The sequence below is a fragment of the Sciurus vulgaris genome, assembly GCF_902686455.1.
Source record: "Sciurus vulgaris genome assembly, chromosome: 12".
Classification (NCBI taxonomy): domain Eukaryota; kingdom Metazoa; phylum Chordata; class Mammalia; order Rodentia; family Sciuridae; genus Sciurus; species Sciurus vulgaris.
The window spans coordinates 92,324,435-92,901,150 of record NC_136473.1 but is presented as its reverse complement, the minus strand read 5'-3'; the positions used below and the strand labels follow the sequence as shown (position 1 = coordinate 92,901,150).

The 576,716-nt window shown below is 33.2% G+C and overlaps 1 protein-coding gene and 1 pseudogene across 4 annotated transcripts; one reads left to right on the top strand and one right to left on the bottom strand.

Annotated features, from left to right (window-relative positions):
• Positions 1-87,116: 87,116 nt before the first annotated feature.
• Positions 87,117-88,411, top strand: LOC306641983 (large ribosomal subunit protein uL3-like; annotated as a pseudogene). Its single transcript has one exon. The product of its transcript is annotated as a large ribosomal subunit protein uL3-like (transcript).
• Positions 88,412-138,604: 50,193 nt separating this feature from the next.
• On the bottom strand, positions 138,605-531,496 carry BRINP3 (BMP/retinoic acid inducible neural specific 3). Of its 3 annotated transcripts, XM_079107246.1 has the most exons (9): positions 531,429-531,496; positions 530,823-530,956; positions 507,792-508,077; positions 330,028-330,218; positions 306,542-306,732; positions 267,986-268,091; positions 260,935-261,171; positions 202,381-202,603; positions 138,605-140,064 (listed from the first exon to the last, which is right to left on the bottom strand). In XM_079107246.1, the coding sequence occupies exons 3-9, from the start codon at positions 508,025-508,027 to the stop codon at positions 138,948-138,950; spliced, it is 2,301 nt and encodes a 766-aa protein (XP_078963372.1). In that variant the 5' UTR covers positions 508,028-508,077; positions 530,823-530,956; positions 531,429-531,496; the 3' UTR covers positions 138,605-138,947. The 3 variants fall into 3 exon arrangements, with proteins under 3 accessions (XP_078963372.1, XP_078963373.1, XP_078963371.1); XM_079107247.1 differs by lacking the exons at positions 530,823-530,956; positions 531,429-531,496 and adding an exon at positions 529,131-529,236; XM_079107245.1 differs by lacking the exons at positions 530,823-530,956; positions 531,429-531,496 and adding an exon at positions 527,791-528,612.
• Positions 531,497-576,716: the final 45,220 nt, after the last annotated feature.

Below are 576,716 nucleotides of genomic sequence, written 5' to 3'. Positions count from 1 at the left end.
GCCTTATTCCTTCTTAATAAGAACTCCTTTGCACATATTGGATTGCAGTTGACCACACAGAAAAGTCTCCCAGAATTTTTAAAGCTAAAAAAGCAGCAATCTTAGCAGTGATATTACACTATTGGTGAATTCAATGCTTTTGAAATACATGTGGAAGTAGGAAATTTTTCTACTTCTGTTTGTATTAGGATGAGAAATTTTAAGGACCATTTAAAATTTTTTCAATGGTTTCTGAATAAATATAAGCCTATTTCCTTATAGGTATTGCATATTTATTTAACAACTAAAAACTTAAAAATAAATGAAAAAATATATTATAAGTTCCTAAAAAGTGTTTCCATTATATACAGATGTATTAGACATAAAATAGTTTTCTTCCTATCCTCAAAAATCTCTATCTGAAAATTTTCCAAACAGTGAGTCTTTGTAAACATGTTACAAGTGAAAAAGAAATGAGCGACTTTTTATTTTAAAATGTTTCAGTGCATTAGAGTTTATTCAAATGGTGCATTCCACTTATATTGCTTCAAATATCAGAAAATGTTTTGTCATTAAGAATCTTTTAGTGAAATTGCAACTCTGTTTTCTTACAGAGTCTAGAGTAATCATTTCAGCAATTGTAGTAAATATATGCCTACTGCAAAGTCTTTGAGAACATATTTCAACTTATAACACAAAGTTAAGTCATCATCTATATAAAGTTTGTTTTTTCATATAGTATTTATTAAATAGGAAGAGTTGTGAAGAATATAGCAATGGAATATTCTACCCTCTCCCTCCCGCTCCCCTCCCTCCTTGCCTTCCTTCCTTCTTTCCTTTCTTCCTTTTTTTCAAATATCTCCACATATTACACACACTCTGTGCAGTAATTATATTGAAAAGTAACAACAAAAGTCCTCCTCCACAAATTACCCACACCAAATGTTTTCACCAGAGTTTTCCTTCAAAGTATTCTTTCTCCTAAAAGAGATAAAGTAATTGAAATATATTTAGGAATAAGTACAGGAAGTAACCAATTTCTTTGAGCATGTGTTTCAATTTATTTTAGGTAATATGTTGACATGGTGATTGATAAGACTATGGGAAAAAAATATAAGCTGCAGAGAGGAACAAGTTTATCAGACATTTAGACTAAAAAAGATCACTCCCATCTGCAGCCATGTCTACCAGTCAGCCTCAGAGGATGGGTTACTGACAGTTATGGTAGGTTCTCTCATCCTCCACCTAACACCTCAGATTCTATCCCCAGTCTTACACCACAAGGGCTAGCAAAGGCAGTTGTGGTTGACTGCATCACTGGCCTCTATTTTTCACATCCTCCTATAGCTATACTGAAGTGTCAATAGATTTAGGGGTAAACTGAAGAGACTCAAAAGAAAATTACTCTGAGCTCTATATAAATATTTATTTGAATATAAATAACTTCAATGGATCAAAAATCCCACAAATATGATTAAATCCAAGGCATTATGATGTTAAACAACTAACACTTGATCAACTGTGATATGCCAGAGAAGTGTTCTAGTGCTGCACAACAAATCACCACAAACACCGTAGATTAAAACAAAACATTTTTTTGTTTTACAGCTTTTGAGTTACAGTCAGGAATCTAAGATGTGTGCCCAGCTAAGATGTGTCCCCCAGCCGGGGAATGGTTGTACAATGCTACCCTCAAGCTGTCATCCAGGCTACATTCTTCACAATTGTGGAAGAATCTGTTTTGGTTGTTGGCAGAATTCATCGTGGCTCTAAATTTTCACTTGCTTGTATCTGAATTCCAGGGCCCACGTTTTTTTGCCGATTGTGAGCTGCAAGCCATCCTCAGATGCTAGGGGCTGCCCACAGTTCCTTTTCATTATGGAATTTTTGCAAATGACTCTTTAGTGCATTAAACCTGCAGATACAGTATCCAGCACCAGTCTTCTCAAATAAAGTCTTATATAGCATAACAATTCATCAGCAGAGTAGTGACATTCCATCATCTTGGCTGTTCTTTTGGTTGGAAGGGAATCATAGTTCTCATACTCACTCAAAGTGAAAGGATGACTCAAAGGTAGGAAAGCAAGGAATAGAAAGACTATTGGGCAAGGGACTCACCTTTCAGAAATTGGGAGTTTGGATTACAAATACCATTATAAAGAAAGAAGGGTTCCAATATTTTACAGCACAGTAGGGTCACCATAGTTCACAGAAATTCATTATATACTTTATGAGGCTCTAAATGAGAGAAGTTTGAAGACTTCTAGCCCCCCAATACAATGTTTAAAGATATGGAGACTGACTTGATCACTAAAATTTATATACCTATATATTTTCACACTGTATGAATGTGTCCATTATTATATGCCAGTAGTATATTTTTTAAAGTATATGTTTAAATTTATTAGAAACTAAGAATAATCAAATGTTTTATATTTTTAATCAGCAAGCATTTCCAACATTTGGATTTATCATTCCTGTTAATTGTAGCCATTTGGTGCATTTTGTAAATGTATCTCTTTGGAATTTTATTTCATTTTACATTACCCTGATATCTCAATGATCCTGGTAATTCCCCAACCTTTTGTTGATCATCCTATAAGTTCTTGCATAATGTATAAATTTACATATAAATATACATTACATATGTTTAAATTGTGGCAAATCAATCGAAATTTTTATTAGTATTTCTGGAAAATTCAAAGAAGTTTATCACTAATTCCAGGTTACAAAATAGTTTTCTATCTTCTTTTTTAAAGTTTATGGTTTAGGTCTTGGATCCACCTATTATGTGTATGGCATAAGGAAGGTTCAGGAGTTATTGTTTTTCATATAAATATTTTCTCTATGTAAAATTTGTATAGAAAACTTCCCCAATTTAAAAATGTATAATGTTAAATAATTTATCCACTAAAATGATGATAATAGTAGTAGTGACAAAATGAGGGCAAGCAAAACCAAATATAAAATGACCAGAGAGTCTGCTCTTTCAATAATCCTGGAGAGGCAAATGCTATTATAAAATAATACCCCAAACACCCATATATTTTGAATCTGAGGCACTTAAGACAATTTTATTGTGAAATTTCAATGTAAAAAGTGCTGTGTAAATTATAAAGCAAAATGTTTAAAAAAAAAAGCAAACACATCATTCTTAAGTACACCCACATTATGAAGTATTTCGTTAGTCTTAAGTCTTACTCAATGGCAGCCCCACACCCCATCCACCCCATTCTCAGTATTTTTATTTGTAATATTATATTTACTATTCCTTGAATTTATTATAAATTCATTCACAAAAATATACTGTAATGTTTTGCTTGTTTTTGAAGTTTTCTCCTGAGAATCACATCTGTGATTATGCAATATTTAAGTATGCTGTGGCAGATTAGTTATGTTCTCTGTGGCATCTTAAGATATAGCAATACATAAACACACTATGCAATGGTTGGAATGTGGTTTGAGTGTGTCTCCAGAGTTCTTGGAGCTTGGTCCCTAGTGTGGTGGTGCTGAGAGTTTAAGCAGTGGGATTAGGGGAGACCCATAGGTCAGTTGGGGAGTTGCCCTCAGAAGGGATTAAGGTAGCATGTGTGGTATCCTGGACCGCTTTTGAGAGTGGACCATTAAAAATGAGTCTGACCCCTGAATCACCCTCTAGCTTCCTGTTGGATATGTGATCTCTTCCTCTTCCAGGGACTCTACTTTTTAATGCCATCTGTTTACTCCCAGACCCTTAACAGAGTTCTCCCAATTTTGGACTTTAAGTCTCCAGAACTGTGAACTAAATAAACTTCTTCCTAATACTAGTCAATCTCAGGTATTTCCTGTTATAATAAGAGAAGCTGTACTAATAAATGCCACTACTTACTTGCCATTAATCCATCACCAAATATCCATCTTATTAACATTTGGACATTTTTCTTTTCTTCTGTCATGAATTATACTAATGTAAACACTCTTATATGGAATAATGCCATTTTTAAAATTCCAAAGCAAGAAATATTGGATATTTTTATAATGCTAAACAAATATTTTGCCAACATATCCTGAAATTTGGTAGTTTTCGGTTTTTTGTAATCTAATGTATACAAACTATATCTCATACTGGTTTTAATTTACATTTCCTGATTAGCTCTGTGAGTGACAAATGTTATTTTAAACCCTACTTTAATCATCCTTATTAATTACTTAACTAAGTCAGGTAATCAGAGTCATCATCACTGGTTTGGTATCCAGTGAAAGCAGACTGCAGCTACCTTACTTGGGTGATTCATAGCATGATTGTTTGTCCTCTGCCTTATACTTGCTCCTGGTTTCAGTTAATAATGGCTTTTCTTTCTGTTTGTGGGTCAGGGAGGCTTAAAGCATCATTTCCCTTTATCTTCCCTACTGAATAGTTTCCTGCCATGCTTTACCCCTGTGCCTGTAATGTGAAAAACATCCGTCCTACCTAAATTACCATTCAAGTGTAATACCTTTTTTATTTAACCCTGAGTGCATGACTGCTCCCTTTAATCCTACTCAATCTACCCTGAACAGGGAAATATCTAACAGAGAATTTATGGTCCCAAGCTTCAAACACTATTTCTCAGTGTACTTGGAAATGGTTTCAAAATTGATGTTCACTGAAGTTTTAGATCAAAAATTGAGCATAGATAAAGCCAAGGTCATGACTAGTCAGCTCACAATTATTTCTATAAAAGCTTACCTAGAGAGAGTAACCCCGCTGTGCTTTGTATCTCAAATGATGAATTAACATGAGAAGCTAAATTAAAGTATTAGGAAATGTGGGCTCATGATCCGGGCAAAAAAGTATTCAGGCATGACCTCACCAATTAAGCCACTAAAGTGATGTGACAGACAGGTCAGACAGGTTTAAAGAGTGTCTAGAACTCAAATAGTAACTGGGCTCAGGTGAGCATACACAGGGTGGAGTGATAGATTAGAGTGATAATTTATGTATTTTAGAATAAAAATTCAAAACTGTTTATACATGCTTTCTAGAAAATTCTTAACAGTTATGCTCCATGGATTTGTGACACTAGAATATTTTCTTATTTTATAAACACTTTTTAATCAGTTAATATTTACTTGCCTCCCAAACCCACAATTTCAAATGTGTACTAAGTAGGTGTGATAATATACAAATTTAATATTTTCTGTGGATGGAGAGGAAATATTATTTTTCTGCTTCTTGTCTAATATGTAAATAACCAACAACCAATGATTTTTTTCCGCATGTAGCGTTTTCCTCACCCTTTAACTATCTCACTTCAGTGTCTATACAAACATATGAGCAAAATCCAAATTTATGCCAAAATTTTAATGACATAGCATCATTTGTCCCAAAAGTTAAAAGACCCATAATCTGTCATTTGCAGAAGGAAGAAGGATAAATTAGAATATTCTTATATATTTTTCTTCAAATTTTTTAATTATTTCATATTTCAACATTACTACTAGAGAAAAAATAATCTAAAAAATTCCACAGAGTATCATAATTTTTCAGTTTTCATAATTCTGCACTATATTTTCCTTAGAGAATATCTGACAGCTTCCTAAGAAGTGTGTTCCTTGACTCATTGTGAAAACTTATCTACCACATATTTTGTCTAACCCATGAACTGTGAAAAATCATTTCCGACTTTTTTAACCCAGGTTTGAGATATGGATCGAGTAGGGACAAGATACAGGCCAGCCCATAAATACAGAAGTGCAGAGCATGAGGAACAGAACCAAACTGAGAAAATGATCAAATCAAAGCAGCCTCACACTCATTTCATTCTGCTGCCTCCAATGCACTCACGTTAATGCAAGGAAAACATGAACATAAAATACTAACAAGGCCAGTGGAAGGGCAATGTCATTGAAATAAGTTCATTACCTAAGGCGCTGTGCTTTTTCTGAAAGTTGAAAATATAATATTTTTGAAACTTTCTTTACTACCTCACCTTTTCCTCACTCAGTAGAAGAGAATGCAGCATTAGAAAGATCGGATTCTAGCCCTCACATTATGAGTACATAGATGAGGAAATATGCATAAAGACACTTTAAAAAATATAAAATGATAGTAAAATATACAACAGCTTTAACCTATTTCTTGAACTGCAGATTAAACATATTAGCCAGTATAATCATCTTTTTATAAGTTAACCATGACCTTTCCTGAACATTTCTCCCTGGGATCTTGGAGAACCTCTCCAACCTGACTGCTTGCCACCCACAATTGTGGAAATCTTTCTTTTCCATTTTCCTTCTTAGATTCCATACATTAGCAAAAACATATGACCCTTGACCTACTGAGTCTGACCTGTAAGCTATTTAAAATTGCCAGAAGACTATCTCAGGACCTTCGCCAAATAACTCTAGTTCACATGATGATTATGTCTGTCCCCTCATGTTAAGCTCAAATTCTACCTTCTTGATGAAACTGTCTTCACAATGCAGAAAACATTTACTTTTTTTCTCATGTGGGACTACTTTTCTTCCCACACATCATTATGTGGAAATATTGCTTGTTAGCCTTGTATTCTTACTGTCTGCCTTTTTCCACTAGGTTAAGCCCCTAGGAAACAGTGTTTCAGAAGACTCTGCCTCTAATCCTCCAAAATGGTCCCTGATGGATAAGTGTGTATGAAATGGACTGAATATAGATCATCATAAGTATTAGTTTATTTTTATAACATTATTTTATGACTACTCTTTAATATGTAAAAGAGAAGGTAACCGTGTAAATACAACTAACTAGGAAAATAAGTAAAAGTGTTCCATTAGATGAAATGAAAATTTAGAATGTCTGATTCATATAAGAAATGTTTGTTAAGGGAGATAGGTGATGTTCATATACACTTTGGCTTCAAGTAGCTTAAAATCTAGCAAATTAGAAAGCTATGCAATTATCTATAAAACAAAGTAGAGTAATCCATTATGCTGAGAGTCTTTTGGAAGTTAAAAACAATTAGTTTAAGGGATTCAGATTAAAATTATTATTATTCTAATTATTTAATTAAATATCTAATTAACTATGTAATGATAAAATTGATTTGGGTACATATAATACACACTATCACTACTAGGACATATAGAGAATATAGCTTGAAACTACCTTCTATGAGATTTAAAATACTGAAGCAATATTTTGTAGATAATTTATTGGGTAATGTCAGGTAGGGAAAGTTTAGGACAGGAAGAATCAGGGGATTAGGAATACACTTTTCACAACAACTAAAACAAGCCACCATAGGGAAAGGATTTTAATAACATTAGAAAAATGTCAGGAGGCAAGGTATAGATAAATGTATAGTGACAACAATACTATGAATATAAGTAGTGACAATGCATGAAGAAGTAAGACAAGAGAGTTAGCAGGGTCACAGAGTCAAATGATTCGTCTTCATTCATAAGAGGCTTTAAAGGTAAATCTGAGTTTGAACACAGATAACTGATGGAACTACAGACAAATAACAAAAATAAATTAATGAAATAGATATGTTTTGGAAAGGAAATGACATAAATATAATAAATCATCAATTTTTTATGGCATAAAGGATGTCACCATAAAAGTAATAATAGTAGAAGCTTCTATTTGGCATTATTTAGTGTTTACAGTAGCCAGAAAAAAAGTGGTATCTCAATTTGAGGCTAAATTAAACTAAGAAATAAATGAATAGGAATATGTGTTTCTACATGGCAGAGTACAAAATCAAATCCATGAACTATAAACTTCCTGTAACTTTATTTGTTACATTTTTTATTGGTCCTTTACAGTTGTACATAATGGTGAGATTTGTTGTTGCATATTGTTGCACACAATATGACAATATAATTTGGCCAATGTTCCCCAGTGTTTCAACTTTCCCTCACCTCCTTCCTCCCCTGGTTTCTTTCCTCTATTTCTGCTGATCTCCCTTTGAGAGAGATCTTTTCCCAAGAATCCCCAACCTTTTGTTTCCATTTTCCTCTCTAGATCCCATATATTAGTTACAACATATGATCCTTGACCTACCGAGTTTGGTTTATTTCTCTTAACGATGTTTATAAGTTCCATTCATTTTCATGCAAGTGACATAATTTTATTTTTTATAGCTGAATAAAACTCCATTGTGTATATATAAAACATTTTCCTTATCCATTCATCCTTTGATGGACACTAGACTGGTTCCATAGTTTGGCTACTGTGAATTGTGCTGCTATAAACATGGGTAAGCATATATCATTTTAGTATGATGACTATAATTCTTTAGGATAAATACTGAGGAGTGGTATAGCTGGGTCATATGGTGTTTCCATGACTAGTCTTTTGAGGAACTTCCATAGTCATTTCCACAGTGGTTGTACTAATTTATAACCCAACTAATATTGTAAAAGTGTTCCTTTTTCTCCACATCCTTTCCACAATATTTATTGTTTGTGTTCTTGATAGCTGCCCTTCTGTCTGGAGTGAGATGAAATCTCAACTTAGTTTTGATTTGCATTTTCCTATTTGCTAAAGATGTTGAATTTTTTTAATATAATTGTTGATCATTTGTAATTCTTCTTTTAAGAAATGGCTGTTTAATTCATTTGCTCATTTATTAATTGGGCTTTTTTATGTTAAATTTTTTGAATTTGTTATATATTCTAGATATTAATCCCCAGTCAGAACACAGCTAGCAAATCTTTCTAGCATTCTGCATTTTGTCTCTTCACATTCTTAATTGTTTCCTTTGCTGTACAGGAGCTTTTTAATTTGATGCCATCCTATTTATTAAATCTTGGCATTGTTTCCCGATCTTTATGGATCTTGTTGAGAAATCATTGCCTGTGCCTGTAGGCTGGAGTGTTGAATCTACTTTACATCTAGGAGTTGCATAGTTTCTGGTTTAATTCCTAGATCTTTGACCCATTTTGAATTTTTTTTGTACAGAGTGAGAGATAAGATGCTGGTCTCATTCTATCTATGAATAACCAGTTTTCCCAACACCATTTGTTAAAAAGGCTGTCTTTTTGTCCAGTGTATATTTTTGGTATCTTTGTCAAGGATCAGTGACTCTGTGTGGATTTGTCTCTGTGCCTTTTATTCTGTACCATTGGTCTATGTGTCTGTTTTTATACCAGTACCAGGCAGTTTTCCTGCAATCTTTTTTTTAAATGTATTCTAATTAGTTATACATGACAGTAGAATGCATTTTGACCTATTGAACACAAATGGAGCACAAATTCTCATTCCTCTGGCTGAACATGGTGCAGAGTAACATCAGCAGTGTAATCATATATGCACATAGGGTAATAATGTCAGTCTCATTCCACCTTCCTTCCCACCCCCACACACCGAATCCTCCCCTCACTTCCCTCTGCACAATTAAGTTCCTTCATTCTTTCCTACCCTCCCCCATTATGAATCAGCATCCGCTTATCAGAGAAAATATTCAGTCTTTGGTTTTTGGGGATTGGCTTATTTCATTTAGCATGATATTCTCCAGCTCCATCCATTTACCTCCATAATTTCATTCTTCTTTAAGACTGAGTAAAATTCCATTGTGTATTTATACCCTATTTTCATTGTCCATTCATCTGTTGAAGGACATCTAGGTTGGTTCCGTAATTTAGCTATTGTGAACTGAGCTGCTATAAACATTGATATGGCTGCATCACTGTATTATGCTGATTTTAAGTCCTTTGTGTATAAACAAAGGAGTGGGATACCTGGGTCAAATGGTGGTTCCATTCCAAGCTTTCTGAGGAATCTTCATATTGCTTTTCAGAGTGGTTGCACCAATTTGCAGTCCCACCAGCAATGTATGAGTGTACCTTTTACCCACATCCTTGCCAACACTTATTATTGCTTGTATTTTTGATAATTGCCTTTCTGACTGGAGTGAGATGAAATCCTAGAGTATTTTTAGTTTGCATTTTCCTAATTACTAGAGATGATGAACATTTTTTTCATGTTTGTTGATTGATTGTATTTCTTCTTCTGTGAAGTGTCTGCTCAGCTCCTTAGCTCATTTATTGATTGGGGTTTTTGTTTGTTTGTTTTTGTAATAAGTTTTTTGAGTTCTTTATATATCCTGGAGATTAGTGCTGTATTTGAGGTGCATGTGATAAAGATTTTCTCCCATTCTGTAGGGATTCTCTTAATATTATTGATTATTTACTTTGTTGAGAAGAAGCTTTTTCGTTTGAATCCATCCCATTATTAATTCTTGATTTTAATTCTTGCACCTTCAGAGTCTTATTAAAGAAGTTGGGTCCTAAGCTAACATGATCAAGGTTTGGGCTTACTTTTTCTTCTATTAGACTCAGGGTCTCTGTTCTAGTGCCTAACTAAGTCTTTGATCCACTTTGAGTTGATTTTTGTGCAGGGTGAGAGAAGTTTAATTTCATTGTGCTACATATGGATTTCCAGTTTTCCCAGAGTCATTTGTTGAATAGACAATCTGTTCTCCAATGTATGTTTTTGGCGTCTTTGAGATTACCATATTTATGTGGGTTTATGTGGTATGAGATAACCAAATTTATGTGGGGTTGTCTCTGTGTTTCTACAATGAAACATTGGTCTACATGTCTATTTTGTCTATGTTGTTTTTGTTACTATTGTTGCATAGTATAGTTTAGACCTATAAATCAAATGCATTTCCATACTTCAATGATTAATTCATTGTAAGAGAAATTAGGAAACTACCCCATTCACAATAGCCTCAAAAAAAAATTACGTGGGAGTCAATCTAACAAAAGAGGTGAAAGACCTCTACAATGAAAATTACAGAATACTAAAGAAAGAAACTGAAGAAGACTTTAGAAGATAGAAAGATCTCCCATGCTCTTGGATAAGGAGAATTAATATTGTCAAAATGGTCATGCTACCAAAAGTGTTAATGCTAGCAAAAGTGTTAATTTAATGCAATTCCTATTAAAATCCCAGTGACATTCTTCATGGAACTAAAAAAAGCAATCATGAAATCCATTTGGAAAAATAAGAGACCCAGAATAGCCAAAGCAATCCTTAGCAAGTAGAGTGAAGCAGGAGGCATCACAATGCAATCTGTTTTAATCTACACTTGCCCTGTTACTCAGCTTATTTACTTAACCAGTGACACACCTATAAAAGTGTTGGGCTAACTTTGGATTGAGCAGAGGGCAATAAAGAGGAGGGGAGACGGCACGGGGTGGGAAAGACAGTGGAATGAGATGGACATCATTACCCGATGTACATGTATGATTGCACAAATGGTGTGATTCTACATTTCGTATAACCAGAGAAATGAAAAAATTGTGTTCCATTTGTGTACCATGAATTGAAATGCATTCTGCTGTTGTGTATAACTGAGTAGAACAAATTTTAAAAGGAGGAAAAAAAGAAATCTAAAAAACAAGTGTTGGGCCAATGATTAAAATATTAATTCTCCTAAAATTGGAAATGTGTTTCTATATTAGATAATATACAATCCATTACAACAGGATTTTCTGTCGGAGAAAAAATTGAAACCAACAAAAGAGGTAAAGATTTTTTGTTGTTTTCTTTTACAAAAGTAAATAATATTTGTCCTTGATTTGATGGGTAGAGTAGAACCACTTTTATAACAAATAAAATAAGAACATTAAAACTAGAAAACTTTAGTCAGTCTGCCTGCTACTTAATTTTGTTATAGAACATCAACCAGCCTAATGGACTTTTTGCAGTAAATTAACTGAGTTGATCATTATCCTGGAACTGAACAAAACTGCTCAAGTGATTTGTTTTGTTGAAGTCATATCCCTACCTTTTTGTTACTTGAAGTTAGATAGGTAAGTATAATAACAAAAAGTGGCTTGCATGTATTTCTTTTTTATTCTTTATATGAGAATAAATATTGATGATAGAATACTAGATATGTTCGAGAATGAATGAATTACTTTGAAAAAATATTACTGTGTCAAAATGACAGACTTCCTAAAAGTAATTTTCTTTCATAAGAGAAATATCTTTCTAGATAGTTCCTTTAGTAACTAGTGATTCTTTAAGTCAAGACATTCCTTCTACAAATCTGAGTTGTTATTTCACCTGTAAATTTAGGCAAGTTAATAAAATGATTATCATTGTCATAGAGAATTGTGTTATAATTCCTGATTGCTTTTTCTTTGTGATGTTCATATTAAAATAATAAAAGTAAAATAATGTACATGGCACTGATTTATACTATACAAAGTTTAATGACTTGTATTTGTAAGTATAAGGCATTTTAGAATACTTTTAGTTTTGCACTTTGTTGTAGATACAAATATGATAATTATTCAATATACCAAATGCATATTTATGGCCTTTGACCTATGTTATTATGCATTACTGTGCACGGTGGGACTATTTTGCTATAAGATTTATCATTAGAAGCTGGAACTTGTACCAAGACATGCTTTACTCTTTAGCTGAGGAATTATTCTACCCATTGGTTTATTCATTCATTCCATATGAAGCATGTATCTGTTAAGTGATTATTTGAATTCAAACTCTAGGGAAAGGAGATACAGCAGCAAATAAAATACTAAACAAAGTAAAATACTAACAATCCCTGCCTTTATAATATCTGACATCACTTGCTCTCTAACACCTATTTTAGATACTCTCTAGGACCTAAAATTCTCCTGGCATTACCCAGAGATACTTAAGGAATTCGACATTAGACCAACTTTCTCACTCAGTATTAATTCACCCTTACTTTTCATCCAAGTCTAAACTTGTGCACCATGGCATGAATGGAGTGCTTCATTTGTACCTAAGGATTTGTATCAAATCCTTCTCAAATCATTTCATTCTAATACTCTCTGTTTCTGAAACCTGAGTGGGGCCAAATGCCTGGTACCCAGCTGCTCAAGTGCTATAGTTGTTCTTTCCCATCAACCTCTTCAGAACGAGAAATCTCTCTAATCAAACACCTGTCTACTACCTGTGATAGATCTGCAGATTTGACTTGTTATTGAATGATCTGTAGTAATCTCCTTTGTGGAACAGATATACAGGGCACAAGGAAAAAAAGAAGTCTAGGCTTCACTGGAGTTGCTTTTTGCAAGGCTCAAGAAAGTTACCTGGGAGAATGGAAAGGCCGCCCATCCTGGTTTATACACCTCAGGAGAATATGATTCCTTGGGCTGAAAATTTTGAAAGACATCTTGCTTCCAGAGTTGAGAAGTACACAGTTCAGGCAGTAGCTATCTCAGGATATATTCCCAACATATTTTACAGCTATTCTTGAAACTAGGAGTAAGAGGAGGAGGACTGGGTCAGTCCAAGTCCACCTAACATACTGTCCTATACCCTATGGGGGCACTTATCATTTTATAATGTAACTTGTCTTTTACCAAGACTAAGGAATGCCTACCAGCCTTCCTGTCTTACTCCATTTTGCAACTTTACAATCAGCATCCATCTTTACAGTCAATTCTAATGCCACAGTACTATCCTTCTTGTTTACCTCCTTCAGTACTAAAGTCATTCATACCTAAATACATGTTCACCTCTTGATGTGGAAGATGTAGGAAAGTCTATGCCAAGGCTTTGTATTAGGCAAGGAAAAAGCTGCAGTGATAAACATGCACATTTACGTACAAGTATTTGACTTAAAAACAGGGTTGCAAAACTAGGTTTAGAAATTAGATCTAACATTGGAGCTCAAATGTATACTAAGTTACAATCGACAGAAGTTCTACTGGGCTGTTGCATAGGAAAATGACTATAGACATTAATGTACTCTATAAAAAGAAAGAAGAAAGTACTTTCAAAATTTTCACCATATAGAAATTATAAATGTTTGAGGAGATACATGTTTAACCTGATTGAAATGTTATGCAATATAATATATATAATATATATACATACAGTACTGTATATATACATTGTATATACACATGTAAATACGATATATATTGTATATATACATATATACATATACTACATGTATACATATATAAGTATATATGTGTATATATACACATATACATTGTATATATACATATATATACTATATTCCATTAATATGTAAAATTTTGTTCTACATGTCAGTTAAAATAAGTTTTAAAAATTTTTAAATAACTCAAAGTATAAATTTTTGTTTAAACAATAAGATATTTCTTATTTAAATTAGTCAAACAAAAAAAGGTTTTTTGGTTCTGTCTCCTTACAGTATGTCTTAATATTTCCAATTTATTTAACTTTTCAAATAAGCTTAACAAAACAGTGTAGGAATAGAACCTCTCTGAATTCTTCACTGTCCTGGAAAAATCCCTAGATTTCTGATCCTTTATATCACTTGAATTAAATATCTACTACTATCTTGTCTAGTTAATTGCTCTAATCCAAAGGGGTAATTAGCTTTCTCTTACTTCGAGGAGAAGGTCAAACGTTCAGATTCAAGAGTAGATCCCAAAATGAAACCCCAGAGTACTGGAGAGCATGGAGAGTAAGTGAGTTATCTTCCTAAGTATTTACATGTCAAATTAGTGCAGAAGTTAAAGGAAACTCAAGCTTTTAAAGGCTGGGAGACAGGGGACTCTGTCTCCAGGCGGGATTTTATTTACATGCCAATGGATTGAAATTAAGACTCAAGGCCATTACATTTCCAAGGCAACTCTTCCAGGAAAGGAGGGTAGTTGTGCCTTGTTCCTCTTTATAAGCTTAATCTAGGGGGTGTCCAGCCACCTATGTAGGAAAAAATTCATCAGCCCTTATCCCATTGCCCCAGGGGCAAGATCTAATGAGGGGTTGACACATTATTATGTATTGTGAGGATTTAATAAGCAATCCATCTCTGATTCAGGCATATTTTTTGCTCCTTAAAAATTAAGATAATAAAGATTAATATTTAAAAAGAAAAATGGTACTGTTTAAATTCTGGGCTTGGTTAGTGACTTTTTATTTTTTTGAAATGAATTGTCAAAGAAACATTGTCCTTTTAATAGAGTTTTGGGATAGAAGCAGATTAGATTAGATTTTTCTTTTTCTCTTTCTTTCTTCCTTTCTTCTCCTTTCTTTCTTTCTTTCTCTTTTTCTTTTTCTTCTCCTATGTTGTCTTCCCACATGCTAAGCAAGAGCTCTATCACAGAGCTACATCCCAAGCTAAAAGTTAATGTTTTGATTTAACATTTAAGAATTCTTTTCAGTTCTAGGAATTAAAGACTTTGTTACAAACAAAGTTTACTCTTGTTTATATTTTTCTCTTCAGTGTCATATTTCACTTTATGCATATTTGCTAAACATGCTAACAATTTATAGTTTTTTTACATGCTACTATGTTCACTTTTCATTGCTGTAATAAAATACCTGTGACAAACAACTTAAAGGAGGAAAGAGTTATTTTGACTCAATGTTTCAGAAGTTTCAGTATGTGATCACTTGACCCCATCAATTTAGGTCTTTCCGGTGTAAATATAACATAGTGGGAACATGTGATAAAGCAGAGCTCCTCACCTCCTGGTCACAGGGAAGGACAGAGAGAGAGAGACAGAGACAGAGAGAGAAAAGGCAAACACCATGGCACAGGATAGAAAATGCCATCAAAGGCCTCTCCTCAAAGTCTCACCAACTAAACTTTGTACCATTTCCTTCCCCTAGCGTCATCGGCTGGGGACAAAGCCTTCAACACATGAGTCTCTGGCAAATATTTCAGATCCAAACCTTAAGAGTTATTAAATTTCTTCAAAAGTTGATTTCCCTAATGAGGATGATGATAACTAACATTTGGATTTCCAGTTGTTAAACTAACCATATATATATATATATGATTCTTACATACTTGAATTCATGTAATTACTCAGAAAAGGAAAGAATATTTGTAGGTCAAAAAATTGAAGCTCAGAGGATTTTGACTTCAGGGTCACACAAAATTGAATTACGTCATATGCGACTTGGCTCTATCATCTGCACTATCATTATTCTGTTTAGGTTTACTGCACAAACTATTTTGGAGGACCCTGTAGAGGATAGTTTCTTTGAGGTGTGTCCAATGATAATTTTAGCTTGTGTTTCACGATTAACATGAAAGAAGTTCTGAAAGGGATAATTCCCAGTAGCCCAGAAAGCATCCTTGTTGCACTTGTATATTACAGGAGCAACCGATATGCATGCATTTAGCAACTTAGAGATCAGGTGCAGTGCTCTGCTAAGACAGATGGGATCCACAGCTGTGCCTCAGTGGTGTGGGGGGATTGATTCCAGAACTTTCTCAATACAGATGTGAAAATTCATTCATTCTCAAACCTCTTACATAAAATGGCATGGTACTTACATATAACCTATACATATCCTCCCATACGTTTTACATCACCTCTAGATGACTTACAATACCTAATAAAATGCAAGTGCTATTTTAGAAATTGTTAACAACGTATGGTTTAAATACTAATAATAAAACTCTGACATGTTCAGTACAGACACAACTGTGTAAATTTTTTCATCTACAATTATTCAACCCTTGGATGCAAAACCTACAGTTATATATTGACTGCATTGGTTGAATAATAAAATTTATATCAGTAACATTTTAAGAAATAATGTATCATAAATATAATAGAAAATTACCATAAATATTATGATTAAAAATATTTGTATGTAGTACAGATGTTGTATGTTCTGGCTATCCCTAGGGACACAACAATGGAAATCTATTACCGTATTTTCCCTTTTTCTGTATTTGGATAAAATATTTAGGAAAATCTACCACAATGTGTATTTTGGAATCCAGTGTTTTAGACCTTTTTATTTTTCAAAAGAACTAAATAGAAAATGCATATTGTATCCATACATACATTTTGCTAAAGTTTCCACAAAGTTGTGGATTCACTGAATATAAGTGAGACAGTGGCAAAGGACAGGAATTCAGTGTAGATAGTGGATGGTTGGATTTGAAGGTTGGGGGCTAATTATCAAAGGAAAGGAAAGGGAAGGCAAACACCTCCACAGCACTTTCCCCTCTCAGTGGGTCACCAACACCCCTGGGGAATCATTTCTCCCAGCACAGGGAGTTGCTAATGAGTACCCACTGGCTCTTTTCCTGCCTTTTGGGAAGGTATGGAGAATAGAGAGCAGTACTCCCTGGGTCACCATTTTCCTGCCTTTGGTTCACACAGGCCAGATAAGAGGAGGGGGGAAGGAAAGGAAATCTGAGATCTAAAAGGAGCAAGCCACACCCCCTCCCACAGATACCAGCTGCAGGTCCCCTTTTCTCTTGAGAAGTCTATTTCTGTTCTGTCCCTTAAAACTTGCTTTCCACACTTGGCCTTGGCAATTCTTGGGTGTCTGATCTTCAACATCATGGGAATGAGGACCTGATCCTGATTTCTAAGACCAGTGTCCGTCTGGGACTCACCTGGGATGGAGGTAAGTCCCTCTGCACCTCACATGTCTGACACCATCTCATGGCATCTCCTGAGTCTGGTCACATAGGCAGGGAGAAGAGAGAAAAGAGGAAAAGAACAGGAGAACAAAGGAGACTCTAATCTACAAAAGATGCAGGGCACACTCACTTCTTGGGATTCTAGAACATCAGCCATGGCCCCCTTCTTCCTCCTAGGAGAAGTCTGTATTATTACCTTTAAATAAAACCTGCTAAATATGCTTGCCTTGGTGTGCTTCTCTGACATTATACTTCAACATCTGAGAAAGCAGAACTCATCACCGATAAACAGCGGTATCACTGTGGATCAGGTGTATTGAGTTCTGCCAAAAGCTGTTTCTCACTGTGCTATCTAGGCTCAGAACATGTCTGGCTTCAGTAGACAGCGACCTTAATCCCAGTTTGCACATAGAGAGGAACAAAGGGGTGAAACAACTGCAAGATTCTGGCTGGGGCCATTCCCCAGTGAATCTCAAAGATTTATCACCCAACTTCCTCTCCTGACAGCCCAGTAGGGTACCTACGGTTACTGGTCCATCAAGTGGTGCTGAGCAGATGCCCTAGGAACACACACCTCTGTATGAGCCAAACTACACTCTCCTGTGCTCCCTCCTCCTCAGCACATCCCTCCCCTCATCCATCAGGCTCTGGCCATGGAGACAGGGATATTTTACGTGGAGTATTTTGTAAGGCAATGCCTGGGTTTCCTTGGTACACATATGAAGACCTTGTAGCCTGCGGGAACTTTCCCCATTGTTGTTTCTTGCTGCTGTGTTCTCCCTTAGTTTCTTTGGCTGCAACCAGGGAGGCTTATATCCACACTCTTTTTCAATTCACCTCTTCCATAAAGTCCTCTGAGGAAAGGGCATTAAGTGTCTAACAACAACTAGATGTCCTCCTAACTCTCTGAAGATTCCTCTAGCCCACAACAAGCATAAACTAGCAATTCCAGCCCCATCCCTAATGACTCTAATTCTCCATAATCTCCTCATATCCTGTATAAATGAGGTATGATTTTAACAGACCAAACTACGTAATCATATAGACATGTAGAGCAGAGGAATACATCCCACCATAGGTGATTCTTTTTTCATGGGTCATCACATTTGGAAGTTTAATAGTGGCAGGAGGAGATCAGCCATAGCTGTGAGTCTGAAGTCTCCAGGGTCTTTGGCCTGTGGCACCTGTTCATTCTTGCCAGTAAGACAACAATAAATCCAGCAGAACCAGGTAGTGAGAGACGGTTTGCCTGACTGTCTGAAGCTCATTTTAAGGAAACGTCCCTAACAACTCTGGCCTGTGCACCGGAGTTCTGTTTTCTTCTACTCAGATGGCTGTCGAGAGCGGCAAATCAATTATGGCTTTGAACTGCATAGCCTTGGACAGCTTGATGCTGCATCTGGGAATCTTTCCATGCAAAGGTGTAGAAAGACACACCCATTTGCAGGTGGTCCCTGTTAATGGGTCTGCTTCCATGCCTAGCAAGGAATTTAGGAGTTCAATGGCTTTGAATTTAGATGCCTGCTAGCCTTGGGTAGAAGAGATAGCTGCACCCCAGCTAGCCTTACTAACCGTGTGGTGCCAGCTGCCTGGAGGAGGAAGAAATACTGTGCAAGTCTCCAACCAGGCCAATCCCCACAGCTTTTCACTTCTTGTTGACCTTGAAGAACCCTCCTCACAGTAAACCCCCTTGGTGCGTTTCACTATAAATAGAGAATTGCAGGGCTTTTCCCTTCCTCATGTCTTCCACCCGTCATGCCCCTGCTTCAAAAAATATTTTCCTGTGTCTTTTGCTTTATTTTCTTTTATTATTGTTTGTTCTATTTAGTTACACATGGCAGCAGAATGCATTTTGATTCACTGTACACAAATGGAGTACAACTTTTCATTTCTCTGGCTGTACACCTGTAGTCACACCATTTGTGTAGTCGTACACGTACATAGGGTAAGGATGTCCATCTCATTCCATTTCTCCTTCCCCCATCCCCTCCCCTCTGTTCATTTCCTTCTACATAATCCAACGTTCCTCCATTCTTCCTGTACACAACCCCCTACCCCTGTTAAGTATCAGCATCCACTTACCAGACAAAACATTTGGTCTTTGTTTTTTGGAGATTGACTTATTTTACTTAGCATGCTTTATTTCTTCATATTTCTTTTTCAGACTTTTTATTCCAAAGGTTTTCTATGCCCTCCCTGCACAGGCCGTGACTGAGAGATGGGAGCTTTGGTCTTAACAGTTATGCCAGGTTCACCACTAGCTTGCCTACTGAAAAAAATGTGGATAAGGTTAGCCACAGATGCTCAAGAAAAAGCATCTCATTTTCTTCTGCTGCCAGGTCTGGCCTCAATACAAACTCTCTGGTGGAGGCTTTTGGCCACCAAAGGGAAGTATAAATTTCAATACTATTTTACAGTTAAACATGTTTTGCAAAATAGAAGAAAAATCATCTGAATTTCCCTATATTCACACTTTCTTTGCTTTAAGAGAAAACCCCAAACTATGCCAATAGTGCAGATTAGACTCAGTTGTAATCACTGCCATGACAGGGGAAGACCTTAAGAAATCACTTACTGAGGAAGAGGAACCAGAAAGACCCCAGAAATTTCTGCCTCCTACTGAACATCACCAGCAGTTCCTCCGTCTTTCATATCCTGGCTTTTCCACATCTGCCATAAAGAGCAGGTCAAATATGCTATCTCTCCGGGAAATTTCCCTAGGGGAGAATTTGGAACAATTAAAGTAAGTACCCATTTCTCCCTCCAAAACTTAAGAGAGATAAAGATAGATTTAAGGAGGATTTTTGAAAGATCCAGATAAATATATTGAGGTGTTTCATAACTTACCTCAGGTGTTTGATCTCACCTAGAAAGACACTATGCTATTTCTTAACCAAACTTTCACTTCCAGTGAGGAGACTGTCCTAAAAGCAGCCCGACATTTGAGGGATGACCTACACCTCACCCATGCCCCCACAGCACAAACTAGAAGCAAATGTAATTATCCATCTGGAGCACAAGCTGATTCCTAGAACCCATTCTGGATGGGATCCCAATGGTGAACAGGATGCCTGGAAAATTAGACATTTCCAGAAGTTAATCCTTGAGGGCCTCAGAGGATCCAAACAAAACTTATTAATTATTCCAAAATATCTGAGATCCAACAGGCCTTCAGCAAAGTCCCACTATCTTTCTGGAAAAACTCAGGAAGGCAATGAGAAAACACACCCCTGTGGATCCTGAATCCACAGAGGACTGTACACTTTTAAAAGATAAATTTACCATTCATCAGCCCCAGACATTCGGGGGAAATTATAAAATTTGGCATATGGCCCAGATCAGTCCTTAAGATGGTATCCTCCAGCTTACAACTTCCCTCTTTTAAAACAGAGATCAGGAGGAAAGGAAGGAAAGGGAGCACAGAGACAGAAAAAAAGGCTGAGGCACGTGCTATGGCCATACAAGGGGTAAGCTTCCAGGGTAAGAAAGAAGAAAAACCGAATGAATCTTAAGTCACAAAGGGGATGTGTTTCCTTTGTGGAAAGGAAGGACATTTTCAACGGGAATGCCACCTCCTGAGTCCCTCCCTAGGCATCAAAGTGATCATTGGAGAAATGAATGTCCTCAGGAACCTCCGTAGGTGCTCCAGGCCAGATTATCCCACACAGGCCTGATGGGCCCGGGGTTGATTCTAATGGCTCCTGTAACTCCTATCACCATGCATGAGCCCTGGGTATGCTTCTATTAATTGACTGATTGATCAGTTTACTGAGTGATTGATTTTCAAATAGGATAGAGGCTATCAGAGAATAAAACCCCCAGCACAGTTTTTTTATTAGTATTGGCTTAAAGATATATCTACTGTTTGAAGAATCTGTTCACTTCATTCTTGGTAATTAATTTGAGGTAATTCCAAACCTCAAAGCACTTTAATCTACATTCCTGGTGCCAAGAAAAAATGTACTCTTTTCTTATATGTAACTAGGAGCTCTGAGAGCACAACTTGACTTATACTTCAATTGGTCCATGAAACAAAAGTGACTCAAAGTTTTCAAGGGGGGCAGTATTTAAAGGGTTCATTAAAGTGATGTTGAGGGGGATTCAAGATGGCGGACTAGAGGGTGGCTGCGTTTCGTGTTGCTCCAGGACTCAGGACTCAAGAAGAGGAGATAGAGAGAGCCTTGGGACCAACTCAAAGCAGCCGGGTGAGTGTTTCCCACTGGGCAGGCGTCCCGGACGGGGCAGGCGTCCTGGAAGGGGCGGTAGCCCCGTAAGCAGGGAACTTTTGTGAAGTAGAGCTGCCAGCGAGATGCCCCTCCCCCCGCCGGAGCAGTGATGGTAGACAACTGTGAGCATTGGAGAGGTGGCTATTCACCACAGCGCTTGGACTCGGCGCAACCCACCCGGGCTCTGGGAGGCTGCCCAAAGGAGAAGGTGCTTGGTGAGCTGTTTGGACTGAAAGCGACCACCCCTGAACACAGGGGGCTGCCCAGAGGAGAAGGAGAAATACGGGCTCGGCACATCGCTTGGAATTGGAGCAGCTGCGCCAGGGCTCTGGGCGGCTATCCGGTGGAACAGCGTGGTGAGTGGTTTGGTCCCAGAGCATCCGCTCCTGAACACAGGGGGGTTGTCTGGAGAAGGAGGAGGAGCGCGGCGGGGTGCTTGGGCTCGAAGTGACTGTACCAGGGCTACGGGAGGCAGTCAGGACAAGAAGGTGCACAGTGAGTTCTTGGGACTCGTGACGCACCAGATCTCTGGGTGACTGCCTGGTGGAGAAAGAGGTGCGTGGTGGGTCACTTGGTCTTAGAGTGACCACACAGAACAACAGGTAGCTGCCAGAGGAAAAGGCGTGTGGCGGGTCACTGGGACTCGGAGCGATTGTAAGGGGCTCCAGGTGACTGCTCAGAGGAGGGGCCGCATAGACAGGTGAAAAGTGCAGAGCAGGGTCCTAGACGGCTTCTTGGTGGAAGGGCCCCACAGACAAACTGAGGGGCGGAACGAAGGCTCCAGGACTGCAGGCAGCTTCTCTGAGGAGAGGCAGCCTAAGGAGATTCGTTTGCGAAGGGTGAGGCTTTCAGTCCCAGGAGGTAGGTCCGGGTCCCTGGGAACATTGCAGAAGAAGGCTGCCCAGCACAGGCAGTAGTTGTGAATTGAACGGAACCTCTGGGAGGAAAACCGACCAGCGAGACCTCCCCACCGGGTGACTCCTCCCTGTTGGATGAGGTTCTGCCAAAAGGACTGTAAAATCAGAGACACAGGCCCAAACTTGTCTTGGATCAGTCCACATCCTACTTCCCTTCTGGATGACCATTCATCAGCCAGTGAAGGTACCTCTGCCCACTAGCAGGGAATATACCCCACCGGAAGGCCACCACCCCTAGGGAGTTAGCTCCCTTGTGGAGCACTGCATTATCAACTTCCTCCAAGACTTCAGGCTACTGAAGACTAAGAGGGGATATAATAGAAATCTTCAGGGATATTATAAGACAATAGAGGGAATCTGCAATATCACAGCGGTCCACTGATACTTGAAAATATGAGAAAACAAGGAAAGAAAATGCTGCAAACAAATCTAGATGTTACATCAATGAAACCCAATGACAGCATGGCAGAAGAAATGACAGAAAGGGAGTTCAGAATGTACATAATTAAAATGCTCAGGGAAGCAAATGACGAGATGCAAGAGCAAATGCAGGCACTGAATGATCGCACCAATCGACAGTTAAAAGAGCAAATACAGGAAGCAAAAGATTACTTCAATAAAGAGTTAGAGATACTGAAAAAAAAACCAAACAGAAATCCTTGAAATGAAGGAAACAACAAACCAAATTAAGAACTCCATAGAAAGCATAACCAATAGAATAGAACACCTGGAAGACAGAACATCAGACATTGAAGATAAAATATTTAACCTTGAAAACAAAGTTGAACAAACAGAGAAGATGGTAAGAAATCATGAACAGAATCTACAAGAACTATGGGATATCATGAAGAGGCCAAATTTAAGAATTATTGGAATTGAGGAAGGCTTAGAGAAACAGACCAAAGGAATGAACAATCTATTCAATGAAATACTATCAGAAAATTTCCCAAGTCTGAAGAATGAAATGGAAGATCAAGTACAAGAGGCTTATAGGACTCCAAATATACAAAATTACAACAGACCCACACCAAGGCACATTATAATGAAAATGCCCAACATACAAAATAAAGACAGAATTTTAAAGGCTGCAAGGGAAAAAAATCAAATTACATTCAGGGGGAAACCAATACGGATATCAGCAGATTTTTCAATCCAGACCCTAAAAGCTAGAAGGGCCTGGAACAACATTTTTCAAGCCCTGAAAGAAAATGGATGCCAACCAAGAATCTTATACCCAGCAAAACTTACCTTCAAATTTGATGATGAAATAAAATCCTTCCATGATAAAAAAAGCTAAAAGAATTTACAAAAAGAAAGCCAGCATTACAGAACATTCTCAGCAAAATATTCCACGAGGAAGAGATGAAAAACAAAGAAACAAATCAGCAATGGGAGGAACTATCCTAAAGGAATTGTCAAATAAAGGAAGAACCAAGTCGTCTCAAAATAAATAAATAAATAAGTAAATAAAATGAACCAAATGACCGGGAATACTAATCATATCTCAATAATAACCCTGAATATTAATAGCCTGAACTCATCAATCAAAAGACATAGACTGGCAGATTGGATCAAAAAGAAAGATCCAACAATATGTTGCCTGCAAGAGACTCACCTCGTAGAAAGAGATACCCATAGACTAAAGGTGAAAGGATGGGGGAAAACATATCATGCACATGGACTCAGCAAAAAAGCTGGGGTATCCATCCTCATTTCAGATAATGTGGACTTCAAGTCAAAACTAGTCAGAAGGGATAAAGAAGGACATTACATACTGTTTAAGGGAACCATAAATCAGCAAGACATAACAATCATAAACATCTATGCCTCAAACAGTGGCTCATCCATGTATGTCAAACAAATCCTTCTCAATTTCAGAAACCAAATAGACCATAACACAATAATACTAGGTGATTTTAACACGCCTCTCTCACCACTGGACAGATCTTCCAAACAAAAATTGAACAAAGAAACCATAGATCTCAATAACACAATCAATAATTTAGACTTAACGGACATTTATAGAATATACCATCCAACCAAGAGCGAATACACTTTCTTCTCAGCAGCACATGGATCCTTCTCTAAAATAGACCATATATTATGCCACAAAGCTAATGTAAGCAAATACAAGAAGATAGAGACACTACCTTGTATTCTATCAGATCATAATGGATTGAAGTTAGAAATAAACGAAAGAGTAAAAAACAGAAGCTACTCCAACACCTGGAGATTAAACAATATGCTATTACATGATGAATGGATAACAGAAGATATTAGGAAGGAAATTAAAAAATTCTTAGAGGTAAATGAGAACAAAGAAACATCATATCAAAATCTTTGGGACACTATGAAAGCAGTACTTAGAGGAAAATTTATTTCATGGACCGCATTCAATAAAAGAAGTAAAACTCAACAAATAAACGACCTAACACTTCAGCTCAAAGCCCTAGAAAAAGAAGAACAGACCAACACCAAAAGTAGTAGAAGACAGGAAATAGTTAAACTCAGAGCTGAAATCAATGAAATTGAAACAAAAGAAACAATACAAAAAATTGACAAAATAAATAGTTGGTTCTTTGAAAAAATAAACAAAATTGATAAACCCTTAGCCACTCTAACAAAGAGAAGACAAGAGAAAACCCAAATCACCAAAATTTGGAATGAACAAGGAAATATCACAACAGACATGATTGAAATACAAAACATAATTAGAAGCTATTTTGAAAATCTATATTCTAACCAAATAGAAAATTTCGAAGACATCAACAGGTTTCTAGAGACATATGAATTGCCTAAATTGAACGAGGAGGACATACACAATTTAAATAGAACAATTTCAAGTAATGAAGTAGAAGAGGTCATCAAAAGCCTACCAACAAAGAAAAGTCCAGGACCAGATGGGTTCTCAGCCGAGTTCTACAAAATCTTTAAAGAAGAGCTCATTCCAATACTTCTCAAAGTATTCCATGAAATAGAAGAGGAGGGTACCCTCCCAAACTCATTCTATGAAACCAATATTACCCTGATACCCAAGCCAGACAGAGATAAATTGAGGAAAGAAAATTTCAGACCGATATCATTAATGAACATTGAGGCAAAAATTCTCAATAAAATTTTAGCAAATCGCATACAAAAATATATTAAAAAGATAGTGCACCACAATCAAGTGGGTTTTATCCCAGGGATGCAAAGTTGGTTCAACATCCGGAAATCAATAAATGTAATTCACCATATCAATAGACTTAAAGTCAAGAATCACATGATTATTTCAATAGATGCAGAAAAAGCATTTGATAAAATACAACACCCCTTCATGCTCAAAACACTAGAAAAAATAGGGAGAGTGGGAACATTCCTTAACATTGTAAAGGCCATCTATGCTAAGCCCATGGCTAATATCATTCTCAATGGTGAAAAACTGAAAGCATTCCCCCTAAAAACTGGAACAAGACAGGGATGCCCTCTTTCACCACTCCTATTCAATATCGTTCTTGAGACTCTAGCCAGAGCAATTAGACAGACCAAGGAAATTAAAGGAATACGAATAGGAAAAGAAGAACTCAAACTATCCCTATTTGCGGATGATATGATTATATACTTAGAGGAACCAGGAAATTCCACCAGAAAACTGTTAGAACTCATAAGTGAATTCAGTAAAGTGGCAGGTTACAAGATCAATGCTCATAAATCCAATGTATTTTTATACATAAGTGAGGAATCCTCAGAAAGAGAAATTATGAAAAGTACCCCATTCACCATAGCATCGAAAAAAATAAAATACTTGGGAATCAATCTCAAAAAAGCTCTACAATGAGAAGTACAGAACACTAAAGGAAGAAATTAAAGAAAACCTTAGAAGATGGAAAGATCTCCCATGTTCATGGATAGGCAGAATTAATATTGTCAAAATGGCCATACTACCAAAAGTGCTATACAGATTCAATGCAATCCCAATTAAAATCCCAATGACGTACCTTACAGAAATAGAGCAAGCAATCATGAAATTCGTCTAGAAGAATAAGAAACCCAGAATAGCTAAAGCAATCCTTCGCAGGAAAAATGAAGCAGGGGGTATCGCAATACCCGATCTTCAACTTTACTACAAAGCAATAGTAACAAAGACGGCATGGTACTGGTACCAAAATAGACAGGTAGATCAATGGTACAGAATAGAGGACACGGACACAAACCCAAATAAATACAACTTTCTAATACTAGACAAAGGCGCCAAAAATATGCAATGGAGAAAAGATAGCCTCTTCAACAAATGGTGCTGGGAGAATTGGAAATCCATATGCAACAGAATGAAACTAAACCCATATCTCTCACCCTGCACAAAACTCAACTCAAAATGGATTAAGGACCTTGGAATCAGATCAGAGTCCCTGCAGATTATAGAAGAAAAAGTAGGTCCCGATCTTCAACATGTCGGCCTAGGACCAGACTTCCTCAACAGGACTCCCATAGCACAAGAAATAAAAGCAAGAATCAATAACTGGGATAGATTCAAACTAAAAAGCTTTCTCTCAGCAAAGGAAACTATCAGTAATGTGAAGAAAGAGCCTACAGAGTAGGAGAATATCTTTGCCAATCATACTTCAGATAGAGCACTAATCTCCAGAATCTATAAAGAACTCAAAAAACTCTACACCAACAATACAAATAATCCAATTGACAAATGGGCTAAGGAAATGAACAGACACTTCACAGAAGAAGATGTACAAGCAATCAATAAACATATGAAAAAATGTTCAACATCTCTAGTAATAAGAGAAATGCAAATCAAAACCACCCTAAGATTCCATCTCACCCCAATTAGAATAGCGATTATCAAAAATACAAGCAACAGGTGTTGGCAAGGATGTGGGGAGAAAGGTACACTCATACATTGCTGGTGGGGCTGCAAATTAGTGCAGCCACTCTGGAAAGCAGTGTGGAGATTCCTTTGAAAACTTGGAATGGACCCTCCATTTGACCCAGCTATCCCACTCCTTGGCCTATACCCAAAGGACCTAAAATCAGCATACTACAGAGATACAGCCACATCAATGTTCATAGCTGCTCAATTCACAATAGCCAGACTATGGAACCAACCTAGATGCCCTTCAATTGATGAGTGGATAAAGAAACTGTGGTATATATACACAATGGAATATTACTCAGCCATAAAGAATGACAAAATTATGGCATTTGCAGGCAAATGGATGAAATTGGAGAATATCATGCTAAGTGAGATAAGCCAATCTCAAAAAGCCAAGGGACGAATGATATCGCTAATAAGTGGAGGATGACACATAAAGGGGGGGAGGGAAGGGTTAATGTTAGGGTTAGAGTTAGGGTTAGGGAGGGGGGCAAGTATGGAGGAAGAAAGTACTGTATAGAGGGTAAAGAGGGGTGGGAGGGGTGGGGGGAAGGGAAAAAATAACAGAATGAATCAAACAACATTACTGTATGTGGATTTATGATTACACAAATGGTATGCCTTTGCGCCATGTACAAACAGAGAGGCAACATGTATCCCATTTGTTTACAATAAAAAAAAAAAAAAAAAAGTGATGTTGAGGCAAGCGTATACTTAGAAGTTTCTGCTTTGGCAATAGAGTCTCAGTTATACTCCTGGAAAGTCCGACTTATACAGAAAGTATAAATGAATTATAATGCATCCAACTTGCACTGTCTCCTATCCCATCCCTACCACATGGTACCCCTTTGATATGCAAAGTTTATTTTTTATGTATCCATTAAAATAATATTTTTAAAAGTAGAAAATTTGGAAGAACTGTTGAATATAGGTAGAAAGGAGGAGGAGCATATGATTAATTATCATTAACCACATTTTCTAAAAAGAGTTTTGTAATTTAAGACATTTTTATCTAGGCAGAATTGAAGACTTATTAGAGGGTTATCTGGCAGCATGTCCATCAACTCCTGCAGTAGCTAATAAGGTTGCAGAGTCCATAGGGAAAGGTCACATAGGCCTGAAGTGCAGCTAACCTGACTATGGAAATCCAAAGTGAACCAGAAACTAGAAGCAGAACAGAACCAGTGCTAAAGGGATAACAAATATTTCAAATAGAGTTGCTAATGCAACAAAACTTGAACATACACATGATTAGATATCACATAAAAGAATCCTATCAAGGTAAAATCATACTGACATTTTACTAAAACATCTAGCTTTTACAATTCCTCAGGAATTTCATATTTCCTTTTCAATCCATTTTCTGCCATTAATATTCATTTCTGTTTTTAAAAGCAAGGGAAATTCCTTTGCCTCCCTAATAATCTCATGTTTTCTGCACTACATGTAGATAAACCAAATTCTGAGGTGTTACTCATTAGACCATACATATTTCACAGAAGCATTCCTTACCTTTAAGGTAACTGCCATGGTAGCACATAGAACAAGGGGAAAATGACAGTGGGGAATCCAAGAGTACATTAATTTTATCAACAACTACATGATCCATGTTATTTTTCTAATAAGCAGAATAAGAAAGCTCAAATGATCAAATTTGTGATACATTTCAAAACAATCTAATATTTATCCTATAACTTCTAATACCAGCAGGAATTTCTTAGTTTTCAAATTAGTTTCCTAGTCCCAAGATGCATTTCTTTCTTTCTTTCTGTTTTGTTTTGGTTTGTTTTCAATGGCCAATGTAGATTTTTTTTTTTTTTTTTTTTTTTTTTTTTTTGTGATAGCTACTCTAGCAGAGACAAAGAATTCTGTGGGAAATTCGCTTTAAAGAAGGGAGGGTTTTTGTTTTGTTTTGTTTTTGTTTTTCATTTTCTCTGTCTCTTAATTCTTCCTTCCCTTTCTTTTTTCCTCCTTACCATTTCTATTCTTTCTAATAAGGTATCAGGTGCTTTTAAGAGAGTTTATCATATCTTTCACTGTAGGAGTTATCATCAAGCTTTGCATTATCTTCTGTTTAATTTTGTTTTTCACTATGTATCCCCATTCCTCATTCATTATCTCTACTAGCCCTCATGGTAGTGTGTGTGTGTGTGTGTGTGTGTGTGTGTCCTTTTAAGCTAATGTGTTTGTTTCTGTGCTCAAGTCTATTTGATAAATGGCATCAGGTTATGGCTCTCAAACTTTGTTAACACCTTTATTTTTGTCATGTATGAGCTTTTTGCTGCTCTTTCAGGATTTTTCATGATATTTCATTGGAGTGCAATTCCTATAGAATACTTCTAAGCTGTCTTCATCTAAAAGAAAGTCAAAATGTTACTGCTAGGTTCCTTTCTTACATTATCCTCATAGAACTGTGCAAGCTTTTCTGTGGTGTGTGAATGTGGGTTGCAGATCACAGTATATTTAATTTCACTACGTACTTCCAGACATATATTCAGAATGGTTTTACTGATTCCACTACTTCCAGTACTATTTACCTGTTTCCATTTCTCTACATCTTTATCAAAGAATCCATAAAGTGCAACTTCATAGATTTTGTTAAAAAACAGGTGTAAAATGATTATCATTTGAATTTTTATAACTACATGTGAAATTGTCATCCACTATGCATTCTAGATTACGAGGGTATTTTCTATTGGATTTTGTCTTTCATCTCATTGAGTTAAGAGAGCATTTTTCTATTGATTACTTAATCTTCTATTTAAACTATTTCAAGTATGTTTTCACAGTCCATCAAATGTTAGCTGTCTGTATATGTTCCATGCTAAACAAAAATCCCTATATTTAAATATAGTGAGTTATAGGTATTTCCCCCATAGATTTTTTTCTTTTTCTTTTTCTCTTTTGGTTTTGATTTAAGAAAACTGTTCCTGGGTGAAGAAAAAAAAAAAACAACAATATTTTCATTTCTTTTTCTTTTTTATGTATTTTATGTATCATACATCTAAGTTAATTCTGAGACACAATTTCAGAATATGTTAACTGAGATGCCTTGAACTGTAAGTGTTTAGGATTTCACTTTTTTTTTTTTTTTTTTCAGATTTGAAATATTTACATGTACATAATGAGAAAGAGATCTTGGGGTTTTGACCCAAGTCTAAACATGAGACTCATTTGTTTCTCATATTGATCTCAAAGGTCATTGTTATGACATGTGGTCAAGTGTGGAGATTTCCCTTTGCATCATTACACAGGCAGTATAAGAGTTTCTGGTTATGTAGTATTTCAGATTTCAGACACAGATTTGGAATGCTCAACAGATATTGCATGTGAGTTATTCTTTACTTTTCTCCAGGTCATGGATTTATTTTCCCAAGGTGGACTAGTGAATTAATCTTTTCCCCACTGAAATTTTGGTGATCTATATGATATCCACAAGAGTGTCTTTCTGAACACTCTATTGTTTGATTGCTTTGTTTAGAGCTAGAGCAAAGCAGTTTTCTTTGTAGTAGTTTAGTAGCAGAATAAATATTTCTTCCTTTTAAATAAAATTAACACTTATATACTTTGACTTTTATTCTGCAAAATTTTTGTTCTATAAGAATATTTTGATGAAGTTTACATTGTCATGGCAATTGATCGTATAGATTATTTGGGTAAGAATTATATTTTAATTATATTTTAAAGAGGACAAATTTTACCTTTGCATTTGTTCTTTTTTTGTCACTTTTTTTTTTTTTTTTTTTTTTTTTTTTTTTTTTTTTTTTTTTTTTGGCGATGCTGGGGATTGAATCCAGGGCCTTGTGCTTGCAAAGCAAGCACTATACCAACTGAGATATCTCCCCAGCCCTTTTTTCACCTTTAATTTAGACTTACATTCTTTTAAATATTTGGTTTGACTTAAGGTTTATTTTTTATTACCTATTTCTGTGAAATCTACCTTAGACACAAAAATCATGCAACACATATCTGCATAACTTAAAATAAAATTAATAACCAATAACTCAATTCCCATCTTAAAGAAATTAAGCAAAAAAACAAAACAAAACAAAAAAAAAACTATTTTTTTAGGACTTTTTAGGACTCTTTCCCAAATACCCGCCACCACCTTAGCCAACAGAGGCACAATAAAGAAAACTGCTGTCTTCTTTACAAGCTGAGCATCTCTAATCTGAAAATCAAGTTCAAAATTCTATGAAATATGAAAGATTTTGACTAACAACATCATACCACAACTGAAAAATTGTACATCTGATCTCAAATGACATGTCATAGTCAAAATACTATTATACTAAAAAGATTCTATAAAATTATATTCAAGTTATATGTAGAAGGCATATAAATAATAAATGAATTTTGTGTTTAGAAGCTAGTCCAGTAACCAAGATATTTAATTACATTTATGCAAATATTCCAAAATTAAAAAAAAAAAGCAGAATCCTACACTCTTCTGGTTCCAAGCATTTCAGAGAAGAAATACTCTACTTATACAGAGTTATTCATGTTCTTTTACTATGGTTTTATCATAAGTGTCTTAAACAATATCTTTATTTGGTTTGCATTGAATTTTATAAAAGTGAAAATATATATATATATTTTTTCTTCTTTTGCTCAAATATTATTTATAAGCATGAGCATGTTGATATATATTTATATATATATTTATTCTTTGTTATCATTATATATTGTTTGGTTGTCTGAAGGTATAATGAGCTATTCATAATTGCCATTGCTTTTTGACAAATGGGAAGTTTTCAATACCCTTAAAGAGTGACTCACACTGCCATAAACTTTCTTATATATGTTTATTAGTGCATATGTTCAAGACTTCTCTAGGCAGAGATTTTCACAAAATGATTTTGGAATATTAAGATCAGTACTATTTGGGAATTTGCTGGAAATCCAGGTTTCCCAGCTTTACCTTAGTCCTACTGAATCAAAAATTCTAGGCATAGGATCCAACAGTCTGTGACTGTTCTCTCTTGACTGGTAAATCTTCTCATGCAAACACATTGATTTTGCAGGACCTTACTGTACTTGACTACATTTCCTCTCTAATTAGTTCTAATATTGCATGAAAAGTTTCCATCCTAGTTTTCCGACAGAAGCACTATTGCAATCCTAAACCTTTGCTCAAAATGGACCCTCTGGGGTAGTGATTTTTTTTAATTTTTAAGGAAAGCAACAGAGTTTAAATAAACAGCACACACTCAGCAACATTTGCATCCTCTCCTATGTCTCCTCATTCTTTCCAGAATTTCCTTTCATATGTAGTTAATATGTGCCTATTCCCTGTGCTTCAGGAAAGAATCCTTAGGACAAGTGAAGAGTGACATTTAGCAGGACAATCTCACCTCGCAAGGCCAATTATTTTCCCCTTTCTCATTGCTCGCCTTCTGCCCCATACAGTATCCAATGTCCAGATCTTCACCCTAGTCCATATATAATTGCCTGATTAGCTCCAAGAAAACGACAGTCTTTACATAATCATGATTTACAGCCTACTTTTTTCTTTGACTATGAATAAAACTGTGAATATTTTGAATATTACTAAAGGCCATGCGTTTTGCTCAGCACATTCATTCCACTGTTTCAATTTACCTTATAAAAAGCATAAAACTTATTGCTGATGCCTACTTAAAAAGCAAATAGCCATACTACTTTTTTCGCCCTTGCCACTTGGAAGGTGGCAAGTTTCTGTTTTCTAACCTTTGGGGAATTCGTTTTTATTGCCAAATTGAAATTATTTATTTTTTCTTGTTTGCTTGCTTTACTCTAATTGAGCTATTTTTCTCAGAAACTCTACCATTAGTACCAATGGTCAGCAGTCTCAGGTATCATAATAAATTCGTAATTATTTTTATATTATTCAGCTTTTAGATATGTATTGAACACACCAAATGATTAAACTCATCATTTTAAAAGGGAAGAAAATTAAATCATTGAATAATCTTACAGCAAAATATGATCATTTTATTAAATTTTAAAATGAGTGTGCCAATCATTTAATGTTATATGCATTCTTTCTATTTGAAACATGAAAAACATATCAGCTTATTACATTGGGAAGAGAACGTACACAAACATTTCTAAGAAATCTGAATCTTCTAGTATTGTTTCTGAGGTTTCAAGAGGATAGGAATGATTTTAGAGCATTGCAAATATCTTAAATTTGTGTAAACAAAATGTTATGCTCATTATAAAATTTGCATCTATATAAATTCCAAGGATTTAATTAATTAAATTATTTCCATATGTTCTAATATCATCTCAGAATTTCAGTATACCCATATTTATTTTTATATTTTTGTAGTGACTTCAACCTTACCCAATCTAAGTAAAAATGGTTATTCCTTTATCCACATCAAGGTACTAAGTACTGTGTAACTAAATAACTTGTTCTTGCAGAAGATGTAGAATTTATTGTCACATCTAAATCTTTGCTGGTCAATGAACAGTGTAATTCAGAATTTTTAGTTCCCAGAAATCAATGTATTATGTACAAAGTCAATTTTCCCATTTAGAATATTTGGTTAACCTGTAATCTTTGAAAAACACTATATGGCCTTCTTTCTTCCTTGGGGTCTATTTGATAGGTCACAGGTTTTAAAAATACACCCATTAATAATTTATTACTCCTGTCTTCAAGAGTATGACCCCAAATCTCCTATCGAATATGGGTGGTACTTAGTGATTTTCTTGCAATAATGAAAATGAATCAGAAATTATGGTGTGCTACTTTGTAGTCTACATTATAAAAAGACATCATAACTTCCATCTGGATTGCTTTTTCTCTTGTTTAGTTGGGAAGAGTCAAGAGCCAGGAGCAACTAAAAGGTAACCCTTGAGGAAATGAGGCTTGCCAGCACCCATATGTTAGGTTAGAAGCAAATTCTGCTCCTGCTAAGTCTTGAGATGACAGCAACCCAACCATAAACCAGAATTGTGATAGTGAGCTACTTTTAAGTGTCTTGTCCTTCTGAAACTGAAATAACAAATTTTTGTTATTTTAGGTTCCTAAGTTTTGTGGTAGTTTTTACGAAGTGACATATAATTAATACAGTAACATTTGTGCTAAAGTATACATACTTGTATGACATACATACTAGTTCTTAGTTTTGAATCTGTTTCCTACTTGGCTAAAATTAATCTTCAAAAAATGCAACATATTATATGCCATCTTATATTTTATATGTGATTTAAAGGACTATATGTTACATTCTTTTTTAACTTATATGAGTTTATATGTCATAAATTATATTGACTTTCTTTTGTATTTAATTTAGTATGATGTCCTCATGTATTTTAGTGATCACAGAGTCAAAGCAGAATCAAAATCTGAAGTTAAATGGTTGAATTCTTAATTCCATGAACTTGACCACCATCCTATAACTTCAAACTACCAGCAGACTTCTGGAAAAATCTATTTTATAAATGTGACATAAACATGCCTGCACATTTTGGCAGGTACATAATTTTATCATTTGCATAGAAATCTAATTCATCTAGAAAAGAAAATGCTTACTATGCAAACTATGCAAAAAAAAAAAAAAAAAAACCTTCAAACTTTTCTTCATAATATCTAAATGTTTGCAAGGGAAAATTAATATCTGTCCCAAGAGTAAAAAGACACAGAAGAGGTTCAAATCTACTACTCTTTATTATATTTTTCTTAAGTCACCAGGAAAAAGATGGTTAAGGGATTTTTATTTCTATTCCTGTTTTTGTAAGAGTAAATTTGTTTGCTCTGCTCATTTTTCACATTTTATGAAAATCAGCAGCCATAGGAAATAAAGTATATGTGTATGATTATATATAAGAATATATATATGTATATATATATATATAAAATGTGTTGCAAATTGTCAGTATCAACATCTCAAGCCATAAAATAAAAATTAGCCTAAAGGAAAGATTACAGGTGACTTAAGTATAAGCTTTAAAAAAACATACACTTTATTCAAATTTCGGGATTACCTGACTCTTAGCTCATACATTTTTAACCCAAATGAATGACTACATTATCCTTGAAAGTACAAAATATTTTAGTTTTTTGCACACAATATCACACCAGATTTTATATAGTTTATAAACTACATTTTTATTCCATATTATTATTTTGGGATACATTATAGTTTTAATTCTACAAAGTGAGAAAATTGGATAACAAATGTTAAGGTAGATATTTTCCTTTTAATTAAATTCTTTGTTTATCTTATCTGTGTTTTTTTTACTCTTCCTGAACTAAAAAGAACATCCCTCGGTTTTATGGGATGAATATGGAACTCAGTCCTCAAAATGTTTAGCTTTGAAATGCAAAATGTAGAGATAAAAATTAATAATTCTGTGACTCATCTACATGCCTTGAAGACATCTAGTTGTTTATATTTGCTCAACCTTAGTTTATTCACAAGCAACTTTCAGAAAAGAAGCAAAAAATTAAGGACAAAAGAAAAATTTTCTGTCCTTCTCCTTTTTCCCTCTCTGTCCTTCCTCCTCTCTGTTCCCGCCCTCCCTTGCTGTACTTATTCTTAAGTATTATGGGTTCTCCTCTCTCCTCCTTTAGCTTTGTAAGATGTATTTTTCCACTAATTAAAAAAAAACTGATAATATCTTTTTAATTCTCTGAAGTAATCAAAAGGGATTCTTTTTTTAACAAAGTGAAACTAAGGGACTATTTGACGTGATTTTTTCATTTACAGATTTTTTTGTTTTATTATTTTGTTAGATTTCATACTGTTCTTCTGTATTAGTATTCTTCTATACCCAAAGGCAAGCCAAAGAATCTAATGAAAAGGCATTTTGAATATTTCTAAATTATCTTATTTATGCCCATCCCATTTTTTTAAACATTGTTTTCAACATAAATTGAAAACATTTTTACATGAATCCCAAATACATGATGAATGATTATGAGTCACAATTAATCAGGCTATTTTGTATTTAAATTTATAGAAATCTCGTATAAGGGGAAAAAAATTCATCATCTACAGTCTGAAGCACTGTGACATGAAGTGTTCAGAAATGTCTCTTTGTAAATCTGCCACACTGTACCCACTTTACATATCTCAACTTACCGGTGTTGTTCTGATTCAATTCTCAGTGGACCCTGCCTGGATGAGATGTGCTGATTAGCTAGTCTGTACTTTGAAAAGACTTCATCCCCTGACGAATGACGGCATTGTCCACATACAAACCCACTGCTCACCTTGAGAATTACTCATGATACATCCACCTTACTTTTCTCATATAATACATGAATCCTGTTGTAATGGGCCTTGGGAATTTCTTTTACTTTTTTTATATGTCAAGACTTACTGAATTTGAAAAAGAAAGTATACCAACTGGCTTTTTATGTGAAAAGTTTCTTTATACATCTATGATTACTTTATCATTAAAAATAATATTTTAACCAAGACAAATATTTCTGGAATATGGCCCCTTCTCTTCATTTGCACTGTAAGATATCACAGACATGTGTTTCTTCTTGCCTGAATTATCAGAAAAATAAATTTAGCTGGTTTCTACACTATCTTTATTTGCTTCCTAAAATACTTAATAAAATCCCTGATGCTCAGTTCAAATAATGACATTGCAATGTTATAGAATGGGATAAGACTCTGGCCCAAATGGTTGATGCCATTTAGCACTAATAGCTCCCTAGAGACTCTTGTCACTTTCTTCTATTTTGTATTGGTGTTTCACTTCTTCCAATAGACATGTGTTTGGAAGCAAGAATCATTTCCTATTTATCATTGAATCACCCATAGAGCATGGTGCAACCTTTTTCACAGATTAGGAACTTATTAGTCTTTTTTTGTCAGAAGGAAAGGGGAACACATACAATCTAAACGAAGAAATAGAGATGCAAGACTTTGTATAAGCTTATAAAATAGTTATAAAAATAAAGTACATTCATTTCTCCATCTAATATATTGTGCAGAATGAAAATATCCAATTCACAGAATCCTTAATACTAGAATTTTGAAGTAATTTTGGGTTTTGTAAAACAACCACAGGAAAACATTTATGGAATGATATGTATAGTATATGTGTGGGTGAGTTTGGAGAAATTGTTTTTTGTATTTTAATTTAAATTTACCATTACCCTATCCAAAAAAATCAAATGAAAAATAATTCAAAAGGATATACATGGTTTTCTCCTTTGCATGGAGTTAATGAATCATTTTTTAAAAAAATTTTCTACAATACACTTTCAATCAAGTTGCTCAGAGGTGCAAGAGTCTACATTCAATGTTATCTTTGCATTCAGAATCTTTAACTTAAATTGTGTACTTTTGAAAATCAACAGGAATTTGGAAATAAAAATAGGGATTATGTCCACCTTTACAAAATTTCCAAATATATTTCTTGATTTGAGGAGCCATTTTATGTTTTTCTTTAATTATTTTGTATTTCCAAATAGTACTGAAATAATGCTTAATGATTGGCAAAATTATCGTCATGTCTCAAGTTTTTAAGATTAAATGAAGAAATTTTTTGACTAAGAATTTTAACATTTTTTAGGTTAAATCAGATAGCAGATTTTTAACCAGAATTATGCAGTTTAGAAATATCTAGCTTAACTTTTAAGAATATTACACACACACACACACACACACACACACACACACACACACAACCCTGTGTCGCTGGCTTCCACCCTACTTCTATGTCATGGGTATACTTAGAAATAACTATTTTTCTAGCATTGTACTATCTAACTCATGTTTGTATTGTATCACTCCAAAACTCAAGTGACTTTAGACATAGAAGTCATTAAATCTTTCATAATTTGTGTGGAATAGAATCCTAGAGCAGCTCTCGTAACAGTGTGTCCTATGATCATCCTCAGTTATCACCCAGTGCCTTGGGCATCTGAAGGCTTCACTGATAAGGAAAGCCCATTCGTGAGATGACTGAATTATATAGTTAGTAAACGGGGGCTTGCTTTGGATAGAAGGCCTACTTTTCTCCTCCTGGGTCCCTCTATACAGCTGTATAAGTATTGTGCATGCACAGCAAGAATCTTTACAGAAATTTAAAAAGCTTATTCTAAAATTTATATCAAAATTCAATTAACTTAGAACAAAGGTGGACAAACTTTGTTAAGTCCAGATGAGTATCTATAAGTTAAATAGGTGTTTTTTTGTTTGTTTGTTTTTTGTTTTTTTGAGGGAGCATATCCACACATACTAATTTATGGATATTGTGCTACATCAGCAAAGTTGAATACTTAAATTGTTAAGTTCTACAGACCTTAATTACCTGAACTTTTGTAGAAATTTTCTGAAGTCTGACCTATAATATTACAAATGAAAATTGTGAATAGTAGAAAAAAAAAAATACTGAAGCAATTCAGTAAAGAAAATCATAGTTTTGTTAAAAAATGTTGTTGGAGCTATTGGATATTCATATTGGAAAAATGACTCTTATCCTAATTCAAACTACACAAAAAGTTTGTAATATTAATCATAAACTTAAATGGAAGAGTAAATATAAAATCATTACGATTTTCTAAAAAAAGAATATCTTTGTGAACTTAAGACAGGCAAAGGTTTTGTAAAGAAGACAAAAGTGCATAAAACATATAAGAAAAAATTAAATAAGATATCATCAATAATTAAGTATCTGGTTGTTTGAAGGAAACCATTATGAAAGTAAAAGAGTGAAGTACAGAACATGAGAAAATTTTGCAAACATATCCACCAAATATTTGATTACAGAATTTATAAATAAACTCAGTATAAAGACAAATAACAATACAAATTGGAAAGTTTTGAATAGAAAAATTTAGAAACTTAATTGACAATAAGCATGAAAAGATTTTCACAAAGAACAGTCACCAGAAAATTAAAAAGCTAATAGAAACCGCTGCACATCTATTAAAAGACTGATAATATAGTGACAGTAGGGGGTGTGTGATAATTGGGACTCTTCTCCATTGCTAGTGGGAATGCTACACTATACGACCACATACTAAAGCAGCTTGACATTTTCTTAAGAAGTAAGCATATGCTTTATCATATGACCCACTTATTCTAGTCTCAGCTAATTATTGATAAAAAAAATAGTTAAACCATATGTCCACAAAAACTTGCATGCAAATGCCCATAGTTTCTTTATCCAAAATAGCCAAAAGTCTGAAAGAAACCAAATGTTCATCATCTGTTTTGTATAGAGACTAAATGAGCTATATAAAAGAAATCATAATTCAGCTATGAAAAGAAACCAGCTGTTAACACCCAAAACAACATGCTAAGGTCTCAAACAAGGCATATGAAATGAAAGAAGTCAGACCCAAGACTACATAATCTATGATTCCATGTACACAAAGTTCCAGACTCCCAGCATAGTGACATTACTAGTTGATGACTTGATCAGGGCTAGGGGCACTGCAAGGTATTAAAAGCAAACGGACACAAGAAACCCTTTCTCAGAGTGATGGAAATCTTCATGTACTATGGAGATTTATGACTGCATACATTTATCAGAACTATAACTCTATGCTCTTTAAAGGATTATTATGTTATATATAAACCATGTCTCAAGAATGCTCAATAAATTTTTAAAAAGAGATTGAAGAATTAGAATTAAAGAAACAATTTTAAACATCGATGATATGATCATATTCATGTAAACCCAACAAAAAAATAAAATTGACAGAAATCTGCCAGTATCTGTATACATAATTAACCTATGAAATTATTAGCATTCATTATCAGAAAAATAAACAAATATTTAAAACCTGGTAATATTTAATTGATGAGGTAAATGAAATGATAAAAATACATAAAAGTACTTTCCTGACCTTAGAGAAATTGTTCTCAAACTGATAGGTTTCTAAATAAAAGTGAAAAGTTGATGGATTTGACATCAGAATTAAAATTTTTCTAAAATATATTATAATTTATTATAAGATTAGAGATAAACTACAAAACAATTTTGCATCATCTACTAATACTACTGTCAAATTATTAATAGGATAGAATATATTAGTAAATTGCAGATTGATAAGGAAAATAAAAAGAATAAAATCACAAAATATTCACAGAATATGAGAACTGAATGGTTAACATGGGCAAATATGTTTAAACTTAAATATGTGTGTGCGTGTGTGTACATGTATATTTAATATTAGAAAAAATAAAAAATATATATACATATGGTTCACAAGCAGGAATTCTTATTTTTTAATTTATACTAAAAGCTAGAGACTTTATGCTAAAAATATTGGTGATCTCATGTCATACATTAAACACATTTATATTTGATTTACGCATAAAAGTTATGATATGGCTGAATATGAGGGACAGGGCAGAAAGATATGGGATCAGAAGGCGGGAGAAGAGTACTGTGGAATAATCAAGATGAGATGGATCAAGGACTATGCTCTGGAATTGGTACTGGAAATGGTACTGGAAAGTTTGTGAGTTTAAAGATACAAGTAATGTCAACAGGGGAAGACAGTTGATTGGATTGAAGATGACAGAAGTAAATAAAACAAGTTCAGTGGCAGACACTTGCAGTCCCAGTGGTTCAGGAGGCTGGGGCAGGAGGACAGCCTCAGTAATTTAGTGAAGCCATATGCAAATTAGTAAGATCCTGTCTCCAAAATAAATTAAATTAAATTAGAAGGCTGGAGATGTGGCTCAGTGTTTAAGCACCCCTGGGTTCAATCCCTGGTACCAAAACAAACAAACAAAAACTTATGTCCAAATTTTCTGGTTTGAAAAATCCATCAGATAATGCTACTACTTTTCCAAAAGAAAGATACACAAATAAAAGAATGACCGAGGGTACATAGAGGTGATTACTGCATATTTGCCCTTACAGAATAGAAATTCTAACTTAGATGTCAAGTAACAAGATAGATATATGGATATATAACCTTAAGAAAAGTAAGTTTGTGCTCTAGATATGGGAATCTAGATTGATAGTTTTCAATACATATGTCATAAAAATTGAGCCTAAAAGAAAATGGAGAATTGAACACCTAGAATGAGATATATTTAAACAATAAACTATATAATGCCCAAATATGTGAGCCTAAAATTCAAGCTAAAACAGTGTGGTAAGTGATGGATGGGAATCAGGAGAAAGCACTTTCATGAAAGCCAAGGGAAACAAAGTTTTAAGAGATAGTGTTTAGCATTGTCAAAAATGACTGAAAGGTCATGAAAAATAACAACCAATGAATATTGATTGTATTTTGCAATTCTTTACAGTGGGGAGAACATAAGGAGAATAAATATTTATTGAGCATTTATCATGTTCGCCAGGTGCCATGTTTCCCTGACCTTTAATTATTTTTCAGTATAACATGTGAGATTGATGAGAAAGTTTTTATCACATTGTGTACATAAGTGAACTGAGGTACACTGAAGAGAATAATAAAAGAATGTTATCCACTACTGTTCATGAGAGATACTAGTTAGCTTATACTGAGCAAAAGATTGTAGTGACAATATAATGAAAAACCAAGTTATAAGTAAGTTATAGGAAAAAAGTGGCAAGCGAATAATTCATAAGTCAAACTATTCCATCAACACTGAACTATACTTAGTGAGAAATTAATTAGGAGAATTAAAAGAATACACATAAAAGTCCTTGGAGAATTTTGCTTATATAACTGCCCCAAGACAAATAACTAAAGTCAAGTGGGTTCTCATCAGGTGAACCCCAGGGCTTCTTCTAGAGATAAAGAGAATGAGCCTGCTTTGTGGGTGAAATGGGGTCAGGGTACTGCAAATAAGGACAAGTTTTGTTTTACCAGATCAAAGTCTTTTATAAAGGAAGTGAATATTCTCCAAAAATAAATTTTAAAAGCAAACGTCCACTTTTGTTTGGTGCAAAACCTCACTGACTATGAATACATAAAGACATAAAGGTCTGTGTAAGGAAGCCTAATGAGAATTGTGGAATTGTATAAAATATTTCTGAGAATATTTCTCCAAGCTTTTTATCCAAAATGCTCATTTTCAATAAATATACTCCAGAGAAGCATAGCAAGGCTGAGACAGGAGAGTAGTTGACACCAAACGCAGGTGATAGAGAAAGGTGGCACTCTCTGAGGAATATGTTAAAATAATAGCAAAACTGGCTCAAGGTGAGTCTACTTCTTTCAACACTGCCATGAACCATAAATTCCAAATAATGTCAGTGGCATAGTATTTATGAAAGTTTTCTTTTTTGGTATAAAAATAAATGTAATTCTTGCGCTTACTGTTGAGTTTTTATAGTTCAGTACAAATGAAAATTTCCGACTTATACATTGTTTTTAATATAATATAAAGCTGCTCCCCTGCCCTTTGCGCTGCAGCCATTTCCTCACCTCCCAACTTACAACCAGAGCTTGTCAGTCTGTGAACATCCGAGCTGGCTATTGGTTCATCAGTCAGCTTGCAAGTATCCTTCTCCATTTTTGGTCCCCTGTTAGCCTGTGGAATTCAACTGTTTAAGAATAGCTCCCCCACCACTTCTCTCTCCTCCTCACTTTCATGCTCTCTCCTCCTGGCTTTTCACTCTCTCTCTTTTACTTTCATTTTCTCTGTTACCCTGCAGGGAGACACTGTCTGTTTGCTTGATAAACTCTTTTATGTGAGTTCCTGTGTCCAGAATGGTTTCTGGGTTCTTACAGTTTTTCCATTTAAAATATTCACATTCTACATACTAATTAATTCAACAAACTTTCATTTACACAGTAAATCTTCAACCTAATAGGACAGCTACACATACTTGTTTTAAAAGATAAGTGTCTTGTGGTTCAGAATAGATCAGAATAATTGTGTTATTCTTATCTGTGATCCCAATATAGTAATACATTCCTTTCCTTTTTAATATATATTTTAGTTACAGGTGGACATAATACCTGTATTTTACTTTTTGTGGTGCTGAGGATCGAACCCAGGGCCTCACATGTGCTAGGCGAGCAGGCTACCATTGAGTCACAACCCCAGACCCATGTTCCTTTCTTTAACAGTAGTTTCAAAATAAAGCATGAACACAGTGATTGTAAATAGGTGGCAACCAAATCTAACTGTCACTTTGTGTGTCAATCATTATCTGAACTTGAAACAATTATTTTGGAAATACTTCTTCTGAAATATTTTCCCTACTTTCAAAAAAATGCAGTAATAAAAAGTCTGTTTTTGATAAAGCTCTCTTTTCCAAAATTTCCAAAGAATACTTGCAACTTAATAATAAGGAAATGAACAACCCAATTTTAAAAATGGCCAAAAAATCAGAACAGACACCTCACCAAAGATGATATGCAGATGTCAGATAAGCATATAAAGAGATATTCCACATCATGTCATTAGGGACATGTACATTAAAGCAACAATGAGATACCATGATATACTATTGGAATTTCAAAATCCAGGACACTGATAACACCCAAAACTCACAAAGATGTGGAGCAGTAGGAACTTTCACTAACCTCTGGTAGGAAAACAGGATAATAGAGACTACTTCAGAAATGTTCGGCAGTTTTTTACAAAAGTAAACATATTCCTACCACGTGATCCAGCATACAAGCTCCAAATTCATTTGGAATTTGTCCAAATGAATTGAAAAGTTATGTTGACTTGAAAACCCATAAACTAATATTTAAGACAATAGCTTTATTTATAAAGCTATTGAAGCAACTAAAAATCCTTTGTAGATGAATAAGTAACTACATATAACTTAAATAAGTAACTACAATAACTGTGGTGCACCCAGGCAATGGAATCTTATTTAGCACTGAAAATAAGTTAACTATGATGCCATGAAAAAACCCAGAGAAAACGTAAGTGTTTGTTAATAAGTGAAGAAAGTCAATCTGGAAAACTCTACATGTCGTATACTTCCAATGATATGGCATTCTAGAAAAGGCAAAACTTTGGGGACAGCAAAGGCTTAGTGTTTGCCAGGTGTTTAGGGATGGGTTGGATGGGTGAATAAGGATAAAACAGAGTATTTTCTAGGGTGCTGAAATTTTTCATTATGATGCTGTGATTGTGGATACCTGTCAGTGTTTTACTAAACTGATACAAAACACAACGCCTGGAGTTTACTAACTATACTCTGGGATGATAATGACGTGTCAATATAGGGTGGTCAGTTGTAATGAATGTACCACTCGGGTGAGGAATTTTGATAATGATAAACTAGTCATGTGTGGGGTCAGAAATAAAAATGAATATAATCATTTTCCCTCAATTTTTCTGTGAACTTTTAAACTCTTACTTCAAAATAAAATCAATTTTTTAAAGTTAAAAAAGATCAATGTAATTAAAAAGCATTTTACTTGTTTCTTTTTATAATAGTATATTTGAATGGATTATTTACATATATGGATTTCATAAAGGAACATTTTCATTAAATATTTACTTTTGTGATCAATACTTTTATTTCATGAAAAATTTCAAATATATTTAATGTGATCTGTTCCAGATATTCAATTTTATTTCAGAAGGCAGAACTATCAGTACTTTGCCCCAAGCTTTCCTTCTTAAAATTCGTTCCTCTCAAAAGCTAACCCATTGCTTTGAATCAAATAAATGCACCTGAAATTTACACCCCTTTAAGATAGTTTTCTTTGCTGCTTCCACCAGCCCACTGGAAATATCTAGGCTGCTTTGAAGAAACTTTAGAAGTTGTGTCTGAAATTTCTTTTTAAGAGTAGTTTAGAAATTGAAATCTGGTGAAATTTACACACAAATACATTTTATTCTCTTCGGTTTTCAGTTTTTTAAGGTCACTTGAAAGGGTTGTTGCAGACTATAATTGTTTAGCTATTCCTGTACACCCAGATGAAACTTGAGCTCTATCTCAGTGTTCCCAAATATTTGTTATATGTCTTTTTGCTATAACTGAAGCCAGAAATAAAAAAGTATTTTAGTTCATTGTACAGAGTCATAACAGAGGGTCACCATTTATTTTTCATAGGTGCCCTTTGATCCTCATTATTGGGGTAATCCAATTTTATAGTGTCTGGATGGCTATATTTTCTTCTAAATACATAGAATAGAACTGAACTATTCATTGGTCCACTTGCAGAACGCTGTAGAAAATGCGAACCTCAAGATGTGTAACCCATTTTTTAATGAATCTGAAAATGAAATAGTACATGGAAGAAATTTAAATAAATTGTATGTGAGTTAATATTATTTATATTTTTTATTACACTTCCTAACTTTTGCTGAATGATTTGATGATAATTTAGCGTTTACCTATTTCTGCTAGTGAATGTGTTGGGCAATAAAACTTTTCACTTATTCACAGATATGTTTCTGTATCCACATCAAGTGTTAGTTACAGTGTCCCCCACAGAGACTGGCGGGGGTGGGGGGGGTGGCAATATATATAGGTATATATACATTGTTCCAAAGGACATACAAACTTTCTTTTCTTAACCATCATGTGTAGATATATTTTCAACTTCTATTTCTTACTAGTATTTACTGTACTCCCCAATTTGTATTCTGATTAAATAGTAACACTTTGAAAATATACTTTCATTGATCCTAAGAATAATTGTTTACATGGCAATAAAGAAATAGAAACCCACAAATACTGAACACATTTACAAATGGAATTTTCTAAATGTTTACTACTAAAATAAAGTCAGATTTTTCTTACTGTTAATTTGATTTTTCTCTTTTTTAAAGTTCATAATTATTTTCTCATCACTGAAGCTATAAATTAATAAGCAATTTTGCAGAGGGGATTAGTTACTGGGTTTACTAAACAGAGAAAAGTGGAATTCCTTCTGACCACTACTCAACTTATAATTGAACACCACTGTTATGTGAGTACATAACTTTCATTCTGATTAAAATTATTCGATCAACTTTCATTCAAAGATAAAAATATAATTTCCCTAAGACTTTATCTTTTCTTATATAGTAGTAGTTATAAATTCATTATTACAAAATAGTTGAAATGGAAGGACTTTTAGGAAAACAAAGACAAATAAAAATCTTAAAAAGTAATGAAAGAGAGGATTGTGATTTTTTTAAATATATACTGTACATAATAACTTACTTCTGAAAGACTGGGCAAATATTTTGTCACTTTTTTAAAGTTGAGATAATTATAATATTATACATTATAGCACATATCATTTAGTTGGAATTATTAGATTCTGACCTTCATTTCCAGCTGGGCAATTTATTTATTAGCGTTGAAAAAAAAATCTATGAGTATATATACACAGTATTGTACATCTGTGTATATATTTCATGTTGTTACCACAAAAACAAATCCACCTCAGATTTGTTTTTTGATTTTTAACCAGCATTGGCCTATACTCTATAATTAAAACAGAATATTGAGGACATCTTAGAATACTTCCATCTCCTCACTCAATAGTGTTATTAACAGGTCCAAATATGTTGCTAAAGGTATGTGTGAAGAGTGCTCCTAATTTTTAAGAATATTGAACTCTTGTCTTGTTTTCAAACTGGCTACATATCATAGTCAAATAAATTCTAATATTCTTCATTATGCAAGTTAGTCATAATCAACTCTACATCTATCAAAACCAAGAATAGTCCCTTGAATATTACTGCTAATGCTTTCTGCAAGTATCTTGAGAATTGGCACTAATAAAAGTTTAGAATATCACTTCATAAATTTAAATTAGTATTACATAAATTTACAAGATCAGTATCAATTATCTTTTCCTCTGTTTTCAGTTTCCCCACATCAAATTTTGTTTAATCCTTTGAGTTTGTGTGCAATCATAGAAAGAGGATTCAATTTCATACTTTTGCATGCTAGTAACAAGTTTTTCTAACGCCATTTGTTAAAAGAGCTTGTCTTATCCCCAGTATGTGTTTGTGGGCCCCCTTTGTTTAAGATCATTTCACCAAATATGTATGAATTTAATTCTAGGTCTTCTATTTCATTGGTCTCTATGACTATTTTTAATGCCAGCACCACACTGTTTTGAATTTTATAGATTTGAAGTATATTTTGAGATGAGGAAGTGTTTTCTTTCCAGTTTTGTTCATCTAATGTGTTTCTTGACTTGCAATTTTTCTTTCTCCTTTCTTTTGCTACTCTTTGACCGTTTAAATCTGTTATCTTCATGCGTACAATTTTTCAGTTCTATTTATTGTAAGATAAAATGAAAAAGTCCTTGTTTCAAACAAGGAAAGACAGTTTCCTTCCTTTCTTTTTCTTAGATTATTTAATTTAGAAAATAGACTTTATTTTCAATTTGTAGTGTAAATAATTAATTTGAACGTTAGATTGACTTTTTGTCAGATTTTGATTCAGAAATGTCTTTCTCACGGACTGAGGAATCATCTCTTGGTAAAGCAAAGAACAAAAAGTCAAAGTTTCCAAGAGAGATCAGGACCCTAACTTTGATAGGTGCCTTGCAAATTTACCTTCTGTTTAAAGATATGAATAGCCTGTTTCTCCTTCGGATAAAGCCTATTAGTTAACACAGGTGGCATGCCTGATTACCATGGTAAGATAATGTGTGACAAATGGAGCAAGTCTTCTTCCTTGAAAAACAGTTGTTGTGTATCTTGAAAACATGAGTATAATGGGTTTTATCTGTTCAGTCTATAAATGGATGACATTTCTCCCTGTCTTTTCAATCTCTTAGCAGATTGCTTGATGAACATTGCATTCTGCCTCAAAACTTACTCAACAGTAAAAATGTTGCCTTTCTAACCTTTGCAAAGAGGAGTTCTAGTTTCAGAGACGTTGTGCTTATAATTATATTTCCCTATTTTAATCTATATGTGTATATACATATATGTCTGTATACACATTTATGTATATATGATTTCGTATATACATTGATATTTCCTCTTGGTTCTTTTTATTTTTATTCCTGTTTTAGTTTGTTATCAAGGGTGTAAGGGCATTATAACCTTAATAAATAATCTAATTTTCAATTATTTGTCTTTCTCTTCAAATTACTTTTCCCTGGTGGAATACATTATTTATTATATTGTATTTCTCTTCAAGTATTTGTCCCTTTATGTAATTAGTTTTTATGATTTTGTGCTTTTCTGGTGGAACCAATTACATTAAAAAAAATAATAATAATAGTCCTGTACAGACCCTCGTTCATGGGTTTAAAGAGGAGGAGGGGATCAGACTCAGAATGACAGGCCCTATATACTTAAGAAGCATCTGATCACTTGTACTTTTTTCCCTGCTCCAGTGTCCCCAAATTCACAATACAGACCACAATACAGAGGTTTGTGGAACACTCTCTAGTCTTGTTTTGACCTTCAAATTCTTAGAAAGTAGCAGCATGAGCAGAAGCAGTTTCTTGGATGCAATCTACCCTGAGAGAAAAGGGGAAGTAAAGGTTCAAAACATAAATGCTCTAGCCAGTGGACACATTTTAAAATAAAATTTTTATTGTACCAAAGCTTTTATACTGTGTTGACATCCTGTGTGGACACTGATACCGGATACTGTTGCTGATTTCTGTAACAAAGGGCAGGCAATTGCTCCAAGACAATGTGAGAAAAAGCAAGAACTGATTTTTAAAGTACTTCCTCCAATCTGACCTCAAGGCTCTTTCCAGCTGCTCTCTGATCTAGTCCTGCACCCTGCATCTCCCAACCTCAGCATGTCCATGTGCATGGTGTGCAGTGTCATTAGTGGACTGAATCCGTGTTCTTATTGATTTTATACTACCTTCAGGTTTGACTCTGGGTGAGAAAATCTACACTCCATGGTATATTCTCTCGATAGCAACTAGAATTCTCACTTTCTGAAATTTCTAATATGATTTTTAAATAAAACAGACTTTTGTTAACACAATATTTTCTTTTAAATAACAGTCGCTAAGAGAGAAATCCTGATATATGGTAAAAACAGCAAGTGAGTAGAATGCAATGCATGTATTAAAAGAGACAGTGTTAAGTTTTGAAACCAGGAAAGATGTTTGCAAGGCAGAATTCAGTGTTAGGTAAACGAGACACTAGTAGAGAGAATTCGCTGAATATTTAAGATCAAGTAAATATCTACAGAATTACTAATAAGAATTCTTATTTGAACCTACCATGTTGGTTAAACTATACAACTTTCACATATATCAAATAGAAATACGAGTTAAGATTTACAATTTACAAATTTGATAGTTCTGTATTCTTATGAATAATTATTAGACTTTTTAATCCCTTTATCTGAGATTCTATTTTCAAAATTCAATATTTAACCTTGACTAATAGGAAGTTCAGCTTTAAAAGCATTGTGTTTATTTTCACTTTAATGTAATATATGCAAACTGATGCATATATTTTTCAAAGCAGGTGTACTTTAATGATAAAATATATACAGGAAGTAAATAGTACTAGAACAAGATATTTATATCAGCTTAAATATCTTAAAATATCACTTCTGCAGTCATTTTTGCATTCATATCACAGATGCAGGGACAAATATTTCTGTTTTTTTTTTTTTTTTTTTTTTTTTTTTTGGGTGCTGGGGATCGAACCCAGAGCCTTGTGCTTGCAAGGCAAGCACTCTACCGACTGAGCTATCTCCCCAGCCCCAATATTTCTGTTTTATGCTATGGTAAAACTTAGAATATTAATTTACTTAGTAAATTATTTCAGAAAATTGAAAAAATTTACATGATTTTCCTAGTGAAAATACTAAGAATTACATTTCAATAATAATGCTTCATTCACTTAGAAGGTTCACAAAATAATTATAGAAATTGTATTTTCTCAGCCATCTGCTATCTTCAAAGTACTATATTTGGGCATCTTCCCCAGTCTGTACTTCACACTCCACACAACACTCAGGACATGCCCTGCATCTGAATTGTCACCTAATTACAGATTCAGCCTGAGGTTGCTTAGTATGAGCCATTTGCTTCTTCCTTAAAAGATGCTGCTGGCCCTACAACTGAAAGCATAGATCCAGTGGCACATCCTCTCTCTAGCAATGGTTCCAGTGAAGGCTATTTTCCCTTTGAGCCAGTTATTGTAGTGGTAAATCTTTCAGCTTGAAAAGATGTGTCAGGTTGAATATATGGAAGAAAGAGTTGGCCTATAGAAATGTATATATGATATCAAGGGTCACACTCTGATGGAGATGAAATCTCATATATAACAGTGACCTTTGAATCACAGATTTGAACCCAGGCATACCTGGATTCAAATGGTTTTACACTTAGTGTTTGTATTTTATTTTGGAATTTCTATAGTTAATTTTGGAAATTGACTTTTAAAATATTAATTTGTGAAAACTCTTAGGTAACCCTTGGATTTCTTTCCTAAAACAAATTGAGATTTGTTTTTAATAATCCATTAAGGTTACTTTACCCAGTTTAACCTTACCTTTCTTGCTTTTTATTTGTGACGACTTATGGATTTTGCACTTACAAGGAAAGAATTGAGTAATAGCAATTGAGTAAAAAAAAAAAAAAAGTGTGCTGTTTTTAATATCTGTATCATGAATATTGTTTTGAATGCAAGCACAAAATTTCTGAGGCAAAGTATGTTTTTACTTATGCCAAGCCAATAACCATGCTGGTTAAGTCAATAACTATGCTGGTTCCCTAAGCTTCAATATCCGCTCTCCTGGGCAACATGATAAAAGCAAGAGTAGAGTTTATCCATATGTAACAAACCTCAAACGTGTAGATCTGGAAGATTACATGTGTGAGTCACAGACCCCTTCCTCCTTTCCCTTTTACTGGAGAAAAACATTTTGCTCCCTAATACAAATCATTTTCCTGGGAATTCAAAGGGGAAGGATCCTGGGTTCTTATCCTTTGGAATGTAAATTTTTGTTTCTAGAGGGAAGATCAAACTTATGTCTCCAAGCTTAGAACCCCTGGGATATCTCTATCTATGGTCTCCAGTCTTCTCTTCCTTGAAATGTAAATGAATAACTCTTAAGAAGTAAATCTTGATCTAGATTTCTCTATTTTGTCAGCACAATTTAACTTTAGTCCTGGTCCCTAGTTTTAACAAAGTTTGCACAAAAAGTCAAACTCTGCAAAAATGAAGGTACTTCTCTACAACCTCATCTTACGTCTAGCTAATCTTAATAGCACAATATTATTCAAGAGAAAATGCATGCTTTATAATTTTTTTTACAAAAGTGGCAAAAATTCATATAAGAAAATTTGAAAGAATAAAATAAAATCATATAAAGAACACATTCTTAACTTATTCATAAAATCACTTCAAAACCCTTTCCAGAGTGACACAAATAAAAGATTATGTAGTCTTTCACTTGCATTTGTATCATTCAAAATTTGTCTTCTCAAATTTTAGACAATTGATAAAGTTATTTTCATAATTACTTTAAATATTTTCTTTAATGATAATATTAAAGAAAGAAATTCTCAATTGCTCAGTCTGTTCATTGTTTTGTTGTACTTTCATTAAAATATTTTGTAGTCCAGATGATTTTCTTTTTTCTTTTTTTTTTTTGCAGTGCTGGGGATTGAACCCAGGGCCTTATTCTTGTAAGGCAAGCACTCTATCCACTGTGCTATATCCCCAGCCCCAATATTTTGTAGTTCAAAAGAGTCTGTCATTAAAGAAAAATAAAGTAATAAGGTATATACGGTATATCACTTTTTGTGGAGTCTTAAGTTGATGAAGGCATATTATGTATGTGTGTGTATGTTTATCTCCATGTAGATGCAGTACTTATATCCCTCAAAGAGTAAAGGTTTTTGAAATATAATGTTTCAAAAGTTTAAATATTCTTTGAAAAATTGATTTAAAAATTTTAAATATGTTGAAACAGAAAGAAAAAATAATATTGGGTTTGCATAACATCATTGGGGTTCAGAAAACATTACCCCAAAGTATGACTCTGGGCATGCAGAGTACTTTAAACTATAGAAGCAGCCTCAGAATTTCTCTGACTTCCCCCTCTAACCTCATTTCACAATCCTCTTTCTCTGAAGGAGCTTATTTTGAAGTTCTCTTATCTGACTAAGCAAGTGCTTATAGAAGGAGTATAATTGTCTTGGATTCCCTCCTGAAATCTCCTTGACCAGGGAAAGTTAAACATTGGAGCAATCACAGTAGAAGCTGAAGGTCTTGATCAAGCCCACCTAGACCATCTTATCTATTCTTCTCTAGAATGTTACCAAAGAGATTTATTTGCATAGCAAGACAGCCTGTTTGCACTGAGTCTGCTTCTCACCTTTCCATATGCCCCTAGAGCCCAGAAGAATTTTTCCCCAGGCTATTATCTGTTATTTGGTCTCATGCATAGCCCTTAATTGTGCATTATTCCTCTAAGATTGCCTACAGCCCCTGGCTTTCCTTTCCCCTATGAAGAGGATATTTAAGCTTCAACTATCTGGCCCTTCTTTGAGTTTCATACTTCGTGTGATTCATGTTCATTTCCATGTCAATACATATGCATGCCTTTCCTCTTGTTCACAGGAGTACTGGTTTGTTTTATAGGCTCAAATTATTGGCTCTTCAGGAAGTGGAAAGAAAGTTCCTTTCTCCCCTACAACGTCAGTACATAGTTTGGGGTTTGTATCTGACATTGTCCTAATAATTCAAATATATTGTTGTCCTTAGGCATTTCATTAGATGCTTTCGTGGGTGTGAATAATAACCAAACTTCAGGCAGTGGAGTCATTGCAACAGAATAAGAGAAAACAATGAATTGCATTTTTATTCTTCCACCAAATGTATTAGAATAAATTTTATAAGGATGGACAGTGTGTTCTGTAAAGCTAGTAAAAAACATTTATAAGAAAGGACAAGAGGGAAAAAATGGAATCTTATGCAGTATTGTTTAGGACAGTAACCAAACTTCAAATAGCAATACGGTAATTTTATTTGTATTGTTGCTGATGTTGATTTATGATCTCATTTTGCTAAAATAGAGAATTATACCAATGGGGAAATACATATAAATGCCATGTTCTGTGAATAATGGAGATAAAATACACTAGAAATGATGATACCCGTAGCTAAGTAGAAATAATTATTACCCATTTGATGATTTGAAAAAATAATTCTAACCAAGAATGTGTTTGAGATGATCCCAAGTCTATAGGTCTTATTCTTGCTGAATGTATGAATTTCAGTATCTATGTATTCCTTGAAAGTTGTGCATTAATATCCTGAAGTGTCAGCTTCTCAATCTGATCTCCTGAATGGAATATTGCTGTAAATGTTAGTATGGCAACTAGATGGCCTTTTTATGTTTTTAATAGGTTAGCTTGAATAGCTACATAATGTCAATAGTTATTTAGAAAATGATGTGATTTGGAGAGAATGGTGATCTCCCTTTCCCTACCGGTATCCTCAGGCCAAACTTCCACAGCTAAAATGATGAGGAGCTATGAGGCAATTAAACAATAAACATGAAGTCGGCCTCCTCACTTTCACTCCGAATTGGATCAACTCCACCAGACAGATTGGACAAACACCCACTACAGCCAAAATCCAAGATGGTGATTCCAAAGAAAAGACGGTGGTGTTGCAAAATTCCATACATGTACTGTGGACCACAGGACACAGGGAGCATTATCTAATCTGAATGAAAAAACAACATAGCTTTTCTACTTTTTTTCGAATTAGTGATCCAAGTCCAAGTTAAACATGAAATATTCCACCATTATTAAACAGTGCAATGTAGGTAGTAACATAAACCCCAAATCAACATGATGCTTCCTACACTTTCCTGAAATATCATTTCTCTATTCCTTGGATGTAAAAAATATACTGTTTTGTCATCAGAAGTTATAACCTATCAATAACCTCTGAGAAATCTTAAGTTTATTTTCTCTCTTACCTGTTAGCTTAACTGCCTAATTTCTTATGTATTATCACTTTCATATATGTGAGGAAATATGAGTGCTTTGATGGAGATTTACACATTGTTAATAGCATACTACCAGGTTACCTGATTCTGATTTTATAGAAACTCTTTTATAACTCTAAGTTATAGTTAAATGAAGGTGATACAAAATCATTCTTAATTGTAGACATGTGGGTGACTTCTGTCTTGTGGAGGGACAATCTGTGGAAAAAATATTTTTGCCTCCAAATTAAATAAAACTTTAAAGTTTGTTCTCCTTTTCATCTATATAAAAGTCATGATTTTATTCTTTTATAAAATTATCTCTCCATTTACATTATTTCTGCCATGACTGAATATCTCTCAGGGATGGATATCCTCTGCCCAGAGGTCCTAAGCTATTAATAAGCTATTAGTAAGCTAAGTTTACTAATACTGCTGCAGGTAAAAATGAAAGTGAATTTAGTCTCCAGTCCAACATCTTATTACTTCATATGGCCTTGAACTCTTCTGTGTAAGACTAGACATTGTTATAAAATTTTATTAATTGCTTGTTATGATCTGGAATTTGAATCAGTCAAGAAGAAAAGAAAGTAGGCCAGTAACTCAAAAGAAATAATAGTAACTAATTCAAGGAGGTAATAATTTTCAGCAATAAATACATCATATTAACTGGAATTCTGACTAAATAAGTGGGGGAGAAGCAGGAAAGCCAAATGTGAGAAAATCTGAAAAAAATAAATTTTGAGAAAGAATACATGATCATGTGTCCTAGACTAGAGGTACTTGGCACTGTGCCATATCAACTTCCATTTTTATTTGAATAACAATAGGGAGAATGGGAAAAAAAAAAAAAAAACAACTTTTTCCTGATGGCAACTGTATTTCTCTTACACTTTCTTATATAAGAATATTTACAATACAAGGAAATACTGTTATGTGAGTTTGTCTTCTCTGATAGTCTATTAGCTGTAGTGTATCATTACATAGAAATGTATCTATATCACATCAATATATAAAACCTATTGTCTAATCATTTTGGCCACATATGGTTAGAAGGGTCCAGGACAAATGACTAATAACTTTAATGTGCTGATATATCTTCTTTTTACATTTCTTGAGTAATAGTTATTAACTCTTTATTAATACATATTTTATTAACACATATTTTAATATTATTCCTAATTCAGTAAAATTTGCCACATAGTGACTTCTTACAGTGTGGCACAAAGATTGTTGTGAAATGCTGCTCTCAGAAATAACAAACAAAAACACATGCAGGCACAGACTCCAGTAGACTCTGGTGTACTTTCTCTCACTCTATTTAATGAACTCTAGCCCAGGGATACTGTTCAGAGAAGGAGCAGCCAAAATTGTTTCTTCTTCCTTTGGCTCACAAGTCTTGGAAAAATAGAGAACCCCACAGAGCTCAAAGTAAGAGTATCCATTGGGCTGTGCAATTTTCTCATATTTAGTTTTCATTTTCTTTGTTATGGACCTCTAAAGACTAAAATTTGTTGTAGACTTTAAGGGGAAAGAATTTCAAAGCAAAGCAGAGCACATAAGAAATGATAAATGTTATGTTTGTATCTTGTTAGTGAGTTCCTTGAAAGTGCTTGCAGCTTTGAGGTAGAGTAAAGAATGTTGTAGAGTAACTAATATTCCCTGCAGAGTGGAAGTTGTGCATAGAGAGAAATCATGCAGAGAAACTTGGAAAGCGCCCATCACAAGAAATGCTTTTCAGCAAGGAAGTCTTGCTCTGAACTTACGCACAGGTCAGGATGACATAGAATGCTTCTTCATTGATAATGACAGAAGTTTAAATAACTTTCAGGTGATGTCTATACAACAACTATAAATTGAACCATAATTCAAAGTTTCAATTCAGTGCGGTAATCCTACTTACAGAACAGAAAACACTCATGATAAATCAAAATGGAATACACAGTTGACACAGTTTTCTGGTGAAGTATTGGATTTTTTCTCAGTATACAACTGTGTATAAATAGATTAAAAAAATAAAAATAGATTTGCCCAAAGCTACTTGCTCAACAAAAATGTATTGCCTACTATGTGAAAACATGATTCTGGGTTCTTAAAATACAATGAGAACAGACAGAATTTCTGATCTTATTGAGTTAAATTCTATTAGATAAGCAGGCTATGAATAGTTTAGTATAAAAATAAATATATAAATTATTATAAATGTAATAAATTTTCCAAAAATGTGATAAGTGTTATAAAGGAAAGGCCAGAAAGTAGTTATAGAGAATAAAAGATCAGAAACCGAAAAGTGGAGGCTGATTTGGCTACTATGGAAAGAAAACTCTGACAGAATAGATTTAACAGTTCTAGATGAGGAGAAAGATATAAGTATGTGAAGACTAATGGCAGAAACATTCAGGCACAGGATATGTGGGCCAAGATTTTGACAGCAGAATGAATTTGTATGGTTTGCAAACTACAAACTTAACGAAAGTCTAGGGCGACTTGAACAAAAGTATATTGAGGAAGGAAGAAGTAGAATAGGGAGGTGTTTTTCTCATCTGAAGGCTTTAATTGCTAAACATCCACATGAAATTAAGGAAATAGATCCAAAATATGCAATCTGGCTTCTCATGAAATGATGGTACCTATAATTCTCCAACTTCCCTTAAAAATGTTTTTAATCTAAGCTGGAGACAGACTTCTTCAAAACTTGCTTTATTTATGGGTAAATAATATTTTAAAATGGCAGAGCCTACTTTGAATTTCACATCACTACACAAAGATAGGAAAAGATTCTGTGAAGACAGGAAATTACAGCAAGGGCCTCATGGTGGGTAAATTGGTAGCATCATTTGCAAGAGCAAAGTTCAGTCTCTGGCAGGGAATGTTGAGAAGTGGTAAAAAACCAGTGAAGCAGAGCATTGACCAGGACAATTTCTAAAGGCATAGAGCAGTCTGAGTGTTCACAGACACAGCCATAGAGCAGTATGTTTGGAAGGCCCTACCTTTTAGGGAAAGGAAAGAAACTTGGAGGGTGGAACATTTAGACTCTTGCTTGCGAAGAAAAAGTGCAGCTCTGTGAATGAAATGGGAAGGTCACATCACAAAATCAGGAGAGTCAATAAAACTTATTACTCAAAAAAGTAAAATTGTCATGATTTGAAGAAATTGCATTTAACTTCATCTATAAGAAAAGGTACAACAAACTCAAATATCTCCTTAGAAATATCTATAATAAAAATAAGAATAAATATAAATGCGTGGAAAAGGGTACACATCATCAAGAATAAGATACTAAAAGAGTAAACGAGTGAAAGTCAATACTAATAAACTCATAAAAAAAACTGCCCAGAAACCCAATCAGAAAATGAAAGATGCTTATAACACAACACTTCAAACTACATATCATCAAATAAGCAGTAAGAATGAATATGACAGAATATCAGAGTAACAAATTTAAACATTAGGATAGAAATATATAAAAGTATAAGAAGTCATGAATATGAGCTAACATTACAGTATACCCCTTCTATCCATAGGGAATATGTTCTCAGATCCACTGGGGATGCATGAAACTATGGATAATATTTAGCCAAAATATACTATATTTTTCCTATACATACATATTTATGATAACATTAAATTTATAAATCAAGGATGGGAAGAGATTAATATCAATAACTATCTTACTCTCTAATAATTTTTATATTTTTCAGTTCACGTCCATTCCTTAATCTGTATAACCACCCCCTAGATGCAGTAAATGTTTGGTGTCACTCAATTCAAAAATCCCATGCTTAAGTTTTCATACAGGCTTAATAACTTTTGGACTGACATATTGCTGTCAATCAAAACATGTTTTCCATTCCTATCTTCCACCCACGAATTTAATTCCATATCCATTGAAACCAATTACTTAGCATATACTGTGGTCATAACTTTTACAGTTTGAAGTGTAGCAGGAAAACTATCACAAAATGATTTTTTTCCTTCACAATTTCATGGACAGAAGATTCTTTTTTACCTTAGATATTTGCAACATCAGAATATTAGTTGTTTAAATCTTTATTAGGCCAAGAACTTTTATCTTTTCAAACAAATGACACTCTTTACAGCTTCTTTTTGGCATATTCAAATTGCCAGCATGACTACTTTTGTGCATTATTAAGTAAAATAAATATTAATTGAACACAAGAACTATAATTCTATGAGAGTTAAGGTGATAAGTGAGGCTGTTAGTTATTGACATGAGCAAGTGACTAAGGGGTAAGTGTACAGCATGGATACAGTGGACAAAGTGGAGGTGCATCCCGCTGAGATGGAAAAGGACTATGTGATGTTTCATCACATTGTACAGAATTGCATGTGATTTCAAACATGAATTGTTTACTTGTAGAATTTTCCATTTAATGCTTTGTGGATAATAATGAAAGCAGAGAAAATGAAATCATGGCTAAAGTGGGATCAGTTTTGTTCAGAAAACAGTGTAAGAAGACATTGTTTTGAAGAGAAAATTTGAGTCAAATATGTTATGGAAAAATATAGGGAAACATTTTAGGGCAATGGAAATCTCAAGTGCAGAGATGTTTACATGACTACATAGTATTGCCAAAACTTTTGAAATTGTTTCCTTAAATTGGGTGAATTTTATTATGTTCAAATAAACCTCTATAAATAATGACTTTTGCTTTCAGGTAATATGTAGTTGATTGTGAACTTCCAGTACGTTTGTAAAAATTAATAAAGAAAGGCAGTTAAATTATAAGAACTAATATTTTCCCATACGAGAAAATGTAGAGGATTGTCCCCCATGATAAGTACTTGTTGATTCTGGGGTCAAGCTGGAATTCCAATTAGCTACCAGCAGAAGGACCAAAAATAAACCACTCATGTTTCATTATCTCTTAGGACAAGTGTAGTGAATTGAACATTATAAGACCCTCAAAAGTAAACACAGGTTCCTCAAAACTCTTGCTGACTTAAACAGACTGATTTGATAAGTCAGCATGAAAGCTCTTTAGCTTAAACGTGTTTTTGAGATAAGTTACACTCTGAGGAGGCAGCTGCCTCAAACACATTGCCAGGCAGCCCGTCCAGACTTTTGCTATAACTTTAAGCTGCAGGGGTAAAGGATAAAAAATTGATTTAGAAATTGCTCAAGGGAAGACATTTGCTTCACAATGACTCAGTTCTGGAAAAGACATCCATCCTTTTCTGAAGCATAAATCCATGAGGGTCACATTCAGGGAAAGAGAACAAATCCAACATAGAGTAAATCATACAGCATGGAAGCCAGCCTTGCCTCAGCTTCATTGCTGGTAGGGCTAGCAGCCATTCCCTCATGGGAAAAGGTATAACCTGAAGAGTCTCCATGGTGTTTACAAACAAAATGTTAAGCAAACTTTTAAAATAATCACCAGACCAAAAAAAAAAAAAAAAATAGGAAAATATGATTATGAATCAAAGTAGGTTGATTAATAGAAGTGAGACCATAAGTGAATCGGATTTTGGAGTTGGCAAAGACTTTAAAATCTCAACCATGACTTTTCTTTTTTAAAGTGGAAATTTGATTCAAACAGAAAGAGGGGTGGGGGGAGCCCCTTTTCGACTTTACTTTGGTTATCCATCTAGTGTCCTTTACCAGAAAAGATAATCATTGTGCGGGCTCCGAAAGGACAAATGCTGACAGTGTTTATTTCCAGTATAACTGCAAAGCAAGAAAAAGGAGAATTGGAAGACAAGAAACATTAAATGATAACTGACGGTAAATAATGCTGATTACTGTGAGCATTATTGGTAATTCTTATCTTTTTTTTAAAGGAAGGCTTTAGAAGAGTACTTTTTTTTATGGACCTTTACTTTATTCATTTATTTGTATGTGGTGCTGAGAATTGAACCCTGTGCCTCACACATGCTAGGCAAACATTCTACCACTGAGCCACAGCCCCAGCCCAATAATATTCATCTTATCTTGAGAGGAAAAATAAATGTAAACTCACAAAATCGATATTAAGGTTTCTCTTATTTTTATTATTGTCGCCAAATTGATAATTTTCCAAAAAGGTAGGATTATGATGTATTTATCTTAATAATCAACAGAAATACAATTAAAACTATTTTAAGTGACATAATTAATGAACAAATAGAATTACTTTTGACTTGCATAACGAAATTTCAGGCAAAACCATGGTGGAATTTGTCATAGTAATCTGTATTTCTCATCTTCACTCACAAACACACACACACACAGACACACACACGTAAGCTTTTTAATGTAGTTTAAGACCTGGTTACTGTCAATTAAATGAATAATTAATTCAAGTTATAGTTATTAGTTCAAATTATTTGCCTTGGATGCATGATCAATGGAAAAGACTGAATGGTTACTGAGGAGTAATTACAAGACAGCATAGAAATTCTGTGCCTACTACCAACATCATAAGAAATAAAAATAGTGACATCAAATTGAAATAGAATATAATACCACATTTAAGAAAGGAATAAAAGTACAAAATCTTTAAAGTATAATTGAGAAGAAATATGCAGGATACATATGACTTTTTAAGTTACTAAGCAATATAGTAAAATTATTAGCAAATATTTCTCTTTCATAGGAGATACAATCTGTTCCTCCTCTGGAAAGGCAAACACACACACACCACACACCAAAAGATAATGTAGTATAAATCTTGACTATATAGTATTGAGATATTAAAGTTCTTTAAAAAAAAAATGAACAAGTGTTTTATTTCTGGGCTAGAGAGTATGCTTGAAAAGAAAATGTTCTCTGATTAATGAATTCCTCCAGTGCCAACTAAAAGGTATTTTTGAGAATCTGGTAGAAAAATTTAGAGGCCAGCAATAATCTGAAGCCAAATACTGTGCAATTAGTAGAGTCAATGTTTGTTTCAAGGGAATGTGACACTCTCTAGGAGTATTCAGGCTGAGTTTACGTAAACTGTAAGTGGAATAAAATGGACAGAGACTGAGAACTGACCACAGAAGAAAGCCCTAGGTTAACCTGAGACTGTTAAAGGAGGATGCTCCCAGCATATGAATTAGGGAAAAGAATAACTTTGATTTAATTTTTTTTTTTTTACTACAAACAGGAAGAAGTAAGAAAATAGAAAGAGAAAAAAATGAAAATTTATCCATGACAATTTCAAACTGCAAGTCTGTGTGAAAACAGATTTATAGCTATAATCTCCAATATTAGTATGGAATAATAACAAAAAGAAAGTCAGGTAAATTAATATAAAGTAAAGGAGACTCATTGCTGGAAAAAAAAAAAAAAAAAGCTTGAAATGTGAACCAAAGACTTTTATTGGGTCAAGGTTCATTAAGTTACACATAAAATTAAATTAAATTAAATTAAATTAAAATTAAGGAAAAAGGGACCATTGAAAGTAGTGTGTAGGAGGAAATTAACAACAAATGAACAGTGAGACCTGCAAAGATATGTGGAATTAACAGATGAAAAATCAAAATGTTTAGATTAATTTTGCTTAAAAGAAAGAGAATATTTGAATTATGAGAAAAATATTTGAAACTATCAAAAGCAACTGGGTAGATTTTTTGCAGAACAAAATAAAGACTGTAGAAATGAAAATACAATAATTGGTAATAGAGAGAGCTGAAGAGACAATCAGTGAACTGGAATAAACTGTTGAAGAAATTATCTGCAATGTCCCACAGAAAGATGAATTAGAATTGTAAGGAAATTGTAAGAGACTCAAAGTATAGAGGACCCATGGTATATGTATAGAATATACACTTGTATTTTTATATTTTATATATGCATATCATCTATAATACATATAACTTCATATGCCATACACAGATCCATACATTCGTATTAAGCAGATATAGTACATGTACTATCATTAACTCCATAAGTAAAGCAAACAGAGTGATAGAGACCTGCTTTAGAATATTAATGAGCACAAAATTTCCAGAAAAAAAAATTCAGAAAACTAATGAATTCCAAGAAAGATAGATTTAAACTAAAAGACAAAGGATAGAAACTCAGACCAGTTATCATGAAACTTCAGAGCAATAAAGAGAAAAAGAAATAGGGTTATGACACCAAAGAAAAAAGATTATCTGCAATGAAAACAAGTATCATAATTAGTAATAGAATTCTAGCTTTGCAGTTATTTTTCTTTCAAAATATGTAGGACAATATTCATTTATTCAATTCCCATTGCTACTTTTAAAAACTCCACTATCAATCTAATGGACCTTTAAAAATCTTTTTCCCTCTCTTCTGTGACTTTTCCTAACATTTATATCATTATTTCTTTAATTTGCTTTAACATAATTATGAAACTTTAGATAAATTCAGGTGTAGATTTTTTTGTTTTATTTTTCATACCTTGATGTTTTTGGGTTCTTTACATTTGTGGATTGTGTTTTTTGTATTTTTTAAAATCTCAGCCTTATATTTTTCAAATATTACCTTTCTTATTTTGGAACTTCAACTAAATGTATATTAGACGTTTTTCTGCATCTTCTGACTTCGATTGTACTTATAATTCTGTTTTCTTATGTTCTTCATTCTAAATAGTTTCTTCTAGGCTATCTTCTAATACACTAATTTTTTATTAAACTATGTGTAATCAACAGTTAATCCATTGAATTCCAGATTAATGAACTGAACCATTAAGTCTAGATCTTTTGTGGGGGCTTTTATAGAAAAATTTATACTTTGGTTTTTATTTCCATGAATATATTAATCATATTTGTTTTTAACTCTGCATTTTAATTTACTACAGCACAAATTCAATTCTTATGCTGTTACTTACTTACCTTCTCTTTTATTCTAGTGTGCCAAAATATCTTTGTATGCTATATTCTAAATCTGAAAAATAAAGCAGAAAAATGAACTGGAAAATACGGCATCAATTTTTTCAGTGTTTGTATTTTTTAAAATGTCATTTGGCAGCACACGGTCACCTTAAGGCAATGTCAGATCTTGAGGTTTTCTAGGCAGGGACAATGATTTTGAGCAGGACTGAAGTCCTTATAAATGCTAATTTATTTCTGATGTTTAATTACTGCTTTTAGGACCCACAGAATTCATTTCTTTAGACTGCTAAGGCTGCCAAATCCATCTTCCATCTCTTTACTACCTTTTGAATACACAAATACTTCCCTTGACAAAAGATGCCCCCATAGCTGGAATTAACTTCTATAAAATTGTGTCTTCTAAATTGTGACCAATAAGTTTTCACTAATTTCTTTTTTTTAGATACAATCACATTCAAGAAAAAGAATTTAAACTTTTTTCAGCTTTGTTTTTACACTTATCAGTAGAATCTATTCTATATTTACCAAATATAGTAAAAAAAAAAATTACTATATTTATCATTACCAGAAATCATAGGCCTCTCCTGGTACCATTCCTGTATTAACGTGAAGCTCAGTCTTTGTTTTAGTTTAAACATCGTTTTCATAAGAAAAGTTGTTGAGTTGATTAGCTATAAAAAAACTGGCAAGCCATGCACAAGTCTTTGTTAAACATTGAGTTTAAGATATAATTAAGAAATAGTACAGCAATAAAAATGATTGATTCAAAAAAATACAAAACATCATTTACTGATACGTAATATGAAAGGAATGTAAATAATTACTGTAATCATCATCATGCATTATTATAAAACCAAGCAATATACCAAATGAACTTCATTAGACAATGTGAAGTTTTACTGTCAGCTCTGAAAAGCATGTGAAATACTATTAGAGTTTCAAGATTTTGTTCAACAGTTTTTTGGTTGGTTTAACTCGGCTGTGTTACGAATGAACTCAATTAAAAAAGACTATTAATTGCTGTATTTGTGCCATTTCATTTACAAGGAATTACTAAAGCCAGTACAACACTGAGGGTAGGACATTTTTTTTTTTTTTCTTTCCTCAAAGCAGCTGGTCATAGAGAAGGATTGCTCCCTCAAGAACCATAAAATTCTTCCCTTTGACAGCCAAGCAGAAAAGGTGAGAACAAAATAAACAGCACTGCTAACAGGAACTGTCACCATGATGAATGCTGATGAGCAGTAATTAATGTGGATTCTCTTAAGCAAAGCCCACAGGTCTAAGCTGATGCCCACTGACTTAAAAATGGGAAGGCAGGAAAAAGAACTGAAGAGTGAAGAAAACAGAAAACATTGCTTAAAAAACAGATTTTAAAAAAGCAGGGAGCTAGACTATTAAAGATGTGCAATGTCTGAACTTCTAGCATTTTTATGCTCTTTAATATTATTCCATTCTAGAACCAGTTAATAATTAGTATTAAATAGATATTACCTCTCATGTATATGATTATTCTTCCTACTTTTAGTTCTTGACATTGCTTCTCTTATCCACCCATTGTCTAATGAACACTTATTGATAACAAGGTAATAAGTAATTTTTTTAAATTAATTTTATTTATGTATTTTTTATTGAACCCGGGAGTGCTCTCCCACTGAGCTACATCCCACATCCCCAGCCCTTTTTCGTTTTTGATTTTGAGACAGCATCTCTTTAAGTTACCCAGGCTGTCCTCCAATGTGTGATCCACTTGGTCCAGTCTTCCAAGTCACTGGAATGACAGGTATGAGTTCACACACTCAGCTCTATTTTTTTAATACTTTATGGCTTTTTGGATCTTATAAAAGCACTATTTTAAAATTTATATTTAACTAATTAAAATTCTGAATTCGAAACTGTCACATTAAAAAGAGTAGTAGTACTGCTATATTAATATGTTTGTGTAAATAATATTTCATGAGGCTTTTTATTCTCTCACCATTCAATACCAGAGGATAGAAAGAAACATTTACAGGCTTCTTGAGATGTTATCTAGGCAAATAATTTCTTCAGGAGGTCATTCTTTGGTAAAGAAATAATTTCTATAAAATTACTCCTTTTGAGTCTGAGATTTGGGTCTTTGATTATAAATACCATTTCCATTAATGATCACTGTACAGATATTTGTGATTCAATTGGCAGGTCAGGGTGCACCACAAATCCTGACAATTATCTTCAGTGTCATTTTCCAGATTCTCAAGAGCAGACACGTGTGTCCTCTTAATGTAATCTAGGAAAAATCGGCAAGGAATTCTCAGGAAACCTCTCTTGTGGACTGCAAACATTTCATCAGAAACAAATACATTTATTATGAAGAGTTATTTTGAGCATTTGGGCAACTGCCATACACCATTGTGAGGTAATCCTTTCCTGGAAGCACACGTCACAATTTTCCCAGTGGATGCCATATAATTTACATGTCAAGCTTAACCTTTTATTTTTCTTAAATTAATTCTCTAAAGATAGACTGTGTGGTTATTTGAGAAGTCCTGTCTTATTTTCTAGTGTTTAACCTAGTTTCTCTTTATAATCCTTAGTTAAGATGTTCATTTCCAAAATATAGGACACTTCCTCTGTAGATAGGAGGAAGAAGAAACAAGACATCTGAGCATTGGAGGCTGTGTATGAATTATGGGTTGGTTTGACTCATCACAAGGCTGGGGTTTACTTTTCTGGGAACCCTGGGTGAAATTCCACCGACGGAGACTGCTCAGATTATATGTACACTATGCCTTGGTTTGGGCAGCGCTGGGTTCAAAAGCATCCTCCCAGAGGTAAGAGAGAAGGTGGACATCAACTGCCAAGCCCCAAACAACTTGTTTCTCTCATCATCACCCTGTTTTCCTCAAGAAGCTTGTCAAATCCTTTGATGTTCCTACTTATAAAAATAAAATGTGGGCTCTTGTTCTTTGTTAGATCCAGTCCCCATCAGAGCAGGTCCCCATCAGATCCTGCTTTTCACTTATTTCTGTGTCTTGTCTTTAGGTAAATTTCTTATACCTTTAACATTTCTAATATAACTCCTCACCCTAGCTTGGGGAAATGGTATAAACGTCACTCAGGATGGTGACATCTGAGTTAGTGCTTCAAGATGCCAGTGTGTAGATAGACCAAGCGCCCTCCCTAAATGCTGTTTCCAAATCTCTTTTTCGTTCATACATGCACATACGTGTGTATGTAAGCAAAATGATTCAGAGATTGTTTTATGTATTTAATATTATTATTATTATTATTATTGCACAATCACTGTTCACAGACTTTACTTTTTCCTTTGATAATGGTCTTTTTTCCTAAATATTATTCATTAAAAAAATACTGTCCAATCTCAATAATGTGCAAGGTAATATTTGAGAACCAGGGAACAAAAATAATAAATTTATGCTGTCCTGATATTAAATTTTTTAGAAATACTATAATTATTTCTTTCTTGTCCACTTTGGCATTTGACGTTTCAGTATTATCAGTACTATTCTAGCAGAGAAAGTCTTGAATATTAATATAGATCAATTTTAAAAAGGGCTTTTTTTTTTTTTCTTTTTGAGATAGGCTCTTACTTGTTGCCCTGACTGGTCTCAAATTGGTGATCCTCCTACCTCAGCCCCCAAAGTAGCTGGGATGACAGGAATGGGCCAACACCCCCAATAAAAGAACTTTTTCAGATCACAAATTATTGTTATAATTAGAATTATTTTTTTAACCTTGAATTTATTTGTGCATATTTTATTTTTGTGTCTGTATTTTTTAAATATAATTACTTATAATTTTAGTTTAGTATATAAAAGAATGCAGATTCTTTTTAAAAATTATTATTAAACAGTACAGTCTGCAAATTATCATTTACATTTCTCAAATACTGGAATGAATTACCAGATCTATACATGCATATGTATTTATGTTATATACTTTATCTTTACACAAATGTTATGCTGTTCTTACATTTATATATGTGCATATATCCCTTTTTTACACTTTAAATTCAGTTCCATTTTAACAGTTTGTTCTATTATTGTTAAAGATTTGTACTAATCATTGTATTCCATTTTTCATTACACTAGTTGGCACAGATCAATAATCCTTGTTAGCTTATTAGGATGAATTTTTTCTTATTATGGTGACAATGATCTTTTTTGAAAAAATCTACTTTGGTCATAGTTTGAGAATTCATCAACTATTTCTCAAGATGATACCTACTTATTTACCACTTTCCTTGACATTTCCACTTCAAAATCTTAATAGTGAATTTCTCAAGCTTTCCATGATTTGATAGTTCATTTCCTTTAACCACTGAATAATATTCCATTGTCTTGATGTACCATAGCTTTTGTCCACTGATCTCCTGAAAAACATCTCAGTTGCTTCCAAATTTTAACAAATATGAATAAAGCTGTCTTAGACACCTATGTACAGGTTTTTGTGTGGATGGGAGTTTTCGACTCTTTCTACAAACATCAAGGAATGTGGCTGCTATATTACATGGCAGATGTATTTTTAGGTTTCTGAGAAAAAGACGAGCTGTCTTCCAAAGTAGATGTCCCTTTTTGCATTCCCACTAGTAAGCAATGAGAGCTCATCTTGGTCTACATTATTTTTTAGCTTTTGATGTTATTTTTGTTTTGACCATTTATGTTTGCCATTCTCACAGATGCATAAGGGTATCTCATTGGATTGATTCACACTTCTCTAATGGCACATCATATTGAGCATCTTTCACTTGCTTGTTTCCCATCTGTGCATTATCTTTTTTTCTTCATTTATTTTTAATTTTTTACAGACTGCATTTTGATTCATTGTAAACAAATGGGGTGCATCGTTTCGTTTATATGGTTGTGGTATCTGTCTGTTCATGTCTTGTGCCCACTTTTTAATTGGGTTGTTAATTTTCTTTCTGTTGATTTTATTAGTTCTTTGTACAAATGCAGCTAATCTTTGAAATCCTGAGCTTGAGAAATTCACTGTCAAGATTTTGAAGTGGAAATGTCAAGGAGTCCCATAGACTACTGAATCTGAAGTATACCATACAAAACTGTCAGCATGTAGAACAAGAGACAAGTCTCTATGCTTGCCATAATGCTCCATAAATTCTCATTGTCAAAATGGCAGGAAAACAGATTTTATTCAAAGCCAGCTCTGAAGAAAGTATTTTTTCGTGTTTGTGTTTTGTTTGTTTGCTTTTTTTGTTGTTGTTGTTTTCAAATTACCATCTTCAGAAAACTAAATGGTAAGGAAAGATCTTGTAAAAGAGGAAAACGGAAAGTGGGACAGAAGGCAGGAAATACACATATGGAAATTTAGTTAGCCAAAGAGAAGTGTCAGTCTCAGCTTCTGTGGTGTCCACTCTGTCCGGCCAGTAGGGGGAGCCCTTCAGCCTCTAGTCTGAGTGTGAGGAAGTCGTCCTTCATTTCAGAGGAATTCTGAACTCCCGGATTGCGAACACACGGGCTTCAAATACCTCTGTTGAGTGCATCTCTTAATTTTTGAGTGAATTGAGCCTCTACGTCATCTAGCTGGAAGTCCATTATCGGATTGGTATGCACATCCCATCAAGGAACTCTAAAGTGAAGAATAATAGCTACATCTAGAGGAAGGGCTCAGCCAAAAGAATAAAGTATCAATAAGAGCAAAGTCACTCAATATGCACAATAGATTTGAACTAGTAAACATAGTCTCCTTAGTTTTGTCATCTTTATCGAAAGAAAAGCAACTTGTCTACAAAAAGTCTTGCCGGGTTTGCATTAACTTGGGCATACTAGCTATAGTCTTTCTTAGGTAAATCAAGGTTAATTAATATTCAGCTGGGTAGAAAGTTTTACATTACATTATCAATTTATCAATTATATTAAATAACATCTTTAGAATTTAGGTATATTTTACACAACTGTGAAAAATTCGAATACAGTCTATATGAATTAATGTTATTTTACCATTTGAGAACACACACGTGTATTTTATAAACTAAGTCACAATTTACAGTTGAGAAAACTCTTGTAAAATAGACACACTTACACATTTTTATATCATAATTTTCAACCTTAAATTTGTCTTGAGATAGAAGATGAATAAAACAGGATAGTCCCTTACTAAATATGGAGACATAACTCCATATTTATCTAAAATGACTACAAACAATATATAAGGTATTAGTATTTAGTAATTTAGTTACCTCTGTAATATGTTAGACAAAAAAATCATGATTTATAATGTTATATCCAATCAAATTTTTAAAGCTTTACAGTATTTGTAGTTAAAAACCCCACATATTAAATCGTTGTAAAAATGGTACTCCATTTATCCAAAATTATAAACAAAAAGAAGACTTTGTAACAAATAAATATTTGAATTAACCTTAACTCTTGTAGGATTTAGTTTTTCTTTTTAGCAAAAGCAAATTAACAAAATCAGCAGAAAACAAAATCATGATAAAAGAGAAAATCTTTGTTCGTTAAGCCATTTTTTTTTTTTTTTTTTTTAATACTTTGCTTAGAGGAGACTTATTCCCAAACTGCTGGGTTCTATTTATACATGTTTGTTGTTTTAAAAGTTACTTTAAGTTCCTCTAGAATTTAACCATTATTTGACTTTTGACATTCAACATAGCACAAGATCCACTGAAGAGTTTTGAGGGACATTTTAAGAAGGCAGTAAAGCACTGTGCTGATTACAACAATAATACTTAGGCAGTTTGTACAAAAAATATGAAACCATAAGTGGAAATTATCTAATTGTTTTATAAGTAGCACTTATGAACTTGTTTTTAACTCTAGGTTAGCAAGGGATGACTGATACTTCACAGAGATGTGTAAATGGACTTTTAATCTGTTTTTATTGATGATCAGTTAGTGTCAAGTTTTTTTAACTATTAAAAGTTTAGGGCCTGCAGAGCAACAGGAACCTTTGCTGCCAAGACAGTAGTGAAAATATTATTAAAAGAGGCAAACTAATTTTAAAAACAAATGTCTGAAACCTTTCAAACATCAAATTTTCATGTCCAATATAATGAATATTAGCTTCAAAATTCTGGAAATGCATATAATATTTAGATTCCTGAATGAAGGACTAGAGTTACAGTTAATTTTTAAAAGATTTGCAAGGATTAATGATTAATTGACAATAACAACAACAAAAAACCCACAATTTTTATCTCATTATAAAAATATGTCATTTCAGAAATAGAAACAGAAACCATCAGCATGCTAAATCATCTGTTATTTTCTTTCACTTCTCTCAAGCCTGGAACCAGGAAAGGAATACCAAATAAAATTGAATTCCCTAAGTTTAAGAATCTTGACAATATGTTTTAATAACTGTATGTTTATAAACCTTTTAAGACTTTAATGCAAACTCAGTCTGAAGAAGTTAGTGCATAGATTTACTTGAAAATTTTCAAATCTATTCAACAATTTATAGTTTAGTTCATTTACATATATAAATAATAATATATACTGAAATATTTGAGATGTGAAAACCTAAGGTATCTAGTTCTGAATGAAGTTTTTCTTGTAAACAATGTAAAAAAGCAATATTTTTAAGAATAAAATTTAAGCAAAGGATAAGAGAAATAGCAGTTATTACAAAGAAGCAGGTAAGTTCTGTCAATTTTATATGTGTGTATATATGTATATATTTTTTATTCATATTGACTTTTAGCATTACACCATAAAAAATCATGTTTGGTAACCAATGTTTCTATTTGGAAAAAACCCTTAATAATGTCCTTTTACAACAAAGCAAAGGATGCTTTTCTAAAATAGAAAAACTGAACATTCATAGATATCTATCCTATATGTTTACCTAATTTACTTATCTTAACAGCTGTTTTAGATTATTCATGGACATAAAAAGCATTGTATCCTAACTGTCAACAAATATCCCCATTAGTTAACATACCAGAATAAGAGTTACCAGATTTTAAAGATATCATCATTACTAAGAAGTTCAAATTAATTTATTTGTCACAGATTTATTAAAGCCATGGAAATTAAAAGGCAGTTGAGCTAACAACAGGTTTTAAGTTATGCATTATTTATTTATGTCAATCAAATATTATGTAAATAAACAATATATAAGCACATAAATATATAAGCACACACAAGAAAATTTAAAAGCTTAGATTTATCATTTGCTTGTTTTAAAAGTCAGACTTAAGATCTGATATCAATCACCTCAAGCAGATTGTCCATTTTAAATTTGCATCCTTAGTTGATGCCAGTTTGAAAATTTACACATCAAACACTAAGGCTGGAAACTTTGAATAACTACTTACTTTAGCAAAGAGAGGTCAGGGAGGTGAAGAGAGAAAATAAAAAAGCTTTAGTCAGATTGAAAAAAAAGAATACATATATATAGATAGATAGATAGATAGATAGAGAGATATAGATATAGATAGATATAGATATATATCCTTTAAACATTCCAAATCAAAAAATGAATTATCCAGAAATAAAAAAGTGAGATCGAAATAAAGCAATTGTGGATAAATGCTGTCCATTTCTTTTGAAAGAGGACTATCTGATGACCAAAACAAGAGACATGCTTGGGAAAATAAATGGAGATTTCTATCTTAATAGATAAATCTGCTTTTGAAGCCATCAGAACTTTAGCCGATTAAGCCAATTGTCAAGTTAACAAATATAAGATAGTTGCATTAAATCAGAATTCACTTTTAGATATATACCATGCTAAAATCTTTTTCCCAAATCAAAACAAATACAAAAAAGCTCTTCAAACAAACCAATTCCTTGCTGGGAAATATTCTTCCTTTTGAATTTCATCTTATCAACCAGTACCTTTAAAGCAAATGGCTTATTCAGAAACTAAATGGTTTATTTAAGTAAGCTCCCTACAGTTTAGTTAAGCTCCAAAGGAAGGCTAGAGCTTTTCATCTCTTACCTTCCCCACCTACTACCAACAAGTGACCCACTTAAGGTCAAAGCCTCACACAGTGGAGATAAAATTCTTAGTGGGCAATCTGAAGGGAAATCCTGTGTGGCCCTTCAGACATGGTACCTAGTAATCTTTCTTTCTTTTTCAGGTCCTTTTTTTTTTTTTTTTTTTTTTTCCTTTTTTTTTTTTAAGTAGTTGAAGCTATAGCAGGAAGGACAAGAGAAAATAAATGGGATTTTCAATGTCTCTTGATAACCGTCGGGGTCTTCCCTGAAATTCCAGTCTCAGGTGTGGCTGGCCTCCAGACTTAGAGCCACTTCCTCCTTAGAGATAGCTGTGGCATGGGTTATGATACTCAAAGGCAGGATATTTGCTCCTGGCGTTGGGTCCCCCAAAAGTGTTACCATGAGGGGCAAAAGGCTGGTCTCTATTGCTCACCTGTCATGCTTCACAAATACTGATTCAAATTGGTAGGAAAATAGGTTTACTAAAAACCAACTTTGAAGGATGAGAGAGGAAACTTATATACATATTTTTTAAATTTTAAATCACCAACTTTATAAAAATCAGGTTTGAGTGAAGTTTTTTATATCAGAAGTGAAGGCAGAATAGAACAGGTCAGAAATATACATAACTAGATTTAGTTAGCCTAAGTCTGTCTCAGCTTCCTTGGTATCTTTATCTGTCAGTCATACCCTGAGGGGCAGCCCTGTAGTCTTTACTAAGTTTGGGAACTGTTGCCCTTAATTTCAGAGGAATTCTATTTCTGAAGCCCAGGGAAGTCTTGGCTGGTGATAAAACTATGAGAAGCAGAAACACTTAACCTGGTTTTTAAATCTAGGTGTCATCAAATGAGAAACCAAAGAAATAAATACAAGAAAACTGGAGAATGAGCACTTGATCTGCAAATACTTAAATATCAGTAGAAAAGTACCCAGCAAAAGGGATAGAGAAGGAACAACCTAAAGGAAAAAACCAGAACTTTTGTGTCTTAAAATCTGTTGAAGAAAAAGAAAAGAGTGAAAATTCCATGGTTTCATATGTTCCTGATAATTTAAATATAATGAAAACAGAGATACCAATTGGATTTAGTAACTCATGATGCACTGGTGATCTTGATAAATGGAATTTTCTGTGGAAACCCCATTTGGACCTGGATTACAAGAGAATGGGAGAAGGGTACATGGAAACAGGGAATGAAGGAGTTTGTTCTAAAAATGCTAGAGAGAAAGATGATGGAAAGAGAATGCAGAAAAAGCTCCACCCTCGTGCGGGAGGTAGTTATGGTAAAATAAAAGTGTGTCTGCATGCTGATAGATACTATCAAGATCATCAGGTGAGGATTATTTGAAGTGTGAGGTCCTTAAGCACTTAAAAGATGAAGGAAGAGTGGGAGGGAGGCAAGAATGGAGGAAGGAGGGACTGTATAGAGGGAAAAGAGGGGTGGGAGGGGTGGGAGGAAGAAAAAAATAACAGAATGAATCAAACACCATTACCCTGTATAAATGTATGATTACACAAATGGTATGTCTCTACTTCATGTACAGAGAAACAAGATGTATCCCATTTGTTTACAATAAAAATAAATTTAAAAATAGAAATGCAAAAATAAAAAGATGAAGGAATAAAGAACAAAAATGGGTTGGACTTGCCTGGGGACTCAGATAATTCTTATAGTATGGTGGCAGATATGAAGTTAGGACTTTGAAGAAGTTCTCTGATTACTCAGTTTCAATAGAAGTAGGAAAATCCTCAGGCAAGAGAGTAAGATGTGGGAGGAGCTAGTAAAGATATGAGGTCGAAGAGAATGTATGACATAATCATCCAGGAAAGCAAGATAATGAGTGGATTTGAAATTATAGCATGGTTTCTGGGGAAGTTGGAGATTGTGAATAGAACAGCTGCTAGAATGACTGTTTTTCTCAGCAACGATCAGCAACACTGATTCAGGATGGAGTAGGTGGAGAACTGTGAGTCAGTAAAGATGAAATCAAACATAAAAAAGAAACAAAACAAAATATAAAAAGCATGGTGAGTCACATGCCAATTAAGCACAAGGCCCTGGGTGGGATCCCCAGCAACCCTCTTCTCCCCTGAAGAAAGAAAGAAAGGAAGAAAGGAAGAAGGGAAGAAAGGAAGAGAGGAAGAAAGGAAGAAAGGAAGAAGGGAAGAAAGGAAGCGAGGAAGAAAGGAAGAAGGGAAGAAAGGAAGCGAGGAAGAAAGGAAGAAAGGAAGAAGGGAAGAAAGGAAGAGAGGAAGAAAGAAGAGAGAAAGAAAAAGAAAGAAAGGGAGGGAAGGAAGGAAGGAAGGAAGGAAGGAAGGAAGGAAGGAAGGAAGGAAGGAAGGAAGGACGGGAAGGGAAGGAGAGGGGGAAGGAGGGGAAGGAAGAAAACAGGAAAAATGGAAAAGTGAGAGCAGAAACTTTTTCATTCATAAAGCAGAAACGGGTAGAATAAATAGATTTAAAACTGTAGGTCAAGTTGGGGCATTATTTTAGTCAATAATAGGGAATAATAGTACATTTTAAAAAATGTTTTTTAGTTGTAGATGGACACAATGTCTTTATTAATACGTTTATTTTTATGTGGTGCTGAGGATTGTACCCAGTGCCTCACAAGTGCAAGGCAAGCACTCTACCACTCAGTTACAGCCTGATCCCAGAATAATAGTACTTTTTAGTTTACTTAGGAATATAACATTGTTTTAAAAAGTGTTTTGCACTGTGTTCAAATATTCTCAAAATTTTAAACATTGCTATGCCCTTTCATCATTCTTAATTTTGTGCATTGATATTATAAAGATATTATAATCTATATATTGCTACTGTAATTAATTAACTTATAGAAATTTATTTATTTTTGCTTCATAATTTATTATTTCTTTCCTTCTGCTCTTCTGTTATCTTAGTGATTTTAAAAACTTTTCATCTTTCTTATATATTGAAATAGTTATTGGTTTCCCACCTCATAATTTGTTTTGATTAGTGTCTTCACCAAATCTTGTTTCTCTTCATTTATACCTAATATTTGTTTTATTTTTGATCAAATTAGAGATAATTTTTTAAATACATAAAATTTTGCCCATGAACATGTTATCAAACTTTATGCAGTCATTTTTGTATTTTCTGCTTCCTATACTATTTCATAGCTCCTGTCTTCTGATCTACAATTTTTTTTTACTACTCTTGAGATTCAGTAAATGTCAATCTACTAAGTGCTAATGAATGCCAAAAACATGTTGAAACAGCAAAATAGGTGTCAATATGGCAGAGACTTTACCACGCTGATGTTTGTTGTAAACATCCAAGAAAAAGTTCTGTTTGACCACCAAATGCTTTTGATACCATTTGGTGAATATTTATTTGACCGTCATAAATTTCTAAAGATCATTACAGAAATTTTTTCAATGAATGATTGGATTTTAATGAATATAATTTAAAGTATAATATATACTTTAGAGTAAACAATATATAATAACTGAAACAATGTGGTTTCACTTTGGCCCTTAATGCATTATCATAGTATTTTGTCTGTCTTCAAAGTATTGTCTGTGCTTTTTGGTTTCAGAGTTGCTTGTTTCTACCAATGTCCAATTTTAAATAAAATTTTGTTTCTTGAATTTAAAATTATTTTGTTGTCCAATGAATAATGTTCCATAGTTTTAGTGTGATCATTATATTATCCTCCTTCTTGGATATGAACTAATTCCTTATTCCAATTCACTTGTGACAAATATGCATGTTATCAGTTCTATAAGAAACTTTCAGGTAGAATTCTAGCATCCTTAAATACGTAAGTGAACTAGAAGTGCAGAATGTAGAATAAGAGATGATTTCTGGAGTTATTCATGTGTTCTTTACACTATATGAGCCTTAATGTTAGCCACTTTGGGCTGTTCACTTTTGAACTACTGATTAATTTTAAAGCAAATCTGATATTTGTTGTTTAGATGGGGCTGCCAACAAAATCAAAACTATGCTCCAGTTTGTGTATGTGTATGTGTGTGTGTGTGTGTGTGTGTGTGAGAGAGAGAGAGAGAGAGAATGTGTTGGACTATTTCTTTGGATATAGTCTTTATGAACTGTGGAGTATTAAATTTGTACAATTTGATGTTTAGTCAACTATGAATTCTTTTTCCATTATTTTAAAATTACTTCTATTCCACGAAAAATCCATGGTTTTCATAACGGTTTGTGCATCCCATTTCTGATACGTGTATGTGTAATATTCTCACTGTCTCAGTATATTTTTCTTTTCATCCCAAATTTTATAAAAATTCCTTTATCCTAAATTTTATAAAAATTATTTTTATACATTTTTAATCGTATTTTTATATCAAATTATTTGGTCATTACTGTTATTTATGATTTTTCATGTCAAATGATCTATGTTGTTCCTGACCTAACTTTCAGCAATATTAATATCCATTCTGAAAGTACTTTTAGTTTTCTGGTATGTCCTTGTTTGGTTTTTCCTGGTACCTCAATCAGTGTCCTTTTCATCTGTTTTCTTATTATTTTCCTTTAATTCTTATTTAATAAAATCCGTATTGTTTCAAATTTAATAAGGTATAACACGATGTATTCTGATATTTTCTGGTATTAAATCTATTTCTGAATACAGTAATTGTGTATGTATTGACAATGTGGAAGTTACATGGTTTTAGCATTGCAGAATCATTCTGTAGTATTCATTTTTATTTTATTTTTCATTTTCCCAGTGTATGCAACTGTGAATAATGAGAGAACTTTCCAGTCCAGCTGTTTTCAGTAAACCTACCTAAGGATTATCTTATTCTTACTTCCAAAACATGTCTCTGCTTTAATAATCCTTCTTACTAACCATGAGTTATAGGCTTTTAAATATACACAAGGCCCTTACTGGTATTTTTGCAGACATCTATTTAGATCTGCTCTCCTAAGTATGTATATTTTCTTACTAGGAATGCTCAGTACTAGATTTCATTTCTGAGTAATATGAGGGAATCATTAGCTTTGTGCTTCCTCTCTTGATTTCAAAAAGCACATGAAAACTACAAATCCCAGAGTACCTTGTTCCTGAAATGTATTTTTGCCACAGTTACATCCTGTATTTGAAGCTTCTTTCTACATAAACTACAGTTTTAATGCTGAAAAATTATTTCCTAGGAAGTTAAAAACTGAGTAGTCAAAGAATGTAATGGTTCTGGCCACCCTCAGAAAAGAAATACATAAATAAATAACTCCTGGTATGTACCTGTTGGAGTGGGGGAGGCAGAGAGAAGTACTGAAGTTGAATATCTGAAGGATGCAGAGAAATAAGTAAATCATGCAATGACAATGTGATAGATAAAATTAATCCATCCAAATCACACTGCTATGAAGTGGCAAGGTGGTCATACAGACCCAGGATGTCTGGCTCAAAGTCACAATTTCTTATCTTCACAGTGAGGTTAATAATTGCACCTATGTCATGAGTTATTAAGGCACCTATGATGATCAAATGAGCTGAATTCATAAAATATTCAAAGCAGAAATGGCGCATGATAAATCCTAAATTGTATAATGCTTATTAAAATATGTAAACAAATCCACAACTTATGTCATGGATATCTAATTACTCAACTTTGCCAATTCAATCTGAGAATGATTCAATCAAATTTTTCTGGCAGTATTCAAAATCAAATACCATGAGACACTTACTAATATGTAAATTTAATGATATTTTAGCTCCATTGTATGATACTGGTATCTAGATATGTCTACATCTTTCAGGTATTTATGTAATTATCTTTCAGGAGAACTTCCCTCGACAACTACCCTTGATATTTTGCTATTCCTTTTTGAAGTGTAGCTTCTATAAAGCCTATGTTGTAGCACTCAAAATAATATTATTTTTCTTGGTGTAGAGTTTTACACCAAGAATACAAATAATCCAATCAACAAATGGGCTAAGGAAATGAACAGACACTTCACAGAAGATCTACAAGCAATCAACAGATATATGAAAAAAATGTTCAACATCTCTAGTAATAAGAAAAATGCAAATCAAAACTACCCTAAGATTTCATCTCACCCCAATTAGAATGGCGATTATCAAGAACACAAGCAACAATAGGTGTTGGCGAGGATGTGGGGAAAAAGGTACACTCATACCTTGCTGGTGGGGTTGCAAATTAGTGCAGCCACTCTGGAAAGCAGTGTGGAGATTCCTCAGAAAGCTTGGAATGGAACCACCATTTGACCCAGCTATCCCACTCCTTGGCCTATACCCAAAGGACTTAAAATCAGCATACTACAGAGATACAGCCACATCAATGTTCGTAGCTGCTCAATTCACCATAGCCAGATTGTGGAACCAACCTAGATGCCCTTCAGTTGATGAATGGATAAAGGAACTGTGGCATATATATACAATGGAATATTACTCTGCCATGAAGAATGATAAAATTATGGCATTTGCAGGCAAATGGATGAAATTGGAGACTATCATGCTAAGTGAGATAAGCCAATCTCAAAAAACTAAAGGACAAATGATCTCGCTGATAAGTGGATGAGGACATATAATGGGGGGGTAGGAGGGGTTAGTGTTAGTGTTAGGGAGAAGGAGGGTGGTAAGAATGGAGGAAGGAAGAACTGTATAGAGGGAAAAGAGGGGTGGGAGGTGTGGGGAGAAGGGAAAAAATAACAGAATGAATCAAACAACATTGCCCTATGTAAATTTATGATTACACAAATGGTATGCCTTGACTCCATGTACAAATAGAGAAACAACATGTATCCCTTTTGTTTAAATAATAATAATTATATATATATTATTTTTCTTGCTATTTCCTATGGTGCATTTTTTTTTCAAACAGAAAATTAATGCAACTAAGCAAACCTAGATTGGGACTACTTGCAGAAAATGGTAAATAGAATGTATAGGATCTAAACATTTGTATGTAGCTTCAGGTAAATATTCTAAATAAAGAGGTTCTCTAGAGACTTCATAATTTATTTATATTTTTGCCTTACTATAATATATTTTATTTTATTTATTTTATTTATTTTTTATTGCAAACAAATGGGATACATGTTGTTTGTCTGTACATGGGTTAAAGGCATACCATTTGTATAATCATAAATTTACATATGGTAATGTTGTTTGATTCATTCTATTATTTTTTCCCTTCCCCCCCACCCCTCCCACCCTTCTGTTCCCTCTATACAGTCCTTCTTTCCTCCATTCTTGCCCCCCTCCCTAACCATAACCCTAACCCTAACACTAACCCCTCCCACCCACCCCCCTTATGTGTCATCATCCACTTATCAGCGAGATCATTTGTCCTTTAGTTCTTTGAGACTGGCTTATCTCACTTAGCATGATAGTCTCCAATTTCATCCATTTGCCTGCAAATGCCATAATTTTATCGTTTTTTATGGCAGAGTAATATTCCATTGTATATATATACCACCGTTTCTTTATCCACTCATCAATTGAAGGACATCTAGGTTGGTTCCACAATCTGGCTATTGTGAATTGAGCAGCTACGAACATTGATGTGGCTGTATCTCTGTAGTATGCTGATTTTAAGTCCTTTGGGTATAGGCCAAGGAGTGGAATAGCTGGGTCAAATGGTGGTTCCATTCCAAGTTTTCTAAGGAATCTCCACACTGCTTTCCAGAGTGGCTGCACTAATTTGCAGCCCCACCAGCAATGTATGAGTGTACCTTTCTCCCCACATCCTCGCCAACACCTGTTGTTGCTTGTATTCTTGATAATCGCCATTCTAATTGGGGTGAGATGGAATCTTAGGGTGGTTTTGATTTGCATTTCTCTTATTACTAGAGATGTTGAACATTTTTCCATATGTTTGTTGATTGCTTGTAGATCTTCTTCTGTGAAGTGTCTGTTCACTTCCTTAGCCCATTTGTCGATTGGATTATTTGTATTCTTGGTATAGAGTCTTTTGAGTTCTTTATAGATTCTGGAGATTAGTGCTCTATATGAAGTATGAGTGGCAAAGATATTCTCCCACTCTGTAGGCTCTTTTTTCGCATTGCTGATAGTTTCCTTTGCTGAGAGAAAGCTTTTTAGTTTGAATCTATCCCAGTTATTGAATCTTGCTTTTATTTCTTGTGCTACGGGAGTCCTGTTGAGGAAGTCTGGTCCTAGGCCAACAGGTTGAAGATCTGGACCTACTTTTTCTTCTATAATCTGCAGGGACTCTGGTCTGATTCCAAGGTCCTTAATCCATTTTGATTTGAGTTTTGTGCAGGGTGAGAGATAGTGGTTTAGTTTCATTCTGTTGCATATGGATTTCCAATTTTCCCAGCACCATTTGTTGAAGAGGCTATCTTTTCTCCATTACATATTTTTGGCCCCTTTGTCTAGTATGAGAAAGTTGTATTTATTTGGGTTTGTGTCCGTGTCCTCTATTCTGTACCATTGATCTACCTGTCTATTTTGGTACCAATACCATGCCGTCTTTGTTACTAATGCTTTGTAGTAAAGTTGAAGATCGGGTATTGCGATACCCCCTGCTTCATTTTTCCTGCGAAGGATTGCTTTAGCTATTCTGGGTTTCTTATTCTTCTAGATGAATTTCACGATTGCTTGCTCTATTTCTGTAAGGTACATCATTGGGATTTCAATTGGAATTGCATTGAATCTGTATAGCACTTTTGGTAGTATGGCCATTTTGACAATATTAATTCTGCCTATCCATGAACATGGGAGATCTTTCCATCTTCTAAGGTTTTCTTTAATTTCTTCCTTTAGTGTTCTGTAGTTCTCATTGTAGAGGTCTTTCACCTCTTTTGTGAGATTGATTCCCAAGTATTTTATTTTTTTCGATGCTATTGTGAATGGGGTAGTTTTCCTAATTTCTCTTTCTGAAGATTCATCACTTATGTATAAAAATGCATTGGATTTATGAGTATTGATCTTGTAACCTGCTACTTTACTGAATTCACTTATGAGTTCTAAAAGTTTTCTGGTGGAATTTCCTGGTTCCTCTAAGTATATAATCATATCATCAGCAAATAGGGATAGTTTGAGTTCTTCTTTTCCTATTCGTATTTCTTTAATTTCTTTGGTCTGTCTAATTGCTCTGGCTAGCGTTTCAAGGACGATGTTGAATAGAAGTGGTGAAAGGGGGCAACTCTGTCTTGTACCAGTTTTTAGGGGGAAAGCTTTCATTTTTTCACCATTTAGAAAGATATTTGCCATGGGCTTAGCATAGATGGCCTTTACAATATTAAGGAATGTTCCCACTATCCCTATTTTTTCTAGTGTTTTGAGCATGAAGGGGTGCTGTATTGTATCAAATGCTTTTTCTGCATCTATTGAAATAATCATGTGATTCTTGACTTTAATTCTACTGATATGGTCAATTACATTTATTGATTTCCGGATGTTGAACAAACTTTGCATCCGTGGGATGAACCCACTTGATCATGGTGCACTATCTTTTTAGTATATTTTGTATGCGATTTGCTAAAATTTTGTTGAGAATTTTTGCGTCAATGTTCATTACTGATATTGGTCTGAAATTTTCTTTCCTCGATGTGTCTCTGTCTGCTTTGGGTATCAGGGTAATATTGGCTTCATAGAATGAGTTTGGGAGGGTTTCCTCCTCTTCTATTTCATGGAATACTTTGAGGAGTATTGGAATGAGCTCTTCTTTAAAGGTTTTGTAGAACTCGGCTGAGAACCCATCTGGTCCTGGACTTTTCTTTGTTGGTAGGCTTTTGATGACCTCTTCTACTTCATTATTTGAAATTGGTCTATTTAAATTGTGTATGTCCTCCTCGTTCAGTTTAGGCAATTCATATGTTTCTAGAAACCTGTTGATGTCTTCGAAATTTTCTATTTTGTTGGAATATAGAGTTTCAAAATAGCTTCTAATTATGTTTTGTATTTCAATCGTGTCTGTTGTGATATTTCCTTGTTCATTCTGAATTTTAGTGATTTGGGTTTTCTCTCGCCTTCTCTTTGTTAGAGTGGCTAAGGGTTTATCAATTTTGTTTATTTTTTCAAAGAACCAACTATTTATTTTGTCAATTTTTTGTATTGTTTCTTTTGTTTCAATTTCGTTGATTTCAGCTCTGAGTTTAACTATTTCCTGTCTTCTACTCTACTTTTGGTGTTGGTCTGTTCTTCTTTTTCTAGGGCTTTGAGCTGTAGTGTTAGGTCGTTTATTTGTTGAGTTTTACTTCTTTTTTTGAATGGGCTCCATGAAATAAATTTTCCTCTAAGTACTGCTTTCATAGTGTCTCAGAGATTTTGATATGATGTTTCTTTGTTCTCATTTACCTCTAAGAATTTTTTAATTTCCTTCCTAATATCTTCTGTTATCCATTCATCATGTAATAGCATATTGTTTAATCTCCAGGTGTTGGAGTAGCTTCTGTTTTTTACTCTTTCATTTATTTCTAATTTCAATCCATTATGATTTGATAGAATACAAGGTAGTGTCTCTATCTTCTTGTATTTGCTAACATTACCTTTGTGGCATAATATATGGTCTATTTTAGAGAAGGATCCATGTGCTGCTGAGAAGAACGTGTATTCGCTCTTGGTTGGATAGTATATTCTATAAATGTCCGTTAAGTCTAAATTATTTATTGTGTTATTGAGGTCTATTTTTTTTGTTCAATTTTTTTTTGGAAGGTCTGTCCAGTGGTGAGAGAGGTGTGTTAAAATGACCTAGTATTATTGTGTTATGGTCTATTTGGTTTCTGAAATTGAGAAGGATTTGTTTGACATACATGGATGAGCCACTGTTAGGGGCATAGATGTTTATGATTGTTATATCTTGCTGATTTATGCTTCCCTTAAGAAGTATGAAATGTCCTTCTTTATCCCTTCTGACTAACTTTGGCTTGAAGTCCACATTATCTGAAATGAGGATAGATACTCCAGCTTTTTTGCTGAGTCCATGTGCATGGTATGTTTTTCCCCATCCTTTCACCTTTAGTCTATGGGTATCTTTTTCTATGAGGTGAGTCTCTTGCAGGCAACATATTGTTGGATCTTTCTTTTTCATCCAATCTGCTGGTCTATGTCTTTTGATTGACGAGTTCAGGCCATTAATATTCAGGGTTATTATTGAGATATGATTTGTATTCCCAATCATTTGGCTCATTTTATTTATTTATTTATTTATTTATTTATTTATTTATTTTAACACGACTTGGTTCTTCCTTTATTTGACAATTCCTTTAGGATAGTTCCTCCCGTTGCTGATTTGCTTCTTTGTTTTTCATCTCTTCCTCATGGAATATTTTGCTGAGAATGTTCTCTAATGCTGGCTTTCTTTTTGTAAATTCTTTTAGCTTTTGTTTATCATGGAAGGATTTTATTTCATCGTCAAATTTGAAGGTAAGTTTTGCTGGGTATAAGATCTTGGTTGGCATCCATTTTCTTTCAGAGCTTGAAAAATGTTGTTCCAGGCCCTTCTAGCTTTTAGGGTCTGGCTTGAAAAATCTGCTGATATTCTTATTGGTTTCCCCCTGAATGTAATTTGGTTCTTTTCTCTCACAGCCTTTAAAATTCTGTCCTTATTTTGTATGTTAGGTATTTTCATTATAATGTGCCTTGGTGTTGGTCTGTTGTAATATTGTGTATTTGGAGTCCTATAAGCCTCTTGTACTTGATCTTCCATTTCATTCTTCAGATTTGGGAAATTTTCTAATAGTATTTCATTGAATAGATTGTTCATTCCTTTGGTCTATTTCTCTAAGCCTTCCTCAATCCCAATAATTCTTAAATTTGGCCTTTTCATGATATCCCATAGTTCTTGGAGATCCTGTTCATGATTTCTTACCATCTTCTCTGTTTGGTCCACTTTGTTTTCAAGGTTAAATATTTTGTCTTCAATATCTGAGGTTCTGTCTTCCAGGTGTTCTATCCTATTGGTTATGCTTTCTATGGAGTTCTTAATTTGGTTTATTGTTTCCTTCATTTCAAGCATTTCTGTTTGTTTTTTTTTTCAATATCTCTAACTCTTTATTGAAATGATCTTTTGCTTCCTGTATTTGCTCTTTTAACTGTCGATTGGTGCGATCATTCAATGCTTGCATTTGCTCTTTCATCTCATTGTTTGCTTCTCTTATAATTTTAATTATGTACATTCTGAACTCCCTTTCTGTCATTTCTTCTGCCATGCTGTCATTGGATTTTATTGATGTAACATCTAGATTTGTTTGCAGCATTTTCTTCCCTTGTTTTCTCATACTGTTCAGGTATCTCTGGACTGTTGAGATATTGCAGATTTCCTCTATTGACTTATAATGTCCCTGAAGATTTCTAGTATATCCCCTCTTAGCCTTCAGTAGGCTGAAGTCTTGGAGGAAGTTGATAATGCGGTGCTCCACAAGGAAGCTTCCTCTTTAGGGGTGGTGGCCTTCCGGTGGGGTATATTCCCTGCTAGTGGGCAGAGATGCCTCCACTTGTTGACAAATAGTCATCCAAAGGGGAACTAGGAGGTGGGCTGATGCAAGGCAAGTTTGGGCCTGTGTCTCTGGTTTTACAGTCCTTGTGGGAGAACCTCACCCAGCAGGGAAGACTCACCTGGTGGAGAGGTCCTGCCGGTCAGTTCCCCTCCTAGAAGTTCCGTTCAATTCACAACTACCGCCTGTGCTGGGCAGCCTTCTTCTGCAATGTTCCCAGGAATCCGGACCTACCACCTGGTCCTGGAAGCCTCACCCTTCACAGACGAGTCTCCTTAGGCTGCCTCTCCTCAGAGAAGCTGCCTGGTCCTGGAGCCTTCGCTCCGCCTCTCAGTTTCTCTGTGCGGCTCTTCCACCAAGAAGCCGCCTAGGTCCTGGGACCCTGCTCTGCACCTAATCGCCTGGCTATGCGGCCCCTCCTCTGAGCAGCCACCTGGAGCCCCTTACAGTCGCTCCGAGTCCCAGTGACCCGCCACATGCCTCTTCCTCCGGCAGCCGCCTGGTGTTCCGTGTGGTGGCTCTGAGTCCAAGTGACCCACCGCGCACCTCCTTCTCCTCCAGGCAGTCACCCAGAGATCTGGTGTGTTCGTCACGAGTCCCAGAAATTCACTGTGTACCTCCTCCTCCAGACTGCCACCCGTAGCCCTGGTGCAGTCACTCCGAGCCCAAGCGCCCCGCAGCACTCCTCCTCCTCCTCCAGGCAACCCCCCATGTTCAGGAGCGGTCGCTCTGAGTCCAAACCACTCACCACGCTCCTCCTCCGGACAGCCGCCCGGAGCCCTGGTGTAGCTGCTCCAAGTCCAAGCGACATGCCAAGCCCATGCTTCTTCTCCTCCTCCTCTGGGCAGCCCCCAGTGTTCAGGAGTCCAAACATTCCAAACAGCTTTCGGTCCAAACAGCTCACCGCGCACCCCCTCCTTTGGGCAGCCTCCCAGAGCCCCCGGTGGGTTGTTCCGAGTCCAAGCACTGTGCTGAGTGGCCTTCCCTCTGATGCTCCCAGTTGTCCACATTCACTGCCCCAGCGGGGGGAGGGGTGTCTTCGTCGGACAAATCTACTTCAGAAAGTTCCCTGCGTTCGGGGCTACAGCCCCATCCTGGACGCCTCCCCAATGGGAGAGACTCACCCAGCGGCTTTGAGTTGGTCCCAAGTCTCTCTATATCTCCTCTTCTTGAATCCTGAGTCCTGGAGCAACATGAAACACAGCCCCCCTCTAGTCCGCCATCTTGAATCTCCGAGACTTCATAATTTAAATTAAAGATCACTTAGTACAATAGAGTATTATTTACCTCTCTTATTTTTAAAATTAAACAGGCAATGTATTACATCATTGGCACCAAATTCCTCATCTATCCATACCCCTTCATTCTATCATGTACAATTTATGTGTAATAGCACCTTCTCATTATTAGTTTAGAAAGAAAATATTTGAAGTATTATTTCTTAAGGTTGACGTAGAATTGTTATACTGTCCAATGAGATTTTTTCTAGATCATCTTAAAAGTTTTCTTTAGAGCGAACTCTTCAAATTTTTTTTTTTTTTGGTTTCTTTGCTTGCTAATGAAACTGCTAATGAGAGTTTTCTCTTAATAGTTGTGTAAATCCTGTTGAATGCATATAATGTCACTCTGTTTATTCAAATGAGTCCTGTTCAATTTATTTTAAAAATCTAAAGACATTCAATTATTAATGGTGTCTATACATGCAAATCGGTTTAACTCTTTTGGTGAAACTTCCTGCTCATTAATCTGTTAGAAATGTGTACTTGACTGAATTGCTCACTGAATCTTTTTTATAGAGGGCAAAATTTGAAAAGAGCTTTCATTCATTTTGTATACATGACTAACTTTTTTTGATAAAGTATCACTTTAATTTTCCATGGTCTTCTTTTTCCTCTTAAAGATAGATTAGGTTCTTTAATAAATAGAGTGAATAAATTCATTTTCCCATCAAGGCATTACTCAATCTAAGAGTTGCTATTAGAAATATTTTATGAGTAAATTTCTTACACTTGTTAACACATAAGTATCCTTTCTCAAAATTTAATCCCTCAAAAACTGGACACTATTTGAAAGAATTTTATGGAAAGTCCAATATAGGTTTCTACTTCATAGATGATATGCTTTGAAAACTAGTTAGGTCTTTGAGGTAGGGCTTTGCCTAGTACCATCAATTAGAATACTAATACCAAATATGTTCTACATTTTCTTTTGAGAAAAAAGAAACATTTTTCAAAATCTCACCAATATCAAGATTTCTAAAAAAAAGAAGGAAAACTCCTCATAGCTATAAAATACTATTTCAACAGCACTCCAAGACAAAATTTCTACAGTCACATTTCATCAAGATTATTATAGTACCTGAGGGCATTTCCCGTAAGTTCCTCAGATTGGTCTTCTTGGCTCTGACATGGTATCTATCATTCTCTTTTATTGCAGTTTGTGCATGTGTTTCTGTATGTGTATTTCCTCTGCTCCTTATGACACAAATAGCAACTTTAATAAGCACACCACCAAAATACTTCAGCTATTTGTGTTTTCTAATAAGTGACTTTATGTTTATCATCATGTTTATATTAAAGCCATTAAATTTCAATGTCCTCAGTCACTAAATAAGTAATATGCTTGATATTGTTCCTATGAATGTTTACTTCAGTCTTGCTTTTGGTGGAATTAAAGTATATTTAACACTGTTCATAATATTATTTATGTCTTTGTTTTAATTCAGCATATGTAACTGTTTTGTGTATGCATGTGTATGTGTGTGGCTTTTTGATGCAGTTTTTCTACCTATCATGGAAACCCAAATTATATAGACTGGGGAACATAATTATGAGAATACTGTCCTATACTTTTCATCTTATAGGCTGTTAAAAATTATTTAACAGTGGGATTTGGCAGCACAGTGTCTCACAGGAAGTTCTCTGCTCCCGGACACGGATCCTTGGGCTTCTTGCCTTGGAAGCACAGCAGCAGGCATCTTGCGAAGGTGAAGAGTTTCCCTAAGGATGACCCTTCCAAGCCTGTCCATCTTACAGACTTTCTGGGCTACAAGGCTGGCATGACCCACATCGTGCAGGAAGTCAATAGGCCAGGATCCAAGGTGAACAAGAAGGAGGTTGTGGAGGCTGTGACCATAGTGGAGACATGACCCAGGGTGGTTGTAGGCATTGTGGGCTAAGTGGAAAGCCCTCGAGGCCTCTGAGCCTTCAAGACCATCTTTGCTGAGCACATCAGTGATGAGTGCAAAAGGTGCTTCTATTAGAACTGGCATTCATCTAAGAAGGCCTTCACCAAACACTGCAAGAAGTGGCAGGATGACATGGGCAAGAAGCAACTGGAGAAGGACTTCAACAGCATGGAGAAGTACTGCCAGTTCATTCGGATAATCGCCCTTACCCAGATGCAGCTTCTTCCTCTGTGTCAGAAGAAAGCCCAACTGATGGAGATCCAGGTGAATGGAGGCACCGTGGCTGAGAAACTGGACTTGGCCTGGGAGAGGCTGGAGCAGCAGGTCCCTGTGAACCAGGTGTTTGGGCAGGAAGAGATGATTGATGTCATTCGTGTGACCAAGGGCAAAGGCTACAAAGGGGTCACCGGTCACTGGCATACCAAGAAGCTGCCCTGCAAAACCCACAGAGGGCAGCACAAGGTTGCCTGTATTAGAGCCTGGCATCCTGCCCGTGTGGCCTTCTCTGTGGCTGGGGCTGGGCAGAAAGGCCACCATCACCACACTGAGATCAACAAGAAGATCTACAAGATTGGTCAGGGCTACCTTATCAAGGATGGCAAACTAATCAAGAATAATGCTTCCACTGATTATGACCTGTCCCACAAGAGCCATCAACCCTCTGGGTGGTTTTGTCCACTATGGTGAAGTGACCAACGACTTCGTCATGCTGAAAGCTTGTGTGGTGGGGACCAAAAAGCAGGTGCTCAACCTCCGCAAGTCCTTGCTGGTACAGATCAAACGATGCACTCTGCAGATCGACCTTAAATTCATTGACACTGCCGCTAAGTTTAGTTTTAGCCATGGCCGCTTCTAGACTATGCAGGAGAAGAAAGCATTCATGGGACCACTTAAGGAAGACTGCCTTGCCAAGGAAGAAGGTGCTTGGTGTGTGGAGCATGAGCAGCTGGCTACAGCGAATAAAAACTTTCTCAGTGAAAAAAAAAAAAAAAAAACTATTTAAAAGTTATTTCTGCACCATAAATTTCCCTTCATTTTTTTTTTTTCATCTTCTAAGGTAAATGCAGCCATAGCAATGGCAATGGTCGGCTTGTGCTAGAAACTCTCTTGACAGTTTTGAAGTCTAGGGTAAGCATATGTGAGTTTCAAACCTAGACCCTTGGTATATGATAATTTTATTGATTGGAAATTTTTTATAAACATACTTCAATACTCAGAGTCTTTTATTAACTGTAAGTTGAGTTTTCTGTATCAGATCTCATTAATTATGTCAAACCATTACACTAGGAGACCCTTAAAACACTCTTACCTTCTCCTATTTTGTAAATCCTGGAAGACATTTCATTGTGCTGTGATGGCTGTGATGTTTCCATGAAAGTGTATGTGGGTGTACTCTGGTAATTCTATTTTTATAATTAATATATTACTAATTCTAAAAATATCATCACTTTTTGTATTCTTAAAAGTAGGTATATCACTATAAATTGACTACTTTATCATGAAATTTATTTTTAGTCTCAACCAAATATATTTTAGTATGAGCAATGGACAATAATGCCCTCAACAGAATATATACAAGTAATATTGGTTCTAAAATATTAAGATGAAACTTCCAGTTCTAAGTACAGTACACCATTAACTAATGTGTGGGTCTTGGGAAAGCCATCTAATTCTCTGAATTCATCTGTGGTCACATGTAAGTGGGGAGCAATAATTGCTGCCTTCTTTATATCCCACTGTTTTGCTCATAGGGATGGATAAAGGAATGCAAAGAATTCTGAGAAATGATTCAGTTTTATGATGATTGTATTCACCAATACAAACATTTGCTGAAAAATGCTTTCAGTTCTTTTATATAATCCTAAAATGATATTTTGATTATTTAGGTCTGTAAAGACAGGAGAATAAGGGGAAGGTAATATATTGTATCAACATTAAGCTGATACATCTTTATGGCCTCCTAAAGGTTATGAATACTTGGGTCCCCAGGGGGCCTATCTGTTAATATATAAATTGTTTTTCTAGAGTGCTTACCACTAGCCTTTACAAACTTCCTCAAATAAAAATAAAAAAATGAAGAATAGACAATTGATATTTAATGTGTTTTTGAATAAGAATTTATTCATTAATATATTCATAAATTGATAGACATTAATTTTATGTAAAATACATAAGAAGGTGCTGTTTGTTACAAATCAGTATTCTTTTAAAAGCTTTTTATTGATGCATTATAATTACACAAGGGAATAGATTCATTGAGACACATTTGTACATGCATGTAGCATAATTGGATGTTTCATTTCCTAGTAGTTCCACTTTTTATCCTCTCTTCCCTCCCCTTTTCCTCTTACTCTCCTCTCCTTGTTCTATTTTCACAAGATCCTTTTCCTCCCTTTTTGATTTCTAACATCCACATATGAGAAAAAGCATATGACCCATAACTTTCTCAGTCTGACTTATTTTGCTTAATGAGATTCTTTTCCAGTTCCATCCATCTTCTTGTAAATGACATAATTTCATTCTTCTTTGTGGCTGAAAACTCCATTGTGTGGTGTGTGTGTGTGTGTGTGTGTGTGTGTGTGTATCACATTTTCTTTATCCATTCATCTGTTGACAAGCACCTAGTCTAGTTCAGTTACTTGACTAATGTGATTTGCTTTGTTATAAACACGGGTATGCATGTATCAATATAGTATGCTAACTTTAATTCTTTTGAATAAATGCCCAGGAGTCATATAGCTGGGTCAATATGATGGCCACATGCGTATTCTTTTGAGGACACTTCATACTGATTTCCATAGTGGTTGTACTAATTTACAGTCCGACAAACAGTGCATATGTGTTCTTTTCCCATCCATGCCCGTGTGAAAATTTATCATTATTTGTATTCTAAATGATTGCCATTCTAATTGAAGTGGGATGAAATATCAGTGTACTTTTGTTTGCATTACCTCGATTGCTAAAGATATTGAGCTTTTTTCATATATATGAATATGCATTTTTTCATTAATATATTCATAAATTAACAAATATTTCATTCTTATGCAAAAATAGATGCTATGGTTATTATAAAGCAATATTTTAAAGCTAGTTTTTGTCACCTATTCACTTTTCCATTCAATTCATTTATATATTCCTTTAATCATTAAAATAGAATGCATTTCTTCAAGCTATGAGAAATGAGAGACACTGCCAATATCTCCTGACTTTCAAACTAGGAAAATCTTGCATGTGACATTGTAAGAATATCCACAATAAACAGACAACTGCACGAAACTGCTTTTTAATGTTAATCTACTTAATTTTTGCTAAAAATATTGTTTTGGGGGACAAATGACAGCTATTATGGCCTTGTCTCTTGCATGTGCTTTGTTGAAGTCTCAGTCAATCTTCCAGCTCTTCCTCAAGTACTCAACAATTTCCTTACAGTTTGCCTGGAAAATTCTTAGTCCATTTCTCTGACTTGCTTCATTGCCAAATTTAGATCTGGACTAAATATCACAAATAAGTTTGGCCATTAATAAATTCCTCCTTCACTAAGTAACCCTGTTCTTTGCTTAGAATTATCTTATGTGTCTTAATAAACTTTACAATAATCACTTTAATGTGCTGTTTATCTCCCTCTTTCACTAGACAGCAAACTATCAAAGGACAAGAATATTTTTTATCTTGTTCATAGCTATTTCTTCAGCAACAAAAATAGCCTTTCAGCCATTGTGGAGAACTGTGTGAAGTTCCCTCACAAGTTAAAAATAGAGCTACCATGTCATCCAACAATCCCACTCCTGTGTATATAGATCCAAAGGAAATGCAACCAGTCTGTTCAAGAGACATCTGCACTCTCATGTTTATTGCAACACTATTCAAAGTAGCCAAGAAATGGAAACAACCAAAGTGTCTATCAACTGATACATGGATAAAGAAAATATGGTACATATATTTGCTGGAATACCATTCCTCCACAAAAAGAATGAGGTCCTGTTTTTCACTACAATATGAATAGAACTGTAAATCATCTGAGAGGAGAAATTACCCTGATAAAGAAAGACAAGTACCAGATAATCTCAGTCATATGTAAAATCTCAAAAAGTTGATCTCTGTAAAGTTGAGAGTACAGAGATAGTTACCAGAGGCTGGGGGAGTAGTTTGGGAGGAATGTGGGAAAAGAATGATTTCTAGGTACTACATTATAGTGAGATAGGAAACAAGAAGTTCTAGTGTGCCGTTGTCCAGTGGGGTGCACATTGATAACCATAATGTTCCATGCATTTTAAAAAGCTAGAAGAAAGGAATATGAATGTTTTCATCATAAAGACATGATAAATACTTGAGGAGACAGATATGTTTCACCAGATTTAAACATTACACAATATATACATGTATCGAAACATTACATAGAACACATTAATATTTGTGATTTTTGTTTTTATGTATCTATTACAAAAATTTAATTAGAAAACTAAGAGGAAAAAAGGAAAATAATAGTCTTTGATACCTAATTAACGCTCAAGAAATTTTTGACGAATAAATATGTGGACACATAAATAGGTCAAAAAATAGATGAATGAAGAAAGGAATCCAAGATTCTTGTGCAATGTTCTTTTTCCTTGAGATAAAATGTTTGCTATGTGCATTTCAGGCCTCAACAGAAGTTGTGCTTATTCTCCTCTCCTGGTTCTCTTCTATTTTCTTTATATTGTTCTTATGACTATTTACTTCAGCCTTGCCATTGGTAAAATCAAAGTAAAACTGTTGACATCAATATTATTTGTCTTTTATAAATAATATGGTAACTGATGGGTGAGAGGTTGACTTGGGGATTTAGAAACAGTGAAATGATCAAACCAATAAATTTATTTTTTTCCTTAATTTTTCTTTCTTCCTTATTTTATGATGCTGGGGATGGAACCCAGGGCTTTGTGTATACCAAGCACATTCTCTGCCACTGAGCTCAACCCCAGTCCTATATTTATCTTAATATAGCAATAATCAGTGAGAGCATATAGTTGCTTTTATAAGCAATGCATCAAAAAAACACCATCATGTTTTTCATCTCCAAAATGTGGGCCTTTGAACATATACAGTGTGCCCATATCTTTTACTTGATAGCATTGGCTGTAGCAGTCATTTATCATGTAGAGTAATGGCACTGGTGTTGTGTCTAACACAAAATATGGAGCAGTTGCCCCAACAGAACTCTAAGTTGTCAAATACAGCACTCCATGTATAGCAAAACTATGTTCCAACACAAAGTACAGGCCAAAAAATAAACTTAAAATGCAGAATTAAATTAGATAAAAGAGGAAATCCTTAGCTGGCAATGCCAACTACATAATGCTCTTATTTTGTCAATAAATATACACAGGCACATGATATTTTTACTGTGTTTCCTTTCAGTGTATAACATGTGAAACCTTTGAGACTATTTTTTTTAATGGAATATAATATGGTAGTGCATAATTTGAAAATTACTGTTGAAGTTAGTATTTTGTTTAAATTTTATCTCTTATTACCCAAACCCCAGCAAATATATACACAAATTTGAAAATAATCAATTGTTTATAAATTTTAAAATACAATAAATCCTTACTCTTGCAAAATTTATGAATATGAAATATGAGGTGATTCAGAAAGTTCACTTTGGGATTCTTCTTAATGAATTCTTGGTAAAAATGATTGTTAGGTTTAGTAACATTTCAAACTGCTTTCAAGGGCTCTGTAATGAACTCACACGTGTGTGTATGTGGGTATGTGTGTGTGTTCATACATACACTTAAAATTAATATTTAATTTACTATAATATATCAGTCTTTTAGTTATTCTTAAAAGTCAATTGATTGCATAGAAAGAACTGTGGCAATTATGTCTTTTTCTGCATTTGGTAAGATTTACAAGGTCTAGTGTCTGGAAGAAGCAGCTTTCTTTATTGAATCTTGGTCATGCTGTCAAGACGCAAAGGTCTTAGATTTTATTCTACTCGCAAGCTAACAAGTTAGCCTGCCATGGTTTCTTAAGATGCTGTCAGAAGACACAAGACTCTTAGTCAGGAACAACAGGCAGTTTATTACTCAAAGCAATAGCAGTAGCCAAGGTATTCTTGTTCTCATGAGCTGCTTTCCAGAACCAACTTCTCTCAAGAATTCCTGACAAGGGTCACAGAAGACTTGCACTCACAATGGCTTGTGTTAGAGGATCACTTGAGCTAAGGAGTTTCTTAATTTTTAAAATTTATTTATTTATTTTTTGGTACAGAAAGCCTGCCTAACCTTTACCTGGTGAATATATTTTTATTTTACTGGCTAGCAGGCAAATCTGCCTTCTGTTTTAGAATAAAACATTTATCTCTATCTTGGAAATTTTGCATATTTGCTACAGAAACATCTTTGGAAATCTAGTTTGGGTTAAAAGCTGTGGGTACTTCTGCTCACAAGATGTGCAAAAATATTAAACCTATAAACAATTATCCTCCAACACATAGCCTTTGCATTCTACATGTTAAATTTCATCCACTTAGGAATTTAGTTGTTTGTGCCAAGCAGGTATTATTGCAGTGATGTGAAATAACTATTGTTTTAAAACTCAATGTCTTTAAATATCAGACATTTACTTCCTGCCTGTGAGTCTGCAGGTCAACTGCTGCACTTTGACAGATGTGTGCTAGGCTTGACCACAAGCTCTGCTGGAGGCTGTTGAGTCAGCGGGGATTGCTTCAGGCTGTGGTGGGGTTAAGTTCTTTTCCACATGTCTACATCTGAATCTTAGGCTAAAGCAACAGCAATTGCCAGGAGGATGTTTCTGTCTCCTAGTTGATGACCAGACCCCAAAAGCTAGCCGAATCACTCAAGTGTACTTTGATCCTTTACTCACATCATGTTCTTTTCATTCTATTATTCAACACAAGTCACACAGTCAAGCCCACAGTCATGTCGACAGGGAAATACATTTCCCTCCAACAGAGAGAAGAGGTTGAGAGGTTATTTTTGAACAATACTCCAATCAATCCCAACTTTCATTAAAGTTCTTTCCCACTCTCAACGAATATGGTTCACGTTTTTATTTGTTAAATATCTTTGACAGACACAGAAAGAATATAGAGACAAAGGTTGATGGCACTTACTGACAGCTTAATTTAAAAGTCAATGAAAACTGAGAGCAATGTACTATGTTAGTGCAGCAACAACTCACTCTCTGACTTCTTAAAGAGATGATATCATTAAGAGCCAGTGAATAAAATATGCTTATAATAGTTCCACAATATCATCACATAAACTCGAATGCTATCCATAAGTGGGAAAATAGTAATAAGAAAATTGTATATATGATTTTTCAGTTTAAAAACACTGTATGTATATCATCTTATCTTATTCTCCAAATAATAATGTAGATGGATGCCATAGCATTAATAGTCCTCTTTTTCTCCAATGAGAATACCAAGATCTGAAAATTATCTACCATTCTTTTATTGCCTAGTAGTGGTAAACTTGGGGCTTAATCACTTACCTTCTGAACAACATTGAGTAATTAATATTAATTACATGATGTTATGAATTATAGCATTCATCTTATATTAAAACGATATGTTCCAATCTCAAACACATTGTTAATCTTGCTTATTGACTTAAGATCTATTCTTATTCAAAAATCTGTAGTTTAGATTACATGCATTTTTTTATTCTGATCTTACATTGATTTATTAGTGTTTCATATGAATCAAATAATGTTTAGGATATATTTTATTTTAATTTAGCTTTATTGTTACTGTCAGCCATATTTATTTCTTTTTAATGTGGCACTAAATATGTGTTTAAGTTATATTTAGTAGATATGCTTTCATAAAGAGAGAATCTGAACTACAGGATGCAATTGGATTTTAAGTTCTGTAATGACGTCAGTCACTTTAGCTTAGCCTTGCCTTCCATAATATTCTGGAATACTGGACATCCTGCCCATACATAAGCATCTGAGAGCTCAACCTTCTTTTTTTTTTCTGCCATAATACATCACAAAATATCATTTATTCAATATAATTTTGTGCAACAGAATTTTTAAATGAAGCAGCATTGGGAAATGCAATGTAAATGCTTATTTATTTACATATCTGTGTACAAGTAATTCAAATTACATTGAAGAAATATTTTCTCTTAACTCAGGGTAGGAAACCATACATATTGAATCATAAAGTAAGTCACACCTTTTTTTCTAAATATTCATTCTGATAAGTTTATGCTCTATCAACATCCCATCCCATACTCTTTATTTTCTTTTTGGTCTGCAGTGATAGGCCAATCTTTCTTCCCCCTTTGTTTTGCATTTTAAAGTGCTTCATTAGTTTTGAAGATGTTTCATTAAGTTTTATTAAACTCATTAAACTGAGAGAGTGCACACCACTTTACACAGAAGCAAGTCACAGAGACATCTTACTGGGAAACAAAAAATCCTATTACCATTACTACCCATGAAATAGTTTGGAATTTTTTTCTTTTTAGGCAGTAAAAAGATAAACTGTGTATGAAGCATCCACTAAATAATTTGTCAGATTATTTTTTTCTGTTTTGACAAAGGATGTTTGTTTTTGGAACATTTCATAAGTGAGTAAGTTGGAGCCCTTTTGGCACATATCTTCTTATATTTTGGATATTTGATTATGATATTTAAAAATATTTTAAAATGATTTTGACATTGAACCTAGCAGTTTTTCAAACTTCAACATTTCAGATATTGTAAGTGCTGTCAATTTCCTATACTTTGACGTAGTAGAGGTTAAAAAAAAAAGTTTTAGCTTACACAGTTGGTACTCTCTTAATATGTGTACCTTGGTTCAATACATCTCTCTGAAGGTTTGTATAGATTTTCATATTCTAAAAGCAATATATATGTAAGATAGTATGCTACGACAGTATGCTACTTTTCCATTCTAACCTTTCCACTGAAGGACACAAACTAGAGTTCTTTTCAAAAGTAGGAAAGAGTTAGTAGTCTATTTCTAAGAATTATTCTGTAAATTGCTGATATAATTAGATAACTCAGGCTTTATAAAGTTCACACTGATTGATAAAATCCTATAAATATTGTGTCTTTTTGTCTGAATGAAGTAGGAAATAATATAATCTTGCATAATTCCTCATACTAGAAATGTCTACAATATTTAGGATACATTGTTGATCAAAGTTGACATTGGAAATGTTTAAGCTTCTAGTAAAAGTTTGTGAAAATGAGGTGCAGGTTTTATAATTTGGAATATCAGATTTGATGTTGACTTATATCTTTAATTCAGGACATAAGTCCTGAGTTGGACAATCACTATTTGGCAAATCAACAAATTAATTCATCAAGTGAATATAAAGAATCCTCAGATATGTTGATGTATTTTGGTCTTTGTTTTGTTTTATTTTACTTTATGCCATAAAACATGTAAATTTATAACAAATATGTTTTCCAATCATCGAGAAAGCAATTAATAATCTCTCCTACAAAACTATTTACCTTTCATGCTATTTGTGAGATAAGTCAAAAAATTTCTTGATGAAATATAAACAATCTATTTATTGTAGAAAAAAATAATCTAGCAGATTGTAAGAAAAATGTGATCAAGTATTAAAGAAGTATTCATTGAGCATTTATTATAACTTGAATACTTTTATAAGTAACATGAAGACATAAAATGCATATGATATGGAATAATTTCCATTTTAATTTTATCTAACATGGATGTAGAGATACTAAAAAAGCTAACATACAATACGTAATATATAATACAAAAACCGTAAATACATATGTACTGTGTGTATATATATATATATATGTGTGTGTGTCACATGAATATAATACATATGCATGTCAAGGTTCTCAGTATTCATGAAGTTTTTTTTTAATTTATTTGTTCTTTTTAGACATATGGCAGTAGAATGTATTTTTTAAAATTATTTTTTATTTTTACAGACTGAATTTTGATTCATTGTTCTCAAATGGGGTACATCTTTTCATTTCTATGGTTGTGCACCATGTAGATTCACACCATTTTTGTAATCATACATGTACATAGGGTCATGATGGCTGTAGAATGTATTTTGACATATTACACATACATGGAGTATACCTTCCCAGTCTTGTGGTTGTACATGATGTGGAGTTTTACTGGTCATATGTTCATATATGAGCATAAGGAGGTTATGTCCAATTCATTCTATGGTCTTTCACCATGGCCTGCATGGAAAATGGTGAGGGGTGATGGGGGATTAAGAAAGACAAACAAACACTTAAAGAGAGAAAGCTGGGACGAGGTGGGACATCATCCTCTGATGGAGGAACAATGACCCAGAGCTACCTCAGCATGTTTATTATGTAGGTTTTATCATCATAACATTATTTGTGGGAAAGTTTCTGCAAAGCAGACAGGCTGGAATGACCCAGTCATTATAAGACATTGTGATTATAGTATTATGACCATAATTATCTATCCATAGCCGCTGGTGCATGAGCTCAAGGTATAGAGTAATATAGCTCTATGCCTTTACACAGAGCTTCCTCAGGCCAAGCATCACCATAGCAACTGGACAATTTTGACCTGGAACTTTTCACAAGATTTTCCGAGGGCAAACACAACCACAGACCAGAGAGGAGGTAGTCAGAGACCATGATCCAAGTCATTGCTCTCCACATCCTTTATTATTCTCATTCCCTCTCCCTTTTCTCTTCATTCCCCTTTGTCTAATCCAATGAATTTCTATTCTTTCTTCCCACCCCCTTATTGTGTGTTAGCATTCACATATCGGAGAGAACATCCAGCCTTTGGTTTTTTAGGATTGGTTTATTTCACTTAGCGTGATAGTCTCCAGTTACATCCATTTACTGGCAAATGTCATAATTTCATTCTTCTTCATGACTGAGTAATATTCCATTGTGTACATATATGCCATATTCTTTACCACTCATCTGTTGAAGGGCACCTAGGTTGGTTTCATAGCTTAGCTATTGTGAGTTGAGCTGCTATGAACATTGATGTGGCTACATCACTATAGTATGTTGATTTTAACTCCTTTGGCTGGACACCGAGGAGTGGGATAACTGGGTCAAATTGTGGTTCCAGTCCAAGTTTTCATGAAGTTCTGTTAGTAAGCAGATTCACCTTTATTTTATGCAAGATCTTTGTTTTGTGATCTTATTCTTTGTACATTATGCAAATGCCTCCCAAATGTCTGCAAGAATTTCCCCCAGTTAGGTGTGCTCCATCTTTAACTATTACCTGCTTAATTTTTATGCTATTCTGTTTGAATTACAGGTAGTTAATATTTGGTAAGTATCTGGGACCTGGACAATCAGGAGTAGAGACTCCATAGTTTGATCTTATGTGGACACTTGGTACCATTTAGATACACTCCTTTCACAGATCACTTCATTCATCCAGGGGAGCTAAGCAAACACTGCACATAGTCTCCTCATTCTGTACATTTTCCCCAGTAACTCTTCTTAATTCAGTGATGTTATACTTCTTATATTTCATAACTAAACTTAGTATGTTTTTTTTTTAGGGTAAGAATGAACTGAATCCATACTTATTCATAAAATATCTCCTTGTGAAAACTAGCCCACTTTTGCATTTTCCAAGTCTTTTCCTTTTAATCTGTATTTACAAATTCATGGTGCACCTTAAATTTCATTTTTCAGAGAAAAGCATGCACGCATAAGGGCAGAAAAAGGACAGATTAAATATTTTAATGCTCTGTCTTATTCCACCAAAGCAATATGACCTGGTTAGTTTATATCCATAAGAACTATTTATTCTGAGCTAGGGAACCTGTTCTTGTTGATTCTGCACTGCCAGACTTTGGGGTGCCTCTGGGATAATAGCCTAATTTTGAACTCAAACTGGTTTGACATACCTGTAGAATCTGGGAAATTGCAGTAGTTTCTGGCAATAGCACTACTTTTGAAAGTATATATACTGTAATTGGAAAAACAAAAAAAATTTAAATCTTAACACTTTTCTCTGCAAAGTGAGTTGTTTAAAAAATGCTCAAGAGCTAGAAAACTTCAAAATTAAAATGAGAATCATGTTGTGGTATTAGCTATGACTCTTTTAAGGTACCATTGCAAAAGAATATATATTTATATTATTTAAAATGTTAAATAAATTTTCAGATTCTGTAAATTTAGAGTACAAATATCTCTAGGTGATACCTAGATTACTCTTTTATGTCCTTTTAAGTTTTCAAAACATTTATAAATCATATTAAATATTTAAAAAGGAGGTTATAACTTAAAAACCATTGTCTAGGTTTTCAAAGAATATGTATGTATGTTTCCAAAGAACTGCACCTATAAACAGAAGAGCACATGGCTTTCAAAGGTCAATGTCACTTCAATTTTTAAAGAAGTTACACGTAGAAAAATTTAAATTGGCAAATAAATGTTAAAAATAACCAAAAGCATTTTAGTTAATTTTTCCTCATAAAAACTCTTTGAACTGAAATGAAGTCTAAAAACAATTTAATACTTGAAGTTCAAAGTACAAACAGAGAAACAACATGTATCCCATTTGTTTACAATAAAAAAAAAAGATATTTAAGTCAACCTATGTCTTATGCACCGAGTATTTCGAGTAATATATCACCCTTTTTTCAAAATTGTTAATAATAAAATTTGGGATAAGATGGGTGAACAGAGGCAGCTCCCCAGATTTCTGTCTTGAAATATATAGAAATGCTACATAAAATAAATAAATGTACTTTCCATTTTTTTTTTTTTTGTACAAGAAATAAAATGTTCTGGACATGAAAAATTAATAGCTAGACATTGCCAGAGGAGTTACTGGAAATTGCCACTGTTTACTCCACAGTCGATCTGATGCAGTATGTGATGCTGGTGGTGGTAATACTATCATGGAAACCATAGTTGAGGTCAAGGAATGGAACTGAAGTCAAGTATTTTGTAGGTGTCAGAAAGAGAACTACAAAACGTCAGACTATTATCCTAGCACAATTGCTGGAGGCTACTCTGTGTGCAGAAAAGGAGTTACTTGTAAGAAGTTACAATTCCAGCCTGTGTCTCAAGAAGTTATGCTTTTCCCTTCGGATTTGTTTCTCAATTCATACTATTTAATTTACACATATGTATGAATTTGCACGATAGGAATTTTTGCATGAGTTTCCTATTATTAGTCTCTAGTTTTGGACCATTGTGGTTTGAAATAATAGAAAAAAATTAAAGTTCCTTAAGACAGATGTCAAAAAATTAAAAAGTTCCTTTGTGGTCTAATATATGACCTATTCTGGAGAATGTGGCAAGGAAAAAGTATGTATTCTGCTACTGTTGGATGAAAACTCCTATTCATGTTTGTGTTAGGTTCATTTGGCCAAAAATGAAATTCAAGTCCAATATTTCTTTATTAATTCTCTATTTGATCTATCCATCATTAAAAATGGGTATTGAAGTCCTCTATTATTGCATTGCTATTTATTTCTCCCTTTTTATTTATATATTTTATATAATTATGAGCTGCCATGTAAAGTGCACATATAATTAAGTATACGTCCTCCCGGTGAATTAATCCCTTTATAATTAAATAATGACCTTATTTGTTTCCCATGACAGTTTTTGATTTGAGATCTCTTTTATCACAGATAAGTATAATTACCCCTGCTCTTTGGTGAGCTCATACATGGAACATCTTTTCCAGTCCTTCGCTTTCAGTTGTTGTGTGTCCTAAAAGCTTAACTGGGTCTTGGGCAAGCAGCATATGTTGGATCTTGTTTTATTTTGTATCCATTCGACCATCCTATGACTTTTGATTGGATCATTCGATCCATTTATAGTCAAGATTATTATCGATAGATAAGGAGCATTACTACTGCCATTTTATTATTTGTTTTCTTATTATTTTTCAGTTCCTTTGTTCCCTTCTTTTTTTATGTAATGGCAAGCTTTGATTTTTCTAGATTGTTTGCACATCTGCTAGAGTTGTGTGTAAAGGGGTGGGTAACAGGAGGATTACATGAAACATAGTCACAGTCAACTATTTTAAGCTAGTAACTTCAATCCTTTTCTACCCAAGACTTTTAACTTTGACCTTACCATCCTCAGTTTATGTTTTTAATGTCATGCTATATTTATTTTCATGTACTGCATACCTTGACTTATTATTGTAATTATTTTAGAGCAATTTGGCTTTAAATTTTCTTCCTAGAGATATGTATAATATAGATCACAGTACAATATTCTGGATTTGATGATTATTTACCTCACCAATAATTTTATAACTTTAATATATATTCATAACAATAATTATTGTCCTTTTATTTCCTTTGGAAGAACTCTATTAAGCATTACTTGTAGGGCAGGTTCAGTGGTAATGAATTTTTACAACTTTTGTTTGTAAAAAATAATTCTACTTCATTTCTGAAGGACAACTTCACTGGGTATTGTATTCTCAGCTGCCAGCTTCATTTCTCTGAGCACTTTTAATATACATCCCATTCTGCCTGGCCTGCAAAGTTTTTACTACAGAATACACGCAGAGTCCAGTGGGATTTCCTTTTATATGACTTGTTGCCTTTCTCTTCCTGCTTTAAAAGTTTTTTTTTTTTTGTTTTTGTTTTTTTTTTTTTTTTTAATTTTTGTAAAGTGCTTTGGAGAAGACATCTTAGGGTTTTACCCGTTAGGGGAACTTAAGAGTTCCATGAATATAAATATCCATATCTCTTCTAAGACTTGTGAAGTTTTCAGCAATTGTTTCTGAAAATAATATTTCTTTCCCTTTTTCTGTCACTTCTTCTACTCCCATTCCCACACTATGAATGTATACTCACTTAATGATGATCTGCCCTGTATCCTTCCTTCACTTTTTAATCTTTATTTATATCTTTTTCCCTCTGAATGAGTCATTTCAAAAGACCACTCTTCAAGTTCCCATATTCTTTTTTCTGCTTGATCTAGCCTGTTGAAGTTCTCTATTATATTTTTTATTTCATTGCTTAAATTTTACAGCTATAATATTTGTTGGCTTTGAAAATTCTATTTCTTCATTGAGTTTTTAATTCAGACCATGAATTAGTTTCCTGACTTAATTGAAGTCTCTTTTCTCTCGGATCTCTTAGAAACAAACATTATATTGAGTTTGTTTCCAGGAAATTCATAAATTTCTGGTTCATTGGTTCAGTGAATGGAGAATTCTTGTCTCCTTTGGCAATATCATGTTTTCTTTCTTCTAAACTCCTGCATCTCTGCATGGATGCCTGCCCATTTGGTAGGACAGTCACCTCCTTCAGACTTTACAAAGTGGTTTTCACAGACTTTCACCTATAGATGAGCCTGATAGCACCAACTTGGCAGGTTGTGGTGGCTCTGGTCTCATGAGGGCAGGCATGCATCTTCTCTAGTTAAACCCAGTCTCAACAATGAACTGGCTGCCTCAGTGGTCTAAGCCATACTAGTTTAAGCAGTAGCAGAAAATACATAGGTTATTAGATCAAAACATCAAGAATTCTTTGGTCTTGTCTTTCCCATGGTGGAGAGTCAGCTGCAGGAGTCTTTCCTGGTGTTGGATCTAATGAGAACCTGTAATAACCCTGGCATCCTGTATGGTTTAGATATGATGTATTCTCCCCAGGAAAGTTAATGTGTTAATGCAGGAAAGTTTGGAGATAAAACAATTGAATTGTGAGAGCTGTAATCTAATCAGTCCATCCAAATTTGAATGGACTGACCGGGTGATAGCTTTAGGGTAGTGGCACATAACTTGAAGCAATGGGTCATTGGGTGCATATTCTGAAAGAGTACATCTTCCCGGTGGCCCGCTCTCCCTGCCCACACACACAAATGTTCACACGCACACACAATTTCTGAACACCATAAGCTGAATAGCTTTCCTTTGCTGCCTCATCTTGGAATCAGGGCAATGGAATTGGCCATTTATGGACTTAGGCCTCTGAAACCATGCACCCCAAATAAACATTTTCTCCTCTAGTTGTTTTTTTTTTTTTTTTTTTTCAGGTGTTTTGGTCACAGTGATAAAAAGACTGACTAAAACAGATCTCACTGCTCAGAGTATCTGTGGAGTTGGGTTCCTGAGCTCAGGATCTCATGCAGCACCTACTTCAGCACCCTGGACTTGAGGCATAGGTTCACTTTCCAAGTCACAAGTTGATAAAGGTATCCCAGTAAGCCAGGTTCTGTTGCTCTTAGGCATATCCCAGCCACTGGGGCCAAGCTCTGGAATGGAGCTGTGGTTCTGTCAGACAGAAGTAGAGTAGGACCCTGGCTCACCTCTTGGGAAAGAGTGCTCTGGATGCTCAGGCCCTGGGAAGCAGGGCACAACTGCAATTTGTGATCCAGAATGAACAGGCAAAGCAGTACCTTAAGCTTCAGGGGATGGGTACCTTGCAGTGCTGACTCTCCTCCCCAGTGCCAGGAGGCTTTGCCTAGCGGCAGAAGTTAAGTACTCAGAAATGACAAGATGGCCCTATGACTTGGGCTCCAAGGAAAGGAAGCACTGCAATAACTCCTATCCTTGGAGAAATGAGAGGTCTCAGCAACTCATGCTATGAGGGGAAAGATGGGTGGAGAGCTGTGGCTTTTCAGCCTGGAGAATTCCCTGAGACGATTCCCTAAGACATGGTGAGGGACTTCTGCTAGGCCTCATTGCTGTAGGAGCCAGTGGAACTCCTGGATTTCTTTTCTCCACAAGAAGAATCTCTCCTGCTTACGAAGTGATCTAGACTGATGAATGAGCTGTCAGAGGCAAGGTTCCCCTTGCTATGCAGTCATCCTGGATTTCAGTACTTTATAGAATTTCTGTTGCCTCTTTCCTTGGTCCTCTTTTTGGAGTTCTAGATTTTGCCCAAAATCTAGTTATTTTTTTCATTGTTTTAATGGTATTTGTTGGAAGAAACAGTATTGGAATCTTCGACTTAGGCTTTTTGCTGAATTTACATGGAATTTTTAAGCCTTGAGAGTGGAAATTTAAAAAATAAGTAAATGCGAATCACATGAATGGGAGACTATTTAAAACATGGATTAAAAATAAAGAATTCTTGCCTAATACGTAGAAAAATCTTATATCCATTGTTAAAGGCAATCACGCCAAAGTACAAGTGGGTCAAGGTGATCATCTGACACAATTCGCAAAATAAGCATGGCAACGTACACATTAAATAATGATGTGCCCAACATTTCTACTTGTTAAAGAATTTCAGTACATATCAAAATTAAAAGTTTATATATACAAAATCCAAACAACTTTAACTCTCTGGAACTGTAGGGATATATATGTATATATCCAGAAATTTATGAATTTCCTGGAAACACACACACTCACACACACACACACACACAAACACACACACACACACATATATAAAATATATATATATATATATACACACACATATATATACACATATATTCTTACTATAATTCCAGGACAAAATGGACAATGTTTAGCAAAGATCTGTTACATCTATTAAAAAGAATGCACTAGATCATCATTTATTAAATGATAAGAATTTCATGTTACATGGCTTATTGAGAAACATGAAACTGCATATGGAAAGATAAAGGAATAAAGAAAATAGTTCCTTGTATATGTGGTACAGGTCGGTGTGAGTGAACCTGTTCACAAGCATGAAACAGATCAGTGATTGAGTGATAGGAGATGGAGAGGAAGAAGAAAGACAAGAAGAAAAAGGAAAAAAGAGATCATAGTAGACATGAAAGTGATCCAGACTAACATTCACTGAAAACAATACTAAAATGTTGCTAAGAAATACCTGAATATTGAGGATAGGCAGGGTGGGGCATACCTGTTCGTAGAGGCTGGCATACCTGTTCGTAGAGGCTTGGCAGACTGAGTCAGGAGGATTGCAGTTTCAAAGCCAGCCTCAGCAAAAGCAAGGTGCTAAGCAACTCTGTGAGACCCTGTCTCTAAATAAAATACAAAATAGGGCTGGGGATGTGGCTCAGTGGTCAAGCACCCCTGAGTTCAACCCCTGGTACTCTCCCACAAAAAAAAAAAAAAAAAAAAAAAAGGAAATACATGAATATCCAATGGGAGTGCATGACTAGTAGAGGATTTTTCTCATGTTAGCATAATGTCTATAGTGAATATCACTTATTTTTAAGAAATAGTCAATGAATTCTTATATTTTTCATAGAGAACATATTACACAGCTCAAATAGTTCCATCTGTTAAAAACTGTAATAAAATTTTTCTAACTGGGTTTGTCTGTTGAGTACACCCTATTCCCAACTATCAGTCTCTCTTGGAAAAATAGCTCCATTGTTTTCTCAGCTTGAAAAAGATGTTCACTCAAGTTGTCAGCTAGGATAGATATAATAAGAAATCAATTTTAGCTGTGAAAATACAGCTTTATCTTGGCAGTGGTCTAGAATATCATTTACTTCATTTGTAATTGTAAGATATGTGCAAGATATCACTTGGCATTTGTAATGCTATAAAAGATTGATATCAAGAAAATACCAGAACACAGAGTTTATCAGAAAATCTAGATTTTTGGGTCTGTCTCTATGTCTGCAGTAATTTATAACTACTGCTTTCAATTCATTGGTTTTGAATCCAGTTAGCACTTCAAAAAATTAAATTATCACATTAAATATTTATTAAGCTAGCATTTAACTCTTCCAACATTTTGTATTTTATTGAGTTTCACATTTAATTACAAAGTAACAGTTTGTATTATCATCATTTTTGTACACGTTAACTGAGTGAAGAATGAAGTGACATTGTGTTTTCTGAGGATATTTTTTGCTGTATGCCTGAAAAGTCATTAGAATACTCATACATTTAGATCTATCCTCCTAGAAGTACATTCTAAAGAATAATTAGAAATGCACTGAACTTTTCTTCAAGAGGAATTTTTACCACATTATGTAAGAAAAAATGGTATAGGACACTTACTCAACAGTATAACATGAATCCATTTATAGGATGTTTTCAAGTATGAAAACAATAAACATATTTTTTTCCACAGAGAATGTTAGTGAAGTATTTCTCCTAGTTCAGAGGGAAGTTTTGCTAATTTTTAATTTGAAAAAAAAAAAAGTGTGATTTTTTTTTTTACTGTACCCAAATTGAGAAAATGTCAGTAAAATCTGGGAAGGAAAACATTAAGCACTTAGAAATTATTCTATCAAATTGACTTTTTCAGTATTACCCTGTCCCATCATGGCCACTATTATTTCTATCACCTAATTCCTAGAAGAGCTCTGTGTGTTTCTATCGGCTTTCTACACTAATTTAGCTCTAACCTCTCAACCTAACCAGCACTTTTCAGTGTTTTTTAAGCTAGAAAATTCCATAATGTTGCAAATTAAGCCCACAAGTTTCATTACACACTCAATAATTATTAGATTATTATATTATACTATTTTACTATAATTACATTGCTTAAATTTTAAAAGCACATTACAGAGGAAGAGATTTAATTTTATTTTAATTCATAACACATGTATACATGAAGACTTAGATTGAAAATTCCTTGAAGATGATTATATCCCTTACCTCAGACCCATTCTGTTCCATGGAAATCTCTCTAATTCTGAATGTCACACATATGAGAGAAATGAAATCTCTTCATGTGTACGGTATGCCAAGGCAAAAATTATTGCTACAAATTTTCAACACAAAGATTTACAAGCTAATCCCCCCACAAAAAAAGAGAGAAAATGATCATAATAAAAGTTAACATTTTATTGATAAAAATTTCTTCAGAAAAAATTTTAACTTTAATAGACTACAGATGTAGAGATAGTATTCTTTACATTTACTGTAAACCCATCAGTTAGAAGTCCTTACTAAATAAACCTGCACAGAATACCAAACAGGATCAGAGAAACCTATGCCTAGTTACAGAATATCTGGACACAAATTACTAGGAAAATAGCTATTTCAAACTAATAATTGAACTACCTGGCATTATAATTGAGTTTTAGGGCTTGTGTGTGTGTGTGTGTGTATTTGCATCTATAAATATGTTTAACTGTATTAAACTATAATTATTATGTGATAGCATTTGATTCATTCTTCATTCTTATGACTCTTTTGGTGGGTTTAAAAAGCTCCATGGTCACAATAACTTAGATATATATGATATTTAACAATATCTGAAGTAAATAATTAATATTTTAGAAAATTTAATATTTGGCTTCATTTCAGATAAAAAGAAAATTTGAATGGCAGGCTTGTTCCCCTGGGTATCTCACAGTGCCAGAGCAAACTGTGACCCTGAACCCCTGCCTAGCCTCTGCCTGTAGGATACTGGCATTGAAGAGGGTTGTGCAGTGGAAAAAAAATTGTAATATTTGTTCTGCACTAATTTCTTGGAGATGATGAGCAGTCATGCAAGGGAAATTATTTAAAAATTTGTTGTTCAAATAATTAGTTTTGAATTCTAGTTTCAGCCTTTGTCTAAGTATGAAGTAGGACTCATTGCATTGCATGGTTCTGCAAGAAATGTGGAGTCCTGTGTTATGCCACATGGTATTTTATATTCATTCTCTTGATAGATATTTCCATTCTTCTAAATGTTTTGCTGATTTACGTAGTACAGATTATCTTGACTGGGTTTTGGGTGTTGACTGCTGCAATCAGAGGATTTTCTTCAAGGTGCAGGACATTCATGGTGATCGATGCACATTTTTGCCTTGGTAATGAGGCTACCCATCTGTGTAGCTGCTTCTGAACATGAGAGACATATCCAGGTTCTTTATCTCACTGACTTCTAGCTCCGCACCTCAGAAAAACTTGGCAGTTACATTGAATTGACTCCTCAGCTCCTCAGCCACGTCAGTACTTTCTGACAGGGTTATTTCGGAGTTAATGTATCTTTCAAACTGATGCACAGCATGGGAAGCAGGGAATAAAGAGGGTGCTAGACTGAGTCTTTTCTGCTTCATACGTTACATAGTTGCTTTCTACCTTAATCTGGCTATGCTCGTATTCATTTGGGACATCTCTGAGGAACATTAAGTTTCAAAGTTCCTGTCAAGAAATGAAGGAAGGGGTCCTGTATTAGTTTTCTAGGGTCGCCATAATAAAATGCTGCAGGCTGGGTAACAGCAGAAATTTATTTTTCATTCTTGAGTTTAGAAGTCCAAGACCAATATGTTGATTGTTTTAATTTCTCCTGAGGTTCTTTTCTTTGGCTTGCAAATAGATGCACTCATTAGAAATCCTCACCTGGACTTTTCTCTGTGCACATGCATTTCTGTTGTTCCTCCTCTTCTTTAAAGACATCAATCACATGGTGTCAGGACTTCACCCTTTCAATAACACTTACCTCTTTAAATGGAAGACCCATGGATTAGGACTTAAACATGTGAATTCTGGGAAGACACAATTCAATCCCTAACAGGTCCCAATGTTTGAAATTACCCATAGCTATCCAGGTACTTTGAAATGTCTAAGGGTGCAGTCAGCAAATTGGTTTATACATTTCTCAAGGAATAACAATTTCTGAAAGTACTTTAAAAAAATCCATCTGTCCAAATCCTTTTCCAGGAATTTCTGTTCATCCCATTCTCAATAGATTAAATATCAATATTGATTGCCAGGATCTCCATGATCCCATTCCAACTTCATATCCAGTCTTGGGTACAATTAATTAGGACTGGTTATACTGTTACTCTTCTTCATAAAATGAATTTTTGAAAAGAGGTTAGGAAGATCCACACCACACAAGATGACATTATATTTAAGAGCATTAAGATGTAAATAGAACAAGTATAAATATAATGGATGACAACTAAACCTCTGTTGAGGGCTGTCTTGGACAAGATGGTGCCTGGCAGTGAGCCAAAGGGTGCTGGCTACCAAAATAAGGAAGTACCCAAAAAGGCTGCTTGCTTACTAGTTCCTTAGAAACTTCTGACGTGTTAACGCCAAGTTCAAGGATTGGCTATCTAATATCATGCCGTGCGTGGACAGCTTGTGATTTATATAGTGTTATGCTGGCATTCCTCTGCACGCTCTCCTGCGTGAGAGAAAGCTTTGCTATAATTGGCTGATAAGCTAGGAGCCTGGGGGAGGAGAGAGGGAGAGGGTAGGAGAAGGGAAATAGTGAGAGAACAAAGGAGGCAGGAAAGCAGGGAGGACGCAATAAATCTTGTCAACTAAAGATTGGTGGTATCTCCTTTCTCCACGCTGGTTCCGCTGGATAGAACAAACCTCAATTGTTCTCTTCTTGCCTCCTTAGGTAATGATCGAAACTGTAATTCAAAATTAGTCAATTAATTCAACAAACACACCAGAACTATTTCTCACTTGAGAGAATATGAGGAAAGTTTTGGAAATCATAAATACTTATATATTATTAAAGCCTGATTTTCTAAAGTTCTTTAGAGTGGTTGGCATACAAAGAGTCGAATTTCAAAACTGAACAAAAAATATTTGTACAAGGCATCTACAGCCAAAGTGATGAAAACCATCATAGAAAAACCCAGTTCCATGAATATGTATATGTATATAATATGTATATAATTATAAATTATATATAATATGTATATAAATATCATATATTTATATGTGTGTATGTATATATATATATATATATATATATGCATACATTTCCCATAGTACTTATGTGTTCAGGAATGATTGACCTATTGAGCCATAAAAATGTGATCAGAGAGTATGATATGAAAATTGCTATTTAAAATAATCCAGAAAAGTAAAAAAAAAAAAAAAAAAAAAACAAGCAAAATTTATATTGCATGTTGTGTTTTGTTTTTAGTGAAAGATTTGGGAGTGAATCTCACTCTTTATGGGCATTGCTACTTATAATGGTGAGATTTGAAACTGCTGAACTCATTTTGCCGGTAGCCTCAGGATGGCCTCAAACCTTGAGGAGCAATTTACAAGGAAATGGAATCAAATCCACTGGACTAACATGGTCCTGAATCCACATAACGCTGTAATTCCTGATAAGTCACCTAGAAAATTGTTTTATTACTCAAAAGCATTTGTGTGTACCTAAAATGATCCTAGCAGATCATACAGGGCAATATGATTTTTGAGAATAAAAATGAGTTTAGTATTTAAAAATGTTATTTCTATTGTATTTAAATTGTATGTAAAGGAAAATACAAATAAATATGGACATGAAAATAATCTTTTGGATCTTTGTCAAAACATACACTTTCAGACCAAAACTAATTACATTTCTCATAAGGAATTCATAGGACAAGTGCCTGGGTTGCAATTTAGGTTCATTTAACTGCTGTGGGTCCTCACCTCTCTCTTTTTAAATTTTATTTCTTTACTTTAGATATATATGTAGGATATATTTTGACATATTTATACAAAAATGGAGTATAACTTATTCTAATTAGGATCCCAGTCTTGTGATTGTACATGATATGGGATTCATGTATTCTTGAGTCAGATTCATTCTACTCTTTCCCCCTCCCTTCCCTTCATTCCCCTTTGTATAATCCACTGAACTTAGTATAGTCTGAAGATTAAATGAAGTAATACCTGTAAAGTGCTTAGAACATATTATACACAATCATTAAATACTGGCTATTTTTATGATCACAGAGACTATGAGTAAAACTTCTTTGAGAATATAATAAAAATGAAAGATATTAATTAAAGCATATTTTCACAAAGAAATTATATAAACCACCTCAAGCTTGTACTTAAGAATCACTGGTACATAGAAAGGCACCTTTGCCTAGAGCTGACTCTATTCCAGAGATTCCTGGGAGGTCTGTGTTCCCTTTTCTACTATAGAGTTTTTGCTGGGAATAGGACTAGTGAAGAACATCATATTCCAACTTTGTCATAGTTGGATGATATTATGTGACTTCTTGTCACCAAATAAATGTCAGCAGAAATAATGTAAATCACATTGTAGTCAAGAATATAACCTTGCCCAAGGAGAGGTCTGGCCTTTCCCCTGGTCTCCTGAGAGGAAATTGCTAAATCCTTGGAATAGTCTGTTTGATAAATGTATGTTTGTTTACATGGGCCACACCAGATGGCTAACGGTGTGATAAGAATGGTATTTTTGGGTTACATGGTATGTCATCTTAACCTTCAGAGGATCTAAAGACTTAGGTCAGACATGTGGATGGTAAACCAAGTTGATGTGAAAAAGTCCCAATAAAAGCTACACGTCTTGAGTGATCTTCCCTGGTGGCAAAACACAGTGGACCCCACTTTATTCACAGGTGAGAACATCTAAGATCCCCAATGAGTCCTCAAAACTGAAGATCGTACCGAACCCTCTATATACCATTGTTTACTAATACAGTTCAAGTAGATGCTATTAGTATTTTGAGTAGCAAGATATTTTGCTGGTAACAACTGTTCTCATTTCAAGTAAAACTATATCTTTCTTATCTCTTAATTTTCTAAAAATTCTGAGTATATTAAATTATAAATGAATGGTACAAATTATTATCTCATTATCTCTACAAATTATTTTAAAGGAACATAGTAGTTTGACGCTCACTTAAGAAACCTACTTACCTGCAAGTTAGAATTTAATTATTCCATTATTTCTCTTCAATATAATTATTCCATTACTTCAACCTACATAATTTCTATTTTACTGTATTTTTTTCCTTATTTCTATTGAATTCCCTTTGAAATTTTCTGTCCATTGAAGCGCAGACTTCAATATTTGCTTCCACAGAGCCAACAGTGTTTCAAATATCAATGCCACAGGCTGTGAAACATCAGAACTTTGTTAACTTGAATAAGGGGACTATTTAGCTTGATTTCTAGCAATTTTGAATGCTTACTATCTGCTCAAAATCTACAGAGAAGATAATATCACTTTTCATGCTGAATCTTTTAAATGTTTTAAAATCAATATGAACAAAGAGTACCATTCTTTTGCCATACTTCAAATTTTTATAGAAAATACAAGCTATTAGGAGATGATAACAAAGAAGACAGGAATTACTTAATCTGCAGTTAGAGTTATGAATGTGTTTTGTTCTGTGTTCATGCAAAAATTAATTCAAAATTATGAACAGATGGCCATCCTCTTGATGATATAATATTTTGTTTGACCTTAATGATAATAAACAGTATGTATCAATGAAAATTGGCAATTGATTTTCTGTGATTCTTTTTTTAGAGTCACGTTGTTTAATAGGAATTTACAAATTGGTGAGTTTTTGAAAGAAAAAAGAAATTTCCTAAACAGGTAACATTAAACTATCATTTGTCACTTCTTATTTGAACATTAAGATACTAAATGGGATTTTGGAATTTTCAGTAGATTTTGTGAAGAGAGAGACATTTTTTAATGCTTCTAGGAACATAAATTTAATCTTTTTGGCCCAAAATTTAATTCTTTTGCAATGTTTTACATGAAATTTTTATTCATTTTGAAATTCATGCAATTTTTTAATATTTAAATTATTGAAGTATATCATATCATCATATGCTTCTTGACTTTAAAGAAATGTGATTCAAGCCTTCATTCAATTCCTTTTGTTTCATGGTAGCTATTTTCTCTTGCCCTGGGTCACTTTGAAAAGGATGGATCTTGTTAGGATATTCTGAACATTGTTACATTCATATCCAAGACCAGAATCACCTAAAATACACTTTTAAAAAGTCCTAAAACCAATCATGCTTTTTAGCAACACTGATCATGGGCCTCTCAACACTTTCATTTAAGAAACACTTAGGATGGATCTATGTATGTCCATTTTTATTTTTAGGAATCTCTTGAGATTTTTAATCTTATTATTTTTTATTTCAAAATCGTGTAACTTTAATTAAACTGGCATTTTTTTTAACCATTTCACCTCTACCAGTTTCTAAGCTTACTGTTTCTTCTTCCTGTATTTTTTTTTTTCAATAGTTCCTTATTGTGAAACAGACTGAAATTAAGACCCCCACCCAAACTGAGTGCAAGTACCTCGTGAGGAAAGACTATCCCATTACCCGCAGCCTGGGGGATGCCAAAGAAGCTCAGAGTGGAGATTTCCCCTGCCCCAAGCCTGTCAAGCACAGAATTACTAAATCTGCATATGTATACTTCCTCCCTTTTATACCATTTTCCCTCCTTTTATCCTTTAAATGTTTTTCTCATCCTATTGCCTCCAGAAGATGGGGGGGGGGGGCAGTTTCTCATATTTTCCCTATCTTCCCTCAAAGCTGGCTTTGACCATAAATATATGAAATAATGTTCAACATCCCTATTTTTCAGGGAACTGCAAATCAAACTACATTGCGATTTCATTCTACCCCAGTTAGAATGACAATCATCAAGAATACAAATAATAATGTGGAAAAAAAGGTACACTCATACCTTGTTGGTGGGACTGCAAATTAATACAACCACTCTGGAAAGCAGTATGGAGAGTCCTCAACGACTAGGAATGGAGCCACTAGAGGACCCAGCTATCCCACTCCTTGGCATTTATCCAAAAGAACTAAAATCAGCATACTACAGTGATACAGGAACATCAATGTTTACAGCAACACAAATCACAATGACCCAGTTAGGAACCAATCCAAATGTCCACCAAACAGATAAGTGGATAAAGAAAATATGCTGTTTATATACACGATGAAGTTTTAGCCATAAAGAAGAATAAAATTTTGGCATTTGCTGGTAAATGGAATTGGACAACATCATGCAAGGTGAAATACGCCAGACTCAGAAAGTTGAGGGTTGAATGTTTTCTCTCAAACACAGAAGCTAGAGCAAAGTAAGAAGGGAAAGGTGGTAGCAGGTTCCATGAAGATAAAGCAGAGATCAGTGGAGAGAAAAAGAATTGAGTGAGATGCAAGAAGCATGAAAAAAGGGAGGAACTGTGGAAGGAAATTGACAAAATTATGCTATGTACATATTTGAATATACCACAGTGAATTCCACATTTATGTACACCTATACAGCATCAATTAAAAAAAAGCAACAAATGGGTAAAAGGAAGACTATAGAGTGTAGAGGCAGGAACAGAAGGTGGAAAGAGAAAAGAGAAAGAGGAAGCATTGGTGATTGAAATGGAACAAATTATATATATTCCATGCTTGTATATTTATGTCACAATGAACCCCCCTATTATGTATAACTATAATGCACAAAGAAAAAAGCCTTTAAAAAGGACTGACTGAATAAAACCAATATGCCTACCAATTTGACTTCAATTATTTGTGGAACACTAAGCAGTGGAACATAGTCTCTTCCCCTGGGTGATAATAGTGCAGCCGGGAAACAATTTCAGCACATGACTGCAGTCTTTCCACTATAATATACAATTTACAACAATTTTACCATAACTGGCTCCTATTCTATTTAAAAGATCCATCTCATTCCTTCCTAAAAGGTCCGTAAGGGCAAATAGTCCTCTTTGAACTCTACTTTCAATGCTTGTCCAGAAGAATGAGGAGCAGAGAGGATAGTCCATGAAGGCCATAGCCCTAGAAGGACATTCGTGTTCTTATAAAGTGGAAGTGGGCTGGGCATGGTGGCACATGCCTGTAATCTCAGTGGCTTGGGAAACTGAGGAAGGAGGATCACAAGTTCAAAGCCAGCCTCCATGACTCAGCTCAGTTACTTAGTTACTCACTAAGTAACTCAGTAAGACCCTGTCTCTAAATAAAATATTTAAAAAGGCTGGTGATGTGGCTCAGTGGTTAAGCATGCCTGGGTCTGATCCCTAGTACCAAAAAATAAATAAATAAATAAAAATCAAGTGGAAGTAGAAGAAATACAAGTATATGACTGCAGTCTTTCCAGTATAATATACAATTATTTTTCGAGATACAGACTTTCACGTATGTTTCATCCTAAGTCCTGTTCCAGTTTTTCATTTCTTAGACAAGTATTCCCAAGAGTCTCAAACTGCATTAAACATTCCTCATAGTCCATGAAGAAGGAGGTCAATATAGGTCAGCAGTAGCTCAGAGAACTCAGCCAAGTTGATTTAAAAAAAAAAAAAAAATCTATCCCTTGTAACCTTTACTTTGTCACCTCTCATCTTCTCCTTAAATAACTAAAGAACATGATTGTGTCAGATTATGCTATAGAATTTCCATAGTCAAGGTCATTGAACATCACGTTCTTTGTTTTAGGAGCTATTCACAGTCTGTGGTCCTAGTGAATGGTCTCTACTTTTGTGATTTCATTTATAGTATGGAACCACTTCATTGTTCCCACTGATTGATTCTCTTCCTATGTATACTTGTTTCAGGGTACAGTTCTGATAATATATACTCACTCTGAAATTTTTAGTCCAAACCCTTGATTTTACCATTAGTAATATAGAGGTGATAGCTAGTACATATTTCTAACACAATTTGAACTACAGATTCATGTCATGATGATTCTCAGACAATTCACTTGAAGTTTTTCTTAGAATTTTACCATCAATATATATTTAATATAATATATCCATTTTGTGAAACCTGGTCCTAATGTGTTATTATTATCCTATGGATGATACTAACTGAATCATTTACAAGATAGAAACCTGTAATTAAATTTAAACCTTCTCTTTCACTTTTAAATAAATCACCTAATCTTGTCAGCTCCTATCCTTTTAACCTATCTGCTGCATTTCTTCCTAATTTAGTACCTACATACTATCTAGTCCTCTTGACTGAAAAAGATAACTAATTACTGTATTTCCCTGCCTAAAATTGCCCACATTTAATAATAAACTAGTTTCATTCCATATGCCCAATGAACTACTATTTTTTAAAACTTCAAATGTTACTTGATGCCTGTGTCCTTTCTATATGGTATTTCTTATACTATTTGCTATTCATAGAACTAGAAAATTTATGTTGATCATTCAAGACCCAAATTAGGTATTTTCTCTTCTGTGAAGACTTGGCTATTGAACTCTTTTTTTTTTTTTTTCACTTGCAATACTATTACTATGAATGCAATTTATCTATCTCTGCACAGAATATCATGTAGTAGTACCATTTGAATTCAAATCAATTTCTTTCATTAGTATTGGGGTTACTTGAAGGCTAGAACTATGTCATTTCACCCTTTTGTCCCCAAATTTAATAGCATGGCCTTTATATATGACTTAAAAATTTTGGTTGGTGAGTGACAGCAGCAAAATTGTGGAACAGAAAGTGTCTGACTCTCCTTCTAGTAATTTAACACTAGATGAACCAATTATCTTTGTGAGAAATCTAGAAAATACTAAGAGGTTTTGCTCCCCACGCGAAGTTTAGTCAAGAATAACAACAGTGATTCTTTAAGGAATATCAGTGGCAGTGTCTCACCATAGCTTCTGCCTCCAGAACTGGGTGGCACAGTTCAACACCCAGATTTTCTCTAAAAAGCGAGAGAAGAATGAAACAAATATATCACATGTTCTGACTTTTCCCGGGGCTATCTAATAGACTGATTTCTGTTTTATTTGTAGCAAAATACTTGACAGGAAAGAGTTCCAAGTTGTGGGCCATTGGGAATAAAGGATGTTATAGTCACTTGGTCTAAAATTAGAATATCTGAAGCTTCACAGGCAGAAATGGGGTAGAACCTGAGTAGAATCAGGCAAAACATCTCCAGCTAGGGAACTGCATAAATACACAAGCCCATAAAGTGTGCCTAAATAGAAAAGACTTGAGAGATATTTACAGTATCTACCAAGGTTGACTGCAGAAGGTCCTCTTCATACAAAGTCAGGCAAGAAACACTGGAAGTTGTGTCTGTTTTCATATGCCAAGACCCAACAAAAGATAACAAGACATACAATAAAAACAAACAAACAAAAAAATTTGGCACACCGGAATTAATTAAATCTGTAGAAATTAATCTTAAATAAGTGAAAATATATGAATGATTAGACCAAGAATTTAAACTAACCATGGTAAATTTCAGAAGATTAAAATCATACAAAATATCATTTCTAACAGCATTGGAATGAGACACACCTCCAACAGCACTGGAATGAAAATATAGGTTAATATCAGAAGTAAAACAGGAAACTCCATATATACCTGATAATTAAACAACACACTTAAACAAGCAGTGGGTCAAAGAAGAAATGGAACTTAGGAGATATCTTCAAACAAAAATTAAAACACTACATGCCAAAGCTTATAGGATACAGCAAAAACAATAGTAAGAAGGAAGACGATAGCCATAAACACTTATATCAAACCAAAGGTATATCTAATAAACTTAATTTACTCCTCAAAGAAGTAGAAGAAGAACAAATAAAAAATTAGCACAAGAAAAAGTAAAACTTAGATCATAAATAAACAAATTCAAGAAGAGAAAAACAATAGGAAAAATAACAAAACCATGCTTTCATTCTTGAATAGACTAACAAAACTGGGAAAGTCATTTATTTTTAAATTCACAGAGGAAAAAAAAAGAGAGAACACTCAAATTTGCAATGAAAGGGAGCATTGTAATTGATGCCCCCCAAAATATAGCATATTATCATATTCATTACATAACAACAAATTGAAAGACCTAGATGAAATATGCAAATTCCTAGAATCATAACTGAATCCTGAAGAAAAAAATATAAACAAATATACAACTAGTGAGGACACAGAATCAGTAATTTCAAAAGTACCAATAAAAAAGTCTAAGAATCAGATGTGATGGATGCTGGCCTTTTGAGAAACTGAGGCAACATACAGGGCCCCCCTACAAACCTCAATTATTGCTATCATGCCAGAAAGATTTCAGATATATCAGTCAGAGTACCAGGCAAGAGTTTATTAGAAGGGACAGAAAAAACATAAAGGGGACACTGTAAAAGGGAGTGAATGGATTCTCTCATAGAGGACTGTGTGTCTCCCTGCCATCCCTGTGACGTTTCCACAGTCCTGCCTAGGACCACCTTTTGATTTTTGACTGACAGCATAGGAACTGCATGAGTCACCTCCAAGAGATGTTGGTGTAGCGCTCACAGAGTAAGAGTTTAAAGGAAATTGAGTCCCCCTGCTTTTGCTTCAATTTACTTCCCTCTTAATCAATTCATTACCCTTTAAATAGCCCTCAGAAACATTCTTTGTGAGGGTCTGAATGTCTTGATTGCAAGGGTGATTAGCAGTTGTGATAGTTTCAATGACAAGGAATGATCCAGGCTAGTGTTGGGACTAATGACACATTAACTAACTCAGGCTGACTCTTTACTCCCTGGCGAGTGAGCAAGATCAAGGCCTCAAAGGCGGTTTCAATAGTTAATGACAATAAATCTGACCACCGTCAGGGATTGGTTAACAACAGTTCCATGAACGTGATCAGCTCGTGCTTGCCATATAGTCCTATGGGACTCTCGCCTGCATGAACCCCCCATGCCTTTCTGACCTTTAAGCTGATTGGTTCCCGCCTAGCCCCCACCCTACATAAAAGCTGTGTGACTTCTTCAATAAATGAGATTCCTGCTGTCCTCGTGTGCTGACAGATCTCCGGCTCTGGTGTGTTTCCTTTGCTGCAGACACTCATGATCCTGCTTGGCCCCATATTCTCCTCAGGTGGGCCCTGAGGATATACATCGGACCCTGTTGCCCGACAGGGAGCAACAGGCTAGCTGAGAGGTTGTGACATGCTCTTGAAACAATAGTTTTTCTTAAGTGAATATAATTAAGGTTGGAGGAGGTTTTGTTTTTGTTGTTGTTTATTCATTTTTATTTTTTTAAGTCTCTCTCTTGCAGTATTTACCTGTTATATAGACTCCCAGTGGTTTTCGGTTGTCTTTTCCTCACTAACCCATTCATGGTTTTATATGTAAAAAATCCTATGATTTCATCAAAAATCATAAAAATCAATAAATTACTTCAGTATGACTTTAGAAAACAAAAATCAATTCAAAATATGTTGTGTTTCTGTCTAGTAACAATGGCCAATTTGAAAAGAAAATTAAGCAAATAATCCCATTTTACGGTAGTTTTAAAGTGTGTAAGACACTTAGGAAAAAACTTAACCAAGGGGGCCAAGACTTATGCAATGAAAATTATAAATGACATTTTTAGAACAAATAAGAGAAGACACAAATACCTAGAAAGGCTTCTGTAGTCTTCAATTGGAAAGGTTGATATTAAAATATCCACGCTAAACAAAGATCTACAGGGTCAGTGTGATTCTTATCAAACTCTCAATGGCAAATTTTACCAAAGTAGAAAAATCATTTTAAATTTATATGGAATTTCCCCTTGAATAGATTAAATAATCTTGAATAAAATCAAAGTTGGAGGCCTCACATTTCCTCATTTCAAAATGAATTACAAAGTTATAGTCATAAAAAAAGCACAAAGACAGATAAAATTACTAAATATTAGAATAAAAGAGCACCAATAATCTCTCACATGTATGATCAAATTACATGTGATACTAAAACTTTTTACATATAAAAGAATAAAGTTGGATGCTTACTTTAAACCATACCAATTCAAAAATTAACTCAAAATGAATCAAAAAATGTTAATGTTAATGCTTAAACTATAAAACTCATAGAAAATTTGAGCAAAGACCCAGATCATTAGATTTATCAAAGGATTCTTGACTATGACACCAAAGCACAGACCTAAAATGATAAAAAGACAAAAAAAAAGATAATGGGAATATATCTCATTCCACAACAAATCTACACACCAAAGGCATCGATAAACTAAAAAGACAATGGGAATGGAATGGGAGAAAGTATTCACAAATCATATATTGTATAAGGAGATGATATTCAATACATATAGTAAACTTTTAGTACTCAACAACAATAAATGATAAACAAATATGCAAAGGACTGAAAAGACAAATCTCCAAAGAACGTATATGAATGGCCAAAAGGCATATGAAAATATTTTCAACATTACTACTCATAAGAGAAATGTAAAATTGAATCACAATGAGAAATTATCTTGTATCTAACATAATGATCAATCAAAAGAATAGAAATTGATGTTATCTAGTATGCAGAGAAATTGGAAACCTTGTGCACTGTTGGAGGAAATGCAAATGGTATAACCTTTATATAAAATATTGTCCAAAAGTTGGAATTATCATCATATAATCTACCAATACCATTCCTGGGTATAAGTTTTAAAAAATTAAGAGCAGTTTCTCAGAACAATATTTGTGCATACATGTTCTTTGCAGCATTATTTAAAATAGCAAGGGAGTGGAAACATTTCAAATATTCATAAACAGATAAATGGATAGAGAAAATGTGGTGTATACATATCAATTAAAATATCACACCATTAAAAAATAGAAAATTCTGGGGCCTTGCATATAGATCAGTGGTTAACCACATGCATAGCATGACAAAGTCCCCAGATTTCATTTTCACTAGCTATAATAATGATAAATAATAACAACAATAATGAATTTCCCTCATGTTACAACATGTTATAATATTTATTTTGATACATGAATGAATCTTAAGGATATTGTGCAAAGGAAAATAAGCCAGTGTCAGAAGGACAAGTGCTGTATTACACACTCATATTCATAATCTAAATTGTTGAAAATCATAGAAACAGAAAATAAAGGGTAAGTTGCCAAAATTTCTGGGAAGTAAAAACAGTGTTTGATGGGTATCAAGTTTTGGTTTAGGAAACTGAAACATTTTTAAAAGTTTTAGGAGTGTGTTGCACACCAATGTGAATACACTTTCACTACAGAATTGTGCATTTAAGAGTGGTAAAGATGGTAAATAAAACCTAGTGGGTTTTCTAACACAAAGAAAAGTTTGGTTGAATAACAATACCTGAATAATTTTTAATTCAATTATTAAAAATAAAACATTTATATTTACACAATATTATACTTGTCCAGAAACTGCAAAGAAGAACCAAGCAACTATCAGCCTAAGAGTATTTGAATGTTTAATTTTAATTGAGTAAGAAATGCTAGCCCCTAAACCTATATTTACACATTCCCCCTTTCAGTTTATCAGCAAAATGCACACTGATTCAACTTCCCTTTGGTATTATAGTAGACTAAATAATGACTTGTAAAGATATCAAGTCCTAATCCCTATAAATATTATATTTTTGGATAAAGGAGTTTCTAAGAATTCTAAGGAATTTTGAGATGATGCTAATCCTAGTGAATGGGAGCATGTCTGTTCATTTCAGAAAGGAACAGAGAGAGATTTGACTGTGCAAATAATTAAAAGATCACATCAAGTCAGAGGTAAGCCTGGTGCCCTGTGGCTTCCAGAAACAGGAAACAAGAAATGGATTGTCCCCTAGAGCTTTCAGAAAGGGAACACCTTGATTTCAGCATAGTAATACTACTTTCTTATTTCTAGTCCCAAAATGTAACAGAATAAATTTAAATTATTTTAAGCTACCCTGTTTGTGGTGATTGGTTATAACAGTCATAGGAAAATAATATAGTTACTGACTTCACAAGAATACTGGTTCTGTGTTAAGTGCAAACAAATATCAGAAATGGAATGAATGACACAGATGGAATATAAAGAGCTGGCAAAGAATGAAATAAAGAACTAAGTGCATAAAGTACATGGTTACTATGTAAAAAATAGTTGGCCTATAGTTTTAAAGATGCAGTAATTTGCCCAGGACTAAAAGAGATTTTGAGGATCAAAATCTAGGATTTTGATGCCATCAGGTTTAAACACCCAATATTCATTTTTTCAAAACACAGGTGCAAAATATGAACTAATTTAAGAGAAAGAATAGCTATTAATACATTTCAAAATCTGCTAAAATTATTACTCTGTACCTAACACATGAGTCATAAATGGTCCCTACAGGCTTTTTGTTTTTATTTTTGTTTGTTTGTTTTTAATATTGAGACAATAAATGAAGTTTTAAAATAGGATATGGTATAAATTCAAATGATATATCAAATTGTGATTTTAAAAGAAGCATGGAGGTTAAGAACTCTTCCTTTAATTCCTGGCTCTATTTTTTACCAGCTGTTTGTGCTTGGGTTTTATTTCACTTTCTGTGCCTTAGTTTATTCAATCTGTAATCAGTGATATAAGTAGACTTCACTAGATTTTCCTAAGAATTGCATGAGTGGATCCCTGTGTAGCAGTTACAACCTACAGGACAGTTTATTCAGGGCTAACCCAACCAGGCGGTGAGGGGAATTAGGAAAAGACGAAAAGACACAAATAGAGAAAAAGCCAGGACTAGGGGGATCACTGGCAAACCTGATGGAAAAGCAGTGACCACAAGCTAGCTTGGCACATTTGTTGGACAGGTTTCAACATCAGAAGAATGTATGGTGAGCAAGTTTCTTCAAGCCAAAGTTGAGGGTAAAAGAAGTCCTATTAGGACTATCAACTTGTGCCCATAATTCTCTACCTCTGGGCAGCTGGCATTTAATTCCAAGCTTAAAAACTTTAAAATTCTGAAGCTGGCACAGAATTTCTCTTTGAACAGGGTGACACCTTAGCAACTGGGCAATCTTTGATTGGCACCTTTGCACCAAAAATTCTCAAAAGAGGTATCACCTCTGTCTCTGGGAAGGACCATAATTCATTTGCTGCTCCTGACATCCAGACATTTAGATTTTTTATAAAGCTTTATTAATGAGTCAACCAGGACAGAATGAAGCATTCTATTGTCATTCATAGCATAAAATACACTAATTTTAAGAGAACAGTGGTTTTAAGGAATCTTCCCAATTTTATTTATAAAAAGGAGCTAGTTTTGATAAACTAAAAGAAAAAAATTACTGTCATATTAATGCTTACTTTTGGGAATAGCATTATCCCAATTTCACAAATGATAAGATGGAAAATAAATACAAAAAAGAAGAAATAGCAAGCATGTCTCTGGTTGGTACTGGAGAACTGTAGAAGTTATGACTTGGAATTTCCTTTCTTTACAATACATGTATGTAACTACTTTTGTTGAAAAGTTCTTCAAATACTACCACCTTCTTCTTTAAAACAAAAATTTCTATATGGAAAGTTGAATTGTTATGTGCTAATTTTAATGACTAATCTTTTTTTAAAGATTTTTCTCAAATTTTAGGTGTACTTTCTGAAACTCTGGTATTCAACAGAAGTAACATAAATTTTCAGGAATATAATTGATTTTACAAAGATGATTGATATACTGAATCATTAATTGTGTCCACTCTCTATTCCATCTCAGACTTCATAGTTGGAGCAACCAGTAAGGGCAAATTTAACTGCAATTTTGTTGCTGAAAATGTCAAACTTATCTGATTATATACTGGAAACATCCCAATAGAAAGCATTCATTTTTTAAATTTCTTTGGGCAATGAATAAGTCATTATATTCAGTAAAATTTTAAAAACCATTCTCTCCTGAAAAAAAATTATGGATCAAAAGTGAGAATTAAATTTCAAGCAATGAGAAACACATATTCATGTTCACCAGGACATTCCCTTGCATTGCCAAATTATATGGAGTTTTATTCTACCTGGAATATCCTTTCATATTATTAACAAAAAAAAAGTATGGCATATAAAATTAGAGTTTCTGATTGCCATTTATTATTAAATAGTGAATTTCAGATTGTGTATTTGCATTTTATGAATGCAGAAAAATCAATCAGATGCCACCAAAGAAGTCAATGGTCCTGACCAAGGCTTAACCACCCATATGATACTTCAATTCAATTTCAGTCAGAGTGAGGGAAACATTTTAATTATTATTATTATTAATTTTTATTATTAAATATGGGATTTCATTGAAAGAAGGGGTCATTCTACTTCTATTACAATTTTTGAACTCCCACATTTCAATTTTTTTTCTATCATCTTTCTTTCCATTCATCCATTCATCTGAGAAGATATGAAAGAATGTATACTTTCTGTCAAATTTTGATGTCACTGGGATGAAAATGTCCTATATTTTACTCCTGCTTCAGTTTATCCTCCACTGCCTAGAATATTCTATGTATTTTGTATCAGCAAAGTATAAGCAGTATGTAAATATTACATATATCAATAGTTTGTCATAACTGACACCAACAGTAATTAATGAAATCAGTATATTAACAAATTAAATCAAATATCAGTGAAACTTCTTTACTAAAAGGGTGCAACAAAGCATAAGCTCTACCACATTGAATAGTTTAAGATCACTTAAGTAAATAACCTATTCAATTTTAATCTATACCTCTATGTGAGTTTGGTATAAGGATAATGAAATTGAATTATGTGGACATTGAAATAATAGTCAAATTTATAAGATATCCTTTTGAAAATGCACATGCATAACATTTGGCGACTGACAATACCATAAAGGGATAAAAATTATAATAGATTACACAAGATAAAACTGTATTTCTACCTTATGTAATCATGCAGAAACTGGTCATTAGTTCATTGAGCCAAGGGATAATAGTTTACTCTTTCACACTCAGTATATGGCTTTTATGTTTTGATCAATGAGTCCTCCAGGTCCTATAATTTTTGTAACCCAGCTAACAAGAATGGTATAAATGTACAAAGACTGCATGTTCAAATTTAGAGTGTGCAGGGTCAACTTCATAGATGTGTCCCCTAGGCAATGATCAGGGACCCTGTACTTAGAAAGGACATGTTTGTTTTAATGCTCAGGTATCACCACATGGAAGTTCTTAATAATTTTTGAACCAGAATGTGCTTTTTTATTTTGCAATGAACCCAACAAATTATATCACGACTTTTGAGAGAAGGACCCAGAAAACACATTCCTTCTTTCCTTATTGGCCAGAATTTGACTACACAGCCACAGTTTTGTCATAAGAACTTCTAAGGAATGTTGTGTGTCTTGCTGGCAGCAGTTCTAGGATAAACCTTAGGAGTTACATATTAAAAGAAGGAAAGGATAAATACTGGCCCATGGCCAACCATTTTATCAATCTCCATGCTTTCCACTGTTTTACTGCCAGATGAGCCCTATGACAAGCACATTGTTTATGGCTGCTACACTTTTTGAAGAAATGTGTGTGTGGTTCAATAATTGAACCAATGGAAGGAAACAATCTTAAATATTTCAATTTTAGTTGCACATATATCATCAGAAGTTCATTTAGAAAATAAGATTGGACCTATTTAGTTTCATTTAATATTGTGACATTTTTACAGATGAAAAAATGTTTTCAAAATCATTGGTTGAAAATAGTCAAAAGCAGATAAGTATTACTCTCAGGGAGTTCTATTTTCAGAAGGATAAATAATATTGATTAAAGGATATGTTATGGAAGTATAAGATCTCATTTTCTTTAATTACAGGTGAGTGTATGAAGTCAGTCCTGGTAAAAATAATATTAACACAGGCACATTTTTGTGTCACAAATTTCTCAGTATAACCTTAGCAAAGTGTAATACATTTTTTTAAAAAAGTGTTAGAACAATTACATGTGATTCTATGTACCCAAAATAATAGACTAGTGCTTGTGAAAGTGACATAAACACAAAAATTGTAGCAATATGGAGTCATTTAGTATAGAGCAAAACAAGCTTATGTACCAAAATACTCACTGTTATATGTTATTACAAGAGCAGAAAGTAACTGATGGTTATTTTGATTACTCTGTACACTTGTATAAGGAATTTGGAAAAAAAAGAACACATTAAATGAATTACAGCAAAACAGTTTGAAGCCATAAAAAGAGTATAAAATTTGCATTTCTGAAAAATATCCTTATAAAATACTATTTAGTCTCTGCTAAATTATGGAATAAATGAAGAATTTCTATAATCTATAAACTGTAAATTTTGTGCTCATTAACATGAAAATACATTAGAGTAGTTAGATATTCAGCTGGAACTACATTAGGGAAAAGTAGTGCATTGAAGACATTATTATGTTTGAATGAAGGCAGAACAAAAATAAAAAAGAGAACCAAAGTGGAATGATTCAAACAAAAGATAACCTTATTTCTCTCCTAGGTACATGCACAATGGATATTTGGAAACCTCTCCAAGTAGTCATTTCAAGAATAGTTAGGGGCTCTGCTCTCCTTAAAACATGATTTTCAGGATTGTTCCTTCCATAGTTACTCTCAGTCAAGGAGAAAAGGAAGCATGAAGTCAGACCTAGTATCTTCTAGGTGAGTTGGGAGTTGGTGACTGGATTTGCACTATCATTTCAATGGTACAAATTCAGACACAGAGTCACACCTCCTTGGCTGGGAAGCTTTGTACCTAAGGAAACAAAGAATATTAAATTAAGGGAGTAACTAAATATTGTTGTAACAATACGTCTCAGGATACGTTAAGTTTATGTTTTTGTTTGAAAATGATTTATACTTGTGAAATTACTAGCAATATACTGAATGTCAAGGAGAATACTATTTCTAAAAAGATATTTTAGAAATATATTTAGTTTTACAGAAAGATCTTATAAGAAAGTCAGAGTTCTTGAATACCCCCCTCCCAGTTTTTCCTGGTAACAACTTCTTATATTACTATAGTACTTTTGTTGCAATTAACAAATATCAATGCAGTTTGATTAGTTGAAATCTATACTTTTTTCAGACATAGTTTTTACCTAATGTTTATTCATTCCTGGTATTTAGTCCTTACTCTTAGTCAAGGGTGCCCAGGAGGCAGTATAACCCTGTATCAATGACAAACCTAGATGTTAGATCTTGGTTTTAATAATAGCATTTTTTAATATAGGAAGCAGAACTCCTTAAAGGAATGCTTGATTCTAGAAGTAGGATAGAAAATAAACAAGATGCACAGAATCATCTTGCTGTGACAGATCATAAGGAAGCACTCAATAAACAAAATTAGAAAACACCATGATAGTGATATCTCAAAAGACACAAAATATTTGTTATATTTTCTTGCTTAATTTTCTTTCATTAGATAATGTTCATCTTTATCTCTTAATGTTTTCCTTGTTTTTTGCCTGTCTGTTTAGCAATTAGTATAGTGGCACCAGACCTAGCAGAGTGTATTTTTCTTTCCCTTTACTTTTAATTTTCTTTTTGTATATTTAAATGTATTTTGATAACATGTAGTTGATATTTTATGACTTAGTGTATTTAAATGATTCATTACAGTTATTCTCTGTTTTCCACCTTCTATTCTCTGTTTTTAATTGAGAATTTTTATAATTCTGTCTTATTTCCTTTATTTGCAAATTACACTATTTACAAAAGGTATATTTTTAGTGGTTGTTCTGGCCTCTGTAATACACATTTTAAACTCCCTTAACTCCAACTTTTAATAACACTAGATAGCATGATGTTAGTACAGAGTTTTCCCAAATTTTTTTCCACCCAATAGCTCCCACACTGTCAAATACTGTTGTTGATTATATATATACTATAATTATCTATCATATTTTTACTAATACAATTATTCTTTAGATCAATTAAAAATAAGAAAGACAAAAGATTTGATTTTGACTTTTTTTAAAATTTAGATTTGGATTTCTGACCTAGATGATTTTCTTTCTTCCTAAAGAATTTTTTAAAGAATTTTGCAGAGCATATTTGTTTCTGATGAATTTTCTGTTTTTTGTTATCTAAGAATGCCTTTTGCTCCTTGGAAGATAGTTTAGCAAGGTATAAAATTCTGATTTCTCTTTTCTTTTAAACTTTATGTATGATACTCCTCTTTCTTCTTATTTATATGTTATAAGGCTCAATATTTAATGGATTGTTGAGCTTTTCCCTATTAATTAATATCCATTTTTCCTCTTTCTTCTTTTAATATTACCTCTTCATCTTTGTTTTTTCTAAGACATGAATATGAAATGCCTAGATGTCTTAGTTCAATTGGGCTATTATAATAGCATATCTATGTGAATTATATAAAAAATAGAACAAAATTTCTCAGGCATTTCTGGAGACTCAAGAAGTCCAAGTTGCCATCATATTTAGTTTCCTGGCTCATACATGACATCTTCTCACTGATCCTCACCTGATGGAAAAGTTGAGGGATTTTTTTGTTTGTTTGTTTCTTTTCATAAGTGCACTAATCTTATTTGCTTATCAAGGACCCCACATCCTAATATCATCACCTTGGTGATTAGGTTTTAACATGAATTTGGACAGGGGGAATACAAACATTGAGAATACAGCACTAGATCTAGAAATCTCTGTAATTATCCTGTTTGATATTTTCTGGGCTTTCTGGATCATGATGTGGTATCTGTTACTAACTTTTGTTGAGTTCTTGGTCACTATTACTTCATATTTTGTACTCTCTTCTGTTGCTCTGATTATCTATATAATTTTTGAAATTTTCTCACAGTTTTATTGCTTTTTAGTGCTGACACAACACAGTACCGAAACTGTGGTAACACAAACTACCACAATGTACCCAAACCAAACAAATTTCTCTCAATTCTGAAAGTTAGATGTCTGAAATCAGATTGTTGGAAAGACAGTTTTCTTTTGAGGACTCTCTCCTTGATTTACAGATGAAAGTCTTTTCCATCTTCATTTGTCTTGTTTTGTTTTGTTTTTCTCTCTTTCTGTTCTAATTTCCTCTTCTTAGAAGTTCATCTGCATGCTGGACAAGGACCCAGACCTAGTGTACTTCTTTTTATCTCCCTCAGGCATTTTACTCTTCCCTTAACATTCTTTCTCAGAGTTTGAAACTTGCATTTCATTCAGCTGTAATCATTATTATACCAGAACTCTGTTGCTTTGATAGTAAACTATGTGGAATAGAGAAGAAAATTATAATCTTGTGGTCAAACCTTAGTCTTTCACTGGATCTTTAACTTCAACTGTGACCAAAAATTTTACACTAGGGACAGCTTTACTGTATCCCAAACCCCATTAGGTATAAAATAGGAAATCCTAGGGGACTATCGTATCCCTCCTTCCAAATGGGATCAGTTCTGGTAAGTCTCTTTTACCTGGAGTGTGATCTCTGTTATGCAGAGAGCTCTGGACACATATCACAGTGATTTCTCTTCTGCCAAACTTATAAAGCCATCAGATTTGGATCTTCACCATGAAAACCTATTAGAGTTCACAAAATCTCAGGAGGAGTTAACACTGTCCCATGAGGTCCTTAATGATGTGCTATTCCACACTCAATTTTCAGCAATTTGTTAAAATTATCACTTAAGTGTTCTGTAAATTTAGGGTTCTTGGCAGTTTCTGTTCCAGAAATGTTTATTTTGACTTTTCCTCTCCAGAGTCACCTGATACCCCAAGTTTGGGACTGTGTTTTGATGTGTAAATTCAGTTGTTCAATGGCTTCAGTAGAAATCTTTGACTTTCAGTTAGTTTGGATTTTTCTTATTGCCGGTCAAGGAGTAATGACTTCCACGCTCTTTATATGTCAGCATTGTAACTGGAGGTTTATGATATTTTTTTGTATATTTAATACATTATTACTTTTATTGCATATTTGGTTATTAAATTTGACATATAATATTTAATCAATCATTCTGATTAAAATGATATTACTTAATTATGTTTTGGAATAGCTTTAAGGATTGCATCAGATTTCTACATAAAATTAGATATTTATTATAGCCAAAATATTGGTTTTTATTGTAAATAAGAGAAGTCTCAGTATAATCTCTGAAAAGTGCTATTTTATTTATAAAAAGTGGGCAAAAAATCTCAATTGTTTTGTTTTCTGGGTGTTCTGATTATGGCTTGTTTGAGAATATCATTAAAGTAAACAGGACAGTATTCTAGAGGCACTATTCAGGCAATCAAAATCTAAATTCAAAGCTGGATACAGGATTAATTAAAATTACAAAGTAGCCATTTTAATTTTATAAAGTAAATAGGATGAAAGCAAAGCACAGAATAGAATTTCTGATTTATGGCCAATTCTTATTAATAAAATTTCATTAATTCTTTCATTATTGATACCAAAGTAAAAGAGTATAAGTCCTTCAGCACACCTTTCATTTTCTTACTTATTTTTTTTAACTATAGAGAGATCCTCAAAAGCACTAACTGCATTACAGATTATTTCTGCATCCAGTACCTAACATATCCTTTAAAACATACTGCAAATGTTCATTGGATAAATGAATATATTATTGGACAAATCTTAATAGAAATGGAAAGACTTAAATGGAACAAAAAATAACTTGTTAGAAAAAAATCTGGAAAGTGAATGAATAGAATTTCAATGTTCTATAAAGATAAATTTAATTTAAAATAGTTTGAATAAATTTCAAATAAGGAATACATATTAGAGTTTATTGTTAAATGCAAGAAAATGTTTTAATTTTAAACTGAATATATATATTCTTAAAATTCATTATAGTACCTTATTAGGAAAAAAATATTCATGGATGGTACTGAGACAACCTGGAGAGTAGAAACTTATAATATGTTTTTTTCATTGGTTTTCATTTGTTAACCCACTCTCATATAAACCAATAACAAAATGATATTTGTATTCATTTTGTGGAACATCACTGTATAATAATTTTTTGGCCTTTCTACTGCTTCATAAATTTTCATTTCTTGGTGAAACTAAATGCATTTTGTATTAGTACACATCACATAGAAAATAATCATTGCATGTAATGCAAATTGATGAGAAAACTTTTATTAGAAAAAAATCATTTACTAAATAGTAAGTTTAGCACAAAGAATAATAGACTACTCTGGAAATTTTGGGAGATACAGAGAAAATAAATACCAATTATATAGTAGACATTATTCAATTTGTATGTATTTTATAAATTATATTCTTACTAGACTTTTTCTGCATAAGTAAAACAATACAATATAGCACACTAGAGTTGGATTCTTTAAAGCACAATGATCACGTAGTTTTCATTGGCATAACTGAGGTAAGAAATTTGAAACACTTCTCTAAAACACTTGCTAGGTTTTTTAATTTACCTCACATATATTACAATTCCAATTTTCTGCACTTTAATGATTTGAGCATAACGTTTTTATTAGTCTTTGATTTAAAATATTTTTAAGAAAGATATACTTTATATCACCTGTAACTGTATATATTCATCACATAAATGCTTGACAGTCTGAAAATCTTGAGTCATTTGTAGTTGTTAAATCTTAGTTTTAAAAAATTAAAATGTGCTTGTATGTTTGTTAAACCATGCCTGTCTTTTATTCTAGGAAACTCAAATAGAAAATAGTAAATACCAATCACTTGCTTTTTAAAATGATGTGAACTAATGCTTATTAACTATTATGGAAATTGTGGTTCAACCTGAAATGTTTTATTAGAAAATTAAATACATTGACTCTCCTATATGAAACCTATGAAAGTGAATTTCTTTCGAGTTGCTTGTTTCCCATCCTCATTTTTGTTTAGGGCACTATGGATGGCTTCCTAAAGAATGGCATTCAAATTTATATTTGAAATAGATGTTCGAATGATCATCCTTTACTGAATACTAAAATGAAGCAGCTCAGGTGATCAGTGCTGAGCTCCAGCAGTGGAATCAGCAGTATATTGTGGAAGATGATGCCAGCTGAATGCCAAACGATTAAATTATGATGCTCAAATTTCAAAAAATTCATAATTTATTTTATGGTGTTGGCCCTTAGGTATGTTAATTTCAAGTTTTACTGTAATATAAAGACTGTGCAAGCTTAAAATATTTATACTTAGAAACTATTTTTATTGAATCTTTAAATTCAGAACCACCTTTCCATGTCATTTCTTCACCAAATCACCATTTATTGGACTTCAAAATTATTTTGAGTATTAAAATCTTTAATTTCATGCTTGCCAAAATCATATTTATTAATACAAATATGAGATATATATACATATGGCATATATATCATATATATATACACATACATACATGTATATGGTTTTTGCCTTCTAAGAACTTACAATATAAGATACACTTACATAATCATTAAGTATGATAAAATATCAAAAAGACTTTAGTAGTTCTTTGACCATGTTATAATGGAAGTAGAAAAGGATGTTACTAAAGTGAAGATGAAGAATAAATTCAAATGTGAATTAATATTTTATTTGACTCATGAATGAGAATTTGTATTAGTGCTATTATTTTTGGAAGGCAATTGAGGTTAGAGAATAAGAGAGCATTACAATCAAGATGCCATGTAAGAAAAAGTCCAGCAGCATGAAAGAGTGGGTATCTCTGCTCCAAAAACAGTTCTATGTAGATAGGTTTATTTGGGGGTGAAATAAATTCAATGGAAGAGAAAGACAGGGAAATACACAAGGATTATAATAATAAAAGAATATATATATATATATATAATGTGCTCACTTGAAGTTTGATTCCCATTCTATAGAGTATGGGTACAAATTTGGATTTTGAAAGGATTGTATTTTCAAAGTTCACTCTGGTTACTGCGTGGAGGATGAATTAGAAAAATATCAAGAAAAATTAGAAGGAAAAGATGAATTATGAATTTCCAGCAGTACAACAGACTCCATAATTTGAGAAAAAAATAAAAGCTCCCTAGTAAATACTTAAAACCAACAGAGTAAACAACTGTCCTTTTACATAGCACTAACAAGTAACAAACAGAAATCATTAGAGACCCAAAATAAAGCAGAAATCGGAAGGCAATTATCAATCTTTAGATAACTGAGATGTGGGTAGGATAAAGATGGAAGGGAACAAAGTTGAAGCCAACACAGTCTAGCTAACCTAGGAGTTCATAGGTTCTAAACACATGCAGGGTATGTGACGTCTTAAAAGGCTTAAATGTGTAATAACAATAATGAAAATGTATGAATGAAAGCAGAAATTGCAGATATTAATGTTGATTTGGGATAACAGAATGGTCTCACATCCAGAAAAAGTCACTTCACTTCAAAAGTGAGGCTGGTCAGGTGAAACAATAAGAATTGCACCTATATCCACTAGCTGTGTGGAACTGTTGAGGTCTTAAATGTGGTCAGTCCAAATCAAGATGGAAGTACATATAAAATACATGCCATATTTCCAAGATTTGGTTAAAAAAATGTTTATAAAGTAATCTAATTAATAATATTCCATATTGATTGCATTTGAAACTATAATCTCAAATGTTTGGTTTAAATACATAAAAAGTAGTACTCCTGTTATTCTAATTTTTAAAAAAGTATAGCTACAAGAAAATTTAATTACATATGTGATCTTGCATCAATGGTTATATAATTCTGTTGACAGTCGTTTCCTAGAAAATAATCTTGTGAGACTGGGGATTTCCCCAGTTAGCACCCAAACTATTTTTAACTGATGGTGTTAACTCTTTAAATCATTAGAATTTAATTTGATCTTTGTTTTTGTTTTAAGATAGAAATCTGATTTTAATCTTTTTCCAAGTAGAAAATCAAATGTCCCAATCTGTATGAACTTTTCCCTTTAAAATGATATCACTAACTTTTTCAGCACTATCACTATTTTTTTGTGTTATTTTTCCCACTATTTAAGCATTTTATATCTATTGATGGAAGTTACCACAAACTAGTATTATTTTTAAGTTGATTTCTTTGTTCAAAACCATCTACTGGTTTTTCTTCAAACACACTTAAAATTTTTGTGTTAAAATAAAAGATTCTTTTAGGATTTTATCTGGAAGTAACTTAAAAATTACTTCTGGTTAGAACTGACATCTTTTGCACTATTGATCTTATCTTTGAACAACATAACAGGTATTCTCAAAGCTACTTAGTTTAGTATTATTGTTTTTTAATGTATTGGGTATTGAATTCATAGTTTTGCATTTTAAGTAATTTTATAAGGTGTGGTTTTCATATTTTTCTAGTTAATCTCATTGTCCATTAGTTCATTTATAGTTCTCTTTATTCTGGGTTTCCAATTTAAAATGGTAGGAATATCCAACTGTAGTAGAAAATAAGATGTGATATTTTGTTACTAAAAAATATTCATATTCAAGTATATAATATGCAAAAATTTATAGTACACTGATATATCTAAAGGAGAGCTTTTGCTTATTTTCCTTATTTAAATTATTTGAAATGAATATTTTTAAAACAATCTGCCTAAATGACAAAAAAGCAAACAAAATTATATTTCAAAATCAAGAATGTAGGAGATGTATTCTAATACTTCTGTGTAAAATGATGTTGATTTCATTTTTCTATAGTACACTGCTTTGATGTTTGTTTGTTTCTTTGGTATCATTGATTAAGCCCAGGGGCACTTACCACTTAGCCACATCCCCAGCACTTCTTATATTTTTATTTTGAGACAGGGTCTTGCTAAATTGCTTAGGCCTCTCTAAGTTACTCAGGCTGGTTTTCAACTTGCAATCTTCCTGCCTCGGCCTGTTGAACCTCGGGATTATAGGCATGTACTACTATGCCCAGCTGTAGTATCCATTTTTTGAAGTATTATTGTCAATTTTGAGTGTTATATTCTGTTATTGCTACGCATCCTTTTTATGGACTCCATTTCCCCCCCTATTTATTAATCTTTCACTTTAGAAAATCCTGTTCGATTTTTTATGTCCATTATCATGCTTGTTGCAGGGAGAGAGGAGTCAGCAACCTGTGATGAGATCATTACCACAGGGAATAATTCTGGTATTCACTACGCCATTAGAGCAGTGCCCTGATCATGTTCAGTATGACAGGGACCTTTAATCAATCACATAACATGTACTATAGCTATTATGTGATAACTGTCACGTAATCACCAGACAGAGTACTATGTTAGTCATTAATTGGTTTGATTGCAGCACCCTGAGGTAATTTCAAGTATGAAATTTTTGCCTCAGTTTGAATTTCATTTGCATATAACATTTATCATACTTAGCCATCATGTCTTAAATACCAAATGATTTGACATGAATATTCTAATTCATCAGGCATTCATAGTTTATTGAGATAACTAATTTTGCTTTCCTGTCAAAGAAATGAAGATGTTTATAAAAATTCTCTTTTACTAAGATGCACAAAAATTACAACCAAGATGCATTTACCAAATATTGAAATATTAGGAATTGATTGAATGGTACTTCTTTTTGAAATTATTAGACTTGGAAAACCTGACAATAGAAATATCACTCTTACGTAGGTTGAGGAGAAGAAAGTGCAATGCCAAAGTAATAGAATATTTACTGGTAAAATGAACAGGTATGGTATAGTGTAGCCTTTCAAGTTTTAAAAATTCAACTGATTGAACTATAGTTCCTAATGTTAAATGATGGTTTAACATTTGTTCCTCAAATTGTACACGGTATGACTAGAGGAAAAACTTAATTTTGATAAAGGATTATTATTCTAATAAAATAATTTGGGCACAAACTCAAGATTGTCATAGTTTCTCTAAGATGGATCTATTTAATGTATTATTTTCGGTTGTTATGTGTTTGGAAGACCTCAATGTAGCCTCTTACCATCTTTAAATAAGTTTATTATTTAAAATTTGTTTCCTCTACTTGGTTTCCAAAACTTATTTTGTTTCCATTTGAATTTCTGTATTCCCACATAAATAGTTTGTTACTCCCATGTTAAATAGTCTTATTTTATTCTCAAGTAGTTTCAATTGTATTATTTTATTCAAATTAATTAATTTTATTTCTGTTATAAATGAAGAGCTTTTCAATATACATAAAAGACAAGAGGGTGTTTTTGTTGTTCTGTTTTGTTTCTGGCAAAAGGATGTGTATGATGTATACCAGTTGGTGCCTAGTCCTAGTTATTTCCAAGATAATTATCACATGCAACAAAAAGGGGCGGGGGAGAGAAAATGGATCATCCTGTATTTGAAAGCAGAACAGTTATTTTAGTCTTTTAAAAAAACTTACAGTGAATATTCAGATACTGATTTAACATGCTAAAAATCAACTTGAGTCTACAGGGATAGCAAAGCAGGTCCAAACTCGGATGGTCTTCAAAGTAAGGGGAGCAATATGAGATGTTCCTGGAGAAAAGTAATCTCAATATATTTTGATCTTCAGAATTTCAAGTTCTTTTGACTTTACTAAGTTCAAGATATATTTAGAGACATGAACTAGGATATGAAGAAGTCAATAACTAAAAAGAAGTCAAACCCCCTGTTTAAAAAGATGATTTCATATTTAAATAAGATTGTGACAGTAAGGTCATTTTCATCAAAAGTTCTTAAATTACTAAACAAAAAGCACTAAAATGCTTGCATGTAGACCTATTTGTGAAGAATAAAATGTTTTGGGGCCTCATTATTCCATATATTGATAAAAAAACAAGTAGTATTAATTTGGATTATTTTGTTTATTGCTTATTGAATATTACTTAGGAGCTTATAGTAGGTGAAAAATAGAAACCTTAAAACTATTTTCATGTGTTGATCATTTCTCCTTTAAATCTACATTGCATTTTAGAGTTTGTTTAGTATGTTTACATACATTGTATTCTTGTTATTTTAGATGCAACATTGAAAGAAAGGTGTTCATATTTCCTCTTGTCTTTCAGGCAATACTAGGCTTGGAGATACAAAAGACTAGCTGGCAGAGTTCTACCAGGAGAGTTGGAACTAAAATAATTTTATCTCACCCTATATTACCTTTGTGCCAACACTTTCCAGATACAAGAAGCCCCATGATAAAACCTTAGTTTACCCCTTTCTTACCTGTGCTGGTAGCATCTTCTTTCCCATATGCAGTCCAGAGTAGAGTGAACTATGCAATAAAAATATCATTGCTGACAATTTTTGTTAAGGACAATGAAATATTGCTTTTCAGAGCCCATTAGCAATGGTACATCGTGCTCGGATGGTTGCTGGGTGTCAGGGTCTGTGGACAGCTCTACAACTCTTCTGGAAACAGTCCTAGAGATAACTCTGGCTTTTATAGCCAAAGTCTTTTCAAGGATAAGCTTGGTCATTCTGTGGATAATTACATGTTGATCAATGCTGGTTTCATTTAATTTTTCAGGTATAGTGTAAGTGTCTGTGTTTTCCAATGTTAACTGATTTAGATCTCAATTTATTAGGTGATTCTTTTTCACTAAAAGCTTTGACATGTAATGAAATTAAGTAAATAAGATGGTTCATTCAAAGCTCAGTGGTGTAATGAGAAAAGGACAGATTCATTCCAGAAATATCTGTGTTGGAAGCTTATCTTTCAACTTCTTGGAGTGTGATCTTAGGAAATTTGACAAACTACTCTGAATCTTTGCTTTTCTCCATCAAAGACACGGCAATAATTGTTTACAACCTGGAGTTGTCCTCAGCATTAATTATTTGTGATGACACCAGAAAGATGGTGAGTGTTAAATAATTGTACATATTTTCTACTGAATTCCTACAATGACAGGAAGTGCAGCAAAAACACAAACATTAGGCAACTAGAGTAAGAAATTCAGCTGCTCAGATATTAAGTAGGAAAACAAGGCTTTGCTCATGACAGATTGGATAAGTATTTGTTGTCTGAACTGCTGGCTTATTTTTAAAATGTCTTGGAATTGGAAACAAACAGCACAAGAATCCAGAAGGTCTGTGGCATTTTGGTTAGTAGTCATATCTTTTTCATCCATGTCATGAGTTCCTTTTGTGCCCTGAGAAATGCCTTCATGACCTCAACCACAAAGGTGGCCTAGACAGTGCATTTGTTAAATAAGAACATATTTATAAACTACCTAGAAAGAACTGAGTGATAAATGGTATAAACACATTTTACTGAGGCAGTCATGTACCTAAGAAAAAATTAAATTTATCTCTATAGAAAAAAGAACAAATTATATCTCAACATTGCATTGCAAATAATATGGAAACTCACTGTAACTTTCAGACCAAAATTTTGAATTAAAATTCATGAAGGGGTTTTCTTCTTAAAGTATCTTTTAGTAACAGTAGCTTTTCTGTGAGGGAAAAAAATGTCTATTTACATTTGAACTAGTTATTTGAGCATTCCTTTTACACCATTACATTACAATTTGAGAATTCTAGAAGTGCTATTTTATTGATGTTGGTAAAGTGATGGAGGGACTAGCTTTTCAGTACTTGAAATGAAAATCATTGTGCAGAGTATGCTGATTATCGGTTATCAGAATATAGAGAAAGAATGACAAAGCACGTTGCTAGGGAAATTAAGGGTTTACTTTCTTCATGATATGACTTAGAATCACACTGATTTTCCTCTATGTTTGCCTAAATGGTTTGATATTTGCTTGGGAATTAGTTTATTCAAGTATTTTAATAATAATTGTGTTTCTAGGATTGGTCTCTTAAAGGAGGTTGTAAACATACCGCTGCCATTGTGCTATGACCCATAAAATAACAACAGAATACTAAGCTTTCTGCCAAGTTGAGTTTTCCATAAAGTTAATTGCAAGGGAACTTCAAATGTTTCCATTAAAAAATCTTAGTGAATTCTCCCCAGGTTCTAACAAACTATATCAAAATAGAACTCATTTCATGGAAAAAAGGAATCCCACAGCACTTCTTTTTAATAACTGTTCAGCTACAAAATTTTATTGGTGTCTTTTTATGTTCCCTCTAGAGGATGTAATGCACAAAAGCATTGCCACGGAACATATAAAATTACAAATGAAATTTATTGTAAAAAGTAGAATGTCTTCTAGACTGGTCAGTATTTATTTCATTCATAAACCAAAACTGCAGTATAATATATTCATTGTCAGCAAGTTCATGTGTGTAAATTGCCATCCAATGTTATTGACTGATATAAGACAGATATTGAAAAGACAATTTAAATTTACTCTTCCAAACATAAACTGTTCCACAAAAGCACTGTAAAAACTCCTTCAAGATTTTGGGTTGTGCTTGACATTTATGGTTAACTACATAATTTGGTCGTGTCATAATCCATTGTGTTTGGCAATTTGGCATTAAACGCCTGCAGAGCAGATTGGATCCTCACCACCTCACTAGTAGACAGCTTGAGTCTATGACGAAGCAAGCAAGAGAAAAGATCTAGACGACGCTGACCAGGTGGGGAGAGTTTATTTACACGGTCTCTTATCTCTAGTAGTTGCAAAAGTGCTGAGTCCTGGGATCCCTGAGTATAGGGGTAGTCCAGCTGCAAAATCAGGTCCCGAATTGCTTCAGGGTCGAAGTGCATGCTGTAGCCAAACACTTGGATGTTGTTGATTTTCATGTAGCCCAGGTTCCGGGAAGGGTCAATAAACTCCAAAGGTTCGTAGTAAATGCTCTCATTGCCATTGGGGCCATTCGACTTGATGCGACTCCTCAGGTAGATGTGTACTGTCTCAAAAAATGTCTTCCACTTGTTCCCCAGAGTTAGTGTCCAGTTATAACACTGCAGAGGGAGGTCCAACTTAGTCCGCTCCCAGTCTGGAAAGCTGTTTTCATTCACAGGCATAAACCAGCTCTCAGAGTGGCTGCCTCCAAAAGGATTGACGTAAACAGCCAACACGGGCTCCAAGGTGCTGTTTTTAGTTAGGCAAATCTGTAAAGAGAGACCCAAGATCATGTGGACCAGACTTGACTTGTATTTGTTACTCTTCAAGGTGAGAAGCATCCGTTTCCGCCAGGAAGGGTCAAACCAGCTGTTGAGGCGCATGTCATTGCTGATAAAAATGGCATGAACCTCTATTCGTCTGTCCGTTTTTTGCAACAAGTATTTCATCTCAAGGTCTTGCAGGTCAGTCTCAAAGCCAATATAGTGATCAGTGGACTCTGCGACTTCAGGCTTACAAAGCCCCTGGCTCAGCATGTAACCAGTATTGCAGGTGCCACAGCGGGTGCGGTTGTCAGGTGCACAGGTCAGGCAGGCGGAGGCGTCGCCCACAGTGCAGGGCAGGAACGAAGTGCAGACCACCTGGTCATTCGGACACGTGCATGAGTGCGTCTCTTCTGAAAAGCTGCCCAGGAGGCCATTCTCATTGCAGTAGAGAAAAGACTGGATGCGAGTAAGCCAGTAGGTTGAGGTTCTAGAAATACAAAACAAAACGAATCTACATAAATACACAGGGGTGTGTGTGTGTGTGTGTGTGTGTGTGTGTGTGTGTGTGTGTGTGTTCGTGCATTTTAAACATGAGGTATCTTCTGAAGAGATTGTATCACATCTCAGTGTACTTGCAAGGTGATTGTAAGTATAATTAGATTGGATATTGTTTTGAAATGATAACCAACAACAGGAAATAAAAGTAGTTTTATCAAAAAATATCCATAGCCAAATTAGAGCATATGAATAACAGTTGTTCATTCATTCATTCATTCTTATTTTCATAAAGCAAGTATTGCAGGAAGCATGAATATAAAATAAAAGAGAAGAAACATAAACAACTCTAAGTTGTCAATCACTGTACTTAGATCCTAGAGTTTTACCAACAATGAAAGAACAAGTACCCACTGAGAGGGAAAATATCATTTAAACGTCTTTGATTTTACACTTACAGGCTGCTCAAGAAAATAGTTGAAAATATCTCATTAAAAGCAATGAGCTCTTCTAATAAGGGAAAAGCATGTTAGTTTAATATGTTTGATTTTAGTCATTAACATTTTTTCATATCAGGCTAATCATGAAGCCAATTTAACATCTCACTTTCCCTATTTTACTGCATTATTCAAACTCTTTTGGCTTATTGAAGATCTCAGTAAAATACTGAAGGAAAACTGGTGGCCTTGTATTTAGATAATTTCTTGTTTTTACCATGTTGCTTTTTCACACTAGCTTAATGATTATGGGAAAAGTTGCATGAGCTGTATTAAATAGAGTTCTCTCATGTAAAAAATGCAAATTAGTGATACCTTCCATTTTGAATTTTTGTGACAGGTAAGTCAGACTCAAATTGTATGAATGTATTTAGAATTTTGTGCACTATTTCATAGTAGAAAAGCAAAAATTGAATGTTTTTGGTATACTTATGCATTTATAGTGTTAATATTTAGTACATTTTCTGTAAAATATATAGTGCACTCAGATCTTTAGATTTATTATATCATTGTTGTTTTAAATTATTTTATATAATGCTGGTAAAACAGATATTAATCTGTTTATTCAATCATTAAAAACAATTAATGATATTCAAGACAGGTATTTACATTACATGAAATTTTGATCTCTGCCCATTCTCCCCTTGAAATGTTTAACACATTTTTTAAGGTAAGTGCTTCCATGTTTTCTCAAATAATTTCATCCTTTATTCTCTCTCATACCATCTACTTATTTTTCTTCATAGTGCCTTTCTCCACTTACAATCTTATATTATTGTGTACTTACCTCTTTATATTGTTCCTCTCATTAAATGTAATACTCAATTTACCAGAACCCTGTATGGTTTTCTTATAGCTACTTATCAAGTGCACACCAGAATGCCAGATGATAGGGGTTAATATTTACTAAACATTGAATAAAATGCAGGAAATTAAAGAAACATGGGCTCAATTAGTATATCTAAATGAAATTTAAACTTTAAACCTGTCATTTAATGTAGTAGGGAAGTCCTAGCTCCCAAGTTACAGGTAGTAGAGTTGTACAACCTATGCTTTGAAATCTGTCCTATGAAATATATAGGAAATGCATCCTTGCATAGCTCCTATAAATGCAATTGCATCTTGCAGTCTAAGAAGGAAAAAACAGGACATAAAAAATTTTCACCTTTATTTCTCATACTGAAAGCACTAACTGAAATCCTAAATATATTCAATTCACTTTAGATTTCGAACAATGTTCCCCAAAATTGTTATGTTGGAAACATGGTCCCCAGTGTGCAATGCTGGTGGGGAGGGTGGAACCTAACAGGAGGTGTTTGTATCATGGGAGTGCCATCCTCACAACTGAATTAATGATGCTATCGTGGGAGTAATTTTCTTATAATGGGACAAGTTTAGCCCCCTATTTAACTTTAGCTCTTTCACCCTTTCTTTGACTTTCTGCTATGGGTGACCCAGCAAGAATGACTTCACCAGATGCTGGCCCCTGGATCTCAGGCTTCTCAGCTTCCAGAACTATAAGTCAATAAGTTTCTGTTCATTATACTTTTACCAGTTTTTGCTATTCTGTTTTAGCAAGGACAAAGTGGACAAAAACAATTCATTCCCAAGTTTCTTTACACACTTTTAAGATAGGTTCTCTGAAAACCTCTCCCAGGAGTATGTGCAAGGTCATGAAAACCAAAGATGTGAGGCTTTCTGGAACTTTTTGAGCCATACAGGTATTTATAAGTATCTCTGTTACTCCTATTGTGGTTCCTTATTTTCCATCTCAGAATATATGTATGAGAAGCTTCCTGTTTTTAGTTTATGAAGCAGCTTGATTAATCATTTCTGTATTCAACCTCAGAAAACAGAAATTAGTATCACTGATTTAAAACCTGTATTTACTGACTTGTCTATTCCATTTCATTCTCTTTCTCAATCAGTTTCTTCTCCTTCCTTCCTACCCATTTTCCCTTCCTGTCTTCCTTTTTGTTTTCTTCCCAATCTCCTTCTTTTTGCTTTATCTCTAGTTGTATTTATGTCTAATATAAAGTATATAAAATATATATCCCATCTGGATTGAAAATTATATTTTCTTCCCTGAAACCAAAGCATAAAATTCTCTGAGCCAACTCATCTGTCACAGTAAGCTCTAATCATGTTTTGAAATCGTAAGGACAAAACAAAAAATGAAATAAATAGACCTAAGGCTAAAGATGGCATTCACAAAACTAGGACACGGTAGAGAGAATGGTGTGGACATTTTACAAAAGCAATGGCTTTTCCATCGTTAGTATTTTTCAATCCTTTCCACGTTTCCACAGATGCATTAGTGCAGGAATGTGCTCAGCTTCTTGGACTTCAATCTGTCATGTATGAATACTGATAACTCAGCATACCGTCAGATCCTGGCACCCCGCAATGGGAAAGTTGGAATGCAGATTTTCTTGCTGCTTGTCCTCTCCCCCCCACTACCTATCTTTTGACTATTTTACTGCATTTCACAATGTAGGAATAGACTGTTAAAGGAAAAAAATTCAATAATCTGTCTTTTCTTCACTCTCAGTAAAATCTGAGTGCAGGCATTAGTCAAAAATACAGACTAAGCAAATGTTAAGATTGTATAATGGATTTTTCACTACCCACAAGTTCACATAGTTAAGTTTTTCCCCCAACAAAGTGAAATTTAGCTGTTCTTATTTTATTTTGTAACTTTTAAAGTTTTCAGAGATAAATGTCTTCAAATTTTCAGTTAGGTTGAATCAAGTGTTTTTTTTCAATTTACATTTACTTTTAATATTAAAACAAATAAATAGCATTGCATTTTATTGACATGCCTATATCATGTGTGTGATATGTACGTGTCTGTGTTTGTTCTGCATGCACATATGTGACATCTTGTGGATGTCATGCACATGAGTGCATGTATATGGTATATGCAGGTGCTCATTTGCACATGTGTGGTTTGTTCATGTGTGTTATGTATGTCACATTGATTGAGACAAGTTGAAGATCTACTGAGGCTAAGAATGGAAAATGCAATTCTGAAAGATAAACTGCAAAGTGAATGAGGGCAGGCAGGTATTTTTGTTTGCTTGCTTGCTTTTTATCTAACACATGGCATTGTTCCAGATATTTACTTAAAAGCACTTCATAGAATAAAGGAAAGATGAAGGGAAGGGAGAATGGAGAAAGGGAATAAGACATTATGGTGAATGAATTATACATTAAGAAAGAACAGAACTATACATTATGAAAGAACAGAAGAAAGAAACCAGAAGAATTCAAGACTTAAAGAAAAGCAAAAATATGTGATACATATAATGCTATAGACCAATGAAAGGTTAAAGAAACCCCTTATCTAGTAGGAAGACAGTTTGCATTTTGTAAATATTTCTTAAAAACCTTTTTAGGGGCTATAATTACAAAGAAGGAAAGAGCTTTCCTGAGCTAACCTAAAATTAATTTGGAAAAAATCATTAGCTAAAATGTCAATAGCATTTAAATCATCAAGGAATCATATTGCATACTATTTTGAGAAGTTTAGAGGACTGGGTAGTCCAAGTGTCTCTGTTTAACCTGTAACAGTCTCTATGTGTTTTAAGATCTGCTCTTCTCCATGGGATACATATTTTGTAAGTGTCAGAAAAGAAATAGACTGGGAGCCTGCATGCCATATTCCCAAACGGATATCGTACCCTGTGATCTGGGAGAAGTACTTAGATCTTTCACTCTCAGCAAATATTTTGGAGTTCAAACAAATGTAATTTCAAATTTTGATTCTGTATAACACTGAGAAAACACACACACACACACACACACACACACTTATACACACATAAAGCTTGATGTATTTATCTATGATTTCACTTGATATGATGCTAGTATGAAAAAGTATAACATATTGTATTAGTCCACTATTTGTTGTTATAGGAAAACACCTGGCACAGCCTAGCTTTATGAAGTAAAGAGGTTTATTTAGCTCAAAGTTTTGGAAACTGAAAGTCCAGCAGCATAGTGTAGGCTTGTATAAAGGCCTCATTGCAAAAACAGCATGTCTCAAATCAGGAAGCAAAGAGATCTGGGTGAGTACAGGCTTGCTTCTTTTAATAACAACTCTTGAGAGAACTAAGAGAGTCTATTGTAATCCTTTCCAAGGGCAACACCCCTAATGATGAAAGGAGCCCCCATTAGACCCCACCACTTAAAGGTCCGCACCATCTTCCAGTAGCCTAGGGACCAAGTTTCCAACACATGGACCAAATCCAAATCATAGAACATATAAATCTATGAGTCTCACATTTGGTCGTTGTAATGAAACAACATGCATGAAAAGCTTGTCTTAAAATTTTTCTGTTATTAAGAATATCATGATATAGTCTTATACTTCTAGTTTAATATATCAAGTGAGTATTGAATCAGACGTCTGTGCCTACCCCAGACATACTGGAAGATTTTCTAGGACCAAGAATGTCTTGTTAAAACACACAGCTCCAGATAATTGTTATGTACACACAGAGATTATGAGGTTCCTATGTATGTAAATTAACAACCGAAAAGCTGCTGTTTGGCTATACTTCAGTATCATCTAGACATTAAAATGCAACACCATTTTCAGAAGAAAGAGAAAAGTTGAAATTTCTGTAGAGAAGTAGATAGCAGCAGACAGCTTTTAATTTTAATTTACATGTATTGGAGTCAATAGCCACTATGTACAATAAAATTTGCAAACTTTGCACTGGAAAATTTTGGTATGTAAATACACAAGAAAAATAAAGTAAACCCTAAGCCTGGCTTAATAAATTCTTATACTTTCCAGTGGCATTAATATATCATTCACTGCACATCACTCCATGGGCCAGACACTCTGTATTCATTTTATTTAAAAAGTTCTCAAAGGAGTTTAAAAATGTGAAATCCAGTTTAAAATGTGAAAACCACTGAGCCTCATAAGTTTTAATGATTTAATGACATATCTGTTAAGCACTAAAGACAAACTCAAAGAAGCAAATGAAAATATTATTTTTTAAAATGTGTGATGAAAGTGTTGCTCCACCAGATAGAGAAAAAAAGCACTTAACAGATAACCTCAGGGAAAATATCCATTTATTGTCTTAGCAGGAAAACATTAAAAATAAAATAACTTTTATTTGTGATGTAATGGTTAGATTTTTGAGCAATAATAGAGTATATTTGCTGTAGACCATTTTCTCAGGAGCCCAAGTGTCAACTTTAAATCGTTTCATTTATCTCATCTAAAAAGCTGGAATAAAATATCTCATAAATCTGTTCTAAAAATTAAGGCACAATTGCAGGTAAAGCACTTAAAACAGTGCCTATGCACAGAATAAACAGGAAATAAATGTAAATTCTTATTCCTATAATTATCATTGTTATTTCTCCTGTCATCTCTTAAGAAACTGTCATTGTAGACAGTTTCTTTATTATAACTGATTTTTCTTCCCAGAAGATGAAGCACTTCATTTTCTCTTCAAGAACTCATGCGTGTATGCAAACTACACAGTGTCCCTGCATTTCACCTTTATCAAAATAGACACCATTTTGATAACATGATTGAGACTATTTAAAAGTACAGGTGTGGTCTCTTTGTGATAGTTTTAAAGGACTCTCGTATCTGCAAAAACAATATTTTTCCAATTCAGAACGTATATTCTAGATGCTAACTGTTTGCACCAAGGTATTAGAACATATGTTGATACAAAAACAATTACTTCATCTCACGGTTAAATCCTCTCTGAGCACTAATAATCTTATTTCAAAGGTCCCTTATTCCAACCTTCTAATCCTTTATTGCTTTCCAAATCTGCAATGTGCTTCCAAATTTTTAAACCTAAATAATATAAATTCAGTATCTTTTTGAAGTAAAGGATTATTCTTTTGAGTAGGCCATTTCATTTTAGCTTTCATAGATTTGTTTTTCTCAGACCCTAATACTTTAAACTAAATATAAATTTTGGGGATTAAGCAACCATAGCCATTTAAACAATCATAAGCTGATTATTCACTCAGTCACTGACAGATAAAACCAAGTAATACTCTGTCACTCTCCCTTTTCTGACTCTGCTTTCTGGCCATCTCAGTCTTGGCAATGTTATCTGGGCCTCATGTTGACACTCTTGACACAACACAGTTATACTCTTGTAAATAATTTTCCACCCTGCGGGGGAAAAAAGTTCTCTTTTTAAGTACTCTGGACTGTGAGTCTCCCAGGGAAATATGCGTGCGTGCGCGCGCACACACACACACACACACACACACACACACACACACACACAGGGGCAGGGGAGATGCACACATGTTTTAAGTTGTGAAACTAAGTTCAATGTCTACCAATAATTTGGGCTTGGAAGAGGATAATTTGGGCTTGGAAGAGATGTGGGTAAAGCAGGTGGAGATGTGGGTTATATTTTAAAGACAACCTTAGCTGATGGTAACATTCATTTGAAATTTTTCACATGCACAATAATATTACAAGCATTATTTCATTATATCCTCCCAATCTCTCACTACTCCTTGATATAAGGATGCCTATTACCCCAATTTATAGATAATGTCATGAATTATAAAATAATTAAATAAAAATTGCCCTAGATCAAAGAGTTAGTAAGTGCCAGAGCAGAAAATACCTTCCTGGTATCTATTATCCAGAATTATAGCTTCTTATCATTGTAAACATGCACATTTCAAATAATTTATTAATTCATTAGGTAGAATGGTATTCACAGAAAAATCTTACTTCTTGGTTACTAAAACTGCATTTAAGAAAAACCAATTAGATATGTCATTCTTCTCCTTATATAGTATGAAAGAAATGGACATTCAGTGTCATAAATGGAAGGCACATAAAGATAAACCCAACTATTTTACTGTAAGCAAAGTTAGAATGTTCCCAAAATATCTTTAATGTCCTTTGGTTGTCTTTCAAATATTATCATATTTTAGTATTTTCCACTATAACACTTTAAATATTAAGATAAAAAAGCTTGAAAAGTATTATGATATGTGATTTTGGGCTGTTATATGGTGAATGTAAATGAGGAATATTGACATAAATGCAAATAATGTCAAATATAATATCAAAAAATCTTGCCTCTCATTATGTTATGCATTCTGTGAGGAAAAAGTTATGTGTTCACCAGTTTATTATCATACAGTACCTAAACCAGTTACAGTGTTTATTTATTTGACTAATAAGGCTCTCTTTTACAGCCTTCCTAACCTTTATAAAGCTCTCAGGATTATGGATCTAAATTTGAAAGTATAAACAATAATATTCAGGATTCTTTCAAGTAAAATAGTACTCATGAAGAAGTTATTTTATTTCATCCTTCACAGAGATGTTCTGCATTTAAAGAATGAATTACTAACACAAAAATATAGATGAATATCAAAAACATTAGCTGACTGAGATATAAAAGGGTATGAACTGTATAAAACCATTTATATGAGACTAATGAAGATGCAAAACTTAAACCTATGGTGGAAGAAATATTGTCTGTGGGGATGGATATTGTAATTGGTCATGAGCGAACTCCTGGGGTAATGAAATGATCCTATCTTGATTATGGTCATGTTTGTATATCAAGCTGCCACAATTAAGAACTGTTTATTTCAATACATATTTGTTTTTCAAAATCTAAAAGTCTGATTCTAAACTTTCTGAGGAACATAGAAAATTGAATATTAAATGCAATAGTAAATGAGAAATATAAGTAAAATATTAATTAAAGAGAAATAAATAACATTAAAAAAAATGAAAGGAGGAATACATGACCTACCAAGTATATAGTCATGATATAAAACTGTACAAATTAGGACAGCTTAATATCAATAAATAGATAAAACCAAAAGCAAGTTACAAATAAAACAACAAAAACAAAGAAAACCCAAACCACAAAATTGAATGCCAAACCTAGATACAAAACCAAATATATAATGCATGACAAGATGACATTTCAAAAATTAAGGCAAAAAATGCAGGGTTTTGTGTTTATATGTATTTAAGGAGTATGAAAGAGAAGAATTGCTATAATAGGATAAGGTGGTTTAGCTATCCACCAGAAAATATTTCCAGATGACTTCATGCAATGAAAGGTTAGTAATTACTTTATATATTAGGTGAAGAAAATTTTTAAATAATTTAATTGAAGGATATGTCTGAGTTGCCTGAGACAAAAACACAACTTAGCTCTGATTTTGGTTAATTTTTCCAGTCCCTGGAGAGAATCAGAATGACCTTTGTAGAATAACAGATGACATTCATATTTTTGCTGGTGTTTTCTTGTGAATTATAGGGAGAGGTAGGAAAACTGGGACAATCACTGGCTTTGAATACAAGAAAAACCCTCTAGAGTAGCTATAATTTGTCATAAGGTTGACGTCTACCTTGCTGTGCTGTGGAACACAGATAAGAGCAGATATACTGGTACAAAATTGTTCATGAGTCTTCTGAAGAGACATGCCAGTTTAAATGGAACTCAAGTAGTAAGGAGAATGAATATCATATGATGGGGTACGCATGAGAGAGAGAGGAAGGTGCTCAGAAATGAGAAAATGAGTGAAATGAGAAAATGAGAGTGAGCTTTTAGGGATGATTCACATCAAAGTTTAAGAAAAATTTGTTGTGATGCATTGATAGTGTTCTTGCATTTATTAAAATGTGTTACACAAATATATAATAATATTCTGGCAATAAAAATCTTAAGTTTTATAACATTTAGTATTTGTTTCATTCCCAAGCTGCTCAATTAATACAATTTCAAATATATACTAGGAACCTCCCCACCCCCAAGTAGAAGAGAAATATTTAGTGGTAACATCTTCAAACAGTATACAAATGGTGCTTTAATTGCAGGAAGGTCCATGAATGACACTGTACAATCACATATTTTAGTCAAATTTGAATAGGTCTCATATTTGTTTTCAGAGAAATTAGAATCCCAGATTCTCCTAGAATTGGGCAGGGGATGAGGTGCTAGCATCTTTAATGATGTCATCACCCAGTTAATGTTCCCAGCACCGACTAACATGGAAAATCCTGGACTTCTCTTGTGGCTTTACACTCAAGTGCTCATTCATTCATAATGATTTCATTTTATAATCATTTCCCTATGTGACCTCATCTGGCCTCCCATTTCCATTCCCATGGACAATGGGAAGTCTGCCAAAGTATCTCCAGCCAAGGTCTCCTTCTTGAGGTCCAAAAATTGCATTGCAGAGTGCTCATGCATATCAGGATATCCCTTAAGTATCTCAAATTCATTGGTCTCAACTGAATTATTTTCCCCTCTGTATTTCTTCTATATAGCTCCTAATCCTGTTGTAGTCACAATGTTAAAGAATATAGATACTTATGGTAGAGAACTCTATATGTGCTGCCCACTCTTATTTCCTTTTTCTAACCAATACAAGTAAGAAGAAAGGAGTAAGGAGAAGTAGGTGGGTCACTGGGGGCATACCTTTGGGATTTATGTTTTATCACTAGTGAGTGGAGTTTTCTCTCCACTTCCTGCTAGCCATGTCTGAGTTGCTTCCCTTTCTGCCACACCCTTTCACCATGATGTTCTTCCCCACCTTGGGTCCAGCCAGCCCACCATGGACTGAACCTCTGAAAAGAAGAGGCAAATAAATGTTTCCTCCTCTAAGTTGTTTTTCTCAGGTCTTTTGATCAGGCCAAAGCAAAAGCTGACTAAAGCATGAGAGTAACCATTTGATCCTGATCAAGACCATGGTAAAAAGCCTGTGCTTGAGAACTGCAAGAATACACAATCTCTGGATGGAATGCTGCATGCTGGGGAAATAGCTCTGGAAATACTGAGAGGGAATATTTTTATTTGAATAGAATTGGCATTGCTTAAAAGAGCCATTATGAACTTAGAGCAAGATTTAAAAAATATTAGATTAGAAATTCAAAATGTCCACTTCACACAACAAAAACATTCCAATTGTATTTTCTCTGAACTTGAGAATATTAGTAAGGGTGAAACCCCTTTAGAATTTTTATACCTCTGTACCACTTTCTAGTTTATAAAATTTCCACTTTCAGCTGCCTATTTTTTAAATGTATTTAAAGTGTTGCCATGACAAAGCATTTCCTGAATTACCTAAGGAGGATTAAGCATTTCCTCTGTGCTCAACTTGCAATTTGTACCCATTAAAATAAAACTTAATGCTTTAATTATTTGTTTTCATATCTCTCTTGCCAAATTCTAAAACTCTGATGTGCTCATATTTGTTTTCCTAGTACCTATAAATATTAGCCATTGCACATGTTTCCCAGTGGGAGGAAATGGGGAAATAGTGGAAGTAATGAGGTAAGTGCACAATTCTTACATTTTTCCCAATGAACTCGTAGACAGGAATCAAGTTGCTCAATATCACAAATTTTCTACATGCTGTGTGAACTATTAATTATGTCAGTGAAAGGACTTACGACTAAAGCTAATTATGGATTCTGGAGGAATTATACAGATTATTGAGGATGTACTTCCATAGATAAATGGAAAGATTTTGAATATGATTCTTACAGCACTGGAATTTAATCTCAGGTTAACATTTGGATGTTAGTGTTCAGATATGAGATATTTACCCCAAAATTTCTGTGTTAATGTAGGGATATTCATAAGTAAAAAGATTGGCTTATGAGAGCTATACACTAATCAATCCATTGTAATTTGAATGAACTAACTGGGTGGTAACTGTGGGTCACTAGGAATGTGTCCTGGAAGAGTTCCTCTTTCATGTGGCCCCCGCCCCTCGGCTACCTGGATGCTAACACATGATGTTCTGCCTTATCTTGGGCTCAGAGCAATCAGTACATTCAAGCAACCATGGACTAAAACTCTGAAACTGTGAGTCAAATTGAATTTTTACTTCTCTAATTTGTTCTTGTCGGGTATTTTGATCCCAGTGATGAAAAGTTGTCTACCATACAGGAATACATTCATATTTTCAAAAGTAATAACTGATATTAAGGATCATTCTCTTTGTCTTTTTATTCATAATTATTCATGCTACTATGCTTTGTAGCTCAATATCTGGTCAAAAATTCTATCTAACAACTTGGTATCTATCCACTGATCATCTCCAACTCATCCTCAATACCTGTCACTTATACTTTTTTTTTAACACCCATGTTAGATTTAATGACTCATAATCATAGTACTTTCAGACATATTTTCAACTCCCTGTGTTAATTTGAAAGAAAGTATAACCCTGAATAACCCAAATCTTGGTGAACTCCATGGCCAAACCTGAAAATAGCTAAAAATGAATGGAAGAAAACAGAAAACTGTGTGGATTGGGCTCACAAATCTCAAGAGGTGTTTCAGTGTTACTTGATAATTCTCATACATTTCCCCAGTCATTTTGGTCTCCCGATCTACCAAATCACTATTTTACACATAATTAATTATTTTCATATGGCCACACTTTCTCATTTCCAACTGAGTTGACTTTACTTCTGATTTAGTCAAGCAAAAAGAACAATTAGAAGAAAATTTATTTTTTCCTCTACCAGTAAATCTACCAAACTTTCTCCTATATCTTATGCATATTCTAACTTAACAAAGACTGCAAGGATGGATTACTTCTGATCGTCTCCCACATCAACCTTGCATTGAATGCCATCTTCCAATGCTTTCTCAGGATTTTATTGTTGTTCCAATTTCCTTTCCCTAATCATCTTAGCATCTCTCTCTGCATTACAGTATGTACATGGGAGCATTCTAAAAGGTACCCTTCATTAATTGAAAGTATTCTTCCAGATACCATCTAATTACTTTGTTCACTTTTTCTAGAAAAACTCAACAAAAATGTTATCTATCTCCACGGGCTTTACTTTATCTATCTTCATTTGTTATTCAACTTCCCTAGTTTATTATTAAAAATGACTTGGCTCAACTTCAGTTTTTCCAGCATGTCAGCAATAACTGACCTCAACAAAACTAACCTTTTGGCAGAGCTGCTTACTTCCTTCTTGAAATACTCCTTTCACTTGCCTTCTTGAACAATATGCTCTTAATATATTTCCCATCAACTCATCTCTCACTGACAGCCTTAATTAGTCTCTTTTATTAAAGTTTCTGGTACTCTCTAGTCTCTAAATCTTTAAGATTCTTATGGTAATATTCTGTAATACTTCTCAATGTGCTAACCAAGCAATTAGATTCAAGCTCATTATTTAACTACAAGTTAATAAAACATGTTGATTATGATCAAACTTTTATGTTCAGTATACTTCTAGTATACTCAAGCTTGAGCTTGTTCTTCCTCTCATGACTATCAGTCTTCCAGGATAGAATGTGTTCAGAGTATCCGGAGTAGATGAAGTAAGACAAATTGGGAGGGAACAGGTGTAGCAAGGGACAATAAAGATAACATGGAATTGAAATGGGATGGTGATTTTTAAGTAAAGATGAAAAGAAGAAATTAGAGAAAAAATAAGCAATTTTATTCATAAATCAAAATTCCTTCTCCCATCTCTTTTTTCATACACTAAACACCTTACTGAACTTTGGATTTCATAGAGGGAAATGAGAGAGTGGAGGTGGTAGGGGTATGAAAGATGGTGGAATGAGACAGGCATCATTACCCTATGTAGATGGATGATTACATGAATAGTGTGAATCTACATCATGTACAACCATAGAAACAAAAAGTTGTACCCCATTTGTGTACAATGAATCAAAATGCAGTCTGAAAAAATGAAAAATTTAGAAAATTTTTAAAAATCTTACTAAAACTTTTACATAAACATAACTCTACCCTCTCTACTAATACTGATCTGAATATTTACATAATTTCATGTGAATTTTAAGAAGTACAGACCCCTCCAGGATAAAATGCATATATTGTAAGTACATATGCAACATCAAATGAAAAAAAGTGATCCTTTTCTTGGAGCAAAAACAATGTTCTTAAAGAAAATTTTCTACTGGCTTCTTTGGCCCTTTACAAAGATAATTTGTTTGTATTTTAGAATAGCTCCCTCCCTCACTCCTTTGTTTTCCATCCCCAGAACAATTGAGGTTCAACAGGGTAGAAATTACTGCCTCAAATCCATACTGTTAGATGAGTAGACCCAAACACCAGGAAAAAACAAGGGAAAATATTTCCAAACAAAATAAGGTACTTCAATAACAGGATCCAGCAATGCCACAGTGGAAGAAATGTTAGAGAAGGAATTTAGAATAGTCATAGTTAAATTGATCTGTGAGATAAAGAATGATGTAAGGAATAACATCAAAGAGAAAATACAGGAAGCAAAATATCACTTCAATAAAGAGCTGGAGATTCTGAAAGAAAATTAAGCAGAAATTCTCAAAATGAAGGTATCAATAAACCAAATTAAAAATTCAACAGAGTCACCAACATACTAGACCATGTGGAAGAGAGAGTTTTAGGCAATGAAGACAGAATATATAATCTTGAAAATAAAGTTGACCATGAAGAATAGATGTTAAGAGACCATGAACAGAACTTCCAAACAATATGGGATAACATGAAAAGACCACACTTAAGATTTATTGGGATAGAGGGATGCTGAGAGATACAAACCAATGGAATGCACAATCTTTTCAATAAAATAATATCTGAAAATTTCTCAAATGTTAATAATGAAATGGAAAATCCAATATAAGAAACATAGAGAACCCTAAATAAACAAAATTACAATAGACCCACACCAAAGTACATCATTATGAAAATACCTAACAAACAGAATAAACATAAAATTTTAAAGATTACCCGAAAAAAATGACATGTTATATTGAGAGGGAAACCAATCCAGATAGCAGCTGATTTCTCAACCCAGACCCTCAAAGCCATTATACAGCAATACCTGAAAGAAAATATGTCAACCAAGATTACTATGCCTAGACAAATTAAACTTCAGAGTTGACAATGAAATAAAAACCTTCCACAATAAACAAAAATTAAAAGAATTCACAACTAGAAAGGCTGCTCTATAAATATCATACTCAATAAAATATTTCGTAAAGAAGAAATGAAAAATAAAAGTGAAAACCAGCAATGGGAGAAATTACACTGGAAAAATAGTTAATCAAAGACTATATTGTAATCCACATTAGGATAAACTAATTCAAATTAAAACCACAAATAAATCAAAATGATAGGAAATAAAAATCATATCTGAATAATAATATTGAATATAAATGGCCTAAAGTCATCAATCAAAAGACACAGATTGGCAGATTGGATTTAGAAAAGAAGACCCAATAATATGCTGTGTCCAAGAGGTTCACCTCATAGGCAAAGACATACAAAGACAAGGCAAAAAGATGGGGAAAAAAACATTATTCACACAGATATCAGAAACAAGCAGGGGATTCTATCATATCAGATAAAGTGGACTTCAGGCCAAAGTTAAGCAGAAAGGAAAAAGAAGGTAATTTTATAGGAAATTTCCTTTGCTTAAGGAAATTTTATATCAACAAAAGATAGCATTTATAAGTATTTATGTCCCAAACAATGGAACATCTATGTATATCAAACCCTTCACACCTCAAAACTCAAATAGATCACAACAAAATAATACTTGAAAACATGGATGAATTTCTAGAGACATATGACCTACATAAATTGAGCCAGGAGAACATAGAAAATCTAAACATTCCAGTTTCAAGTAATGAAATTGAAGATGCCAAAAAGCCTATAAAAAAAAAGCCTAGGATGAGATGGATTCTTAGTCATAGCTATAAGTGACCTTCAAAGAAGTACTAACACCAGTTCTCCTCAAACTATTCCATGGAATAGAAAAGGAGGGAATACTTCCAAATTCATTCTATGAAGTTAGTATCACCCTGATACCAAAACCAAAGACAGATCAGGGAAAGAAACTTCAGACTAATATCCCTGATGAACATAGACACAAAAATTCTTAATAAAATGATGGAAAATCACATACTAAAACATACTAAAAAGGTAGTTCACCACAATCAAGTGGGGTTCATCCCAGGGATGCAAGGTTTGTTCGACCTAGGGAAAAAAATAAAAGTAATTCATTACATCTGTAAATTTAAAGACAAGAATCACATGATTATCTCAATTGGTGCAAATAAAGTGTTTGACAAAATTTAGCATTCACTCATGCTCAAAACATTAGAAAAACTAGGGGTAAGTAGGAACATAACTCAACATTGTAAAAGCTAAATACACTAACTTGAGCCAACATCATTGTAATTGAAGAATAATTCCCTCTAAAATCTGGAACAAGATAGGAATGCCCTCTTTCTCCACTTCTATTCGTTAAAGTCCTGGAAACTCTAGGCAGAGCAATTAGTAGAAAGAAATTAAAGGATATGGATAGGCAAAGAACAATTCAAACTATCCCTGTTTGCTGATGACATAGATTCTATATTTAGAAGACCCAAAAATCTCCACCTGAAAACTTCTAAAACTCATAAATGAATTCAACATAGTACCAGGATATAAAATTAACACTGATAAATCAAATGTGTTCCTATATATCAGTGATGCATCAGCTTAAAGAGAAATTAGGAAAACTATCCCATTCATAATAGTCTCAAAAAATAAAATAAAATAAAGTACTTGGGAATCAATCTAATTTGTGAAAGATCTCTTCAATGAAATCTATACAATGCTAAAGAAGAAGACATTAGAAAATAGAAAGATCTCCCATGTTCTTGGATAGACAAAATTAATATTGTCAACGTGGCCATACTACCAAAAGTGCCATAAAGATTTAATGCAATTCCAATTCCAATTCCAAAGATGTTCTTCATAGAAATAGAAAAGGCACTTATTAAATTAATTTGGAAATATATAAGGCCCAAACTAGCCCATGCAATCCTTAGAAAAGTGATGCAGGAGTCATCACAAGACCCAACCTTAAATTATACTACAAAGCTATAGTAACAAAAACAGCATGATAGTGGCATAAAAACATACATGAAGACCAATGGCATAATACAGTTCTCTCATTCTAGACAAAGGTGCCATGAACGTACTTTGGATAAAAAAGCCTCTTCAACAAGTGGTGCTCAAAACCTGAAAATCAAATGTAGTAAAATGATATTAACCCCAATTTCTCATCCTATACAAACTCAACTCAAAGTGGATGAAGCATCTTGGCATTTGACTAGTGACCCTTTGCCCACTACAAGAAAAAGTAGGCCCAACTCTCTATCACGTTGGCTTAGGAACAAACTTCTTCAACAAGAATCCAAAAGTGCAAGATGTGAAATCAAAAGTCAATAAATGGGATGGTTTCAAACTAAAAAGCTTCTTCACAGTGAAGGAAACAATCAAGAACACGAAGAGAGAGCCTACGTAATTGGAGAAAATCTTTGTCACCTGCACCTCAGAGCATTAATCTCCAGGATTTACAAACAACTTAGAAAGCTTCACACCAAAACAAACAAATAACCCATTCAATAGAAGGGCAACGGAGCCGAATAGACACTTCACAGAAGAAAAAATATGAATGGTTGAAAAATATGAAAAAAAATATTCAATGTCTCTAGCAATTAGAGAAATGTAAATTTAAATTACACTGAGGTTCCATCTCACTCTAGTCAGAATTGCAATTACCAAGAATAGAAGTAACAATAAATGTTGGCAAGGATGTGGGGGGAAAGGTACACTTATACATTGCAGGTGGGACTGCAAATTGGTGCAAACACTATGAAAGCAGTAAGGATATTCCTTAGAAAACTTGAAATGGAAGCACTATTTGACCCAGTTTTCCCACTCCTTGGAATACACCCAAATCCCTTAAAATCGGTTTACTACAGTGATGCCACACATCAATGCTTATACAATAGTTGTATTATGGAATCAACCAACCTAGGCGCCCTTCAACAGATGAAGGTGAATAAAGAAAATCTGATACATACACACAATGAAATATTACTCAACCATAAAGAAGAATGAAATTATGGCTTTTGCCTGTAAATTGATGGAACTGGAAACTATCAGGCTAAGTGAAATAAGCCAGTCCCAGAAAACCAAAGGTCAAAAGTTCTCTCTGATGTGTGGATGCTAAGGCAAAGTATGGTGAGGGGGGCAGATAATAGTTCATTGGATTATACAAAGAGGAATAAAGGGAAGGGGCAGGGAGAATAGAAAAGATGGTAGAGTGAATCAAATGTGAACTTTCCTACATGCATACATGAATACATGACCAGTGTAACTCCACATCATGTACAACACAGAATGGGATCCTGAGTTATATTCCATGTACGTATAATATGTCAAAATATACTCTACTGTTCTTTATAATTAAAAAGATCAATTAATAAAAAAAGATTGTGGTTCAGTCTTGACAACCCAATTACACAATCAATAAAATAGTTAGTGGTAAAATAAATTCATTTTTTCTATTTCCCCTGACATAAAGATAAAATAGTGGGCTCTTCATTTCAATAAGATGAAAAACTACTCTACTTTTAAATATTGTGATGTCAATGTGCTTATTTACTCATATGCAAAATCATGTACTCACTTATTCATATTCTCAAAAATCTGTTACTTTTTTAAAGTTGTTATTGTAAAAACAAAATTAAAGACTATAAAATTCCAAATAAAAATGATTTGTCTTTCGAATTTTTCAATGTCTATTTTATTCATTCCCAGAGAAAAAGCTTGACATGGCACCATTTTTAACAATCTAACTCTTTCACTTATTTCTTTTTTTTTTAATTATTAAGGCAAACATCTGCATGCTGGTGCAGCACCAAAAGAGAATGAAAACATAATACTTTCACCTTCATCCCAGGATCATACCTATCATTTCTATCATTCCAATGCCTTTCACTCTACTTTTATTATTGATTATTCATGTGACATGGTTCTCTGAATTCAATCCATATCTTTCAACTTCCCTACATTATCTCAAATTCAAAGTATGGTCATGTCGATTCCCAGGACTTTCATAACCATTTATTTCCCATCACTCCCAAGATACAGGTCCAGATCAAATATTTTTATGAATTTTAAACCCATCTATGTCACTGACCAATCAGATGAAGGCCCCATAAATACTACTAAAGCACATGCCAAACATGCGAATGATCACCTGCACCTCAAACTCATGCATCTCACTGCTTTCCCCTACTCATTCAAATTAGTTCTAAATTTCTTTATGCCACATAATTTAAATATTTCACTAAGCACAACACTACCCAAGCTAAAAATCTGAGACTCACACACCATGCTTAATTTTCAACCTCTTCAAAATGTGAATACTTATAATTCCAGTGGCTGGAGAGGCTGAGGCAGTATTGTGGGTTCAAAGCCAGCCTCAGCAACTTAGCAAGGCCCTGAACAACTCAGAAAGACCCTATCTCTAAATAAAATATAAAAAAGAACTGGGGATGCGGCTCAGTGGTTAAGCACCCCTGGGTTCAATCCCCAGTACCAAAAAAAAAGTCAATGGCACTTTAACATTTCAACTATAAAACATAAACTATTAATTTACAAGTATTGTAGGATCTCTATCCGTAATATCTTGAAGATATGCTGTCTGCTCACTACCCCATCACGTTGTTACTTTACCTCCGTAATGAAACTTTCTCTTTTTTCCTTGTTTGCCATTCCTTCACAATCAATTCTACATGCAATTCTTGAACTTTTCTTACTGATAAGAATTTAGTAGTACTATCACCTCAGAAAACAACCAAATCACAGGCTGACATATCACACCTTTTCATGCTGTTGAGATCCTCTACTTCACCAGCCTATTCTCTCTCCCTTCTCTAATTGCCTCATCTTCCACTGTTAATTGTTCATTTCACTTAATTTTAAGTCAGCTGGGACATATTTTGGATGATTTTAGTTTTGTTTTTCTTTTGTTTTTAAAGGGACCCATAAGATATTCAAGTTTGAGAAATCTTAGTGATCTTTAATTTTAAGCTGAACGTCCCATAGTCCAAGTTCATGGAAATCTCTCCCAAATCCCATTCCCCAGTATGATTAGAGCCCCTTCATCTTGTAAGCCTTAACTGATGAATCACCTCTTAAAATACCCCTTATGGACCCTCAAGAATTGATCAGGTTTTCCTCTTAGGTGCTCTGAATTCTCTGTATGAGGATGGATTGCTCTGTATGAGGATTCTAGCAACTAGAGTAAGTTATCTCTGTGTTTAGCATCACTTATTACAATTATCTGCTTATCTTGTGCTTCCCTTCAAGAGAAGAGCAGGTGCTTCCAGACAAGATTTATGTTCAGTACAGCAGATAGCACAGATTAAACATAAGACAATCTTGATAACAAATGACAAGACTTTGGTGACTGGTGAACTCATGCTTTCCCGTTCACACAAGAAAACAAAAAACCTATAAAGTATTAACTATAGTTATAAAATGGGTAAAGCACATGTATTATATATACTACTCGTGCTCTTTAAATTGTTAAACATTTTGAATATCGTAAAAAAATAACATCTAGTCTATGATGTGAATATCAGTGTTGTGGTTTCCAAGTGTGATTGTGCACAGGGGTCTTTTCAGAGAGCTCACGTGGTCATTGCTTTCATAATATAGATGAGATAAACATGAAGTCATTTTGTAAACAAAGAAACAAACCAAAAAAACCCCATGATATTATCTAATTCAAAAATTTTAACAAAAATGTGATGGTTTCAGAATAATCAATGGTATTGACAAACATTTAAAAATTATTTGCTAAATAAAAGCGATGAAAATAGGATAAAAAAGAATATTAAAGAGACAGTATTTGGCAAAATTAATTTATGTAGAATCATCCAAGGATGAAGTTGCCCTTACAGAATATTGACAGTGAGCTCAGACCTCCTGCCAATTCATATTTGTAGCTACTCTAAATGTACTAAGACCCAGAAGGTAATGCTTTTTGGAATGAGAGACGATTAAAATTCTCTTGCTCTGATTCCATGTTCAATAAGAAATCTTATGGCAGTAATTTGATTTCTCACATAGATTCCCTGAAGTACAAATTCAGCTGAAATCATGCAAGTGTTATAAGTCATGTGTCAGCCATGCCACCAAATATCATTATGACATTCTTGGACTGTAAATGATTCTTTGGGAATCTGCTTGACTGAACCAAACTGATTCCTTTAAGGTACTAATGGAGCTCATCTCTGGTCAGAAACTGGATCATTGAAGAAAAAAAAAAAAAAAAAAAAAAGCCATTTGAAATTCCCTTCCAGTATACTGTATAGATCACCTTCATCTACTAAAAATAATTCAGAGGTCATATTCTCAGTGCTATGGCTTTATAAAACACTGCCTGGTACTAGGGGTAAAGTCTGATACTCAGAATCATTAACTATAATTACCACAAAACCATGAGAAAAGAATGGGTATACCTGGCTCTCTCCAGTGTTTTTTTCCTATGGTAATATGCATATCTTATGTGTGTGTGTGTTTTAACTGGTGTAAAATTTGTATAGCAATTTAAGGAATGAAAACTCACAACTTTACAGGTTGACTCATTTCACATACCAATACAAGCAGTGAACTGTGGTACAATTTTACATGATTGTGTTCATCAGGAAGGAAGTCTATAGAGGTATTGTCTTCTAATTCTCCTAAAAACTGAATATTACCTTAGACTTGTAGAAAATAAAATGAACATGTATCAAAGAACTGATTCAAAGACAAAAGCAATCCAGCTACACTTTCTCTGCCCTCATTTTCCAAATGATCCTAGAAAATAATGAGTTAGGTTAAATGACCATCCCACATCTATTTAGAAAACAAATATTACAGTCAACACTTTCACCCTTGGGTTCCCAAGCAGACCTCCATAATGCAGAACATCTCTTTCACCTCAGTGATAAGACTTTCTATTAACCAAAATATTATCTGATTGGGAAAAAAATGAGTTACTCTGGATGTTATCAGCAATGACATGAATAAAACGAGTATTCAAAATATACCCTTCTCTCTTACTTGTAGTGTAAACCACAAAATACAAATGGGAGTCTCTTATCAGCTGTCAGAAAGATAGACAGAGACTTGAGTCACTACAAGAGCTTAATATGTCCTGCTGGCAGAGAGAAAAATAATCTATAGGTTTATTCCTTATTGTTTCCAATTCAGTAGTAATTTAATGTTTGAACTATCTATCAATTTTCAAATCTTTTGCTTATAGTGTAATTTAAAATGATCTTTATTTTTGTCTTTATTTATTGACCTTGTTTTAAATTAGCATTATATCATAGGTTCATGATGAGTCTGAAGTGAAGCAATAAAGGTAAGGGATTTAGAAAAGTACAAGTATCCTAGTAGACATTCAATCATAATATACCGCTTTGGTAGAAATAAGTCCTCACAAACAGCATTTCTCTATTATAAAATTAAAGCTTAAGTATAAATAAATAAGTTTTGGTTTAGACACAAATTAATCATTTTAAAAGCACGATCAAAGGAAATCTTAACATCAGTTTATAGTTAAGCTGAGAATATCACCAAGGACTTTCTATTCCAATAGGCAATGTTTATATTACATTTTCTCAACTCTATTTCTATTACAGGCTGTTTCCTTTTTAAAAAACATTTTTAATGTTATTGTAATTTTTAGCCCTTTATTTTAGTTATATATTTTTATGTGGTGCTGAGAACCAAACCCAGTGCCTCACTCACGTTAGACAAGTGCTCTACCACTAAGCCACCACCATAGCCCCACAGGCTGTTTCTTTATAAAATTTTGTAAGACAACCATAGTGCTTTATTTGGAAACAGACTTGTTTATGTTGTGTGTGTATGTGTGTGTGCACAATTTGAGGACAGAATATTAAATATAAATAGTAAAGATTCCAAATCATTTTCTTTGTACCCTTTGCCCCTACAAAATACAGTGTACTTGTTTCTCATCAAAAGCTTAAGAACAAGCTAGGGATATAGCTTAGGTAGTAGATTGCTTGCCTTGCAAGCACAAGGCCTTGGGTTCAATCCCCAGCACTGCCAAAAAAAAAAAAAAAAAAAAAAAAAAAAAAAATTAAGGCCAATCACTATTTTATTGGTTATTAATTAGGACTATGAGAGCAAGTTAAGTTGCACCATGGGTCATCTATCTGTCAAATCCAAGGGGTAGGATATTTTACAAAACAACTTCAAAATATCCAATGGCATCAGGAGAAAAAAGGACAGACAGAAAAATTCTTATAGGACATAACTACTAATGAAATGAATAGAATCTCTTTGGATCCTGCATTTTAAGAATTAAGAATTGTTTAGCCTATGGGGAACATTTAATATTGCCTGGGTATTAATCAGTTCTAGTCATTAAGATATGGTTAATGCTATTGTGGGATAATAGTTATTGTGATTGCATAAGGTAATGTTCTTTTAGCATTTTAATTTCTGAAATGCACACAGAATTTTCCACAAACAACAAAAAAGAATTTTGCTCCAAAACATCCTCCCCTCTAAAAAAGTGTAAAGGATAGATAAAACATGTTTAAAAATGTGAGTCTTGGTTGATGCTGGCTAATTAACACTGGGGCATCAGGTAAAACTCTATTCTGAGTGTGTTTGAAAATTTCACATGAAAAATTGTTAATTAATAATGATTGAATGTGGGCTCTTGAAGATTAGCATACATGTCTTTTCAGTTTTTCAACAATTATTTCTAGAGTAGGAACTTAATAAGTACTCAATTGCATGTATTGTTATATGCATATTTTCAATTATCCTGGTACAAAATTCCTATAGAAATTTATTAAACCCAAGTGTTGAAAGATTCATACTGCAACTGTTAAACCTTTAACAGTTTTAATTATTTCATTGGTGATAACAAAGAGAAAATTCTAACATGGAACAACTACATTATAAAAAAAAATAATAAGCATTTTAGTTTCATATACTGCCAAGGCATTATAATGGAAGGTCAACTATATTTTGCATAAAGTAGTAGGTTAAATATCAAAAGTATTGACAATCGCTTCCTTTCACCAACCATAAACTGATTTAAACAAATAATAATCTTTTGAGAATAACTGTTAAGATTATAGTGTTCCTATGCCCACAGCACAGTTTTTTAAGTCATAAAGAAAAAGTGGAATTTGTGCTTTTGTGCAGAAATTTCATGAAACATGCAACATTCAAATTCATTAAGCAAAAGAGAACATGATGTAATCAAAAGTATTTCATATGCAAATAGCTGAATATTTTGTAGCTTCAACTCATCCTTCGATTTCTCTTCAGGTAACTACTTCATAAGTAAAAACTCATTTATCTTACTTGATTTTTGAATCAGAACATCTATTAAGAGCAGTAATGCAAATGTGTTCTTTTGAAATTGTATTTAGTCCCTTCAGAATGTTATGTTTATACCAACCGCTGACATTGCAAGAACACTTGAGGACACTTTACCCCAGGGTGGATATCAAGTTACATAGTAGTCATGCTACTTTGAATCTAATTTTCCAAACAAATTGAAGAAAGGACAGCAGGTGTTTTTGTCTAACCCTATTGGTTATGATTAGCGATATTACAAAACTATGAAAATTAATGTTGACATACCACTTTGAAAGCTAATTTTCTTGTGTGTGTGACATGCCATAGCATATCTGAAATGTGTGTATTCCCACTTGCCAGAGTAACACATTTTTTTGTTAGAGCCTTTGGTTCTGAAAGCAAATGTTGTCTACTTCAATCAATTTTCGGTTATTAATGGTAGCTTTTAACTACATTTGTGAATGGCACATACTTTCAATTAGTATTTTTCAGGAGCTACATGACATTTATTCTGAGGAGGGATTTAAGGCTGCCAAAACCTATTGTAGCATAAGATCATTTAGATAAAAATTACCAAGTATAAACAGCACTGTACACAGATTTTGAGATCAACTTCTTTTCCCCTCTGATTTTACACTACACAGGAGACGGTGAAGGTAACTAGCCTTAGTGGCATGGATTGAAAATAGGAATAGAATTAACAAATTAACATTGCTAAAATGCATAGTAAAGCTTCCCCAATGGCTTACAACTTGTGAGCCAGCACATTTGATCTCTCTCTCAGGTGATTCCTCAGAGAAGCATGCATACTTCAAATCTTGCTTTCCTGTTAACATCTAAGAAAGTCAAACAGATAGATACATGGAATATGTCAGAAATTCAATTTCATCCACTGCATCCATAATTAACAAGAGCCAGGAAGCAAATTACTCTTAACTAAACATACATGAAAACTACACTAAGAAATATGTCACCTTTGCTTCCCACAGTTCTCACAACCTGACCACTTAGGAGCTTCTCTTAAATGTTCAAGGAGAGTTTTATCTCAGAGCTTTTCTGCATCTCTGTCCCAAGAGCAGAAAGCATTGGGGTGGGGTTCCTGACTGATTCTTGTTTAACTGTTTCATCCTTCCTCTCTCATAATTTCTCACTAACAGCAAATAAAAAGTATAGATGGTTCTTTTCCATGTTCTTTTTTTTAAAGATGTTTGTGGAAAATAATAACCTCAGTAGAACAAGAGACTTTGGCACTACTAAAGGAGAGTACTATTGTTTAATTTCCAGGGGAAAGGAAGATGTATGCTATTTAGGGCATGTTCCAAGAATGTGATCTTGAAATATTTGTCAATTTTAAAGTAAGAAACATCTTTAAGTATTCACACTGAGCTCATCACATTTGCTTTATTTTAAAATTTCCTCCTGAATAGGCCTTTCATTCTAAATGTCATAGTAGTTGAAAAGAGAATGTAGTGTCTTCTGTTATCATTGAATCATTCAATAGCATATTATTTAGTCTCAAGGTGTAGGAGTAGTTTTTGTTTGTTATTTTATTGTTGATTTCTAATTGCATTCCATTATGCTCTGATAGGATACAAAGTAGTATCTCTACTCTGAAAGAAGTACTAAGAGGAAAGTTCATACATTAAAAAAATAAAAATTCAACAACTAAATGACCTAACATTACATCTCAAAGCTCTACAAAAAGAAGAACAGTTCAACACCAAAAATAATAGGAGACAGGAAATAATTAAAATCAGAGCTAAAATCAATGAAATTGAAACAAGAGAAACAATTCAAAAAATTGACAAAATGAAAAGTTGGTTCTTTGAAAAAGTAAACAAAATTGATAAACCCTTAGCCACACTAACAAAGAAGAGAGAGAAAACTCAAATTACTAGAATTCATGATGAAAAAGGAAAGTTCACAACAGACACCACTGAAATACATAACATAATTAGAAGCTACTTTAAAAATCTATAATCCAACAAAATAGAAAATACCAAAGACATTGACATATTTTTAGAGACATATGATCCTCCCAAACTGAATCAGGAAGACATGCACAATTTAAACAGATCAATTGCAAGCACTGAAATAGAAGAGGACATCAAAAGTCTACCAACCAAGAAAAGCCCAAGACCAGGTGGATTCTCAGCCAAATTCTATAAGACCTTTAAAGAAGAACTATTACCAATACTCCTCAAGGTATTCCAGGAAATAGAAAAAGAGGGAACCCTTCCAAACTCATTCTATGAGGCTAGTATCACTCTGCTTCCAAAACCAGACAAAGACTCATCAAGGAAAGAATACTTTGGACCAACATCCCTGATGAACATAGATGCAAAAATCCTTAACAAAATACTGGCAAATAGCATACAAAAACATATTAAAAAGATAATGCACCATGATCAAGTGGGGTTTATCCCAGGGATGCAAGGTTGGTTCAACATCTGGAAATCAATAAACGTAATTCATCACATTAATAGACTTAAAGTTAAGAATCATATGATTATTTCAATAGATGCTGAAAAAGCATTTGATAAAATACAGCACCCCTTCACGCTTAAAGCACTAGAAAAGTGGGAATAGTAGGAACATACCTCAACATTGTAAAGGCTATTTATGCTAAGCCCAAGGTCAACATCATTCTTAATGGAGAAAAACTTAAAGCATTCCCTCTAAAAATTGGAAAAAGGCAGGGATGCCCTCTTTCACCACTTCTATTCAACATCGTCCTTGAAACACTAACCAGAGCAATTAGACAGACCAAAGAAATTAAGGGATACAAATAGGAAAAGAATAACTAACTGTCACTATTTGCTGATGGCATGATCCTATATTTAGAACATCCAAAAAACTCCACTAGAAAACTTCTAGAACTAATAAATGAATTCAGCAAAGTAGCAGGATATAAAATCAATGTTCATAAATCTAATGCATTTCTATTCATAAGCGATGCATCCTCTGAAAAAGAAATTAGGAAAACCACTCCATTCACAATAGCCTCAAAAAAAAAATAAAATACTTGTGAATCAATCTAGCAAAAGAGGTGAAAGACCTCTACAATGAAAAGAACACTAAAGAAAGAAATTGAAGAAAACCTTAGAAGATGGAAAGATCTCCCATGTTCTTGGATAGACAAAAATAATATCATTAAAATGGCCATACTACCAAAAGTGCTATACAGATTCAATGTAATTCCAATTAAAATCCAATGACATTTTTCATAGAAATAGAGAAAGCAATCATGAACTTCATCTGGAAGAATAAGAAACCACGAATGTTTTCCCTGATAAGTGAATGATGATATATAATGGGGGTAGCATGGTGAAGAGTGAGAGAAGAATGGAGGAACTTTAGATTATATAGAAGGAAACGAGGGGGGTATGAAAAATCATGGAATGAGACAGACATCATTACCCTATGTGTATGTATGATTACATGAATAGTATGAATCTACATAGTTCACAGCCATAGAAACAAAATTATGTACCCCATTTGTGTACAGTGAATCAAAATGCAGTCTATAAAATTTTTTAAAAAATAAATAATTTAAACAAGAGAGAAAGTGGAATGGAGTGGATATTTGGTAGTCCAAGTACAGAAACTAGGCATGGGAAGAGGAGGAGGAAGAAGAGGAGGAGGAGAATGGGGTCATAATGTTTAAATGAAGTTGCTGCTATTTGCTAAGAACTGTTTCTTCTACATCTCAGAGAATCTTCTGTAAGTTGAATACAAGCAAATTGGATGGACTCTACTTATGTGTGTCTACCGCATGTGCCTATTTTACAAATGTTCTAAATAAATAAATTTGTGCATTCTTCAACACAATGTACCAAGTGCATGCTGTGGACCACAACCATGAACGAGTGAGATAAAAATTCCTGTCATCATTAACCTTCTAGTGAAGAGAGACATTTAAAACCAGACGTGAGGAAGCAACAGCTGGGAGCAATTCTAGATAGGAAAATCTCAGACAGCAGCCAAATGTGTTACCAAAAAAAAGGGAGGAGGCCAGAGAAGCTAATGCAGAATGAGAGGGAAAGAAATCAGGTGAGCTGAGAGAGTACAGGAGTGATTACACAGCATGTTAGAAGTCACTCTAAGGCTCTGCACTTCTGAGCCATAGGAGATGATTAGGAGGCTGATCTGAGGGGAGTCTGGGTGCTACTTTAGTGTAAGTGGAATGCCAATGTATTCAGAAGAGTCTAAAGTAAAAGCACATGTGTCTGTGTGTGCTCACACACACTGTGGCAAACTTATTTCTAAAATATTTGAAAAGAACAGACAATGGTTGTTCTCTTTTGGATAGTACTACTAAGCCCTTAAAAACAGACTTTTAATAGTTACTATTATCTAATAAGCACTGATTTTTAAGGGTAGCATATAAGTATTTTCTGGCAAAATTTTAGTTTCTAGGTATAACATAGAGTTTTTAAGCTAGAAAGAAATTTAAAAATATTCTAGTAAAACTTAGTTTGTGTTATCAGTGAGGGGCTTTCTGGGGAGATTAGTGATAAAGCCTCAAACATCACAGTTTTTAAACCCCCAAATGAAGGCCAGGACAGGACCCTTCTAGATTTCACCTCCATCCATTATTGTGCCATTTTATTAGCAGCATAGTACAGATCCAGACCCCATGTGTGTGTGTGTGTGTGTGTGTGTGTGTGTGTGTGTGTGTGTGTGAGAGAGAGAGAGAGAGAGAGAGAGAGAGAGAGAATCTGGCATGCTCCCATGGAGGATTGGAGTAATTTGCTACTGTTATTTCCATTTTCTCATTTGTAAACGGAAGTGTTTCTACTTAAATCCCATGAGTTTTCACCCAACACTATTTTTCTGGAATTCTGGATGTCAGGAAATGACTTATTGCATAAAACCTTATTAAAAGTTTCTCAGTAATAGTAAACTATGTGGTTGTGATTTAACAAAACAGCAATTTCGTGAGAGATTGGATTTTCTTTCTTTTCCACAGGTATTTTAATCAGACTGACTTTGGGGTGGTGAGATTGACTGTTTTTTAAGTTTGTGTTTGTGGGCACTGAAGAATACGGAAAATAACAACACTCAAGGAACGGGAAATGATGGCCCCCAGGGAGGAGGGAGGACAGTGGATCCCCAAAGACGTTAGGTAAACATTAGACCCTGGGCACTGGACTTTCATACCATCCCATTGACAATGAGTACCCAGAAGGAGGAGGTAAACACTAGACTGGGCTCTAGACTTTCATCCTTTCCAGTACACTGAGTCCTGGAGGGCAAGGAAAACAAATGGGCTCTGGACTCTGGATATTTATCCCAGTGCAATAGGTTTTTAAGCTTTTACAACTGTTTTCCTGAGTTAGATTTTTACCTGCACACCTAGTTTCTTGACTGCCCAGCCAGCACATCCCAAGTCTCTAGTGATTAAGTCCCACTAAACGTTCTGCTATGATTAACTCTCATTAAGACCTACAAAAATAGACCCACCGTGTAACCAGTCACCATTTTCTCCCTTGAAAATAAGCCATGGGCCATTCCACTCCTGCTTAATAAAGACAGCTTGCTGATCTGAAGCCTGCTCCTGTTTTCGGTTATTTTTGCTTACAGGCACAGAATGTGCGACCTCAATGTATAAACACTGCATATGAAGACAGTAAAATCTAAGGTACCTTACATAAGCATACAAAGATGATTAAGAAGAAAGGGAGGATTAGGAGGAAAAGGCTAGAATGAGGAAGGATAAGGAAGAGTTGGAGAAGAAAGAAGATTGGACTTAATCGATGATCATGTTTTCTAAATTTTATCATATCTAATTGAAGAAGTTTATATATCTTCAATACATAATACACAATACAATATTCAATATAAGTGTCATTGTGTGATAATTTCCACCAATTAAGTGTCTAACACTGATGCTATACATTAGATTCTCATGACTTTTTCATCTTTTAATAGAAAACTCATACCATTTGATAATAATTTTATGAGGAAAAAAATGTTATTTTCTTTTGATTTGAAACACTGTGCTTTGACTATTGAATTGAGGGTTGTATGTTTGATTTAATCCCTGGTTCTTTCCTGAGGAATATAATGTTTCAGTGTAATTCTCACTAAAACAACTTACAGCATTGATATATGGTGACAGGTTTCTTCCAATTTAGAGGAATAGGAAGAGGTTGTACTTTAGATTATATACAGGAGGGATATATATGTGGAGAAACTAAACATGAGAAGTAAAACATTTCTTATAAAAAATTCAAATACTGTTAGGAGACTCTAAAGAAATGCTTGGATTCTCTAGAAGAGGGAAAAGCATGAACCAGATTTAAAAATTCCCTATCTTCTCATTGGCTTACTGATTTTGTCTCATAATGCAAAACTATAAATAGACTTAATTAAACATTTCAGTGCAAAGATTACACAGTGTAAAAAAATATATAGGCTATGCTGCTTGACTTATCACATAAAACAAGAAATTCACAATATACTAAGACATAGAACCAGACAATGATTTCAATATCATTTCAGTGAATGTCCCATTATTATTTAAAATTAGTATATGTACTTATGAACCAAAAATCATATTCTCAACAAAAATTTGGCATTGTTTCAAAACCAATGACGTTATGAAGGTATGGCTAACTGAAGCTAAAGAAAAAAAAAAGGCTTTACATGCCTCCAGACTTTAATGTCAGCAAACTGAAAATTTTTCAATTGTATCCAATTATGCTGGAAGACTCCACATTCTACTCCAAGTTGGTAACAGTTTTGTGCACTGAGTTAAATGTTTCACCCCATTTAGTTAAGTAAAATTACTTGCCTATTAAGCCAATAGGTTCAATTTTCTTTTTCAAATCATGAGACTTTATATATTTTTATTCTATAAACTTTCCAAGATTTTGGAAACTTTAAAACAACTTTTATTTCTTGAGCTATTTCCCACCCAGACTTATTTTAGACTTAGTATGCAAGTCCATTTAAGTTGCTCCACCCTGAGATACCTCTCCAAACTCCAGGTACAGGAGGTTTCTCAATTTTTTTTTCAAATAACAGGAATAATATGGAAAGAAATTACTGCCCATGATTACTGCCCCTGATCTCTTGATTTCAGAGCTATCTCTCCATAGTCTTTCCTTCCCTTTGATTTTCCTTCCACTTTTTATTATCTCAAAGTTGCAAAGTGGGTCTTGCTGCTTGAGACCCAATGTCCATAATGAAGGTAAGAGGAGGAAGAGGCAGAGTAAGCCAAAGCTGTGGACTTTCTTTCAGTAAAGAGAAGCAATCTCAGAACCCACCACACAGACTTCAGTCTGTGTCAGATTGTGTCACATACCCATGCTAATTTCAAGGAAAATTGGGAAAGCAGCTTCATTTTAGTAGATTGTGTTGAACAAAATTCAGGTTATGTTAGCCTTAATGATGGATCTGTGACTATTGGTTTGGTATCTAATGGAAAATAACACACACACATACACACAATGAAATAACTGGACATGTGCACTGAAGTGACTAAGTTCTACTTTGAACAGGCAATATTATACTATAATGCACTACTCAATACTTCCTTCCCATAAAACCAGATTCTTCCTAAAGGCACAGATGATGATATTTTCCTCAGGTAAGTAAGACATCAATTAATTTGAAAAGATCCATATATATATTAAAGTGGTAAGAGGATTAGAAGATAGGAAAATTTTTCAATAGAGAAATAGAGAAAATCTAAATTATTCTTTCATTTATAAGATCATTTAATAAACTTTATTAGGATGATATTTTTGAATTTCAGACATATTCATGAATTCAAGTATTTTTAATCAGGTCACTTCATGGTCTTGCTGTGTATACTTGCCCATGAGAAAAGCTATGTTTCTGTATTAATCATAAGAATATCTGATCCTTTAGTGTATGTTGAGATAAGAACAGAAGAAGCAAATTGTACTTGCAATGTATCTGTGTTTTGATTTTCTGTTTTGTACCTAAACAAAAAATTCACTTAACATTAATTTCTTTGTTACATTATCAGAATTAATATAAAAACACTCACTTGTTTACATATCATGACTTCTTGACAGTTTCCAAATTTTTTAAGATATTGCAATAGATTAAACATCTTTTTAAAAATCTCTCTTTTTCTTTAGACATTTGTTTCATTAAGGTTCACTCACTTATGCTGAGTGCAGGTGTCTATATTTCAGGAAATGTTTTACAAATTTGTTAAGGAATATTACCAGGAAGAAATCAGATGGAGAACAGGCAAAGAAGCATGACAGAGACTTCCTTGCAGTTTATTTTGATTGATTGAATAAAGCCTGGCATATGTACTTCTGTGTTATAAATTCTCCCAGTTAAGAGCCCCAGATTCTCCAGAGGCAGCAGTCAAGATGCAGGACTGTAGAGCTGTACAGGAAACCACCCAGCTGAGGACGCCTGTGGGCTACTTCTCAGTGGTGTGGTCAGGGCCAGCACCACTGGATTAAGTGTCTGCTGCTCTTCAAACAGCAGCTATTTGTTGGCTTCATCATTTTGCAATAAACTAAGTAGTTTTTTTGTAAGCCCATCAAATCTAACAAGCACATGTTGCACTACTGCATTCTCTTTTTCCTTCAAACTACTAAAAGTTATTTTGACTTCTTTATTTTAGCATTTAAGGAAAAGGCAGTTAACTGTTTTCTCTGGTCATTAGGAAAAGTAAATTTGAAAAAAATTCAAAGGCTCGTCAGGAACAATTAGCGATTCTGAATTCTAACAATATAAAATTCCGAGCTCATTTCTTCCTCATTCCACTTTAGCATTATCTTTCTTGTACTACAACCATATTTCATTGTAGTTGATGCACAGTAAACTATTTCAAAATACAATTTTACTGTGCTGTGAAAAAGAACTAAAAAACAACTCATATGAGGTATATGTATTAGAAAACATAACATTAGAAAGATGTGTTTCAACAACTATGGCATGCAGTAGTGTCACAAAGACAATATTTTCTTATAATGCCAAAATTTAAATAGAATTCTACAAACCTAGTTTTTACTAAATGTAGAATTTGCCAAAAGTTGGTTGTTTTGAAACAAAATAAAGCAACTTTGAAAAAAATAATATTTGGAATAAACACACAATGCCTACAGAAATGCATTTCTATTTCTGTGCACAAAAAGAAAAAAAAAAGCATGAACTATGTAAACTATGGCATATCACACAGAACTGAAATTGAACTTGGGAAAATGAAAGACAACCTTTAACATAGCACAACATGTTACTGACCAAGAAGTAGATGACATGAAATGAAATTATAGGCAAAACTGTGCATAAATCAGGTGAACTGCCAAAGCTGAAGAGAAGTCCCTAAAGGCAACAGTCTATTCCACCAAAAACAAAAAAAGCAGAAGCTGTGGTCCGTTTTGTTAGTGGAAGATTGCGGCTAACGTTATCATCAAGAACAGAGGAAAATGTGTTCCATTTCTTAAGGCTATGATGAAAATGAAAATAATATATATTAATATGACGGGAAACAAATATATTTGATAAATATTTTAAAAATGAGCTAAATTACTGTAGAAGTAAAACCACAGAAAAAGGACCTGGGGGTGAAGCTTAACAGATGGAGTACTTATTTGACTTGGGTGAGGCTCTGGCTCTGGGTTCAATGCCCAGCACCACCATATTAAAAAAAAAGGTAGGGGGGCAAATCATATATTAAGGGACCCTAAATAGAAAGAGAATGTGTAGTGTTAAAAACCAAATTTGAAGCTGGATGTAATGGTGCACAACTGTAGTCCCAGCAACTCTAGAGACTGAGGCAGGAGGATCGAAAGTTCAAGGTCAGCTTCAGCAACATAGGGAGGCCCTAATCAAATTAGCAAGATCCTGTCTCAAATTAAAAAAAAAAAAAATAAAATAAAATAAAATACAAAGGGCTGGGATGTGCCTCAGTGGTTAATTGCTTCTGGATTTAATCCCAGGAGACCCTCCCCCCAAAAACAAACATTTGAATGAATATCAAATAATGTCTAAAATCAATATGGACAGAAAATTCCACTGAAATGTGTGTATTCATAGAAAGCATATTCCTAAAAATATATGCTAAAATTCATATTACCTTGGTCCCTCTAATTTGAAATATATAAAATAAGAGACAAAATCTGAATTAGTAATTTTTGAAAAATTTGCAAATTTTGTCAGTGACATCATTTTAAATAATATTATGTGGGAAAAATAAAAACAGGAAGATTATTAACTGAATCTCAGCTGGTCTTTGTAAATTCCAAGTGCCCATTATACTATAAATTCATAAATAATAAATTATATAAAAATTTTTAAAATGTGGGTGTGCTAATAAGTACAGCAAAGGTTTTTTAAAAACATAAATATACTGTAGGTTGAAATAATCAAAGGAGATGGTGCATAAACAGGTTCATGAATATAATATGGTGCGTGTGCCAGACTGTGAATCTTGTGTCGTGACACTTAGCAGATTCAATAGCTAGTCAAATAGGCAAGTGGGTCAAAGCAACCATAACCTGACAATGACTATTATACAATTTTTCACCCCCAGGGCAGGAGACTGGCTTGTTTGCGCTTTTTATAATGCTGCCTGTTGGCTCAAAAAGAATGGTACGCTCGGCTCTGGGTTTCTCAGCTGTTAGGAAAATCTGCAACATGTAAGGCATCTAACTGGAAAACCTTGTATGAACTGGTGGCATATGGTATTAATGAAAATATACTGACACCTTCATTGCTTGCTGTGGTATGAATAACAAAGTCCTTTGTCTTGAACTCAGGAGTTTTGTGGCTTCTGTCAACATCCTTGAGAGGTAACAAGCTAACATATTAGCTTTCAAATAGAGTAAAATATCAGAATCCTGAGCACTTCCCTTCCTATCAGTTACTAAATATTATTGTTTCATATTTTCAGTGTCTGGAAATACTAAGAACTATTTAGCATTAAGGAGTACTAATGGTAATATACTTATATGTAATAATATACTTAATATAAGTAGTACTAAGTACAAGTAGTACTAAATATGACATATAATGCCACCAATTGGATGATTAAACTAATTTGAATTGTTTCCTAAAAAAAAGCTATTCACTCACTCAGAATGGAAAAAAAAATGTAATACATATTTTTAATATGTATACATTATAAAAATATGTAATACATATGTACATAGGTATATATATATTTCTTCATGCTAACCTCCCAGTGAAGTATTCATGGCACATACATACTTTATGAATTACTGAAATTTTTATTATTCAATTCATCTCTGAGCACTCTTCAAAGTTTTAGCTAAATATGGTTACTTCCACAAGCTTTTTGAAGTCATTTCCCTTCTTTGGATAATTTGCCTAAAATTTCACTTATGCCATGCTCTTATATTAATATGCGAGTTGGGTAGAGTATCTACAAATTGTCTTCCGTCCCCCTAGTCTTTGCTCATGTAAAATATCTATATATGACATATAGTACATCCCTTTGTGTTTCTAAATAAATTTAAGCTTTTGGGAGTTGATGGCAATAACATATTTTTATTTTTGAAACACAGAAAAATTTACAGCATGTAGAAACTGCATGGTAAATGTTTATTGACAATGAAAATAAAGCAGTGATATATGATGACATTTAAGTAAATCATTCCAATTTACACACCTTAAAACTATTTTAGAGAGCTCATTTATCTATACCGTGCATTTCAAAACAGTTTTGAAATATAAAGCATCATACATAATGCTGAGTATACACATTAAATTGACACCATTTCAAAGATTATCAGAGGAGGTGGAGGAGATGGGCAAAAGCAATGTAAGAAGAGGGACAGTAGTTTTCTCAGGCAATTAGCACACATTTTTACAAACTCAACTCTGTGCCTCTTAGGGAAACCACAATTAGTGTTTGTATTTAACTTAAATCTTTACAGATATATGAATCAGTTCCTAGAACATCATGAGAAAATATATTCCATGGAGTGTCATGAAGGTGACTAAGAAAATTAATTAGATCAGCATTCACAATGTACCATGAGTCAGACAATCATGGAAATTAGAGCAGGATAGGACCTTGGAGATCACCTTGTTCAACACCTTCATTTGGCAGATGAGGAAATTGAAACCAGATTGGTAAGGATAATTTCCCAAGGTCGCACAGATAATTAGAAGTCGAACAAGGCCTCAAACATAAGAATTCAAACTCCTAACTAGGGTCCTTTAACTGAATAAAGGTCATGCTGTTCCAAAAGCATTAAAAAATAAAATAGAATAAAAAGCTGTTATTGAGCACATTCTAATGAGTTAAAAGTGAACACATTTACATATGCATATATATCATTATATTTAATTTTTATGAGGAAAATAGAGAGATGTATGCATATATTTTTGTTTTCTTTCAAAAATACATATCCTTTTCTCCTTGAAAAATAAGTTGTACACTACATTTTAGCAATTATTAGTACTGAGGACTTTGTTGATAATGAAGGCAGAAGCAGTGAGATTGAGCTAGCTATTCAGAAGATGTAATTGATTTTCTGCACAGTTCATTTGATTATGTATTAAAGAATTTGCTACATTTCCAAAAATTAATCTAACACTTGAAAATTAAAATCACAATGAGATGAACTAGCAGAGACTAAAATTTGTTTTTTAATGTTCATCTTCCTTTCTTTGCACAGTAATATACTTTTAACAAAGCACATAGCCAGCCAAGCAAAGGCCAAACCTAACATGTTTAGTAGTAAGAATGACCTAAGACCTGGTCTCTGACTTATGATTGGTCTATGTTTAACTTTGAGGACATCCCTTCCTAGGAAAGATGTGTTTTCTCTTTTCCATTTTTTCCTCACTGCTGCTGGAATGAAGGCACTGTAGTGATAGTTGAAGGAATCATCTTTACCTTGAGAAGAAAACTGTGCCTGGAAAGTGACAGCAGGGAAGAGCCAGCCTCTCTGACACTGTGAAGCCACATGCCAGCCCTGGAAGTTCAACTTAGGTATTTACAAAAGGGAGGAAAATAGTTCTATTTTGTATATACCAATATATAAGTCTTTTTCTTCACAGCAGCTAAATATGTAGTGTAACAAATATAACTGGGATTAATTTGACTGGAATACTGACACACATATATTAACAGACAATTGAATGAACAGAATATTAGACAACACTCGATTCAACAATGAACTTTTGCCTTACTTCATGACGAGAGAATGAACATATAATCATGCTTTAATAATCCAATGTGTAAACATAGATATTTAAAAACAAATACTTTTATTAAATTGTTTCTGCATTTTCTGTATTTTGACCTTGAACTTATAGAACTATCTATCCTCCAAATTACAGAGAACTTAATTCCATATTTCCATTTTCAGCATAGTCTGCCTTGATCACCTTTCCTCTGGACTCTTCTGGATAGCCTTTTAACATAAATCTTATCCCCTGGTGTTAAAATTATATTTCTTTGTATTTGTTTTACATCCCAGCAGTACACCCCAGCATTAGGCAACTTTTTTCATTCTCATCTCTCAGACAATACTGAGTCTTTGCCTTCACTATTTTCTTCTCTCAGATTTATATGGCTAGTTCCTGCTCATGCTTTACACCTTTTTAAAAACTTTACCTCTGCAGAGTTTTCCCGTGTAAAATGGCACTCTTCTCCCCAATCATCATCACGTCAACGTGTTTATTTCCTTCTTATATTTTAATATCCAATGAACTGACTGTTGATTGTCTATTGCCTACCTTCTCCACACAGCCTTTTAGAAAGAACATTACATAAGAGAAGTGGAGCTGGGATTCTTCACTCTACAACAAAGGTACAGTTTCTACCTTCATTGGATTTAAGGGCAGTAAAGGAAAACGATCCTTTAACCAATGATTATTCAGGTAGCCAGTGAAAAAGTAATGTAGCTGTTACAAAAATGAAATTTGATCACAAACAGTACTCATTTATCTTTAAAATATATGAATCATAAGCAGACTGAATCTCAGCATTGTTTTCACAGTGTGGAATAAAACTGAAAATGTGAATAAATTAGTAAATTGTAATATTAAATGCACTGTAATACAAATGAAATTAAAATGCACTATAATACAAATTGAAACATTGTCATTTACATTAGTAAATTAATTCACCCAAAATCAAGTGTTAGTAATATATTTAAACAGTTATTCTGAATTTTTTCTTTGAAATTAGACACTACTTTCTTCTATGGTTCTCTATGTAAAGAACATAATATATATGTGGTTAATAACTTAATTATGAAACATTAAAGTATATTTGAAAATATTTTAAGTCATTTTTATATGAAATTCAACATGTATAAATTCTCTCTTTGAACTTTGTTTCTTTCTTTAAATGGATGAATAAAAAAACATTCATGGTTAAGAATTCTATGAGATATGTAAATGATTATCAATTAGTAAGTCCCAAGACAGTAATAAGGTTTTCCTAAACTTTAAAATGATTTTCTTCACATTCTTTTAAGATGTTTCAACTTTATGTGTTTGCTCTCTATTTTTTTTAATCGGGAAATTACTATGTATTATACAACTGACCATTCATTTTAACCTGTCACACACTATGTTTTGAAGCTCCTTATGGATAAACTGATTCATCTATACCAAATAGACAATGAAAGCTGATTAGTGACAAAAAATTTATCATTCCCTGCTGTTTAAACAGAACTTAAAAATTACTTGATCCAGAATTTAATGTTAGAATTTCCCAATACCTAATAAAACAAGGGCATATGATACCCTATACATAATGCACATTATCTGTTGAAATTATGCTTCTAGTACTAACTCTTAATTTGAATCTTACTATGATTTACCAGGTTAACAGGTAAAAAAAAATGGAACGCCTCTGCCTATGCCTGCAGGAGCACGGAGAATCAAGAGAAACACTAAACCACGCAAACCAACTTGCTGACGTATGTGACACAAAGGGATGTTAGATCACATACATTTCTAATACAGTTAGCACTTGGAAAATCCTCGCTGAGTCCATTTATTCAAGAAGGCTGGACATATATTGGATTAGAGGAAACCTTTATGCCAATATCAGTTCTACAATAGAGAGCACAAAATGCAAAATAATTTTAAAGTCTTTTAGACGTGTCTGATTATTGCTTCATACGAAGAAACACTGGAAAGTTCTGATCTGATTCAGTGAGTCTGCCATATTTATTCAGAATAGTAGGAATAGAATTTTCAGTATGTTTTCATTTATACATATTGTGATTTCTTGTCAAAGCATAAGTAAATCAGATCCTATTTTATTTAATCATCTCATTTACGCAAAACTATTATCATTATTGAAGTAAGGATCAAGATTGGGGACAGATTGTGAGAAGGCTAATAACAAACCCCACTCTTTCATTCTTTTCCTTCTTCCTGATAGTTTCCTCTCTGTAAACCAATTCTAAAATTTATCCAGCTCAGCCAATAATTAAAAAACAGAACTGTCTTTTCAAAGTGAAACGATAGTAATTTTATTGTCTACAAGATGAAGAGTGCATGGAGAGACATATTTTTGGTCATCTACATGCAAATAAGCATTGAGCCATAATTTTAGTTGGTAGTGCTATATTATTTACCAGTTCTGGGGATACTTGCAATTCATGCAGTAGATAATTACAGCATTATGCTCTTTTAAATACCATTAAAAAAGAACAGGTGCAGTTTCTGAACACTAAGGACAATAAGGCAATCTGTGTTTAGAGCAGCATGCCGAGCGTGAACAATGAGAATGTTATTGACGGGATGGAGACTTTTAAACTGTAGATGATGCTGGGAAACAAAAGGTTGTTTTTAGCTGCTTAGTTAGCAGCCTTTCTTACTCCTCTAGCATTTTCTCCCTGAAATCATAGAATTTATAAAGAAATGGTTATATTAATTCTATATACTGTAATGAAGAACACAGAAGATTCTATGCTCACAATATACATCTAAAATAAAGCTAGAATAAGGGGAAATGATGGCAAGCATAAGAATAAATCTGTCAGTTCTAATTTTAAAACGTCTTAGTGAACGAAAATCCATTCTTCAGAGAAAAATCCTTTAAGATTCACATATTTATTCTGTAGTCATGGATTTATCTTCTGAATATATATCTCAATGTGTAGTGCCCACAAGTTAAGATTTTGCCAGGCAAGGGAAAATGATGCAGTAGGAAAGTAAATACTCAGGAAAGAATTCTGGAAGGGTATACAGATTATCATCTCTGCTTTGCCATGAAGATTTTTGTTTGACTTAAGGTTTGTTCTTCTCTCTAGTTTGCAAGTTTTTCTGAGCAAATATGAGAGCTGATGGATCTTACAGCAGTTATTTGACTGTGTGCATGACTTTTTTCCTTGAAACTTCAAAACCAAACCAAACCCAGAAAACCCTTCTTTCTTTAATCTGCCCTTTCTTTTTGTCCTGGCTCCATACTGCCTTTTTTAGAACTCAGGCTTTCTGGGACAAAGTTTTCACATTAATATAAATCCTGCTCCCTGTCCCCTACTAGAAACCATCTTGGATTCTTTGATGAAGGAAAACAAATCCCTATGGTGTTTGTTCATGACATATCGAGAATCTATTTGCTATAACTGCTAATGTGATCTAACTGATACAGATGACTATTATTAGAGAGGTTAGATTTGGCTAATAGTACACAGGAAAAGTGAGGTAAACTGTGTAACTCCAAAATGTTGTTATGAAAAGCTGTGTGAGGAGTCAGCATTCACAGTGAAGTGCATGGAGGTTATTGAGATTGTTATCTACCCTGGAGATGTATAAGGTGATGTTTTGAGATGAACTAAAAATCTATAACCTCATTTAAGACTGAAATAATAGTAATAATAACAACAGAAGGTACCACCTGTATTCTGCTGCTGGGTCTGTCTTAATTCAGTATATATCCCTGTAGAAAATCACATCTTTGAAACCACTTCAGACTCCCACATCCTCACACATCAATTCAATCACCAATGTCTGTCTATTCTATTCCCTAAATATATCTCTTTTATATACCTTCCCATCTTCTGTGAGTACCCTTGTTATCAATGGTCTAGATGCCTACTACATCTAATGGCAACCTCTCTTATCGAATTTGGATATTAGCACCAAAGGAAAATGTCTAAAAGATAAATTTAATATTACCATTCCTCTTCTCAAATAATCAGTGTCTCTATATCATGGGCTTATCAAGCTCTACATGATCTTGCTCCTATTTACAAATTCATTCCATCTTTTTAAATGGTTGGGCTCAAAACTTTAAACTTAGTAGATGTATACATGATTGGATTTCATCTTCTGCATAGATCACTTGCAGCTGACCTTGGAAAGGCATAGGTCTAACAGTACATGAAATATAAAGTTATTTAGATGTTAATAAGGCCTATACAAAATGTGCAGCAAAGTTTGGATCTGTCTATCTTGACCAATTTGGAGAATTAAATTCATTTTGTCCAAGGAAATCTGGTAAGTTTCCTATGATCTAAAAAATAATTGGTAGTATTATTTGATATGAAATGTATAAAATATTCAAGGCCTACATATCAAATTTGCCAATGACTAAGGGCTTCTAAACATACTTAGGGTGTCTGGACATCTGTATATTTACTTATGATGGTCTTTCTGCCTCTTTAAGATGGGTGATTTATCTGTGAAGTGCCTAATCAAACACTCTTTAAGTTTGTTAAGAAACTTATTCACAGGCAGACTTAGGCTAACTTCATTTACATTATAACATTTATAATATATTATTTATTATAGAATGTTACCCTGAATATTAGTATCATATTGGGTTGTAGTGGAACCTGTCTTAATGGATCTGCATTGAATTATGTTTTACATTATTTGTATCTTGTTTACTCTAAATTCCTTCACATCATAAATCCTAGATGTTCATTTTACTCTTCACGTCACTTGGGAACACGTTTAGTATGAAGTTGACATTAAATGTTTAAGGACTCAAAAACAGGAGAAAACAAATGAATATTTATTCAGAACTTAGAGCACTCTTTTATATCTTATGACTTTCATGGTGAGTTTGACATATGTCCCTGAGTTGACAATCCATCCTTGAAGAAGTAGAGTTTAATTACTAAACCCTGATTGTGGGTAAGAAATGTGTTTAAGAGAGAAAAAAACAGTGATGACTGTAACTTCTGAGAATAAATCATAAAGCCTTTGTGTTTTTCTTTTAACTCTTATTATTGGATCATTAACTATGGGAGAAACAAGTTAACATGAAGACACTCAAAAAGAATCTGAGAACTTCTGCCACCGGTCATGCAAGTGGAACATCTTGTAATCTCTGCTAGCCCCAGTCTAGCCTTCATATGCCTGCAGCCTGGCTGATAGCTTGAGTACAACTTTGTGAGCAACTCTAAAGTAAAACAACCAGTATAAGCCACTCCCCAGGTCCTGACCCAAAGAAATGACGAGATGATAAATATTTGTTGTCCTAAGCTGTTAAGTTTAGGATAAAATTTATCATGCTACTTCAGATAAGTGATAGGCTAGTTTACAGTATGGCTATAAATTTATTCTCTAAGAACTTAGGATTGAGTGAGAAATTTGACTCATCCACAGTATAAAATCAGAATGTAAGACAGTTATTATACAGTGCTACAATAATTAATTCAAGAAATATTTGCTAAGTACTATGTCTTATTGAAAGTAAGTATATGTTATGATTCAGCAGTCCCGCTTCTGAGCATGTATTACAGAAGAATCTCCACAAATCAAAAGCAGAACATTGAGAGCAGCATATTCATTGTAGCATAGTGTATGGTGGTGGGAATTAGAGAGAATTTGGGGCAGATCACTAGGGAATGGATGGGAAGTATAGGGAATGCAGACAACAACATATTCTGCAACAATTAAACATCATATAAGTAGAGAAAAATGCATGGATCTCAAAACATTCAAATTAATAAAAACTAAATATGTGTACTAAACAGCATCCCTACCTATTTTACTATGACACATACACATTTAAGAACATATATTAATACCATAGAGTTGCTACTCCTATCAGGAAGAACAATAGAAGACAAAATAAAGGTTAAAAAAAGAAAAAAATGCAATGTAAAAGTGTGCCTTTTTCCCCACAGCCATGCCAACATCTATTATTCTTTGTGTTCTTGATAATAGCCATTCTAATTGGAGTAAGATGAAATCTTACAATTGTTTTAATTTGCATTTATCTAACTGCTAGAGATGTTGAACACTTGGTAAGAGAAGAATGGAGGAACTTTAAATTATATAGAAGGAAATGAGAGGAGGGTATAAAAAAATCATGGAATGAGACAGATTTATTACCCTATGTACATGTATGATTATATGAATGGTATGAATGTACACCATGTACAGCCATAGAAATGAAACAACGTACCCCATTTGTATACAGCAAATCAAAATGCAGTCTGTAAAAAATAAAAAATAAATAAATATTTAAAAAAAGAAAAAAGTGTTTATACATGAGACAGCATCAACATAGAAAATAACTATGAACTAGTGTGTACGATTAACTGAATTTTTGTACTTTAATTAAAAAAAAACAAAATTGGAAGATAAAAACAAAACGGTAAACCTCTTCTACTGGGGATTAGGAATACAATAATGAAAAAAAGTAATGATCCCATTGGAACATTTATTCTAAACAAATAAGTGAAACAATACATAAACAGTAGAATATTAAATAAGCATAAGGTTATGAAACAACTGACAGCAAAATGTTCTGGTGAATAATGTGTGAGGACCACTGTGGGAAAGCCCTTCACTGGACGTGATATTTGAGATGAGTGCCAAATGATTATTGTTGGCTATTTGTACAGAGCTATGCAAAGGCTACATATTCCAGGCAGAGTACAGATGCCTTGGCTTGGTAGAAAGTGGAACAAAGACCAGTGAGTATAAATAGACAAGGGAATATAAATAAAAAGAAAACTTATTTAGCACTGGCAATTAGCTAAGCACTCATTTAAGAGTGGTGGAAGATGATAGCAACAGGGAAGAGACGTTGCAGTATCTTTAAGTCTAGATCATTGCTGGCTAAGGGAGGGGAAACTACAGGAGAAGGACAGCCATGTTTATAAAATGTGTTATCTAGTATGTGCTGGATGCTTTATAGATGCTGTTTCTTTCAGCCACCACAACTCTCTTGTCTTCTTCCATTCTACCCAGGTTACAACCTGGCTCAGGGAAACTAAGGAAGTACTCCATAGTCATTGAAAAGTTAGACCCTTGCCAACATGAAATCAACTTCCATATTCATACTTTGAGACTCTTTCTCTCAATGCAAATAGCTAAATATAAATCACATGCCTTTTCAGGTGAAGAAGAAGTAACTGCATAAGCCAGGAAACAAAACATTGAAGTATTTCATTCTTATTTCAAAAAATCACCTTTCGATTTTGGGACAAGAAACACAAGGATGCAAATGTGTTTCAGAAAATATCTGTAGCCTATCCCAGATACATGTGGGAAAAACCAGAGGGCTCAGATATTTGGTGTGTGTGCTCTGTTCTGTCAAGACTGAGTATAGGTGGTATTGGTGGTAGGATCAGGGCAAAAAGGAGTCAGCAGCCCTCTTGCCCTCATATGGAACTGAGGTTATATGCAGCTTTGCAAAGATAGGAACAGAGAGCGATGAGACTCAGAAGGACTGGCAGAAAAGTCAAGTCCTTCATTGGATATAGAATATGAAAGGAAGGACAAAGGATCTCAGTGACCTAAAAGATTAGGAAAGTGGCCTGAAGATTAGGAAAATGAAGAAAGGCCTGTACAGATCTGTCCTCAGAGCCTGATTCCTGATCACAGACACCTCAATGAGAGAGAGCAGCCTCTCAACCCAAAGAAGCAAACCCGGAGTGCTATCAAAATACCTGTCACAAGAAAGAAGGAGAAAAATTCCCAACAGCAGATTTTATAACTGAATGCAATGAAAATAAAAACCCTATCTAAACTTTAGATTCAACACAAGTATACCTTATATAGTACAGGCTAAATATCTGCACCAGAAATAGATTGGTCAGTATCAGAAGATTATATCTGAGGGTCTAATTTTTAAAATTATACTGATTACATCTTATTTCATTTATGGTAATATTTAAAGAAAACCATACTGGATCTACTGGTAGTAAATCACATTAGAAGGTGAAGTGACTATATTGCAAATGGCATAAATCCATAGGGTTAGGTTTTCTCTAGGCAGCGTTTTATGTTACCTCTCTTTTTTAATAGGCCTGACATAATATCTGCTGTAAACATATTTTAGATGTTCTTTATGTAAAGCCAGAGGGCTGACATAATGAGCTAAGTACAAACCCTTGTCTCAGAGGGGCCCTCTATTGGAAAGACAGACACATAGGTAGATAAAAGTAATATGTCACACTGGAGGAAAACAAGACATTTCTCAACTTTGCAGGAGAGAAAGGAGGTTAAGAAAAGTTTTTAGGAAAGGAGAAAATATTTTAATTGAATTTCTAGCGAATAAGCACAGGAAATAAGATAAAAAACATTTTAGGAAAAGAACAGTCAGGGTGTATTGATTTGAGAATTTTCGATTTTATTCTACATCACCATGACACTTTATAATTTCAGCTTTATTTCTTTCAAATACTGTTTTTGCTGAAGGTAACCCTAAGCAAATATTTTTCATTAATGATCAGAAACATTTTGTTTTCTCTTTCAAATATACTGTATTGTGGGTCTAAATATAAAGAGTCTTGAAGAGATTAAAAGGAGAGAATCTATACATTTCCTATCACATTGATGATGTGATACTATCATCAATTTTATATGTTTACTGTTGGCAAATGGAATCATTGGCCACACAAAAGTAATTTATCTGGAATGCCTATTTACCTAATCATATTGTGTAACAATGTGACACACAGAGATCTGTCTTTATGTCCATAAACCTATTGTTAACCACTGATTCTATCAAAAGCGTAAAAACTAATGTTCAACAAGTGGTTAATCTTATTTCCTAAATGAATCGCAACCTAATTTTGATGCATTTCCTCAACATCAAAACAAACCATTCATAAAATAAAAAGCCGAAATTAATGCCAGAGGACATGTTTTCAAACTTGGTGAGATGAAATGAACTCTATTTCAAAACAACACTTAAACGTTGAACTAGTCACACAATTCAGATTCCAAAATTAGCATTCCACGGTTTCATTCATCAGAAAGTACTGGTGGCCTCTTTACTCTCAGTGCAATGCTATTCATACCAGCAGCTTAAGACCCTCAAGTTTGCCAAGTTTCACAGGTGCTGCCTGCAGAGAATGCCCCAATAGTCCGCCACTCCTCCCTTGAAAAAGACAAATCTCTATTCACAAGAGAGGAAAAACTTACAAACAGAGAGGCTATTTTTTTTTTTTTTAAATCTTTGAAGCCAATTCAATCTGGAACTTGAACAGTTGTACCTCCTTATAACAACAGGTGCAGAATGATACACTGACTCCCTTATAAATATTCTTCAAAGAATCCCTTCGCTTTAGCATTTAAATGCCATGTTTCTTTAAACGAGGCCTGCTTTTCATAGGTCTTTCAATTTAAATGTATTAACCCATGAAGACTGATACCCAATATATTTTACTAATGAAAATATCAAATGTCAACTTTTTTGTTTTTTTGTGCAAATTTTGCAACTAAACTATTAATATATTTTATAGATTTGGTGCTTCTTAAAGAAAAAAAAAATCTTTCAAATGTATGAAATGAACCATGGAAATGTACCTCAGCTTGAGATGGAGGAAGATAAAAGATGTGGAGCCTATTGGCTCACTTGGTTATCTTTCCAAAGCTTTTTGCTTCATGGAGCACAGGGAGACTGTTCAGCCTCATGTCAGACTACCTTTAGCACCCTGTGATCACTAGTATTCAAATCCATAAAACCCTCAGTTTAGTTCGGTTAACTAAATAATAAAATAGAGGGGAAGACAGAGGGGAACAGATGAATAAAATGTGATGTCCTTCCATTTCTGAAAGGAGAGGGAAACTAGCTCACCAGTGGAGATACTCTGAAGTCAAGCCTTCCAGCTCAAAGTTAGAAAGCAGTTTCACCTTTTCCCAAGAAAGACTGAGGGAATACCTTGACCTCTTGCTCCTATGGGACCAGTATTCCTTTAAGAATATACAAGCAATGGTAGTAATGGCATTTCACTTCCAATAAGATACTTTATTTTTTGACAGTTAAATTTAAAACATTAAGTATATTCATCTTTAAATCCACTGTGGCTTCAACAGTATCCTAACGCTGAGGTTTTCTTCTGCTAACCATAGTACATTTTTGTACTATGCACTACAGTAGAAATTGAAAATATTTAAATATTTAATGAATACTACCAAATGAAAAACAAACCACCAGAATGAACACTCAGCATAACAGAATGGACACCCTACTACGCCACTATGTTCTGGATCTAACTGATGTAACTACTGACATATACCCAGGACTATTTTAGGCCATTCTAGTCAAATGTCAAGTTTGTAGGTAATATCTCTTTATCACATGCTAACTCTCCCATAAAATTTAGAATTACCAGTCCCTAAAACAGGTAGTTTATCTGGAAGTGCCATCCAAGATGCCGCAGCCTGTCCTTTATGTGTCATTTGACTTTGAATACGATATTTTATTCTTTGGTAATGAAATTTTAAAAATTAAACATAGTCACTTTTGGATTCCATTTTTGTATAATTTATTTTTTTCAGATTGGAGTTATATTGGCTTTATAAAAACAGATTGCCTCCCATAGTTCCTTATAGCCTGAAAAATAATTTAAAGAACATTTCTGCCCTTTTAAATATTAAGAAAAATTTTATCTGTGAAATCCATCTTATCTTGATAGTTTTCAAAGTGGGTATTTTACGTCCTTTCTCTGTAACCTGTTGAACCTTTCTGATCCCACTTCCTATCTTGATACACTCTATGAGGAATCTAGTTCTTAATGAAGATACTATTCTCTCTCTCCCCATTATGCATATGGATTAGTGTCTCCTCATCTCCTTAAAGTTTTGGCTTGTAATATGAGTAGGATTCAGCAATTCCATTTCTGGGTGTATATCTAAAGAAAATGAAATGAATATGTCAAAGAGACATCTGTACTCCATGTTTATTCTCAATCACCAAGGAATGGAAACAAGAAGATTGTCCATTGGCTAATGAACAAATGAAGAAAATGGGGCACGTATAAGCACTAGAATACTATTGAGTCATAAAAAGAATGAACTCTTGTCATGTCCATGTTTTCATGGATGGAACTCAGGATCATTGTGTTGAGTGAAATAAACCAGGTACACAAAAACAAGTACCACATGATCTCACATATGGAATCTCACAGAAATTGAGAGAATGTTTGGTTTCTAGAAGACACAGAGTGAGGAGAGTAGGGAAGAAAGAAGGGTGAGGACAGGATCAATAAGCAGGAAGTTACAGTTAGATTAAAGAAGTGCTGATGTGTTACTGCATAGTATATGGATAACCATAATGTATTATACATTTCAAAAAGCTAGAAAGGCTTTGAAAGTTTTCAACATTATAAAATAATAAATTTAAACCTTACCACAATGTAAACTTGTATCAAAATATAGTGTTATTAAGAGGTTAATATGCATTGTCTTTGTTTTTATGTTTCAGTTAAAATAAATTTAATTCAAACACACACACACACACACACCATACACACACACACACACACACACACACACACACACACACACACACACTCCATCCCTGGCATTCCATATCTTATTATTATAGGTTTATTTTTTGTTATAACTTTTATCTCTTTCTAAAACAATGCATAAGTTGTTTGTTTAATGTCTTTAACTCCACTTTCTAGGACATATGTTCACACACACACACACTCACACACACACACACACACACACACACACACATACAGCTGATGCACCTCCTATGCCTATAAATGACATTATACATTTTTGAGTGAAAGAATAAAAGTTTATAAGCTCTAAATAATTTTAGTTTTGTAGAAGGGAAACTATTAGTGGAGAGGAGGGTAAGATTAGGTAATGGTGGGATAGAAATAGTCAAATATGTCACATAAATTACTAAGATGACAGAATGAAATCCACTGTTCAGTATGATTAAAATGCACTATCAAAAATAATAACAAAAATAATCACATGTTGTATTCTTTCTCCCTGATTAAGGTATTTAAAATCACAAATTCTGCTTCAATTCTGGAATTTGTTTTGTTCTCAGAGGTATTATTATTAAAGTATTCTCCTTAATTACTTTATCTAGAGCTTGAAATTTCCCTTTGGGTTTTCTTTGATACAAAGATTAACTAGGTGTAGATCTCTTAATTTCCAATAAGGCGAGAATTTTATTGTCAAAATTTGTTCTTCAAAGATTTCACTTAGAATGTGTAACCCTACTAGATTATTATAAAAGAAAACATTTTAATCTCTACTTAAGGAAAAAAAAAAAACATTTTTAGTATCAGGAAGTTAATTCTAACCTCACAATTGGTGTGTTTGTATTCTGTCCTTGACAGTATATAGCTTATTTGATTTCTATGATCATAAAACAAATGATAACATCTGCTTGTATTCTTATGGCTTTCTCTTTTCTTCTGGTTCTCCCTCAAGACAAAAAGGTAGGGATTGAAGAAGTTAAACTGTAGTCCAGGACAAGTCACTGCTCATGTCTTCCTTTATTTACTTCCACCCTGAGAAGAAACTTGGATCTGTGATGAGCAAATGCTGTACGTGTTGACACTGGAGCCAGTCAGGAATAATGAAGTTGTTGAAGCACAATGTCTGTCTTTTCCTTTGTACCAATGCACACAATAAATGAACTCTCAAAATCTGCCCAAATTTTAAACTCCTTGGTGAATGTTATGGTTTAGATATGAAGAGTACCCCAAAAGCACATGTGAAAGACACTGCAAAAAAGTATAGAGGTGTAATGATTGAGTTATAAGAGCCTTAACCCAATCAGGACATTAATCCAGTTCAATGGATTAACTGGGAGATAACTGTAGGCAGGTAGTGTGTGGCTGAAGGAGGTGAGTCCCTGGAGTGTGTGCTTTGGGGTATATATTTTGTCCCTGGTGAGTCAAGCTTAGTCTCTCTCTGCTTTCTAATTGCCATGCTCTGAATTGCTTTCCTTGGTCACAACACCCTTCCTCCATGATGTTGTGCATCATCTCTGGCACAGAGCAATAGAGTTGGCCATCTACAGACTGAGACCCCAAATATTTCGCCCCAAATATTTCCTCCTCTAATTTTTCTTGTCAGGTCTTTTGGTCACAGAAGCAAAGAGCTGACCAAAACAGTGCACTAGAAAAAAGTGCAATAGACTAATTAAAAATCATTGAGATTAACTGAAAAAACAATACACAATATAATTCTTTTCCATCAATTTTGCTTGGTGCCCAGTTTCTTTCATCTGAATCGTATCTTCCAAAGTGCACTTTCTCTCTTTCTCTTTCCGTTTTTCCCAGCTTCTTTCTCTTTTGTTCTTCTCTAAGTTTTCTCCTTATAGAAATTGTTATGAATATTGTGTATCTTTGTTATCCATCTTTCTGAACCTTAGATCTTTATGTATAAATTATATCCCTACATTATAGTACTGGATAAGTAGCTATTATTTTGTTTGGATAAACCATTTCATCTTTCTTTAACATTCTACTTCATCTATTTCAGTTTTAAATTTAGTTTCCCTGTTTTTCACCTCAAACACTTACATGTTTATTGATTATTCCATTCCATGACCCAATTTGTTTTCATGAATTCAACAGCCTCTCAAACCTCAAAGTGATGAAGGGTTAGCAGGATCTAAGATCCCTTGTCTAGCAAACCTGGTAAACCTGGGAAGGGCCATGGTGTAATGACTGAGAATCCAAGCTCTGCAGCTAGATCAAGTGAGGATCTTAGCTTTGCTATAACTAGCTGATTAATCCTGGGCAAATTGTTAAAATTATCTAAACTTCAGTGTCCTCAATAGTGTAATGATATTACCCACCTTGTGACATTTTACTAAATGAGAAAAACAGAGAAAGTGTTTGTAACAGTGTTTGACATATAGTCTGTGCTAAATACATGTTAGTTAATCCTAATGAACCCTGACAGGTCTCATGAAGGAGTCAACAAAATTATCACTTCTTATCATGCCATGTCTCTGGCTCCTCATCAAGGGATATAGATGGTTCCATTGAATGTTTCCTCTATCTGTCATTTATATAGGTATTTCACTGACACATGATAAATTGTGAATTAAGCTTTTCTTTCATTCTGTTTTCCACAGCATATTTTTTAAAAGTTCTCTACACATTTCTGTATATTGATTGAATAGTTTAATAACTTCAGATAGTGATATAATTTTAAATTTGATTCATTTTAAAGGGAGTCTAGAGGAGGTTATGAAAGAAAAATCATGTGTTTAGATCATAATCGTGTGTTGTTCTTGTATTTTAATATGTAGCTGAGGGGTGTATATATTTGTGTGTATTTAGAAAAACATAGAGGAATATATTACACACACACATATACATACATACATACATACATATAAACATACATACATATATATAAATTTACCTTAAAATTGGTAGACTTTTTTTATATTCTTACTATTTTGTTTTGGGATTTGTTTATAGCTTACCTTCCTGTTTTTGTGAACTAATTTTATTTCAGCTCAATAAAAGGTATTACCTCAGACTTGATCTTTTTTGTTTCCTTTGAGAAGCCTACATGAAGTCTTCCTGCTGGGTTTAATAGAACAACCACAACAAGCTGACCTTCATTTTCTCCTATGTTCTTTTGTCACATCAATGTTCTTTTGTGCTGTTCTATTTGTTGCTGTCTGAAGTGCATGAAGATTGTGAGATAGAGGATTTTTATCTCAATTGGCATTGATTTTTGAAATGTATTCACTCACTTTATAACTTGTGGTGGCTGCCTTAAATGAAGTGCTTCAAAGACTTTTTTTAATCAGGGCTAGGGATTTGTGGTCACATGTATCTTGGTAATATTTGGTTTTTACCTTCCTGATTCATGAAGCCATTTGCCTTTAGAAAATAGGGTCTTGGTTTAAAACTCAAGGAAAAATAATTGATTTGAATCATATGTCTTTGAAATGACTTGGCCGTGTGTGTGTGTTTACAGATACATACCTACAAGTAATGAAGTGATGCTGAACGGGTAAAGGAAGCTTATTTTTGTACTTTTTTGTATCTTGCATGAGGATTATAAACTATAATATGAGAATTAGAGATTTTACACTTTATCTAAATGGTATTAAAATAAGCATTTAGATTGATTACAAATTAAACTCAAATAAGATTTTTGTCACTGAATCATGAGAGAGTTTGGAAAAAGGAATTATTTGAAAGATCAACATGATTTTGACTTTTGAAATAACATTATATTATTTTTCATCAGTACTACCATTTAAGATGGGAAGGAGTTTAGGACAAACATTATTTTATCTATATACTTATGTATATAACTATCAGTGATGATTTTTTAAATTATGTAATTGATTTTATCCATATATACTGAAGACTACAATAGACTTCATATTAAAGCTGATAAAAAAGGGGCATTTCATATGAGAAAAAACTTTGAGTTAATACTTTTTTATAAATACACTATTATATATTCAAAGAATAAGAGATTTAAAATCCTATTTTAATCTCATTGGTCAGGTCACTCCCAACATGTGTTTTCCTCTGCCACAATAGTTTAGTGGGAAGTGCTCAGGAGAAAAAGTCATGGGTAACATAATTCCAGTACATAACATGGAAGTCTGCTTTGAGATAATGAAACCCCCACATCGTTAGAATACATGATCCTCAGCTTCTTCTTTATTTTGGAGATTTAAACTGTTTCTTCTAAATCATAAAAATAATTATTTGGAAGTGTTTCAATATGTAAAGATTTTATTGTCAGTAATATGACAGACTGTGTAGAAACTTACTGTCCTCAGATCTACACAGTATGGATTCATGCTTCGTGGCTCACATACAAACCACTGATGGTTAATATGATATCAGTTTACTTCCTTATAGTCCATATTTTTTTCCTCTCAGATGTAATTTCACGTACCAATTAACAATGAAAGGAAGAGTTGCACTTAAAGTAACCCTGTCTCTTTCAGGCAGAATATTGGAATGAAAATTACAGAACTGAAGGTTATAGAAAAGAAAAGTGACAAAATATGTTTTAGTAATGAATCAACACTTAATTTTCAGACCTACATTGAGTTATGGCTTTTACAAGCATGTGGTACCATGGTCTCTGGGTCTGACTGAGAATGTAATTAAAAGAATCATTTGCCAAGAATTGGTATCCAGCATTAAGAAAGCAACTAAAGCATTGATAAAATAAAGTTCTTGAAAAAATCATTTTCAGTTCAAGATAACAATCAAATATTTTATGGTAACCTATGTACTAAATTACAATTCCAGAATCTGAGAATTTAGATAAAGAATAACAACCGGACTCTGCTTCCTGAGTATATATTTTTGGAAGTTAATAGGATTTTAGGAAGAATTTTTGTATTAGAAATCCCTTGCTCAAATTAATATAGCTTTTTTTCCCCTAATTTTAAAATTATAGACTCCAATATTTTACATGTAAGCATCATAGATTTCCAAGAAAACTTTATCATTTATAACTAAGCCTCCATATGTGCCTGAGTGTGACTCCTTTTTTTTTGGCGGGGGGGGGGATAGAAGTAAGTTATTATGGTTTAGATATGAGGTGTCCCCTGAAAGCTCATGATTGGATTATGAAAGCTAGACTCTAATCTGTGGATTAACCCATTTGATGAATTAACAATTTGAAAGGACTACTGTACTGGGTGATAAATGTATGCAGGTAGGATGTGGCTAGAGGAAGTAGATCTTTAGGGGCATTTAGTTTTTATACTTTATCCCAGGCAGCTTACTTTCTGTCTGCTATGAAGCGACCACCTTTCCCTTACCGTGCCCTTCTGCCATGATGTTCTGTCCTGGGCCCAGCACGGTCAAGTCAGCCAACCATGAACCCAGATAAACCTTTCCTTCTCTAAGTTATTCTTGTGTGACCTTTTGGTTACAGCAACACAAGCTAACTTGATATCTGTTTATGTATTTAAAAAACAGGCATTTATATTTTCCAAGATATTTAGTAGAATATAATAAAGGAAAATCATCAGTCCTCACTGAAGAGAAAGTTAAGATTGATTACAGAACCCTTTTTGGCAAGGACCTGTAGTCATTATCAAAAGGAAAGTAATTCTGGATGCTCAAACAATTATTTCTCACTTTAAAACATTCTGGGAAAGGGAGGGTTCTTGTCCTTAATCATCATAGACTTTATTTCCAAGATTATCCTACGTATACATTTGTTTTCTTTCAAGGAAGTAAGCAAAAATATTAGGAGAGTAGTCTGGAGCTGTCTTCTGTATTGTTTCTGCCCTCATTTCTCCTATAAATAAAATCTGATGAGTTTGGCCAGCTACTCCATTAACTTAGGAGGATGGGGAAGTGTTTAGAGGTGACACTGAATCTTAGAAGATTGTTTAGTATGAAGAAGACACGGTAAGAGGTGTTGAAATGACATTTGCATAGTTAATTATGTGAATACAAAAGGACCATATCTTTTTTATTTGGAAAATGTATTATGTTCAAAACCATTCATTTTGACTTTTAGTTTCCTTCTCCTAAAATGACAGAATGAATAAATTTAAAGAGAGAATAAGACAATGCTTCAGAGTTACTACCTGTGTCTAATGAGATGATAATCTGTCATTTTGTACTATTATGCTATACGTGGGCATGCACGCACAAGTGTGTGTACACACACACACACACCAGATCACAGAATTTCCAAACAAAAACAAGACTTTTAGCTTTGTCATATTATCACAGTCAGCTATCTAACAAAAGATTTCTCTATCAAGTAAGGTCTGGACAACTTTCTTGTGTGTATTGTGGGCTGGGTACAGGGTTTGCTGCACAAAGTGTTAAGGTGGCAAATTATTTGGTTGCTATACAGAATCTTCTATCCATGAGCAAAACACTATACTACAGACACAACACTATAATCCTACAGACCCTCATTTCATTGTATTATGTTTTGCCTTGCCTGAAATTCCTCATATTAATGACTGTTATGGTTAACACATAATATATTTTAAAATTACAAATAGTTTTTATACTTGAGTATGAATTAAAGAAAATTCCAACTAATAGCTATCAAATAGCTAATAAAGTAAAAGATCATGGAAGGATTGTGGAACAGAAGGTCAAAGTAGGAATATTACAGTGAAGAGCTTAACACGTTTTAAAGCCTTGGTCCTAAAGTTTAGGCTACACCATAAACTGAGTGTGGAGACATGCCATAAGTGAAAGAACAAATTTTGCCTATTTTGAAATCTATTTAGAGGTACCAAGGACAGAGTACAACACTCATCCTCTTTTTTTCTTTTTCTGCTCTCCTAGGCAAGTTTATCCCCCTGACTGCTTAGAATTAGAATCTAGTCTACAAGTCTACTGTACAAGCAACAGTATGTTTTTTATAGCTTTTATGCCATTATTTGTATTACAAATATTGAGTAAGAAACTCATAAAAAACTCATTGCAGAAAATTAAATAATGTATGAAAAATTATCTAAACATGAGAAATGGAGTTTTGTGTTTTGGAATAAAAAATAATTATTTAAGACCTTTCCATGTACTAGGTACTTTATCATTGCTGTATGATTTAAATTTCTCAATAACAAGCTGAAAATATCTAAATATTAAAGCTTTTAAATTTGTTGTTCATTATTTAGAATATACCTGTGAATCATCATGGAGTGGCTGGAACTAAAAAATAATAACTAAATATTATTTTATACAATAGAAGTGTAAGGAAAATTAATATCCTAACAACTCATATAGTTTCATGTAAAATTGTTCTCAGAAGTCCCTTATGTTAATATATAAATGCTATTTTTAATTAAATCACAGACTCTGTAATATTAAAGAATTTAGAGGCCATTTCAGTAAGGTTCTTTTATTAGTTGAATGCAAGTTTGGTTGTAGTAATATAAGCCAAATAATAGTGACTTAGACAAAATGAAATTTTATTATTCTCTAAGGTAATAGTACAAATATAAACAATGTGGTACTAATGCAATGGTTTCAAAGAAATTGGCTCTAATGTTCATAACATTCACATCATAAGTCTCAGTTCCAGTTATCATAGTGTATTTTGTCTAGGCAAGAAAAGAAGGGAGATGATATGTATGCTTAATCTTTGAAGGACCCAATTGAAAACTTTCATACATCCCTTTCATTATGTCCACTTCAATATAATTAGACATGTATTTATTCTAGGTGCAAAGGAATTTTGCAGGCATGATGTTCTCAAAAAGAATTAGGATTACTGTATTCAAGTAGAATGGATTATGATTGTTTTATTAAAAGAGGGTATGATGTAGGGGAAGAAGGATTTATCATCTAGGTTTTTAAGTCCTCATAAGGAAGGCATCATTTTCAAAAAATAAACAACATAGCCATGTGTATAAGTGGGTGGAAGGTGGGGAAAGGAGACAAGATCCTAGTAAGAAGGCACAAGGCAAACATGATTTTCATAGATATAACAAGATGTTATTTTTCTTTTGCATCATGTTGATATTTGCACTTATTATTCTAAAAGCAATAGTGGGTAAACTAGTGCTGAAGGAAGTTATATAAATCTGCAGTACTAAGTATATATATATTTTTATTGAAGCATTCTAATAAAATATGAAGTTTTAAGAATGTTCTTAATGAAATGATAAAAATTAAGTTTAGTCTATCTCAATCTTTGGTATAGGTCTGTATGCCAAAACAGAACATATAAAGAAGATATCTGTGCTGTACAAAGAGCTATAATAATAGTTCCTTGAAGAAAGGCACTTGAGCAATTGTTTCTTACAAGCTGAGATAGCCACTTTCCCATAGCAAACCATTGTTCATTTTGTGTGACATAATATAACAGAACAACTGTGGTTATTTGAACTTGAATTTATGGTACATTTAGTATTAAAATTAAAACAAATGAAATAATCACTATAAGAAAAATCAATTGACATACTTAATACCAATAATAAATTCTAGTTTTTAAGTGAAATAATTGGAAAATTTGTATCTTCTATTATGAGCCTGACAGCTTCTTAAGGCAGAAAAACTCTTATATTCACTAATGATACTAAGGGATGAGATCTTTTGCCATTGTATAATAATGAGTGTCATCATTTGGAATATTTCATAATTAAGGGGACAAATATCTCCCAAATGACTAGTGGGTGGTTTGTTTACTAGTAGAAAATCCATCCAGAGAATAAGGTAGACTAACAAATTTGGTGAAACTGATTTCAAAATGTTACTTGTATAATTTAGATTTTATATCACAACTTCTACCTGTTGAATTTCACTGTAGTATCAAATAATAATATTCATAATTATCTGAAAAGACTTATAAACTCACCTTTTCAACAAAAAACTTAGGTTACAAAATACAGATTGAAATTATATTCAGAAGTAGCTATGAGAATTCATCTATCAAAAGTACAGTATTAAGGAAATGTGCAAAAATCAAACTTAAGCATTAAATATGTCAGCAAATAATGAACTTTTTATTTTAAATTGTATTAACAGATAACATCTTTAAACATCTCTAAGTTTTAATTTTTGTTATGGTACTTGTAAATATAAATATGTATGTATACTATTCATATATCCATCCATACAAGTATTTATATATCCCATATACAAAATCTTTCAGATACCTCAATGATTTTTAGGACTATAAAAGGATCAAGAAGCCAAAAAGCTTGAGATCTGCTAAATGATTCATTCTGTATTTGAATATCAATTTCAAATGCCTTTTGAACAAAAATCCATTTGATATAATGTGATTTTAGACCATTCCTATAGAAGTTATGTTTATATATACACACACATATACACACACATACAGAAATTGTTAATAAACAATTGGTATCACTGCCATAATACTCAGGATTCAGAATTGAACAATCTGATTGTATAAAGTGTCCATATGGATGGAGAATGAAAACTATTAAAAATATTATTTATAATATAAAACATATTTGTAATTTAAAATACATCAATGATATATGAATACTCATGAATATATTTTTAAATGATAGAGTACATATTGTGATAGAGTAGTCATTGGTAGACTCTTTAAAGAGGAAGAAAGAAAATATTGTAGGCCAGAAGGACCACATCATCTTTCTGTGGCAACTTCTAGATATTAGAGTGTATAAGTGTCAGGCTGGGGAGATAGCTCAGTTGGTAGAAGTGCTTGCCTTGCAAACACAAGGCCCTGGGTTCGATCCCCAGCACCACAAAAAAAAAAAAAAAAAAAAAAAAAAAAAGTAGAGTGTATAAGTGTCGATGGGCAATGTGTAAACATAGAGGTGGTGATTGTTTTATTTACATGCATTCAAATTTGATCTTTTATAATTTTCATCAACCAAAAATATTACTATCTCTCTTTGATTATTTTTCAGTGACTTAAAATATTGAAAAACAATCATGCTGGTTGATATAGAAACAAGTTTGTTGACCTCTATTTTAGAGTATATATAGGGAGTGTGTAATACAGTTCTTAGATGATGGCAGAACTCATTCTTGTCTGTGATGCTAGAAAGTCAATCATCTCTCTTTTGTTAATGAAGAAGAAATAGCTGCATTAAATATTTTAATCAATTGTTATTTATTTACTGCAGCTTAAATGTATTGAATCAGGTGAGCCAATTGTGCATGCCCTACAAACAGCTCTTTTCAGTGACAGCATTTTGGTAACTAGATATTGAACGTGATTGTAAAGTTTACACCACCCAAAATGGCAAATGCTTCTGTTCTAGAATGCTGGTTGATAAACCTTTACCAACACATCATTAAATGTAATACATGCATGGACTTGCTGCCTTCTGATAGTACAGATTAGTGTAGAGTTAACATTATGGAGATGTTCATGGATCTTTATTTTTAATAATTTCTATAAATACTGATTATTAATCAAATTAATATTGTTATCTGAAATGTGTTAGAATAGCAACAAAAATGACTTCTTCAAGGAAATCATTATCAGAGGCTTCAGAGTTTACTAAAGCATGAAAACATATTTTTCACACAAATTCCTAAGAGCAACAGTGATAAGCTTAATATGGGTGTCAAATTTTATTAAAAAGGAAGAACTACAGTCTATTTTATGAAGGGTGATTTCAACCTGTCCACCAACTGTGAAGAAAACATCTTATTACTGAAAATGTTATTTGCAAGTCTCATTTTGTTTGTTCATGCTAATTTATCAATATTTTAGAATATCAAAAATAGAAAGAACATGCCTAGGATGGGAAAAGTTTCAGAGAAAGGCTGAAGAAAAAAATTCCATAAATACAGGATAAAAAAATAGAATTTCCAATGCAAGTGAATTATTGATATTGTTCATCTGCTTCTCTTTCAAATATTTCTAAAAACATCCTGTACCCATATTCAACCTTTTTATACTTTACTCCACTAATATAATACATATATTTTGTTTTCCTTTTGTCATTTCATTTTATTCTACTAAAATTGGGGAAAAAACACAGCAAATAGAAACAAAATTTCATATTGGTAATAAAAAAGAAACTGATGGAAAAATATTCAAATTAAATAAAATTGTTCATACAACAAAAAGTTGACAGTATTTTGTGTGTGTGATGAGTGACAGCCAACATATCTATGTTGGGAATATTAAAAAAAAGAAAGTCAAGAAATGGTTGTGGCTATCTTGACATTTATTTTAGAAGTTTTGGAAAACAGATTTATCTCAACTCTATTAAATTCTGCTCCAAATAACACATCTTTATCTTATCCTACTCATTTATTTTGCACATACCCAACTTTTATTTAATTTCAGGTTTCCATTTTTCCTTTAAAATCTGGCAAAATTACAACATATTTGTATTTCCAATTAAAAATTAACATAACTTCTATGATATACTTTCTTTATTGTTTGCAATCTGTTTCTCTGTTCACTTCTTATGTATATCTGAAGATTCTATCTACTTATTTTACTATGGTATTACACTCAGATTTCCTTCATTTGTATATACAGGGATTGTCACCCCACTATTCTAAATCTTTCCTGAGCTTCAAATAGCTATGTAGATAGACAAATCTATATTTACATGTATATATTCAGTTTTAGTTACATTTGTTAAATAAAACCCTGAAGTCAACACATTTATAACCGGACTCAGCAATTTATCTCCTTGTTCACTTCATTTTCTTACATTTCCTATTTGGGGTAAAATTATCTATTTCAGTAATTTTAAGACAATTTTTAACTCACACACATGAAGCATTAAATTCATCATAATCAAATAGCAGTGTCTTCCTCTACCTACGATTCCTGATTAGAAAATGTTCCAAAGGGCACACAGAGAGACATAGTGAAATGTCTTATTCATAAAGAAAATTTTAAAAAAATTATGACATGCTTTAAAATAACAAAACTTATAGCAGTCCTGTGAGGGAAATTTATTGCCGTGAATGCCTACATTAAATAAAGTAAAGCTTCTCAAATTAATAGTCTGGCTTTTCACTCTAAGAAAATAGAAAAGGGAAATCATACTAAAACCATAAAAGAAATAAAGAATGATTAGAATGGAAAAGTCAAATAGAAACAAATTAAAAATAAAAAAAAAATAAAAGTTTTTTGAAAATATCAAGAAATTTAACCAAATGCTTAGACTGATTGACAGTGTATATGTGTGTGTGGTGGTGGTGGAGGGACATATATCTGACCAGGAAAATAAAAGCACATTCCAGAGAGTGGAAAGGAATATTTGTATATCACATAGACTACTGTTTAGGCACTGGCATTAAGCATATATGAAATACTCATGACTTACTAATAAACAATTTAGAAGTATGTGAAGGATTAGAATAGACGTTTGTTCAGAAAAGGTACAATAAGTACATAAAAAGATATTCAACATTGTTAGTCAAAACTCCAACGTAAATCAAACCCACAAGATGCCACTTCACACACACTTAGATGGCTATAATCAAAAGGACAGAAAAGCGTTGGTGAAGATGAGTGATTATAATTGTTATTCACGACTTTTGGAAATATAAAATGGTACAGCCATTTTGTAAAACAGTTTTGCAGCTCCTAAAAAAACGTTAAATATAAAATTACTGTCTGACTCAGCAATCCCCCACTTCAGTATATACCAAAGGGAATTCATAACACATGTCCACAAAGAATGTACAGAAACATAATTTACAGTACTTCAAAGTAAAGCAACTTAAAAGTCCATCAAATGATGAATGGATAAACAACATGCAGGACATGCATATTACTGATGTTATAGCATTGATGTGCCTGCAAGCACTATGTCAAGTAAAAGAAGCCAGTCACAAAAGATCACATGTTGCATGATCCCATTACATAAAATATTTAGAACAGACAAATCTATTGAGACAAATAGCAAATTATGCAAATCGATAGTCTAGGGATAGCTGGGGGATTGTGAGTAGTGATTTCTAGTCGCTATTTAGTTTGTGGGGTAGGGGAAAAGGAAAATATCCTCAACTTAGGTTATGGAGATGACGGCAGAAATTTTGAGTACATTAAAATTCAAATGAAACAATGAAAAAATGCCAATGAATTCTTTTTAATTTAAAATTTTAACAGAATATTAATCTGTTTTTTCACTGAAATAAATATTAAATATTTAAACATCATGTCAAAATATTAAGGTTATGAGCTGAGGATATAGCTCATTTGGTAGAGTGTTTTCCTCATAAGCACAGGCCCTGGGTTCAATCCCAGTACCACGAAAAAAAAATATATGTATATTTATATATATATTTATATATATTTATAAAATATATTTATACTTATATATACATTATATATACATTTATATATACATATAAAGGTCATAAAGCAGAAATACTAATACAAATGTATCATTTTATGGGTACTGTTCTCTATTTTTTTCTTGTAGCTTTTGTTATTCATGCATTTTTTAACTAGACCTCCAATGGATAAGGTACAACTTTTTATTACACTTATTTTTCAGTAGATCTTAAAGTCAGAAACCTAAAATGTGTTTTCCCAAATCAGATCAGACATACATATTTTAATAGTCTGTCATTATTCATCTGCAATGTTAGCAGCATTCACAGTAATTTTCAGAAGTTGCTGTAGAATGATAGTCATGGTTTTCTAAACATTGATCATAGAAATTAAACCTTGAATTATTTTAGTTGAAAATTATATAAAGAAGAATTTCAGTTTGTACTTGTTTACTCTATAGGGCTTTGTGTTTTTCTGTTCCAGTTTGACTACCACGTGTAGTAAGTTAGAATATTTCTTGATTATGATAATAAAAGAAAACAAAAGGAGAGTTAGCATATGTGTTCCCTACTGTACTATTTTTTTGGAAAATTACTTCAATTTATTATTTTGAGACTTAAGAGAATATGCTGTTTTCAAATTATCTCTAATAACACAAATAACTGTGATATTATCACAACTGCATTGACAAAAATAAAGAGAGCTCTGTGGAAACAATACCTTCAGTTGCCGACATTGCCATGTCTTACCTTTGTCTCGGCAGGCTGATGAGCGGTTGTTTATGACACCTCTTGCTGAGGCTAAAGAGCTTGTGTACAATTTTCTGCGCCTTGAGGAAAAGTTGCTTCATGCTGTTCTCCAGTTGCTCATAGCGACGCTGAAAATTAGAATCCATTGTCCACAAGTGCATTATAGTTGATGTGTTGAGGAAATAATTCATAGGTAGCCTTTTCATGAAGAACTTGAATTCATCTGAATAAAAAAAAAAAGGTTAAAATTCAACATTTCAATTTTGAAACAACTCCAAGCACATGTAATATGTAAATATTAAAACAAATAAATACAATATATTATGTATAGGTAACAAGTTAGTAGAAGATGAGATATTTAGGTGCTTTGGAATTGCTTTCCTTTTGATTCCCTTAAAATAGAAATTGTATGAAAGAAAATTGCAATGATTTATGAAAAAAATGAAATAGTTTAAACAGAAAGTTTAATTTCAACTTAAACTTCTTTATTCTCCTTTTGATAGTATTTGAATGCTCTTTCTCCAATGCACTGTGGTATAAATCTGACTATCATTTCTGGTTTTAGTGTAAATACGTCTCTTCAAGTGTTTTATATTTATATATTGCAAAGTGTTCATTAATTCAGTATAGAAAATATAGATCATTAATAAATAATTTTATCAATGTTTAAGAAAAGAGAGAAAGTTTTGTAGACAGAAAATTGTAACTTTCAGCTAGGCATCTATTCTCTGTAACTGACCAAATTCCAATGTCATAGCATTTGGTTTAAAACATAAGGGTATCCTGAAGAGGAAAACAAATTAAGGGAATCTAAAAGTTCCAATATTAGCTTTTGTTTTTGCATCAATAATTATCATACTTGAAATAGCTTTCTTCTCAAATGCCTAATTAATCAACAATACAATTAAAAATTGATGCTATGTTAAGATAAATAATAAATCTAAAAGATCTATTAGTAATCTCAACACACAAGATAATCAAGGCAATAGTCAAAACATGGAAACAACAAAACTGTCCATTAACAGTTGAATGAATACATAAAATGTGGTCAATATATACAAAAGAATTTTACTCAGCCATCATAATAAAGTTATGGTTCATGCTACAACATGGATGAACTTTGAAAATATTATGCCCAGTGAAATAAACCAGACACAAAAGGATAAATATTGTATGATTTCAAATGTAGAGAATATCAAGAACAGTCAAATTCATAGCAACAGAAATTAAAATTTGAATTTACCAGGGGATAGGTAGAGGAAGAATAGAATGATTGCATAGTGGTTAAAGGGTTTCTGTTTTGGATAATGAAAACTTTTTATAAAAAACAATAATTATGATCATTATGTCACATTATGAATGTCATTAGTATCACTGAATTGTACACTTAAAATGATTGAAATTGCTTATTCTGGTCTACGTTATATATTTTTTAACACAGTAAAAAACTTGAGAGAGAACAAGCAAAATTCTGCATCTCTCTTCTTCTTCTGAAGTAGCTTTTATAAAAAGAATTTCAAAACATAAATTTCTAATTGCTTTTAGTGCTTATTTAAAGGATCTTTATTATTTTTACATATTATGCTGCATTCATTGTGCATACATGGTTGTGTTTTCCCCATGTATACACACCCATACATCACAAGATTTAGAAAACATTTTTAGTGGCTGAAGAAGCATTATCTGACAAGTCAGAAAACCATATTTTATTCACTATTCTCCCAACAAAAAATTGTTAGTATGCGTTAAACTGAAACCTCTGTATAATTTGCTTCTATATAAATGAGAAAGTAGATGACTATAATTTCATTTAATTTTAAAATCTTGTGATGTTACAGACAGTTGTTCTTAAATGCATATTAATTAAGATTGAAAGGTCTCGTTTAAAAATAGCTGTTCTCAAATATTCAATTATAGCTATTACATTACTATTCAACTAAATTTGGACAAGGTATGTCAATATCTGTTTATTTTATGTAGGCACTGTCAATGTTTTAAAAACAATAAACTATTGTCAACACATCTTTAAATGCCATTGACATCCGATATTACACATTTAGTTCACCGAATTTATATTTATTTTATGTGTTAAAGCTATTTTAACATTTTACCCATGCTGGAAATTATAACTTTTTAACAATTTGAAATATTTTATTTTTCAATATTGGGTTCTTTTTTTTAAAGCAAATAGATACATCTGTTATCTTTTGGCTATTGAAGATATAGACTTTTACCTGAACAAAAAGAATTTTAACAGAAAAAAAATTGGAGAAGATTTTTGAGTGCAAATCCATTTGATATGCTTCAAGTCATTTTTTTAAATAAGCAGGGTGTAAATAATAGATAGATCTTGAAATTCTGATTTAACAATAGTCTACATTTTGTTGGGTCCCATATGTCTCTTTTGCAAAATTCCCTCTTTTGAATAAAGAATTGATGCATGGAAATTGGAAAGCATTCCTTGGATTATTCACAGAACAGATGCCACTACTTTGAAAACTAATCATTCATTTCCTTGTCATCCTTTACTTGAACACTTTTGATAAGACTTTTTTGTGTTGTGGGTATGCGTACTTAATTATGTTCATTGTTATAGTAGTATTGGGAGAGGTTCCAAATCAGTAAATTTTATTCAAGCTAAAGACTTATATTTTAAGGAGGAATTTATTTTTACTGAAGTCTACATAACAGTGTATGTCAGTGAAAATTGTCAATATGTAGTTTCTATGAAACAGGGCTTTAACATGACACTTGAATAATTACTTCATTATGAAGTCATTAAGAGTCACCATTGACAGTCACCCAAAACATTTATTGAACACCTGTTGTGCACAGAACATACAGATGTTTCAGGCTATGACAGCAAGTATGAATAAACCTTTCATCTTACTTTAAAAAATGACTAATTAATGATATGCCATATTTTCAAGTGTTAAAATAATATCTTCGGTGTCTGAAATTCATTCTACTCAAGACAATGGAAACCTAAGAATTATTACTGTAGATATGTTTTATTTCCTTTTTGGCAATTAGTAAAATTTTTATTTATAGACTATAGAAATGGAATTTGAATGACATATTAAAATTTTTATTGTATGGATCAACAATGTGTATCAGTACAAAGAAAATATAATAATTAGAGATGACAGGTAATATTTTATCATACAGTAATTTCTGAAGCTATGGAATACTATTTGCTTTTAAAATGAAAAACAAAGACCAGCCATATTTTTCAGGGTGTAGAGATGAATTTATAAAAGAGAAAAATCAACATTATCATTCATCCAGAAAAAATAAATTCATATGTATTTTATTAGAGAGATATTAGTCTAGAAATACTTGTTTGTTAAATGTGTATCAATTGAGTACTTTTTGCTTAGCATAGTTTTGAGGACTACAGAGAAATAAAACAGAAACAACAATAATAATGCTAGTAAACATCTATACTCATAGGAATTTATAGTCAGTCTCAGTCTCCTTAAAACTAGTATGCATGAAGCAAAGATTAAAACAGGGAAATGTATTATATTAACGAATTCTTTGGGGTCAAAGAGAATTAAGTTAGGTAACAACTATCCCATAAATTACAAATGACTAGTTAGGCACAAAATTAACTTTCTAGACTTCTAGTGTTTCTCCATTAAAATGAAATGCTTTTAAAACCACTGAACAGAAATGGTTGCTTTTCTTCCCATTTCCTTGATAGAAACTCTTGCTATATAATTAATTTTGAATGTCTCTCTCTCTCTCTCTCTCTCTCTCTCTCTCTCTCTCTCTCTCTCTCTCTGCTATTATGAGTTCTAGCTTGGGAAGTTACTTTTAAAAAGTGCTTTAAATATTAACTCAATTATCTCTCCAATAATCTTCATGCAATTTTTATTAGAGAATTTCATATGCAGAATACAGATAATCCTTGGTTTCAGATCTTTATTGTCAGCAAGAGGTTTTATTAAAACCACTGTTTATATAGCAATCTTATATATTTATACCTTTATGATCTTTATTCTCATGGGTTACAGATGAATTAAATGAATGAAAGTAGGAAAATAAAAATTGTGGAAGGACTAGCCATTAAAACACATCCTAATGAGTATTTCTGCCTCTACATGAAAACATTGAACCATAGAGTTGTGTATCTTAAAATGTTCACAATCTCTATTTAAGATCATTTTAAAACATATTTTCAAAATATTTTAAAGCACTTAAACACAGATTTGAAAGCATTTATCTCCTGAAAACTGGATTAAACAGGAAAATTCTGTTATTTAAGAATCATTTCTTCAGTTATAATTTCACCCAAATAATCCAAAACAGAAACTGCTGAAATTAAAAAGTAGGCCAATGGATAGGAGGGATGGAAGGAGGAAATTTGTGCTTTTATAATTTTTATTGATTTACTTGAATTTTAAATTTAAATTGATGTTGTAAATAAATATAAAAACTTATCCCAAATAATAATGCATTATCAGCATACTATGTACATATTATATTTAAGAAATGTAAATAAGATGACATCATTTAATTACTTGTTAATATAAGAATAAAACCTCACTGGTTCATATTTTACGTGTTTTTTTAAATCAGCTAACATACTGGCACAATTAAAGTATCTTTTCGGTGTAATGTGACGCAATACAGAAGATAATTTTAATTATTATGCATAACAATAGTCTTTCTACAGTGATAATGAAATATATACAATATCCTACAAAATATGTAAAGAAACAGACTCAGGGAAGTTATAAAAGGAAAAGTAAGCTATGCAGATAATGTGAAGAAACCATGCAAACATTTATTTTTGAGCAGGAAAGGTTATGTATGATTTTATCCCACTTCCAATCTGATGTCTTCAAACTCATCATTACTACTTATTGATGTGTGTATAGAATTTTTGAAATAAAGACATGTTGATAACATACACTAGTGGAAAAAATACTATAAGAAGTAAGCTAACAAAACACGTGTTACCTCCCTATAGTGACAGCAGTACTATCATGAACATGTGGAAGGTATGCTCTGCTTCTTTGGGTGTATTTTTATTTTTTTATTATATATATATATATTTTACTGTACAGTAGATCTAGACTTAGTATAAGTCCAACACATAAAATTGACAAAGATCAAACTATTTCTTCTGCTGACTTTCAATGTTATTGACATACCTGAACACACTCTAATGCAATTATTTCTTGCTCCTTGACAGTCCCAGTTGCTTGGACAATAGTACAAGTTTCCTGATTTTCAGTAGCAAAGGTTTGTCTGGTAAATTAATGAAATGAGAACTTTGACACTACATCATTTCTGCCCTTGTGTAAGATATAAAATTGGCAAATGGGGAAAGAAGTGGAAACGTGAGGAGGGAAGAAGACTGTAGCAAGTAAAGCTGAGATAGAGACAACCCAGCTGATGTACATCCTGAATGGCAGAAAGTTAACCAGGGCTGAGATGACAACCAGTTTTGAGCAAGTGTCTCTGATATACGAAATTGGAACTGCTCTGTAATTCTGACTAGAATTGGTCAATTTCTACTTTCACAAACTTCTTTTCTCCAAGCATGTCTAAGAAACTATTTGAATGATTTGTATCAGTTTAGAATTTTCCCAGCTTCTACAGTAAATCACAGATAAAAATGTTGAGTGGTTATAAATCAGCGCCACCGATATGTGTCTATTCAAACCATTCTATCAGCCATGGGCAGAGAGTTTATAATGAAATTGACAAAATACTATAATGCTGCATAAACTAAATGGCAAGACTGTTCAATAGCTTGTGAACTGGCCAATTTTATGAGGCTACAAAGGGATGGGTACACAAGGGCATAAATCAGGAACAGATTCTCATTCTTTAGTAGCTGCCTAGGAATAAGTTTTTCTGACTTTTATTTTTCTCTGAAAGATGCAGCATATTTTATATTAAAATATTTTCATACATTGGGTCAATCGGAGCAATCTAACTTGCGTTGGGTTTCCCGGTTTATTACCCCATTCAAGTATTTGAGAAAACTACATAAATGCAGCTCATCTCTAATTACAGAAGCTGGAAAAGTCAGGTCCTGATGTTCCCAGTGCCCTTGCCAGCATAGGGTGGGTGCATCATCTAAATTACAGAAATTGTTTGTACCCATCCAGAGATTGGATATGAAGGTATTGAAGCAATCACAAAGAGCCTCAGCAGGGAATGGCAATAGCAGCGATGGTAGGCTTCATTTCAATCTGTTACTTATTGCAGTCAGTAGTGATGACTTCACTAAATAAGTCTTATGCAAGACATTTTTTTTTACTATTTCTGACTAGATAGAAGAGTATGTTTCTCTACACTTCTTGGTGATTTTATGTGCTATAGTGAATCCTTTCATGAATTTATCAACATATGTCAGTTAACACTTTTTTCTTCAAGCATGCAGAAAAGAATCTGGGCTGATAGAGGTACAGGTATGGGAAATTGTTTTTGACAATAGATTCCAAAAACAATTGATGGAATATGTGACTGGTTGTCTGAACCAAATGGAGCAGAAAGATTTGTAAATTCATAGAGTATTAAGGGTGGAGCTTTTGCCACAGAAACATCACATGCATTCATGTAGAATGAAGTGCTTGTTGTAGGAATGGCACTTGGGACCATGTGCTGACCTGGAGCTGAGTGAGGCACATGAGAATTCAAAGACTGTTGCTACCAACAGTAACGGTTTGCTTAAGGTACTCAAAAGCATGCACTTTCTTCTCAAAGTACACAATGAATGTTAGAGACTTTCAAACTGTGCTAAAGGAATCTTTCCTTAGAGTTGCATGACTTAAAAATAAATTTTGTTCCCAAGATGGAATGTAAATTCCTGCCAGATCTCTTATGTTTAAGTTAGAACACTGATTGGAAATTTGTGGAGACCTGGGAACGGGAAGTCAGATAGGTGGATATTGACTTAGAAAAATCCACAGCATACATTCTTTTTCCCTTGCCACCTTCCCCACAAATAGCACATTCTGTCTTTCAGGGATTATCCTTGTCTTGCTTTCATAAACTGGAATGATCTTAATCAAAAAGGTGATAATCATTGTGAAGTTTCATCACCCATTATAACCCAGGGAGCTCACTGAAATTATTCTCAAAGAGGCCTAATTTTGCAATAGATCTGCAGTAATTTCATCATTTTTGAGAAAAAGCATTAAATTCTCTGGTGAAAAGAATGTCAGCATCTCTGATGAGCACTAAAATCACTGGTTTTTGAAGGCTGGGACACCATTCAGAGAGAAAATCTGTGTGAAATCAGATGATCTCTATGATTTTAATGAAGACACATTTACCCCACTGTGACCAAGTCCTCACAACAGGTGTGAGCCCCAGAGGCACACTGGACCACAGGCACTGTAGTGCACAATGGTCCAGTGTTTAGAAAGGTCTAATTTGTAGGAATTTTCAAGTTTTCTAATCAGGTAATCATCCTCAGGGATTTAAATATAGGGTCATGCCTAAGGCCCCATTTGATTTGTATCATTAAAAATAAATAAATAAAAAAGATCTAGGTCTGGCAAAAAGAAAGTCCTGACTTGAGTCAGAAAAGAAGAAAGAAAGAAAGTGAAAACTGAGAGTCAAGGAAAAAAATCTCTCCTATTAAATTCCCAACCCCGAATCATTTCAAAGATACAGGGCTCTTGTGCCACAGTTTAAATACAGGAAATCTTCCCTTTGGCTTGCTGAATTGTGAGTTAATGCTTAATTCCCAGAGCTCTGAATGCCACAATATTCCATGATTCAGAGTACAGCCTTGTAGAAATATAGTAATAAATTTGATTTTCTCTGTGGCCCTTTTAAATTAGGTCTGCGAGGATCCTAAGCCATGTTATGTTTATTTTCTTGATCCTTAAAGAATTAGAAGAACATCAGTTAATGTATTATGGAGTAAGGTGTAGTAAGTCAAAAGACAAAGTGAAACTTCCCCTTCCTATGAAAATTATAAAGCCAAAGTCATATTGCTTGCTCTTTATGCTTGACGCAATTGCAAGTCTTAAGAAATCCACTCAGCACTTGGAAGTGGTGAGGGTGGTTCTCATATTCCACCTGCAAGTAAGTTACCATGTTGCTGAGTTCTCTTAATCATGTAGTAATTGTAGTTAACACTGTTTTTTCTTGATGCTTTACAGAGGTAATGACTTCTGGCAAAAGGGGTAACATTTCTGGCACAAATATTTTCCTCTATCATCATAAACAGATAATATCAGAAACATTTTTCTTTCACATGACAGTCACAGAGTTAAACATTCTCATTGTATTCCAGGGTTAAACAAATTTTTAACCTCCGTGCTACATTTACTTCACAGGGATATAGTTATCTGCATACCAGAGGACACAACTTGCTAATGACATGATACTGGAAAGATGTGAAAAACATGAGCAGCAGGTATCTAACCGCTGTTCTATAAGGTAGCTGTGCATGATGACTGCAAATAAAACTTATTTGTTCTGAAAGTCCAGTGATTCTGATTGTATTTGAGTATCCCCTTCAAAATGAAGAACAAGTAATTGCATCTTTATCTCCCTTTAATTAGAAAGATGTACAAATCTTTGAAATTGCATTGAATGTATTCTCTGGTGACATTATTGATAATGATGACTTCAATGATCTGTACTGAGGTGGCAGATGTGCCAGCTGCAGATTCTTGTGCTCCTTGATGTCCTCAAGAGATTTTTCCTGCTGTGTGAGTTTAAGATTGTTCTTGGCATAGCCTCTGAGCCAGCATCTCCAATTCTCAAGTTGATACTGAGTTATCCAATCCAATGTCTTTAAATAAATTCCTTTTCTGCTGCAGTCAGATTCTATTCTTAGAAGAATGCTGACTGATACAGTTAATTGAGGCCTCAAGGGAAATTATAGTCTGTAGTTCAACAAGAGTTTAACAAATATTTATTGAGTGTCAGAAGTGTGCCAATCACTGTGCTAGTTAAGAATTTAAACAACAATAATAATTACTATTATAGCCATAAAATGGTGCTTTCCCCATAGGATTTTCATGCAGATAAAATTAGATAATTACTATGAAAATTTAATAAAGTGCTTTTTACATGATTAGTGATAAATACTATCTTTCTTTTTCTTGTTATAATTTAATCAGTGTTTCTATGTGTGCTGTTCTGAGCACTTTACAAGCATTATCTCATTTAATCCTTACAGAAGTCTTAGAAGGTGGGTACTATTATAATCTGCATTTTGTTGATGAGAAAATGAGCCTTTTTGAACTTCTAGAACTGTTCAAAATGACATTGTTAATAAGTAAAGCTCAGAACAAACCTGATCTGAAAAAACGAAAGCAAAAACAAAACACAGCCCCTGCCTTAATAAGCATAAATTCTCTGAGAGTTGACAGAAAAATAAAATTATTGTTCCCTATATTTGATGACTTCTTTTGTTTGGTAGAATTTTCACAAACATTACCACATCCAATCTCACAGTAACCATGCCATAGGACAGACTGATTTTGTTGAGATGTGATGTGAAACTAATTTGAATTATAGGATCATTGCACAGAGCCAAGTATGAGAGAAAAATGAAGAAAATAATAGACCCATAGAAATAGAAAAAAAAAAAAAGGTAGTTTTATATTTCTCTGAGGGTCAGGGCAATGTTTTCTTTTTCTTTTCCTTTTCCCTTTCCAAAAGCCAAATAGAATGCATTATTCATACTATGAATTAATTATATATTTCTTAAATGGCTTAACTAATAGACAAGATTCGGAAAGAAATATTTGATGCTCGCTGTAAACATAACAGAATGATTCATCTGGAAAAGTAGAGCTTGAGCTTTTTCATATAAAACACGATGCCCAAGTGACCCATATGGGGAAAGAAATTTGAAATAAGACATATATTGCCCTTCTCAGTCTTAATACTACAGGAAAAAGGAAATTGAAAGCAAACCTGTAAGGCAGAACTGTAGATTATTGTCTTAACTTACAGACAGGAAAATGGCAAGTGGGTTTCACATAATGAAATAGGGTGTGTAAAATTCAGATTGACAAATGATCAAAATATTCTGCAATGGCATGTGATCACTGGTCATAAGAGAAACTAGAACAAAGTGCATGCCAATGATTGCATACGGGATATTTATCTTAAGATCCTTTTAAGTATCAAGCTTTCTTCTAGGCCCTTAGTTGTTTTAATTCTACAGAGTAGCTTTTGTTACAGTATCCATCGTATGGAAATGATAACCATGACTTAGAGATAATTGGTAAATTTCTCCAGGGATGACACTCCTTAGTAATGCCTAAAAAAAACTGCTGAACCCTCTGGCTTTACTGAGTTTGTCTTTGAGATTAAACTCTTTTGAAACCAGGTACCTGGTTGCAGATAGGAACTCCTGGAACAGAGTGAAGCCATCAAGAAGTCAAAAATTTTGCTTCATGTCCTAGAGAGCAAGCAATCTCAAAGGGAATTTCCTTCCTCTTTAAATAGGCACGGCCCTCCCCTTGTAAACAATATGTGCAGCAGTTTTTATTCCTTTCAATAGTCAATAAAAATAGAGGCTGAAGGTTAGTGATTTCCTGTGAACACAGCTCTACAAAAAGTGGAATTAGTACTTTAAGAACTATTATTCACAGTTTGTCTTTTATATTATATTGTCATTTTAAGTGTAAAGTAATACATGATTATATGTATGAGTAATTGTTACATTAGTACTAATTCACATATTAATTACTAGGAAATATTTCCAAGCAGGAAAATTTAAAAAACTATATAAATAGAATCAACATTTTTAAATGTTCATATTGACATATTTGTCATTAAGAGTAAGCATAAAATATCATCTGTTTTTATTTGTGGGGGGCACTTGGGATTGCATCCAGGGGTACTTTTAGGGCCTTGCTAAGTTGCTTAGGCCGGCTTTGAACTTAAATTCTCCTGCTTTAGCCTCCCAAGCCACTGAAATTACAAGCATGTGCCTGGATAAAATATTGTCTTAAACCTTTCCAGTATAGCTCATTCCAAGCATAGTTCCAAATACAGTGAGAACTCTGAGGTATGGAAATTCCCGAGCTCTTAGTCATTTTGATATAACCTTAACAAATTTTTTTAGAACTTTGGAAGACCAAACTTTAACCAAGATTGGCCACTCCTTTCAAATAGTGAAAACTCTGAGAAATGAAAGTGAGTTATATCCTGCACAGAAACAACAGGGAAACCACATCTAGACAAGAAGTTTCTCTCTCCACCAGCCACATCAAGAGTCTCTCCATACAACTGGAAAGAATGGGGAGCCAGGAAGTTACTCATTCCATATTATTCAGTTGAGATCTGTCTTTTGAAATTGTTTTTAACCTTTCTTGCAGCAGGTTTATGTAAAATAGAAGCACCTACTAGAAAAGAAAAACAACACGGTGAGATTTTTTCCAAGAGAGCCAGTGCCTATAGTGACAAATAAGTACCTAACACCTATGTATGTGTTTTTCCTTCCTCAAACTTTCAAACATTTGCTTTTGTGTACAATTAGGTGAAGTTATGCTTTGATTTCATGATGCCATGATAACAGGTGATTCTTCAAGTCCTTAATTGTTGAAGGCTTTTTTACTTTCTTGTTTGAATTTACCAAATGAATTATGCATGTGTTGTACTCCTCCAATATATTTCTTATAGTATTACTTAACTTTATCATAAATATGACATTATTATTATTATTATTATTATTTTACCATGGAATGAAATCTGTCATCATCTCTTATTGTCATGCTGTTTAAAGGTCCTAGCTTACACATGTTGAACCAGAATAGATTTTAACAGGGCTTTTTCAATTTCAAAATTATCCCAGTTTGATAATATATATTTGATGAGTTTTATTCCCTGGTACTTTATGAATAAAAACAATATGTTATGCTTCTGACTAATCATGCTTAATTCTCAAGTAGAACATCTGAGACCAGGTCATTTATACTTCACACATTGTTGGTAGCTCTGCTAACTTGTTTATCATAAAGTCGACACTATTGTCAGCGGTCTAAAGCTGAAAACTCTTTCCTCACACCCTCTTCTTTAGATAGTTCTAGGTTAGTTTGGCAGTGACAGAAGCTCATGTGTAATGTGACATGAAACGGAAGCACTATCTTCTGAAATTTTATGACCATGAATGTGTGACTATGACATTCTGTCCTTCTCCAAATGCATTGCAGCTTCCAAGGAAAAGCAGCATCCATACAAGTGGCAGCACACCCAGAAGTAGCAAACCAGATGCTTTGTCACAGACTCCCACTTCGCAGTGGTCAGAGTACAACCCCTCGCACCTGGACACAGACTCTGACTTTCCAGGCCTTCTGGGCTTTGAAAATAGGTGATCACGGATGTTTCTCAAGCTCTCTATCTCCTTTCATACCTTCAATGTCCTTGTTCTCCTTCTTATAAGCAATATTTCTAATTTTAAGACCCCCCTCCCCGCTGAATAGCCAAAGCAATGTTGAACAAAAATACAAAGCAAGAGACATGACACAGCCTATCTTCAAAACATACTACAAAGCAGTCATAATTAAAATGGCGTTGCGCTTATATATAAAGAGACATTAAAATAAAAACAGAATAAAGAGCCTAGAGGTGCCCACACATATAGTCAACTTATCTTTTTTAAAATGGTACTAAAAACATACATTGGAGAAAGGACAGTTTTTTCAATAAATTGTGCTGAGAAAATTGAATATTCACATGTAGATAAATGAAATTAGATTTTTACCCCTTAACAGTCAAAAAAATCAACTTAAGACCAAATGAAAATTAAGCCTTCCTGCCTGCTTGCTTGTTGTTCTTTTTCTTTTTTTCTTCCTGATTCCCCAAAGCAGAAAAACAACAGCAAAAATAGACAAATAGAGTTATATCAAATAGAAAGCTTCTGAACAGAAACTGAAAAAAAAATCAAAAGGGTAAATACATAGTCTAAAGTGTTGGAAAAGATTTGCAAGCTATACATCTGATAAATGGTTAATATCTAATATATTTAAGGAAGAAAAAAACCACAATGGAATAAAAATAAATAACAACTTAAAAATGGATAATAGATCTAAGTAGACATTTCTTAAGACATACAAGTTTCCACCAGATGAAAAATGTTCAATATTTCTAATCATCAGAGAATGCAAATCAAAATCATAATGAAATGTCATGTCTCTCCTGTAAGAATGGCTATTAATCAATAACAAAAGATAACAGGGGTAGGATGTATGGAAAAGGAAATCCTTGTATACTGTTGGTGGGAATGCTAATTAGACCACCATTATGGAAGCAAGTATGGTGGTCCCTCAAAAAAATTAAAAATATAATTACCACATGATTCAGTTATCCTACTACTGGGTTTATAATCAGTAGGTCTGATATCAGCAGTATTTGTTTACTGCAGTACTATTCACAGTAACAATGAAATGGAAAAATACCTGAGTATCCCTCAACTAATGAATGGATAAAGAAAATGTGGCACATATACAAAATGGAATACTATTCAGTCACAGAAATCAATTAAATCCTATAATTTTTTACAGAATGGAGGAAACCAGAGGACATTATATTCAGTGGAAAATCCAGACAAAGATATTATCTCACTCATATGTAGACTCTAACAACATTAAGTTCAAAGGAATTATGCATAGAATGGTGGTTCTCAATCTGGGAACAGTAGGTAGGAAGAAGATATAGAAAAGTTTGATCACTGTGTACTATGTTATAGTGAGAGTAAAAAGTTCTGTCATGCTGTTCCCACAGTAGGGAGACTACTGATAATGTAATGCACTTTATATTTCAAAATAATCTAGAAGTATTTTGAATGCTTTCACCAAGAAGAAATGGTCAATGTATGAGAAGATAGATAAACTGTGTTAGTCATCTTTTTGTCACTGTGACAAATACCTGAGGAAAACAACATAAAAGAAGATTTATTTCAGCTCACAGGTTCTGAGATTTCAGTCCATAGTTAGGTGGTTCCATTGCTTGGGCTGAGGTAAGGCAGAACATCATGGCAGATGGGTAAAAGAGAATAGCTGCTCAGATCATGGCAGATAGGAAGCGGAAAGAGAGGAAGAAGCGAGGCAGGAGAAATACCTTCCAGGGTACGCCCCAAATGTCCTATTGTCATCAACTGGATCCCACCTCCCAAGAGTCTATTCAAATAATCAATCCATCAAATAACTAAATCCACTGATGAGATCAGAGCTTATGATCCAATCACTGCAGCAGAGAGCAAAGCTTCAACATACAAGCCTTTTGGGAACATTCCAGATCCAGACCAATTATATATATACATATATATATATATATATATATGTCCTGATTTATATAGTAACCAATGCATACAAGCATCAGAACATCACAAGGTATATAAATATGTATAATTATGCATAAATATGTACATTTATTGTATTTAGGTATCAGTTTAAAAATGACTTCAAACTAAAAACCAAACAAAAGAACATTCTCCCCATACTTTTAGTGACTTTTAGTGACTTTATTTTCCTATCTAAACTCAGAAGAAGAATTAAATTAAGGTAAGCAAGACTAGTTTACTTAACATTTTCATTCTCCTCTTATTGTTAACTACCAGAATACTAACTTTTGTTTTGGGCAGCAATTTAATCCAGATAAAAAAATACTTTCAGCCTTTGGTGGAAATGTGACAACATGCTGGCCAATGTCACAAAAGCAGAAACCTGAGTGTGACTGTGAGGATTTCTGTGTGCTCAGAATTTTGTTTTTCAGATTAAGGACTTGCCCTTCCTGACTTTTTTGCATCCTCGCTAATGAATTCTTGAACGATGGCAGCAGTAGTTTTATTGGGAACACAAGGGAAAAGTCAAGAGAAAGGTAGGCACCTTGGTCTTCCTCTCCCACAGCCCTTGGAGCAGCAGTGTACTGCAGTCTCAGTGTTGTCACATGCAGATTGCTGTCTCGGAACTTGAGAAAGAAGGAGCAGTGAATGCCTTTTCAAACCAATAGCTCCCAAACATCTCATCCCAAGGGCCCTGTACATTCTTAGAAAGTATCAAGTACCCCAAAGAGCTTTTGTTGGGGTATTTTGTAAGTATTTATATTAAATTAAATATACCTTGTTAACTCATGGAAAATAGTAACCATATATATTTCACATAGTAAGGGACACTTTTAATGAAAACAACTTTATATTCTAAAAATTAAAAAAAGAGAGAACATTTTAAAGAAAATGGGCATTGTTTCATTATTTGTGAACCTCCTTAATGTCTGGCTAAAGAAGAAATACCTGGGTTCTCATATTGCTTCTGCATTTAATATGTTGCCATCATCAAACACAAGACACTTCTACACACGTCCACTGCACACTTACAAGAGAAAGTAGAAAATTATGCACATAACATCTCAGTATTATGGTCTGATGGACCTCCTGAAACCACTAGGTTTCTCCTGACCAGACTTTGAGAATTGCTGATGCAAAGTATAATATAATGGTCACATCTTATATTTGTAAAACACTTTGTAAGTTATATTTTATTCCAATTAATATCCTCATCAGTCCTATAAAACTGTGAGCCCAGGGTAGCTCAGCTATATTGACTCCCATTTATAGTCAAGTGAATTTGTCATCAGTGTGGTAACTTTTTTTCTACAACATTGAAGATACTTATTCTGACAGGTCTTTAAAAATCTATCCTTTTTCACTCTGTCAAGGTAGCACTCCTGTGTGGAATGTATCATACAGGATAGGTACAAAAATAATTTAAAATTGAAAAATTTCATAACTGTCAGTAAATATGTACATATATACATACAAACACATGGACATGCATATGAATTGTACATGTACATATATAAATGTAATCTTAGGCTGTATTTATAGATATAAACTATAAAAATCAGTTTTCATGTTATGCAGCAAATATATGTAGCATAATTAATACATAGCTATATCATTTTTATAAAAAATACTAAAATAATAATTGGGCCAATTTCATACTATTCAAGAGTTCACTATTCCAAGGAAAGAAAAATTGTGATATATTTGTTACCCTTAGCATGTAATGTTTCATTGTTTGCATTATCTAAACCTAAAAATGCAAGAGAAAATCAATTAATATTTAACAGTTAATATTTAACAGTTGCTGCATCCTTTCAATAATCTTGCTCTTTTGCATAGTGAACTGTCTTGGAATTTCACAGGGCAGTGTCACAATATAGTGACAGTTATCATTAGGTATTTTTTTCCTGAAATAAGATGCCAAATTTTAAAACTGGAAGCATCATATTCATTCTGTTTGCTGCAGAGGTGAACTGCTCTGACCATAGCTATAGCTCTGAAAATCACCATTACTATTCGTAGTGGAAAACCCTGTGAAGCAGTCATAAAAGATATAAATGATACCATATGGCCTGAGAGCCTGATGCTTTTGTAGAGTCCTGGCATTGTGTATAAGAAAAGTGGTCTAATAATAAAATCATGGCAATATTACTTTTTTCTCACAACAATATTTTCAATAGTAATCTAAGCAATAAAAGTAATAGCAGGTCTAACACCACTGGCAATATTGAATTGAAATAGCAAATTGCAAAGCTAGTGAAATTGTTATCAGAGGGATTGATCTACAATAGGACCAATATCTCAAGCTCTCGAATAAATGTTCAATAAAATGATGCTCTACTATTGTGCAAGCATTATGATAGTGATTTACCAAAGACATATTACCTAAAAAGATCATGCCATATTTCATGCGCTGGCACAAAACACAAAGAAATAAATGAAAATGTATTTATTTTTATGTTCCAATGGATTTTATTCGTTCACAATACATTACTTAACTCATTCTAAAAACTAGACTTGATTTTAAGGACTGTTTTTTGTATAGTGGAGCACATGGAATAATATACTTTAACCAGAAGTGTTGTTGCTTCACTGTGCAAAACAACACAGTCAAGGTACTTGTTCAAGAAAAGTTTAGAAATAATTCTTATTATATTAATTACAGTTTACTTCATTCTATTATATACTAAGAATACACAAAAAAAGGTTACTATCCAATGTTTACTTCTTGGAGGAAATGATAAGAGTAATAAACAGACATATTTATTTATCAATTACACCCAACTATGTATCTTGTCTGCTATCAGACATTACATTCTATTCAACACCTGTTATGTCTTGTAATTATCAGAAGATGCTACATTGAATTACTATGACAAAAATATTTCCCAAGTTCTAAATGCTTAAACAAACAACAGCTTATGTCCTGCACTGGTTACATGCTTGGTGATTATGTGGTAGGCTTTTCAGGGTCTCAGTGATGAAGGCTCTATCACCTGCCTGAACACCCTGGAACCTAATGCTTTCTTGGTTTTCACAGTAGGGAAAGACAAAAGTGACATGTGTTTTTGTTTTGCTTCTTTGACCCCAAAACCACACCCTTTATTTATCCTTACCTTTTATTTGCCACAACTTCTCACCATCTGAATACAAGAACATTAGGAAAAACAAGGGAACAAAAGGGATAAACATTGAGAGCTACATTTCTGTAGTCTGTCCTGCAATTGTCCCTTTCCTCGCTTCTCAAATATAGAATATATTCTGTTTCTCTGGTGGAGATGATCCCAGTGCCCCACCATCTACCAAGGGGAAAGGCCAAGTCTGCTGAGAGATATAGGGTAGTCTTTAAGTCAATTTCAGATATGGCTCTCATTGGTCTACAAATCTATAAACTAAGATGATGAATTATTTTCCTTCCTCTCACACCCAACATCAGTGGTGGAAGAGTGACAGAATAAGTACAATAAATAATACTATTTGTATAGGGCAAGGATGGGAGAAGCAAATGAGTCACTGTTTTAAGATATCCTAAAACCCTCTATGGCAGATGCAATGAGAGTCGTTCACCTTGGAAGTGGAGAGTGTTTCTGTGTTAGGCCCCAGAATTACTTTCTGAAAAATTTATTTTTTTAATTATCTCCTATTGCTAGAAATCTACCCTCAGTTCTTCCCCAGAGCTGCTTCATAACTGTTATAGTTCTTTACATTTTTCTTCTCAGCTTCACTCAGGTTAAAGGGAGATGGGCAACCTTAAAGCTACCAGGATTTTACCAGGGAAGACCACACACTTTTTCTAAACTTTAATGGAACTTAAGCTTTCTCATTCTTCCAATGCTTGGGTTCAAGAAACACAACTTCAGACACCACTTAGAGGTCTGAACATTGTGAATCTTTGTCCTTTCATGTCCCATAAAGAGATTGCATGTTTCTTAAAGGCAGGGCTCAACACAGTTGTGAGCCATCAACATTGACCTCAAAGGCTTTGTTTTTGAGCCTCTTCATAAGGCTAAAATCATATAAGACAATTGGGCTTACTTACAAATAATTGCTCATGACAGCATTTTACCAAAGTATGGCATGAGATGACACCTTTGCTTTCTATTGCACCAACTCACTACATGCCCAAGATTATAATTTGGTTTGGCTCTTGTCATGGATGGATCTCCCTCTAGTGAACAGTTTCTGTAGTAGTAGGTAGGACTAGGTTATGAAGTGATGAAAAGCCCAAAGACAACTTGTTCTATGTGTCCTGGAAATCATTTTGGGATTTACTATTTTAAAAATAAATTAAAAATCACTGCTCTTCAATGCATAATTTTAATGAAAAATGGTAAATGATATAATTTTAAAAATGAAAATATAAATATCAGTAATCAATACTATAATCCAATATTTGAAATATTAAAACCCACAATACTAAAACCTGAAAGGAATTGATCATTAATTTGACAAACAAGCCTGAGCTGACTACATGGTACAACATGAATCAATTGTAGAGAAGTTGGGAAGTTATATATATTCTTTCTAAAAGAGGAAATATTATAGATTCTGTACCACATTTTCCACAGTTTTGCAAATAGTGCTATGAACCTGTAATTCCTACCTCATGCGTAACAATGGGATGTCATAAGTGACTGCTCGTATGTAATACTTTGGCATAAATGTGTCTCTGTATTTCTGTATAGCTTTTCCCATAATCAATAGGTAAAATACAATTATTTCTTATTTCTGAATATTACTATATGTTGTTGTTGTTGTTACTATGAGAACTGTCTGCAATTTAAAGATATTTTATTCAGTATGAGACCTTTTGTATAAACTAATTACAATACTTCTCTGCAAGTATACATTTTTTGTTAACCAAACTGCCTCATTTTATTATTATTTATGACATCTAGGAAAGAGTAAAGAAAAAGTGTGAAGCAGTTTGTTTAAAATATTGATGCCAAAAATCTGAATCCCGGTTCAGTATCTTTATTGTTTGATCATGAAAGTTGGTCATAATTTTGCTAGCACAGTGATGGAAATTTAATTTCATCTTTCTTATGGCTTCTACCCTTTACTTACATAAATATTTATAAATGTATAGCAACTATGGTAGTGACTTAAGAAAACAACTTACTAAAAAAGGAATTTTAAACAAATTGAGTGAAATGATAAAGCAATATTTGAGTAACAAATAAAGTCAAGAGAAATCGAAGAATTATAACAGAGGTGATATATTTAAGTTCACTGGGTTTTACTTTGTACAAAATTATTTGAAATATTTCCATAAGTCAAATGTGATTATCAGCTCAGCAGGAATAACAGTATATACTAAACTGAGCAGACGTAGGTAGAATTAGATCATGCCTACCTTTCTCCTTTCTTTTATTACAATGTCAGCATAATATTTAAAATGTCTCAGCAAACTCTTCCCTTCATAACTTTAATAAGTAGATTTGCCAGGTGCAGCACTAGCAGGAGGCCCATAATGTATTTAAGTTTGAAAATGAGGCAATTATATTTCAAAGTTCTGATTGGCTACATTTTAATTTCACAACTATGAGATGAACTGATTTAGCTGGTGGCTTTCTGGAGAAACCTTGTACATTTGCACCTGTTCATTTTATTAAAACAGAAACACCTTGCCAGGGGTGAGAAAAGGATATTGGTCACAGAAACCATGACAGCTTGGTCCCTCTGCTCTTAATATTGATTACATTTCTTGACAGTCACATGGGAAGTTAATTACTAGTAGGCAATTAACACCCTTGCAAAATAATGAAGAAAACATAATTATATTGAGAACCCCAGAGACTGTTTGTAATCTTAAATGTGATATTCCCACCTCTCTTTGAATAGCTATAGCAACCCAGTTCTTCAAGTCTTTTTGTCAACGCCATTTCTATCCTTGACAAAAAGCAGTAATTATTAATGCTCTGTTTTCTTATTTTAAATGATTAAAAAGAACCCTCAGTTTTCATTAAACTAATTAAACCCCCCCAAAGAATCTCTCTATAAAAACAAGATAAAATTTGCTTTGCGTATAAAGCGAATCATCTTTCTGGTAACGTATACCTGATTTGAGAAAGAGTCAAGATACTTTAATATTAGCTGCTGATCTTGTAGAACTCATTTCTTCCCAAGCTCCTTTACAGGATAGCGTCTCAGTGAAGACACTCTGGAGCAGGCCATGTAGGCTTCAGATTATTTGCAAAACCATGTGACCTTAGGGGAGGTTATTTCCTTTCTCTGTAAAAAATTTTCCTTTCTGTAAAGTAATGCTGGGTTTGTACTCTTCATTGTTATAAATTTTAACCTGAATGAGCACACAGGTAATTCTAGTTAGGAGATAGATTTCTTATTAAATGCCACACAGAAAATAAAGCGTCATTGCTCCTTTGCCCTTGAGTGACATCAGGAGAGTTGACACTATTTCATTTCCTCCACAGATAACCCAATAGCCAACTGGCCAGGGGCCAGTAAAAAAATTTTCTGCCTGTAAAGGGAAGAGACAGCTGTCCCCTTTTCTACCTGAAAGGGTCACCAAAGAAACTAATGGGCCTGAATCCTAACTTCAACCTTTTGGTTTTGAGTAAAATCTCTCCAGGAACCTGTATGCCTCACATGGTACATTGCGGACTTGAAAGCTAGAGATGTCTGCTAATTCAGAATCTTCATCCCTCTTTGAAATGTGCAAACCTCTGGATAAAACTGTTCCAGTCTTTCCAGCACTTTGGGGCTTAAGCAAGAAACCTGGTGCTGACAGCAATTATTTAGCCTTCTTGGGGTGATAAAAGGAATTTTATTATCCTTTCAGGTCAGAACAAGTATTTCCCACATCAGGAAAACAAATGCTATAAATCTAATCATTATGATATGTGAAAATGTTTCTAGGAGACTAAGACATTTTACAGGAAAAGTAAGAAATCCAAGGAAGCAATATATTCTCAGAAATCATAATAATACCCACCTGAGAGGATTTACGAGGTTTTAATGAATGATTACATAAAATAGCTTAATAAATCACTTATAATTAGCTATTCATAGAAGTCTAGCCCCAACTGATTTTCCAAATGCTTTATTAGTCAAGGTATTAGCTATATGATTTAATTATTAGATAAACATAACAGTTATTTGGTGCTAGACTGCCTTTAACATTTTATTTTAAAATAACAAATATCCATGGGAAGCTATAAAAATAGTACAGACAGAATCTTATGTACCTTTCACCTAGATTCATTGAATAATCACATTTTATATCAAGATAGTACAATATTAAAATGAGGAAATCCATAAAGGTAGAATGTATGTGTACTGTTCTATACCATTTTATCATAAGGGTATATTAATTATAAGTGTAATAAACTTTTAAAAGAGTTCACCCTTGGCTATTGGTTAGTGGAATTTCATGGTAGGAATACATTATAGCTTTTTAGAGTATTTACCTACTGAGGAAAAAATTGGTTGTTTCTACTTTGGGGCTAATATAAATAAAATACAACATTTAATGTAATTATTGATATCCTAGGGCTTGAATATTCTTCTACTTCATTTTTCATTTTAGCTTTGTTCTTTGTATTTACTTTCTGTTTTATTCTTTTCTGCCGTTCTGTGTATTACGTGAATTTTCCTAGAATCCCATTTTATTTACCTGTAGTTTTGAGAGTGTTTCTCTTGTATAGATTTAGCTTGAAATAGTTGCTTTAGGTATTACATTATATAAACATAACTTTACAGTGTGCTAGTGTAGTTTTTTCAATGGCCTGAGTAAAATAAAAAGCCTTATCTCCTTTTTAAGTTCCTTTACCATATATCATTTATAATAAAAATTCCTTAAATATTTCCTCTACAGTTATTAAGAATCATGATAAACTATAATTCTTGCTTTATCCATCATAATTTATAAAACTCAAGATGAAATGGAAAATTAAATGCATATGCCATATTTTACCATTCTTTTTGTTAAATTTTTTCTCCTTCCCAATGTTCTATTCCCATTTCCTTTCTGTTTAGAGAATTTCCTTTAGTTATTATTTTATGGTAAGTCTTTGTGGACAAATTGTCTTAGTTTCCCTTCTTCTGAACATATGGAATCTTTCTGATTCCTGAAGGGTATTTTTACCTGTTATCAAATCTTATTTAACAGAATTCTTTTCTATTACTACTTGAACAATGTTCTACCATTCATAATATTTGATAATAAGTCATTTGAATGATTTTTCCACATACAGGTAAGATGTGTCTCCCTCTGTTTTCAAGATTCTTTTTCATTGTTTCTGTTTTCAGAAGTTAAACTGTGATATGTCTGGGTGTGTTTTTCTTTGTATTAATCCTGTTTGTGATATTTTTCACTTTTTAAACTTGTAAGTTTATGTCTTTGACAAATTTGGCAAATTACCAGGTATTATGTCTTTAAATAATTTTTGCTCCTTTTTTTCTTTCTCCTCCCCTTGCCAGTCTCAGATGAGAAGAAAGTCATATTTTTTTGTTAGAGTTTTTCAGGTCCCTGAGACTTTGCTCATTTTTTTTTTTTTTCCAGTAAATTTTCTCTCTTTTTTTAGATAGTTCAACCCTCTAGTTCACTGGCTCTTTTCTGTCTTCTTATGCTACCTTCATTGAATATTTTGTTTTAGCTATAGTTTTTATTTTTAGGATCTCCATTTAGTCTTCTTCATAACATTCATTTCTTTGCTATTTGACAGAAAATTAAACTTTGACCAAAAAGAGGTAGGGGCTTTGTACTCAGTTTTTGGAAATTAATCTTCCTCACAACTAATAGGATTGTCTTTGCTTGTTTAGAGGTTTAGTGTTATGCCAGATAGTGTTACTTGGTCAGGAGGCTGGTCATACCATATAATATTTAGGATGGGGAATGACCGTAGTAGAAAGACCAACAAGGTGATTTCACGTGGTGATTTGAATCATATTGTCAGTAAATTCAGGGATTGAGATCAATCACATTTGCAGTCACTTAACCAACTATGACTTTGTAATGAATCTCAAAAAAATATCTCTGTACGCTGAGGCCCAAGTGAGCATGCCTTATTGGAGATACACTTCATATACTCTCACAAAATCAATGCCAGGAAAGAAACACATCTCCGTAGGGAGAACACCACAGAAGCTCTGTGTTCGGTAACTTCTTAGACACCGCTCCAGGTGCTCCTTTCCTGGGCTGACTTTAGTTGGTATCCATGTCTTGTACTTAGCTGTAATTGTGAGTAAACTAGATTTCAGTGAGGTCTTTGAGTCCTTCTGGTAAAATTTCTAAAGTGAGAGTGGTTTTGGGAAACTCGTGAAGTTTTGATTGGTGTAGTATTACACTAACTCTGAAAATAAGGGTGGTATTACAATAACTGAAAACTGTGACCTCTGCCTTACAATTGGACTAACTTATTTTGAGACTTTGAATTTCTACCTTGTTTTAAGCATTGTTTTGTGCTTGCCATTGAAGCATTTTTTTTTTTTTTATGAGAGTGGCTATAAAATCTCTGTCACAAAAATTCTAGCAACTCTATCATCTTTGTAATGGCATCTATGGATAGTTTTATCTCATTCAGTTTGAGGTTGTTCGAGTCCTTCATATCTGCATTTTCAATTGAAACCGGAACATTTTATGTAGTATGTTAGGAACTACTGCATCTTAATCAAATGTATTTTTGCAGGTCACTTGTAAACTGATCCAAGAGAGAAGGACACCATCTGGTTAATGCCAGGTTGTGGTGGAGGTCTACATTCCCAGGGTGCCTGTCTGAATCCAATAGGGAGAAGAACTCCTCATTACAGCTGAGGAAGGGCAGGAGCTCAGTTTCCCATAATACTTCTGCTGATGCCATGCTGGGGATGAGTGCCTCACTCATACTCTGCACTTGTCCTCCACCAACACTGCAGGGACTTGATTTTGCTACTTCCTTGATGACAAAAGCCCTGAATATTTACCAGGCATTCTCTGGCATAACGGGCATGGGAGAATCATTATTCCCCAGTAGGCAAGAAAGTCCAGGCTCTCCACTCAGCCCTCTATCACATACCTCAGTAGAGGTTTTGCAGCACTGTATTATAACCTGGTTAGGGCAGAAACCCAGTCTCCGTACTTGGCCTTTGATTTATGAGTAGATTAGGTCTACAGTTTTTATATGAGGTCTTTGGCAGAGAGGAAATTATCTATGTTGTCACATATTTCACAGAATTTCTTTCATTATTAAAACTGAATGATATTCTATTGTATGAATATAAAACATTTTCTTTATCCATTCAATTGTTGGTGGACATTTAGATTGCTTCTACATATTGGCTATTGTGAATAGTGCTCTAATGAACATGGGCATACTAATATCTTTTCAAGATCCTAATTTCAATTCTTTTGTATAAGTAGCTGGAAGCGGAACTGCTGGATCATGTGGAAGCTCCACTTGTAATTTTTTTTTTAAGAACTTCCATACTATTTTTTACCATGACTGCATTATGCTGCATTCCCACCGACAGTGTGAAAAGGTTCCAATATCTTCTCAACCTTGCTAACACATAGACCAATTGCACAAAAAGCACATAAATAAATCCATTCACATACAGTTAGCTAATATTCATCAAGGTATCAAGAATATCCAGTGAGAAAAGGATAATACCTTCAATGGTGATACTGGGAATAATAATCACATGCATAATTATAAAATTGGATGCTTATTTTATCCCACACACAACCTATCAACACAAAACGGGTTAAAGACTCCAACATAAGAGCTTAAGTTGTATTGCCTATAGAGCAAAAAAAGGGAAAAACTTTCATGATATTGATCCTGACAATTTTATGACTACAAAAGCACAAAAATGACAATACTAATCATTTTTAAGACTTGTACTATATAAAAAAAGTATGCATCAAAAAAAATAACCAACAGACTACAATCTAAAAATTAAGAGAAAATATTCACAAACTATGTACATAACAAGTGGTTAATTCTTCATATATACAAAGAACTCAACTCATTATACAAAAACCTAATTACCCAACTGCTAAGGATTTAAATGATCATTTTTCTAAAGAAGAAATACAAATGGTCAGCAAAAGGTCATTAAGGAAATGCAATTGAAAAGCATGAGACATCACTTCGTTTCTGTAAGGATGGTCAGTGTCAAAAAAATTTTTTTAAAAGACAACCAATTATTTTTCATGATTAATTACCACAATCCCACATTTAAAGAAAAAAAGATAAAGAATTTCTGATATATCACCATGTGTACAAATTTAAATTGGTAGAAAGTCATCTGAGCTGGCACAGCATTCTGCCTACCTGATTCTAAGGTGTAAATTACAGAAACTAAAGATGTAAAATTAATAGAAATAATGTAGAAATAAATGAATGTCTCCTACATTTATTTACCATTTTAAATTTATTTTATGCTATTGCTTTATAATATTCGAATCTAAATATTTCATAGAAAAATGTTGCCACGAAACATATGTATATAATGCAGTTATTCAGGGATGCAATAAGTGTAATAGAAATGTCCATAATTATGTATCCTCTACAAACATACTTTAAAATAAAATTAGTTAAAATGCATCTGCATCTACTTTTGTCCTAGACTCAGGAAAAACATATTCTGTGAGTTTAAAATAGTAAAATGAAGGTCAGAAAAGTAGGTCTGCAGTCTTTGAAGCTGGGGGACAAAAGGTGAATAATGGTAAATGTTGCTTCTTGGTAATTTCACAGCACTCATCCATTCTGTTTCCCTCACCAACACTTTTCCTGACTTTCAAAACCACATTGCTTATTTTATAATTTAATTATTACTACCTCACATTTCTAAAATAAAATAAGTGATTAAAACACTTTTACTAAATAAAAATGCATGGTTAGAATTTCACACCATATTAGCAATTTATATTTTTCTTCTCTCTTTAAATTGAGAAGCAGTCCTCCATGAAGCAGTATGGTAAGTAGCTAAGAATATTCTGCTTAAGAAAATGAGATCTCCCCAATTTCAGAATTCATTGTGCCTATGGAACCAGGATTCTGGTTATTGGAACAAATCCCCAGATGAATCTGATCAAAAAACAGATCAGTCTGTTCCTATCACAGGTCATTAACGAGTGTAAAATTATGTGATCAGGAATTAACAGTGAAAATTAGAGCTGTTTTTAGGACAGAGTTTCTGGGATTTAGGATTCTCAGGACAAAGGCTTTCCAAACCCCTTGGTGAAATCTTTTATATATGTAAATCTTATATATGTATGGATATATATAGATATATATGTATATATTACCCATTTGCATTGACAGATAAAATTGCATGCATATAGCATGTATAATGTGGTGGTCTGAATCACATGGAATGACTAAACTTAGCTAAATAGCATATGCATTACCCTACCATAGATATCATTTTTGTGATAAGAACACTTTACATTCACTCACAGCATTTTTCAAGAATATACTTAGTTATAGTCACAATGCTGTACAATAGATCTTCTGAACATAATTTTCTTAACTAACATTTTATAACCTTTAATGAATGTTAACTTCATTTCCCAAACACCAACTCTCATAACCCTGGCCCTTGCCATCTTCTCTGTTTCTATGAGCTAAATATTTCAAGACTCCCTATGTAAGATGACTTAATATTTGTCTTTCTGTGTTGGCCTATTTCACTTGACACGTTAACTTGCAGGTTCTTTCATTTTGTCACAAATGTTAGAGTTTCCTTATTCTTTATAGGTAAAAAATGTTCCAATGTTGTGTATGCATGCCATATTTTCTCATTCCATTCAACTCTTCACAGACGTTTAGGCTGATTCTATACCTGGACAATTATAAACGATGCTGCAATAAACATAGGAATACAGTATCTCTTCCTCATAAATTTCACTTCCTTTGAAAGAATATTCTGTTTAAGAAAATGCCCAATTGTGGAATTATTGGATTGTATGGTAATTCTACATTTCTTTTGTTTGTTTGTTTGTTTGTTTGTTACCAGTGATTGAACCAAGGGGCACTTAACCACTGAGCCATATACCCAGACCAGTTTTTCCTTTTTGGTTTTTGTTTTGAGACAAGGTCTCACTAAGTTGCTCAGGGCCTCCTTAGTTGCTGAGGCTGGCTTTGAATTGTGATCCTCCTGCCTCAGCCACTGAGATTACAGACATGTGCCACCATGCCCAACTGGTAAGTCTACCTTTCAAGTTTGGAGAAACCTCCAAGTTTTTCTCCATAAAGGCTGCAGTAATTTACATTCCCACCAATAGATTGTAAAAGTTCCCTTTTCTTAATATCCTCACCAATACTCCTTATCTTTTAAATTTTTGATAATGGCTATTCAACCCTGCATGAGGTGAACCTCATTGTGTTTGTAATTTACAATAAAATGCTTAGTGTGTTAATGCTTCCTTGCTGTGACAAATACCTGAGAATAACAAAAGAGAAAATATTTATTTTTCTTATGTTTTCAGTACATAGTCTGCCAGTTGCATTGGCTTGGGCCTGAGGCAAGGCAGAACATCATGGTAAAGACATGGTAGAGGAATGTTGCTCAGCTCATTTCAGTCAAGAAACAGAGAAAGAAAGAGAGCATATGAGCAGAAGAGGCAAGGGACAAGAAAAACCCTTCAGGGGCAAACGTCCAGTGACCTATCTTTCAACCAAGGCTCTGACTCATAACATTTCCTCCACCTCCCATAATGCCATCAAATTAGTAATTCATCTCTGTATTATTCCACCAATAAGATCAGAGCCCTCATGATCCAGTCACTTCCCCAAAATCCCACCTGTGAACACTATTGCATTATGGAATAAATCTTCAAAACATGACACTTCGGGGGACATTCTAGATTCAAACAATGACATTTAGTGATGTTGAACATTTTTTCACATACCTATTAGCCATTTGTATGTTTTCTTTTGTGAATTTTCTCTCCAAGTCCTTTGCCCGTATTTTAATCAGGCTGTTTTCTTGCTATTGAGTTGTCTGAATTCCTTACATATTGTGAATATTAATCCCTTACCAAATTTATAGTTTGCAAATAGTTTGTCACAGTCTATAGGTTATCGCTTCACTTTATTGTTCTTTTGCTTCACATTTGTCTCTTTTTTCTTTTGCCTTCTGTTTTGAGAGTTCATCCAAAAAGTCTTGTCCACACCAATGTCATAAAGGTTTTCTCCTGTTTCCTTCTAGTAGGTTCATTATATTGCTTCTAATATTAAGTCTTTAATCCAATCTAAGTTGACTAATGTATATCATGTAAGATAAGATTCTAATCTCATTTTTTCCACCTGTGGATATCCAGTTTTCTCAAGACCAATTATTGAAGAGATTGCCTTTTCTCTATTGAGTGGTATTAACTTCTTTGAAATCAATTGACTGAAAATGAATCTATTTATTCTTTGGATTTATTTCTCTCCCTTTTTAACCAATGTTTTATGTGTTTGTTTTCATGCCAATACCATGTTGTTTGGGTTACTATAAAATTACAATTTATTTTGAAGTTAAACTGTGTGATAGTTCAGGTTTGGTTCTTTTTGCTCAAGATTGCTTTGTCTATTTGGTATATTTTGTTGTTCCATGTTAATTTTAGGGTTACAATTTTCTATTCTTATGAAGAATGTCATTGATATTTTGAAATAGGAATTGTATCAAATCCATATCTCACTTTGTATGCATAAATATTTTAAAAATATTAATTCTTCCAACCCATGAACACAGGACATATTTCCCCTAATTTGTGTCTTCCTCAATACCTTTTCTCAGTGTTATTTTTGGTATTCTCTAGGAGCATCCAGAAGGAGAGTGGTCTGCTGACACCTTGATTTTGCACCTCTGCTGGCCAGAACCACAACAGGATATTTTCTATTGTTTTAAGCCACAAAGTTTGTGATAATTTATTATACCAGAGAACAAATACAGTGATCAGAAAACATTTTTATTTAACTGTATTATCTTAAATTGTAATACATTATTGTAAAAATGTTAGCTCCACTACAACCTTCCAGACTGAGATTTCTTGTTGATTTTGGTGGCACCATATGAGAACAATATGCTGTCGACTCTGCATTGTTTTCATAACAAAAAGTAGTAGTAAAAGAAAGCAATCATATTATTTTGTTTTAGGAGAAAATGTGAAGTTCTTTTTTCTGAGTACTATTGTTAAAATGACAGAACTGGGATAAGCCACTTAAGCACCTGTTTTTAAGGATAATGCTGTTTAAATAGATTAATTCTGCCAGAGCCCTGGAGATAATAATGAAATTTACCAATTTAGGATAAACAGCTTCGGTATGGATTTTTGATAAGAAAACAGCTGCTCATCTAGAAGTAGTAGTAGCTAAAGTCTGAAGGCCATGAGATTTGTCTGTTCTGGAAGATATGATAAGCAAGGAACAGATGGTTAGCATAAATAATTCAAAAGAGCTTTCCAGTCACTTCTTTAGGGAAAAACAATATGTTGAACTATGTTTACAAGGTTACTTGGAACTTTTGGTAGACAAAACTGCTTCTATTTCCTTTACATGTTTACTTTCAACAGAAGTTTAAAAGCAAAAGCTTTAGTCACTTGTTTGTCTTTGAAAATCATTACTTGTCACAATATGTATTTATATAAAATCATTCTAAATGATCAGTTATGTACACAATCACATATGTGATTCTGCCATCACAATATGTACGATATTCATATATACAATCATAATAAAATTCATCTAGACCTCCAAAGTAAATGTTGCTAAGGTTAAACTTCAGTTTTGATTACATCTGCAAAATAAATCAATTTTATATTAATTAAAAATAAATGAATAAAACTGTTTTGCACAGTATTTCATAGTTTACAATTATTTTTCTGTCTAGTTCCTCTCATTTGACCTTATTTTAGAGATAAAAACTCTGAAACAAATCCCTCACTGAAAACAAAAATATAATACTAGCCCAGTAATTTTGGAACACTAACATTGTACAAAAAAGTTTTTTATATATTCCTTTTCAAATAATTTGATTTTTCTTCATCTTTCTGAGAGAGATTTTAATATTGATAGATTTCACTACTTGGACTTCAAAATTTCCTATGTATGACATCTATAAAGAATTCCTTTTGGGGCTGCAGGTGTAGCTCAATGGTAAAGTGATGGATAAGTCCTGGGTTTGATTCCCAGCATTGCCCTCAAAATTTCCTATCCTCATCTCTCATAGAAAGACACACACACACACATACCAGTTCATCCATAACCCCAAGTACTTACAACTCTAATCTTTCTCCTCTTAGCTGATTAATATATCTTCATTTTTTCCTTCCCTTCAGCATAAATATATGCTTAGTCATTTCCTAATCAAATAATTTTTACTGCATGCTACATTTTCCTCAAGTCACCACTCTAGTGTTTTTATCCTTTACATAATTAAACTTATTTTAAAAATGAGTTTGCTATTCCTAGCCTCTTTCTACTTAGTTGTTCTTAAGCTCATGTCCAGCTACGAATCATCAATAACTTCAGATTTGACATATTTTCTCAGTCCAAAACTCTTCATGTCAAGGTACCCTTGGCTATTGCCAAGATGCTGTAAGTATGAGCTTTCTGCCCTACCTTGAACAGAAGCTCTCATATCTTCTCTGGCAACTCTCATATACCATTTTCAAAACCAAGATTTATAAGTGTGACAGTTTCTGTCCCTATACAGCAGACATCGCCATAAATCACTAATAGATTATCACAGGGCGGGCTTCCAAGTTTCAGTCATGCTTCTTTGAACATCAGATTTTGTTCCTTCAAGACTACTACATTTCTATTCGCCTACCAATGGCACCCTGACTTTTGCTATCACTGTGCCATCTTTACTTAGGTTTATCACCAGTTATGACAAATAGAGTTAGTCCTCTTGGTAGTATAAATCAAACAGTTAAATCTCTTGCCCAACATTAGATAGCTGTTCAGACAGTGGGGTTTAATAACTTTCTGGACATGTAACTGATATTTGATGGGGCCATGGAACTGTACTATACAGTTTTCCTTCAAAAATATTTAAGCTTATGATTGTGGTCCAGAGTAACCAGTTAGAAAAAACAGTTTCATAAGCCAGAACCAGAGAAGCACATATCTAGGCATTGATACTGAGACATTAAAAGAAAGTTATGGATAAACATAATCAGAAACTCAGGTACTTCAGTTCTTATTTCTATATGTTCCAAAAGTGGTCGTCCATATTGCCTGATAGGTATTGTGTGTGTGTGTGTGTGTGTGTGTGTGCGTGTGTGTGTGTGCGCGCACGCGCTGTGGAGATATATAACTCTCAAGAATTTTTCCTTATTATAATTTTTTGTGTTTCAGAATCAAAATTTGAATTTTAGCCACCATTCTTCCTAGAGTCATATTTTTGCTACTCTAATGAAGGTCATTCATGAATGGATTTCACATAATCACAGCAAAGTTAGGGACACACTTCATTACTTCCTTATGAAATTCGTTTTACAAATTAATACCAAAAAATTTGGGTTTAAAATTGGTGTATTGTTATAATAAACTGAACAATAAATTGCATATTTTCAAACAGACAATTATTTGACCTTGTTGTCTATCAAATTTCTTCTCATTCTGATATTCCTAAAGGGGCAATGAATTGAAGAATAATTCTGAAATATTTCCCTATCTATCACAAAACTGAAACTGAGGAAAAAGTGAAATAAATGCTCCAGGTTTGGCAGACCAGAAATTCTCATCTCCAACCCCCACACATTTTGTTTAACACACATGTCCACACCAGAGCAATAAGGTTCCTGTCCATTACTTTTTCTGCAACATTTACTTAAAAAATATTATTTCTCTCCCATGTTAAGGTGGTAGGATGAATTTTTGACAATGTTGGTAACCACCTTTGTCACAAATCAAGGGAAAAGTGGTCAAGGTAAAAATCAAAGTGAAGAAAAGAGACAACAATTAAAATGACAGATTTCTAATGCTTTTCTCAAAGCATTCTGCCTACTATGAAAATCAAACCATATCCTTTCCTTCTTTTGAAAGTTCTTTGTGTATGTGTGTATATGTATTATATATATGATATATATTAATTTGGAAAGAAGTAAAAGCAAAGAATACTACCATTTGCACATAAAAACTGTCTAAATTGCCAGCCTCAATATCATTATCTACAATTTTCCTTACTGGCTTACAATTTTAGTAGCCTGATCATGACAGGAGGTGGACATACCCATGCTAATTGTTCTTCCAGTTGCAGCTCAAGTGTTCACTTCTCCAGAAGCTGTTCCTCATCACTTCTCTTCAATACACCAAGTTTTATTTCTCATCTTTGCAACACTGGAGTCTACCTTTTCCATTTATATTTGAAATAAGCTGTTAAAATTTATCTTCACAGACAGATTTTGTGTTCTCAAAGGGCACAGTTTTGATTATTTACATATCCCTTTTTCCCACTCTAATGCTTATTCCTTGATAAATGGACACTATTTCCGAAATGTGGCAAAGTCCCCCAGGTTCCTGGTTCCTAGGTAAAAGCAGCAATAAATCCATCTTGGGGTAATTTGAGACTTGGAACAAGTTTCAAATTTGAATTGTAATAGAACATACAGAACATGAACTCATAGATCATATAGTTCATATTTTGTTCTCTACCCAGAGAAAGCACAGTGCACAAATGGGGAACTAGTCTTGAGCCACTTCCCAGCAAGTAGACTTTCATGAAAATTACATATATATATATATATATATATATATATACATATATATATATACATATATATACACACACATAAATATACCTCTCTCTGTGTATATATATATGTATATGTAAATATGTATATGTGTATATATTTGCATATATGTATATCTCAGAAAATTGATGTGTCAACTGAGATACAGATATAGTTCCCAAATCCTAAATTCTTACAGGTATTTTTAGATTAGAGATATGACAATGAAAGAAAAGAAAAATTAACCATAAGGATCATTTGCTTAGCAAAATGTACCATTTACAAAATGCATGTACAGATCAACTATACTTCTAGTCCACTTAGGTTATTATGGTGGTAAAGAGGCACAAGCAGCTGTGATTTGGACAGGTTACACTCTTATGGACTTAATTCCTGAAAAATATCTTGCCATATTGACTAGCACTCACTCTTCTGTACAATGATGATTTTTGTAAAATTCTATCAGCCAAATTTGTCATACTTTCATCGAGTGTTATTAAATATATCTAGACTTTGATGTGAAATGAAGTTATAATTGTCATGTTATATGAGGAAATAGTACTTTTAAATGCTGTATAATTCATTAAATGCAATACATATTTATTAAGAATGATTCATTATTCTTTTTAAAAAAACAAATTCTCTAAAGGAACATGGCATGGAAATGGAACATGGCATGAAAAAAGAACAAATAGCATTTTTAAAAGACACACATTACAAATGTATTTCTCTTTTTTAAAAGAAATCTATTTCTTGTAACGCCAACTAACTAGATGCCGCTACAGCCTTCTATGCTCTTGGGAAGGATTTTCGTATCCTAGAATGTTATCATCAAAGCTGGCTCAGAATTTTAAAATGCTGAGAAGTTCAAGCATTGTTTCAAAGATTGTTGAACAGATGTAGTTTCCCCTAGGAGATTTCCTTGATAGTAAATATACTGTATTTCATCTAAGAACTTCAAAATATAAGTATGCATTTTAGCAGAAAGTAAGATACGAGGAAATAAAAAAAACTAAGATCAAACTAAGAGAATGTTAGCATTTGTCTGTTGCTGTTTTTATAGAACAGTTTAAATATATTAAACAGAAACAATGGTGTGAAACTTTCACAAATATAAAGACTATTTAATCACAAATAGCACAGTATAACACAGACTGGCATTAGTGATATATACTATAATATTTACAGTTGCTAAGCATATAATATATTATGAATCCTTCTAAAAATTGAACTGTTAAAATTTTTGGGTGTGGAGATATCTTTTCCAATTTTAAATAAATTTATTTTAAATACATTGATATTGAACAAAAGTCGGATGATTTTTTTTCCTGCTGAAAAAGACGTTTTCAAGGGCTGTCCATTCAGGAAAAATTTTCTGGAATGAGTGACAATCTGAGCTGATTTTCATTATTTCTGTGTTGTGTTTGCTGTACCTGTAGTGTCTGTAAACGAATTTGAAGAGGAAAGTTGAAAATAGAGATTGACAGAATAATGCATAAATTTGAAATAATATAATGGAAAGATATTGGAATAGCAATGAATACTTTGGTACAAAATCTCTGTGGTAGCAAACCATGTAACTAAAGTAATTTAAAACTAGATGGAGTTTTTTTCCACAGGGCGATCCAAGATGGCAGACTAGAGGGTGACTGCATCTCCAGTCACTCCAGAACCCAGGATTCGAGAAGGGGAGGCATTGAGAGACTTGGACTAAAATAGAACCACGGGTGAGTCTCCCTGACCCGGTGAATCTCCATCCGGGTGGCAGGCCCTGGCTTATGAGAGTAGGGCAGGGCAGCTAGAGTCTCCCCAGGCAGCCCTGAGTGTGGTGGGCTCCTCCCACAGGGCCAGAGTCTCCAACTTCTCAGAGCAGGCCCCCCAGTGAGAGCCTTTCTGCACAGAACCAGCTCCAAGTCCCTGAGCCAGCACGTGGTGAGCTCCAGCCCGCCCGCAGGGTGCTTCAGAGACCAGGACGGGGCAGCCAGGGACATCCCCAAGCAGCCTGGCTCCCTCCGGCAGGAAGTGCCTTTCTAGGCTAGCTTCTCGGAGCAGACCGCCCAGTGAGAGCCTTTCTACACAGAGCCAGCCACAAGTCCCCAAGCCAGTGGAGACCCCCGACCCACAAGCAGCCTCTAAGACCAGGGCAGGGCAACGAGAAACCTCTCCAGGTCTCTCTCCCTGGAACCAGTAGCGGGCTAGGGGCAGCTATCTTTGGAAGCACTGCATTATTAAGTTACTCCAAGACTTCAGACTACTAAAGGCTGGGAGGTGATACACTGGACATCTATAGGGACACTATACGCAAATAGAGGAAATCTGCAATATCACAGAGTCCCACTGATATCTGACCAATATGAGAAAACAAGGGAAGAAAATGTCCGAAACAAAACTAGATACTATATCAATAAAACCCAATGACAGCACAACAGAAGAAATGTCAGAAAGGGAGTTCAGAATGTACATAATTAAAGCAATCAGGGAAGCAAACGAGGAGATGAAAGAGCAAATGCAGGAATTGAAGGAGGAGATGAAAAAGCAAATGCAGGCATTAAATGATCGCACCAATCAACAGTTAAAAGAGCAAATATGGGAAGTAAGAAATCATTTCAATAAAGAGTTAGAGATACTGAAAAAAAAAAAAAACAAACAGAAATCCTTGAAATGAAGGAAACAATAAACCAAGTTAAAAACTCCATAGAAAGCATAACCAATAGGATAGAACACCTGGAAGACAGAACCTCAGACATTGAAGACAAAATACTTAATCTTGAAAACAAAGTTGAACAAACAGAGAAGATGGTAAGAAGTCATGAACAGAATCTACAAGAATAATGGGATATCATGAAAAGGCCAAATTTAAGAATTATTGGGATTGAGGAACAAACCAAGGGAATGAACAATCTATTCAATGAAATAATATCAGAAAATTTCCCAAATCTGAAGAATGAAATGGAAAACCAAGTACAAGAGGCTTATAGGACTCCAAATACACAAAATTACAACAGATCCACACCAAGGCACATTATTATGAAAATACCTAACATACAAAATAAAGACAGAATTTTAAAGGCCGTGAGAGAAAAGAATCAAATTACATTCAGGGGGAAACCAATAAGAATATCAGCAGATTTTTTAAGACAGACCCTAAAAGCTAGAAGGGCCTGGAACAACATTTACCAAGCCCTGAAAGAAAACGGATACCAACCAAGAATCTTCTACCCAGCAAAATTTACTTTCAGATTTGACGATGAAATAAGATCCTTCCATGATAAGCAAAAGTTAAAGGAATTTACAAAAAGAAAGCCGGCATTACAGAACATTCTCAGCAAAATATTCCATGAGGAAGAGATGAAAAACAATGATGCAAATCAGCCACAGGAGGAACTAGCCTAAAGGAATAGCCAAATAAAGGAGAAACAAAATCATGTCAAAAAAACAAAAATGAGTCAAATGACTGGGAATACAAATCATATCACAATAATAACCCTGAATGTTAATGGCCTGAACTCATCAATCAAAAGACATAGACTGGCAAATTGGATTAAAAAGAAAAATCCAACAATATGCTGCCTGCAAGAGACTCATCTCATAGAAAGAGATACCCATAGACTAAAGGTGAAAGAATGGGAAAAAACATACGATGCACACAGACACAGCAAAAAAGCTGGAGTATCCATACTCATTTCACATAATGTGGACTTCAAGCCAAAACTAGTCAGAAGGGATAAAGAAGGACATTACAAACTGCTTAAGGGAAGCATAAATCAGTAAGACATAACAATCATAAATATCTATGCCCCGAACAGAGGCTCATCCATGTACGTCAAACAAATCCTTCTCAATTCCAGAAATCAAATAGACCACAATACAATAATACTAGGCAATTTTAACACACCTCTTTCACTGCTGGATAGATTGTCCAAACAAAAGTTGAATAAAGAAACCATAGATCTCAATAACACAATCAACAATTTAGACTTAACCGACTTATATAGAATATACCATCCAACAAAGAATGAATACACTTTTTTCTCAGCAGCACATGGATCCTTCTCTAAAATAGACCATGTTTTATGCCACGAAGCTACTGTTAGCAAATACAAGAAGACAGAGATACTACATTGTACTCTATCAGATCATAATGGATTGAAATTAGAAATAAGAGACAGAATAAAAAACAGAAACTTCTCCAATACCTGGAGATTAAATAATACATATTATATGATGAATGGATAACAGGAGACATCAGGAGTGAAATAAAAAAATTCTTATAGTAAACAAGAACAAAGACACATCATATGAAAAACTCTGGGACATTATGAAAGCAGTACTTAGAGGAAGATTTATTTCATGGGGCGCATTCAACAAAAGAACTAGAAATCAACAAATAAACGACTTAACACTATAGCTCAAAGCCCTAGAAAAAGAATAGCAGACCAACACCAAAAATAGTAGAAGACAGGAAATATTTAAAATCAGAACCGAAATCAACGAAATTGAAACAAAAGAAACAATCGGAAAAATTAACAAAATAAATAGTTGGTTCTTTGAAAAAATAAACAAAATTGACAAGCCCTTAGCCACACTAACAAAGAGAAAGAGGGAGAAAACTCAAATTACTAAAATTCGGAATGAACAAGGAAATATCACAACAGACACAAGTGAAATACAAAACATAATTAGAAGCTATTTTGAAAATCACTACTCCAACAAAACAGAAAACCTTGAAGACATCAACAAGTTTCTAGAGACATATGAATTACCTAAACTGAACAAGGAGGACATACACAACTTAAATAAATCAATTTCAAGCAATGAAATAGAAGAGGTTATCAAAGCCTACCAACAAAGAAAAGTCCGGGACCAGATGGCTTCTCAGCCGAGTTCTACAAAACCTTTAAATAAGAGCTCAATCCAATAATCCTCAAAGTAGTCCATGAAATAGAAGAGGAGGGAACCCTCCCAAACTCATTGTTTGGGATACGTAAACCAGATACCTAAACCAGACAGAGACACATCGAGGAAAGAAAATTTCAGACCAATATCCTTAATGAACATCGATGCAAAAATTCTCAACAAAATTTTAGCAAATTGCATACAAAAATGTATTAAAAAGAAAGTGCACCACGATCAAGTGGGTTTTATCCCAGGGATGTAAGGTTGGTTCAACATCTGGAAATCAATAAATGTCATTCACCATATCAACAGACTAAAAGTTAAGAATCACATGATTATTTCAGTAGATGCAGAAAAAGCATTCCATAAAATACAGCACCCCTTCATACTCAGAACACTAGAAAAAACTGGGGTAGTGGGAACATTCCTTAACATTGTAAAGGCCATCTACGCTAAGCCCATAGCCAATATCATTCTAAATGGTGAAAAACTGAAAGCATTCCCCCTAAAAACTGGAACAAGGCAGGGATGCCCTCTTTCACCTCTTCTATTCAACATCGTTCTTGAGACTCTAGCCAGAGAAATTAGACAAACCAAAGAAATTAAAGGGATACGAATTGGAAAGAAGAACTCAAACTATCCCTGTTCGCTGATGACATGATTATACATTTAGAGAAACCTGGAAATTCCATCAGAAAACTCTTAGAACTCATAGGTGAATTCAGTAAAGTAGCAGCTGACAAGATCAATGCTCATAAATCCAATGCATTGTTATACAGAAGTGATGAATCTTCAGAAAGAGAAATTAGGAAAACTACCCCATTCACAATAGCATCGAAAAAAATAAAATACTTGGGAATCAATCTCACAAAAGAGGTGAAAGACCTCTACAATGAGAACTACAGAACACTAGAGAAAGAAATGAAAGAAAACCTTAGAAAATGGAAAGATCTTTCAAGTTCTTGGATAGGCAGAATTAATATTGTCAAAATGGCCATACTACCAAAAGTGCTATACAGATTCAATGCAATTCCAATTAAAATCCCAATGATGTACCTTACAGAAATAGAGCAAGCAATTATGAAATTCATCTGAAAGAATAAGAAATCCAGAATAGCTAAATCAATTCTTAGCAGGAAGAGCGAAGCAGGGCGTATCGCAATACCAGATCTTCTACTATACTACGTAACAAAAACAGCATGGTATTGGTACCAAAATAGACAGGTAGATCAATGGTACAGAATAAAGGACATGGACACAAACCCAAATAAATAGTTTTCTCATACTAGACAAAGGTGCCAAAAACATGCAATGGAGAAAAGACAAATTATTCAACAAATGGTGCTGGGAAAACTGGAAATCCATATGCAGCAGAATGAAACTAAACCCCTATCTCTCACCCTGCACAAAACTCAACTCAAAATGGATCAAGGACCTCGGAATCAGACCAGAGACCCTGCATCTTATAGAAGAAAAAGTAGGTCCAAATCTTCAACTTGTTGGCTTAGGTTCAGACTTCCTTAACAGGACTCCCATAGCACAAGAAATAAATGCAAGAATCAACAAGTGGGATAGATTCAAACTAAAAAGCTTTCTCTCAGCAAAGGAAACAATCAGTAATGTGAAGAGAGAGCCTACTGAGTGGGAGAACATCTTTGCCACTCATACTTCAGATAGAGCGCTAATTTCCAGAATCTATAAAGAACTCAAAAAATTCTACACCAAGAATACAAATATTCCAATCAACAAATGGGCTAAGGAAATGAACAGACACTTCACAGAAGAAGATGTACAAGCAATCAACAGATATATGAAAAATGTTCAACATCTCTAGTAATAAGAGAAATGCAAATCACAACTACCCTAAAATTTCATCTCACCCCAATTAGAATGATGATTATCAAGAACACAAGCAACAATAGGTGTTGGCGAGGATGTGGGGAAAAAAGTACACTCATACATTGCTGGTGGGGTTGCAAATTAGTGCAGCCACTCTGGAAAGCAGTATGGAGATTCCTCAGAAAGGTTGGAATGGAACCACCATTTGATCCAGCTATCCCACTCCTTGGCCTATACCCAAAGGACTTAAAATCAGCATACTACAGAGATACAGCCACCTCAATGTTCATAGCTGCTCAATTCACCATAGTCAGATTGTGGAACCAACCTAGATGCCCTTCAGTTGATGAATGGATAAAGGAACTGTGGCATATATATACAATGGAATATTACTCCGCCATGAAGAATGATAAAATTATGGCATTTGCAGGCAAATGGATGAAACTGGAGAATATCATGCTAAGTGAGATAAGCCAATCTCAAAAAACTAAAGGACAAATGATCTCGCTGATAAGCGGATAAGGCCATATAATGGGGGGTAGGAGGGTTTTGCGTTAGGGTTAGGGTTAGGTTTAGGGTTAAGGATAAGGAGGGTGGTAAGAATGGAGGAAGGAAGGAGTGTATAGAGGAAAAAGAGGGGTGGGAGGCGTGGGAGGGGAAGGGAAAAAATAACTGAATGAATGAAACAACATTGCCCTATCTATGTAAATTTATGATTTTTAATAAAAAAAAAAAAAACTAGATGGAAAAGAATGAGGCTTGATTAGGATGCACTCTGAGCAGCTCAAACGTTCAAGACTAACAGGAGTGTGTAGAATTTAAGACACCAGTAATACTGGAATTTAAGGAGAAAACAATTGTAACATTCTAATAAAGTGGTTGCCTTCAGAGAACATGAATAATCCAGTAAGCAAAGTATGCTTACCCATCAACGATTTGAGTGGTACGTAGGAGGAATTTATCGGATGAATAGGACCATTTAAGATACAGTCCATCTTGTGATACTATGAGGATAATTCAGTGTTTGTGAAAATGATTCTGACAATGTTTAAGGACTGTAAGGCATGTGCACATTATGCATACATTGACCCAATTCAATTGTTATTCTTTTTTAAACATTCTGACTGGCTGGATATATTGAATCAAGTTTTATAATAGGAAGTGTGACAGATTTTATGAGTGGTTACTCATAGTTGATTCTTTCTTTGTCGTGCTTCTCTATGGAAGAATAATACATTCCTTCCCTGTTGGATTCTTGATGCCCTATGTTACTTCCTTTTACCAATAAAATGTGTGCCTCGATGACATATACCACTTCTAAGCAGAAGCTTTGTGAGCCAGTGATAGTTCTTCTCTGTCTCTTTTCTACCTGCCATAATTGGAAATGTTCCCATGTTCATGTGAGAAATTGTTCCTTTAATATGGATCTCTGAAAAGTAACGGGGCAAGCACAGCTGAACTACAGTGTGCATATAGTAGAAAGGATAAATAAGTAAGTTTTGCTTTTTGTAAAAATCTTGAACTTCTGTTATCTAAATTCCACCAACAAACTGAGATTATCCCAAGAAGATGAATCCAATGATAAATGGTTTAGAAATTTTGTGAAATAAAGAGTAATCTAAGAAAGTGGGAATATTAAGTTTGCAAGAACAACATTCAAGGAGGATGTGATAGTTGTTTGTAGATACCCTGCCCTCTGGAATTGGGAGTGGACATTCATGAGACTATAAAGGAAGACTAAGACTATAGGACATAAGTTATAATTGTATATAATTCAGCACAAGTTATTATTATTCTACTTATTTTTGGTCAAAAAGTGGGAAACACATAGAATTTCATTTCAAACATAAGTAAGCGTGCTCTTAAAATTAGTGATATTTAATCTGTACTCTTCAGCTTTGTGATACCCTGGAAACATAAGTCAAATAACTAATACTAAACCATATAAAGTAGAGGATTCTTCATCAGGTAGATCTGACAAGTTGGCCACTAATAGGCCTGTCAGTTTTAAGAGTTGAGGCATGACTTTATGCTTCAGCAGTGTTTGAGAAAATTTATCTTGCTATTCTCTGTGATGTCTTACATAGCTTGTGTAACAAATGTGGCCAACCTTCCTAGGATGATACTTGTTCAGAGTTCACACAACACAGCTACCTGACAACCTGACATAACAGCACACATTTGTTTTGCTGCCAATTAACTTCAAGATCTTTCCACTAACACTTTGTCAACTTCTTAAATGTAGCATTGACTTTTGCCAACAGAGGGTTATTTCTTCTTTAAAGCTAGCTGTTGAGATCATACTAGCAAGATAACAAAAATTAAATGAGACTCTTGGTGACAGACCATTTAGCTGCATGGCAGATGCTATGTGCATTCTATATATGTGTCACCAAAAGACAGTGAAGTGGCATTGTTCAAACAAAAATAAAGATATATTCCACAAGCACATTTACTGATTGCTATAAGTCATCTGATTATGCCCCACAAAGTAGGAATTATCAATGCATATAAAATTTTGAATTACAACAGTAATGAACAAACTGATTTTCTTTTAAAGTCAGAGCTCTACCCACATTATTGTTAAAATTGTGTGATAGTGTGGATCAGGAAGTAATTTTGAGCACTAGTTTAAAGTAGTTGAAAATATTAACAGTGACACCTTGCATGTAGCTCAAATCACACTAAGTAAAAATAGTATCTACTTTGGTTCTGGAGTTTTTTCATTATGTCTAATTAAATAAATAAGCTTCATATAAACTTCACTGTCAAGATTTAAGGAAATCTAAAATATGCATGAATTGGTTATTAACACTATTTAATATATATGCACACATATTATATTTGACATAAAGGCACATATTATGTGTCTTTTAGTTGCCTTGAGTATTCACTTTTATCATTGGGGGCTTTTGTAACCTCTGAGTCTTGTTTTTGTTCTTATTTAGTGGTGTTGTGGGGGATTGAAACCGTGCTAGTGAAGCATTCTTATTTGAGCTACACCCCCAGTCCTATTACAACCTCTGGACCATAGCAAGCCACTGTTTAAGTTAATGCAGGTAAAGATAATATGAGCTCTGAAAAGCAGGTCAGAGGCTTTCTTATGCAATAGTAACATTTGTTCAGGAAAGAATTTTATGTAGTGCAAGAATCATGCACTTTTGTCTGAGCTTGGATATTGGAAGCACCAATATTATTAGATGTGGTGAAAGCTACTTAGCACGTATTGCTTCTGGTTTTCTTTAAAGTAAAAAATACAATCATCATAGTAGTACTTTGAAATATTATTTTAAAGAGGTAATGGTGTAAGGCCTGAAATGTCCATTAAACATGGCATATTTCAAATGGCTCAGAGCATTTTCATTAGCCTCATTATATCATAAAATTCAGAAAATATAGTAAACATTCATCATTAATGTTAGAAAATGTAATCAATCTTAAAATCTCCTAGTTACTTCTTATTGGATAAATAAGTAATTATCATCAAACTCTCTTTCACTCATAGTGATGTAGAAAGCTTAACCTTATGCATAAGAAAGCATGGAATAAGTTTTATCAAAGTATTAATATCATCAAAATATTTCTAGATTTCAGTAATAAAAATTTTAGGTTTCAAGTCACATCACGTATCCACCTATAGATGATTGCAGCCTAGGGTCCCCACTGTCTTCATCGTCCAGATTATCATCAGTTCTTTGGCTAAGAAAGTAAGCCTAATAAGTGCCAGACTCTTACTGTCTTCTTTTAAGACATTAATATGCACTACATCCTCTCATATTTCCTTTATCAAAGAAGTCACAAGACCATACCTTGTGCTTCAATGTGCTAGAAGTTCAATAATCTTACATGTTTATAAGGATGAAAACCAGAAAAAATACAGTGATGAGTATGAATGATAACTTTATATTATACATTGATCTTATTTTATTTTCTTAAAAATTTTCTTTTATATGTTAAATATCTATTTTGAATGACCTGATGATCAAATATAAAATATTTTAGATGATACATGGTAACTTTGCATTATTATATCATGCAATATTGTCATATCTATCTATATGCATCCAAAAGTTCAGTAAAAAATTCCATATTCTGCTATCCTTATTTATCAATGAAATAATTGACAAAGCAGTTCGTGTAAAATACATGAAAATTAACTCTGCATCGATATAGAGTTCACTTGTATACATTAGAAGAATGATGAAGTTTGAAAATAAAAAGGATATTTCTCTTAAATAAGTAGAAGTTATTAGTATGCCAGTATAAGAGGATAATGCCTAAATATTAAATTTGTAAATCAGTTGATTTTATAATTCACAAATTACCAAGTATGCTACATGAGATGATTTTAATAAAATCTTTGCCACCATTATGAGGTTTTCATGAAAGCAGTGAATGGATTGGATATCCATGGTCTTTGGAATGGCTTCTAAGAATTTGTACTTGAAATGAATGACTATTTTTATTCACATGACCCAAATGGTAGCACAAAGTACACACGTCTATACATAACATATATTTATATAAGACTGACCATTGAGTAGCATATAAAGAAAAATGAACAATAAAACACATAATGGACATAATTTATTTTGTTTTTATCATACTGAATCAAAGTCTTGAATTATTTGTTTCAGATTAAACTGGATGCTTGAGCAAATTATGACTTCAAATAAATATGGGTGATAACTTAGAACAAGCATATACAAATCTTTTGAGAGATATTACTTTATGAGAAGTAAATTCAAGCAAATGTAAAAACATTATGGTGTCCATGCATTTATTAAGATTTGAGTGACAGAGAATACAAAAAAAGCAAAGAAAGCAAAATGAACACAACCTCAAAATACCTATGGAAAATATTCAAAATAAAATGTGTTTTAAAGAATATTTTTAGCACATGTCTACTGAAAAGATGAATGATATTATAGTTACTGTGACATTCCCAGAGAGAACAAATGAAGTAGACCAAATTAAGTGCACAAGCAATATGTGGGTACACATAAATTTTGTTATCTCATTCATCAATCAACATGTATTGTAATATATGATGTGTTTATACAGTACACTGCACTAGTTTTGTGCAATGTTGCAAAGAAATATGTTGTTCTGTGCCATGAAAAATTGTGCAACTCTTCTCAGAGGGTTGGAATGATGGCATTGATCTAGGCATGGAAATGCATCAGGGCCAACTGGAACACGTAGAAGGCATTTGGCAGCAAGCCTTTTGGGATCAAAATCAGGAATCATTACATAAAACACTTGCTTGGCACTCCATAGCCATCTTATTTCAGGTGATGTTAAAACATTAATTGAAGTACAAAATAAAATTTGGTAATGGCAAAGGTGATTTTCATAATATATTAAATATGGTACATTTCAGCAGTGACAAATCAGACAGGAAACACTGACATGTCAAACAAAACAGCGATGGAAACCAAACTGGTTTTGGTCTATTTGTTTTGGACCTGAATACTGTCCTTGGTGCTGAAGTCATCTGTAAATTGCAATACAGACAATGAGACAATCACACAATAAATTGCAAAAATATTGTTACCATCAGAATCAAGATTGAGACTTGGTATTGTTTTCTTTCCCTTACTCTTAAATTCCAGCTACAATTAATTCAAAAGAGTATCTTTTAAATACAATCATTTGATTGTCATAAAGCTTTACCCATGAGAAGGCAATACTATATGTGATAATTAATTTAGGACAAGAACCTTCTTTCTAGTTCATCAAGTCAAACTAAAGTTACTGAATGACAAACAAGGTTGCACACATTTTAAGAGATTATGTGACATGCTCATGTTCACATAGTTTTTTATGGATAGAGCTTATTTATCTGACTTCCAGCTATTTAATTTGGACACAATGATGGGTAGAGTGAAGTTGGGTGCACTAAAGTTCACTTAACTACAGATATATCTCATTTTCTTACTAATAAAGAAGATTAATGAATGTGAGATAGGAAGAGTAAAATATATATATTCCTGTCTGAGGCTATATGGTTAATGATACAGATAAATTCAGTTTCTTGAATTTAAAAAGCCATCTGTGGCTGACATTTTAGCAATTCATAAATGCTTTGGATCTTCTCTTCTAAGCACGTGGTCAAATGACATTTTTCTGTTTCCTTTGAAATTAGGCTTGATAATAAAATATGATTATAAATACTGTGAAAAACAGTTTATATAAGAGCCAGTGATGATTGACTATACTTTTCCTACTGCCTCTATACCTAAATCATTCACCAATGTTTCCCTGAGCATGAGTCTTAGAAGGAGAAAAATGGAGACTAGCCTAGAGACCCCAGTTATACTGTGGTACACATGCAATGTGAGCAAGAAATTGCATTGTTTATAGGATGTATTTAGGATTTTAGAGTTTTTTTTTTTTTTTTTTTTAACAACTGCAGTGTTACCAAGCTGATACTGAATTTGGATTCAGAAATGAAGGCAGGGTTTGGGAGACAGTGCAGAAAAAAGCAAAGGTTTATGGTTATGCCTGGCACTGACTTCGAGGATCATGGAGGCATCAAGGATGCTTAGCAAAGACCCAAGTGGAAATAAAGACAGTCCATGTTAAGCAATAAGGAGACAGCTGGTAAAATTGTTTCCTGAAGTAACTGGAAAAGAAAATCATATGTTTCATAAACTTAGATGTTGGATAATAGAATGTTAGTTCTGTTGCTGATAACACTTTCAGGCAAAGTATGGCAAGGTATCACTCTCTGTCACAGTGACACATTGCTCCAGATGGTGGCTTCACTGTTAGCCCACATCCTGGAGTGAGAAGACATGGAGAAGATACCACAGCCAACTTGCAATGGACAAGTGATGTAGTGGGAAATAAACTGCAATATCCTAAAGGAAATTTTGTACTGTGCATTTCCATATCATTACCTATTTTTCTTGTGTGATATATGACACAGAGGAGAAGTTCAGACTCATAGAATTTTGAAAGCATGAATACAGGCAACTGCTTCTCAACTCCAGTATGAAAATAACTCATTTAATTATTGTCTTATATGCCTAATAAAAAGTGTACCTTGTAAATACTTTCAATTAGACATCAAAGAACAACTCAAGAAGTCTAATAAAACCCCATGATTTCAATGATAGATAAAGGAGGGAAGAATATGAAAAAGAAAAAGAAAATAGCAAATACAGAAAACATATCTTGAAAAAGCTGTGGGTGTGGCTAATGACCCATGGAACTGACAACTTAAATAGCTAAGAGAGCAATTTATTCATATAGAATTGTACTGCCAAAAAATTACTTTGGGCAAAAATCATGTAAAGTTTAAAATTGAAAATGACATTGACTGTCAGTGTTTTGGAAGAAAGAAGGCTAAGAAAACTGTACCCCAAGATTGGCCAATTCTCATCTCAGATGTGGTGTGGAAGGAGAATGCAATTGGAAAATCACTCCCTTCGCTCCAATGAAAACCATAGACAAGAGAGCTATTCAGAGAAAGCAAAGCCGAAGACTATTCAGGAAACATTTCCCACTTGCAGGTTAGAGCTCTCAAAATATCTTGCAGAGGAATTTCAAAATTGCTCCAAGTAGAGTTAGTTTGTACCCTTGTTAATCTTCTTCTGACTGAAAATGCTTATTGTAGTTCTAATGAATAGTCTAACTGGCATGTACTATGACTGGGACAGGTAACTGGGTCTTTGCTTCATATCTGGCTATCTAAAGACACCACATCTGAATTGGCAGAGGCTGATAAGCCTCACTCATTGCATTAGACTTGACTATGTGTGACTTTTGTTCTGTTTCTCTTGGAGATCAGTTGAATTTGTTATGCATCTAGGTAAAGAAGTTGATTATCTGGCAATAATATCAACACATTGTCCAGTCATTAGAACCTCTCACACATACTCAGACTTTTTCCAAGGAAAAATTCCTTCTTGAGGTAGGCTTAGACAATTTACTTTAGCCAATAGAATCTTATCAGGAATGGCATATATCATTTTCTAAATGAAGTTTTAATAAGTATAGCTTGCTGTATTATTTACTCCTGCGATAGAGATCACTTTTCCACATAGGGCCTGAGCTGCCAACCTGAGTTTTGGAAGAAGACAGAACAAAAGCCACAGTAAACTTGCAATGAAGAAATGAGAAAGAAATAGACTAATTTTATTACTCAAAGGTTCAAGGATTCTTTATCACTACCGAATGCTGTCCTGAATGATGGTCCATCTCAAACTGACTCAACAATTGAAGAAATTTATCACCTCATGCACCTAAATCCGTAAGAGCAAGGTAAGCTTGAAGAAAAGGTGGTTCAGCTGTTTATTGATGTAACCAAGAAAGCATTTTTCTATCTTATAAGATTCAAGCAACAATTCGATGGCAAGATGGTCCTCTAATGTCCTTATGAATTTGTTCTTTCACATCTAACAGCTAATAGCATTCCCTATAACTAGAGTGGGAAAACAAGGGATCTTCACTTTCACCCAGATACTCTTGGGAATTATATTTCTGATTCTTATTCATATTTTTTTCATCTGTCTTGAACTGATCTCAATAGCCAGAAAAACAGATTCTTATGATTAGCTTGCATTAATCAGAGGCCATACTAGTGCTCAATATGGAGCTCATTCCAATACATTGTGCGATACTAAGAATGGAATGGGGTTTCTTCAAAGAAAATTTGGGTTAATTTACTATCAGGGGATAAGAATGAATAATGAGCAGCAAGTAGTAGGATTTTACTAAACATTATAATGAGTAAAAATGAATGATAAATTTCAAATATCATTTACAGGGCTACTGATTTTCCTTGAAAAATGTTCTTTATGCATAAGCAGATAGTAAAGTATCATCTGAGGGAGAAACCGTTTTTGAGAAAGAAAATCAAGAATATCGACATAAAAAAAAAGAGAACAGATGATTTAAATTTTTTTTAAATCAAGCTAATTCTGCCTTCATAGCACTGGAGCATTCAATACATTTTATGTTTGCAGTATTTGAAAGTTTATTTCCTTTCAGTTGAACTGTAGAAATGAACAGTGTTTTTAGAAAGTTGACACCTCAACAATTCCCATTACCAGGTGGTCTCCGACTGCTATTCTTGGATCAACAAATATATATCCTTCCATTTAACAGGACTTGATCCTGATACAGATATTTGTTGACAACAAACATACACCTTAGATTTACTACATATCAAGGGATAACACAATTTTTCCAAAGTGTCATGTTCAAACATTTCTAAAACTATTTGCTTTTTATTTTTTCTTAAAATGATTACTTGCAAGAATATCACCATTTCCTATAATTGTAGAGCTTAAATAATTATATTTCTCATTCACCCCAGAAAAGAGCTGAAGATGACATAGAAAATTAATTGAAAAAAACAATGTACTGACATCTCTTTAGAGTATTAGTGGTTCTTTTTTTTTTTGGCAATTCTTATAAACGGTTGCATAACACAAACAAAATAAATTTTGGTTTTAAACATTTGTGAGTGTGTGCATGTGTATCTAAGATATTAAGTACTTTCAGTTTTATCATTAAGTTGATTACTTGATCCTGATCTAGGTAGACACTGTCCTTGCATGATTGGTTACAAAATCATTATTTTTGTCTAATTAAATATAACATATAAATTAGGTTTTGATAGTTATTACTATTGTGAGATATATTGTGTTTAATTTTTTTGCTTCCATATTCTGCTACATTTCCATCTTGCATACTTTCATTCTAACCAGTTACATTTATAGCACCATTATTTCTTATTAAAAAACACTATGTTTTTTTCTGCGACTATCAAGGTAAAGAATGGATAGATTTTTATATATTGTTTAACAGTTGGAAATTTTCTCAGGTTTTAAGATATGACATAGAAATACACTTTATTTTAAATTTCTGACACTTTTGTTTACACTCTATAAAAAGTATATTTTCTAGGACTTTCAGATTACAGAAAAAATGACTTAAATATCAAAGCAGCTTAGTATTATATGCTAATCAGACATACTGATTGAACTTTACATTTGGTGAAAATAGGAAACACACAAAACAGACAGTTACAAAAAATTATCTTGACCTAATAAAGTACAAACTTATTTTCTTCCTTTTTGGGTGGTGACAGTAATTAACATTCTATATTACTGTGATCCACCTCACATCGCTATTTGTGCTTAAGAAAAAAAAAATCTTTTAAATTTAGATGAATATCTCTTATAATAAGATAACAAAGGTAAACTGATTGTTCTGCTTCAATTAAGATAACTTTTGGTAAGTTAATTTCCATTTGTCTAATTTTTCAAGATAAGTTAAATTAAACACTTGAAAGCAATCTAAAACCATCCTGTTTTATATGTCTATATAAAGTATATTACAGGATTCAAATTTCTGACATGTAGGTAAGTAGACACAAATTATCATGTCTTGTAACTAAAATTCAAGAACTCCCAGCAGAAACAAGAATGCACTTGAACATAGTATTACTACTTTACTTTCCATAAAGGAAGTGAAATAAGCTAGTGCACAGTCTTACAATTACGAAACTTTGAATAAAGGTTATCAATTTATAACCTATAGGTGGTGAGAATGTTTTAGAAATCTTTTCTTGGACAACACCTGCCACATTATTTCTATTATTTATTGCTCAGTAACAACAAAAAATTCTCCTAAAAAAACAAAACACTCTTCTCAAAACCGTCAAATATATCCCTTAGTACATCTTACAAGTTTGAAAAGGAATTCAATAAACAAAGATTACAATGCCATTGACCATTGTTTTAAGTGTATACTAATTAATGTGGTTTCATTGAAGATGTACCAACAAAAAGTCAGGGTTTATTCTTTAGCTATGCACACATAAACAAACTGAATAAACAAGACTATTGTCTATGATGTAGAGTAAAATTTATGGCAAGATAGAGGAACCCCTAATATTAAATATGAATTTTAGCATACCTCTGGTAAAAACAAGGAATTAAACATTAAAATTTTAAATATTGAAAATAAGTCAAGAGATAGAAAATAGATCACTGTTTTTACAACATAAGCATAATTGATTTCAGTATGTTAAGAGTCTTTGGTTCTAAGGTGAATAGTTTAAATGTGGGACAAGATTGAAAGTCTAGCTTATTAGAACTAGCTTTCTAATTAATGCTTCACAATCTCTGGTCATTGAATATTCCAAATTAATCTTTCACCCATTTACTATGAATTTAAACATACAACATGTAAACTTTAAACATACTAATTTATTCAATTATTCTGATATTGTCCTTCAAATTATTTAGTTGCCAAAATGCTTATTTTTAAATATTTATCAAATTATTATATAAACACAGAAAAATAAACATATTTTATCTAAAATGTGGAATTTTCAGAATCAAAACACATTCATGTTCCCAGCCTGTAAATAAGAAAATAATGACTTCTAAGTACTGAAGAATTCTCTCACTCATACATCACATCAGACTTTGCCTCACCAAAGGTACCATTCACCTGCTGTAACAGAATTTTTTAATAGGTAAATTTTGCTTTTTACCATACTTAACATAAATGTAATATATATTCTTTCAAGACCAGCTTCTTTAGTTTGATTCAATATTTGAGAGATTTAATTCATATTCTGGATTCATCATTCATTCACTTAGATTTATGAAATCCCATTGTGTAAACTATACCATGATTTTAAAGTTTAATTTCTTTTAATGATTTGGCATTTTAGAAGTGTCTACTTTCAGGGTAGCAAGAGTAATGCTACTGTGCACATCATGTATATTTTCATACACTTGTTGCACTGAAAATATGTGCATATTTCTTTTGACTATCTAAGAATTAAACTTCTGATCTAGATCAAAAGAAATGATACATTCACTTCTACTAGTTCTTTATCTTTTCTTACCTATGACGAGATACCCGACAAAAACAACAAAGAAAAATTAATTTGGCTCATAATTTCAGAGGTTTAAGCCATGGTTGACTTATTCCATTGCTCTGGGCTCAAGGTGATGTAGAACATCAAAGTGAGAGGACATGACAGAGGAGTGCTGCTGGCTGGTGGCAGCGAGGAAGAACAGAGAGAGGGGAAGGAGCTGCAGAAAAGATGATGTTTTTCACAGCAAATTCCCAGTGACCCTGCTCCTCCAGCCATGCCCTGCCTGCCTAAAATCACCACCCAGTTAGTCCATTCAATTTAGGATGGACCAATTTCATTACAGCTTTCATAATCCAATCAATTCATCTTTGAATATTCCTGTACTAATCCAGGAGCTTTTGGGGGACATCACATATTCACACTGTAACAGCTAGATTTTACAAAATTATTTTTCTAAAGAGAAACCAATAACACACCCACTAACATCATGTGGAAATTTCATTTGTTCTAACTTCTCATTTCATTTTTTATTTTCTCCCCCTCTTCCCTGTAGAAGCCTACTATTTAATATACAAGCAGATGGAAATTTGCTATTTGCCTTCTAATTAGTGATTTCAGCTTGATCTTACTATGGTCACAAAGCATATGATTTCAATATGTTGTTCAGGGTTGTTTTGTGGCCTAGAATATGGTGAAATTTGGTAAATGTTACATGAGTATTGGAGATACGTACGTAAAGTAATAATTTTTGTTCAATATTCCATGCAGACTTTTTGTCAATTGCTAAATTTCTGTTGAGTTTCATAATCCTCACTTATATTAGGGTTGCTTAATCTTCCACGTGTTAGGAGAGATAAGTTAAAATTTCACATTATGATTATGTTTGTGTTTTTTATCTTATAGTTCTGTCAAATTTTTCTTCATGTTTTTTGAGACCAAGGAATTAGGTTTTGACCTAGACAATGTAAACATTCCCCTCAGCTTCATTAAACTTTGAATAAGTTTCTTCCTATTTTTCCCTGACTTTTATCTTAGACAATATACTTTAGAATACTTGGCAATTATACATTTTTTTCTCTGCCTTTTCAGATGTAAATCTTCTACAAACCAGACAGACTTTTCTCCAAGAGCTGGGGATCATCCATTTGAAATGCAATCATTAAAGGAGGTAGTATCCCTAATCTCCTAGTTTCTGTAGAACTGCAGGAGCCTAACTCCAATAATAGAAAATTAGGAAGCACAAATGGCTGAATGACATAGACCAGTCTCCTTGTTACTATCAACCAGCATTTTTCCTTGAGTTTATGCCTGCTTTTAAACTTCTATATTGTTATTTCAGTGGAGTGGAGTTCAATGTCTCTCCCTTAATACAAACTTTTCTCCTTTATTATAATAGTCCTAGGCAAAGTATTCCTACATGTATCTTACCTTAAAATTTACTACAGTATTCGTTTGGCTGGATTTTACATTATATTTTTCTCCACCCTTTATCCTCAGCTTATCCGTGTCACTATATTTAAACATGTCTCTAATAAATAATAAAAATAAGATATCATTTTTATTATAACCCAGTCCTATAGTATCAGTATTTTACATAGACTATATAATGTAATGAGCAAAATAGAAAATTTAATTTTATAACTTTTATAGTGGGATTGTATCTGGAATACAATCCTTCTTCTTTATGCTACATTTAAGTATTGAATAAGATGATTTTCTCCCTGTTTGTTACTTTATGATTTTATTTAGAAATCATTAGATAATTTTTATTTAATTTTCTTTTTGCTTGATTTCCATTAATTTTTCCTGTATTTTTTGTGGTTATACCAGATTTTTTATTTACTTCAATCTAAAACACATTACATCTTTTAACACATCCTCAGCCAGGATTTTAGAATATTTAGGCCAGATTAACTCTTCCCATTGTTTGTCCACTATTGCATTATTGTCATTTATTTAAGTCCTGTGTATATTTTATTTCCATATCACATTATAATCGTCATTTTGTGCAGCTGACATTCACTTATGCATATTTGCCTTCTTGCCATTGCTAAGTATTGATCTTTCTCTTTGCATTTCCAGGTTTTCATTGAGCTTTCATCAGATACATTTTTATTTCACCTCTATTTCAGAAAACATTGTGGAGGTGTATATAATTCTAGATTATTTATTTTTATCACTTTAGTTTTGTCTAAAATCTTTTTTTAATACATTTATTTTATTTATTTGTTTGTGGTGCTGAGGATCGAACCCAGTGCCTTCCGTGTGCAAGGCAAGCGCTCTGCTGCTTTTAGTCATTAAATTTTCATTCCTTCATTGAAAGTAATTAATCTTTTCTTTATATATTGAAGATTTTTTTTTTTTACTTTTAATTTTCTTTAAATTTGTTTTCGTTTTGCTGAACTTACGGAATTCATAGCTTGAGTGTTTTCAGATCTTTATAAATCATATCCATTATGTCTTCCTTTTTTGTGCCAGACCCCAACTACTACCATGCCTGAAATTAAAACTGCATTAGAACTTTCCTGCATACGTCCCATGCCTGTGATGCATCTTTAGGATATTTTGTTGTGGCTTTCCTTGCTGCTTTTATTTCTTTATATTCTGTGTCCCTGTGCTAACTATTCCTGTAATGCCCTGTGTCAAAATTCCTATTAAAACAAAATCAAGTCATTGGTTTTCGATATTGCACTTTTCGGTTTGGACTGTTCCTTAATCCGGTTTTATTGATTCCAAATCTCTGGTGAACTTTTCAATATCTTCACTCACTTCATTTTTCCTTTGCTTCATTTCTTGAACATTTTAATAACAGTTTTCTGAAACTATTTTCTACTCATTTCAATATTGGGATCATCTTACTTCTACTGTCTGCTTCCTACATAAAAATATACAATTTCTACATGTCCGTGAAATTGCCTGTGATGCTTTCATACATGCATACATTGTGAAATATTCAAATGAGGCTAAATGTATCTGTTCATTTTTAATTTTACTATGGTAAAACTTTCAAAATCCTTTCCTTCAGCTTTTTGAAAATTACAGAATATAAATGTTATCAATAGTCACCATGCTGTGCAACAGTACATCAGAACTTAGTCCTGTCTAACTGTAAGTTAACATCCATTAATCAAGCTATCAGCTTCCCTTTTCTCCTGCTCTCCATAGCCTCTAGTGAACACTGATGTTCTTTCACCTATATAATATCAATATTGTTATGTTCCACATGTAAGTGACACCATGTGGTGCTTGTTTTGTGGTGCCAGAATCATTTCACTTAACATAATGATCTCCAGCGCCATACATTTCGCAAATGACAGTATTTAAATCATTTTATGGTGGGATAGTGTTCCATTGTGTAGATGTATAACATTTTATTTGTTAACCAGTCAATGGACACAAAGGTTGTTTCTACTTCTTGGCTATTGTGAATAATGCTGCAATAAACAACAGGGCAGATGAGTCTTTAACATATTTATTTTATTTCCTTTGGACATCTACCTACAAGTTGGAATTCTAGATCATCTGGCAGTTCTGTGCTTAATTTTTTGAGGAACCTCCATCCTGTTTTCCACTATGGATGCAGTAATTTACATTTCAGCAACAGTGTACAAGGGTTCTTTTTCTAAACATTCTTAATAGCACTGGTACTTTTTGCTTTTTGACACCAGCCATTCTTACTAGAGTGAGGCAAAATCTCATTTTGGTTTTGATTTGCATTTACTTGATGATTAGGGATGTTCAACATTTTTTCATATATCCGTCAGCCCTTCATAATCTTCACTTGAGAAATGTCTATTTAGGTCTATTGCCCATTTTAAAATTATTTGTTTATATGCTATTGAGTTTTTGAAGTTCCTTCTGTATTCTGAATGTTAACCCCTCATCAGGTATATAGTTTGCAATATTTTCTTCCATCATGTAGGTTTCTTTTACTTTGTTGTTTTCATTTGCTGTGCAGAAGTGTTTTTAGTTTGACACAATACCATCTATTTTTGCTTTTGTTCCTCTGTATTTTGAGTGTTTTTCCAAAGGTATTTTCTCATTCCAATGTCTTGAAGCATTTCTTCTGTCCCCAGTATTTTCATAGTTTTAGGTCTCATATTAGATTCTTATATCTATTTGGAGCTGATTTTTATAAGTGATGAAAGATAAAGATCTAGTTGCCATCTTGTGCATTTAGATATCTAATTTCCTCAGCACCATTTATTAAAAAGACTTTCCTTTTTCCAATTTGTGCTTGTGATGCAATAGAATTAAGGATAAAGCCAAATTTCAATAGATGATGAAAATTCACTTGATAAAATTCAGTATCCCTTCATGATTAAAATTGAGCAAATTAGATACAGGAGAAATTTATTTCAAAATTTAACTTCATACTGAATACAGAGAAGTTGAAGGCTTCTTATCTAAGGGCTGAAATAAGAGAAGGATGTCCACTTTCACTATTTGTATTCAAAATTGTACTGGAATCCTAATCAGAGCACTCAGGCAGGAGAAATAGAAGACATCCAATTAGGAAATTTGTAGATGACATAGTATTATACATATAAAATTACCAAGTCTTCATCAAAAAAAACCACAAGAATAAACAAGTCAGTTCAGTAAAGTTGCAGTGTAGAAATTACACTGTGTATAGAAACTGTACTCCAATAGAGAATTATCTGATGTAGAAATTTAAAAAGTAATCCTATACCCAATAGTGACCAAAAACAACAACAACAACAACAAAAAAAAAAACCTAGGAATAAATTTAACCAATAAGATGAAATAGCTCTATAATGGTAGTTGTAAAATATTGATGAAATTTTGTAGAGGGTTCAAAAAATTTTAAAAATCCTGTGTTCATGACTGGCTAAATAAATATGGTTAAAGTGTCCATACTACTCAAAACGATCTATAGATTCAATGCAACCACTATCAAAATATCAATGATATTCTTCACAGAACTAGAAAAACAGTCCTAAAATTCGTGTGGAACACAAATCTCTACGTAGCCAAACCAATCTTGAGCAAAAAGAACAAAGTAGAAGACATTTTACTACCTGACTTCCAAATATGCTATAAACCTTATATAACCAAAAGAGCTTTATAGTGGCATTAAAAAAAAAAAAAAAAAAAAAAAAAAAACACATTGACTGATGGAAGAGAATAGGAAGCCCAGATGCACAAATCTTCTCAACTGATTCTTAACATAGGTTAATGAGGACTTTATATCCATTACATATAAATGAACTGGAGAGTTTAAGAAAATGTTTTCATACACATGACATTAGCCTTTCAACTATTTAAAGTTTTTTTTTTTTTTTTTCAGTAGGCATTATAGAGAGATAATCATTTTAGGATTATATCCTTAGGATATGAATTTAAACTGGTTCTTCTTGTTCTTTGGGTATGGCCTTTGGCACTTTCAGTTTCAGGCCTACTGAGTATTTGCATCTTCAGGCCTGTAACATTTCAGAAGATAAAATTCTACCTTTGGAAATTTTATTAGTTTAAGTGTCAAGTCACCTTCTACATTTTAAATCAAAATAAGGAAATGTCTAAAATAGAACTGACCACATGCTTAAAACAACACAAGTACCCAGTAAGTATTCTGTAACCTGATGTGACCACATATATTTCTTCTGGTTTCTCTATCTTGGAGTAGCAGGATTTTCCATGGGCTAATAGATTTGCAGCCTTGAAATCTGCCATGAGTTGATAAATGTGCCCCAAGGAAAAGCAGTTATAGAAACTCAGTGTCAATTCATCATTCTCTCCAGAGTGCTTCATCCTTGTCTGTTTGATTATCAAACCCCTTCTGTAACAGGTTTGATTTTTAAAATTATTTTACTATAAATTGACAAATCATAATTGTATATATTATGGTGTATAATTTGATGTTATGATGTATGTATATAACCTGAAATGACTAAATCAAGCTAATTAAAGAATCCATCACTTCAAATACTTATCTTTTTTTGTGGTGAGAATATTTAAAAATTATTCTCATAGCAATTTCAAACAATTTGTTATTATTAATTATAGTCATCAAGCTGTGCAATGACTCTCAAAACCTTAATCCTCCTATCAAAATAAAATTTTGTGAAGTTCATCCACAATCTCCCTGTTTCCCCATACTCCAGCCTCTGATAACTACCATTCCAATCTGTTTCCATGAATTCAACGGTTTTAATGCACTATTTAAATCAAAGTATATCTTAAGTAAACAAATCTGTTAACTTTTCCTTATTCTACTTACTACCCTTTTATTTTATAATTTGATGGTTCTCTTTGCTCACTTTAAAGGTAATCATGCCCAACACTTTTGACCAAATCCTATACAATTATATTCACCATACTATGGGAATTTTTAGTTCTTTTATCATCAATTATTATATATGATCCTTTTAATAGTTTTATTTTGAGGAATCCTTTAATCTTATATTGTTTAATGTTCAATGCTTTATAAAATGCAGACTGTTAAAGGTAAAACATATACTCTTAAAGGTTACATAGCCAATAAGAATGTTGAAGACATAAACAAGCACTCAAAAAATTAGAAGTAACAACAAAAAATCCAGACTATTACAAAATTGATCTAAATTGGAGAATAACATAAGTAGTTAATTGAAGATGAGCACACATAAGAATTGTGCTTATATAAAGGTACAGAACAAATGCTGCCTACATTTTACCTCACAGGTGAAACTCAAGGTCCACTAGAAAAGTCTAGAGAAGCATGAAAGGGATTCGTTGATAAATTATTATATTGAGAATGCAAGAATGTTTAATAAGTGACTAATAGATCAACTCAAGGATAGTGCCAATAGCACATAGCAATGCACAAAGGACAATATATTCTTTCATTAAATTACTTAATAATCACTAATAAAAGCAATATGAATGTCCATTTAAAATAATAACAAACAAAAGCCCTTTGAACTATGCAATAGATTCTTTCAGTAGGATAAAATAGTCTTTTTTGACATCTTTTGGTCAAAGATCAAATGTGTTATAGTAAAATATATATCATACCTGATTCCTCAAAGTCACTGTTGTAGACTTTCCAGGTTTCAGTTATTCGAAGAAGATTCTCTTCCATGGCTTGGATGTCCATAGAAGGGCAGTTACATTCTGGAAATTTGGGACCACACTGACACCAGCAGTCATTATCCTTGCAGATAAATTCTCCCTCTGAATTGCAAGCAATGTAACTCAAAGCTGCTTGTACAAAACGTTCCTGAAGATAGTCTGGAAGGAGTACTTGAAGCCCTTGAAGAATAAGCATAGTCATCAAACAAGTTTGCTTTGTAAAGAAAAAGGTAAAATATGTATTTATAACATTCAATGAAAAACAGTATAAATTTTAGCACATTATGAATGTATGCATAATTTAGAACTATTATTAAAAATTATCTATAAGCTTGTAAATATTTATAGTTCATTCAACATATGCTGACTCTATGACCTTTGTCAAATGTATTTAATTGGATCTTTGATGCAATTAATAACAATATTTAACTTTTTTATATAATGTAAATAGATCCTTATCTTCCCATAATGCTGAAAATACATGTCTGCATTTATTTTCCACTGCTTGATTTCAAATGATTTTCAATACATTCATTTTCCTTGCAGAGTATCAGCCTACAGCAACACAGATATAATGCAATGGGTTTTAGTGAAAGGGTTCTGGAAAGTTCTTGGTAAAGCTTATCCCATTTCTTTAACAATGCAGAACTTATATGCTTGTATTGTTTAGGAGTAGCAACAATTGACTACAGAGGAGCAGATGGACTGATTTAGTTATTTCACAGTTCATTTCCTTGGCATGTACAAAGACAGCCCCAGTGATATAGCTCATTACTTTCCTGGATTCAAGTTTCATAAAGTCACTCTCTCTTTAGAAAAGTATCAAAAATGAAAAAAACCTGAAAATTAATATTTGGGGCTTCATATTCATTATGATATATCAAGAAAAATATGATTTTATTATCAGTATTTCTTGCTTCATGAGAAAATTTAATTAGAAGGCTAAATCATTAAGTAAAAGTGAATAAAACACTAAGGGACAATTTGGCCAACACCAAATTATTATTTATGATGAAATGAATCTTTATAATTTTTATATTTCCTTCAAAGAAAACCATCAATTCTGGACCCTTGACTATTATCTATGAATTTGATTTACTAAATATCAATAATTAATATTTAAAGAAAAGAGTCTACTTTGTGAATGCATTGTAAACTCTACCTATATCATTGTTTCAGATAAACTCTCCTGTACTGGCCAGAAAATTACTTTAAGGACTGATAAATTCACATTTTTATTAATTTTTATTTTATCTCAAAAAATATTTAACTCCTGTCATTTGAAAGATAATTGTTATGTAAGCTACAAACATGACTGACAAATACACTCAACCTAAAGATGTTTGCAGTATGTTTAAGAAAAATAATGATGCAATTATATAATTATATTGTAGAATGCTACTTAATAACTATTACAGTAGGGATAGATGGAATTCACTAGAAATAATTGATTGAATAAGCAATTATATAAGGCTCAGGAAGGTTAAAAAAACTTTTCATAGATAGTTCTCAATATTGAGAGATTAGTTATTTACGTTAAAAGATAGTATATTAACATCATCACACACAGAAGAATATATTCTTTCAATAGCAATTAACAGTATTGTTTTAAAGGACATGATCTGTAACAATGGAATAATGAGTTGTTAAGAAAAATACATTTGGAGTAATGCAATTGGTATTGCTATATGATGGTGAACTGCATGAAATTAATTCATTTGGATTTAAGTGACTTGAATAGTGTAGGATACTCTAAGTAGTTTTTATTTGGAAGTGAAAGGTATAAAGAAAAAGTTATTAATTTCTCCAGAAGGTTTTGCAAAATTTAAACTAGGTAAATAATTATGGAATGGGAGAATGAGAATGTAATAGGCAATATTTTATTTGATATAGGTGAAATATGCCAAATGACTCAGAGGCATCAAATAGTAAAGTAAGAAGTATTTCAATTCTCATCCATGCACTTCGGAAATACCTAGGGATTTCCTCTGAAAACATCCCTTTCAGAACTAAAAATAGACTGAATAAGTCTGAATGTGTGCTATCAGGACTCAGGAATTAGGATATATTTACTAAAATATCTAATGTAGCTAATTGTGTGTGGATCAGATATTTGGAAACTATAGGTCTATACTTAAGCTTTAATTTTACCAAAAAAAAAAAAAAAAAAGAAAGAAAATTTACAGAACTAATATAACATTAAGAAGTCATAAAGCAAATAATTGCATTACAATTGTAAAGGAAACTGGTTATCTGTATAATCTATAAAGATTATCTCTATAATCTATAAAGATCTCTGTAAAGATTATAGAGATATTGTAGAAACAGAGGAATGAAGTTATTGGGGGAGGAATGATTGGCACAAAATAATGAAGAGTTCAGTTTTAGACATACAAGCATTGCTGCTCTCATTTCATATATATATATATGAAACACATATACACACATTTGTGTGTATATACTCATGTGTACTTGTGTACGTGTACACACACATAATGCTCAAAGATGGATACCCAATTTATGAAAAATCAAACTAAAAATAAAAATGGAGAAAATAAGGTTAGAGACATGATATTTGAAACTTTGTTATTTTATAAATGTACCACTAGCGGAAAGTATAAATGATACCTAGAGAAGTAAGTTAGACTGTCTTGGAAGACAACTCAGAGTAGCTTAGTGTTGCCTAAGGGAAATTTTTTTAAATGTGCAGAAACAAGGGAGTGGAAATACTGACAAAACTGTTGTTAGGGAAGTTCTTGTTGCTGACACTCTAGGAAGTTGAGCCCAGAGCCTGGGAGCTTATTATTGTAAAATCCAGGATGGGAGAAGCAGGGCAAGTGTACGTGCCATGAAGTGAAATATGGATGCTTCCAATGTTGGAGGACTTATGGAAAAGCTACATAAAATACTTAAAATAATTTTTGAAGGGATTAAAAGGCCATTTAGGTAGTAAGAATTTGTGGGGCTAACATGGTGAGAAGGGAATCCCTTGGGAGTGAGTCCAACATTGAACATTCATTTTTTTTCTTAGAATTTTTCCCAGTAACAAGGCAAAAATTGACTCTTTGAATGAGCCATGTCAGAGACAGTAAATACTCAGGGTTTCTGAAACCAAGATGTACTACAAATCCAAAGAGTAAGATAAACAGAACTAGACAAGCCAAACTAATTAGCTTTCTTCAGCTCTAAAGGATAATTTCAATGGGCTAAATTTAAAGTGGATCACAATACTTTCAGAAATAAAAGCAAATTTCTGAAGGAAAAAAAGAACATTAGTATTTTAGAATCATTTTTACAAATCTAAAACACAATAACAAAATACAATAAAAGCATAATGAACTTATAAAGGAAAGGAACAACTGAAAGACTATCAAACATGAACCTAAAAGTTAATTATAATCACATGCTTAAAACTTAGGTAACAAAACAGACAATTTTGGTAAGTAACTAGAAATTATAAACAACAATCAAGTGTGTATATTTTGCAAGTGAAAATAAATCAGTTGGAGTTAAGAAGCATTGATTAACAGCAGAATAGATACACCTGAACAATAGTAGCCTGAGATATGTCAGAAGAATGTATTTAAACAGGATGAAGAAAAGGCAAAAGGATATAAAGTACGCAAAACAGTATAAAAGTTATATTAGTCACAAAGGAAAAAACTCAAAACACATCTAACTGGTGCCTCGAATTACCTGAATTAGAGAACAGAAAGCAAAGAAGCAATATTGATAAGTAAATATAAAAGAAGTTTATAAAATAGAATAAAAATTTTAAATAATCTGCATCACATAAACACGCTATAGTAAGACAGAGCTAAATGAAAATAACCAGCTGACTAGTGCACTCTGATGCTTTTCTGTTCATGTGCTACCTAAACATTTGGAAAAAGTAAATACTATTTTGGACATGATTAAGTTGCCATACAAATTTTCCAGCCTTCATTAAATGTGCCCACAGTAAGTCATTTGTATTATAAATATGTATATATTAAAATACTATAGCATTTTAATATATGTACCAAATGAAATTTAATTCTGGTGATCAGCATCTAATATATCTTTTAAAAATAGTATATGATCAACAACAGTATATGTAATATAGAGATACATGCATACATATATTCTCTCCTTGAAGTTACTTCATTCCAACATACCGAATATTCTGTTCAAATATTTTTATTCATAAACATCTTTCCTTACTCACAATAATATTTCTGTCATAAATATAAATGACTTAAAATACTTGTATGTGTACATGTTTTCTGAGAAATAGAAATGATATTATGTAAAATGTTACATTATACATAACTTCATGACAATGAAAAAATTTAATATTAAAGAAATCATTCTGGGATAAACTATCATAACAATCCCTAATAATATAATTCTATAGAGTTAACTTTAAATGTTGATAAAAACTTTTACTAATGCTGACAAAAATAGATTTTTGAAGTAGTATCATTAAATTATTGTTATAATGAAAAAGAAGTATAGTGTTTCATCTTTTAAAATCATATTTAATTATTCTATTGATAATAACCTATTTATTCCTATGTAAATTTTGTTGAAATACAATGGGAACCAACTGATCTGAAAATTATTTGTAATTCAGTTATATGGATCACTCACTTTCTCAATTTCTGTAAATTTTACTAAAAAGTTCCTGCGACGACTTAAGCAACTTTTAATAACTACTGTTATTCTTTTACTTAGAGGCACTTTGTTTCATAAGATACCATCAAAAGGGGTTGGGAAACTTGAAATATTAAATGCAATACATATTTTCCAATACTTATGATCATTTTTATCATATATCTTAAATACATTTTCATCAATAGTTTGGAGTTGGAATATGGTTTTATCAATTTTCCAAAACCAGTAACTCTATTGGCAAAGTCAAATTGCAAGGTCAAAAAAGCAAATACATTCAGCTTTCTCACTACCAGAAAACATTTGATTTCATCATCATTAATTTTAGTCAAAATTAATAGTTGTACCACTTTCATATGTGTTATTATTGACAAAATAACAACTTCTTATGTTGGTAAGTAGGTCATGGAGTTTTGTTCTGAATTTATTGCCTACTGCTGTTGACATCAATAGTTATTGATGCTTCCTTTGCCTTTGCTCTGATAAAATCTTACTTCACAAGAAATTATTTTTCTCTTATAACAGTAGATTTTTAGAAGACAGTTTTTAAAAAAAAACTCATACTTCTAGACTCCTTTCAATAATACATCTGCATTCTAAAGATCCTTAATGTTATGAAGATTGTAGAACTTCATCTTTTGCTTAGCACATCAAAATACACACCCACACACACAGAGCAAATTATTTCTATCTATCATCTACATATATATCTATATCTATCTATTGAACCAAGTAGCTATCAAAGTATGATAGAGACAAAGACCTAAAGTGGTTTCTTGAACAACATCAATTTTTTCAATTGACTTATGCAGTGACCAAGGATTAGGATTTCTTTTCCTCTTTAAAGGAATGCACTATGGTAGCATTGATCCAGAATTGCTGAATAGTTTGCATTCTTCTACAAAACAAAGAGACAGTACTAAAAATAAATCTGAAAAGATAAATCAAGATGATAATTGAACTGTAATACAGATCAAATTTAACAGTGGATAGAATGTTGAGGATCTTGAGACTGGTTTCCTAAGATGATCTCGGAAAGGCTCTTTACTCTCACATGTACAAATAGAATAGACAATTGAAAATATAGGTCTGGCAAGTAAAAAGAAAGTGGATATTAGAAATGAACTTTTGAGTCACAATAATTAGAAAGCACAGAAATAATATTTATACAAAAGTAAAGTATTTCTTCATTTTCCTCTTTTGCTGAATATTTTTTTGGGAGAGGTAGTTGAGGTTTTAGTTTTATGATACAAAATTATTTTGAAACTGTGATGATACATAGGCAATAAAATTCAATGTCTCATTAATATATTTTAAATAAACCAATAAAATAACCAAGTAAATTGGTTTAAGCATTTATTATCATTTTTATCAAAGTTAATAATTTTGATAGAAAGTTAATCCATACATCAAAAAGGAGTAAGTAGAGAATTACAATAATACTGCATTTCTCTTTAAATTAGAAAAATATTTCAATAATTTTAAATCTAAAATAAACATTAAGTCAAATAACATTTATATAAAACTGAATACAATAAATACAACTCCTATATGCAAAATTCAAAATGTAAACTAGACAATTATAAATCAAGATTTCCACTTTGATCACTCAACATATTTTGAACAATGAGTGTCATCATAGATATATTTCTGAGCTAGTTCTACTAATGCATTTGTAAGCATGTATATTCATTAACTTTTCTTGCCCTTAAAAATGAGGAAATATGCATACTCATATGAACTTTTGGAATAGAATAGGATAATGCTGTTATGAATAAAACAGTCTATATTGAAATATTTACCAAAATATGGTAAAGAAAACACGGTAAATCATTAACATTATCACAAAACAAATCATTACAATGAAAGTAATGTGAATACATGTATTTTGTTAATATATTATCAAGTATGTTTCTTTTTAACTGAAAAAATTCAGCATTGGCTGACATATTAAGTTAAATTTAAAATGCTGAGGGTTCATTTTACACCAAAAATAGATGTGATTTCAACTTTCACAAGAATCTGTAAGAAAAAAGTCATATTTCAGGCAAGTCCATACAGAAATCATTGTTTATTGAGACAATAATCATATGTAGAAATAATATTGCAAAGATAAATTTTCAATGGCTATAATATTAATCAGGGAAGAAAAGTGAAATTTGACATTTTCTTTATCTGACCTGGAAGGTTCATATAGGCTAAAAATTATGAAATTAGTCTTTTATAAATTTAATCACCTAATAAGATACATATGGTTTATTTAAAAAATATAAAAGAAATCACAACAGAATAATTTTCCATCCAGACTCATGGAGTATTAGTAGAAATTTTACCTACGTACCTTGCAACTGAATCTTATTCTCAGGACTCTGAACCAGAACAGAACTCACAGAATCTAGGTTGTCATAGTTACTGCAGCCAAGAGGACCTGTCCGAGTTTCTGTTACCTGACAAACAAAAAATCAACTTTATTATAGAAACCAAATTTTACAATTTTCTTTCAGATCAATGTAGTTGTCACATACTAACATTCTATATTTGACAGTAAATATTACTAAAAGGTCTAGGATCTGATACATACTAGCAATAAATATATCTCCAATTTCATTTGGTCAGGCATAAATCTTCTGGGAAAATAATGGAAGACCTCTTTGGTCAAAACCAAAACTCATATAAGGTCACTGATTTTACAAATAGATAGCAAAAGCAAAGTTTTTAGGATACACACAATTTTTTTTTTTTTTTTTTTTTTCTTTTTGGTACTGGGGTTGAACCTAGAGGTGCTTAACCACTGAGCAACATCCCCAGACCTTTATTTATTTATTTTTTTCAGTTTTGAAACAGGGTCTTGCCAAGTTCCTTAGGGTCTTGCTAACTTGCTGTGACTGGCTTTGAACTTGCATTCGTCCTGCCTCAGCCTCAAGAGTTGCTGGGAATATATGCATATGCCATCACAATGGGCAAGAATTTTTGGCTTATATGGAAATTGCTTTTGTTTTCTTAATAAATCAAAGCATTCACCAAGCTACCTTTTTAAAACTCCTTTTATTATTCCATTCTTCTACTTTAAAATATTGTTCTCTATTATGATAGCATCAAAGTCTTGTATCTGTACTGTATCTCCTCAACAGCAAATTTATCTCCCTGTGTTGCAAAATAACCTCAGTTCTATGCCTTTGCTTACATATCTCCACTTCAACCACACCTGGGTTAGTAAGGTTCTTGTGTAAATGCACACATAATGGGTGAAGAGAAAGAAACACATGAGGCATGGAGGAAACCAAAGCAAGAAAATGGTAAGGTCGCAATTTTGTAAGTAAGGTAATTTTATTTCATTACAGGGAAACTCTTATTCTGTTACTGTGTTCATGAGAATAAATATATGAAAAAATAATTACTTTTGAATTTAGAGATTGTTGTATCTCTGTACCTATATCCATGTTGCTTTAATTTCTCATTCACCATGAATGATAATAAAATTCTAGTATCAGTTATAATTAGTTTTTTTTTTATTTTTTCACAAATAAATTAATAGATGGTTATTTCATTTAACCCTTTTGCCCCGCTGTTCATTGTGGAATGCCTATAGAATCTTAAATTGAACAACAAATATACTAATTATGGCACATTTGAAAGAACTGTTATGTTTGTACAGGTATATATATATCCATATATGTATTTTTCATGTGTATGAAATATACAATAAGAATATATAAGTTCTATATTAATTTCCAATGTATTTTAATTCACCTGTGTCAATTTTGGTAAAACATTCACAGAACTGAAAACTTGGGACTTCATGTGTTAACATAAAAATGTACAAAATCTAGCCTATTCTATGAAACAACTATTTCTTCAATTATTTTATATTTAAGGATCCTACATATCTTATTAGTGTCAACTCTAGTAAATGCATCTGTATTTTTTCTAATTAGTTACATGTGACAGTAGAATAAATTTATGCATTTTGATAAATCATACGAAATTGGAGTATAATTTCTAATTTTTCTGATTGTATATACTGTAGGATCACATCGGTTATGCAGTCATATATGTACATGAGTTAATGATGTGTGTTTCACTCTACTACTCTTCCTAGCCTCATACCCCTTCCCCTCCCTTCACTCCCCTCTACCTAATCTAAAGTAACTCTATTCCTCCCTAGGGTCCTCTCCACTACATGTGAATTAGCATCCACATTATCAGAGAAAACATTTGACCTTTGGTTTTTGAGGTTTGGCTTATTTCACTTAGCATGATATTCTCCAAATCTGCATCTGTATTTTTAAAGGTACGTCTGTTTTACTATCAAACTAATAATGAAGTGAATATAAATGAAAAGAAAAAAATATAAAATTATTATGCAAACATTTCTATAGAGGTTCTATGTATGACACACATAAACTGTATACATGAACCACCGATATGTTAAAATTTTGATCATCAGGTGATATATGAAAGTCTAATTTAGGGATTGCCATTTATAAAGAAAGTGGGCTCATTCAATGAATAAACACAAAAGGAGTTAACACTGACAATAATTCATTATTGATTTAGTCAAGGTTTAGTGAAACGGCATGCAGAATGAAAAAAACATGCAATGAATACATTTAAATGAATAACATTTTAAGAAGTATTTTAATAAAATCATTTTAATTTATTTATTTCATGTTTTTCTGGGACATAATATGTTGAAATCAAGGGAACACCGAGATTAGAACACAAAAAGCATTTCCTCTCTGCAATGTCAAACTGGGTTGTGGTTGTAACTGAATTCTCTGAATAAAAGTACATGTGCTCTAGAGGATGGGAGGTTACAAGGAGCTGGGTAGTTCGGGGCATGGAGGATATGACTTAACCTGCATGTGACATTGAACATTTCCAAAATTATATTCAGAGAAAGTTATCTTGTAAATATGTCAAAAGTGATTTAGATTGTATGAAAGAATACATTTGTAAATTGTGTTTAAATTATATTGTAAAAGTCAGTAAGGGTGTAAAGTGTAGTAAATTTAAGAAAAAGAAATATATGTCATTTTCAATTATTTGTTGTAGCCTTTTCTATGTTGTTTCATTGAATTATTGCTTATAATCTCACAGTTGGAGAACTTTTTAAGGAGTAGTAGAAAAATAATCTTCCTAATTCAAAGAGATGGCTTGTAAGTAATCATGTAAACAAACACCATAGATTCAGGTGTGTTTATAATAAAGTAAAATGTGTACAAATAATTTACTTGGAAATAAACAATCTTGGCTATTCATATAAAACTTTCTTACAGTATTATATGTTCAAAATATGATGATTGCCTCAAGATTATGATGGCATAGTAATGTATTGGGGTTGTGAAAGAAAACAATGAAAAGAGGGCAAACAAAAGAAGAGTAAAAAACAATTATTCCTCAATGAAAACAGTATTGTTAGAGTACACAGTTTTTAAATTCAGATATTACATATTGAAAATGTTTACAGACAAAATTCTAATAATGCTATTTAATTTTTTAAAATAGATTGAAATAAGCACACCAGGGTACTAGTTCCAATACTAACTGGAGAGGAATTTATACCAGACTGAAGAGTCTGTTGGATAAAATGCTTAAAATTTGCTGAAGATAAAATGAGATAGTTTATGTAAAGACCTTACTTTAGTCTTGCTCCAAAGCAATTACTTCAAAATATGTGTGAAAAATTAAATGCTTACTATAAAAAAAGCAAAGGCACAATAATAACTCTGGTGCAAATGACCCAGAATTTTTCCTCTTTCAGCACCCAATCAAGGTTGTATTATAATACTTTTTCTGATATCATTACTGGGTGTTATTATGTTTATTTTTAGACAGAGACAGAGTGTCTGCATTCTAATCATACCAAATCAAGTTCACTCTTGAATCAGATTATGCACGATTTTTTCCTAAGGTCACATTGATATGCAATCAACACCTAATACAGAAAGAATATTCTATAATGAAACTAAATCAGAAATATTAGTTAAGGGAAAATGGGCCATTCGATTACATAAGACAGAAAAGAAAAACATCAACATTAACACAAAAACAGAAAAAATTTGTCATCCTTTGATTTAGAACACGTTTGAGAAGTCTATCCAAAAATTGAAGTACATGAGAAAACGTTTTCAATACTGAGTGAAAATGGTAAGAAAAAGTTTATGTGCTTTGTGAAATTATACCTACACACATGTATTTTATAGATATCTGTGAAACTGCTATTCTCTAGACTTTTTTCAACAGGAAGCAAAATATTTGCTCATCAGTGTCAAAATAATGAACTGATTATTGTTTCTCAACAATTCAATAAAACGCATGATCATATAAATACTGTATAGTTAATACAAATCTATAAAGTATATATTTTTATGCAAAATCTACATTTAAAGCTTGCAATGTTCCTAGGAACTTTTTCTGATGTCCAAGGGGGAAGTAATTTTTTATCTTTAAGTTTCCATAGAGGCACAGATATGTATTCCCCCTTATAATGACTTGTCATCTATCAACTTTTTATTGGTTACATGACAAGAAAACATAGAGCGTAGCAATATTCTTACTTGTTCCAATCTGTCATTTCTAATAACAAAAGTAATAAATGTTCATGTTGGAAATTCAAAAAATGAAATAAATTACTAACCCAGAGGAACACCTGCTAATATTTTTTTCTGTTTTTACTTATTTAACGTCATCATTGCTCTAGACATGAAAATAGCTGCAACTAAGTCAATTCTTGTTCAGGACCATTCTTTATTCATAACAATAAAATTTGTAGGTTTTATCTTTTTTTCATTACAAATATTTATTTTATTCATTTAGAGTTACATTTGGTTATATTGAAGTAACTTTCAAGTCATTGAATACACCATTAATTATCCATGTAAAATACTAGAACAATGTAGCTTGTTTGCAAAATAATTATGAACAAAGAGGACCTACGATCTTCCTCCCGAGTTCAATTTTCTCTGCTAAACATCACATCTTACCTAAATAACTTCAAAATGTTGATATTTATTAATTTGCCTATTTTGTACAGTAGCAAGAGAAATTCATTGACATGTTTGGGACTGGAGTGGGGGAGAACTGCCATTTGGTAGTGGTACCTACACTCAGACAAATGTCCATGCCAGTAATTGCCTACATTTGTCAATTTTGTCTGCACCTTGCTGACATTTTCCTGAGATACACCCTACCCCACAGTGTCCTCTTTTCCATTCTTTCAGAAGTGTCTTTTAATTCTCTAATTATCTAAAGCACTTTATTTTTAGAAGAAAGATTATACTAAAGAACATAAATTATATTTGGCTCTTGTATTTCTGATGACAACATTTAAAATGAGATCTGATATTTATTTTTCAAATAGAAATAATGATGCATTCTTACATAAAATTTTCCTCAAGGAATTAATAGTTATATGACTTTTTATTTATTAACATATCATTAACATGATTGCAATCCATATAAATGATAAAGGTCTCATATCCAGAATATATAAAAAAATTCTACAGACAAATCATAAAATAGGAAGGGTAATCTTAAAAAAGCACTTGACAAAAGAGGATATCTATATATCCAACAATCATGAAACTTCATTAATCCTTATCAGGGAGCTAATTAAATCAAAAGCATAATGGAATTCCACTATCTGTTCATCAGATGACATAAAAACTGATAGTCAGAAAATACCAGGTGCTTTTAGTACTTGAAGGAACTGGAATTCTCTTATATTGCTCCTAGGCCTGTAAATTAGAACAACCACTTCAGAATATTTTTTGAAATTATCTGCGTATATAGAGATAGGCATATCTTATAAGCTAAGTATACAGTCAGCAAAAACGTGAGTGTGTGGGTTCCAAAAGATTTATGCAAAGTGGTTCATAGAAATATTGTTTCTAATGATCCCAAACAGAAAAATATCACAATAGTGGTCAACAATACAATGTGTAAGTGAACTGAGAAACCGAATACTGTAGGACAGGAAGAAGAGTGTAAAGGTAATATCAAGGAATAACATGAATGAATCTCACAAGTATAATGTAAGTAAAATTGATTATGCTTCCAATAATATGAGTTAAAAATTAGGCAAAAATAATGGTTGTTAAAAGTCAGGATGATGACAGATTGACTTTGTATTCCAGAGTGATAGGAAGATAGTGATGGTGAGATGGAGGAAATGGTTGCTGAAATGTTCTCAAATCTGAAGATTGTGTGTATACTTCTCTGTATATGCGTTATAAATTAACATTTATTAACCAAATCAATTAATATTTATTTTCCTTATGAATTATATCAGGGCAGGTCCTGAGTTATCAATATCTACATGTTTATGGATATCTACAAATCTGTCTGTCTATATATTTAACTATCAATCCTCTATGTATATTGCAACACAAATTTGGATCTTTCTACTTATATCCTTTCATATTAATTATTATTCAAATATGGTTATGCAAAGAGGAAATGATAAAATCTGATAATGTAAAAGACTATGAAAAACAAAAGACTTATTTTTAGGTTATTAAAACAAAAGTTGACTTTATCTAAATATCAAACTCAATCCACATTTAATAATTTAATCATGTCATATTCATTTTGTTTTATTTATTTTATTTTCTTCAAGGAATAATTATTACTGTTCTCAAATTATAGACATATAGATGATAAATCAATTTTTTATAATGAATTAAATTACAGATTAATAATCTTATTACTCTTTCATTTTATAGGTATCCATGATTCTGATAAAAAGAAATTAGTTTTTTCCCAATAAACTCACTCTAAGTAGCAATAAAAAGAAATATGAATAAATAAGCAAGCTATTTAAATATTCTATTTTACCTAATGATAATTACTTTCCAGTTTTCCTTTGATTAGGTTTTCAAATTATTGCAAATAAATCATTATATTTAATATTAATAAGATAAGAGTTTATTAAATTCATACAGTTAGGATTCAAAATACATACCATAATAATTACAAGGGCCTTAGGAAAGACTTGATAGGTACAGTTAGAAAAATTTTTTTAAAGCAATGATGCTTTAGAACAAACTTAAATCTGTGTTTCCGAAAGGTAGAAAATTCTTGAAGGGTAAACATGCAAAGAGAAATAAGAATAATGCTCCCAAGATATCCTTATCTTATTCCTTTTTCTTACCACAGTGTTTCCTTTACATTTTATTATGGTAATTGTAAAATTACAATGCAGTCATCTGTTTCCATTATCTTCTCTACATATTTAACCATCATCCCCCTATTCATAATTACACATAGTACCTGGCACATTGTAGTAATTCTAACTGTGGAGTTACTCCAATAACTGTGAGTAAATTGATAAACAAATATTTTATTTCTGTTTAGAAGTCTTTACAACAAAGGAATACTTAATTTGTCAAACATTTTTGAGAGCCTCTTGAAGAAAATGCAGCAGTGCCAGCATATATAAAATTTTAGAGCTATCAGGAGTCTTAGAAATCATCTAGAATCACCATCTCATTATACAAATGACGTTTCTGGAGCCAAGAAGGTCACTGAGCAAGTTCGGTTTCTTGTGCATCAGGTGAGTAAAATGCGGGTTATTTCTGGGACTTGGAGCCCTGGGCTCATAAATCAGATATCCATTCCAAACATCCTACTGGCTTTCCAAGCTCAATAGTTAACAAGTTTTTGAAACTTTGCTTGGTTTCATCAATCTAATTTGTTCACTCTCTCCCTCTTGAAATTGTTATGGGAAAGCACAATTTAACTGGTCTAGATTGATGTAGAGGTTAATTTGGATGCTTGGATGATTCTCATGAACACTAAATATTACTATAAATGTGTTGGTTAATATAAATTTGATTGAAGGATGAATTAATTAGCTTTTATCTAATAATTTATTAATGCATTGAAATTAACTCTACATATTCTCATATCACTCCACACAAGAGTTTTGAAAAATAAAAAATAAGCATGATTAGTTTCTGTTTTATCATGAATATGCAATGTTATCACACACGTAAGATACTGTTAAAGCTATCATATTGTTAAAGTTATCAAACTATCATGGTTTAGAAAATGCTGATAACTAAACAGAAAAAAAATTCCTATTTTCCTAACTGAAAATAGTGTTTTATGATAAATTTTGCTTCTTTCCAATGTGAATATTGAATTTAAAAATAGTTTTACCATTTAATTTTTTTCTCTACCAGTAATTTATTCTTATTTCAGCATCTTTTAAGCACTTAACATCAGACTGCGGTGCAATGAGGTCTTAGTTCTTTATTCTGCGGCAATATTTCTGGAACTCATTGTTTAATTAAGAAATGAATTTTCAGTCATACTGTTAATTATAAGATGCATATAAAATTAAATGTTCATATTGGAATAAACATATTTCAGTAAAGAGATTATTTAATTTTTTTTTCACTTATAGTGTGTTTTGTGGGAAAAGTGCAGATTCACATATAAAATGCTACCAAATGAAAAATACAAGTATAGTATATCAATACAAAATTTTCTTGCATCACTATGCAATAATGAACATAATACTTAGTGTACAATACATAATTAATATATGTGTAGTGATTTAAAATATATTTCAGAATGTCAAGTGTTTTCTCGTATATGCTTCCAACATTTAGTAACCATTCAGAATAGTATATGATATATAATCAATGCCTAGATAACTCACATTTTCACATGAAAATAACAAACTGAATCAAATAAAAATTTAATGTGCAGAAGCATACACTAATATTGAATCATTTTTCTATACAAATGACTGCAGGTTGGTAACTATCCTAATTCTAGAGCCTCAATAATTTCAATTAAAATAATTTAAGATATTAGTGTCATCATATAAGGAATTTTATTGTTAATACCTATTTAGAGATGTTTTTCCATGAGAAGCAGTTGTACTTGAAACATGAGACTAATACTGGTGTGATTACAAGCACTATTAGGTATATTAATATATAAAAAATAATATAATTACAGATTATAAAATATAAAGAATTTAAACAATGTAGAGTCCAATATATTTATGTGAAGTAAACTATTATGGTTCAAGGAAGGTAATACAAAAGGCAGGGTGTAACATCTTATTTGGAAACAATATGGAATATGTCCTTTGAAAGAGCAATTGCTTTGGTGTAATTTTCTCTTGTGCTTGCCACCATGAGTCCAGGCATGGCTACAATGATTGGCCTACTTTTTCATACCCCATAAATTATCCTCCATCAAAATAATACACAAGTATACCACCCACAAGCACCTACATGTAAACCTACGGAGAAAAACAATGTATGACTTTGGAAACACATTAAAATATAAAATTACCAACCAGGCCAGAAAAGAGAAGTTTTCTACGGCTCTTGAAGTGTCTATTTAATGTGATATGGAATAAGGTAAACTGGACACAAATCAGTCAGAACAAGGTTTCCAAATAACATCAGGATCCCTTTGTGTTAAAACCATGGTTACCATGGAACTTAAATGCTTAGCACTTGATTGGTCATGGAGAGGCCAAACCTCAATCCACTCCTATGGATGCTATGTTGATTTATTTTTTAAATAACACAGAGCTTACAATCATAGCAATCATAAGAATCTATAGAGCAAAAATAGCTTTCATTAAGTTCCATAACCACATGGATATACATTTAGAGAACTGACATTTTTCTATGAGCTACATTTGTGATAGTAATAACTGTTCCTGCTACATAAACGGTAACCTTGTACTTCATTATACAAAATCTAAAAGGATATTGTTATTACACAACAGTTGGCTAAGAGTTTTCACATGTTTTCAATATGAATAATGACAAAAAGGAAAGCTTCACTGCCACAGGGCAGTTACAAACAGCAGACACAGATTGCCACCCGGTTCAGGGCCACGGTTTGCCTTCTGCATTTGGTGAGTTATTAGGAAGCCCCTGGAGTTATTACTGCCACTGTCAGGCCCAAATGCCACTACTCCTGGACCAGAGAAATGATGTTTTAGAGAACTCAGGGGCAGGTGCTCTTTCTGTTGCTTCACATAAAAAAAAAAAAAAAAAAAATGTGATTCAAGTCAGCATGCATCATATTTATTTTAGAAATGAAAACAAACTGAAGGAGTAACATGAAGGAATTCTTTTTCTTTCTTTTCTGTTTGTTCAATAAATTGCAGTCTCCTTGCCTTTTAATTTTCGAATCTACTTAAAATGATCATGAGCTTTAAGGTGCAAGGGGAAAAACTATTCCTAAATCCAAGATCAGAATACAAATACTATTATAATTCATCAGATAAAACTGATGGTTTTTTTTTTTTTTTTTTTATTGTAAACAAATGGGATACATGTTGTTTCTCTGTTTGTACATGGCGTAAAGGCATACCATTTGTGTATTCATAAATTTACATAGAGCAATGTTGTTTGATTCATTCTGTTATTTTATCCCTTCCCCCCACCCCTCCCACCCCTCTTTACCCTCTATACAGTAGTTCCTTCCTCCATACTTGCCCCCCTCCCTAACCCTAACTCTAACCCTTCCCTCCCCCCCATTATGTGTCAACCTCCACTTATTAGCGATATCATTCGTCCTTTGGGTTTTTGAGATTGGCTTATCTCACTTAGCATGATATTCTCCAATTTCATCCATTTGCCTGCAAATGTCATAATTTTATCATTCTTTATGGCTGAGTAATATTCCATAGTATATATATACCACAGTTTCTTTATCCACTCATCAATTGAAGGGCATCTAGGTTGGTTCCACAGTCTGGCTATTGTGAATTGAGCAGCTATGAACATTGATGTGGCTGTATCTCTGTAGTATGCAGATTTTAAGTCCTTTGGGTATAGGCCAAGGAGTGGGATAGCTGGGTCAAATGGTGGTTCCATTCCAAGTTTTCTAAGGAATCTCCACATGGTTTTATAATCAGTTTGATAACAGTGTGACCAGGTGTTACATATAAATGAAGATACAAAAACTAGAAGTTATGTAAATAACTAAATTTAATATAACAAAATGATCTTATAAATGACTAAGAAACAAGAAAACAAGCAGGAAGCTGATGGGATTAGGAGTTTCGGGCCATATTGCCTCTCCCCTGGAGATAGTGATCTCTAATTGCAAAAGAATTATGTGGGCTGTTCCTTCTGGTTTCTCTTATTTCTTTCTCAAATTCACTCTGTAACTACAGACCAACCCACTCCAAATTAGTCCTCTACCTTGAGGTGCCCTATTTCTTTGATGGACTAAGCAAGAAAACTGTTGGAATGAACGTTATCATGGATGGTATAGACTCTAACTTACAATTGAGCAAATTCTACTCAGATTGAAAATAAATTTGTTACCAAGACCAGAGAGCAGTGTTACAGAAAACAGATCCCTCCCTTCATTAATTCCTATCGTGTAATTTACTACATCAGTATGTTTCTAAATAAAGTCAATTTAGCCAATTGGAACTCACCTGGACTCTCAGGCAAGGTGAGTATCTCAGCTGATACTCCTAATGATGTAAAATTGAATTATTTATTTCACTTTCTTTGACAGAATAATCAAAAATGGTGTATGTGTAAATGTCAAATGCTGGATTAGAGAAACTATCATGACATTAGAAGACAATGGCGCTGCAGTCAAGAACACTGCCAGTCCATCGCCACTTTTAGTGCACTACAAGCTCACCCAGGATAATCCATGATTGTCAAAATGCAGTGACAGCATTTCCATAAAGTATTGTGTCATATTAAGATACTAAAGCAGGACACCTGGTTAGAAATAGGCTTTGTGTGTGTGTCTAACATTTAATAAAACTATCTTATAACTTTTTTAAAAATTTCTCCTCAATTTAGGAATCAGTATAGTGTATAAGAACATTTCACAAATTGCCTTCTATTTTATTAAAAAAAAATTTAGCAGAAATTTTGTATTACTCCTCTGAAATTCCATATTTAATATCGCTCTTCTGAAATATTTATTAAAACATCTCTCATTGCTTATGATTAAAAACTTTAAAACTTTTTTATTATGGCCTTTTGAAGTTTTGACAGTGCCGAATATTTCTGAATCCCTTAAGCATATCAATAGCTTCTGACTTCAGTTATCTTCTTATAATAGGACAGCTAATGCCTGTGCACAGACTAGCTGAACTTTCAAACTGAGATTGTCATATTCTTCCATTTGTCACCCAATTAAACAAGCGCCCGAGAGAACTGATAAGCGCAGCATACTAAAACTCAACAGACTTGAGCATAATTAGAAAGACAGAAGTGGATTTCTTGTTTCAACTGGCCATTACAGAGACAGTTCTGTCATTTCTTTCTTACTTATTTTTTTTCCTGAAAAATAAATTGGCTTTGCTCACAAAAAGAAGTTAGGAGAAATCCAAATTCTTTTGCAACTGATTATCACTAAAAGTCAGACTAAGATGACTTCAAAAGAAGAAAACTTAATTATATAGGAAAAAGAGGAATCTTATGGTCTGTATGAATTACATATGTGTCATTAAAATTCTAAGAGTCATGAAAAAAATCAACAAACTGCCCAAATCTCTCTCTAATATTTTAATCGTATTATGCAGTGTTGCCTTCTCATATTTTTTTATTTAAAGTATAGCCTGAGGATTATGTTAACTGTTTATCTTTAAAACAGTAATGGCAGCAAAACAAAAATGAAAACTACACACTTTGTCAGTATGCACACAAAGTATATATTTGTGTCTTTTCTGAAATAAATTTAGAAAACAAATAATAGGTCCAATGTAAAATTACTGCAAATCTTGTCTTCCTCTTCTATTACCTTTTTCCATATCTTCATCTCTTGAATTATTACCTTTTTTGGCCACTTATTTCCCCCAGAGACTGGAGTCTCAAAGAGAATTCTATAGCTCCATAATACCTCTGGGATTTCACAAAGCTTTATTGGCAACAAGGTATTCTCAGATTTCAGTTTAAAAAAATCGAAATGTGCTGGAGTTGCCCATATTTGTAAAGCCTGAGGTCTGTGAACTTTGAATCTCCACAAGTGGTATTTAACCATACAAGCAGGGGATTGTTACTCATACTAAACACCAAAATCCACGGTTTATAAAGCAAAATAATAAAGAAGAAAATGATTCCTCAGAGGGCATTTAATATAATTCCAAAGTAAGTTTTTCCATATGTGTGTGCGTGTGTGTGTGTGTGTGTGTGTGTGTGTGTGTGTATAAAATCACAAACCAAATTTCTATTCATCCAGAGTTTGTTTATGCAGCATTTTTTAGGGAAGCTTCTGATGATACATTGAATGGTTGGTTATTTCCATGGGCTAAATGGGACTTGATGATATATGAGCTGTTATTTCAGGTGTGCTGTAACATATAACATTGCTTTGGGATATTTTGCAACTTTTGAAAATGTGTATCAAATTGACAGTTTTTAAAAAGAAAATGCTACATTTTGAATTTAAGAAATTAAAATGAGTTATATAAAAGTACAATTTTAAGACCTAACAATGTAGATATGAAGATTTAAAAATTATTTTAAAATTGAGATCTCTTTAATAGTATAGCATTAAAGTGACTGGTTTTCTGGTCCTATACATTATGCAAAATGATTTTCTATCATTTCATGTCCCCATTAATATTTCTTCAATTTTAGAATTTGAGTTAAAAATGAAACTATTTTCTACTTCTATAACCAGTCTTAGCCTTTCCTAGAAAAAAATAATTCAATAATTCATGTAAAAGGAAATAATTTAAGAAAATAGTCTCTAAATTCCTTTGATTATCTAAAAGTGTGTGTTTGTGTGTGTATATATACTACAGAACATCATATTGCACATGATAAGACATGGAAATGCATACAATTTTACTGCAAATTTAAAATAAATACATGCAGAAATAAATACAGAAAAAATACATTTGAGTAAAAAAGAAAATAACAACAACACAGTCATTGCCAGAATTTCTTGGAGAAGTGTCTGTATTTACTCTATTTTTTTCTAGTTTCTCTTATTTGACTTTTCAGTTCATTAGCTATTTCTCCTGGTTGTCTCAGGTGACCTCCAGGCTCTTTTTCAAACAGTGGTGGATGGAGGTTGGTTTGCTCTTTTCCCTTCTCCTTTCTCTTCTCCTTTGTTCTTATTGTAGTCATATTTTAATTCCCACAACTTCTTCTACACAACATGAATTGAAAATTTATCAGTATTCCTTTTTGAGAGAATTAACACACATATGCTACTGACTTCACATTTTAAAAGATAATTTTCTCTTAGTTCAGCACACTTTCAAGAAGCCATTCCGAATAACTAGTATTAGATACATTATTATATTCTGTATATTGATTTTTATCTAGCCATTTTACTAAAATGCTACATACTTCCCTTTCTCCCTACCACCCCCTCCCCCAGCATGTATCACTAACTAAAATTAAAAATGTGCATCCCATGTGCATTCTGGGTTTAATTAAATTAATTTTAATCTTTCTTTATTCAGGTTTTCAATGTTGGCTGCACATTTGAGTTACCTAAGGTGCTACAGAAAAAACATTATCCTTATAAGTTGTGATATGCTTGTGTGGCAGGAGCTTAGCTGTGGTACTTTAGAAAAAAAGCTATCCAGAATATTTTAATATGCAGCATGTATTGAAAATCACTGACTTCAAAATATATTTGCTAATATTATTAAGCAGATGGCTTCCACCAAATCCAGGTAATTTTCCCATTGAAGTCTTATGAGTTTTAAGAATATTAGCTGTTCAATGTACCTTTTCAGCATGTTTTGATATGATTCCGTGAGTTTTTCATATAAATAATACCCATATTTTCAATAAATATTTACAATGTATTTCAAGGTTGTAGACCTTTGAGATTTACATGTGAGGGACTATCTCTTCTAGGCTCCCTATATTGTATAGAATTTGAATTTTACCATTTATACCTTAAGCCTCATAAGAATAAACAAGAAGAAATAAAATACATCCAGTTCAGCAAATGCCATCAAGTCCCTGGTGTCCCTTTTTTGCAAGGTTTCTTTTTCCACTCTGATTCTAGAATTCGTTTTCCTTCAGTTTATGGATTCGCAGATTTTTTTTCACCATTTCATCTATCATTTTATCTACTTTTGGGGGGATCTCATGCTTTCAGAACACTTAGCTAGGTTTAAGAAGTAATTTGTGATGTGATATAAAAGACCTTCACACTTCCCTTCTTCTGCAAGTACATGCATGTGCCATGCAATTTCATACTGCAAAGTCTTTGACTTCCTGTCTGAATTTTTCATTCTGTGCTACCACCCTGCTACTTATCTTTCAAGACCTGGATCAAGTATTTCTGAACATTCTTATTGAATACCTCAGGCAATAATCAATCATTGTTCTTGCAGTTAAAAAAAAAAAAATTGCCATACTGCCTTTTTCTATTTAGATATCTGTCTCAGTAGAATAAATACCTCAAGGGCAAGAATTTTATCATTTTAATTTATGTAGGCCTAATATGTAGCAGTACTGAGCATATCACAGATACTAAACACTTACCAAATAAGCAAATTAAATTTGTAGATCTTCAGTAACCTTATACTTCCATGTAGAGTACAAAACACTTGATAATTTATAGCAATTATAGAATTACATTTTATATGTACATTAGACCTTTTAAATTAATATTATTCACTAAACTAAGAGTAATTAAATATTTGCACTAATCTTATTTTAATAAAAAGTTATTTTATTAGATGATTCAAATAAAAAAAAAAAAAAAACCTAGCAACTGGTTTCTATTACATGAAGCATCAAGAAAAGTAAAAATTTTTAAGTCAAAATTGAACATTAAGGAAAAAAAAAAAAGAGGGAGGATGATTGCATAATTTCCATGCCTTTTCTCATTTTCAGATCATAACTTTCTATGGCAGTGATTCCATTTTGAATGAGGTTCCCAAACTATAATCTGAACCAAAGGTGAATTTGTTTGAGAGTTTAGCCTAAACTGCTTTAGCCATTTTTGAATTATGGGAAGGTGAGATTACATTTTTCATGCACCTAACTAAAATGGGCTTCAACAATTTCTAGTGATGTAAATCACAAATGACTAATGCTATATATATTGACAAGTTTATTATATTTCTCATAAAAATCACTAAATTTAAGAGAAAATACTCTTTTTAAGAGCAAAATTTCCCATTTATGAATCTAAAAAATTGCAAATAGATGACTATAGTTTAAAAGTAAAGAAAATATGATTAAGGTCAACTCAGATTTCTGTCTAAATTAGATACAAAAAGGACATAGGACAAATATCAAATTAGTGTAGCATTTCAGGGCAGAAACGTTAGGAAGTTAATGCACCTTAAAATGCACTTTAAAATGTAAAAGTAATTTAACCTTGACCTTTTATAATCCAACTAGAGAGAAAAGTAGCAACCCAAAATATAAATTCTGTGCCCAGCAAGTCCTCTACTGAGTTTGATCACTTAAATCCTGAGGACCTCTTAATTAGTATAATGAGAAAAATATTCATTAAATCGGTTAAAATAAATTTGCTGTTATATGCCACATCAGAAATTATTTCTTAAGCCTAGCTAAGTATTCATTAATTCCTTAATTTTCTATTCAATAAATTTTCAAATTTTAAGATGGAGAAACAATACAATCAATATTTATAATATTAAAGGGGCATATAAAATATCTATTTTTAAATTTTTCATTTATGTCAAGGATGCATCATAGTTTCAAATTCATTTTGATGATTTTTAATCTTTCCTCACTGCCTTTTCAGTTTCTACCAATTTGATAAGCCCATCCTTATATCACTACTCAAGTCAGTGACGAAATGGTTGAATCAGAAAGATTGGGGGCAGTGTATCATTCACTTCTAGAGAAGATTATCTGTGGGGCAGTAGAGATAATAGGAAATAAGAAGGCTTCTAGGTATTGAGCAGCTTTGTAGTAAAGTTTAAGAAATTACAATTGAGAATTTATCTTGGGAAGGTATGCAGGCTGCATCTGAAAGATAAAGAATACACTCAGGTAGAACAGCCAAGAAGTCATACAATGAAAAGTGCCTGAACCAGGTTTGTGTCAGTAATGGAGAGAAAGTGAGGGAAACGAGAGACATCTGCAGACCCCTTTGACTGATTAGGTATAGAAAATAAAAGGAAAGAATGGCTTACAAGGAAATTATTTGGATATATTTAGAATTTGATGTAGATATATAATAAACCAAAATATTCTCTGTTATTGTTAATATGAGAGAAGAACCTGGCTTGAGAATGGAAATGGAATACAGATTCAAAGTTGGCAATTTAGAGTTGATGGTTGATAAATTATAAAAGACAAAACAGCTGTACTTTTTGACATAATTTATAATGTTGATACCTTATTAAAAAAAACTATCTGAAATGCATGATTACTTATTGGCACTGAAGAACCCATTCTCTGATTCAAAATGGACTTAAGAAGCCTCCATTTTTTGGTGAGGCAGGAATTTAAATCACAATTTATTTTCAAATGTCATGTGTGGTAACGTGTGAATAATGGTTATATATGATCTTTTTATAAATGTTTTTATTAGTATATTATAGTTATACATAATAGTGGGTTCATTGTGATATAATCATACATGCATGGAATATAATATGCTCCATTTCAGTCCTCAGTACTTCCTCTCTCCTTTCTTTTTCCATTCTCAGTTTCCACTTCCTGTATTCTACTGGTCTTCCTTCTATTTATTGTTTTTAAATTGGTGCTTTATAGATATACATAAAAGTTGAACTATATATCTATATAGCTTAATTTGGTCAATTTCATTGAACATTTGCTCTCTTTTCCTAATTTTTTTCCTGCCTTCATGTTCAACATTCCTAACAATCATCATCTCATTCTAGTTATAATGGCAGTCATCAGGAAGACAAATAATAATAAATGCCAGCAAGGATGTGGAGAAAAAGATACACTCATACATTGTTAGTGAGACTGCAAATTAATACAACAACTTAGGAAAGAAGAATGGCCATTCATTCCTCACAAATTAAGGAATAAAACCACCATAAGACTCAGATATTCCACTCCTTGGTATTTATCCAAAAGATCTAAAATCAACATACTATAGTGATAAAGGCATACTGTTGTTTATAGCAGTACAATTTACAAAGTTGTTATATAATCAACTTAGCCATCCATCGAAAGATAAATGGATAAAGAAAATATGGTATATATACACAACGGAGTTTTACTCAGCCATGAAGAAGAATAAAATTATAACAGTTGCTGATAAATGGATGGAACTGGAGAACATCATGCTAAGTGAAAAAGTCAGACTCAGAAAGTCAAGGGTTGAATGTTTCCTCTCATAGGTGGAGGTTAGAGCAAAATAAAGAAAAAGTAGCCCATAAAAATAAAAGGGAGATGAGTGGAGTAGAAGAAGCCTCATTTTTAAAGATATATATTTGCAAATTCTTGCTCCTTTTATTCTCATAACTATCCTTAGTTGTCATTTCTACTAACATTTATAATATATCACCAATTTACTCCCTTTCTTCACCTCCAGTTTCTAGTAGTGTTTTGCCCATATTCCTGCAACCTTAATTGACATGTCTGTCTCTATTGCCAGTTTTCCATTTTTTTTTTTTTCAGCCACTGTGGTAGATTTTATAGGTGGCAAATATTTTTTGCTCCCTTTGTAATCTCACCTATGGGAAACCTCCCTCTAGGGAAAAGCTAAATCTGCCCACTGAATTATCAAAAGCAGGGTAATGATAGCCAGTCACCTAGTGTGTAGGTAAATGCACTCTTTTATTAAAGAGTGCATTGTCTGCAGTTTCAAAAGCATGGTAATAATTAAAAACACAAAAAGCCTGCTTTCCATCACCATTATGTTTTGGCAATTTTGACCAACGTCGAAATTGCTTTTTCCTCTAAGTTCTAAGTAATTGCTTGCCATTAAGGCAGACTTCTTTCACTGCCCCACCCTCCTTATGTTGTGATCTCACCATCTGACCTCAAGGTTGACCATATGACTGGCTTCAACCACTGGAACTTGAGCTTACGTAACAAATGCCACATCTAAGCACAAGTTTTAAAATCCATCATGTACCTCCATTTTTCTCTTTGTTTGTAAGGATTAAAAGAAGTACTTTTAGAGCTGGTTCTTTTAGTAACAACACAGAAAATGCACATATATATGATGCTGTAGCAAATAAGTAATATGAGTGGGAAAGAAGCCTTTGTGTTTTAATCTACTGAAATAATTAAATTTGTTTTTGGTATTAGGGATTGATCCCAGGGGAACTTAACCACTGAGCTACATTCTCAGCCATTTTATTTATTTATTTATTTTGAAACAAGTTCTTGCTAAGCTGTTATGCTTCTCACTAAAGTTGAGACTGGCCTTGAGTTTGTGATCATCCTCCCTCAACCTCCCCAGTTGCTGGAATTACAGGAATGAGCTACCATGCAGGGTTGGAATTACTTTTTAATGATATCAAAATAACTTGCCTTGTCTAATATAATCACTTGGACAGATGTTGAGATTGTCCTATGTAATATGCTAAAACTGAGAGTAAGTTGCATGCAGATCATTTATTCCCTTGTAAAATTTTTCTTTATACATTTTTCTACAAACTTACAAATATTAAATTCAATAAAAGGGTTTATTTTAAATAGGAACTTTACTAAGATTTCCCTCACTTTCCCAAAGACATAACATTTGCTATAACTTGGGGTGAGGGATCAAGCTTTCTCTTATCACCTTTAAATAAGAAAAATAGTGTTCTTTGTTAAATAGATAAAAAGCAAGCCAAGATAAAAAAAAAAAAAAAAAAAGAAAAAGAAAACCTACAGAATCCAGTCCCAGTGGTATCAATACTTAATGACAGCAATCTAGGCAAAAATTGAAACAGACCACTCTAAAAGAAAGTTGCGAAAATTTTGGGCCCCTAAAATTCTTTTTATTCCTTGAAATTTGGGAAACTGAATTTTAGAATGTTCCAGAACTACTCTCTCCATTTGCCCTCCAGTAATTATGGGTGGAGGATATATAAATTCACCAGAAGGCCTAGCATCCATCTCTAATTCAGGGAATTTTCATAAATTCCAAATAAAAGATTAGTGTATCATAGCTTAGTTTTTTCAAAAGTAATCTGCCCTTGATTTGGTTCCCTCTTTAATAATCCAGTTTCTTTTGGAAAGGGTTAGAGAATTTTGACTTATGTGTACTCTCTATTATTTTGTTAGAGCTCTTTCCTTACACTTATCTGCCTAAACTTGTACTTAAAATCATCAGTAGAATTAGTATAGTTAACACTCATAAAGCACTTAACATGTCAGGTAGTGTTCTGAGTAGTGCAATCATTATCTTTCCTTTAAAGATGATTAAACTGATACATAGAGAAGATAGTTAATTGAGCAATATCACATAATCAATAAGTAGTGACACTGGGACGCAACCCGGGGAAACTTGCTCTGTTCCCCTGCTTCTTTCTTACTTTGTGGGACATGCTGAAATGTCCAGTATATACATATGTGCAGAGGAAAGGGAAATAAGGAACTAATTCTTTCTTAAGTACTTAACTCTGTTCCCAGGAATGCAATAGAAGAAATTGAGAAAAACATGTAATATCTCACAATATTTGCTTATCATCTGTTGACAAGTAGTTGCACCAATATCAAGAACATTATGGAAGAGGTAGAGTGTAAAATTAATTTCTGTTTCACTTAAGATGATATTTAACAGTATTCTTTCAAAAATCATAAAAAGAGATAGCTCATAAGTATGCAAATATATTCCAATTCCAAATAGCAGTTTCCCAGAGCTATTATCAAATGTAAGCAAAACAATTCAGCCTTTCTTGTATTCAGACAGTAGTGATTCGAGAAATGATAATTTTGAAAGAATTAAATTCTTACTAATTTAATCAATGAGAGAACACAAATCACTTAATAGAAGGGTTATCTGATATGCCGTAAGAGATTTAATAAATAGTTGCTTTGTACATAGCTTTTTCCTCTAAACATCTGTATTACCGAAGCTGATATTTCACAAATTCAACAAAATACATTCAACAAATATTTGCTGAGTATCACTAGGCATTATGCTTCATGTTCTACACTTGGTGCTAACAGGCATTTCAAAGACAAGGGAGAATCTCCCAAAGAGGTTTTTATCAGTTGCAGTGATGGATTTCCCATCACTTTAGTCTGATGCTCTGGAAAACATCAAGTAGAATTCACAGAATTAGTATAACAGAATCTAGCAACTGTGTGTTCTTAATAAAAGTAAGCTCTCTCCAAAAAAATGTTGTTGAGTTTTTTCTTTTCTTCATTAAAGGAGTTGTTACTCAGTTACATGGAGGCAGAAGAAATATGAGAATTTAGAAAAATAAAAGTCTATGGGAGATTCCTATGAATTTTTTCAAAGCTGTTTGATCATCCATGCTATAATTGTAACCCCTTAACTCATTTTCATAGTCTGAAACTCCAGGGTTGCTGCTTTTCTGATTGCTAGCTCATCAATTCTGTTCATGATGAGTTATATCTACTTAGGGTTTTTTTAGCACTTATTCAGCTATCTAGTACTAAGCTCTGGGTGGAGAGATCAGAAGATAAATAAGCTACCTCTTGGAATAAAATAATTGCTCCAATAATAATTTGTATAGAAACTTCTAAGACATTGCATCACTTTTACATGTTAAATATTGCTCTAAGAGTTTTTCAAATATTAACTCCTTTTTTCCTTCAACAAAGTCATATTCTCCTTATGCTAGAGATAATGACAAAGTAAAAGAGACATGAATGTTGCACTTGGCTAATGACGGGCATAGCTGTGATTTGTACTGAGGTATCCTGACTCTAGAATCCATGTTGTTAAATACTAAAAGGAGTGATTGAATGGTTTAATGAATGAATGTGCACATTTTTATATGAGTAAGGGTGGTGAATAGAGATCTTACAGAGATGAGTAAAGTGAAATCTGTTCAAGAAAACCAATAGGGACAAGATAAGCAGTAAAACTGGTCCAGCAATCCTAGAAGTGTATTAATGGAAATTTTGGAATGTCATAAGAAAAAAAAGCTGACAAACCAACAAAAGAATTCATGACCAATCTTTGTGCAAATTTTCTGAGGTCAATATGATTTCCAAGGAGGTCTGAGGTCACAAGTATTCTAGTCTAGAATTGGGGGTTGCTAAAACTGCAAAATCTATCAATGGTTGATAAGTAAAATTCTTCCATACATTATAATACTCACTTCATGCCCTGACCTTTGAGGTCATCATTATTTTAGCCTTGGTGTGTGTCATTTCCTCTTATAAACTATAACAGGACAGAGAACTCTACTAAAAATGAAATTTTATTATAACTTAGGAAAGGATCCTAAAGCCTTGGTATGTGTCATTTCCTCTTATACAGCTATAACATGACAGAGAACTCTATTAGAAATGAAATTTTATGATAACTTAGGAAAGGATCCTACCTGTTTTCTGATTGGAATAGATGAATGAAACTGAAATTTCAGTTATTATGCAGTATAACTGGCATTTGTATTTTACTGTCTAGTAAGAAACATTCTATATATTCACAATGGTATATTTTATTAATTCTTCAGTAGATTTTTCTTTGTATTTTTATCTTTCTTTTTTCCCAAAGTTTGCTTTACAAATGTTACTTCAAGATTTTCTACATTTCCCCTTGACAATAGAGCACTTTTTCCTAGCATTTGAGTTAATGTTTTCATAACTGCAAAGTTTTTAAAGATTACAGGAAATATTTGCAACACTGAGGATAATGATTTTCCTAGACCAATCATTAGAAATGATTCTTTTGGATTTCCTAGTGTGCCTCTGAGCAGAATGCCTCCTTATTTAGAATACAAACCATAATTATGAGGATGATAAATGCTACCAAAGTTCTTTCCTCTGTGGTTGACCTATATACCTGGAAGATTTGTTTTGTGCTTAGCTTCTAGAAAATCTCTTTTACAGGACACTGTGTGAAAATTAATGGTTTTAGAAAACAGCATCCTGCAATAGAAGACCATTTATTGAATTTGAAAATCTATTTCTTTCCACAATATACATTTTAAATGCTGTCATTTCTACACCAATGGAAGTTTGGAAGGTGTCAAGTGTTAAGACATAGTCATGAGTAGGTGGAATGCAATCTTAAAGGGCTGTTTTTCATATCAGGTTTCTTTTGACCTCCACCAGGCATCTAGGTCCTGAAGTGGGGTATTTCTCAAAGTGAAACTTATGCCTTCCCAGCTGCAGAGTCCTGTGTTAGAAATTTTTGCATTGTGGGAGAAACATGAAATGATGCAGATAGCCTCTGATCTTTTCCAAAAGGAACTGACTTCATTTTTCGAAAGAGCAAGAAGTTTAAACTAAAGGTGATCTCATCAGAGTTTGTAAGAAATGCAATTGGGAAGAATTTCATGCATTTTATGAAGATACACATTAAACTGTGGTCCAGTTTGGTTTCAAGAGAAAACCAGTAAATAAAACAGAAAACTGGAATCCCCCTAGATTAGCACAAGTATCTCATATTGACTATACAAAATATCTCTTCAAAGGAGCCATAGATTGATTGGAAGTAATAGAGCAAACAGTAATAACTGGAGTTTATTAGATGAGTGTGTCAAAAAAAAAAAAAAAAAAAGAGGAATGAAAGGTCCCAATGATCCCACAGTGACTCCAAGGGAACTTCAGTTGTGTGGTAGGTGGCACACCTATGAGGATTAGACCACAGGCTTTCTACTGTGGTGGAGGAGGAGACACCACTGAAAACATCCCACAGTCACTAAAAAATAAATAAGCAAATAGCCGCAGTAATCACTAAGGGGTGTGTGAAGCAGTGGTAAATAATACCTAGACTAGCAACATATATTATGTAAAATGTTCAATTTCCAACAAAAAAATTTATGAGGAATGATAAGAAATAGAAAACCATGACTGATGCACCAGAAAAGGAGCAACAAAAATAGCTAGAGTGCGACAAGTAGGTATAAGTTTTTACCAAAAAAGACATAAAATTAGCCATTATAAATATCTTCACAGAACTAAAGGAAAGCCAGTTTAAAGAAGTCAAGGAAGGAATGATGATAATTTCAAACCAAACATAAATAAAGAGGTAGAAATTATATACTAAATGGAAATTCTGTATTTGAAAAATATAACTAAAAAGTTTTAAAATTGACTACAGCATCTCAGACGTAGATATAAACCACTGAAACAGTGAAACTAAAGATGCACCAATAGATACTATGCAAGCCAAGAAATGAAGAGAAAAATTAATAAATGAATTCAAGAGTCGTAGAGGAATATGATTTGCCATCCAGCATACCAACCTGTATAGATTTGGATTAACAAAAAGTGAGAAGAGGAGAGGAAGAAGGAAAAAATTAAAGGCATAATGACAAAAAGTCTCAAATTTATTTGGAAACAATATGTGGCTGGAGTTGTGGCTTAGTAGTAGAGCGCTTGCCTAGCCTGTGTGAGGCACTGGGTTCGATTCTCAGCACCACATATAAATAAATTAATGAAATAAAGGTCTATCAACATCTAAAAACTTTTTAAAAAACAAAAATCCACACATCGAGAAAGCTCAATGGATGCTATGAAAATAAGCACAAAGATCTATGAAGAAATATGATAGAGTAAAAATACAAATGTAAAAGACAAGAAGAAATAGACAGTTGTAAATTCACCTGTTTTGAAGATAATAGAAAAATAAAGAGAAACTAAACCTAAGGTAAGCACAAGGTTGCTTTAACATTTTAAACTCAATTAATGTAGCACATAATATAAACAGAGTAAAATGAAAATGACCTGCTCATCTCAATACAGAAAAGGCATTTGACAAAACCAGCATCCTTTCTTGGAAAAAGACTCACCAAACTATAAATTGAAGAAAAACTTCTTCTACATATTAAAAGAATCTAGAAATAACCCACAAATAGTATCAAACTATCAAACATAATTGTAATAAAATGGATGATTTATTTCTAAGAGCAAAGCAATGATTTTCATTCTTACCAACTGTATTCATCTTGGAGATTCTAGTTAAGGCAATTAGACAAGAAAAATAAATAAAAGGTATATTGATTTGAGAAGAGAAAGTAAAATTATCTATTTGCAGATAGTATGAGCTTATATAGAAAATAATTCCAAAGAATCACTAAAATGAATTAAATTAAAGAAAAATTCACAAGTTTCAGGATACAGAATTAGTATAAAAACTCCATTTATATTTTTTCATAATTGCTATGAACAATAAAAAATGCAACTAGAAAAATTCCTATTTATAATTGCATCAAAAAGAATAAAATTTCTAGGAAGTAATTTTAAAAATAAGCTCAAAACTTGTATGTTGAAAAATACTAAACATTTTTTGTAAGAAATTAAAGAAAATCTGAAGATTTATTTTAATATTGGAAGATTTAACATGTTTAAGATGGCAATAATCCCCAAGTTAATCTCATGATTGAAATCCTTGTCAGAATTTGATTACTCCCTAGTGGAAATTGACAATTCACTATAAAATTCACAGGAATTGTGAGGCATTCAGAATAACCAAATCAATCCTGATAAAGATGAACTCATACTTCTTTACTTCAGAAATTAACCACAAAATAATGGCTATCAAAAAACTGTAGGATTAGAATAAGAACAGATTTATAGGTCAATGAAATAAAATTTAAAGTTTAGAATTAAACTCATAAATCTATGATCACCGAATTTTGACAAGGATGCCAAGATCATTTAGCAGGAAAACAAGTCTTTTCAAACAATTATACTAGGAAGACTGGTCAAATGCCAAAGAACAAAGTTGGACCTTTGTCTCCCACAACATATGCAAATTAACTAAAAATGAATCAAAGATCTAAATGTGAAAGTAATAATTCTGTAAATATTAGAAGGAAATATAGGGGTAGATTTTCAAGACCTTGAAAACCAGAGAATTAAAAAAAAAAAAAAAAAAAAAGACCTTTAAAAACCATAATCGAGAAATTGAAAAGGCAATTCACAGAATGGGAAAAAAAAATATTTACAACTTTATATATCTAATAAGGTAATCAAATGTAGAATAACTTATAGAGATATCAACATTAAAAAAAAGAAATGAGCAGAAGATCTGAAAAGGCATTTTCTAAGGAAGATACACAGATGATGAAGAAACACAAGAAAAGATACCCAATATCATTACTCTCGTGGAAAATGCAAATCAGTCACTTCACAGTCACTCACATGACCAGAATGAAGCAAATCAGATATAATAGATATTGTAATGCAATGGAGACAACGTAATTCTCAGCCTTTAGGGTGGAAATGCAAAACAGGCAGGCACTTCGGAAGCAATCCTCCAGTTCCTCAAATGATACAGGTCTATCACCTGACTCATAATTTCAACTCCCAAGTATATACCTAAGAGAAACATTTGTTCACACAAAAATCCTTCATAAATGTTTATTGTTACATTATACATATTGCCAAAAAGTAAAGATATCTCAAACGTCCATCAATAGATGAATGGAAAGTCCATGTGGTATAGCCATACAATGAAATATTATACATTCATAAAATGGAAAAAAAAAAGAGTACTTGATTCATGCTACAAATTGAAAGAACCTTAAAAATGTTATGCCAAGTGAAAGAGGGCAGTCCTAATAGTCCCATATGATATGATATATTCATATGAACATTTAGAATGAGAAAATCTATTGAGACAGAAAGTAGATAACTGGTTACTTAGGGCTGGGTGTGTGTGGGTGGTGGATAAGAGGATCCAAGATCAAGTGTCTGGGTTTCTTTGTAAGGTGATGAAAATGTTCTAAAGGTCACTGTGTTGATAGTTGTGCATAAGCTGAAAATGGACATTTTAAATAAGTGAATTGTAAGATATCATATCTAAATAAAGCTGATATTTTTAAAATGTGCATTAAATGACAATTTACATAAGATCATGCCACAAGTTTTATAATGTGCTTGTGTCACTTTACTGTAACAGACCAATTTTAAAAAGAAGCTCATGGAATACAGAGCTTCTAGTTTCTGAGTGTGACCATATTTGTAAGGTCATTTACATTCTTTTTTGAAACAAAAATATGTGAAAAATTAAATCAATGCTTTTTGTGCGACCAACAAAATATTTGATCCATTCTTATGAAAAATTTATATTGTTTTTATACTACACTTTTAAGTGTATTTAAAATATTTAGAACATGCATTTTTACACTTTTTTTTTTCTTTTTTGGTACTAGATTGAACCCAGTGGCACTTTAACACTGAGGTATATCCCCAACCCTTTTAATTTTTTTTTTTTTTTTTTTAATTTTGAAGCGGGGTCTTGCTAAGTTGGGAAGGCTGGCCTGAAACTCATGATCCACCTGCATTATTTTCCTGAATCACTGGAATTACATACTATACCTGGATTTTTTTTGTCAATACTTTGGGTAGTTTGAATTTTGTAGATCAAGTCAGTTTGACTGGGGTGGGGAAGGTCTCATCTAGGAATTAGGTAAAGCATCAGTTAAGATTCAGGTCTGTCTTAGTAAATATAATACTGCCAAAATATAAGGTCACATGGAAAAAATGTCCATGGGTTGCAAATACGCACACACAGAGACAGGCATGTGCACATAGAGCAGAATGAGGACATGATGTGGGCATGAAGGTAGGTCAAATATCTCCATTCTCTGGGCAGTCTGTATTCCTGTCTTTTGTTTTCTGTTCATGTCTTCCAGAGTGACCAATGTAAGCAAAATGTGAGACAGGCATATGGGCTTAGTAAAACAGATGGACCCTTTACTAGTTTTATTACTTGGCATTTGCGCCTTTGATATTCCTTTAGAAACCATAAGTTTAATTTACATGTGGGAAGAAATAGAGTTCAAGAGTTTATTGACTTAAAGGATTGCCTGTGAGAGTCTTTGTTCAGATCACTGTTTCTAACAAACCAACCAGAGTTCTACCGGAAACACATGACCACTGACACAAACAAGGCTACTGAGTACTGTCTCCCATCTCTAAATGAAGCTTAAATGCCAAACAAGTATCTGCATGAATTTAGTGATTTAAACTGGATTCTTGGACTGAACCAAAATAAAGTGAAACAAAAATCTCTATTTTCCTATTTAAAAAATAGGTGATTGTGATCACCATTGACTCTTCTACTCAACATCTTATTGCTTTTCATGGAGAAAATAATATTCTAACAGAAAACACACATTCAATAGCACTATTAGAATAAGAACAGTGTCACAAATATTAACTTCAAAAGCATGAGGCACTGAATACATTCAATCTGGGAAAGCAGTCCTGGGTGTCATTAGAGAGGAAACTGTCTTTTCTTTTGGCTAAAGTTTCTTTGAGAGCGATTCCACAGGTATCATCCTGCTGATGGTCTCTTAGTCTAACTTCCTCCAAGTCCAATGAATTCCATCAAAACAAGGAACACCTGGTAAATGATATTGAAGGAAGGGATTGTGAATGCTCACCTCTGCCACTTCTGAGATGACACTTGATTGGATCCATTAGAGAATGTATAATCTTGTTAATTTTTGTACAGGTTATACTTATGGAAGCAGGTTTTGCCCTAAGGGAGGGTGCTAAGTATTTAAGTTTAATATGGAGAAAATTGTTTTGAAGCCTGTTGTGACCACACCATGCCTTGAAATAGGACTTATATTTTGATGTCAGTCACTGCATTTCCTGCAAGTACTTCGGAAATGTTTCTAAAATCTCTTGCAGGGTTGGGTAATGTACAATTCTGGAGTCCTTGCAAACAAATAGAGAGTGATGTTGGAAATACAGAGGAGCATAAATTTCTTAAATTCTTAGTACCTCCAGGAAGTATCTATGACCTCACTTGAGAAAAGAAGCTAATGTAACACAATATAACATGATACACTGTCTTGAAAGAGCATATAACTATTACGGTATAGAGATGGGTAATAAGAATGAAATATCAGAGACTAAAAACAACAACTTTCAATTCTGAATGAGATGTAAAAAAAACAAAATCACAACAGACTATTACTTTCATCCTAACAAAGAAAATAAGGCAGATAAATTCAAAGTAAAGGTTTTTTGTTTATTGGGGTTTCTTTTTCTAAATAAAAGAGAATAAAGGACATTGAAAACACACTCAAAATCCAGAAAAATGATGGAAGACTTCAAGGAAAAGAAACGACACAAGACCTTCATCCCAAACAGAAAGGCAAAAGAATGAATCTGCCCTTGGTAAGATAAAGGAGAACTTCAAATGAAATATAATGGCTATTTTTGAGTGGATATGATAGATTAAAATACCCAGGCAGCCCACAGTGAGCATGCCCCTACCCAGCAAGTGGGCATCCATGGAGCCTTCACTGAACTCATAGTGGTAACTGCATAAGTAGCTATGTATAAAGCAGAAGAGCAGAAAGAAACATTCCTTGAAGTATAGGAGTCTAACCCAAGTACAAGCTCTATGGCAACAGAAAGTTGAGGAAGGGCAAGAGAACTGAAAAATCAATAAAAGGTACATTTGGCCTTCATCAATAGAGGACACAAAATAGTTAAAAGACAAAAAAAAAAAAAAAAAAAAAAGAGGAAAACCTGAGAAAGATGACTAAGTGTTCTAGGCTTTCACCAAGTATACAGCATTGACCATTGACATTTCAAATCTTAGGACATTGTGGCAAGGTAGAAAGTGACCTCCCATGTACAGAGAGAGAGACTGAGACTGTAAAGCAAAGCTAATTCCCCACAACCCCAGAGGCTGGCAACCAAACCATAAAACAGAAAGGGATTCCCCATGGTTCAGAACTGGAAATTATGCTATAAAACAGGTGACTACCTCTTGAATTTCACTGTGGGCCAGATCCTGAGCAGGATCCTGCTAAAATTATGAGTGCTAATTTCAAAACATTTAAAGCCATATATTAATAAAGTAAGTCAGACACATTGAAGCCCTAAGGAAGGGGTGTAATTCATTTTTAGAATTAACATTGTTCACTTCAATATTTTCTGGGTTTTGGATTTGTTTTTGGCTTTCTTTTATATTACACATAATATAACAAGAAAATGTGAAAAGACCAAAAGAATGCAAACTTAATGGGTAAGACAAAAAAATCAATAGAAATAGATTCAGGTAAAAATAAGAGATTAGAATTTATTTGAATTGTTTAGAATTGGACTGGACATTTAAGAAAAGAATAAATTAAGAGACAAGTCATGAATAATTAATGAAATTAAAAAAACATGAGAAAAAAGAACAGCAATGTGAAACAGTCTAAAATTTTGTAGTACACTGTAAAATGGCCTAGCAGTCCCAGAGAAGAAAAAGGATAATGTGGAGGAGAAAATAAAATTCCAAGGATATTTCAAAAGTGATGGAAGATATTAACCACCAGATCTAAGAAGTTTAGAAAGGATAAATAAAAAGAAAACCACACCAAAGCATGTGGAAATAAAACTTCTGAAAAGCCAAAACAAAAGGAAATTCAAAAAGAACCAGAGACAGTGAAGTTTTACTACCAAGGGAAAACAAACAAACAAAAACTTTAATAATGATGATTAACTATTCATCATCAGGAAAATGATGATTAGAAGATAACAGTATGATAGAAAAGGGCTAGACAAGAAGAATGATGGGCTACAGATAGATGGTAGATGACTGGATATATGTAATATATTCTGAAATATACAAATAAAAGTGGCATAAACACATGTATATGTGCATTTAAAATAGAATAATGGAAATACTAAAATAATGAACTAGATATAATTGAATATTTTTATGGTTTTCAGTGAAATATTGTGTCACATTTATCACTGATGATTTAAATTTTTTAAATTTATTTTTATTGTAAATAAATGGAATACATGTTGTTTCTCTGTTTGTACATGGAGTAAAGGCATACCATTTGTGTGATCATACATTTACATAGGGTAATGGTGTTAAATTTTTGATGCTATAAAAATGGAATCGATTTTAATTCCAATTTCAGATTACATTGTACTTTGCAGACTTGGCAAATTTCCTTCTTAGTTTATGTACCTTTTTAAATTCTATTGGATGTTCAACAGAGCCACTTATGTATAAAGAGAGTTTTACTTATTTTATCAAATATGAATGATGTAGTTATTTTTATTGCCTGAGTTCCCTAGCTAAATCTTAAAAATAATGTTTAATAAAGGCAGAAGTAGTAGAAGACATCATTGTCTTGTTCCTAGAATGAAAACATTCACCTTTCATTAGTAACTTTGATGGTAGCTGCAAGGTCTTGTATAAACAGCCTCTGTCAGGTTGAAAAAAATTACTTTATGTACATAGTTTTAGTTTTTTTTTTTTTAATCAGAAACAAACACATCTCAGACTTCGTTTAAAGTTCATGTGTCTCTTGAGAATATTCTATTTGTCATCTCTGTATATATTTAACTCGGTATCATCTATCTATGCTATCTTTAGCTTATTGATATGATAACTTACACTAGATGATTTTTAATGTTAATCCCCCTACACTTTTGGAATAAATCCCAAATAATAATTTGGATGTATTGTTGAGTTCAAATCTTGCTCAGGATCTTTGTGTCATATTAATAAGAGATATTTATAGTTTTGTTTCCTGTAATATCTTTGTCTGGTTTTTGTGTCGGAGCAATGCTAGATTTAAAAAAAAAAAAAAAAAAAAAAATTAGGTAGCATTCATCTTCCATGAATGTTCTTGAAGAATTTGTGTAGATTAGTATTATTTCTGTCTTAAAATATTTGTTAGAAATCAACAGTGAAGCCATCTGGGCAAGGAGTTTTCTCTGCAGGAAATGTATTTAACAACATCAATTTGTCTAATAAATATATGATAATTCGGGTTATTAAGTCTTGAATGAGCTTGTGAAATTTGTGTCCTTCAAGGGCTGTGTTCAATAGTTCACAAACTGATAGCATGAATTTTTGCATGATATGCCTCATTAATATTTACATGTTTGTGTCATTTATAGTAATACCATCTCCCTCATTTCTTATTTTGGTAATTTGTCTCTTCCCTATTTTGTTTTCTTGTAATTCAGGCTAGATGGTCATCGATTTTATTTATGTTTAAAAAAATAGAGAAGGCTTTTGTTTATTCGATTTTTTTCCTGTGTTTTTTGTTTTCCAAATTGTCGATTTCTATGCAAGTACAGTGCCACATACCTATTTTTCCAACTACTCAGAAGGTTGAGGTGGGAGGATGACAGGTTGGAGCCAACCTGGGCAACTCAGTGAGAACTTGTTTTAAACTAAAGATGATAATAATAAAAAGGGTTGGAAGCGTAGCTCAGTAGTAGAGTGACCATGGTACCATCAAATATTATTGATTTCCCTTTGTTTTTTTTTTTTTTGTCTACTTTATTTAGATTCAATTGGATCATCGTTTTCTTTGTAGTCTTTGTTTTATCACTTTTTCCTAACAAAAATATTGTTTGCTACAAATTTCCTACTACATCCTGTTAGGGAAACATCAGACAGATTTTATTTATGTTGCATTTCATAATTTCATGACATTTCATATTCCTTTTGATTTCTTGTGTGATCTATGGACATTTTAGGAGTGTGCTATTTACATTTTAAATATTTGATGATTTTTCCATATTCCTTTCTGGTACTAATATTTGTTTCATGCAGTTTGAATGATACTATTGTTTAAGTCTATTATATTCTTGCTGATTTTCTTATCTTTTGATTTGTCAAAGATTAAAAGAAGGCTGTTAAAATGTCTGTTATTAATTTATTTCACTCCTGTTACTTTTTGCTGCATATTTGTTGAAGTTCTGCTATTGAGAGCATAAATTTTTCAGACTACTATTTCCTGTGAATTGACTAGTTTATCATTATGAAGCAACTTTATCCTGGTAGTAATCTTCTGAAACTTAGTTTTCTTATATGAAATGACCATTTGGGTCAGTATAGTATATTTACTCCCATCCATTTACTTTTAACCTATTTTTTACACTTCAGGATATCTCCTTTAGGCAAGATGAAGTATGATCCTGATAATATTTTTAATCCAGTGTAGCAATCTGTGTCTTTTAATGGGACATTTAAACTATTTACATGTGAATATTGATATGGTAAGATTTAGTTGCATGTACTAGACATTTATTTTCTATTTTTCTCATTTTCTCTTCTTCTTCTCCAATTATCTTGTTTTGTCTTGGATTTTTAAATATAATTTTATCACCCCTTTTTCTTATTAATCATAACTTTGTTATTGTAGCGGTTGGTTAGGATTCCTGGTATTCATTCTCATGAGTCTACCTTCAAATGATATTATACCATTTCACTGATGAGACCCTAACAATTGTATTCGTCCAGTTCCCCCTCTCAGCCTACATGTTACTTTTGGAATACTGTTTACTTCTACATGTACTATAAATCTCATGGTGTGTTGATTAGATTTTGTTTAAAGAGATGACTCTCTAAGAATCTTAACGAGTAGTGATAAAGATGCAATGATCTATGTAGGTACACATCCCGGTTTTCTTCATTTCCTTTTGTAGACCCATATTTATTCCTGACATCAGTTTTCTTCTTAGGAAAACAATGGAAGCTTAAAACCTCTCCTACATCTTTTTCTTAGTTCAGGTCTGCTGTTGACATTTTTATAGTTTTTGTGCACATGCAAATATATTTTCTTTTATTTTTGAAGCATTTATACTACAATAGGAACTACAAATAAGAAACTATGATAACAGGTTTAATTAGAATAGAGCTGGAAGAAAATAGAGTGAAATAAAGCCCGAAGAAAAACACTAGAAACCATATGATCCAGTTTTTATCTTTTCTCCTGATTTCTCTACTATGATTTATTGAAGGGTAAAGTAGCTACCATTTTGTAACTATTATATGTAAACCACTTTGATTAGAAACAAACAGAAATAAAAATAGATTATGTTTTTGCTCTCTAGAATTTCGAACTGTGAGTTAAAAGCAAAGAAGGGAAAAAAGAATGAATACCTAGAAATGTAAAGTAGTATTTTTAAGAGTTTAATGATGACACTATATTTATATGTGCTAATAAGAGTGAGATAATATCCTTTTTTTCCCCAAGATATTGAAACAGGTAAACGTGTATATAAAAAAAAAAAAGTCAGAAAAAATTTTGGTCTAATTTATCGAAGGCTTCCAGTTTGTCATGTCTTATTTATTCTGCAAAGTAATGGGATACTTAAGTTTATATTGGAGTTAAATTACTTTTTAAAGTACTAAGGGAATGTCTATTTAAAAAAAAAATCAAGAGATAACAGGTGTTGACCAGGTTGTTAAGAAAAGTATCATTATACTCAGTTGGTGGGATTATAAACTGGTATGGCCATCATGGAAAAGTATGGAGACTTCTCAACAAGTTAAATGTAGAACTACCATATGATTCAGCAATTTTGCTTCTAGGTACATAACCAAAAGAAATGAAGTCAGAACATTATAGAGACATCTGTGCTCCCATGTTTATTGCAGCACTACTCACAATAGTGAAGATAAGGATACAACATAAATATCTTATTGATGGACAACTACATAAAGAAATTACCATATATACATATACATTGCACACACATGGGCGGGTGTATCTGCAATGCAAAGCTATTATTCAGCTTTGAAAAGAGAAGGAAAGTCTGTCTTTTGTGACAATATTGATGAATCTAAAGACATTGTGTTTAGTGAAATAAGTTGGACACAAAGAAATATACTACACGTTCTCTCTCATGTGTAATCCAAGAAAAAGCTTAATACCTATAACCAGAATAGAAGGACAGTTGGTCTAGGGAAAAGGAAGGTGTAGTTCAAAAGATATAAATTTGCTGCTATGAAAGATGAAAATGTGTAGATATAATATACACCATGAAGAATCTAGTTAATAATACTGTGAAGTACCAACAAAATCTGCAAAAAGAATAGATTTAGGGGTTTTCCCTAGTTGTAAAACCATGTGCAAAAATGAGATGATGGACATGTTAATTTTGTTAACTGTAGTACCCATTTCACAAGATTTATCAAAATGTTACATTGTACACCATACACAATAAAACAATAGAGTATCGAATGTTAATACATCTTGATATTACAAATAACATCAAATCAATGACCTGAAATTATTGTGGATGTGTTACATGAGTATTGTCTTAATTTGGTCCTTCTTAAAGTAAGTTAAAAAAAATTAAAAATAACATAAAATTTTATTGCTGTTATTCTTAAAGAAATTTTACTTATTAAAATGCTTCTTGGAAAATTATTTTAATTTTAAGTAAACAAACAGATTTTCAAATTTTAATATAAAGTATAATTTAAGGAATGTAATTTGAAGCTATGGATCCTCTTTTCAACCTTACCTGTAGCACTACTAAGAAAACAATGCTGTAGCACTACTAAGAAAACACTAAAAGATCATTTGAAAACGTACTTTCTTAAGCTGGAATATTGTCTTTCAAAACAAAAATATTGTCTTTCAAAGTTAATTTTAGTATTGTTTCTGCTTTTTCCTGGATTTTTTGAATCAAAATTTTCTAAATACTGTAATTGAAACAGTTATTTGATTTTTTTCCATGTTAAAAAATATAGACAATACAGTGAATATACCAGTAATTATTTAGGAAAATAAAAATTATTATTTTAAAACTCTTAAAAGAATTCAATAAAATAATTTAATTTTACTCATTGCATAATTTTTAAAACATAATGCATTGTGGAAACACTCTTTAAAAATGCTTATGCCATAATTGAAGTCAGGTGACATATTCAGTTCCCCCCAAGTAAAATATATTTTCATTTTCTCACTACTGTCAATTATGTAATATTGAAGTTTATTAGACTAACTCAAAATATAGTATAAATTAGTAAGATATTTTTAGCCTGAATCCATTGAATTGAATCTTCTAAATATTCAATTCCAGAAATTACATTTGAACTGTATTTGTCATTGAACTATAAATAACATTGAGAAATAATATTTTAAATATATGTCATTAATTGTCCTAGTGTGACAATTAATTAAGCTACAAGGCTATTGAGCCTCTGTTTTCTAATTTGTAGACTTGTTATTGAGCCTCCATTCACATTTACTTTCATAATTATGAACAATAAAGACAACAAAGTGCTCTATTCCGTTTCTTAGAAACTTGCTCACAATTAACACTAATTGCCCAACTCTTTTGCATTTTGCGAGTATGCACATGATAAAAGCTTGCACGATTTTTCAGATTAAATTATATTTTGCTGTTGTCTGGAAATAATTATATTTGACTCTATTTTTTAGCAATACTTGATCTATAAATTCTGTGAATCAAGGGACAGCATCTTTCACATTTATTCAAGAAAGTAAATGTCCACTACATGGCAGTAAAAACACAAGTTGAATCAGGAAATGAAAGAAATTGTGGATCTTGCTACTCTTAGATTGACTCTTTAAAATATAAAGTCAATGAATTGAAACATTAGGGATTAAATAAAGGAATTCGCCTTTAGGTTTCAGAGACACTGCAGAAGTACTTTGCATTGAATTATTTATTTGACTGTAAAGGATTTTCATAGTGGGATGCCCTTGGATCCAGCATGGCCCCTGCTTCTGCACCTTCTGAGTCATACTAAACCACTTGCAATCTTAGAATTTTTAAATAGTGAAAACATCTAACTGTGTAGGGATAAATTTGCGAATCTACCCCTTCACAAAAAGAAAAAGATATTCTCCCTAGAAAAATGCACAAACATGATTGTGCACACAAATTAAGAGGTCTGTAGACCTGAAGTGTGAGAGCACACCAGACATCCAACTCCATTCCTCCTTGAACACAGCACACCAGCAAGAGGACTTCCCTAGGATGCTTCAGGTTAACTCATATTGCAGCTAAACCTGACCTGGAGGATCACCAGTCGACTGTCTGGTGATTACGACTGTCTCAGAAAGGAATTTCCTTCACACCTAAAAGTCTAGTGACCTCCTGTCCTTCCCATCACCACTTCCTTGCCCTTTCACATCTGAGGACTTTCATGCCTATATTCATAGCTCAGTTGTTGCCAGCTAGCACACATCATTTTCTGTTTTCTTCAGTTAAGGACAAATATGAGCCTCTGTTCGAATTCTTCACTGCATCATTTCCATTCCATTCTGTTTCTTCCCCTGATTTAATGCCCCTCACCCTTTCCTTGCCAACCACAGCACTCTACACACACTTTCAGATACCTCCTCTGTGTGTCTTGGGTCTCATTTTCACAATTAGTGGAGAATAGGCCTCTCTGGTGCCTGTCACAGTGAGGCTGTTGACTCACATTCCAAGTTACTCCTTTCCATCTTTCAGAGCTGCTCCTGATTATCCACTTCCTATTAAAGTCACTTCCCCTAGGGGGCTCATTTCTACCAGGTAGAGCATCAACTTCATGAATACCTACTACCAGTTCTATCACCAATGTCTTAGAACAATGCTTTTATGAAATAACATGCCTCATTTAAACATGTGCTTTTGCAAATCCTAGATTTGGACATGAATTGTGCATGAATATTTCTTGTTTAGTATTAGTATAGAAATTCTATTCTATAATTCTACTTGGTACTGAATAAAGAAATCAATAACCACATAATAAAGCACACTTACAACAATGCTTTCTTCTATTAGAAAATACAGTTTGTTACTTTATATCATTAAAATTGATTTCTGAGAAAGTCTATTTCTTCTCAGCATCCTCAAGCTAAATATCTCTAACAATATCCTACCTTACAACATTTTTAAATTAACTAAGACACCCAAATTTGTGCTGGCTATATTTTTATCTATACAGCATAAATATTATTTATGTACTTGGTTGCTCAATATAACAAAGTCCTAGAGTCAGAAGCAGACTAAGTTTATTGTGTAATTTACACTCACAGAAATCTTTTCCCCAGTACTGTCTACTAGTAATATTGAAGACACACATGTCAGAACTTTGAATTATTGTCTGTATAACCCTTGAGCTAAAGATGTTTCCATAACACCTTCTCTAAAATATCCTGGACAAAAGATATATCTCAGTGTGTATCTTTTTGAAGATAAGGAAGCAACTTTTTAAGCAACAAAGTATGCATACATTAATTTTAGTTTTATAAAACAAAATATTCTATTAAGTCCTGCTTTTTGTATAACTATGAAATATTAGATTTGAAGTGCTTAGGAATGCTCTTTATATTTTATTTTGCCATTGTTATCTTAGTTTTTGATCACACAGTGCTGAGTCTTGCTTGGTTATTTTAACACTGACCATTGCCAGACAAAATAAAATTTGACTCAAAATGCCAGAGAAATATTTTTATATTTAAAAATTTGTTGTTTCAGTTTGAGAGACCATACATTCTCTTCTGTTTCTCTCTTCCCTTTCCTCTATCTTCCTTTCTGCCTCTCATACTTTTTTTTGTTTGAAAATTAGAGTAGTTATTTTCCGCCTTTTTCATGTTTTAAAGGTTAGCTTTAGTGTAGATAAAGTCAAATGAGTTTTGTAAGCACATGGAATTAGTCGCTCATTTTAGATATGGTATATTTTACCCTTAGAAGTTTACAACCAAGTGCTTAACTTCTTCACTGTATCTCAAAAACATTAGACCTGAATTTCTTGATGCTTATTTTGTGCCATTGACAACTTTGGACCTAATAAATCTCCTTTTTGTGATATTACTTTTAAACTAATAAAAATACAAAACAAAAATATGCCATTACAACAAAGTTGTACCCAGATATACTTTGTCAAAGAGTCGGTGCACCGCAGGGTAAACTTAGAAAATTCAAATATACTTATTTCAATTATACTTGGCCATGAAAAACCATGACTCATTAATCGAGGAGAAAATTACATCAAAGTGCATATGATTTCATCTTAAACATATTAAATAACTTGGAATGAAAGGAAATCCAAAATATATTTTTATAATGTGATGGTCAAAATCAACAGTTTAAGGAATCAGACAATGCTGGAATGAACTCATTCATACCTTTATGGCAGTGGATGCAATTTGAATGTGGTGAAGTCTCCGAAGGGTGCTGTCCCTGTCAATGAAGTAGGAAGCAGCAAGTTGATGGAGGGTCTCCAGGGTGACAGAAGAGCTGTTGGTGCTGGTATCGCTTCCTTCCGATCGCTTGCTCAGCTTCCGCTTGTCCACAAAAATTGTGAGTGACTCCTCTCCTGCATTAATAATAGTTCAAATTATTCCATTTCTACTTAAAATCAATACTTCATTTTTCAACAAATGAGTATACATAGAAGGCAAAAAATTTTATAATTTTTTAAAAATTTATGAATATTTCCCAAATACCTAGAAAAGGGGCAGGATGTTGAAGATTTTAAATATACGCTATCAATTTGCACAACAACTTCTCTGGACTTCACTGACTTTTTCATGTAGTACAGCTTACCTAATTTTCATATGGCATGAAAGCAAATTAAAATATATAAAATGAACTTAGGTAGCATTGCGTGGAACTGTATTAATCTTGAAAAATTTTATAATAGAACAACATATCAAAACAGAAACAAGAAAAAAAACAGAATTTTTCAATTGCACCTTTAAAATGCAGAGAAACTATAGTTATTCATATATGTATAGATAGTTATAAAATCTACAAAAGAATTCATTCCATATGATGTATTAAAATACAGTATATTAATAAACTGTATGGAAATCACTAAACTCCATGAACGATATAGATACTGGCAATGAATTCTCAATTGTGAAATTTAAAGTATATTATAATTCAGCTGTTTTCAATGTTCAAATGTTAACAAAAAATATACATGTCACTTAAGTTAGATAAGAAGAAATCACGATCCTTAGACTTTCATACTATTGGATATTCATCTTGCATGTACGTGACAAGCTTGCTCCTCTCTCTCAGGCACCCATCTGTTCCACTGGCATTATGCCCATATACAAATTGACAAGCTGGTTTATAAAAGGCCGAATAAGATCATCTATTTAAGTAGTTAACATTTCCCCTCTATCTTACAAAAGGTACCACTTGTAAAATGACATAGCTCAGGTGATAAAAACCAGTTGTAAGAGCTCCTGTGTCGCTACAAGAGATGAGGTTAATTCGTATCAGAGTAAGATGTCAACAAATATTTATGAAAATTATGTTCCCAGTTTTGTATGTGGACCCCAACACGCATACTAGAAGTCAAGCATGCCAAGTAGAATAGCCAAAGAAAAATTGTCAAGAATGTGAATTAGGTGAGACTACTCACAACAGGATTACTTCATGTGCACAATGAACAGTTTTGGGTTGGGAGCTTCAGAAAGTGAAAGGATGTACACATAAAATGCTATAGAAACAAAAAGCCCCAACAATTATTTACCACTGGAAAAGGACAACACTGTGTAGAAATTGGGTGGAATATGTCTCAGAATGACCATTGAATCCAAAAAAAAAACTCACCCTTATGCCACAATACACACCACAGGGTTGTGTGGATACAAGAACTCCTAACACAGCTCTATCAGTGATACAGGAAGGGTGTCTCAGAAAGATTAAAAATAAAATGAAAATCTAACTAAAAAGGAAGCAAAAGTAATGATTCTGACCTGAGCGCTTGTAGAATTCAGGACAAAAATTATTAAATGAGGAAAAAGGAAGCTCTAAGCATGCAGTTCATTGAAACCTGAGAAATTGCTTTAATAACACTTTTCATGGAGCAGAAAATACAAGGACAATAGACCTGCATTGCTAATATTATGAGAGTTTAATACAAATACCTTAAGCCTAACTAGATCTTGGGGTGATAAAGAAAAAACCAAAAAAAAAAAAAAAAAAACAAGTAAACATATAAAAACTGCTAATAGTCTTCTATACAACCTAGTCCTCAAGAATTTATAGGTAAATATTGAACCTTATATTAATAGTAGCTGGGAAAATTTACTTTCAAGTAGTTATATTGAAGTAAAAATAGCTTATTTTCATAAATTGATGTTTAAGAGTAAACAGAATATATACAAGATGATGATAAATGAATTCTTTGTAAATTATAAAAATTTGAAAAACAAATATAGTATCATTCACCAACTATATAAAATAAAACTAAACTTTCATATAAAATAAGACCTGTATATGGATAAAATCCATGTAATATTTGAATATGGGATATTCAATGAAAAAAATTATAAATTTTCAAGAAAATCATTTTCACATCAGAATGTCAAGGATTCAGCTAAGGCAGTGCTCAGAAAAATATTCATAACCTTAACTATATATTACGTACATTATGAAAAAAATTAACTATCTAAAACCAAAGGAAATATGACAAAAGTAATACTATGTAATATAGAAACAAATAGCTAAAAAAATAAAGCATGTGTTCATGAGTTTTTTAAAAATAATAGAAATTATGAATCCAAAAGTAGCTTGTTTCAGAAGAAAAACAAGAAAATATGACAATAGTCAACCTACTTTTTTCAATGAAGAGAAAAAAGAGCAAAAAGAATCAACATATAATGAAACAAATATTTTTTAAAAAATATGACAAGAATTATTTCTAAAACATTTTACAAATAGTTGTCACAGTACACCTGCAGACACACAAACACCAACACACACATGCAAAAGACCCAACTGACTTCACAGGGAAATTCTGCCAAAACTTTAAAGATCTAAACATTGTATATTCCTGGAAATGTTTCCAGGCATATGAAGTGAAGGAAAATCTCCAATTTCATTTTTATAACATTGTAAAATTGGCACAAATATCTGAAAAAGATCACAAATATATGCAACAGATAATATTACAATTTATAAATATTGCAAATCATAAATAAAGCAATAGCAAACTGTATCCAACTATGAATTTTATAAACTATAAATCCAGTAGGATTGTCCCAGCTAGTACACATGTGGGTCAATAATAGGAAACTGTTAGTATTTATCAATTCAGCATATAAATATATTTAAAAATAAAAAATCCTGATTGCCACAATGTTTAACTGTATTTGATGGATAATTATAACTATTCTGGACTGACTACTCAGGAATTAATGAAGTAGGTATCAGTGCATAGTTCTTTAAAATGATAAAATATGTGATCCTCAGCTTTAGAGCCAACACATCACTTGATGGTACAACCATGAAAGTATTCCATTCCAAATCAGAACCAGACAAACATACCCCCAGGAGGTACTCCTATTTTATATAATAATAGGTACACCAAAATCCAAATATAATTTTATAAATAATATAAGTATATTACAAATTAGTGCAATAAAGTTAGGAATAAACACTTCGAACTTTGATTCTTTGCAGGTAATATGTTCATACATGTATAAAACTCAGAGAAATCAATGAATAAACTACTGTACATTGTAACAGAATTTACTGAGGCAAAAATCAAAATTAAAATATTAGAAACTAAATATAAAACTGTTAACAACTTATGAGTAGTAATGGATAAGGCACATTAAAACAGCAAGAAAATGCAAAATGTATATTAGCAAAATTAAAGCAAACCTGAAATTTGTAAAATAGTCCTTAATAGATGGTATGTTTTAGAAAAAAATCCCTACTCATAACATTAAATCATGTCAAATTCTTTTCAGTTAATGTATAATTGTAATGTGATTTAAAAAACAAGCAGGTCATGTACATAAAGTAGTATAGTATTAATAGATGAAAATTAGACAAATGGAATGGAAATAATCCTTAAAATAACAAATACATAAGTAAAATTAGCATAAAATAAGACTGGAGATCAATTGACTAGGGAAAGGTAAACTTTTACTAAATAAAACTGTGACATCTAGTCATTTCAAAAATTAACAGTATGATTGTATACAAGATAAACTCCAAGACATAAAAGATATGAACGTTTAGTGAAAAGAAGTCATTCAACTACTAGAAAAATAACATGAAAACAGATCGACAAAAGCATCCATATTTAAGAATCCAAAAGTTAAACACAAAAAATAACAAATCAGATAAAACCAGATTGTTTTCTATTACGAAACACTATAAATAATAAAAATTTTACACTTGTAAAAGTATATTTAAAACACATAACAGGCAAAGTGTTAATCTCTACAATTTCAAGAGCTACTAAAAACTCAAGGAAAAGAAAAACAATATTCAGAAAGGAAAACAGAGAAAGATAGGGAAAAAATGCTCAGGTAGGAAAAGATAAAAATGGTTCACATAAATTTGAAAAGATAATCTAAGCCACAGTCTAAGAAAAACAAACTAAAAATACTTTTTAAATTATTTGACTCTTCTGGAATTTGCCAACACCCCAAATTTTAAGAACCTAAACAAAGATGTTAGAAAACCACAAGCAAGAAAGCCCTCTGATACAGTGCCAGTAGGATTGCAAAATGGTAGAGTTCAGAGGAAGGGAAAATTGGCAATAGTTTGTAATAATTGACTCAACAATCCCACTTCTCAAAATCTTCTCCAAAGAAACACTGTAGAAAATACTCAGATGATTTTCTCCCTATGGTTTCATCTTTAGCATTTGGAAACAACACAAATACCTACTGGTAGAAATAAAGCATGTTATAACCATCTGGAAAAATACTGTGCAGCCATGAAAAAGCAGCAAGGATAATATCTACACATTGACATGAAGAAAGTCAAGTGAATAAAATGTTTCACAGGGACCTTTGTAAATAATAAAAGAAAAGGGAAACATATAAATATACATGCATACTTTTTATTTAAAAAGTATAACAAATACTGGAAGGATTAACCAAATATTTTCATAAATATTTACCTAAAGGAAGATCAAAGGAATAGGATGGAATAATGCCTTTAGAAATACCTTGCCATGGTGTTTAAGTACTGAAAATCTTTTAAGAAGATAATCTTTTATATATATAAAAAGAAGATTAAATAGAAAAGCTGTGCACAAAAATTAATCATCCCTGATTGTATATCAAGTTCATAAAATAATTAAGTTATTTGAGAACATAGACTTTGAATGTAAATCAGTGTGGGGGAAATATTCTGAAGACATAAAACTATAAGGAATCAACAAAACAATGTCTTCTGGAGTGTGAGTAGAAACAGTAGTTGTAGTAGGTATGGTTTTACACAGTATATGGCTACAATTGAGTGAATCAGAATTCATTGTAGAAGTCTCCCTCTAAATATCATAGTGGCTTGAGTGTTCACAATTCTCATTGCACATTAGGCCAGATTTAAAACACATTAACTAATAATACAAATTTTTCTTAATTGGCAAGTTCATGACTAATATTATGGAAAAAATGGAATTCTAGATTATTCCTCAGTTCCCAGATGATTCTATATGGAAAATACAGTAAAAATTTTGAGGAAGCATCCAGTTACGGTCTCGCTGCATTCACATTGTTTTCTGCAGATTTCTGCATTTAGAAGGAACCTTACAAGTTCTTTTTAGAAATAATATATAATATCTTCTTCAATTCAGTAATGTATTAAATTCAAAACATTGTCTCAATTGACTAAGTAGACATTAGTTTTGCCTTCTGAAGATGCAAGAAGGCCATTTAAATATGTGAAGAAATTCATTTTCACTAAGTCTCCCTTTGTATGGTAGTGAATTTTCTCATTACTGGAGATGTTCAAACATTAATTGAAAACTATGTTGTTGAGCAGAATAGATAATTAAACCACTAGAAGAGATTCTTTCACTGGATTATGAGGTCCTGGAAGACAGAAAAATGTAGAATTAGTTATTATAGTTTAGACATAATTGTTCCAACTTTTATAGTCAAACATATTTGGGTTCTCATGCTGGCTTTAATTTAGTGATTGAATGATCTTGAATGATACTAGGTAAGAATCGGTTTCCTCTTATGTACCTTAAGCACATGAATTCTTTCCTCAAGAGCAGCTGTGTGAAACAGATATTTGTAAAGAGTCTAGGTTCTGATTCAAACACAGTACGAATTCAAAAGTTGTGCACATGCTATTATTCTGTTTTATTCATCACAATTCTTTAGAACCACATAATGCAACTCTCTCTATACCTAGACATTTCTAGTCATTTTAGCTCTTTTGCCTTCTTTGTGATGAAGGGAAGCCTGCCTTTCCACTTTTTTTTACAAATTCATTATTGTTGTCCAATGATCTGCAGCCATATCCAGAGTAATGTTCTTCTGATACGGTTCTCTGAACTTCTTCATACGACTCCAGGTGAGTAACACTTCACCCCAATGGAAAAAAGACAGTAAGTCCTTATTTTAAAACATCAGTAAAAATTGACTTAAGATTTTTTTTCAAATATCAGTCTGCTCTATGACAAAATTGGCAAGTGACATGTACCAAGAACCAGTGATCGCTGTTTCAGAAATGACTTCACTGTACCAGTATGAAAGAAAACAAGAAAAACAAATATATGTTTAAGCAAAGATGAATGTAGGGAAATGGTGATCTAAATCATCATCATGCAAAACATGATAAAAAATTATTTTAATTTTTACAATAGCAATATTTGTAAGTTACAGATTTTTTGTCTTCTTGTACTCTGCAGAATAAATATAGATTTAATACAATAAAGAATATCTAATAAAAATATTGTTACAAATCTTAGCATTGTTAAGTAATTCTACTATTTTATATGTTGTGACACCTTGAATTAAATGATTCCAGAGGCAATGTGATACAACAATGTGAGAGATAAATATTTTTTTTTTTTTTTTTTGGAATTGTGTATATGGGCACATCCTGATGGCACACCCTCCCTCCACTGGATGACATTGGATGTAGGTAAAGTTGCACATGCTATTAGCACCCCAGTCTGCAAAACAGAGGGAATATCCTTCTCAATTTGTTGGGAATATTAAACAATATATTTGCTCTATAGACCTGGCAGGACACCTTTTATGTGTACAATCAATGTTGATTTCATCAATTTTCCTGTTTTTAATGGAAGCTCTCAGTAAATGAGGAGGTTTCAATTTTTCATAAGCAAGAACTTCAGATTATAGCATTTCATTTCAGGAATCTGAACTTCATCCAAATTGTTTTCTAGCAGATTTTGTAATCAAGATATTTGGGATTATTAAAGAGAGTAGCGAGTTATCATTTCCAATAGCCTCCTAAGGAGAGTACATTCCAAAATTGCTCACGATTCTTCTCCATAGTAATCCATGAATGGAAAAGCTTCCTTTGTGCCCTGTAGTGAAGCATGTGAGGCAGTTTAAAGCTGCAGCCTAAATTACTGCAACTGTTCTTTTATGAATGCCCTGTTTTAAGCCCTTATTTACAATAGACAAGACAACTGGTTGAGGTAAGTTGGCTAGCTTAAGTACAAGCATTGAAAATCACGGATTGTTAAATATGTAAGATTTCTTTTCAAGGCCTTTCAATCTACATAGAGAATAGGTCTCTCTCTCCTGCTCTCAGATCCATTTTTTTAATTATACACTACTACTATGCTTTTGTGATATTTACATTCTTCACATTACTTAAGATTTTTATAGTCTTGAGACAAGAGTATAGACTCAACTTCTACCATAAATTTCCCCAAAATATTCAATTATAAAATTTCCTCAGAATTCTATGTAAATGGTATGCAACACTCAGATTTAAACAATCAACTAAAATATTGTGTTCAAGGTAATTTTTTTAAAGCAGCTGTAGATCATAAGCATGGCATGTGTTCCAAAGGATATTCACACATTTTGTAAAAACTAAATGTGATTATTTTGAATATGATTCAACATTCTGAGTCCGTTAGAATGTGGAAAGGATTAATGATTGTGGATATAAAAAGATGTGATTATTCTATACAGAAATCACACAGCTGTGTCTTATCCAAGTAAAACTGTGATGTTTACGGACATAAAAACACATGTTCAAGGATACTTTCCTAGAGAATGAGGAACAGAGGACCATAAAACAAATAGAATCACAGTTTTAATGTCATGTCCTTATTAGCTTATTGGACTAGATACTTCTGTTATGCTATGACCCCTACAATGATGGTTTTCTTTTTTTTTTTTTTTCCTGTCCTGGTATCCAAATCATCTGAGTCCATGAGTATCATAAATTATAGAACTCTCATACTATAATTTATTTGATTTTCCAATTCTCATTTTTATATATACATGATTTTTAAGGATATAAATACTATTCTAAAAAAATGTTTAAATGATGAATAAGAGAGTGATTAAATAAGTCCTAGGGTTAAATCAATAAGAATGGTGTGGTAGTCTGTATTACTCTTTGGAATTATTCACTGCTCCATCATGGATGCAAACATACACACATGGATTAATGGTCCACGGTAGAGAAGAACTACGACCAGTTCATGAATATGTTTTCTTTTTCTTCATTGTGGTTTTGGAAGGAAAAATGCTTTGTTCAGTGAAATTCAAGTATACCAGATGTCCACCCTATCTAGTGTAAGTTTGACAGGCATCCTAGTTGCACTTCTCTTGTGTTTTCCCTCTGCTAGGATGACTGCATGTTCCAAAGGGGCATCTCTTTCCATTTGATTTACAGAATGAGAAGTCACACAGAGTGGAAACACAGGGTAGTTACAACAGCTGATATGTAACACTGTAGCAATTAATATTGTGATACACAGAGGGGGCTTTTTTATTCCCCTACAATGAAGTTAACTTTTATTGATTGGCCATATTTTATTCTATTTATTTTTTTATTGCTACTACCTTTGTGTTAGTATATTGATCTATCACATATGCATGTCACCCAGAAAAAAAGTTTGCATTTATGGTAGATATTACCTTGTCATTCAACTTCCTCACACTTGAAAAATCTTATTGTGATGCCTGTTTTGCCTGTGTGTGAGTTTTACTTATTTTCAAAAATGCTACTTGAGATAATATATTTTCCCCAGGAATAAACTTTACAAATATGTCTTAAATGTAATTATAGGATTTATATTTGATATATTTGATATAACATTTTACCTCAAAATGTCATCCCAATTTAGGCAATGAGAGATACATTATTCTTTGTATTAGTGTCTATGAAATTTGGGGTATTGTCTTTTTGAGATCATATTCAGTTTTCTCTTTTACTTTGTTACTCCCAACTCATCATCATCCTTCCACATGTTAAAAGTATCCATTCGGGTATCATTCTACTAATAGAGTGTTGTGGGGGGAAAGATCATATTTTAGAAGCAAATAGACTCAGGAAATAAGCAGTCATAGAAAAAATAGGTTTCTGGCATGATTCAGAACCAAATATACAAAGACAGTTAAAAAAGAACAGACATGTTGGCTTAACACCATCTGCAAGGTAATATGGAAAGAAACATCTAGACTTATACAAATAAATGTTTTGCAAAGCATCCTGAGAGAAAGCAATGAACCTATAATTATCAACAGTTACTTCCAAGACAAGACTAAAAAATTTTTTCTGAATATATTTGCACAGAAATATATAATACTCCAGGTAGTATAATCAGGTGGGGGGAAAAACACATTAGAACTAGATCCAAGGTTAGGTATCAATTAATCTACCCTGAGTAAAATATTAAAGTTTCTTTAATTTTGAAGCTGTTTACAAACAATGTTAAATGGATATTTTTGAATATTTAGTTATAGAATTTAGTATAGTTACAAAGTTCTGGTATTATTTTGGGGAGATTACTTTTCAGAAGTGAGATTTCTGAAACAGTAGAATATATTTGAAATTTATATGGGTACTACAAAGTGCTGTTCAAACTTAATGTGTATATAAATCACCTATCTTCTTGAAATTTTGATTCAGATTCAATAATCTGTGACAGAATCTGAGATGCTGCCTTTCTCACAAGCTCCAAGATGATGTTGGTGCTGTTAGCTCATGGACCACACTCAAGTACTGAGGCTCTAAACCACAATAACATTTATTACCAATTTAATGTTTGTCTCTGTCAGTGACCTGAGTTGTTCTCTAAAGGAGATTTTTGGCATTTGAACTATCATAGGTAACTCAGTGTATATATATCAAACAAGGGATACATGATTTATCTAACCCATCAATGTGCTATATAAAGGAAACAGAAAAAAATATAATCACATGTCTGATACTCTGCAACTTAACATTTATCTTTTCTCTTGGTTTCTGGAAACACTATTACAAAGATGGGCTAACCTAGCAAATTTAATCTCAATTTTTCTCTGTCATTATTATTTCCAAAAATGCTTTTAAATCATTTGAGTAAATAATTACCATGTAAGCTACTAAAATTAATTAGCAACACTGCTTTAACTGCAGATCTTTCATTTTCTTTATCAGAGAAAGAGAGAGAAAGGAAGGAAGGTAGGGAGGGAAGGAAAGAGGGAGAGAGAGAGAGGAGAGACAGAGAGAGAGTATGAGAAATGTACAAGCACTTGTGGAGGAGAGGGAGAGACACTGATAGAATTAATCTTAAGAAGTATAAGAATATACTTAGTGTTTTTTTTTTTTTGCTTTTTTTTTTTTTGTTTTTTTTTTGTTTGGTTTTTTTTTTTTTTTTTTTTTTTTTTTTTTTTTTTTTGATACAGGGGATTGAACTCAGGAGCATTTGACCACTGAGTCACATCCCCAGCCCTATTTTGTATTTTATTGAGAGACAGGGTCTCACTGAGTTGCTGAGTTGCTCAGAGCCTTGCTAAAAATGCTGAGACTGGCCTTGAACTCCTATCTCAGCCTTCCCAGTTGCTGCAAATACAGGCATGTGCTACCAAGCCTGGCTCTTATTTAGTTTTTTTTTTTTTTTTTTTTTTTTTAATTAATTTATTTTTTTTTTTTTATTTTTATTGTAAACAAATGGGATACATGTTGTTTCTCTGTTTGTACATGGCATAAAGGCATACCATTTGTGTAATCATAAATTTACATAGAACAATGTTGTTTGATTCATTCTGTTATTTTTTCCCTACCCCCCACCCCTCCCACCCCTCTTTTCCCTCTATACAATGCTTCCTTCCTCCATACTTGCCCCCCTCCCTAACGCTAACTCTAACCCTAACACTAACCCTTCCCTCCCCGCCATTATGTGTCATCATCCACTTATTAGCGATATCATTCGTCCTTTGGCTTTTTGAGATTGGCTTATCTCACTTAGCATGATATTCTCCAATTTCATCCATTTGCCTGCAAATGCCATAATTTTATCATTCTTTATGGCTGAGTAATATTCCATTGTATATATATACCACAGTTTCTTTATCCATTCATCAATTGAAGGGCATCTAGATTGGTTCCACAGTCTGGCTATTGTGAATTGAACAGCTATGAACATTGATGTGGCTGTATCTCTGAACTATGCTGATTTTAAGTCCTTTGGGTATAGGCCAAGGAGTGGGATAGCTGGGTCAAATGATGGTTCCATTCCAAGTTTTCTAAGGAATCTCCACACTGCTTTCCAGAGTGGCTGCACTAATTTGCAACCCCACCAGCAATGTATGAGTGTACCTTTCTCCCCACATCCTCGCCAACACCTGTTGTTGCTTGTATTCTTGATAATTGCCATTCTAATTGGGGTGAGATGGAATCTTAGGGTGGTTTTGATTTGCATTTCTCTTATTACTAGAGATGTGGAACATTTTTCCATATGTTTGTTGATTGCTTGTAGATCTTCTTCTGTGAAGTGTCTATTCATTTCCTTAGCCCATTTGTCGACTGGATTATTTGAATTCTTGGAGTAGAGTTTTTTGAGTTCTTTATAGATTCTGGAGATTAGTGCTCTATCTGAAGTATGATTGGCAAAGATATTCTCCCACTCTGAAGGCTCTTTCTTCACATTGCTGATAGTTTCCTTTGCTGAGAGAAAGCTTTTTAGTTTGAATCTATCCAAGTTATTGATTCTTGCTTTTATTTCTTGTGCTATGGGAGTCCTGTTAAGGAAGTCTGGTCCTAAGCCAACATGTTGAAGATCTGGACCTACTTTTTCTTCTATAATCTGCAAGGTCTCTGGTCTGATTCCGAGGTCCTTAATCCATTTTGAGTTTAGTTTTGTGCATAGTGAGAGATACGGGTTTAGTTTCATTCTGTTGCATATGGATTTCCAATTCTCCCAGCACCATTTGTTGAAGAGGCTATCTTTTCTCCATTGCATATTTTTGGCCCCTTTGTCTAGTATGAGAAAATTGTATTTATTTGGGGTTTGTATCTGTGTCCTCTATTCGGTACCATTGATCTACCTTTCTATTTTGATACCAATACCATGCCGTTTTTGTTACTATTGCTTTGTAGTAGAGTTGAAGATCTGGTATTGCAATACCCCCTGTTTCACTCATCCTGCTAAGGATTGCTTTAGCTATTCTGGGTTTCTTATTCTTCCAGATGAATTTCATAATTGCTTGCTCTATTTCTGTAAGGTACGTCATTGGGATTTTAATTGGAATTGCATTGAATTTGTATAGCACTTTAGGTAGTATGGCCATTTTGACAATATTAATTCTTCCTATCCAAGAACATGGAAGATCTTTCCATCTTCTAAGGTGTTCTTTAATTTCTTTCTTTAGTGTTGTATAGTTCTCATTGTAGAGGTCTTTCACCTCTTTTGTGAGATTGATTCCCAAGTATTTTATTTTTTTCGAGGCTATTGTGAATCGGGTAGTCCTAATTTCTCTTTCTGAAGATTCATCACATGTATAGAAATGCGTTGGATTTATGGTCATTGATCTTGTAACCTGCTACTTTACTGAATTCACTTATGAGTTCTAAGAGTTCTCTGGTGGAATTTCCAGGTTCCTCTAAATATATAATCATGTCATCAGCCAACAGGGATATTTGAGTTCTTCTTTTCCAATTCGTATCCTTTTAATCTCTTTGGTTTGTCTAATTGCTCTGGCCAGAGTCTCAAGAATGATCTTGAATAGAAGTGGTGAAAGAGGGCATCCCTGCCTTGTTCCAGTTTTTAGGGGGAATGCTTTCAGTTTTTCACCATTTAGAATGATATTAGCCATGGGCTTAGCATAAATGGCCTTTACAATGTTAAGGAATGTTCCCACTGTCCCTATTTTTTCTAGTGTTTTGAGCATGAAGGGGTGCCGTATTTTATCAAATGCTTTTTCTCCATCTAGTGAAATAATCATGTGATTCTTGACTTTAAGTCTATTGATATGGTGAATTACGTTTATTGATTTCCTGATGTTGAACCAACCTTGCATCCCTGGGATGAAACACACTTGATCATGGTGCTCTATCTTTGTAATATGTTTTTGTATGCGATTTGCTAAAATTTTGTTGAGAATTTTTGCGTCGATGTTCATTAAGGATATTGGTCAGAAATTTTCTTTCCTTGATGAGTCTCTGTCTGGTTTAGGTATCAGGGTGATATTGGCTTCATAGAATGAGTTTGGGAGGGTTCCCTCCTCTTCTATTTTATGGAATACTTTAAGAAGTATTGGAATGAGCTCTTCTTTAAAGGTTTTGTAGAACTCGGCTGAGAACCCATCTGGTCCCGGACTTTTCTTTGTTGGTAGGCTTTTGATGACTTCTTCTATTTCAGTACTTGAAATTGGTCTATTTAAATTGTGTATGTCCTCCTCGTTCAGTTTAGGCAATTCATATGTCTCTAGAAACCTGCTGATGTCTTCGAAATTTTCTATTTTGTTGGAGTATAGATTTTCAAAATAGCTTCTAATTATGTTTTGTTTTTCAATCCTGTCTGTTGTGATATTTCCTTGTTCATTCCGAATTTTAGTGATTTGGGTTTTCTCTCGTCTTCTCTTTGTTAGTGTGGCTAAAGGTTTATCAATTTTGTTTATTTTTTTGAAGAACCAACTATTTATTTTGTCAATTTTTTGTATTGTTTCTTTTGTTTCAATTTCATTGATTTCAGCTCTGAGTTTAACTATTTCCTGTCTTCTACTACTTTTGGTGCTGGTCTGTTCTTCTTTTTCTAAGGCTTTGAGCTGTAGTGTTAGGTCGTTTATTTGTTGACTTTTACTTCTTTTATTAAATGGGCTCCATGAAATAAATTTCCCTCTAAGTACTGCTTTCATAGTGTCCCAGAGATTTTGATATGATGTTTCTTTGTTCTCATTTACCTCTAAGAATTTTTTAATTTCCTTCCTAATATCTTCTGTTATCCATTCATCATATAGTAGCATATTGTTTAATCTCCAGATGTTGGAATAGTTTCTGTGTTTTACTCTTTCATTTATTTCTAACTTCAATCCTTTATGATCTGATAGAATACATGGTGGTGTCTCTATCTTCTTGTATTTGCTAACATTAGTTTTGTGGCATAATATATGGTCTATTTTAGAGAAGGATCCATGTGCTGCTGAGAAGAAAGTGTATTCGCTCTTGGTTGGATGGTATATTCTATAAATGTCTGTTAAATCTAAATTATTGATTGTGTTATTGAGATCTATGGTTTCTTTGTTCAATTTTTGTCTGGAAGATCTGTCCAGTGGTGAGAGAGGCGTGTTAAAATCACCTAGTATTATTGTGTTATGGTCTATTTGGTTTCTGAAATTGAGAAGGATTTGTTTGATGTACATGGATGAGCCACTGTTTGGGGCATAGATGTTTATGATTGTTATATCTTGCTGATTTATGCTTCCCTTAAGCAGTATAAATTGACCTTCTTTATCCCTTCTGACTAACTTTGGCTTGAAGTCCACATTATCTGAAATGAGGATGGATAGTCCAGCTTTTTTGCTGAGTCCATGTGCATGGTATGTTTTTCCCCATCCTTTCACCTTTAGTCTATGGGTATCTTTTTCAATGAGGTGAGTCTCTTGTAGGCAACATAATGTTGGATCTTTCTTTTTAGTCCAATCTGCCGGTCTATGTCTTTTGATTGATGAATTCAGGCCATTAACATTCAGGGTTATTATTGAGATATGATTTGGTTTCCCGGTCATTTGGTTCATTTTTTAAATTTTATTTATTTATTTGTTTGAAACAACTTGTTCCCTCCTTTATTTGACACTTCCTTTAGGATAATTCCTCCCTTTGCTGATTTGCTTCTTTGTTTTTCATCTCTTCCTCATGGAATATTTTGCTGAGAATGTTCTGTAATGCTGGCTTTCTTTTTGTAAATTCTTTTAGCTTTTGTTTATCATGGAAGGATTTTATTTCATCGTCAAATTTGAAGGTAAGTTTTGCTGGGTATAAGATTCTTGGTTGGCATCCATTTTCTTTCAGGGCTTGAAAAATGTTGTTCCAGGCCCTTCTAGCTTTTAGGGTCTGGATTGAAAAATCTGTTGATATCCGTATTGGTTTTGCCCTGAATGTAATTTGGTTCTCTTCTCTCACAGCCTTTAAAATTCTGTCTTTATTTTGTATGTTAGGTATTTTCATTATAATGTGCCTTGGTGTGGATCTGTTGTAATTTTGTGTATTTGGAGTCCTATAAGCCTCTTGAACTTGATTTTCCATTTCATTCTTCAGATTTGGGAAATTTTCTGATATTATTTCATTGAATAAATTGTTCATTCCTTTGGTTTCTTTCTCTAGGCCTTCCTCAATCCCAATAATACTTAAATTTGGCCTTTTCATGATATCCCATAGTTCTTGTAGGTTCTGTTCATGATTTCTTACCATGTTCTCTGTTTGTTCAACTTTGTTTTCAAGGTTAAATATTTTGTCTTCAATGACTGAGGTTCTGTCTTCCAGGTGTTCTATCTTACTGGATATGCTTTCTATGGAGTTCTTAATTTGGTTTATTGTTTCCTTCATGTCAAGGATTTCTGTTTGGATTTTTTTCAATATCTCTAACTCTTCATTGAAATGATCTTTTGCTTCCTGTATTTGCTCTTTTAACTGTTGATTAGTGCTGTCATTCAATGCCTGCATTTGCTCTTTCATCTCATCATTTGCTTCTCTGATCATTTTAATTATGTACATTCTGAACTCCTTTTCTGTCATTTCTTCTGCCATACTGTCATTCGGTTTTATTGATGTAACATCTAGATTTGTTTGCAGCATTTTCTTTCCTTGTTTTCTCATATTGCTCAGGTATCAGTGGACCGCTGAGATATTGCAGATTTTCTCTATTGACTTACAATGTCCCTGAAGATTTCTATATATATCCCCTCTTAGCCTTCAGTAGGCTGAAGTCTTGGAGGAAGTTGATAATGCCATGCTCCACAAGGAAGCTGCCTCTCTAGGAGTGGTGGCCTTCAGGTGGGGTATATTCCCTGCTAGTGGGCAGAGGTGCCTCCACTTGTTGACCAATGGTCATCCAAAGGGGAACTAGGCTGCGGGCTGAGGCAAGGCCTGTTTGGGCCTGTGTCTCTGGTTTTATTGTCCTTGTGGGGAAACCTCACCTAGCAGGGAAGACTCACCCGGTGGGGAGGTCTCGCTGGTCAGTTCCCTCCTAGAGGTTCCCCTCAATTTACAGCTACCACCTGGGCTGGGCTGCCTTCCTCTGCAATTTTCCCAGGGGCCCGGCCCTACCTCCTGGGCCTGGGAGCCTCACCCTTTGCAGATGAATCTCCTTAGGCTGCCCCTCCTCAGAGAATCTGCCCGCAGTCCTGGAACCTTCGCTCCGCCCTAAGCGTGTCTCTGTGCGGTTCTTACACCAAGAAGCCTCCTAGATCCTGGGACCCTGCTCTGCACCTAATCGCCTGGCTATGCAGCCCCTCCTCTGAGCAGCCACCTGGGGCCCCGTACAATCGCTCTGAGTTCCAGAGACCGGCCACACGCCTCTTCCTCCAGACAGCCGCCCAGTATTCCAGTGCGGTCACTAGGAGTCCAAGAAACTCACTGCGTGCCTCCTCCTCCCACCAACCACCCGTAGCCCTGGGCAATCAATCACTCTGAGTTGAAGTGACCCTCCCCGTTCCTCCTCCACCTCCAGGTAACCCCCCCGGGTGTTCAGGAGCGGTCGCTCTGAGTGGCTCTGAAACCACGTGACCCGCTGCACGCGTCCTCTGGGCAATCTTATTTAGTTTTAAATATCAATATAGTAGTCCTTTTTCTCCTTCATTGCCATTTATTTAATGATTTCCTAGGATAGCAAACTTTGGAAAGTATTTCTTTTCCTTTCTTGACAGTTTTTTCTTAACCCATTAATTTCCAAGTTTTCATTTCTGTGACTATTCCAATGAAATCAACACAGGTATCATGAAAACAAGTTGAATACAGTAATCTACAGCTTATATATGTTTTACATTATATATATATTTGTATATGAATATGTTATTATGGTTTAGTCATTAGGTGCCCCCCAAAGCTCACGTGGAAGGCAGTGTAAGAAAGTTTAGAGGTGGAACGACTGGGTTATGAGAGCCTGAACTTAATCAGTGCATTAGCACCACCCCCATGGGATTAACTGGGTTGTAACTGCAGGCAGTTAGGCTGTGGCTGGAGGAGTTTGGAGTACATATTTTGTGAACTGAATTTAGTCTCTCTCTGCTTCCTGGTGTCCTGTCCCGAGGAGTATTCCTGCCACATCCTTCCACCATGATGTTCTATTTCACTTCTGGCTCAGAGTAATGGAGTTGGCTGCCTATGGACTGAGACCTGAAACAGTAAGCCCAATAAACTTTTTCTTCCTCTAATTGTTCTTGTCAGGTCTTTTGGTTGCATCAGCAAAAAAGTTGACCAAAACATATGGATACAAAAATACTTTAAAATGCTCTAATCCCTCACCTATTAATTTTTTCAAAAGAATTGACCTCTGAAATCATAATTATTTCAAAGTTATCATAATTAGTATGCTTGTTGCTCAATTTAAGTTTTTACTGGGCATTCCATGCCCAAGATGATAAGAGAAAATGAGTTAAGATAAAATATGTATTCCACTAAAATAAGCAATTCTTTATATTTTCAAGTGATTATTGATATTTATTTAAGAAATAAATTTATATATATTTGCTGATTTGCTTACTCAATTATGTTATAGTTAAACTAAAGTAAATCTGTACTTCTTAAGAAGAGAATAAGTGAAAATGAGAATGACAGTTGTTAATTGATTTTGAAAAAGGTGGTATATGTCAGAGAATTAAAACACTCCATGAAAACATTATATAGAACACAATTTGAATAGAGAAAAGTAAGAATTGACTATTTCTAAAATTAAGTGAGGATATTTGAAATTCTTATGGGGATGTAACAATATTGAAAATTCCAATTGATATTCTATCCATTTTGTCTTATTGTCTAACTTCTGAGTTTCATTATTTCTTTAAATGAGATTCACAGAGGAAAACTATTTTCTAAAACTGTCAAGCTTTAGTGGAATATTTTCAAGGTACAATGACTTACACATGTGGTGATTGAGATAGTAGTCATTATTTTAAATACTCATAATAGTAATTTAATATTATTCTGGATATCAATCATGCATGTTTACATTCCAACAATGTGCAAAATATTTTTATATTTAAATAAATTTGAATATGTAAAAAAATGCTTGTTTAACGATATTGTAACCAAAAAAATACATCCTCATAATAAACTCATTCAGAAAAAAAATTTCATAAGATTTCTCAGAGAAAAATAAAGTTAACTATGCTCAATGTTTAATTTGGATCTTAAAATTTGTACATTCAAAAACAGTTGTGAAATTGATTCCCTCTAGGTTAGGACAAAAATTATTAAAGTTGTTTTAAACTAACAAATCTTAAAATGTATCTATTTGGTACTAGGAATAATTTTGACCCGATTTTTTAAAAAAATTTCTATTAGAAAAAGAGTACTTTGTCTAATACTCTTACATGGAAGGTATTTTACCCAAATGATCCTCATAGTCACTATTTTTCTGACTCTGAAGAAGCAGACTCTATGTAGGAATGGGGCTGGGTGAGCAGAACTTCCCTTTGCTATTCTTGCCCTAGAGAGGCTGTCCTGGTAAGGAGAGATCCTGCACTTTCGCTTTCTCCCCACTACCTTAGACCTGAGGGAAACAAGAATCCCAGAGGCACCCAGTTTTCCAGTGCAAGTGTGACTGGGTGGGTAAGTCTGTGTAATTACAGAGGTAAGGGTCAGACACACTGAAAATGACTATCAGTAGTTTGTTATATTTTCATAAAAACTTTAATGACTATTTAGTTCTCCATCCTTTGCAGTCCTCTGTCTTTAAGTTGATCCAGAACTTGGATCCAGTGCTTTAAGTGAACACTTTGCCACTCTCTAATTAAAGTTCAACAATTGTATAGGCATCTTTTTTTTTTTTTTTTTCTATTTATGCTTTGGCTTTTGTATTGCTATCTTCAGCACACAGATACACTTTTATTTCAATATTTGTTGCATATTGTATTATAATGAAATATATTACAAAAACAGTCATGAAATATATTCCATAGCTAGAAATCAATATATCCCAGGAGTGCAATCGTTTTCAAGATTGATTCTTTAAATTGTGGAGCTTATTTTAGACATTTAAACAGTGATGGAGTTTGGATATCATTATCCAAATAGCAGCAAGAAGAATTACTACATTGATAAATAGTCTGGAAGCTATAAAATGCAATAAATGGGGAAAATGATTTATATTGAAGAAGGTTTTTTATTATATATATTTTCCCTATAGGAAGATAATTCAATCACTGGCTTTATCTATCATAAAATATCCTATTAAAGGTTTCAAAAGTGCTATCCAGAGTTTTATGTCTATGTCAATAATATGATGCACTAAATAACTCTTTGGAAAAAAAGCCATTTTTCATTTATTTCCTTTTCATTTCTCTTACTGATAGCATTTTACACTCAACTTATTTTGAAAAAAATATTTAAATGTAGGTGAAGATTTAAGTACTTAGAAAGCACATAGTTATAAACTGACAAGTCAAGATTTTTTCCTTAAAAGGTTTGGTTGTTTATATGACACAGTTTTATATGCTAGCATTATTAAATCTTATTACTACTGTTTATAATATATGCTAGTATTTTTATTCCTTGGTCTTAGTCATTTAGGAGGGCAGACAGAGAGAGGATGAGTGGGAGAGAGTGAAAGAAAAAATTAGTTCAGATTAAATACCACAAAACTTATTTTTCATAAAAAAGCAAAGTAATACAAATTTATATTCAACCAGATAAAACATAGGAAGCTGAATGATAGATTTACAACAAACTAGGTTTGGTACAATTACAATAGAAATAATTTCAAAAATTATCTGAAAACATTCATGGTATAATTGTAGGTAATTTATACCCTTAAGCCATTTAATGATTTCATTCACTTAAACTAAATTATTGTCATGCCCCAACACAGACTCATGAAGAAAAATATAAGTAACATTTAGAGAAGAAAAATAATTTCAATAGAAAAGACTGTGAACACTAAATCCAAAAAAATACAAAAAACTGGAAGTGATTGAGGATGGTTTCATTTGAAACCAATCCCCTTAAATAAATGCTTGAAAAAGACTTTTAAATAATTGAAGCAAAACAATTTTGAGTATATGTTGCCATCATTGATTATTGCAGTTTTTAAGTATATTTTGAAGTCAGATAGTATAATACTGCTTTGTTCTTTTTGCTCAAGAGGAGTTTGCTTACTTGAGGTTTTTGTGATTCATATAAATTTTACGATTGTTTTCCTCTAGTTCAGTGAAAATTGCCACTCAGAGTATGACAGGGATTGCACTGAATCTATAGATCACTTTGGGTAGTATAGTCATTTTATCAATACTGATTCTTCCAACCCATGAACATAAGATGTCTTTCCATTTCTTGTGTGTCATTTTCAGTTTTTTCCATGAATATTTTATAGTTTTCATTACAGAGATTTTTCACCTCTTTGGATATACATATTATTGTTTGTTTGATTTTTTTTAACTAAAGCTACTGAAGTGGGATTGATTTCTTGACTTCTTATTCAGAGAAATTGCTGCTAGTAATATAGCTAAATTACATTATGTTTCTGTGTTGAATTTGTATCCTGAAACTTTACTTTTTTTTTTTTTTATTTACTTCTTTGGACTATTAATGACATCTGAGATTTTCTATATTTAAGATGATGTCATCTGCAAGCTGCTTGCCTCATTAGAATAATCAAAGTGAAAAAGTGACTTAATCCCACAAGGTTTTAAAACATGATTTATTTTAAAATTTTCAAAATAAAAACTAACATTAAAGCCAAAATATGATATCCACAATACCAAAATAATAGAATGAATAAAAATATTAAACAACATTTTGATATGCAGGAACAGAAATGTGCATGAGAGTTATGTGTACCTTTTGCTCTTTTCCCTCCTATTTTTCTTTTCTCTTCCTTCCAGAATTTTATATTCTAAAATTCTTCTAGGTACTTTTTCATACAATAGTAATGTAGTAATAGTAATAGTAATGAAGACTAATACTGTATCAAAATGACTCAAGTTTTTATAGAGTTCCACAATTATTGATAGAATTTATACTTTTTTGGCTACATTACTTTCATAACAAAAATGTAAATGCATCACATTTCAAGTATGCCAAACACTGTGTTCAAGACATTTCCATACATTTACACTAATTTTTTTCTTATTTTTGTCACCTAGATGCTATTCTCTGCCTTTCTAAAACTCAGAGAAGCTAATAGTTTCTTAAGACTGAGGTTGTGGCTCAGTGGCAAAGCGCTTGCCTAGCACATGTAAGACACTGTGTTTGATTCTCAGCACTGCATATAAATAAATTAAATAAAGGCTTATTGCTAACTAAAAACAGTTTAAAAGAGACTGTCAGTTGGTTAAAATTGGGTTGGGGGGAGATCAGGATTCAATATCAGGTTTGATCTCCTTGTGTCATTATTTTATTATCATTCATTAATGAAAGAATGGAATGGACACTTAACAAAGGACACAGCAACCATTTCTTTCTGCCCACAACCTAGACCTTCCCCTTTAAATCCTCAAGGTTATGTCATAGTCAATGTGAGGAGTGTCTACTCCTCCTCTAACCTGTCCTTGCTCTCTTCATCTGCCCTTGTCTGTGTTCTCATTCTCTCCAATTTGGAATCTTTTATTTGTGAAACTGACCCATTTTGACTTGCTGGATTTGCTCCCTTACTTCAGTATTCTTCCTGAATTAGATCTTAATTACCCTTTCTAAATATTTGAAACTTTGGCTTTTATCTAGGAAACTGGGCAACCTTGATCCCTTAGAAAAGTATAGTTTCCACTTATTTACTAACTGAACAAATAGTTAGAAAAACTTACTGTATACCAAGAAATATTACAGACTTCAGGTGAAGGGATGACAAGTACAGACAAGATCCCCGTTCCTCCAGAATATGCAAGAAAGTGATTAGAAAGTAGAAACCAGTACACAATTAAGTAAAATGCTTTTACATAATAATAAATACTATGAAGAAAGACAATCATGAAAGAGGAGAGAATAATGGAATTCTCTGAGAAAGTAAGATTTGTGAAGCCCATTGTGGTCAAAAAAGAGAGCATGGAGAAGGGACAGGTGAGCAGTCTGAGATGAAACCTTGCTCTGGAACAACAAAGTAGGGACCCCAAGTAAATCAGAGTGAGGTGTTTGGGTTTCATGTAGGGTGGGCAGTTCCTGGTTTTAATTAAAGCAAGGAAGATGAGCAGACTCAGGTTTTTAAAAGATCTGTGTGAAAGACAAACCATAGGAATATTGTAAGAGAAAAAATAATAATGACTTGGTCTGTTGAGGCCAGGAAAGAGTGTGTCACAGGTGACAGGCTGCTGGCTTCCCACAGATTTGAAAGGCAGGGAAGAGAAAGAAAAGACTCATCCTCAAAGGCTGAGAAACGAAGAGAAAGAGTCTTTCACAACATTGAAACATTGTATGAATGAGCTCACCATCTTCTATTAAAATTATCAGGAAACTGAAAAGGAAGCAGGACTTTTGTTTCCAGAACTTTCTTATCCAGTTATTCAATGCTCTTCATTATAGGAATTATAGAAATTATTAGTTTTAGGAATGATGTAATACGTGGACAGATATTATTTCAAGTCATGTACAAAATTGCACATATAGAAATATGGGGTATTTTTAAATCTTAGGACAATGTCATAATTCACTTATTATACATTACCTCCCATATATCATTTAAGTGTACCTAAAATGCTGAACCATATATCACTGTGATAAACCTATACTTAACAATATTAAATAATGCTTTTCTTAATTTTTACAAATTTATAAATTAAGAATAAGTGGCATTATTAATCTCTGTTTTCACATAATGCATCATACTTTGCATTTATTTCTCTTTTTCTGTATCCTATGTCAAGCACAACAAGAAATATGACAGTAGTAGAAAGAATCTAACTGTAGATCTTCACTATTTACCTCCAGGAAACATTTCCTTCTCTCTAGAAGCAATGACTCCTACCACTGCCTGCATGTTACTCCATTCTTTAAACAAAATTTGTCATATCATTTGTATCATGGAATATAGTCACTATGCCTACTTTTAATGTACATTAGGTTTTAAATAGCTTTTAGGCATAGAGTAAGTTATATTCATCTATATCATGAATATGAATACTTTAAATGGCATTTACAACACTCAATGTGGGGGATAAATGAATGGATAAATTCTACAATTATTCAAACTGTGGCTTTCTGGGTTAATCCACAATTTTAAGTGATTATACAGTTTTATGAACAAACATACACAGGCACAAATATTTTCAAAGAGTCGTACCTCCCAGAGTAGCAGATAGCAAGAAATGAGTTCCATATTTCTTGATAAGGTTTTCTGTGATTTGCTGAAGGGTAGGTCGCCGGCCCAAAAGTCTTATGTTGCGGAAGAATTCAGGGGCAAGAGGCAGAGGGGAGCCAAGGAAATTTCTTCTTTCAACTGCAAGGTTATTTACTTTCCAGCGGCCAAACTCCCTGAAAAGCAAATTTATTTTTATTCATAAATTCATAATCTATCTGAATGCTTTCATTTGAAAAGTTCACTTGGTAGTTTAGCTAAGGTCACTCCATTACAATGGCTTTAGCTTGTAATGATATGTCACAGCCTCTGAGTGGGAGAAGCAATACTTATAATTTATTTCACTGAAGTGAATGCTCAAACCCAAGTATGTGTAGGAAAAATAAACCACTTAAAGTGAACAGCTTCCACTGACACATTCTTCCCAAGGAGAAATGTATCTATAAAAATGATTTTATTATGCATAGAACAAAAATATTGATTTACTACCCCCCAAGAAAATGAAAAAAGGAAAAATTAAGGTAATCATGTTCTATGGGAAACAAACAAAAAGAACAAACTTATTCTCATCATTATGAAGTCATAGTCATGAAGTGGACAGACAGATTATGCTAAACAAAGTGCTGCACACTTCTATTTTTACACAGAAAAATACTTTGAAGTCTTCTAGTTATTTATTCATTCACGTTTTAGGATAATTATTGAACTCTTGAGATCGGAGACTTCCTTTTTTAAATTAAATTCATTTTTATCTGTCCATTAAAACAAAGATTTTGCACATTTATGGGGAACTATGGGAAATGTAGATTTGTGTACATTGTGTGATATTTAAATCAGATTAAACAATTCATGACTATTTTTTGATATGAATGTACCCCACCTAACTTGATTTGGTGCATTTTCATCTTAAGATTTACTTGCCTTAAGTATGAAGGGCCTGTGACTGTGGACAGCCTTTCAGGAAGCTTTCTGCAGCTATCAGGTGCTTTTTATTACCTTAATCTGTTAAACTCAGCTACGTTTATAGTTTCAATTCAACTTCAATCATTTCACATAGATAAAACACTTTTCCACCCCATATGATCAATTTATTTTCTCTGTCATGTAGCTACCAAAAGGAAAGAGCAAACTCTGGAGACATTGCCAACTTAAAAGCCCTTAATAAAATAACAAAGTTGTAAATAAATAAATAAACCCAGTATTATTAATAATTACAGGAAAGTATTAATTTCCAGAGCTTTATTGGACATTTTCCCAGTTTCCCCCCATATTTTCCTATAAGGAATCAAGAAAAACATTACCCTTTCTACAGTGCATAGTCAATATGTTCAGTTTGTATAGAGAAAATAAATGTTGAATTGTGATTTAAGAGGTTTCTCTTTTCCATTTAATGTATTTCTTATGTATTATAGTGATATAAGATCGCTGCTAATATCTTTTTAAAAATTTTTTTTGGTGGAAACTCTGATGAAAGGTATTACAATAATCCTAAGAAGTGGTGATAAGAACACATTTAAAAAAAAAAAAAACTCTGGAGTACCACACTACAAATAGTAGATATTAGATATAAATATAAATACTCTTCTTCTGGGCACAAGAGTAGTTTGTATTACTAGCACACTTGAAAGTCACTGTGGCCATTTGGTTTACTTTAACCAATGACATTTGAGCATGTAAGATTAATCTCGCCCATCAGGTGGGGACCATGATCAGTAAGTATAGTGAGAATCCCTATCCCCTAAATATATCCTTGCAGTTTACCAGGATTCACAAGGGCATGAACAAAATTATATAAAGTCACCAAGATCATGTGGTTATTGTTTGCTTGGCTCATGTCTTTTCTAGCAATATAATATAGTACCTCATGACCGATATATTCTGACTTTGGGGAAACTTAAGAAAGCAATAAGAAGTAATGTTTCCTACATAAAATTGGAACTTTATTGGTACAGACTTTTTTCCCTGTCATGAAGATGAGATTCACCTCAGTTGCAACTAGACCTTGCATTCATTAAATTTTGGAAAAACAAAGCAGTAGAGTGCTGAATTGAAAACATGCTGTTGGGTATGATTATCATAATGAGAACATTTTACCTAAAGGCTTCTCAGGATTCTATCCAGATGCTTTGTTTATATTAAATAAGAGCATTGTTGTATCTACCTAAATTCTACTTTCTACTTGGAGCCTTCTGGAACATAAATATCTTCCCATCATAACCTTTGGAAGTCTTTAAATGAAATAGTCACAGTCATTAGAGTCTAATGTAACTCAGCTCCTCTAGGGGCACCATTATTTTGTAGAGCACACAAATGGGCTCTTGCCAGTTCAGGCAGCACATTACTTTAAAAAATTTTTTTTTGGCTCTAAGGAGCTTCTATTAGTTTATTAGGACTGTATGTTTGCCTGCTAAAAATTCTGACTTGCAAGCATCTATTATGTGTATCCACATAATGTTTACTTTTCTACAATGTTTATTATGATTTTATTTCTACCCATCTCATAAAAAAAAGTTGGAAAACAAGAATGACATCATCAAATTTCATTTAAATAATGCTCACATAATTGCCATATTGCCATGACCTTTTATATCAGCATTTAAATTCTATGTGAATACACAAATACACTGAGTGTATTTAAAATAAATTAAATTTCATGGTTTTTTTAAAAAATGCACATGTATGAATTCAGTTTTCCCAAAATAAATAGTCACTGTTGGCACAGGAAATTTTACTCAATATAATAGAAAAAACAGCCCAAAAATATTAACAAAATCAGACAATTCAGTTACTGAAAAGATTTATCCCTAACTGCTAAATTACTCTAAATGAAGTTGTGTGTCCAAACTCCTAAAGGCTATTGTTGTATTAGTTTTCATGTTAGTACATTTGTTGACTTATAAATTTAATTCTGTCATTATTCATTAAAATTTGCAGACATATCAATACTAAAACCGGATATATTACCCAAACACTAATTTGCAAATAAATCCAACATGACTATCATAAATTGACTTTCTAATTTTTAGTAGTAATAACCTTCTAATTACCTCTGTTAAATCATACTGATCTTAAGAAATTCTGCTAATAATCCATACTAGTTCCACATAATTTGATTGTGTTTAACTGTTATATATAAAATTGACTTTTTTAACATTCTAGTCATATAGCTTCCACATTTCACAAATGACACTATTTTACATTTGGCTGGTAAAAGTGAAATGTCCCTAATGGCCGGGATGATCACAGCACCAAAGTGGTATTTTTAAAGTAGCTAAATGCTGAGTAGTTGGCAGGGTAAAATATCCACTTTCCTTCACCTTCCTGCACCTGGATGCACCCAACTTCTTCATTCTCTTTTTAAATTTAACAGTTGTGAGTTTTATAAAAGCGAGGGAAGCATTTTAGATGAGGCTGGGCATTTATCAGAATGAATCTATGAAAATTAAACACCATAAATAAAACATAATCTCAAATATGTCTTGTGTACAATGTTGACATGTGTGAGTTTTGAGTTTCAAGAAGTAGCAATTAATGACTATTTTGAATGAGCTGCCAAGCTCATAGTAGGGTAGAGAAGACAATTATCATAATAACAAAATATTTTCCAGTCCCAGCCAAACAACAAGGATTCACTGTTGCTTTGACCTATTGACTACATCATTGACTCAAATAAGATGGGGGTGGTGTTACAAGTTTTAAAAGGACGGCTTAATTTGTGGGGCTATAAAATGACTGAACAGTATTTTATTTTATGTTACATAATTAATGATTTTGTATAGTTTAATAGATAAAATTTTTATTCCAACTTTAAGGGAAACAACACGGAATTCAATTATCTTAGTCTTTGGCCATTAATTCCAAAGGTAATTCATTTAAGTGTAACATACCAGTACCCCATACTCTATCTGTATATTGATTTGTACCACATATGTATCTGCACTGCTGCACATGATAATATTTCATAATATAGATATTTATTACTCATGTGTAAACAGAAGTTAACAAATTTTTTTGGAAAAGGTAAACATACATGCTACCAATTAATGATTTCCAAGTTGAAGAAAGAGGGAAATAGGTAATAATATTGCCTGGATTTTTTTCTTTCTAAATTGTGAAAGTATAGATTAACATCTGTTTCAAGTATTATATTAACTTATCACAATTATTCCTTCATCAAATTCATAAACTTATACAGGTTTTGGTAATTATTGATCAGTATAGACAAGCCCATAGGCATAGACATGAAATAAAATTTCTTTGAATTTTCTGAAAAAGTTAATAAATCTGAACTTTTTTACATTTATAGTTACAGAAGCAATTATTATGCTGTTCATAAAAGGAAAATGTTTTCATTTCATTCATGAAGTGAAATATTTTATACAGACAATATGATTTTTTCAAAAGTGAATGGATTTAGGATTCAGGCAAATTTTCATATCTTATTCTCAATTAAATTCACAACTTCAATCTCTACGTTTTTGTATGTTCTTAAATTTACTGATATAAAGAAACCTCATTTATAATCATAAATCTGATACTATGAACTCTAGTTTCTGGAATAAAATTTGTAAAAATTAACTAAAATGGTACAGGAAGTATTGTTTACCCTTGAATAAATTATGATAGCTATACTTTTATAAAGTAATAAAGTTTAGTTCTAGAATGTCAATTTTTAATACATATACAAATATTTTGATGAAGTAATTAAGAAAAAATTTTAAAAATTATAAGTAAAAGGGCAAAGAATCTGCAAATCACTTTTGTCTCAGCATAAACTAATAAGTTATAGGTTCATTTAAAGAAAGACAAATGCCAAAGAATAGATAAAAACGTGTTTTGGGTAATTTCTTCAAACACTTAAAAATGTTTTCACTGAGTTTTTGTTTTGGGGGAGGGGGGTTGGATACTGGGGATTGAACTAAGGGGTACTTGAGACCACTGAGCCACAATCCAAGCCCTATTTTGTATTTTATTTAGAGAAAGGGTCACATTGAGTTGCTTAGCACACCTCACTTTTACTGAGGCTGGCTTTGAACTCACCATCCTCCTGCCTTGGCCTCCTGAGCCATCACTGAGAATTTTTGATTGTATAGTCTCTACCTATAGTATGCATTAAAAATTTTACAAACTATGGATTATGTCAAGGTAGCTAGCCAAACAAACATCTGAGCTTGAAATCAATTATAAGGTTCATTTCAAGTAACATGAAGTAAAAAAGCAAAATCAAAGATATTTTTAGAGTAATTATATTTTTAGAGACAATTAATATAACTTGTTAATCTTTTTAAGAAAATAGTTAGTCCTGAAGAGCAACTCAATTAAGCAGAACACATTTTCTAAAATAAGTTTTAAAATGTCTTAAGAAAAAACTTCTTTAAAGTGTTATACCATTTTCCCCACATCATTGAGATAAGTGAAAACATGTGGTAGTTGGTCATAGGTTTTTAAGATGAGTAATTTATTTTAACTTTCTCTTAACTCTGTGTCTTTCCTATACACTGTGATAGGGAGATTGGATATGATACATTTGGACAAAAATAAATAGTAAGAAAAAATGTGTTGCCTTAATTTTACAAGGTATAAATTATCCATTCCCCAAATTATAACCTTTCAGCTTGAATAAGGCTTGAGTTGTTAGAATACCATTTTACACACAGTTTATATATAAACTAGTAATGTCACCTACTCTGAATATTTCTGTCACCTATGATTAATAATCAAATTTATTACTTAACAGGCACTTAATTTTCCCATCTTGTACATTTGGGATTTATACAAAATAAATTTCTTAAATATTACCTAATTTATACAGACTTCAAATACCCTATAATATATGGCAGCTACTGTCTTTTTCTGTTCCACAACCCTGTCTGTAACTAATTCAGGTCCTCCTCTATATTTTCCTGTTATAATGTTCTTTTCCCACAGGATACATATTGTTTTTATTTATGTGATTATTTGAATGTTATCTGTTTCTTCCATTATACAATAAGCTCCACATACACATGGGTTATTTATTTTGATGACGATTGCATTCTTAAGATTCAGATACAGACAGTATCCATTCACTGCATAAGTGCTGAATCAAAAACCAGTAAATGTTTTCATTTACTCATTCATTGAGCTGAAATAAAATAAACCCCTAAGTAGGGAGAAAGGTTACTGACTTTTTCGCATATATCTGCCTCAAGTTCACATAAAACCAAGCCCAGCAGAAGAATGTGTTTCTTAATTACCCTCTTTGAGCATTCATGTGACTGGGGGAAACATTTGAACTTTGAGAAAAATGTTACCTTTGCCCGATAATGCAATAAAATGTCTAGTGGTGGTGCTCTGAGCTTCTGGGAGTTAATGCACTTTGAGGAAAACAATCCTGCTATTTCAGTTTCAAGAGGATCTTTAAAGTCATATATATGACAACCATATGGAAAGAGAAGGACAAAAATTTACACTGATTTTGTTCTCATTTCAGAAAAAAATATATTCATTTCTCCCACTAGGAAAAATATCATAGTCTTCTCCTAAAGACTTTAAAAGATATTTTTCCCACTGCTGTCAATAAATTCAAGGTTTAATAGGCAACAAGCAAAGTTTTCATATTAATAGTAAATGAAAATTTAGCAAATAAAATGTTATCCCAACATGGAATTTGAAATAATAATTTATTAGGCTTGTTGGTAAAGTAATTAACCTATGAGGTATTGCATTGTGAGGTGTGTGCCCTTTTTCTTCAATCTCCTTCTAATAAATGAGATAGCTTTGGTATAAATAATTACTCAGTACTATATTCTTAGCAACAGTTTAATTCTGAAGGGCTTGATATCAACACTAGTGCCCTTACCTTCTTTATAGATTAGTAGTAACAGATTGAAAAGTGTACTTTAATAATAGGACCTGAAATTGATGAGTGTGTGTGTGTGTGTGTGTGTGTATGTGTGTGTGAGAGAGAGAGAGAGAAAGAGAGAGAGAGAGAAAAGAGAGAAGCAGAGGGGAATTGTGGGAATACAAGAAAATAGACAAAAATGGACAGAGAAGAAATAGTAAGTTTTTTTTTCTTCAAATGCAGAGAAGTGTGAGAAATACTAATACAAATTGATTGATCAGAAGTAAAAAGCAAACATAGATTAGTACTTTATTATACTGATGGTCACCAAGGAAAGAGAAAACGCAGATCTATACTTGGTGGAAGGAATCAAAGAACTTTTTGAGACTAATTGCCTTTCATGGAAAAGGAATTATAGGAATGAATGGTTAAACAAGTTCAGATCAGTTACTTTAAAGGTGATATTGTACAGTCCAAACTCCAGGCTCACGGGACAGAGAATAAAAGCCTCAGAGAGAAAGAAATACATGGTGCTGAGGAAGAAAACAGATTCTTAGATGGGCTCATCCAACAGTGTTGAGGGGATTCAAGGATGAATTTGGGAATCTGATGCATGCAGAAATCTGTTATATCAACCACAAAGATAGAGGTTTAAAATAAGAATCTAATGCATGAGAAAGCCTCCAAAGAGGGATATATAAGTAAATAAATATATTCACAGACAAACTTGGATTCTAAAATAAAGGTTAACATCATTAGACACAAAAAAAGTATCCTGCCATGATTAAAAACAGCATGATTTCTGCAAGGGGAATATCATTTCTGTTAATTTTATTGAAACTGCTTATAATTAAAAATAGTCATATATAAAAACTCATGAAAATAATCTGAATCAAAAAAAAAAAAAACACATGCTATTTCCTATTAAAAGTTTGCTTTAAAAGTCAGGTTGCTAGAATATTTAAAGTACAAAACATTTATATTTGAGAAAATCTATCCAAATAATGGAAATATCTAGAAAGAAAGATTCATCACACCAAAATAGCCAATCATATTAGCTACCCAAATAATATGCAAAGCAAATAAACAAATTATAACCAGTTAGAAAAGTTAACATAACTAGAGGCAGAGTAGTTAAGTAGTATTCAGAGAACAACATTTAGTAAAAGAAAAAAATACAGAAGCAGACAGAATACTGGGTTAAAAGAGAAGAAAGGGTATAACAACACATACGTGTGATGATAGTGACAGATGGGATACTAGTAAATTGAATTAATAAAAACAACATTGGAGGTTTGTATTATTACTTCATTATTGAAAATGGAAACAAAGTGGAATTGCAAACCTAACATACTAATGAACCCGAAGCATTAATCAGGGACAGTCACTCCATATAACAAGGGGAAATAGAAAATTTAAAGGTAAAATAGATGAGTAAAGAAATACCTAAAGGAAACTTCTCTAGATGGAGTGCAGATTAAGTGCAGTTGGAATCCACTTGAATTTAAAGGATACTACAGTAGACCAAAAAAAGATAGGAAATGAAGATTTACATCATTTTGAAAGGAGAAAACAAAAATAATTTCTAAAATGCTAACTTACTATTAGAGTATTGAAAGAAACAAATAAAAAGCTAATAATTTTAAACTCCAATGTTTGCCAAATCACCACAATCAGTTTGAGTTTTCTTTAGAATACAGAAGAAATTTAAAAGATATGAGTGGGCTGGGGATACAGCTCAGTTGGTAGAGTGCTTTGCCTTGCAAGTACAAGGCCCTGGGTTCAATCCCCAGCACTGCAAAAGAAAGGGAAAAAAAGTTATGAATGCAGTTCAAAAATACCTAATAGTCTGAAACTCCATTTATATGGCACAATGAAAACCTGAGGGAGATATTATTAATGAGTGTCTACAACATTTCTAAGAAATATGTGATTCATGCTAATGATTAAAATGAATAGCTATAATAACAATATATCAATATGTAGTTATTATCATGTAAACAATTTATATTCATAGGTACTTTGTTAGGCCCTACAGTTATGTCCAAAACATGCATAAAGTAACTGACATTTGTAAAATGTTTTTCTTAACCTCGATCGTATCTTTCACAGGACTTGAACTAAGTGCCTTATGGCATAACTGTCAAATAATTATGTCTAATGCTATATTTACCTATGCAAAAGTTGAGGCAGGAAGATTTGTGGAAAGCACTTACATCATAAACATGGTAGTATATATTTTCAATTGATTTATCATTAATCCCTAGTTACACTGGCTCTCATTCTTCTGCAGAAGAAATTCAGGGACTAAACCCACATTATACTGGTTGGTGAATTTGAGGCAGTTCCAGAGGTGATGTTCTCAAACTTCTTTCCTGAGTCCATAAATGTTGCTTAGATCTCTTTGATTGCCTTTTCTCTTATAGATCAATACTTCTCTGGGGAAGTTGATACCTGGCAGATGGTGGTTTTTTATCTTAGAACTAATTAATTCATTAATAAGATATTTATTATGGACTTATATATTAGAACTGTTGTTACATACCATCATCTCAAAATGCAAGAGCAAACCTAGCCAGAGAGAGAAATTTCTTCAGCAGAGTGCCATAAAGCTTGTTTGATATAGATGTCCTTAGGTAAACTTTTGTTCAAAGGGAAAAATGTAAATTTTGTGCTTTTATATTATACAGTAATTATAAGTATTTATTATGAAACAGGCTTTCAATGAGTACTCCTTGAATTAATATTTGAGCAAATTTCTTAAATTTCATTCAAGTTGACTGCTACAATGGTTTTATTGAACTTTTTTTTCATTTTGAGATTCTGGTAGGTTCATATGTAATTTTTAAAATACAGAGAAAATCCATGTATACTTTCACCAGTTTTATCCATTGAATTGCTTTAGCATTGAAACAAGAATTAAGAATAGGCAATCATTGTAGATAGGTAATTGGGTCTGATCTTGAAAATGGAGGCCTGTTCGGGCCCTGGAAGTTGGAGGCCGACCCTGTGAGATGGGAATGTTGTTGCCTCCAGAGTCCTTTGATGACCAAGATTACCTGCCTATACTGCCCCTCCCAGAAGGTTGTTAATGAAGCACACTAGGAGCAGACAGGGAACTCGACCTGCCTGGGTCACTCAATTTGGCCCTTCCCACTGCCTATCTGCTTCTCACCTTTTGGCCATCTCCTTGGCCTAGTCACATACACAGGATGGAGAAAGGAAGGCTCAAGATAAGAAGGGAAGGGGCAGGAGAACAAAGAAAATCTAAAATGTAAAAAAGGACAGGATGCCCCCACTTCTTGGGATACCCAGGCACCAGCTATGGCCCACTTCTCCCTCTCAGGAAGAAGTCTGTGTTACTATTTTTTAAATAAAACTTGCTTTCTCCACTTGCCTTGGCAGCTTCTCTAACGTTCAAACTTCAACCTTTGAGGAAGCAGAGCTCATCACTGATAACTGGTGGAATCAGCATCATATGAAACCAGTAAATAATCACAGCCAGATAACTGACATGGACACAAAGTACAGAATATTTCTGTCACCACAAAAGTTCTTCATGTTGTTTTTTATGATTACACTTCCCTCTTGCCCCCTTCTTAAGTCCTGGCAACTAATAATCTTTTTTTCATTCCTATGATTTTGTTATATTAATAGTATTTCTGTTTTAGTTAGTTTTTTTGCTGCTGTGACTAAAGGACATGACCAGATCAACTTCAGAGAAGGAGAAGTTTATTTGAGGGCTCACGGTTTCAGAGGTCTCAATCCATAGACAACCAGCTTTATTCCTAGGTCTCCAGGTGAGGCAGAACATGGGGGAAGAGTGTGGCAGAGGGAAGCAGCCCACAGGTGATCAGGAAGCAGAGAGAGAGACCCCACTCTCCAGACACAAAATATATACCCCATAGCCACATCTCCAATGGACACTTCCTCCGGTCACACCCTCCTGCCTTCAATTTGCCCCTCAATTAATCCCATCTGGGATTAATTCACTGATTGGGTTAAGGTTATAACACAACCATTTCTCCTCCAAACCTCTTTGCATTGTCTCACATGGGTTTTTAGGAGACACCACATTTAAACCATAATAGTTACACAAATGAAATGATGCAGTATTATTAACAATCAGCATTGACTTTTCAACCAAGTTGTAATTTATGCCAACAATTTGTTCATATTTATTGCTGAGTAGTCTTCCAAGCTATGAATGTACCCCCGATTATTTCACCTGGTGAATGATATTAGTGTTGTTTCCAGTTTTCAAATATTTCAAATAAAGCTGCTGTGAAAATACAGGTACAGATTTTGTGGGATCTCAATTTTTCATTTCTGTGCTAATAATATACAGGTGTGCAGTTGTTGAGTTTTATGGAGGCTGTATGTTTATTTTATGTTTTTAAAAACTGTTTTCAGAATGACTATACTGTTGTGCATTCACAGAAACAATGTCTGCATGATCCTATTTCTCCAATCCTCGTCCTTATTAGCATTTTGTGATGTACTTACATTACTTTTACTTCTGGCATTCTGAAAGTGCCATCTTGTGATTGATTTAATTTAAATGTAAGTGTTCAATGACACTGAATAAATTTTTATGTTCTTACTCTTTGTGTGTATTTGCTGAAATATCTGGTCAAATTTTTGGTTATTTTTAATATTTGGGGTTTTTAAACTTACTAAGTATCTATACTTAAATACACACATACACACCAATAAATAGTAATCTTCCTGAATATATAGGCTGCAAATATATTCTCTCAATCTACAATTTGATTGCATTTCTTTAACAAGACTTTTCAAAATTGAGTAGAACAATACCTCCTATTTTATTCTTTTTCAAAATTGTCAAGGTCTTCCAGTGTCTTTGACTTTTCATATAGCTTTAGAGTAATATTTTTATATTTCAAAAAAAACAATAATGAGATTCTGAAAAAAGTATGCTGGACATATATATATATATCAATTTTAGGAAAAACCAATATGTTTACTAAAGTAGATTTTAAAATCCATGATTTTTCTTCCATTGCACTTATCAGTACTTCGTAGCTTTTAGCACACAAAACCCATATGTGTATGTTTTTAGATTTACACTTAAGTATTTAATTTTTTTTGAAAAGTGTGGTATTGTGTTTTTAACATCAGCATCCACATGTTCAAAGTTAGCATGTAGAAGTGCAATGCTTCTCATATGTTTATCTTAATTCTGTGACATTTGTTGAACTCTCTTTATTTTTTTAGAATTTTGTTGATTCCTTCAGATTTGGAGGTCCACAACCTTCAGACATGTAGACAGTCCGGTCTTCTGCGAATAGGGAGAATTGTTTATCTTCTTTTATTGTCTGTAGCATTTAGTTTTCTTATCTTATATCTTATTGCCTATACAGAAGGTCTAGTAATGTACTGCATAGCAATGCTCAGTGTGTGTCCTTATTTTCTTCTTTTTCTTTTTGGTTACTGGGGATTGAACTCAGGTCACCTGACCACTGAGCCACATCCCCAGCCCTATTTTGTATTTTATTTAGAGACAGGGTCTCAGAGTTGCTTAACACCTAGTTTTTGCTGAGGCTGGGCTTTGAACTGAGATCCTCCTGCCTCAGCCTCCCAAGTCATGTGCCACAGCACCCAGTCTTCTTTTTTTAGACATATCTGTACTGCCTCTGGTCTACAACAGAATCCTAGAACTTGCTCATCTTATAAGAAAAAGTGTTACACTTTGATCAAATTTACCACTTTCTCCCTCTCCCTGACCTCTGAAAATCAGTGATTTGACCTTAAGATTCCAGTTATTTGACTTTTATTGATTTCACAATTGTGAGATCACAAAGCATTAGTCTTCTGTTGTCTGTCTTACTAAACACCATATTCTCCTGGCTCATTCACATTGCTACAGATGGCAGGATTCCCTTCTTTTTCATGACCAAATATCATTTCATCATGCATATGTATCACATTTTATTTATCCATTCATTTCCAAGGGACATTTAGAGGATTCCATATTTTGGCTATCATGAATAGTGCTACATTCATTTCTTAGGCTATATTACTCAACATTTGAATTACTAGATATAATAGTCATCCAATTTTTGATTTTTTAAGATGGCCACATCCTATGTTCTACAGTGGTTATACAAATAGTCATTCACTCTAACAGGGTATGGGAATCTCTTTTGTTCCCATCTTTCCCAAAATTTATGTTTCTGATATTTTGATAATAGCCTTTCTAATAGGAGAAAGGTATTATTTCAATGTGATATTTTATTTATATTTTCTAATTTTAGGTTGCTGAATACCTTTTAATGTACCTGTTAATCCAGCTCTATGTCATCTTTGGAAAAAATACCTATTTATGCCCTTTGCCTATCTTTTAAATAAATTATTATTAATATTTTCCTATTGAGTATTAGACATTCTTAACAATAACAGACCGTTAGCAGATATGTGGTTTGCAAATATTTTCTACCAATTGTGTACACTGCTTTTTAATTTTGCTGACTGCTTTCTTTGCCATGCAGCAACTTTTAATGTGATTCAATATCATTTGCCTATATTTTCTTTTGCTATCCTAAGCTTTGGTATCAAATCTAAAATAGTCATAAAATAGATGTGGTATCAAAACTAAAATAGTCATAAATTATCAGGACTAATTTTGAGTACTTTTTCCCCCCTAGGTTTCCTTACAGGGGTTTTACATTTTAATATTTTTTATTTAATCTTGAATGTCCCTGTGATTCAAAGATGGTTTACTATGTGTGATTCAACAAGTGAGGTACATCACATTAACAGACTTGGACATAAGTCACATTATCATCTCGGTACAGAGCATTTGACAAAATTTGGTATCTTTTCATTAATAAAAACTGTCAACACACTAGATATAGAAGAAGTATACATCAACATAATAAAGGTCATAGATGAAAAGTCCACAGCAAATGTATTTAATAATGAAAAGCTATTATTTTCCTTTAAGATTACAAGCAAAACAAGAATGTCCAATGTATTCAACATAGCTGGGATGTTCTAAGCAGAGTGTCAGGCAACAAAATTGAATGAATGAATGAACAAATAAATAAACAAATGAAAAATAAATAAATTCAAATTTGAGAGAAATTTAAATTGTATTTGGAAAGATATTATCTTATACAGAGAAAATGCTAAAGAATCCACTAAAAACAAATCAAGTGTATTTTCAGGACACAAAAACAATATACTAAAATCAGTACCATTTTATATGCTAATAAAGAACTATCCAAAACAAAGGTTCATAAAATGACCCAAATTAAAATAGCATCAAAAATATAAAATACTTAGGAGAAAATTCAACCAGAGAGGTGATGTAGTTATGTTTTTAAATGCATTCCACCAATGTCTGCTTTTAACTATGGTATTTATTCCATTTATATTTATTGTAATCAAAATTAGAGTAATTGTGAAAAAATTATTTTTATTTTCCCTCTTATTCTTGTTTTTGTTTTCTTTTTCCTATATATCTATGAACTACTTGAATACTTTTAAAATTTTCATTTTGATCTATAGTAATGTTGGCTATATCCCTTTTAATATTTTTATTGATAGATTTTACATACTACACTTTATATACATAACTTATTGCAGTCTGTGGAAGTCAATATTCTACCAGTTTCAGTAGAAAGCTTATCTCACTGAAATTTTTATTTCCATTATTTATAATGTAATTATCTTATGTAGTTCTTTTAAGTTCATTTTAATCATAAAGATAGTGTAACATTTTTTCTTCATCTGTCATAACTCATTAACATGAGTTAATTTTACATTAACTCATAACTTTACTTTAACAATTTTTTATTTCTTCCATATATGTCATAATTTCCTCTTTTATCACTCTCTCTTTTTTTTTTTTTTTTTTTTTTTGTAGAGAACTTCCTTTACCCCTTGTTTTAGGATAAGTCTTCTTCTAACTTTATTTTTCCATAATTTAAGCATTTCTTCATTTCCCTTCTTTTCCTAAAGAATATTTTTTTCTGAATATTGAAATCTGTGTCAATTCTCTCTGCATTTTAAAATGTTATGCGACTTCCTATGCCTTTGTTGTTTCTGATGATAAATCCATTCCATTAGAGTTATTTTTCTCTTTTAGGTAAAATATAATCTATCTTGCCTATGTACTATCTGGATTCAATTGGCAGTACTGGGGCAGAGGTTGGGGTTCAGGTGGAAGTGAGAGGAAGAATCTTTTTTTCCTCCTAACTTGAATTTTTTTTTTTTTCTGCACACATTTGATGATGATGTATGTAGTTTAGTGTTTTTTCCTTTGACTTTATGCTATTGGGTTTTTGTTCAGCATCTTGGAGCAGCAAGTTTATGTCTATTATCAAACTTGGAAGATTTTAGACATTATTTCTTTGATTGCTTTTTACCTTCATCCTCTATCTCATCTTTGTCCAGGATTCCAATCACACAAATATTCAATATTTCCTCGAGTCCCACAATTACCCAAGGCTCTTTTCATTGCTTTCGTTTTATTTGTTGTTTTTGTTTTTTTTTTTTTTATTTTGCAATGTATTTTTTCTCTGAAACTGAGATTGAGTAATTTCTTTTGTTTTTTCTTTCAACTTCATGTAATTTTTCCTCTTTCTCTGCCATTTTGCTGTTGATTCTATCCATAGAACTTTATGCCCCATTTTTTAGTTTTCAGGTCTAAAATTTCTGTTTGGTTCTTTTTCTTTTCATTTTTTTTTTTTTTTTTTTTTTTTTTTTGTGACACTTTCTATTTTTCCCATTTGTTTAGAGATGGTCAAAAATGTACAATGGCACTTTATGATATCTGCTTTAAATCTTTTTCAGATAATTCTGCATCTGCAATCTCAGTACTCTCATCTATTCATTGCTTTTGTTTTACTTTAGATTTTTATTCTCCTTGGTAAGATAATTGACTTTTACCTAAAATGGACATTTTGGAAACAAAGTTATAAGGCACTGGTCCTCATTTAATTCATTAACTTTAGCTGGTCTCCCTTGACACAGAATGTAGAAGGGATCACGTTCCTCCATTAATTCCAGGTGCAAGTACATGTCAGCTCCCTACTCAGCCTTCGTCAATACTTGGCCAGGCGAGGAGCTCCTTGAGCGTGGGAGTTCCACCTCTGCACTAGGTTTTGACTGACATTACACTTTTGCTGTCATTAAGAGTAATATTATCTACAGTACGTGGCTCTCCACATCCTATTCACATCATGGGGAACTTGGTGGTGGTTAAAAGTCTGTCTATGCGGACTCCTGTGATACTATTCCCTAGAGGTACCTGGTTACTGCTGGATAAGGGTTGAAATTAAGGTCCTGCATATGGTTTCCATTGAGATTGTGAAAGAAGGAGGTTCTTCATTCAGAGAGAAAGAAAGTCCAGGATCCCTACTCAGCTGGCTCATCCTGGCACTGCTGAATTGTAGCTTGGGTCATTCAGTTCAGCCTGGCACCTAGAGTTGTTTGTGTACGTAGGAAAAAGAACAGTGATTGTTTTCTGAGGTCTTTGCCTAGAGAAAAGAGGCTTTGAACTATTAAAACTTGCTACATTCTACCTCTCTTGGTCCTATGGTTAGAGACAGCAGACTCCAACTTAAGATTTTTGTTTGTTGTTTGTTTTTATTATTGCTTGCTTATTTTTCTACAGTTTGTAGGCCTTTCCAGGTTGCTCACTTTTTGAGTTCCAAATCTGGGATCTGTGGGGCAAAGAGAAAATCCAAATGGGCTGGGGCGGAGCTTAGTACTAGAGCATGTTGTTAGCATGGAAAACACACTGGATTCAATTCTCAGACCACTGATTCCCTCAGAAAAAGAAAATTAACACAAATCTTCATAATTCATCTCCTGTCTTTACTTTGGCTTAAAAATTTCTTTAAAATGCTCTGTACTTTTTAAAGTAACCATAGTTGTATCTTATATATAACATAAAGGTTTTTAATTGTATGTGCACACATAGAAAAAAACTGTATTAAATTCATTTTCTTGAAAGTAGAAACTAACTACTATAACAATACTAATATTTTAAAATTAATACCATTGTTTTATAAAGGATAGTAAAACTGTAATAGCCACTTAAAATTCACAACACTGCTATGGGGCTAACCATCCTATAAAATAGGAAGGGGTGTGCTTAAGTTATAATACAGGTTTCTAAGAAAGAGAGTAAGTTAAAAATCTTTTTGGCAAATTGTATACATTTTTCTATCTATGGAATGAACATAGAAATATGTGTCCAATATAGAAAAGTTTTCTAGAGTCTGGAATACACAAAATTATGACAGAAATTGATGAGAAAATGAAGTCAGGAAGAAAAAACTACCTTTTTGCGATTACATATAAAATTTAATGTACTAAGGAAAATTGGTGTAATTTAAGAGAGAGTATATTCGCTTAAGATTAGGGTTCTTGAGAATATGCAGAAACATTACATGGCTGTATAGAAAAAGATTTTTGTTGGGATAAAATATGAAAAGTAAAATCAAGAATTTTCTAATAACATTTATAATTTAATTATATATATATATATATATATATATATATATATACACACACACACACACACAAATATATAGAAACATATTTTCTCCCAATAGACTCTTAGGTACAATTATATGTATATTATATTATATCATATTATATGAATCCCTTTATAAATATAAGCAAATGTTGAAAATGTTTTGATGATATCTTCATTACACACAGTTCTATTTTGTTTTGGTTTCATTTTTTGTTGTTATCGTTTTGTTTTATGAAGTAGATTTTATTTTTCATAGTAGTTTTGGGCTCAAAGTAATATAGAGAAGAAGGTACAGAATTAGCACATATGCAGCCTACCTCCATATACACACAGCTCCCCTACCACCAGTATCTCCAACCAGAATGGCACATTTATCATAACTCATAAACCTACATTGACTCATCATTATCACCCAAAAGAACACTGTTTACATAAGGGTTCAGTTTTGGAGTAGGATATTTTTTTAATCTAAACCAGAAGTTGTTTTTGAAATGATGTAGTATTGTAATAGAAGTTGTCTTACACAGAAAAATAATCATATTATACTAAAAAATTAAGTCTATGACAAAGAATAATCTAAAAACCAGTTACAACTAATGAAAAAATAAAAATAAAACCAGCTGCCTGCCCTGTTCAGCATGATGATTTTGGGTTCCTGTGAGCTGTCACTTTAGGGTGCTCAGTGCCCTTCAGTGACACACAATTATTTGTATTTTGCCTGACTTTCCAAATCACTCCAGTTTGTCCTAAATTGCTCCTTGTAAATATTTTGTGTAACACATGTTGCCATGCTTACTTATTTTTTTTCACATTTAAAAAATTCTCATGCCTCTCACATGTGAGACTGGTGGTGGAAGTTGTCCAAGCTATAAATGTGAGAAATAGACAACAAACACAGGATTACCAAGTTTAATTAAAAGTAATTTTTAGTAGTGTATACTTTCAAGTCTTATGCAAGCTTTTTTTGCAATTCAGAAAATATTGTTCAGCTTCTATCTGCTGAATATTATTATAAGTGCTTATTAGAAAATACAACTAATGATGCAAATAAAATAATTTTTAATGTATAGAATTTTATCTGTGGTTTTTAGTGCAGTAAGAAATATTTAATGCAAAGATATATTAAGTTAAAATTTAACATTTAAAATAAATTGGCATATCACCATCAAAATGGGTTTGGGGATCCCAAGGCATTATTTTATAGTTATGGAGGACATAAGGATAACACTTATAATTAGATAGCATATTTTAATTTTCCAATTTTGAGCATATAGCAGCAGATGGAAATTAAATTTTATTTTTAATTTAATAAGAAGATCATGCCAAGATGTTCTCCAAAGAATAATTAAAATTAAATTCTTTAGAAACATTAATATTTTGATATCCACATAAACATAAGTTAAATGGTATGACTCTTCTGATGGTAATTTAACTAATGTATTTCATAAGAAAGCAATAATTCCAATGGTGGTAGGGTGGCTGTAAAGTTGAAGGTAACCATGCTTTTCATAAATGGTATTCCAATCAGCTGGCTGACAATAGATGATACAGAAGCACTAATCAATAAAGACTGAAAAAGAAGTGAGTAGACAAATATAAACTGAATATTAAGAAATCAAGCTACATTGTTGCTTAATTTAAATTGGTACTGAAATAAATGAGCTTTTAACATCAGTTATTTATTTAATTTATTTAGTTTTAATAAGTTGCAATTAAATATTATAACAAATGGTTTTACTCATTCTCATTAGAGCTCAAATAACTATTTTATAAATTAGGAATTAGAACTCTTCTGAAAGAACTAGGTCAATTAAAAGTTAGTAAAGCCAGAAGTCCAGATGGCATTGAATTCACCCAACTAAAATTAACCACCCTAGATTTGGCTCATTCTCATTACTCAATTATTCATGTGATATATGTGAAAATCTGGCAAATTGGAAAATTGCCGGTAATTGCCCCGTCAATGTAAGATGACTCAGTTCTAATTATAGACTTAGATAAAATAAGCATCTTCTTTTCCTCTCTAGGTATTTTAAAAAGCAACTGACTCTACAATAGTAAATTTAACAATCAACCAAAAAGCATAGATAATTTAATTTTTCTTGAGTTAGTAATTTCAGTTAGCTATTCACATAAAGTTAGCAAGCAGTCATCTACTGGAGGAGAAATACTACATATTAAAAAAGGTTTAAAAGTTTACAAAGTAGAAATCCAAGCAGAGGGAGAATTTCATCCTTTATACTTCTACTACAAACTTGCTTTATAAACTTGAAAAATCATTTTATCATTTAGATTCTTAATTTTCTATGTTACAAAACCAAGCACTTACACATAAAAATATCAATTTTCAGAGTTCATTCTTTAAATTATATAACTGTATAGAAGAAAATTTAAACAATAAACTGAGATTAAACATATTTCAATATAGCTAGTATGTGACTCACTATTTTACAAAGAACTACATATTGAAAATTCTCCTATACCATTGTATAACAATGTAAATGCTTATAACAGTAAAATATAGTTTTATACTTTTCGACAATATTCCACTGATACCTTTGAAAATAATGATACTGTAATCAACCACAACTATCTCTTTCTCATTAAAGATTCACAATAACTCTGTAAGGCATGTGTAATTATTATCATCACTCTTGTATAGATGATGAAAATAAAATATAGTTTAGGATACTTGCCAAATTGGAAACATTTGATAAATCAGTACAGCCCAACAGAGATATTATGTGAACCAAAAACTCCTTTTATCCTCTAGCAAGAGGAAGACACAATCTAAGGAGTCTGAAGAGAAAGTCAAGAGGTGTTTGGGGGCTAGAAGGGAGACTCTGAATGTACATAATCCATCTTGGAGGATATTGAGTTAATCTGGTTTTGAAATGAGGTTGGCCAAGAATCAAAAAGACAAATGCTTCAGAGAACAAAAAAAAAAAAAAAAAAAAAAATATTATTTGAATATGTATTTGTAATCTGATCTGGTGAAAAACACATATTAACTCTTCAAGGTAATAAAATTCTTTGTAGGATTAAAGACAAAGGTGAGGATGGGAAATGGGGTATGATTTTAGTGACCTTGACCTACTTGTTTAAAAGTAAAGTTTGTAATATAATAAACCTCTACAATGTAGTTGGGTAGATTTTTTTCTTTTTAATTCTTTGTGCTACAGCTCACCCATTTTAGCACAGAAATTCAAATTTATTGTAAAGTCATTGCAATATGCAGCTAGACACAAGAATAAAATTAAAGAGAACAGGCTGGGACAGTGACTTTCATAAATGTAGCACTGCAAGGGTAGATGGGGCAATTCCTGTGCATAAAATTCATAAAATATAGCATAGTTAAATAAATGATAGAACTATAAAATTTCACCTCAATCTTTACTATTGTTTCAATTTTATAGTTGTGCTTAATAGTAAAAGTTCCAATTAATAGTACCAGTTTTCCAAACAAGAAATAATTTCCAGGAGAACTGAATAGTCCTGAAGAGCACAGATTCCTTAAATTCTTCTGAGTGTAAAAATTTCTGTAGGCGATAGTGGATTTAGTCACTTCACAGATTAATTGAGCTTGCTTAAATGCCATAACTAAAGTCAAATCATAATAAGTAATATGGATCAAATGATAAATGCTTGAGGAGATGGATGTTTAACCTATTTTGTACATAACACAATATATACATGTTTTGAATATCACATGGTACCCAATTAATTTTTATATTAATTTTTAATTTTTAAAAAAGATGTTTCTATATTCCAGTTAAAATAAATTTAACTTAAAATAAAAAATAAAGCATGCAGTATGTATCAAAACATTTTAGATTTTTTTCAATTCAATGCACTATAAAGAAATGAGCTACCTTTTATATCACTTTTTCCTTATAATCAAGAATAATATTATAAGCCAAATCTTGCAGCAGTTTGGACTATTCATGTTTCATGGTCCTAGATCTCTCTGTGTACATGAATAACCTTGTATATGCATGCACTTAATAAGTGACAGTGAATATAAAGGAATGCCATATTTTACTCAAGTAAGTTAAATTTTATTGAAGTGTAATGGTATTTCTACTGAGATTAAAGTCTCATTTTTCCTTTTTGAATTTTTTTTCAAAGTGTGGATTTTACTCATTGATAATGCTAAGCACTGCATATCTCTAAAACATAACAAAACAACAACAAAAAGCTTCTGTATTTATAAGTAGCTTCCTTTTTTCTCTTGTCCTTAGATCTGCACTTTGATACAGTAACAAAAAGACAAAAATAATGAACAAGTTTCCATTTAAATCTAGATGGTAGATTGTCTCTTTCATAGAAATTAACTAAATGCTGGACTAAAATAAGACCTTCTGAAGTATTTTCCACTGGCAAGAAAATTAGGATTCTTGAGGGGGAAAAAAAAAGCTGAAAAGGTTAAAACATAGAAAAGAAAAATGAAAACAAGAAAACTTGCTCTGATGATACTTGCGGAACTTAAGACAAACTTGAACATCAGTTTTATGACCTTGAATGTCTCTGGGGAAAGAGGAAGAAATCCTCTGAAGGGAACAAGGACATTGGAGACCCCTAACTCTTCCCATGTACTCACCTATACCTAAAACTGGGACCTCAGTAGCCTGATATATTCTTTAAGGGCAACCTAGAAAAACCACTGCTTATGAGGAAACAGAATAAAAATCATCTGTCCTGAATTTCAGCACTCAAAGAAGAAAATCCTTCATGAATGGCAAATTATAAGCTTTAAAAGTATTTGGTTGTATCAATTTTTTGTTAATAAAGAATAAAATATAAATAGTAAACTCATAATTTAGAAGGGGAGTAAATAGAATTTTAAAATTCTAAGGTGTTTGAATTTTCAGAAGAGTATTAATAAGGATTAGGTTTTAAAACATCACTATATATGTTAAAATTTATATGCATTTGTGTTAAATTTTCTGAATTATAAATATGCTAAATTTTTAAATAAAAAATAAAGGAAATAATAGAAAAGTGACATAAATAATGCACAAAATAGGACAATTGACATAAATTACAGATGTGATATAAATTCAGGAAAATTATGTATATTTTAAATAGATATATTTATAACTACTTCAATAAGATGCATGGACCAATAGAGTAATTTCAGAAATTCAAAGAAGGAAGCACAATAGAAATAAATATATATATATATATATATATATATATTTAGAACTGAACCCTGCCATGTATTATGACTGCTGGCTACTTAGTATTGCTAAGCATGAAATTTATAGCCTCAAATGTTGACATTGGAAACCCCTGCAAAAGATTGAGAAGTAGTTAGGTATAAATCTGTAAGAAAAGTAAGAAAAGAATTACAAAACAAAGTCAAGAAATGTGAAAGAATACAAAAATAGAGAAAAAAGTCATAATTAAGAAAAAATAGAATTGATATAGACAAAAGTTGACTCATAGACTCAAGAAACAAGAGTAAAAATTGATACAATGAACTCTACCAAAATTTAAAATTTTGTGCATCAAATAACAAAATCTATAGTGAAAAACATCCTATTGAATTTGAGAAAATATTAACAAATCAAATATAATACAGCATTAATATATAAAATAAAGAATTCCCACAACTCGACAAAAACAGAAAATAATCAAAACAAAACAGAAAAATCAACAACCCAATTCTTAAATGGGAAAAGGCCTTGAATTGACATGTCTCCTGAAAAGATATACAAAAAGACAGCAAGCATGTAAAATGAAATTAAACATCACTAATCATTAAGGATATGGAAAATCAAAACCAAGTTTTAACACATAATAATAATTTAGATGACCATGTCCTAAAAGAAAAACATCAAATAAAAACCAGGAAATACAAAGTGTTAATGAGGGTGTAAAGAAACTGGAACTTTTGTGTTCTACCAATGAGAATGTCAAGTGGTTGCACCATTGCAGAAATTACTCTGAAAATTAAAAATAGAGTTACCATATGACCTAGTAATTCTACTTCCTCATATATGTCCAAAATAATTGAAATCATAGTCTCAACAAAATATATATAACACCCATATTTGTAACAGCATTGTTCAAAATATCCTTATAGTGGAAGCAACTCACATGTTCCTCACCAGATAAGTGGGTAAACAAGATGTGGTATATACAAACAGTAAAATATTATTCAGTCTTAAAAGGCAAAGAACTATGTACACATTCTAAAGTACAGATGAATCTTGAGGATATTTTGCAAAGTGAAATAAACCTATCACAAATGAAAAATACGGTATGGTTCTACCTCTATGAGGTACCTAGAATAATCAAAATAGTACAGGAAGAAAGTTGAATAGTGATCAACAGAGGCTGGGGAGTGGGGGACTGAAGATTTATTATTGAATGAATACAGAGTTTCAGTTTTGCAAAATGAACAGTTTTCTGGAGATAGATGGTGATTATGTACATATGGAGATATTTAATACCACTGGGGTGTACACTTAAATATGGTTAAGAAAGTGAATCTAATAATATGTTGATTTCAATTACTTTTTTAAATTAAAAGAATATGAACCAAAAAAATATTTTCAGAGAAGTGTGATGTATGTTATGTATAGTTAAAAAATAAAATTGAGAGTGTTTTAAATGACTGGTATTAATCTCATTATTTAAGACTTTTATTTCACAAATCTCATTTTTTGTTTCACTGTCCATTGCATTACACAGTAATAATACACGTAGAGTAGGAAAACTTTTTTAGAAATAGGATCAAATTGTCAAAGAATTATTTTAATGAAAATCCATTTTCATTTCCCAGGTTATTTCTATAAGAAGTTATTCCATTTCACTTAGAAAATTATTATTCCCAGGGCAGTTAACTTTCATTCTAATTTATGTTAATCTGAAAATATTAATCTTAGTTATGAAAGTAATATTTAAATCACCAAATAAATCTTCAGAATAAAAATTAAATAAACTCCTAAAATTATTCTTTAATATTATTTTAGTCTCCTAGGTTGATGGTTTTCAAATTTTTGACTACTAGATTTTGTGGAAGTTTTCTCAGGGACTTTCGCTGGGAACTATGGAGTGGTAGCCAATCTCTAAGTGTTTGTATATGACTTTCTCTTTGTTATTTTTGTTTTATAGAATTTTACTATATTGGAACTCAGATTAGTTTTGTTTTGTTTTTAAAAAACTGCTGTTCTAATGATGGGATGATTCCTTGTTCAGAACCATGAAAAAGAACCATAATGGGAAAAATTAATAAGGAAGAGAATGATATATTGAATGCAAACATTTGCAGTTAATTACATGGAAATTGTTCTATTGTATTTAGACTTTAGGTTTACCAAGAAAAACTTGACAAGTCATTTTCACGTTTATAGAAAACATCACACCATAAGGCATACAGACTTTCTGAGAGCATTAATTTGTGAACATGACAGTAAATCAAAAGTTAGTCAACCACAACAAAATTTTTTTCAAAGTATTATATTTTTATATGCCTAGAATTGACTGAAATAATACTCCAAATGAACCAAAATCCCTTCTGGAATAAAGTATGAAAGAATATTGAAATGTCTAGCATGGCACCTAACTAAAGGAACTGCCCACAAAGTCAGGATCATCAGTTATGGAGACCCTGATGCAATATTATGACCTTGTTATAGCCACGTATTAAAATGTGTATCCCTTTATTACCATGTACTTAGTCTTGTTTTCATTCCCCAGCATCACTGTCCATTAATAATCACAGAACATTCCTTTTTGAGAATACCTAGAACTTCCACTTTCTTACCCAAAAGTCGTTATTGCTCACCTTCTCCCTAAATCAATATCACTTATTTTATATATCTTTCTTCTATAAGTCATCTAAAATGCAAAAAACAAAAATGAATTAATAGATTATTCCCAAGATGCACTATACATTCAATGCAATGTAATTTAAGTGAATAAATGCTGAATGAATACCTGCTGGTGCATGTTAATTCCTTCGTCATGCTGAAGAACTGAATAGTTTAAAGAATGAATAAGTAAGGAAAACACTCTTGTCAATGTCCCTCACATCTCCTTGTTATCTTTGTAAGTCCATTTTTAACTCTAATGCTTGATTTTAAACCTTCATAACTTTGCATTTAAAACCTTATTTTGCACTTTTCTCCTAAATCTTGGCTTAAGACAGAATTCCATTGATACTGCAAATGAACTAAAACAGCAAGCACAAATTCCCATCAGTTTATATCATAAATTTCTGTGGTTTGAAAAGGTAGGGCATTTATTTTAATCTTGATTATCAGGGAAAGCATCGTGGGAGATATGCTTCTGAACTTTGCCTTGAGAGTTGACAAGGATTTTCATAAATGAGAAATATCAGAAAAGCATTCAAGGCTAAGAGGAAGACTTGGGCACAGACATGGATAAATGAAAATGCAGAGAGTGTCGATGTAACAAAGATTAATTCTAGTTGACTAAAAGGTAGAATGTAAGAAGGTTCATGATAAAACTTGAAAAAGACAGGTTTTGGCAGCAGAATATAATGATTGAGAGTTAGAAGTTTGGGAACAAAAGGAATAGAAGTAAAAGAGAAAGAATAACACCTGTTGGAAGAATTCACTGAATATATGAATGAAAGGTTGATCATAGAATATGGGAAAAAAGACCTTACTGAAAGACATATATTTACTTTAGTTTTATTTTAGGAATAAAAGTTGATTTATTCTTTACAAAAGTTTTTATTGAGCTGGGGTTGTGGCTCAGTGGTAAAGTGCTTGCCTAGCTTGTGTGAGGCACTGGGTTCAATTCTCAGTACCGCATATAAATAAATTAATAAAATAAACGTCCATCAACAACTAAAAAAATATAAAATTTTAAAAAAGAAAGTTTATATCATGACAGTTTTACACAAACAAAAGAGAAACTTTCTCAATACACACAGAAGTTAATGTGTTCCTTTATGTTAAATAAGAGTACAAACTTGGTGGCACTGAAAGAGATGATAGGTAGAAGAAAAACAGATGAATAGACAGGCATAGATTAAATGGATAAATTAGGTAGCTAGATGAAAGATTGAAGTTGTAACTAAAAAGACTTTCGGGGGACAAAATAAATGTATTTTATTCCTAAAGATCAAAATAAATTTATAAACACTAAAAACAACACAACCATGTGGAGATGTCAATACAATGAATACTCATATGCCTAGAGACAAGTTAATCATATTTTCCAAATATAAATTCCAAGCATATTGTCTCTTAATTGAACAGAATATTTAAAATGAAAATTATCAGGACAATTCAAGATATATTTTTAAGGTCACCTTATAGATGAAAATCATAATGAAAATATCTTTATATTTAAGTAATCACATTTGAAGGGGTGCCAAAGTTTTAGAGAAAAGGATGATTCTTATAAATTGTGTTCTTACAAAACTGAATATAATGCTGTAGAATTCCTACATAGTTGAAAATTAACTATATTTAGAGATATTGTAAAGGGGATGTATCTTGAGGCACTAAAATAAATCTTGGAATAGCATCAAAGAGTGAAGAGAAGTCAAAATATAGAACTTCTAACAATACATTTATATGATCCCAGAGGTATTTGAGGGAAAAAAAAAAAAAAGACACTTTATGCTTCAGAGTGATCTCCTAAATATATCCACTCTTCCCTAAAATTGAAACAGAGAAAGCAGCCTTGCCCAAGCGTTCGCAGCACCTCATTTGTGGATCCAGTTATATCATAAATTGTCCTTGGTCCTCAAAATAGGAAATGAAATAGACCTTAAGGTATGCTCTTTGGTGCCCTTTATTGAACTTTTTCTGTCCCCCCTCAATATTCTCAGTCTTTCTTCTGAAAAGATTCTTTCCACAGTTACTGAGATCTTTCAAAAGCAAGAGGTACAATGGTTTTGAAAAGAAGAGCCAGATAAATTTCTTAAATGAAATAATCTGGGAGATACTGAGCTCACATCTTAAATTAAATCTCATTTTCTATCATCAGATAATAGGAGACAGGTAAGGATATGAGTGTTTTTTGTTGGTTTTTTTTTTTTTTTTTTTGAAATGCCACATCATATGTGAGGGGCTATTCCTTTCATAGTCTCTAACACTTATTTGGAAATCTTTGCCAACTTGGAATTACAGTAACCTATTCTGGGAATATGTGCCTTATTGCTTGAGCAAGATAGTCACTTTATTCAATTTGCCTTTAAGCATGCATTTCAAATTCAATAATATGTCCTTGCAATAACTAACATTAATGTTACTAAATACAAATTCTACACTGAACAATGATTTTTAATTTATAAATTGGTTTCATACTTTTCTCATTTTAAGATGAGGGCCACAAGTATTTTACATCAATGAACATAGAAAAGAAGTAACAGGAAAAATTGGTGGACCTATCTGGGTGCACTATAAATTAAATAAGATGAAAAAGTTAACTAACTACCTAGGTAGACATGGGTAGATTTTCATGTCTCTTTCTAGAGAAGCTGACAATACTGAGTAAATCAAACCAACACATTTAGGTAGAGACATATTCTGATGTATTTATATCATGTTAATAGTTAAAATGACAGTTAAATAAATAGCACAGATGATGCAGGATGGAGAAAGGGAAACAGAAGTCAGTAGGGAATGACAGGCAGGGCAATGTGAAAGTGGTCAGGTGGTAAGAGAAGATGTACCAAATATTAGTTGGAGCATTACCTTCTTTATTCAGCAAGTGAGGCTAGGTATGTAGAATTAAAACTACAGACTATATGATGCATATTTGAACAGTAATCACATTGAATGTATAGTTTCAGTATCCAGTTTTGTATGTGCATAATTTTCTTATTCTTAAAATCCCATCACCCACAGTAATGAACATTAAATGCTGTGTTAAGTGCTTTCTATGCTTTCTTATCTTTATAACAACATTTGCAGTAACTATTTGGATTCTTCCTATTAAAAAATGAGAAAAATAAGGTTTAAAGAAGAAAATAAATTATATAGACATACAGCTACTGAGAATGGCAAGATTCTAGCAGATACTTCTCACTTCTATGGCCTGTTATTGTTTCAGCTTTTTGCTTCTATTGTGTGCATACTTGATGCAAAAATTGGTAAACTACTTTTCAAATTATATCAAAATAAGAAAAAAACTAGAGTTAGGTATTTAAATGTCTTGTCTCAACTTTGGTCCATCAAATGGAATTTTATAAAATAAAATATGGCTGGAAGCTTTGCTAGGAGCCTCCTCAGACTTAAAGGCTCTATGCTTTTCACTAAATTATTTAATTTATTTTTAACTACAATGAGTGCCTTGTATACATAATAGCACTATGACAGATATTTTGATACTTAAAAAAATATATATTTTAAGGACCCTGAACTGTACTATGGACTCAAACCACTGGAGATTATTATTATTATCATTATTATTATATTTGTTGTTTTACTGTACTGGAGATAGGGATCAAATCCAGGGCACACATGCCAGGTGAGCATCATGCCACAGAACTACATTCAAACCATAAGGAATCAAACTGTATTAAAAAAACTTTAATTTTTGATGAAAATCAAAATATCTGGGAAATACACAAATGATACACTGTGGAAATGCAGAGAAAGATATAATTAATAGTAATTAAGGATCCAGGTGCACTGGCACACGCCTATAATCCCAGAGGCTCAGGAGGCTGAGACAGGAGGATCATGAGTTCAAAGTCAGCCTGGTGAGGTGCAAAGAAACTCAGTCAGACTCCGTCTCTTAATGAAATACAAAATAGGGCTGGGGCTGAGTGGTTGAGTGACAGGCCCAGTTCAATTCCCAGTTCCTCACTCCCCCCCAAAAAAATAATAACTAAGGAAATAAAATCTTTAAAAGTAAGTAACATTTGAAGGCTTTAGGGTTATTGAAAAACACAGTGAGAAAGGTGAGAAAGGAAAATTCTGGGAAAGAAGGAACTAGACTCTAGAAATGTCATCACATCAGTTTTCTTTTGCACCATGCTGAAGAAAACTCAGATAACTATAATGAAGATCAAAACAGATTACTGGATACGAATGTAATATTTGAAATAACATAGAGGAGTACCTACTGTTAATATTAATGTTGCTACAGTTAGAGAATGTAATTGGAAGATGCCCCAACTATTCCAGAATACTTGGAAAATATACAAGAAAATTTAATAACATAAGTCTCTATAGAGAATAACAAAATATGGCATGATTTAAGAATAGAGCATAATCTAAATGGAGTGGAAAATAGATACAACTATGACAGATGAACTGTGATTGTTTTAGGAAGATGAATTTAGACCAGATGATGGGGAATCTTAATATAATACTATAGAATATAAAATTTATTTTCTGGATTAATCATTATGACTTGGCCTTTGGGAAAGGAAGAAGTGAAATTCAATTTGTGTTTTAAAAGCACCTATTTTATACTTTTATGAATATTCTTAACAATTAACAGTATATTTTATATGTTTTAGTTCATGCTATTAATTTGCTAATCTTGGGAAAGTAAAAAGGGCACATAATATTTCATGCACTTTGTAGATAAGGAAACAGAGACTTGAGATATTAACTGTTTTCCATACCAATTAGCTCTTAACATGGTAGAACCTGGACATAACCCAGTCATCTAAAGTTATATCTAGGGACTCTGAATAACGCATTCATTCATTTCACTTCTTTCTTCAGGAACTAATAGGTGCATGAAAGTGAATATATTAGTAATACAGACAGAGTCCCTGCCATCATATAGTTTACAGACTAGCAGTAGAGAGAGAAATATTTAAGCTTTATAGTATTAATGTAATAAGTGCTGTTAAATGTTCAGAAGTGAAAACATCTTTAGGAATACATATGAAGTCTAACAACCTAGTCTGGGGAGTAAAGGGAAGCAGAATCAAGCCCTCCTTCAAACTGTTCTCTCCCCAGGCTCTCTGAATATCTTAGGTTACAGGGCAAAGGGAGGTTCAGACTGTTAACCAACTGACTTTAAACCAGTGGAATTATCCTGTATTAGCTGGTTAGACCCAACATAGTCAGAAGTATCACTTGAAGTGGAGGAGAACCAGGGACATTGGCACATGCCCATATTCGGAGCTACTGGGGAGGCTGAGGCAAGAGAACCACATGTTCAAAGTCAGCCTGGGCAACAGTGAGACCTTGTCTTAAAATGTAAAAATAAAATAAAATAAAATGTAAAGGACTGGGGAGATAGCTCAGTGGTAGACCATCCCTGGGTTCAAGCTCTAGTACTACAAAATGAATAACAAAGTTAATAATGAGGTGAAAGAAAGCATCAAAAGAAAGAATCAGAGAGATGGCAGTATGAGGCCTCAGTCTCACTCTGCTAGCTTGAAGGTGGACAAATGGGGCCATTAGGCAAGAATTTGGGTAATCTCCAGAAGGCATAAAAAACAAGGGCTGATTTTCTCCCTCAGCCTCCAGAAGTAATGCAATACTGACAATGTATTGATTTTAGTCCAGTAAGACCTACGCTGACCTGACCAACTGAAGAGTGAGATAATAAGATTAGTGTTATGTTAACACACTAAGTTTTGGTAATTTGTTAAAGCAACAGAAAACTGACATCAATTCCTAAATAAGGAACTTCAGTGTATGAACAAGAATTACAAAATACAGAAATCATCTTACCAGTAGAAGGAAGCACATGTACAAGTCCCAGAACTGAGAGTATGCTAATTGTTAATACTTTTTTCTTTTTCTTTTTTTTTTAAATTCATGTATTTTTTAAACTATTCTTTATTTTTACAGACTGCATTTTGATTCATCATACACAAATGAGGTACATCTTTTCATTTCTATGGTTGTGCATGATATAGATTCATACCATTTGTGTAATCATACATGTGTATAGGGTAATTGTTAATGTTATTAGAATTGAAAGGAGAAAAATGTTCATCAAAATACAGTGAGAATGTAAAAGGGCAAGAGACAAAACAAATGACAAGAAGCAGTACCTGTACTGACTTCTTAATCAGGTTGATGGACTTCATCTTGATCTCAATGAAAAAGTATTTTCCTGATAAGAAGTTATAATCAGGGAAATAATATAAAGTTTGCATTGAAGAAAGATCACACTGGCATCAACATGAAGGTTGAAAAGTTCAGAGTGAAAGGAGAAGGTAAACAAGTGTGATGGAAGTATTAACAGTGAATCAACTTTAAGAAAAGTTACTGAAGAATTTGCGGGGGCACCTGACTCTCCTTGCAGTGCTTGACAGAGTTCCACTCAAGGATGATTGCAGAGACTCATCCTAAAAGGATTGTAGCCAGATGTATGCCTCCCTAGCTTGGATGTTATTCTGTGGAGTTTTCCTAATAATATATTACTCACTTCAGTCTGAGGATCTTGCTAGAGGTGATGGGAATAATTCTACAAATTTCCAGAAAAACATCACGGAGACAAAACACATGTTGAAACCCTGTGATGTTAACCTCACTACAGGAGAATGTTTTTATTATGTTAAAAATCAAACACTGCATTTACTGGCACAGCCAGAACCTGTTGGGGCACAGAAATTTATATATAACAATGTTTCCCCAAGTTCTAAGCACAAAGCACCTCCCACAGTAGCTACTAGATATGGACCAGCTTATTTATCAATGGCAAGCCCTGGTACCCCCCTAAAGGCAAGCCCTTCGAGAAGGTAGATATAGATCTCCCCCTGTCTCCTACAGGGTGGTTTAATCCAGATGATGGTTTTGTTTATGTGTGGTGGTGAGGTAAAAGAATAAGGTTTCACAACATTCCTTCCTTCCTATAGAATATGTCACCCCTATAATAAATGTTGATACATAATAACCATTGGGACTGCTGCCCTCCTATTACCCTTAACTCAGCAATTTAGATATTAACCAGAAGGACCTAGTAGAGATGGTCACATGACATTATTTGTCTATCGCTTTACCGCAAAAATAATAAAAATAGTCTTAGGTCATATAGAGTTTAGATATTAAGGAAATAAACATTGTATTAGCTCATTGACATAGTCAGATATTCTTAAAATAATTGTGATTAAGTAAGGATAATCTGTAAGGTTACTGTTTTCTCATAATATTTCGGTATAAACAATTTCTGCCTATGCTTTGGAAACTTCTTTGATTTTATTAATCATAAGCCTGTCATCATGGCCTGAAGAAAAGTGTATATAAACCCAGCCTTCCCCAGAATAAAGTGGGATTGATTGCACCAGAACTAGAGTCTGTGTCTTTCATTCTCCATCCATCGCCGACGCTATCTCCCCACGCCCCGTTTACCAGTGTGGAACCCATAGACTCCTGCTAGGGCTGGACCCCGGCAAGAATTGATGAAATGAAAAGGAATGTCACACACAGTGTAATGAATTTGAAGAAAGTTTAAAAATACAGTCATGGAAAATCAGGGGAATGATTGAAATTAAGGTAAGATGTCATGAGGTATCTTTGAGAAATAAAAGTCTAGAATAGAGTATGAACATTCTCCATAATAAAAATTTCATGTTTTCATAACAAAGTTGGTGACTAAATTTAACATTTTAAACATATAAATAAATAAATAAACATGAGTACATACATGTACTCATGTAGGTCATGATGAAGTGAAGGGTGTAACCTAGAAAATCGTCATTCAAGTAAAAAGAAGGTTCTAATTCACTAAATATGAAAATGCAGAAAAACTAAGAGACTAGTATGTGGTATGTGTGATATAATGGATATTTGAAATAGCTCCAGATAATAGGCAAGACTTGATTGAAGAGGGCCAAGCAATGCACCTTCAGGAAATGTCATAAAACAGTCTGTAGGACAGTAGATTATAGTGGTGTGGAATGGACAGATGGTAGAATTCAGTGATGATTGCAGCTTTATACCAGCAAAGCATTTCATTTAAGGACAGAGGATGTATCACCGAAGAAGTAATAATATGGTAGTGGTGTAAGAGTGAATTTAAGGAAAGAAAGGGTGTGTGAGAATAGCATTCTCTTTTCGTTTGGATACAAATAGCTTCAATGGAAAGCCAGAAGTCAAGGAAGTAAAGATCCTTGAGGGAAGTTTACTTATTATGAATTTGAAATCCAGAAAGCATGGGGGGAAAAGCTGAGGTAGGGATGAGATTAAAGAGAAGTGCTGTAGGAAAGAAGTAGTACATTAACATCTAAGAGAAGAGCAGAGATAAAGTGACTTGAGTAACGAGATGGACAGCACTGACTCAAAGTGGCTCTTGAAGGATGAAATATAAGGTCTAGACATTTACCGGACGGAAGACTTGCTGGGATCTCTTTTAACAAACCAAATAAAAGGTAAGTAAAATAAAACCAATGTGGAATAGGAAAAAAAAAAAAAAAAAGGAAATAATTGATTATCTAAAATGAGAGAAAATAAAGAAGTGAATGAATTCTCTCCATGATACCACTACCATATTACTTTCTCAGTGAGTATGTCCTCTGACCTTGAATGAAAGCTGTGCTGGTATAAAGCTTACATTATCACTGAATTCTATCTTCTATCTTACTGCTAAATAGGAAAAAAATCATTATGTATTTGAATCTATCAAATTTACCAATAATACCCTGCAGATATGTAAAAATAGAAATAGGAGAAAATTCTGATATGCTATTCTAAGAATTTATGAAGATAATGCTAATATAGGACAAGACAGAATGTAAGTTTTTAATGCAATGTGTAGATTTGGTCACACAGTGAGCCTGAGGGCTTGGGAATGTCTTACGGGATGTAGCCACCACATAATCTGGAATTTTTTCTGGAGTTCAGAGGTAAGTCAGGAATCAACCAACATTCTTCAGAAACATAACTATGAGTTGTAGTGAAAGTTATGTGAGGTAAATGATGACCTAAAAAGAGATAAAATTAAGAAGAAAGGTGACAGAAAAACAAACCAGGAAGAGGATTGTTCATTTAAGGTGAAGACAGGTAAAAGAATGGAAAGAAAGCTGTGAAATTTTCCAAGGATTACACTGGAAACTGGGAATAAAACCTTAACTTTGGTCATATTTCACAAAGTAGCAAAATAATAACTGGAAATATTAATTAAACACTCTATTCCATGGATTCTTCCAAATATGATACATGTTTTTATTCACCAAGTCTTCATGGCACTGATCATCGATGCCACCTCTTTTTTTTTTTTTCCCTAAGCACACATATAGGCATCATTGCTCCTTCTCTCTTGAAGTAAATGTGGCTATATAATGGAGTCCCAGCTAATAGAATATGAATGGAAATGAGTCGGCCATGCCCAGTCTCTCTTAGACAAATATCCAACACAATCCTCCATGTACTGCACCCAGGCAGGCTCTAGAAAGTTTGATTATTTGAGAAAAAGAAAGCCGTGGGGCAAAACCACAAATAGAGCAGATACTGAGAACTATCACTCCAGAAAAGAAAATGAAAGCTTAGTGAGATTACATAGCACTAGATGCAAATGTAATAAAAACACAAGAGTTTTCAAAGAAACAATATTGACAAGAAAGCCATAAACCAGATCAAAGAAAACAATAATCATGAGGAGATTTTTAACTATTTAAAACTTAAAAATCTTTAACTGCTTAAAACTTAAAGTAGTCCTCAAAATCCAAAGTAGGATAAACAAGAGGCTGAGGTGTTTCTAAGGAGGAAACTTTGCCTAATGTCCATTGGAAATATGGCCATGGATATCAATATAGGAAAAAAAAAAATCCTCAAGGGGGAGAAGTCAAAGACCACAGAGAACACCAGACAATTTAATTTCCACACAGAGAGCAGAGCCAGTCTAATCAAGGAGTCTCCCCATCCCTAAGGTAAAAAATTTTCAGCATCTCTACTAGGATTGTATAATATATTTTGATTGATAATTGTAGATCGTTTATTATTCCCTCTTCTACATGAGAGATTTCATTGTGGTTTTTCTATTTCCATGTTGGAGAACATGTCCTTCAGTTAACTGGTTTCCAGTCTCTGAGAAATTAATCCAGAATTAATGGAAAGAACTCTGATAGACCTAGAGATCTTGGATACAATAGATAGATGGAACATTGTTTTGTCTCCAATTGAGTAGCCTAAGTATATTTTATATTTACAAGGGAGATTGTCTTGATGTCCAGCATGGTGAAGTTTTACAGAAATTAATAACTAATCATCAATCCTATTCCCTTTTCTTCTTGAACACAAAGAAAAACATTTTCCAGCCACCATATTGTTGAAATTGACTGATGGAGACAATGAGAACCATCCCAAGCATGATGCGTAAAAACTTCTCATGATTTATCTTCCATCATTAATCCCCACAAATATCTGGGCATCAACATAACTGAAGATAACAAAGCTATCAGCAACTTGGGGACCCAGATGATTGAATAAATGGCCTATCAACCACATCTCTGCAGACCAGCGAAAGGAATATTGTGCTGTCACGAAGGCCAGAAATGGTTGACTGCATTTGTCACCGAAACTTGAGGGTTTCATTACAGTAGCCAATGTAATGTATCACAGATATGCTTACAATCCAATGAAGTAGATTCAATTATTTATTTTGCTTTAGAGATGAGCAAACTGGGCATGGGGGAATTCCATTCCTTGTCCAAGGTTACAATGGTTATTAAGTGGTTGAGTTAGAATTGAGCCTGATCTGTTTGGCTACAGAGGCTGTTCTATTACTTGTTATTCTGTGATACAAAGTCATTGGGTTTGAACAAGAGTAAGGCACTACTGACCCTGGAAAGATTTATTATTTCAAAAGTAGCAGTGAGGATAAGTTGTGATTGTATACAGAGGACATGAAGATAGTGAATATAAACTGTTTCACGGAATCTCCCACCTAAGATCAATATTTTTTGTAAATTCTGACAACCTCAGTGATATAAAGCCCAAGGGTTGCTTGTCAGACCTGTAAAATCCAAACTCCATTGCACTTCTTGGCAAAAATATATCAATAGTAATATTCTTCCTGAATGTAAGTTGTGTAAGAATTGTTGGAGTTACACCAAATGAGTTTTGAATGCACCAATTTAAGCATTCTTAAATATTTTCAAGCTAAGCAAAACAAAAAGGGCAATTATAAAACACTATCAGTTTTTGTAATGATTTGATTAATTTTATTATGCTGAATATGTCTAGTGTATCCTGCTTTCCGGAAAGTCATTTGCTCTTGGCAACATCTTTTTTTTTTTTTTTTTTTTTCCTTAAGAAAAATTAGGACACATAATTGTTGCAGGTCTCAGGTTAAAAATGGATGAAGCTGGCATTACTTACACCTGTCTCAGAATAAACCATTCCCAGGGGAAGCTATGCCAAGGTTTTGCCATTCATTTTAACCTCCACAGAGCTTCTATACTGTCCCACAGATGGGCCTTGCCTCTAACTTCATGGCAGAAATCTAGACATCAGGAATAAAGTCCTTAAAATTCCTTATCTTTGTTTCTCAAATTCTCTGCAATACATTCTATTGCCCCTTCTTCTCTCTTGCCTCAGGGAAAATGCTGATGTCCCTTTACTTTGGACACTAGGTATGATATCCAATGACCTATCTTATTGTCAGGATTCCCTTTCCAGTGAAATTTTTAATTATGCCCTCTCTTATTTGTTAGTTTCACAATTCTTAAGAAAATCTCATTGAAAAAAACCACATTGAACTATTGTAATTTTGCAGATATAGCACTTAATTGTTTTCATAATTAACGCCTTTACCTGAGTTGTTTTCCAACCTAAATTCCCTGTTCATTATTTTTGGCTAATTACCTCATACTTACAGTATAAGATTTTTAACCTTAACTCTTTCTTGGTGACATCTTTACTGGTTTCATTGGGCAAAATTATTCATCTCTGTAATCTGTTGCTACAACTGATTGCTATCTCTATTCATGTTACTTGTGTTAAAAATAGTTTATCTGTCACATATTGATTTCCTTCCTAGCTGAAGCCAGAATTCATGTGTAAGCATAATTGGTCCTGAGGACAAAGACTGGTGTATAATTCTTCAATATATATCTGAATGAATTAATGAAAATGGTATTCAGAGAAAAGAAACAAAGAAGGTATACACATTTCCTTGTTCTCTTGGTAACAAATGGAACAAGGGAAGGTATGCTCAAATTGACTTTTTAAGTTTAACTTTAAATCTTGGTAAAATGATCCTACCTCTCATGTTTGTAATTAATATAATACCTGTTCACGCATCACTTTCTAAGAACTACCTTTCTTCATTACCTACTCAACTCCCATCTCCATTCTTATTCAGCTTTATTTAATAGTCTCAGTGTTTTAAACATGTAATGAGAATGCTAATACCCATGGTTTGAGACTTTCATTTCTAAAATATCCTTACCTCAGTCTTAATATTTTGACTTGTTCTAATTTCCTCTTCACTTGTTTGGAGGAATTTGGCTAGGGAAAACAATTTATTTCAAGCGTTTATCCTGTCAAGTTCTTGTTAGATAGGTGCTTACTTACGATCATACCCATGTAACCCAGTCTCCCAATCTGCTTTTCAGAGAACTGCACCCATGGGCTGAAGGTTTATCCTGTGTCTGGTGACAAGAGTGAGAGTAGTTAAACCTGTTATAATGGGCCCTCATCTTATTTCTCTTGTTTAAAAAATTAGAAACAAAAAATATATCAGGATCAAATCTTGCAAAGGTGTTTTCTGCAGTTGAACTTTGAATTAGGAAGCTGGAGCATGCTCCTGACTTGTCATTCTTCCCTATAATGATTACATCATATGTAAAGTCATTTATTTCATTCCATATCTCACTTATCTGCAAAGAACAACAGCTTTCATTACTTTATCTTGCTGAGAGAGTTGCAGGCAGGAAAAAAATTAAGGTGTACAATTATTAGATGATTTTCTTTTAAATTAATGAAAGGTTGATTTTTTTTAACTCTACTGAAAGGTCATATTGGTCATATTGGGAGTAATATGACTAAATATCATGGAACTCACTCTTTAAATCAAAAGTATTTCACATAATGTAATAAAAGATGTAATGAATCAATATGCTGGAGAATATATATTTCTAGGACATACAGTAGTTGATTCTGAAAATTTCCCCTGTACCTTTCACATCTGTCAGAAGTTTGGGAAATGCAGAAAGGTAAAGAACTTGTGATAGGTTTCACAATCAAAAACAGGGAGGAAAAAAAGAAAAGAAAAGAAGAGGATCAGTCCTCTATTTTCAAATGGAGTTCAGGAAAAAAAAAATGATAAGGTAAAAGATTGCTTTTGCTTCTATCTTTTCCTGCTAACAAGATAATATATGGATTCCTGTGTTGACAGATCAGCCTTCCTATACTCCATAGAGATGTAGAATATTTCTCATTCATGGTAGGAAACATGGATGTGACTGACTTAAGATGACTAACTTGAAGAAGTGTGTCTGAAAAAGAGGAATATCATTGAAAGATTTTTATCAACTAAGACAGTGATGACGAAGACACCTTCTGGATTCCAGCTTGAATGGCGATCCTGAGGAAGGCATGGTTAGCCAAGCCATCTTAAATAAGACATAATGACAGTCTTCTCAATCAACTACGAAGAAAGGGAAGAGGAACCCCAAATTGATGGAATTTAAATTTCTGCTATCCAGCCCAATGGACACTCATATAAAAATGAATTTTCAGATACAGTTGCATTCCTTCTGAAATTGAATGATTGTTAACTATTTGATAATAATAATAACCAAGATGCCCTGTTCATTATGTTTCAAGCAGTAATGAATTCCTTCATGTTGATGGACCCATGTAACCTAATCAAATCTTTTAAACAGCAAGTGATCTAACTCATTTCTGTTTACAAATCAGAAGGTTTAAATAAAACCTAAAGCATACTTTGAGGATCGACCGTCTTAATGGGAATGTATTCAAAATGTATGCTATATCAATAGTTTCTTACTTAATATATATTTTAGATATACCTGTCTGGATTATGTGCCAACTGAAGTGCATAGAGGTACTGAGATGGTGATATATGATAATTACATCTCTTTCACACACCTGGCCAAGATAGTGAAAATTGAATAAGGACAATATAATGAATCCATGAATCTGTTTCTCAAGTCATTGACCTTTTTTTATACTTTTCATTTTTTTCTGTTTAGCATAGCTAGAGAGACAATAGAAAGTTTATTATGTAAAGTTTAAAGTCTCAAATATGTGGGATCTCAAATTGATGAATTTATTTTCACAGTTGATACCTTCAGTGCTCAAGTGGGAGAAAGGGAAATGCTTATTAAGAACCATAACATTATAAAAGAAAGAAAAAAACCTAACTATTACAATTCTTTTCCTTAGTGTAGGAGTATATTATGGTAGCTTGCTTTTTTTATGTGATGATAGTTACTGAACTGGGTAAATAAAATAATAACATATGATTTAATATTTAGCAGTTAAAATAGTATGTACTTCAGAGGAATTCTTAAAAGAATGTGGAATATTTACATGAGAATTATTCCCCTCTGCATGAAGACTGGTTATTTAACAGTTCTGTGTGGTTGAATATTATAATTCATGTCACTGAGATTACACAAGAAAGCAAGACAAACATGACAAGCATGACAGAATCATGAGACAGCTGCATAATTACTGCAAATAAAAAGCCTTTGGTTACACATAAGATATTGTAAGAGAAAATCCCTTTGCAGCTTCACAGCTTGAATGCTTAAGAGTGCTGAGTGATAAATTCTCAGCTTTTTGAAAGAAATATCTACAGTTATACAACCTGAATTCCTCCGACAATAAATAAATTGTTGTTGAAGGAAGCCAAATATACTATCGGAAGAGCAGGCCGCTGACATTAAAGCTAGAAACTCTACACAACAATAAATAAGTACAAATGACTGCTTATTACTATTGACAGGTTAAGAGCAATTGAAATTGTTTTCAACCTGTTTCACAGTGCAAAAAGTGGAAAGAGCATTAGACATTTGGAAGAAGGTGCTAGATCTAGTTAAATCATGTTCTTCTTTATAATACAAATATGAATTTGCTTTGGTAGGTAACAAGGAGGGAAGATCATTTTTATGACCTATAGTTTATACAATTTATGTAAGTCTCAAAACTAAAAAGTAGAATGAGAATGAGGACTTTAAATAAGGAGTTTAAAGATGAACAGGGTGAAAAACAATGGGGCAATTTCCAAAATTGTGCTCTATCATACTTTTAGAGATTAAGATCTCCTGGGCCTCTCACCTATACATAACACAGACATGATCAAGAGCCAACAACCTCACCCTAAGCTCCTAAAAAATTCCTGAATGTTATTAGTAGTAAACAAGAAGTTATCCTGGGGAAATAAATTGAACTTTGATAAGTCACTGAGAACTATAGTACTTCATCCATTTCCACATTTTCATGAATATTATTCTGGAAACATTTGCCTAAATTTGATGTGTTACTCTGAGAGATAGAATAGGGATCTTGTCTGAATAGTTTCATCAATAATGTTTACTGCTGTTTATTATCAAGTATTTCTAAAATATCATTTATAATATTTTAAGTAATAGATTCTAATATATATGCAGTAAGATATAAAAAATGTTTTATAATCACAAGGCAATTATTGTGTTGAGGATTATTTATCATAACTGTAGTGAAATAAATCAATTTTAATTGACAATAGAGATGCAAGAAAGAAGAAAAAAATTAGCAGCACTGATGGCTTTTAAAAATTATAGTATCTTAAAAACATTAGGTTTCCTTAAGAGAATAAGATTTTTTTAAATGTGTCAAGCTCAATAAACAAATATCTGAAAATAAAGTTTTTAGGTTATGAGAATAAAAGATTATAATATGAATAAATTTGTCTTTTTCAGTGCTTATGGAGTTTCAAATAAAATATGAAAGCTTAAGTAAAATTTATTTCTGCACAATCAATACAATAAGGTTACAAATATGCATCTTGACTTCTATATCCTCATGTCCTCTTCCAGCGGGTAGAAACAATTCACATCCAGGGCAAACAAGGAAGCCACGTATCGAAGGTAGCAGATTACCAGCACAGTTCTTCTACATGAACAAGAAATCATCCATACATGTACTTGAGTCATTAAATTTAGGGCCTTTTATTTGCAGCAGGGAACCCAAAATAACTAATGTGGAGTTTAAAAATATCATTAAGCTGCTTTCATTTTGTAAACATGTATTTTAGTCAGCTTTTGCATTGCTGTGAACTAAAATACCTGACAAGAACAACTTAGAGAAGGAAAATTTTATTTGAGGTTCACGGTTTCAGAGCTCTCAGACGACTGAAGGACAGCTCCCTTGCTATGGGCCAAGGGAAGGCAACACATCATGGGGGAAGGGCCAGCACCTGGTGGGATCAGGAAGCAGAGAGAGTGGGAAAAGGCCACAAGGAAGATGCATCATTCCAGGACATGCGCCTAATGACCCACCTCTTCCAGTCAAAACTTATCTGCCTATAGTTACCATCCAGTCCATGCATACTAGGATGAACAGATTAGGTCACAGTTTCTAAATCTGAGCTTTTTGTGAGACACCTCATATTCAAACAATAGCAATGTGTAAATAGCAGAAATCCTTGTAAATTCAGGGAAAATCCATTCATTATCAGTGTATCATTAGCATTTTTATTTGGTTATGATTATTATCTAATTGTCTATTATTACTTGTTAATAATAGGTTTATTTTTAATTATCAGTATATTTTATTATAATTTATTTACTACTATTTATGGTAGTACATATTTATATCATCCCTACTTTGAGCTATGATTTTCCAATTTTATCAACCTAATTTTAAAATGGCTACATTTAAACTATATGTACATTTCTGTTCACAAAGTATTTTTAAAATGAACAAATATCAAACAAGAAATATATATGTGTGTATGAATTTCCTAAAAGAATTTGCTTATAAAATATATCATTTTGTAATTAATTAATTAATTAACTAATTAATTTTCAGGACTCAGGATTGAGCCCAGAGTCTTGCACATACTATATAAGTACTCTACCACTTATCCTCACATCCCCAGTCTTTTCTTTCTCTTTTTTTTAATAATTTTATTTTTGAGGCAGAATCTCCATATATTGCCCAGGCTACCCTTGAACTTGGCAATCCTTCTGTTTTAGTCTTCCAAGTAACTGGGATTACAGGCATGAACCATCATGCCCAATGTCTTACATTTTTTACTACTGGGCAAGAGGAATAAGTATGGTATATGGGTGTCAAGAAGCAAATTAACCCATCCAAGGAGCCCATTATCAAGGATACTCCAGGTCATTTCCACAGAACTTGTATTTGGCTGAAGTGATATGTTAGACAAAACCTATGTTTGTCTCATATCAACCACTGTATCTGTCCTTTATGATAACTTCCCCCAGTAAGCTCATAAGAGAACTCCAGGCTACCTGGTCTTCTTTCCAGTGTGTTGCTATCAGCAGTTAAAGTGGCCAACCTCAAAGCTGTGGCTCTTGGCACTCAGGAATATCTTCTGGTAGAATGCCAGTAGGAAAACTGAAAATCTCTGAAAATAATAGACCCTTCTTTTTGCTTTGCCTCTTAATGCATTTCACATTGTTTGGGGGGTACAATCCCTGACTAACTGGAAAGATAATACATTTTTTTACATACATCAAGGACAAATCATATTTTCACTGTGATTATTTACACTACTTTCATTTCACCAAAGACCATTTTATTTTACTACTATTATTTTATTTTTTCATAAAAGAGTAAATAATGCTTCTGTGAATATATGCATAATAGAATCCAAATTAAATACTTGCTTCTTGATTTAGCAAGATATTTGTTGAAGGCTATATCATTATTCTAGGCAATTTGGTGTTGTGGGATTTTTCTGTCATATGATTTTTCTTTTTCATGCATCCATGTATGTACATGTTCATATTTCAACATAAATCTTACATCTTTTTGTATAGATTCCTGAAGAATTGGAAAACAGATTAAAATCCTGTTTTTTGTTCTTAAGCAACTTTCAAATATATCTATTGATGATAGTAATGCCTATTATCAAATATTATTACCAACATTTTGGGGCACTCAGTATGAGCCTGATCCCATGATAATTGACTTGAACAAATTATGTCATTTCACTGCTACAAATAGCTAAGTTACACGATTCCCTACAATTTATAGATGAGAAAACCCAAGTACAAAAGATTTAAAAATTATCTCAGGCACATAGCTGCTGAATAGTGAAAGTAGGATTCAAGTACAGATATTTTTCTGAAGCCCTTCTCCTGAGTAAACTCATGGATGGCATAGGTATAGTGATCACAATTGCTGAGGATCCCAAGCTCAGTGATAAATTGGATGTAATGAGTGACCAATTAATTTTTTATGACATCAAGAGGTTAAAGAACCAAAATAAAGATCAAATTAAGAAGATAAGTGCATATTGTAATAAAGTTGAACCAAATACACAATACTAATGATTAAATTTCAACATCATATTTTAAGCATGAAATGTAAAATTTACACTATTTTTTACATTCTGCTTATGAAAGGCTTAGAATGTCAAAAATATACTTCAAGGACTGGGGATTAGCTCAGTGATAGAAAGCTTGCCTGGTGCAAAACCCTAGGTTCAATTCCCTGTACTGCAAAAAATAAAATAAAATAAAATAAAACAAAATAAAATAATGAATAAAGTAAGTTATAGCTTCAAATTATTGTGTGCAAAGATACCTTACAACTTTTATATCAATTGATCATAAATGTCTATTCAAACATTTCTTGGGAAAATGTGTTCGATTCCTATTCAGAGCCCAATCTATATTGTACTATCTTCCTGAAATCTATCCAGCTTCTCTCTAACTTAACCCATTGATCTGGGTTTTGCCCTCTGAGCAACACATAATTAATTTACTTTCTGATTCTACTTGACAGTACATCAAATGTTTATAGGGCTCTATAATGGCCCCAATAAGTTTCTCAGTTACAGAATCACTTCTTAGTAAAAACTCATTGTATCAAAATTAGAATATTAAAAGGGATACCATTCAATCGCACCACCAATTTAATAGAGACACAATGAAATTTAAATTTAAAAATAACAAAATAATTAAAATCCTAGAAATTTCAATTATTTACATAAGTTCATTAAGGGGCACAAAGTAAAACAGCTTGATTTAAACCTCTACCTTCACTTTTCTTTTGATTTTTCTTGTTGCCAAAGGTCCCTGCCTAGCCTGTTTTCAAGATTGTACTCTTGTCTAATTAAACATATGGTCAAAAATATGTGAATGAATATTTGTTTTGGATTTCTTTGCTGTGATTTCAGAATTGTCAATTTCTTTCTAAATGCACATAAATACATAAGGGAATATCAAAACATCTAAGAGAGATGTCATTATTTCTAATCTCATCATAATTTGCAGGATTTACATTATATCATCTTTGGAAAAGGATGGGTGTATTTCTTATTTTTTTTTATTGTAGATATGTAACTATTTTCCTCTTGAATGATGTGATATTCTAACTTCTATACATCTTATGGAAATAAAAATGTCCTGAAATTTTACTTGTACCTTTCTGTATGCTACTTTTAGAAAAATTTGTAGCTGTGATAAATTGTATTTTGTTTAGGAGGTGATCTTTCTGGGTCTTATTTGATGTATTATTAGGTCTGCCAAAATAAGTCTAAAAGGCAGAGTACAAGATAAAGGTCTTCAAAGTAAATAACTATTGAAATAATGTTGGAGAGGCCCTTGTAATATGAACCAATGCTTGGTATCATATGGACAGGTCCAGGCAGGAAATTTCTTCATTCAGGAACTTGGTAACAAAGAAGAGGTAACAGGCTGTGCAGAAAGAAGAAAATATCAGAAACAAGAGGAAAGTAAATCTTGGAAGAGACTTTCCACATTGGGTATGGTCAATGGGCTTGATAAGTTTTGATGTTTAATATCAAGTTTGAATACATTTCCTATTTTTTTTTTATTTCTCCCTATATCTCTTCACTTCTACAAGTCTTCAGGAAAATTTAGCTAACCATAGTTATCATTTGGTACTAGTAAGAGTGTCAGATTTGGGCAAAGTGAAACAAAAAGCTCTGGATCATTATTTGTAAGTCATGATAAAACAACCAGAAGCAAAACCAGGGAAAGGAATCAATGTAATAAACTGAAGATAAAATAAGTAGGACAAACAAATGGTTCCAAGGCACACTTATATTACCCCTCAAAATAACTCCATCAACGGATGAAGTAACTCCAGATGAATAACTCCAGAAGAGTAAAACTTCTAAATTTTGAAGTCATAGATGTTTAAAAGACATATTTGTTATTGATTGGCTTGAATCTCAGAAAATTAAATATATTTAGGTTGGATAAATACTTAGTATGTGATGGTATAAATGCACATTTCATGTGCTGAAGCCTGTATAAAATTTTATTCTCAAATTGTGTTGAAATTTCTGAAAGGACATGTGATTAATTAAAATCTTATTGATTTGTATTGAAATTATCAAGTATTTTCCAAATGCACTCAAAGTATTTTCAGGAAAATAATTTCTGCAGTTGAAAATCATAATATTGTTTGAGGGAAATCTTCATTATAAGTGAAATTCAAAAAGCTTCAGGAGGATAATATCCTCATATATGCTTGGCATCATCTGTGTTATGTTTATATATTAGGTATTTCCCCAAAAACTCATGTGTGAGAAAATTTAAGAGTTTGGAGGTGAAATGATTGCATTTTAAGACACTTAACCTATTCAGTGCATCAATCCACTGACATGAATTAACTGAGTGGTAACTATGCAGGTAGTGTGTGCTGTAAGAAGTAGGTACCTGTCCCTGGTGATGGAAGCTCTCTCTCTCCCTCTCTACTTCCTGTTGCCATTTCCTGAGTTGCTTTCCCCCACCATGCCTTTTTGCTGTAATGTTCTGCCTCATTTTGGGCCCAGAGCTTTGGAAACAGTCAACTGTGGAATGAGACCTCTAAAGCTGTACACCAAAATAAAATTTCCCTTCTCTATGTCGTTCTTGTAAGGTCTTTTGACCACAGAGATGAAAAAGCTAACTAAACAATCTGTAATGCTTACTTCAATATTTAAGGGCTTCGCTCTTTTATTTTTGTTAGAAAAAACTCCACGAATAGTGTGAGATCAAAGTTTTTCTTCTTCTCACATGGGTCTTATGTTAACTCATAAGTTCTGTGGTGATCCCTTATAGAATAGGACTATATGTACTTGCATATTAAGCCCATTACTGAATTCTTAATTTTTACAAGTGAAAAATTCAGTGTTCTAGTCTCTTAGGATACATTAAGGCAAGTGGTTTAATTTCTGGTTTTCATCATTAAAATAAAATGGTTAAAATAATTAACCATTGAGAGTCCTCTAAGTTACCACATTCCTTAGTTACATAATTTCTGTCTCTCATACTTTGAATTGAAAGTCCCCCAGTAGTACCCAAATGTGTAACAGTTGCAAAGTATACTGAAGTTGTGGCCAAGGGCTATTTGAAAGGTTCATCCAGGTTTTACTTAAATCCTTTTAACTCATTTTGTCCCATCATCATAGATATGGAAACCTATAAAATGTATAGAACATAACCTATAATATGATTACTTAATGATAATATATTTATTTCATAATATGATATAATATTAATTAATGATATATATAAACTCTAAATAATTGTTTCCAACCTATTTTAATATACCTGTGTCAATTTTGTTGAAATATTTACAGAATTGAAACTTTGGGACTTAATGAGCGAATGCCATAGAGGATCTAAGTAAGGTTTCCGTGTTTAATTTCTATAAAAAATAAAGGTTAAATAGTTACCCATTTTATAATTAACTACACTATATATTAAATAGTTTAGAGATTATGAAAGAAATCCGCATAGATCTACATTAATATCAAGGTAATTAAAATATCACAAGGAAAAATACAAATATCAAGTTGCTGCATTGGTATTGAAATGCCTGTTCTTCCACTTAAGAAAATGTAAATCTTATCAATGCTAAACACATCTAATTAGACTGTTAACTCAGAAAAAAAAAATTTACTGTGTATGTTACTTACACAGGAATTTTTTTTTTCTTTTTTGAGGATGGGTTACTGAAAATATGAGAGTAAATTTAAACACGTGAACACAAATTACCAATCAACAAGCACTACAAATGTGCTTCTTCTACACCTTTAAGACACTTTTCTTAAAGAGAATAATAAATGATATTGAGCTTAATTGAATAACAATTTTTATAGGAGCTCTCTTTCTCTCTGGCTCTCTCCCATCCCTTTTCTTCCTTCCTTTCTTTAAACTCTCTAGTACCTAAATGAGTTTACCTAGAAAATTATCCAAAAGAACAGTGAATATTTGATGAAATAACTTTCTAATTTCATGTATGTCAGTAAAATAACAAGTTACACCATATTATATAATACTAATCAGACATGAAAGGAGGAAGAAGAAAATTCAAGAAATTATGTCTACTGGTAGATTTCTAGATTAACAATGGAAGCCACTATTGCTGCCCAATAAAAAGAATTTTTTCTAAACTCAGTAGTACATTCTGGTTTCTTATGAATTGTCATCCTGTTAGCTTTTGGTGCCTTCTGTTGACTTTGGGTTTGGACACAGACTGGGACATTATTCTAGGCGATGCTCTTATTTTTCCATTGTGTGTGTGTTTTCGTATTATAATTGTACCTACTTCTGGTCATTCTTCCATATGAAATAGGTTCTGTCACATTTCCAAAAATGCCTAGATTTGACTTCATTTATTCAACACTGCCTTGATGTTTCAGAGTGAACTCACTACCGTATGCTTGTGTCGTCTGATAACTCTGATTAATGATAACTCTGAGAAACATGATCTCATATCTGGGAACAATCTTAGAAAGGGCAGCAAGATGGCTGAATACAAGCATACAGAACTCACCTGCTCCTCTGCATAGAAGAACCAAAACGACAGTATCTGACTGCATTTTGAAGTGAGTGTAGTGAACAGTGGAAATCAATAGGATAAAAACGTAAACTATGTTAGATTCAGAGACCTGGAACAGCAACATAATAAGGAAAAAATAATAGAAAATAAAAAGATTCCAGTCTCTGCTGTCCTATTCCACAGATGAGGGAAAGGAAATTTCCCTCTGCAGGGACAGTATTGAAAAAATGAGTCCCAAAAAACTCTATCACTACTGTTCTTGGAAATCCTAGCCTTTGGAAATATTCACAATCTTCACAGGTTTCAAGCCTAACTAAAGTAACCTGAAATCTGTACAGTAGCTGTGCTTTGGAAAATGATTTTACATCTCACATCAATACCAGTGTATTATGGCAAGGAACCACCTTGAGAAGGGACTTACTGTCTAAACTTGGAAGGCTCTAGGGGTTAGGAGCCTACATATATTCCCCTCTCTAGGGCTCCACAGACATCCCGCTGCTTTGCTTAACAGGTAGCTGACTCATGAACCAGAATTGGTTAAGCAGAATGACTCTGGCACAGTCCTACTGATTACACAGGATGATAGGAGATGGTATTACAACATGTAGGATAGTGGAGGGCCTCACCATTAAGAACTGGGGGACTAGGGATAATGGCATTGATGACTAGGAGCATGGCTGGTCATGTGAGGATTCCCAAGGTGCTAGGACTGAAGGAAGTCAACCATGTGGTTCCCACTACCCCTTGTCCCAATACCAAGCATGGGCACCTGTCAGTAAGACATCAAGGATAAGATGTAATATATCACATAAACATAATGAAGGTTAAAAGTCATGCAATCATGTCAACATGTGCATTTAAAATTTAACATCCCTTCATGATAAAAGTTCTGAAAAAATTTAGTAGGAGTATACCTCAACATAATAAAATCCATATATAACAAAATTTATAGCCAACATCATACTGAGTAGTAATAAATTGAAAGCATTTTCCCTAAAATCAGAAACAAGACCAGGGTGTCCATTCTCATAATTCGTATTCAAAATGGTAGTAACATTTTAGCGAGTGCAATTAGGCAAGAGAAGGAAACAAAAGGCATACAAATAGGAGAGGAAGAAGTCAAATTATTCCTGCTTAACCTATGAAAATTGATAAACAAATTCACTAAAGTAGCAGAAAAAATAAAACATGATCAGTAGCTTTTCTATCTGTCAGTATGGGAGTTTCCAAAAAATCAAACATGAACAGGACCTGTTCACTCACAGTACCCACCCACACAAACATACTCAAATAAATAGAACATCTAGAAATAAACTTAACAGAGGAAATGAAAGACCTCTACAATTAAAATGACTAAACACTGATGAAAGAAATTAAAGAACTCACTAAAAGGTGTAAAAACCTCCTATGATTATGGATTGGGAGAATTAATATTGTTAGCCATTCTACTCAAAGCAATCTACACATTCAGTGCAATCTGCATCAAAACACCAATGGCATTCTTCATAGAACTATACAAAATCATCCTCAAGTTCTTATGGAAGAATAAAAGCCCCAAATAGCCAAAGCAATCTTGATGAAAAGAGCAAAGCTGGAGTCATTATAATACCTGATTTCGTTCTCGACGCACAGCCAGCCACAAGTCCCCAAGCCAGTGGAGATAATCAACACGCAAGCGGCTTCTGGGACCAGGGCTGGGCAGCCAGAGACCTCTCCAGGCAGCATTGTCCCCCTCCAGCTGCAGGCTTTTTCCACGGGGCGATCCAAGATGGCAGACTAGAGGGTGACTGCATCTCCAGTTGCCCCAGAATTCAGGATTCAAGAAGGGGAGGCATTGAGAGACTCGGACAAGATAGAACCACGGGGTGAGTCTCCCCCACCCAGCGAAGCTCAGCTGGGCGGCAGGCCCGGATTCAAGTGGCTTAGTAGAGTGGGACAGGGCAGATAGCATCTCCCCCAGGCAGCTCGGTGCAGTCTGGCAGTGGGCTCCGCCCACAGGGACAGATCCTCCAGCCTCTCGGAACAGGCCCCCCAGTGAGAGCCCTTCTGCACAGAAGCAGCGAGGCCAGCTCTGGCCCGCCCCGCTGCCAGCTCCGGCCCGCCCGCAGGTTGCTTCAGTGACCAGCACAGGGCGCCAGGGACTCCCCCAAGCAGCCCAGCGCCCTCCAGCGGGAAGCGCCTCTCCACGCTAGCTTCCCGGGGCAGACCGCCCAGTGAGAGCCTCTCGACGCAGAGCCAGCCACAAGTTCCCAAGCCAGTGGAGATAATCAACACGCAAGCGGCTTCTGGGACCAGGACTGGGCAGCCAGAGACCTCTCCAGGCAGTATTGTCCCCCTCCAGCTGCAGGCTTTTTCCACGGGGCGATCCAAGATGGCGGACTAGAGGGTGACTGCATCTCCAGTTGCCCCAGAACTCAGGATTCAAGAAGGGGAGGCATTGACAGTCTCGGACTAAAATAGAACCACGGGGTGAGTCTCCCTCACCCAGCGAAGCTCAGCTGGGTGGCAGGCCCAGATTCTAGTGGCTTATTAGAGTGGGACAGGGCAGATAGCATCTCCCCCAGGCAGCTCGGTGCAGTCTGGCGGTGGGCTTCGCCCACAGGGACAGATCCTCCAGCCTCTCGGAACAGGCCCCCCAGTGAGAGCCCTTCTGCACAGAAGCAGCGAGGCCAGCTCCGGCCCACCCCACTGCCAGCTACAGCCCGCCCGCAGGTTGCTTCAGTGACCAGCACAGGGCGCCAGGGACTTCCCCAAGCAGCCCAGCTCACCTACAGCGGGAAGCGCCTCTCTAGGCTAGCTTCTCAGGGCAAATCACCCAGTGAGAGCCTGTCTACACAGAGCCAGCCACAAGTCCCCAAGCCAGTGGAGACCTCCAACCTACAATCAGCCTCTGGAACCAGGGCTGTGCAACAAGAGACCTCTCCAGGTCTCTCTCCCTGGAACCAGTAGCGGGCTAGGGGCAGCGTTCTTCGGAAGCACTGCATTATCAAATTAATCCAAGACTTCTGGCTACTGAAGGCTGGTAGGTGATACACTGGAAATCTATTGGTCTATAAATCTATTGGTCACTATAAGCCAATAGAGGAAATCTACAATATCACAGAGTCCAATTGACATCTGACCAATATGAGAAAACAAGGGAAGAAAATGTCCGAAACAAACCTAGATACTATATCAATAAAACCCAATGACAGCACAGCAGAAGAAATGTCCGAAAGGGAGTTCAGAATGTACATAATTAAAACAATCAGGGAAGCAAACGAGGAGATGAAAGAACAAATGCAGGCATTAAATGAATGCACTAATCAACAGTTAAAAGAGCAAATAACGGAAGCAAAAGAGCATATCAATAAAGAGTTAGAGATACTGAAAAAAAACCAAACGGAAATCCTTGAAATAAAGGAAACAATAAACCAAGTTAAAAACGCCATAGAAAGCATAAACAATAGGATAGATCACCTGGAAGACAGAACTTCAGATATTGAAGACAAAATATTTAATCTTGAAAACAAGGTTGACCAAACAGAGAAGATGGTAAGAAATCATGAACAGAATCTACAAGAATTATGGGATATCATGAAGAGGCCAAATTTAAGAATAATTGGGATTGAGGAAGGCTTAGAGAAACAAACCAAAGGAATGAACAATCTATTCAATGAAATAATATCAGAAAATTTCCCAAATCTCAAGAATGAAATGGAAAACCAAGTACAAGAGGCTTATAGGACTCCAAATATGCAAAATTACAACAGACCTACACCAAGGCACATTAGTATGAAAATACCTAACATTCAAAATAAAGACAGAATTTTAAAGGCCACGAGAGAAAAGAATCAGATTACATTCAGGAGGAAACCAATAAGAATATCAGTAGATTTTTCGGTACAGACCCTAAAAGCAAGAAGGGCCTGGAACAACCTTTACCAAGCCCTGAAAGAAAATGGATGCCAACCAAGAATTTTATACCCAGCAAAACTTACTTTCAGATTTGACGATGAGATAAAATCCTTCCACGATAAACTAAAGCTAACGGAATTTACTAAAAGAAAGCCGGCATTACAGAACATTCTCAGCAAAATATTCCATGAGAAAGAGATGAAAAACAACGATGTAAATCAGCAACGGGAGGAACTAGCCTAAAGGAATAGCCAAATAAAGGAGAAACCAAATCATGTCAAAAAACAAAAATGAGTCCAATGACTAGGAATACAAATCATATCACAATAATAACTGTGAATGTTAATGGCCTGAACTCATCAATGAAAAGACATAGACTGGCAGATTGGATTAAAAAGAAAAATCCAACAATTTGTTGCCTGCAAGACACCCATCTCATAGAAAGAGATACCCATAGACTGAAGGTGAAAGGATGGGAAAAAACATACCATGCACACGGACACAGCAAAAAAGCTGGAGTATCCATCCTCATTTCAGATAATGTGGACTTTAAGCCAAAACTAGTCAGAAGGGATAAAGAAGGACATTACATACTGCTTAAGGGAAGCATAAATCAGTAAGACATAACAATCATAAATATCTATGCCCCGAACATTGGCTCATCCATGTATGTCAAACAAATCCTTCTCAAATCCAGAAATCAAATAGACCACAACACAATAATACTAGGCGATTTTAACACGCCTCTCTCACCACTGGACAGATCGTCCAAACAAAAATTGAATAAAGAAACCATAGATATCAATAACACAATCAACAATTTAGACTTAACTGACTTATATAGAATATACCATCCAACAAAGAAGGAATACACTTTCTTCTCAGCAGCACATGGATCCTTCTCTAAAATAGACCATGTTTTATGCCACAAAGCTGCTGTTAGCAAATACAAGAAGACAGAGATACTACCTTGTACTCTATCAGATCATAATGCACTGAAATTAGAAATAAATGACAGAATAAAAAACAGAAACTTCTCCAATACTTGGAGATTAAATAATACACTATTCTACGATGAATGGATAACAGAAGACATCAGGAGGGAAATTTAAAAATTCTTAGAAGTAACTGAGAACAAAGACACATCATATCAAAATCTCTGGGACACTATGAAAGCAGTACTGAGAGGAAGATTTACTTCATGGGGTGCATTCAACAAAAGAAGCAGAAATCAACAAATAAACGACTTAACACTACAGCTCAAAGCCCTAGAAAAAGAAGAGCAGACCAACACCAAAAGTAGTAGAAGACAGGAAATAGTTAAAATCAGAGCTGAAATCAACGAAATTGAAACAAAAGAAACAATCGGAAAAATTAACAAAATAAATAGTTGGTTCTTTGAAAAAATAAACATAATTGATAAACCCTTAGCCACGCTAACAAAGAGAAAAAGGGAGAAAACTCAAATTACTAAAATTCGGAATGAACAAGGAAATATCACAACAGACACGAGTGAAATACAAAACATAATTAGAAGCTATTTTGAAAATCAATACTCCAACAAAACAGAAAACCTCGAAGACATCAACAAGTTTCTAGAGATATATGAACTACCTAAACTGAACGAGGAAGACATACACAACTTAAATAAATCAATTTCAAGCAATGAAATAGAAGAGGTCATCAAAAGCCTACCAACAAAGAAAAGTCCGGGACCAGATGGGTTCTCAGCCGAGTTCTACAAAACCTTTAAAGAAGAGCTCATTCCAATACTTCTCAAAGTATTCCATAAAATCGAAGAGGAGGGAACCCTCCCAAACTCATTCTATGAAGCCAATATCACCCTGATACCTAAACCAGACAGAGATACATCGAGGAAAGAAAATTTCAGACCAATATCCTTAATGAACATCGACGCAAAAATCCTCAACAAAATTTTAGCAAATCGCATACAAAAATATATTAAAAAGATAGTGCATCACGATCAAGTGAGTTTTATCCCAGGGATGCAAGGTTTGTTCAACATCCGGAAATCAATAAATGTCATTCACCATATCAACAGACTAAAAGTTAAGAATCACATGATTATTTCAATAGATGCAGAAAAAGCATTTGATAAAATACAGCATCCCTTCATGCTCAAAACACTAGAAAAAATTGGGGTAGTGGGATCATTCCTTAACATTGTGAAGGCCATCTATGCTAAGCCCATGGCCAATATCATTCTAAATGGTGAAAAACTGAAAGCATTCCCCCTAAAAACTGGAACAAGGCAGGGATGCCCTCTTTCACCACTTCTATTCAACATTGTTCTTGAGACTCTAGCCAGAGCAATTAGACAAACCAAAGAAATTAAAGGGATACGAATTGGAAAAGAAGAACTCAAACTATCCCTGTTCGCTGATGACATGATTATATATTTAGAGGAACCTGGAAATTCCACCAGAAAACTCTTAGAACTCATAAGTGAATTCAGTAAAGTAGCAGGTTACAAGATCAATGTTCATAAATCCAATGCATTTTTATACATAAGTTATGAATCTTCAGAAAGAGAAATTAGGAAAACTACCCCATTCACAATAGCATCAAAAAAAATAAAATACTTGGGAATTAATCTCACAAAAGAGGTGAAAGACCTCTACAATGAGAACTACAGAACACTAAAGAAAGAAATTAAAGAAAACCTTAGAAGATGGAAAGATCTCCCATGTTCATGGATAGGAAGAATTAATATTGTCAAAATGGCCATACTATCAAAAGTGCTATATAGATTCAATGCAATTCCAATTAAAATCCCAATGATGTACCTTACAGAAATAGAGCAAGCAATTATGAAATTCATCTGGAAGAATAAGAAACCCAGAATAACTAAAGCAATCCTCAGTAGAAAGAGCGAAGCAGATGGTATCGCAATACCAGATCTTCAACTCCATTACAAAGCAATAGTAACAAAAACGGCATGGTATTGGTACCAAAATAGACAGGTAGATCAATGGTACAGAATAGAGGACATGGACACAAACCCAAATAAATACAATTTTCTCATACTAGACAAAGGTGCCAAAAATATGCAATGGAGAAAAGATAGCATTTCAACAAATGGTGCTGGGAAAACAGGAAATCCATATGCGACAGAATGAAATTAAACCCTTATCTCTCACCCTGCACAAAACTCAACTCACAATGGATCAAGGAACTCGGAATCAGACCAGAGACCCTGTATCTTACAGAAGAAAAAGTAGGCCCAAACCTTCAACTTGTTGGCTTAGGAGCAGACTTCCTTAACAGTACTCCCATAGCCCAAGAAATAAAAGTAAGAATCAACAACTGGGATAGATTCAAACTAAAAAGCTTTCTCTCAGCAAAGGAAACAATCAGTAATGTGAAGAGAGAGCCTACAGAGTGGGAGAATATCTTTGCCAATCATACTTCAAATAGAGCGCTAATATCCCGAATCTATAAAGAACTCAAAAAACTCTACACCAAGAATACAAATAATCCAATCAACAAATGGGCTAAGGAAATGTACAGACACTTCACAGAGGAAGATGTACAAGCAATCAACAGATGTATGAAAAAATGTTCAACATCTCTAGTAATAAGAGAAATGCAAATCAAAACTACCCTAAGATTTCATATCACCCCAATTAGAATGGCGATTATCAAGAACATAAGCAACAATAGGTGTTGGCGAGGATGTGGGGACAAAGGTACACTCATACATTGCTGGTGGGGTTGCAAACTAGTGCAGCCACTCTGGAAAGCAGTATGGAGATTCCTCAGAAAGCTTGGAATGGAACCACCATTTGACCCAGCTATCCCACTCCTTGGCCTATACCCAAAGGACTTAAAATCAGCATACTACAGAGATACAGCCACATCAATGTTCATAGCTGCTCAATTCACCATAGTCAGATTGCGGAACCAACCCAGATGCCCTTCAGTTGATGAATGGATAAAGAAACTGTGGCATATATATACAATGGAATATTACTCCGCCATGAGGAATGACAAAATTATGGCATTCGCAGGCAAATGGATGAAATTGGAGGGTATCATGCTAAGTGAGATAAGCCAATCTCAAAAAACTAAAGGACAAATGATCTCGCTGATAAGCGGATGAGTACATATGGAGGTGGGGGGTAGGAGGGGTTATTGTTAGGGTTAGGGTTAGGTTTAGGGTTAGGGATAAGGAGGGTGGTAAGAATGAGGAAGAAAGGAATGTATAGAGGGAAAAGAGGGGTGGGAGGGGAAGGAGAAAAAATAACAAAATGAATCAAACAACATTGCCCTATGTAAATTTATGATTTTTAATTAAAATTAAAAATTAAAAAAAAAAAATACCTGATTTCAAGACAGCATGGTAAGGCCACAGAAAAAGATATAGACCGGTGGAACAGAATAGAGAATCCAGTAAACTTACACAGGTCTAGCCACAGGTTCTCAACAAAGGTGCCAAAATATACATTGTAGAAAGGATAACCTTTTCCAAAAAAAAAAAAATTGGTGCTAAGTAAAAATGATAACCACATGTAGAAGATAGAAACCTGACCCCTAATTTTTGCTTGTGAAAAATCAACTCAGAATGAATCAGAGACCTTAATAGAGGGCCCAGTACTCTGATACTACTAAAGGAAAACAGGGGGGAACACCTCAATATATTGGCATAAGCAAAGAGCTCTTGGATAGAAACCAAAGTACAGGAAACAAAAACAGAAATTAACAAATAGGATTAAACTAAACTACACAGCTGCTGTAAAGTGAAGAAAACAAAGAGTGAAGAGACACCATATAGAATAGGAGAAAATATTTCCAAACTATCTATCTGGCAGAGGAATAATATCCAGAATGTAAAAGGGACTTGAAAAACAACAGCAAACAAAAGGCAAGCAATCCAATTTAAACAAGAGTAAGGATCTGAATAAACACTTCTCAAAAGAAGAAATACAAATGGCCAATACACATATGAAAAAGACTCAGTATCATTAGCCATCAGGGAAATGCAAGTTAAAACTACAATGTGATACCATCTCAGGACGTTAGAATGACTAATTTTAAAATATAAATCGATAACACATGCTAGCCAGGATGTAGAGCTAAAGGAATCCTTGTACACTGAAGGTAGGAATGTAAATTAGAACTGCCACTATGGAAAACAGTGCAAGATCCTCAAAAGATAAAAGTGGAATTACCACATGATTCAGCTCCCCCATCCCTGTGTGTACATCACAAGGAATGCATGGACGTATATATTGTGGTACTATTCAAAATTGCTAGGATATGGAAGGAACCTAGGTGTCCAGCAATGGATGAATTGATACAGAAAAATGCGGTACACAATGGAGTAGGAATATTATTCAGCCATAAAGAAAAATCAAGTCCTGTCATTTGCAGGAAAAGGGATACAAATGGAGGAGGTCATGTTAAGCAAAATAAGCCAGACAAAAAGGAAAGTATCACATGTTCTCTTTCATAAGAGAAAAATAAATAAATAGTAACTAATAGGGACTAGATAGAGTGTCTGGGGAGTAAGACAAGGGTAGAGGAAGAATGTATGGATATAACCAATTTACATATATGTATCCATGTATGAAAACACCACAGTGAATTAATACAAGCAGTTGATATGTATTCTCATTAGATATATTATTACTAGATTCTTATTAGAATATTATAAATCTAAGCTTGACACTTTGGTGACTTAAGTAATGATGTAGCACTAGGTACTTCACTGATTTAAGTAATGAAGCAGCACGAAGTAAATTCAAACCTCAGAATTTACTAGGAACAATTTCTCGTCTTTTGCTCTAGTATATAAGGCTAATAGGAAACTAAAGAGAGCAGATCGTCTATAGATAGCTATAGAGGTAGCATGTTATTTTGTTTGGTTTTCAAAAGTGTTAAGGATTAACTAGAGAAAGCAAAAATTTTATGTCTTAGATATTGAGAGAAATGCAATTTTTTAGTCATCTAAATAATGTGGGTTTGAAAAGTTAAGGGTTTTAAGTGATAGAAAGTTAAGGTTGCTTAACTTTTCAACTTCCAAAATTAGTAGAGAGAATAATGTATTTATACCAACACTGTTCCTGCTTTCAATAATAAGTGCATATGTTTTATTAACAAATATTTTCAAGATGAGATTATGTAGAGAAAAAAAGATGCACAGCAAAACATAGGTGATGTTTAATTAAAATAAGCTGAACAAAATTTATACACACACTTAGTTGTATCTATCAGTATATAATATGCAGTAATATTACTTCTTTATGGTGAACTGTTTTTTGTTTACCTGTACTGCCTTATAGCTATTTTCCAAGAATTCTGTACAAATAATGACAGTTCATCAATTTTTGATGCAAGGTAATGTAATTTTAGACATAGAAATGGTCAGCAAGGAGGTGCAACTAAGGAGAACTACATCGTTTTGCATCTTCATCTCACAAAGGGTAAGGCACAGCTTGTAACAGATTCTTGCTTCTAAAAGTAAACAGTTCTCATGCACAGTTTCAAGGTGCTACCCCGTAAGCAAGTATACATTAGGAGGCTTATTTTTTTCCTCCCTTATGTATTTTTATTTTATGAGGCAGAGAGTAGCAGAACCCGAATTGGGAAAAAAAAAAAAAAAATATGAAAAGTTCTCTTTAGTTTTCACTGCAGAAACCAGGCAGCATGCCTATAAACTTGAAAGAATGATCAGCAACAAGCCAATTTGTCTTACCCTCTTCAGGGCAGTGGCCTTTCAAAAGCTTCACAAAACGGTTAATCTGCTTTTGTCCCTGTTCCTCTTAAAGCTTCACAGGACACGTTGTGAAGTAGCAGCTGCACTGCAGATATCCCTAAAGCTTCATTAAAATTGAGAGTATCTTTGGAAATGGATTGTAATCCTAGATTTAAAAAAACAAAACCAAATACTTTCCTGTGTGTCTAGGAGAAACTCTGAAAACAGTGAAAATTCTCACACATCTTTCAATATCTGTACAAGTTACACTAGAATCACACCTGGAAGCATTGTGCTAGTGACCTATGGGAAAATAAGAAGGTTGCTCAGGAAACACCTCTTAATTGTAAAATAAGGTCAGGAGAATGGATAATGTTAAAAAAGAGTGAATGAAAATCTGTTAACTCATTTCTTTTTCCAGCCATACAATAACAATGATGGAATTTGTGTGTAATGATTTCATTCCGAGTGGTTCATCTAAAGTCACATATCCATGTTGATCCTGCTTCACACCCACTGCCAACTTCCTCCAATACTTTCAAAGAATATGAAAATCAACCAAATACTTCATCTAAAACTATAGTTTGGTTGGGAATTTTTTTCTATTTTAACCTATTTACAGATTATTTTTTATCTTCTAAAGTATTTTTTTATTTACAATAATATTTAATAGCACAGGCATACTTTCACATTATATATACAATGTATACATACAAAGGTATTTTTAATCAGAAAAGGCATATTATAGATCAACATTTAAAGACATTCTGATGATTCTGTCTGTGAATTGTAATTTAAGATAGCAAAAGACATACATTTATCCCTCTACAGAAGGACATATCTTTTCAAACTAGACTTGTATGTCCATTTGTCCAGTTTACTAGGTTTACTAGGCTGCTACATTATGACAACACTAGTGAAATTTGATTGACTGAAGTCACTGTCCATTATTGCGTATCAAAAAAGAAAGAAATAAACATAACTAATTCTATAACCATATTTGAAAATGGCTCATTAAAATATTTTATGTTTGTTCTGTATAATATAGAGAAAATAAAAATAAACAAAATCCTTAGATAAGAAAAGTTTTCAATTCAATCTGTCATGGGAGTACTAAGTGATCTACAGGTTCAGATATCTGCTGATAGCCCGCAAGTAGAGGATTGATTGACTTAAGAAGTGATTAAGGATTGAAAAGTGGGAGGACATTTTTCTAACATTTGTCAAATTATGTGGGGTTTTGGAGTCTTTCTTATTTCTACCTGCCTCAAAAACTCAGATTCTCTGTCTCATCAAGTCTTTGAAGATCCTGCCTCTTTAAAAAGGCACTGTGTTTTGGCCTTGCACAGCATATACTCCACTTATTGAAAGATTTATCATAGGTCTCTAGGACTCAAGAGAAGATAGCCTAATTGTTCTGGAAGTATGAACAACTTATCTCACCCTTCTAACTTATCAGATTGGCCAATTAAAACTAAGTATTCCTGACACACAGTTTTCAAAAATAGAAGCCTATTTACTTGAGTTATAGAAGTTGTAATGAGTAACATCATAAAAGTTCTTATTCCTTTTCCACGCATGCATACTAAAACAAAATTATTTTGTGGATAAGATAACAAGACTCTGTGGACTGTCAAAAAAATAAAAATGTGGAATGCAATGTCGAATGCTTTTCTCAATGCCAGGCACTTAGTCCTCAGCTTGGTCCCTTCTCTAAGAGAAAGGTAAGCAAGTACCTGGATTCCAAGTGAATAGACAAAAACAAAGTATTCTTCTTGCTCTCATTCATTAGTTCAACAATTATTTTTTAATGTCTAGTTATGGAGATATATCAGTTAGGAGGAAAGACAGAAATCTCTGTTCTCATGCACTGTGTACTCTGTTGAATAGAACTTATAATTATGATGTTAGAGATACCAGGGAAAAATTAGCACTAAGTAGTTTCAGGTCCAATCTGCATTTCAGTCATCTCACAAGACTAATTGACATCATACTTCACAAGAAAATCATCATCTTCTGGGTAGCTATTGTTGATCTTTATGTTGGTTAGCTGAGTCAATATCTCTGTCTTTTTATATAAACCCACACTTGCAGGCAATTTACACACAAACTTAAACTTACTAACAGAGACAAATCATCTCTCTTAATATTTGTTTTATTTGATTAGCACATAATCTATAATTACCTTCATTATGCATATCATAATGCTTAATATTTTTATATATACAAGCATCATATATATATATATATATCATATTTGATTTGCACAAGTCCTTTTATTATTCTTTTAAGCATGTTCCTTGGTACAACACACTCCAAACTACAATGTTATCTTTAATACTAAGTTTATAAGCACATGTATCAAACACTTGTAATGGTCACCATAACAAAAAAATCAATCTTTTAATAAACAGGCTAAGTGTATTCACAGAAGGGAAGTGTCACTCTAGACTTCAAACAGTTATCTTTTGACCAGGCTATACATTAAAACATTTAAGGACAGTTACAAGAGATGGGCAATGGAGGCAAATACAGTTAAGTACAAAGATGGAAGATGATCACATGCAAACACTCACACATAAATACATAAATAAACAAAATACACAAAAATACACAAATCTCCTGCCAGTGACAGTAAACAATATTGACCCTTTCATCTTTCTGCATTTGCTTTCTGTATTTGTTTCCTGTTTCTGACGTAAGCAATTATCACAAAATTAGGGGCTTATGACATTAGAAATCTACTCTCATAGAGTTTGCAGATCTGAAATCTAAAATGGGTCACACCGGGCTAAAATTAAGGTCTTCATTCTCTCTAGAGACTATAGTGGAGGAACCATTTTGTGCAAATTTGCTATTGTTTTTTTCCCTGTGTATCTGGAGACATCCACATTCCTTGACTTGCCACTCCATCCGTCTATCTCCAAAAGTCAGCAAGGTCAGAAGGAGTCCTTTCCAAGCCATTTCTCTTTTTCTTTATCTTCTGAGTCTGTCTCTGGATTATTAGAACCACTGTGATTACACTGAGGTCCTCTGGAAAATCCAGAAGAGTCTCACCATTCGGGAGACTGTCAAACTTTTAACTACACCTCATTCCACCCATCAGAAGCCTGAAGACTTCTTTACCAAGTAGCCTAACATACAGCTTCCAGAGGTTAGGATGCGTACACTGCAAGCTATTGTTTTGTCTATAAGTTCACAGTTACAGCTTTCCTTGCAAAACAGGCTGACATGCTGTAGAGCTAATGAGCACTTCTTCCCCAGATTCATTTACTCTTCACATTTCACAGGTGGTCAACCTAGAACCATGGGCTCCATTTAACACCATTAAATCTGTTCCCCAGAGTCAAGTTTTGCTTTCCATGTTGGCACTTTCCCCTTTGTCTTCCTGAGAGTGTTTTTTCTTCTTATATTCCAAAAAGCTTATTATATTATTGAGTAGGGAGGTAAGTTTCTGTGCCCTCTCTCAGGAGAGACAGAGTGTAACTAGACAGCATGTATCTTACATAAGCTTCCAGATTAATAATTTTGGAAATCTCCTCATGCAGTAAAGAACACTTATGTGCATGTGCCATCTCTCCTGAGGGCAACACTCTAGCAGCTGAGGTAGAGGGAATCGATGGGTTTACTTGTGTAATTATTAATTCTGATCTCTGCTCCAGAAACCATGAATTTATTTTCAGGATAACAATGAATAAATGTAAATATTAAAAATTTATAAATCATGTCCCAAATGATAAATGCTTGTATTTGACTGGAGCGTAGAGTAAAAATGAAAGTTCCTTGTGTTAGGATCAAGCTATGAAAGACTTTAATACAAGTTTTGGGCTTGCAACTTTATTCAGTAGGATTTGGAGGGCTGTGGTGGCTTTTTCAGAATGGTGACATGCTTTTTTTTAACATATCATACATATGTGGAGTATAACTTCCCATTCTTGTGTTTGTTCATGATGCAGAGTTACACTGGTTGTGCATTCATACATGAACACAGGAAAGTTATGTCTGATGCATTCTATTGTATTTCGCATTCCCATCCCACCCCCTCCACATGACATGCTTTTTTCACTGTGTTTTAGGGGAGAAAAATCTATCATCCATCAAGGATGGCTTCAAGTTAAGATAAACAGGTGGGTTCATTAATCATTGATTGACTGGACTAAGGAAGGATGAGGACGAAGCATCGGCATTAAATTTCAGGAGCCGAAAATGATTGTGAGAAAAGGTGGGATGATTTGCAGAGGCAAATATTTAGGTGTCTGTGACAGATATAAATAGAACAAACTTGAACTTTTAAGGCTAGAAGTTTAGAGATAAGGTGAGAGATGAATGAAAACAAACTCTGAGCGGTAGAGAGTAAACAAAACCAGTTTAACCTGATTTTGAATCTCAATTCTGCTACCTACTATGGAAAGACACTAGAGAAAGTTGGTTAACCTCTCTGATCCTCAGACTACTCAGATGTAAAATGGGGAAAAAAATAAGCACTCTGCATAGTTACCTGAAAATAGGTATGGCATATAATGCAAATAAAGTGCTCATTTTAAGGTCTGGTTTATCTCTTGTTCAACAATGATTTTTGCTTTATCATTATATTGATAAGAAGAGTAAGAAATTTAATTATTATCACTATCATTATTTTCATATTTAATACTCAATATATTAGAGAGATAAATGTAAATATGTGGATGAAACTACTAACAGAGTACTCCTACTACCAATAAATAAAGCACCTCTCTATGTCGTTTAATTTTCATTATGTAGTCAAAAGGGAACGTAATAAAATTTACTCAAAAATAAAATAGGAAAAAAAATGTACCTAAGTAGCAAATAAAGATTAGATTTCTCCTTTTAAATACCTATAGGTATAATCTTCCTTCTATAGACTTTCACTAAGTCTGTATCACCCAATGAATTTGTCTTCCTAAATATTTTGTTGCAATAATTTAACTGCAATATACAGACAAAGCATACAGCAACATGATACATGTTGCAGTTTGGATTTCCAATGTCTTTCAAAGGCTCAAGTGTTGAAGCCTGGCCCATGTTATAGTTTGTATCTTGGATGGTCCCCTGCAATGCTCCTGTGTTAAAGCAATGCAGTAATGCTTGGAAGTGAAAAGATTGAATGCTGAGAGCAGCACAGGTTAATTCATTTGAGGGATTAATCATTTAGGTGGACTATTGGTAGTAACTGTAGGCAAGTGGGTGTGGTTGGAGGAAACAGATCACTGGGAGAAATACCCTTGGACGGTAACTGTCTCCGATATCTGTTCCTGGTCCCTTCTTGTTCATCTCTGCTTCCTAGCTGACATGAACTGAGAAGATTTCCTCTGCCATGCCCTTCTGCCATGATGTTCTGCCTCACCTGAGGCCCAGATCAATAGAATTAGTGAACCATGGACTGATAACTCTGAAACCATGATCTCAAAATAAATATTTCTTCCTCTAATTTGTTCTTATCAGATATTTGGTCAGAGTGATGAAAAGCAGTCTAACACGGTCTCTAATGCACCAATGTTCAGCAGTAGAGCTTTTAGGAAATGATTGGATCTTGAGGGATTTGACTTCATCAGTTGATTAATCCATTGATAGATTAATAATTTGATGGCAGGTGGAAACTTTAGAAGGTGGGGCTAGTTGGAGGAAGCTGGTCACTGGGAACACGCCCTAGAAGGATATATCTTGTACCGTGGCACCTCCCCCCCCCCTCCTCCTCCTCCTCCTCCTCCTCCTCCTCCTTCTTCTTCTTCTCTCTCTCTCTCTCTCTCTCTCTCTCTCTCTCTCTCTCTCTCTCTCTCTCTCTCCTTCCTGACTTTCATGAACTGGTCAGCTTCCCTCCATCACACCTAACTCCCATAAAGCTTCTTCCTTGAACTCAATCAACCAGGGACTGAAACCTCTGAAACCAGAGGCAAAATAAATCTCTCTTCCTTGAAGTTGTTTTTTTTAGGTATTTGTCAAAGTGACAAAAACTGACTAAAACAGTACACAATATATTAAGTATATCTTGTGTTCATGAGCAGATGCATGATAATAAATATCAGTGGAGAAATTTTGTCAAAAATATTACAATAAACAATTAACTATGATAAAATATGGTACTTTAAAATATTAATTATAAAGAATCTTCATCCTGTATATCTATTTTGGAAACATCAATAGATAGTACCTATTACACCTTGATAACTGTCTAGCCCAGGTAATAACAAATGTTTTATGTGCATTAAATTATTTATCCTTTGAGTTTATTACCTAAATATTTCCAGTTTTGCATTAAGCTGAAGTTTTTTTAAGTCACATAGTTAGAAGGTGAAAAACTTTACTTTCTAATATAATTGATTATTACCCAATCAGTTTGACATTGCAGAGCTTATATCTCAACTACCGTTGTTGAATTGATTACCAGCAGTACCATTCCAAAACCTTTCAGTGAAAATTTAAGTAGTGAATATTTGGTCCTCTATTACTATCTTCAGGTTATTTGTTTTTACTCAATACAGTTTTGATTCATTAGAAACAACTTAGTATCATCATCGTGGCATTCTTAAAAAACAATTTTCCTGGTAATCATGGTTTCTCTCCTATTCATCTTAAAAAAAACTGATAAGGATCAAAACACAAAGAAAAGAATATGCATAATATCAAATCTTCACTGATAATCAATCATGTGTGAACCTCTTAGCTATAAAGTAGTTCAAAATTTTAACATAATCATCTAGCTCAATAATGAAAGTAACAGGCATCATATAAAATTATTGCTAGTTATAATACAAAGTTCAAATATTTGATCAATTTAGCTTATTTTAACTTCCCTAAGATGACCTTAAGGGAGTACGAATTCAAAATAGACTCTTACTATAGAACAATAAAAACTATTTTAAAGTAGAAGTAATAAGCAGTATGAGAATTTTATGACTGGGTTTAAAAAATAATTGTATTGAACATATGCTACATATATTGTCACAAAAACTGTCATAAATGAGTTAAAATTTTTAGTCAGGAATTTCATATCATTTTATTAACACATTATAGGGACTGGAGCTGTAGTTCAGTGACAGAGCACTTGCCTAACACACGTAAGGCACTGGGTTAGATCCTTAGCACAGCATAAAAATAAAAAAAGGCATTCTGTCCATCTAAAACTAAAAAATAAAAATAAACACTATTTTAGTCACAGTCCTGTTTACTTGAATACATCATTCAATTTCATACACACTATGAAAGTCATCAGCATGTCCTCCAGGTCTGGAAGGGTTCCTACACTACTTACTAGATATTTTGCATTGTATTCATTTCACAAAAGAGACACCTGGGTTTCCTCTGGAGAAGGAACTTAAAAGTATTTCAAGTCCAGACTGTAAAGGTAAAAAAATTCTAAATATGTCAATTTGCCCATGAAATTAAAAGCAACAATTTATAGGTCAGAAAGAAAATAAAACCAAGATTTAGAATCAGGAAAATGGATTCAGGAATTCTTATTTCTTCCTTCCTCTTCCTTTCCTTTCTTTCAGTCTTCAACCCACTTTTGTGCATAAATACAACATTATTAGTATTGTTAGTTGCCTATGTATAGTTTTGTTCATTCATATTTTAGTGTAGCTTAAAATAGAAAATGTTAATATTAAAATTAAAAGACATGAAAAAGCCTATGTAAAATTTGCAAGTCGATTTGTTTAAAGGATTAGTATTTAAAACAAAGTAGCTTAGTTTGGGAAATCTATCATGAAAGAAATTACTCCTGAATCAAGCGTAAAATAGCCATTTGCCTTCAGAAAAAAGCAATAATCTTTAAAATTAGTAAAACTTTATCATATGTCCACTCAAACAGAAAATGTGAAAGGATAACCTATTAACTTAAGAAAATAACATCTTTTTTTCATTGAAACATTCATTGGAAATTATTGTCAAGTATGTTTTAATCCTAGAGTTGATTCTAAATAAGGAAAGATGTATCTTCTCTGGAAATCTGCAAAATCAAAGATAGCAGAAATAGCTCGTCTACTTCAAAGAATACCCGTATTTAAATAAATTGCAATAATCATGATGGGCATATGCAAAAGATTAAATAAGATGGAAAAATGGTGGCATTGCAGAGTATGAGACATCAGAAAGAGTTAAAAAAATAGGCATTTCTAGCAAGTCTATCATCTTAATGTGCTTTCAATGCAAGTACAAATGTTCATATTTTGCTGAGAATATCCATTAACTTTACTAAAGTTTTCAAACATAGAGCAATTTTTTAAAGACCCATAAGGAGATATCCTAGGAAAAAAGAATTACAAAGGCAGTGTTTTGGTAGAGAGGTAAGAGGATATTTTCAGAACTCATAATAAGCAAAACATGCAGATTTGTTCATATGTAAAGTACAACTACTGTAGGAAAATACTGGAAAGTAGAAGTCAGGCACTGCGTGAAGATATATTTGGTTTCATGCAATTTAATTCTTAAACTTTTTTGTCTGTAGATTACAATGTATGTCTTTTGATATCTTTAATATCTGTTTTCTTCCAAGATAATTTTCACTATTTGATAGTCACAGATTATGTGTTCCTATGCTTTTTCCACAGCCAAAGGATGCTCATTACTTGTCACTTTCTATCTAATACAATTATTATTGAAAAGAATCTGAAAATTATAGTTGATCTCTTTAATCTGGAGTATTTCTAGGAATTGTTTCTTCTCAGAATACCCATGGTATGAATGGAATACCATTCATTCCCCCCTCATGGCCTTACCAACAATCTTTCCCCATTCTTGACAGCTTGGTTAAGAATTCATTCTCACTAGCAACAATTTCTCAAATGCTCCAGATTAAGTTACTTAGCTCTCCTTGGCTAACCAAAAACCTTGTGCAAACTCTCCTAGCATTTACCATAGCATTTATCACAGTTTTATTATGACTTGTTGACTTGGACATCTTTCACAAGAGGAAGTAAATGCCTCAAGGATAGAAATTGTATTATATTTCTATAGTTCTTTTCTTAGTAACTAGCACTCAGAAGAAGGCTGTCAAATATAAAAAAGATTTATCAAATGATTTTTGCAGTGAACCACTAGTAAGAGAAGTATATGGAAGGTAGGAGAACACTTATGTACAGACAGCACTCCTCTTCTTCCCCACATGCTTAAAGTAGTAGTAATTGTTACAATGGTATATAATCAGGTGTTCGTTATTTGTCAAAATGCATGATGCTTTAATTTTTAATCCTCACAACCATTATGCAAAGTCAAAATATTGTATCTGAAGAGATTGAAGCCTTATGAAACTAATCAATATGCCCAGTATATTTTCTATTTATCAATATCAATAAAGTTTATTGAGTATATTTAAACTATACAACACAATATTATACCATACCTATAGACAATGGTTACTCTGGTGAAGAAAATTAATTACCTATCATTTTACATAGTTAAGTTTTTTGCTTTTGTGACAAGAGCAGCTAAATTGTGGTCATTTAGCAAGAACTCCACATGCAATACAATATTATTAAGTGTAGTCCTTGTGTTGCACAATAAGTTCTAGACTTGTTCATCTTGAACATCTGCTACTTTGTATGCTTAACCTACAACCTCCCATTTCACCCCTGTTGACCACTGTTTTGTTTTACCTTACTGTATATTTGAGTATTATTTTTCAGATTCTACATGCAAGTGAGATTACACAGTATTTTACTTTCTGCATCCTGTTTATTTCACTTTAGCACAATGTTCTCTAGTATTTTGTCTACTGAGCTATAAGGCAAGATATCATTCTTTTCTAGGGTTGAATAGTATTCTACTATATGTATGTAGCATCATTTCCCAGAATCTTGAATCTATGCTACTTGACTCCACTTCTTAGTCATTACGACATATTCCTTCAACTTCCAATGGGCTAAGCATTTTCTTTTTTTTTTTCCATTTATTTTAAAGTAATTAGTGATTACCCATTATAGCAAGTCAATAGAAATTGGAATTATATAAAAGGGAAAAGTAAGCAAACAAAAGTGGAAAGATGTACAGGCCAATTCAAATAGAATCTCCAGAACAATTTTTGAGATGGCTGAAATTAATGGCATATGCTGCAAAAATTAAGAAGTTCTATGCAATAAATAAGCTTAAGGGTGGAGAAAAATTACTTTTGCTGATTATATGAGCCTCCTCCAACTTCAGTTTTCTTAATTCACATGTAGGCTTAAAATTTATATATACTTCCAGGTTCTTGAGAGCAGATATTTAGAGTTAATATTTTGAAAGTTGTGAGGGTGTGTCTATCTATCTGCATATCTATCTAACTATCTAGCTAGATATCCATTCATAACATTATCTCACCCCCACCAAAAAACTAGGAAACTAAGCAAAATAAACAAAAAAGCTCATAAAATTGGATTATGGAATGTCTTAATATGGGTTGGTAACTTGCCATTAAGCATAAGAATAAAATATGTTGAAGCCTAAATTTCTGATTAGTCTTGATTTCTGGAAAGAAGAAATATATCTTGTTTATCTTTCACTTCTAGTCTTCTTGTCTTAGTATACAAAAAGCATTCAATAAATATTTGTTTTAAAAATTCACAAATATATTTTTCAAATATTCACCATTTCTAGAAACTGAAAAAGTAGGAAATTCCTCATTATATTTCAGAACATTATAAAATTTTATCCTTAATGCACTCTCTAGCAACTCTAAAGATTGTTGAAAGCTTGTGTTTATGACCCACAGGATGATCAATGGATGTCTGAAGTACAGTTGGCTTAGTTTATTTTCTAATTCTTTGAGCTTTTCAGTTACAAATAGAGGAACTAACATAAGTGAAAGAAAATGTTCCATTTACCTTTAAGAGCAGGTTTCCATGTAGCTAGATCACACGGAACTGAAGAATGAGGTTGTGCGTTGAAAACTTTCAATAGGAGACAGGAATGCATTCAGGCAGGAAGATATCTTTAAACACTGATATTTTAATAAAAGAAATGTATTTAGCCAAATTGGAGACTTAAACCTAGGGAGAGCATCCAAAATAATACTGCCTGTCTGCTTTTTATAAAGTCCTGAAAAAAATTCAATAAGGAAAGTTAAGTTTGTATACAACAGATAAATAAAAGGACAAGTAGCCATTCAGAAAGACTGCACTTAGAAAGAAGACAAACTTTCAAGGACCTAAAATTTAGAAAGTAGAAGAAAACTTAGGTTTTTGACCTTGAATCAGTCTGTTATTGCCTTAGTCCTTTTAGGTATCTATATCTTATAAAAGTTTGGGCATTGTGTCTTAAACTCTGTAAATTGAGTTTTGTGGTCTATGTGAGTTCTCCTAATGAATACTATTTGATCACTCTCAAAATGCTCTACTAGGAACTAAGAAATCTGAAGAGAAATCCAGTCACCTCCAAATAATTCAGCTCTCTGGTCCGATACCTTTCCATGGAATGAACAAGACCTCACAAATTCTTAAATCTAGTATGTTTGTGTCCACGGCTATTATGTTAAAAATTATGCTGAAATATTCTGAATGGCTCTATAAAGACTACTGGGAATTGTCTTCCCAATGTATCCACATGTTATTGTTCTATTAACAATGAACAATGTGCCATTTATTTTTTCACGTTGTTTTTTTTTTTTTTTACTTTAATGCCCCTGGCAATGAACTCTATACTTTTCTGTTACAAAGGGTCTACCATTTTGACTTGCTTCACACAGGTCTACTATTAGATTGTAGGTCCACATTTAGCTTCCATCTTCCACTGTTCCAAGGTTCAGTCTATTTGTGCCTATGGCTGACACACCTTTTTGGATTTCATGTTTTCCTTATCTAACATGGCTCCTTCAGGTGAACGACGACTCCAACCATGCTTAGTGTTCATTAGTGTCTACCTTCAGAAGATAAGATATAAGATTTCATAACACATCACTACTTATAAGTCAATAGATTACACAATATCTTTTGTTACTTTTATTCCTAACATATGCCAAGGCACATTTAAAAATTATGAGGAACTTGTGGGTTTAGTTCGTAAAATTTGACAGCCGAGCTTACGTAGGTATAATTCTTTGGTGATAGAGGATATAGATTGACCAGTGCAAAGGTAATCATAAATGAAATGCCTTAAGCAGTTCTAAGAGGACTGATAAATGATGAACAAACAACCCAATGGAAAATGACTGCCATCTTACTCCAGGTTTTATGTTGGTTCAAATTCCTCCATTTAAAAAAAAAAAAAAACATCAAAATCGTCTTTTCCTTATTTTTATGAGCTACTTAATATCACCTATTTTTAATTTATCATTTGTAGACCAATTCTCAGAGGTTCTAGATAGGGATAAGAGAAAGCTGTGGGACAACAGGGAAGAGAGGAAGGGGAAACGGGAGACCCTGATTAGAAAGGCTGATTTTCTGTAATGTGTTAAGATGGAGAATTCCCATCTCATATGACAGAGTTTAGAGAAAAGAGTCATGAGACTTCAGGATGCAAATCTCCATCTGGCTGGTTGAGAGCATACATCCTATTAGTGTCCTTTGGAGAATTAAAGGCTCTTGGGCAGCACAGACAAATAGGGGCTAATGTTGATTTCTTACTAGGTTCATCAAAGTAATATGCATGGCCCAGGACTCTGCATTCTGCACATAATCTACTTGCTGTGAAACCTTTTGCCCATAAGTGAGCAATGACCTTTCTTAATACGAAATGTGAGGACTCCATGTTGTATAGATAAATATAATTTAAAAATGTACACATGCCACTTACCTAAAGGGAAATGGAGAAAGAAAAGGCTTGTCACTAGACAAGCGTTAATTAAATTTGCCTTTATTCTTCTGTAGAAACAAAGTCAAATTCTCTCAAGTGTGGCCAACAGAAAAGCTTCTTTAGGGTAGCATTTGTTCGGTAATGACTTAGGGTAGGGAAAGGTGCCGTCAAATAGTCTTTCAGGAGTAAATGGAGGATATAAGAAAAAGAAGGTGGCCAGAATTAATATTAGAACCTGACTAAGCAAATTTGAGGTTTGCAGATGAAATGAGAAGGGGAGCAAATAGAACCATACCCTTATTCAGAAGCAATGTGTTCATCATGCATTTGAACTTATAAGGTCATTAGAACTTAAGGTTAAAGGATATAAGGAGGCAGGAAGACAACCTTGTATTTATTCAGTACTGTACAAGCATTCTTAGATATTGAGCTACAACTGCATTCTGATAGCAACATGTTCAACTAAAAAAACCATCGGTTTTCAATTGGGGTCCCCAATACCTACAAAAGTTGATGAGTTGAGCTCTCCAGAAAAGTTGGACTGTCATAAGAAGTTCAAACCACTAGCAATACCTCTTTTGTCCTTCTCAAGTGCTTTTTACTTTGATGCCTGAAATAATATCATAGTGACCAGAGCTTTAGTAGCACAAAGAACAATAAAAGGATATTTAAGAACTAGAACTAGAATGTCAACTCACAGAGACAAAAGGTACTAGTTCATGAATAACCACCAGCCCACTCCAAATCAACTTGCAGTTTTACAAAAACAAAGTTGATTTTCTTTTGAACCCACCTATGTTAAATTTCAGTGAATTGCTGGCTTTTCCTGACAATTTAAAAAATACGGTAACATTTGGACTCATAGTGCCAAAGGACATAGTCGGCAGGAGCCAGGTGGCCACCTGCCAGTATTCTTTGTGTTCCCCGTCAGGGCTCAACGGAGCTTCTCTAGCCACAGTCGGTATTTCAGTTTGCCCTACAATGGCAAAGTAGACAAAGAATGTCACTTAGTAAAAACCTTTCTTATTTTAGAAATCTTCCAGTGTGTGTATGTGCTTTTCAAAGCATTTCCATTACTTGTCAATTTCACATTTTTGGTCCAAATAATTATACACACCAAACTCAGCAATTTATACTGAAAACACTGCCAATACATTGAAAAGAAATTTTGACAGTTATTTTGCTATGAAATGACAGTTATTGTGTTATGAAAGTAGTTTTAATTTCTATAGTAGTTTGTTTTACTAATGGATATTATCAATAATTTATATTCATAAATTTCTAAGAATGAAATCCTGATGAAGCAAAATTTGGAAGAGAAGCGCTTTATAACATAAAAGTGGAATTTGCAAAATCTCCATTTACTGAGAACAACTACAAAATATCTTACTATGTGGCAAAAAAAAAAAAGGGCAAATTTAAAGGAAAATATACTTTTTGGCCCTGTTGAAATTGGCACTTTAATTGTTGGCTTTTTAACCTGTTCACATCCATTTCCAAAAAAATAAAAAATAAAAACACAGACATAGGTTCCTGATTTCTATCTGTATATATGTTAACAGATTCATATAACTTGATTGATGTTTCAAATGGATAATTTGAATAATTTTCATATGATAAGGATATGAACTTTAAGATAATATTCTTTAAAAAGTGTGATTTTTATCAATTCAATTTTTAACATTTCTCAGATCAACAGATCAATATAGGTAAATTATTGGGTAAAAAGTGAAAGGAAATTACCATTAATACATTAGTATGGTGGAAAGTTCTATAGAAAAATTGATTTGAATCTGCTTTAAATATGCTAAAGATACAGGCTTCTAAACATTTAAAATTTTACAGGAAATTTCCTTTCTTTTAAAATGTGAAATTTGAAGTTTTATTCTTCTATAACCAACCAGCAGAATATGCCCAAAGTAAAAGTAATTTCACTTTGCTCCAAAATTCAGTGATCATTTATCAGAGTGATAAGTGAAAAAAAAAAAAAAAAGGTTTGGCTAGAAAAAAAAAATTGTAACTTTTGTGGAAACCATAAAATTTTAGATAGAGTACTTATATAATATGGTTCATATATCTTGTTGGCTGAGGTAACTTTGATTTAGCCTTTTGAAAATATAAATACTATTCTCAGGAACCACTAACACTTAAGCTCTATTTGGATGATGCCATTTCCTTTAGAGAGTTTAGAACTGCGTGAAAGCATTCTTGAGTTTCAAACACTAATGGTTGAATAGTAGAGGCATTTAATGTTTGGCCTATTGATGTTAAATATTCTTCAATGGTATCACACCAAGAAATGTTTTCCTATAAAATATCCATTCAGTTGAAAAAAATAATGATCTAGGTATTATATATAATCAGAGTAGCTAAATTCAACTGTTAAAAATATGGATTGGAGCTTTTGCTCAAAGAAAATCACTTTATATTCTCTTACAGTAGAAGGTAAGGCAGTGTAGAAACATTTTTTAAATGATAAGACATGTTTTTATGCAATGTCACAAAACTTAAAGTAATCTCCACTCTTTGTGCCACTTAAAACACATTTTTTATTCTTATTTTGAAATCTTTCTATGCCACCCCCACTACTTTGCCACAAAACCTTCTTTTTCATTGCATTCATAAAATAAAATAGTATCATGACATTTATCAAGGGTAAGTATACCAAACCAGATGTTCTCATTTTATTCTCTCCTCCCTACCTATCTCTATCTCTATTTCCCTCTGTCTGTCTCTTTCACACACACACACACACACACACACACACACACACACACACACACGTGAATTCAAGTTAGAACTCTGAGGGCAAAACATTTCCTGTGACATCTAACTTTTCTAGTGGACATACTAGTGGTTATAATTCCAGAAGACCTATTATCTTTGCTGTCCATGACTGAAAAGAGTAAACACCAGAAAAAAAGTCTCCATTTAGTAAACATTTTAACTACAATGGTAAATGCAAACTCTTACCAGACAACATGCTTTGTTTTAAATCTATTGCACATTTTACATATTTCTGTTTTTTTCATAATAAGGCACATAATTAGGCTGGGAAAAATGAATAGTAATGTAAGAATAAAAACTCCCAGTAATTAATTATGCAAAATTCACAAAATGAACAGCATTCTTCAGCATGATTTAAAGCATGGGTATTATAATATCAGAAACCAAGAGTTCATCATGAACACCACCCTGGATGGTGGCCAAGTGAAACCCTGGGGTTTGGAAGTTGGTGGACACTGGATGTATGCAAGCTTTATCACGTCAGATCACTTCACATTAAATGACACAACTGATGTTGAATAAAATTTGACTATTACTGCTCTAAAATGATGATCATGGGGACTTATTTCAAATTAACCTCTGATTAAACAGCCATAACTGAAGCTTGAATTCAGTGTGATAGAGAAAATGGAATACTATTTAGTCATATAAAAGATAAAATCCTGTCATTTGCATCCAACGTGAATGCAACTAAAAGACATTACATGAGATAAGCTACACACAGAAATAGTGTATAATCTTACTCATATTTTGAATCAAAAGACAATTTCATAGAGGTGAGAAAAGAATAGTGATTAGCAGAAGTTAGGGAGACAAAGGGGAGCAGAGATGGGGGAAAGTTGGTCAACATCCACTAAATTACAATTAGTAGAAAAAATAAGTTCTGGTGTTCTATTGCACAGTAGAGTGACTTTAAGAAACTGTCTATTTCAAAAAAGCTAGCAGGAAAAATTTTAAGTATTTTCACAACAAAAAAAAAAAATAGACAATTGAATAAATAGATGTGTTTATCCTATTTGAACACCACACAATACATGTATGTATAAAAACATCACATGATACCCCAAGAATATGTATGATTTTTTTAAAAAAAAATTTTTAGTTGTCAATGAACCTTTATTTTATTTATTTATGTGTGTTGCTGAGAATCAAACTCAGTGCCTCACACGTGCTAGGCAAGTGCTCTACCACTGAACTACAACCCCAACCCCAAATATGTACAATTTTAGTGTAAATTTAAATTGTACTTTAAAAAATTACAAAACTATAAAAAAGATAATTAAAAAAATAATATAATATTCAAGACTTCATATGTTTTGGTTTCTGCTTATTTCCTCCCTTATCTATTTCAGCTGTATCCATTCTGGTCTTTCTTAATCTTCAGAGTTTATGAATGAGAAATCAGAATTTGAAGTAATAGAATTCCCAGAAATTCTAAATAATTATCTAATATTCTCTATTCTGTATACCACTAATATGGAAATAATATTTAATATGAAAATAAAATCTTAATTATAGCTGTAAAAATTCCTCTTGCCATGTAGCCTAACATATACATGGAAATAATATTTAATGACTGAAAAAAGAAAGATTAAATTTTATTGTATCTACAAAAAACCTAGAGTAAATATTAAAATGGTGGCAAACGCCAGGAACGTGCTTGACAGCATTTGACTAACCCAACATTCATATCTAGGCATTTTCAGAGCAGTGCACACAATCACTCACAAACTTTTCAAATGGAGGATTTATATCTAAAACCTGATATCTCTTCAAACACCACTCATAATGTTTGTATACAGTATGTACAGACATTTTTTGTATGTATTTTATTTGCAAGAATGTTCCACTTAAAGGAAAGACACAGCCACAAATACACATTATAGCGTGACAAGGCTTTAAACCAAGAATGACAGGAGACCATGATATTTCTACCTATTACAGACTTGGTTCCCAAAAATGTTGACCTTAAACTTCCATTCCTGCTCATTTATATGAGTTTTTCTGATTTCCCAACTGATTGTTCTCTGGAATTAATATTCAGGAAAACATTTAAATTTCCCAAGGAATTCTCCAAAGATTTTCCCATAGGGGAATATTAAGCCATGCAATTATTCATTCTATAATTCATAGATACCAAATTGTTCCCAGAATTGGAGGCTTCCTGCTAGGCCTCAGGTATGACATACTTTCTTCAGAAACAGTATACAGGAATGCCTTTCAAAGCCCAGTCACTAGTCACAATCATTTCTATCTATTTAATATTAGTCATCTGTGTGTATATTGTGTCTCACAGCAACATAAAGGTATATTTTAATTATATGTGTACTTATTCAACATCTGTTCAATAGGTGGAAGACACTCAACATATTGGTCAGCTAGAATGATTTCTAATTACATATATTACTAATTTTCTGAATCATTTGAAAATTAACTGAAATAAGGAACTCACACCATGATCTTTTCTTATTAACTCTGTCTTTATATTTGATCCTAGTTCCTGGAACTTGAGATGTAACATATAAATACTTTAAATAAATGAATCATAAATACCCATTCATTCTCTCTTGTAATGTCTTTAACAAAATACAGAAAACCAAATATTGTCATTTGCTGCCTGTGGCCTAAAGAGGAGCTGAGGGTTTATTAAAAATGACTTCAGGGTCTAGGGTTGCAGCTCAGTGGTAGAGTGTTCACCTAGCATGTGTGAGGCACTGGGTTTAGTTCTCAGCATCACATAAAAATAAATAAAGGCATAGTGTCCATCTACGACTAATTTTTTTTTTTTAAAAATGACTTCATATAACAGTTCATCCATTCAGGCTGTAAGAGAAAGGGTATTACGCAGATGGATTAATAGCAGCATATCCTAAATATTTGAGTTCCCTACTGTGTTGATAAACAAATCACAAGATTCCTGGTGACTTATAACAAAACAAATATGTTGCCTTATAGTTCTGGAGATCAAAAGTTTAAAATGGGTCAGCAAAACTGTGTTCCTTCTTGGGGCTCATGGTGGACACTCTTTAAAACTCCTTGCCTTTTCTAACTTCTAGAGGGTGGACCTATTCCTTTGCTCATCATCCTTTCCTCCATCTATAAGTCAGGATGTAGGATCACTGTCCACAGCATGTTTCCCTCTCTTCTCTGTTTTTGTTGTCACATCTTGTTCTTTGAATCTGATCCTCCTGCTCTCTCTTAGAAAGAGAATTTTGGTGAAATGGGCCTGCCCAGATAATTCAAGAAAATCTCAATTATAGCTGTAAAAAATCTGTCTTGCCATGTAGCCTAACATATTCCCAGGTTTACGAGATGAAGAAATGGATATCTTTGAGGAGCCATTTTTCTGCCTCCATACCAAGTAATCCAGTTCTTTTGTTTGAATGGAAAGTAATCACCCATTGATTTCTTTTTCATTTAATAAATATTTGGCTCACTCTATAATAGCACTAGATATGGCTCCTTTAAGAAGTTTAAAGGAGAAAGATAACAGGACAGACACCTAGGTAAATAGTTACGCTGCATTAAAACAGAATGACAAATGCTTTTATGGGGGCATGGGACTATCATTAGGAATGATTCACACTACTTTTCAGAGGGTTCATAGATTGGTCTCAAATTCCTTCTGTCTCTCATTTGTTTATCTCCAAGAATTACAATTTACTTCAATGATCAAACTCCAATTTCGTTCAAACTCAAGTTAGGGCTGATACATTAAGGTAAATTTACTTTCTTTTCCAATCAATTATTAAAAAAAAATAAAGAGTCCTATACATCTTTTGTATTTTGAGACTAACCTCATTGAGTCAACTATTTAACCTAGATTTTCATTTAACTGATTTCAATGATTATAAAGTTGCTATTTTAAAATAAATGATGTTTTAGAAATAAGTTCTGAGGAAATTTAATCGTTGCATTGTTTCACTAACATTTCATTTCTTTGGACCTATATGTTTGATAGAGAATTTTTGAGTGTTTTTAGTTAAATTTTCTATGTTAGGAATGCTACATTTATGACCTTGGGATACGCTAAATTGTACTTAGTGGGGTACCTTTTAAGAAGAGCAGAATGCAAAGTTTTCATGTGTAATAAATAATTTAAACTTGCTCAAGAAGTCTAGCATTTGATCTTAACTCCTAGAAGTTGACCATTGCCTGAGGGTTTAGTCTAGTCAAATAAGAATAATGTCATATAGCCTGGATCAACCATGTCTAGTAGGGACTTGGGGAGCTGACCCCACCAGAGAGAACAAGGATGGGGTTTAAGGCGGGGGCTTTGGGTCATGGAGTGTTAGTACACATGGAGACAAAAATCAACCATACAGGCAATCAACTAATCAATGCAACATACTGGGGCCAAATAAAAACCTTGTGGAACCTGGTGATGCTCCATGTATATAGTCATACATGGAAGCTGGAAAAGTAGTACATCATGACTCCACAAGGAAAGGACAATGGAAGTTGCACATTTGGTACTTCCTGCAATCGTACCTTATTCCCTTCTGGCCCTTCTAATTTTTATTTATATCCATTTCCTTTAATTATGCATAAATATGAATATAATAGCATCAGTGAGTTGTTTGAGTTCCTAGAATGAATTGTCAAAACTAAAAGTAGTTACAGCTTGAATTTACAATGGGTATCAGAATTCATGATAGGATTGTGGAAGATTCTGCCCCCATTAACTACACATTTGGGTAATCTCTTCTCACTCCAGGATATTTTGTGGGGGTGATATGTAAATATGTTTGAATTAGAAAACTAGTATTTTTTTTTTTTTATTTTAGAGAAAGGGTCACACACTGCAAGCCATAAGAATTACATTTTTAAAAATTGTTGTTGCAGTTGTCAAATTATTCATCCTCACTCTGTAAGTCAAATGGAAATATAAATTAATTCAATGTTATTATTCAAACTATTTCAAAAGACATTTTATGGTTTTAACATACTTAAAGTAAATGTAACACCAAAAAACAAATAACTCAGTAAATGGGCAAATGAGTAAAACGGATTTCTCAAAAGAAGAAATACAAATGACCAAATAAACAATTAAAAAAAAATAAATAAACAAATAAAAATTATTCAAAATCATTAGCAAACAGGGAGATGCAGATGAAAATTAAAACTATGCTGAGATTTCATCTCACCTTATCTAGAAAAGCATTTATCAAAAAAAAAAAAGAATAAATAATAATGTGAAGAATAAAGGGAGAAAGAAACACTTTACATAGTTGATGGGACTACAAATTAGTAAAACTACTGTGGAAATCATTGTGGACATTCCCCAAAAGACTAGGAATAGAACTATCAAAAGATGTAGCTATTTCATTCCTTGGCATTCATCCCAAAGAACTGAAGTCAGCGTACTATAGTGATATATGATTCCAATGTTTATAGCAACACAATTCACAATAGTCAAGTTAGGGAACCACACTATATGCCCATCTGCAGATGTAAGGATAAAGAAAATGTGGTATATATGCATACACAGAAGATTTCTACTCGGTTATAAAGTCTTCCTTTCCACCCATTTTCTGGTAAATGAATGGAACAGAAGAACATCATGCTAAAAGAAATAAGATAGACTCAGAAATTCAAGGTTTGAATGTATTCTTTTATATGTGGAAGCTACAGAGAAGTAAGGAACTTATTTTAAAAAGGTGGAGCATCTCACAGAAACAAAAAACAAAAAGAAAAAAGATATCAGTAGAGTAGAGGTAGAGGATCAAGGGGGAGGCAAGGAGGGAGATAAAGGAAAGAACATGGGAAATAATGTATGTATGAATGTATCAAAATGAATTCTATTTTATGTATAAATATAATGCACTAAGGAAAAACTACGTATGAAAATAAATAGAAGGAAGACAGAAGAGTAGAAGAAGGGGAAAGGGGAGGAAGAGGAGATGAAAAAGAAAATAGTGGGAAATAGATTATAGCAAATTATGTTTGTGCATATATGAATATGTCACAATTAATCCTACTTTTATGTCTCTTATGTGTTATTATAATGCACTAATATAAACAGAAAAATAATCGCTATCCTAATAAGCAGCAGTGTTATTCAATATTCTTTTTTTTTTTTTTTTTTTGGTACTTATATTTTACTTTTAAACAGGGTCTTGCTAAGTTGCTTAGGGTCTTGCTAAATTGCTGAGGCTGGCTTCCAATTCGCAACCTTCCTGACTCAGCCTCCCAAGTCATTCAGATTACAAGCATGTGCCACAGTGCCCCACACAAAACATTTCTAAGGTGGTGTACTTCAAAGGTTTTTTGTGACACTTCTTAATTAAACCGCAAATGTTTCCTGTAATTAGGGCAACTATATAGTGTCTAAGCCAAAATACCTTTGAAATACCACTGAAAGTGAACACTGTTAATAATTTATACTAGTAGGCACTTGGCATGTAGGCAGACATAGAGGGGAAAAAAATTTTTAGAGAAAATGAAAACAAACATTACAGATGAGCTCAGTAGTAGTCAACTTGTCCAGCATGTGAAGGCCTTGGTTTGATCCCTAGCAAATCAAAAAAAAAAAAAGATTTAGGTTTATCATGAGTATGTTTTGGATTCAATCTCCAAAACTGCAAAAACAAACGAATTAAAAAAAAGCCTGAGGTTTATATAAGTAAGTTCTGTAAAATATATCTAACATCATTAAACTTTAAAATTTAGGAATGAATTACATACGAATTTTTTATTAATATTCATTGTTTCTGGGTTATAAAAAATACCTTTTTAAAATTATGAATTCTCAAAAAATCTTGTTTTGCTCATGTAAAAAGAATGCATTACCATGTAACAATCTTAAATGGAGAAAACGCAAAGTCTATGGAGATATTTTTTTTAAAAACACGTTCCATCATTGTTTTGCTTGGAAACATGTGACTTGAATTTTAATATATTCCCAACTCTGTTATTCCTGTTTTCAAATACCAGGCAGTGTTTTGAGTATTACAGTACAAAGAGTGATACTCTGTATTTGCGAGCAAACTTGCAATTTAGAGTAACAGTGAAGTAAACAGGCCATAATGTAATGTAGAAAATATTTCTTATCCTCATAATACTAAAGGAGCAAATGAAGACATAAATAACTCTGGTAGAATAGTTTGGATAAGTGCCATCAAACACTTGAAATCCACATTTTCTCTAAATGCTGGGAGATGAAGAATATTTTAGGGAAGGAAAATATGTGTGAAACTTTTAAACACATGTGGGGAAAACTTGCTCAGAGGAAAATGAGCATCTACACTGGACTCAAGCATAAACACCATGATGAAATGAGAGAGAAGAATAGGTAAATGGAGGAAGTAAAGACTATGAAAAGGGTCTGGAGTCTATTGAGGCCAGTGAGCTCCTAGGAGGCACAAAGCCTTTGAAGTCAGGAGATGCTATAAATCAAATAGCATATTAATGAAATATCTCTAACAGAATTGCAAAACAAATGAGATACACACCACTAGTGCAGGTTATGTGAGCCAAAATGAAGGGATCAATGAACTAGGAAAATGGAAGATGAGATTTAAGAAATTCTCAGAGAAACAATCAACAGAAAATTGCAGGACTCTGCTTCCACCTAGTGTGTATTAGGGGGCTTCATCTAAAGGCTGCCATTGGCCAAACAAAACTATAGATTTCACATATGTCTTATAGTATGATAGGTAGCAATAAAGCATCTTGTTTTAATGAAAACAATAACAGAATTGTGATAATATTTTCAAAAATGAAAATAGAGAATCTCGAGTGATGACACAGTTATCATTTTCTACTCCTCCTGTAGGTGCCCAATGGACCTAACTAGATGCAAAAGTTTTAACAGAGAAGAGTCAACAGTGATTTCCAATTTCTGGCTTGTGAGGCTAGCCAGATAAATCCTAAATAGGCAATCAAGAGGGAGTTAATAAGAGGAATTAGATTTGTATGTTCAGTTTGATTTGGATATGTTCAGTGTGATTTCTATTAGAAATAAAAGATTGGTGCTTAGGAGAAAGGAGAGATAGGAAACACACCTTATGTTAGGTATCAATTAAGGGCATGTGAGTCAGGTAGGCAAAGAATATCATGGAAAGAAAGACAGATGAGTCCAGGGCCACAAACCTAACTATGACCAGTATTTAAAGGAAAGGAAGATGACAGAGGAAATAAAAACAAGAAGTATAATTCAAGTTGCAAGTAATGTTTTCAATAATAAGTGTTGCTAAAGAAGACAAGATAACAGTTTCATGGAAGAAGGAATAGTCAATGTTATCCAAAAATGCAGAAGAGCATTTTAAGTATATTTGAAGCCAAAATAACACCATTGTCTTTAAAAATTGGGTCAGTGAAACATCTCAGACGAGGAGAAAGCAAAAGCTGGACTGCAGAGAGTTAAGAAGCAATGGAAGTCTAAGGAGAAAGAAGAACTCTACCTTTTTAACAAATATGATAAAGAATAGTCAGGGTCTGCCACAGACTTCTGATGCTACCCTAAACAGAATAGATAGTCAAATTCATTTAATCAAAATTCAACAAATGTTTAATGTGCTAGGCCCTGCTCTATGTGAAAAGAGAAAACAATGTATAAAACCTGCTTTTATGGTGTGTGTGTTCCAATCTTTGTCAGGCTATTATTTTATTTATTTATTTATTGGTACCAGGGATTTAACCCAGGGGTGCTTAAGCCACTGTGCCACAACCCCAGGCTTTTTGTTCATTTAATTTCTTTTTCTTTTTCTTTTTCTTTCTTTCCTTTTCTTTTTCTTTTTTTCTTTTTTTTGGAATAGGGTCTCGCTAAGCTGATGAGGCTAGCTTTTGAACTTGTGCTTCTCTTGCCTCAGCCTTCAGAACTACTAGGATTATAGGGATGAGCCACCACACCTGGCCTTCGTCAGGATTTTAAAGAGTCAAGGATAAAGGAAAATGTTGGGAATATAAAAAGAAAGATGTGGTAGATGTAGCAAGAAAGAAAGTCTCTTTTGCTCAACATTCTAAACACATTTTCTAGCAAAGTGTGAGATATATCTCATGTTGTGATATATATATATGTGTACATATATGTGTATATACATATACATATATATACATATATAGTATATCCTTCTGGGATAATCTAAGTAAGGTATTAATTCTTCCTGTCAAAAGAAAATATGGTTATATGTATCCAGGGGCCCCATAGCAAGAAAATAATTAGCCTCTTTAGTTGATAAACAGGAAAAATATAGAGGCAATACAACTCATATCCAAACACATGAATTATTCAATCTCAGGATGGTAATAGTTCATTCCTACTAACTAAGTTATTTCTCTATTTACTTCTGACACTTACAGCTTAAGCCTCAATTCAACTTTGGAATTGTTTACAGGTCTACCAGAATTCACATATGGGTTCTAGAAAGTCTCCTTCTGTTATACGTAAGGAAAATAGTCAAATAGCTAAAAATGTCAATACATTCATATTATTTTTAATACCCACTTAAAAATTGGAATATATAACCATACTAGGTATGTTGAAAAGATTTCAAAATGAGAAACTTCCTATTATTAGAATTTCTAGGTACTACACAGTCTTGAGTAATAGAAAGATGAGGTTAAGAAAATCATTTGATCAACTGGGCCCACTGCGCTGACCTCCTTCCCTCCCTCTCTCTCTCCCTCCTTCCTTCCTTCCTTCCTTCCTTTCTTCCTTCCTTCCTTCTTTCCTTCCCTACTTCCTTTCTTCCATCATTTTACTTACAGCCTTGTCTTGTTTAAGTCAATAGGATATGTTGCATTGTTCCACAAACAACCATTTATCTGCAGGGGAAATGTAGGCCTAAAATGTCAATAAAAAAGAACACAAGTCACCCTGTAGGTGGGATTTTTGTGACCTTTACCCAGATGAGTACCCAGAACTAGGAGATAGGGATAATTCCCACTAATCAAAAAATGTGTTAAGAATAGGTTCCAATTAGAAACTATCAGCATAGACCAAAGTGACCTAAAGTTTTCACCTGCAGTGGGGACTTAAAAATCTGATGTGATACTGCTGTCATTCAAATGTCAACAGGTGCACCTGGATGGGACTCTCTACTTGGACCCCCAATAAAACTGGAGGTCAGGAGGGTCATACTGTCTTCTCCTCTCTGAGAGAACCCATTCTCTTCTATGAGAGCATCCCCTTTGACCTTGTCCTATCTCTTCAATAAACTTATGTTTGTTACTGAGCTACATGTCAAAATCTTTCCAGCATGATCCCAAGAAGAGGGGTCAGAAAGGACTGCTATGGTTCCCTTGGCTCGGCTATGAACCTGCTTTGTAATAAAAGGAACTCAGGAAATAGTTGAAGCTCACTTGTATCCAAAGTAAATTTATTTTTTATAATCCATTCATAGTTAAATTTTCTCTAAAATTTCTGTAAGGTATTTGGCACTTAGTATTATGCAATAGTTGTAAAAGATGCCAATAGGTGTATAAATTAGTGTTGCTGAAAGCATTTTTACATTTTGTATCTTTCCACTTTGTCTCAGTTAATATGATCAAAACAATAAATCTTTTTTCAATGTTTGCTTATGTGTCAACAATCTGTTACTTTCCAGGGACAAATAGGTGAATAAAACACAGGATTCTACAGGGTATGGGACAGGGCGGGGGATAGGTAGAACAAATTATATAATGAAAACATTATTTCTTTAGGTCAATATTTTTACTTAAAATTGCAATAGTTATACCTTTATATTTTAGGTAGTTACTCTCGTAAGGTTGCAAATAAAAGGTATTTATCTCGATTTTTTTCTGTGTCTCTCTGCATCTCTCCAACCAGATCAAGTTAATGAATGCAGAGTTTACTTTCATGTAATATTTAAGTAACGAAGTGGTATATTCAAGGACAAAGTTGAGGGATTAAATTATTTGGAAAGACATAGGGATATTTACTGTAAATCAAAACTGGCTGGAATTTGGGATAGGCAGAATTCTAAGAGGACCTCTGTTAAATAAATAAAAGTTACGGGAGTCTATTGTTTTGCACTAGGTTCTCGCACTGGGCCCCAACAAATAGATTTTCAAAATGAAGTCACCCCTGCTATATAGTTCCACATAAACACCTTATGCTGTTTATCTGACCTTCAAAGAATAAGGAAAAAATGAGAGATAACAAGTAAAACTTCCCAAAATGGTTAGTTATCAGTTGGCATGATAATGATGTTCCCTCTGCTTAATCCTTTTACAAAAAGTCAACTGAAATGACCAGATGTTAATCAGTCATTTTTCTATCATTTTGTCTCCCTGTTTCTACCATGAAAGTAACTTTGAAATGACTAATATGCTGTTTGCTCCTTGTTTCTTCCACTTTAATTTTTCTCTGCCTATAAAACCAACCTTTTCTGCTCAGCACATTGAAACATGTATTCTATTTTATGGAATGAGGTATTGCCTGATTTAGCATTAAAATTGAAACCAATTAAATTGTTTTAATTTTTTCTTTTGAAACTTCCAAGATTTCAGATTCCTTTGTTGATTTCAGAAAGAAGTTTCAATATTATGGGATGTCACTTCCCTGTTTAGGTTATTATTAAAGTTTCCTTTTATTTAATCAAAAGTGACATTATCTGAGTATACTTAATTTAAACAGAGAAGTTTTGTCAGGAACTGGGTCCTCACTGAAGGCAGAGCATCTGAAGTATCAGATGGACCTTGGAGGAGGTCTTAGGGCATGGAACTAAGAGGGATCTAAGGATATGATGGTATCTGATAGTATCCCCAATATTCACCAAGAAGAGCCTGTGCTAAATGAACTTGAACGAGGACTCTGAGCTTTAGAAAGGCATACATAGCCCATTTGCATCTTCATTTCAGCCTTGGTAAAATCTGAGCAGAGAAGCCAGTTCAGTTATGCCTGGACTCCTAATCCACAGAAATAATAATTTATGGTTATTTTAAGCAAATAACTTGGTGATAATTTGTTAGATAGCAATAGAAATCTTATACATTATTAGAGATCATAACAATTGTAACTAAGAAGCAAAATAGGTAAGATTTTCATGAATATTCTGGTATCTTTTAAGCCGTGGACTTAATTATGCAACTTATGGGAATCTTCTGAGTGATCACAAAGCAGGGATGTGATAAGTCAGACTTCATTTATGAAAGGTTGTTTTCATTGCAGCTGAGAGGACAGATATGAGGAGGTTCTTGCAGATCATAGTACAGGCTACTGTGATTACCTATTTGATAGACATGGAGAGTTTGGACTAGAGTAGTAGTAGTTGAAATCAAATGGAAATTGAAGCCAGAATTGGGGACAGGCAGTTAGTGTAGAAATAGGGGTTCGGGTCAGATAGAGGAAATGAGGGCCATGAAAGCCATCTGCCTCTGGAAGTTGGAGACTGCCCTGGGAGAATGGAATGTCAAGGACCTGCAGAACCCATTGAAACCAAATTTACCTGCCCTTGTCAGAGACTACAGACAAGGAGATGCTAATTAATGCCCCCTGGGCCCTAACCTGCCTGAATCACCTTGGCCCTCTCCCTGCCCATCACTTCTCAATTTATGCAAAACCAGACCTTATCCCATAGGCAGGAAGGAAAGAGATAAGGGGGAAAGAATGGGAGAATAAAACCTATAAAAAAGAACAAGATTTGCTCAATCCGATGGATTCCGTCTTTGGGTCCCCTTCTCCCACCCGGGAGAAGTCTGCTTTTACTTTTCTTTAATGAAGCTTACTTTCTACTCTACACTTGCCTTAGCGTGCTTCTCTGGCTTTATACTTCAACACCTGAGGAAGCAAGACTACTCACAGGTAAATGGAGGTATCAGATTTGGAGGTCCCACCGAGATTACGCTGAGGTAAGTGAGCTTCTCTCTCCATGCACCCGACATCTGTCTGAGGTGCATCTGTCTCTTTCTTTCTGGAGGGCAAAATGGACACCCATCAGCTACTTAAATGCAGTTAGTGCAGTTGCCATCCTTCAAGACTCGGGTGAGAGGTTCCCAGCCCAGGCAGTTTCCAATCACCTGCTCTGTACAGACCAGGCACGTTGGATTCTGCCAAAGTTGTTTCCTACTTTTCTGTCCAGGCCCAGAGCACAATTGCCGTCAGTACACAGTGTCCCTAGTCCTGATGTACCCAGGATGCATGGAGGCCGAGGAAAGGTTGGAACAACTGTGGGGTTCTCTGGCCTGGGCTACTTTCGGGCAGACTCCAAAGGTTCCTTCTCCAGACTCCCCCTCCCGACCTCCCTAAGGGGTATCCAGGGTGATTGGTTGATGAATGGCACTGAGGGAAAGCACCAATTACCTTTACCTTCCTATGGGCCACACAACACTCCCCCACATCCACTCCCTCCTGGATGTTTCCCCTTCACTCACCCATCAGACATTAAGCATTCAGATGGTAGGATCAAGGGAAAGACATGGGACAATTAGTAAGAAAGTGCCCAGGTTACCTTTGTTTGCATATTTAGCCTTTGATAGTTTGTTTAAAGTTTTCCTGTGCTTAAATGTGCTCACTGTGTTCTAAGCTGCAAGGAGGATGTGTTTTAAATCAGCACCTCCCTTTAATCCCTCAGAGAACAGGGTATTGTATGCCTAACAACCAATAGGTGTCCCCTCACCCTCTGGGGATTACTTTAGTCTACAAAATAGGCAAGAAGATGTGCAATTTTTCTTTTGTTGTGGGTCTCTCTTAATTAGAAATTTATAGTGGCAGGGAGGAAAGCAGTAATGCCCTTAAGTCTGAATCCTCCAAGGGTCTCTAGCACAGGGCAAACTGGGACCCTAGCGCTTTGCCGAAGAAGGTCAGAAATAACTTTGGGAAAGCCAGGTAGTGAGAGATGGGTTTTCTGGACCAGATTGAAGCTCAAACTTAGGGAAACATCCCTAAAAATGCTCTCTGGTGTGGGCGCCTGAGGTCTATTTTTCTTCCACTCATATGGGAGCTTCACTCTCAACAGTATTGCCAGGTTCACCGCTAGACTGCATACTGAAAAACTAGGACAAGTTTGACCCACACACACTCAAGAAAAAGCACCTCATTTTCTTCTGCCGCCAGGCTTGGCCTCAATACAAACTCTCTGATGGAGAATCCTGGCTGCCAGAAGAAGTATAAATTTAATACCATTCTACAACTTGATAGATTTTGCAAAAGGGAAGGAAAATGGTGTGAGGTACCTTATGGAAAAATCCCAAATTATGCCAATAATGTAAAGTAGACTCAGCCATAACCACTGCCATAAGGGAAGAAAACCTTAAATAACTACTTTCTGAGGGAAAGGAATTATGAGGATCTCCCAAAGCTCCATTTTCTGCTAATGTCTGTCAGTAGGCCTCCTGTCCTCCATACCCTGGCCTTTCTCCATGCCCCAATGGACAGAACAAATATACTATCTCTCCAGGAGATGCCAGGAGGAGAATTTGGACCAACTAAAGTATACAACCCTTTCTCCCTCCAAGACCTAAGACAGATAAAAAGAGACCTAGGAAAATTTTCAGAAGATCCAGACAAATATATTAAGGTATTATGCCAGGTGTTTGACCTCACCTGGAAAGATATTATACTGTTACTTAACCCGATTTTAACCTCCAATGAGAAGGAAGCCACCCTAAGAGCAGCTGAACAATTTGGGGATGACCTACACCTTGCTCACGCCCCAGGAACCCAAACTAGATCTAAACCCAACTATCCAACGGGAGCACAGGCAGTTCCCAGAAATGATCCTGACTGGGATCCAAATGATGAACAAGATGCTTGGAAGATCAGACACTTCCAAATATTAGTCTTTGAGGCCCTTGAGAGAATCAAACAGAAGCCTATTAACTATTCCAAGGTTTCTGAAATTATACAAGGTCCCCAGGAAAGCCCAGCTATTTTCATGGAGAAACTCAGGGAGGCAATGACAAAACACAATACCGTGGATCCTGAATCTGCAGAGGGTCATTTACTTTTAAAGGACAAATTTATCATTCAGTCGACCCCAGACATTCGGAGGAAATTACAGAAATTGGCATATGGCCCTGATCAATCCTTAGATGATATCCCCTCTCTTGCCCTCTGTTTTTTATAATCGAGATGTAGAGGAAAAGAAGGAAAGAGAGCATAGAGACAAGAAAAAGGCTGAAGCACTGGTCTCAGCCCTAAGAGGAGTTAGTTTCCTGGGTGAAAAAGGAGGAAAACGGAATGTACCTCAGGCCACCAAAGGGATTTGTTTCTGTTGTGGAGAGGAAGGACATTTCAAATGGGAATGTCCCAGAGCCAAAAGGCCACCTCCAGAGCCCTGACCTAAATGTCAAGGCAATCGTTGAAAAAGTGACTGTCCTCAGGGGCATAGGTCCTGGAGGCCAGACTCTTCCACATAGGCTTGATGGGGCCTGGGGTCAATTCTAATGGCTCCCATAACTCCTATCACTACGCATGAGCCCCGGGTATGCTTCTCTGTAGGGAGCCAAGAGGTCAACTTCCTCTTAGATACTGGTGCCAGTTTTTTAGTGCTCACCTCTTATCCTGGACCTCTTTCCTCTAATACTATAACAGTGCAAGGGGTGTCTGGACGGCCTGTTACCAGGAAGCTTACTCCCCCACTGAGTTGTTAGTGGGATGGGATGATGTTTTCTCATGCATTCCTGATAGTCCCAGAAGGCCCTACCCCTTTATTGGGAAGGGACTTACTTTCAAATCTTCAGACTTCCATTACAATGAATTTGGGACCACATTAGAATGTGATATAAACCCTGAAGTATGGGCCACTGAAGGCAAGATTGGACAGGCAAAAAGCACAATCCCAATTAAAAGAGTCTTAAAGAATCCCTTTGTCTTTCCACATCAGAGACAATACCCCAGAAGCAAAAAAGGGCTTATTAAAGATCATCCAGAACCTCAAACAGCAGAAACTTTTAGTACCTTGTAACAACCCATGCAATATACTGATTTTGGGAGTTCAAAAATTGAATGGGGAATGGTGTTTAGTCTGAGACCTCAGAATAATTAATGAAGCAGTTGTTCCCCTCCACCCAGTAGTTCCTAATCCATATACTCTGTTATCTGAGATTCCAGCAACTGCTGCTTAGTTTACTGTGTTAAATTTTAAAGATGCCTTCTTTTGCATACCTCTGGACTCTCAGTCTCCGTATCTGTTTGCCTTTTAGGAACCAGATAGTGGATCTCAATTAACCTGAACTGTACTTCTCCAAGGATTTAGAGATAGCCCCCACCTATTCAGACAAACTCTGGCTAAGGACTTAACAAAATTCAGAGATAAGACATCTGCAATTGTTCTCCAATATGTGGATGACATCCTGTTATGCGGCCTCCACCAAGGAAGAATGTCAAAAGGCTACTACAGAACTCTAAAATTTCTTAGCCAATCAGGGTTACAGTCTCAAAAAAGAAAGCTTAATTACGTCAACAACAGGTCCAATATTTAGGATTACAACTGTCTCAAGAAATCCACAAACTAGGACAGGAAAGAATAACACCCATAGGACAATATCCTCTGCCTAAGACCATAAGGCAACTCAGAGGCTTCCTAGGAATAACTGGATACTGCAGACTTTGCATTCCTGGGTATGGGGAATTAGCTAAGCCTCTTTACAGCCTTCTGAAAGAAACCTTACACCAAGGAGCAATCACCCTAATATGGGAACCAGAACATATTAAAGCCTTTAAGACATTAAAAGGGGTCCTACTCCAAGCCCCTGCCCTTAGTTTACCTGCTGAAGAGAAATTTAACCTGTTTTTCACCTAAAGAGGAAGAATAGCCCTAGGAGTGGTAACACAAAAGAATGGACCTGTTCAACAGCCAGTAGCCTATCTCAACAAGGAACTTGACATGGTGTCTCGGGATGGCCCCACTGTTTGAGAGTAATTGCAGCGGTAGCTCTACTAGTCCCTGAGGGAATCAAAATTACCCTGGGAAGAGACCTTATTGTCTGCACTTCCCATGATCTCTCAGGAATTTTAAACATGAAAGGAGGACTATGGCTTTCAGACATTTGTCTTCTAAAATATCAGGCTTTACTTTTGGAAGGACCCATAACTCAGATAGAGACCATGTCCTCCCCAGACTTTTCATGGGAACAAATTCTTAGCTCCTGGTTCTCTGGTACCTCCTGGTGGAAAACATTATTAGTCTCTGTCATCATCATCATCATACTCATTGGCGTGTTCCTATGCTGTGGCATTTACTGTTGTATTAATCTTATTCCAGTACTCACGACTTCTTGTTTCTCTTATAGACCGCTCATCTCTCAAATGACCCTCCAGCCTATTACTTCTCAACCAGACTTTTAACATGGACCCCTCAATCAACCCAATTTCTAAAAAGGAACTCCAACTGCTTGCCTCTCACTGCTTGCTTCCAGCTTGAAGCAGCCAGAGTGGTCATCACCCCCTTTCTTTATAGCAGTAAGGAAATCCTAAAACTAGAGGGGGCAATGAAGCCAGAATTGGGGACAGGCAGTTAGTGTAGAAATAGGGGATCAGGTCAGATTGAGGAAATGGAGGCCGTGAAAGCCATCTGCCTCTGGAAGTTGGAGACCATGCTGGGAGAATGGAATGTCAAGGACCTGGAGAGCTCATTGATTTCCAAATTTACCTGCCCTTGTCAGGGACTACAGGCAAAGAGATGTTAATTAATGCTCTCTGTGCCCTTACCTGCCTGAATCACCTTGGCCCTCCCCCTGCACATGCTTCTCACTTTATGCAAAACCGGGCCTAATCCCATAGGTGGGAAGGAAAGAGATAAGGGGGAAAGAATGGGAGAATAAAACCTATAAAAAGAACAAGATTTGCTCATCTTATGGATTCCACCTTTGGATCCCCTTCTTCAACCCAGGAGAAGTCTGCTTTTACTTTTCTTTAATAAAGCTTACTTTTTATTCTATGCTTGCCTCAGCGTGCTTCTCTGGTGTTATACTTGAACACCTGAGGAAGCAGGACTCATCACCGGTAAACTGTGGTATCAAAATGAATGTATTAAAAAATTAGAATGTCAAATGACAGGCAATTATTTGAATGTGGATGATGAAGAAAAGGAAATTGTCTAGAATGACTCCCAGATGCTTACCTTGAATGTCTAGATGAATGGTGGCTTCACAGGAGATGGCTCGGGTTAGAAACACAGAAGAAGGTTCAGGTTAGGGTTGATGGAGCAGAATTTGGACATGCAATGTGTGTTCAAAATGTCTACAGACCAATATGTGAAGAAAACACAATGTGTCAAATCAAGTATGTGCTTTTATGTGAAATGTAACTCACAGCCTCTTTCTTGGAAGAAATTAACATTTCTGATAAAATGTTCAAGTATTCTCAAGATAAACTTTTAATGGTATTCAGAATGCTTCTGGGAAATTAATCCTCCTCCCACTCAACTGTCAGTCATAGTCTAATGATCTAAGTTTATTTTTTTTTGAGTCTTAGTTCTTATGCATATTATATGATGCTTCTTTTTGTCTAGAGTTATCTCTATTAAGTGTAAATTTGAACTCACCTGTTTTAGGAATATGCACTTGTATTATGTTTGAAATAATAATTGACTATATGAACCTATCTAAATGTTCTAAAGATGTTACTTTAAACAATACCAATAAACATGCCTGGTAAGAAGATAGTTCCTTTAGTCTCCATATCATGGAAAATATCAGTCCATAATAATAAAGACAGCTATGCCCAAGAAGAGACAGAAATATGACAATCAAACAGTTAACAAACAGTTGATTGAGATTACACTTGCCTGTGATCCCAAGGATTTGGGAGGCCGAAGTAGGAGAATGGAAAGTTCAAGGCCAGCCTGGGAAACATAGCAATGCCCTACCTCAAAATAAAAAATAAAAAGGGCTGGGGATGTTCAGTGGTAAAGTGACATTCTGGATTCAAACTCCAGTTCAAAAAACAAAAAAAAAAATAACAACAAAAAAAGTAACAACCAAAAAAGTCTAGCATAGTCTTACTCTGAAAATGTGGATCAAAATGTAACTATTATACTTTGTCACAGTTATAATGATAAATTGTCAATTATATCAAGTTACATTATACAGTATGTTTATGTAAAATTACAATAAATTATAATGATCTAACAAATCATTCTTTCAGTACAGGTTGGATAACTCTCAGATATTTTGAGTGATCTTAAATAAAATACAATAAAATATATAGTTCAACACATAAAACAAGTTTTAATAATACTTGCAAAACTTGTCTTTGCAAATATCTTTTATGATAAAATATAAAAACTGGATTTTGGCTATGAATTGAGTTAAAAGAAGAGTCAAAGAAGTGTAACAGTGGTTCACTTTATGCTTGAAGACAGTGCTGCTCTGTCACCATGATTTATTTTTAAAACAGACATGTTTCTTTCTCTTCCTTTCTCCCTGCTCCTTCCTAATCTCTCCCCATCCCTAATATCAGGGGAAACAGGATTACCTTTCTTCCCCATCCTAGGCAGAGTTATCAGTCCTTGTGCACACACCCACCACAGGAACAAATTGATTCAGTTTTGGGATGGCACCAGAAGATCTCAGGAATGATTATCTCCCAAAATAGTTTTATAGCAAAATAAAACATCAGACAAACACATGGAGTAGCCTTTGAATCCTTTAAAAACCCCTGTTCCCTGGAATGGGTAGAATCACAGCCTCTGGGACAAGGAATCCCTAGTGTTTCTCCTTTGCTAGCAAAGCAATAAAACTTTTTCCTTTTTCTCAGAACTGTGTCCTCATTATTGGAATAGCATCAGGGAGAAGGACTGAGGTTTTGGTAACAGAGGATTAGATGAGTGACAGAGAAACTAGAGAGGTGCTTTGTCTGTGCATAGATTTGCCCAAAAGGTACTGGTTGAAGACTACCTTGATGGATAAGAATCAAATTGGGTCTGGAACTACCAGGACTTTCACATCAATCAAATCTAAGGTGTCACTGGAGGACAGGTCATTTATTTATTCCACTAAAACTGAAGCTTTCATGTGAAACATAAAAATCACTAAAAGATTCTAATTACAAAATTATTTTTGCTTTTGTTAGTTATCAGTTTCAGTGAATATTAATTTATTTTAAGGTCTCAAACAAATCAGATTCCTGCCTGATTCCTGAGAATAAAATTTCCCCACTCCATAGCAGAAGCTGAGGTGAGCTCTCTTCCTCTTAAAAAAAAAAAAAAAAAAAAAATGAACACTCTGAAGGAGATTCTTGTAATTGTGAAGAGTGAAGTGTGTGTTCAGTCCTTCATTCATCATTTGTATTCCCATTCATTCAAGCATTGATTTAATTACCATCTATGCCTTTACTATGCTAGATTCTAAAAACTTGGGTGAACAAACAGGTCAGAATCCATGCCTTCATGAAGCTTACATTTTTTTTTCCTAAGGGGAAGAGGATATGAATGTTAAGTGAATATTATAATGTTATAAATTAGTATTCATACTAAAATATTATAAATTCCATAATGGACACCACAACCAAGAGATAAATATATACATATATATACACACACACACACACGTATATATATATATATATATATATATATATGTATATATGTATATAGAGAGAAAGAGAGTTATAGACTGCATTGATATTTCAGTCAACGAAGGACTGCATATGAGATGGTGGTCTCATGTGATTATATAGTCTCATAATATCCTAGAATCTTAGTTTGTGTAAGTGCATTTTATGCTCACACTATGACAAAACTCATCTAATGACACAAATTCAGAATGTATCCCTGTTGTTCAGTGTTGAATGTCTGTACATATGTGTATATAGATATCTCTATTTATCTATCTCCTGTTCAAATTTGAAAGATGAGGGAAGTCTTCTTTGAAGAAATTTTGGTGGACCTGTTAAAAATTAAAAGAAGGTAACTAGGATAAGACAGATAATGGCTTTCCAATCAAAGAATACCTAAATTGCTCTAAGGAATGAGGAGACTCATAGCCAGTGTTAACTTAAACATCAATACACAAAAATATCTGTTCACAGAAGTTATTCCAAAATGGATCAGTTGAAATAATTGGAAATTTTTATCTGTTGGTGCTTTTAGCAAGTTAGAGATTTCATTTATAGAAATATTTGCAATACTGGTAAAACTATATATAAACTAAGTTAAGAGTTTAATACACCAAAATGTAAATATATATTTTGTTGTTTTGCTATTGTAAATGAGTTTAAAGAATCATATTTTAGGATGATAGGGTACTCCCTACAGAGTTGTGATAGAATTAATGACAATATAGTATTATATATAGTATGATATAAATAGCTTTAATCAACCATGAGACAATTGAAACATTAAACAAGTCTACTCAGTGTCCAAAATGTAACCAGATTTCATTATTAAATTTTAAAATGAAGGAAATGTTTTACAGTTCAAAAAACTTGATTAAAGGCAGATATGCTTTAAAAACAATAGAAAATGTTGCATAAGTTAATGTTAAATTTTTGGAGTCTAAAAATGTTCCCAAATTAATATTAAATACACAAGCTAAGTATCTAATGACAAAACATCTTGACAAAAAGATGGCTTTTTCTTTAGTTTTTAATCAGTCACATTAGCTTGTGCAGACCAAGAAATAGAAAAGTATGGGTACTTTCTATGAGAGAACTTGCTTGAAGTTATTTTATTCCAAGAAAAATTTTACATGAATTGTAAACTTATTGACCAGGACATTTGAAAAATCTTCAGTTCTAAATTCTAGAGTAATACTTCATTTTAGTAAATAGGTCATGATTTTATGACCATGTTTGTACTAAATAGTCAATATCTTTACTAAAAGGGAAATTTAGACATTTCCATTCATATAAATAATCTGATCTATTAAATAGGCTTAACTTATCCTGCAGAAAGTTGCTAAAAACTCTGGTTTAATTCCTACCTGGTGTCAGAGTCCTCACCCTGCCAACATACACCATTCTCACTTAATTCTCACTTAATTATCTCAGTGAATAGACTGAGTGAATATATATACATATATATTCACTCAGTTGTGGTGTCCATTATGGAATTTATAATATTTTAGTATAAATATTAATTTACAACATTATAATATTCATTTAACATTCATATCCTCTTCCCCTTAGGAAAAAAATGTACGCTTCATGAAGGCATGGATTCTGGCCTGTTTGTACACCCAAGTTCTTATGATCTAGCATAGTAAAGGCATAGATGGTAATTAAATTGGTGCATAAGTATGGTGGGAAGAATGAAAGAAACTGCAAGAATGATTCCAAGACTTTCCATCCCCTGACCTGTTCACAATAGTTGAATTAATAGATGCACTCACAGACACATATGCAAGTGCACTTCCCTAAGAGGATTCTTTGAAGCATAAATTAATTAGATTAACCTATCAGTTGCTCTAATCAAGGAAACAGAAACCATAGCAAGAAGGAAATAGCTGAGGAAACAAACTATCTTTAAAAGTGTTAGGAGACCACTTTACACAGCCCTGTACAAATAAATGTGAATGGATAATTTTTTAAAAATTAGTTTATCAAAGCCAACTTCAGGGGGTGACATAACTAAACAACCACAGATAAAGTAAAAATTTGAAAACAAAGAAAGAAAAATCTTACCTGGAAGAAGAAATGTATAATGGACTGGGAGGGAATCATTATCAAATAAAGAAATTTCTACATTTGCATTTTTATAAAGATATCACAAAGAAAAATTATTTAATATCTCACAATGAGGATTGTGATTATGTCTTAAATAGATGAATTTGTGGGAAAAATAGGTTGGAGGATGTTTAGGGCCATTACAAGAAGGTGGTCTAGCTGAAATAAGTGGAGTCCTCTACCTTCTGCCACAGGGCTAGAACCAATCACTGACCTTCAATAGCTACTCTGCCCTTTTAAGCAACTATCAAATTCAGAGGAATCCCGTTTATCCACATCATCAATACTTTTCATCCTTCTTGTTTTTGAGCATGGATATTTTAACATGCATGAGATCAAATCTCATTGTACTTTTAATTTGCATTTCCCTGATGATTACTGAGATTCAGCAATTTTTGCTATAAGCTGGCGGCTATTTGCATGTATTCCTTTGTAAAATGTCTATTTATGTCCTTAGCCCACTTTTAAATCAGGTTATCATTTTCCTTGTTTTTAATTTCATTGAGTCCCTTACAGATTTTGGATACCAACCTTTTATCAAATGGACGGCTTGCTAATGTTTTCTTCCAATTCATGGATTTGTTCACTTACAAAGTGTTTCCTTTGCTGTGTAAGAGTGTTTTAGTTTGATGTAATCCTATTTGTCTATTTTTTCTTTTGTCATCTGTTTTTGGAGTTTTACTCAAAAAAATAAATCATTGCCTCGACCAATGTCATGTCATGGATGTTTTCTCCCATGTTTTCTTCTAGTAGTTGTATAGTTTCAGGTTTTATGTCTCAAATCTTTAACCAATTTTGACAATTTTATATAATGTGAAATAGGAGTACAAGTTCATTCATTTCTACATACGGATATTTAGTTTTACCAACACTATTTATTAAAGAGACTGCTTTTTTCTCCAAGTGTATTCTTGGCATCTTTATCAAAACTCAGTTGAGTGTGACTGTGTGGATTTTGGGGACTCTTTTCTAACAAGCCTGAAAACAATCATTGTATATATGACATGGGCTAGTACTAGAAACTTATAAGTAAGTCAGTGTGTTAGTCTCTTTTCCATTACTATAATGAAATACTTGAAACTGAGTGCTTTATAAAGATAAGAGTTTTATTTAGCTTGCAGTTTCAGAGTAAGAAAGATGAAACAGCTGGTGCATGTTCTTGCAAGGGCACCCCTGGCTGTGTCACTTCTGGCAAATTGAATGATTGGCAGGAATACGTGTGAGAAGGAGATCATATGGTAAGACAGGAAATGTGTGTGTGTATGTGTGTTTTCTGGTTTCTCTTCCTCTTCTTATGAAGCCTCCAATATCTAATCATGGGAACTCCTCTGATGACATTATTTAATCTTACCTTGCAAAGGTAAGATTAAATACCTACTTTCTAATACCTTAAGATTAATCTCCAACATGAGTTTAGGAAGTGACAAACAGTATTCAAAACATAACATTCTTCCCAGGTCCCAAAACTTATGTTTTCTCACATACAACACACACAATCTTCCCAAATAGTCCCAAAGCCTTAACTTCTTCCATCATTAATTCAAAAGTTCAAAGACTCATTTATAAATAATGGCACATTCTCTCCTATTGTATGCCTAAAAAATTAAAATAAATTATCTACTTCCAACATACAATGGTGAAATAAGCATAGAGTATACATTCCCATTTAAAAAGGAGAAATAGAAAGTAGAAAAGAATAACTGGCCCAAACAAGCCTAACACCCACAGGGCTCTAAGAACAGTATCCTGTGCACACTGGTATGGGATTTGGTCCCTCTGTGCCTCAGGAAGTCCCATTCCTCTGGATTTATTGGGCTCATTTTCTTCACTTGGGCTGTCAAGGCTTCTCCAGGCTGGCATTGTGTACTATTAGCTCTACAGTTCTGAGGATGTGGTGTGGTGGCAGTTCCACTCTGTGTTTTCTTTAGGAATTGCTTTAGTGGAGGGTCTCTGTGGCATCTCTGCTCTACAACAGACCTTTAACTTGCCTCCCAAGGTTTTTTTTTTTTTTTTTTGTCTGTTTGTTTTGCTTTGTTTTGTTTACTAATCTTCAGGGAAGCTGCCACAACCCTTAGCTCTTTTATTCTGTGTGCCTGTGGAATTAGCACCACGTGGATGCCCAGTTCTGACTCTTGCTCTCCTTGGAGCAACTATGCAAGCAGCCTCTGGGTCTGCTTGAACTATGTCTGAAGAGACCAATTAGTATTTTTCCAGAATGGAGGAAACAGAATTCCAAGGTAGCCCTTAGCAGCAAGCCCTTAGCAAGCATCTGCACCTGTTTCCTGGAACCATCGTGCCCTCTGCCTCTGGGCCTGTGATGGGAGAGAGGGTCTCACATATTTACAAGATTCTGTCAGGGTTTTTGGACATTGAACTGATGCAAAACTCTAGACTTCTTTTTTGCCATGCTGGTCTCACGTTTTTTCTTCATTCCTCCCCCGAAAGTCTGAAGACTTTCCAAATACTTTTGATTTGCTTCCTTTTTAATATAATCTGCCTTTAGGTCATGCCATTACTTCCAAGCCTTACTGTACGCAGTTAAAAATAATTAAACCGCAGCCTAAATGCTTCACTGTTTAGAAATGTCTTCTGTCAGATATCCTAGTTTAACACTTTAAAATTTGGTATTCCATAAGTCTCTAGGACATGAACACAGGTAACAGTGTGATAAAGGTGGCCTTTATTTCAATCCCCAATAGAATATTTCTCATTTGCATCAGTATTCTACACCTTTTACTAGCCTATTACCATGATCTGAAGCAGCCTCTACATTTTCAAGTGTAGTTATAGCGATGACCCTATATCTAGACAATTTTCTGTCTTACTCTTTGTGTTTCTAATAACATAAGATCACACACTGGGTAAGTTTTAAAGAAAGAAAAGAGTTTATTTAGCTCACAGATTTGGAGGCACCCTTGGTGAGGTTCCTTTGGCATATCATCTCCTGACAGACAGCACCATGGTGGGATCATGTAGGAGATGGGAAAATCACATCATGAAACAGGAAGCTTACATGTGTATTCTGGTCTCTTTTCCTCTTCTTATAAAGTCACCAATAGTCAGTCATGGGGAATGCATCATGACGACCATATATAATGCTAATTATCTTCCAAAGACCCCACTTCTGAAGAAAATAGTTGAATTAAGTTTCTACCTTCTGAGTACCTCACAATGTGAGCTGGATGTAGTGGCACATGATTGGAATCCCAGAGACTCCAGAAGCTGAGGCAGGAAGATCACAATTTAAGGATGGCCTCAACAATTTAGTGAGAAACAATTTAAAATAAGTATATATAGATGAGGGGTGTAGGTCAGGGACAGAGTGTCCCTCGGTTCAATTCTTGGTATGACATGGAAAATACAAACAAACAAAGAACAAAGAAAAACAACTCACAATGGGGATTAAACTCCAATATGAACTTTTAAGAGGACAAATCATATTCAGACCATTGGTAAAGAACATGAAAGTCAGATAATTAATGTTACTATTAGACATGATAGCAGATGGTCATACCAATATAATTGGTCAAAAATGAGAAATTAGAATTTTAAACAATAAAAATGGAATACTAAAAATACCAATATTTGTAAATAATATAATTTAATACTGGAAATTCCACTAGAGTAAACTGAAAAAAGTTCTACAAATAAAATAATTTAGTAAGGCAGTGGAGTGTGAAATTGAAATGTAAAAATCAATAGTCCTCATGTATATACCAAAGACCAGTTGAAGAAGTAACATGAGAGCAGACTTCATTTAGTGCATCAACAACAAAAACAACAAGAAATGGAAATGAACAATGAAAAACGAGAAAGCTTTATTTGAGGAAAAATTTTAAACATTTTTAATAATCACAAAAATAGGGAAAAAATGAAAATATACACCATAAAAGGACTGAAATCTTAAAGGTGGCATAAGTAGAATAATTAGAAAAATGCACAGCCATGAGCATCCAGAAAAACTTTGGAAATAAAATAAACAAAGGGACATTATGCTTTCTAGAAGGCTTGTTACATGCTACAGATACTTTTATTTTTAAACTGAGTTGATAGCATCTGGATAAAAAGATCAATAGGATAAGCTAGATTTTCAGAAATAGGATCAAATATAGAGAAATAATTTATTAAACAATAAAAGTAGCATTTTAAGTGAATCTGGTTAGATGACATTGTAAACAGATGGTATTGCAACAAATGGGTAGCAATTTGGGAAATAAAGGAGGTGGATTGATAAGAAGATAAAATCCAAATGAAGTAAAGATAGCATTATACACACACAAACACATTTTCATGTGTGCATACATATCCTTGTGTGCATATTCAACAACAGTGTAAAAGATATGACTAAGTTATTTATGATCTTAGAACAGGAAAGATGATTCTAGCCGTGCTTCAAATAATAGAAATAAGAAAAGAGAATATTTACTTCTGCTTTATATAAAGAATAATAGAATGCTCACCACATCCCTCAACTACTAAATCAAAGTCAAAGGGCATAAAAAATGGAGAAAAAAGCACAAATAATATTACAGATAAAAGACTAGTATATCTAAATTATATAAATCTCTATGTATCGACAACCAAAGACCATCCAATAGAAAGTGGGCAATATATATGAACAAGCTTTCTTGTAAATTGAATAATAAGTTCATCATCCCATATAGTTGGATTCTGAAGAAACAATTTTTGTTGCTAAACTAATAACATTTGTTCATATGCATACATAAATATTCATTTTAAAAATTATTTCAACTTGCATTCCCATAATAATCAGAGAATAATTTCAAATGTCCTCAAATATTTGATACCTAAAACTGTTAACATTTTGATATAAAAATAAATAAACAAGTTAGTAATTTTGTTTTTCCATTTCATACAGTGAAAATTTAAATGATCCTTTTTGGCATTCTTGGTTTTAAATAAAATATATAATGAATCATAATAAAAATAAGAACTTCATTAGGCACAAATACCTATCACAAATTTTTCTGGCAACAAAAATATTTTAAAAATTTAATCAAAATAACCCTTCTGATGACTGTGAGCATCTTTAAATATTAAGGAACTCACAACTTGTCAAAATCACAAGTAAGTATAACTACAGAACTAGCCCTGCAATGTTTTATGTGCATAATAATTTATGAACAGTGCTTCTTTAATATGGTAGCAGTTGGCTGAGAAACAAACCCTAAACAGGCTAAGTAACTGCTTATTTTTGGGTGTTCTGAGGTTTTTCATTCAATCACTATTTTGATTAAATGTTTTCTAGAAATAGTATCCCATCTAGAATGTTCAGTATACTCAAAGGAACACACATTAACAAATTACATATTAAATCTGTGAACTTCACTTAGAATTTGAAGCAGACATAAATAAATCAGAGCTGTGAAATGAAATCATGTTGTCACGTATCTGTCTATTTAAAACTGGCTTTCATGTATATCTCTTTGTGATTCAGTAGGCATTTAAAATGTGCCAGACACTGTGCTATGAACTTCATTTCATTCTCATAAAGATTCAAGTAGTCAAAAATATCATTTCCCCATTATATCTATGAAGAAACAAAGGATTATAAACATGTGTTAACTTACTCTGAACAAGAAAATGAATAGGAAGCCTGACATCATAGCATAATTTTGTATAATGTGGAACAATAGTGTCGCTTAAATAAGTACTACTATGAATATTCATTTATAGAAAATTATCTTTGTTTAATTTTTTACAGAAATTCATGTAACTAATACTGGCCTAATAGGATCAAAGTCCTGAGTCACGTTCCCAGCATTGGATAAAGTCATATATTTTTAGTTAATGTTTGCTTGTTTTTCTTTCTAAATCCCTTTACTCTTGCTTGCCTATGAAAAGGGAAGAAAGACAAATGCAGATTCTTAGGCAGCCTCCAGAGCACTGCTGTCTAGTAGAATTTTATACGATTATAGAATTGTATAACTCTACTCTCTACTTGGTAGCCATTACGTACATGTGTCTACTGCATTCAGGAGAAGTGCTAGTACAATCTAGGGACTGAATTTTTAACTTTGACAATTCAAATTTAATTTTTATGTTCATAGTGGTTGCTGTTTTGCCCATTGTACCTCTAAAGTTCATGCCAAAATACTACTCTGTAAATGCTAGACATCCTGTCACCCTACCTCCAAACATAGTCAATTTGTCTTTTTATTTTCTCTGAAACCACCACAGTAACAACTACTGCAGTTCCTTTCTAATTGGAACACCTGCTTCTACTCTCTTCAGACCCTTTTTCAGAAAGCAATAACTGTATGTCATTTTAAAATAAAATCAATATAATACAATATTCAATGGTGAAAGAATGAAAGACTTCTTAAAATTAGGAATAAGGCCAGGGTACTTTCTTTAACCACTTTTATTCAACACAATATTGGAACTTATAGCCTGAGTATTCAGGTTTTAAAAATGAATAAGTGGCATCCAAATAAAGGAAGAAGTAAAACTATATGTGCTGATGAAATGATCTTACATGGATTAAACATTAAAGAACACATATGCGTGCACACACACACACACACACACACATACACACTCACAATAAACCATTAGACTTAATAAACTCAGCAAAGTGCAGGACTCAAAATCCACACACAAAAAGAAATTGTGTTTCTATATACTAGCAATAAATAATCCAAAAATAATAAGAAAACAATTCCATATATAACAGCATCAAAAAGAAAAAAAAACATAGAAGTAAATTTAACCAAGGAAGGATAAGACTTGTTCACTAAAAAAGCAAATATTGCTAAAAAGAATTAAAGACCTAAATAAGTGGAAAGTTATCCTTTGTACATGAATTGAAAGAGTTAATCTTGATGATAGTGCTACCCTAAGTAATATATTGATTCAAAACATCCTCATAAAAATTCCAACAGAACTTTTGTAGAAATGTAAAAGCCCATCCTAAAATTCATAATGGAATCTCAAGAGACCAAATACAAAAGCACTTTTTTTGAAGAACAAAGAATCTCATGCTTCTTCATTTCAAATTCTACTGTAAAACTAAATTAGTCATGAGAAATTTCCTTTCTCCTTGACAGTTTTTTGTCTAGAGGTAAATATGTGATCCAATTCTGACTAATGAGTCTTAATAGAAAGTATCCTGGCACATCTCTAGGAAAGATTTACATCACTAATAGGAAAAAAGAAAATAATTGCAGGAAAAAGGGATCCTTTTATATTTCTCTATTCTTTCTGTATGAATAGAATTGTGGGAAGATTTTTAAGAGATGCTTGTTCTAATGCTTCTATTTCTCTTAAGAACGTTTCTCATCTAGAGCATCCATTGAAGGATGTTTGAATGGCAAACAATCTTGAAACCTAGGAAGTATTATTTCTCTTGGGAAGTAGAAACCTGCAATCCCAGCTACTCCAGAGGTGAAGGCAAGAAGATTACCAGTTCAAAACCAATCTGGGCAAACTAGGGAGATCCTGTTTCAAAACAACAAAAATTAAAAGAACTGGTATGTAGCTCAGAGGGAGAGCACTCCTGGTTCAATCCCTAGTTCTCTTATGTTCCCTCTCCCTCTTGCTCTCTGTTTTTCTCTGTCTTACACACACACACACACACACACACACACACACACGCACACACACACACACACACACACGGGTTGAGTAAAGAAATCCAGACTGAAGTTAAAAATTCCAGTCACTGTCACAAAAATGACATATGAATCTGTGGAGCTGGGTGAGGGCATCAAAGAAATTTGTTGTTGACAGAGGAAATAAAGAGGTAAGGACTGAGCATTTGATAAAATTTAACACCCTTTAATGATAAAGACTTTTGCCAAAGTATGCATGTAAGGAATGTAACATAATATAATACAGGTTGTTTTTGAGAATCCCACAGCCAACTTTACACTTGATAAAACAAAATGAAAACCTGTTTTCTAAGATCTTAAAAAAGACAAGGATGCCCACTCTAACCACTTTCACTTCCAATGAAGAAGTGAAATTGTCACTACTGATGACAAGATATTATATATGGAAAATCCTACAAATTCCATGAAAAACCTGTTGGAACTGATGAACAAGTACTGTTAAGTTTCAGAATACTATATTAACACACAAAACTAGTGGTGATCCTATATACTGACAATGAATAATCCAAAAATAAAAGAATAATCCTATTGACAATGACTACAAAAATTGACTCAAATATTTGGGAATAAACTTAACCAAGGAGGTAAAATATCTTTACACTTACAAAAAATTTGAAGAATATACCAGTAAATATAAATATACTGCATGTTTGTGAACTGAAAATATAGCTAAAGTGCCCATGCTACCCAATGTCATTTCCAGATTGCTATAGTCTGAATCTGGAGTATCTCCCAAGTAAGTCCCAAGTGTGGAAGACTTGGTCCCCAGCTTGGCACTATTGAAAGCTGGTAGAAACTTTTAGAATTAGGGACTCATGTGAGTCTTTGGGTCACTGGGGGTGTGCACTCAAATAGGATTATGGGACTCCTGTTTCTTCTCCTGTCTGTCTGTCTGTCTGTCTCTCCCAATTCCTGGGCATGAGGGGAGTGGTTTTGTTCTACTACATGCTCCTGTTATGATGTCCTAAAAGTCAGTGGGTCTCCCAATCCTAAACTGTGAGCCAAAATAAAACTTTCTCTTTATAAGTTATTATCTCAGGTATTTGTTAGAACAAAGAAAAATCTAACACACAGATTCAATGCAAACTGATCAAAATAGTAATGGCATTCTTCACAGAGCTATAAAAAAAATCCTGTGAAATTCATATGGAAGCAGAAAAGGTCCTGAATTTCCAAAGCTATCTTGAACATAAAGAACAAAGTTGAAGGCTTCATGACACCTAATTTCAAACTATATCACAAAGTTATAGTAATTAAACAGCAGGGTACTGAAAGAAAAATAAACATAACTCCCAATGGAACAGAATAGGCCAGAAATGAAACTGTACATCTAAGGTCAACTGATTTTTTGACAGAGTGCCAAGAATACACACCAGGAAAAGGACATTTTTTTTTTTTTTTTTTTTTCAGTGCTGTGGATTGAACCCAGTGCCTTGTGCTTGACAGGCAATCAATGAACTAAGCATACTCCAGTCCCAAGAATAATCTTTTAAATAAATGGCATGGGCAAAACTGAACATCCACATCTAGAAGAATGAAATTGAAACCTATCTCACACAATACACAAAAATCAACTTGAAATGAATTGAAGACTTAAGACCTCAAAATGTAAATCTACTAGAAGAAAACATGAACTACGCAACATATATCTGGGCAATAATTTTTTTAGAATTAAATGCACAGGCAACACAACAACAATAACAAAGAAACCTAAAAAGAATTGAATTGAACAGCAAAGGAAACAAAAAACAGACACAACCTACATTTTGGGAAAACATATTTGCAAACCATATATCTGGTGAGTGATTAATATCTAAGATATAAGGAGATCAAACAACTTTAGAAGAAAACAAAACAAAACAAAAACCTGAAAAATGAACAAAGGACCTGAAGAGTCATTTTTGCAGAAGAAAACATACAAATGGCCAACAGACATATGAAAAATGCTAATTATCAATGATCATTAGAGAAATGCAAATTAAAACCACAATGAGATATAACCTCACACTTCTCAGAGTAGCTCTGATCAAAAAGATGAAAGATACCAAGTGTAAGAGAAAGAGAAATCTTTACATACTGCTAGTGGGAATGAAAATTAGTACAGCTATTATGTAAAACTGTATGAAGCTTCCACATAAACTAAAAATAGAATTACTGTATGTCAAGAAATTCTACTTCTGAATACTTACTAAAAATATTTGAAATTAGTGTTTCGAAGAGATGTTTGTACTTTCATGTTTGTTGCAACGCTATTCACAATTGCCATGATAGAGAATCAAGTGTCAGTCAACAGATGAATGGATAAAGAGAATATTGGTGTATATACACAATGGAATACTACTCAGCCTTAAGAAAGAAGGAAATTCTGTTATTTTCCATTACATGGGAGAAAATGGAGAACATTATGCTAATCAAAGTAAGCCAAGCACAGAAAAATACTGCAAGATCTCACTTATATGTGGATGGAAAAACAATCATACTCCCAGAAGCAGTGAGTAGAATGGTGATCGGAAGTTGAGAACTGGGGAGGAGAATGGTGGTCAAAGGGTCCACAATCTTGGTTAGACAGAAGGAATATATATATTATTTTACTTCTGTTGCTCAGTGTAGTAAACAGTTAACAAGACAACACTCTTCACAGTTGTTAAGAGTACATTTCAAATGTTCCATTACCATATATTTCAAGCATTTGAGGTGATGGATATGTTAACTAGCTTAATTTAATTATTTCATATTGTATTTATGAATCATAAAGCTGCTTTGTACACCATAAATTTCCAGTACTATAAATTTTCAATTTGCAAGAAAAAGACACTGAGCCTTGCCACACTTTGATGCTTAGATGAACAAACACAAGAGATTTAGGAAAAAACATTTTTAACTACAACAACTAGAAGAATATGGTGTCCTGCAACCAAGCTCAGCCTAACCGCACACAGTAATGTTAGGAAATCCTACACAGCTAAACTGGAGACCTTTTCCCATATCTAACTCCTTATGATGATTTCTAGTTTTCATTGCTCTTCTTGAATCTCAGCATCCAAAATTAAACAGTGTTTCAAATTCATTTTGACAGTGCGGAGTGCTGTGGGTCTATCAATTCCCATGATAAACACAATGTAACTCTATTAATGCTGCCTAGGATTAAATTAGCTTCTGCTAGCTTGTCATATTATTTTCTCTGGTTAAATGAAAATCCCCAGAACTTTGGCAATCTGAACTGTTTTTCAGTCAAGTTTCCTCCTTCTCTAACTTTTATTTTTGATTTCTAGAAATTATATCCAGAAATTTGCATTTAACCTTATTAAATGTCATATTTTGGCATTAGGTGATTTTGCCTTTCAAATTATTCTGATTCTTAATTCAGCACTCAGATAAAATAGCTATGGTTTTAACTAGATATCATATTCAAACATGAGAAACATATGCTAATTGTCTTCTGCAATTTGTTGATAACAATGATCAGAAGAGTGGAGGTCTGTGGCCCCTGGTAGAAACCTCTACCTCATAACACTGCTTCATTTAAGAATGAATTCTTGGTGATTCATATCACTAAAAGATATTTCTTGGTGGTAAAAATGCGGGCAAAGCATTTTAACAGTTAAAGTGATAATTCCTGATTTTGTCCTTACTTTAAAAGAATATGAAGGCTTATTTAGTAAAATTACACAACAAATAAAGACATATTAAAAGCATTTTATCCTATCAGTTATTACCAATAAGGGTTGTAAGCCCTTTTCTTGGACAATCTTTTAATTCTTAATGACATTTTATAAACGACCAACTCCACTGGACATAAAAGGATGCTAAGACTTAGATAAGTTAGTTAAGTAACCTGCTAGGTACCTAACAAAACTCAAAAGATGGAGTTGAAGTGTGACCCCAGGCATTTGACTCCAGACCAGGGCAATTAATTCTCCTGTAAGTGGACTGAATCCTTACAAAAGTGGTTCTGAAGAGTTCATCATGAAATCAAGTTCAAAAGTATTCTTACAACCAGATAATAATCATTATAAATATTTTCAGTGCTATATTTCATATTTCAGTATATTTCTTTGTCTAGATGTTTATAAAAAATGTTCTTATCGTGGCATTACCACCTAACTTTACTTTTCTTTACTTACAAACAGGCCATGAATACATGTCCACATCAAAGAATAAAGGCCTCAAGCATTAATTTCATTGAACACAAGCTCCTACTTAAAGGATGGGTCATTATTTTATTAATATTCTATCACCTCACTTTGTTTCCAAGTACTTTTTATATTTTTAAGAATAGTTGAAAATTTCCATTATGTTAGAATAGTTATGATATAGTTGTTTACAACCACATTGCTTAAATTTTAATTCAGGGTTTTCCATGAAATATTGATATGATATTGAGGTAATTACTTAAATTCTGTAAACTTTACATTGCCTATCTTTTAAAAGTATAATAAAAATATGAGCTTCAGAGAGTCAAGGTATGGATAAAATAAAAGAGTGACAGAAAAATAACAATGATTCTTGGTAAGTAGTAAGAACTATTATTTTTATATTTATACAAATTCTATCATTATTTCTATAGACTAAGGTCCTAAAAGTAATATTTGGAAACATATGATATTTAGAGTTTTCAGTTTGTTGATATATGTGTAATGTTTCTTTCCAGATAAATTTTGCCAGATCTCATTAAAACTCTTTAAGGGCAAAACTTTGATATAAATCAGCTTCAGAACTTTTATTACTTAAAATAAGAAATTACATTTACAAATGATTTTCCTGTGAAAGATATAGAATTCACTCATGTACTAATTTTTTCTTTCAAAATATTTACTCCCTTTTATTTTATGTAAAATCATGCATTTCCTGTAAGTTCCATGTGAATGACTACATATACGAAATTCTATACTAATAAAACTTCTCAAAAAAGAAAATTTTAAGAAAAAAGAAATAGTGTGATGATTAGAAAGGAATTTCTGACTCATCGTTTTTCATTATCTAAAATAATGAGGAATTTTATGAAATTTTCATCTTTTCTCATACAAATGTGGTGACCACCTTAGTGCTGAGAGGAGACATGATTGAAGACTCTCTGGCCTCTGTATCAGTATTCCCGGCCCCTTCAAGAAGGAAAGTTAAGGTATTAATTACATGAGATCCAAGAGTTGAATTTATCTGAATGTTAGAGGTTAAGAAACAAATACTTGACAATTGTAAAGAATTCAAGTACAGATAAATGTTGGCGAGGATGTGGGGAGAAGGGTACTCTTACACGTTGCTGGTGGGTCTGCAAATTTGTGCAACCATTATGGAAAGCAATATAGAGATACTGTAGATTTGGAATGGAAACACCATTTGACCGAGAAATCCCACTCCTCCATTTATACTCAAAGGACTGAAAATCAGTCACATCAATGTTTACAGCAGTTCAATTCACAATAGCCAAGCTATGGAAACAACCTAGGGGTCCTTTAATGGACGAATGGATAAAGAAAAGTAGTATATGTACACAATGGAATATCACTCAGCCATAAAAAAGAATTAAATGATGATATCTGCTGGTAAATAGATGGAACTGGAGAATATCTCACTAAGCAAAATAAACCAGTCCCAAAAATCCAAAGACTGAATTCTGCTCTGATATGTGGATGCTAACCACAACAAGGGAGGATGGAGAGGGGAAGAATAGTTGTCCATTAGATTAGACAAAGGGGAATGAAGGGAAGGGAGTGGGGAGGGGAATAGGAAGATAGTATAATTAATATTAACATAATTTTCCTAGACTTGTATTTGAATACAGGACCAGGGTAACTTCACATCATGTACAATCACAAGAACAGGGCCCTAATTAGAGTAAGTTATACTACATGTATGTATAATATGTCAAAATACATCCTACTGTCGTGTACAACTAAAAAGAACAAATTAAAAAAATATGATGGAAAATGTGTCTTTTAAGGGGAATATGTTATCCATGGACTGATTCCTTAAATAAACTGGGATCTCATGTAATCAGTAACATAACTTTCCTTCTTAAAGGGCCCAGGAGTGTTGATATCCCTAAGGATATGCAGGCCAGAAAGTAGCACCTAATAATCACTTAGTAACCAATAATATATATTATTTTATGAGTCCACATAATTTGAGAGGATGTGAAAAGGCTTGCCTACAAGAACCAGTGATATTTAATATTTGTATAATATTATGGTGTCATATGATCTCTTGAAATCAGTGTCATTGTCATTATACCAGAATAAAAATAAAGTTTGGAAATATTAAGTAACTTTACCAAGTCAACTAGATTGCCAAATGGCAGAAAGGATTCATTCCCATGGCTTCTGTATTCACTATGTATGCTTTTATTCATTTACTCTCTCATGTTATAAAATACATGCTAAAAGTACTAACTGGTATGAATCTTATGTAAGTGATACATACTTCATTACCTTCTGGGAATTTTTAGGGAGGCTGATCAAATATCCAGGACTCAGGCAGTGGTTCTTGCTAGGTGAGAGACAGCTGTCCTGTTCACATGCTGTTACAAGGAAAAACATGCCACTGGAACTTAATTATGAAGGTTCCTTGCTTCTGAGTGTGCTCTGAGTTAACAACTGCTGTCTCATTGCAATCTGAAATACTGTTTCAGAAATAAATATATCTGGCTTTATTATTCTTCTAATACTATGCTACAAAATGTAGGTTCTCCTGAATCTCATAGCTTACCAAAAATTTAAGAAACAAGGGGCACTACTTTGTTCGTGACCTCATACAAAGCACCCAGTTAGATATTTTCTTGATCAAAATGAGATGAATAGAGAGGAAAAAATACACCAGGAATGGATGAGTGCCAAAATACCAATTTCAAGGGCCTCCTTTCATATCCCACTTCCACCTGCACCACTGAGAAGACACAAATCAATACTGTATCTATTCTGGGTTGTCAATTTGCCAAACCAAAGTGGTGAAAGCACTTGAGGAAATTTAGAACGAGGCTGGGTCTACATGACTGCAGTGAATTGAAATGACTGCAGCATTTGCTTTTCCCGGATTGGGTTGGTGTGGCTGATTTACACAGCTTGAATCTCAAGGCTCATAACCAGGCACATTCGTTTAGATCTTATAAACTGGACAGACATGCTGGCACCGTGATTTGGACAATTTGGTGGCTGCAAATTTTGTGAAAAAATATATGCAATCATCGGATATTTTTAATATTTGAAAGCAGTTGAAATTCATTAGATGAGCATTTGGATTGTCAGATAAAGGACAATTTTGAATGGCAGGTTCTCAAAGGACAAAAAGTTTGATAAATATGTACTTTGCTTTGGCATTTGTCAAAGGTAAGCTGTCCTTTTCTCTAAGATTAAGGAATGAATGCTACATTTCCCTCCACTTTAGGTAAATTAAATCTTGGTTCAGTGTGATCTTTGCAAAAATTATAGTTCAGAATTTTCTAAACTTTACACTATTCAGCTGAAGTAAGAGTTTGTTAAGACTTGTTAAGTGAGTCCACATTTCTAATTTTCTCAGCAGCTATTGAATATGCAGTGGGAACCACAAACAATGTTTTCACTTGTAATGGTGTTTTAAGAGAGAGAATGTAAATCCCAGTTGTGTGACAAGGAAAGATGTGACAGGATTTCTAAGTATGAAGTGATTAGGAAAAGTTGTGAGAATTGAAAGAAAAATACAAACAACTTAATACTCTTTAGAAGTGTATACATGCATTTTGATTTTTTCCCTGATTTTTATATTTCATATCACAGAAAAGGGTAAATGGAAATGGAAGTTGTATTATATTGTAAAGTTTTAGAGTTCTGGCAGTAAAAAATATTATATTTGAAAACAAAACTTTCAGTATTAAGAAAGAAAATGTATTATTACTTACATTTCAAGAAATAAATAGTTGTATGCAATGTATGAATCTATGCTTCACATGTATACATATAATATTCTATCACTAATTATTTGTATCTTTTCAACTAAAATTTTATAGATCTTAAGTTTTATCTGGATGACTTAAGCTTAACAAAATTTTCTGACACCTAAATTGCCATGTAAAATAGGAGGAAGTTGCTTTCCACAAATTATCTGTATGAAAAGGAACATTGAAATAGACTTGGAAATACGGTTGTTATTTGGAAGATATCAGTGTATGCTGAATGAAATTCTGCTGTGACATGAATGAGAATTAGCAGATAGACTTAATGAAAAATATACTACTGACTGTCAATCATTTACATTATTATTTTGTATTTAATGAATCACTGACAGAATTTCACGAATATATTCTTATGATTTAGATAAAGAAGAGAGGGAAAACTAATTTGCATATATGTATGTGACCAATTACAATATTTAAGATCTAATAAACTTGGACATATCCATTTCTGAAAATGGAAAGAAGACATAAATACATGCTTACATTTAATTCATCTTAGAGCCCTTTAAAATAGTGAATGAAGGTCATTCTCCATCATAGTAGTAATGTGGACAGTACTCCTGAATCTCTGCGCTGACTCTGCACATAACATGAAATAGCCAGGCCACTTGGTCAATGCTTGCTGAAAGCCCATGCTAAGAAGCTTACATCTATCATCAAGGAAGCAAAGTATTTTCAAAGTGAAAAACCAGGAACAATATGCCTAATTTTTTTTTAACTTTATAAAGTGAAGAAGTTTATTTTGATTCACAATTCTGGATGTCTGAGATCAAAGGGCCACAACTGTTTATGGTCTTTCTGGCAAGTTACCGAGTTATGCAGGGTACCAAATGGCAAGATACAGGAAGGGCACATATGTATCTATATCACATGGTCTCTTTCTTTTTTAGGTGTGTGCCCTTTTATTTATTTATTTTTCATTTTATAGACTGCATTTTGATTCATTGTACGCAAATGGGGTACAACTTTTTGTTTCTATGGGTGTGCACCATGTAGATTCATACTATTCATGTAATCATACATGTACATAGGGTAATGCTATCTGTCTCATTCCACCAGTTTTCATACCCCTGTCTCTTCCTCCCTCTCATTTCCCTCTATATAATTTAAAGTTGCTCCATTCTTCTCTCACCCCCCACTCCCACCCTAATTTTTAAAATAACAAATTTAAGAAAACCAATAAAGAAATGTAAATCTTTCATAGCAGGTCATGGTTAGACAGGAAGGTGATACCATGGGGTAGGGGGCTGCCTAAGCTTCTGCAGGAGTTAAAGACTGGAGCTTCATCCATGACTGCTATCAATTTGACCTGGAACAAGTTGTCAAATATCTTCTAGGCTCCAATTTCTCTGGACTTACCCTCTGAACTGTATAGTTATGTAAATATTATAATGAGAAGGATTGAGTTACGGTATTATTTTGAGAGATAGAATGATATCATAGAAATGAGTTTAGGCTTTACTACCTGAGTCTTCTATTTACTAATTTTGTAAGCTTAAGCAGGTTGCTTTTTCTCAATGAAGATAAATATTCCATCATCTGTAAAGTGGTTATGCTGTAGCACTCCTTTTTATTATTATTATTTTTTATTTTGCAGTACTGGGATTAAATGCAGGTATGCTCCACCAGTGAGCTACATCCACAACATTTTTTAGCTTCTATTTTGAGACAGGCTCTTGTTAAGTTCCCAGACTAGTCTTGTACTTGTGATCCTCCTGCCTGCGTACCCAGTGACTGGGATTACAGTATACACCACCTCACACTGTGATCAGACCTATCATTACAGATTGTCAATAATGATGCATGGTAAATCTTCAAACTCTGAAGTTCATTACACTTCAAGATTTACATACAAGTTACATGATAAATTTCCTTCTTAAGTTTGAATTATGGGTAATTTTATTGGTCATAACTTATCTAATATCCATCATTTAAGTGTTTACTTTCCTCAGACCTCAGTTTTGGTAACTAAAATGTTCCTCTAAGGAATCTCATTCAGTCCCATATTGTGAAATGCAAGTGTTTTGTGCTACAGATCTATAAAATTTGTTTCTTTTAATTCATATCTCTCTTTAGAAGTTCATTCTAATATCCATCTACTTTGTTGACATCATTTTTTGAATATTATGTAGCTACATAGAAATTAATATAATGAAATGGTGCTTTTGATATTTTCCAAAAATTCTGTCCCCCTTCCCATTCCCTTGCCATCAGCCAACCCAATTTGAAAACCTATGGGTCATTCCCAGAATCCCCTTTCCTGCATAAACCACATGCTATTTACTAACAATACTTTTAAGTCTTTAAACTATTAGCTTGTTCCATCCCCAAATTAGAGTCTGAAATACCACAATATTTGACCTACACTTTTGTTCCAGACACCCAGCAGAGATAAGTGAATTTACTACAGAGCAGGCAGAGTGAATTCTCAGCAATGTAAATGGCATCCCATCAAAACCTTGGGATCGCATAATACTTTGAATAAGAATGTTCAATGATTTTTTAAGTTCCTATTTGAACAAAAATTAAATCCTTTTCCATAACCTACACATTTCTTCAGAAACTGGCTCTTCCCGTCTCTCTAGTAGTTTTGCTTCTACTACTCTGCCCCTTCTTATCATCATCGAGTTACCTTGTTCTCCAAGCACTCTTTCCAAGCCTGTTCTTTCCAAAATGGAATCCTCCAGTTTCTTTTTATTTTTAAGCCACTTTAAGTTACTTTGCTGGTCTTTTCTTTCTTTCTTTTTTTTCTTTCATAGCAATAATCTCAATCTATAATAAATTTATTAGTGTATGTTTTCATTTATTTATTATTTTTACCTTGTTCTCTCATTAAAATGTAAGCCTCACAAAGGACATATATAAATCTGACTTTTGTACATTGATATTTCTATTGCCAAGACTGTAACTGGCAATTAGGAGATTCTCAATAAATAATTAATGGATAGATGAACAGAAGTACATAAATATGTAAGATACGCATACAATCCTGAAACAAAGAAAAATGTGGTGAGAAGCAAACACTGGTGTAAAATAAACTGACATAATAAGAGAAAGAGGAGGTAATCTGATTGCAATTTGAGAACAAAAGTTTACCTAAGACTGAAAAGATTAGAGAACAAGAAAGCACCAAGAAAGCAAAGTGAATAAGAATACCCTAGTAACAGAGGACAGTGTACTTGTATTTATAAAGATATTCAAGCATCTGTGTGTTCTGGAAGTTTCAAGAAATTCAAATGTGACTAGTGCCCAGAGAAGGTGGAGAGAAGAGGAAGCTGATTTTTGTGAACCAAAAATACTCACAGGCAAAATGACATATCTTAAAGACATATTCAATGACTAATGTATTTGATCAACACTTATCATTTATTTATTTATGATTTTTCCTGATTGTCTTAGATATGAAATTGAGAAATCATGGATTTTTACAGAAGATGTGGGAAGGCTGACTATATCTTCAATTACTATTTAAATTCATTTTTCTTGGTGCTCAAATCAGTCAATGATCATGTTGTTTTAGTCCTGTACAAATATTAATCTCATAAAGTTGGCTTATTTTTTGGATAGAATGTATTCATCATTTCCATATGATGAATAATATTGATGGCTAATTAAAACATCATGTCATAAGTATCTAGAGGTAGATATTCCAATTTTGGTACAGTTTCTCAGTAGGAGCTTTCTATATTTTGCTCTAATGATTTTTTGGCAAGTTGACCTTGTACTTAAACTTTTCTATGTCAAGAACTGTGAAAGGTCTGAGATTTTGTCCCTCTCGCAAACTAAGTACTGAACCTGCCACAGCTTTGAAGATATGTGCGCAAAACATGAGACTGTGCCGTCAGGTACAAAGGACTTTGTCAAGCATGGCATGGGCAGGGAACACAAGCTTCATATTGGCATCGGTTCCCCTTGCCCAGTAAGTTGCACAGGGGCATGTGTGAAGTTTTTATTTATGCTGCACATATACTTAGTTTGTTATAGCTGAGGAAACTCAAACTATGAAATCCCAAATCTTGTAAAGCCAACACCACAAAACCTGCCCTGACTTTGCACAAGGAGGAACTCAGTTGTTGTCATCATTTTCACGGTCACAGATAAAGATCTGTGTTACTGCACTGGGCTTCTTTGCAGAACTTTATGTTGGAATACCTCAACACTTTCTCAGCATTTCTACTTGGAAGTCTAATATGCTTTAAATTTAGCACATCTAAAATTATGCTTTAATATTCTTCTCCAAAACATATTTTTTTCTAAATTCCTCCTATTCTAAATAAATGACAACTCTGTCTTTGCTGTCATTCGAACAAAGCATCGAGTGTCATCCTTGACACCTCCCTTCTTCTTAATTCACTTCCATCAAGATCTTCAGTTAATTCATCAAGATCTTCAGTTGTTTGTAGGAACTGCCACTTCTTACTTTCTCTAAGATGCCATATAAATCATCTTCCTCTCTCACCTGGATAAATGCAACAAAGTGGACTCACTACTCCAGCCTTTGCCTAACTTCAGTCTAATCTCAACACAATGGGCAACATAGGGATTGAAAAGAAGTCTACTTCCTCATGTACACACATTAATTATACACATAATACATAATTATGCATGTAACTGTGATATTAAGAACTGACGAAATAACAAAATATTCTAAAAGTAAATTCTCCTTCATCATAAATGTTCAAGTAAAGGCTGAGTAATTCTATTTTAGCATGAATGGTTAGGGAATTTCTTCTCTTAGTTGCCATTAAAAGTGAATGGTAGCTGGACTCGGTGGTAATATCTGTAATTCCAGTGACTCAGAAGGCTGTAGAAGGAAGATCCCAAGTTGGAGACTGGCCAACCAACCAGTCTAACCAACCAATTGTAAATGGGATTTAGCAAATCTCTAAGCAATTTAAAGAGACTCTCAAAATAAAACAAAAATAAAAATGTCTAGGGATGTAGCTCCATGGTAAAATTCCCATGTGTTCATGTCTTACTACTCCCCCACAAAAAAGAATAGTCCACTAACATCCAGATATAAAACCCTAATATTTCAGATAATGTAGAAAATGACTCTATGACTTAAGCATTGAAAATGAAAAACAAAAAAAATAGTTAATGAATCTGTTAACCAACAATACTTTGAGTTTCTTTTATGTTCCAGATACGAGAATTGCCTTCCCTAAAAACAAATATTTAGGTTCTTACCCCTAATAACTAATTGTGACATTATTTGGTAAAAGGATCTTTGGAAACAAGCTCATACTACACTAGGGTGGGCCATAATCCAAAGACTGGTATTCTTAAAAGAACAGGGAAATTTGGAAACAGAGACACAGGAAGATCATCATATAATAACAAAGGTTAAGACTGGAATAATATAACTCCAAGCCATGGTTGTTGGCAAGCATCTAAATTTGTGAAGGATAAGAAAGGATGTTCTCCTAGATTGCAAGATCTTTCCTAAAGAGTTTACCCCTACAATCACCTTGATTTTGAACTTCTAGACTCCAGAATTGTGCTATGATAAATTTATATTGAATTATAGCACTCAGATTGTGATAATTGTCATAGTGAATACACTTAGACTCTAATGGGAAAATTAACTAATTATGTAATTAAAAATAAGCTAACAATCACAGTCCTGTGATTGTGATGTGACGATATATAGGACGCTTAAGATTATATATCAGGATATATAAATTATTGGCTTCTCTCATTTGAGATATTGGGCAAATTTTGCTTATGTATTAGGCTAAGGAGGGTATTAAGCACTAAAGTAGATACTTATAAATTATTTGAATGACTGCTGAATGGATTATTTAAGGTATGGTCTGGGTATAAGAAAAGCTGTATCTAAAAGAATATTCTAGAGAGGAAAGAATATCATGTAGCATACAAAATTGTGTTTAGCACAAAAGAATGAAAAAAAATTTGAACACACAGTATAACAATTCAAGTAGTAGAATAAGTATTGCATTATATTGTCTATTAGTTTAGAAATTTTTTAAGTCACCAAGATTTGACATGTTTGTACAGGGATCATCCTCACTTTAAGAGGGAAAATGCGCTTCAGACTTGTGATCGCTTCCTACCATCCATCCCTTCCTCTCTCCCCAATTTCCTCTTCTTAACAGAAAGCTAATGTTGATCAAATATCCCACCAAACACCATAAGGCTCATAAGTCCCCCAAAATAAAGGAAGAAACAGAAAGGAATTAAATAATAGAAAAATAGGGAGGAAGGAGGGAGGGAGAGAGGGAAGAAAGGAAGACAGGAAAGAAGGGAAGGAGGGAAGAGACGTTGACAAGAATATGTTTTGATAAAATAACATCATTATATTCTATCACAAATAGATGATTTAGAAACTAAGGTTTAGGTTGACTCACTTGTGAATAATGTCTGAATGCTTATGAATCCTATGAAAAACAGGAACTAAATTGATCCAATCATACTGAAGTGGAGGAATATATTTTATATAATGGGAAATACTTTTCTGTCTTCGGGGACATATGGAAAAATGCAGTCATAAATTCATCACATCTTTCAGTATCCTTTCCTTTGCTTTAGAGCATTGATAAACCCTCAGTAATTTGAAATATAAATTATTATTGTTGTTGTTACATTTTAAAACTGAAGTAAATCAATTGACCTTTGATTTTAGCAACATGGAATATTCTGACAATCTTCATAAAAAGGGTGGGTGTAGAGAGCCAAATCCTCATTAAGAAGGACGCTAAAGTAAGTTTAAGAAGAGCTGGAAATACAATACATAAAATTGCTAATGATGAGTTTTACTGTTCATATAGAGAGGTGGGCAGTGATAGGTCAAGAGTCAATTTTGAAAATTGATAAAATAGATAAAGGCGAATTTGCACACTGATAAAAATATTCCTGTAGAGTTGGAAAAAAATGTCCTTGATACAGAAGGGGAGGTGTTGGAGTAATAAACCTGAGAAAGCAATAGCACATGAGATGAAAACAGTTGCAGTGTGTGAACCTTGGGAAAAATCTCTAAAGGCTTCATGTTTCACCCCATGGAAAAAATCCTAAGGACAGTCTTCTGAGAAAAGGAACTGTGTGGGGAGGGGTATGAAGAGATTTGAAGAAAGAAATGGCACTAGTTTCCAGGCTTTAGAGAAATTAAAAATGGCAGAATAAAGGTGAAGTGCTCAAAATTGAACTTACGAAGAATTTAATAATGATGTTTGAGGCGTGGGTGCCTGGTCAGAAAAGAGAACAACATCCATCCCCTGGTGTCTGGAGGAGATATAGATAAGGAAATGAGAGTTCTGAATGTTACAAGAGTCTTTCATATAAATATAGTCAGGCATACACGATGACGACAGAAACAAAATTATACAGAAGTGATAGGGAAGGACCAAGGGGAAAGCATGATAGGGAGGGCACTCTAGTAATGACACTTAAATCGGAGGGAGTTTTATGTGAAAGAGAAGAAAAAGGTGGTCACTCAGCCCACCTCCAGGCACAGTGATATTAATAATGTGTTTTGGGGAAAAAAAATAAAAAGTAAAACAACCACATGGGTAGAGGCCACATGGGAAACATTGTCTTCAGGGCAGAGTAGGTTGCAAAATGCCAAAGGGAATATACAGAAAAAAGGGTAAATACAGAGGAATTGTGCTGAGAAGTGACCTTGAGTCTTATGAAGAAGTCTAATGGGGTCAGAAATGGGGGTGGACATTTGGCTTATACAGGACCCGAGAATCCTGGACTTTTGTAGTGATTAATATAAACGAAGAAGAAAATACACATACTTGGAGTAATCTTGGGGTTCTCAAGGACATACTTGGGACACAGCTATGATTGTTGACCAGGAGAAATGGGATGTTCAGGATTCAGGGATCCCTTTTATTGCTCCAGTCATAGTGAGGCTTGGTTTGATGTGGAGTAGGATTCCCCTGGTCCTTTGTGATTCACACGGACGAATCTGTGATATCTGGCAGAAGCAATTTTATCTGAAACGCCACAAACTTTTGGGTTCTCCTCCCACCCTCTGGACCTCCACAGTTGCTGTGTGACTCCTGCTTCTCTCCTGCTTCTGAATGTGTCAAAATGAGACAAAGAGTCCACTAAATTAGAAAAAGGATATGAATTATTCATTTCTAAAGGTATTTCATAGTGCCCTATGGTAGTGCCTCCTGGTTTCTGATGAAATATATGTTGGCTTCCATTTGCTAATAAATAATTGCTAGTCTATTCTTGGTTTCATTAGCATTTGAGTTGGAAGGAGAATTTATGTGAACAGAACTATGAACAGCAACTTGTTACCACTGTAGCTATTTAGTCTTAGATTCACTATTAGAAAACAAACCAAACTATATTTCGTATTAAAAAATGGATTTAAAAATACTTTTTTAAGTGATACTTCCAAAGACCAAATTGACATTTTTAAGAATTTGTATAGATTTTTTAGGGTGTGTGAAATAATTGCTTCAGTCATTTTTTTTTCTCCAGGAACTAGGGATTCCTGAGGTAATCTGTACATAGGAAATGACTAAGTTATAATCACACTTGAACTTAAATTGAATCAGCCGATGTTACAAAACAAAGGTTGACAGATTATTATCATCAGTGATAGAGACCAAAGCATGCCTGTCTCCATCACTTTTTCCAGCATTAAGTGTAGCTGACTTTGTCACTTTACACGAGATTCCTAAAGTGAGGCAACTGTCACTAACTGGTTTTCAGATTCCATCCTCTTCAGTTCTACAATATGTCACTGAGAATGTTAATCTGTGTATAACCCTTACTTTCGAGGTATTGCCATTTTACTTGGAGATCACAGAAGACTGTAAAAAGTTAAAATGGAACAAGAAGTTAGTTTGATCAAACACCCAAACTATAGAACTGAAAACCTCCTTTGTAGATCAGCTTCAAAAATATTTTAGTGACTAATGATTAACATTTCCCTTAAAATGGGCTTTAAAATTACATTGTGATCTCCATACTCCATTTAATAATACAAACATGAAATTAAAGTGATAAAAAGATTAATAAATAATGTCAACCTGGACAGCTATAGCACTAACAATGATAATAATGTAATAGTAATAATATCATTTAAAATTTGAAATTTCCTTAAACAGGCCAGGAACTAAATGGTATATAAAGAGATTATTGCTTTTAATTCTAATGACATTTCTGTGAGGCATATATTTTTATTATTCCCAATTTTCTCATTGGAGAAAAATCTGAAACTTTCAAATTGAGGTAACATGACCGAGTTTACTCCATTTGTAAAATCTGGTATGATTGGAAGTCTCAAGCAATGCATCTTTTGTAGCCAGGATACATTAAATTATAGTATAGAATAGATGGTGCCTGTTGACAAAGACTTTATGAAAAGGTCTTAAAGAATTTATATAAAAACTTTCCAATATAAGTCATTTAAATGAAATACTAAGATATTCCCAACTCTTAACAGTTCACACTTCTTGTCCGCTTTCACTTTTTCTATATTTTGTCAATAAGGGTAAGAAATAAAAATTTAAAACCTCCATCCCCAAAAGAGTTTTCCTAGTTTCACTGCCTTTCTATAAATACCCGGGGGTACATGACAGGAAAAGAAAAGAAAGAAAGGGAAGAAAAAAGAAAAAAGGAAAGACAAAATTTAACAAGGGAAAACAAAAGTAAATTGGGCCTCAGGAAAAAAAGTAATTAAGACTTCTTTTAATTTATTTTGTATTCTTTAATTATTTGTATAGTCTGAAAAAATGTTAATACAATGAAATGCTAATGTATGATTTAATTACTTTAGATTTCTTGTTATGATCATAATATTTATGGTCCTTTCTTTATAGTTGTGACCTGAGGTGAATCACAAGACTAGAAACAGAATATATCTGAATAAAAAGTTGTTTGTGTGAATGCTCTTTAGTCAAGAACCTGAGTATATACCTTTCAATTCCTCAAATTTCTATCATTTGTGATAGTACATGAATACATCTGGTACAAGATTTCATTTTTTTGTGTTAATTTAATATTTGCTCAAACATTAACTGAGGGAATCTGGCAAACATTAAATACATTAAATGTGTTAAATATGTATTTATAGGTCTGCATAAACATGTGTGCATTTATATATTTATTCATTTACTTAGTGTCTGCCCAGAACTGACAAGTGGAAATACAATGATTTGAAAATTCTCTTAAGATCAGAAGAGGAAACAGGTCCCACTTATACCACCCCAACTTATTGATTTATATTGGTCAATCTTTGGTGCCATTCTGAAAGGTATGCTAAAGTGAGACTAGGTTTGATGGGAAAAAGAGACCTTAGGGAAGTTAGGTACATAATAGCATGTCTTAATTAGTACTTCAGCACATTCTTGCTGACATTTCAATATGCTTTTCACAATATATATGAATAAAACCTCAGATATAAAGTACTTATGTAATCTATCTCTGTGATACAATGCACAAAAAGCAACAGACTTAACAATGTGTATATATATGCATATATATATAAACACACATTACCCAACGTTAGACATAAAACATCATATCCCTCTGTACTAACTTGTAATTGACTAGTAAAATCAAGTGCATAAAGGAGTACTTCAAGATATATTTTTGTTGATTTTTATATATAGATCCAATCTCAGACTATTAAATTTAAAAGCATGTTGAAAATCCTTGAATGAATGTATTACTATAAAAATGGTTGCTAAAATTTGCATTTGATTATGTTAAAATGGATATTAAGGCTAGTTTTGTGCATCCACTGCAGAATTTCAGTTTTAAGAAGTGTTTTAATGTATCCACATGCCCTAAAGCTAAGCCAAGGAATTAGGAAATACCTGTAGGAAATGTAGTTTAAGTGTTTTATTTCAAAATTTTGCTTTGCATTATAACTATTTTTCTTAATAAATTATAAAATTGCAAGTATTTTGTTCGTGTAAACTCAACTTGAATTCATATGAAATATTTAATGTAAATTACGCTGCATTTTGAATGTCCTATCAGTTAAGTAAGTGAAGTATTGTAGGTAAATTGCTCATCATAATTAGTTTGGCACTTGATTCAGAGTAACAAATTAAACCAGGAACAGGTACATGATTTTAAAAACTGTCAAACCTTTTCACTTCTGTAACATTTTGTAATACTTTTAAGATATTTCTTGCTGTCTTTACTTACAGTTATTTAGCCTCATTATGGTGGAGTATTTAATGAGTTCTCAGAACAAAATATAATTTCCTTTTTTAATAAAAAAGTAATTATTAAACATAGCACAATTAAAATGTCATTATTTCCAATAACACTGATTTCAGCTGTTAATGGGTTCCTTGCACTGTTTTTCACATTACTAATATTCTTTTCTACAGAGAATATGCATGTGAGCAGGCCAAAAAAAACCTAAGCCTCTAGATCTGTATTGCTGCAAACTGTGCTAGTTTCTTCATTCGGCATATTTCAAACAGTAGTCTCGGGGGTCCTATACCACCCTTAACTAAGGTAGTTAAAGTACCATACATCTACTATAGGAAGAGATAGTAAAATTAAAACAGCAAAGAAGGTTAGAAAACAAACTTTAATTATAGGTAAGATAAAGCTGAATTTTGCTATCTAAATTTCTTTTTTCCAAATGTTCTGTGTTCACTATTAATTTCCACTGTTTTTGGTATAAATTACATTTATTTAAATGTCTGTTTTATACAATGATTCACACATTTACAATGTACATTCTATGGCCTTCTGTTTAAATTAAGAGATTGAGTTTCTGGAGAGTACATGGTGCCCAGACTGCCCACTACTCAAGCCTGCCCACTACACAGGCCTGCCCAGTACCTTTATAAGGGCAAGTCTCCTGAATTCGTGCAGAATGTTACAGTTTCAAAGAGACATATGTGTAGTGTGTTAAAAGTCATGTTTCAAGTGGAAATTTAGTAAATCCACTAAGGAAGTCCTGTGTGTACACTGAATGGACAAGAGAAAAAAAAAAGCATGTTCTGTTGTTCATGGTAATAGTATATCTTGTATATCAATGGTATATAAATAAGTAGTTATTTCCTCCATCATTTGCCTCAGATTATTATTTACTTTTGTGCCATAAATGTAATCAGAAGTATATTTTGAATTGTTCTTCTAAAGACATGATTTCACTAGGGAACAAAATGAAAGTAAGAGAAAATGTGATTTTATGGGTATGATTTTCTAAATTTAATTGATTAATGGAAAAAAAAGAATAAGTTATTGAGAATCTGCTATTTGTCATGCATTATTGGTTGCAATAGCAAAGCCTTTATAAGCAGAAGAAAAATGGAATTTAACAGAGAAAAACACTGCTTCTATTAAACTGCTTTTTACATAATTCATTTGTTAAACTATTACATTTTTCCAGTTTTTCTAATGTTTCCATTGAATATACTTGCTTTCATCCTCTGTGATTATTCTTATACCTAATAAGCACTTAATTAGTGTATGTCAAATTAACAATCAGTATTGAGATCATTTATATTATATAATTGAATCATGTATGATATATAATTAAATTCAATGTAAATATTTTTATTTAATTATATATATATATCTCAGAAGTGCATCTGGTAACTGTGGATTTGATTAAAAAACCAACTGTCATACAACTTCCATCTCTACCTCTATAGAAAGATGTGGCCTGAACTTTTCCAACCAGTCTGTCACAAGTGTTCCTGCCTCAGTTTATTCCTGTAGAAAGTCTCAGGAGTCTACTGATTTTCTTTAATTTTTTGGTAAAAATGAAAAGAATGTCATTCACCTCCCTTCCTAATATTGTTTCAAAGACATACTACCTCCCTTATAACATCTTTATACCTTCTTTTTCACCACAATACAAGGTAAGAGGCAAGGAAACAGTGGAAGAGGAGGGATTTTTGAAATGCTAGTGATGCACTTGGTATGGAGCAGGGTTCTCAATATTCATCATGTCATTTTCCTAGCAAATGTACAACATGGACAATAGCATTATCATTTTATAGATGGCGAGAACCTGAAGGAAAACATAGTTAAGTGGATTGTTCAATGTCACAAAGCTTTTATGAATTGATGATGCTGGCATGGAAACACATAGCTGACATTACATCTACAGGAAGTTGAGCATTCCACCAGTAATTGCCAGCTTTCAGTTTTATTTAAATTAAATTGTGACTTTTAATAAGAAAGTTATACAATTTACAACACATACATGTATGTCAAAAGAGCAAAATACTGTCATCCTCACCCATTGTACCCAAGAATGCAGTTCCTGACCTAGTCTTCGTCTCTTTCCTGAACCTAGACCAACCAGAGTGGGGTTCAAATACTTCCTTCTGGGGCTGGGGAGATAGCTCAGTTGGTAGAGTGCTTTCCTTGCAAGCACAAGGCCCTGGGTTTGATCCCCAGCACCACAAAAAAACAAACAAACAACAACAACAACAAAAAAAAAACCCCACAACTTCCTTCTATATAGCCTGCCATAACTGTCTATTGTTTTGCCTAAACAAACAAACAAACAAAAAACCTCACCAGTCATCAATTGTAGAAACCCATCCAACTAGTTCTAATTTCTAATGTGTCATTTTTTTTCTAAATAAGGTATTTCTTTTACACTACAGTTTCAATAATATTTAAGTGCAACTTGAAAACACTTAAGGAGAAATGAGAAATACATACCTATAAATATTTTTGTAGGACCTAATTAATTTCTCCATTAATTTTGCACTAATTATATCTTTTTCAATGTACCTATCATCTGCTAAACTGTAAATGGGGAGGAGTTTTGAGTAGTGAAGGAAACAACAAAACTGATGCATAGTCAGGTAAACACAATGTGTTTCAGCACTTAAACTTTCACATTTTTCCATCGTCTTTAATTCCTTTACAAGACCAAGGAGATTTGTCACTTCTATAACCACAAGGAGGTAGAGGCCAGATAAGGATCCAACGTGCAGTGTCTGCTATGTTTGCTAATATGGACCAAGGTACTTTTTGGTCCTTTGTGTCCTCATTGGAGAACATGGCCCTTCCTTCTGCTTCTTGGTTTCTTCGTTTGATTGTGAACTTCTGTCAGAATATTTCTTGCATTTCTGCAACCCTTCTTGACAACATGACAAATTGGCACTGCTGATCCCTTGCAGAACACATAGAAGCCATGAGAAATAAGAATGATGCCACAGTTTGTTCTGTTTTCCACTGTGACCAAGCCACCCAAGTCATGTTGGAATTGTTCACAATGAGCATTGCTCCATAGGCTAGTCATCAGTGAAGTGTGTCAACAGCTGCTGTTCTCCAGTTTTTCATACTCGTCTCTGTATTTCTAGAAGGCTACCACCCCGTTCTTCCCACATATGTAGGCTCAGCAATTGTACTTACTTCATCTACTTCACCCTTACTTATTTCTCACTTCCTAGTCTGTAAACAATGAATTTTATACTTTATCTTTCCTTTGTGCTATGCCCTAATTCTTGGTACACTGAGAATTCAGTGAAACCCTCTGATCTAATCATATTCTCGATTTTGCATTTCCTGAATCAGAGCATTTAATATGTGTGACTTAGATGTCACCTCTCTTGACAACCAAAGAACACAATTGAATATTCCTTGGAGTTTGAATATAAGGATGAAATATGTATAATTTAATATACATATGAGTATGTTAATTAAGTGAACTTAACTACTAAAATTTTTCTCACAATTTATTAAGAAGGTTATATATAAAATGAAAGTGTAAAGGATATTTTAATATTTGAATAATAATGCATAAAAAGAATTGATTTTTTTCTGAAATGTACTTTTTATGTATGAATTTTATTCCTATAATCTTTTTCCAAGAAAAGAAAATGAATATATGAATCTGTCAAATGTTGCTAAAATGATACCAAAGGTATCCTGTCCAGAACAGATTTTAATTTTATAAAGCAAATTTATCTGGGGCATATGTTAAAATGTATTATGTTTTAACAAAAATAAATAGAAATTGCCTTACTTTTGAAAGTACTAATCAAATTGAAATTTTGCAAATAGCATATAAAATTAAATAATCTAAAATTTATTATTACTTTGTTATAATTCATACAATTTTAGAGGATAACCAAATTATTCTATAATTAATGTCTCACAAATGTTAACATCAACATTAATTTCTGTTTTTAGAGTACACAAGGATTGTATCATTTCCTTAGGGATGAAGAGTGTGAAAAATCATAAATATGTTTATAAAGGGGACAAACAATTAAATTTTAAACTTTTATTGATAATCCATATGTGATTAACAGGGAGTTGACTGTGTTTAAATATCATCTTCTTTGAAAGCTGAGTTTAAAGGGGAAATGATGCAAAGTTATGGATCAGAGAGGATAATCTAATTTTACAGGGCATTTATTTCTTATAGATGAATATCTTATACACCAAGTACAATACTGAAAAAGCAACCAAGAATGTTCATTGTAATGTTGTGAATCAAGTAAATGTAAATGTTCTAGCTTCTCTCATATTATGCTATTGAATGCCACCCAAGGAGCACTTTGTGTAAGACACTTCATTTTATAGATCTATACAGGACTTTGGGTTTAAAATGAGACAAAAATACATCCAGTGCAAGTGCTTCTCTAAATATTGTCCACTGAGTACTCATGCCGCAATCTCCTGAAGTTCTTAATGAGAAGTCCACATTCCCAAGTTGTGGGCAAGGACTATAAAACCAGACGCCTAAGTGCTCAGCAGTTTGCACTGTCCTAAGCAAAGCAATTCTTAATGCAATCTGGAGTTTGTGAGACATTCCTTCTCAACTAAACCTATGAGAGAATTAAGTAATCGGTTAATCCGTTCCTTGAATCAAGGTACAAGTCTTTTGGTTTATAAACCCATCTTTTGAGAAAACACAAGAGAGAGATAATTTTTGTTAAGGAAGAGCCCAACTACACAGAGACATTTTATTTGAAAGAAAATGTCCTCCTATAATCTCCTAAAGCATACAGTAAGTATAAAAATTAAAGTTCACATTTATTGAATATCAGGTATATGCTAAGGACAATGTTTCATTATGCATGTGAGGTTGGAATTATTAATATTGAAATACTAGGTGAGGAAAGTAGGATTCTCACATTGACAGAGTTGTTCCTGCTCCCTTGCATGCCTCTGCCACCAACTCCTTCCCTGCTTCTCACTTAGCTAAATATTTACTCTTCCTTTAAAATGATACTTTTTCCAAGAAGCACTTGTGGTCCACCTCTGGCCAGTGCCTCTTGTCCTTCATCTTCTCTTCTAAAAAGTAGTCATACATCCATCATTGGACAGGTAGCATTGTTAATATTTGTTTTGTGTGCTTCCTCCAGAGATGATGAACTATTTCTGGGCAAGGAATGATCTTAATTTATCTTATGAATATCTTTAAAGCTAATGGGAACACTTCATAAACCAAGATAAAACAATGTAAACTAAATCCTGAGATGTTCTGAAGACATGTAAGATGTGTCTGAATCAATAATCACTTAGTATTTTTAATTTAAAACTCATACACACATGGAAAACAAATATCCACCCACCCCATCCAATGAACAAAAAAATACCATTACTATTTCCTGAAAGATGGAAAACACTTCTAAATAATCTAAATAGACTTTTTTGTTTCTTTTATTTACTTAAGTATCTGACTAAAAATAGAAAATCTTCCCAGGGGAGCTCATTTGTGATCCTCTGTTGTCTTTTCATCAAGTTACAATGGCTTCAAGCTAAAAATGAAAGTGACACTACTTGGGCATGAAATTGAAGTATTTCTTTATACAGTGCAAAAAATAGTTCTCATCTAGAATTTCCCATGGGTTTTTAATAGCTAAAAAATTAAATGTGTATCTAGTATGCATCTGTTCATAACCAATTTCTTGGTACCTACTAATGAAACAGGAAAATAAATATATTTTTTCCTGTATTGAGCACCATGTACTAAAACTGGCACAGAATGTGGACTACCTGGGTACGACATAATCAAAGGCTTATGATACAGACCCTCCTCTACTTTATATGAAACCCATCCAGTCAGGTTCTCTGGGATCAGAAACAAAGCCCAAATTAGGATCATTCACTTTTAGAACTGTTGAAGCGTGCCTGTGGTCATCTACATTTAGCTACTCCCTGCCTTACAGATTGTTATACTGAGGCTCCAATTTACCCAGCTTGAATACATACAGCCCACTGACTAGTTCCATCACGTTCTCTCCACTGCTCCATATGCATAACACACTTTCTGTCTTCATGTTTCATCAAAAATGCATTCACTGTCTCAAAAAGCATTTGAAGACTACCCAGTACCTTTGACATTCTAACTTCTGAAAAGTTGAGATGTAAGATATAATTGAAAACATCTTAAACCCATGTGACAATTTAACTGAAAATATTTGGTGTGATACAGAAATGATAACTGAAAGGAACACTTAGTTATCCAAATTTATAACAGACTCTGATCTCCATCATATATTTGGGGATTTCTAGATAGTGGGATCAGAAAGGGATCTTACAGATTATCAGACAGATTAATCATTTATGTAAGTTAAATTAGAAATATAAATATAAAAAGTGATAAAATTTAATGTTGGAAGAGCACAGAGCAACCTGAAAATCTTTTAGACTTTCAAAAATTGTTCAGAGTTAGGCAAAAGCAATTCCACTGATTTGTTAATATAGATGAGAAAGAAAAAAAACAATTATTGGTTGGTATGCATTATACAAAACAAGTGTGATGGAGAAAAATAAATGTAATTTAGGGAAAAATCTAGTCATATTAAAAAAACTACCTAATACATTTATCAGTTTTTTTTTTTTTTAATCAACCAGTAGCATGTGATTGTTCACATCTATTTTCTTCCATTTTTTATTATTCAGTTTTTGTGTAAACATATTTGGGGTGATATCTGAAAGTAATAGCAGTGTTTGCCAGTTGTTGCCTTCTAGTATCATAATGGAACACTGATTGTCTGCCTCATCAAGGCAACCCATATAACTGAGAAAAAGCAGATCTTATCCATAGTTCCCTAAATGAATCCTGATTAGTATAAGCTAGTCAAGTAGTCTTGACCCTCTTTTCAGTGACATTAGTTCGGAAACACCAGCTTAAGAGGAGCAGATCATGCAATTCCCTAGCAGCTATTGTATTTTCAGAGTTTGGTACAACCCCATGTTGGTTCATTCGGGTCTCAGAAAAGCCTTGTTGTTTCATTATTCAGGAAGAACTTTTGATGTGAAAATGAACAAATGAGCTTTCTGCCTCAGTTGCCACCTGCTGTCACATTGTGTACCTGAGGGAAGTCTGCCTGAGGACAAATATAGCATGTGACAGGTATAGTATGGTACAGCAAAGTGTAAAGTAAAACAAACACACAAAGAAACCAGGGGCTTCATTGTGTCTTGAGGTGACCAAGACCTTCAGGACATTTAAATGACTTTTTATTTAAGCCAGACATCCTTGAGTGTGGTCCATGGGCTGGAAAGATGAGAATTGCCTTGGAGCTTAATAAAATGCAGATTGATGCCTACAGATGTATGTGAGCTGAGCAAGAAGCTCTGGGGCATTCTGAAGGACTTCAAAGTTTGAGAAACATTGATGTAAACCACTTAGAGTCAAGGTTTCTGTTTGTTTTAGTCTCATTTCCAAGGCTAATACAAATAGAGCAATTGTTTTTAATCAAGCCAAATGAAGCATTCATATATATATATCAGGTTGCTAAAATAATACCATAGTTTTAAAACTAATTTTTACTCTTATACATTTTCACTGGAATTCATGCAAACTTTTTAAAATCAAAATTTGAATTTATTCATCCATATTTTCAATCCAAATATATTCCTTTTGTAAATGGACACCAAAAATATCTTTATGTATGTGCTTGTATGTGTGTGTGTATATATGTGTGTCTGTGTGTGTGTGTGTATTTTCATATGAACATCATTAAATGTGGTAGGTAAGTTTATTTCTTACTAGTCTGATATACAATCTAAATCTGGCAGTTAACAGTAAAATAAATTATCAGGATCACTATTAGAAGAACAGCAGTCCCTTTTATTCTTAAGAATAGATTCTTTTAAAACATTCCAAAATGGTCACTGATTTCATGTATAAAGGAATGTATGACAATAAAGGTTAATTTGCATGGCATTTTCCCCTAAAAAGGGAGTTTAACTTAAATAAACTGAAGTAATGTATTTTATATTTAAAAATTACATAGTCGATTATAGGTTTATCTATGAAAGTATAGGACAGTTTAAAATTATAGAAAAAATGCAATTAATAACATTTTTATTCATCTGCTAGAAGACTTTTAGACCCATGAACTTTTAAATATTAATGGTTTATACTAGTTCCTTCTTTCTGTAAATTAAAATTAGCTACATCATCTTTATACTTAATAGCAACTACAATTTAGAAATCCAATACAGTTTTAAAAATATCCTTGTAGGTTCTATGTTAAAATCTCTTAGAAGGTGCCTCCAGATGAAAATGCTTTACCATTTAATCCATCCAGTCTATTCACAGGGCAGATAAAAATGTTCTATGTTTATATGCTGGTGGTGAATTTCTAGAAAATTAAAATTAACTTTCACACTCAACAGAAAATACATAGAGTTCGCTGCTTAAGTTTGAGCACTCTATGAAACAGTCCAAAAGAAAAATTTTGAAACTTCTAATTTTAAAAAAAGTCACTACATTTACAAAATAAAAATGGTATCTTTTATGCCATCATTTCTCAAAATGTATACTTGTATTAATTTTTAATCATTAGATTTTTTTCAACATTTGTATATATACTACCCTGAAAACATAAACTAATGAATAAAAAATTATTCAAAAAATTATTCAAAACTTATTCTGTGTTTTATTGGCCCAGAGAAATATAAGCAAAATATGAGCATACACAAATGAAAGTGACCAACCTAAGATCTAATTTGATGTATGAAATGATGATACTGGGGCTTAAAAAGAATGATATTGAATTTGTGATTTATTAACCCACTAAGCTCTGTTGGGCATATCACTTGAATTCTGCAGGGAGAGGTAAAGATGCATACACCAAGTCTAACTGCAATTTTCTAACAGGGTAAATACAAATCAATGCAACTAAAACACCTGACAGACCCTTGGTTCAGGGAGAGGGGACACAACAGCATGTTATATTGGATCACTTAAAGATACAGGAGCCAACAATTCCATTCCATGTTCACTGCCTAGCACAGAGCAGGGCTTGTAAAGTCTTGCTCTGAATATCACCTGAGTTCATGAATGACTTAATGATTGCATGAGTGACAGACATATAAATATATCAATGGATCAGAGTATAAATAGGAAACAAACTTTCTAAAGAAATCTGAGGACAAATGATTAACTCTGTAGATGAATTTTGAAGTTTTTGGTATTTTGATTTTCTTCCATAGTTTGGCGTACTCTCCAAATTCTCTGATATTTGATACAGATTTTCTTTTTTTTTTCCTTTAATTTAATGTTTCTCATCATTTCAGTCTTATTTTCAATCAACTTTTCCATTCTTTGAAATAATTATATAAATGATTCCAAGACAAAATGAAAATTATGGGGACACAAAATTCTGGATACAGAGCAAGGTTTTTGTTTGTTTATTGTTATTTATGCAGGTATTCTGAAGACATTGTGTGAATTGTATTTGCATTCATGAGAAATCTACAATATGCCAGATAATGCACCTACCTATCTCTTTCAATCTTCAAAAGAACCCTAAGAAGTAGTGATACTGTTTGTAATTTTATAGATGAATAAATCTAAGCAGGAGAAAAGTGTTAAATATTATTTGAGCCCTAAACTCTTACCCCCAAATCTTTGTTCTTTAAATGAAATCACCAGCGATTTTGCAAATAACTTATCTTGCATAATGATTTTGCTATTTGAAAATACTAAATCTAATGGAAAACATTTCAGTTACAGCAACCAAAATCAATTACAGTCTTACAACATAGCAAAATCTGGCATACTTGAATAGTTATTGCTTAAAGAAGAAAAATTAATCATTGAAGAAATTCTCTGACCCAGGACTGGGGCCTTTAATAAAAAGATACATTATAATTTCTAGAATAATTTTGTTTTGATGGATAAATGAAAGCAGACTAAAAAGATGTGGTTGGTTGTTTCTTATTTTTTTTTTAACCTTGAAAGAAACATTGATTCAGTTGTCTTGCTTCTTTTTAAATTTTTTTTATTTTTACAGACTGCATTTTGATTCATTATACACAAGTGGAGTACAATTTTTCGTTTCTATGGTTGTATACGATGTAGATTCACACCATTGTTGTTTCTTAATAAAGTCACAGATGCTCATAAGTTTAGAAAATGTTAGTTATTGGCATTTATTTCCTTTCTCTTAAGAAGAATGGAAATTACTAAAAAGTTTTAATATTACCATAGCAATCAAAACAGCATCAAGTTACTTAATGGAATAAAACACGATGTTTAGTAAAAAAACAATTAACAATAATATTAACTTACATTTATAAAGCACTTATAATTTTCAGGGCTCTTTCATACACCCTATATCATTCAGCTCTAGAAAAGCCCTGTGAGTTTGCCAAGGAAGATAAATTATTAACCCAACTTTATGGGTGAGCAACTTAAGTCTCAGAAAGATTGAGTGTCTTGACCAATAATACACATAGTTTTATGGTGGCATTTATGTATTATGTCAAGTTTCTTTCTGTCATTTCTAGTGTTTCTCTCTCTTTCTCAACAGTGATGATTTTACCATATGGGATAGTTTACAAATTGCTCCTCAGTTTTCAAAATGGTTTTAATTTAAAACTCACAAGTGAATGACTGCCATGAAATAATTCCCTGTAAAGGTTTTTAAAATTCCTGCACAGAAATTAGTATATTTCTAATATAGAAAACTAAACATAAACAAGGAACCAAGAAGGTGGCAATTGTTCTTTCATTTACTGCAGTGACTAAAAAAATACATCCATGCCCTGCACCAACAGTTCCTGAACCTAAGGATTAATAATACCATATTTCCTTAGTTTGTAGTGATAAAAATATTTTCAAAGAATCATAGATATGTCACATCATTTTTTAGCATGAATAATGATGAGCAATTTTGAGCTCTGAGGATGCTGCATGATCACAGACAATGAAGCTCAGAGACTTATCATATAAATTAATGCAATACCACATCTGCAAGCAAGACACAGTGGAAATGAATTCAAACTGAAGGAAAGGAACTGAAGATACAATATTCTAAAATAAAGCAAAAACATGCAATAATATTATTTTACTCTTCAAGAAAGCTTTTGGGATTCTGAAGGTGGATTTGGGGATTTCATTTGCAATCATCCTTTACCATACTAAGTATGCAGCAATAACTGAATAAGAAGGACAGACAAGTAACAGAATTAATCCAAATGTATTCAGGTAATAAGACTGAAGATAAGTCAGCCAAATTAATGTGTCCTTTTCATCATGTTACTTAGGTAGTATGGTACAGGGCGTTTCGTAAAATTTAACAAATACATGATGATTCATGCTATTGAGGCAGCCTTAATTTGTCATTTCTTCATTTTTATATTTTAAGTTTCACTTCAAGTTGTTAACTATGTTAGAAAGAGCCAAGGATTTCTTTGTAAAGTATAAACTATTAAGTATCGCAAAAGTGTCATTTACTAGTTTTAGTATTTATTATGTATAGTATAGAAGTCAAAACATAGAAATGGTTAAGCATATTGTATATTCAAAATATCTCACTTTTGCCACCAATTCTTTGTGCTATCAACATTTTAGGTACATCTGCACCACTAACTACTTAACTTTCATCATGCTAAGAAATCAGCAAAGAATAATATAAGTTTCACAGATATCATTTATCCGTCATCATCCTTTAATGTGCTATGGAACACGTTTTATAAGCTTAACATGAATCACATTATACCACTATTTTCTGCTAAGCCTGTATTTTCATACTGATGAAAGAGTCAGAACTATCTGGATGAGTTTCCTGACAGATCAGATTTTAATCTCAAGTGATATAGAATGGAGTGAATTTTAGCTCAGCTTTCCCCTAGCTTATTTTTCAAGAACTTTATACAGTTTTTAGATGACAGGGATATATTCTATACTATATAATGTGACCTACATGAAGTTAATTTAAAATGGGCAAGCATCCTGTATGCTGAGAACATAATTATATGTCATGAACCATGTTACACCTCAAAAAATAAAATAAAAAGATATAAACACTTCTGTATAATTTGTGTTAGGGGAAAAAAACATTACATGTCATATCTACCAAAAGAAGATAATTGATGTTGTCAGATGCTTATGCTGGATTAAAACTGATGTTAAAGTATTTTAGTCTACTATGTTGATCCTTCATCAGGATTTCTGATCATTATAGAACAATCATTTTATCAGTGGAAAAGGAAATTATTGAGACAAAAATAGAATGTTCTTCAATTCAGGTAGGTGACTCTGGGGGACATACAGGAAACGGGGTTCTTTCAATTGGACATCAACACAGTTCTGGTTTGCCACCTTACACAACAAATTATCAAACCCACTTACGGCACACCTGCTATCTAAGTTATCTGAATTCCTGTATAGTCATAAATAATCCTGGAACTGCAAGCTCTGTCCAGAGAATTTCACTCAAAGACTGTGCTCTTTTAGTGTTTTTAGTGTTAAGTTCTATCAGAAAGAATTGATATACAAGTGAAAACAAGTTTCATGTACTATGCAATGCATTTATCTAAAGTATTTATACCTTAATTTATAAAAAGTTTGACGCCTGACAAAGGAACACATTAGTTTCATTAATTTTATTTCTCACAAATTATGTGATGCATTGTTATGCCTCTACTTTTATCTTCAGAGAAGACATTTACATAAGAATGAAAATTTACAATTTTCCCTTATGTTAATAAAAAAACAAAAATTCAGTATCTGTAAACACTAATGTTCTTTTATTAGATAAGAACTCATTACTTTGAAAGTAATTTCCAAACTAAATTAAAAGTTATAGGACACGATTATTTAGTCCTTGATATATTTGTATCTTTCTCATTACAATGTCTGATATTTATTTTTACTTTATATGAATAAAATTATCTTCCTTACATCATACTGTTTATAAATTATCTTTTCAAATAGTTCTCTATGTGATCATGGAAAATGTACATAATATTTTATTGGCATTATTTCAGTTTCTTCACCCATAAGAAGTACACTCTCCTTAAGGTCCCTTTCAGCTTCTGAAACTCTGATCTGAAAATCTAAAAATAGTAATTATTAGAAAGATCCATGCAATAAGTCAATGAATGAATGAATTTAATACAGTTGGATCAGTGATGCCTGTTTGCATATTTTTTTTATTTTTTCATGTACTGTTACATGTAAATCCATTTTATATCATATATATTAGATTCCTGAATCTCAGCTGAGGATGATTTTGCCCTCCAGAGGATACATGGAGTCTCTGGCACTATGTTTGGTTGTGATCTTTTTAAGCAGCAATGCCAAGTGTTACCATATGAGCAGGAATTGTACTATATCCATACAGGGAAGAGATATACGAAAATAATTTGACTAAACCTGCAGTTCAGGAGGGTAGGGAAATTTCACCTGTCAATGAAATTTGGCAGTGTCTGGAGAAATTTTTGATTATAACAACCTGGGGGAGGTGGGGTTGTCACTACTAGTCCTGAGTAGATAGAGGTCTTTGAAGCTGTTGACCAATCAACAGCGTTCAGGGCACCCACAGCAGAGAAATATCTAAGTCCATAATATTGACGGTTCAGTGCTGAAGTTGAGAAACCATCCAGTAGATGGAAAATCCTTCCTGTGTTTAGTCTTCTTCCTTTTGAGACAAATATTAACATCTAAGATTAAATAATATTATCAATATAACCTACTTGAGAGAAAATTTTCAAAAAGCCCTCATTACCTTTGAATTCTAGATCTGTATTTCCTCCAAAATTACAGTCTAATATTTTAACTTCTTTTTTTCTTGACCTAATAATTAAAGTTATTTGTGCATATCTTACATATTTAAAAAATGGAGTGGACAATTTTAAGTGAACCTGGCATCCTCATTTACAAACTGAAAATGGTTGGCAGAAGAGGTTGAAAGTAATTTCACTTGAAACATTTTTAAAGAAAACTGATGTGAATATTTCACTTTTAGAAAACAGAAAAGGAGAATTACATTCACTATGATATATGAAACACATATAATTGAGGACCTATCACATGCCAGAATAATGTGAAGGAAAAAAAAAGAAACATAAGAAGAACTAGAGAAATAAAGAGGGAAATGATAGCACAAGGGCCTAAGGAAGAATAAGCTGGATGTATCTAGGGGGAAATCTAGCTTTTTGTGGATAGAGAGTAAGGAGTAAGAGAAAGTCATAGCAAATGAGGGCAGCGAGGCAATCTGGAGTTAAAATCATGGAGGACATGGTAAACCATGAAATAGAAGCCAACGGAATGTTTTAAGTAATGAAAAGACAAGAGTATTATTTCTCCTTTTTCTCTTCCTCTTTCTTGCCCTCCCTCTGTGCGCTCCTTCCTTCTTTTCTTTCCTTTCTTTCTTCTTTCCTTCCTTCCCTTCTTTCCTGGCTGTTAAAAAGAAACTAAACTGAAGAAATGAGAACTAATAACTAGGACTAGGTTAGTTCTGTTAAAAATTAAAAAAAAAAAAAAAAAAGTGGTCAGGTCCTGAATACAGTATAGATGTTAACCCATAAGGCTTTGCTTATGGATAAGATATGAGAGTCAAGGTAGTGATTCCTCTAATATTTTTGGCCTGTCAACTAGATAAATAGTATTGCCTGTCACATATATATGGAGACTGAGGAACACAATGTTTTTGTTTGGTGGGCTTGGTTCTTAGAAAGAGAAAAGCATTCTACCTTAAATTCTGTGAATTTTATGGAGCTCACTATGCCTATAGAAACATAAGAAAATATTTGGCACTTAGGGGAGAGTTCAAGAATGTTGTGTTAGTCGGCATTTGCACTGCCATGACTAAAAGATCTGACAAGAACAATTTCAGAGGACGAAAAGGTTATTTGGGGACTCATAGTTTCCGAGGGCTCAATCCATAGGTGGTCAACTCCATTCCTTAAGACTTGAGGTGAGGTTGAACATCAGAGAGGAAAAGTGTAACTGTGGGAAGTGGCTCAAGACATCACATCAGGGAGAGAGCTCTGCTCAACAAACACAAAATATGTCCGTCAAAGGCACCCTCCAGGGACTCACCTCCTGAAGTCACAATCTACCTTCCTAGTCATGACTGGTGAATCCCTATCAGAAGATTAATTCACTGATTGGTTTAAGGATCTCAGAACCCAACCATTTACTTATAAACCTTCTTGTATTGTTTTACACATGAGCTTTTGGAGGACACATATCTAAACCACAACAACTGGGTTATAAATTTGGATGTAATTAGCATATAGTAGTATTTAAATTGGATGAAATCCCTTGCAAAGTACACAGGTATCTTAAAAAAAAAAAAAAAAAAAAAAAAAAGTGCTTTAGAACATTAGAAGGCTTAGGGGTCAGAAATAGAATAGAGAATCAGAAAAGGACTAGCCAGTTTTATACAGAAAACCAATAGACTATATTGTTATGAAAGACAAGTGAAGTAATGCTTCAGGGAGAAAGGTCTGCTCACACATACTAATGATGATGAAGGGAAAGTGAAAGAAAACACAGAGAATTAGCCATCGAATATAGTAAAAGAACAGTTTCTCAAGACTTTACCAGCAGTTATTTCCATGGAGTGCATGCAGCAAAACATCTCACTGAAATACTCAGAAAATTCAATGTTATGTAGTTGCCAGCTGTTCCCCTAAACCTTTATAAATTTAATGCAACTTTAATTAAATCTCAAAAAAATTTTCTTATAGAAATCTGAAATCTCATTTTAGAATTTCATGGAAAGGCAAAGGGACAATAAAAACCAAGAGACACTAGAAAAAGAAACAGGTGGGACAATATGACTTATCAAATATCTAGACAAATCTCAGTAAAATAGTGATTAATCAGCATATTATTGGTTCAAAGAGACATAGTCCAACAATAGAAAAAAGAGTCTAAAATCACACTATGCACTAATTCATCCTTTGCATATGACAGAGGAGAAACTAGGAAGCAGTAGTCAATAATGTTGTCAATTGATAATCAAAAGATAATGAGATACTCCTTAATAAGAAAAAATAAATTGGAACCCCTACCTCACATCAGAGACAACAAAGTGTACTCAAAATGCCAATAATGTCAATGAGAATAGTAAAAAGCAAAGATTCTAGAAGATAATAGGGAGAAAATGTTCATGACTTTAAGATTGGGAAGTATTTTTTTGACAGGAAAAAAAAAAAAAACAACATTACTACAGAGCTAGATAGTACAAGAGAAAAGAAAGAAAAAGGAGGCCACTGTATAAAACTATGCTTCTAATTGTGTCTGCAAACTTTGTGTCACAATAGGCAACATGTGGATATGTTTGTAACAGTCTGACAGCATAATTTTACGCCTATTAAATCTATTTTTTTTTTTTTTAAATTGAAGGGAAAAGAGCATGATTGGAGTGGTTTTGAAAAGTAATGGAGACTTTCTGGAAATGTGATCTTTTGAACAAGTGTCTATTTTTTTCTGACAGTTTGCTAAAATGACAGTAAGAATTTTAAAGAGGTATAAATTGATAAGTGTAAGAGCAAAAGTAGAGAATATAAAAAAAAAGAAGACCAAATATTAAAACGTATTTTGGAATTTGGAATGCAGATAAATTAAAAACAGAGGATAGATATAGGACAAGCAAATCAATCTGCTCACAGACTCACCAAATGTGCAAGAAATGCGAGAAATGGGGACGGAAAGAAGTAGGGGTCTGGCATCTCAGAACCCAGCAGCATTTTTTCCCACCCCATAGCCCAGAATCACTACTTGCCCCACCCTGTGCCCAGCATGCTCCCCCTACTGCTTGAGTCTGTCCACAAAAACTGGGATTGGTTATTCATGGAAACAACACTGGCACCTTTCCTGATTGTGACACTAAAATAGCAAATTCAATGAAAAAAAAAAAAAAAGAACAGAGAACAAGAAAAATCAAGGATTAAGGAAAGGACTGAGGGATGGGATGAGATTTATGTATCACATTACTTGGTAATAAAATGCCTAAATATGTGACAGATTTTAATTGCCACATAAAATATAGACAATTATTTCTGTAATCTTATGCAACTAGTCACTGTAAAGTACCTTATACTTATTATCCCATGCAATCTAAGCAACAGGATTATCATTTGCAATTAAAGAAACTATGGCTTAGAGAGTGTTGCTCCTTTTGTCCAATGTTTTGTAAGTACTGACAGTCTCACTCCTGAACTGGAGTTTTTAGCGACTGTCGTAATATGTACTTGAGAGCATGAAACACACTCAGTAGAGACATCTGTAGGGCTCTTTGGAGCAAAGTCATTTGGGGTTATCTTTTTCCCTAGATTCATCATCCTATCTAAACCAGAAAAAAGCTATTAAGTACAAGGTTCGTTTAATATGCTTATTTTGGAAACTAAAATTAGTTTCATGATGCTTTCCATTTTTCCTGTTGCTAGGAAACTGACACTTCAGAATTGTATAAAATGCTCTAAATTCAAATTCAGAACAACAATTTTCTCAAATACAGTAAAAAAATTGCTAAAATGAAATAGCAAATTAAATAAATAAAATATATTTGAGGGATAATTTAAAAGTATATTAGACATTACTTATCATTGGTTTTTAACAAAAGACATTTACCGTAAAAGAAGGCAGTAAATCAAATTTACACCATTGTACTTTATTCTCTGTGAAAAAAGATCAAGTAGGGAAATATACATTTGTGCATTTGTATTACTGTAAGTGTACACTGAGGTTTTAGCAGAACTTCCCTGGGGTTGATTTGCACATGGTCCTTGCCTTTCAACATTTCTTTAGCAACTCTATTCTGCAATGTATAGATATTTAAATATTAATACTTCTCACTAAGGAAATAATATCTTTGCTATTGTTTTAATAAACACTAAAAAGTTATATGGCAAAAATCTAAAACCATCTTTATTATTTTGACGTTTTATGTAACAAATTTGGTCCCTCCTATAGCATAAAATTTTAAAGCTAAATTTAAAATAGATGGGTTTGAGCAGCAAACAATATAAAATATAAGATAATAAAGCAGCAACATGTACTTGTTTTAAATGCAAATGTTATTTTAATATGAGATAAACTACTTTCTTCTCCTTAACTATAAAATTGACATATTTGATGATATGAAGATGATGATGAGGGAGAAAGAAATCTGGGAGGTGCATGTTATTCTTTATAATAACTCAAAAAAGTGATACCACCTTTTGGAAAGCAAGTTAATAGCTATAATTCAAATTGGTTCTGAGCCACTGAAAAATAATCAGTTATATAAATAGTGTAAACACCAAGTAAGTTTCCTCTGTGAATTTGGATAATTTTTAAGTGTAGCAAATTTGGAATAAACGGAATTGCAATCAGACCCTTCATGAGATACCTAATTCCTGAGGTAAGTTCATATCCCTAATTTCTAAACCATCTTAGGCTAGTGATATAGCACGGGAGTTCTCATTACTACTGACTTTCCGACACCTTTAACACTGTTGACCTAACTGTATCTAAAAATGTCATTGCTACTTCAGTTTGCCCCTTTTTCCTAACTAGAAAACTCCCTATGTTCCATAGTTATTACCTCCACTGCAGTTACCCTAATATAGGCCCCCATCTTGTAGTGCTTGGTCTATAATCTGTCTCCAAGATATGACCATTACTGTCTCCTGGATTTTCAATACTCTCCATACATTGCACGATCCTGAAATGTCAAGTTATATCACATCCTTCAAAGAATTTCAAGGCAAAGTCCCATGTCCATATTGCTTATAGACTGTGTGGGTGTACATGTGGATTCCTCATTAGACTGCAAATTTCTGGAAGTAAGGTTTGGCACTTTGCCAATAGTGACTTTTTAAAATGTAAATGAAACATCTTTTAAATATTAGAGTTATTTATCAGAAAATGTCTCTAAATAAACCTATCTGAGGAAGACAAAATATGCTGCTATTTACTATTATTCCTTCATTCTTTCTTGAAAATATTAATCAGTGTCACATTTTATCATCCAGTATAACTTCCAATTTCTTCACATTGCTTAAGACTATTTTTCCATTTTTTCACAGTTTTATTTTATTTCCTAAAGAATTTTTATTTTCCTTCTCATTACATATATGTGTGTGTGTGTGTGTGCACATATATACTTACATGTATACATATATACACATATATACATATAGATGAAAACATCTTAATTATTCAGCTCTGGTCATCCAAAAATTAATTAAAATAGCCAATTTTAAAATGTCAAAAACCAAATGCCTTTAGATATAATTAATCCTAAAATAAAACATCTATTTTTATGCAAATATCCACAAAACTGGAAAACAGTAGCAAAAAAAAAAAAAAAAAAAATCCTGAAATTGAGTTTTGATTGCAGAATGCTAAATATATGTTGATCAGAAGTAAGTCAGACAGGGGCTGTATGAGATGTGGAATATTGTGATCCTCCACATCTGTGACTTTACAACCCAGCAATGATAAAACAAAATGTACCCTCAATATACTCATGTTGTTCTAAAACCCAAACTGATGAGTGATGGATCTTACTGAGAGTCTACTTTTTCTGAGGAAACTAAATCATATGATTTATTTTTACCATATTTTATCATATAAATATATATATATATGTATGAATCATATATATGTACACACACACACACATATTTCTGTTTTAGTCAGCTTTTTTGCTACTGTGACTTAATGACCTGACTGGCACAATTGTAGAGGAGAAAGTTTATTTGAGGGCTCACAGTTTCAGAGGTCTCAAAACATAGACAGTGGGCTTCATTCTTCAGGACTTCAGGCAAGACAGGAACAACATGGTGGAAGAGTGTGGCAGAAGGAAATAGCTTACATGGTGGCCAGGAAGCAGAGAGACTCCACTCACCAGACACATATATATACCCAAAGCCATGCCCCAATTCCCACCTCCTCCAGCCATACCCTAGCACTTCAGTTGCCACTCAGTTGATCCCATCAGGGGATTAATTCACTGATTGAGTTAAGACTCTTATAACACAATCATTTCTCCTCTGAACCTTCTTGCATTAACTCATACATGAGTTTTGGGGGACACCTCACATCCAAACCTTAACTATACACACAAATGCATATAGTTATGTTATATGGTTATATATGTAGTTATATAGTTACATAGTTTTATATATATATATATATAAAACAAAATATATAATCCTTTCTATATATATTATATATATAATTTTTTCTAAAATGTTTATATATATTATATAATGCTTATTTCTAAAGAGAATTAGAATTAGTTATATTTAGTCTGTCTCAGAGAAAAAGCAAATTTAAATTCAATATTCAACTTTTAAAACTTCAAATATAAGAAAATTCTACTTACATGCATCCTTTATTATCAAAAAGAAAATGTCAAAACTATACATTTTGACAGCACTAATTTTAGAAAAATCAAAATTAATCTAAAAACTCTGGAACTCATTTTCCAAAAGAACTCAGTCATTGCAGGACACCAATTTCTGATTCAATTAATAGAAAAATCAGTAAGTTCAGTGAATTTCTTTCTGATCATTTTCATTCTATGGGTACAAAACATGATATACATATATATATATGTATCATTTAGCTTCAAATCATTGGTTATGTTTATAAAATAGAAATTGGCTCAGTAATATTTGTACACTAGTACCCTCTTATTTTTACGTATATGTTCCAAGAACTCCAGTGTTCCTGAAATGCAAATAGCTCCAAACCTAAATAGATTTTTTTTCTTATATACACATACCAATGATAAGGTTTAATTTATAAATTGGCATAGTAAGCTATTAACAATAATAATATGTAACAATTAAAATAATATACTATAATGGAACTTATGTGAATGTGGTCTCTGAAAATACCTTATTGTAGTGTTTATATAGGACCTGGTACTAGTTGTAGTTGGCCAAAAGCAAACAAAGCCACAAAAATCTAGACTGAGAGTAAGAAGAGTAATCCAGACTGCAGGTAAGAAGAGGTTGCTGTAATTGAGTTTAAAGCTGAGTAACAAGTACTTAGTCCATTTAAATTTAGTTCTAAACATATCTTATTCTAGTGAATGGATATTTGAAATAAAACTATAAACAGAAGTATCTATAACAAGTTGTGATATCTGATATACAATGAACAAAGATGGAAAACTATCTCCTGCACCTAGTTTTCATGTATTTTCCCTGTACAATTCCTTGTCTTAATGGTTACATTCAGTGTGCATTTAATCAAACACACACACACACACACACACACACACACACACGCGCGCGCCCCCATCAGGGTCCTAAGAAACTTCTGAGAAGAGAATATGGTCACAAAAATGACAAAAGTTAGTGCAAAGTACTGTATACCTTAAATGCTGTTAGAAGGAGAAAAACTCCTTGTTTAGAAAATATTTCCAGGTCAATATGCCAGTGCCATTTGAAACCAATCTGTCTTTTAAAATAATATTTGTTTCTTTTGAGAGGTTATATAAATATCAGCTGTGTTGGTATAATGTGTTTGCAAGCAAACCAAATTTGAGGGCCAAAGTAGATTCATTTTTATAATGAGTCTATATATGAATTTTAAGTAAGATTCAATAAGCAAACAGATGGTTTTGCAGGTGGCCATGTCTTCAAAACTAAAGCTATTTCAGAAGGAGCATGTGTTAGTGTCTTGAAGCAATGATGGACATGTTCTGCTGTACTCAGAACTCTCCAGTCCATTAAGCTGACATCTTCTGCCAATCATTTGGTCACAATTGTATCTCGAATAGTTCCAACATGTCACATTCTCCGAATAGTCCCTGAGTTACCATCCGCGAATGTGCACCTTTAACAGGTGTATACAGTATATGTGCAAAAAGTCAGAGATTGTAGGAGCTTGAAAGGATGCAATATCTGAATACTCACACAGAAAAAAGGAAAGAACTGGTTTATGAAGTGATACAGTTTGATCAAATTTCCCACCATCATCATAAGAGTATCCGAAAATTAAATATTTAACACTCATTCCATTTGTAACCTTCAGTTAACTAACATGATCCATTCCTTTCTCTCTGAAAAAAAAAAAAAAAAAAAAATCACTTTCCACAAGATGGTTGCAATTTTAGGACAAAATCATCTCTTATTAAGGAATGAATTTTCCATATAACTTCAGTAAAATGTTAGGTGTTGAAAAATTTCTATTTAGAAAAATGGTAACTTTAGTCCTATAATTTTAGAAAATGTCTTTGAACCACTATCCCTGACAAAAATTTTACCATTCGTAAAAAGTGAAGCATCCCAAATCCTGTCACTTATCCAGGTAATATCAGCTATCTCATTCAAAGGTACAGCAAAGAGAGAAATCTTTTTTAGATTTTATAGATTACTATGCCTGAAAGAGGACACTAGCAAGAACAGTGCTTCCAGAGGGACTCCAGGTCTTTCACCAGCTAAAAGCTTCCATCTCAGTTACCAGAAGGTCAGAGTGAGCTTCTTCAGTGAAATCTTTTGGAGGGAGAGGTATCAGTTTCCTACCTTATAACCTTAGCAAATATAATAGTCACATAAAAAGCATGAAGCAAATATCATCTGGGTGCTACTGGAAACTGCTCAAAACTTTAATCCAGTGTTAATTGCATTTAAAAAGAAAATCATTCATATTATCTCCAAAAATTGGATTCTTCATATGTATTTTGTATCAACTGTAATTAAAATGTTACATTAATGAGTAGCCTATTCTCCAAAAATCTGAAGAATATGTGAGTGAGGTTTTTTTTTTAATTATCACAATATGATTTGTCATAAAGGGCAAATCATTGTTTAGGGAAAACTGGCTTTGGGTAGATGCCTTAGTCCTTCCATTATTATTAAATTGTTGAGATCTAATCTTTTAAAAATTACACTGAAAATGAGCTACACGTAATCTTGTTTAATCTTATGTTGGAATCTTATCACTCCATGTAACATGTATCAAACTAAAGGAGATCCTATGACTACGATCCAGCATCTCAATTGATGAGATGTTTTATGAAAAGTAATTGAATCCCTATGATATGAATTCCAGCACCATTTCTTGAAATTAGTTACATATGTGAACATGTAAATAAAATCATTTTATTTAGGTGCTATACAACATGAAGGATATGTTTTAATCAGTGGATTTGATGAAATCATTGTGCTCATAGTTTTTAATCTTTATAATTTCTTTTTTATCTTCAGAATTTCAGTTTATCCTCACATGAAAATTTAGGCATTTGTCTTATTTTTCTCATAACCTGTTCTGCAGCATTCATATGCATATGCATTCATAAGCATGAGATATTTTCAAGATTTTTAGACAGTGGGGTGAGAAATTCCTTAAGCTTTATTTTCAAAATGCTATTTAGAAATGACTAGAATTTCAAAGATTTTTTAAATTTTGTTCACAAGAAAATAATAGGTTAAAATCATTAGGAAACAGTCTGTAATGCTCATGTCATTTGAAGAAATTTGCAAATGGAATCTCGACATTTAAAATGAGAATAAGGCAGTTTGAGTGTCAAACTTGGCAGGACAAAAGGAAAGGGCAATGTGAAAACCACACTTGGATTAGTAACATAAAGCCAAATTATCTAGGTGGTTGAAGGTAAGACTGTATTTTTGCTGTTAATAGACTCATATGTATTGCTCTATTGAAGAAACCAATTTTCAAGAAATACATTAAGAGATTTTAATGAAGAAAAGATTGGAGAAAGGATATAAAACTTCTTCAACTTCTATATGACATTCTTAATGAGTTCTTGTCTGATAATCTACTTCAAATTGCAAATTCTGCCTCCAACATGCAAATGCATACACACCCAATCCAAATCATCAGGTGCATTTTTTCTCCAACATACTGATCATACAGTGTGGAAGCATGTGTCCATAAATTTGTTTACTCTATCACGGCAGGTGGAGTGTGGGCACAGTGAGTGCAGGCATTTTGTCTTGGCTTTCCTCACTCCTGTAATCCCAGAGACTGGAATTTCTTCAAGCACAAAGTAAGCCACAAATAATAGTAATTCAATAACTACAAGTATGATTTGACAATTGATTAAAGATAGAAATTTTTGAATTTCCTATTATGGAAAAAATGTGCACTAACTATATCCCAATGGTTCTGAATAATGTATTATATAAATACTTTCAAAATATTCATGTTATAATCTGGAGATTTTTAGTCCTCTGAGGGATATATTTACTTATATGCAGGTGTTGTGAAACTACATACTTACACTAAATTAAAGCTAAACCCTAAAAAGACATTTAATTTTAAATAATTATGTCATAAAATAATTATTTCCATTCTGTTCTATTCTCCTAATATGTGATAACAAAAACTAATACTAGTAGAAAGTACAAAAATGTTGAGAAGTAGAAAAATAATACCACATTATCCCACAGATCAAGTGAGTTGCACTTAACATTTTAGTGTATAGATCAATCTATTCAGGCTTTTAAAATACAGTAGAAAACAAACTCCATTAGCAATGTCTTTATAGTTACTTTTACTTAATGTATCATTAGCATTTCAAAGACCATTAGAAATGAAATATTTCTATAATCATACTCTATGTCTTTGAACAAATATTGTGGTTTGTTTTTAATGTTGCTAATTTTCAAAGTTTTAAAATTTCTTAGAGTTATTCAGCATTTTTTTCTGAAAATATATTTTGAACTCCTACTAAGTGTTGGCACTCCACTGAGCTTTGTACTGAACAAAACCAGCACAGTCCCTGCAGACACAGGATGTGCTTTCTTATAAAAAAAGAAAAGACATTAAACACCAAAGGAGGGGGAAAAAAAGGATATTATAATCATTAATTTCTATAAAGAACTGAGTTAGGGCCATGATAATAACTGGGGAAGCATAGTAAGCAATTTTATCATTAAATTGAATAAAAGAGCTTCTAATATACACACGTACTTATTAATAGCTGTTTATGCATTTTTACATATTCTATTTGCTGCCATTTGTGAATTTAAGGAAAAAATAAAGATAGCTATATGAAACATGGCACTGTAAGACCATGTATGAAATACATTAAAATGTTAGGTTTAGTAAAGTTAAGAATCACTGAAATCCATTGTAAACATCATGAAAATACATTTTAAGCATTAGTATTATGAAAAATAAACATGAGTCAAGTATTTTCTTAATGTGAAATCTGGTTATTGTTTTACACACATATGTACTTTTGAACATAACATTTTTTAAAAACATTCACATAAACTTTCCAAACTATAATATGAAATTCTAAGACTTAGACACACATTCTCACCATGTCTGCAAACACATCACCTCAGAAGCAATGTGGTTTTCATTTAACTCAAAGGATATGCACATTACCAGAGTTAGGTAAGTATTTATTATTTATAACAGTATTTATCTTAAATATTGAAAGTTTTTATGTCTTTTCCTATGTGACTTAATAGCATATGAAAATTTGAACACATTTTTCTATGTGAATGAATTTAGTGAATGTACATTTTATAAATATGTCTACTTTATCTTCTTGTATTGGTTATTAAGTTCATAATAATACAGATAATTTTAAATTTTAATAATTGGAGAAAGAAACAACCAGAACATTTTTTTTTTCTGATTATTCACTGTTATCTTCACATTCAAGTTCAATTCATGAAAGTACTAAATTAAAAATCCCTTAGAAGGTTAATGATAAATATGCTTAATATGTTTTTGAGAAATGTCTGCTTTGGCATATTAAAGGTTGAATGATTTACTTATAGAAACAGATAAAATTCAATTCTCCAATCATCAATATAATATGATAACACCACATAATAAATATGTCTAATTTGCTTAAATATGATAAAATATGGATTTCCATTAGGAGGTAAATGCCAAACAGTCATTTGGGGGAAAATGGTTCTTTAAAAGATAAGATTTAATAATATTTGCAAGTTGTTTTCAAAACTTAAGCAAACATAGGATGTCTTTATGTGCGTAAAATCCCAGGTTAATTCAAAATTCAACACAGTTATTAAATTAAATCTTCAACCACAAACAGAATTAATCTAGTTTCAAGGGAAAAAAATATTCAGTTACTAAAACTAAAAGCACAAACTCTGGTTCAAAATCCTGAGGTATTAAAAATGTAAGATTCTTAATTACAATTCAGATTACTCAGATTATTGTCTTTCAAACAACAGTCGTTTTACTCTTTTACAGTATGCCTGAGAACTATTTCTAGGCATAGAGGGACTGGCATTGTATGTATATTTGCAATCCAGTCACTACCTCCAGCTAGTATCATGTCTAATAAAATTATTTAATTTCACTAAATTCCAGTTTTCACATCTGAAAAATGCACTAGATACAGTCGTTGAGATACTCAAAGGGCTTAATATAAATATTAAAATTTTTGAATTCCTCAAATTTACTACTGATTCTCTTTTCTTTTATGGCTGTTCCTTACATTCATTTCTTCTTCTGTGTTTTTAATCATTTTATCCTTTAAACTTTTTTAACTACTATCCATTTCAAGAAAATGGCCCTCTGTTCACCATGCTTTATAAAATATCTCTGTCAGCTCATCAGATGACTAGATTTATGCCCTAGTCCTGTGAGTTACTCATTGTACATCCTGAGGAGAATTGCTTAACTCTTTTACACATCAGCCTTCTAATCTGTAGAGAAAAAAACATAGTTTTACTCATTGTGCAATTCAAGGTTTAAATTAGATTTTGCACGAAACATTTAAAACTATGCCTGCAGCCTTAACTGAGACTAATGTGACATTAATGAACAAGTATTCTTGCTGGCTTTAGAATCCAACTGCTTAGTCATCAGCATAGAGATGGATGACATATTTTGAATATACTGAATAATCTAGAGCTAGGAAAATCATTTGTTCTGATTCTCTATGAAACTCAAACATCAAAAATTAGATTCTGTATTACTAAATTATTTAAACATTCTATAATCATAAAATCAACTGTTGATGAAAAATGACACCTGCTCTAGGGGAAGTCGACATGAGAAATGACACATTTAGGACATATACTGCAAATTCATTACAAATGTTCTCCGGTGTGATAGGTAACTAAAAACATACTGATAACCCTAGCAGCTAGAGGATTTTTAGAATTCCTTTACAATTTCATTTCTTGATAAGTAGTCTACACTGGTTTATCACTAGCCAGGTTTCCAGAAATAAAAGCTCAAATTTAGTTTCAAAAAGTGGGGTTATGAGAAGTAAATTTAAAAATCTTGAGTTTCATTCAAAAACTAAAGAGGATGTTGACTATTTTTTGTAATAAATGTTTCTTTTAGGTTTGCATGTTTTGACAAAATTAAAATTGCCATTTCATATTATACTTTTCTATTGACATATCCTACCATTTACAAAAACAGGTAAATTATAGAAAAATTTTAAATGCTACATATTTTTGCCATGTTTCAATTTCATTTTGTATATAGAAAGCAATCTTTGAAAAATTAGTTTTGTAATCTGAATTTTGAAGAGGGAGAGATGTGCACTTGTGAGTTGGGGTGCCAGAAAGCTTCCATGGATTTTTTTTTTTTTTTTTTGCTGGGGATCGAACCCAGGGCCTTATGCTTACAAGGCAAGCACTCTACCAACTGAGCTCTCCCCAACCCCCATGGATCTTTTTTGTTTGAAAGGAAGGGAGGAATATTTGTAGACCCTTCACCACCTACACTCACCCCAGAATTCTCTTTCTGCTCTTTAAGGTGAGTGGTTCTTAGTTCAAGGTGTTCTAGCCCCCTGTGGGGAAGGAGGGATGTGAGGTTGGTCCTCTCCCTAGGAAAGTGTCAGAGCACCAGGAAGGACTTGGCAGTTCCTGCTCTCTTATTTGGGAAGTGGCCTGCTCATTTCTGGAAGCAGAGCATCTCTTTTTAAATTCATCTGCAACACCACAAAAAATTCATCCCACATTTCTGCACTGTGGGAGAGGAACAGAGTCCTTTTCAGGCAGCACAGGCCATAATGTAGACTTAACCTCTGTTTACTTGACATGAAGTCAGAGAGAAAATAATGGTCAAACATTATAAATATTTACATATACCTACATAAAGTGTGAAATTTTCCCTCCATAACTATTATGCTGCTAATTAATAGATCATTTCCTCCTGCTAGGTCAAAAATGGTTGCACATTTATATATTTGGTGATTTGAAAAGAGAAATATTGCAAACTTTTGAAGTTCGACTTGTATATTTATGCACCCAATATGACATAATCAAAAACATTTTACTTCATTTATTACCAAAAAAATGAAAAATCTTTTGATATTTTCCTATTCACAACTGTATCTACCAAACTGGACTTCACAGGAGTCCCCTGCTCCTCCACTGCTAAACAGAACACAGGCACAAACACCTCCCATCACTGTGCTAGATGCAAGCCTTTCATTTTTTATTATTATTACAATAGTTTTATTTTAAAACATATTATTTTCTTTCAAAGGGATTTTATAATTCTCTGTCACTGTAACTCAATTTTGAGCAATATGAAATAAGTTTATCTTAACCTAGTTTCACTGTTGCTCACAATCTGTCCCTTTATTGATTTTGCATTCTTGAATATTCCATTATATTTTATGTTTTAGTTGGTGGGGGTTCCATATTCAGTATTTCCTTTTACTTAAGCATGAAAATATGCCTTCTGTTTTATAATGTTTTCCAACTTAGTACAGATTTAAGAACATATTTTCCCTGCCTCTTTCTAAAAAGCACAACATGACTGCTTTGAGTTTTTAACCTTTATACTAATTGTACTGTAGATATTACTTCATTATTTTCTGGAATGTATCATTCTATAGTTATTATAATTATTTAAATATACACATATATCAACATGAAATTTTCCTTCCATAACTATTATGTTACTGATGGCAGATAGATCAGTTACTCTTGCCAGCCCCCAAATTATTTCATGTTCATAGATTTGGTGATTTGAAAAGAAAAAGTCCAGCACAAAATACATGAAATATTGCTGCTTTCCAGTCATTAACAATATTAAGTACTTCTCCTTCCTAATCTTTCTATGTCTATTCGAAGACATTGAGCCTCAAAACACAACTTGATGTTAACAGAGGGGCATTTTAAAGCAGGAAGTAGTCATTGTACAATGAGTAATACAGTCAGAGAAAAGGGGGATAAAATTTATATGCAATTTAGTATTATAGTAACTTTCAAAATTAATACATCTTTTTAAAAATTAAATTTCAATTTATTTAAATGGTACATTAAAATGGACATATTTATAGGGTACCATGTGATATTTCAATGCATGTATCCATTGTACATTATTTAAACAGGTTAAACATACCTATCTTCTCAAACATTTATGATTATAGTGAAAACATTCAAAATATTTTCTTCTAGCTTTTTGAATGATTTACCACATTATCATTATCTACAGTCAATACCACACCAGAATTTTTCTAGTTCAGATTGTCAAAGAACTCCACAACAGCTTAATATAAAATCGTAACTCTGTTCCATCAGCACTTGCCTCATAGGAACTCTGGTCTAGAAGCTCTGCCCATGCATCTTGATATCCACATAAGAATGAGAGATACCAAGGATAGAAGGAATACGTGTTTGTTAGCACTGCATCTTTTAGAATTTAAAGATTAGTTCATACACAAAAATTTATTGAAGGGCTTTAAAATTTACCATAGATTATGGAAAACTAAATCTACAAATCTCAGGAATATTACCTTTAGAAAAGCACTTTTAGGAAACATTTTCCTTTCTAACATCAGAAAGAAATTTCAGCACTATGTCAATTATATGCAAAAAAAAAAAAAAACTAAGTCGACATGGCAACTTTAAAGCACACCCTCTGGGAGGAAGAAGAGCTAAAGGGACAAAACAGGATGCGATTAAAGGGAAGATTGATGAGAGGAAAGGAGACTTCAAGGCAACAAGAACTGAAATAATCAAATGAAAATCAGATTGAAGGCAAACACAAACAGAACTGACACTTCAAATAACTGCAGTAGAACATTATGGAAGAAATATTGAGAAAGGTATCTCAGAATGGAAAGGAAAAAAGAAAAAATCAAAACAATAAGAGGTTAGGTGGTAATCTGAAGGACAGAAAAAGAATAGGATACCTATGAATTAGAGGTTCTGCAGAAAAGTTTACAAAACCTATGAATTAAAGGTTCTGGAAAAAAACTCTACATAGATAGAAAATAATTAAAAACAAATGAAAAGACTTAAATGAGTTAGAAGAGAAGCATACTTGTAAACTGAAATGATGTAACAACCTCAATGCAACACCAATCAGTTAAAAACTCAACCAATATATATACTGAGAAAAGCACAGATATTGTCTTGAAATAAGCAGAGTGCACCTTCTAACAATACATAAATGGGCTTTTCACATCTTGAAGTGACCAATCTATTTCAACAATGGAGAACTCCCAGTGAGCTAGAACTAAGGAAGTGCCAAATTACTTATTTCAAAGAAGCCTGTATTTTCAATTTGCAAAGAATGAAAATCCCTTCTACTTACAATGAGTTGGGATCAATGTATTTAACTATGCAGTAGTGAACATTATGACAAAGGCTTCCATTTTACCACTTGTACCAGAAACATAAGCCACACAAAGTAAAGCCACATAAAGTAATGTTTCCTATGAAAGGAGGCTTAGGCAATGCATAATACCATACAACAGCTAAGTTGGCAAAATCTTTCCTTGACCTTAAAGAACTATACTTGTTAGAATTATTTCCAAATCAATAACCATTAGACCCAAAACAATGTTGATTTGTGCCTTTCTGAAAGGTAAATGGCTCAAACAAAATCATTGCAATAAAATCTTCCTAACAGTATTCATTTCAACAGGAAGCCAATAAATCTGACTTTCACAAAAAGCCAATAAATAATGAAAAGCACAGCATTTTATTTTTAATCAGCAAAAATTTAAATGCATTGGCATATACAATGTCAGGATTGCAAGAAAGTCCTGCAATAATATATTGGTATGTACAATACACAGCTTGAAAAATTAATAAGCACACATATCTTCAGTATTACAATAGAGAATATAGTCTGAGGATTATAAATTATGTTATATATATAATACAAATTATATATATAATTATGTAAATTATATGTTATATATTCTTTACTTTGGAAATATGTAGTGGTAATATGTATTGAAAGTCTCAGTATAATTTTCAGCATTATTTCTGAGGGAATAAGTAAGATATTCTCTGTCTCATCTTCTCACCCCAAATCCCCACTTATAAAATAAAAAATAGAAGTATTGCTGTGATAAATTTACATTAATAATATAATGCATGTGTGATTGTATTTCATATATTATAGAGTACAGAGTTTTTATCATCCTAATATCTTATGCTTAGTGGAACAGTACATGATCTAGTTATTCAGTGCATGTATTAAATGAAGGGCTGTAAGAGATAAATAATAACAGAACTGTTCACGTATAAAATTTAGGCAAACAATTTTAAAAAGTATATGCAATCTCAATTGTATGGAGATATCCATAAAAAATACTAGAGGAAAATATACCAAATGTCTGGTTGTTTTGGGTGATAAGTTTACAGAAATATTATGATTTCAATGTTAATACCAAACTCTATTCCAGGCAACCAAATCATTTTATTTCCTTCAAAACTTTCCTTAATTGATGATTATAGACATAAATATTCATTGATTGAAAATTTAAAATGTAGAAAATCATGCCATGAGAGAGATCATTTTGCATTCTGGATTAGTGCTTGGAGCACTGTTTGGGAATTTTCTTTTACCTTAATTAGAGGGGGTCTTAGTAATAGTCACTTCAGTAATTAGCAAAAGGATCAAGAGACATCAAATATGAAATGTCACTTCTGTCTGAAATATTAGAGGATATTCTATAAATGTTGGATTTACTGTCATTTAGCCCCCTTACCTCTACATTTGAGCTTTACGCTTTTCTATTTCCACTTCTAAAATGTCAAGACTTTTGTCTATTATACAGAATACAACTTTTTTGAAAATACAGCCATATTTGTAAGTAATATGGGTTTGGATAGCTAGGCATACTTCTAAGTTGCTAGCCAACATAAATCTGTGTTCACATAAGATGGTAATTGTATTACCTTCTGACTAGATAGAAAAAAAGGCTAGATAACTCATGTTAGTTAAAAAATTTTAAATTTCAGTCATTAAAAAAAAAAGCTGTTTGCATCCACTTAAACACAGAGTAATGAAAATAAGACCTACTGAAGAATTACATGTAACAGTGAAGAGGTAAATCATACAGGTACTATCAACTGTGAAGTCTGCTTCCAATAACTACTATGACGTTTATAATATAGTGGAATTTAAACTACATTTCTAAAATAACTTCATTTTTAAATGCTTGGCGAAGTCCTACTTTTTAAAAGATTCCTCCTGTGACTTGTTATTAAAGCTAGTAATCATTCATGAATTAATGTTACAAAATATTTGTTCAATTTTTTTTTCTTTTATAAAAAAGGTGAGGCTGCAAGGAAACAGTCTCCCTTAAAACCTCAAGAAGTAATGCAGCCCCCTGACTCATTTTAGACGTCTGTTTTCTAGGGGTGCAAGATAAATATGGAGCTGTTTCAAACCACAGTGTTATGGTAATTTGTTACACCAGCCGTAGTAAGCTGATTTGTATGTTTTATTGAAATATATTATGAATGGATAGTTTTGTGTTTTTCATTCTGGAAATGGATGCCTTCTAGCTCTGTCACATTCTCTTCCATATTGATTCCAATACCAAAAATTATGTTTTCACCTGTTAAAAATAAAAAAGTCTTTGTCTTCTCTTATTCTCGCTTTACTTTTACACTGCTAATTTTCTTGTAAAGGTTGTCTGAATTTTCTGCTCTTTCCATACATTTATATTCCTCATGTACTCAGAAATCAACCCTGAGTGTTCTTTCAAAGACTACAATCAATGTTTTTTTTATCACTTCAGATTATTTTTCCACTATTCACTCTTCCATCATATTATGAAATACATATTAAAGTTATTGTGACATTTACCATTACTGACCTCCAAACTCTTGAAATCTTCTGCAGCATTTTAATATTCTAATTTTCTTCTTGTCTCTTCTTTCTTCTTCTAGTCTCTTCTTTTCTTCTTTCTTCTTGTCTCTTCCAGGCTGCCTTTAATTCCTCCCCACCAAACTTCTTGTCCTGCTCCTGTTCTTTAATAACTACGTAGATATTCTCCATGCTTTTATTCAAAGTTCCGCTTACCTGTATTATGGTAAACTCATCTAATCTGGTTACAGTTATCACAGTAATGTGGTGTATAATTTTATTTCACTTTTGACCTTTTTTCCAAATCCCAATATGAAATTGCAAGTGCTTGTAGTCCATCTTTTTCTTGTTACATCAAATTTATTATTAAAAATCAAATAACTAACTACATTTTGTTTCATTCTGTTTAAGATACTACAATCATCTAATGGCCATATAAGATAAACTGTCATCTCCTTCATTTCCTTACTCCAAAAATAACACCTAAGTTCTGCCTCTGAAAAGTTTCTTATACTGATTTGTTCTCTCCTTTGTTTTGCTACTATCTTAAAAGTATAGATTTATTTTTCCTGCATATTGTGATTAAAATCGTATTTCCCTACATTTATTCTCTTTCCAAACCTTAGTATTTCCAAATAAAACTTTTTAAAGCACAGTTGAAAGCTTTTCCCTGGATCATCAATTCATACTTGTTAAAATCAAATAACTACTCAAAATTCTCCTCATTCTCAAAATAAAAAGGGAAAAATATATTGGATACTTGCTGTAATTTAGACATCACTTTGGCTACCTTACATGTATACAATCAACCTGCATTAACAAAGGCACATAGTCAATTAACTTTTGAATACATATAGGATGAAAAACTAGAAAATAATCATTGTCATTCATGGACACTTCATTGGAAGAAAGGAATATGCATTATAATGGAGAAGATAGACATGTGCTACTGAGAAAAATGAGACAGGGAAGGGTGATACAGTTTTAAAGTGGTCTCCAACTTAAGTAAACTAAACCAGAAAATTTTGTTGAGAAGGTGAAAATGTGTCACAAAAATATTTTACAGGTGGAGGTAAAAGATACCCACCCATTTGAAAATCTAGTCAAAGGGAAATCCAGAGAAAGGAAGCAGAACAGGCAAAGCCTCTAAGTGGCTGCATGCTTGGTATGGTAACAGGGAAACCAGGAAGGTCAAAGGGACTAGAACTCAGCAAGTGAGAGGAAATAGCAGAAAAGGTGACTGGTGACCAATTCACTTAAAGCTCACCCAGCAATGAAATAGGTTTCAGTTTTGCTGCAAATGACATTGAGAAATATTGGAAATATTGGAGACACTAGAAGAAAAGAATGACCTAATTCTCCTTTTAAGGGAAGAGAATCTTTTTGGCTGCTGGGCCAAATATACGGAAAGGAGACAAAAGTAGAAACAGAAACAAAGTAAGGTGTCATTAGGACAAGTCAGGTGTTAAATCACTGCACCCACAGAGGTTGTAAAAATAGGATAGTGGATTAGGGACATGAGTCAGTAGTAGAGCACTTCCCTAGCATGTATGAAGTCCTCTGTTTGATTCCCAGCAGCAAACACGCACATACATACACACACAATATAAACATGTTTATATAAATATATATGTGTATATATATATGTATGTGTGCATGTGTGTATATGTGTATACACATAATCATCTAGCTTTGATGATTCTGAATTCATGTTATTACATAATCTAAAATACTACAAGTACTATGTTGCTTCTGTTTAATTTTGTTCTATTTTATCTAAATTCTACCAAACAGACATCAATAACATCAGTGTTAAGTGGCATCAAAACAATTGTCAATATGGTCACATATTTATAAGGAGGCAGTTTAGAGAAATATGCTTATATGGATTTTCTCAAATTATAATGAAATGAAAAGAGAAAAGCAAAAACCTTTAAATGACATCTAGATATATTGGTAGAGTGTTATCTTTCATACACCTTGATTTTTTCTGACTTCCTCGGAAAACTGCTTTCTAAAAAGATGCAGTTTGTTAAAAAAAAAAAAAAAAATCATACCTACTTTAAGTGACAATTCAAAACCAAATCTCTCAGCTTTAAATTCAGTGTTCTTTTTGTACAGTTCTATCCTAAAATTTACTTTTTGAATAGTGCATACAAAGGTATCAATATAATTTTACTGGTTACAAAGAACTGTCAAAGATTTTAATCAGATGACAACATGATGGGAATTAGAGAAAACATTCATTTTCTATGTAAAATGATTGTCCCTAAAAATAAGACATTCATTAAAAAGATGAAAGAAAGGAGGACAAAAAAGAAGCTATAAGAATTATCAGAAAAAAATTCAGATCTTAAGATGTGGTCAGGAGCAGCACGATAGGTTGGACAAGTGTCAATAATAGTAAAATTATGGTAATATCTTACTTTATTGCAGGTCCTTGACTGTTTTATTGACATAAGTTAGGAAATTGAAATCTTATTGTTTCCATTATTGCAATTTATCTAGAGTTTTGCAACCGATTTTAATTTTTTCTATTTTTTTTTTTCAGTTGTAGATTGACACAATAACTTTATTTAATTTTATGCAGTCCTGAGGCTCAAACCCAGTGCCTCACAGGTGCTAGGCCAGTGCTCTACCACTGAGCCACAACCCCAGCCCCTCTCTCTGGATTTTAAAAGCCTATGCTAGTAGTATACATTTTCATTTTCTTAATGATATGTCTAAGGAACAATTACAATGCAACCCATGGTGCAAGGGATTCTAGAGATATTTATACGTATGGATACTCTCCTGCAGTTTAGGAGGTGTGGGGACGTTGCTAATAAAAACTGACTTTAGTCTGATTTTGCTTTGCTTCATAATGAACAATGTCAGCATTAATCAATAGGATTAATTAATATTTCAAGCATCTACAGTCAGTTTTGCTCTTCATTAGTCATTTGTAGTTATCAGATTCAAGAAAACAAGAGAAGGAGAAGAAAGAGTGAGAAATAGGGACACAGAAATATCAACACTAACTAAAATAGATAACATAGCAGGAAGCTAATTACAAGCCATTACTTATTATTGGAAACAAGGTGGCATCTCAGTTACCGGGACTAAGGTATTAATTTCAAGCTGAACTAACAAAACATGGGGAGGAAAATGGCTCAGCTCTGCAATGTTGGGCCATCTCCATTTACATTTCTTTGAATTAAGGTAAGATTTATACAAGGGGCTGAGTGTGTTTAGGCCAGATGATGATGATCAGAAAGTCCCAGGATGTTTTGGGGGAGAGAAAGAAAGAAGACACAGGAATAGATTAGAATCTCATTGCTAAATTGTATAATTAAAATATATTTTGTATTGCATATGAGTTTGTCTTATCAAAACTTTGCAACCTAACCATATGTAGGGAGAATTTTCAGTTTTCACAACATATAAAGACAATCAAATTAAAAAACAGTGATGGCATATCACATTAGTGTAGAATGTTGAAATACTGATGAAAAGCAATAATTCAGCTTGATGAAAAAGAAATTTGATTGTTGTGGCTCACATGGTTGGAACCAATCTATAAAATGATATAGTTCGATCTCACTGTATAATTTATAAAAAATCAAATTAATGATGCTGTAAATTACTCAAACCTATTTATCCTATTCAAATTATAATTTTATGGTGTTTCCACCCATCAGGAAACTTATTCCTGTGTAATAAAATGTCTTGTAGAACTACAGGAAAATGTGGTAATTACTGAAAGTTCTCAGGAAAGAGTAATTTATGAAGTATCATGTATGAGTTCTCCACCTTGAATGCTAGTTGGAAAACGCAATACATTCCTGATTTCTCATAGCATGATTATTTTTAAATAAAAGTAATTTTGGAAATTAAAAAAAATCTATTGTCTAAACAATAAATTTATGACAATAGCCTAACTGACTTCAAATGCATTGGATTTACTATCTGTGTAGATTTCCCCCAAATGTTTATATGCCAGTTTATAAGGTAACACTTTGTATAAGAATTTTACTCTGTATTTTTTTTGAAAGAATTATTTTAAGACATTATTAGACAAATAAATGAGGATCGATCTCGTTTTCAATGAAATATAAGCAAGGGAAAATAAATACAGAGAGTCATGAACTCTACAAATAAATCAAAGCTTCTTTCAAACATTTCTTACTGAATAACTGTATGTTTTTCTGCCAGATAATGCAAATTAAATGAATATTAATCTGCAGTATTATGCATCTTCTTCTGAAGCATAATTCAAGTGCTTATCTGCATTGCTGAAAAGAATTGAAAGGAAAAAATAATAATTTGCTCCTAAATCCAGGACTTCTAATGGACATTCACTTTTAGTGAAAGATAAGAACCAAATAATGCTATTAGGAAAATACTGAAGGTAATAGGTGACCACAATAACAAAACATACTCAAATACACACAGGAAGAGGAGTACAAGGAAATAACTCAAATTTCAAAGCTCAAATGTGTAAATCCCATGAAATTTTCTATAAAACAAAATATGTAGATACATACCTTTTTTACTAGTCTCATTCACATGAGTCAAATTATAAATCACTACACATAGCTTTCATCCTTAAAACCCAGGAGTAATGTCTTAAGCACATTACTAAAGTCACAAAATTCTTCTGCAACTGAAAACAATAATGGAACTTTCAGTTGCCATTTAGAGATATATTTCATTTATAACAAAAATAGACACTGTAAGAACCTGGCAATACACCAGACAATTTATGAACTGAAAATTTTCTACCCATCCATCTGGGCCATTCAAAACTGGTGTGGTGGCATTCAGATTTTCTATCACACCAAAATAAATAAATAAATAAATAAATAAAAATAAAAAAAGTGAAAGACATGATTTTAAGCAAAGAAAAATCATTTTGCTTGTAATTCTTCTACTTATTGCAAGAGGTAGGATTGAATTAAATCTTCTGTCTTTACAAGACTAAGCGGAGCCATGAATCTATTTTTGTTTATCAGCCAAAGTCTAGTTTAATCAATTGGTGGAAACTCCTATATTTGCTATGAGGTCAAGAAGAAGAATGGATCTATCATAAATCAGCATTTACCTCCCAGAAGCTGAAACTTACCAAAGATCCACAAATAATAATCACATCTTGTACTTGAGATTATAGCAAAAGATAATTTCTATTATCTTTCAATTTATAATATATTTTATAATGTTTGCTTTTAACTTTTATAAAAACACACACTGAATATGATGTATTTAATACATAGATCAATAATAAAATCAAATTTACTAAAATAGGAAACACAAACTAAGGAACTTTTAAAAATATGCTGTTTTGTTAACAGGAGCACTCTTACTGTACTAAGCAGTTAATATTGTTCCAGGTTAGAGCTAAAGCATGTGGTAAAACTTAATTTTAATCTATTCTGTCCTTTTCTACATCTTCATGTCCTCTTCGTAGACTACTGTAAATTCCACAGCTGCTCTCATTGTTTCTGTTCTTATATGCTCCCTAACCCATTCTCTAGATAGTATAAGGAATCATTTAAAAGTAAATCATATCAACCCATTATAAACTTCAAGTGGTCTTCCCTTGAATATAATACCTAAATTAAGGTATCAGAACCCCCAGATCTAGATTCTACCTGTTTCTCTAACATCATCTAGCACCATTTACGTGGTCTTCCAAGATTTCTCAGGCTCTTTCTCTTTCTATGTAGATTTCTCACTTCTCTGTAAGTTTTAGTTGACAACAATGCAAAATATTTTTTTCATAGATATGCAAGTAGATTTGGTAAGCTAGAGGAACAATTAATTTTCTTCTCACCGTGGTATGGAATAATTATAAATTTAGTTGCAAATTTATTTCAGTATACTTGATTGAGTTTTCCTTTGAACCAGTTATAACTTTTTATTGTTTCCCAATTAGTTAAATAAAAATATGAATATGCTTCTCTTATATTTCTATGAAAGTCACAATTATACCTTCTTTTTAAGATTTTTTTAATACATATTAGTATTGGAAAAATTTACTTGCCCTAGTTAAATACACATAAATGGGAATTAAGTATTGAATCAGGACTGGGGTATAGTTAAGTGATAGAACTTGCTAAGCATGCACAAGTTCCTAAGTTTGATCTCTAGCACACACATAAAAAAAATCATTGAATTAGTAGAAACATGATTTTATTTTCTTGTTCTGGTTAGATTTTAGGTGGAATAGCCAAAGGTCAGAGAGGGAAGAATCAGTATAGTTGCACAAATCTATAAATAGACTATTTCAAACCCAAATCCAAATATTTTGGCTTTCCTAGATAAAAATTATAAATACCCTATGGGATGAACTTACTCAAATCAAATTATAACATCAAAAATACAGCAATTCTGTACCTCTTAACATTTTTAAATTGTAATGACAATTATGTGGGACAGACAATATATGTTTAATGATCCATTGTTTTAAATGATGTTAAAATTTTCTGTTCCTAAATCAAATTATCAGAATAAATCACTTCATATAATACAACAAATTATTCAATATAAAAAAAAGTGTTCTTTTAGAAATCATATTAAGCAAATATAATCATGAGACTCCGTTTGTTCAATGGTGGTGGGTCCCTTAATCTCAGATTCTAGAGAAAAACTCCAGTGGTCTTTTTGGATTCTCCACATTCATGTTTGTGACCTGGTTGATTATGACAGAGTAAGAATTAACAGCCCTTTCTTTCATTAATTCCTTCTCTCTGATCTGTCGAATGCTGCGCACACATGCGGGAGAACACACAGAGCACGGACAGGTGAGAGGGATTCTTCCCTTTAGACACCAGCACAATGCAGGCTATCACAGAAGGCCAAAACCAGTTACCCTGCACTCTGGTTCACCCTTCTTTGGTTAGGGAGACACGCTGCTCATAAGGAGGTATTATGCTTGCATGAATTAACACAATGAATGGGGAAATAGTGAACAAAGAAATAACTGAAACTGGATGCATTAATTTAAAGTGTTTCTTATACAACCTCTACCCTAATTTGGTTTGAGTCTCCAGTTTTAATTGATTTTAAAGTTTTAAACCACACTGGCAGGGAACGAGACTCTTTTATGTTCAACTAAAAATGGCACATGTTTAAAAACCAGTCAACACATTATTCTAAGGCAGGAGAAATGCCAATTCGCTGGTTTTTTAACAATAAGATCTGTGAGTTTTGTGCATGTGCATGTGTGTGTGTTTGAATGAATAATTGTAAAATGATCTTCCATTGTGTATTGATTAAATTTAGAAGTATTACTGAACACAGAAGTAAAAGAGAGAGAAACTTATAAACCTAAACAGTAAAGCTCACAATATAATCAGTGCCAAGGAGAAGACTATAGTAGGAGCTCAGTATTTTGGGTTAATAAACCAGAAATACAAATGAAGAATCTATCTTTAAGAAATAGAATATTGGGCTGGGGATCTAGCTCATTGGTAGAGTACTAGTATGTCTGAGGCCTTGGGTTCCATCCCCATCACTGAAAAAAAAAAAAGAAAAAAAAAAAGAAAAAGAAGAAAAAAGAAAATGAAAAAGACAAAAGAAACAGAATATTAAATGCCTATTTTATCAACAATAAATCTAGCATCTTCTAATTAGCCATTCATACAACGAACATGAGGAGAAAAACAATACTCAAAATATGTGTTTCTCAACTCATATATCCATGAACAAGTAAATGGATAAGAGAATTGTAGAATATTGACATGTGAAATATTATTCACCATTAAAAAGGAATAAGCAATTGATGTACACAAAAGGAATGAATCTCAACCTAAATTATGCTGAGTGATTTGCTAAAACATAATTTAAGAAGCACTAACAAAATTTCTTTACTATTTAATAGATTTAATTTTTTGTTCCTGTATATTGCAGTTATCCTTTTAGAAGCAATTAAGATCACTCAACTTGAATTAAATTACATATTAGTTTAAGAAGTTTTCTAGACAAATGGGAAAAGTTTATATCCAGCTATATAGTTCAGTCAGTAGATTATTTAAATCTATACAGAACCTGAATTAATTGTAATAACTTTTATTGCATATTAACATTTGATTTCAATATTATTATAATTTGAATCTAGAATGTCCCCCAAAGGCCCATGTATTGAAGGCTTGGTCCCTATTGCAGCAATATTCAGAAATAAAATTTTAGGAAGTGATTGTTTTCGAGGGTCCTGACCTCAATAGGTTAATCCATTAATGGATTCATAGTTAAATGGACCATTGGGAAGTAGTGAAACCTGTAGGAGGTGGGACCTCATTGAAGGGAGTCAGTTCTTGGGGTATACCCTTGGGGACTACACCTTCTTCCCAGTCCCTTCCCCTCTGCTTCTCAGAAAACCATGAGATGAACAGTTTTACTTCACCACACCCTCCCTGCCTCACCACAAGCCCACAGTGATGGGGTCAAGTGAGTAGATTGTTCTGTCTCACCACAGGCCCAGAAATAATGGAGCCAGATGATTGTGCATCAAAACCTCTGAAACCATCAGACAAAATAAATCTTTCCTCCCTTATGCTGTTTTTCCCAGGTATTTTGTCATAGTAGTTATTTTCTGACTAACACACCCTATGCATTGATGTTTTCTTAAACATCAACATTGTAAAACAAATTCTTTCAGAAAGATGACCAGAGAAATTTATTTTAAAGGCAACCCAAAACTTAGAACCTTTCCTGTTTTCCTCATTTACCAGAAGACGACTCAAAAGCACAGGGGGATGATAAATTTTTAGATACTTGCATTGAGTAAACGATAGATACAACTATGAAACCTCAGTTCTGTAATGCCAGCTCATCTTATCTCTCTACTAGTATGGGTTGCCTATGCTTCTCCAGTCTAAAGGAGCTAGATTAAATTAATATAATGCCAAAAATGAGCAATTTTACTATGACATTTAAGGTAAAAATAAGTTTGGAAAAAGTGGGGGGAAAAATGTTGAAAAACTCTTCAGTGGAGTATAAGAATTCCAAGATAAAACACCCAAGTAAAGATTTCCTAACTACTGATGAGAAAACATGTGTGATGAAAAAAATAGTTGAAATCTTTTAGAATATAACTTCCAACATTCAAAATCAAAATGAGTATCCTAGATTATTATCATATATGCTTAAAAGTTAGAAAATAATGCTAAGAAAAAATTAAAATGTGCTTCATTTCTTTTTAGGATGGGATTATTAAGTTTATAGACCAAGAAAATCAGTCAGTAAAATATTCTGTAAAATACTTGCATGTTGCTGAAATATTAAATGTGGTCAAACATAATATCCTTATGAAGAAACTACAGAAAATCCCAGTGATTTTGATCACTGTGCTGTAAGTCCAAAGTCAAGTGTGTTTCTGAGTTTAGAGTTTTTCAGACTTTAGAAGTAAGTTAGCTATGTGTGTATACGTTATCTAATATCCTGAGTGGAGTCAGAGGCGGCAGACTATAATTAAGTAACACCAGTATCCTTGCTATAAAATAGTGAATATTTGCACTAAATACAAAAATAAAACTATAAATAATCTCACATCTATTCAGGTCAGGGTGGGTTTTGAGGCTAACTCCACTGAAAAAAGAATGTTTGTATTGAGAGCTTTGATATGTCTGTAATCACTGATAAAGGAATTTGAACCCTATGAAAAGTTGCAGTTTATCTAACTGTTATTAGGTTTCTCAGGATATGATTGAGAGATCTGGTTTTACTATTATTCTGCTAAAACTTTAGTAAGTAACACAAATGCATAAGCATATTCTTTTCTAATGTGCAGATTTGAAATAAAACAATGTGTTGGACTATAATTACAAGAGAAGAAAATCTTAGATTTGTGAAAAAGACCATATATGTTTTTACATAACTTTAAATGAATAATGGACGTGTATAATGTTCTGAGCAGTAAGAAAACCAAACCATAAACCCAAACCATAGAAAAAGCATTCAATAGAACCAAAATTCTGTTTCTATAAAAGAAAAGATTAATGTGAGACCTGAATGCTAGCATTTAAGAGTGAAAAGGTAGAATTGAGAAAGTGGTTAGAAATACAAGGTTCAAAGATTAGGGCTTTTGTTAAGGAAAACATTACTAATATTCATGTGTGTTCATGTGGTTTCAGGTATCTTGGTATATAGTTTCCAGATATTTGAAACATTTAAAAAAACAAAGGCTGTAAGATGACTTGATAGTAACATTACAGATGAAAATTAGAAAGCATGAGATAAAGACCATTGGTTGAGGAGACCAATTACAGGTCACTTTCAACCCTTAGAAACTTTCATTTTATGTGACAAAAAAAAAAAAACCAAAATCACAGCAACAACAAAAACACTGTCACTCTTGAACAGATAATTGCAATGAAATTCATCATAATTTTTTAATAATAAACTTGGAAAAGTATTCTCATGAGTTTTGAAATTACTATTGTATTTAAAAATTATTTTAATATAATGGTTAACTTTGAAAGATTACATTTGTGAAAAGTACTTTATAAATTTTAATTGAGTGTGTTTATTTAAATCTATTTTCTATTATGTTTTGGGATAATAATTGTGTGTGTCTTTAAGATAAGACAGTCAGCACACAAGGCCACAGCAAAACCGTGCCTTTGCTAATTTTTTTTATGCCTTTGCTAATTTCAGCCTGACAGCAGAGGTAGTTTAATTAGTTAGCTGCTAATATCTATTTAAGTGAGGAGCCAGAGAAATGTCTGCTTAAAAAGGACATGCAGACGCATGACCAGGCCCTTCTCTTTGCTTCTGTGAACAGTTTCAAAAAGGAAAAAAAAAAAAAAAAAAGAAAAAGGGTAGATTATATATATTGTGGCAAAGAAAGGGAGATTCCTTTAAAAAAAAAAATCAGTGGGGAGAGACTCACACAATATGATAATATTGATAATATACATACAGTATATTGTGGTGTTGCAAAATTGGTGCTTTAAAAATAAATTTGTAGGAGAACTATTTCCAAATATTGTTGAATCTTGACTTCTAACATTCAGAGAACATTTGATAGCTCCTTAGTAAGAACTGGAGCATAAAACCTTTCTTTTTCCTTATGATCAGAGTTAATAGATTTTATGCTGAAACTAAAACAGCTTATTAATATTTTCCTGAGTTTGTTGGCACACATTTTTATTGCATTCATTAGGATATTGAAAAAATAAAGGAAATTTTTAAAAATATATGTATATCCTTGGTGTAACTTTTATTAACAAGCATTAAATAAGCATCTGTGTATTATTATAAATCTCTTTTATCTGAGGAGCAACTTCTATGAATAAATACTGCAAATTAGTTGATGGAAGATCCCTTTCACTAAATGAATTTTACTGGAGATTTCATATATCCCCAAGGTAGATTATGAAATTTTGATTTGTACTGAAAATAATGGGAACATTTTAAATTTATAGAAAGAGAAATTTCCAAATCTATAAAACAGTGACCTATTGAATAAATAAAAATCTATTCTAAACAAAAAAAAAAATCCTTAAAACTTCTGCATTAGTTTTGGAAAGTAAAATTTGAAGGTGAGCATCTAATCTTCTATTTTTATTTGTTTAAAATAAAATAAATATTATCAAAGTTTAAATTTTTTGACTAACTTTTATAGATTGAAAAATTTTAAATATTTCAAATAGCAATATTATCTTCATTATTTTCTATAAAAGCAAAATAGTTATAATAAAGGTGTTTTTGGTACCTCTTTTTTTTAGAGTAACAAATAATACATGACTTTTCTCATTAGAGTCAATTCAAATACACGCATAAACAAAGACAGTCCCACATGAGTAGAACTAAGGAAACTCCCAAAGAAGCTTTGTTGTTCAACTTTTTCCTCCAGTTTTAAACTGAATTTTGGGAATAGTGAACATCAAAAAGTAATACGTATTAGCTATTCAAAAACCTCAGAGAAGTGATAACAAAAGAAGACTACTGACGATTTGTGCAATTTAAGCTGGAAGAAGACCACAGAGATAGTGAAGAATTACAATGCTTGATAAGACAGAACAAGATAGAGAGAAATAATCAAATAAAGTATCTGTTTAAATGCCAGAAACCCATAAATATTCATTTCCCTTCTGTGAATAGTTGTATAGACTGGCAATCTAGTTCATTTTCTCATGGTAGTAGCAACAAATGAGGATACTCTATTAAAGTGAAATTATTACTTATATTCTGAAAATATTATAAACATTTTCATATGTAATCATGAGATTGTATATAACCATATATAATAACTGGCTCTTCTTAAAGGTCTTACAGTTCTTAAAGCTATTACAGTTCCTAAATTCTCAAATTAATTTTTTTATTCCTAAATGAAAATTTTCCATTGTTAAGGAATAATGTGTGAATTCATATGTACATTCCAATTGTGAATTAGAATTAAACACAAAATTTAGTATTAGTTATGTGTTTTAATCTCAAAATTAAGATAAACTACTAGTTGTTAAATAAATATATTCAAATAATTTTGAATTTTTCTATGTGAAATCACTACGTAGAATATTCTACTTAATTTATCAATGCATTGTAAAGTGTACTAACAAACTAATGGAATGATATATAGTAACTAAACAAACCAGGATAAATACCTTTTCAGTACAACATAAAAGAAAGAGAAAAGAGATTGATGGGAAAGAGGAGTAATTAAAAAGCTTAGTTTCAAATATACATGAACACAAAGGACTGTAAGAGATGTTAGACATTATGTTTAGACAAGTATTTATAAGTGACTTTGTCAAAAAAAAAAAAGACAAATGAAGATAAAAAAGTCAGTTATTTTTTTGTTGAAAAGCTCATTTATTTGTTCTTATATGTTTCCATTTTACTGTTAGTGTTAGAAACATTGAACTTTATAATTCAGAGGATATTTAGATATCTAGCACATCCATAATTTTACAAATGAGGATGGCAAGGACTGAGAAACTTAGTTTCAAACTGAGTTAACACGGTTTGTTAGTAGGAAAGATAGTAAAAACCCCATGCTTCCTTGCTATTTCAGTGGGATGAGAATCATTTTTTTCAGTAAAGCAACGTAAAGAAAATGTCTTTGATGGACAAGTAATTGGCTGGCTCTGGGAATATAAATATGAATAGAAAGATAGAAATAAAATACATAAAACTAAATAAATTAAACAGAAAGAAGGAGAGGTTCTGACTTCAAGGCATTACAGTGCAGAGGAATTAACAAGTTACCTTAGTTAGATATGTGACAGAGATATTCAGGGATAAGAGGGGCAAACAAAAGTCCAATAGGTTTATGTCATTGTTTGTTAACCTACAGAATGCAAATTATTAGAGTTACTGGGACATCTCAAAGACATAATATGTGAGAGAACCAATAATATATTGAAAATTCTGTATTTAATGGTCTCCTTTTACCTATTCTGCACAATCATCTATGTGATCAGTTGAAAGTGTCAGGAATATATATAAATATATTTGTATATACATATACAAAAATATACATATATTTATGCATATATATTTATATATAAACAGATGGATACATAATCCCCTTTCTTTTATAAATCTGCCTTATTGTAATTATTTTAAAAGTGCCAGACTCAGACATATTTAATTTACTTAAATTTTATTTTTATTTAAATAATTATGGTAAATTTTCAAAATTTCATTAGTAATTATTTGGAAGTGCTTTTAAAATAACTTATGACATACTAATTTTTAATAGCAGTTATTATTTTATTTGATCACAGAAATTACACATAATCATTGTACAAAATCCATAGAACTTTCCACTGGGGGTAATGTAAACATTTAGATGTATTACTTCTAATTTTTGATTGGACATGTACATATGCTAAAAATATAATGTAAAGCAAAATAGTTTGGCCCCTATTTGCTCTTTTCACATTTCTGGGGTTTTGTTTGTTTGATTTTGTTGTTTTTTTTTTTTTCTTTTTACTAAACTTTGAAAAGTTGCTGAAGGAATTTTTCGTAATAGGGAAAGTTCTTTTAAATAAAATGACATTTAATACCACTAAAATTATTTGGATTTTCAATTTTATGAGCAAGTGAATTAAGTTCCTTAATTTTATATTCTAATTATATCAATTTAAGGCTATGTGGTCAAGATTTCTGAGAATTTCAAAATGTAGGCATATATTGATTTTATTAAGAGTTTTAAAATTTGGGGGAGGGCATTAGAACAAAAACTAATTGCATAAATATTCAAGGATTATTTGATAAGAAAAACTCATGCTAATTGTACTGTACTCTACAAATTAATACAATTGTACTAAATTTCATACTCCAATTATCTGTCTTACCACAGTGACACTGCTTTTTGTTGTAGTCTGCTTCATTCATGAAGAATAAGAATGGTAAATTGCAGTTTCATGTGACACATTGTATCATGTATTATTTAGTACACGGTATTATATGGCAATTAAGAATTTAATCATCTTTTTACTTTTATGTTATGTATAATTTTGTTTTAGGTAGCATTGTTATATGTGGCATATTCAAAAATTTGAACCTGTTTATAATACTTGGAGCTTGAAATACATTTATTGCATTAATTATATCTTCAGTTTCCTTGAAGTCATCTTTTTTCAAGTTTTCTATTTCTGACCTTTTCATCATTTTAGATCTCTTTAATGTTAGTTTTTATTTGTGGCAGGAAATTTTAAGATATAGATGACACCTTTCAATATATACACAGTTGCGTCCCTTACAATTTGCATAACATTATACAAAAATCTTTTTCTACTCCCTCTCTTAAAATTTACAGTTTAATTTTGACTTTCATTTTTAGGTTTTTTCAATCTCTAACAAGACACATATTCTAGGTATTTACTTATACCTAGATATGAACTCATAGATCCAGGTTAGTTTAACTTAGTCACTACTTTCCATGCCAATATTGTCTCTTCCACGAAAATATATTTTAACATTCTCATGTTATTTTACAATATTTGCAGTTTTACACCAAACTCTGTGCAATAGTTTTAGTGTGAATTTTATTTCTATTATTGCATTTTATTTTATTTGCTTTATTACCATATCTAACCTATGTCCTTTCTACCTTTCAAATAATTCTTGCCCTACCATCTCTTCTGTTTCTATAGATGTCACAATTTCTTACAACCTATTGAGAAAACCAAGTGTGCATGTATGCTTAATGTTTGTTCATGAGGGTGTTAGGGGAAGGGAATACAAAGAGGTAAGCTCCTTCATTGAGTTTTAAAGTAACCACTTTTTCATTTCATTCTGCCATTTTAAAAGAGTGTCCCTTTCTTCCTTCAGTAAACAACTTTCCCATACAATGTGACAATCATACTGTGACATACAACAAGTTCACTTGTGCTATTACTTTTTTTATTTTATTTATGTCACATGGTATAAAAAAAGAGTCTATCAATGCTAAATCTTGCTAAGAATCAGAGTGCATGGGTCAACCTCACCTCTGCACTTCGGTTTGCTGAAGAATGTGCAGATGTGTGGTGTTTCAGACTTATTGTCAATGTGTATCTGAGGCAGGATTTTCCCTGACACGGATCCCACTGGCAGAACAAGATCATTCTACATTGCTGGCTCTTGCTTTTTGTTCCGAATTTACACCTGAAAGTCCTTCTCATTGATTTATAATCATCAATATCAGTACTCACATATCCTCCTAGGGTTGCCAGATTTAGCAAATAAAAATATATGGCAAATTGTTAAATTAGAACTTTAGTAAACAATGTGGTTTTTAGTGTAAGTACATCCCACATTTTCAGGGACATACTCTTTGGACCACTCCTCTTTGAACCATATTCTTCTTCTTGTAGTACTATCTGCAAATGTGGTGGGAGAGAGAGATCACTTACGCTATGGACATATCACAAAGTCAGGGCCTGCAGTAGAGAGAGGGCTGCATAGTTTCTACCAGGCACCAACTCTGCATTTCTGAGTAGCTAATGGTGATGACGTGGCTTCCTACTGTACTGGAGGTGAGTACCACCCTTGTTCAGACTCGTCAACTTCTTTTAGCATAAGCATGAAAATATGTTTTGCTAATCACTGACCTGTATTTACTGAAATGCCTCCCTTTTGGCAGGAAGTTGTATACCAATCTCAATTTTCTGTGTTAAGTTTTCATTTTCCATTCTGTGAAATTACAGTATATTATAAAGGAATTTTGAGTGCTTGTGTCAAGAATTTTTATTAGAGGACATTTTAAACCAGAATCCCAGTGGTTTTATTTTTAAAATGTATAAATTCATAAAGGATCTTTTAATAAATACATCCTTAAACTTATTATTTATGGTAGTATTAATAAATGTTTATCCAATTCATGTTCATGATGAAGAATAACTATCAATCATATGTGGTACATAGAAAACCCTTTCAAAATTTAGAGGCAGAAAACAAAGTTTCAATTACGTGATTCACAACCAAGAATATATATTAGATAAGAGGATTTTACTTACTGATACAAAACTATCAACACATGGGAACATAAAAATTAGTGCAGTGGATGTGTTTCTTAAGTATCAGGATATTTCACACCCAAGATAAACTCAATTTTCTATAGCTCTTCTTTTGTTTTGGCAATTATGATCAGATTATTATGGAATTTAAGTTCAGGTATGTGTGTACATGTATGTATATGTGTTTGTAAAATAACCAAATTATAAATATGTTTTATATTTTACAAGTTGTATGCTGCTTTGTAGCATACATTATTTAAAATCTCTGAATTTTGACTTTTCAAGATTGGTAAAATAATACCATGACATATAGTAAAAATCACATATAAAAATATAAGGTCTTCGTATACAACATGCAACAAATATATTATTTTACAATGAATTCATTTATACAGACTAAAAAGTATGGGCATATGTTGCTTTTAAAATTGAGCATTCCATAGAATTTTTAAGAAGACTTTAAAAAGATCAAATATAGATATTAAATTTGGACACATTTCAAAAGCAAGAATTAATGCAATGAACTTAAGGACTACAATCTTTTGAGTCTAAGATTATGATATGTATTTAGTGTTTAACTTTTGATTTTTTATTTTGAAAATTTTTTTAGTTGTTGATGGACCTTTATTTTTCACTTATTTGTATGTGGTACTGAGCATCAAACCCAGTGCCTCACACATGCTACAACCCCAGCCCTAGTGTCCAACTTTTTAAATGGTGAAATATAAAATCCATATGGATAATTATCTAAACTATATACTTTTAGAGTCTAAAGAACACCAACATAACCATCATCCCATTTAAGGAATTCAATGTTGTTATTACCTTAGAAGAACCTCATCTTTCCCCTAAAATCCCATATAAGTTAAGCAGTCTTGACTTTGGTTATATGCATGTCCTTGCTTTCCTTTAAGTTTTACTAAGCATCTTTTACCATGCATATCTGAACAGTATAATTTAGTTCTGCCTGTTTTGTGAACCTGAAATAAATAAAATCATATTATATATAATTTTGTTCTTCACTTGACTTTCTGTTTCTGAGATTCAACATGCTGCTACTGGTACCTATATCCATACTTAATATATCTGAATTGAGTGCTACTTTTTAATGCTTAATACCTTGTATTTTAGAAAACCCTTAAGTATCCCAATATCATAATGGTACTTTGTTTTCTTCCAGAAACAATATTTTTCATCTTTCCTCTATAGATCTTTATTCCATACAAAACAGATTCACATATATGGTATGAGGAAGGGATCCAATTTCTGTTTTCCTTTATGTAGATATCCCTAAGGAAGAAGGATTCATTCCAAAATTCACATCATATATAAAGTGGCCATATATATGAATATCTTTTCTAGGCTTCTAGCATATCTTATCCTTATCAAATCATCTTTAAAATACATTTCTTTCGGAGAACATAATTGCAAAAACCAATGAATCATAACATTTCTCTCAATTGTCTTCTATTTTCACCCAAGTAGGCAGGATTCTTTGAAAAATTACTCTGAGCAAGCAAGCTAAATAATGTAGTAATACCACATATTTGCAGTTATTTTGAAAAATGATAAGAAAATCATCATCTTATTTTCATGATTTACTTGCATTAGTGGTTAACCAAAGGATGTAGAACGTAAGGAAAGAAAAAAAAATTATGTGACTATATCTAAAGATTTACCTATGTAACTATTTATTTTATGGAAATATAAATTGCTAAGCTATGACCTAAGCATTCACTTCAGTGGTTTAAGTTATCTGTATCTAAGTTTGAGTCACTAAAAAATGATTATTTTGTCTAACACTCTGTAACTTATTAAAAGGATGAAAATTTACACATATGGCCTAGAGACAATTACACATATACCATTTGGGCTCACTACACAAGGGAGTTTCTATACCATAACTGTAAACATAAGTTCCTATTTATTGAGAACAAAATGTAGCCCTATACTATGCTTCTGAGAGAGAAAATTTTTCCAAGCATAGCTAAATATGAGAATACTTTCATTTTTCTCTTGAATGCCTAATTCTTAGGATCTATTATCAGTCTCTAAGTAAGAGATTTGAATAGATATCTGAGACCCAGTATGTGATATTTGACAACAACAGGAATATTAATGTTCATACTATAGATCCTTTAATTCTGTGATCTACCAATAACTTAGTCATTTCTTACTTGATAATGCAGTTTCAGAAGAAACACCCGAAAATAGTTTAGATACACATGATTTTAAAAATATAAACATAAGCCCTATTTGTTGGCCAAAATGTACTTCCCTGAAAAAGATGAAAAAAAGTTTAAATCTTATCCCTATAATTCTAGTAATCTTTGATGATTGTGATCTTACTGTTTTATGTTTGTGATGAAAAGTATTTGCTGGAAAAGGTAATGGATGAAGAAAGACAACTGAAGGAGATTTGACCTAATTATTTTAACAGGCTTAATATGTTTCACAGTCATAACTAATGTCTGTCAGATATGATGTCAATTTAATATGCCACATGGAGGAGTTTCTGATAGTAATAACAACCACTAACAGAATTTTGATGACATTAGGAAATTACACATTATTTTTTGAAAAGGTAAGTCAAGCACTTAAATGTGAAAAATATTGTTTCCATCTATGTGTCCTAAATATTTATCAATTCCATATCTGTATTTTAAGGCACAGATTTATGAAAGACAGTCTCCAATAATTTTTTGAAGAACAATAAAAGTCCAAAATAAGAACAAACCTAGAAATGTATACTAATTCCAGGATTTGAGACTCTAGCCACTCAAAATAAGGTTAACTGCTTGAGAAAAAAAATTTGAATTCATTTTATTTTACAGTTAGGCAAAAAACCATCTCTGGACCTTAAGAAAATACCAGTTGGACAAATGAAATACCTCATTTTATCAAGTCTAAAGGAACCCTAATGATTAGATTATATTGTTCATTTTATAGCAACCACCAGTGATCATAATATCATTAGAAATGTTTAAAAGGCTTCATTAGAAGTTACAGCCCAGCTGGGGGTAGAAGGGAATATCTTAATCCACTATTTACAGTTGTACTTAATATCCATACATGTTTGGTTAAGCTTCCTGGGTGAGAGGAAGGATGGAAGTGTGGAGCTAATGAGGGCTTTAGGAAGAGAGTCCCACAGGGGCTAAACAGGATAGACAAGCCTCGCAGACAAATCCCAAATCATTTTTTTAATTATCTTTTACTACAGTAATTCAAATAATTCCTTTTTTATTCAGTCCATAACCTCTAGAAACATGTCAAACCACGTTTGCAACTCACAGCTGATAGACCAATAAGCCAGCCATAGCCATCACACATAAGACAACATCTCAGACCTCAGAAAGAGATGCCAATAAATCATGCAGACTTGCTCTGCAATCAGTCTGTTTGACAGATTGTTAAAAATACTCTTGCAGAATGCTGAAATATAAGACATTCATGCAATCTTAAATTCAAGTAACTTTATACAGTCTGTAAAGAGAAGCTTACTAAAACCACTGAACACACACACACAAATGAAGGGACCACAAATCAATATAGTTACTGTTTCTGCTAACTTTAGAAAAAAAATCTTTAGTATTTGTCATTTAAATTTTTTAAATTTTGAGTAAGTCTTTTTTTTCTTTTTTCCTTTTTAGACAAACAAAAGTGTTTTGGACACACAAAATAAGAAATTTCTTATATTTAAAAAGGATGGCAATAATTGCCTGAGGCTGCATGGAAATGGTTCAGCACACTGTGTCTTCTGTACATATCAATTGCTAATAGGATTGATAAATTTCTCACAATGATGAATAAAAGACGACATACAGACTGAAGCACAGTGCCCTCTGGTGCACATACAACATAAAATAAAATATTTATGTAACAGTATCTGCATAGATACAGACACACACACACAGAAAAAAAAAAAAAAAAAAAAAAAAAAAAACCAGCAAAACAAAATTTCCTTCTATATAAATGCCAAACCAGTAACTGGGAATTGTAAACTTCTACCACTAAGAACTAATTCAAAGCTATAACTGGACATAAAACATTCTTTATGGCAAAGATCAATACAATCTAATTCACTCAGGTAACCACTTGTACACTCCTTTAATGGATTCACTGGGTTTTGCAGAAGAAGGTAGCCTTTGTTTGATTTAATATCTGACTTCTTCTGTAAAACTTATTTAGATTTCAAACATGGAGGAGTAATAAATGTTAAACATCACCTAATCCCTTTCTTTCTTTGGTCTTTGCCATCATGTCCTGCTCATCTATTTCTTTTCATTCATTCCATTGCTGTTTCCTATGAATTCTGAATACACAATTATTTTTCAGGAAAAAAATGAGTGACTAGTAGAAGACAGATTATCCTTTGGCCTGAGATAGATAACACAACATGACATAAGGTAGAAAGGAAAAGCAATTCAAGAAAATTCATTTTAAATTTTTGGACATTTAAAATGAGAAACTCAGCATCAAAATATATTGGCATTTACTATAAGACAGTGTAGCATTCTAAAATTTGGGGAGTGTACCCAAGTGGTCACCATTACCTAATTTTCCTTATAGATGTCACTTCTAAAAGAAATATTTTAAATAGTGAGAAAACATTACTATGGTGCATAGTCAATAATAACCCTTCTGTAACTTTCCCTTAAGAAACTTTATTTACACACAACTTTCAAGGATGATATCTCTGTAATTGCTTTCCCTTTGCTTCATACCTGTATATCTTGTATCTTGTGCTAAATCCCTGCCGGCTTCTGTCCACAAAATCTGTGTATTCCTGTGAGCGATGGAAGGGTCCCTTATCAGAGAGGAGCCAGTCGAAGGGGCTTGTGGCATGCTGATCCGAAACAGCAGCAACTGCTAAAACCCAGCAATGAAGACTCAGTGCTATCCACTCCCATAGAGCCATCAGAGAGAACAATTCAGCACCAGCTCTGCTCCGCCATATCATGCTTCCACTGGGGATTTAGAGCCTTCATTCTCTTAGCTTTCCCTCAACACCTAGACAAAATACACAGGCAATTAGTTAGCCCCTGGAAGGTTCTTTTCTATCAGTTAAGGTGCTGAAGTGGCTAGTTTTATTCTTTTTCTTTCTTTTTTTTTTTTTTTTTGAGTCTAATGTAATTGTTTTAAATTAGATAATAACATGTGAATAAGAAGCAAACTAAAACAACTTATTTTTTCAGAGCTATGTATTTTAATACTTGTGTCCTTTTTATATTAATGAAAAAATAAGTTACTGTATCATAACAATGCCATCCAGTGGATCTTTAAAACCTATTGAGCAACAATCAGAACTTTCAATTAATATTCTTCTTTTTTGCATAAATGTTTTATAAAATTGGATTACTTTGAAATAATATATTTAAATATCTAATTAATTTTTTGTAAATTTTAAAAGTATTATGTTTAATTGTTCATTTTACAATTATTTTAGGGAAATACATTAGAAATTATTTAATGTCATTAATGTAATTTCCAATATTTAGATAAACTTGATTCTAAGAGTACATTAACATGCAAATATGTGTTCATATGTATGTATAGCTATAAATCTAGATACAGAGATAAATAGGTATAGATAGAGAAGTAGATAAATGTGTGAATATTTGTGTTAGAGTGGATGAAGCAGGTGGAAGTTTGCCTACAACTTTTTGTTCATTATTCTCTTGGAACAAATTATTTCCCTAATTATTTAAGCTGAATCATAATTAAATTATTGCTAGGTCCTTTAATAGATTTAAATGTGCAGAGTTTCTTAGTCATAAAGTAAACAGTAGTACCTGAAAAATTATTATGCATACATAAATTAAAGCAATCTAAATTATTCATAAACTATGAAACCACATTCATTATATTACAACCATCCAAAAATAATGTAGCAAGTGGTATGACCCCAATGTGTAATCCCAGTGTGTTATGGTGTAAATAAATTTATGCAAAGCTGTCAATGCAATGCCTAGATACATGAAAGATTCTAGAAATATTTGAATTCAATTTTCCTTTCCTTCCTCATCAATCATTTAAAATAACATCATTCATAACAGATACAACTATGGAGGAGATCCTTTCTGCCTAATGAGAAAGTTCTAGTTATGATAGTTTTGACATGATCTTTACAGTACAACCAAATTCACCATATTAACAAATATTTTAGCTATAATAGCTACCAAGCTTCTCTAGTGTTTAGGTAAGGACACTAATAGTTTTAATTTTCTACTGTATTCTTATACTTTTTAATTTAATTCTAAATTGTTTTGATATAAGATGTATGCAGCAATAATTTTGTAATATAATATTTCAAAATAATCATGTGAGTGACTTAGGCCATCAGATTCATAATCTTATCAACTACAAAATTAAAGGGACAATATCCACATTATCTATGAGTTCCCCAATCATACGAATTACTGTGATGCGGCATTAAAGAAATACCTTCTTTTGGAAACAACATAGAAAGTCTTATACACGAAGATGTTTTTAAAAGTGATTTATCATAAGGATTTTGGAATAGAAGTTGTGAGGGTTTGAACTGCCTTCATTGTGTACAAGGAGTTATCAAATAAGGCAGCTCACAATTTTCAATTCTCCTAAATAAAATCAATTTTCAACATATCATTCTTCTTATATGGGAACTATATCATTTAACTTTATATTATTTTAGTTTATTTACACTCATAAATCAAGAATTATTCATATGTGTAATTATATATCATAATCTCCCCATGACCAACAAATTTTGCTCATCTTTCTTAAGCACACATACATTTTTATTCTGTTAATCAATAAATATTGCTCATTTTTCTTGAACACACACATTCTTATTTTAATACTCAAAAACATTCAAGCTAGCAAAATTTAATTATTGTTACAAAAAGTTATATTTCCTTGATTCCAATAAGGATCATTTTTATTTCACACAGAAAGAATAATTTTTTCAAAGACTGCTTGTTTTAAGTATTTATTTCATATATAGTCTTAAAGAAGATAGTTTTCACTGAATGAGTCATACCATTTAATACAGCTTTCTCATTAGCAAACATACTTGTGCAGAAGAATATTGCTGAAAAAATAAATGTAAACAAGAATTACCTAATTTTAATTTTTTTGAAAATAAATCATATTTTCTTCAAATACATCAACAAGCAATATAGCAAGTTTTTAACATCAGGAGATGGTTTATATAGTGATTAAAAGATTGAGCTCTAGAGTCAGACTGCCTGTGTTAAGTTCCCAACCCTCTGCCAACTAGATGTTTGACCTCCAACAAATTGCTTAACTTCTTTTGTGCCTCGAATTCCTAGGCTGTCACAGAGGATCACCTCATCAGTCTGTTACAAAGATTAAATATTTTAATATTTATGAAGCACGTAGACTAGTATCTAGCATGTGATAAAGACATGTAGCAAGTTTTTCAAATCAAATTTCATGTATAAAAATAGGATACAATTGACCTAAAATCCTGTAATTTTTCTATATATAATTAACTTGAATCCCACTTCTATTGTCTTCTTTACAATTGTGTTCATCCTGTTCTATGGTGTTCAGATTGCCCTATATTTCTAAATAACTTTTATTGCTATATATTTAGGGTATATAACATGATGTTGTAAAATACAGACATATAGTAACATGGTTACTAGGAACAAAATAGTATATCTATCTGTCATCTTATATATAATAATAGATATAATATATATTAATATAATGTTAATATAATATAATGATATATCTATAATATAATATTAATATATATTAATATAAAATATGTCAGATTTCCCCTTTTTAATATGTAGAAGATGGCTTTTCCATCTTCTTAAATTATGTGTTAGGAACTACCTAAAAATACAACTAATAAAACTGTTACTATTAGGTTTTCATTATTTCTGTATTTTCTATTTCTGATCTGGATACATATTATCACTTAGGTTCTAAAATGAATCTTTCTGAAAGGAATGCTCCTTAATACATGAAAATATCAATCCTGTTCAAATTTAAGGTAATTTTTGACATGTTTCAATATCTGTTTACAAGGTTTTGTGAAAGAGATTTATAATTTGGGCACAATGATACATGCCTATAATTCCAGGTATTCAGGATGGTGAGGCAGGAGGATAGCCAGCTGCAGGAGAGCCTGAGCGATTTAAAAAGACCCTGTCTCAAAGTTAACACCAAAAAGGGCTGGCAATGTGTAGCTCAGTGGTAAAGTGCTCCTTGATTCAACCACCAGTACCAAGAAAAGAAAAAAAAAAAATTATAACAACCAAAATAAGATATTTCACAATAGTTCTACTAAAGTAGCCTTTGAGAATTTTCCTTGAAAAATTACAAAGCAGGGAGATGGAATTCATAAGGGAAGGATGTAGGCTTGCAGTCATCCAAAGGATAAGTGAACTCAATTTTCACTAACAAATGGCTTAATTACCTGGTTTGTTACAAAAGAAAGGAAAGATACACTTGAATGACAGAAGTAGTGATTAGAATTCATCTGTGTCCAAGAAAGTGTCCAGATATTTGGAGATCACCACTGTGGTAAAGACCTAAAGCAGATACATTGCTAAGGATGAAAAAAAATCACATGGTCCAATAAAAGAAAATAAAAATTATTAAGCTAATGAAGGAATTCATCATATATTCTCCCTATATTGTAGGGATAAATGTAAAATCGTCTTGGATTCACTACCACTGAAAATTACCTAAGTGGCCAACCAAGAAATGACAATGAATGATACTTACTGAAATATGTAGAGTATATTTTATGTGAAAGAGAAGAATAAAAGACTTTGAAGAACAAAACATTAAAAACAAACTACTAATCAGGATTTATGTTTATAATGTGGTATTTAATCAAAAAGTGTACTGATAAAGTTTTTTCACAAAATAAAAGCAGAAAATATTGAAATACCTGTTTAAAAATGGATACTTAGTACATAGGTTACTCATAGAAAAAAATTTCTTCTCACAAAAAAATCCACTGTGAAGATTGCTTTTTGATACAAGTTTATTTGTGAAAAATCAAATTCTTGGCAGAAAGATAATGCATCAAAATGATACCATATTATTTAACTTACATGAATATAGATAATATATAATAAATATTCTACTAAGCAACAATCATTCTTCCTCACTAGCTGTAATTCTACTATAAAACAGCAGTGCAATACTTTTAGCAAAAATACTGACAGAACAGAATATGTAATTAAAGTTATTAAAATTTAAAATGTACAAGTGTTTCCTATATCACAAGTAAATTCCCAGGATAGTTGAAACTAAAAAATAAAAGTTAATGTTAGGAATCACTGAGACTTTATATTCTTTAGATTGGTAGGTCATGCCATAGTGCCTCATCTTAGAACATAAGGTCTTGTCATCCATTATCTAGTTGGATATTTGATGCTAATCATTACTATTTGTTATATAATTAACATGGCAAACTGTATTTCTTCTTTTGTGTTTGTGTTTTTACTAATTTTTGCTCATTTCCAGAATTTTTTCTCAGGGAATAAAACCCACTCAAGAACTTGAATATGGCAATCAACAAACATATGAAAAAATGTTCAACATCTCTAGTAATAAGAGAAATGCAAATCAAAACCACCCTAAGATTCCATCTCACCCCAATTAGAATGGCAATTATCAAAAATACAAGCAACAACAGGTGTAGGCGAGGATGTGGGGAAAAAGGTACACTCATACATTGCTGGTGGGGCTGCAAATTAGTGCACTCTGGAAAGCAGTGTGGAGATTCCTTAGAAAACTTGGAATGGAACCACCATTTGACCCAGCTATCCCACTCCTTGGCCTATACCCAAAGGACTTAAAATCAGCATACTACAGAGATACAGCCACATCAATGTTCATAGCTGCTCAATTCACAATAGCCAGATTGTGGAACCAACCTAGATGCCCTTCAATTGATGAATGGATAAAGAAACTGTGGTATATATATATACAATGGAATATTACTCATCCATAAAGAATGATAAAATTATGGCATTTGCAGGCAAATGGATGAAATTGAAGAATATCATGCTAAGTGAGATAAGCCAATCTCAAAAAACCAAAGGAAGAATGATCTCTCTGATAGGCGGATGATGACACATAATGGGGGGTGGGAGGGGTTAGTGTTAGGGTTAGGATTACGGTTAGGAAGGGGGACAAGAATGGAGGAAGGAAGGACTGTATAGAGGGAAAAGAGGGGTGGGAGGTGTGGGGGGGGAAGGGAAAAAATAACAGAATGAATCAAACAACATTACCCTATGTAAATTTATGATTACACAAATGGTATGCCTTTGCTCCATGTACAAACAGAAACAACATGTATCCCATTTGTTTACAATAAAAAAATAACTTGAATATGAAAAGTTTCATAACTGCATCAAATACATTTTTTTTTATTTCAAAGAATGTAAAACACATGGAAAAGTTAAAAGATGCAGTAAACACATATTCTTCAGCTAGATTTACCAATTATTTACAATTTATTGCATAATTTTTTGTCTCCCCACCCTGAATCAATTTTTCATGGTAGGCAAAGTTGGAAAGAAAATTGACATACACAAGTCATACACCAATTCTCAAAATCCTTGTCCTTTTCTTTGGTACCGGGGATTGAACCCAGCAATGCTTAATCAATGAGCCACATCCCCAGCCCTTCCTCAGCGACTGGGATTACAGGCATTTGCCACCATGTCCAGCTCAAAAATCCTTGTTTTGAGCAAGCACTACCCTGCTCAACAAAATATTGCATTACCTTAATGCTAATATTGAAATTAGTAAATATAAAATGATAAATATTTAAAATAAATTCTACACTACCCCAAATTACTATATTTATCTTAGAATCCACACTTTTCTAAATAATTTAGTAGAATATGCATCACTCTATTAAATATAATCATTAGAATAATTTTATCATCTTATTACTCTAAAATAAAAAATAATTATATGTAACATATGGTAATTATTATATATATTCAAATAAACACTGGCTCTGAAATAAGTTTCTATTAAATGTATCATTGCATAAGTAAATGAATGGTGGAGGAGTTAAAATATCTTCTTAACTATAAATCTTCACTAGTTTTCCAGGTAGTCATTGTTTCAATTCCACCTTGACAGAAAGAATGATATAGAAAATCAGAATAAAAGGGTAGTTCTGGGTTGATGATGTATCTCAGTGGTAAAGTGATTGACTAGTTTGCAGGAAGTGCTGGGTTTGAGTCCTAGCACCATTAAAAGAAATAAAGAAACAAGGTACATCTATTCATCACCTATAATGTGCAAATTCCTGTGAGAAGTTTTTTTAATTTCGAGGTGGACCACATATACGAATAGTACACCTTCTGACCTTAGGATTTTACTGCCAACTGAAGAAGGCCATATTCAGACAGAATGCACTGGCTATGACCTTCCGTGTTAGAAACCTATGTCTTTATTTGCTAAAATTCAATGTTATTCTAATTTTTTTGAAGCACATGCTCAAATCTTTAAATGAGAAACACTACTTCCACCTATCTTTCACTCATTACACATGTCCAGTCAATCTCTAGGCTCTCTGCATTTTTCATTCTGAGAATAAAGTCTGTAACTTTTTCTCTACCTCCACTCATCCTGTGCTCCAACACTACCATCATCACCTCTAACTTGGTTAACTGTGACAGTTTCATAACTGATCTTCTGAATATCTATGTGGCTCTCTCTCATCTGTTCTTTTTACTAAAGTTATCTTACTAAACAGTTAAATCTAAACATATCACTCCTTTACCCCCACTTGCGTAACTGCAGACTTTTTTCTTCTGGATAACATCCAAAGTTTTAAATAATTCATGAAACTATCTTTCTTTGCTTAATTCTTTATCCCTGTGTATGTGCAGCTTCACCATTATCAATCAAATGCTATACCTCAGTCAAAATTTCTCTGATTTGCCTTTCTCTCTCAGGATCTTTGTTTATGCTCTTTCCTCTGCTGGGACTACCATTTCTACCTGGACCTTTTCTCCTGACAAACTTGACTTACCCTTGAATCCTTAGACTAGATTGCTACTCATCCACAAGGCTTTCTGAGATTCTGCCCTGTTGATTGGTCATACTTTAAGCTCAGTAACTTATGGCACATTTACACTGCATATTTATTTGTAGATTTGGTTTATTCACTTGCATGTCTTTCTCCCCCATAATTAGATTCATTTCAGGATTAAAAAAATTGTTTTCTTATCTTAATGGGAATTTAACATTGGTTAGCAAAGTTCCTGACATAAAGTGACCTAATAAGTATTGGTTGAGTGAATGAAGAAATGGTGACTAAGTACTACATTGAGATATAATGAGCTGAACTAAACTATAAGATGACAATAGTCTTGAAAGTTGGAGACATTGAGAAAATGGCATTTGGAAATCACATTTTCTGTGTCCAAATTGGAAGCATAAATGACATGGATAACTAGTATCAAGGCAAAATATTATTGATATGAAAAGTTATGAAAGAAGAATATAATGCATCAGAACAAATTAGTGGCATTAGGCACAATAAGGTATAATTGTGATCATGTATATAATTGTAGACAAAAGAACTTTTTCACTCTACTGTACATTCTAAAGTTATGAAAAGCCAAACATATATTTATGAAAGTCAAACTGGTTCTAGTAAACAAAGAATCAAATAAAAATCTTCTTCTCACTGAGAAGTACAGTATATGTTGTACCATATTGTTACTCTTGAATTGAAAGAATGATAATACAAAAATGGTTGTTGAATACTTTGTCCCACTTGGGGAGGTCATAATACTGGCAATAACTTGAGTGCAGTCCTCTAATTCCATGTGGGTGATAAATTGGCACGCTACTTACACTGTTTTTACCCACACACAAAAATAACATGAGTCGAGACCTTCAGATATGCCAAGTATTTTATTAATAATTCCTTATTTCATGTTTTTATATATACAATGTGGTAGATATTAGTTTTTCTAAAAATGAGGTACAATGTAACTAAACCTGCCTCAGAATAAGGACTCTATGGTACTATTCTTGAATTAAAACTGAACACTGAATTCTTCCTGGTGTATACCACACCACTACCTAGTTAGAACTCACTGCAGATAAAAAGTCACTTATTAGCAATTTTTTGCCATTTGAGAATATAATAATACTTAAAATACAAAGATACAAATTAAAATTAAAATAACATTTAAAATAGAAGAATATTATGTCAGATTATTATAAGCAAGTGATCTGAATAATTATATAGGAATTTTCATGAAGTGTATGTTTTGTATCATTTAATGTTTTCTCTGAGGATAGTTTAAATCAGCTAATACGATTTAATATTTTAAAAACAGACTATAAACTTGAGTTATAAAAATGTTTTCAGATTATATCTGGGTTTTTTTAGGTTGAAAAATATAGCCATGATCAGCCAGATTTAATCTGTTCTTCAGAGAAATTGCAAGATTACTCCAATAGGCTTTAATTACTCAATCTTATCATAAATTATTTTATAGTACTACTAAAAGAAAAAACTACCCAATATACATCTATAGTAGTTTCACAGTATAAGTAGGTGTGTCTCAATGGGACACATAACAACATTTCAGTAAAATGATATAATTTACAGTATTTGGCTGAAATACAGTTATAAAATTTGAGTAAGGTCAGTTTTCTTATGTTCCCAAACATATCAGAAAATGATGCTTATATGGTGCTTATATGGGCCGTTTCTAAGAAGTGTGTGTTTTTTTTTTTTTTTTTTTTTTTTAAAGGAACAATCGTGTTTTTGAAAACTCAGGGCTATAGTTAAAACATAAGAAGGATTCCTGAAGGCTAAAAAATGAACAGAAAACAAAAGAAAAAAATTTAGAGGCACTGATTTTCTGGAACAACAGTTAGGGTGACATGTTAAATTTGAAGAACACATTCAAACCTATGTGGGCACTAGGCATATACATATTGATTTTTATTTCTGAGTGTTCGTGACTTGCACATAATCTATAACTAGAGAAAAAAATAAGCGTTTCATTATTCAATGATTCACATCATTACTTTATTATATTCTTCTACTGTTTTAGTGAAATCATGATTATGATATACAATTTCAGATTCAAAATGACCTAAAGTTGTTCTTTCTTAATCAGGACATTGATTATTTAAAGCAAACAAACTTTAAGATAGCCTAATGTACTAGAATTTGTTTAAAAAAAATCAAATAATTCATCAATATATACAATCTTGCATACACTACACAGTGTGGGCTATTTTTCATACAAGTAAATAATATCTTTTTTCTGTACTTCACCAGGAGTATAGAAGGATGGTTGCCTGATATTTGAACTTCTATTGAAATAAACAGTGTAACCCAAAAAGTTAATTATTTTGGCTTTTAGTTATTCAAATTATGGCTGGATATATCTAGGAATAGTAACAAAATTTAAGTTGTTCTTTTCCTAGTGGATTGATTAATTCTTTCAAAAATTCAAACAAATTTGTAAAAAAAAGAAAGAAACTTAATTATAAATACTAACAATTCCTGAGGCAGAAATATATCATTCAACTCCAGGCATCAGAGCAACCTGAATTTATCCAATCTAGGACTACTAAAATAAAATAAATGGAATAGACACTTATTTGAATTAGCAATTCCTTTTGTATTTTAAAGGTAAATATCCTGATGGGTTAATAACTACCTTATAATCCTTAGAAGATGGTAGGTGGGGAATTATTATAATTAAGTATATATTAAGTAGATTTGCAATTTTGCTGCTATTATCTATCCTCTTTAACATCTTTTTTCATGATTAGGATACAAGGACTTGCTGGCAGGGGTTATATTTTTGTAATCCTTTTGGCCTCTAATACATAGTATACCATTTTTTGCACACAGTAAGTTTTTAGAACACATACTGAATTGCATCTATTTTTAATTTTATGAACAACTTTTTTATACCTATATTATACTATTTATACTCACAGATAACCATTATATTTATTTGTTAGTAATGCATAATTATTGTATATTTTTTGCTTTTATTTTTTTCATTTTTTACCCCTTAAAAGAACTGAGCTTCTGTGTTTTAAAATCACATTGTGCAAGATAAGACTGGCCTTAGAAGGGCATCCTTTTAACCATTTAACTGTGTTAAACCTGTATTCCAGAGGGTCCCTCTCCTTATTTATTTTAACGGCACAGGCAATACAGTGCTCTGAATTACAGCTGTAAGTGTTTTCCATCTTAATGAGGGTGAGTATTCCTTTGAGAAGTATATCCTGTGAAAGGAACTAATCTCCTACTTGATCCTGTCAATACGATCTTGTCCTACCAATAAAGAGGAAGTTAAATGCTACTACCTAATGGTAGAACTGATTAGAAAAAAGGAAGAGAAGGTGAGTTTTATTCCCTAATTCTGTCCAGCACACAGAAGAAATTATTCTTAAAAGACCACAGTATAAGTTACTGGGGTTACCTAATAAATATAAAATATCACATTGTTTCCACGCAAGTGGTAATACAACAAAAGATGTTTCTAAGATTTGAATTGTACCTCGGTTTAATTCGAAAAGAAAATGGGCAGGCACTAAAGAGTAAAAGTAGGGCTCAGGGGTAGAGGGCTTGCTTAGTATCTAACAAAAGCCCTGGGTTCCAAAAAGAAAAAGTAAATTAAAAGGTGTTTAGAAAGCATGTTTATATTGGAAAAATCTAATTTTAAATGAAAATATGAGAAATGCTTTGACAAAGATCTCTCCTTGATACGACTATCTAGTCTCAACTCTCCTCTCCTAATGCCTCAGTTAAGTAAGATTTACATACTCAACATCCATATACAGACACACTCTTTATCTGATTGGGTTCCTCATCCTCAGCAGTACTCCAGGTGATGTCTAATAGCTCTGGCCTATCTTTAGCAAGAGTCATGACTGGCAGATTTAACCAGAAGCCTCCTTACCCCTGATATCTCCTCTTGGTCATGTTCTAGCTGCTTGATTCCCATCTTAACACTTGGATATAAACTCCCCACTTTGCTTACTATTTTCAGAATTGAGTCAAATACCACTTTCCTACTATGAAAGTCTCTTTTAAGCTGGGTATGGTGGTTAATGGCTATAATCCAGCTTTTGGGGAGGCTGAGGTAGGAGGACAGCAAGTGTGAGGGCAGCCTGGCAACTTAAGAAGATCCTGCCTCAAAATAAAACAAAGAAAAGGGCAGGGGAAGGAGCTCAGTGATAGATCACTTGCCTAAGCATGCATGAGGTCCTAGGTTTGATCCCTAGTACAGCAGAATAAGTAAAACGCCATTTTAATGCCCCCCTTGGATAAAGTCTATTTTAACATTCTTTAACAAGTGTCAGGATAAAATAGAGCATGAGAAAATTATTATAAGAAATATATCTTAACTACCAAAACAGTGAAATAGAAAACAGTTTAAAATAAAGATTTAAATAATCTATACACAAGCATGGAGTAGAAATAATGGTTGAAGTCAAGATATAATAGGGCAATACCATTCTGTCTTTTTTTTTTTTTTTTTTTTTTGGCAAATTCTGATAATAGAATGCATTCTAGTTTGTGAGAATAAAACATTTCTTGTCATTAAAATAGTTTTGTCACATAAATGTCAATTTGAAGGAAATTTTAGAAATATACCTAATTTTAAAAAGTTTTCTTCAGCAACATACTATGTGCAGATCTATGCAAGTACTAAGACATTTATCGTCTTGTCTCTGCATTTATGGACAATGCTCTCAGTTTCAGTTTTGCAAAGCTTTGGGAATTTTTTTTTTTTTTTTTCTTTTTGCAATACTGGATAAAACCTGCAAGTATAGTTCTTGTTCGGCAAAGACATTCATACTGCTCTAATTAAAGTCTTACTAACAGAATAGGAGCAAGATTCAGTACTGGCATAGACTTAGGAAACCTTAGAGTTTGGTCACTAACTGGGCAATACTTTCAATCTATAATGGGGCCAAAATTCACCCTTGAGTCCAGATCTTCAAGGTGAAGTAAGCTACATAAGTAGAAGTTATTTTTCTAAAAAGTATAAATAAGAGTATGTTCTATAAAATCACAGACTAAGGAAATACTACTTTAAAAAAAAAGTTTAAAAAAAGATCCTAATTATTTAGACCATGCAAAAAATTTAAATTTTCAAAATAAGAGTCTTAGGTTGTTTTCATCCATATACAAGAAAAATAAAAAATGCAAATGTTTTTAATCCAGGAGTCTGTGGTTATCAATATTGTTAGTAACTCCTCAACTTGTTCTCCTCCTGGTTACAAATATCATTGACATGACAGAATAATAATTCCATTGCAGTGAGGCAGGAATTTATGTCTGTTTTATTCATGATGCATCTCTTTATGAACAAGATTACCTGGCATATAGAAGGCCTCCCCAAAAAGGAACTAATTGGTGAAAGGGTAAAAGAAGGAAAATTAAATTTATAAAGTAAATCTTTAGAGTTTTAATTGGATATTTCTCTAATTTTAATTGCTAAAACCAAAAGGAGTAACCCATTGAAAATATTTCTATTTAAAAAAAGCTAACTCTTTATAAAAATAAAAAGATACACAGTAGGATAACAGCTAAGTCTTCCTCAGAGATGTTATGACTTCGTTCTCAGAATTGTCTCAGTTCTTCCATTTCACTTTAGTAGTTATTGTTTAATACTCTAGAGAGAAAATACAGTCTTTATTGACCTTTCTCTATACTGGGAAATCATTCATTCCTCTTCTCTCAGGGAGAAAGCTGTCTAACAACATGTTCGACTTCGATTTTTTGTGAAAATAATATGAGTGAAGAACCTTATGTTTGCTTTAGTGGATTAATTAAAACTGAGTATGTTCCAAATAACAATGACAACAAAAATATTGTGCTACCCAATGAGCAATAGTTATATTTTCATTGTTGTATTCCCAGCTTTTACCCCAGTGCGCATGATTCATTATATATCCAATACCTATTTTTTAAAGAATCCAAAGTAACAGAATAAGTAATCTACAACAAGCAAACCAATTCAGCATCAAGCACTTAAAACAAATATTTAAATCTGCCAGTTTTCAATGCCTTCTGAACCCTTATCTAATAAAGTATATCAGACTATGCATATTTCTCTTTAGCAATGACTTAGCACATTTTAGTTGAGAGATGCTGGTATAACCCTCAGTTTTTCAGGGTAGTTAGCCTTACAATTCCTGATATTGGTAATATATTCTGGTTGATCTAACCAAGTATTTTTTTCTAATGATAAGCATCAATTTGCATCACTGTTCTCAACATATGATTTTGAGAACACTTGATATTTCCAAGAACCAATCTTACTTTGGTATATGCTCAATTTAACTTCTAAAATAGCCCACACTCTTTTCAAACTGGAAGGTTATAAGATTCAAAATCTAAAAAGAAGAGCAAGGTATATTCATATGAAAAATAACATATGTAAAATATATGTTGAAAGTCTTTATATAAAATTTTGAAGGAAATTATAAGAAAGAATAAATGGGAATTACTGTCTGAATACAGAGATTATTTAATATTAGCTATTACCACCATATCATGTATATAATAAGTGGTAAATTTTAAAATTGTCTTGTCTGAACTTGTCCTGAGATACCTTCTGAAAAATAATCACAGGAATTACTATTAGTAGATTTATCTTAGCCCAGATTATATAAAATGTACATTTTAATGAATAGTTAATAATCATTTGGTTTCAAATTCTGAGCAAAGTAATTGTCATCTTCAGATTTCAGCAAATTCAATATTTAAACAGCAATAAAATGTCAAGTTCTATCACTTCTATAAGGAAAGAATCAAGTAGAAATGGATTAACCCTTTGTTTATCTTATGTGGTCAAGATTATTGAAGAAAGAAATATTTTTCATAGTTGTAGAAGTTTATATTGGAGTTGTTGACTTTTTAAATAAGAATTGATTTTCTTAAATAGCAACTGTCGAGGACAGGTTTGAAAAGCAATAATGAAGTGAGTGATCTTTTGTATTCATTCTGTCCTGTCCTCAAATGAATGGAACTTATTGTCTTCCAAACTGGTTGACAAGGGATATGTGAAAGTTTCTGAATTCCATAGCTGGATAAAAGAATCACATAAAAGCCTATGAGTTTATTCTAAGAGGAAACTCAGATTCTGGAAATTATTTTCTCACAGTTGTGTTAACATATCAAACAAACAAATCAAACATAGTGTTATGTATTACTTTGTTGTCACAGTAAAGATTGTTTTATGTTTAAATGCCAATAATAAGTCTTCATATAAACATTCTGAAACAAGGAGTGATGTAGCACAAAAGTGTGTGTGTGTGTGTGTGTGTGTGTGTGTGTGTGGTGTGTGTGTCTGTGTGTGTTTTCAGAAATGGGAATTGGGGAGTCCTGTAAATTCATAGTGATGGATTTTTCACTCAAAGGTGAAAAAGAAGCTAAACCAATTATATTAATCAAAATGAAAGTCTTAAAACTAATTCTAAGAGTTAGTGTACACCTTAACAAATTCCTTACATATCACTCATTTTAAATAGGAAGTTCAAGTTTCAATTCTTACAGAATATGGTTCATTTGCCTTAATTCCCATTAAATAAATAAATAAATGCTGTCTTCCAGTGACTGTGGATGACAAACTGGAAACTTTAATAAATAGGAATGACTATATCTTATAAATCTGAAAAATGCATATTACATCATCATTGCTTTTCAGTAATATATTTTAGTTATACTTAACTAGTTGTTTAAAAGTTGACCTTGTTTCAAGTGAAATTAATGTTAAGGAACAAAAAAATCTAGTTGCAGCTGCTGTTGTTAATTAGTAACTGTTTTTATACTGGAAACTTTGGTCTTCTTTCTCATTTCTTCACAGTTCAATCTTAAAAATATCACTGTCATCTTTATCAAATGTACTCTGTGCCTTTGTATATTAGGGACTGAGCTGGATGGATAATAAGAAATTCTAGTGCTACAAAGTTGGTTCATTCTATTTATATAGAATAGTCTATATAATTGGATATAGACTAACTATGTAAAGAGTCAGTCTATATCTTACATATGGTGTTATCTAAAAAACAAAGTTGAGAAAGTATGCTTTAATTATCTTAAGGTAGTATTATATACAACTTGGCAGCATGATTCATTCAATTTCTCATGATGGTTATTCTAAAAATCTAGAATGTGTATATTACTCTATAGAGTGTGGTTATTACTATTCATTACTATTTAAGAGGTATGCACTTTTTATATAGAGTTCCTCATGTCTGTATAATCATTTACAGAGCTCAGATTTCAAACCATAAGAAAGACCACACTAAAGAAAGGTAGTTGAATATATTATCTACCCCAAGAACTTCCTGATTGCATTAATTTTTGTTCTATATTTATTTTAGCTATAACAGAAGGGCTCCTGCAAACAGTATTAAATTGCATATTCAAAAGAAGTAGAACTTATATCTTAAAAGTACATACATATGTACCAAAATACTACACAGAACATAATACTCAACTTGAATAAACATATGTGACTTTTAAGAATGATAGTTGAATGAACACATAAATGTTCAAATCTATTCTTCAATTTATTTTTCCAGACTGTCATGTTTATAGACATCATCTGAAACATTTTACAGAAAAATTTTATGTGTGTGAGAGTATTTAATACATCTATAAAGTAACAATGTGCTTATATACTATCCAGTATTTGACACAGAGAAATCACAAATGCATGCTTACTCAATTCTGGTCTTCCCAAGGCTAGATTGTTTTTTAATAGTGCAATATTCTAGAAATAGCTTTTAAAATTAACAAAATGTGAGAGTCCAGAAAAGTTAATAAAAAACAGCTCAATCCTGATGAGGTTGGCTGATATTCACAGAATTCAGGAAGAATAAGTCCATCTATAAGTATTCTTTCACAATAAATCTATAATGGAATTTAAATGAAACACACCATTATGAGAGAATTATTCTTCTACAGCAGAGAGATACATTTGAATGTAATGTTCACATATTTATTAATTTAATCAATAAATGTGTACTTTATAGATTTAATTTGCTGCTACTATAAAGTGGTGGTTACTTTATTAGCTATTAAAGGGAATTTGTTATGCTTTGGGTGCTCTTAAAGGCATCTACATCTAAATAAATTAGGGCTCAGACATTAAAAGAAATACTTACAAAATAATTACAAGTAAAAATAGGTCCTACTGAAGATAAATACCCTTTTAACTCTAAGTAAAATGAAAGTTTTGTGGAATCATGAATTGTGGTTATTATAAAATAACATTGAATGTAGAAGAATGAGAATCTATAAATTATCTGAATTTAGTAAACTGCATATCATTTTTTCACATCTCAATTTGCATTTCGTGGTGAAAAAAAATAAGCATTTAATACTTTATTTCAAACATGATGAAAAGAGAAGTGAATTTTTAGTTTATAACATAACCATATATGAAGACTGTAACTCCATAAGTCCCCAAGTGAATAACTGGAGATAAATAAAATTGATAGCTCATCAAATATTCTTGGATATGGTAGTCATAAAAGCCTTACAATGTTATTGATGAGGATATTTAATGACCAGTATAAAATGGATACAGTGGTACTTGATACCTACAAAAAAAGAAAAAAACTGGGTCAGGCCTGAATTTCCAGGTAGATCTCCTCAGTAAAAAGGCCATTAGTGTTCATGATTAAATTTCATCTTCAGAGACCTGGGTTCCTTTTTATAGAATAGAATAAACATTATTGCACTATCCCTCCTTTTTACAATTAAGACCATTCTTATAATCCATAATATTCAACCACAATTTTTTCTTTTGTTCTCCTTAAGAACTTTATGATTGTAGACATTAAAATAATAAAATGACATAGTGCACATGGTGGTGCCTAGAGAAACGGGTCAGTCACGTTGCTAAGTGTCTAAATGAAATTATCCAAGTTGTTGTGAATTAAAACATGAAAGATGTCAGATATTACCCTAATTAATTTTGGTAATCTTAATGTGAGTTTATAAAAGATGTTAAAAATTAAAATCTACCTTTTTTAAGGTTCTCCATTTTGATGTTATTATGAGTATATTTCAATGTTCTTTTTAAATAAGAATAGAGATCAAGTTGATTATATATAACTGCTAAGAAATGAGATTTTTCTCCCATTAAATGACACCAAGAAGTCAATCAAGAGCAACTATCCTGCAAAAGTGACTATTCTTCCAGAAGGACATTAAAGTAAGGTCAATACTGTCAATAAGAACTAATGTGTCTCAGGAAGTGTATTAGTTCAAGTTTTCTTTAAAATTACATAATATCAAAACAAAAGAAATACTGATTAAACTTATATTTGATAACTAACATTAGAGAAAATGTTTAGTTAACATTAATTTTATGTGAAGATATAACATTAGGTAAAACTTAAAACAGTATCTTTTGAAAAATATCTTTTGATCTTTTGTTTTCACAAAACATGCTTCCCCCCACTTTTATTTGGGTGGGGGGGCTTGTCCTTTCAAAGCATTCTCTCCACTTATGTTATTTTGTCCACAACTCTCTTAAGTACACATTGTTTTCTCTATGAGGCATAAGGAAAATAAATGAAAAGTGGTCAGTAAGTCTTACTAGGATCTCTCAGAGAACTGAAACTGAAATTCAGGAAAAATTATACATCTACCAGCACTCTAATTTTCCCATTAATCCATTATTAGCACATGAAAGAGAAAAACTTAAAGAAGTTCAGAAGAAGGCATCATTAATCATAAGTCATAACCTAAATACACAAATACCTTCGAAATAGTTTTTAAGAAAAGTTAAGTTTGTGGTAAACTTGTTACATATTGCTGTTACTTTCCCAATTTTGTCAAAACTCTTTAAATATTAATATACAATTTCCTAAATTACTGAAAGTTTTAGACTTATGCTAATCAACAGTTTTCTTTTTAAAGATAATATTAAAAAGAACAGCAGGAAATACAGGAAATTAAGCATATGTTGATAATGAACATCAAACTGAAAAACACACTAGTTGTTTTCTTTGCACTTGTAGAGGGAAACTATTGTTTCTAAAGCAACTATTCTAAAAAGAAATTCCACTTTTATTTAAGAACACAGAAATCCAGGAGCAAAGCTAATGGTAAACTCATGTATATTTGTATACATGTAATAGGTATATCTGACACACACCTACTCTGAGTCCAATGGTTTCTTCCTGCTCAGGTTTTATTTACTTAACTATAATATATCAATCATTTTTTTTTTCTGAAGAAAATCAACATGTAAGTATAGTTTATATAAAAACATACTTTGAGATTTTTTTAAGCAAAGTTTTCATGACATAATGAAATCACATAGTATTATCCGATTAAAAGAAATGAAATTGATCATAATATGGTATCTTGTCTATTTCATATAGCAAACAATAGTAAAGCAATGTAGATTTAAAATAAACATCTCCATGTTTCCAAACTGAGTATGTGTATACACACGCACACACACACACACACACAACACTCATATTTACTAAAATACATTCTAGAGGACAAAATAAAGAAGAATTGAGAAATTGGAATGCATTGATGAATTATTTTCTCCATTGAGGTCAAAACTTCCTTTTGTATCAAGCTAAAAGGAGCACTATAACTTTGCAACTCTACAACCCAAAGTTGAAATTACCTTATTTGTTCAAAATTTTAATAGTGAGCCTTACAAGCAGAAAAAATTATTGATCAAAGATCAATAATTATTGATCAATAAATGTAAGCCCTAAAAATGTTTACAGGGGAAATTTTAAAAATATTTTTTTTTTGAAAAAACAGTGTTATTACCAAATGGAACAGTTTTAGGATTGTGTCTTCATAATATATTTTTTGCTTCACTTTGTGGAAACTTTAGGCTCCCTTAACATGTAAGCAAAACATAACAAAACAATATCCATAGCATTAACAAAACTTATTAAGCATTAAAAAAGTCCTTTGAATTGAGTTAAATCTGATAGTAGAAGAAATTTCAAAACAGACTGTTCAAAATACAAATATACAAAACTTTGAATTTAAAAAAGGTTTATTTGGGGAAGAGTTCACATAGTTTTTTAAATTTGATTTTTTTTTTTTTTTTCAATTTTCCAACTCTTCTAAACCTGAAGATTTCTATATTGGGTCACATAGAATACTGCCCTTGGGGGAGTTCTTCTTTTCTCATATTTGACAACCAAACCCACCCCCACCCCATGAATTTTTGTTTTTCAAGATAGAGAAGGTAACACAAATATCCACATAACATTTCTCTAAGGTAGTCAAAATTATCTTTCCAGTTCAACATGCCCTTAGTAGTTCTTCAATTGTCCTTTATATATTAAGGTCTGTGACCTTAGTAAGGAACAACATTTTAAGGTATTTCTTCAACTACCATCTTCCATATTTCATTAGGGTTTATACATCGCTTCCACTAACTCTACTTTCCCCATTTTTTCCTCTCATCTCGGTATAGCTTATGATTTTTGTAACACTGGTAAACATTTAAATAAGTGCATGTTAAAATTTAAATGAATTCATGTTAAGCATTTAAATGATTTTAAAGGGTTTTATGTATGTGAATATTAAGAAGTTATATATCACAGCAGAATCATCTGAACATAAATATATGGTCCATCACATGAAGCAGGGAAAAATCATCACAGGATGGGTCAAACACAGGTTATATGGTCGTTGATAAAATACAGACATTCATTCCTTACCTGCTTAACTGCATGATGGCAAACAAATCTAAATAGCACGTAAAAGGAAAAGTCCCCAGAATCTGAATCATCTGTCTTCCACGCTGCTGTGACAGTTTTATATCCTGGCGCTTTCTTCTTTGCTTATATACATTTGACTCGCTAGAATATTTGTAAGTGATACTAGGGTTAATTTGTAACCCTGGTCACCTCTTCCTCTTTTCAAACAGCCGGTTGACATCTCACACAGCGGGGAACATGCATTTTATCTTCGGAAGTAGAGCCTACCCTGCGTTTAACAGCTAGTCTCCCATTAGAAGGAGGTCCCTGCTTTACAGGACTGATCACGTTCTCGACCTGGAGCAGAGTAGAAGGCTCTCTGGTTCAACTCTTAGGGACTAGGAGAACAGCCATCAGAGACTTCAACTCCACCACCGTTTGGCTACAGAACCGGCAGAAACCCGCGGCCAAGAAGCACCACCCCCTCTCGGGTGGACGCCAGATCCAGGTCCTCCCACCTCTCGCACCCCCTCCAGAAAGGGGAGGGGGCGGTAAAAGACCAACTTAAAAGTGGGTATAATATACACTAGGCAGCTCCCAAACCCTCACTTTTTTGCCTTTAACTTCAACCTTATTTTCCAAGCCCCAGCTCCAAGTTGAAACCTAACTCTTTCCCTCACCCTGCCACCCTCCAGATTCTTGGGAGTTGGTGGAGGAAGGCGAGGAGTGCCGGTCATCAGCAATTCAGCACTAATCCTGAGAAGTCTTCAGCAATTTTAAGTCCTACTAAGCGATCGGATGACGTTGGATGAAGACAGCGCTTAAGGTTTTGTAAAACAGGCATACTGACAGAGCGTCATTTCTTAGACACAGCTCATTAAAATAATAAATAACAATTAAAGCAGCAAGGTGTTGAGAGATGCCAGGAATCGCCAAGTCTGTCTTCTCCTAAAACAGAGGTGGTTATGGCCAGAGGAAGGTTGCACTCCGGAAGGATGAAAACACCCGCCAGCCCCACTCTCCGGGGCTGCGAATGCCCACACCGAGCCCACGTTCGCCGCAGGGGCTGAGTGCGGAGCCTGCGCTAGCTGGTCAGCGCCGGGGAAACGGCTCCTCCCCGCTCGGGTCATTCCCACCCCAGCACCAAGCCTAGGGCCAGTCAGTCAAGCAGGCACTTTGCCCTCCACGCTCCCTGCGCCCAGGTGGCTCAGGTGTAGCCCGGAGCTGAGGACAAATCCCCAGGCAGAGTCGCCTGTTGATAGCCCTCCGGTTAAAATGTTCTTGGCTGCGGAGGCTCTCAGGCGTAAATTTCCCTTTCACACGCGTGAGCTTCCGATTATAACATAGCAAAACGCACTTACCTAAATACCGAATGTCTGTGCCTTACTGGAGTAGTCTAGGTTAAGAAGAAAAGATCCGACTGCACTGAAAGTTGCTTTTTTTTTTAATTTTTTTTTTTTCTCCCTCCACCCCTGCGCAATAGCAGCAGTCCTCCAAAGAGGATGTTTGAATTGGCGAATTACACTAAGCCCTAGTTTCTTTAAATGAAGTCACGGACGCTGATGGCACTGGCTTGTCAGGCAGGACGATTGGACTGGCAAAGAGACCAGGTAGAAACTAGTGAAGGGTGAGGGGCGCCAAGTGGTGTGAACCACAGTGTCAATAGGAGTCTCACGGTGGGAACCAAGGGGGAAAAGCCCTTGAATCTGAGCCGGGGGATGGGGTGACGCTGCAGTTGGAGTACTTTTATGTCTGGAAGCTAAAAGGGCTTTTGGAAAAAAAAAAAAAATGCTTAGGCTGTCGCGTCAGCCATCAATGACGACAGGAATAGTTCTTTCCGAGAAATTAAAAAGGGGGTGGGGGGGAGAGAAAAAGAAAGAAAGAAGGAAAAGCTTGAACAATAGGTTCTCACCTCCATTCATCCCAATGTTGCAGAAACCAGAAACTTGTCTTCGTGGGGGAGAGGGTGACCGGTGACAGGGCTCACAGAAGAAACCCTTAGAATGTGTTAGAGACTACTGACACATGCAGGTTTGGCATTGGATGAATACCACAAGCTTGTCAATATGTGAAGTAAAAGCAAAGATTTGAATGTTTCTGGACACAACTATGCTGAAGGGGGAGGTGATGCTCTTGTCAGTTGAGCTCACAGAACTGTTCATGAAAGCATTAAGCACTGACCCAATATTACATACTTATTAAAAATTGAGGGTGGAGTGCGCAAGTGCCAGGGATGAGGCAATTAAATTTTTCATGTAAGGTCTGTCCCGGAATTTCAATTTTTTTAGAACCAAGATAAACAGTGCTTTCTTCTGATTTCTCTTTTCCTCTGATGTGAGAGCACTCCCTGTTCAATTAACTGTTCACCAGCTAATTCACAAAACCAGAAACGCACTGCCAAATACTATGCCTGAATTGAGATACAATGCCCTAAATGGTGTGTTCATATGTGATTTAGATGTTATAAGAAAAAAATGGTGCCCTCGAAACTCCCACTGCTCCTCTTACCACATAGTGGCATGTTACTTCTTAGGGTTCTGCAAAATTCTTAAAAACACACTTTATAAAAGTCCTCCCTCAGACATGCAGTTGCTTCCTATGAGATGAGCATTCACTGACCTGAACAACCTTCTGAAGATCAGAGGGAGTAGTGAACTATCCTAAACCCTGCAATACTCAGATCTCTCTTAAACATTAAATTCCAACCCATCTTATGGCACAAGAATGTGTGCCCAGAAGGGTTAATGGGGGAGGGGTAAATATCCATATAACATGTAGTACAAATGAGAAAAGAAGTAAAAAAAAAAATTAAAAAAAAAAAAAAAACACAAAGACTGTAAGAGATATTGGGGTAGTTCATTACATGGGCTATATCTTAGTAGTTCAATTGCAACCAGCATACTAACTAACACATATGATCAGACAGATCTCTGAGTTCTTGAAAGTAACACAAAAGGAAAATATAAAGAAAAGGAGAGAGAACACCTTAAAGATCCTTATTTAAAAGAGCACCAATAATAACTTACTAATATCATATAAAGAGAATAACTTACCAGAGGAAATTTCAGGAAGCAAGATGACTGTAAGAAAAATACATCCAGGATTCAAACAGATATTCCATGGTCTTCCAAATCAAGGTAAAGTAGTGAGCTGCTGGATGGTAGGACTTTGAAATAATCAGCAGTTCCTGGTGGCATGTAACCAAGTGAAAACCAGTTACAAAGAGAATCATAAACCCCCAAGGAAAGGAAGCAAAATGTGAAAGAGGAGCTTTTTATTATCTGTGTGTTTGTGTGGTGTGTAGTGTGTGCGTGTGTGTGTGTGTGTGTGTGTGTGTAAGAGGGAAAGTGAGGGGATGCTCACACTTAGACAAAGTGAAAATTTATAGACGGTACATCCCCATACAGTGGGGAAAAACAGAAGCTGTGTAACCTTAGAGAACAGGAGGTGGAATACAGATAAATCTGCAAAGAGAAGTAAAAGGATGTGTTGAAGTCAACGAGATAAAGAGAGAACTAGTGAGCAAGGCTGTAGTCATCCTGATGGATATAGCAGCAAGAATGATTTAGGCTGCTGGGGAGGATCCAATGAGAATTCAAGAGGGCACCGCTTCGGAAATCCTGTTCTGATCTTCCCACTCTCAGTTCTTTAAGAGTTACCTGCGCTGGGAGCATTATTATTAGGATTAATAGTATTCCACCAGTACATTTCGCTAGGATTTCCCTTGAACTCTTTCACTTGCCGCAACTGAGGGAGGCGTAGTAAGGAAGCCCAACACAACCAGCACCCCAAATAAAACACTACGAACAGTCACTCTATGATGACCAAATCATCAGCGATTTGCCTTGGCGGGGTGGGGGCCGTGGGGGGTACCGAAGGGCTGAAGATGAGAATAAGGCCGAGGCTTTGGGCGCTCTCGGGGGCGCTGCGCTTTGGAGGCTCAGGCAAGGGGAGTGGGAGTCGTGGTTAGATGTGGCAGCGGTGGCGGCGGCGGCAGCCCTCTCGGGTCCCACTTCCTCGGCGAATCCTGCTGCCTGCGACTCCAGGCAAGTGACTTCCATCCGAAGTCTCAGCTCCTAATGCTTTGCTATGAGAAGCGGAGCTTTGGACGTTTTGAGGGCCGTCCCTGGGGGAGCAAGTGGCAGCCCGAGAGGCGTCCGCCTCCCCTCCGATTCCTGCACAGTTACGGATGGAGAGTGTGCTAGAAATGGCTTGGCTGTCGAATGCATTATCTTGCCATTTTCATGTCCCGATACTGCATAAACAATCACCTGATCGATCGGGTAAGATTAGCTTTATTCTTTCTCCCTTTTCCTCTCCCTGGTCCGACTGCCTCCCTTAAGCGTAAGCCCCCCGCCCTCTCGCGGTCTTTTCTCCTCTTAGAAACCTTCTTCCCCTAGGGAATTGCCTGTGTGACTGAGAGGCTGGTTAATTCTGTTTGTAGATGATTTATATTTTGGCTGTGGAATGAATCCCCCTCCCCACCCAGAGTCCTCTCCCTAGAGAGGGTCCTCCCCCACCCCACGGGTTCGCTCTCGGAGCTGGGATAGGTATAAAGAGCGCTGTGGGAGTCTTTTGCCCTCTGCTCTAGCCTGGTCTTCCTCCGGACCCGAAGCTTAAGAATTATTCATCTCCCTTTTTTTTAGAATAGGAGGGAAAGGTAGAGTGGAAATTGATTTCTTGCAGAGACTGAGTCGCCGAATGATAGAGGGAATAAACATTTGCCCTGGATAGAAATGTTCTTGGTAAGTAATCTTATTTTCTGCAGTTGAAAAGGAAACACATTGCTTGTCACTGCCCCATCCCCCACTCCATTCATTTATTTGTTCTCTGTATGTAAATCACGAGCTGGGTCAGTGGAAATTTTCTTTTCCTCTTTCCTAGGAGAGTGGTAGAATGTAAGGGTGAATTTGAAGTAGGGATTTTTAAAGATGTCAATCTGGACGTTTTAAGGTCCTTCTTATCCTACATTAAAAACGCAAAGACAGGCAAAGCAGATCCGTTCGCTTGCTAAAGGAATGTTTAAGGTTCTTCCTTAATTCCTACTAACTCTCTTTCCTTTCTGAAAATAAAATAGTTTTGGGTTAATAGCCCCGTGTTTATACATTTAGTATATTTTGATCGTGTTCTAAAATATAATATTCTTTCAGTAAAAAAAATGTTTTTTTTTTTTTTTTTTTCACATTTTGCAGGTAAGTTAAAAGTACAGGAATCTCTTCATAAATGTGCACCCTGGATCTAATCCTTATACCAGATACAAACTAGTCATGTCCCAAATGGCTATTTGCATGTTGTGATGATACTATAAATTCATAAAGCCCTCTGGTTTTCCATGAGTCTATAGCACCCCCAGCCTGTACATGTTCATAGTGTGAAGACTGGGTATGTTTAGGAGAGGGAAAAAGCCAAACAGCTCCTGATTGGGCTTATATCATGGATCACTAAGTGTGAAGAGTAACAAGTCTTATAAATTGTGTGGATTTGGTTTGAAAGTGTAAGCGGATCCATTCTGGATGTGAAAAATGAAGAGGCTTCTTCCAAGAGAAATCATTGCAATTTTAAATTAATATATCTTTACCAGTAAAGCATTTACATTAAATTTGTTCCTTTATGGTTGTCAGTCCAACTATGACCCTTTATCCTCAAGTTTTAATAATAAGGGATAAGCTAATTGGTTCAAGATCAATTCCTAATGCAGACAGGATGACCTGAATCTCATTAAAATATATGCTATTAAAATTCCATCAATAAAGCTTCATTTTAGATAATCAATATTCTAGAAGTCACTAATATAAAAGAAGAAAGATAGTTAAGTGGCATATTACAGAGGCAAGGGAAAATATACATGTGCTCAAGGACCTGCAGTTTTTATTACTATCACATTGTTAAGGGAAGAGATTTCAGTACAGACATGTTGATATAACTTTGCTTTTTTCTTTTCTTTTTTTTTTTTCTTTCTAAGGGAAGAGATTTCAGTACAGACATGTTGATATAACTTTGCTTTTTTCTTTTCTTTTTTTTTTTCTTTCTGTCTGCAGGCTATATTCCAATCCTAATGATGTCCTAGAACAGAAGTTTTTCTTCAGTTGTCTCATTTTACCATAAGGATGGATGACTTCTCTGTGTTTCTGCTTTACAGAGAATGACAAATGCTGCTAAGAGGGTCTGATGTCCACCTAAAGAGGATCAATATCCGAATTACATTCATTTTAAATAAAACTTAACAATTCTGATACACAGAAAATTCACTTTTCATATAAGACTGCAATATGCTGCCTAACCCTACTTGACCTAATTTGCTATTCAAAGAAATCCATTCTAAGAAATTCAACATGATTTAAATTAGAAAAATGTAACTTTGACTATATAAAAAACCTTTATTTTATATATAAAACAAATGTAAGGCTGCTTTTCTTAAATATTTTGGGGGAAAGGACCACACAAGAAAAATACTGATTTTATAGCCTATAGTTCCTGAACTTTAAAATAGTTTATAGCATTTAAAGTTTTATTAAATAATTTAAGTATTTGAGCATTATATTAAATAATGTTTATAGTTAATCAACTCCAACATAGCTGTCTTTTACCTTCAGAACAAATCTGGTCTATACTTGCACTGCTCTAAAAATGATACATTTTAGTTTTATGTTGAGATTGTCTTTTCCTGTATGATCAAAATGCACATCTGCATTTGGTAATTTAGTACATTCCACATGATCAGCAATATTTTTGTTTGCTATTCTGGCATCTTCTTTTAAATGTATGAGTACAAACTAATATATATCTTACCTATTAACTCACTAAAATATCTAATTGAAAGCAACATTCAAGAAATATCAGGGCTTGGGGTATGGCTTAGTAGGAGAATTTGTTCCTAGCCATGCATGAGATCCTGGGTTTGATTCCCATACTGCCAAAACAAAAAAAGTAAGACATATTGTATTACAGAAATTGTGATGCGATCTGCTTGTGAAGCAAGATGTTCATATGCTTCAGAATATTTTTAACTTTAAATCTAATTTACAACAAAAGCCAAATAAGATGAATCAATTTAGATTATTCTTTGCATAAAAAAGACACTCATACATGACACACATTTATTCATATTATAATTGCCCTCATTAAAAATATTGACATTTGTTTTCTTTGCTATGTACTTATTTTCTTTCTAGAACTTTCTCTTTGAAAGTATCTAAAGTTTCTTAAGTACCTATGTGGGTATACATCTTCATGTTTTACATTATAAGATGAATATATTGCTTATTATATACACTGGGTCAATGTATTTGAAGCTCAAGGAAAGTGTGCTGGAACTTGAAAACTAGATGTTCAACAATTAATGCAATCATACACGAACCTGTAACCTAACAAATCTTTAAGTAGAGCTCTCCTAACTACTTAGCGACTGTGCATTCTAAATCTAAATCTATTATTAGTTGCTAAGAAAATCATTGTTTGAGATTGAGATGAGGAGTAGGGGAAAGAAAGAAAAAGAAATATATCCACCCTTTTTAGAGTTTATTTGTTGATAAACGAATACTCTTCACTGTAGAAAGTTATTTCCCTGTTGTATTTTGTCCTCCCACCTCCGCTATTCTTCACACCACTGCTCTCACTCAGATAATTGGGAAATATTTTATAATATAATACTGATTTTTCAAGAAATGGCCTATGTGTTCCTTTTGTATATGCATTGAGTTGCTCCCTAGACTATCCCTCCTACCCAACATAAACTACAGATAATTCCAACCACCTGTAATTATATTCCATCATATCATCTCACCGTTCTACTTCTTAAATTCCCTGCAATGTAGAAAATAGGATTATTTAATAAGAAACACATAAGATATTTACCTTAATTAGACCCCAATATATTTATGAAACTATACACGCGTGCGCGCGCGCACACACACACACACACACACACACACACACACACTCTCTGAAAGATAGAGACCAAGACAATGTCTTGTGATGGAAATGTGATAATAAAAAGTTCATGTTCTATTAACAAAAATGGTTATTTTAAGTTATTTAATTTTTTGAAGTCATATTACTTTTCCCACATACATTGTATTTACAGTTATAGAATGGCAAACCTAAAGGCAAACACTAACACCAAAATCCATTTGGCAGTTTTTGTTCCTAGATTAAACAAGACAAGAACAGAGGATTCAATCTAAGCATTTTTAAGTGTCTGCAATGTGTTTTATAAAACTAAAATTTTTGTACTAACCTAAAAAGTGTTTTATGAAAGTGCAAATGCTTTATAGAAGCATTTCTGGAAGCATTTAAGTAGTGTTTTTATGACTGACTGTGTTTTGTATGATTAAAAGTATCTTTTCACACATGTAATGAAGTACACAGCTTAACCCATTTTGAAGCACTTACTGTCAACTATTGGTTCAATGAAGAAAGAAATATAATTATGTTTTTTTCATATTTGATCTTAACTCCCTCACTTATATTCCAGTTATCTAGCACAGAACTCTATATAGAGCAGGAACTTAATAAACATTTAATGGATGAAACTAAGTACTAATTCTTTCCCTATTTAACATGTCCCCTTTTTGTTTTTGTTTTGTTTGTAGTAGGAATTGAACTCATGGTGCTTTACCATTGAGCTACATACCAAGCCCTTTTCTATTTCTTTTTTTTTTTTTTTTTTTCCTTTGATACAGTCTCCCTAAGTGGCTGAGGCTGGCCTCGAACTAGTGATCCTCCTGTCTCAGTCTCCTGCATCACTGGGATTACAGGCCTGCACCACTGCACTTGGCCCCTGTTTAACATTCTTAAAAAAGCTTGCTATATTTAAATTTATCCAATTATTTAGAAATATTGTTTTTAAATAATAGCATTCTTCAAAATACTTTCAGAGTATTTTACATATGTTTGACCTGATCAATCAAATCATGTTAAAAATAATGGTCCTTTGCATAAGATTCTATGTTTTATAAACACCTTGCTATCTATGATATTAATTTGATCCTATCACAATGTTTACTTAAAAATAAGAGAAGTATAGTATAAAGGTACTGAAGAACACTTAGGATTTTTTCTGTCTTAGTCTGCTTGTTTAGGCTCCTACAATAAAATACCATAGACTGGGTGTCTTAAACAAAAGACATGTGTTTTTCAGTTCCAGAGGTTAAGAATTTCAAGATCAAAGGTCAGAAAATTTGTTTCACGGTAAGGGCCTGCTTTCTTTTTTCTGGTTTGTAGACACCTAGTTTTCAAAGTGTTCTCACATAGTCTGTCCTCTGTATGTGAAATGGAAGGGAAAAGAAGAGAAAGTGGGAGACAGAAAGAGTGAATGTTTTCCCTTATGGGCACTGAGGTTGTCCAGTGGGTGCCTCCCTCACTATCTACTCTACAGCTAATTATCTACATTGGCCCACACCTCAAAACACTATCACACTGGGAAATAGGACTTCAGCATATGGATTTGGGGGAGGCAAACAATCAGTCCAAAAGAAAAGAAACTCAGACAGTGCTGAGTTCCTTTTATTAACTACATGGTATTTCCTTCTCTGTTGAAGGAAGGAAGAAGGATAAAAATATCAAGTTATTTGTTTTAATGAATTTGTTAATTTCAAAAAGTTATATAAATGTAAATTATTCATGTGTTAGTTTCTTGCAAGTAAAATGCATTCAGAGAAGAATGAAATGTTTGCAATATTATGAGCTAAATTATAAAACTAATAACATTTTGCTAAAGTTTTCAGAATTAAGATTTCTTACATTGACAGAAAGATTATTTTCTTAATTATTTCACTACCAAAATACATTCAGTGGTGTAGCAAATAAAATACATTCCATGCATACCGAGATATGTGTTTATGAGTATAAATTGACATGTACATACTTGCACAATATCTGAAGAAACATAAAAAATTTGAAAATATTCAAGGAATAGATAGCATCAACTTTCCTAAAATCCTTTCTTATATATGAATTTCTATGATTAATCAGTATGGAAGTAATAGGAATAATAATGACTACCAAAGTATCTATATCCTAAGTCCCAAAACTTGTGACTGCTTTGCCTTTTATGGCAAAAGGGATTTTGCAAAGGTTATAATATTAAGCACCTGGAAGGGCTTAGTGGTAGAGTGTTTCCCTGGCATGTGTGAGACCCTGGTTTCGATCCTCAGCACCACATATAAATAAATAAATAAATAAATAAATAAATAAATAAAATGAAAAAGATTCATTGACAACTAAAAAATATTTTAAAAATATTAAGCACCTGGTGATGAAATAACTATGATAGATTATCTGTGTGTACTTCGTGTAATTGTAAATAAGCTTCCAAGAGGGAGACAGAGGGTAAGAGAGAAAGAGTTGTAAGAACTGACACATTGGTTTCATGACTTAGGAACTGAGTTAATTCTTCTAACTTGGTTACTCAGGAGAGGGATAGGAACAAGGGTAGAGAGGATTAGACATAGCACTAATTTCCAGAAACAAGCAAATAAACTAAAGGCATATAATACTGCATAATTTTATTTACTTAAATTATATTACTTAACATATAGTCTTACACATATTATCACTGACACATGCTGATATAGGTATAACATATTAATGCAGATGTGAGAAAGTGGGCAATGTTTCTAAATTTGAAGACTATGTGAAAAGTACAAAATAATTAAGTGCAAAAGCTGTTGACGATTAGAATGATATTAAAAGAAGTGAGATCTAAAATGAGACCACAGAAGAATGACTGACAGGGAGTGGGAGGATTTTTATTTTCATGGAGAGATTGATATGAAGAAATTTGATCTTTTTCTCCCTATGTTTTGTACAGTGTAGCACTCAAGAAGAGAAACTGAACATTTACTTAATTAGGATGCATCATTAATTTTAATGTCTCATGAACTCTGAGGGCCTTTCACCTCCGTAATGAAAATAAAGAGAAACTAAATTACTTGATTGCCCATCCTCTTGGTATCTCTCAGTCTCTCTAATGTGTGTACTTTCTATTCAGAAGAAATATAGACCTCGTAGGAGGATGAAAAACAATCCTTCACATTGATCATGGAGCTCTGGCTCTGAGGATAAAATATGAATTTATAGACAAAAGTAATTTTAAAAGACTATATAACATAAATTCATTTCATATTTGTGGAACGAGAGTCTAAAAGTCAATTCAACAAATATTTATTGAGCATTTATTCAACAATCTTTTATTGATAGTATTTTATGTAAGAAGCAAGATTTTAAATTTTATAAAGATAAAAATAAGTAAATTATAGTCTTTATGCCCTAGTTGGAGAATAAGGGGTATATGCTGATAAATATAAAGGTGCTTTTGATTCCATCCTATATTTCATCCACACTCATCAATCATACTTTTATTAGAAAAACAAATATATTGATTGTCATCTATAGGCCAAGCACTTCCAAGAATAATGTCCTGTATAATACCAAGAGCAAGAACCATGAATATCTGACAAATATTAACAAGAAGAAAATAATAACAGTGAAAGAAAATATTAAATCTAAAATTAAATGATTACTTCCTTTTGCATAGGCATCTCTTCAATACATCCAGCACACTTCACTCATTTGCATTTCTTACTAGCTCCTGTAAGCGTGTAAGCTAGCATGAGCTTGTTGGTAAGAGGCATTTGCTGAATTTAAGAGCAGCAATTAAGTAGGATGCATATTTTAGGCCATATAAATTTAATGTTGCCATTTCATCTGCTTAAAAGAAAATTTAGTTTAATGCTCAAGTTGAGTTCAGGTGACTATACAAGGCAGGTGTGGTTATCTGAGTCATGGTGATGCAGGAACCAGTAGCCTTTCATCTCATGACCCGGGCCTCCACTAAGTCCTTATGTGTTTTGTATGCATTTGGTAAATGGGAGAAAAAGAGATTGTGAAGTTTACTTAAGAGACTTTGTGGACCCGGTCTAAAAGTGGCCCAACACTTCCATTTACATTTCACTGACCAGAACACATCTCACATGAAAGAATGTTATAAAGAGGAATCATGTTTTGCATGTAAGGAAAGAAAATATGCAATATGCTTCATGGCTGGCAATACACTGCATTTGTAGCCTCAGATCAAAACATTCTTATACATGATTAAAGCAACAGGCTGCACAGTTAATGTAGGCTGCAGCGGCGGGTGGGGGGGTGGGGGTGGATTCAACTTTGCTTGCGTGAAAATAATCAACTCAGGAAATTTGGTAAGTGATGCTCCTTGCCAGTAACTAAAAGGAACTCTGCACAAATATTTAATAAATATTTGTTAAATTAATGAATATTTATGGCCCTTAAGTGTTCTCATATAATGTTACTGTGGCCAAAAAAAAAAAAAAACAAAATTACTGTGTCCAAACTTGACCTGTCAACTGGATGTCTATGTTCAAAATAATAACAATAAAGTAAATAAACAGATAAGGAATTCTAGACACAAATGCTAACCCAAAATATGTCATCGATCTATATATAAAAGTAAAAACTGTAAGACTCCTAGAATATAGAAGAAAAAAATCTAGGTGACCTCAATATTGAGATGGATTCTTGATACAATACCGAAACAAAAATTCATGAAAGAAAATAATCAGCTGAACTTTATTTAAAATTAAAAATTTCAGTTCTCCAAATGACACTGATAAGAGAATGAAAAGACATATCACAAACTGGGAAAAATATTCACAAAACACAAATCTGATAAAGAATTGAAATTAAAAGTACACAATGAATGCTTAAAACTTGGCGATTATTTACCTAACAACAAGAAGAAACAGTTAAAAGTGATCAAGAAATATGAACATAGATCTCACCAAAGAAGACAGAGAGGTGGTGAATAAGAATATGAAAATATGCTCAACATTATGTTATTAGAGAAGTGTAAATTAAAAGAACTATGAAACACCTCTACACAGCTAATGAAATGACCAAATTACAAAAAAAGGAATAGAAAAGGATTTTGAATAACATGTATTCTCATTCTTGTTAATGGTATGCAAAAATGATAGTCAATTTCAAAGGTTCTTACTAAGCTAATCATAGTTTCATCATTCAGTTCACCAAACAACCAAAACTTTTGTTATTTATTAAAATGACTTGATACCTAAGTACACAAAAATACTGGTGACTTTATTCTTAATTGACCAAAGAGGCAACAAGCAAGATGTCCTTCAGGAAGTGAATATATATATTTAAAAAAATTGTGGCACTTCTATATAGAGAGATAGAGAAATTATCTAGCTATCTATTTATCTATCTATCTATACTTATATATATGACATTAGTCAGTGATTAACAGAAATGTACCACCAAGTCACAAAAAGACCTGGAGGAGCCTTAAGTGATGCTGCTTAGTGAAAGAAGTCAGTTTGAAAAGGGTACAGGCAATATAATCAATTTGAACTACCTGGTATTCTGGAAGAATGAAACATGAAACATGAAAACAGTAAAAACATCAGTGGTTGATTGGTGGTTGGATTTTGGCAGGCATAGTGGAAGAGGCAGGACACACTGGTAGAGTTCAGTTAATGTCTAAACTAAACCAATGCTCAATTCTTGATCTTTGATTTTTGAGAGATTAAATACATTGAACAAAATACTACTTTTTAAATAGAACTTGATTTGCTTCTAGGGCAAAATGATCAACTGATCCTCCTACTTACTGGTTTGCTGCTTCTCAATCATTTATTAGTTTGTGTGTGTGTGTGTGTGTGTGTGTGTGTGTGTGTGTGTGTGTGTATGTGTGTGTGGTTCTGTGTCTGGGCATGGAACCCAGGGCCTGTGCATGCTAGTGAAGCATCAAGCATCTACCATTAAGCTCTATTCTGAGTTCTCTCAGTCACCTTTTCTAGTTTATTCTCATGAAGTTCAACTTTTAACTGAAATTCTATAAGGATCACTTCCTGAACTTTTTCATATTTAGACTAACCTCTTAAGATTTCACTCATTTATATATGGTGTCCAATATTCTCTAATATTTACTTCCAAATTTCTCCTTCTGGCTGGTCCTTCCCTTTGAACTATCCAGAACCTATCCAACTTAGTTAACAACAATTTCACTTGGAAGTATCATAGCCATCCTAATTTTAATAGGTCAAAAATTCAGCTGCTATACCTCAATCCATTCCCATACTCTGTTCCACCTTCATTATTCCATATTTCAGTTAATAAAAATCCATTCTTGCTGATGATCAGGTAAAAAATCATTGCAGTTATCTTCCACCTCTCATTTTTTTCTCAGGGCTCTTTACCGAATTGATCAACAAATGCTCTTGACAATAACTACAATGCATAACTACAATACATCTTGCACCTGGCTACTTCTCACTACTTTCATTGCTAACATAGTCATCTAAGTCACCATAATTGCTCTCCAGGTTTATTTTAATAATCGCTTTGTTTGTCTTCTCTGCCTTTCTCCATCTCTCTTTCAATTCTTAACCCAAAAACCAATATATTCCTATTAAACTGAAAACAAATCTTGTAATTCCTCTGGTCAAAATGTGCAATGGGTTCCCATTTATCTAGAACAAACACCAAAGTCTTTACCAACTCTCAAGGTCCTAAAATATTCAATTAGTTTATGCCTACTTTATAAATAGTAACCTCTTAGTCCCTCTTTTTTTTCCAGTGACCATGGCCTTTTAACAGAAATGAACTCCTTTCTTAGGCCATTGAATTGAGAGGCATTTCCATTTCAGACTTAAGTTCTAGGTCTCATTGGATCCCTAAATAGCTGTTTGGTATGCTCTCCCTCTTGAAGTGTTGGTCCAGCAGAAACAAGGTGGTACAATTTCAAGTCTCTTTTCTTTCTAAAATGCCATAATATAATTTTTACTGTACCATTGACAGCACCTGTTGGGAGTTTTCTTCCAAAATTCCAGGAGAAAGGAATATGAGAAACCTCCCTTCTTAGATTTTTGGTCATTTCCTTTCAAATCCAAATTCCATTTTGCTCTCCTCTTCCTCTCTTTAATTCTTTGCCTTGAACTAGAAGGACTTTTATTAACTTTTTCTAAGTAAACAAAACTGCCCTTGTGTTTAATTCTCTAAACACAGCAGTAAAAATTCTATATAATAGAAGTTTTCTATTAGAATTAAAAGACTCTTCTGTGAATCCACTGAGATGTGCCTCCCAAAGAGAAGTATTAACATTTCATTTTATTTTAAGTTTTAGCCTTTGCAAACAAAGTGTACCTTGGTAAGTTTAGAATGAAGAAACATTAGTTCTGGCATTGTTTTCTTACTATTGGGAGAACAGCAAACTACCCATTACAATATCGAAATATTACCCAAGTACACTAGAACAAGGATAAACTTAATAAAACTTTTAAAAGAAAGAGGAACATGAAGTGATTAGTTTGAATCCATCTACCTTCAAGAATGTATTTATTTACAAAATAATTTAGTAAAGATCATATTTATTTTAGTACAAATATTCCAACTTGAGCTTTTCTATTATTCTTCCCATTGTGCTATTTAATGTACCACAGTGAAATGCTGAATATGTGACTCAGAACAATTTCTGCCCACAAGAGTCCAATGTCACCACTCCAACACTTGTTCAGAATATTTATTCCACTAAATATCTGTTTCCCTAATTATTTTTCTTAAAAGTTAAATCTCAAGTTGGATCTGAATTGTGGGACCTATTTCACATGCCTGTATTATACAAGGGAAGCAAAGGAAGAAAGTTAAACCTGAGGCTGGAATTTTCTCAAAAATGTATAAATAAGATCCAGGGAAGCCACAATGCACTGAAACTATCTAAGGATTTGTGTATAGGTTCTTTAAGTAGAATGTTTTAATTTTCATAGTCTATAGAAATCTAAGGTGAAATAAAAAATGCCTAAAACTAGATAAAATTTTCATTGATGGATTATTGTAAATATCTTATGGAAACATAATTGATTAGCACTAACATGCAGGTGTGTTTGAAAGAGGATTGGATTATACTGGTGTTATTTTTCCTTTCTCAGATAAATTCTTTTCAGTTACTCTTCAACTTTCAAATCAAATATTCAATTAAGAAATACAATCACTGACCAGTTTAGTTAACTTTGAGAAATTCTAATTGAGTTATAGGAAGAAGTGTAATTGAGCTAAAGTAACTGTTCATGCTTTTACACACACTACTGTACATTAACATATTAATATACATAATTAAACATTAAATTATGAGGTCAAGGCCTTTTAATCTAGATTGTTAAAAAAAACCTAAAAAATTCAAAGTAAGAAAATTTTTCTTAGATATTACAAACACAAATTTGCAATAATATTTAAAATACCATGCTTTACTTGTGCATGTGTTGTATCTCTTCAGTATATTTGAATTGTGTTAATAAACTTTTTGTAGCCAAAATCCCTCCTTAACAACTTTAAGGAGGAATGATTTATTTTGGCTCACAGTTTCAAAGGTTTTAGTCCCTGGCCAGCTGAATCTATTGCTTGGGACTGAAGGGAGGCAAATCATGATGGTGGAAAAGCATGGTGGAGGATTGCTGCTCCTGTCATGAGAGCCAAGAAGAAAAGAGAGAGTTGAAGGAGCCATGCAAAAGGAATATCCTTCCAGGGCATGTCCCCAGTGGACCTACTTCTTCCACCCATAGTTTCCCTCACCTATAGTTTCTAGCACCTCCCAGTAGTTCATTCAGCTACCAATGGATTAATCCATTGATGAAGTCTGGTCCCTTAAAATCTAATTACTTTCCCAGAGCCCCAGTTGTAAACACTCCTACATTGGAGACTATGTCCTCAACAAAGGACCATCACGATTCTAACAAAATGTACATCTTCTTAGAAGTCAATTGATATTCCTTAGACACACAACATAAAGTATTTTAGGGAAATTATTTTTAATATAGACAACAATGGCAGTCCCCAAAATTTCACAGTAGGATAAATATATATACTAAACATCTTCCAGATTTCATTGTATTATATTTATATGTAACAGAAGAAAAGCAATATAATCACTTAAAAGCAGAAAAGATACTGAGAGTAAAGTGACAATTTTAATCACAGATAATATTACCAAATATATTAAGTAAAATATAATGAAGTTTGGAAATTATTGCTAAATTCCTCAGATAACACCTACAATTGCTTTGAAAGGAACAAATTTATTATTTGCTCATAGAAAATAATACAGTATGGATAGTTGAGCATGAGTTGCCAACAGTAGATGTTAAAAAGTTACCATTTTTTTGAAGAAGTATAAAAATGTACAATTTTTCAATGGACAAATACATATATATTTATAAATTTAAAAAATGCATAATAAAAGTATAAATCCTTATTAATAATCTTGCTTATGCCACATATTAATATTAAACAATTTTAATTATCTCCTTATTGACAGGATATGTACACTAAAAAGTTCTGTGGGGGCACCTGGCTCGCCTTGCAGTGCTGACAGTTCCACTCAAGGATGATTGCAGAGACTCATCCTAAAAGGATTGTAGCCAGATGTATGCCTCCCTAGCTTGGATGTTATTCTGTGGAGTTTTCCTAATAATATATTACTCACTTCAGTCTGAGGATCTTGCTAGAGGTGATGGGAATAATTCTACAAATTTCCAGAAAAACATCACGGAGACAAAACACAAGTTGAAACCCTGTGATGTTAACCTCACTACAGGAGAATGTTTTTATTATGTTAAAAATCAAACACTGCATTTACTGGCACAGCCAGAACCTGTTGGGGCACAGAAATTTATATATAACAATGTTTCCCCAAGTTCTAAGCACAAAGCACCTCCCACAGTAGCTACTAGATATGGACTAGCTTATTTTATCTATGGTAAGCCCTGGTACCCCCTAAAGGCAAGCCCTTAGAGAAGGTAGATATAGATCTCCCCCTGTCTCCTACAGGGTGGTTTAATCCAGATGATGGTTTTGTTTATGTGTGGTGGTAAGGTAAAAGAATAAGGTTTCACAACATTCCTTCCTTCCTACAAAGAATATGTCACCCCTATAATAAACGTTGGTACATAATAACCATTGGGACCGCTGCCCTCCTGTAACCCTTAACTCAGCAATTTAGACATTAACCAGAAGGACCTAGTAGAGATGGTCACATGACATTATTTGTCTATCGCTTTACCGCAAAAATAATAAAAATAGTCTTAGGTCATATAGAGTTTAGATATTAAGGAAATAAACATTGTATTAGCTCATTGACATAGTTAGATATTCTTAAAATAATTGTGATTAAGTAAGGATAATCTGTAAGGTTACTGTTTTCTCATAATCTTTCGGTAAAAACAATTTCTGCCTATGCTTTGGAAACTTCTTTGATTTTATTAATCATAAGCCTGTCATCATAGCCTGAAGAAAAGTGTATATAAACCCAGCCTTCCCCAGAATAAAGTGGGACTGATTGCACGAGAACTAGAGTCTGTATCTTTCATTCTCCATCCATCGCCGAGGCTGTCTCCTGCACCCCGTTTACCAGTGTGGAACCCATGAACTCCTGCTAGGGCTGGACCCCAGCAAAGTTCTTTCTAACTATTCTCAGTAAAAAATTCTTCCTATTGGGCTAGGAATATTAGCCCAGTGGTGAAGTGAGTGCCTAGCATGCACAAGGCCCTGGGTTCCATTTCCAGCATCACAAAAAAATAAAAAGTGCCTATTATAGAAATGTCTATTCATATGCAAATAGTTAATACAGTGGGTTTTTGCATTAGAATTCAGAAAAATGCATTTATTTTTATGTTATATGTAAATGTTTCCATAATGCTGTGTTTAACACAGGTCATTTATATTCTATGTAAACACAGAAGAGTCTTCAAACAGTATCATGATATTGCAAGAATCATTAATAACATAGTTAATAATGCTGGTAGCCCTCCAATATTCAGAGTTGGAATATATCATAGTCTTCTTGTATCTTCGTGAAACTATAAAGTAGAAAATTAGTAAAGGTCAGAAAATGTCCTAGTATGTTAGTCTATCTCAGGTTTCACAACAAAATACCATATATTGGATGGCTTAAACAAAATAAATGTATTCTTACAGTTCTGAAGGCTTTAACGTCCAAGATCAGGCTTCATCAATTTCATCTGGTTTCATCAATTTCTGGCAAGTCCTCTCTTCAGGCTTGCCGACATTCACTTTCTTCCTGTACACTTGCATGTTGGAGAGAGAGCTCTGATGTATTTGTTTTTGTTTTTTCCTTTTCATATAAGACCCTGGTTCTATCTGATTAGAACTTGAGCCTTATGACCTTATTTAATCAGCTTTTTGAAAGGCAATATAGTCACTTAGGGGGCTAGAACTGAACATATAAATCCTAGGGAGAGACATGCAATTCATAGCATAGAAAGTCTCCCCCAAAATGAGATTTTACCTGAATACTAACTCATCTTTTAAGTCAGTCTTTGATTCCATTAAACCATCACTGCAGATCAGCATCTGTTTACCACTTTCTTTCTGACTTATCAGCAATAGTAATGATCATATGCAAAGTATTCTCAAAAGAGAGTACTCAGGAAATAAACTGGAAAAGTTAAATGTCCAATCATATTCCGACCTTAAGGAAAACATACAGGAGAAGATTCATGATATTCAATCAGTCAAGAAATTCCACAAGAATATGTAGGGACAAAAGTTAGGGAGTGTCCCAATTGAACTGTTCTGAGATCATTTCTACCATAGGAATTAGAAAATAGATTAAATGCTTTATATATATATATATATTTTTTTTTTTCCTCAATATAGTCTGTATCCCTAAAAGATTCTTAAAATCTATCATGTAGGTACTATAACGACCCGAGAGGCCATTTTTAATGTTGGTTGCTCATTGTCTGAAGCTCATTCTCACAGTGATGAATGCTCCCGTTAATGAGACTGAATCAGACTCAGGTAAGCTACAGAAATGTACTTTTCCAACAAAAGAATATGTTTTAGGTTGGAAATCAGGCGCACACCCCTAGCAATTTAAATCTCCAACTATAAAAACAATCACAAAAAAGGGGTTCATTCTTGTTACAGCCACAGACACAGCAGCAGTATCTCAGCAGCACCTGCAATGCCTGCAACCACATTCAACTTCCTGTGTCCTAGAGGCATCAGAGGTGAAATGGGCAGTACAGTATCAGTGTTCTCAGCATATCAGCTCTGTGGCATAATTTAAGCTTTGATTTGGTCATTTTGCTTTGTTCATTCTTGTTTTCTGAGCTATTTCTATGTCACATTAAAGAATCCTTGAGCTAATAAAAATCATTCCAATAAACTCGCTCCTCAGCTTCAATGATCCATACTTGTTTCTATTGCCTATTTATGAAAAACGTATTTGCAAGTAACTAAGAAATGTGTCATTCTATTCTGGACCTCTCTTCTGAGCTTCTGATTAATGCAGGCAATGGCCATGCAATATCTCCTATTAGAGGAATCACACAAAGAACTCACAATCAATAAACTCAAAACTAAACTCACCATTTTTTTTTTAGCTCAATCCCTAATTCTTTCTTAGTATTCCCAATTTACGTGAGTGGTACCACCATCATTCATCCAACTGGGTAAATGGGTTAATCAACCTTGAAGAACTTTCTTACCCTTCTCCCATATTTGATCATCAGCAAGTACTTATAACACCATCAATAATAACTTAACTCTGGATCACTTCTTTCTGGGCAAATCTCGATATCCCTTGCATAATCTATCAATATTTCTCATTTGGAATATTTAAAGCACTTTCTGACTGCATTTAAACTAAATATATCCCAGATATAAATTCAAATCTCGTGTAACAGAACTCCTACTTATGACTCTCTGATCTTGGAATAATTTTCACCATTATTAAGATTAATTTACAGTTCCTCTACATGACTTATAAACCACATGATGTGGCCCAATCCAAGTTTCCAGCTATAAGCTGTATAAAATTTTGATTTCTTTACTCAAGACACAACTGTCATTCTCTTCTATCTTCCATACTTACCATCTGCTCCATGTCTTTTACACTTGCTATTTGTCTGCCTGGAACAAGATGCCTTTCATCTCTGCTGGCTTGATTTCTATTTAGCTGTCATATTGTAGATCACATTCCATCCTCTGGTGGAAATCTGATATCTCCAACCAAGCAAAATTTCTAATGTAGTCCTAACATTTGTAGTTGTGGTAGTCAGATTGCACAGAGTAATCATTCACTATTTATCACCTAAGCAAACGAATTAGGTTCTCAAGTAAATGTAAATCTGTAACTGAGTTACCTACTTTTAAATGTTACTATTCTTACCCATGGTAAGACAAATATAACCAGATAAATAAGAAATGTTCTCCAAATATCTGTAAATATTAGGGGAAAAAAAACAACAAGGCACAATAATAATATTGCTATTGATATTGTCAATGTACCGAGTTTCCCAATTAACCTAAAGAAATTCCTCAAAGAATATTGCATAGTTTATTCTTAAACTTCTCTCACAAATTTGGGACATTTGGGAAATATGAGACACTGTGTATCTCATAAAGGCAAATGATCACGATGCTCAATACTAGACTCCTGTGGAAATAGTGGTACCCAGATAGGACCTGCTGCATATAGCTGGGTCCCCTACTATACGCTCAGTACATATGCAGAGGTCTAGCAGAGCAGGATTCCACATTCAAGAAGAGAGATACTGATCCTTTGGTTGCACAATTCTCTGAGCTGCTTGAGTAGCAATGTGCCCCCTCTCAGTGTGATGGGGGTCACAACAGCAATACAACAGGGCAGAACCTTCACTCTGGTCCTAAGCTACCAGTCCAGTGTTTGTGGATGAGGAAGCACAAATTTTCATTGGCTGGATCAGAAGCCCGGGTCCAAGATTTGCTGTTGATCAGAACTGATTTCCTAAACACTAGGCTGGGACTGCTTTCTCTAGGGCTCCCCAAACCTACACCTTTTTTGCAAGGTCAGCTTGTAGGAGATCAATTTTGAACAAATACATACTAATCTTTCACTGATTGAATCAAAGTGATGAAGATTGAAATAATTCTAACTACTATAGCATTTCTTATGTTATTATTTATTAATGTTACTGGTACTGATATGATAAATATTTTAGTGTAGGATCTTTACATTTCTCTACCATCACAGGATTTTCTCATGTCGAGTTATGTTGGACATTCATTCTGTTGTTTTTGTTAGGTCGCTGTCATAGGAAACACGTAAACATATATTTTAAGTGAAGTAATGTGGAAAAGAGGGAACGACAGTGATGGTGTTTTCAGATGAGTAGTATGGGGTTGGAGACAAAGAAAGAGAGGAGTTATGAGAGGAAAAAAGAACTAGTGGACCTCAATCTCCATTCTGTTTACCCCTCGGCTCTTCTGTGGTCAGTTTTCTTGAATGTTTAATCTCAAGTGTTTAAGTATCCTGAGCGCAAGCAGGAGTAGTGCAGAGTGAAGCTTATTCCACCCATCCCTGACTGTGGAACTATGGGCGAGTTTCTCAGATCTTTCAGTCTCTATTTCACCATATGTAAAATGAAGCAATGCCACCCACTTCAGAGCTGTTCTGAGGAATAAAGGTGATTATATACTTAATCGTTCGACAATAAATGCTTAAAATCTATAGTCACCTATGACTTAACAATGATTACTTTTTAAATTAAATAATATATTTGTTGTAGTTTGAACAATCATTCAATGCTAAAAAATCAAATTTTCATTATTTTGTGTAATGTGTATCTTTGCATAATAACTTATTATCAAACTTTCTGGCCTGACAATCATGTTCTGAGCTGCAATTTTTTTTTTCTTATTTTTCAGTCCTGGGGATAGAACCCTTGGCCTTGTGCATGCTAGGCAATCACTCTCCCAAAGTAGGCTATATCTCAAGCCCTTCACTTTTATTTTACTTTTGGCGTCCAGCAAATTGTTTTGAAACATGTATGATTTTATGCCTTCTTAGGCAGTTATGACAAAGAGGCACTCAAAACTTAAACTGGTACCATGATAAAAGGTGTCAGAATTCATTATGATTTGATATAATTGGACAACTATAATATTTGCTAACCTTGCAATTTTCCCTGTGCTAGTAAATTCTGCATATTAAATTTACAAACACAGTGTATAATTAAAAGTAAGAATCATGACTATATATATTTTTTTATTCTAAAGTCATTTAAGTATGAATTTAATCAATATTAAACATATTGGTGTTATGGATATGAGGTGTCCCTCAAATCGTTTATGTGTTAGGCAATGGAGGAATGTCCAGAGGCAAAACAATCACATAATGAGAGCTGTAACCTATTCAGTGGGTTAATCCATTTGATAAATTAATAATTTACATAGAGTAAGTGAGTGCTAACTGTAGGCAGGTAGGGCATAGCTGGAGGAGGTAAGTCAAATCTTATCCTTGGATCTGCTCCACCCACTCAGTCCCTCTACCAATCCCACCCTTCTTTTCTGTCTTCCATGAATTAAAAAGCTTTCCTCCACCACACGCTTTCTCTAGGATGTTCTGCCTCACCACAGGCCCATGCAATGGAGTGGTCAACCACAGACTGAAAATGTTCAAACTGTGAACACAAAATGAACATTTCCTCCTCCAAGTTGTTCTTGTCAGGTAATTTGATCACAGCAATGAAAAGCTGACTAACAGTAAAGGAAAACATCGTATGTGCACACAAAACTTAATATGGTGTACTACATATGGCACAACACAGAATAAATACTTGTTGAATTAATGTTTCTGACAGTTTTACATTTATTTCTTTTTATCTCCTTCTTTCTAACATGATACATATTTTAAAATGTTTTATCTAATTGACCTATTTTATGTGACACAATATCAAGGATGTCTCCCATGCTTTGAAATATTTGTTGTGATAATTTTCTATGGCACCATAGCATTCCACTGGCTGCATATTTATTCATCAACCATATTTAAGCATTATTTATATGTAGTAAAATGTGCTCACTCAAGTATATATTTCAGAAAATATTAACAAATTCATACAACTGTGTAACCAAAACCATAATCAAAATATAGAAGATTCCCATCAGTACGGAAAAATTCCCTTGTGTTCCTTCCTAGACAAACAGCTCTCTTCCTTCATCTTATCAAGGTCCTAAGATATGATGGATCTCCTTTAGGTCATTATAAGTTAGACTCATATTTTCTGTGTTTTCATGTAAATAGAATTATGCATTCCAGCTTCTCTTGTTCACCACAATGGGTTGGATATTTATTTGTTGTTGTGAATATCAGTAGTTCACTGTTTTTTACTTGAACACTATTACATTGCATAAATATTACACAGGTTTTTATTCATCTATTAATGGATAATCTAAGTTGTTTCCAATTGTCTACTCCTATGAATAAGGCTGCTATAAATATAATATATAAGTCTTAGGATGAACAATGTTTGCCTATCTCCTTTGTAAATATTTGGAAGTTAAATCACAAATTAATATAATAGATAAATGTTTAATTTTGAGAAAGTCTAATTTAGCAGGGTTTTTTTGCTTATAATTCATAATTTTTAGATATTAAGAAATGTTTGGATAATTAAGGTCACAAATATATCACCCAATGTTTTCTATAAAATATTTATAAATTCAGCTCTTACATTTTAGTCTATGATATATGTCATTTAAATTTTTAAAATATATTTTTATTTTCAATTTATGCATAGTACTTGTATATATTCATGGGGACAGTGTAAAATTCCAATGTATTTATATAATGTATAATTATCAGAACAGTCTAATTGGCATATAGGTCACCTTAGATAACTAACATTTCCTTGTGGGAATATACAAAATCTATTCAACTACCTATTTCATTCATTGTCATTTATAGTTATTATATTATGCAATAGAACATTGTAAGTTTTTCCTCCCATTCAGTAGGATCTCTCAGTACTCGTCCCTAATTCACCCCTCCCTTCTTGACATCCAGTTCACAGACTGTACAGTAACCATAATTCTATTCCTCTATGTTGGATACACTTTTAGATTCTATATGTAAGCAGAATGACTTTTAGGAAGCAATTGGACCATGAGAGTTCTGATCTCATTAATGGATTAATCCACTGATGTACTAACAGCTGAATGAGCTATTGGGAAGTGATAGAAACTGTTGATGGTGGAATTTAGATGAATGGAGAGGATCCTTGGAGGTGTGCCCTTGGAGACTATATCCTCACTTTCTGGAATCCATGAGGTGAACAACTTCCCTCTGCCATGCCTCTCCACCATGAAATTTCTGCCTCACCACAGGCCCAGAAATGTGGAGCCAGTTGACCATGGACTGGAAACTCTGAAACATTGAGCCAAAATATGTCTTTCCCTTTTTGAGTTGTTTTTCTCAGTATTTTGTAAAGTTTTAGAAATTAACACAGAAAATTGATATTGAGAAGTATGGGGCTTGCTGTGACTATTCCTGACCATGTGTTTTTAACAACTTTGGGATTGTTTTGTTGTGGGGGTTTCCACCACGTCCCACATAGATGAGAAAAAAGGTTAACTGCCAGAGGACTAGGTTGGCTGTTAATCAATCAATTACCCATAAACTTATTTAATCAATAAACACCCAAGAATCTACTCTTTTTAAATGAGAGGGGGCATGACAGGTCTGCCCACACCAGATCTGGCCTCTAACAACATGGAGTAGCCCAACTTCCCTTTATTTTATAGTCACACAGGTAAAGGGGCCTGGACCTGGAGGGGCTTCTTTGGTGATGAACAGGATTGTGTGTAGTTAGGGGAGCCAGTTTCTTAGGGAAACTGTAGAATGAGACAGGGAACCACTCCCCCAGTGCCACATTACCACCAGCAATCTGGGCCAAACCTTCCATGTCTTCTAGTTCCAAGAAGTCAGGCCTCTATGTCATGAGGCTCAACCTAGTCTGACTGCTAGATAAAGATGGTTTCCCACAGTTTGTTGGAGGAGTTTGGAAAGATTTGGAGATGCAGGCTAGAGACATTCTAGAATATTGTTAAGTGCAGTTTAATTGATGATCCCTATATGAACTTAGAAAACCCAAATGCTGACAGGAATATGGGCAGTAAGGACTGTGCTCATGAGGTTTCAAATGGGAGTGAAGACTATACTGAGAATGGGAGTAGAAGCTATATATATTGCATTCTGGCAGAGTTTTTCTACATTTGCCCATGCCCTGGGACTTCTGAGACTGAATGTAACAATGACAGTCTAATTTTTATATCAGGAAATTTCAAGTTAATACTACATCCCGTATGTGGCATGGGTATTACTAGCTGCTTTTTTCAAGGTTTACAGTGAGAATTGGGAGCAAGAAGTAGAGGGGAAAGGTTTGGAGAACTTGCTGTTTGGCCAGTAAAAAGAAAGGGCTAGTGTAATGTTTGGGCCATGGAAGATGTGGTTGCTGAAGGGATTAATACAATTAATACCATTAAAAATAAGCCTAGTACTTTGCCACCAGGACAATAGCAAAGATAACTTGACAGTATCTCAGGAATAGGCCAGCCCCCACCCATGTCAGTCTTGATGATATAAAAGTGTAAACTCCTCTGAGAAACTTTACTTTAAGAAGAGAGCATCTAGGTGCTCTGCTCCCATAGGGCTGCATCAGAAGTTGTTATTCCTTGGACCCCTTTCATTGTGTTTAGCCATCCCAGTATGCATTGGCTGCTGCAGCCATAATTCAAGAGGTCCCAGATATTGCTCCTGCTGTAACAGACTTTGGTATTGTCCGTGTGGTGAAGATTTTGCATAAAGAATTTGAGTATTGGGGTAATGGATGCTTGCACTGAGATTTCAAAGGAAGAACTTAGAGGATAGGTAGGCAGTGTGGCAGAATCACTGCAGGCAGCCTCTGCCAATTTGTGAAATTGTGGGAGTGAAGGGGAAGCTGCAACAGAGATTCCAGAAAATTAGAGATGCCAGGGAGAGTAAATCAAACTGAACTCAGGGACTGGAAGTGCTGAGGGTTCTCTAGCTGTAAATGCCCTAGACATCTGTGTTTTTGGTGTAAGTTAGTGGACAGCTCTTGCTTGCTGTTTCTCCACTGAGAATACTCTTCCGTGGCTCAGAGTTGATCTTGCCAAATGGAATGGTGGATGTGGTGTATTTAGTTCTCTTATCTATATGTAATCATACTTGTATCTCTGTACTCTGCAAGATAGCTGCCACATGCCCACGACAGTCCTATGCTCTTCCTCAAACACCCTGTGAAACAGCTGTTCTTTTTTGTTTTTGTTGTTGTTGGTGGTGGTGGTCCTTTGTTTCTGAGTGAAGTATGACAGGCACCTCTAGACAGCCATCCTGCTTTTCCTTATGTTTCTTTCACTTAATTTTTATAAATAATGTATAGTTTTACAAACATAGGATGATACACTATACTTGTACTTTTAAGCTCTTGTTCAATTTTTTCATGATTTTAGTGCTAGTCTAAATGACATTTAACATTTTTAATTTCCAGTTTCATTATTTATATATAGAATTATCATTGATTTTTGTATTTTTACTTTGTAGCCTACGATCTTATTGAACTATTAATTCTAATATCTTTTTTGTAGAATTATCTGTATCTTCTCCATATACAGAATATTATCTCTGGGTAGTAAGCTTTATTTCTTGCTTTTCTTTTTGTAAAATTTTATTTTTCTTGTCTTATTATGCTAGTTAGGATTTCCAGTACTATCTCCAATACTATACAGAAGCGGTAAGATTAGTCATTCTTGACTTGATACCAGTCTTAGAAAAATGTTGTTAGTTGTTAGCACTAGATTTTTCATAGTGACAGATCAAGCTGAAGATTTTATATTGCTGCAGTACCAGGAGATGATATCATAACATGATGCCAAATTGACTCAAGTGTATTTCTGTTTATATGTTATGTGGCTTTCTCCTATATTCTTTTGTTCCCTACATTGTTTTTAACTGATTTGCACTTATTTTCAAAAAATAAACTAGGCATTCCAAGAAAAAGCATCTCTGGATTGTAGACAATAATTATTTTTTCACATTTCTTTTACATGTCTGGATTCAATTTATTAAAATCCTACTGAAAGTTTTATATCTCGATTCATAATGGATGTCAGTCCCTAGATTCATTAGGCTGTTATGGTTTAGATACGATGGGTCCCTCAAAAACTCATGTGTTACACGATGTAAGATAGTTTAGAGGTGAAATGATCAGGTTATAAGAACTTTAACCTAGTCAGAGCATTAATTCACTTGAATGGATTAACTGGGTATTAACTGTAGGCATATAGGGCATGGCTGGAGGAAGTACGTCACAGGGAGCATAACTTTGAGGTTTATATTTTATTCCTAGGAGCAAAGCTGTCTCTCGCTGCTTCTTAGTGGCCATGTCCTGAGCTGTTTCCTCCACCACAGTCTTCGACAAAGATGTTCTGTCTAACTTCTGGCCCAAAGCAATGGAGTTGGCTGTCTATGGACTGAGACCTCTGACACTGTCAGTCACAAATAAACTTTTCTTCCTTTAAAATTGTTCTTGTTGGATTTTTTGGTCTCAGCAGTGGAAAGGTTGACTAAAACAAAGGATCATATCATCAGGCTACTTACTGTGCAGTCCTTTGGCCTTCACTAACAACAATCCCTTATGGTATAGTGAGCACCATATGGTATTTATCATTGCTTTTCTTTTTATCATGGCATTCTTTTTGCTAAAATGTTTTCCCTTGGCTTATTTTCCTTTGGCTTATTTTCCCTTGGCCTATTTCTACATACCTTGAAGCTTTTATTAATTCTTCCCATTCAAAATCATCTCAAGATTTATGTTCTTTTTATATTTGACCTCTCTCTCTCTCTTGTTATCATCGCCCATTTGACTGTTTATGTCCCACTCTCACTCACTAGCACCAGACATCCTTGAGAGCATGGAACAGAACCTACTCAAGGTTATGTAAGCTGGGCAAGAAGATGGTGTTGGGAATGAATAAATAAATGCAAAACTTGGAGTTATATTTTTTATGGTGAGTGGCAGAATTTAATTCCAATGTAAGTCTAAGAAATTCTTTTTCTTTCTTGATCCTGAGGATTGAACCCAGCTCCTTGAACAAGCTAGTATGCACTTTACCCTTGAGCTATACCCTTAGTCTCATATCTTAAGAATATTTTCAATTATAAATAATACCAAAATTTATCTGGGTAAGTTAATGTGGAATTTATGTTAATATGGCTCCAGGATATTAAAATGCTTCTGATATAAGTTGATTCTATAGTTCACATAAAAAGAACATTATATTTTAAATTTATTTGACTCATACTTCTATGAAATTCTTGTTGCAACAACATTTTCCACAGGAATTTCAATGTCTAAAATAATTTTGTTATTACAAATTATAGTTCCTATCATCTGAAAAGTTTTCTATAACCTTATTTATGATAACATTATTATACAAGATATACTTGTGATTTATTATTGCTTTACCTTCTTATCTTGCTTTAAAATATAAATTACTAATTCAACTTTTAAAATTTGTTGATAACTTCATTGCTCAAAAACTGAGTTAAAGATTCAGATTTAATTTTATACCTCATATTATGTTATCTGAAGATATTAATCTCTCCTTTTTTACAATCATAAGAAAATTTCCTATTAACTTTAATATTCTTTTCTATTTATTTTCTTTTTAGAATTACAGTAAGCTCGACTTCAAAATACCTTTTAAAATAGTTTTTCTTTCTTCCCCGCAGTGCCTCTCATTTTTTTTGCTGTATGTTTCATAAAATGTATTCTTATCCTTGTGCATGTAACAAAATGTGACTTACTGATTGCCAACCCCAGAGTTTTCTGTCAGTCTTGATTCTGCTCAATTTAACTGTGGCCTCGCACACAGTCAATCACAATGTTCTTGTCACTTGACTTCACAGGGTAGCAGTGTTTCTCATCTTGCATCTTATCTTTCCAATCATTTTCTTTTGCCCATGCAGCAAAGACACTTCCTAAGGTTCCTAATATGCCACTTAGAGTATACAATTAATAGCCAGAGTTGGTTGAGGCACTGTGGGTTCCCTCACTCTCTGCTGTGTCTCCTGAATTTATCGCCTATGAAGGACTTAATAGTAATAGATGCACACAGAGCCTTGTAAAGAGAAAGAATAGATCACTTAATCACAATAGGTTTCTTCATAAATGTCCCATGTTCCAAATTCTATATTTTTGTTCTTGAAGCAGACAAGAGTTTCTATTCTATAATACTTCTTATATATTGAGTATAGAGTGAAGACTAGATACCCCTTCAATCAGCAAAGCTTCTAAGGTAAATAAATATCAGAAATAAACTAGGGTAATATAATTAATACATTTATCCTGTACATGACAAGCTGATGATTTGTTATAAATTCAAATTCAAGATATACATAAGAAGAAAGTGTACAGAGAGACTCAAAGCACATGCAACCAAAAAAAAAAAAAAAAAAAAAAGAATACTGTAAGGTACTATATATTTTCTTATTTAATAAAACATTATAGGTACACATGTACTCTCCTATTTGCAGATTGGTCCTTTAAGTGAAATAGATCAGTTCACCTCACAACAATAGTTCAATTTATTCACTCAATATCTCGCAATTTTGCCAGGAAATTTTTATCTATTTACGTGATTCAAATGTTATAATACAAAATATTTTGTAACCAGTCAGTTGAATAATTTAAGGTCCTGAGATATTTGGGTTCAGCAGAGTTGCAAACAGTTTGAGGAATGCAATAGGGTAGAATTGAAATATCCTCTTTTCTGTTTGCTGATTTCACTTACTAATTCAATCAACTCTTATAAGGCATTGATTATATTGACTTGATTAGTACAGCTTACTTTTCAATTTATGTTTGAGAAACAGTGCAAGGTTTATTTATGAAGTAGAAAGGACTGAGTATATGTATCTGAAACAATCAGCTATGAAAGATGATTCTTTCATTTATCAGCTGTGTGACTTAGTCATTGAGTATTTTGTGCTTGGTGTTGAGATATACAATGAACAAGAGAATAAATGGGATATCTTTACATGGACTATGTGTGATTTATTATTGTAATATCCTAACAGAGAAAAAAAAAATCTAAGGAATTCTCTTGCTCCTCAAAACCAGACCTGGATTGGACACAATTTTGATAACATGAAAAAATGGATGAAGTGAGACCCTTATAGTAAAACCAAAGTTTTGTAACTAGAAGCAAAGGCTGAAACTAGGGAAAATAAGTGCTTTGAATTTGACATCTTAGAAACTGGGAGAAGAGGCTTAAACAACAGGAAGTTGTTAAAGAAGTGGGTCAATACAGGCAAACATCTGGCAACAGCAGGAATCCAAACAGGCACATCTTTCCTGAGACAGAACATTGCAGCAAGTGTTGAAAGATTTGAATAACATTAGTATGATGAGCTTGCATCTGAGGCCTGAATGGCTCCTGTTTGGGAGCACATCCTGGATGCTGGAATTAGCTAAGGAGAATTATTTCTGCAGCAAAGAATTGCACATGCTCCCACAGATTAAAAAATTTGTACATAACATCAATAGACCTAAGGTTAAGAAGCATATGGTTATTTCAATTGACACAGAGAAAACATTTGACAAAATACAACACCCCTTCATGCTCAAAAACACTAGAAAAAATAGGGATAGTAGGAACATATCTCAACATTGTAAAGGCTATTTATGCTAAGCTCACAGCCAGCATCATTCTTAATGTAGAAAAACTGAAAGCATTCCCTTTAAAGACTGGAACAAGACAGAGATGCTCTCTTTCACCACTTCTATTCAACATCCTCCTTGAAATACTAGCCAGAGCAATTAGACACACTAAAGAAGTTAAAGGGATATGAATAAGAAAAGAGGAACCCAAGCTGTCATTATTTGCTAATGACATGATTCTATATTTAGAGAATCCAAGAACTCCACCAGAAAACTTCTAGACCTCACAAATGAATTCAGCAAAATAGCAGGATATAACATCAACATGCATAAATCTAAAGCACTTTTATACACAAGCGATGAAACATCTGAAAGGGAAATGAGGAAAACAACTCCGTTCACAATAGCCTCAAAAAAAAAAAAAAAAAAAAAAACAAAACTTGGGAATCAATCTAACCAAAGAGGTGAAAGATCTCTACAATGAAAACTACAGAACATTAAAGAAAGAAATTGGAGATCTTAGAAGATGGAAAGATCTCCCATGTTCTTGGATAGGCAGAATTAATATCAAAATGGCCATACTTCCAAAGGTGCTATACAGATTTAATGCAATTCCAATTAAAAATACCTATGAAATTTCTCATAGAAACAGAAAAAGCAATCATGAAATTCACATGGAAGAACAAAAGACCCAGATTAGCCAAAGCAAATCTGGGCAGGAAAAGTGATGCAGAAGGTATCACAATACCAGACCTTAAACTGTACTCTACAGCAATAGTAACAAAAATAGCATGGTAAACTGTACTATAGAGCAATAGTAGCAAAAACAGCATGGTATAGACAGATAGACCAGGATAGAAGACATGGAGACATACCCACATACATACAGTTATCTCATACTAGACTAAGGTGCCATAAACTTACAATGGAGAAAAGATATCCTGTTCAAAAAATATTGCTGGCAAAACTGGAGAACCATATGCAATAAAATGAAATTAAACCCCTATCTCTCACTCTGTACAAAACTCAACTCAAAATGGATCAAGGATTTAGGAATTAGGCCTGAGACCCTTCACCAAATAGAAGAAAAAGTAGGCTCGAATTTCCATCATGTTGGCTTAGGCCCAGACTTCCTTAACAAGACCCCCATAGCGCAAGAAATAAAAGCAAGAATTAATAAATGGGATAGATTCAAACTAAAAAGTTTTTTCTCAGCACAGGAAACAATCAATAATGTGAAAACAGAGCCCACAGAGTGGGAGAAAATCTTTTCCACACACACTTCAGACAGAGCACTAATCTTCAAAGTTTATAAAGAACTTAAAAAACTTTACACCAAAAATACAAGGAACCCAATCAATAAATGGGCAGACATTTCACAGAAGAAGATATACAGGTGATCAACAAATATATGAAAAAGTGTTCATTATCCCTAGTAATTAGAGAAATGCAAATTAAAACCACCCTAAGGTTTCATCTAACTCCAATTAGAATGGCTATTATCAAGAACATAAGCAATAATAAGTGTTGTCGTGGATGTGGGGAAAAAGGCACACTCATACATTGCTGGTGGAGTTGCACATTGGTGCAGCCACTCTGGAAAGCAGTGTGGAGATTCCTCAGAAAATGTGGAATGGACCCACCATTTGACCCAGCTCCTTGCTCCTTGGTTTATACCCAAAGAACTTAAAATCAGCAGGCTACAGTGATGCAGCCACATCAATGTTCACAGCAGCTCAAATCACAATAGCTAGGTTGTGGAACAAACCTAGATGCCCTTCAATTGATGAATGGATAAAGAAACTGTGGTATATATACACAATGGAATATTACTCAGCCATAAAAAAGAATAAAATTATGGCACTTGCTGGTAAATGGATGAAGTTGGAAAATACCAAGCTAAGTAAAATAGGCCAAGTTCAGAAAACCAAAGTCCATATGTTTTCTCTGATAAGTGCATGACAATATATATTGGGGGGGGGGGTTGTTGGGGGAAGAGAAGAATGAAGAAACTTTGGATGGTGTAGAGGAAAATGGGGTGGGAGGGGTGGGGGACAGAAAGATAGTAGAATGAAACAAACAGTATTACCCTATGTATATGTATGATTACATGAATGGTGTGAGTCTACATTGTGTACAACCATAGAAATGAAAAGTTGTACCCCACTTGTGTACAATGAATCAAAATGCAGTTTGTAAAAATAAAGAAGATTTTAATAAAAAATAAAATTTAAAAAGTTGGAAGAAAAAAATATAAGGTTGTACATAAGAAAAAATGTTGCCCAACTGCACTAGTAAATATCCAAAAATATTTAGTGACACTCTTTTTTTTTGCTGAGCAGGGGATTGAACCCAGGGCCTTATGCTTACAAGGCAGGCACTCTACCAACTGAGCCATAAACCCGGCCCTAGAGTGACACTTTGATAAAAAATTTTAAAAAAGAAACACCATTAAGAAAGGACTTTGACAAAACATTAAAACAATTGAAAAACAAATAGTGGACAATTATATAACAATGAAAATTACTTGTCCCTACCTTCATCCTTCAAGATAACCGAATGATATAATGTTCCAATGTAATATTGTGAGTAGTGAAGACTTTTCTCATTAACTCAGACTAGATAATCAAACCAAAGCTCCTGCTGAGAACAATTAGAAAAGTTTCATAAACAGCTATAATCATCTGCTTAAGGACCTCTAAGAGCTAGTTAATACAGTAGAAATGATAAGGACACAATTCACAAAAAATAAAATGAAAGGCTAATATTTGGGTTCTCTTCTCTATAAAACTATGCAGCAATTCTAGATTGAGAAAGAGATTAAATGAGAAACTTCCCAGAGATTCTACATTATTAAAGTCTTTGAGAGTGCAAAACTAAAATTCCAAAGTCTGCAACAAAAGGGGGAGGGGAGAGTAAAGAAGAAGAGGAAGATTAAGGAGGAGAAGGAAAGGAGAAAAAAAAATCGGGTAACACTACTGAGCCAGAGTAGGTGTTTGATAATGACATATGCCATCTTAGAACTATACAAGTATTTGAAAATATCCTCCACACAAAGAGCCAACAAACATTTGACCAATAGAATCTTAAATGTCTTCTATAGCAGTAGGAAATGCCAACGAACGAAAGCTTGAAAATGCAGATAAAATGAAGGATAACAGAGAGAAACAGATGAATCCAAATACATATTGCTTGTGAAAATTATAACTATTTTGCTTGTTTTGAATGTACATAAAAATAAAATTAAAAATGTATAAACTGTGATGGGAATAGTTAACACACTCTCAGGCATTTTCATTTGCTATGGGGAAATAAAATTTCAATTAGATATTAGATTCTTTTTTTTTGTTTTGGTAATATGTTTGTAAGGAAAATCCATAAGAATGGGAGAATTAAGTTACAGAATGATAAACATATGATCGTTATTATTTTGTAATTTTCCAAAAGTGGTAGTATATTCTTTTGTAACAAGTAAGCTGATAGTTGACTTAGTCACCTATTTTAGTACTGAGTGATAAAACGAAATAAAGTGTTCAAGAAAAGAAAGAAAGAAAACTTACGGTTATTGCAATTGAAGAATGTATTTACTTAGCACACTAGAATCCTGCAGTTCAAATAAAGAACTTTTTCTACTTCCCTTAAGTGCTAGAATTGCATGACAATTTCTGTTATTGAAATTTCTGCAGTTTTCTGTTTGCCTTCAAATTAGTAATAACATTTTAAATTTTACTTAACAAGTTTCTGGGAATATTTATATGTTAATATTGCAAGATTTTCTGTGGAACTTCATTTTATCTTCACTTATTAGTAATTTAAGACATACGACAATTATAACATGGTGCAGAAGTTTATGTAAAATATTTATTCCTGAAAAACTTTTTATTCTACAAAATCATACACCAATAATAATAGGGGTACATAACAATGTAATTGCTCAAATTCCAAGGACTCTGTGAGTAGAAATCCAATAAAAATAATAACCATTTCAATAAAAATAACAGTAAAATTTCTCCTGAATATTTGAACTGCAATGGGAGGGTCATTTTTGTAACTTTCAGTGATGAGAGGGTGCTTCTGTGAAATAAGAATTTAAAATGACATTTTTGTCTCAAATAAGGAAAAGTTTAATCGAAGTTAACAAATTTGATCAAGGAAAAGGCAATTTTATTATTATCATTATTTTTGTTAGTAAATGAGAATATACCCTCAGAGCTTCCCTCTACTCATGAACATTACATTAATCATTACAGAGATAGATTAATAAATTCAAAACTTTAATAGATCCAATTTAATAGATTGTCAATTATTAAATTTTTACACTAAAGGAAAGTGCTTCTGTAGCATTTTCGGTATTTTGAAGCACTACTTGAAAACATTAACTTACTGGAAATAAAAGCATGTAAACAAGCTTGTCCATACAGATATTATTCTATTTACTCAACACATATAATCAAATTCATATTTAAAAGCAAACATGCTACAAAACTTAGTGCATAATAATTTTTTCTTTTCCACAGTGGCATTTCATCAGTTTTTGTTGTTTTATGCTTTTCCAGACTCACTTGCATTTGGAATTTTGAGCTAATAAATCCTCTTTCTTTGAATCCTTAAGCATATTTCTAACACATTTTTATACACAATATTCATAATTCATGCTTACTTGTATCATTTGATAACTTTCATTGGTCATCTTTTAAACTTTGTAATTAATAGCGACCTTTAATGAATACCTTCACATTTGTGCTTAGCTTTATAGAAGTCTTCTAACTCTTATGTATTTTTTCGTCAGAGAATGAATGTATCAATTTGACATACATAGTTTGATTTCTCCTTGAATGACTAAATAGTATACTTTGATATTTGCATAAAAAACTTTAGTAAAAAAAATATTTTCTTAAAAATATAATATGTAAGCACGGAGTGTCTAATATGCTGGTAAATCAATGTATACAATGTATTTCATATCAGCAAAAGATAATTTCTATTTTTGCATTATAGGAATATGCTCTAATATTTAAGCAATAGCAATTTTGTTCCATGAAATAGATGATAATATGTATAGTACTTGCTCTAAGCACTTATGTAATTATGTAGTTTTCCACATATTTCAAGAGCAGATAGATTATAAAATGATTCCACTTCCCAACTAATCTCAAAAATGGCTTTTGAACTCTCTCTTTTCTCTTTCCCACCTTTCTCACCTCTTCACCTTGCTTTTTTCTTTTATGTAATCCTTTTCATTATGCTATAAATTTAAAATACAGAAATCAGATAGATAATGCTTGGAAACCAGTGGCTTTATAAAATCAGAGTAATAGGGACCTTAATAATACAGTGATCTTGAAATAATACAAACCTTTTCAGAATGCTTTATGATTGTTTTCATGAAAAAAGCTCAGAATTAAAGTAATTATTGAAGGAGAAAATCTCTTTCAGCTTGTCTTTGTCCTATCACCTCTAATTTTGAGGACTGCATTTTAATATTGAGACTATTAATTGATAGTGTTAGAAAAAAATCTACTTTTAAGACTTAGTAACAACCATAAATATTCCAAAAGAGTGTTCTGCAAAGGTAAAATTTTTAATTCATTAATTCAATAATAGTATATTAAATTCTTACTTTTGTCAATAATGTAAGGAGAGGGGACAACTGCCAGAGATATAAAGTGGAGAGATCCTGATATTCAAGGGGCACATGAAAGATGAAAACTTAGAAAAGGACTGAGAAAAGGGGAGCAATGTTTCAGAAACTAAGGAAAGAAGAATCAAAAGAGGAAGCTGTCCAGTGTCAAGGTCATGTAAATATCAGTTAAACCAGTATGAAAAGTACACATGTGGCCGGGCAGGTGGCTGACGCCTGTAATCCCAGGGTCACTGGAGGCCGAGGCAGGAGGATCACGAGTTCAAAGCCAGCTTCAGCAACTTAGTAAGACCATAAGCAACTCAATGAGAACTTTTCTCAATATAAAATACAAAAAAAGAGTGGAGATGAGGCTCAGTGGTTAAGTGCCCTTGAGTTCAATGAACCAGGTACCAAAAAAAAAAAAAAAAGAAAGAAAAAAAGAAAAAAATTATACATCCATGATATCCATCTCTATCCAGACAAAGCAGGAATGGCCTTCTCTGGGTAAGTTAATTGCATATAAGGATAAAAGTCAGAACTACTCTTCCGTTAAAAGGGAATATATAAATTAAATGTATGTAAAAATAGGTAAGTCTGAGTAAGGCCTGTTGTCTAGTTGTAGTGTTGCATCAATGTGAATTTTTTGTTGTGACATTATGCATAATTACATATGATGATACTCTTAAACTGTATGAAACGTATACTGAAACGTATACATTACTTTTGTAACTTTTCGTGGGTTTATAATTATTTAGACAAAGAAAGTGTTAAAAATAGTGACTATCTGATGCAAGTAAATTTGAATACAATACTTAGATTCTATGTGTTCACTCAAAAGATAAAAAGTAACAAATAATCCTGAATTCTGTTTAATAATGGTTTCTTCATAGTATTTGGCATATACATGCTATAACCATTTGGAATAGAGGAAATGAAAATAAAAACCCTGATATTGGGAACGAGTTTTCTCACTATAAAAGAGGGGAGTACAATTTGGGGCAAAAGGTGGAAAAGATCTTATGGTATTAAATTACAGTCAGAAAAATCAATATAAATTTTATAATTTCAAGGTATTCCAACATGAAACATGTATTTATATATTGTTCAATGTATCATATACTTATGAAGTAGTTAATATATGATCTCTTATGTGGAAAAAGTAAGACAAGAATATAATGAGGTAAGGCATGGAAGATTCCTGAATACACTTGTTATGGTTTAGTTATGAAATGTCCCCCAAAAGTTCCAGTGTTAATGCAGGAAGGTTTGAGGGTGAAGCTACTGCATTTTTAGAACTATAACCTAATCAATTTATCCTAGTTTAATGGAAAGATTGGATGGTAGCTGTAGATAGCTGGAGCATGGTTGGAGGAGATAGATCACTGGAAGCATGCCATGGAAAGGATCATCTTTCCTGTAACCCCTTCTCCATCCTCTCTGTTTCCTGACTGCCAGAAATGGAGCCTTTCTCCCCCATGACCTTCCGCCATTATGTTCTGCTTCACCATGGGCACAGACCAATGGACTCAACCTACCATGGACTAGACCCTGGAACTGTGAGCCAAATAAACTTTTCCTCCTCTAAATTGTTCTTGTCCAGTATTTTTTCACAGCAACAAAAAGGTAACACAACATTATTTTACACAGGGGAATATCTCCTCTTTACTAATGAGTAATCATTGCTTTCAGACTCTTTCACTGTGCAAAAAGAGGAATAGAATAGAAAATGTTGTCTTGTTCAACTAAATTAGAAATAAAGAGTGCATAATAGCATAAAATTGGTCAAAATGTACCAGTTTGCAAATGGATAGAATTAGAATATCATGCTAAGTGAAATAAGCCAATCCCAAAAAACCAAAAGTCAAATATTCTCTCTGATTTGTGCTAACCAAAAACAAGGGAGATTGAGGAGGGGAATTTGAAATAGTTTGGACTAGACAAAGGGTAACAAAGGAAAGGGGGGAGGGGAATAGGAAGGACAGAATTAATTGGTCATAACTTTCCTAGCCTCATATTTGTATACACGACCAAGGTGTCTCCACATCATGTACAACCATACAAGTCAGAGACTAATAGAGTAAGCTATACTTTATTTTTATATATTCTGTCAAAATAACTCTACTGTCATGTATAATTAAAATAATATGTTTACTAAATTAAAGCCATTGATAGTGTTTTGTGTAAAAAATAAACAAATAAAGTACCAGTTTGTGTTAGAGTGAGAATGAGTGTTAAAGTAAACATGGCAAAGTGTTAACAACTAGTGAATTTGAGTGAGGGATTTATGAATATTCTCAGTAATATTGTTGTCAATCTAAGTTTGAAAATTATTATAAAATAAAATTAAGAAAAATTAAGGCAAAGAGAGATGTAAGAATAAATTAGTATTTTAAAATTTTATTTTTGAAGGAATGAGAATGATAATTAAATGAAATAAAATTGAGGTAGAATTATTTAAACATGTTGATAATAATTTTAGATCATGATTTGAATGCTTACTTCTGTTGATAGTTTTCTACATGCTTTTTATACATAAATTCATACAAAATCCTGTTGTTGTAGGTTCTGATTTCCCAATTTTATGGAAAAAGAAAAACTGAACCATGGGAACTCTTAATTAAACTTAACCTAGACACAGTGAAATAGATGGTGGGGAGAAAAACAGATTCATGCAGAGGCAGTCTAATTCTAAAGTCAGTTTGTTAGTCAGTTTTTTGTTGCTTTGACAAAAACCAGAGACAAACTATTTGGAAGGAGAAAAAGGGTGTGTTTAACTCATGATTTCAAAGATTTTGGTCCATGATAACTAGTTTCCATTGTTTTTAGGCCTGTGGACTCTCAGAACACCATGGTGGAGAGTGCATGATGGAGCAAATTTGCTCACTTATGGCAGTCAGGGAACAGAGAGAGGAAGAGAGGAAAAGACTAGGTTCTATTCCAACATTCCCTTCCAGGATGCACCCCAATGACTTAATTTCCTTCTATTATGATTCTACCACCTTCAAATAATATGGCAAGCTGGTGATGACACCTTTAATACTTGAGACATGTGGGAATACTACAAATTATAACAACCAGTGAGATCAAGCATCACAGGAACTTCCTCAAATAATGATGAGATGACACATCCTGTTAGCATACAGGATGCTGAAGTCACAGAGGAAATTATTTTAACTATAGAGAGTAAAAATTCACATGGGAAAGTTGGCCTCATATAGAATAAGAAATACCTCTCAAGGTGTATGGAATTTTCTGTGACAATTGAATGGGTTATTAAGATAATCATTGATATAATTTATGTAAAACCTATTTATGCATCTAAGTGGCATCATATTAGGTATCAATTTAATAAGTCAAATTATTGGTGATGACTAGAAATTTTAGCCAATTAATATGCATGGACCAAAACTGGAGTTCCTTATATAAATAACTAACTGGTTTTATGTTTACTACAAGAAGATCTCTTGATCTGAAATGTATCACCTAGGATAAAATCTTCTGTAAAAATGCATGTTTTTATAAAGAAAATATGGTATTTGGTTATTTTCAAATTGATAAAAGAAATAGTTTGGTACAAGTCAAATAATACAAATAAAGTGATGATCTAGTTTAATTAGTTCTGTATATTTGGAATAATTACTGAGAAGTAGAACTACCACTATATGTGTGTTTGTGTGTGTATGTTAAATACATGTGAAAGAAAATAATATATCACAATCAACAAAGCTTTGTGAAAAAATTCAAATTATTTCCACCAAATGCCAAGTTCTTTTATAAAAAAATCATTTTAATTTTCTTTATATATTGATGCATCATGATTACATATAATAGTAGGATTTTGTGACATATTTGCACTTGTACACAATATTATTTGATCAATTTAATTCCCCAATACCTCCCATTTTCTTCCCATTTAACCTTTTCTTCTCTATTCTTTCTTCTTATTTCCATGAGATCTATTTTATACTTTTTTAAATGTCCACATATGAAGGGAAACATTCTGCCCTTGACTTCCCACATCTGACTTTTTCAATCAACATGATGTTCTCCAATTCCATTCATTTTCTTGCAAACAAAATTCTGTTCTTGTTTTATGGCTGAATAAGGCTCCACTATGTATATACACCACATTTTCTTTATTTATTTATCTTTTGACAAATTACCTAGGCTGCTTGCATAACTTGGCTATTTTAAATTGTCCTACTATAAACACTGGTATGCATGTATTGTGATTTTTAGTTCTTTTGTATAAATACCAAGGAGTGTGATACCTGGGTCATATGGTGATTCCAATCCTATTCTTTGAGAAACCACCTTACTGATATCTATAGGGTCATACTAATTTACATTTCTACCAAAAGTCTAAAGTGTTCTTTTTTCCTCACATCCTCACCAGCATTTAATACTACTTGTAATACTACTTGTAATGATTGCCACTCTAACTACAGTGAGATAAAAATCTCAGCAAAGTTTTTATCTGCATTTTCCTAAGTGCTAAAGATGTTAATTTTCTTTTATATATTTGTTGGCCTTTGCATTTCTTCTTTTTAGAAATGTCTATTTCATTCTTTTGCACATTTATTAATTGGCCCTTTTTTTTTGGTGTTTAGTTTTTGAGTTCTTAATATATTCTGAATATTAATCCTCTGTTGGAGAAATAGCTGGCAAAGATATTCTCCCATTCTGTGGCTCTCTCTTCATACTTTTGTTTCCTTTGCTGTGCAGAAGCTTTTTAATTTGATAGTGTCTCCTTTATTAATTTTTGTTACTGTTTCCTGAACTTTAGGAGTCCTATTGAGATAGCCACTCATCATGGGATGGGTTATTGACCCTATGTCTTCTTCTAGTACTTGCCAATTTTCTGATCTAATTTCTATCTATTGATCCATTTTGACTTGACTTGTGCAGGGTGAGAGATAGGGATCTAGTTTCAATCTTTTACATATGAATATCCAGTACTTGTAGTACCATTTGTTGTAAAGGCTGTCTTTTCTCCCTGCTGACTAATAGTAAAAAAATAGTTCTGACTGTTATCCTGGATCTTCATTTCTGTGTACCTGCACATTTCCAAGCCTGGTTCAGAAAATTATTTGTGTGTGTGTATGTGTGTGTGGGGAGGGGTTGGAGCCATGTATGGGACAATGTGAAAACATAATCATGACTCTCTATGCTTGAATCCTTTTAATAACCCTGGTGTACATGTAGAGTTTTACATCTGCCATTAAACATGCTCACAATGATGATTTTCATCTCCACTTTCCACTACACACACACAGACCTACATGTAGTCAGCACTAGTGCTTATCTTATTTGCATCCTCTATGCTATAAAGTAGTATATATATGTCATACACATGATGATGCAGTAACTACTGTCAATTACTTTCTCTGTATGTGTTTGAAAAGCTCTGAACATTTCACAAACAAATGTGAACTCTAGTGTTATGTACTTTTCTATATACCTAGAGGTAAGAAGAATGTTTTAAAGAATATTAAGTATATATTTTCCAAATATAAATTTTCCTGTAAGAATGAATACATGGAAATTTTGAGAAAATATGTTATTGTGGAAGAATTTGGCCATTTCTTATTCAAATCTACAGTGGAACAAGACTCAAAAGAGACAAGGCTCCTGGGGCCAAAAGGAGATAGGAGATGTTCCCAGGAAGTGCTATACTCGGCAGATTCTACAGATCAGTGGGCTCCATGAAGTGGGTAAGTCCGTATAGTGGATTTATAAGAGGATGCATTGTGTACCCACTTCTTTTGAAAGGCTGGACCAGTCAAAAAGGGAATCTCAAAGACAAAATGCTTTCATTATAATTTATATATTTATAAATTAAAATCTGTCTTCAAGTGTAGGTTATTTACATTTGAACTTAGCAATTGTTTCCCCTTTCAAGTGTTCAAATTGTGTCTCCAAATTCAATATATTCTCAATTGCTAAGTGCTCATTTTTCAACAGAACTGACTGTATAGTCTGCAGACTCTTTAATCTCATTAATCTCATTGCTTGCTTCTCTTCACATGTAATTTTTAGCAATGACTTCCTTTTATTGCTTTGGTGGAAGATAAATTTTAGTTTATATTATACTTATAAATCAATGAGTTCTTTCATTTGTATACTGCAAGGTTAAATCCAAATTCTTATACTGATGTTTGGACCACAGGAAAAAAAATAGAGAAAGAAAAGTATATAAAAACTTATGCGTTTTATATTGTAGGTGTGTAAATACTAGCTATTTATGTATTTATAAAAAGAAAGTATGCATACATTGGCTATTCAATACACAATTTGTAGCTCAATTAAAGCAAATACATTTAAAGTGGCATTTCTAAGATCCATAAAATAACTAATATGTCATTAATAGCTGTTAAAATTGAACTACAGACATTGTTTCAGTTTACTGCTGCAGTAAAAGCTGGCTAACTATGAAAACACTCATCTCTGACCACCCAATTGTTGGCATTATGACAGGTAAATGAGAGGGGACTTCTCATTCCGATTCCGTCCCAAACATCTCTTTTTCACTGTTGCCTTTCTTTGCACTTCCAGAACACAGAATTATTGGTTTCTGAATTTCAGCATCTATGCTTCTGAGAGGTCACAGATTTATGACACTGTAGATAGAGGAGCCCACACCTCCAAGGTGCAGACCAGATGAGGGTGTGTGAGTATGTGATCTGAAGGGGGTTTCTCGACTCTACTCTCAACAAGCACCAGAGAACATCCACTTCTCTGCATTTCCTTCATAAACACAGAAATGTTTATAAGACAGAAACAGAAACAAAACAACCCCTGTTTGCTCTCTAAAATGTGGTGAATATTTCAATAAGATGAGCAGTACAGAGCTTCATTCAGATTAGAGGGCTCTAGCATGAATTTCTAAAATTGCAGTCAGTCTGCCTAAGTTGTGCAGCATATTTTATTTGTCTTCTCATTCTTCTTTGGTAATCTGCAGGACTGAATACCTAAGGATCATTCAGATAAATTGGCCTGGCAATTTCGGTCACATATAGTTTGAAATCTACAGAAATAATAAGGATTTGAAGCAGTGTTAAAAAAAACAACAACAAATTTTGAAGTATATGATAAGCTAGCTTACATGCTGTTTCTTAGTGGTTAGTTTTTCATTTCTCTGGGAAAAAATAAGTGAAAATAACCCAAGTTTATTTCCTTTCCTCATAAATCTTAGGGTTATTTTGATACTTAAGAAATTGAAGAGTAAATAAATGGATTATTGCAAATGTCATAGCAGTACTTCTGTTCCTTGTAGGGGCTTAAATTTTACAGTAATACATATTTGATAATAGCACACAACTAGGGAGATCACAGAAAATTTGAAGTACAAGTGAGTTTAGATTAACGTAAGTAGATCTTTATTAGAGTAAAATGTAACCCATTTTTCCCAGAGAAATGGGAAGTGATAAAAACTGTGAGTTATGTAATATTCAGAGGAACAAATGGATCACCAGGAAAGGACCTAAGAAAATGTGATAAACATCAACTAAAATTAACAGCTGTAATAAAACATGAAACTTTACCTTTGGTGTCCAGGTAGCATAGACACAGAAGAGAAAGATGAAAGCCAGAGAATCAGCTCTTATGTTAATATTATCTTCGACAGGGCTTAAGCCCTTGGAGGCTCTGTTTCTCTGTTATTGTAGGTTAATAAAGAATAGATGATTACACAAATGTTCAAGTTTACTGTACCAAATCATACGTAACCTTGATTAAACCCTAGGGCTGTGACACTGGTTTGGAATACTAAGTGCTGTGGTGCTTTGACATTGCTAAATCATATCCTGTATGTGGATTTCAACATGACTCTCTTACCTGGATTAACTATTATGAAATGTAAATTGATACACTTATACATGAATTTAGGCTGTCACATGACCAAAGCTGAAACTACGAGGCTCTTTTCATTCTTTTTTTATATGTTCTAATTAGTTATACATGATATTAGAATAATTTTGACATATTATACATATATGGAGTATAACTTCTCCTTCTGGTTGTACATGATGTAGAATCACATTGGTCATATAATCATATATGTACATAGGATAGTAATGTCCAATTCATTCTACTATCTTTCCTATTCCCATTGCCTCTCCCTTTCCTTCCTTCTCCTTTGTCTAATTTAATGGATTTCTATTCTTCCCTAACTCTCCACCCTTAGTGTGAATTAGCCTTTGCATATCAGACAAAACATTCAGCCTTTGGTTTTTTGGGATTGGCTTATTTCACTTAGCGTGATTACCTGCAAATGCCATAGTTTTATTCTTTTTTATGGCAGAGTAGGATTACATTGTTTATACATACCACATTTTCTTTATCCATTCATCTGTTGAAGGGCACCTAGGTTGGTTCCATAGTTTAGCTACTGTGAATTGAGCAGTCATAAACATTGATGTGGCTGAGTCACTGTAGTATGTCAATTTTAAGTCCTTTGGGTATAAACTGAGGAGTGGGATAGCTGGGTCAAATGGTGGTACTATTCCAAATTTTCTAAGGAACCTCCATACTGCTTTCCATCATGGTTGCACCAATTTGCAATTCCACCAGCCCTGCATGAGTGTACCTTTTCCCCCACATCCTTGCCAACATTTATTGTTGCTTGTATTCTTGATAATTGGTATTCTGACCAGAGTGAGATGAAATCTCAGTGTAGTTTTAATTTGTATTTCTCTAATAGCAAGAGATGTTAAACATTTTTTCAAATATTTGTTGACTTCTCTGTGAAGTGTCTGTTCAGTCCCTTAAAGTTTGGAAATAAGGCCAGTTTGCTATATCTAGATCTAATCAGTTCTTCCTGCAAATTCCTTACCAACGTTATGAAAGTATCTTTTCTAAAATAATTTTGATGAAATTGTGAAGTAAATTTTGGTGGATATATTTCAGTTACAAACCCAGATGCCTTAAACAGTATAACTGTATTTTTCTATAATTGAATTTGTTTTATATCTTGTGAATGTGATTTTTGTCTGATGCACAGCAAAAGAAAAACTTGATCATTTCCTATAATTTGTGTTATTTTCAGTTATTTCTTAGTCATGTTAGATTAAAACTCTAATCATATTCAGTAATTTTTCCATGTTGATGCTTTCAGTCCTCTAAATTACATGCTAAGCTTACATGTAGGGAAGGAAATATAGAAGGATTTTTAACAATCTTTCTTGATTGTATGTGAATATAATTCATTTCATCTTATCCCTGAGCAATTTCCTATCTTCATGAACTAGTCCAGGATTCAGCCTTGCTTTCCTCAAATCTAAATCGTTCAAATTGTTTTTCTGAATGAGTACCTTGACCCAAATTTGAATACTGCCACAGCTCTACCAGCCTCACCTGTAATAACTTTACAAGTTTGTGTAATTGCTACTGATAGATTGGACTTCTCTCTTGTAATCTTCTTTGACCCAGAGTTGTTGATGGATAGTTCAACTCTCCAGTACCATAAAAACAAACAAAACATATTTACATCTCACCTTTCTAAAACTGGAAGAGCATGGTATCTGCCTGATTGGGTTCTGATTAGGACCCTGTTCTGGGATGTGGACTGAAGACTGTAGGAGGTACCTCCATGGTAAAAGGGTGGGCAATCTGGGGTCCCTTTTATTAGGGTACTAATCCTTTTTAAGGACACCCCAATCCCATGAATTAATTTCCTCCCAACAGCAATGTGTCCTAATATAATTTCATTAGGAGGTAAGATATCAACATATGAATTTGGGGGGAGCATAAACAATCCAATCATGTGATTGGACTTTTCTGTATCATTTGACACTGCTAACCATGATTTCTTCAAATTACCTTCCTTTCATGCTTTTTGTGTACCCTAATTTTATGATGTCTGAAAGACCCTTATTTCTCAGTTGACTTTGTTTCTTTACTACTATTCTTCCTTAAATGTTGAAGTTTTCTATCTTGTATCCTGAATGTATTTTAAGTGAATCTTTACTATATTTTCATACCTCAATATCACTTCCTAAAAACTCTGGCTCCTGTACAATATTCCCAAGGTTCTCTCTCTAACCTCATTTGAAAAATAAAATTAAAATACAGTTGTAGTGTTCATAAATTCTGTAAAGTCACAACCATCCTCTAAATATGTCTTTTTTAGTCTCAAGTTTTTGTAAAATATACACCCTAATAAGGATCAAAATATTTTCTAATCTTATATGCTTGTCATTTTTCCTTTCCATATTAGAAATTCAACAATCAATATCCATAAAACTTTCAATTAACATATAAAGCAGATGTAAATCCTTCTCTTACTTTATATGCCAGTGTAGAACTAAATCCTATTAACAGATACTGTCTTTGTATACTGTCTTTGTTAAAAAGTGGTTGTATGTTTATTTACTATGTAATGTCAAACTATATTGCATTGCAAATCTATTTACACTAGTTCTATAAACTTCACTAACCAATCTGAGAGTAAAATGGGATATGAAAGAACAAATGGTACCTGATGAGCAAATATTCTTTTAAAAATATGCATTTTACAATGTAGTATTCAATTAAATGTATGACAAAATTATGTGCTAATGTAAAGTGATAAATATTAAAGAAATTATCAGCAGCTATGTCTCTTTAATAATATTTTAAATTGCAAAACCTGTCAATGCAAATAAAATATTAGAGTAAATCATTCAAATTGAAACCTTATGGGGAAATTTTTAAGTCATATTTTCTCATCATCATGACCAAATAACCTAATAAGAACAATGTAGAGGAGGAAAAGTTTGTTTGGGGCACATGGTTTCAGAGATCTCGTTGCATAAATGGCTGACTCTACTGCTCTGGGCCTGAGGTGAAGTATAACATCATGTTGGAAGAGGATGGCAGAGGAAAGCAACTCAGGACATGGTGATCAAGAAGCAGAGTTCATTAAGGACCAAATAGAACCCCAAAGGCACTGCCCTCAGTGACTCACCTCTGCCTACCTGTAGCTACCACCCAGTTAATCCCTATCGAATCGATTCACGCATTAGATTGAGGCTCTCTAAGCCAATAATTTAACCTCTCAAATTTCTTGCATTCTCTAACACATGAGCTTTTCATTTCTACTTCATATCTAACCATAACAGGAAGATAGCAGAAATGCAGATTCTAACTTGCACAATTCAATTAATCTTGGAAGGGAAAAAGTCTCCAAATATCTTGAATCTGGATTCATTTTTGATATTTATTCAATTGTTACTTTCAGCTGATATAAATGCATAGCATATTTTACCCCATTTTATTGTATAACATGGGATATGATAGAATATTGTCAATGATTATTTTTACAGTTTTTAAAATATGATGTCTAAATTTTGTAGTCTCTTATCATTAATATGGACTCTAAAGCATTACCTAAACTCATCGTCTAAGAAGCAATGAGATGGAGGTAGGATTTTTATTTGAATAGGTAAAAGAGTTAGTGAGGAAGTTATTTTAGGATAAAGTTATCATTGGGAATGCAGAGATAATTTGTCTGAATTAAGTTTGAAGATCTAATAGAAAATATATCCGTAGTAATATAATTCAAAATTACATTATTTTCTTTAATACTAGCTTTAAAATTGACAGGTTTCCTTGAACATCCTTTGAAACATTTGATGCATTCATAGGCATTATGTTAAAGCAATATTTATTAGACAAAATGAATTAATCACTGGAGAAATCACTTAGGGTACTTGAGATCTGATTGAATAATCTTCTAGGGAGATATCAGATTGAGTAAAAGATAGGAAAAGGACCTCTTGCTATTAGTG

Coding starts and splice junctions, on each gene's coding strand:
- BRINP3 (XM_079107246.1), bottom strand. CDS start 508,027: ATGATATGGCGGAGCAGAGCTGGTGCTGAATTGTTCTCTCTGATGGCT. Junction 330,219..507,791: donor ACAAGATACAAGATATACAG/GTATGAAGCAAA, acceptor TTTGCTTTTCAG/GGAGTTTGGCCGCTGGAAAG. Junction 261,172..267,985: donor GAATAAGATTCAGTTGCAAG/GTACGTAGGTAA, acceptor TTATTCTTCAAG/GGCTTCAAGTACTCCTTCCA.